Source organism: Falco peregrinus, chromosome 1 (assembly GCF_023634155.1).
Source record: "Falco peregrinus isolate bFalPer1 chromosome 1, bFalPer1.pri, whole genome shotgun sequence".
In the NCBI taxonomy this organism is placed as follows: Eukaryota; Metazoa; Chordata; class Aves; order Falconiformes; family Falconidae; genus Falco; species Falco peregrinus.
Genome location: NC_073721.1, coordinates 65,617,027 through 66,129,364, shown reverse-complemented (window position 1 = coordinate 66,129,364; position 512,338 = coordinate 65,617,027). Strand labels below are relative to the sequence as shown.

Sequence of the window (512,338 nt, the reverse complement as noted above, 5' to 3'; positions counted from 1 at the left end):
TGCTACTGGGAAATAACATTTTTTTTACAGATGTGAAGACTGAGGGGCAATCAACTGCCCCAACTTCTTTGTGATGCAGTTCTGCTCAAAGCCCACTTTGGTTTTTTCCCATAGAAATAGCTTTGCATATTTGTTGGTACAAACCGTCTTTTACGGGTTTTCTTCTGAAGGATTTGTGTTCTTATGGAGAGACATACTGGAGAAGCTGATACTTCTACAGCACACTGCATGCAGAGTGCTCTGTGATTGCTGGTACCTCCGAGAAGCCATGAGCCATTCCTTCACTTGTACTAGAAAAAATATCTCTGCTTTGGGTCTGGCAGTGGCCAGGGCCAGGCCTTCACCTTACAGTGCATGCGAGTAGCTGGTTTTCTCTCACAGGGGCCCTGGCCCACCTATTCCATGGGTGCTATGAGAAGAGCTGTTGTGAAGAGGCAGTAATTGCAGAGCTGGTGGGAAGTGGTAGCCAGGTCCTGTCATTTTTGTACCTGCTCCTACTCCAGATATACCTCTGCAAGAAATGAAAGTCTTCTGCCATCTGTGGAATCATTGAATTACAGAATAATTCAGGTTGGAAGGGATGTCAGGAGGTCTTTGGTACAGTCCCTTGCTTAAAGCAGGATCAAGACTGAATTCAGTCTTGGTTGCTCAGGGTTTTACTCAGTTACATCTTGAAAGTCTCCCAAAAATGAAGGCTGCTCTGTGCAGCTTGTTCCAATGCTTGGCTGTCCTCACGCTGGAAAAGCTTTTCCTTCTATCCGGTCTGAACCTCTCTTTTTTCCCATTTGTATCTGTTGTGTATTGCCAACCCACAATGTCTCTGTCTTCTTGATAAGGTCCTTATTGAAAGTCTGCTATTAGGTCCCTCTAAACCTTCTTCAGGCTAAACAAGCCCAGTTCCCTCAGTGTCTCTTCACAGGGCAAACGGTCCAGCCTGCTGACCACATTGCTCACCCTCCATTTAACTTGCACCAGTTTATCAATTTCTCTTTTATACTGGGGCCCCAAATCTGGACAACATATTCCAGACAGAGTTTGACAAGTGCCAAGTGAAGTACAATAACTACATCCCTTGATCTACTGGCTCTGGTCCCATGAATACAGCTCAGGGCACTGCTGGACATTTTTGTTGCCAGGGCATAGTGCTGGCTCATATTCAGCTTACTCCCTATCAGGCCCTGAGGTCCTCTCCAGCAGAGCTGCTACCCAGGCAGGCAGTCCCTAGTATGTACTGTCACAGGGGATTATTTCTTCCAAGGTGTAGGACTTTGCATTTGTCCTTGCTGACATTCGTAAGGTTCATGTTAGCCCAGTTCCTGCAGCCTGTCTATGCCATTCTGGATGGCAGCTCTGCCTTGAGCATATCAACTGGTCCCCCCAGTTTGGTGTCACATACAAGCTTGGTAAGAGTGTGCTTTGCTGCAGCCTCTAGGTCATTGATACAGATGTTAAACAGGACAGGTCCCAGGATACATTCCTGCATACATCTTGTTACTGACCTCCAGGTAGCGTATAAACATTGCCCTCGGAGCCTGTTGATCCCATCATTTTTTAGCCCATCTGATAGTCCACTCATAATAGTTTTATATCAAACTTGAGACATTCTGGGAAACAGTGCTGAATGCTTTGCTGAAGTCAAGGTAAATGGCTTCCATGCCTCTCCCCTTGTCCACAAGTCCCATTTTATCATAGAAGAGAATCGTATTGGTCAGGTATGATTTATCCTTGGAATATCCACGCTGACTGTTCCTAACCACCTTCTTCTCCTTTGTGTGCCCAAAATATGCTCTAAGGGGGCTCACTACATCATTCTCCCGAGGACACAGGTGATGCTGACTGGTCCTAATTTATTGGATTTTGGACCTCTTTGGAAAATGGATCAGAAGGAAGTTATAGGCCAAAGAGAAACCCGTAGTCTGTAAAGTCAGCTGCTTTAGGCTGCTTTTTCCTTAGTCAGCTCACAGCCAGCAGAGAGTAGCTGGTAACATGCCCGGATGGGGTGCGAGAGCTTTCTGGCTGCCTTAGATGTGCTACCAAGGGACATGAGAAGCCAGGAAGGGCTAAGATGTAGGTTAGAGTGAAGGTGGGATCTCAAAGGTGGGGTTTAATCCACGTGGAGGTGCTAGTGGAGAGGTGGAGTGGAACAAGGGGCAGAGTACTCAGCTGCAATGCCGAAGTGGAGAGAGCCCATCACAGGCAGGCAGGTCATAGGGGAGCATGGTGGGCAGAGCACATGGTGGGTTTTGTCATGAGCTGGCCTTTAAGCAATGACTGGTTTAACTGAGGGTTTGCTACTTGCTCCCCAGTCACAGACTCTGGGTGAGTACATTTATTCCACAGAAAAGAAGATCTCTGAGGGATTTGATTCAGAGGCCTTAAAGCCCTTTTCCTTGCTCCTCCATGCAGTGTCACTCTGCCTCTCACTGAGGGAGATCTGCTTTCATGCTTGGGCATCTGTCCTCATGCTGTCTGCCATGTATCTCTCGGACTTCTACTCCAACCCTGACAAATGTCATGGACGTTGGAAGGACACATTTGCCCTGCCGTCTTCCTTGAGACAAGTTCGGTTAAAAATAAGTGCATCCCTCTATTGCAAGCTTCAGAGTGAGGGAGCTGGAGCATCGGTCTCATTTTTCTCAAGGTGTACCTGTTGGCATTGTAGTTAGTGATCCACAGGCAGCTTAAACACAGCTGTTGTAATCAAAGCTGCAAAGTTCCTCTGTATGTTGAGAGCTTTCTGTGCCCAATTCCTTCTTGCAAGAAGCCTAGAGAAATAATTTTCTTGTTGGCAGGCCAGGAGGAAAGGCGATAAGGCTGAGAGAGGGGAAGAGGTAGCCATTTCAAGCACCTCTTCTGATCTGCTGCTGGCCTCGGGGCAAGAGGGCAGGTTTCAACCCAGTATCAGATGTTAGCATGTTTTTGTCAGGTCACTTGCAGTGGCCTCAGGTGAGAGAAGCAGCTCTGCTGAGAAGCTGTCCTGTTCCTACTGGTTTCCCAGAGGGAAAGGGAGATTTCCATGTGCTCCATCTTCTAAATGGGGATAAATAGAGTGAGAGGTTTTCCAGGGCAGAATGTGACCCTTACATCCACTGGCGTACCTGCATGTGGAAATGCAAGTACCTTCAGCTACTGCAGTTACTTTTGTACAAATTCTTGAGCTCTTCAGCATACACCTTTGTTGTCCCTGCCCCTAGCTTTTGTGTAAGAGAGCATCTGCAGGGGAATTGTGCTCAAGGAAGGCTAGAAGTAAGGGACAGGGATGGCAGAGAGGGATGGCGGAAGCACTGGAGTTCTTGCAGTGCTGGTAACTCCTTGGAAACTGAGATGGAAAAGAGAAAGGAATTATGTGGAGTTCTTGAGAGCAGGCAATGACATCTGTAAAGACAGTATGGAGAACAAACCGGGTTGCGCAAGTGCTCTTGGCTTTCCATTGCTGTTGCTTGTTCCCTTATGTTTTCTTTGTCTGAATTTTGCATGCATCTGAGCGCTGGTGAAGGATTTGATTCTGCTATATGAAATCCCATTAGCAGTGTGTATTTGTTCTCCAGGTAGGAGGGAGACTGGGAACTTAAAACTGGTCAAAGTACAGTGATGATTGTAAAAGGATCATACATACGAGCTTGAGGCAGAAGGATCTGGTCTTTGCCATTTAATAGCCTGAAATGGCCACTGAGGTGGGACAGGGATCAGCATTCAAGCTGATATGATTAATCCTTTTCATTAGATATATGGAAGAGGAGGTAAACAGACTATTAATTAAATCTGTAAAGGATACCAAATTGGGAGCACTGTAACCAGTGACTGCAGTGTGGGATTTGAAATTAGAAACAAGGGTAACAAATAAAGGTCTCTGCTGCCAGGACACATGCAAGTAAAAGAAAACCACATTGAACTTGATGTGTAGAGAGGAGAAACCTAAAAGACCATAGTGCCAGGAGATGCAGCCATGTGAGTGTGTTCGTTTGGTGTCTGATGGTTGGCAACTTGCTGTGCATTGGAGGAATCCTAAGACTGTGCTGCTTGGAGAGAGAAGTAAGTCTGACTCATTGTTTGTGGAAGTCAATGGAAAGCCTCCCAGAGGCTTCAGTGAGGTTTGTCTATGGCCTGTGGACTGTCTGAATGCTGATGGATGAACCAGTGGGAGAGCGGTCAGAAGCACTATGTGCACCCAGCAGAGTCATCAGTAGGCATGCTTTGGATCAGGGAACCCATGTCCTCTGTAAGGAGCTCCAACTTCAGGGTGTCCACAGGACAACATAGCTAATCACAGTGTCAGAAGGGATCTGAATGGGGGTCGGGGTGAGAGCAGAAGGATTTTGCTGCAGTGCAGGAGTGGGAGAATGACAAGGAAAAAAATGAGTGACGTCAATAACCAAATGCATTATAACTAACATACTCTGGCCTTCTCCAATGCTCCCCTGCCAGCATCTCCAGAGAGCTGCTCAAGTATGGCCTCCTGATCAACACCATCCCTAGGGAAACTTCTGGTGGAGAAATGGAGGAGCAGAGAAGTAATGAGATTGACACCAGGGAGGTGTTAATGTGAGTGAACCACATTCTGTCCTGGGAGTCCCAGGCTTTTCTTGTGACTTTGGAGTCTCATTTTCTGTGGTTTGTCCATTTAGCATTTGAGGGACAAAAGGGAGCGGTAGGGCTCCTGGAGGTCAACATTCACCCTTTGTGGTGTTGAGGAATCTGCCTCATTGTCCACCTAGACTGTGTTGGGCCATTGCTGCAGGTTGTTCTTCCTTATGCCTCTGACATTCCTGTTCAGTGGACCATGTGCTAAACATACCCTTTCATCCCCCCACCAGCTGTAGTTGGCAGCTCTGGACAGTGAGGTCATGTGAGAGAATTCTGAAAATCCATCCCTTGAAAGAGCAGTTCTGCATGTCTGTCTCATGGCTGGGTGCCTGGAGTGCCCGGCTGCTTTGTGTGTGGGCTTTCCAGCCAGCAGGGTCATGGATGTCCCAGGGGTGCTCACCGCAGTGACGAAGTCTCTGCACGGCCTTTGCAGTGCTCAGGTGGGGCTGGCAGGGGCTGAAGGGAAGTGGATGAACTTTCCTCAGGGCAAGTTTTACTATGCATCTCACCAAGTCTGGAGAGGTTCTGCTGTGCCTATCCTAGCCTCGGTGGAGCAGGGAGAAGTGAGAAGGTTAAAGGGAATATACATTGAAACTGTTTTGTAGGGTAGCATTGATTCTGACGGGCCCAAGAACCACTTTTTACAGCAGACTCTGAATGCAGTATTGCTGCTCAGTTCAGTCCCTGTTTAGACCCACCAAATACTGGAGCTGGCTGGTCCTGGGCTGTTACAGCATGTGGGAGAAGCTGTGTGCAAGGGGAGAGATTTCAGTAGTAGTGGGTTGCTGGTCTGTAAAGGTCATGGAAGGGTGAGGCAGAGCTGGGAAATATAACAAGGGAAGGAAGCTTATCATTTTTCCCTTTGATGGCTTTTTGTACCCTGCAGTGCTTTCCAGCCTGACCTCTGCAAGCTGGGTTCACGTGGCCAGCACAGTTGTTCTGCCTCTGGGTAACAAAGCAGACTTATCTTGCTGCAGCTTCTGGTGTCCACACCTATCTCCCCATCTAGAGAAGCACAGGAGGGAGGTCTGGAGAGAAGAAGGTGCAGGGGAGTTACACTGAAAGGAACCATTCAGCACTTGAAATAGAGCTATAAGCAGGGTGACATGTAGAAAAGTAGAAGTTACCACACCACTTTGCATGAAATATCCTCCTCTCCTGAGTCCTGTTTCCCAGAGTCATTGATACTCCAGGAGAACTGAGTTTGGGGGGTAAGGGTTTTGGTTTTTTTCTCTTTCTGATGCTTTGAGGTTGGCTTCAGCCTCCAATTTTGGATGTTCTTTGCCTTTTCTCCAGGAAGGTGGGTCTAGCTGGTGGTGCATTGGTGAGCTGAGGGGGCAGCTCTGTACAGTTCTCATCTCTGGATGAGATCTGTAATATATCTATATTTGGATATAGAAGCAGTTATTGTGTCAGTATGCAAAGCCTAAAACCAAGTCAGGCACTTAGGCTGAGGGGTTGCCACCCAGTTTATTCATAAAGCTCGTGGAAGGCTCCTTCAGCTGGCATCCAGTCACTGATGTGGCACTGGGTGCACCATTATTCTCTGATGTTCAGAGTTTTACCAATTTGGGAGTTTTAACCAGATCTCTGACTTTCAGGATGATAATTTTACAAAAGGAGGTAGATTGTCCCAGACTACTATGAGGTTCTTGCAAGTTTTGACCGCTGTCAGTGAGAGTATAGATGACTGGAGAGCCTGCGTAGATCAGATCAAAATTCGTATACCTATCTGATCCTATTTTTAATCCTGCTTAATCTGTATCTTCAGTGCTACCTGGTGGGGTTAAGTCCCATGAGTTAATGTGGCTTCATATATTCTATATTCTCCAGGCACTTTTCTCTCCCGGCTTTGCACTCCCATTTCTGCTCTCTTCCAGAAGATATTCAGTACTAACTGACTATGGTAGCTCTCTCTGAGGGCATGGTTCCCTTGTGCTTTTTATGGTAGTATCTAAGGAAGGAAAAAGGAAGGCAGAGATGTTTCCCCTAAAAGATTCCTCCAGCATACAGAGATAGTGCTACTATAGAGTGCAGAACATAGGGACAAAAATTCCTATCCGTTATCACTTACTATTTCCTTCCTGGTGTATCTGAATGAGTGCTTTTTTTTTTTGTCCCCTGCTTTTTTTTCCCCCCTCACCACCACTGTAGAGTGAAAGGTCATTTCCATTGAACTGTCTGTGTTTCCTGTATTCATTTGGAAATTCCAGCCCCATGGAAGTGCTGTCTGAGGGCAGCCTGCATTGCCTGGCTGACGCTGGACTTCACCCACAATTGTCTGCCTTTCTATCCAGCTTTGTCACTCTCAGGTTCTTCTCAGTCTACTTTTGTGTTGATTAATTTAAACGAGGCTGTCACCTGCAGTTTTCTACCACCTGTTCTTCTCAGTTTCCGGGTCCCTCATAATATACCTCAACAGTCTTAGCATAGACCCTGGTGCAACTGAGCTTCTGATCTGGTCTCGTGCTGAAGACTAACTCTTTGTTCTTCACTAACATTTTCAGTTTCATCCAGTTTCTCATTTGTGACAAACTTTCACTCCACAGATGGTTGTTTTCCGAGAATGTCTCTGAAAAAAAGCACTACATGAAGGTCCGGATTGTCAGCTGGTACTTTGAAAGGAGTTCACTAAGCAAATGACCAACTCTTTCTTCCAGAGTGAAAGCACTGGCTCAATTGGTAGCTGTAAATTAATTATTTATGTATAATTGTGTATAGTTTATATGTTGTAATTAATTAAGGTCATAATTGTAACTACAGCTTGCATGAGTATAGGGATCAGGCTGTTGAGTGTGGGAATCAGGGAGATCTCCTGATTTTATTCTTCCCTCACCTCCGCTATGGATGACCTCAATCTTTTGTAGTGGGTAGCCGTCCAGGTGTTCACTGGGAAAGCCGTGACGTACTGGGAGGAGGCGTACTCTTCTTGAGCATCAAGTCATGTTTACGTACCCTGACTCCAGCCATGGGGAAGGCAAAGGCTAGTACAGTACCCACTCACAGGAAGCAGAAAATGATGTTGGGTGGTTATGGAAGGTAAGTGCTTTTGCACTCTTCCACCTCGAGGAGTCTCCTTTGGGCTAATCTCTTAGAGAAGGAAACAAGCACTGAGGAGTTAGTCAGAGGCTGGTTTTGTGGGACACTTCACCCCTGAGAAGTCATTGTGGAACAGAGGTTTGTCCAGAACTTGTGGGTGGGTGCACTTGGTGTATCCCATTGTCCAGTGCTTGACTCTCCCTTCATTCTGGCATTCGTGGTTCCCTGCAGTACCCAGCCTTACAATACTTCTGCTATTCTCTGCTCGCTGGCATGTGCTTCCCAGGTGCTCATACCCTCCTGCTTCTGAGGCTGACCCTGTGATGACAGCTGCCTGGCTGCCTATCAAAGGCTCCATTTAGAGCTAGCCTGAGTGCAGACAGAAAGCTGCAGTGTTAGACCCCGAAATCTGACACAGTGTGGCTTGCCCGCTTTTCAGTGGGTCCTTGACAGCCTTTCAGCTCATGTCTGTCAGCCCCCCTGCCAGGCACACAAGTTCACTTCCAGCTTGGAAGAAAGGGAGAGAGAAGTGACATTTCACCGAGTGGCGGGCACACCGGGGGATGTAGGGAGATAAGGCAGGATCACAGAAGCAGCTGAAATCCCCAGCGGATATTGCGTTGCTGGCTGGATTGACAGGTTAAAAGTATTGCTGGGACAAGTCTCCCTGCTCCCTCTGTCCCAGAGGACTGTGCAGTGAGATCAGCACTCAATCCTAATGAATCTTGGCCTACACTGGGACCAGTTCTGCCATAGCCTGGCACGAGGACATCCATGGGGAATTTGTTTCCAACTTTCAACAGGAGTTGAAACCCATAGCATGGCTTTTTAAATAAATAAGTTCACTTAGCAAACAGCAGCAGTAAATGAACAGAAACACTGTCATGGCCAAGGATGAAATATTAGCATTTTTCAAATCCGTTTGGTGAAGACAGTCCCTGGGCACTGGTTCAGGTCCTTGTGTTAGTGGGCTGTTTGCAAAGCACTAAGCTAACTTACAGCCAAAACCTGTCAGCTTCTTCCTGGAGCTCAGGAGGGCAAAACTTGTCTTAGTTGACAAACTAAGTCTGGTCTAAAAACATAATATCTTTGCATTTCTTTCATCTCAAAGTATTTATGACACGTCAGTCAGAGCATAAGCTTCAGGCAGTGTTTTGGCTGCTCCAGACTGCAGGCAGGGAAAGGAACAGTTTTCTTCAAGCCCCACAAAAATGCTACAGAGGTGACAGCAAACCAAAGTGACTTATTCAAAGAGCACCACTTCAGTGACTACAGATGATCGTGATGCACTGAAGGGGCTCCCTGTCACATCGCAGCAGCAAGCATCGGGCTCAAACAGTCCTGGCGTGGAGAACCTCCCTGCGCAGTTAGGAACTGCTTCCTGCCCGTGACTGAGTTTGCTGGGGAAGTCATTTGTCCCGATGCTTATCTAGCCTTGACTGGTTCACCAGCTCTTGTAGGTTGCAACACAAAATGGCATGGCTGGGGGCTACTGTCTAGAAGAAGTTTTTCACTCTTGGAAAGATGTGACTATGTCCATGGGTAAGGAGAAATTCACATGGAGAACTTTTTCTTCAAGCTTGCTTGAGCCAACCTGATCTCCACCAGTAAAGCTGTGTGATGTGAGTGGTAGTTTCAGCCCAGCATCCACTGGAGAAAGCCCCACATGCAGAAGCTAAGGCTAGGGCTCCTAACCTGGGGAAACAGGTGTCAACCCTCAGGAAATGGGTTGACATGGGTGGGATGGCGGTCTTCCCAAGGAACTTCTCTGTGCAGTCAGTGGAGAAACACTGGTGACTGACCAGTGTGTGACCCAAGCTATTACCTGTAGGTCCCAAGTCAGGGCACTCTCCCCAGCAAATGAGGGCTCCCAGGAGAGAGAGAGAGAGACAGTGCTAGGGGGTGCAGGAAGGCAGGGATCGGTCCTGCTGGGTCAGCTGAAATGAATTAAGCCAATACACTAATCAGTGACTGGCCAGGGGACCAAAGAGGAGGGTGTCTGGGGCCAGGCAGGTTGCAAGGGCAGGGAAAGGGGGGTGAATAATGCCTGGGGATGCAATGCTAAGGAGACAGGGGATATAGTAGTGGGGCAGAGACATGCTGTCATCCTGCAGCCAGTGGGGAAATTGCACCAAGGACTACTGTGTCCCATGCTTGCCAGCCTCCCCACATCGCTCTCTGTTCCCTGCCCGCTCCTATACATGGCAGATGGAGGCACTGCCTTTGTTTTGTGCTGTGATCCATGTCCTTTTCCCCAGGTACTGTGATTCTGCAGTACCTTCTGCCTGTTGTTGATGCCCAGACTATTCAGTCCCAATATCTAGGGTGTATTGTCCACTACTTTCCCCATGTTGTGCAACCACAGTCCCATTCTGCAGCCCTATTGCTCTGTTCTGCATGCAGCAGTGCCCCTTGCAGTCCCTACTGAGAGGTTAATAAAGACCTACTGCTTGAGTTACCTTTAGGTTTTATAAACCAAAAAATACAAACAGCGTGTAAGCAGCATTCATTACCTTGCACGCCTTCAGCTGCTTATTGGATACACATCCCCCTCCCTCCAGCATCTCTCTCTTTTTTTAATATGTTTTTTTTTAATTTGTTTTGATGAATGAGTGACAACCCTGACACCCGATTCGCTGAGATTAATAGAAACGACACAATATTTACGTCGCGCCGACGAGCAATTATCCTGCCATCTATCTTTGAGATTATCTTTCTGATTGAAAACTACTCATCCATGTAATCGGAATTATTTGGAATTAGAAGGGAATTTATGGCCCCTCTCACTCTCCCTCCTATTTGCCTCTGTCTCCATCCTTCTTCCCACTCCTTGAAGAGGGATCCTTTCTTCCTTCATTCCTTCCATCCTTCCTTACTTCAGCCTTGTGGATGGAAATGTGATGGTTGTTTGCAGAGGTGGGGGAGACTGGGCAAGACTGTGGCCAGGCAGGCACTGGGGACAGTGCAGATGCAGTGAGGCTTGGGCAGCAGCCAGGGCATAAAAAGCTCTTCAGAAGGAGGCTGGCATGGGAAATGGACATGCAGAGTGTGTGACGCAGTGGAGGCTGTGCAGGCGATACTGCAGTGACAGAATAAGTGGAGGCACCTCACTTATCTCCCTTCTTTATTCTATTTTACAGTTCCTTCCTTATTACTCTGTTTTGAAGATGCCTTTCACTGGCCCGCTGCTTAGTAAATGTGCTCCTTGTGCATTTGTTTTACCTAAATGCTTATCTGGAAGTATTTTTCCAGCTCACTCGGTATAGAAGGACGCATGCTTGTGGGCTGCTTTTTGCTGCTGTAAACCTTTCTGTAGCTGCTGCTGGTGTTTTTGCTACTTCAACAGACCCCAGAGACAGCCTGCTGTCCTCCAGTGTGTGGGATGGGATCTGGCAGTCCCGCTTCAACACTGGCGTCCCCAAACACAATGCTGTCCGTATAGGGCTTCTAGGAAATAGTCTTGCTTATTTGTCATAGCTTTAAGGAGCTGATAGGTAGTATAGGACCTGTATTGGTTTTTCTCACTGGGAAGAGCTGTCTTTTGCATTTTTTCAAAACCACCAGGGTTTCCCACACTTTTCTTTATTTGCTTTTCATTCTCTTGCTGGCCTGTGGTGCAGAAGAGCCCACTAGTCATGTTGTCTCAGGTCACCTCTAGAGGCAGGAGACACAACCCTCCCTTTTTTGGTGATTCCAAGATGGGATAGCAAAATTCACGTATGCTCCTTCTCTTCTCTTCTCTGGAAGCCCATGTCTGAACACAGTCCTTATGGAGAAGCATTTCCTACTTTTCCCTTCTCCTGTATGAAGACAAGAATGGGACTATCCTACTACATATAGAAAAAATCTGTGCTGTATGTCAGTCAGCACTGGGAAATACTCCTCTTCTGTAGACATGCTTCAAAAACAGCGCTTGATTTTTTGGCTAGTGGTTGTGGCAGAAACAGACAGTGAAGGGGATGTCAGGGGATGTCAAGCAGCAGAGACATTTTAAATGGATCTAGTAACATCTGTGTCTTTTGAGAACCACAGCGTGGAAAGGTCCTTGGCTCATGTGAATCCTGCTGGAGAACAGAGAAGGAAAGTAATGTAGGTTTACGAGCAAGTGCCATGTGCTGAGAGAGAGACTCAGGCTGAGTGCTGAAGGAATTCAGCCTGAATTCAATTGCAAAGGTACCAGCTAATACACAAGCCAGGCTGACAAAGATGTTCCGTACAGAGAGCAGTGTAAACAGTTAACGACACAAGGATTTGGAAAAGGAAATGTGCTTTAAGGTACAGTTGCTCTGTCAGCTCGAGAGATCTAGGCCCAGATGGGAATCCCAGATCCTTCCGCTCAGAAATACCCGATGTTGTTATTAATTAGTATGGAAATATTTTCCTTTCTTGAGAGAGGGCTGTTGAATTGCCAGTGGGATACTGGGGGGATGGGTATGTGCATGTGTGGGGTAGGCTATCAAGGAACTACTAATTAGGTTACTTCCCACTGCTGTTGACATGCTGGGGAAGGGGGTTGTTTGTGGGCCAAAATAAAAAGGAAAGGGAAAGACTGGGAACAAGAATGGAAAGCATGAGGAAAAAAAGCAGTTGGATAGGACAAAGCACACAGGCTGAAAAAAGTATGTATAAAAGACATTCCCAAGATTCCCAAAGCAGAAGACAGGCAAGGAACCAGGATATGGTTAGAACCCAAGGGGAAGCTCCTTTGAGACAACAGTAGCGTGTGTTGGACACAGACACACCAGGACTAACTGAGCCTCTCCATCCTTGTAACTGGTTTTGTTGTTTGTACTTCCACAAACTTGACACCAACGTCAAAGTAGTGATATTTTGTGCCAGGTGTCACTATGAAACAGGAGAGAATTTGGATGAGAAACTTCAGCTGTAGGCTACTTTCTTTTGCTGGCTGGGTCTCTCACCCCCTTCCTTTGGAATGGGATCTTTAGAAAATATATATATATATAAATATATATATTTATAATTTATAAAAATTATATAAAATATATAAAAAATATATATAATTTATATAAAATATAAAAAAATATATATATATAAAAATACTAATTGGAATTTTTTCTTGGCTTCCTACGTAATACTTCAACTGCTTACTACTTTTATCAAGGTCTCCTTGTGGTCTCTATCTCTGTACTTCTGGTCATAGTGGGTACAGCTCTGGGAGAGCCCAGACACAAACCCCAGCATAAAATGATAGTGTAGCCCTGTATCTAAGCAGTAGGTGCTGCATTTACAGCTCTGAGTGAGTGCCAGAACAAGAAAGAGACAAGGAATGTGTGTGGCAGTATGAGTTAGACTAAGCAAAGGATCTATTCACAAAGGGGAAGAAAACTAAGCAAGTGGGTTACCTAAAAATATCAGTGCAGGCTCCAGGCTCCCTTACAGAGGGAAGAAATCAGTGCAGTTGTCATTATTCAGAGAAAATATTTTGGGTTTTCAAAGAGGGAGGAGTGGAGTGGTAAGACAAAGACATAGCATTGATACCTCATACAGGACCAACACAATCCAGACCTATTTATCCTGAGATCTGACTCTAGAGAACAGCTGTTTGCTGCATTTTCTTCCAAGAAACCTGTCTAGTAGGAAGTTGGATTCTGAACATGCAGAGGACCTACCCAGCCTCCTTGGATTAATACAACACAAGCAAAAAGCTATCCAGGTTGCAGCCTACCATCATCACTTCAAATCCTCAAGTTCCCCAAGAGATCTAGAGTAAACAGGAGTGGTTTGAAACAGAGAAACTGGTGAAAAGAGGGGCTAAACATCGAAGGATATCTTGGCTTTCAGTTCCAGGGGTTTGTGAATTACAGTGACAATTTATCAGCATGTGAAAGATAGCTGTTAGCCCAGGCACATCTGCTGGGGGCCAGGGAAACTGTTGTCCCTAAATCTGGCCCCAGTCATAGAATCCAGAAGCACTCATGCAACCCTTTGCCTGCCCTCTTCCTATGCTGCATGTAAGGCAGAGCAGGGTCGGGTGGGATATGCTCATCAGCAGGGAGGGGTATGGCAGCCCAGGAAGAGTGAAGCGGGATGAAGCTGAGCACTGCACAGGTGAGGGCTCCTGATTCCATATCCAGCTCCTTGCGGTTGAAAAGTGGGGTGTTTTTTGTTTTTTTGGGGTTTTTTGTTTGTTTGTTTGGGTTTTTTTGGTTGATTTTGTTTTGGTTTTAAAGAAAATGAAATACAGATTGTATTGCAACATTGTGTTCCTTAGAAAAATGCCTTGTTGGTTTAACTTGAATTTATTGTTAGGCAGCTTTTCTGAGAGAATACTGCATATGTGATTGCACTGGTTGAGTCTGTGTAACTTTTGAACCTGTTATCTAATTTAAAATGCATTTTGCACCCAGTCAGAAGTCTGAAAGGTATTAAGTTCACGCAAGTTTCGTGAAATAGGTGACAGGTAGAGGAGGAAGACCTTATTATTACCCCTTAGGGAAAGCCTGTAGAATGAGCTCACTCTTATTAGAGTCCAGGAAAACCACATGGGACAGGGACTGTCCAAATGCCCCAATTACAGAAGAGTTCAGTTGAGGCTCACATCTTACTGTGTGTGTAACAGAGGATCCACTGGCTGGTCAGTGTCTCTTGTAGATTCTCTAGCGACTAGTAAGGCACAAGCTTCCTTCTTTCTGGACATTCATAATGCTGCTAATGCGTGTCGATTCCCTGGAATTTAATAAAAGGTGAGTAACATTGCAGCCTCAGTATAATACAGTTTAAAAACCAGTCAAACACAACAGAGAAAGCTATTGGAAACAAGGCATATTTTTTCCAGGTATCTGAGAAGGCAATGCACACACAAAATTTTCAGTAGAAGATTCTTTCAGGAGGTAAGTTGAGGTGCAGATGTGAAATTGCTGATGTCTGTACTGACTGTATCTTCTGCCCTCTAGCTTATGTGTGTCCCAGTTTTCATCATATTAGACTGTTTGAGTGCTGGTTTCACTGTGATTTTTGGATCCCAGTATAGTTAAACTGGTACAGTTCTGGCATGAATATTACTTTGGTGTGACATACTTAGTTCAGCATAACTTCTTCGGAAATGTAAGCTAGGCTAACATGAATGTAGTTATATAATTTTATTTAGTGTAATATTCTTAAAAAATCATCCTGTGAAGTGGGATAGTTACATTATACACAAAAATAATGTGGACTAGGCCTCAAATTACAAAGTATTTGCAGTAGAGACCATATTTGCATATGCGTGGTGTTATAGTGTCAGAGTGCCCAGGTTCCGAATGATGCTTATAATAATAATAATAACAATAACATAAAAGGGTTACAAGTCTGGCTGGGGAGTCACCACAGTGTGTCTGTAATTAGTTGTAGTAAAAATTATCATTTATGAGGCATCTGGAAACACAAACTAACTCTCAGAGATGAACAGTAACTATGTAGTCATCTCTGTCATGGTACAGCCTTAATGACATTTTTGTCAGGGAACTTCCTTGCTTTTGGCTTGCTCTATAGCACAAAATGAAGGTAATGGCTGAATGGATTTTGTTTGCAGTCTTGCCATTATGTGGACCATTGAGGCTGTCCATCTTCATGATTCACTTAACAATGTTTGCAAGGGGAACAGGTAACATTGCGCAAGCATAATGTAGCAATGCAGGAGCAGTTTCTCTGCACAGACACATTCTGAAGAAGGAGGTGAAACAAGAGTTCTCATTTATGGAGAACCTGGCTAAAGAAATCACCTCTGAAGGAGGGAATCAAGGAGCAGTTCTGGACAGGGGGCTGCTTCCTGATATTGTGGCTTTTCGTGTCAAGTCTTGTTTGCTTGTTTACTCTTTAATTAGTTTTCCAGGGTGAGTAACAATTTCTCCAAATTACTGCCAGCTACGCAGAACAACAGTAGTTAAGACAGAAGACTTTTAAATAATTCCTCCAAAACTCAGCTTTTTGTTATATTTCATAAAAGAATGACCATGTTTTAGGAAAGTGTTTTCTTGGGGAATTTGCTGATACAGCTGAGAAATATGAAATGCCCTATGGTTATGACCAGCAGTCCACCTGCCTCCAAATTAGAGCCTTGCTTTCTGCCTGGATATGAACTAGTGACCTGTGAGAAAGTAAAGACTCAAATAACTATTTTTAAATGAGCTGTTTTCTTTGGAAACTTGAGAAGGAGACATGAAAAATTTTCCGCTTCCCATTTCTACCAATTTAAAAACATGAATTGTGTCATCTGATAATGTGGCAAAAAGAAACTCCTCTGGAAGAATGACACAGACATAGCACAACAACTCTGGAGCAACAGGCTCCCAAAAAGCAGAAGTTTCCATGGGGTTTCACCAGGTGAGTGAATCCCAGGATCTCATGGCAAGGCATATGGTGAGTATTCAAGAGAGAGATATTCTGTTCTTGTCTATGCTACATGAAGTGTATTTACAGGGCACAGGAGAGCACCATGCAGTGATAACTCAGCTTAGATACAATCTCATGGTGCTCTCCATTTGAATTAATACAGCCTGGTTCTCATCTGGATATAAAGTCCATATGAACGATGCTATCTTACTGCCAAAACCCAAACCAGCTCATTCAGAGCATGCTGAAGTAGCCCTGTATAGCTCTGTTTTCCTAACATACCCTTATTTGCTGCGTGACATAAAAATGGGGCTGCTTCTCCTGGACTTTCTGTTACCTGATTGCAAAGTGCAATTTTTTTGTGTGTGCAAAGGTGCAAATTGCATCAGTGCCACTGTCCTGCCTTGCAAAGACACACAAGGCTGAATCCACCACTTGCACAGAGCTTAATGCTGCATAGAGGTGCTAAAGAAAGGTTGTGATTTCATGGTGGGGCTGGTTTCTTTTCCAAGCTTGTGAGCACAGGAGAGCTGCACGGTAGTACATGGCATGTCAGGGAAGAAGCTGCTGTGATTGCTTTAGATCTTCCTCTCTGTGCTCAGCAGGGAGTCACAGCCAGGCCATGTGTGAGCAAGTGTATGTGAAGCCATGCCTGTGACACATTCCTCGAGGGAGGGGACTGGTGGGGAGCTGGGCCTCACCTCCTGGAAACAGCAAGGCTCTAGGCAGAAGCGATGGAAGGGACTGGTTATTCCAGGCAAAGACAGGTCCAGGTGCGTCAAGGGCACAGACTAAAGAGGCAGCAAGAGACTGAGCAACCAAATGTCTGCATCTGAAACACGGGCTCAACAGAAACCTTCCTCAAGCAGCTGTTTCCAAGGGGCTTTGGGTAAATCCACTAGAGGTTAAGAATTTGACAAATTTTTCTTTGCCTCCTCACTGTTAAGTCTCAGTGAATGTGACATCTTCTTACAGGGGGTAGGTGGGGGGGTGGGGAGGAGGAGGGGAGGATGGAAAACAATGTAGCTTGCTATAGACTGTGCTATACCTGAGCTCCAGCTCAGGTTCCAGCAGCTTTGAACATCTGTGGTGAACTGCAGGGCACCTTTGTGCCCAGAAGCTGCCCCTAGCTTTTCCAGGAATGCGGGGTGGGTGAGCAGGCACTGCATGGTCCCCACCAGGGCCTCAAAGGTATTGCAGGGGGGGAGATGGTTCTCTGTGGCACATGCCAAGACTGTTGGTAGAGAAACTGTTGAGCTTTTGGCTCCTTCTAAGCTTGGCGGGCTGTTGGTTGGCAGCAACACGTAGCTCTGGCTGGCTGTGGGGCAGTTGTGGTGCACTTCCCTGAGCGCCAGGGACATTGCTCTGGCACTCCCTGGCACTGTCATCTCTGCTGGGGACCATGTGTGTGGCACTTTGTTCACATCCTGTCAGTGCAAAGCATCTTCAGACCAAATCCTGAGTGCCTGAAATAAGCAGTAAAGCTTGGCAGCAGCACAGACAGCCCCTGCAGCTTGTTCCCTCTCTGTGTGTGCTATAGCATTGCTCCTTCATCTGGGATGAACTCAGTGCTGGGGAGCTGTTTCTGACTGCCTGGAGAGCAGAGGAAAGGAACGGTAAATCCCTTTGCAAAACTCTTCTTTCTTGCAAATATGGATAACTATATTTAAAGAAAAGGCTCCTTCCCTCTTTTCCTTCCCGCTCTCCACTCTCTTGGAGAGGAAATACTCTGAGTTTTGAGGAGCTCCAGACTGCAGAGCACGAAGGGGCTGGGTCAGGAGAGCTTTCAGAGGTGGCTGACAGCACTGAGATGAAGGACTTGAGGTGATGGGGTGAGGAGGCCAAGGAGACTGCAGCAGGGTTGCAGTGAAGGGGGAGAAAACACCTCATTGCTAAGATGAAGCTGAGCCAAAGTTCAGGAGAACTTGCTATAGTTAGCCCGAAGAAAAAGAGACAAGGGAGGGGGGGATTTTACCTGGGTCTGTGCCTGTTCAACACATTACAAGGGTTTACAGCTCTCTGCCAAGGGCCTGGCAGCCACAGAGTAGGCTCAGAAGTGATTTTAGATGGCACAGAGCTGAGAGGCATTAGCTCCTTGTTCCCCTCAGGGTGCAAGTGAACCTTGCCATAGCTTTGTGTGCTGGAGAAGCTTCTGTGAGGGTAGTGTTTAGCCTGCCATTTCACGTTTGGTTTACCCACAGTGACGGAGTGATATTATGGTGGCAGAACTTCGCTGCCAACAAGGGGATTGAGGCAGGCATCTGCGTACACATCCCTCTGTCTGTGGAAGTCCTGTGTGCCCTCAAGTGCCCCCCAGATTTGATGGTTTAATTCCCTCGTTGGTTGGGAGTTGTAGGTAGGGTTTTGATGTGATCTGTGTGGGAGAATAGTCTCTCCCACTGTAACAAGACAGTTTCCAGAACGGTTCAGGGTTATTTTTGGTGGCCTGTCTCCTACATATCCCTGTGGTGTGTCCTGCCTGGCACAGGAGGCCTGGCCTTGTCAGCCAGAGATCACCTGTCTGGGGGCGCTGGCTTGGCTGGGTCTTGGGTGCAGAGGGAGAGCTACTGAATGAAGCAGATTTTTCCATCTGTTGTGAGGTACTGCGGTGGGCTGAACTTGGCCAGCCACAAGATGCAGTTCCTTCAAGAAACATCCACCTGCTCCACCATGGTGTCTGCAGGGGACTGTCTGCTCAGGCACCTGGGGCGCCTCCTCCCCTCCTTCCGCTGTGACCAGGTGTCTGTGGGGCTGTTTCTCACTCCCACAGCCTGTGCAGCACTTTCTGTCCTTTCCTAAACACGTTTCTGTCCTTTCTTAAACATGTTTTCCCCTGGGCACCACCACCTTGAACTGCGGGGGCCCAGCTGTGCCCTGTGGTGGGTTGGTTGGAGCCAATTGGAACCAGCTGGAACCGGCTGTGACTGGCACGGGGCGGTCCTGGCCACTCCTCACAGGCACCGCCCTGCAGCCCTCTGCCAGCGCCTCACCACAGCCCCGATGGGGACATGCTGAGTGACACTTGGCTGGTGGCATTTTGACAGGGATGAGAGCTACGCCGCCTTCTTCACACCAGCGAGAGCCCCAGCCTCAGGGCAGCGGTAAGGGCTCCTCAGGCGTGATAAACTGGGCTAGGGGATGAGGCAGGACAGGAGGCCAGTGGTGTTGCTTTGGAGGGGGCTCATGAGGGACCCACTGCAGAATTTCTCTTTATTTCCTTGCTTTAGAGGCTGAGGAACTTGTGTGGCTTCTGGCCTTCCCCTGAGAGCTCTGCTGGGCCATGCCAGCGGGCAGGCATGTCCTCAGCGGGGACGGAGGCAGGTGAGCGGCCCTGAAAGCCCTCAGCTTGCACGGGAATGGCTTCTGGAAAAGCTTATTCCTCGTCTGGGTGTCTGCAGCCAGGAACATTTCCCTCCTTTGAGGAGCTTCACCAGTTATTTGCCTTCATTTTTTTTTTTTTTTAAATGTATTTTAGTTGAGCAAGACATGCAATCAAAGAGTATGCAGCCTCTCCTTGGAGAGAAGAGGGAGCAGCAGTAACCCCCCTGACACATGCATTTGGAAAATGGTGATGATTTTTCTGAGGAGCTGAGCTCAGAGTCTGGCTGTAAGTTTAGATCTTGAGCCAGACATTATGGTTGGGCCCATCTGCGGTTATAACATAGTTATTTGGGTTTTGTAGAAGTTGTCTGAAGGAATCTGAATTAAAAACAAAACAGAAACAAAAACCCAAGGGGGACCTGTTTCTGGCAATCCTGGTCCCTATTTGATCTGGCACCAAAACTGGTTTAAATCTCACTTTGTCCTCCTTCTCCTGCGATCAGAATTGCTACAAGCTTTATTATGACAGTTACCATGCTTCCTCTCCCTCTCCACCATGGCCAAGGTCACTGTGAACATGAAACAGTATCTCTTGCCTGAAGCTGACCTCAGTAGGCTGCAGGGCTGCTTTGAGATTTGTCTGAGTGCACAGCTAATGCCCTGCCAGCACAGGTGTGGACTTGCTGGTGCTAAACAAGGTCCTAAACAAGTGGTACAACAACAACAATGAGTTTCTGCAAGGCATCCACAACAAGTTGAAAGCACGGAAGGTGCCTACCCTAAATGATGGAAATTGATAGCCCAGCACTGGTAAAACACGTTGCAGTGTAAGACTGGAAGAAGATGGTGGTGGTTTCCAGCAAGAGAATACCATAGTTACACAATTTAGGCAGGAGTACATCTAGGAAGTCTTACTTTGTTTCATTGTTTTGTGCTGGGTGTGTTTACAGAAGCCTTTTTTAAGCAAAGGCTCCATAGTACAGTGGAAGTTTAGGAGGGTTCTAAAATGAGGTAAAGGTGGAAAGGACTGTTGTCATAGCGTACATGATAGACTGGTAAAGGCTGTGTGTTTAAATGTAATGCAGCATCTGATTGTCCTAGTGCTCTCAGGCTTTAGTTAAATCCTTACAGATTTTATTTCTGTGTGTATATGTAGAGCTGAATGCTCCCTCTGGATAGTGTCTGAACTCACTCTGGTATGTTTTGTTGCTCAGGCCAAGCTATTTTTCATTAGTGCATTGTTATTAGTGGTGGACTTGAAAAACAAGGGAGAGTAGCATTCTTCTGTGCTTGCTCTCGTTCTTGTTAAAGCCAATGGCATAAGCTCTGCTGAGCAGCCACAGATGGTGCCTCTCCACAGCTTAACTCTGCAAATAGTTATGCCAGGTGAAGACTTTTCTCTGCCTGCAGCTCTGAAAATGGAAGAATAGATTTGAGTGCTGCCTAATCCAGGGAAGTTCCTTAGTCCTAACCTGATGTGCTTTGCTTGAAGCTTTTTAGAAAGTTTTTGCAGGTTCCCTTCTGCCAAAGGGTTTTTGGAGTCCTAATTTTCCAGCTGGCAGGTGCTGGAAGGTGGTAACATCTTTAGCTGGAATGGCTAAATCTGGTAGGGGGCTTTGTTAAAATCGTAGTCATTTCCACATTCCTGAAAAATAGTAAAATGTATAGAAGCAAAAGAAGGAGAAAAATAACAAGTGTATTAACCAAGCAGCATGGCTTTCCCTGGTGATGACAGAGACGTGACGTGACAGCATGGCATGCACCTTCCTGGAGGATACATGAAAGAACTGGATGCACATGCATGGAAGTTGGGCTCAGTGTGTGCCAAAAAATACCCTGCTATGGATATTGGTTGCACAGAAAAATAACTTAAGTAATATTAAGTTTGCAGCATCAAAATCAAATAAGGAAATAAACCAGCTAAACTCCTAGCAATAATATCAGCATTTCCCTCTTGAATATTTGCTGATTTTCAGAGCGCATGTTTTGTATCAAAAGGCATAGTATGTTTAACTATCTGTTAAATCAAATCCAAGTCATACTACGTGTGCCAAGCATCCAGAAGATAGTTGCTACTCAAACTTTTCCTTTTGTTTACATTTTATTCCTTATCTTGTTATTTTCACAGTCTTGGAAGAGGGTTTTTTTGATGTTCATTTCCTTTATGTTAAAAGAGTTATCATTTTATAGTATCTTTTTTGGTGTCCCTGTTTGAAATCTGTGCAATTCACACCTCACTAAATCCAGCAGGGCGCTAATACAGCTGTCCTGGCATTTTGGGTTTGTGAAACTTTTTCGAAGTAGTGTGACTCTGCCGAAGAAACTTTTTGTTGTGTGTTACTATTATTTTTCTTAATTTGTGGCTGGCTTTGGAAGCTGCAGAGCTGACTCTCAGTTTATCTTGTAAAACTTTTATTCATACCTGCATTTCCCAATGTAAAAGCAGCAGTGGTTCTGAGTGCCAAACTTATGGCACATAGATCAGATGTGCACAGAAGCATTTGAGGCTCACAGGAGAAGGGACAAAGATTATCTGTGTGGTTTAATGTGCGGGTGGGGGGAATTGGAAGATTACATTGATTAGACCAGTATTTTCAAGCTCTCTCTGGTTTTGCCATGTCCCTATCTAAAAAGGGTAGCTGTGAATTTTTGTTTGTTTTTGTCAATAGAAGGAAAGTACATTTTGCATTCTTCTGTAATAGCTTGTATGCAGCTGAGCAAATTCTGCCCAGATTTATAAGTGCAAAGCTCAAACTCTGTGTTTGAAGAAAATCAAGCACTGAAATCTTAGTTCTGTATCATAGACTTCAGAATCTGAGACTGAAATACATACTTATGATGCAAGAAGCATTTAAAAAAATACCTTCCCAAACAACAAGTAGAAAAAAATGCAAAGCTGCATTTGCACTTTACACTGTCTTCTACCTGGGTGCTTCCAGGAAAGAGTTTATAGAGTCTACAAGTCACTGACGTTGATCTATTTTGTTTGTTGCCTTTTTTTTTTTTTTTTTAATGTATCTGAGGGTGCTTTTGAAATCTTCTGGCTTTCTTTTTGCAGTGTTTTGAAGTGGGCATTTGGTCTCAAGGCCTCTACTGTTGGATTCTTTCCCTGCCTCATCCTGAGGCTGGAGGCTGGAATTAGGTGGGGTTTGTGCACAGCAGTGCTGGCAGTGGGGGTAGAGGGCTTGTGTTTGAAGTTTTACCTAAAGCAGATCTTCTCTGGATTGCTGGGTGCTTCAGTGGGGAGCAACTAAGGTCATACATCCTTATAAATTTGGCAGTGAAAGGATGGAGTAATGCTGACTCCATTCAAGTTCATCCGTACTTGCTAACTGTGTAATACTGGCAAGTCCTTGTCCCTTCATCCTCCAGGCAGAAAGTGGACGGATGGAGGACTAATGTATGCTCAGGTCTTGCTCTGCTGTGGATATGGGATGCAAATGATAAGCACTGGACCTGGGCCTGAGAACTGAATAGAGCTTCCCAGCTACCTGATGGCGATGTGCCCAAAGTGTCCTTGTGATTTAGACTACATCATGGGGTTTCCTTGGGCTTCAGTTTGGCCCATGGCAATGTCATGGGGTAGGGATGACCCTGTTCTTTACAATGCAAGGCTTGACAGAATAGTATTTGAAGAACTTTAGATGTCAGCAATATAGAATGGCAAAGAACCGTCCTACAGTGGTAACATGTTCAGGATCTATGTGACTATGCCTTTGTCAAAGCTGAATTTTTCAAAAGTGACTGTTGGATTTAGGTGCCCCTGTTTTGGGACCTTGATCTGCCATGCCTCAGTCTGATTATTCTGTGTACTGAGCTTCTAAAATTCCTTCCGATGGCAAGGGGAAGGGTAAAATGTTTTCCAGTTCTCAATATTAAAGCCCAAACCATCTTGTACTAGTCAGCCCAAATGAGAGGGCAGAAATTCAGAGTTTTCTTTGTTTGGTCAAGCAAGTTTTTATCTGAGATCTGACCCAACTAAGTGAAGGTGAAGAACCAGAATCTGGCAGGGAATTGAGGATGTGTTTCCACACTGGACCTCAGCCTCTCAGATACTTTTCTATTTTCCCCCTCTTCATTTGTAGGTCTTCATCTATACATATGAAACTGCTTTAAAGTGCAGTGTTAAGTAATATTATCTCTGGGGTTTTTTAAAGCTGGGGGATATGCAGCAGTGGTAAAGTGACAAGCCAGACTTCACACAGGGCAGTAGCTCAACTCAGGAAAATGTCTAAATGTCATGAGTCTTTGCCCATTGCGTCATCAGGTCCCTGTACTATGAAAAGGGCATTTTAAAAAAAATAAACCTCATTGACTAAATCTTACCAGCTTAGACATGAAGCATACTGACAGGAGGTGAATTATGCATACAGCCAAATTTGGCCCAAAAAGAGAAAATGACTTTATCTTCCCACATAATCAATAGCTGCAGTTGAACTGAGACCTTGGCTATGATGTGGTGGGTCCTTGCCTTGCTTTAGGATAGCTGCTCCTGTTGAACTAACTGTCTTTACTTCAGCAAGAGCAGCAGCTGCAGTGTAGTGTAGACATGCCTAAACTAGCTTAAATAGTTCAGGTACTGTTAGCCACTGAGCCAAAGAACCATGGAGTTCAGCATGGGCTTGGTGCCTGAGAATTTGATCCTGCTCTTTATGCGTTCAGCATTTCTCTACCATCTCAGCTTAAGCAACCCTAGCAATATGAAAAGAAGGCTGGTGGATCTGGTACTCTGTCTGCACTAGTACTTTTGCCTGCAGAGCTGAGCATGGTACTAGGGATGATTGTAGGAGATACTGCTAAAGGTAGCAGTGTAGTGAAGGCTGTTTTGCCTCTCTCTGCCTACTGTTCTCCCTCTTTTCCCCCACCCTTCTCCTGGTGTTTGTTAGGAGTTGCCTTGCCTTTGAGTCTGTTTGCTATGAAACTGCATAACCATTAAGGTTCTACTGGAGATCATGAATATCTAGGAATTGTCAAAGGCTTGGAGAACCAGTTGCCTCTTGGAAAAGCTTTTGGCTTTGCTTGACTGTGGCTCTGACAGGAGTATCTGCAGAGGTTAGATATGGGAACATCCAGGACCATTACCCCTAGATCTCTTAATGGGGACTAGGACAGAAGCATTTCTGATGTGTTCTCTCAAGTCATTGCCCAGATAGTGGGCTCCCAGCTCAGCCTCTGCAAAAGAGCTGTGCCGATACCTATAACATCAGTTTTCTCCTGGAGGTCAAGGACCTGAGCAGGAGTGATGGTTCAGGTCCCTGAGACCTAAGGAACTTGCTGAGTCAATAGGGGAGGTACCATCAATGCCCTCAGTTTTGTTTTCAGGAACAGCCTCATCAAATAGGGTTTGTGGGCAGAGACCCTAAGTTGACTGCCAAGCTGTTAAATTGCTGATCTACCCACTAGCCCTAGTTTATTCTGCAGCAGAAATACAAGCACGCCTGGACCAAGCCCTAGAATTCAGCTCTGAACTCCTCTCTCATTCTGTCAGAATCCCCAACTTGTTTTTAAAATGGCATTTATTTTTGTTAAATTGCAGAAGAGTTGGAAGCAGTCTGCCAGTTATGCTTTCTCTCTCCTTCTTTGTGCATTGAATTTTGTTCATTCGCTTTACGTGCCTCAAGTTGCTGTAATGCTGCTGGGAAAGTAATTGCCTTGCACTTTCTTTTTCTGATGCCCACGGGTGACTGTGGGGGACTCCTCCCTGGGCTCAGTGCAGAGTTAAAAGCCCAGCTTTTGCTGCTTTGCTTAAGACCTGGTTATTTCTTTTCTCTCTCTTTTTTTTTTTTTTTTTCTTTTTTTTTTTTTCTTTTCTCTCTCTCTCTTTTTTTTTTTTTTTTTTTTTTTTTTTGTCAGCTGCCTGTTATATCAATCACAGAGCTGGGATCTATTTATAGGTTGGGACTCGGAGTACTGTGTCCTAGTCACAAAGAGAGGCAGAGACGCAGAGGGGACTGTCGGCTGGTGCAGGCGGAACCAAAAGATATTTAATCAGCAATTAGAAACACCTGAGGGCAAGGGAAATTCTACTCCAGCCTCAAGCTTCATCTCCCAGCCTGCAGCATGTAAGTAGCAAACTTCTACGTTTTATTGCATTTATAGGGTTGGTTTTTGTCATTGGGTTTTTGGTTTTTTTTATCCAAATGTTGTTCTGCACCAATCCTTTTATATGGGCTAAAAATTATGGCAGCATCTCGATATGGTTAAAGGTAATAATTTATTTTTTTTTATTTTCACACTGTCAAAGGAAGGTCAGTGTGACCCACAAGGAGAGGAGTTGGTTCAGAACTTTGTAGAAATCAGGCAGTTTTGCTATTTGAGAGTGGCTTTTTCCTATGGAAATAATCAAATGAAAGTTTGAGTGGAACAGTTTTGTTTTGGGAATAGAAACGGTCAGGTTTGCTGGCATTCCAAAAAGGTCAATGTATAACGTAACTCTGCTTAAGGGCTTACCAAGGACAGGTGCTATTTATCCCATGCTGGTAAAAGCAAACCTGGAAACTTCAGCAGTCCTGTCTTAAAAGAACCAAACGACACCCTTTCCTCTATCAAAAAACCCCAGCACCCCCTTCCTAGCTTCCTATCAAATCTTCTCTTAGCAGGAAGGTGAAATGAAATTTTTCTTTTACTGAATGCATTTACTGTTAAGCAGTTGATGTTTCTTTAATCTTAAATGTCCCAAAGTAACTGAAGACTCTTCAGTGGCAAAAGAGGGGTGCAAGTCTTTGCAAAGTCGGTGCAGTGGCAATCAAAGGAGGAACTTACTCTCTCATCACCAATGAGCTGTTTACTTTAAAGCAGCCAAAATGCAAAATGTTTGAAGAATGTTATATTTTTTGGAGTATTTTTGTTAACAGGAATATGAAGAGAGGGAAGATAATAATTAGTCAGAAATTGGTTTTATTAATAGATTTTAGCATAACATTTTCTGTCAAAATAAAAAGAGGTTTTTCTTGTTCCATATTTTTACCTCAGAGGTTTGAGTTCTCTCTTTTACATAATTTTGTTTTAATATTTATTTTTCAGTATAGAAAAAATTCCTTTATTTCTTGTATGTATAATGTCTATCCCAAAAATGCCAACATTACAGTTTTTTATTTTAGTATGTTAAGTTTCTAAGTTTAATTGTCTCATGAAATATATGTTCGAAAAACTTTTTTCCCCTACAATTTACTACTTTCGAAAGCAACAACAAATAAAATGAAGCTAAACATAAAATAATTTGGGGGAACAAGTGTCTAATAAAAATAGTATAATAAAATTAGAGCAGTCTCACAGTTAAAATATCAAGTCCTAAGAAATACATGATAGCTGAATTGCTTGGACTGACTGTAGAAAAGTGGCAAATAGGCTTGTTATTTATTTATTTTTCATTTCTTTTATGTACATTTTACAATACTCAAAGTTTTTAACTTAAGTTATAGCAACAAAAAATACTGACTACAAATTAATTCTAAGTTTTTAACCATTGATATAAATACTTGATCTTTCACCTAGAATTCTAGATATAAGGAAGGCTTTTAGGGCAATATGGATAAACCTGGTGAATTTACATACAGAAATACTGCCCAAAATGATCATTGCAATACACCTCTTGCCATAAAGCTCCCCTCCCCCCCATATAAAACAAAACTGTCAGCCTGACCATTCTCATCACAGGAGGCTTCGTCTTGATTATTAAGACTTCTTGCTTTACTAAAAAATGAATGTATTTGAATTATTTAAAGTCCCTTTTCTGTTTGTTTTGCCATGATATTACATTTATTGCCTCTCTGTGACAATGCAGCGTTATTGTGTAATAAAGGGAGAGCAGATTTTTCTGAAAGGCATTAAAGAAATAAAATTGCTGACTCTGTAACTAACAAAGAATATAGCTGGTCTGAGGTCCCCCTAAAAATTGAAAACTGAGAGACATCTTATCACCTGAAAAATAAAAATAAAAATCTTTTTCTTCCCTACACAAACAGAAATATCAGCATGACTATGCTCTAGAATTACTACAAAAGCTTTTTACTATACATTTTTTTGCAGAATCCAAGAATTTCGAAAGTCCTTCAAGTATAAAGATAGAAAATATTTACCCTTAAGAATTTTCTTGGACTATGCAATAGTTGTGTCCACATTGCTGGACTTCATCTTCCTCTTTCAACCGCATGTGGGTCTTTTCCCCTGTTAAACCTGCCATATCTTTTTATTACTGCATTTGGAAAAAAATAAGCAAACTACTACTGTCCTGTAGCATACCAATCAATGGTTTATGGGACTACTTTTATTTGGAGGGAGGGAGAGAGGGAGTTATCTGTGGTTAGAGGGAAGACTTTGATGCATTATGTGGAAGGAAGTCTTTGTTATTTAGTTTCTGCTTCACTAATGTGTCATGTTTTGTGGACTAAGCACCTATCAACCTTCAAACTGACTTATTCTACACAGTGTAGTTTTTCACAGGGTTATTGCATGATTTTTTTTCATTCCTTAAAAAACCAAAGAACATATTTTGTTTCATCCTAGTTTATTTGTTTCTTTGCCTGCAAAGTAATGATTGACATGCAGATTCTCTCCTTCATGCCCCTCCTTTCATTGCTGAGTATGACATCTCTTGGGAATTATAAATAAAACCTGTGCCAAATCTGCTGCACAGGTGTCTGGAGTACAGCATGCTCAGGTGTCTTGCTGTAAATCCCTGAGAATATGGAGTAAACACCAGCAGGAAAAAAATACTCTTCTTGAAACAATTCTGTGGTTTTAGGGGCCTTCTGAATAAACCTCCCAAAGCCAGCAGCCAGTTATTAAAGATTGTGTAGCTATCTCTCTCTCGCTCTCTCTTACCTCTTTTATCGCTTCACCTGTACATCTGTCCATCTATTTCTCATCTCTCTATTTTTACATTTCATAATGCTATGCTTGCTCTCCCATTCTCTTCTTTTCCTTTCCTGAAGACACATTTCTATCTGGCACAGAAAATAAACTCAGATTGCGGGTAGTTATGTTAATCTAATTCAATCCTCTGTGGGTTAGGAGTGAAATTCTAATAGTGGAGCTGTTGAGGGCTTTTTTGTTAATGGCTTGGGGATTACATTGAGTTAAAGGCTCATTTCCTAATCAAACAGAGAGGGAGAGAGTGACTCCGAATATTTATGAGTCTCCCAGCGCGAGTTAAACATTGAACTCCAAAAGCAGCATTTCAGTGCTGCAGAAAGAGTTAAAACCCCGCAGGGCTGCTGTGGAGGGGGGTGGGGGGGAAGGAAACCAGTTAAGCCATCAGCATTTTCAACTGCTGTATAACTTCAGTTTGGTGAGAGAAAATAATCATCTCACAGAGCTAAAATGGAAACTGTAGCGAGATATTTAAAACAAAGTCAAGTGATGCTTCAAAAAGCCTCTTCTTTAGTGAAGCAGGATACACGCAGTTGCATGCAGCAGCCTAATAGAAACTTCAAATAAATACTCCTCTGAATGAGGAGGGTGGGCTGCCTTTTTGTTATTAATGCCTGGAAGTCCCGATTTAAATTTTTAAATGCTTTATATTTTTGGCTCTACTTAACTCTTGGGTAACCTTTTCTTTTAAAAAAAGAAAAAAAAAAAAAAGGAAAGATAAAGAAGTGTGGGTAGGTCAATATCTAAATTGTTCTGTTTCTGTTCTGTAGACTGGTATATCTTGAAGCATTTTTTCTGTCCTTCAGTTTAGCTGGAGTCTTGTGTCAAATAGTCTAGCTGGAGAACTGGATTTGCTGTCACAGGAATGATTGACCAAATTAATGTCTGATTGCTTTTGTGATGAGTTCATAATACATGCTTGGGTAGACCCTGCTGCTGCTGAAAAAGAGCAGGCTGGCCTGCCTGCAGCAAGCAGAGGACCTCTGTGCTGCTAAGGCCTGGTGTGTTGTGAACTAGCCAGCAGTAGGCTTTTTTGTCCTGAGCTTGGACTTGGAAAATTTGTGGCAGGTGAACCGCAGAAAATCAAGACTGTGCCATGATCCTGTGTCTTTTCTGTAAAAAGGTCCTGAAAAGGAACTGGGGTAGAAACCTGCTGTCTTATGACACACTGAGGAACGTGGAGATACAACTTGGCCGTTTCCCTGCCTTTAAAATGATACCATCAAAATTACTCCAAGATCTACAAGAGAACAATCTTATTATATAAATCCCCATGGCAAAAACTGCAAATCACTGACACAGGTGCACAGCATGAAAACAAGTGGGTTTTGTGCTGGCAATAAGAGTTACACAACTTTGGTTTTTTGGTTTGGTGGGGATTTTTTGGGGGTTTTTTTGTGGGTTTTTTTGTTTGTTGTTTTTTTAAATACATTTGGTACAAGTCACCAAAAAGGTTTTCTGATTTTGGTAAGACAAGCAGGTAGAAGGCTAGTATAATATTCAATGGCATTGTCCTGTGCACTAGAACTGATTTTGGTCTTGGTGACTCTTGTTGAGATGAAGCTCCAGATTTATTACTCAAAAGTGGTAAACTTTGGCTAAAAAAAGTAAGTTCTTGTTTAGTCTGGAGCCATGTGTATCGATGGTCATCCTGTATACACTGACCTTGGTTTTGCTGACATGTCTATCTGGGTGCAGCACCTTGAAGTAAGAATTGGCACCTTGCCCTAGTTTAAAAATTATTTAAAACTGGGACCTGATGTGAATGCCTGAGGCCCCTTTCTCTTTGTGCTCTGTGCCTGGACCTGCTGAGGAGAACACCATCAGCTAGAGTGTACGTTATTAAATGCATTTGAAATACATAATAATTGTGTTCTTTCCTTCTACTAACTGGCACCCACAGCAGATCACTTTGAGACATGAGCTTTCTGTAGCTGAGCTGAACACTGTATAACACTTTTTTCTTCCTGCCTTCCTCCCCTTCCCATGCCCATTCCCCTTCTGTTTGCCTCCGCCTTTTCCTCTCTTGCACTATTCTGCTGTGACCATGGCCTAGCAGTTTATACTCAAATTTCCCCTGCTGACCTTTCAGGCAGAATACTCTTCCTTCTCCTTTTTGTCCTTTTCGGTGCTATGCTAAATCCTATGAATGACCTGCTGCCGGTTACCCCCAAGGTGGCTGCATTTCAGTGCAGCTTTGCCTGGTGTATATACAGTTTATGAAGAGCTGGGGAACTGAAAACCGATTTTCAACTTCTTTACAAGCTACACAGAAAGCTACTGTGTTCTTGTCCTCCATGCATGCCACAAGTACTTCAAAAATTATTTTATAGTAGTGTAGGAATTTTGGGGAAGGAAATACTGCAACTCTTCAAACTTTTAAAGCACACAGTTTAGCTGACACGATGACTTGAAAGTAATGACAGTTTTAAAGTCTCAGGACTCTTGAAAGTCTTCAGAAAAAGGGCTATGTCTTTAGGGGAAATTACCTTTTCTAATGGGGTAAAAAATGCAACTAAATCTTGTTATTTGGATACTGGAAAGCATATGTCCAGCATGTATGAGAGGGAAGCATAAGTGGCTATTTTTATTCATTAAGGAGCCACTGCTGTTCTTCCTTTCCTTCAACGATGTGAGATGTGAATGATCCTGCTCACAAGAGTTTCATGCTGCTCTCAGAATGGGTTCTCTTTCTCTTCATAATTGTGTTTGCTGGATCAGCAGGAAATGCACTCCAGAAGTTCTTGTTTCCTCAGCCTCCCATGATCAACTCTTTGCAGTAGACCTGAGCAAATGACCGGTAGCCATATATTAAAACATAGGCATTTCATTGACATCCTTCTAAAGCTCACAGGACCTAGAGGATGACTTTCTGGGTGACAAGAGAGGGTACATCCGCCACCAGGCTTGCCAGACAGCTTTCTTTTTGTTTGCTTTGTTCTCCATCCTCAGGCCTTTCATTTCCTACAGGTCTCCTGGGCTTTTTTAAATTGCAGTTACTCTCATTGACAGCTCTTTCTACTGCTTCCCTCTAAATTAGAAGTTCTTCCCTGTTGCATCATGTCCCCATGGCCAAGTACAGGGGATTTCAACCTTTCTCTGTGGTGATGTGAATTCATGTAGATTGGTGAAGAGATCATGTGAACATGATTCTCTTGGTCATACTGTTTAGATCTACAGTCTGTAGCACTGAGAGTATGGGAGCACTCAAGTTATAACTATTGGCTAATGCTGTCTTTGCATGGGGGCAAACAGCAAGGATTCTGTGAGTCAAACATGGGCTAAGAAGGGATTCATTGCCTCGGCATCCTTTCTAACACTTTGGCCAAAAGTCATTCTAGGAGTCTATCCCAAGCCCCACTGCTTTTTAGGTGGAAACTTCTGTGTACAGCTTTAATGTATTCATGGCCAGTCTTTATAGCAAGCTGTTTGGTTTACTGTTCTTTAATTCTAGCTCTGACAGACTCCCTGTTCTGTTTAAGGTGAGTCTCTTCACTGATGTGATGTGTTTTGCCCATCTTAAATGGGGTTCCTCCTTGTCTGTTCTCCAGGATCTGTGGAGAACTGCACAGCAAAATGCTTTGTGTTAATACAAGCTCTGAGTACAGTCCTGTGTTTTGCCTCCACTAGCCCCCATTCCCTTACTTACATTGCAAATAACCATATGAGTCTGCCATTCTTCCTGAGTTTTCTCCCCATCCCTCTTACTCTCATTTTGCTATATAGGATTAAACTTCAGTTTTCTGTGTCCCTAAATAGGCTCTGCTCTTGTGACCTCTGATGACTGTCCATGCCATCTACTGCCTATGCAGCCCCCTTCTGTGAGTATCAGCTGGTGCTCTGGGCTCCCTGCACAGAGTAGTAGTGGGGCATACAGAGCTATGGTTTCTTCGGGACCCTCTATCCTGTGCAAAGAAATCGGATGCAAGGATGCCTTGCTCAGGGCAATGCCATGTGCTCAAAGGGCAGTATCTAGACATGTTATTGCTGTGCTGAAGTAATGGGCCATACCTCTCTGCCGCATCATGTTCACCTGGCTACATTACTTCCAGCTCTGTAGTCTCTTCTGGCATATGGGCTCATGGAATGTGTGTTTAAGGAGGGCAGAATTAATGGGGCTGCTGCTGTGTTTGTGAAGGGTTAAATGATGGGGGATGAGAGCCACAGCTTCTCCTGGGGAATAAGGACTAGCCAGAAGAATTGATTGTCTTGGCTTATTGATCCTTCAGGAAACAGCACTGAAGTGATAATGCTGTTCCTGCCACTTTGAGGCACTTTGTACCAGCAACATCCTCTGTTTACCTTGGATAGTGCAAAGGAAGAGCTGCTCTGTTGCTAACCCATTCCAGAAAAGCCTGTGCTAGACACCTATCTAGTTTACCACTTGTCCGTCTGCTTGTACGGAGAGGTGTGTGTGCAGAGAGGTAGCTCAGCAAGTGTTATTTTATAGTCTTTAATGGAGATTGGCTGCAAATGGTAGTTTGTGAGTTGCTATACTGAGTGTTTGCTGGCAGTGTCTTGGTCTGTAGAATTCCATGAAGTATCAGGCTATCATGTCACAGGGTAACCATCTCTCCCACCCTTTTCCCTCCCTTCCCTTTTCTGGCCAATTGGCAGTCACCTCCCCCCCAACCCCCCCCAGCTGGTCTTCTAAGTTGAAACAGAGTGGTTGAGTGCTTTTGATCATTGTGAGCCTAATGCTAACTTCTAGCCACCTGTGTGGCCTGAGGGGGGGTCGATGATGAAACATCCCACCTGCCCTAAGAGGTCAGGCATTTCTTTCTGGCCTCAGGGCGGCAAAGGGAGAAACACCTACCTGCTGCCAGGGCCACTGGAGGAACAATGCTTTTTATCTGCTCAGGTACACCACCCCTACAGGTGCATGAAACATGTCCAAAGAGCACAGCATGCAGAATGTCAGCCTGGTCAACAGGATCTGTTGGGTGCTTTGGCAGCCATGGGCTGGTGGGGCGTACGTTCCTGCCTGTTTCTGGGCTCTGAGCTGTCCTTGTAGCACAGTGGGCTGGGAAAGCCCTCACACTGTTCCCCCTGAGGCACCAGCTACAGTCAGCTGATTAACTGGGCTTGGCTTGCACTGTTAACTGGACCATTGCTGATAACTACAAGATTTGGACTCTCACACATAGAAGTAAGCGCAGCTTGCTCTTCAGGCTCTCTATCTCTTTTCTCTGTGCTTTGTACTTGTACGTGCTTTGCACTTTCTGGATGTGGTGTTGTGTCCTGAGGAATCTCAGGCAGGTCTCTGCAGCTTCACATAGCCAGGTCAGAAGGCCAGGAAAGTTCAAGACCATTTGGAGGGTATTGCAAAAACTTGTAGAAAGCCAGGAGGGCCAAAAAGCTATTGTGAAATGCTTCTTTATTAAGTCAGGCCAGCTTTATATAGAGAGATACGCAAATAACTTACAGAACTATTTAATTACCCTATATATCATTTCTGTACTTCATCCTCTTTGAAGTTGCCAACAACTTTATCGTTGTACTTGGTGTTTGAATTTACATCTCCACCATGTGAAAGCAAAGGATGAGAAAAAAGGCAGTTTTGTTTTAAAAGAAGAAAAGTGTCTAGACCACAGGTTTCAGGGAACAACTAAAAAGCAATGCCAACTATCTTTTTTTAAAGAGGGTGATAAGAATAACCACTGATGTATCATATAGAATATAATTATGTTTATTTTGGGACTTCACCAGTAATTGAACATTAGAGGCTCACAATACTGAGTTTAATATAGTATGCAATATTGTGTATTATGTAACGTAAAATTATTATCTACTACTTAGTACTACTAAATAAATCTCATGCTATGACTGTTCCACTTCTTTTTAACCAGCTGTCAGACTATGGCTACAAGTTATACTGGCAGCTTTGGCTGTTGCTTCCATTTTACCCTCATTGTTTGTATCTTGACATGTTCCCTACTGCTGGGGCTGCTGCATTTAGCCATGAGACAGCTTCTGTCTGAAAGAGCTTCCAATCTGATTCAAGGCGAGAGACTTGAATCTCAAGGGGGTAGAGTCAGTCATGAAGTCTGGTTAGAAGAAAGATGAGGGTAACAGAGATAGGAATTTGTGGTAATGTATTGCTACAGGTGTGGCATGTTTGAAGTACAGGTGGCTTTACTTGCTTTGCACTCAACTAAAAGATAAGGAAAAAAGAGCATAGGCCTTTATTTTCCTGTTTAATAACTGCCTAATTCTTAAAAAAAATTAGCACCTCCATTTTCTTAGCTAAGAAGAGAGCTCTGCTGCATGTTTGTTTCCCCCCTTTTTTCAATGCTGTAGTCATCCTTTTCTCTTTTAAAAAAAATGCTTTAAATAAACCGAAGGAAGTATTTTTTCACATAACACAAAATTAAACTGTGGGATTTGTTGGCCTCTCCATCATTCAGCGGTGATGTTATGGGTGGATTCAAAAAGATACGAAGGAATATATGGAACGTGAATTCATCAGTGGCCAGTATGTGTTATGGTCTAGAGGGGAAAGCCTAAGCCACAGCCTCACATTTTGAGGTCTACAAAGGTGCAGCGAGGTGAAGAGCAGGGAAAACATTCTTCCTTCTTACAGTCTTTCCCTGAGCAGGTGTTAGTGGTTGGTATCAGAGACAGAATATAGGACTAGGTGACTTCGTACCTTGACCTGGCATAGCTGTCCTCACAGCTTTTCTTGCAACTGGAATCGGTGTTGTCATTCTTTGCAGATAGCTGAATTACTTGTTTACACGATACTCTGTTACAGACATGCAATATCTGTATTTTGAGGTACCTGATTGTGCTTACCCAGAATGTTTTCCTACTGTTAAAGGCAGTGTTTTAAAGCTGTGAAAATCCCTAGGATAGATAAGCTATGTCACTGTGAAAGTAGCAGTGATGACAAGAAAGCAACCAGGGAGCAAGGCTGAGCTAAGCAGAAATGATGCTTCCTGAATTTATCCTTTCTGATTGGTAGTGTGTTCCTTCCCACTGACTGGGTGGCTCTTGCAGTGGAATTTGCAAGGCAGGAGCAGGCCCAAAGAGAAAGAGTCAATAGGTTAGAGGATGCTTTCAGATATTTATGTTTAAGACCACATTATGCAGCAGCTGTGAGTTTGTTTCAATGTGTAACAACCTCTAATCTGCAATGCATAGTCTGCAGAAGGTTTAGTCACTTGATGGGTTTTGGTTTGGCAGTGTGTTCAGTCAGAGGAGCTGCATTGCTGTATCACCAGTTGGTGAAAGTTTCTTGAAATAAATGGGCACTACACTAAACATCCAGCAGGGACTTTGCCATGCTGGTACTTGTTCCTTTAACTTCTGGCTTCATCTTTCCCATCTGTGGGTGAAGGGGAGTGATGTGCCTGCAGGACCTTGCTTCTGCACTGGAGCATCTGGGAACACCTTCCCAGGTCCCACCTGACAGAGGAAGCATTTGGACAAGAACAAGGTATTTTGCTTTTAAGATGAGAGTCCAGTGTGAGAGGAAGGATCACAAACACTTGTGCACTCAGTTCTTATGTGGAGCAGCCTACTTCTTGTACAATACCTACCCTGTGAGCCTAGAAAAAGTGCCCTGTTATCTGTTGAAAAGTATAGCTTGGTGTTTTACCCACCCTTGCCTCACTGCCCCCCCCTCCCCTCCCGATTTAGGGGCCTTCCCCAATACAGCCATCTGTAAACTTGTAGTTGTACACCTGTGTAAACTTGGAAGCTGTCTCATGTAGTTTTGCTGCTTAATGTATGTCTTCAGTAAAACATGAGTGCCTTGGGGCTTCTGAGCAAATTTACTTTCATGGCCCAGAATTCACTTCTGTAGTGAGAAGACAGCTCTGCTTTACCTTCTGGGAGCTAGAAGAGGCTGGGCAAGGGGCAACAGTGCCTCCTATCTTGCTTCAAATGTAGATTGTAATCTTTTGCATGTTTCTTCAGTACTTTGCATTGGTAGATACTGACCCACATGGGAATCAAAACCAAAATCTCTTACACTGAAGCACTGATATGCACTCGGGCCTGAAAAACTCGTGACAGATCTGGAGTGTTGGGGAACCATGCTAGTTTTAGTTCTCCAACCCAGCCTGAAATATTCCCAATTTTCCTTTTTTGTTTTGAGCCCATCAGTAATGTGGGGCAATTATGTGACTATGAAGACTGATTTGATATTGTACAAACATCTTTTTTGTACCATTTTCTATTTAAAATTGGAGCCAAGCTGGAATTTATGCTGCTGGTTTCCCATTCATTTGGGAACTGCTGCAACTTTAGTAAAGGCACATTTCTGCAGAGAGAGGACTTGAGCTGCTAATTTGACTGTAGGAGTTTATTTCTGGAATGCAGCAGTGTTTCACCAACGGAGCAGCTGTCCTGGAAACACTTACCACATGGGGTCATTTTCCTCTCTGTGTGTAATCGACAAAGCCACCCCAGTTAATCTGAATCCTTTTAAATCTCCTAAACTAGACCACAGGGAGTACAGAGAGGTCTACAGGACTCTGACCTCCTTCATTTCCTTCTCCTATCATTAGGGAAGAAAAAATACTCCCATGCTTCAATGTCCCTTAAAGAGGAAGGCTATAATCTTTCCTGAGCATGGAAAACCGTTCCTATCAGTAACATGCTACTGGTTTGAAGGGAAGTGCTGATGTGCCATTTTCTACAGATATTTTGCGATAGTAGCTACACCTCTTCTAAGTTTACCAGCTATTCCAGATTGGGGAATCACAGCAGTCAGAGGTGGGAAAAGCTTCTTGGTTTTTTCAATTATTTTTCTTCTCTTTGATTTGCTTTGCTTGCACAGCTTTCTTCCATCCCTGTTCACTTCTGGGGTGACAGTTCCACAGCTCAATTCCTTCTGCTACAAGATAATTTTCCTGGTTATTCAGTTTAAATTATTTCTTAATTTCTTTTTTCTCCCTAGTTCTCTCTCATGTTGCCGGTTCCTTCCTCACTGTTTCCACTCTTCAATACTTTTTGGACAGTAAGTCCTGTCTCTGAATCCTCCTTGCCTCCAGTAGGGTCTCTGTTTATTTTTTCCCTCTGCTACAACACTGCATCAGTCTCTTGAACTGTGATATAATCTTTATTGTAGTTCTATTGAAAAGGTTTTACACTTTCAGTTTACTGATTCTTTTCTTTGTCTTAAACTTGTCTTCTAGGCTAGGGTACAAGGGCGGTCAGAGGTAGCAGTTCTTTGTGGGTAGGAGGATATTATCTCTCCAGCCTGGACAAGGCCTTTGGAGAACCATATAATTTTTTAGGTTGGAAAAGGCCTTTAACATCACCAAGTCCAACCGTTAACCTAGCACTGCCAAGTGCACCACTAAACTGTCCCCAAGCACCACACCTATAAATCTTTTAAATATCTCCAGGGATGGTGACGCAACCACCTCCCTGGGCAGCCTGTTCCAATGCCTGACCACCCTTTCAGTGAAGAAATTTTTCCTAATATCCAATCTGAACCTCCCCTGGTGCAACTTGAAGCTGTTTCATCTTGTCCTGTCACTTGGGAGAAGAGACCGCCCCCCACCTGCTTGCAACCTCCTTTCAGGTAGTTGTAGAGAGCAACAAGGTCCCCCCTCAGCCTCCTGTTCTCCAGGCTACACAACTCCAGTTCCCTCAGCTGCTCTTCATAAGACTTCTTTTCTAGACCCTTCACCAGCTTCCTTGCTCTTCTCTGGACCCTCTCCAGCACCTCTGTATTTCTTGCAGTGAGGGGCCCAAAACCAAACACAGGATTCGAGGTGCAGCCTCACCACTGCCAAGCACAGGGCGCTGAGCACTGCCCTGGTCCTGCTGGCCACACTATTTCAAGCACAAGCCAGGACGCTGTTGGCTGCCTTGGCCACCTGGGCACACTGCTGGCTCCTGTTCAGTGGCTGTTGACCAGCACCCCCAGGTCCTTTCCCCCAGGCAGCTTTCCAGCCGCTCTGCCCCAGCCTGTAGCACTGTGTGGGGTTGCTGTGATCCCAGCGCAGGACCCGGTACTGAGCCTTGTTACACCTCAAACAGTTGGCATCAGCCCATCGGTCCAGCCCGCCCAGAGCCCCCTGCAGAGCCTTCCTGCCCTCCAGCAGGCAACTCGGTGTCATCTGCAAACTTGCTGAGGGTGCACTGGATCCCCTCACCCAGATCGTTGATAAAGATATTGAACAGAACTGGCCCCAACACTGAGCCCTGGGAAACACCACTTGTGACTGGCTGTCCCACAAGCCTTTGGGCCTGGCCACACAGCCACTTTTTTACCCAGTGAATGGTATGCCTGTCCAAGCCATGAGCAGCCAGTTTCTCCAGAAGAATGCCATGGGAAACTGTGTCAAAGGCCTTACAAAAGTCTGGGTAGACAACATCCACAGCCTTTCCCTCATCCGTTAAGCAGATCACCTTGTCACAGAAAGAGATTGGGTTTGCCAAGCAGGACCTGCCTTTCATAAACCCTGGCTGGTTGTCCTGGACAAGCTGTGTGATGGCATTCAAGATGATCTGCTCCATAACCTTCCCAGCACCAAAGTCAGGCTGACAGGCCTGTAGCTCCCTGGATCCTTCTTCCAGCCCTTCTTGCACGTTTGCTGACTTCCAGTCAACTGGGGCCTCCCCAGTTAGCCAGGACTGGTAATAAATTTGATTGCAAGTGGCTTGGTGAGCTCTTCTGCCAGCTCCCTCAGTGCCCTTGGGTGGATCCCATCCAGCCCCTTGGCCTTGTGTGTGTCTAAGTGGTGCAGCAGGTTGCTAACAGTTTCCCCTTGGATTATGGGAGCTTCATTCTGCTCCCTGTCTTCCAGCTCAGGGGGCTGGGTATCCAGCAAACAACTGGTCTTACTGTTAATGCCTTCTTCGCCTGAGTCTTTATCCTTTGTCCTCATCCTTTGCCACTAGATTCCCCCCCCCACCACCACCATGTCTGATAAAGGATGGAGATCCTCCCTAGCCCCTTCTTTTGTATCAATGAATTTATAGAAACATTTTTTTATTGCTTTTACAGCAGTAGCCAGATTAAGTTCTAGTTGGGCTTTGGCCCTTCAAATTTCATGACATTGTTGTAGTCCTCCTGAGTTGCCTGCCCCTTCTTCCAAAGGTCATAAGTTCTTCTTTTTTCCCTGAGTTCCAGCCAATGCTCTCTGTTCAGCCAGGCTGGCTTTCTTCCCCACCAGCTCCTCTTCCATCCATCATGAGGATGTCCTGCTCCTGCGCCTTTCAGATTTCCTTCTTGAAGCCTTCCTGGACCCCTTGGCCCTTCAGGACTGCCTCCCCAGGGACTCTGTCAGCCAATCTCCTAAACAGGCCAAAGCCTGCACTCTGGAAGTCCAAGGCGACATTTCTGCTGACCCTCTCCTCCAGGAATCAAAAACTCTTATCATTTTGTGATCACCGGGCCCAAGACAGCCTCCAACCACCAAATCACCCACAAGTCCTCCTCTGTTCACAAAAAGCAGGTCCAGCCAGGCACCTTCCCTAGTTGGCTCCCTCACCAGCTGTGCCAAGAATTTATCTTCCACACACTCCAGGAACCTCCTAGACTGTTTCTTCTCTCTGTACGGTATTTCCAGCAGACATCTGTTAAGTTGAAGTCCCCCGTGAGAACAAGGGCTGGTGACTGTGAGACTTCTCCCAGCTGCTTATTGAGTATTTCATCTGTCTCTTCTTCCCAGTTGGGTAGTCTACAGCAGACTGCCACCATGATATCTGCCTGGTTGGCCTTCCTCCTGATTCTCACCCATAAACATTCAACCCTAATGTCACCATCAAGGTCTAGACAATAAAAACACTCCCTAAGATACGGGGCTATCCTACCTAGAGAGGCTACCACCTGGTGAGTCCTGCATCTGTGATCTGGGCCAGCCTTGCTGCAGCCCTCATGGATGCATCGCTGGAGCTCTGCAATGGTAGTCAGCATCTGCCAAGATTCAGGGACTTCTTCTTTGGTTAGGTACTTGAAACTGAGAACACAAATTACTCTGGTCACTTCTGTTTCCTCTCTCCCCAGGCTGTGCTAGTGTAGCATTTCAGATGAGTAAGTATGGCTGGGGCATCATGTCGCCAAGGATTTTTAACCCTACAATCAGTTGTTTCAGGAAGTGATTTTAAAAAAAGACACCTCATTGAATTCAGCTAGAATATTTAAGAGTTGAGAGTTTAATTTCAGAGTGAAGAAAACTAGAAAATATTCAGTGGATACACAGTTTATTTTCTTTTAAGTTCTTTGCCTTTCTAGATGAACGATGGGCTGAACATAATTAATCCTGGGTCACCCTTATGGAAAGGTAGAATCTGGCAGGATGAAAAGGCTGGTATGAACCCTGTAGAGGAAAAGCAATATAGATTTTCCTTAGTGAGAGCCAAGGGGCAGTAAGTTGTAGTAAGAAAGTGTGTCTTCCTAACATTGTTTTAGAAGCTGAGGTTTGAGAGATGTTGCAGAAAGGACAGGTGATCAGTTCTTAAACAACAGCCTTCTATGAAACAATTCAGAGAGGGGGCTGGAGAACAGCAGTGTGTGCCTTTAAGAAGCCTTCAATAAGCAATAAAGTAGTAAATTGACATGTAATGGAGAAGAATAGAAAAATATTTTCCCCAGTATTATGACAGACTCTCTTCTGATAGAACATGGCTATATTCACTTGGAATTAAATGACAGATTTGTTTTATCTGTTAAAACTAGAATAGTGTTTGGTTAGCTGGAGTATGTGAGAAACTGGAAGAACAAGGATTTTCCTCTCCTGTTTATGAGCATGTGTTACAGCAGAGTTCATGGCTTGAGTACAGGCTTCCAGCTCACCCATACCAAAAATGCATACTGAATAGTGAAGGCAAACCTGGATAGCGAGGCAAATGTATTGAGACTGACTGATCAACAAACAGCTCTCTTCACTCATTTTGTAACCATGATGTACTGGATTTGTAGTATTTGTTCTTATTGGCAACTTACTCTATGGAGTTTGAATGAACTTTCAAAAGAATAAAGAAGGTCTTAAAAAAAAAAATCTCCTTTTCCTCACCTCACACCCCCCCCCTCCCTCCCTTCCACCCACAAGATTACTGAATTCAAGACATGGACAGACTTAGCTGACCGCTTTTCCTCTTGTTTATGATTCATGCAATACACAGCCCTTGCTTACACATTCTTTATGTATGCTTTATACATTCTGGTAGATGAAGCGTATGTCCTCTGGTAAAAATGGCTAGTTTTTCATAGAAAGGTTACTGCAATGTATAAGAAATTGCCTTAAAAAAACCCATGTATGACTCCTTTTAATTGAAGCTTACAAGGAACAAACAAGTATTGGATAGTGGATACAGCACAGACACTTCTTAGTGAATGGTTTCAGCAGACCAAAGCAGATACTGTCTTTGCATACATTTGTCTTGCTTTTTACAACTCTTATAGAACCATAAGAAATCTAAACAGATTTTAAGGCAGACCCATACCACACTGATGCTCTAGGCCTAACTGCATAGCACAGGCCATTAAATTCCACCTAGTAACTCCTGCGCTTATCCAGGCAGCTTCTCATCACTGTCTTCTGGAGAGACATACAACCTTGATTTAAAGACATTGTGATAGATTATCCAGCATGCCTCATGGCAAGTTGTCCCAATGGCCAGTTCCTGCTGTTTAAAAATGTCTTTATTGCTAAGTGAAATTTGTCTAGGTTTGGATACCAGGAATAGTCTTGCTTTACATCCTTTTAAGGCTAGATTAAAGAACTTTCCACTTTTAATTTTCCCCCCACTTACAATTAGATCAGGTCACCCCTTAGCCTATTCTTGGAATTAAATTTATTATGCTTCTCAGATCTCTCACTGAATAGACTTTGTTTCAAGCAGGTATTAGTTTGACAGCACCACGCTTTTCAGTTCAGTAATTTATGTCTTTCAATCTTATTCTGTCTCAACCATGTCATTATTTACCTACCTGAATGGGGAAGTTTTCAAAGAAAAATACCCCGGATGTGAGTGTTTTTTAAGAAACCATTTGACATTGCTAATGGTTTCACAACTTTCACAGCTGCTGTAATGTGGGGGTCATATGTCACATACAGATATTTGTGTACACCTGGACTTATAGTAATCCTGTTTGTGGTCATTTTGAATTAAACTAACCTTCTGGCATTTTTAACCCAGATCAGCTCCTCAATCTGAGCTGTACAAACACATGTGTTAACACAAGGGAGAAAACAGGACAAATGTTGCTGGGGTGGGAAGGATGGTGGGATCTCCTCTTTCAGCAACAGAGGTGGATTAAAAAGATTCTGCAGCCTGCGTAGAGGCACTTCATTTTTCTACAACTTGATGTGTAAAAGCTGAACTCCTAAAAGAAATAAATAGGCAAGAACAATGTAGTTTTATGCTCTTTGAATGTAACACGTGTGTGTTATTTGTATCAAATGAAAGGAAAATCTACAATTCTGCAGAGGGGAGGAAGAGATGCAGTTCTTTCATTGGTGATTTTTAAATAAAAATCTTACACTAAAATCTCCCAGGGAAAGAAACTTAATGTGCTCTAAAAGCATTTGGGCTTTACCCATGCTGTATGTAGTAGAATGTAGTTGTGTTGCTCCAGGAAGAATGAGGGGAAGAAATCCTGGCCTGGGTGCTTTTACATTTACACTTTCCCGCCTTGCACAGGAATGGATGTAAAGAACAGAGTTACTTCAAGGAAATTCTAAAAGAAAAAGTGTTTCACACAAGGCCAGAACTAGTAGCCTGTTGTTAGGGTCGAGAGAGGGTCAATCTGAGAATGGGCTTTCTTCTCTCTTGCAGGATTTTAGAACATTTGATTATTTCTTCCAATGTCTCCCCCGACCTGCCTGCTATAATGCCATGAGAAGGCCACCTCCTTTCACCCCCCTTTGCTAGGATATTAAGGCTAGTCAAATCAGACCCTGTGAATGGATGCAGTAATGAAGCCCATTCATCAGCCTCAAATGCAGGTGGCTTGTACATCCATAATTTTAGCATGAGTTTTATTCCTCTTCTATTAAATTAGAATTTGATTATCAAGAGAGCAATTGTAAGTGCTTTACTAAAGAATTCCAGAACCAGTTGGTAGATATATTGAATTGCTTGTACATTCACTGTAGCTGTATCCCTAAAAAGAAAATATTTGGATTATGAAATCACGGTAACGGGGCTTCATGCATCAGAATTGCAGCTACTGGAGTGAAATATACCCTTCCTTGTACTTTCTCTGAATAATGTGATTGTTTGTGATATGGACAGTATAAGATTTATGGAAATAGCTTCTCAGCTAGTGTAAACCGGTACAGCTGCAGTGAAACCAAATGAGTTCTGCCACTGTACACCACATTACAATTTGGCCCTTGGTGTTGTTAGGTAGATGTTTCCTTGCTTTTAAGTGGTCAGGTTTTGTATGTGCAATAGGTAACTACAGGCTTGTCAGCAACCTAAAACAACTCTTGAGTGTGGTTCTAGCAGAGGGTTTTACTTTCAGATTATACCTACATGAGGGGAAATACTCCCACCAGGTAAGTGCAACACAGTGGAGAACTGGAGTGAGGGAGTGTGGGGGAATGATAGTGATGGCCAAGTTCAATCTGAGTTGGCATTGTAGCATGGCAGACCAAGGGGGCAAAATGGGTGGGTTGCAAATGTTGGTCTTCATATGAGACTTGATTGTGCTGCAGGTAGTGTTCTTGCTTGGTACCATTCTGATGAGACTTTCAGCTCTGGGCACTAGCAGCAAAAAACACAGAGGAAACTTGGAAGGTGGTAAGAGAAGAACAACAAAAATGATAACAGAGCTGGAGGGATTGTTTTTATGAGGGAAGATCAAAAGAACTAAATATGTGGAGCTTGGCTAAGTGATGACTAAGAAGGGAACATGAAAACTACCTACAACTGTTTGAAGGATATAAACACTAGAGGTGAGCAAACAGCAGGGAGAAATAGTCTGTGAATTTGAAAGTCATTTTCAGTTCAACTGTGTTTCCACCCTTTAGTGCTCACTTTCTGTTAAGACTTGTGCTTTACTGAAAAGGTTTTCAGGGGAAAGCACACTTGTGTATTCAAATGCTTCAGTATCTGCAAGGGAATTCTGAAATGTAAATTCAAGCTTAAAATTTGAAATTTGCTTTAGCTTACATAAGTCACCTAGTGCACAGTACATTGTGCTAATCAACAATATGCAAGTTTTCTGCATGGCAAGTCAAATATGTGGTTGAAAGCTGTACTTTCAGTTTTAACATGGTACTTGTGTGCTTCCCTGATGGAATTACTTAGTTAACTGAGCAATGCAGGATAGATTCCAACTGCTTTCTATCAGCTTTGCACAGAAAGGTGAGGCATTTGCTTTTGTTGACAGGCTGTATTTTATAAATGGTATGATTTGCATGTTGATCTGTTGGGGAGGTATTTTTTTTTTCTTTGACAAGAGTTAAAAGTGTCTAGAGCCCAAAAGAAGAGCATGCTATGTATATAAGAGCTGTTGGTACAGTTTTATGAAGTTGTCCAGATATACTGGGGCACTGTGAGGGAGATCTTTTCTAATTTTTTGGTGCACAATTCATCAGCTAAGAAAGGTGAATTTAGCTCCTGTGACCCCCCCATGGACAGTTAGAGCAATTGAATTAAGAAGAAATTTCAGAATGACTTTAAGAAAATGTTGTGTTAATAGTGAAATTTTCTCCTCCTGGAGGTCCACTTGTCATTTAAAGCACTTGGGCAAAGCAGTGGAAGCAGTTGCTGGGCAAGCCTCAGGTGAACTGACTAATTTGGTAAGTCATTTTCAACTTTGGTGATTTGTGAATTCAGGCATTAAAATACTGTGTTAATACTCATCAACAGGCTTTTCTAAGCCTCTTTCCCTGTTAGTGTAGGATTGATGTGTGCTGCTCAGCGAATAACAAGAAATATACAGTCAGCTGTGTAGATACACAGTTGTTTCCAGAGGCATTTTCTTAAAGAGTGTATGTATGCATGCATGCGTCAATTCATACTGTACACAGAAACTACAGGCATTGACCTATGCAAACACACACCAAATTATCGCTTCCTATAAACAAATTAGCATGCTTTAAAAGGTGAAAAGCTCTATAAAATTGTCTGCCCTGTTGTTTATGGTGTGAGCGAAGGATGCACTACATTACAGAGGAGCTCACATTTCTCTCTTCTCCCCCCCTCTCTAAATGGACGCGTGCTCCCGTCCGTTTCACCATTGTTCCTGCCAGCCCGATCCCAGCAGGGGTTCCCTAATTAGCAATCTCTTCATTTCCAATCAAAGCACAAAGCGGCCCCAAAAGCCTTTCTTTATGAGGGAGCTGAGCGGTGGCTGGGGACATGGAGTGGGATAATTGCCTTCGCCACTGGCAGCAGTAAGCAGCCTGGCTAATTCATTATTGTAATAACTTTGCTTGTCCTTGGGGAGGGGGGGCTAGGGTGAGGAGGACTGAGCCTGGCGGTGCTAGCTGAGGACAGGGGGAAGGGGGAATCCAGCCAGAATTGAGGTAGAAGATGGGAACAATTGGCAGGAAAGGAGAAACTAGTCAAAATTTTTCTGACTGTCCCCCCCTAAATAATTTGAGGATGATGTTAATTTGTGGCATGGCAGCCATTGCTCCCTGAACAAGACTACTAAGAGCATTCTTCTGCTCTGCCCTTGTCATGTTCACTGAAGGGGCCATCTGAAAAGGCATGCGATTTGGTCCCAGGACTGCTGGGGAGGCTGGGGCTTGGTGGATGAGGAGGATTCAGGCATTGCTTCTCAGTCCAGGTAGGAAAAGTTGACAGTCAAGCATTGTGATAAGGTTGAATGACTGAGCTGCTCACACCCAGCACTTTGTGGCTTTCAGTGATGCACAAGAAGTTACCAGTCCTTGTGTGGAGATGGCATGTTGTATTTCTTTGACAGAGCCATGAGCTGGCAAATCTTGTGGCAGAGCTTTTTTCTTATCTATTGTCTCTTTAAAATACCTTTAATCACTTACTTGTCTTCATGTGGACTGCAGCTTTGACTCTGGAGCTCTGTTGGTTTTCAGTAATAATCAAGGCTCTGGCCTCGTGAACAGATCACTAGGCTGAGATACCAGCAACAGCTGGGGCTGCTAAAGGGAGCAGGCAATGGTGGTGGTTACTTTCTCTTCCTTGAAGTGAAATGTCTGTGGTGTGGTGCAGTAAGTTTATTAGGTTTTTGGTTTTGAAATGGGTACATATTTTAAGTAAGACCAGTCATACATTTCCAGACCCCCTGGTTCTTCTTTGTTGTTTCTTTGTGCTTATCTCAGATTGGTGTGGCAGGGTCTTGGCTACTCTAGCTGACTGATAAGACAGCTCCTTTTCGAAATTCCTTTGCACTGTTAGTGCTGTGTACATTCATTGAGCCTACCACTCTGAGACTGTCACCATTCACGTTTCTGCACTGAGATGGCTGGTAATGTAGCTATGCATTTTACTGTCAAAAGTTTTTTCACTGAAAATTATTATCTCTGACATAAAACTAAAGAAATCGTGATATCAAAGTGCAAGTGCCAAACATACAAATTTGCGTGTGGCAGAAGCCAGTTTAGCATTAAATTATACCACTGTATTAGTGAACACTTCATTCTGGAGCTATTTGTGTTACAGAGAGGCACACAGAGCAAGTCCTCAGCCTGATGGTCATTTCAATAATATGTTACAGACCCTTTGATTCCTAAAGAGTTTATTCACCTAAGATGCAAAATGCTTACCGGGAGCAGAAGTTTTGGGGGTAGTTTAATAGCAATTAATAGGTGTTTGAAGTAGAATTTCTAGTTGGTGTTGTCCTGATTCTTGTGACCAGTGCTGTTTTCCCAGCTGCCTTGTGCTAGTTGCTGTCTAGCAGGTTTCTCCACCTCTGTCTTCTCCAGCTCTCCACCAGACATTCAACCTCTTGGAGGCTGTGCTGCCTGCAGCCAAAGGAATGTCAGCTCAGTGAGCTGACAAGCAAGAACAAACTTCCTCTGCCTGGTGCCAGTGTGCATGAGCAAGCCACAGTGGCGATGCTAAAGTCCAAAGAGAAAATGTCTTCTGATTTTTATTTTTCCACAATCAATGCTGTAGTTCTGGTTTCGTTGTGCTGCTTGATGTCTAATGTAAATGCCATACAGGGTGGAAGGTTCAAACAGGCCAGTGAGTGCTCATAATTACTATTGTGGAGGCTTTGAATGACTTGCTGTGTGTCCTGTGCCATTTCTGTGCTTCCGGATCCTTTTTGTTGAAGGATCACTGTAGCAGCGATGGAAGAATTCCACGTCTCTCACAGCTTGCTTAGTTAATGAGTTGCAGCAGTAACAGTACATAAGGTTGAGATGAGCTCATGTAGGTAACTCTGTCTGCTAGAAATGGAAATATCCCCATTTGTACATTTGTGGGATTCTACATCATGTGGTAAGTCCTACCCTTGATTTGCATTTATCCCTCCAGCCCTCTGAGAGTACTTTAATTGTGTGGAAAGTGTGGTGACCAAGAGTGAAAGCCATGCAGTGGCTAGACTCTTCAAATGAATTTTCTTTCTTGTGTTTCCAGCTGCTCAGGAATGAGGATAATCTTGAATCCCTTTCCTGATTCTCCATAGGAGACTATGGATCTTAAAGACCTTTTGTTAGATAAACTGGGAACAGTTCAAAGGGATGAAAGACATCTGATATACAGCACGCTGTATGTGTGGCATAATGGCATAAGGTTGATGGGATGCCAGGATATGGGCAAGGGTAGGTGAACTGGAGTAACAATGGGAAATTTAGTCTTGACTTCTCTTCACTTTTAGTCTGAGACCCTAAATTGTTGCATTGTTAGCAATTACTTGTGGAGAGGTAAGAAATTGTGGCAATGGGCATGAGAAGGAATATTAATGATCCAATTTCCAGCTGGGTTCCACTCCAAGGCGTCGCTGGGTGATGTGCATTTTTAATCATAACAAACCAGAATGAGAAGGAGTTGTTTGCAGCAGGGCAGGGCCTGCATGTGGAACCACAGAGTGTGACACCATTTCAGACCTCTGCCTGCTGCTCAGGGGCAGCAGTCACACAAGGCTGCTGTGCTTGAGTGCCACCACAAACTAGGTTGGACTGTGACCACAATAAAACCTGGATCACTGCTAGAAATGGATCCAGGTAGGGAATCTAGTAACTATCTTGAATAGCCTAAAGCTCTTGACCAGAAGAAATCACAGAATTTGACTGGACTTTTGGATCAAAACGGGCCCTGATCAGAAAAGGACAGAAATACAATTTCCAGATGCTAGACAGCATTGTGCTGTAGCCATGCTGAATTTCCTGGTAGCTAGTTTTTGCAGCCTTGATAGTTTCCGTGGTAGGGTCTTCTGCTTATTTGTGTTTGTGGAAAGTGATTTCTCTGACTTCCAAGTGATGTGGCCCAACAGCAAGACTTCTTCTATCCTTTCGGTCTTAGAGACACTGAATTTGAGAGTTTGGGAGAACCATGGAGGTTTTCTTTACCCTCTGAGGAGCTTTTCATTCTGAACTTTCAGCCACAGGGAGCTTTGCCATATTTCTTTGGGAATGGTTCAAGCAGTCAGTTGGAGTTGCTGTTGAGGGACATGAAGCCCCCCTTGCCTGGGGCTAAGTATTCTGTGATTGTTTAGCAGTGGGACATGCAGCTCTATGCTTGATACCCATTTGGGAATGTGCCTGCTAAGCTTCAGGCTCTGTGTCTCAGGACAGGTCCCTCTTTACTTATCCTTCATCTTTTATTCTGTCTTGGTAACTGCGGAACTGCTTTGTCTGTAGAGTTAAATGGCTAATAGTCACACCAGCGTTTTAGTCCCACAGCTGTCTACTGTATGTAAGAATATGATGGAGCAGCACAGCTTTTTTGTGGCAGAGATGCCTGGTGCATCTCTGTGGCAGAAGAAACAGCCGTATAACTTTCTCAGTACAGGATTTACAGTGCACGCTAAGCAGGATAGTCATTCCATCTAGCAGAGGGCAAGGGTGCCACAGATACTCTCTCACTATAGTGCAGGAGTTACGGGAGGAAGAAATACTTGTCTTGCATCCCCTCAAGTGTATATTAAGGCCAAGAGTAAGTACTGACTTTCCTCTTGGAGTTCTCAGCAGCCATTCAGTTGCTCCCTACCATGTTAGTGCTAAGCCAGACTAGGGAAAAGGGCTGAAGCACTGCATGCCTGGCCTTTGTGGTATCATGTTTTGTGTATCTGGCAGAGGAAAGGTGGCTGGTGTTTGATATCCGAGTACTCACTATTTTCAAGTAAACAAGGTGGGGAATCTGGAAGAGCTATGAGAAAACTCCTGGCCTGGTTTTTTTCCCATTAAACTGGATACTAGCATTCTCTGGGACAGTCTGTGCTGACGCAGCCACCTGTATTGTGCTGGCTGGGCTTAAAGCATCGCTACAGAAAGATGGGATGCTTTCTGTCAGAGAAGGAGTTTCTGAAAGAACACAGCCACCTGCAATATCGGAGCTAGTCAGGGCACTAGTGTCTGCCCCAGCTCCTGGCTGCCAGCGAGGAGAAATGACAGCAACTTAAAGACTTCTGTTTTGCTTAGGAATAAGAAGTTACGTGATTTGTGCAAGAGCTGTTTCACCTGAGGAAGGGAATTCACTGAAGTGGCTGAGGAGGGAGTGGGGAGGGGATGGGAGGAGTTGCCTTTCAACATCCACAGTAGATGCTGCCTCTGGCACAAGTGCCATGGTTGGAGGACAGAGTGAGGGGTTTATACATGTTGTGTTCATGCAGCAAGTCTGGCCCTGAGAGGCACCTTTCTACTTGGCAAAGCTGCCTTGCTGCTCTTCCACAAAAGGCTTTGGTTTGAAATGTTGAAAACTGCAGTTCTGTGCAAATACGTGTGTGAAGGGGAGGAGATTGCAGGGCAGTGGTCCCTTCCTGGTAGGGGTAGTGGGCTGCCAAATGGATATAGCTTGCTGTGATTTTACAGATGCTTTTTGGGGAAGATGGATACCATTTGCTGAGATAGGTGTTTGTTGCCCAGGCAAAACTCCCAGTGCATTTACAGCAGCTCCACATGGTCTTTGTGTGTGCGGTAGGTATGTGTGTGTGCATGTACATGCTTGTGTATGCCTTTATTTCCATGCTCCGGCTGCCTGCCTCTGATTTAAGGGCAGGTTTTATTCCCCAGCTGCCTCAGGGCTCCTCTTTTCTGATTGCATTAAAGTCTCCGTAATTCTCCCCTCATTAATGATTGGCATATTTTTACCTCTCACTAAAGGAGCTTGGAGGCAACTCCCGTGGGGCCCTGCTCGCCAAATGAAACAATTTCATCCTGCTCCAGAAACGCATTAAAAAGGGTTTGTCAGGATCTTATCGCTAGTTAGGGAAAGCTAATCAAATTACTTCTATTTATTAGCTGCCGCAGCAATGTGTCATTCCATCAAGTACAGGTACTGGGACAGGCAGGGATTGCATGGAGAGCTCTGTGCATCCAGCACTGCTGCCTTGTTCTGCACAACAGCATCTCTTGTCAAAGGAGGCTGCAGGGCCAAGAGAGGCTGTGAACTTCCCAGCAGCAGTGCTTCTGCCACCATTCCCAGCAGGACCTCCCCTCTGCTGCCCTTTTTCACTTGTCTTTTCCAGGGGATTCTCCAAAGTCCCTTCCCAGTAGCGCTCCTGAGCTTTTACCGTTGGGTCCATTACCTCTGCATGTGGTTAACTTCTTGCTGTTACTGATTATATTTTGCTATGGACTATTTCTTTTGAGGTGGTTTGGGTTTTTTGGCAAGTTTAACTCAGTATTAAACCAGCCCAGGAATGATTTGTTACTTAGTTTCTCTTTGGGCCTGGGTTGACAAAGGGACAGTGGGGCAGGATTATGGCAATCTGGGAAATAATATAGGGGTTTTTTACTTTATAAGACTTTTAGGAAACATTTTTTCAAGTATATTTTTTTTTCAGTCTGTGTGGTCTGGGAAAGTAATTAAAATTGAAGGAGTGGGAAAAAAACCCAACAACTGAGTCTTTATTGAGTAAACTAGGTCCCAAGGACCTAGCTGAGGCTCTGAAAAGAGCACCAACTCTTGCTGGACTGATGCTGATTGCAGGAGAAGTAGTGGTTTGTGAAGCAGGAAGTGTGAACTCAGACAGATAAAAGCTTGTGCTTTTATTGATTCCACACGTGGAACATGCATTTCATTCATGCACATACACAGTGCACTTGTACTTGTGATCATGTATGCGCTCCCATTCTTCCACATGATCCAAATTCCCAGGGTGACTGTACCTCCTGTAGACTTGCTCAAAAGGGACGTGGAGGTAGGTGCCTGAGATGCACTTTCAAACTTTAGAAACTATAGATCTACTTCCATCTCTTTCTTAGTTTCAAGATGAAAGAAATAATAACAATGAACTCTCAGGTGTTCTGGATAAACATGAGTTTGCCAGTGAAAATGGGCTTGTTTCCATGTAAAGCTGATCTCGTATTAGAAAGAAAACACAAAAATAAAACCATTTAGTGGATGTATTTGCATCTGAAGTGTGTCTAAACGTAGTTAAGGTGATTCATGATGATGATAATATTGCTGTGCACTTCACGTAAACCTTTTATTTCATTTTATGCATACCAAGAATTTCACCTTAGCATAAAATCCTGGGAGAGCAGTGAAAACACACTGTTCCCATGAACAAGTGTCCATGTAAACACAATAGCGTGCACATTGTGTGTGGTGTTGGTTTCATTTAGGGAACGTGTGCGCTGGTTCTCAGCGTTTTGGAGTGTATGTACACACATGCACCCTCCGTGTTTGCATGGAAATGATGGGAATGGTTAGAGGTTTGACAGTATTCTGGCACTACAAGCAATGATTTCTGGAGCTTGGGTTGGTGGGGGACAGGCAAGTGCCCCAGCTACTGTAACTGCATGAATTCGCTATATGGTGTGAGTGACTGCCAAGCTACAGGGGCCCTGGGTGCTGTTCCTGGGAGCAGCGGTGTTGCAGGGACTAGTGGGGGAGTCTAGCTCCATCAGCCCCATGCAGTGAGCCATGCTCCAGCATCCTCATTATCCACACAGTTCAAAAGGCAGTCCTGAGCAGTCCGTCACGTCCCACAAAAGGCTGTATCGATTGGCCTGTCGGAGCGTTTCCTGGGGTCCTTTATATCTCTCTGCCTCGTAGTCAGTAATGAAGAGGCTGAGCGCAGGGAGAGTCAGCAGACTCCCAGCTGCTGGGATTTCTTCATCTTCTCATCAGGATTTTAATTAGACACGTCCGAGAGGGCAGCACCATGTGAGGGCAGGCGGGAGCTTTATCAAGCAGGCCACTTCTTTAATTACTGTTTACTGACAGATAACAAGGGAGGGGAGGTGGCAGCAGAGATGGTTGTAGGGGGAAGCAGGGAAAGGACGGCCGGTCCCCAGAGTGTGCGCTCAGCAAAGGCGGCCTGTGCTAGGGCTGGAGTGGAAATTGTTCCCCACTCCCCATCCTGCCATCCTGTTTACCTGTTGCCAGCGTGAGAAAGGTTCTCCTTGCCCCTTTCCTAGAGAGCAGAAGATAGTTCTGAAAGGTGTTAAGTGCTAAGGACCAGAGACACAAGAAATGAAAAGTGTAAGTTTGGTTAGAGAAAAATGAGAGAACGGTCTTTCCCAAGCTGCCAGGATCCTCTGCTGAGCTGTCCTGTGCCTTCCCAGCCTTGAACAGCCCTGTGGGGCTTCTAACCACTGCACAGTAAGAAGCAAAATTATTTCCTTCTCCTTCTGTCTGCAATTGGCAGCCCTTCTACCTCCCACCGCCACCATTGCTGTTTTGTCCAAAAGAAACCACCTTCTGCCTTTCCATGTGTCCTCAGCATTAGTTGTATGAGAGCAGTCTGGTCTGCGGCTGCTGCTGTCACAGACTGCCTCCCTGCTCTCTCATGGACCAGCTCTGCACCTGATGTGAATCATACCTTCAGCGATCCCTCTTCTGTCTGGCCCCAGAATCCACATCTCCCTCCAGCTTTTGCATCCTTCCCCTTAAGGTGCTTTTTGGACACCATTTGTAACCCAGCTGCTGTGTCCTGCTGGATCATAGCCCTGCCTTTAGTATCGTGGAGCTGCACCCTGGGGTTGTGTTATCACAGGGGGGAACGGTGTTCACTGTCCCCACCAAACCAAGTGGTTGGGCCAAGCTGCCATTGTGGATCACTGCTCCCTGGCCTTTGGGTCATGGGATGCCTGCAACGGAGTGCAGCAATTGGTGTCCACATAAGTAGTCCTTTGGTGAACTGAGCTCAGCAGCCTGTTGCTCTCCTGAAATTTGCTCTGAAGTTCATGCCATGGTCTTGGCTATGTTCGTACCCACTGAAAATTAGTCTGGTGCTTCCAAAATACTGTTGCCACCCCAGCAATGGAAGATGGCTTGTTCCAGAGTCTGATTTCCCTTGGTGCCAACGGACTCCCGCTGCTCTGAGCAGAACAAGATCTGGAGGATGTGCTTGGGATCAGCAAGGACTCTGTAATTGGACTGTTGTTCTTTCATTTTGCTACGCAGTAGCGAGCAGATTATAGAGCCCACACATTATAGATTTCCTGTCATCCCTCATGAATCAAGCTCCACAGTCTTATTTACTGTCGGCCAAGGCCTGTGAATAACATCACCAAGGGATACACTCTCACGCAGTTGTGCAAACACACAGTACAGAGCACTTGCACGCACCTCTGAGCTGTTAGTTTGCCTTCCCCTGTTACACTACCTATGGTAGAAAAGGGCCCTCTGTTTCCTATCTGCACAGAAGGGCTCCTGCCTTCCCTCGGAGCTCCGTTTGTAACACTGGAGACAAATCTGTGTTAAACAATATTGACCCGCATTTTTAATGTTACGACATTTCTGGTTACAACTCTGGCCATTCAGCACACTCTTACACGCACATGCGCCAAGGATGTGGACTTCCAGTTTCCTGGGAGCTGTTTCATACAAAATCTGGCAGGTCTTTCTTGCTTGTCAGTGAGAAAAGCTTGGTTTGTGCTCAAGGCACAGCACTGGAAGTCAGGACCATGGGCACAGGTCTCGGCTTCATCAAGGACAGCTAAGAAATTTTGCTGCTCTAACTAGTAGCGTAGTGAATGTAATAGATTATAGCCTTGATTTATCAGAAGATATTTTCTCAAGTTTCCCAAATTTTCAGCTCAAGGTTCTGAAAGAGCATGAGAAATTGAATCCAGCTGGGAGATTTGCCTCAGTGAAGGGCTAACACTGTTTCTTCCCCCTCCCCCCCCCAAACTGCAGTGAGGTGTTACTACTGAATCAGTTGGAGTCCCCTAGAAGTGAAGGGAGGCTTGGCTTGTCTACAGCAATCCAGCCTGCTAGTTGCAACCCTTGTTCCTTGTTGAAGGTGTTCGTAAAAATTCTGTGGCCCTCCAGATAATAAGCTTGGAGATGCAGGAATTAAGTTAGAGGGACTGAGGTGCTAATTTATTTCTGGTAGGCAGGTTAATATTTCTGTCATGGAAATTTAGATATTAGGCAAGGTCTGGGGAATGTGTCTTCAAATAGTAAGAGGCTTTGTCCAAAAGGAAGTGATTAAGCCATTTGCTATGTCCGTTGTTGATAGAGTTGGAAATAAATGGGCTTTGAGTGCAGTGTGGGAGATTTCCGTTTGATGTTCCAAACTTGTATTAGCAATGATGCAGGAGCATTAGAACAGACTGTCTGAGAAGGGGTGAAATTTTTTCAGAACAGGCTGGAAAAACATCTGTCAAAAATAATGCTGTTATAGCTGATCTTACATTGGGACAGATAAGCTATATATATATTGGGACACCTGACCTGCTCCTAGCCCTATTTTCTGTGACTTTGTGAAATGTTAAGACATGTATAATCTTGTGTACAGCTGATGCAAGCTTGAGATGGGTACAGGTGTATATATCAAATAAGCACTAGCATCTATAAGCTACCAGGATATTGTATGGAGAAGTACAAATGCTCCCCTTCAGAGGCCTGCTATTCAAATGCTAGTCTACCAAACCATGGTAAGTCTTAAAAAGAGATGGCAGCAGCACTCTTTCTTGCTTAACCTACTTTCTTAATTTATATCTTCATTTTCACTGCCACATACAACAAACAGGCTAGTAGCACCATCTTTTTTTACTAGTGCTTCCTGTAAAATTTAGGTTTTGTTGTTCATACCACTGCCAAGCTTTAATCATTGCTGTAAATACTTTCTGTGCCTCTGACAGACTTGTGGAAATTTTTATCAAAACCAGCAATTTATTTTCTTTTTTAAAGAAAAAGTAGGGAGTATGCCATATTCTTGAATTATGCCTTCCTTCCATTTAAAAATGAGTCAAGATTCCTGTTTGTAAATCTCTAAATCAGCGTCTGTTTTGGAGCTAGGCTGCAGGGACAGCTGGGTCTGTGTCAGAGCAGAGGCAGTGTCAGAAAGTGGGGCCACCAAACAGTGATGGAAAGACAGGCAAGGGGAGCTGGTAAAAAGGTGAGGAAGGGAAACAAATAGTTAAAAGCAACTGTTGAACAAGGAGGCTTGGGCTGTGGAGCTTGGGGGAATAGTGTTTGGTGGGGTGAGATGAGAGCAAAGGAAAGAGCTGGGATGAGAAGACAAAGGCAGTGAAGAGAAAAAAGTGTGCTGGGATGGTCTGGAGAGGAGAGAGCATGACTTGGATTGAATGTTTGGAAAAGCCTCTTCCTCAACTGTCATCAGCATCTGAAATTCACCCACTGTTTGATGCTCCTCATGTTAGTCTTCACAAAGGACGAGTTACCCTTGCAGCCCATTTACTCCATTGCCTTGGTTGTACGGTCCACGTGATGGATATGTCTCTTCTGACAATCCACACAAGTGTCATTGTGATGCTTCAGGAGCGAATTTTTTCACTCTAAAAGAAACAAACTCTGTGAAAAGGGCGCTTTGAAGGGTGCTAATGCAAGAACTGGAAGCTGGGGAAAGACCAGTTATCCTCTGCATGCATTTCTATCTACCTGGCTGTGTGTCTTACACGACTCATGTTTTAGCTACGTCACTGTGTGCCATTTCTTTCACAGGACCCCTGCCTCATTCACTGCATGCGATGGGCCTGCTCTGAGATAAATCAGAGTTGCACAGTGAAAGAGACCATCTGTAGGACCTCTGCCTCATTTGTCAGGTGTGTACTGAGTGAGACAAGGGACTGCAGGAGAGAAAGCGAAGCTTTTATAGCTGAGGCAGTGAAATTCTGACCTGCCAGTTGACTTTTTCTCTGTGACCATCTCTGTACGATAGTTTTCAGACTTTTTGAAGCAGCTGTTGTGCCAGTGGTTGTTTAATTGTGCGTTCCTGATTTTCTGGGGGACCTTTTTGATCCCAAAGGACTTGCTTTACAGAAACAGAGTGCTTACAGTTGCAAATGAAGTGAATGGGAATCCACTGAACCCAAATTGCTATACAAGCACAGATCAGTCAGGCTGTTGGTGTCTCAGACTGGGCACCCAGAATTAGCAAGTATATTTTAATATGGTCTTCAGTCATTCATCCATAAAATGGGAATAAAAATACCCCCTTCTCTCATAGAGGTGTGTGAAAATAAATGATCTTGAACTGGCAAAGCTCTTGGACAGTGTAATGATAAGCCCATAGAAAAACACATAAGGAAATGAATGAATCTCTAGAGTCAGGTTTGAATAATGTGCAGTAAATAAGGCCTGGGGCCACGCACTGAACAATGAGCAGAAACCAGCATCTCAAATAGCTTCTCATTACATGGGAGCAATCCCTTCTGAGCGCAGTCTGAGATGGGGTACTGTGGAAAAAATATGATCATGTAATTAAGGGCTATGAAATAATGCATATGCACATGAGGGCTAAAAGTATTTCTCACAAGTAAGCACAATTCTGGCATTTCCTAATTCTTGATTTTATTTGTAGTCTGCCCTATTTAACATACAGTTTTTTGGTTTGTCTTTATTTCATGGGTCCGGTCATGCTTTGCAGATTTATGTGCTGTAAGGTGGTGTTGTCCTGGCCTCTCCGTTTGGATTAAGTGTTGCCATTTCATGTATTTACAGATCAGCTAATTGCAGGTAGTCAAAACCTGATCATCTTATGTATTATGTATTCCACAAGTTGTAATCTCCACTGAGGTGTGGACTTGCGTGAGTGAGAAAGGCAAATCTGACCCTGTAATTTGCTGTCATGAGCAAAAGTGACACCCAGATGCTGCTGTTCTTAACAGTGAAGGAACTGGGGATATTTGAGATCTTACAACCTGCTAGCAGTAATTAAAACAATAAAACCCCCAGTAATTTTCCCATGCAGCAATATGCAAGGGAGGAGAATGTCACTAGGGCTGTGAAATGGCTTTAAAAGTCTTTGCTGTAATGGGTGCAGGAAGAATGGCAAAGCTTAAGCTCCTAGCGAAAGTATGCAGAAAGGTAATGCTCAAAATACCTAATTTTAAATAACCACACTTTTGATGACTGATTATGTGTGTGTTTAGGAACAAATATATTTTGACTGCAGTGGTAACGGCGTAGTTTTAAAAGCTATCAAGTTGAGAAGTTGGGTGTTAATGGTGCTGGGACATCAGTGTCCAAACCTAATGCTGGTTAACCTCTCCATGGCGTGACTGGTATTTGCTATATTTCCAAGGGAGAATATTATGAACAGTATGAAAATGGAGCTGTGACACATACCCCTGAGTTTTGTTTTGGTTTTTTTGTGGGGTTTTTTTGGTAGGAAGTAGAATTTTCTATGGCAAATGTCTAAGAAATGTACCATAAAATCTTTTCCACTTACATCTTTCCCCTTCTGTTCCCCATTCACAATCTCAAATACTGGAATTCATTAGCCTATTTAGGCTGTAGAATGTGATGCCTCTCTCAAGGATGACTAGTATCACTATTGGCCAGTTGATGACTTGGAAAGCACTGGTTCCCACATATGCTGCAGATAATGGTTCATTCTGGAAATGAAGTAAGCCAAACCTACCAAACGTATTAACCTCTGTAGGAGACTGAATGAACATTCTTTGTGCAGTGGTTTAACTTCTCAGTTTTAACAGTTTCATCAGACAAATGTATCGTATGGTTTGAAGGGGAAAAATCCCCTCAGGCTGGGCCTGCCACTACTGGCCAAAGGAAAGAGGAAAGGGCAATTAAAAAAATACAACAATCTGTTCTTTTAGTGGTCAGACAGCAAGATGCAGCGCATGTGCTGGGTGGGAGCCATCAATGAGAGCTGGTTTCCCTATGGGAGATACAGACCTGGACTATCAAAGTAAGCTGAGGCTGGGACAAACAGATGTTATGCCAGACACATCAGCAGAGCTAGTCTGTTTTGCATAGGCACCTGATCTTACTTGGCATGCTTTAAACTCTTTCCTTTTCTGAATCTCAGGGTGCAATACAACCATTATGATTTAATCCTAACTGTTCTGTTCTCTGCGTATGATGCAACTCTGGGGTACTACTTCTAACCTACACAAACAGGAAGCCGAGGCACAAGGTGGCATGTTGCCAGGTGCACAGCCTCTGAGTGTGCAACCTCAGTCACATGCCTCTGCTTCCCTTCAGTGAGAGAAGGAAGAGAGGCTGTGGGCACTGCATTGCCGAAGTGAACAGTCTTCCCTGCGGGTGTCTTACTGACAGAGTTAGGTAGTGTTAGTGCCCCAAAAATGATATTTTGAAAAAGCCGTCCTGAGGCATCTCTGCGCAATAGGCACTTTGCTCTCTGGAAAACCAGCTTAGGACAGAGTGGGGAAAATGAACCTGAACATACAGGCTGGTGGCCCCCATGCCACTTGTGGCAGTGCAGGGGTAAGGTCAGGCCTTGGCATTGCAAAAAATGTGTGTGACCTGAGGGTGTGATCCTAACTGTGCTCAGGGGCAGGCAAGTCAGAATCTTACTCTTTATGGACCTGCCAAGCGGAAAATGTTTATTTGCTGCTCTGGATCCACGATCTAGGAGAAAAGAATAAAAGTGATTTAACCTCCAATGTGAGGAAAATCACCTGACTGAGCAGGACACAGAGGACAAATGGGACAGAGGGCCTTACCTTGCCCGGCCAGAAGGGATGGGGAAACAGAGGTAAGCCACAGGATCAGATTCATTAATTATTATTTATTATTAATTTGCTACTTTTTCCCTTGCTCGGATTCCACGATTGCTGGAAATAAAGGCTCCTTTAGCTGTCTGGGTGCATCTGTGACATTGATTCTGTCTTTGAGATGGGGAGCACCCTCTGGTGGTTAAGGATGATCTGACATTTCCTGGGATTGGCACCCATCATCCCCGCAAGCCGCCAGTTAAACTGGGTGGGAAGCAATGCTGGCTTTCTGTCTCTGCTGGGATGGGTGTTGGGGGCACAAACTCCTTTTATCTGACTTTTCTAAACCAGGAATGTGAGTTGGCCCCTTGGGAATCCTTTTTGCCCTGTCAAATGGGTGCAAGATGTGTGTGTTTTCCCTGCCCTGCTGTTGGACAAAAGCTCACATTCAGCTCCTTCTTGTTTTCTCATGGTAAGAGGGCAAGTAAAGCTCAGTTTGCTTCATTAGTTCCCAGTGGACACAAAATCCAGCCTTGCCTCTCTCCCTAGGGACTGCTGTTCCCTGCCTCTGCTCTTGCTCCTGTCTCCCAAAACCACTAGTCTTGCACCCAGAGCTCTCCCCAGTCCAGCTCTGGCTGCGTTTGCTCTGCCTAGGTGCTAAAGCCAACACAGCTCCTCGAAGGGAGCACAGGAATTGAGCTCAGGTTTCCCTTCTCCTTCCCTAAGTGGATTAACAGGCTGAGGGGATCATCTCTGCCTGCCTGACTCAATCTTCATTAGCTAACATGTTTCGCCAGCCGCAGTCACATCCTGGTCCGGAGAGCTGTTTGACAGGAGTGGATTCTGGCCCCAGCCTCCCACAAAGGCTGTTGTGTCTTCTGAGAGGCTTTTCTTAATAGCAAGGCTCCAGGGACTGCCCTGGGTGTAGGGCAGGAGTACTGCAAGATGTGCATCCTTGCTTTATGCAGCGTTCACTTTACAATAACTAATCTGCATCCTCTGCTGACTGAGAGACCTGCACTCTTATGTAATGCACATGCTGCACGAGTGTCAGAAAACATTCTGTGTCTCTAAAGGTGCACCCACATGTGTTTGGTGGGTTTTTTCCCCTTGTGTTTTTCAGCCAAGGGAGGATCCTGAGAATATTGGGATGTCCCTGAAACTTTTGCTAGTTGGCTGTCGCTTCTGGATGCCATTTCTTGGGTGCTTATAGGTAGTCAATTTGAATGCAGTATTTCCTAACAGGCTGTGTGCAAGCAACTGACCCCATCTCCTCAGCCCCTTCTACTCTCTGTTCCTTTGTGGTAGTTGTTAACGGGTGTTGCCCCTTGCACAGGCAGTCATTTATTTTAGAAGTGCTGCTGTTTCCTCAGTCCAGGGAAGATCTTTTCTACACAAGGAAGCTGTACACTTTAAATTGCATTGATTTTAAAATAATCCATTTAAACTAGTGAAAATCTAAACTGTGGATGCTCTCCTGCCAGTTTGAGGATGCTTCATTTTTGCTCGTTAGATGCCTAAACAGGTTTAGTTCCAATAGTAATGAGTGCCTTTTGCACCAGCTTAAGTTAATCTATTTAAAATTGTACCTTGAACTATACTGCAGTAACATTCTCATGCAAAGAAAGCCTGCGAGGAGAGGAGGTGAGCACTACTGGGTATCACTGATACCAAATGCCGTTGGGGGACGCCTATGCCCAGGAGTACGGAGGCATTTGGCATCTGTGGAGAGACCTGAGCATACCTTAGCAGGAAGAAGAGGCCTCCTCCTGGCTGTCAAATGTATGTAAATGGGTATTTTTTATTATACAAGGCAATATTAAGCCTTGTATTTCTGCAAAACTGAGACTCGCTGAAAGCACAGAGCATGCTAGAGAAATTATTGTGACTGAAAAATCTCAATGGGAAGTGTTTCACAAGGAAGCAAATGTTCTTCTTTTGTTTTTGTAACCTGACCATTGCAGCAGGGGAAGTTGGTGTGCCAGGCTCTGAAAGCAAGGTCGACTGGCTAGGAACAGAATTGAAATGGACTTTTTCTTCTTTTGGCAAGTTGGAAGGGAAATAAAAAAGGCAAATGAGCATGAAGGGGCAAAGGACACTCCAGACTCTGGAGGATTTTAGAACCTAAAGCTGTATTTAGCAAATCAAGGGATGAATTGAATTTCCCAAACAATGTGTGTTAAAGCACGCAAATGAATAACCCCAGCACTTATGAACTAGCAATGCATTTGGTTTGGCCCCATAAAGATTTTCAAGCCATAAGTCAATGGTCAAAGCAGAACAGCTCCCCAGAGAGGCCTGAGTTGTCTGTGCTGTAGCTCCCTAGGGGATGCAACCCTCTGTGGAGCAGTTCCCTGTCAGGGCTAAGTAGCTATCACTGCTTAATGATGTTCTTCCCAGGGTGGGAAACAAAGGTTACACAAACCTTAAAAATGTAACCTGTCTCTGAATGGGAAGCAAAGGATGTTTCCTTTGAGAGACAAAGACCTGTTTCACTGAATGGAGAATGGATCCTTTCTATACTGCCCTTTTTTTGGAGGAACATAGACTGGGAGAACAAACCTGGTTTTATACATTTATTAGATGCAGAAATCACTTTGTTTTGTGTGGGGAGGAGGCAGTCTGAGTTAGGCTTTGTGCCTATCTTGGGTCACTGATCTTGATGAAGATGATACTCTCTTGTTCTTCAGTCCCTTCCTTTTCAAAGGTTTCCCAAAGCATTTTATGTATTAATGAGTTATTTTGCTGTCACAACTGGTTTTGCTGTATCTTTAATGGCACAAAACAATGTACTTATTTGAAACCAGAATTGAGGAAGAATATCATGGCTGGGGGCTAATGCAAAATGTACTAGCAGAGGCAGAGCAGGAATAAACAAGGAATGTTGAATGAGATGTGTCTAAAGCAGTAGTTCACTGTCTGCTCCTGCCCTTTTCATCTCAATCTCTGGCATCTCATCAGTAATGAATTGCATGGAGACACAAACTGACTCAGTGCAGGCTGTGTCACTTGTATAATCTGTTCAGTCCCCATCAGTGACCCTTTTGCAACACTACTTTTCTGCAGCATCTTCCAGTGAAAAATTCTGGTGGTGTTTGATGGTTTCAAGCCCTGGTTCCTCTTTGTGGCCCTCTGACCAAAGCCAGAACAAGAAGATAGTTGCCAGATGCCTGACTGGGCAGATTTGTCTGTCTCTGTCTCTACAGCTCTTTTTCAGTTGGTGGTGAAGGGTGAACTCCAAATATTGATGGGAACTCTGTGATTTTAGGGAATAACTCCTCTTCATCCTCCAGTTTGGGTAAACAATAAGAAATTGCATCAGGAAAGACAGTACTGTATCTTGAAAAGGAATTCTTGATACAATATCAAGAATATAGTATTTCTATGCTGATTTTTCAGTTCACAAATTTCCTCCTGTTTAATCTGGTAGTCCTTCCCTCCCCCTTAAGTTTAGAATGTTTAGGTGAGCTTTGGATACAGACTAGGCTCGTATGCTTTTTGTGCAGTTAGGATCCGGTTGCATGTAACTTCAGGGTTGCTTTATCTCAGCTGTGGATTGAATTGAGGATGTCTATTGGGAGTTTCAGGTCTTGGTTTTCTCATTGGAGGTCCTTCCATCAGGCAGGTCTGTTAAATGCTTGCTGAGTCCCTAGAGACACTTGATCTGTGTTTAAAGGGAAGCAGCTGAACCACGAGTAGAGAGAAACGGCTGTGTACTCAAGCACTATTGCTCTGAAGGGATCTTACTGTAAGCTGTGCAAAGCTTGCATGGCAATCTGGGTGCCTGGGGCTCTCTATGTGCTCCATCCCAGCAGAGACCTGTGTGATGCTCTTTTCTGGCCTTTCCTGCTCCAGGAAAGACAAGCTGATGGCTCCTGGATGCTTTGGGTATGAACTGTGTTTAACTCTCCTGAGGCTCAGGCCAGGAAAACCTCTGGAGGATTCCAAGCAGCACCTGTCTCCAGTTCCCCGCTCCTCTTAAAGCTTCCCCAGTGGAGACACCCGCTCAGGGAGAGCAGGAAGTCCATAAATAAATAATTCCCTCTGTCTCTCCTGATCAGCCCAAGCAGCTGTGATTGCTCCTGAATGCCTGGATTGCTTTCTTCTTAATGGCTTTTAAACCAATTTCACCCTCATCTGATGACCCAGCCTCTCCTATTTTTGGAGGAACATTTTCTTCTTTTCGAGAGAGGGGTTTAGGGGGTGTTTGTTATGTCAAGAGTTTTGGCTGAGGTGAAATAGTACAGCAGTGCAGGCAAAGCTGGTTCTACCATGCTGCCCCATGCCTTATTCTGACAAACTACTACAGGGCATCTCCCTGGATATTGCACCTAGCATTGACTCTTGCTTGGGAGCACTGGACGTGTGATGCTCATGGGCATCCTACAAACATTTCACAACTCTTACACCACTCTAAGACGCTGTAGGTTTTTGGTTATGTTTTACTGTTGGAAGAGCTAAACCCTGAGACATCTGAGTGCTTATCCTTTGCCCCACAGCATGCAGGTGAAAGTTTGGGAACATAACTTAAGAGCGCAGGCTCTCACTTGTCTGTTCAACTGACCTACAGAATCTCATTAATGGACATTTGCCACCTGGCCAAGTATTTAGTGCTCTTGTACCTCGTGTGTATGAACTGTAGTAGTTAAAAAAAAAAAAAAAGGGGTCCTTACATAGCAAGTATATAGTCAAATTTAAAGGCTCTTCATTTGTATCCTAGTACAACCCCTGGAGATATTTATTGCTCATCTGATGGGTGTCATCTAGGTTTATCTGTGCAGAAGTATTCTACGTTTCTGGAAGTATTAGTACTGCCTCTGCAGGCAGAACATACCTGCTGCGCACTAGGATGTGCAAGGCATGTTCTCAGTATCTTTACAGTGCTGGGCAGGTAGCCTATGTGACGTGTACTAGCACAGCCTTGTGTTGTGTTGCAGGCAAACGATGGTCCCTCATATTGCCTTCAGAAGAGGCACTAGTCTAGCTGGGTGCAATGCAGCTGCCCATACCTGTAGTTGTAATGCCAAATGGGCTGATTCAACCCAAAGGATTGCTGGCTAATCAAGGCTAATGACCTATGTTTTAACCACCCTGCTTGACCAATCAGTTTAATGATTCCTCTCATGAGACAAGCCTCTGGAAACAAAGTGGTCTCTCAAGATACTCTTGCCTGGTACCTTCTCCCTCAGAAGCAAGACAAGGCCCTCCTGGGTGCCCTGTCATCAGCTGTTTGGCAGATAACTGTATCTGAATCAGTGATAGTCTTTCTCTCCTACCATCTTCCTTCTGTCCTGCTTCTAACTTCTTGGTACTCTGAAAAAGCAGTGGGCTTAACAAGGAGAGCTGCTGTCCCCCAGCTGTATGGTTTGCAGGACAACCCGGGTAGCAACTTCTGGAAGTTATGTCATAAAAGCCTGTCCTTTGCTGAGTTGCTGACCACGTAAGTTATGAAATACTGCCAAATATTGAGGAGCAAGGTCTAAAAGATGAGTTGAGTACTACTGAGTTCAGCTGACTATAAATATTTAATGGAAGATTGGTATGTTCGACAGAGGAGCAGAGAGGGGAGGCATTGGTAGTCTTTGATCATCTCTAAAATAAAGGTTTTCAAGAGATCAGCAAAAGACCAAAACTGGATTTTCCTTTGTAAACACTGTGGAGACCAAGGGGACCTGTTGCTAGGAAGCTGCAGCACCAAAGTCACCCTCAGACCACATGGGACTGAGATTTAAGTCTGTCTTAACAATGATACTGAAAAGTAATCTTTTCTAATGCTGCCACAGGAACAGTGAAGCTGGCAATATGCGACTTTGAAGGATGAAGGCATTTTTGCTGAAATCCAGTGACACATGTTTAGGTCCATCAGGAGAAGGCTTTACCACTGCCCACAACTGCCTCTGTGCCTGGATCTCTGAGAAACTTAAAGACTTGGAAGTCATGTCAATAAGGCCTTTACAAAGACTCTCAGGGGCTTGTACTTCCACACGAGATTGCCATCTTTTGGAGTACACAGGGCTACGTAACAGAAGTAGGACCGAGCTAGTGAAGCTTCTCATTTCTTTTGCATAGAAAAGCTTTTTTTCTGCTAACCAGCATCTGTCTCTTTGTGGATGGCTACCCTTTTGATACTGTATATGCATATATTGTGTAGCCAAAGCATTTATATGGTCCTGAGTTGTCCTGTGTCTTTCTTGTTTGAAAAGGTACCACAAAACCACGATCATTCGTGGTCTGTAGGCATAGTGTTTGAATGTTAATGACATGTAGACAGAGCAGTGATTTCCTAACATGTTTTACTGCAGGTGTCTGAATGAGGTAGAGTTGATGAAACTCAGAAGTTAAAAGTATGTTAAGGAGCTTGGAATAGGGTTTGTTGGCAAAGCTGCCTAATCAAATAATCTATCACACCAATTTACTTTTGTCCAGAAACTGAAATAAACGTAGCTCAAGTTATAAACAAAGTCAAGAGGGAGTTGTGGAAAAAAAAAAATAAAATATCTGTAGTGCTGTTCAAACACTAGAGTTAGTACAGCAAAAAAATCTTCAGAATGGTCTTATTACTTAACTGAGTTGTTTGGAGGTCCAGAGCAGAGGAGACTCCCAGCTGTATGTCAGAAGGAAGCCAGCCTCTGTCACGTCTGGCTCTAGCCAAAACCCTTGCTATTAGAAACTGGAATATCCTGAGGCTGGAGAAGGTGACCAGGAGAGCAGTCGTGATCATCTGGTGACCTCTGCTTTTTCCAGACTGTTGTGCATCAGTTTTCCTAATGTCACTTGGGACCTGCAGGTTCATCTCACTGTTAAATACTTTTGCATAGATCCACTGTCAGTGAGCTCCTCTGTGTTTGGCCTGGATGACCTGGTGAAGTCAATAGTCTTCTATTGACTGTGCCCAGATAAGGCCAGATGGAGGTTCCTGCAGGGAAAGGAAGGCCTTTAATCCTTGTTTTCTTCATCCCTTATCCCCTGGATGGGAAATTCCTTTCACTGCTTTGCTTCCTTATAACTGTCTAAAACACTTTCCAAAAGGACTCGGTTACCTGCTCAGAGAACCCAGGTAAGAGGAAATTGCACACTTTACTGGTTTTTTGTCACGTCATAGTATTCAAACTGTAAAGTCTGGGCCACTGCAGCCACCTCATTGCTGTTGCTGGGAAATAAGTTATCTTGTATGTGTTTAAGTTCCTGTTTCCATCGCAGACTTGGAAAAATCACCCTCCGTCTTCACTGCGTAGCCCTCAGTGGGCATGCTCGCTTAACAGTTGTGACTGTAGCATTTTGGTTCTTTAAGTCCCACTCCTTTTCTGGATTGAGACACTTGGCATTATCAATGCACATGCCAAAAAAGTTTTAATTCTTTGCTTCCATCATAACAGTAACTGTTATTTCCTCCTGAAAATACATATACTTCTTTTGATCAGTTCAGTGAGTAAGCTGATACTGTGAATATTAGGCTCCTGAAGTGAGTAAAATGCACAGACTTGGAGAGAGAAGTAGCAAATATGCCCAGATTAGAGGAATGAAGAAGCATCCCCTGTTCTCCTGACTTTTTTCCTTGGCCTTTTGCAATACAAGACTTGAAGCTAATGTACTGAGGTGATGAGAAAGCTAAAGGTGAAAAGATGCTGTTTGACTTTATGTCCCATCTGAGAGGATGAACCACCATACCAGGAAAGTCATGCTTGTGATGCCTCTGTGCTGGAGGATTGACAACAGCTAAACAGAGGTATTTCCAAGATTCCTTGATGCCTTGTGCCTCCCTCCTTCCTCCTGGTAGCTGAACAAATAGCCCAGCTACTGTTTTGTGGACACCTGGGATCATAGAGGGGGAAGGATTCATTTCTGCTTTGCTGCAATTTGGAAAGAGGTGTCAGAGTGAATAAAATCACTTTCCAGTCAACATCTTTGTCATGTTCTGCCTGACCACAGTGGCCCAAGTGAGGGTTACTGTCATGGGAAACAAATCAGCAACAGGTCAAAATTTGAAGCTGGATCATAGCTCTCCCTTGAAGCCTTCGAAGTCTGAGATCCATCTATCTCTGTAATTACCTATCTTTTTTGAGGAAGGTTTTTGTCTGCATAGCTAAACAAAAGTTAGGCAAAGACTGACTAAGAAGTAGATTGACAAATCTGCAGTGTTTCTGGGCAAGGAGGGGAGAAACTCCTATGCATTACTCCAGCTAACTGATGATGCAAGAGAGAGCAAAAGGTATAATCCCAAGTATATAACTTCCTCTCCTGCCTCTCTGTACATTTCTTACTGTAAGTTCTCTCCTCAAAATCTGGAAAACAGTATCTCTCTTCCCATCATCTTTATTCTTTCCTACTTCCCATCATCTTTATTCTTTCCTATTTGGTAAAATACTCTGTGCCTGCCTCTTGCTCTGATGCCTTGTTTTGGACTCTACAGAAGTTAGTATGGCTTTGCCTGGTTTGTCTTTGTGTGTGTTGTGTGTCTGCATGTGCACTTTCATCTAAAATGTCACCAGGCACATGTTCTGCTCTGGAAATAGAGTCCTGCTATTAACACTGCAGAGACAAAAGCAGGTGTAGAAGGACACAAAACAGCATTGGCCCTACAAAAATAGGGGCTATTAAAAGAAATTCTTGACTTTTCATTAGCAATGTAGGGACTATGTCTTAGGGGTCCTAACACTCTTATATCCTAGCACAGAACTTAATGAAAGGTCACATTTTTGGAACAGAGGGTTCTCATTCAAAGCAGGAGAGTAAGGGTTAAGACACTTGTATTCAGACTCTTGCTCTGCTACAGACTTGCTCATATTGATCTGGGGCAAGCCACATAACCTCTTTATGATATGGTTTGGCAGTCTATAGGTTGAGAATTATAACACAGATGTTTTAAAGTCTAGGTAATTCTTGAAGCATGTCTAAGGATGTTCAGATAGGCAGTTACTTAAAAATTATAATGTGAAAACTATTTCCTGCTTACATAGATGTTGAGCTTTAGCAGTGACGATGGTGATACCTTTCAGACAGAAGCATATTGTTCATAACGCCAATTAGGTTTTTTAGGGAAAAAAATCTATTGGAGTTTGGTATAAAACAAGATATTGCCTTTATTGGGGAGAGCAAACTGCTTTGTCTGTGTGTAGTGAGGGAAAATAGAAAATAGGGCGCAAAATAAAGAAGGCTGTTTTGTCCTTACGGATAGAGTCTGTATCTAGGATAGCTCTTTGCCGTGGAAGGGGATATATGTGGGAGTGGTAAAAGCCTACCAGCAATCAGGGACTGTGCTCAGGGGACCTGAGCTTCTCTTCAGGGTTACTAGCCTGGCAAAGCAGAGGGATCAGGACATGCAACACAGTGACTTGTGTGAAGTCCAAGCAGTACTATTGGCCTCAAAAGTGTGAAAGGGTTGTCTTCTAAATTCATCACAATGGCTTCTCTGTAACTGTTGTTTCCTTAAATGAGACAGGGGCTGGGAAAGGTCTCTTGTCGTTGAACTCCTCTTTCTCCAGCAGAGAAGATAAGAATGTATGTACACAAGTCTGTTTTGCCCAGCTTAGGTCTCATTATTATGTATGGGTTTTGCCCCGCGCAGATACCACTTCACTGACTTCCTTGTGAGAATACAATAATAGGGGCCTTCATAAAAGGAAAAAAAATCCCAAAGCCCCAAAAGTAACTAGATCTCTCCTTATGCTGCATTTCCCTTATTCACAAAAAAATAGCCTTATCAACAAGTGAAATCAAGTTTGTTTGGCATGATTTGCAGATTACTCCTATATTAGACCAAATGAAATTTCTGTCAGTCAATCAGTCAGCTTGCTGGAGAGTTGATCATTATTCCATCATAAAAGTTTTAAAAAAGTGGGAAAAAAAATATCAAGAACAGATTAGTCATGAAAGGATAGGGGGAAAGTCTCCAGCTGTCATCTCTTGGAAGACCAGGCAAAAGTAGGGACATGTCTTAGCAATTCTTGCTTTCTTTCTGGGGTTAGGGATTGCATGTTTCAGGGAACTGATACTGCCTATTGCTCCATCAGCCTATAGCGTTCTGGTTGTGCTCTGTCCAAAGCTAACATTGATGGAAAGTCATTGCTCTGCATTTGGTCCAGGTGTGAGGAGAACTGCTGACTACAAAAGCAAGAGGCTGCCTTATGAAAGTCATCCCAATGGGTAGCACTTACTACAGCACTTCTGGGTATGATCTGCTCAGGGGCCACAGACTGAGTGGCCAGGACTGTTCCTGTTCCTCCCACAGTGAGAGAGCACCAGTTCCAGGGCATGATTTGGTAAGGATGGCAAACAAAGGCTGTGCTCACAGGTTAAGCTAGTGCTGTTGTTGCATGTGCAGTTCTGCGTTGTATTTACCCAAACGGAGGGTTTTGGCTTTCAGATCTGCCAGCTTAATCTTACAGTCCTTTCTAGCCTCATCCTGGTACTTTTTTAAAAAACACATGTATCAGAAGGGTGGTCATGTTGAGATCACTGTTTCCTTCCTTATTCTTTGACAGAAAGAGAAATTGGCTAAAGCTGTGAGAAAAGCTTAGCAAGTGCTGTGGGCAGAGGGGTCTGCAAAAGATGAAGCCTCCTTAAGTTCCAAAATCAGCCTGCAGGATGCTTGTCCTCTTTCTTGGGGAATTCAGGCTAGCAGATCAGGCCCAGTCAGCAGAGACTATTCCTTTCCATCCTTCTCAGAAAGGAAAAGCCAGACCTCTCTGCACAGCTTCAAGGAGGGGAAGCTCCATTTGTGCTGGGTCAGAAGAGATTAATGTTACATTTCTGCACCACACTGTAAATACCCACCTTACCCAGGCAGCCCTCTGTCAGCAGCAGCCCATTTCCAGAGTACAAACCCACCATTGTACTGTTTATATCAGTTAATTCAGCCCTGTGGACCTTGTGCCAGGCAATCACATGGCTCCCTGCTTGCCTCACCTCAGCCTGGATAAAAGTTAAAGTGCAAAATTAAAACATCAGCTACTGGGAGAGCCCAACCTGCCTGCCAGGCCATTTCCACCCTGGTCTCCCATTCACTGACAGCTCACACCAGAGCTAATCTCTGCACAGCCAGGATCCAGCCAGGGTGCATCTTTCTGGAGAAAATTGTTTTCCATCAAAATCAACTCACTGCGAACACCCCAACTGCTCTCAATGTGTAGTCTGCCCAGACCGTGACCCTGTGTGGCTCCTCTAGTCTCTCTTGCTACTGCGTATCAGGAACCTTCTGAATGGGGCAACTAGGTCATCAGTGAGTCTCTTCCTGACTTCAGATTTCTATTGGAAACACACTGGTGCTGGTTTCCTCCTCCATGCCTCTGCTTGGGTCAGGTGTTCTCCGATGTGGTTGGTAAGGTTCCTTGCTTACAGCCTTGGGCCTTACTAATGCTAATGCCCTACTATAGTTCTTGTCTCCTGTCTGTTCAACATTTAAAGCATCTTAGAGTTTCTCTGGGCTGATATATCACTTAGGTGGGCAAAGGTCTATGTGTGTATGTTCTACTTGTATTATTTTTGCTTCCTGGAAAGATGTATGACCTGAACGGTGTCACCTGCAACATGCAAGTAATCAGATTCTGCTCTACTCTTAAAACTGTGGATGAGTCTTCTCTCTCTCTCCCATTTTCTAAATCAACCTGCTTTCTGTGCCATCTTCTTGTGACCCTTTCACCATGAAAGACCTCAGTTTTTGCATCCCTGGGCTGTCCTGTCTTGAAGATAGTTGATCAGAATCACACAGCTTGTCCTCACTCAGCCTTGGGGCACGCTAGGGCATACCATTACTTTGTGTGGCATTTAAGATCCGTGGTAGAGAAGGTAGTGAGGAAGTTGCGCTGATAGACTTCAATAAAGCAGGAACGGTTTACACTGCCTGTGAATTTGGACATTCCTCTTTTTTTTTTTTTTTTTGAGTATTCTCAAGTTTCTACAAACTCTGGTGGTATGAGAAGTTTTAGCCTAATTTAGTCAATGTTTATTGGTCATGTTTATAGCTGAACCACACTGCATTTTCTTCTATGCTGTATCACACCACCACCATCCCCCAGCATCTGAAAAGCCCTGGTCTGCCCTTTGTTTCTCCTGGCGTTGCCTCAGGTTCTGGTTTTATACTAAGAAGTATCCTCTTAGCTCCTACTTTTTTCTTTTTGTTTGCCTGGCATAAGAGAATGAAGCTTTTATCCAGGTGTGTTTGTATTTTCCTTTTTAAAAGGCCTCTAGTTCTTGTTTATCTGCTAAGGATATTTCTATTTATTTGAGCAGTAGATATTTAAACATGAAGGAGTAGCACAGGAGAGAGACAAATGAGGTTTGTATGAGTGCAGTTTGGAAGGTGGAGAGTAGGTAGCAAAGGACGAATAGACCCTGTAGGGCACCTCTGTGTGAGCCAGGCACGTGCCTGAGGGGCTCATGTATGTATATGGAGAGGGATCTTCAGCGAGGTATTTGTATGTCGCTCTAAATACGCAGTGGAATTGTATGAGTGTGAAAATGTGTGTGGGAATTGTGAAAGCACACTGACTCTTAACAGCAGCCGATCCATATGCAGAGCTTTGAAAATGTGTCTTTCATGAGGCTAGTTGTGTGTGCCAGTTCTGATGTTTGCGAAAATTTGAGGGTCTGTATCTATGGGTTTTTTGAGCCTGGGAATACGCTCTGTTATCCTGAGCATCTGATTCTGATCTCGCGTGCCAGGATTTCTTCCAGCGGTTTCATAAGCTGCACTGAAGTGACATCTGAATTACACTGCTTTGGAACAGGGGTCAGGCGCTCTTCTGCTTGCACATATTAGTTTGTGTATGGCAAAGCCAATGTCAGAGTACAGTGGCGAGGCCGTGTCAGTGAGACGTGGCTCTGTGATTGTGCACGAAGTGTGTGTATGTGGAGCCATGTGTTTGTGTTAAGGGTGCCTGTGACACGCATGGACAAAGCGGCACGCTGGTGCGTTGTGCTGTGCGTGCGGACCGCTGTCTGGGTGGGCTGACACGCCGGCCTGCCCGTGCGGGACTGCGAATAGTTGTAAATAGTCCATGGAGCACCCCTCACCCCAAGGTTTTGCTTAACCCGGAACTCCACAGCCGGTGCCCACGCCAGCCTGGTTAGCGGGCAAGAGGCAACGGGAGCGCGCGCTGCCGTCGTTCCCGCGGCGGCCCCGGGCGGGAGCTGCGATGCCGTGTCACCCGCGCTGCCGGCGGCCCCGTCGCCCCAGCTGCAGTGCCGGGGTCAGCCCGGCTCGCCCGCCGCACTGCACCCCGCGGGGCCGGGGCCACGCTGCCCCAACTCCTCCGGCCCCGGCCCGGGACGCCCCGCCGCCCGGCCCGGGGAAGCGCGGCGCCTGCCGCGGCCGGGGCTGCGCGGTGCCGCCGGGCGCGCTGCGGTGCCGGTGCCGGGTCCGGCGGCCCCCCCCGGCCGTGCCTCCCCCAGCCGCGCTCCAAGCCCGGCCCCTGCGCGGGAGCCAATAGCCGCCCTGCCGTCTCCATTCGTCTCCCGGCGTTAAAGCTACAGCGGGGCTCGGGGCGGCGAAATCCCCCGTGGCCGTGTCCTGCGCGCCGCCGCCTCCTGCCGCCGTCAGTGTGTCCGCACGCGGGTGCGGGAGCGGAGCGGAGCGGCGCTGCCTCCCCGCCGCCTCTGCCCCGCCGCCGGGCTCGGGCTGGCTCCTCTGCCCGGGGCTCCCCGCGGCTCCCCGCTGCAGTTTAGTTGTTCTCTCGTGTTTTTTCTTTCTTTCCTTTCTTCCTTCCTTTTTTTTTTCCTTTTTTTTTTTTTTTTTTTCCCCTCTTCCAACCGGGAATGCTCAAACTGGACTGATGGACATTTCCGAGCTGTGCATCTCCGACCCGCTCGGCTACCACAACCAGTGAGTGTGCCGTGCCGTGCCGGGACCGGGCGGGCCGGGGGCGGGCTGGGACCGGCGCTGCGTCCCGCTGCGGGCGGGACGGGGCAGCGACCCCGCAGTCCCGCTGCCTCCCTGCCGCAGAGCCGCCCGCCTGCCGCCCCGGAGGGCACCGCAGGGGCCGGCTGGCCCCGGGCGGCCGCGGGCAGGGCGATGCGCACCTCCGCGCCGGCAGGTGCGGCAGAGCCCGCGGAGGAGCGCGCCGGGGGGTCGGTGCGTTGGTGTGTTTCTTTCTTGCCTTGTAACTTCTCCCTCTAACGCTTCATCTCCTAGGAACAGGCAGCTAACAGTGAGCACTGGCAGTCCTTTCTGCGCAGTTTTACTTTCCGTCTGTGCTAGGGTTTTTATTAGATGAATTACTAGATGTCTGTAAAGAGATACTCATCTAAAATTCCACAAAGTAGATCCGTTAAAGCACTGTCTTTTATAAAAAAGGACTGTTTTTCACCTGAAATACCCTGTGGAAATCTAGTTTCCCACAGTTTTCTGTTTGGATAGCCTGCCCGGGGAAAGAGTGGAGTGAGTCGGAGGGCTGGCAAGCAGACATCCCGAGCTGGGACCGGTGGCTGATACCTTAGCACCTGCTACTGCTCTTTGTATTCCGAAGTGGGCTGTGCCTGGTAATGCTGTATTTAAAATCACTTTAGCATGTTAAGTTTGGTTTGATCCTTTTGGGGAAGTTAGGAAACAAGGCAAAATCTTCTCAGCGTTTGCATCCAGCTGACTGGTGCAATTAATTTTAAATGCATTTCTCCTCTCTGATAAATCTCACCCTGCGCAGTCTCTCCCCTTTTGTGTGTTTGCATGTTAATCTCTGTGTCACCTACACAGGTTCTGTCTGTGGTGTCATCAGAGGAGGGAGTGAAGTAATTTTGCTTATTTCATTGCTTTTAAGAACAATTGTATTTAGTAAAATTAAAACAATTAAACCCAAACAAAACCCCCACAATGATACTTACCCCTCTTTCCTCACTACAGTTGTCTTTTATTTGTCTTTCTGTCTCTTGTTTCCTGATATTCCATCTGTCCTTACATTCACTTCTTCTTCCTTCATTCCCCTGCTTCCAGCAGTTTCATTAAAATGAGACTTAGTATTGTTAATAGAAATTAATAACCTAACCCATGTGATTTTCTTTTCCCCACTGGTGCCTCACTTGTGGCTGCTCCATTTTGAATTAAAAATAAACAAACAGTTTCTTAAGGGAAATGTATTATGTATGCTGCTGGGAGTCTTTTAATATTAAGGCAAAAATAGAAAGTGCATTTACCTTCATTAAAAAGAAAGGCACAAAATGCCATAATCAAAAGCTAGATCTTCATCACTTACTATTATTATCTCTTAACTTTTTCCTTTTATTTTTTCTACTTTTGGAATTGAAAAAAGGAACTCAAACAACATGAAAATAGTAAGAAGTAATCAGCATGTTGTATTACTGTTTACCCCTTTCACTTTTCCACTGGTTCTCAGTCAGCTCTCAAGAATGTCAGGTGCACCTTACCCATACTCACAACTCTTTGGCCGCTGAGTAGACAGATGAAGGTGGCCCTGGGGGAAGTGCCACTGAGCGCCTACGGCTTTACAGTAGACACACAGTGCTTCTTTTTGAGATGAGAAACTGTTGGAGAGCTCTTTGTTTAGAAAAGTGCTTGGCTTAGTTCTGCGTGCCAGCTAACCTTCTCTTTAACATTGTTGAGGTTGGGGAAGACAGACAGAGAAATACCATTTAAAATACCTCAACCTCTAGTTTTCAATCTCTTTTTAAAATATTTTTTTAATTGAAGGAGTACAATAATGCAGGGAAGTAGGGTTAAGTCTGGAAAAAGTTACTGAGGGAAGGAAAAGATGTAAGAAGCCTTAAAAATGCAGTGTATTTAAAGGTGTATGTACAGTGTGTCAGGTACTGATTTGGTTTACATTCTGGTTTTGTTAAGGTTAGATTTCAGATTACATTCCTGTAGCTGAGGATAAAAGTTGGCCCTGTATATCCCTTTAGCTATTTTTTTTCTCCCATTGTAACACAATTATATTGTGAACATATAATGTAAATACGGGTATTGCATTTGTGCCTGTATCGCTACCTAGCTATGTGAACATAATATCCTATTGTACTGACCTACTCTTCTGACTGTTAGCCATTGAAAAAAATTTAATAGTTTTTTTTTTTAGTACTGCTTTTAATTATTGAGCAGCAATTTTTGTCAAATTAAACCTTAAATTAGGAGTCAATTTAAAAATATTGCAAACTGCCTCTTGTTTAGTTGCTTGTTAAACTATAGGAAAAAATAGGAGGAAGAGTAGAATGTAGGAAGAGAAGTGGATGTGATCACTCAATAAGTGATCCATACAGTTACCTGGAAACTGTATTTCACCTCTCAGTTACTGAGAGAGAGAGAGAGAGAATGAACAAGGCAAAGGAGAGAAGAGGTGACTCCCTTCACCTTGGAGTTTAAGGAGAACTTAATTTTTGTAACAGTCAGACCCAAGAAGAGGCTGAACAAAAAGTAAGCAAAGGAATTCATTGTCCCTAATCCCACTCTTCAGGTTTTGGATTTGTCTTCCTCAAGCAGTGGAAGTTCCCTTTCCTTTGCGTGCATGTGTTGATCTGAGCGATTACACCAGGAACCTGCGGAAGTTCTGGTCAGCGGGTTGTGTAGTTTCCCTCAGTGCAGAATCTTGCAGGGAAAGTAGGAAAATGTTTCTTCCTAATTTTGATGCTCTGTGCATTTGTCCTAAGGCAGCATATGTATTTCATTTCTTGCATAGGAATCCACTCTTTAGCAACTGCTTACTACCTTTTGGTACTGACCTTTGGGAGAATTGTTCCTGGGGTAGGTGATGCAGCTCCAAGGAAGAAGCTTTTGTATGAGTTCGAACTGGGAAACTAACAAAGACGATGATTTGTACCTGCAGTTTGTCTCTCAGGTGAGGGCATATGGTGAGAATACATTAGTTACACTGTACTGACAATGTCTGTCTGCAGTACAGCGGGAACGGAATGTGTGTGCAGACATCACAAATGTATACTCTGACATATAAAAGATGTGATTATGTTCACACACAAACACATGTGTGAATCTATAAATATTTATGTGTAGGTATATGCACATACATATGTATGGTCATACTGCGTACTGGTGTTGCGTCTCTCACATAAACAAATCTAAGGCTGTTTCAAAGGAGAGTGAAACACGACATTTTTACTTTCCCAAATTAACTTCCACATCCCAGAGATATTTTTTCTGCCTAGTTATAGTTGACACTAGAAATGTTGATAGGACTACAGAATTGCCATCTCTGTTTCTAATTAATATTCTACGTGACAGACAGAAACTGACCAAGGAACCGTCATGAAGGGAAAATAAAAATCATTGGCAAATGAGGGCATCCTGCCAGATGCTATGTCTCTTACACTGTTTCCTCTGATGTACAAGACAGACACGTGAGTCACTGATCTGATAAAAATGAAAATTATTTTATGAACAGAAGAAAAAAGTTGAAAGGAATAAGTGATATATTTGATAGAGGGATGGAAAGGTATAACACTGGAATTTTAAATCAATAAAGGAGCGAATTCCGGACCCTGCGGCAGAGAATTAACAAAGTTGTTGTCACTGACTCTAATGCACAGGCTGAGGAAATGTGACTTGATTTCAGAGGTTACTGGAAATCTCCATATTCTGTGAATGGGAGGAAATCTGAGTCAGAGAGGCTGAATGCAACTGTCAGCTCTGAGTATCTCTGAAAGTCTGGGATAGGGAGGGGTTGTTAAGTGGGGAGAATGGGGAGGGAGTTGTTTATTTTATTGACAGAATAAATTGGAAAAACCTCTGTAAGGGAAATGGCTTAGTTACTGGGTTCCTGACAAGGTTCCCAATCATAGAACGGGGTCTTGGTATACTAAGATTATCAAGCACGAGAACGATGAGGAAATTGGGACCTTTAAAGTATTTGAGTTAGCTTTTCCCTCCTCTTCCAATTCCACTTGTAAAAGTAAAGATGATCTAATCATTATCAGTTATTGAGAAATATTGAAAGATCAATCTATTTTAAAAATAGGCTTTTTTTCATTGTATTGATTTGAAGTAATCAATAAATATTGCATTTAGCCTGAGAGGGGAAAGACTTTGGATCAGAGAAAGTTGCTGTCACAGATGTTTCGTATCCCGTTTTCTTCCTCTCCAAGAGAATGTTGTTCTACTCTCTGTGCCCTTTCCGCTGTTACTCCACAGCCCCGTTTCTCTGCTGTTACTACTGCTCTGAATTTCCTGTGTTCTTCAAATAATTTCAATTCAGTAAGAAACTGTGTGCATTTTATCAGTGGGTCTCTTTACCAGTTTTTCCAGGGCTCAAAGGATACAAACTCTCTTAGGGGATGGTAAAAGGTTTAAACCTGAGACTAGATAGACTTTACAGGTTCTGCCGGGAGTAAAGCAGAATTTCTCCAAAGAGTTTAAAATGCCTAAGAAGGATTTAATTAAGGAAAGAAATAGTATAAGTAAAAAAAGATAGTGACAAAGCTTGGATTTAAAAGCCAAAATCCTTTGCCCAACTTCTGCTAAGTTGCGCCCCTCAGTTTAGGAGTTGGGGCTCATAGCGGCAGCTAGTGTTACATGTCAGCAATTCCACTGTAGATTGCAGAGACTAGGAAATTCTTCCCAGTCAGACCTGTCCTTTATTCCATGGAGCTACTGATGGTAACTTTACAGCCAGGGAGCACAACAGAATTTTTAGTTTATGCAGTGTGGGCAAGTAAATTTAGCATCTGTCTGGTACCCAGCGGCGAGGTTCCTAGGTAATGCTGCTATAGAAACTGGGGGGGAAAAAAAGGGAAAGATCAAAGCTTCCACGGCAAACTATGAATCAGATGATTGTTTAGCAAAGGGACTTAACAAAGAAGATATTAGCAGTACTCAGCTATGGTGACCTTGCCAAAAAAAAAGGAAAATGTTGATTTCTTTCTGTCTTCCTGATATCAGCTGCATTTGAGTTGTGAATGTAGTCATCTCTATGTAGCTTGCATGTGTGATGTGCTTTGTACCTGTCATTTGGAACAGAATGTAATTTAGTAGTATTTATTAGTAATACCTATTGACCTGGTGAGTTTTACTACTTAGGAATTAAATTGTAGTAACTTATTCTTTGTGTTTGTTTCCATCCTTGCTATGCCGCCTCTCTTTAAAGCTTTGCCCTGTCTCTTCAGAGCAATAAAGATGCCCACAAAATGATCCTTGCAGCTGGAGCACAGTGCACTTTGATTCTTCCAGTGCTTGAGAGTCTGGCTGCTGGCAGTGACTGTCCGTGAGGAGAAACATGCCTGCTCAAGGTGGAACACACTGTATAATAATATATTTGTCATGTTTGTAATTGCAAATGTAATTAGCAAACAAGCTCTGGGGGATTGAGGACTTGAAACTTTCACTGCACATCATTTGACCCTATCTTGACTGGGCCGGAGCTTGTACGCCACTTTTAACCCTTGCTGTTCTTGAAAAGAAATGCTGCTTCTAGTCTGACTGCTGCTAAGTTTCCTGTCTTTTTTTTTCCCCTTGTGTCCCATGTGTCCGCATGTCTGTCTCCCCCCACCGCCCCCCCCCCTTTTTTTTTCCTATGAGCAGCATTGTACCTGTATTTGCTTATACCTTCTTTTATTTTGATGGCAAGTGCTTACGTTCCTCCTGCAACACACACACTAATATTTCCTCTCCTAGCACTTCTGACACACTCTGGAAAGCATTCTGCAATGCCCTTTGTGAAGAGCACTGTGTACCAGTAAGTGCTTTTGCATACTGAGCTGTTCAGTGCATTCCTATCACCACAGGCAACGTTACTATTCAGTGCCCCTTGCACTTCGCAAAGACAACTTGCGAAAAGCAGGTGGCAAGCTGTTATCACACAACCTGCGATGGCTCTGTGTCCCTGCTGAGCTGGAATTTTCTTGCACTCCCTTTCTGAATGGGGGAGGAATAAATAATGTAAGAAATCATGTTCATTTTGTGGGATCCTGGCAAATCTCACTCTGGTCACCCTTAGGATGACTTTGTCGTCCTAAGAAAAATATTTCTGATCCGTAAGGGCTTAGTGAACGACACAGAATCCGTTCGTAAAGTCACAAACTTATGTGTGCATGGAAAGCAAAGACGGCTACTTTGCTTTTTCGTGTGAATGTTGTCTCTTACTTATTTTCTTTTTTGCTTTTAAGATAGGACTTAAATTGCAATAAAATTTGTGACAGGACTGTTCTTGTTTTGGACAGAGTTTTGTTTATTCTTGCATTTTTGTGTATATGAAAGAAAGTAGCTTAAATGTAGAGCGAGGTGGCCATATTCATACAATTTTTATCATGACTGTAAGGACTTCTCACAAATATTGCACCCTGTTGAAGGCTTGGAAGGAAAAGTAAGCCTATTCTAGTTTCTCCTTGGTAGGGTAAGAGCCTTTGATGAGAACCCATTCCTGCAGTCCAGATTTTCCTTTTCCATTCCCAGAAATTATGTTGAATTTACCGTGTATTATAAGGGTCACATATTTTTCTTAAATTAGAATAGTTTATAATGTGGGTGATGGAAGTGGAACCTCCAGCTTCGAGTATCCTGCGTAACAGGAGACAATTTCTCATAGTACCTTTTGTTTTGAATTTGTTATCTGTGTTTTACTGCAGCTGTTTTTAGGTGAAGATTTCATGTTGCTCTGTGTCTACTGTTCTGAAAGGCTTTTTGTACATATGGCATATTTAGAAGTGTTATTTTCTAGTTTTTCCCCCTTTTTCTCCTGGCACGTTAAAGTTCCCTTTAGTAATAATGGCCCTCAATCTCCGGTGATGGAGCCGTCACTGTGAACAATGCTGGTGAGTGTATTGTCTCGCTGTCCTTTTACTCAAGAGAAAGGTCAAAGGAACAGCTTTAAAAAAATCTTCAATTCTCCTGTTATGATTTTGCATATGGAGATGATAATTTTAGGAATGTATAAGCACTTGGGTGAAAATCAGACAGAAATATTATTTTCCATCCATTGCCGCAAGTACATTTTTTTTAGATGTGCTGAGATTACAAACTAAATTTCGCACAGAGATTTACACCATTTTATATATTAAATAATTAAACAGCTGAAAATAAGGGCACTAGGACACTAAAGAATTCTTCTTCAACATATTTTATTTTTCTAAAGTCTTTTGTGTTGTTTCTGTATTTATTGTCAGCCTGACAAGTATTTCGTTCTCAAACATATTGTTTGTTTCCTGATTTAAGAAATTCTACTTATTTAGATGTGTTTTTCACTGATGTGTGACACAGCAGTGGAGAACTTAGCATGTTACTGATTTCAGGGATTTGGTTTAGATTTTTTTTTTTGGTGCACGTAGCTAGAATTAGTTGATAAACATTTGCAATGTGTACATTTTCTTCGAACTTTGATTTTTAATTTTTAAAACTATCTTTGATTTATACAGCAATTTTCAGGAGTTGCTGTCATTTTATTTCTCTTTATTTCTGGACTGTGTATGGTATGTGATTGCTATCTAGTTTTAACAGTTCAGAAAGTGCTGTACAGGAAGAAGAACATTTTAATTCTTTAGAACACACAAATTCAGTCCTTCAGCTACTTTTCAGATGTACATGATGTTGCTTCTGCTTTTATCTCTAAGAGTTGAATTCAGTTTCTTCGTAGTTTTCATATTTCTGTTGATGGGGGGGGTTGGTCATTTTGGTAGACTGAGGTACTAAAAATATTCTCCTATGAAACTAAAAATGTTGGTGCCTGTTGTCTGACACCCTTTAGTAAGCAATTTTTGTTATCAGATTCATCGGTAGTGCAAAGGTATCTGGCTGGATCAGGGCTCTCTGAACACATAAACGTATCGAGCAGTGACTTCCAAGCTGTGATGTGCAGCCTGCAACGCAGCCTAACCAGGGACGGGGGCGGGGGGGGCACAGCTGGCTGGTACAACTGAGACTCCCATTCAAAGCCAAGGAAATCCCGACACATGAACTTGCATTTCGGTGCTTAGGCTTCGTGAAGGGTGTTGGTTTTACTTCTTGTGGGTTCTTTTTGACTTAATAGATTGTAGCAAATACGACCTTTTGCAAATGGTGTTGAAGTGTATCGATGTGTCTGGATGTATTATTTTACATAGCTGATGCCAGATGGGTCTCCCTCAGAATGTTTGATACAAGTTGCATAGTGGCATCAAGCATGCTCTAGAGGACTAGAATGAGTCAAAGTACAAGAGAAAGAGTTTTCTTCTGTACAGAGATCAGTAAGCGCATGGATGGATGGATGTCAGGGGGTGTGTGTACACTTAGTTTTACATATATGTGCACATACTACAAATTAACAGAACACACGTGTATATGAAGTACATAATTTTATGTATAAACACATGTTCTTTCAATATTGCACAGTGTCCTGTTTCACTTAAACAGTAACCTATACCATGTCTCTCTGTCTCTGTATGCATATGCAAGCCTTTCTGCATATGGTTGCATATTTCTGTGTGTGCATTCATGTATAAATGTATAAAAAAAATAAGGATAGGTATGTCTTTTTTCACCACAAGGTTGTTCTGAGTCTTTATTAATCTAAATTTTAAAATCTGTTCATAGCCTTGCATAGAAGGTGTTCTGTTAATGTAGAATGTTGTACAAGTATACCATATGTAACACTTGTGCTTAAAAAAAATATTTTGATGTTTCTCTTGGAACATATATAATTATGGCTTATATAGGGTTAGGTGCTACTGAACAATTCAAGTTAGATCTTCTTGTTTGTAAATCAATGCATATTGGAATTTGTGATTTTTAAAGAGGAACAGAGATTTTCTTTAAATAAAGTATCAGAGAGGAATTTGAAAAATGGTGTGCAGAACATAGATCCAGTTATAACATTATCCAGATGAAGCTGGGCTCATGTGCCATAGCAAAAAAAATCAGCGGTTTAGAATTAATTTTTCTTTTTGTTTAATTTTTGGTTATTTTAGAAACCTTTATTTCTTCTTCTTCTTTTTTTTTTTTCTTTTTAATGTGATTTTGGTTTGGGAAGGCACAAAATATGGTGTGCTTCCCCTTAAGGAATCCCTTGCTTAAAAGGTTATTTGATGATGAGATACTTTGGGTTTTTTTTATTTCAGCACCTACATTCTGACCATTCTCTTTTTATTCATTTAAATGTGTTTTGTATTTTAAAATAGAGCATTTGCTTTTCTTCTAGCAATCACAACTAGGGGACTGTCGTTGCAGAAGGAACTATAACCCCTAATCACTGCCCCGATCATTACTTCTCTAATAATATGGACCATCTATGTTGAAATTTCCCTTCTTGAGTTTCTGTTCTAACATGGAATTATTTTTAAAAAATGAACAAATTTAATTCCACAGCGTTTTTAAAATAACTTAATTATGAAACAAAAACCCAAAAGCTCTCATAGTATAGTGATGCGGTATTTCTACACGTTTTAATACGCTAATTTTCCTTAGAATTTTCCCCTCAGGTGTTTAGAGAAAAACAGATGCAGTCCCCCTTCGCCTTTAATTGTTGGTTGAAAGAAGAAAAAAATACCTGCTTTTGGTTGGTCTGCTTTTTCAACATGCTATTACTTTGCTTCAATCTCAGCAAAATGTTATAGATTCAATTCCCCTGTTGGACCAAGAGTTAAAAATTAATTCATGAATAATAAAAACCAATCAGTCTTGTTGAGTTTAAGAAGGATTAGAAGAAAGGTTTTTGTACAGAAGCAGTTATATATCTTGGTGGTGATGCTGTTGGACTAATAGATATTGTACTAGGTCCCGTTGGTTATCTGATAAAGGTAGCTGATTTGCAAATAGGATTGTTATCCTGATGACTAACGAGTCTAATATTGGATGGATTAAAAGAGGTTGGGCAGCTGGTGTCTATTATAAGTTCTCGAGTCCCTCTTAGGAGATAATTTATTTGATTCAGACGTGTAGATTGAAAAGGGACCAGATAAATACATACCATAAAGAAACGATCCTTGCTGCCTCACTGCAGCTGGGATTTTCAAGGAAGGCGATGTGACTTGGGCACCGAATTCCAGTGAGTGTGTCAGCATTCCTGTGCTGGGGAGCTGTCCATAGCGTGGCCAGAGGCCTGTACAGACACCAGGCTATCCTGTGCTCGGAGTTAAATGACAGAAGATGGGGACAGAAAAACTTAAGATCCTCTTGAGACAGAGGAAGGATTTGAACCCAGAATTTTGTGATGCAAAACCTGACCCTGTGTCTACATAGATCTGCTGTGTAACACTTGAGAGGGGCAGAAGAAAGTGAGACACATGGCTTCGGGGGAATGAGGGCATCCAGGGTGATGGAGATTTCAATTTTTCTGAAAGGTCTCAGAGCTAAAGGTAGAGTTTAAGGGAAGCTGGTGTACAAAGGCAGCTTGTTTCAGGGACAGTGCTTGAGCCTGACGTGGGTATGGGAAGAAGGCTGCCCTTCTGTGTGAGCCAGCCCTTCAGCACAGTGAGGTGGAGGTCTGGGGAAGGGAGGAAGAGGATATGGCTGCTGTCGGCGAGAGGAGGAATGGAGAAATCTTTTCAAATATCTGCTCCATAAGAGCTTCCTAGGACTACAGAACCTTGGTGACAAAAGTGTCTTGAGCAACAAATCCTCATCCTGTAAGAGGAGTTCTCTGTCACGCTTAAGAGCCGCAGCATCTGTGTCTTTCAGCTGTCGTCGTGGCAAAACTTGCAAATGCAGGATCTTTGGGAGGTTAAAGACAGCAATATCCAGCTTGCAGGCAACTGGCTGTTAGATTTGGGTAGAAATAAAGGCAGCAGAGACAGCAGTGTCCTTCTTCTGAAAGGTGAATAATTTTGCTTCCTTTAGTGAAGGACTGGCCGGTGGCTTTGCCTCCACCTGCCCCACTGCTCCGGCGCAGGTAGGAGCTGGAAGAGCTCTGCAGCCATCTGCAGGGCTCTGCCGACAGTGCGCCGGGCACCTCGCTGCTGAGAAAGGGGCTGCAGGGCCTGCCTGGAGAGCAGCCATCACACCTTTCCATTCACAGGCCAGCTTTTTGAAAACGTTCAAATTACTTTGTCCTCTAAAAAGTACATGCGGGTTTCTCCTGGGCATCTTGGCAGTGCTCTCGTTACTGCATTAAGAAAGAGTTTCCATGTTTGTGGACCTCGTGGAGCCTCCAGGGAGACACTGTTGTCATCCCTGATGGGTCCTACTCTGCGCACTCCCTTCTGCATCTTACTAGTATGTGTTTCGATGCTGTCATCACATCGATTGAAGGCAGATTCCGCTGTCTGTAGAGATCTCATGGTAAAGAAGCTTGATGAGGAAAGAGGAGAAACCTTAGTGTTTCCCATATGAGTTTCCTGCAGTCTTTGAGAAATATATGACTATAGTAGTACATCTTTTGTGTATTTGCACAGTGTTTCCTACATGAAGCAATCTTTTGCTTTCTCACAGAATCACAGAATGGTTGAGGTTGGAATGGACCTCTGGAGGTCATCTGGTCCAACCCCTCTGCTCAGGCAGGGCCACCTAGAGCTGGTTGTTCAGGACCATGTCCAGATGGCTTTCGAGTATCTCCAAGACAAAAGACTCCACAACCTCTCTGGGCAACCTGTGCCAGTGCTCAGTCACCCTCACAGTGAAAAAGTGTTTCCTTATGTTCAGACCCTACTATGTTTTGCTTCATGCTCTCTTGTTGTGCCTCTTGACATTTTTTCCTCATACTTGAGTTTACCCAATCATTTTATGGTGTCTTAAAACTCTCTCTGGTTCGTCAGTTTCTTCATAATAAAGTGACACACAGAAATTTTGGGTACACTTAGGTTAAACCTACATGGAAGAGAAGTATCCCCTACCTGGTTCCCTGGCAGTGTATCTTGATGTCATCCACATAGGTGATTGACAGCTGGGAATATAACTGTGTCATTGGGATCTGAATCTCTGGGCTCTTGCAGCCTGAGTCAAGACTGACAGGTATGTCTTAGATTTACAATTGGTTCGTCAAGAGCATCTATTGTGTCTCATCAGGAGATACAGGAATTTATCATCTAGTCTAGAGTACAGCTTGTCCACATCACAATATGACAAATACGTAGAGGTATTTGTTTCAAATATCCTCTTTATCTTTTTCTTAGTCAGTAGCTAGTTTATCAGGGTTCTTTTCTTAACAGAGTAAATGAATAGCAGTGAGCGACAATTAAATGCAGGTTTAACAGGGAACAATTCATTCATTTGGGGGTTGCCATTATTTTGATCTCTGTTCTTAGTCGTCATTGGTTTCTTCTGGGAGAATGACATCTGAGTGGTCGCACTGTATCGTTGGTGCATCACTAGTGTGAGAGTTAGGATAAGGATTTGACACTGTTCATGATGTGGACTACTGAACCAGTGAAAAAGCTTTTAACAGCTGTAGAGGACAAATTTTGAGGAGGATGCCATATTAAAATGACTTCTACCATGACAGAATACCTTCTACCTGTAATAATGTAGTCAGTACTTGCTGCCTTCTAGGAGTGAGTACTGTGCTAACAGGTTCTGTTTCACTCGCAGCAATAGGCAATTTATATCAGGTTACTTCATCTTCTGAGAGCAACTAACAACCATGAAATGCTGTCACTGTTGTTGAAGGAAGAGGCTGGTGTTAAGAATTTATATGGGAAACTAGACATGCAGAAGCCACAAGATGAAGAAGCCATCTACAAGCTTTGAGTGTGTTTGGGAACTTGCTTTTTAAAACTGTCTTCTTAAGGTACTTTGGATCCAAATCTGCTGTCATTTTTACTTGTGTAAATGACAAGTAACTGAGAATCAGATGGGATACACCAGTGTACAACTGGCACAAGATTAATATTAGGCCATTCAGCTCAACATCATAGTAGAGGAAGATAGGCCTGGAACCAATATAAGAAATCATATTGAAGTGGGAGGTGGGGGGAGGACTAAAGCTTTAGGAAGGGTAGAAGCTAGTGATTTTCTTTCCATAAAACTGCCAGGTGCTGTTAGTGCATCAGATCACCGGCTGCTTCTTTCAGAGTTCAGGTTTCATGCTTCTAATGCATGAAATGATTTTTTCAGCCCTTTGGGAATAATTTGGAGTATGTTGGAGAAGGCTACATAGTGGTAATTGGGGAGCAGTTTGATGCATTGCTAAAATGCACAGAGGACAAAATGCCGAATGAGGTATGAGAGGAGGTGAAGTATGAACTCGCTGAAGTTGCAAAGAATGTTATCGGGATAAAACCACAGCAGAGGTGAGTAAAGCAGGACTTCAAAGAAGCATTCCAGCATGCAGAGAATTCCAGAGAGTTCCAGATGAGATTGTTCTTCGCCAAATTTAGGAGAATGAAACTCATGGAAGAATGCCCTTGCAAAGGAGAAAGAAGACTAGAACAAGGTAGCTGGGAAGAAGAGACCTGACTCTGGTTGCAGGCTCCTTTTAAGGTGTCTATGTAATGCCATCAAGCTTAGCAGCAATTGCATCTTTATAGCAATAGATAAAATCAAGAAAAAGTGGAAGGCAAATTTAACAAATTGTGCCTCAAGTAAAACCTCCCTGAAATTCTTCTGTAGGTAGGAAATCTTAAGTTAGCACCATCTGATTCTGTAGTATCCTGAGAACTCCGGTACTGCAAGGAAATGTAAAAGCAATGCCAGCAATACTCTACTGCTCTAGACAAGAGATCCAAAGGAGAGTTGATGGTTCAGAATGATGTTGAGCATTTTGGGCTGTAAGCAGTGTACTTCCACTGGACACTGTTGGAGGTGTGTTTGATTGGAGATGGTGAGCTGGAGGAAGGACAAGCAAGGGTCTGTCTCATGGAGCTTGAGATCAGGCTGTGACAATGGTGACTTGAAAAGCTGAGGACAGCAATTCAGTCACTGTAGCTGCATCTTGCTGTGTGACTCAGGTTTCTGTCTGAAACATATTAGGACACATCTGTTTCGCCACTTTCCTCATTTAACTTACTGAACAGACACTGGAAACAGCCATTTCTTTCTGCAGAAAGCTGGAATTTGAATACAGCTTTAGGAGAAAGAGAGATCACAGAGGAGGAAGAAAGGTTTTGCTAGCACATGCACAGGTTTCTGTCACTAAAATTGAATGAGGATTTGCTTAAAAATTGGGGTCAAACCTTGCAAAACTACTGCTTTGTTTCTCTCCCAGCTTTTTAATGCAGTATGCACTGCATGGCCACTGAACTGGAAATGGGCTTTCCTTCAGATTTGCAGACCGTCTTGTTTTGTCTGTCTGCAAAAAAGTGAAAGCTGTCAGCAACATCTTTGCAAGGTGAGGAAGAGGCACATATGTCAAGCCTGCCCACAGAAACACACAGGTTCCTTCCACCTGACAGCCCTGTCATGGCTCCTATCGCTGGCTGAAAGCGGAGCCTGCCTCCTGCACCCGTTGTGGGGAACCTGAAAGCCAGGTGCTGCTGGGAGCAAATTGCACTGGGGAGAGGTGATGAGACATAGGGCAGCAGGGTATTTCAGAGGGCAGAGGAGCTTTGAAATGGAGCTTTTGACATTGGAAAGAGCTGCTGTGTGTAATGTCATGGGGCCTGAAGAAAGAGAGCTGTTCCCTTGGGATGAGGAGATTTATTACAGTGTGTTTAGCATCCCTGCAACTAGAGAAGGAAGATGCACAGGTGGGAGGCTTGTGCCGCACGTCTGCGCCAAGGCAGAATGGCAGGAATGATGCGTTGCTGTGAGATGGGATGGGAACGGAGTCCTGTGCGTTGGTTGGGGCAAGTTACAGCAACACTGGCTTGGCGTGGAAAAAGGAAAAACTCAGCTGACCTTTGTCATTGTGATAGAGATATTAATAACCCCAGGAGGAAAAGCTCACAGTCGGTGAGCTGGAAAAGGGAGGAACTGGGGACCACCAGCCAATTTTAAAATGTTTTCTGGCCTATTCATACGGGCCACTGCTGGTTATTACTATGGTTTCACTATGTTGTATGTCCATCTGTACTAAAGCAAGCAAGGATATCTCCCGTGAAGCCCCATCAAGGCTGTATGAGGTGCTTCTCGCTGAACTGAGTCTCAGAGCCCTCCTTGGCTTGAGGAAGGTGCTGTTAGGACTCCTCCTGTAAAGGTAGCACATAAAACAACCTAACAGGAGTGTAAACTTGTTGAGTGAACATACTGAATCCCTGAGAGAATTCCTGATTTCAGGACGAGATGTAGATTTGGGATGGAGGTTATTGAGCCAACATTTATTTAAAGTGTCATCAGGACTAAAAGGTATTTTGTTGAGGTGGATTGAACAGCTCTGAGGAGCTACAGTTTTAACAGACAGGGATCAACGTAGTGCTGGCCAGGAGAGTAGCACCTTGGAAATTAGTTTTGGAAAAGCAGTCCATGACATTGCTTAAATGAGGTTGTTGCCTATCCCCTGCTTTCTGCAGGGATTTAAAGGTGCAAAGTGAAAGATCTTCACAGGCATAGGAGGTAGAAAGTGAACCATGTTTCCGTGCAGTGATGCTGAGCCTCCATCAGATGTGTCCTTTCCCTGATGTGTATTTTGCTTATCACTTGGGGAGCAAGGGCACATCTTTTGCCTCCAGCAGCCCAGCTGCCAGGATGGAGTAAATATTGTTCTGTGGCCAAAGGGGCCTGTTAGCCTCCAGGAGACACCAAACAGCAGCACTCAGAAAAATTAGCAGCAGTAAAAGTACATTATACAATTCATCAATCTTTTGTTTTCAACACTGAAGCAATGCTACTTGGGGCACATGGATTACACCAGGGTCAGCACTTTCATTAGGAGATCCCTGGTCCCCCACCCTCAGCCCACCACCCATCCCCAGGGATTCAGCAGAATTGCTTCCAGTGGTGGGTGCAGGCAGCTGCCTGGCATGGGTAAATGAGGCTGGGAGCAGCCATTCAGTTCTAGGGAGTGTGAAAAATCAGAGGCAGTTAGGTATGAGTGAAAATACTGTAAGTTTCCCTGGTGTCAGCACAGGCCAGTTCTGATTTTAAAAATGAAATATGGCAGCTAATTAATCTAGATCACAGCTTAATCGCCTGTGGTGGGTTTAAAAAAAAACATTTTTGTGTGAATTTAGCACTCATGAAAGTGAGAGGCTGAGATACTGCATAGACCAAAGCACAGCACGGATAAGCTGTCTCCTGCTGGCTCTGTTCATGCTCCTCTGCGGTGGCTTGCAGTAGCCACTGCTATTACCTCTGGAGCTTGCCTTTCATACCTTCCTCTGCAGCAGCATCCACACACCCGGTGTGACACACACCTCCCAGTGCCTTCACATCTCCTTTTGGGAGAAGCCAGAGAGGTTCGGAGGCGCAAAGCAACAGATTTGCAGGTCCGCCCCAGGACAATATGAGGAATACCTCTTCCTAGGGCCCAGGCTGCAGTGTGCTACCTGCTGTTAGAGGTGCAGTGAAACATGGTACTGCCTGGAAAGTGTGGTGTGAACAGGGAAAGAAAGGGATCAGAGAAGGCACCAAGGCAGCAATCAGAAAGCTCGGAAGATGAAGGATTTACTTGCTGTGTTCTTTCCCCCAGACCAGAAGCAGGCCAGCACTGGGGAAAAGAAAAACTATCTGTCCAGTTTTATAGGCTGTGAGTGCGTGTATGTTTTCTAAAGATTTTGAAAAGATGCGGCATGAGTCCTTCATTGCACATCTCACCCATCGTTAGTGAGTTGCTTTCTGCCAGTGTTTTTAGCTGATGTAGGTCTTGCAGAGGGATGTGTCACAGGTACTGGCTGTGAGACGATGTCAGACAGTTGGTTGACTGAGGAGAGGGATGGTATGGGGGAAAGCAGGTGCGTGTTTGAAAGACGAGCAAAACAGATGGACCAAGCTGAGTGCATGTGATGGATCACAGAAGGGGCCAGGACAATGTGGGAAGAGACTGTCTATTAAATTTTGTGGAATGGCTTTAAAATAATCCATCAGCAAAGCGACAGCTTTCTACTCTGTTCAATCAACTTTTTTAGTAAGAGTCTCTACAGTTAGGAGCAAACCATTTCCTTTCTCCTTCCTCTTTCATTCACGCTTATGCTGAATTGTGGTCCTGACTCCTTGCAGGTTAGCAAAGCTGAACGGAAGTCAGGGGAGAGCTGATGTTGCTGATGAAAAATTCTTTGCTCTGAGGACTGGCACATCAACCTGGCACTAGGGTTGTCTCTGTGCCCCTGGCACCCATTGTGGCATTGCGGTATTGGTTATTTGGTGGATACCAATGCTCTGATTAAGTTTCAGCTCAGACGTTTACATTGTTCCTTATTTTCTATTATAGTTTCAATAGGACAGACAATTCTTTTTTCACTTCTTGAACTCTGGCTGTACACTGCAGAAGAGCTGCTGCATTAAGCTTCAGAGGTGGGATGAGTGAAACAATCCCTTAATGTGCGTACAGTTTTGAGTAGCAGTTTGAATTCCTTATGGGTGAAAGATGCTACACATTGCTTCTTATTCATCGTAAATCATCATTTTTTAATATATTTTTTACAGTGACTCGAGTGGATAAAAAAGGAACTCTTCCATTTTGTGAAGTAGTAACTGTATCCTAGGCGAAATAAAATACAAAGCTAAAAGCTTTAAAAAAAAATGGATTGTTGTTATTACTAAAACACAATAGTACTGTTTTATATCTGTAACCTTCAGCAATTATACTGGCCTGTATAGCAGCAAATACTCGGTGCTTAATTTGAATAAAAACATTATTTCTTATTTTGTCATTTAGATGAATAGAGAAGATGAATGAGTCACGTTTACTGAGGGTGTGGTGATAGTAAGGCCAGAGGGCTATAGAGATCTGAAGAATACAGTTCCCATTCAGTTAGTGTTATGACCAGCAAAGAAAGTCCTGTCTCAGCATAGCAGCTGGGGAACAGACATGGTTTTCAACCTGAAAACACAGTATTAATGGGTTGTATTTTGTTGTGCAATATTTGATCCATGAGGGCCCTGTGGCCAGGAGCCTGAAAAGCAATTTGAAAAATGTAAGGTATGTGTAACAAGGCAAGAACTCAGAGAAGAGACTAGAATTTACAGCAATGTGGAATGGATTGGAGCGAAAAAAGGGGAGAGTTGCACACATCAAAAGGTGCTTTAAAATGATTCAAGATACACACACGTCCGCTAGGTCAGAAGCAAGGAGAATCTGGTTTGTCCTCTTCAATTTACTTTTGTTGTTACGCAGCACGTATCCTCGCAGCATCTCTAATCTCCCTGTTTTGTCTGAGGAAGAATAACATACACATGAGTTTTTGGAATACCTGTGATTTGTTCTTGCAAAACAGGGCTTTGAGAACCCTGTGGGCATACAATTAACTGTTTCATTTTAATTCAGCCCTGTGGGAAGGGGTCAGGGTCTCTCACTCTGTCTCTTTGAAATTGCTTTGTAAAGGAGATGGTTAGTTAGCATCGACTGAGCATCTGCTGTTGAGGCTCAGTGAATAATCACCCAATCCCGCCCTGGATTAGAAGAGGAGAGAGAAATCAGACAGGGCTAAACACCAGTGATCAGTTAGCTTTACTGCAGCCTGGGGATGCATATGGACTAGGCAGGATTTATTTGGCTTTCCCAGTTTTGATTTCTGTGATTCTCCATGAGCTAGTCAAGACAAGGCAACCAGCAATCTTGGGGGGAAAAGATCAGAGCTGATATCTCCTTTTTCTCTTTCTTACTCTGTGGAAATTCTCCCCTTTTTGTTTTCCTTCATTTGCGATTTTGGGTCACAGAAAGATGAGAGCATCCCTGAAGATGGCAGCACAGACTCCCCAAACCCTAGCTGCAGTGCTCACTGGAGTTAATGCTTTCTGGCCTGGCAGAGGAAACCTTTCCCAGTTTCTTTCCTTCTGCAGACACTCAAGCAGATATTTCTCCTGTCCAGGGCTTCCTTATCTTGTCTGGTTCATGTTCCCAGTGAGTAAGGATTATCACTAGGACCTTTTTTTTTTTCCCCTCAAGACTGTGGGAAAACTTTTATCTTGAGAATTATTTTTTTCCTAGCTATGCTGAAATGAAATGGAATTGTCATTGCATAGTTGTCATCTCTAAGAGAAAATTATCTTCCTCTTAAAATAAATGAGATAAAATTAAAGGAAACATGTATCATGAAGGAAGAAAAATCCTGAGAACTTTTCAACTGTACTTATAGCGTGAGTTTTGGAGCAAATCAAAAAGATTTTGCAGATGTTAGTGGTGTTTTTTTGTTCTTGTCTTTTGTTCTTGTTGGTTTCTGTTAAGAAGATTGTTTTTTCTGTGGTTTATGTCCCTACCTGTAAATGAAGTACATCCATAGCTCTTGGAAGCATGCAAAGTAATTCCTGTGATTAAGCCGCTCTTTCACTTTCTGTTTCTTGAAGAGGCTGCATGATCTAAAGCTGGGATCAGGATGAAGCTCACTTCCCAGCTCTTCTGTAACCTCCCTAGGTGAACTGAGCAATCACTTCAAGTCTGATTCTCCTCCCGCCTGTAAATTGTGCATCAAAACATTTTCTTCCTCTTAATCTGTCTCTGGAATGCAAGTTCTTATGGACAAAGACAGATCTTTAATGCATAGTACACTACCTAACACTTAGGTCTGTGAAGTGCTTTTGTAATGACAATAATGCCTTTAATAACACAACCTGCCCTGTCCCAGCCACTATCCCACATAGTTTGTTCTTCATTTTTGCTTTGGTGGGAAGGAAGTTCCTGAAGATGGGTGCCATGTGCTGAGCCCTTCAGCTTGAATTTCTGTAATCGAGATGAAAGCTTACGTGGTGTGCAAATGCACCAGCGCTACCTAGACACAGACTTTTTGACCAAATGGCAAAGACTCCTTTGCCTCTTCTCCACACATGATCCTATATGTGTATATGTAAACTTACATGGCACATGGCAGTCCCGATTTGTGTACTCAGATATTGGAGATGTGCACATTTTGGAGGCCTATGTGTATTGCATTGCATATGTAAGCACAAGTTTCAGAGACCTTTTTACCCTGGCAGTAACTATATCACACTGTGTCCTGCCTCTATTCATACTTTGTGCCAAAGTCATAAACAACAAAGTGTTTTTCCTGCTTACCTGTTGACTGTCTCCTTTTGAGGCACATCTGCTGCAGTCTGATCCAGATTGCCTTTAATTTACAGTTTATCAGAACTTATTTTTCTGGTTTTCTTTTCCTTCTACCCCCTCATCTGCCACTGGTCCCATCTTCTTCTGCATTGGCTCTGTCTCCTTAGTGAAATCCAGGGTTTCCCAGGACTGCATCACTGAATGTTCATTTCTCCTTGCATCTCAGCTAGGCCTTCCCCTGATCTGCACTGTTGCTTTGCCCCACATTGGTCAAGTTAAAGCTTTTGAATTCTACCAATGTGAATGCTATGTGCCTCTGCTATTCTGGGGAGCTTTGTAACTTGAAGAAGGGCAATATTAGTGGTTTAATTACTTCCCAGGTCAGTAAGTAGGGCAAAGCTACTATTCAGGCTTATCTCCTGGGCAGTTCTGCAGTATCATCCTTTACTTCTCAAATTCAGGACCTGAGTGGCCAAAGGCTTTTTAAAATGAAGGGTCCAATAAGGAAATTTTTCTTGGCACCAGTACCACAGAAGGCGGCCTGTGGATGCCTGGCACTGCAAATCTCTGTACTCAAGTAGTATCTGTTCACCATCTATTCGTCTGATGTGCTCTGCAACCGCATGACTCTGTTCAGACCCAAGCAAAACTTGGTAGTATCTTCAATGGAAATTTTACTTCTTTGTTTCTTCCTTCTCCACCTAATGGCTTTGGTTTCAACACTAACATTGTATCTGCACCTGTCTGGAAATTGCCACCACCAGCAGCATCTACCTTTATTGTGACAGGGTGCCGTTCAGCAGCCTTCCCTCAATTTCCCAGCAAAATGGGACCATATATCACTGAAAAATAGGACCACACATCACTGACCCTGAAGTGTAGCACTAAGTGTATGAAGTGTTTTGGCTGGGGTTGTGGGAGATCCTTTTCCCTGTGTTAAATTCAGCTCTAGCTGTCCTGAAACACCCATTAAAGTGTGACAGTCTTCTTCTGTAATGATGGGGAAAATTGCTCTTTGAGAGTAGAGACATCACTGAATGTGCCAGATATGAGAAGATTTTTTGTCCTTTCATGTGCAGAGGTCTGGGTTTCTTCAAATCCTCTTTCCTGTAGCCAAAAGTTCAAAACACAACTCGGTGATTCCCATCTAAAGATTGTCATCTTGTATAATGGTAGGCCCCAGCCTGACCTCCAGATGAAGTAGATATTACTGGATGACATGCAGAATGTGCATAGGCCAGCATTGTTAAAGATGTTAACAAGAATTAAATTTCTTCACAACGCATTTTCAATATGCATGTTCTGTCTCCTGCCCCTCTACCTTTGAATACAAGGTTCTGTGGGAAGTGTATGCTGCTCCATAAGGTGTGCACACAAAGCAAGACAATCTCCCAGTGGAGGATGCATGTGGACAACACATCTCAAAGCTCCTGAAGCCAGCTGGTTGGTAGCTCCTCTTCCCTTTGTTTTTATTTCGGTGACTGAGTATATGAAAAGGAACTAGTATTTCATGTAGGACATGGAGCTGACTCCTGAATGTGTCCTGGCTATATCTTTATCTCACTGGAACATTGAAAACACTTCTGGGGTTATGTGGTTTTTGAAGTCTGAGCCAGATCTGTGTCTGAAAGATATACTGGTTATTGGAAAAATACAGAAACAACTTGTAAAAGAGAATGAGGAAGGTGTGTGAAAATAATGCTGCTAAAGAGTGCAAGCAAAAGCAAGCTTTCTTGAAAGAAGAAAAATAACAAAGGTGGAGAAAAAAGGAGACTGTAGTCTTGCAATATTTGGTAAGAGGCCTCTTTTTTTGAAGTGATGCGCCAGTTATGGTTTTGTTTTTTAATGCAAGTTTCTTGCCCTCAGCATTGCAGAAGGAAGTCTGATATCATGGCTTGAGAGCATGCAAAGCAACCCAGAAAACTGAAACTGACACAGAAAACAAACAGCATTTTTTTTATTTTCAGTATTTCCTGATTTTAAAGCTATTTTAATAAGTTTTCAAGAGTGTAATTCAGATCCTAGAATTTTGAGTGCTTGAGTTTGGTGACACCGGACACCTCTGTGTCAGGTTTGGAGTTACGGAATTGGGGTGGACTGAGCGCTGCAGGGCAAATCTCAACAGAGACTGTTAAAGTCATAGGGAAATGTGGGTCAGGTTTGTACTCCTCCAGAACTCTTTAAGACTGAAATCCCCATGGGCTGCGTTAGCAGGATGGCTTGATGTAGGAGACAAACATACCTGTCCGTTTCTCCCTCCTTCCACACACAGTGCATGGTTGGGGCCTTACTGCGTAATATCAGATTTGCACACACCCCCTTCCCCTCCACCGCCCCTTCCCAAAGCTCAAGAGCTAGAAGGGAGGAAAGTGACTCAAAAGTGCCAGCCCCCAGAGTACAGCAGTTGTCAGCCACCCCTGTGAGGGCTGTTGTGCCTGTCTTATTCCAGCAAAGGAGAATAAAACAACACAAAAGCCTGAGGCTCCATCTCAGGTCTGGTTCTTCCTAAACCACAGGGCAGTATGTTGTCTTTCTATTGCCTCTGGGGTAGCCCTTATGCTTTCCCATCTGAGGAATTTTCCCCTTTCTCCTGGCTGTATGCTTCTGCTGCTTGGGGTACGTTCCTGAAAGAACGCTGCCAATGACACAGCAGATCAATGGGCGCAGACCCAAGTCCCCTCTCCCAGGGATCAATATGATGTTGGAGTATGATGCTGGGGCTGGCATTGCATACTTCTTTCAGGTCTGGCATTGATTAGCTGCAGCCTGCAAATAGAAGTGGAGTGGTAATGCTCTGCAACCTCGATAACCCATCCTCAGGAGTCTGCCAGAGTCAAGGGGCTTCTTGCTGCCACCACAGCCAATAGAGCCATTTCATTAGGCTGGAAAGGTTAATTGCATTGAAAACTGGCATCATCCTCAGCACATGACCATTGTAAAACTCCACAGTGGTGTGAAGCCTGAAGCTGTCTCAGGGAAAGTAGAGCCCATCTGAACTCTGAGAAATTTTACTCAGCAAGCTTTCTCTGTAGGGCAGTCAGACCCCATATCTGGCACGGTTCTCTTGCTGAGGTCCCCTTACTTTGTTTAGAGAAAGCTTGTGAGGGGGGTGCCTGATGGGTGTGGTGGTTGTGGCCAGGAGGGCACTTGCTGGTGTTGTACAGCCTTTGGATCACATCCTGCATGCAGTAAATACGGCAGAGTTGCTCATACAAACTACAGGCTCTCATCTGAGCCACACAGATGAAGAAAGAGAGTCTTTCTCCAGGGTGGGAGTCGTGGTCTCTGCACACTGCAGCTCTGCACTGAAAAGGCACCTACGATCCTCTGTTTTGTGCTAACAGTGAACAGAGCTCAAGTTCCTGGAAAAATGTTGCTGCAGCCCCTTAAACGGTATAGTTGGGGTTTTCTCTGTTGCAGGAGGCCACTTTATTTCCTTCCAAACTCCAGGAACTTTCACCTGTCCAAAAACCAAGGGGAAGGCTCCCTCTGCTGAAGGCAGGCTATGTAAGGGTTCAAGTGGTCTGTTTTAGTGTGTTGTTAGGCTTGTGTGTATCTTAGCTAGTTGTTGGTCAGATAAATTTATTCCGTGATTTGTGTATTTTTGTCAGGGTTTGCAGAGGAGTCTGCTGTGTATGCAGAACGTCACAATTCAATTTGCCAGCCAGAGTTTCAGAAATGAAGAACAATCTGATCATCTGAGAACTTTGGAGGCTGAGGAGTGCATTTCCTCATAGCTAAAGAGGAATTTCAATTTTTGAACTGATTTTTGCTAATATGCAGGTTTTCTGTTACCTTAACAAGTGCCCTCTCATCCATTTACTAGAAACAGCATCTTAGAAAGAAAATAGTTACAGAGACTGATGTTGGGTTCTGAGATTCGGCTTTCTAATGTGTGTGAAATGTTTTGATGTGCTTTTACAGAAAATATTGAAACAGAGCAGGAGATTGGGGAGTCCTGGTCTGACACAGAAAACCTTGCAAAACCAGTCTTCACAGATTGCTTCATTCTCTGTTGTTGGTGACTGAGCAACAGACGGGCTATTAAACCATCAATTGCAGCTTCTTTTATAAACACTTTTCTGTTTTCTGCCTCCCTTTCATAGTCATCTTCTGTGGGCAGTCTTACCTAACATTTTTTTCTTACGTCTTCTTGCTCTTCTTCTCCTGGGTGTCACATTTCCAGAACGTTGGGCTCAGACAGGGAAACATGCTGCCATAGATTAGAACTACCATGGCTAAACAGAGACACCTGACAGAAGGATGTGAAGATAGATGCTGGGTACGCACAGCTTCTGATTTCTAAAGGGAGAATTTTTCTTTATCATATACTCAGTCACATCTTTGTCAGGATGTGGCTGTTTTGGCATCCCAGTTACATGTGCCAGAGCACCAGGGCAGTCCTTAATGTCTTGTGTGTGACTGCAGGGCATCTCTGTTGAAGTAGGAACTCTCCTTGAACCTGGTTGCTGATTGTCCACCTTGCCCATCTCTTACAGATTCATGGGACAGGCCTAAAAGGGTTCACATGTTCTCATTATGTCTAATTCCTAACACACGCCAGGGCTCTGTAGCTCCCCTGTCTCCCCTGTGCTCTGTGCACGGACCTTCTGCTGCAGCTTGACAGGAAGCAAATGGAAGGACTTAAAGGTCTGAAGGACGAAGCCAAGAGAGGAGGACTGGAGGCAACATCTCAGGTTCAGGAGAGCTGTTTTGTGTTCTGAGGTGCTCTTCCAATGCACACGGTTCTTGGTGGGAAGGGCAGAGTGAAGAGCTTTCTCTTTAATACAGTGTGCATTTTATCTCCGCAGACTTCTTGCAGACTTAGTTTAAAGATCTTAGCTCAATACCATTAGTGTATCTCTGCTGAAGGCCCTTTATAAAATTGATTAGAAAGCGGGCTTTTGCATGTGTGTGTGTGGGCTCTAATCTGATTTGAGTCCAAGATGGTATCTTTAATTCAGTGCATCGTGCGACTAACTCACGAACTTCACCGAGAGTCAGAGCCTCTAATTTGGTTTGAGAATACATTAGCAAAACGAGCTCAGAAGGCCCCTTTTTGGGGAGAGGGGGAGGGGGTTTCTTGGAGAAGGCCTTGGGGGAGGATGGGAAGAAATGGCTTGACAGAGAAGAGTCGTGGAGTTAAACAAGATCCTGGACATGATATTCCTGCAGTGGTTCCCAAGAAAAAAGGGAAGAGAGAGGATTGATTGATTGATGGCCTTGCAGAAGCTATGGAGAACAAAGTGAACCTCAAATGAGATTTAACCCTTTCTTCCCACACAAACAGTGCTGTTTATTCAGAACTGTTCCTTTTTTTTCATTCCTTCATCCTGCTCCATGGGCTGATGCCTGAAGCAGACGCTAACATTGCAGAAGTAATAGTACGTTTTTGCCCTGGTAGGTGATCCACACTATCAAAACTTTTCAGGACTGATCCAGCTCGAAGTAAAGTGTTAAACCACATGTCTCTCCTTTCCTCGTTACTTCCTGAAATAGAAAAAAAACTGTTAAAAAGAAAGAAGCAGACCAGCACAGCTGGTGTTTGCAGTGGGACAGTGAAAGCAGTGTTTTGCTGCAGGTGATATGTAAAAGCCTACACTGGGGATCACTAGGCTTAGCAGAGTAGATATGTACATCTACTGCCTGCTTTATAGCTAACCTTCACTCTTCAGATCCCTTATTCCTGTATGATATGTATTTGGGGTTGTGTATTCTGTATGATCTAACAGTTATGGAGGAGAAAAGAAGCTCTCCAGATTTCCCCCAGCCCCTTGTAACTAAAGGATTACTTAATTTAAGAAATTGTTAAAGTAAATGGGGGAGTAAATCATCTTAGATTCTGTTGGGTGCTATAGAAATACTCAAGATAGAAGTAAATATTTAATTTGAAAGTGTAATTAGTAAGCTGTTAAATACAAAATATTTGCTATGTTAATTCAGTTTTATGGCTGAGGTGTTACACACACAGATGTCAGAAAACTCCAAGTTCTGCCTCCTTCAGTTGCAATATTGTATTCCCCTTGCAACTGGGTAGTATTTCCACTTGCCAGGAGTATAGTGTTCGGGACTTGCTGCCTAAATTTTGTAAATCGGTACAATTCCATTTATTGCAGGGAAGCTTTACTGGTTTATACCCAGTTTGGCCATTAATACAATGTCTGACTTAAGATTTTCAAATGGAAGCTCCTAAACTGTGTTTGCAAGGTACTTAGAAGATGCACATGTGATTGCAAAGGCACTTATGGACACAGATGACTAATATAGTTGCACCTACGTGTTTATGAATGAAGTTGACTGAGCCATTGTTTTTGCAGTAAAAGTGCATTTTGTAGTTGCCAGTCAGTATTTGTGTTTGAGTGTATGACTATCTCTGTGCAGTGCTACATTTTAGGTGGAGTTACATCAAATTTCCGGACTTGAGTATATTGCAAAATGTTTGGTATAGTGATCTTTTATGATACATGTTTCCATTCCATTTCTTGAGTAAAAAATCAGCCAAGACCACAGCTGCACAGAGGGCACAATGTATTCAGAGAAGGTTTGAGTCCCTTCCACTCAAACATTGCATTTTGGAAGAGGGAGCTGTCTATGCTTTCAGGAATGAGGCATCACAAAAGCAGATACCTCAGAATTGGAAGGCTTTGGCAGTGGGTCTTACTACTGTCATTGGGTATACAACTGGATATATGACTTGATTCAAATGCCTAAGCTCAGCCGCCTTCCAATAATTATTTTTGTTAGCCTTCATGCTCTGCAGATAGTACACCATATGCTTAGTTGAGGTTCCTTTTTCCACCTTCTCTGTTGAAGTGCTGAGGTCAGCAATTTTATTTCAGTAGCTTGCTCTGATGAACTTTATTTCTACACCAGCCTCCCTATCCAGACAACGCTGCACTGCAGAGAAATAATCCAATTTTACTTGATTATTAATAATTACTCTCAGCTGCTATTTTTTCAGTTGATTGATTAGAATAAACACTGCTCTGACGGGATACACCAGAATCCATAACTCCCTTCTCTACTGCTACTTCAGCTCCTGCTTCTCCAAGCATAATGTGAAGCGAGGGGGTTGTAATGCAGAGTGGCTTTTCTAAATGTGTCTTCATGCTGGCTTTTAACTAGCTGTAACCAAAACTCATTTATCTGGATTGGTGAAAGTCCACAAGCCCTGAATAATGTGTCTAGTTTGCAAGCCAGTGTTCTTGCTAAACAGGTATGTTTTCTGCTGTTCAGGTTGAAGCTGGACAAAGCAACTTCACTTTTTGTTTTGGTCTTTCAAACTGATCAAAGACTATAGGTTTGCAGGAAATTTGCTTCATATTTACAAACTTGTTTGTAAAAAAACCCTTGTTTGACGGTTGTCTATCCCTCCAGCAGGGTTTCAGGCCATGAGTCACTTTGGAGGGATCTCATGTTGTGTTTTTGCTGTACCAAATTTGACAGTTCCCTTTTAATATTTGGAAGGAGCATATCAAAAGGCACTCTGTCAACAACTCATGGCCTGAAACTCTATCCAACAGTTCTGCAGCGACAGAGGAACTTTAAAGCGTTTGCAGATTTTTCAGGAACTTAAACACCTCAGCTAAATTATCCACACAAAAAAATAGGAAAACAAACATTGATGTTCATGTTTGCACCAGCTTTGTGCACAGTCAGGAACAACCTCTCCCAGCACTGCAATCCAGTCTCAGTGGCTCCCTTGCTGATCCAGCCTGTTTTGTACCAGATTTGCTGTGAATGCCAAGTGGTGAGCAGCACCACAGCCAGTACCTCAGGACATCAGAACAGGCAGTTCAGGTGTAGCTGGGATGCACAGTGATTTTCCTACAAAGTAGCTGCTGTTAACCCTGTGGGCTGAAACTCTCTCTGGGGAGGTTGCTGGTGCAACATGGGAGGGGTTTTGGCTCCTTGTAGACGTTTTGGTTTGCAGCTTGGATTTCTTGAATTCATCCTGTTTGAGAACAGTGCTGTCTCCAGGGTGGGAAGATTGAAAATGAGAAAACTGCTTGAACATGGACAGAACTTACCTCCTCTTTGCAAGCGGGACAGTTGTCAGAGGCACCTAGAGCTTGGGCTGTTTATCTGCTTAGAATGAGTCCAAGGAAATAGATGAATTCCTATTAGGGGGATCTTTTTAGCGAGCCTTTGAATGTCACCCAGAGACAGAGATGTGTGAATGGGTTCACTGTACCTCATGATTTGCAGTAATTGGGTACGGCCATCAATCTGTGCAGTGTGGCAGGAGAAGAGCTTATTAGTGTAAGTGGGGATTTCTGAGAAAGCCCTCTGTTGGGAAAGATTTGTTCATCTTGCTTTCCTTCTCAGGAATATTTGAAATTAAAATGTGTTTGAAGAAGGAGTAGTTCAACACTAGAAGGCAAGTCTCCAGAAATCTAGTGAAGGGCATGGGATAGCTGCACTGTTCATTCAGATAACTTGTCAGATCTTGAGGTCCAGTTCCTGCTCAGATCAATAAAAATCATGATTTAATTTCAACAGTAGTTGGATCAAGGCTTAAATGAAAGGGTAGGATACTGTCCCCAATACTTGTGATTGATTTCCACTGTAGCTACAAAATGCTGGGTAGGGTTCAGGTGGCAGAGAAGATATTTGTACTGAATTCCAACAATTTTTCCTCAGTGGATTGTAAAATGAAGTATTGCTTTGTGGCTCACGAGGTGCTAAGAAGTAGCACTCCTTGCCATGAGTGAATGAGAAAGAAGTTTCATTCAGGCTCTCATCAAAGTGCATAAAACGTCCAGGTCAATTTTTGTAAGTTGATAGGGAGCCAGGGTTTCAGAGCTTCTGATCACATGCCAGCAGTGATTTTATTGTGATGTAGAAGGAATGGGATAAAGCTTAAATGGCACCAGATGGAAAAGCAGAGCTGCGTCTCTCCAGCAGCACTCAGCTTTCAAAACAGAAGGGCTGATTTTTGGCTACGGGATGCTCCTTGACACGTGGTTAATACCTGAGTAATACAGGATGACCATTTTGTATGAGTTGCTGGCACAGTTTTCATGGGACTCCTGAATTTCCAGAACTTTTATGTAGAGTTCCACCTTTCCAGATGATTCAGATGTATTTTGTTTGCCAGTGTCTGTCTCGTACGCTGCCTGGCTAAAGAGGATGGCATGAAGTATTGATAGTTTCTGTGTACGTTGGATCATACATGTTTCTGAATGTATATAAACAGAGAAAAGAGTCCTGCTGAGTGAAGCACAAGCAGGGCTATATGGGAGATACAGGGAGTGGAGCTGCCTGAAAATAGAATCTTGTTTCACAGAATATTAATTGTTTCAAAATGTTATTTCATCCCAAATCTGGCTGCAACCTGAAATTTTAAGCAGAGTGGAAATTCCAATAAAGTTTATTTTGAGGTAACTTCCAATATTTTGTTTCATTATGTTCTTGAAACAATGCACAGTTAGTCAGTCAAAGAGTACACGAGGCAGCACGTGACAGGCTTAAAGTGCTAGGAACAAAGTAAAATTAAGCAACTCGTTTTCTGTAGAGTTGTTTTAGAAATCTTACAGTACAAAACATTACCAAAATTGACTTAGTTCTGTAATGAAACAGAGCAACATTTTTTAACAAAATGGATTTTTGACGGAAAACTTGTGCAGTGTAACTGCAAAGGAGAATGGAAAAATGGCTTAGATAGAGGTGTGGTCAGGAGGCAGTTGGTGTGTGAAATAGCACCTAGGGAGATGGAGGTAGGATTAGGCACTATTAGAGATAAGGTTATTGTGTAGACTGGGTCACAGGGGAGTGGGCTTGAAGTACAGTTAGATGTAGGAGGAGGTCAGAATTGCTCTGTATAATTCAGACAGATTTGTGAAGCCAATGTTTTATTCCTCTGGCTAGCTTGCATGCAGAGAAACGCTACTCACACTACTTCGGCAAGTCTCTGAGCTGCAGTGCTGAAGAAAGAGGTTCAAATTCTGCTGATAATCTGGAGTGGAGGCCATCATGTGAGCACAGGGTTCATCTGTCCATCGTTCTGTTCAGCACACTCGTCTGCACACTTTATTCTTTCAATCATAGTCATTCATTCAGGACCATATTCCTGCTTTTCAGTTGGGGAAGCAGTGTTCTGGAGAGCTGCAGTGACTTACTGAAGTCTACAAGAAGATTAGTGTTGAGGCTGAAATTAGGCTTTGAGACATTTTGACTGCATTTTAAGGGCTCAGTCCAGTGTACTCCACTGCCTAATGTCCTAAGTATAGAGCCAGTGACTAGGAGCCATAACATGTATATGGGTCCTTAGGCTGTGTTTGGGGCATGGATGCATAGTGGTTGGGGAGAGAGGTGATGTCGGTGTAGAATGGTTCCCTGAAACTCTGCTCCCAAGAGTGGTCTCAGAGAAAGGATGGGCACAGACACAGATGTGGGAGGGCAACATCTACAGCACAGACCTGGCCAGATGGAGATGGGTGTGGGACACAGGCTTAGTTTGCCAAGGGCAGAGGGAACTGGGAGGCTGGGCACACAGAGCAGATGAAGTGTGAGTGTGTGGAGTTATAGATCCTGTCTTTATGCATCACATTGATCTCATTCAGTGTGTTATACTTAGCATTTTGTTTATATAATGTCAGGGTGTTACATGGGTTTGTTTATTTTTAACTCATGTATGACTGGCAGTTTCAGTCTGATGCTGTCTGGTAGTGAAATGGGAGAAATTTGTCTAGGTCTGGCAAAAGATCTTTTGTCAAAGGATCTCTGGAAATTGGGAGAAATGCATTTTCTTGATTTACATTACCTTGTCACCTGGGGGCTAAGTCCAACACAGATACACTATGCAGGAGATAGTGAAAGCACTGACCACCATTTGCATGCATTGGTAAATGGTTGTGTCATTTTGTGAGATGTTATATTTCATTGAAGATTTTAGGTGGGAAAAGAAAAGGGGCCAAGGTGTATTCTGTATCGTGCAGTAGGAGCCTGGTGCAACGACAGCCACCTGGTGAAGAATATCACATGACCAGAAGAGCTTGGGAATAGAAGCTGTCTCACAACTGTATAGTCATGCCTGGCCTCACTGCTGATGGGCACTCACTGACTTGCTATTTGTGCTGTGTTTCCAATCGTATACATGGTTTGAGTGAAACCAGATTTGGCAGAGGATTCCCTGATGTAAACAGGGTGCTGAATTAACAGAGATCAACACCTGCCAAAGATCCATCTCTTGCCAACACCTCTGGATTGCTGTATCACCACCAGATTCCCTAAAGGCAGCCACATTTCCCATTATACTGAAGAATCCAGCAAGGACTAAAAGTGTTTCCTTCCTGCAGGTTTACACACAGCAAACGGCCTACTGAACCCCAGTGGAGCTAGGTTCCAGAACTTGCTTTAGAAATGACCCTGTTTGCCCTGATGGGTTTGCAGTGCTCACTGCTGGCTTGTCACTAGACATCGATTTCCATTTCCCATCGCTCTGAACTCCTGCATGTCTCACAGTGAGCTCAGTCTGTCTGCTATGAGCTGTTGGGGTGTCCACTGGAGGGAATATCTTTAGTTTTCAGGACGTCCCACCATCAAAATATTTGGCAAAGCTGTGTTATAAATGGATTTGTGCTTCTGCCTATCCCTACCCCTTGTCCAGGTTGCTCACACATTCTGTTCTGCACACGTCTGTATCCAGTAGTGCCTGTCCATCCATCTCCTCTTTCTGTGCATCTAATGGAGGTTGGTAATCCCGTTAGGTGCTTGCAGCAGGCGCTGCCGAATTTGCTTGCAAACGCCTGTGCCAGGTCGAGTGTCATTGCCAGCAGCACTCTTGGCGGGATGAAGGTTGCATTAGTGAACAGTAATTGAAATGCAAAATAACATTTTGATCGAGCGAGCAGGCTGTTTATTTATCAGATCAATAGCCAAAATGCCCCATCTGGAGAAGTCAGCGTGATAATAAGTGATAGCATTCCAAGGGCAAAGGGAACAAGCGCAGCGGGGAGGACATGCCGGCAGGGTGAGCTGGTTTGGGTTGGGTCACACCGGGCCATCGGTTGCTGAAACTTGCTTCTTTTTGGGTCCCTTCTTTGAAGAGGGCAACCAAACCCCGTCCTAGTAGTATCTGCGAAGGGTTCCAGACCTCTGGATGGAAAGCAAACAGTTCTAAAATACAAGGTCAGACAGAGTGCAGACATATGTAAAATCATGTGAGGTCTTCTCCCTCTCATGCTCTGGTAGATGGCGAGCTGTGACTCAAGATGCAGACTGCAGATGATGTAGCACAGTTAGGCAGTGGGTTTTTTTGGTTGTTTGTTTTTGCTTTAGTGCATTATGTTTGCTATAAAGGTCTGAACACTCACAGTGATTATCTGGAAATATGAAGTCATAGTTTGGCTTCGTAGTGAAGCTGCTGGAATGATTTTTAGGTGCATCCACATAATGAGGAAAGGGGAGATGTGGGAGGGTGTGTTCAGGAAAGGGGGTTTGTGTATTTGCACAATAAATATATGTATGCGTACCTGCTATATGCAGATATGCTGTGAAATAAAGCTGTGTAACATATACGTTTATCTCAGAAAGGTTCTATATGAGAGTGTAGAAGCAGCTGTATAGCTTCTTTGTGGGTGCCTGACTGCCCGTCTGCTTTGTTGTGTCTGTTCGCTTCTGCTTGTCCATTAGTAGGGATGCTGAAAATAGGAAACAGGAAGGGAAACTGAGGTTAAAGATCTTGGAAGCTTGCATTTTTTGCTTTCATGTCCCAAAATAATACTGAGGGAAAGTGAAAAGTTTCTGGGGTGAGGAGATGATCTAGTCACCATGACAGAAAGGAATCTTTTTGTGGATTATTTTTGGTAAGCATGTTTAGGTAATTTTTCAAACAGTGATTCCCATTTGGGAGGAAGGTGAAGGTGATTTAGAAGTATTTTGCTTTAGAATTTGTTTGGAGCGGCTTGGTGGTTTTTTTATCTAGAGAAATGCATGTGCAAGTTACACAGAGTGTTGGGAAAAATTACGTGCTTGTTCTGTTATACTGTTTTCAATCTGAAGAGTGGTTTGTTGGCCATGGGCTCCTTCTCATCTCATCGTTCAGGGAAGTAAGAAAGCAGGACACTGGGGCATCAGGTAGGGCAGGGCTTGAGTGGACTGGAAGCTACTTTGTCGGTCAAAGGAAATGGGGACAAACGGTTGGGAAGATGTATGAATGAAGTGGATTTAGAATGAATCATTAGGGTTTGAAGCTGGAATTTGGGTCAGCTCCATCTGGCTACTTAATGTAAACAGGGTGTGTGGTAAGAGATCTTCTAAATACCTACCAAAGATGGGATTTTAAAGATTCAGCAAAACTGAACCTAGAGGTTATCTTAAATAGGTTGCTAAAGATAATCCTGTATGTTACAGAAGTCTAAGGTGCGCAGAAGGAAGCTGTGTGTTTCCATGTATCACCTGTTTTCCTCAAACCTGTGTTCATTAGCTTGAGAGGAGCCTGGTCTTCAGTTACCTCTGTCACGTACTGCCTTTCTCTGCTTGTTCAAGTGCTGTATCTCAGCCTCACTGTGTAGCACAGGTTTCTTGTCTGTCCTTGACCCTATGCTCTTGTGCCTCCATTCTCATTGACAGCCTAACTCACTCCTGCTTCTGCACTTCTTCAGTGATTCTGGGACATCTCCCCTATGCCAGATCCAGTGTTTTCTCTCACACTGTTACCTTGCTTTGCTACCGTATCATCTTAGAAATGCTTTCCAGAGAGTCAGGGAGAAAAAAAGATTTCAAACTGAAAAGCACTAATTGCCCATTGTTATTTTCTGTGCTGTAATTTATGTGGAACTAATTTCAGTCAGTTTTTCAGGATCTGTCTCATTTTGAGTAATGTTTCTAATGATGTGGCACTTAATTATAGATTTCTCAGAGAGCTACAGGTGGAATCTAGGCAAAGCCCATCTATTCTGTCTGGATTGTCTTGGCAAGGGTGGCAGAAAGAAGCAGAGTCCCACTACAACTGTAAATTTTGAAGTGTAAGAAACAGAAACCCTCCAAAAAAAAAACAAAAAAAACCAGATCAAACTCAGAGAATTCCTAAATGCATCCAAATTGGAGAACACACAAGTTCAGATTTTGTCTGGATAAACTTACAGTGTCCTTTCAGTAAACCAGTATTCATAAAGAAATGTTAATGCTTAAGTCTCTCTTCACATTTGTTTCTAAGATTATGTCCTTCATTTGTAAGTATCTCCCATCCCAACTCCTTTCTCAAACACTTAGAGGAATTAAGCAATACCTCTGAGTCTCTCTTTTTTTGCTGCCATTGTTTATCATGAATTGTAGGCAATGTTGAAGGGAGGGGTGCCTTCAATGGGCATCTTGAAATGCAAGGAAGTGCAGGCTGAAGAATTTGTACTGGTGACAGTTTTCTTTCGGAAATGCTAAGAGGGTACTGAGTGAAAGAAAGGTCTATGTGAGATGAGATGAGGTATCAGGCTGGGATGCGAAAATAAATGTGATATGAATGACAGTGCTGGAGGTTTTGCTTTCCTTGCCCAGATGAAATGGTGGAAGCAATGTTCTGGTGTACAAGTGTTTGAAGTGTGCTTTACTGAACATGTTCTTGTATGGGTCTCATTCACAAGTGTCTGAAGGACACTGAAGGAACTAAGAGAGATATAGATTATAAGTGCCCTAGATAGGCAGGGTATAAAGAAAGACATTCAAGAAGGTCTAGCCTGAGCATTTCAACAGGGATTGAGTTGCAGCTTTGCTGTATGCAGGCAAAATTGTTGAACTGCTGTGAGCAGTCTTCCAGACGTAGAAACAGTGGGAGAAGAAGTGAAACACAGAAACATAACATAGTGGGGAAAGGGTGGTGGTAGAATTTGGATAAATAGTGAGCAGCAATTCAATCCTGGTCCTTGTTTTGCTCTGATACCAACCGTAAGTATAAGCAAGAAGCATTAGCTCAAGTGCTAAAGCAATTCACTCTGGAGGGAATGCTAGTAGTACACCAGAGGGCAAGGTACCTTCAAAAGGTGATGCCTTAATAAGAAAGTGAACTGATAATATATATCACACCTCCACATTAATTGTCATTTCATCTGTGTAATACTTCTTATCATTTACTAACAACAGTGTCATCCTAAGGGTGAAGAGAAATTACAAGAATGAGGAGAAGGATGAAGACTAGTAGGAAATCCATAATGTCTTTGCCCATGAGAAGCCTTTTTTATTTATTAAGCAGCCTCCAGAGAGTTTGCTGCAGCAGCTTTCATCAGCCTGAGCTGACTTGGGCTAGAGAAGATCTGCTGATATGTAACTGTGCTCTGGTTATGCAATGGGTCAAAGGGATAAAATGTCTCTTGGGCATTAGACAAGCAAATACTTTGTGTAAGAGCCAGAATATGAGCACTTGCTGTCTTCATCTCCTTAGCTTGCAGAAGAGGCCCGCTTGGGCCTCTGTCTTTCCTGCTGTGCAAGGAATATGTTCTTCCAGTCTACATGGCAGAACTGGTCTCATCCAGTGGCACACTCCAGTAGATCTCATACAATGCAGTTCTCTTCAGGAATACCAGGGGAACTGATCCCTGGAGACAGGCCTCTAGATAGACTTTTGCAGTTGGGGAGCTGTGGGACTTTGCTGACTTCCTTACATATTTTCATTTTAGCTTCTTTAACCTCCTAACTCAGAAGTTCTTCCCCCGACCCACCGTAAAGTTATAAAGCAAATAAAAAACCCCCTACATCTCCCTTCAGAGCAAGGGTTAAAGGCAGGGCAAGTGCGATGCATTTTTGCAAAATAAGCCAGGTCCACATGCCCAGCAAAGCCAAAAGCAACAGAAAATATTTGTAACTGGAATTAGGATGGTGTAACTCTTTTAGAATAAAATGCTGATGGTTAGACCTTGTTACAACCTGGCAGTCCAGGTTTGTGAACTACAGGTTGGTATTCATGCTGTGGAGTAGAAGTCACACAACGCTTTCCACTCCAAATTAAAGAGCAAGCTCATTGGCCTTTTACTAAGCTATGGTTTGTTTGTTCCAAAGACAAGTATGTTGTATTTGTGTGGGTGTATGAGGCCGAATGGCTTGCAAACAGGCCGTCTGGGGTCTGCCATACTCTGCAGAATAGAAGTATAACCCACACAAGCCCAAGGGAGCCGCCACTGGCAAACATGACAGAACTCTTAGAAATCCTATCTGCACACCAGAGAAAAATGTCCTGTTACTCTTGGACTGTTGTGTGGAGAAGAGCTGTCAGTAAAGATGAGGAATCTCTGGATGATGTCTCTAATTTTGAGTCCATATTGAGTAGAAGAGCAGGAGAAACCAATGAGTGTGGTCATCCCTTGTCTCCCTAGCACCATGGCGGTTGTCCTGGAAGCAGAGAGGCAGGGATGGGAGCACGTGTGTGAGCTGTCCATGGTAAGAGGGGGTCACCCAACAGGTGTGGACATCTCAGCTCCGTGACATTAACTCTTTGGATATGTGACCTAAAATTACACTGGCTGTTATAGCAGCTATCACGTGTAGCCTGCCACTTGAGAAACATTATTTATTTCTGTCTCCTGTATCTAAAAAAAAGCCACCTGACAAAATCTGGCTTGTTACTGGAGCTGCAGCCAGCGTTGGAGAAGCTGATCTATGTGCTTTGTCAGCCAGCTGTGGGTTGCAAAGCTCTCTCATGGGGCCCACAAAGGACACAAAGTCTGTGTTGCCCAAATGGCATCATAGCATGTTATACACATCTCATTTACACATGCAGTGCAGGTTTATGTAATCTGGGCTAACAAATACTGATAGCAAAAATAGACCTGTACTGGAGAAGAGGTTGGATGTTTTATCTCTGTTTAAATCATTGTGGTTTTGCAGATCAAAGCTTCTTTGCTTTTTCATGGTTGGCTTAAAAATGTCTGTGCAATCCAAAGTGTGCTTTTGTCACAAGCTGGGGCCTGAAGTGAGCAGGTTTATACTGACAGTCTTCTCAGGTTTTGTGAGTAAAACTTGAACCTACTGTGAGACCTCCCTATTATGAACTTCAGGACTAAGGTGCAGCTCAACAAGCACAGCCATGGGGCACCTGGAAGTTACAAGCTATACAGGCATCTCGCCTGCAGAAGTTTTCAATTTTATGGTAGACCTTAAAAAGGACTTTAAAGAATCAAGATTTTGTTCTGTCTGGAATCCACATCCAGCTGTGAGAAACACCCAAAAAAGCCCATTTCTGATCTTTTACATTTCTCCTTGTGCCCGCAATAGAGAAGGTTTTGCCTGAGGAGGGCCTGAGTGTTCTCTGTCTCTCAGCTGATACTAGTCCTATGCTATATTTCAGCATTCGTTTTAATTACTATTTCAGTCTTACTGTTGGAAATCTCCAACATGTTGGACTGGTTTGTGATTTTATCAAAAAATACTGGTGAAGGGACTGGTCTACATGGCAGATCTTCTGATGCCTATTCCTCACCTTCCTCCAGGAAACTGGAGTATAGCACTGAACTATCCTTGCCTTTCCTATTGAAGATCACGTAATGAGGATCAGCCACTAGTGAAGCTCAGCAGTGTTGCCTCTAAACTTTCCTTGATCCAATTTGGAATAGGGAGTGCTGCATGGAGAAGGTACAGGGTCAACTACTTGGGTTTGCATCAGCACTTAGGTGTTCAGATGGTATTAAGTTACTGAATTGTGGATGTCTTCAAGCTGACACAGAACTGTTCTGGTGGGGAAAAGTTACCTTCTGTTACATAACTGCATATTGTTCTGGCTGTCTTGCTAAGCAGGTGTGAATGGTGGGCCTCGTTTTTTCTGTTGAGTCAGATGAAGATTTGTAGATAAAGAGTAATAAATTCTTGTCATTTTCATATCCAGAAGTGGGGTAAAGAGGTGGATGTAGCTACAAATGACTATTTCTGGCAAAACCAACACCAAAAGATGTGCAATAAAATTGTCTTATCTGCATCAATCTCAAACTTGTAGGCCTTGAAGTTTAAAAGAAAAAAAATGGGGGGCAATATTTTCTGCCTTGATTTTGTAACACTAATCTTTTGTCCCTTTCTGTCCTGTCCATCTAGCAGTCTTTCCCTCTTGTATTATTGCTGTTGTTCTCAAGATAGAATTAAACTCACAAGCAGCCCAGCCATTACAGATAAATAGCAAAAGACAAAAGGCTGGAGAAGGATTGGAGAAATTTGTAACATTAACCCAACAGCACTGCCCGAGGGAGATAACACTAATGGATACAAACCTAATGTGCAATCTCGACTTGGTCTAAACCTGCATATTTACATCCAGAATCACGGAGATCGGAGCATGCTTGTCTGAGGGCTGTTACAGGCACGTAAAGGCTAACAACGTTGTTAGTGATAAACAGCAGCGGGTTTATGAAACAGGAGTACAGCAGACAATAACCTTTCTTGATACAATTAGATAATTAGTGGGTAAAAGGAATGTGGTGGATAGACTGTCTCTGGACCATGCATAGGCTTTTGACACAAAGCTGCGCAAGATCTTATTAGGGAAATTAGATCAAATTGGTTTTGATACAAATCCTGTGAAATGAATCATGGATTAGCCGACAGAGTGTAAACAGAAGGGTTAGAGACATTCTTTATCCTCCTGCAAAGGTGGTGTCCAAAAGGGCAGTGTTTTGGTTTTAAATATTCATTAGTGACCTGGAGGTAAATGTAAAAGGCATAGTTCTCAGATTTACAGTTGACAGAACTGTAAGAAAGATACTAGAAAAAAATCAAAGTAGAAAAAAGAAGAGCTAGACTGAAAAAATGAGCATTATTAACAGGCTTTGGTAAAACAAGTGGCAATTAGCAGTGTGTGGTTTAAAGATGATACTGGATCTACTTTGGAACAAGGAGAATCTCCAAATTTCGTGTTGTGCAGAGCACGGTGGCAAAAGCAGCTTATGTTCAGAGAGGTCCCAGTGAGACAGTGGCTATCAAATGATGTGAGCTGATGTGCAGCCTGATGTCTGGCAAAGCTAGTGCTCAGTTGGTCCATATGGTTGCCCGGCTGCGTGCTTTCCAGGGTGGCTCTCCCCTGTAGTGCTGTGGCGTTGCACACTTCGCAATTCGGGGCACCTTGCTGCAAGAGAGACCCAGGCAAGTTGGAATAAATCCAAGAAAGGGCCACAAAGATGCTAAAGGGATTAGAGGGAATGACCTATGATGAGGAAAGGTGAAAAGAACGAAATGTTTAGAATCTCTAAGCCTGTTACATGGGCACAGAAATAGTAACGGAGTTTCCTGTGCCAGCAAGGATAGTTAGATCAAGTCTCTCTCCTTTTACATTCCTATTAAGGTAACTAGAGCTGAGCAAAATGGCTGTTCATCACTTTGAACTCTTTGCAAAAAACATTTAGTGTTCTTCTTGAAGTTCAAGATGATGTTTTTCAGTGCCAGGGGACGCCCTGAGTCTGTTTAAAAATCACTGTGGAATCTCTATGACACTTGCAGAAAGTCAGAGCTGGTGAGACTTAGCTCAGTGTGGGCTGCCCAGCAATAATCAACTGTGCAAGTTGTACCAGAGGCCAGAAAAGAAAACCACAAGCTCTGGAATGGCTAGTCACCTTAGCTATGGTCTTTGATCTGTCTTGGTGTTAAGGACTTCTGCTTCCAAAGCATGCATTCACATCTAACCAGAACTTGCCATGTATTATTGTCTCCGGGAAAAGAACAGGAGCATCCTCAGCTGTAAGAGTGTAGGCGCTTTGTGGCTCTCCATGATTTACCATCAGTCACTGTTTGCTTGCCTTGGGAAGGAAGGCTCCTTAATGGAGGTTGAGTTGAGAAGTGAATTGGTCCTAGGAGACTGCTCTCCTCTTTTTTTCTTTCTTATTTTGTTTTTGCAGTGGAGGGAAATACCTCATTGGGTCAGTCCTCTTTGTGGTCCTCTGTGAATTTTGGGTTTTTTTAAGAGACAGAAGCTGGTATTTGAACTCTGCTGACTATTATCTGACAGTACAGCTCACCTCCTTGTCATGCCTTTTTCATAGTGTTGTCTTCTGTCTGCCTTTAACATTACAATTCCAACTCCTTTTACTGTGGAGCTCCTCAATGCAGAACAGTGCTTTATGGTGGTTTTGCCTTCCATTTTGACATTAACCTCATGTTACCATGCCCAATGATTTTCAGATTTTTACTACAATTGCACTTCTCAGGTAGGAAAAGGTTCCAGAATCTGGCCAGCACAGCAGCTTGCAGCTTGCAGCGTTGCTGTGAGATGGTAAGATCTGGTCTCAGCTAGCAAAGCTTCATCCTCCTCCACACAGTCAGCTGGCATTATACCAGGAGATCTGCAATCTGTCTAGGTGCCCTGTGGGATTAAAGATGAATGCACCTGCAGCAATTATTCCTGTAACTGCTCCATGGCCTGTAGTCCCTTGTGATCCACTGGGCAAAGCATGGGCATTCATCAACTCATCACGCTGTCTCTGAGAAGGACCAAACTCTGGATTCCTCTCAGGTAACACCAGGCAAAGCATCTGAGGAACGTGAGACGCCTGCCCATACTCTCAAGGTCAACAGTCTTGCCAAATAACAAACTTGGCTGATCGATCCCAGACATAGGAGATGAGGTCAAACATTGAGGATGAAACAGAGAAGGGAAAATTAAGAATTACTTGGGTCAAATGAGATCATAAGGATGCAGAACTGTGAAGTTGCTGCATATCAAACATCTACATTCAGATCAACAGATACACAGATGTGGTATATATATGTGTGCAAGCCAGCCTTGCTGTATCACAGAATGTTTTGTCCTGTCCCCTGATGGGTTTGACCTCTTGGCAGAAGGAGTTGCCACAAATACCAGGTAAATAGGCTGAAACTGAAATAGAAATAGAAATTGCCCACATGACCATGGTATGGTAACTTTAAACCAGCAGAGCTTCCAAGAAGAAAAGCATCCCCAGTCAGAATTCTTTGGATGTGTCATCAGGAAAATGCATGTATTTAGGTTTTCTTAAAAGCCTTTGACAAATTACTGTGCCATAGGGAAAATTTAACCTCTCAGGTTAATACTATTATCAATTAAAAAGTGTCTGAGACACAAACGAAGGGGTAAACATACCCTAACCAGGAAAGAAAGAGAAGTCAATTTTCAGCATGATAAAGGTTAACATGAATCACCCACAAAGATCAGTGTTGTGGTGTTTGATCCATGTGTTAATGATCTGGGAAGCAAGTAAACAATGAGACTCTGCAGATGACATCAAATTATCAAGGAAGACTGAAGAACTCCAGAGGATCCTAATAAAGCTGGGTGCATGGACAGCCCATGGATAGATGAAATACACTGTTGACTATTGCAAAACGTTGCCCACCAGAAGGCATTAATTTGATTTTTCATAAATCTTAATGGATTCTAAATTAACTGTGCAACTCAGGGAAAGATCTGAGGATTGTAATAAGTAACTTGCTGATATTCTCTGCTGAAGAAATGGTAACAATATGTATTTTAATTTAAAGAGAAAAAAGCAAACATTGTAAGCAGTTATATAATAGGCTGAAAATAACATTGAAAATATGGTAACGTCAGTAGGTAATTGATGGCGTGCCTTTGTCTTGACTACTGTCCAGACCTTCAGCTGGAGAAGTGATGGAGCAGTGCCAGTTTCATGCTGCTGAGTAGCTGGCTCATTGAACTCTGTTCTGGACTGAACAGAAATAGCCAGACTAGAGGAAGTTCAGAGATGGGTGATGAAGCAGATAAGAGGTCTGCAGAAACTTCTGCGTGAAGAACAATTATATAGATAATGAAGAGCTGAAAGAGAAGAACACAGCAAAAGTACATTTCCTGAGAAGGAGAGTCAGGAGATGTTCAGGGAGCCTGAAAGGCTGCAAACACAGGCAATAAAAGTGGGATTTTTTGTTTTTTCATACACTGCACAAGTAATCGCTGGAACTCATTGCCATGATATCATAAAAATCAGTAGTGTTATTATATTCAATACTAAATTATATATTAAAACAATCTGTGAGTAGAAGAAGTAAGAAAAGCTTGAAAATATGGTAAAGATGCAGTCCTTTACCATATATTTAAGAGCATAACCTTCTCTCTAAGAAATGGGAACTTGAGAGAAGGATCTCCATGCAAAAGCCCTTTACTGGTAAATAGAAGGAAGATTAAGGTTTAAGATTCAGCTGGATGAAATTATCAGATTATTTTCCTTCAGTTTCTAAGCCCTCCTTTTACTGATGATAGTGAAGTGGGGGGAGAAAAGGAATCCAACATGAAAATTAATCAAAGACTTCTGATTACAAACGATAATCTGTTTTGAGCAGGTCCTTTCTGCAGCGTCTGCTCGTGAACTTTTTCCTTAGAGCCAAGGCAGCACATCCTGAACTAACCAAACATCTTCACCTGGTATGCCACAGACAGGTTCATTTCTTCCTGCTGTCCCAGGAGTAGATTGTGCCTCATCAGCACTGATGCCCCCTCCCAGCACTGCAGCCTGTGAACAACCTGAAATTATGATTTACATGAGTAGCCTTGTCTTTATTCCAGTGTGAGTTTGTGAGAAGTAGGCAGACTGTTCTTAGTGAGTTGTACTGATACTCCTGAAGGAGAAGGACCTGGGTGGGGTTGAACTGCTTGAGCCAACTGGAGTTGGACTGAGGTGGCAAAAGGAGGGCTCTCTTGACCAACCTGAAGCTGGGTTTGGCCAGGAAGCCACTGAGTGCCTTTGCTCTCTCCCCGCAGGCTGCTCGGCAGAATGGCCACGGAGGAGCGGCACCTCTCCTCCAGCTGTGGGTCCTTCATCAAGACCGAGCCCTCCAGCCCATCTTCTGGCATCGACGCCATCAGCCACCACAGCCCAAGTGGCTCCTCCGACGCTAGCGGTGGCTACGGCATCGCCATGGGCGGCCACCCCAATGGCCTAGACTCACCACCCATGTTCAATGGCACGGGGATTGGTGGTGGCTCCTGCCGTAAGCGTTATGATGACTGCGCCAGCGCCATCATGGAGGACTCGCCCACCAAGTGCGAGTACATGCTCAATGCAATCCCCAAGCGGCTGTGCCTGGTGTGCGGGGACATTGCTTCTGGGTACCACTACGGCGTGGCTTCCTGTGAGGCGTGCAAAGCCTTCTTCAAGAGGACTATTCAAGGTATGGTGGGAAGGGAGGGAAACTGAGATGTTCCAGACGTTGCTGAGATTGCAGTGTTTCCATGTCATAGAAAAGTGGGAAAGGAAGGGTGAATGTAATGCACCTAATCCTCCATCCTTTTGTGTGCTTCCTCTCCCCTCCTGCTCCACTCTGGTACTTCCAAATCAACCTAGACATGAAGTTAGGCTTTGTGGTGGTAGGAACCTTTGCCAAGTTCCTAACCTGGCTGGCTACTAGATCTGGGTGTCTGGCCTAGTGGATCTTCCAGCCCCTGCTAGTGGCACTGATACCCTGATAATGTGGCTGCTAGTGGAGTGAGGCCTGGAACAGAAATGCTTTGCGCTCTGCAGGTGTTTTTAAGGCCCATTTGAAGAGTAGATGATACTGCCTAGAGATGGCATCCCTTTAGAGATGTCTGCACCTTGAGGTGAAAGTTCCAGCATTACAGGAGTAGAGAGGTTCTCATTCTGCTTGGCCAGTACTAATTTGTGGCCATGGACTCCATACAGACCTCACCAAAAAGCTGGACAGGGCACTTGGATGAGAGTCAATCCAGTGTTCCTCTTTTTCCCAGTTCCACCAACCCTTTTAATTAAGATGCAACTTCTTTGAAAGAAGGTAAAAAATGTAGGCACTGAAGGAGATAGATAGATAGATAGATACCCAGGTTTTGTCAGTCTTACTAAGGATGAGACATTCCTCAGGTGATTTTGAAAACCTCAGTGCATGTATGTGTAGATGAATTGCAGTGCATTGCTCCTGCATGTACAACTCACATATGAGGTGTATGGCTGCGTCCTGACTACCAGAGGTATGCCGCAGATGTGCACACACGCAGATATAGCAGTATAACCAGAAGTGCGAGTGCATCCAGGCAAGCTCCAGTACCCATGGGAGCTTGTGTGCGCAAACATGCCTGGATGTCCCTTTATTTTCTGCACTAACTAGCAAAAGGGCAGGATCATTCGCCTTCCAGTGGAAAGTGTATTGAGTTTACCCAGCTATGGTGGGTTGTCTGGAGACAGATGTCCAGTGAGCAAGCAGCTGTACGTGTACTTTGTTGTTGGCTGGGGTCAATCCGCAACACCAGCACTTCCTTGTCTCCTGTGAAATGAAAGAAATGCACACATGGGTAGAGCAGTCATTTTATATTTATTCATTGAATGGGCCTGATTATACTTTGTCACTGGGGGTGTTCAACTCTGGAGCGCACAGAGCAGTGTAGGGTGCAGTTCAGCCCAGGTCTCTGCAGTGTTCATTATTTCTAGCTTAATTTCTTAGATTCTGTATCTCTCTCCTTACTGTTATCCAGTTGTGGGAATAATCACTCTGTATTGCCCCACAGACTCTTCCTCTTTTATTATGCCATGTGGAAAGTATGGCCATCTCTAGGGCATTGGCCTCTTCCCTGGCAGGGTTTCTGTGATTTGTAATTGCTGAATCTCCTGTGACTGAATGTGAATTTCTACTTGCTCTTCTGACTGTCGGCACAGACTCTGTCCCTCCTCCAGCACTTGGATCCATTCCCAGTGTTCCTTTTTGGCATACTCAGGTGCTAAAGGAGGGACAGAGTAGTACTCTGAAGCAAAGCCCTAGGGGCTCCTTATATAGGAAAAGACTGAAAAACTAAGCCCTCATGGGAACAATACTGGGGCATCTCTGTGGCAGAGCAGAAGAGAGGTCTAACCCGGAAAGAGAGGAAAAGACCTAGAAGCTTTTGAAGAGTTTTCAGAGAAAATCAAAAGCAAATTATGTAAGGTGGCAGGAACCTAGAGCCTGTATTAGCCTGAGTGACATGTCAGCTGACTTAATCCTGAGAAGGGAGAGTGCTTCTCTCCAACCCCCTCTCCCCAGCACAGCCATATTCTCCCTGTGGTTCCCTAATTGATTGCCTGTTAATGTGTAACAGATAGGGGAAAGGAATAAGTGGAGATTTTTCTTACCCTGTCATCAGCTTGGGCTAGCAACCAAGGTACCAAAATGCTTTTATTCCCAAGACTGGGTGGGTCGAGTGTGCTGTGCCCAAGGGTGAGCAATTTCAGCTGTGGAGCTGAGGGCTGAGCCCAGGGGGGATGCCACAGCAAACAGGGTTTCAGAGTTTGGTTGAGTCAAGAAAATGCACCATTCTTGTGCTCTCTTGAGGTGCTTGTGATATTCAAGCACAGCCCTGGGTAAGCAGGGGAAAAGGATTTAAGGATCATGTAAAAGAGGCAGCAAATGACAAAAGCATTTCCAAAAGGTGTTCATCCTGCCGCTCTATTCGGTAGATGTGTTGAGCATCTAACTGAAGAAGCAGGGAAATCTTCGTCCAGGTTGCCTAACATTGATGTAGGGTATGCAGAAAGCATGCAGGTGTGTATATTATACAGTTGCATTCCGTGCTAGTATCAAAAGACTTGCCATGATTCTGGTATTTGGGAATGACATTGATTCAATGGTCTGAGCACAGAGATGGCGCTATGACCCCAGGATTTCCCAGATGCTTAAGATGCAGTAGGTAAATTCATCATCAGGCTTTTGTGGTCTCAGATCAGTCACTTCACTTCTCTGTGCTTGAATATTGAAAGATGAAAAACTAATGACTATTATGAGAGTACTTAATCTGCCGGCTCTACATTTCGTAACTATATTAAACAATAGGTTTGCATGCTGCTATAAAATGGGTCTAAATCTGTCCTGGATGATTAGACTACCACAGCCCTATCTAGATACCCCTGATAATGAAGCAGAGCTTCACACTAAGTCCCCACTCCAGCTACCCACCTCCCCTGCTACAAATGACTGCAGTCTGCCTGTCTTTTTTTTTTAGCTGCATTAACTCACATGAAACCTGCATGTCTTGAGGCAGGAGGATCTTCCCTTTCTGCTCCCCCTGCTACTGTTACCAGACATCCAAGCTGCAGACCTTTTTTGAGCCTGACAGCTCTGCAACTCACTTTCCCACTTAGCCAGATGAGGCCAGACTGTCCTGGACAGCCTGAGGGCTGTTGCTTTTCAAGTGATGGGGAGAAGACAGGCTGAAGCACTTGGCAGTTCTGTGTTAACAGTTGGAATTGATGATCTTAAAGGTCTTTTCCAACCTAAGTGATTCCATGATTCTATGGACATCGCTGGTTATCTCTGAGGTCACCACTATCACTCCTACTGGGAGTTTTCGATCAGTATGATATTTCCATAGAAAAGCAGAATTTTTGCCAAGTCACATTTCCCCAGGAAAATTTTGATGATAGGAGAAAAATGATGTCAGGAAAATCCAAACTGTTGATTCACCTGAAACTGAATTGGAGTGTTTGCTTTTGCTGAACTGAGCCAGGATCACACAACACATCCTAACGTGTCCCACAGGTCATGGGGGGTGGGGTGGGGTGTCACACCTGTGACCTCTTTCATGTTGTGTTACATGGCCCAAGAAGGAGGATCAAAGCCTGTGTGTCATTTCAGCTTTGCAGCACTGGCAATGCTTGAGATGGAAAGGTGAAAACCTGAGATGAGATGACAGCATATGCCACTGGACTGCAGGTCTTTCTCTCTGAACATGCTATTTTGAACCCCAGGGCTGGACTTCCCATGCTTTGAGGCAGAGTCAGAAATTCTGAACTGACTTGAAGTATTTTTGGTCAGCTAGCCTGTTTGGCAAAATTAAATTGTATTTCTCTATCATTGTATTGCTTTGTGGGAACTGTCCTTGGGGTCCCAATTATCTTCTAGTGGCAGTCTGCATTTACCTCCATGATGCAAGTGTCCTCCATAAAAACATGTGCTGTGGGCACCACCTGACTTTGTGAATATTGTGGAAGGTGCAATCTAGCAAAGATAGGAGAGAATCTGAGTTTCAGGCATGTTGAAGTGTGCTGCTGTTGGTGCTTAAGAGAGGTCTGATTTGAAACTGAGAATTTCATGTTAGCTGAATGTAATGGGATGGGTCTGTTACATGAAAGATAATGTGTTTTGGATGTTTCTGAATTAAAACTTTTTGAATTTCTATTCCATGGAAATCCTAACTAATCTTTTTACCCAAATTTAGGACAAAGGCAAATGCTGGATTTCTTACGGGATATAAATTCTTAATCTAATTCTATCTATTCCTTCTTGTAATAGTTTGCTCCGTAGATGGAGCATTATATATCAATCAAATATATTGTCATTATCTTTTGTTCATCAGTCGTTACAACTGGTAGGTAGCTTTGCCTATTCTGAATATTAACTAATAACAGTGGTATGTAACCATATGAGTCTTTTATTATTCAACGTATTCATGGCTGTGACTATCCTTCATCTATTTTTCATCTTCAAATGGTGAAAATTAAGGCTATTTCTAAAGTGACCCATTAATATAAAATAAAAGCCTAAAGCTCAGCAAAATAAATCTGAATTAAGATTTCTCTCTCTGATCTTTGTGAATCATCTCATTGTATGCTTGGAACTCGTACCCATAAGGTGATACAACAGGACTTGCAAGGAGTGATATTGGGAGAACTGGTTATTGGAGAGTTGGAGAGAAGAGACACATTTACTGTCACCTTTTGAATAGGCAGGTTGTGTATCAGGCAAAGTGCCTACATCTGTGGCTTCCCTACTTGAGTCTTGCAAGCTTCAAACTCACGGAGTGTAGCAACACAACTGCTGTGCTGGGATGTCCTTACAACAATAAGGGGCTTAAAATGTGGATAATGCGTCTCAGAAGACTTGTAGGGATTTATAACAGGCTTGTAACAAAATCCGTGGTCTTCTAGGGCTTCCTGGTTGTTGTTACAGTGGATAGAGTAGCTTTTGGGAAGGGAGGAGCAGTTCAGAGAGTCTGCTCATTTTTGTGAGCAGAAGAACATTGCTATCCACAAGATCAGCAACAGGCCTGTGAGATGAAGAAGGGAGGGTTTGTGTCCTTGCAGTAGTGGCCACAGCAGCCTATCCTTCTGTCCTCAGAAATGTGCATGCTACTTTTCAGGTGGGAGTTCACAGCTAAACCCAGAAGATGTTCTGAGCTTTCCAAAAACTTTTGAAACTTAACCAGGGAAAGTGCAGTATTCCCTGGATCTAGTACCTGAGTGCTGCTTACTGTTCACAGCTCTAGCACTTGGATTCAGAAAACTATCTCCAGTTGAACTCAGCTCTATTAGTTTTGTATTTTGTTTTTGCCTCAGTGCAACTGTACAGAGAACTTTGTGTAGAAGGATCTCTTCTATGGAACTTCAGTAAAGTATTTCTGATTCAGACACCCTACAGACAAACTTGCTGGCAGCAGGGAGCCCCAGGGCCCATCTCCTGCGTCCTCGTGCAAGTAGGAGGCTGATTTGAGTGAGGCTGTACGAAACATCCAAGTCCTCTTTCATGGAGCAGGAGCCAGGTGTGTGTCCCTGAGGAGGCAAACAGGGCTGGTGTTACACCTATAGCTACCCCCTTTTCCTCTTATAGCATCAAGAATCCAAGAGCCTCACATTTCTGTTTTTCTTACTGTATAAGCCACATGAAGTAAAATTTTGGTTAATCCAAGCAATAGGGCTTATCTCACCTTCTTTTCCAAAGTCTCTTTTTCCTGCAAGTGATAAACACATGTACAGTGGGGAGTGTTTTGGTTTTGTTGGGGTTTTTTGTTTGTTTGGTTTTTAGGGGGTTGGTTGGTTGTGGATTTGGTTTTTTTTAAAAAATTATTATTTCCAAAAATAGGAGCCTCTACTGATACTTGTATATAATCAGGCACCTAGATCAGGGACATGTCCCTGGAAGCATAGGACAGCCCTGCTGAAAATCAGGTCGCTTACTGAAGTCCCATATAGGTTCAATAATATCTGAATCCCTTTCTTTGAAAACTGTGGCTTAAAAAAACCCCACTTGCCTCATGGAGATCATTGGAGAAATGTTGCTTTGATTTTCACAAAATACCTCTCCTCACACCAGGACTCAGGCTATGTTTCCTCAATTAGAAGGGCTAATTTAAGTGGAAGGTAATAGAGGATCCACTCCATGCGTATTATCAGTGGTCCCCGTCCCATTGCAGGAGGTCAGACTGGTGCCAGCTGAGGGCAGAGGAGCTGCTGGTCTGGCACTGCATTCACTGAGGGCTTTTCTACAGTTTTCAGATCCCTTTTCAATGAGACACCCAAATCTTTTTACCTTCAGAATCAGAGATAAAAAGGTTTCACGACAAAAGGGTGTGGGTACTGACCTGAAAGTGTCATCAGGGTTAGTGGTTTATTGAAAAGTCGGGTTACTTTCTCCTGCAGGCTGTCCCAGTCATGCAGAACAGCTGTATGGTGGAGGCACTATACTGCCTGCCTGATGGCACCTTCCTAAGGCTACAGTATTTTGCAAGTAGTTCTTGTAAAACAAACAAAGAAAAACAAAACTCCAAAACCCCCAACCAACCAACCAAAAAAAAAACCCCAGCTGTGAGGGCAGTGTAACAACTTTTACAAAAATTGGGATAAAAGGACACAGTTGCAGGAGCTGAGGTGCCTATGAGATGGATTTCCCTGGGAATTCCTGCTCTCGGCCCTCACCCTGCAGGGCTGGCAGGGAGGGAACCACATGGTTGGTCACAGCCGTGGCATGCTGCGACAAATCACAAGGGTGAAAGACATGACTTGAATTTGGAACTTAATAGCAGATATGTCTGAATCTGGGTTTCCCCCTGCAATTCAGGAAGAGCTGTAACCATCTGGCCCTCTGAGTCACCCAAAGGAAGAGACGGGAGGTCTGTGTGCAGCAGTGCAGAGCAGGACAGAGTATGCAAGGAAGGGAGAGGAGAGGTAAAGAATGGTGAAAAGCAATGAAGAAGAAATGAGAAAAAGGAGAGAGGGATGGGGGGGGGTCAGAAAACAGAAGTTGAGAATGCTTTAGCTTTAAAGGCTTTCTTGGCTTCTTCTAGGTAATCTTTCTTGAGTTTCCTTGTAGAAAGGCTTTATAGAAAGGCAGGATCAGTAAGTAGGGAGCCGCTTGTGCTCTCAGTGCTGTACTAATGCTGAGTTCAGCTTCCCTGAGGAGCCCTGTCCATAATTTAAGCAGGAGCTTGATGGGACTTTACTGTGCTCCCCAAGCTCAGGGAGGCATTCTTCTCTTCCCAGGCCCTCCCCTTCCAGAGAGGTGTGGTGGCTATAGGGTGTCTTGAATGACCAAGCTCTGGTGTGCAATTTTCAGATGTTCCTATTATGTGTGCAATGGAAATTATGTTCCAAACTGTTTAACAATCAAAAGTCTAATTTTACAGAAAATAGGGTAATTTTGCAGTTCTCCAGCATAAAAAAACATGATCTATCACTTCAATAGTCCTTGGCTGTTTCTTAGTATCTCTCATCTAAAGGCTTTAAAGTACAGTTAAACCTTAATGAATCAAGACTCATGATCTCCCCAGAAGGTAGGTTTGGTGCTCGTTTCATTTTGCAGACAAGCAAACTAGGACACAGAGAGGAAGTGATTTGCCCTCCAAGGTGACATATGAAGGCTTAGAACAAATCCAAACTCTGATCTGGTCACCCACCACTTGATTTTCTGAAGCTATTTTTTAGGTAAATCTTGTGCTGTGACATTGATGAGGTCCTAGCAGTTTTTTCAGATCTAATGTAAATGCTGTCTAAGGCAAGGAAGTCTTTTCTAATAAGCAACAGTTCAAAGCAAGGTCTTGTGTATTAGATTATCCCATTTTCTGCCCTTTCCTTCTGGGTCACATCATCTACAGTTCACAACACACAGAGACTTGACTCAGATTTTATACTTGCATGCAGACTTGTCCATGTGCAGCCTTGTGCACTGATGCTCTTCTGCAGGGCCTTGCAGCACCCCCAGCTGCTGCAGTGAAGGAGAGGCTCGCTCTGAGCCCCCTGCACCAGCAGCAGGGCTGGTGGTGTGACCGCCAGCCGCTGGGAGGCTGCTGGAATTTCGATGAGTTAATCTCATCACTTTATCACAGGGCACTTACAGAAATTACAGGGAGCTGTGAGCAGCTCACTGTGCTGGCAGCCAGCCCCAGGACCCATAAAAGAAATTGAGACACACACGAAAAAAAAAAAAGTCAGAGAACTTTGTTAAAGTTTTGGAGACGATAGTTTTTCTTGGATGAGTTCTGCTTGGGTAATGCTGATTGTGCCTTTCCTGGTGATGTTCCTGTTTGCTGCAATAATGGTAGGTATTGCCCCCAGCTGTAGCTCTCAGTCCATGCAGCACAGAGCATGCCTTGTGGTCTGATGTAAAAGTCCATTGACTTTGGCAGTGTTGTCTTGTGTGAAGAGGGTACAGTGGGCCTCACCTCTAGCATTTGCACCTGTAGAGAGGGCTGTAAGACACAGCTGTTGGCGCTTTCTTCCTTTAGACTGGGCGCAGTGTGTGGAAGGGGCACATAAGTCTCTGTTCAATATGAAGGTAACAAGCATGCTGAGTGGGATGTCCCACCAGTGCTGAGTGATTTTTTTTCACCTGTGCTTACCAGCAAACCACATGGCTGTAGCACTACATGGTAGCCCCTGCTTTGCTGTCCAGGAACGGGAGCTTGCCCAGTGCCCATCCTGCTCTGGCTCTGCTCCTTTAACAGTCATGATCCCAGTACAGAAGTGCCTTTGAGAACTACTCATTCAAGCTGTACACACAGTGTGTACATGGTAAAGTATCTACACCTGCTCTGACACTATTATATTCAGTTGTGATGTAAGCTTTGCAGACCATTTCCAGTATTTTGCTTATCAAGGACTTTGCTTATCAAGGGCTGGAGGCATGGGGAAGTTTGGGGATCTGCTTGACACAGTGTAGAGGGACCTTGAGCTGCCAGATGAGGGCTGTCACTGTCTCCTACTGCTATAATGGCTCAGTGCCCTTGATGTAGTGTCTGTGTTAGGGGGAAAATTTTTGGCCTTGAGACCACAAAACATGAAACCTTGCATCTCTCCTGAACTCTGGTCCTGCCTTTGCTGAGAAAGGTGGGCATTGAAACTAAGGCAAAACCTTCCAAAGTGAGACTGTGTTTGAGTTTTATCCCAGGTTTGTTCTTGATCTGTTCCTTCCTGCGTGGGGCGCAGCAAGTATCTGATGATGAGGTCAGGGCCTCCATACTCATGGGTCTGTAATGTGCTGGAGCTCTGTGTCTAGAGCAGGAGTTTGTTTATTACCTTGAGATCAAGCCTGAATCTCAATTTCCAGCTCTCTGAGAACACTGATGCATTGCTGGCTATTGAAATTCAGGCGCTGCGCAATGACGAAATACAGTCTGAATAGAAGCAACTTGTGCAGCACACTCTGCTCCTGTAGACAAACTGTATTTTGGGGGCAGATGAGCAAAGGTGGAGGGTGGGTGGCTGGGCTGGAGCTTTAGGGGCTAGTTGCAAGTCTTGTGACAAAACAAGAGGCAAGAGGTAGAAGGTTTATAACTAGCAGGCAAATCACATTTAGGCTTTGGGGGTTCTGTGCTCCCATGGTTTCACCCAGCGTGGGCTAAACATAGTGAGATAAATCAAATGGTGCTTTCTTCCTTTTGAAACTGTGCTGTGTCTTTCCACTCAGATTCCCAATAGGGTTTCCAACTGCTTAGTTAGCCCCAAGGTTCCCCCTGAGATTGGTATGTATCAGACTGTTGGTCTTTATTTAGAGGAAGGAAGGGTTTTGCACAAGAACATGGAAATCCATTACAGAAGTAGGAACATGTTCTGTTCAGTTCAGAATCAAGTACTGTCCCAGTGCTACTAAATTGTAAGCTCTACCTCTTATTTGACGGTATACAAAGTCCATACTGTGTGTTTTCTCAGCTCTCACCTACACTGCTCCCTATAACTCTGATTGAACTCTTGAATCTTAATTTCCTGCTCTAAACCACCAAACCAACTTTTCCGTTCTTCTGAACTGACTGTAGAGCTTAGAAATCCTTTTTGGAGCAGCCTGATTTACCCAGTAGCTCGGCTGCCTTAAATGTATTGTCATTGTCAATGCATCAACTGTCAAGCGTAGGTTTCCAGTCCTGCTCCACAGCAAACATTGAATACATCGAACTCTTCAGAAACGTTGCCTCCAAAGTGAATGGCAGGATGCAGACAGCTGTTTCTGTTTGTTGTCTTCTAGGACTAAATAACTGTTGCATTACACTGTGATCCAGCATAATTCCACTTACATCCTCATATCAGACCCTCACATCCATGGTTCAGTTACATTCGTGACTTACGATAAAACATGATGTGACCAGATATAAATCTGGGATGCTTCTTTCCCTGTTTTGTCTCAGAGGCAGTGTTGTGAGGTGATCATGAATGAAAGGAAGTGAGGAAAGAAATGCTGATGCTCTGTGCAGAGGGATGAGAGGCAGGTGCACAAGGACTAATATATTAAAACCGGAAAGATTTGCATAGAATTCATTTTACAGGACATCTTATCCATCTTTCTCAGTCCAGGCCTACTGCTTCCCTGCTACCTGCACTATACCAGCTGGCAGGAGGAAGCAAAGGAGGAAATGCCATTTCTGAACTCCCTGGTCCCCCAAGCAAGGCAGGATAGGACAGGTGACATCCATCCCACAGACATGGAGCAAGACAGCAAAGGGAATGCTGCTAATGTCTGAACCGCTCCCACTCTCACCCCCAGACTTGAGGGAACGGGCCAGGTTATGAGGGATGCGGCACATGGGATGATAGCATGCCTGGAGGACACTGTGCCTGAAAGCCCAGCATTGCAGTCAGCCCCTTGGATGGGCAGGTTTCTCCCAACACTTAGAGCAGTATTGCTTTTTCTGAAATGTGTTCCAGTAAGTAGTGCTGGGCTCTCTAAGAGCCATCACCTGCTGGCTGTGATCTCAGAGGATGTGTGTGTGCAAATGAGTGACCAAACATACAGCGTATACAGACTGATGGTGGTGGGATATCTGGGCACTACAGCCTGTCCCTGGATTAGTGGGGAGAACATGGTTCCTGGGTGACCATCTCTGTGTTTGATTGCAGGGAATATTGAATACAGCTGCCCGGCCACCAATGAATGTGAGATCACGAAACGGAGGCGCAAGTCCTGTCAGGCCTGTCGCTTCATGAAATGCCTCAAAGTGGGGATGCTAAAAGAAGGTAAGACAGAGTCAGACTGAGAATTGTTCTCTGTCCCAACAACACCTGGGACTCTGGGCTTTACAGGATATTCTAGGGTACCTACATGCTTTCCCTCTCTGGCTTTCCAATGGTATCTTACAGGCTTTGTAAGAGTCAGGATGGGCAGTGACCAAGAGGGCAGTCCAGAGAGGAGTATGGTTCTAGTCAGCACCTCATGGTAGGATATTACTTCTAGCACTTACAAATTTGACAAATAATTGGAAACTGACTGTGCTAGACTGTTTCCTTTCCCAAAGAAACCCCAGACTGGAGGGTGTTGCTTTTCTTGCCCCCCAGGTAATTTTGCAGTGTTGAGGAGAGGCTCTTGTGTGATCGTGACTGGGTTGGCTGGGCTTCGTAAGGGAAGGATGGAGTTAATGCAGAGCTATGGCACAGTGTGCAATGAGGGTCTGCCCCCAGTCCCACTCAGGAGACTTTCTGAAGATGGTGGGTAGCACAGGTTTGTCTGGAAGCTGTGGGTACCCTGCCCTGCATGCTCAGTCTGTGTTGTGCTCAGGCTATTGATCTGTTCAGTGCTCTCTGAGCAGTGTTCAGCTTCTCTCGTGCTGCTTTTCCTCCCCCACCCCCTTCCCCAATCCTTGTCCATTGAAGGTGAACCACAGGGAATTCAGTGGCAATTAAACACATTCTTATGGATTGACTTTAAAGCTTTGTTTCGCTTGGCTCCCTCTGGGAGAGACAGCAAGGGGAGGAGGGGGAAGGAAGGAGAAGCATTGCATATAACCCTCTGCATTGCTGTACCTGGCGGAGCGTGGTCCCCTCAGTTTAACCACAAGGAACAGCAGCTGACTGTGGCCTGTGCAAGTCCTGTGTGCTGGAGCCAACATGCCAGCACTCAGCTTGCTTCCAGGTCATATCGTCATAGCAGCTGGTGATGAATTGTACAATGTCACTTGAGTGTGTATTGCTTTGCGCTAGGGCTCTCTCATTTCTTGAGAGGCAAATTGATGGCAGCCAATGTTGTTAAAAATGTATATTAGATGTTAAACCCTGTTCTGTTCTTTGATGGATGTGTAGGTTCTGTGGTTAAGTATCTTTCTGCTAGAGCACACCAGTTACCAAGGGGAGGAGATGCAAACTTGTATAGTCTGGCCCTCCCTGATCTAGGTGTAGAGGTGGTAGGCTTGGAGGAGGCTTGAGGCTTGGAGGGAAGCACCTACTTTTGGAGTTAGAGAGGGAGCACTGGAAACCTGCTTCTCTGCACGTGGTAGTTCAGAGAGGGGATATATCCCCTTACCCACACACCAGTCCACACTAGTGACACTGGCTTTAGTGGGAGTGCAGATTGGTAATGTGCTCTAGCCTGCTCATATGAATCCCATAAAATAACCTTAAAAGCCTGATGTGACTCCAGTCACTCTGCAGAGCAGCAGCATGGGTCCAGGCTTTATGGCTGCCTGTGGCTGTGCTGCCCTGCATCCAAGCAGTTGAGCCTCTCGGAGCTGGCAGCTGGGCGAGCAGAGTCACAGGAGCCACGCTGGTGTGTCTGACTGTATGGCCAAGGCATCATCTGCTTCCAGTTCTGGGAGTTCGACAAAAGTCCTAAGCAGGGTCCCGGAAGGGTTTTGTGGCATAATCTCCAAGTTGTGTGAAAACAGTTAACTCCTCCCGGATCAGTTAGGCTGGAAAGCAATGTAAGTTCATTCACACCATGCCATGCCTGAACTCCTGAACCCTGTGGGATACTACTCGTGGCAAACTGAAATTTGACTCTAAGGCTGCTTTTGTGCTGAAGTGTATTTAGTTATTCATATAGGGATTGATTTGGCGTCATTAAAGCCACCGGGGAGGAGGTGGTTTGCTATTGATGTTAGTGTATCTGTGATCATGCCCATAATATTTAGAGCTGTGGAATATACAGTATAAAGATTTATTGATAGTAACAAGATGCAAGAACACATGACAATAGCAAGAGCAGAGGAGGCTACACTAGCGATCTGCAAATAGGACTACTGTGTCCTAACACAGACTGGTCAAGTGATTTGGGCAGGCATCTTTTTTTCCCGTTCTTTTGCTCCGTTTCCCAAGCTGAGAAAAAAGGGCCATACTGCTTTGCTTTGCAAAAGGATTGTGATGGACTGATTGGTTAACTTTATGTGAAGCCTGGTGGAAGCACAAAGTATTAGTATACAGAATTCAATCAATACACATCTTTAAAAGCAAAATCCAAAAAGGGAGAAAAATGGGTTTACAGTCTTTGGTCTCCACAGAGCCAGGAGTTTCTGGAAAGAACAAATCCTTAATTGTTTGACTTGCTCAAAAATACAGAATTGACAAGGGATTTTGGATTAGAAAAGGTTCATTGGTCTTTTCCATCTCTGGTCTGTCATCCTATTAGCTCATCCACCCCTTTTCTCTGCCAGGGCATGAGCGTTCCCAGCTGTACATTTCCAGTAGTTTTAACTGTTTTTAAAAATCCCTGATGTCTTGGTTTCCCCAGAGACCCTGCAGTCTCCAAGCACTCGTTAGGATAAGATGTGTCTTGATACTTGAGCTATGATCTTTTGTTTTTTTCTTTCACCAGTTCCCCTTCCTACTTTGCCTTGGTGTACCTTTCTCTTCTTCCTTGGGTTCATCCACGGCAGAAGGTTGCTAAGCCAGGTTCTTTCTCCTGCTTGAATACTGGGAGTTTGGAGAAAAATGGTCTTGTGGTTAAAGGTGAGATCTAGAAACCAGTTCTTCTCTTGACAGGTTCCTCCCTGATGCGCTTGGCACTGGGCTGGTAACTTAGTGGGGACATTTCTTGGTAAAGAAACTGTCCTTCCTCAGAAGAAGAAGAGTATGATATTCCATTAGGATTTTTTTTTTATTAAGGGTTTTATGATACCTTGTCATTAGGGGAGGAAAGATTTTCTTGGTTATTGTTGTCATACATGATGTACATACCACCTCCTGCCTGCTGGGCATGTGGCATGAGCATGTTCTTCAAGCAGAAGGCACCAGTATTCAAAGATGGCAAAAGCAGGGAACCATGACTTCAAGCTTCTGCCTTATGCTTGAAATGCTCAGCTTCGTGCTGCAGGAAGGACTTAAGTTCTCCCCTTGGGGAGTGCAGATGAGGGTCACCAGGCATCTTCTCTCCTCCCGACATGGGCTGCAGCTAGGTGAACAGCTGTGAATGTAGCCCTTTAAGATCTGGGGAGACTGCTCCTAACACAGAAGTGCAGGTTATTCAGGCAGTGCTGAGTGAATGAGGATCAGGGCAGGAAGAGAGCCAGTGAAGCAATCAATAGGTGTCTCAGATATCCAGGCCACTTTCTTTAAGAGAGCTCTGATCAATGCATTGCAACGAGGGAACTGCATGGACACCAGAGCTTTGCTGTCTCAGGTTCTCCTGGCGTGACGCTGCAGGGCAGGCGAGACTCACTGGGGAAAGCAGTAGGCGGAAAGCTCTGCCCAAGGAGCCCAACTGGCTGAGATGTCTGAAGTGTTGGCCTGTCTGGCTGCCTGTCTCTCACTTTCCCCTTTCATCGGGAGTGTGCCCCCAGAGAGCATTAATTAGCCCCTCACTAGCAGGGTCAGATAGGAAGCTGCTGAATCTGGAGTCCGGGATGCCAGCAGACTCCAGTCTGTGCCCCCATAGAAAGGCACCATCCCTAGAAAACCTGCACTCTGCTGCTCTTGGCCTTGCTGCAGCACCAGCCTGCAGGCAGAGGGAGATGGGGCATCTTCACAGCTTCATCCAGTAGAAGTGCATGTCCTCCTGCCCTGCAAAAATCAGGAAAACCTGAGCAACCTCTGATACTACTGACCCCAAATGGAAAAGACGATACCTACATACATGCCTGGCTAGGGATGGCCAGGGCAGGAAGGTGTGCCCTGCAACCTGCGGAGGAGAGGCACTGTTCAGAGCTGGGCATCCCTGTCTTTGGCCACGTCTTTGCTTCCAGCACTCTGTCTTGTGCCCACAATGACTGAAGTGCAGCTTTTTGAATTCTGGACTCTACAAAGTATTTCTAGATCTCTCTGGCTCTCTAGAATGATGGATAGAGAAATTTCAGCAGTTTGGCAGGTCTCTTTTAAAACCTTAATATACCTTGTTGGTTTTGGGGGGAATATACCCTTGCCATTCACGCTCTAGCCACCCATGGCCTTTCTGTTCTACAGCAATTTGTTTGTCTTTTAGAGGTAGATGTAATTTCAGGTGACACATGGCTTGTGTAAGTAGGCTCAGAGGTTTGATTTTGGACATTGGCTGGTTAAACATGACCTCACAGCCTTGCCCTCCACATCTCTGCTGCATCTCTGAAGTCACAATCCTGTGTGTCACCTTGTAGAATGGCACTGTGATGAGGACAGTGATGTCAGTCCTTTTCTGTGTGTCCAGTATGGTAGATTGACCTTTACTGGCCACCAGGTGCCCACCAAGTTGCGCTCTCACTCCCCCTCCTCAGCAGGACAGGGGGAGGAAATATGGTAAATAAGCTCATGGGTTGAGATAACAACAGGGAGATCACTCAGCAACTACTGTCATGGGCAAAACTCGACTTGGGGAAAACTAGTCTCTTGCCAGTTCATAAGAGACTGGGATTTTAAGAAAACAAAAGTAAAACCACCTTCCGCCTACTTCTGCTTCTTCCCAGGCTCAACTCACTCATGACATCGACCTCCTCCCTGCCTGAGCAGCTGCAAGTGGATAGGGACTGGGGTTTAGTGGTCAGTTCGTAAGGCTTCGTCTCTGCTGCAGTTTCCTTCTCATGCTGTTCTCTGCTCTGGCATGGGGTCCCTCTCACAGGATACAGTCCTTCATGAACTTCTCCAACGTGAGGCCTTCCCCATAGACTGCAGTTCTTCAAGAACTGCTCCAGCATGGGTCCTTTCCATGGGGTACAATCCTTCAGGAACAAACTGCTCACGTGTGTGTCCCCCACAGGCCACAGCTGCTGCCAAAAAACCTACTTGTGAATGGGCTGCTCTCCACAGGCAACAGCTCCTTACCAGGAACCTGTTCTAGCACAGGCTGTCCACAAGCTACAATTCCTGTAGTATGTCCACCTGCTCCAGCGTGGGGTCCTCCATGGGCTTGCAGGGTGAATATCTGCACCTCCGTGGGCTGCAGGGGGACAACTTGCTTCACCACAGTCTTCTGCACAGGCTGCAGGGGAGTCTCTGCTATGGCACCTGGAGCACTTCTTCCCCTCCTTCTTCTCTGACCTTGGTATCTGCAGGGCTGTTTCTATTGCATTTTCTCACTCCTGTCTCATGCTGCTGCATGGCGTTTTTTACCCTTCCTTGAATATGTTACCACAGAGGCACCATCAGCGTCACTTTGGCCAGTGGTGGGTCCATTTTGCAGCCATGTAAAGCTGGCTCTGCCTGACCTAGGAGTAGCTTCTGGTGTCTTCTCACAGTCACCCCTGCAGTCCCCTGCTACCAAAACCTTGCCACGTAAAGTCAGTGCAGTCAGTTCATGAAAGGGAAATGCCCTGAGATCATAGGAAGAGGGATGGGGATAACAGGTGAGGTGTGAGATGGGACATCAGGGTCTCTCCTGTCCTCGTCTTTGAGTGAAAATGACAAGACAGGCAAGTGGAGGAGAGGCAACACTGGACATACCAAACCACACGATACAAATGGAGCAGACTGGCTGTTGTCTGGGTATTTGGTCTTTGACTATTGCGGAAGCCCTGCAGAATTTTTCTTCAATGGATTCCTGCTTGTATTGTTTCTAAAGCTGTGGTGTTCACTGTTGTGTGCTGGCACATCTGCAGAGACCCAGATGGAGCATAAACAGGTCTGAAAAGGAAACAAAGCTGGGTCACTAACGCTTTCATGAAACGCATGTGCGTGCAATCATGTGTTGCATCAGACAGTGATAAACCAAACAGCAAAGAAAATAACTGCCTAAAAATAATCTCATCCAGGCATTGAGATGTCATCCATTATTCCACCAGCCTTTGAATCTTGTTTTCCTCCTTAATAGGAATAATATGTATTATGTTGCTGAACATCGGTTGTCTTCTGCTCCCTGCCAGGGCTGAGACTTGTCTCCTCAGGGTCTTACTCATGACTGAGGCCTGGGAGTAACTTTCTGAGGCGTGTGAGTGCCTTCTGCCCAGTTTCTTGCAGACATCACTGGTTGGCTTCCAAGAAAGAGGGCAAAGACTGAAAGGGCCCTGGGGAGGTGTCCTTTGGTAGACCAGGCATACCTTATTTCAGAGAGCAGAAGCTATTTCTGGAGTCCCACAGATCTACATGCATTTCTTGCGATAAAAGCAGCAGGGCAAAGTCCCGGGATAGGAAATCTGCCCTGTACGTGGTGCTTCGCCCCACTCTTGTCTTTGAAGGGAGGTTGTCCTCTGGCCTAGCCTCTTGGCTGTCAGGAGTCACCCAGCGGCTGTTTCTTGTGTGGTGAGGTCTACAAATGCAAGGAAGGCAGGCAGTGGAAGATAGCCTTGATCTGGATGCAGAAAAGTGAGGCTCTTTAACAACAAGTGAGATGTTAGGCAATTATCCAGGAAAGGCATATGATTTATCTGTATCAATACTGATCCAGGTAAGTCCTGATACCAGGACTGTATGTGCTGTGGTGTAGTAATCCCAGGTACAACCATGCCTTTCCCAGGCTTTCCTCCTTTGCTCCTAATGCATTTCCATAAGAAATGCTAAAGAACATGTTAAAATTTGACAGGGCACCCAAATTCTTTGTTACAAATTCCCCAAGCTCTTGGATTCCTATCTGTCTAATCTGATTTCTGATGTAGTAATTGCTGGAATACGTGGATACTGACACTGCAGGGCCAGGTAGTGAAATATGAATGAGAAGTGAACAGAGGAGAGCCGCAAAGTTCATTCAGCTCATCTTCCTCTTAATTATTCCCCTTCCCTCCTGTCCTCGGTGCCTTTGGGAATACCCTGCCTCCCAGGAACTTGCAACAACTTGATAACCCTAGTAGTGCCTTAAGTGCCTGCATCTCTGTGAATGTTGGAGGTCGTCTCCACTTCAGAGATGGCGAGCCTGTAATCTCCAGATTTCAGAAGGGGCTGTCTCTTAAATCCATGCTCCTCCTGTTCAAGACAGTGGCTGATAGGGAAACCCTGTAGGCAGTGGAACTTTCCTAGTGTTTACCCCTAACTGCTGTTTCCCTTACCAGCTGCAGCCAGTGGCTGATGTAAACGCTTCCCAAGGAAGCAAATCTGTCGCTCTGGGCAGGCCTGGCTCTGGGATGTTATAACTTGAGTGCAGTCACCTAGTATCTAAACAAGGGATTCTAAGCACTGGCAATCTCAAACTACTTCCACTCAGTAACTTTGCCTTTGTCCTTCTCTAAAATCCAGATAACCGAATTAACAACAGAGCTTTTTTTCAGCAACATAACCAAATGGAGGGTGTTTAATTTCTGTTTTCAAGTGAAAGAATCTCTCAATGGAGTAAAGTGTTTCCAGCAACCTCTCCCCACTCCCTCCTGCCCCCATCCGTGCTTCCAGACCATGTGTTCTCAAAAAGATATTTGATTTCAGTGAAAGCTCAGCTGACATCCCTGCAATATGCTCGGGTTCTTGCTTTGTGCTTCCTGGGAAGGGTGAGGGCTCCTCCGGGGATCCTGGGTAATTGGGTTAGTGGCCAGCTCATGTCAGGAAATTAAAAGGCAGCCCCGATCAGGTTGCTGCTGCATGCGATTTAATGGCTTTGTATTTATAGAGTATTCCGCCTCCAGCCGGTGCCAGAAATATCACTATTGGAGGCATCCAAATGAAAAAAGAGAATGAAAAATTATTTTTCTTTCTCTAAAATACCCGTGTTTAAAAACAGACAGGCAATCCCCTGTCCTTTAAAACAGGATCTCCAGGTGCAGCGAGTGGCATCTTGATGTCTATATCGTCCATGCCCAACTATTTTCCAAGACATGATTTGAGCGTTTGCAATGTAGCTGGAGCTGGGCTGGATGGTGGCATGACACAGAGCATGTGCTGCCCTTGGCAGAGCAATGGCAATTCTCCCAAGAGGAGATTTCAGTGGATGGGCTGTCCGCAAAGCACGCAGTGGGCTGATGGCACTTGGTATCTGTTTTCTGGCCGCAGAACTGGTGCACCCAGGACCCTCCCCACACCTTTCTGCCATATCCAATGGATCATGAATCTGTTTAGTTTCGTTGCTTCCATTCATTGTGAATTACTAATCTGCCTAGGTTCTTGGTATACCTAACTAAATCTCTGTTCTATCAAACACAAAGTCCAGGCTCCATTGATACACATCTGTGTGGGTTCAGAGAGTCATCAGATCTACACAGGTTTATGATAAGCACTTTGTGCAGTCTGTCAACAGAAATTGTGCTTAGGGCTCTTGTAACACACACAGAAAAGAGGAAGCTGATAAAAGCTACAACCATCCCAGTATGGTTGCAACCGCAACCATTGTGCTACAAGCCTTTAGGAAGTTCCGACAACACAATATGTAAGATCCTCCAAGGTGAGCAAGAGTAGGGACTGAATGTGTGTCCCACTGCTCTACAGTAACTTAAGGCATGTGCATCAACATTTTCACAGCCTTTGGTGACCTACGTTCACCAGTGACTCAGCTGTGCCAAGATTCTCAATCCCTTCCTTTTGAAGACTGTGCCAGCCCTTGAGCTGCAGTGTATCCTGAGAGGGTCTTCACTCAGAATTGCTTGGCACAGCAGTTCTAATTTAAGACTTAAATAATAAATAATAAGCGGACACTACTTCTTAGCATTGGAAAAGCCACTGCTGAGGTGAGGACTTCAGGAGACCCTTGAAGGCTGCAAGGCCCAAGCAGACTTGCTCTAAGAGGCTAGCCAAAGCGGCAGCATGTTGTGTTGGTGGGTCTAACTCGCTCGCCTCTGTGCATCTCCATCACAAATAGGCCTTTCTCCCTGAAGTGGTAGTGGTCTCTCCATTGTGTCACATATCTAATAATTTGATTCTTGATCCATCCTTATGCTCCTCTACCTGTTCCAAAAGGCTCATATGCTCTGCCTAAATAGATTGAGACAGAAAACTGGGCTAGAGAAGGCATTGGTCTGACCTTGCAGGTTTCTCTTGGTAGTCAATGGAGAGAAGTATTTGTCCTAACTCCTCCTCAGGTAAGTGCTTGGCCAGTAAGATGAATGTGGAGGTCCCTGCTTCTTTCTGTTGCCTGTCAAGGGAGCCCAGATGCACAGAAGGGAGCTATCAAATTCTAAAGGAAGGAGGGTTAAATCACACCTAGGGTTGCGTGTTTCTCTAGGCAGCAAAATACCCCTTTGGGGGTTTAGCTCTGAGCACTACCTCTTGGAAAGACAGTGGGGCTGGGGCTTTGTCATCTTATAGGTCCTCTTGTGAAAGGCATCCTTGGTCTTTTCCTGACAGGCCTGTGCCTGCATCTGTTCCTTTCATGCAGTGTCCCTCAGCCTGCTGCTATGCAGGCATTGCCACCATGGGTGACATAGCCAGTAGAGCTGCTGTCCAGCTTCAGACTGTTCTAGAGGGTTCGGTAGGGAAGCAATCAAAGGAGGACATTTGCATGGACCATGAACACAGCGTTGAGTGTTTGAGTGGTGGAGTTATTACAGAGCTGAACATGGTACTTTATTCCCATGTGCCTTTGAAGCTCTGGTTAATTCCTGACTTTCCAGGGTGACTGATGGGAAAGGTGAGAAGGGCTCCGCACAGGAAGGAAGCTGTACATTTGAGAAACAGCAATGGCTAATGCTGCAGAGACACCTTTGCCAGAGCTGGCAGCCATGCAGCTGGCGTTGGCAGAGGGGAAGGGCTGGTCTGCAAGCTGTGTAAGTTACACCAGAGCCTGTATGCTTTGAACCAACCACTTGGGATGTGCTGCTTGTGTTTCTGTGTGTGAGGAGCAAGGAGACCTTGTGCTACTGCTTCAAGGCATGTGATAACCTCATACTAGATATCAGCAGGCATCACAGGGCTAACCTGTCCCTCCGAGTCCAGGGACTCTTTAGCCAGACAGCCAGCAAAGGAGCTTTCCTACCTGACTAACATGTCCCTGAAAACATCAAAGGTGGAACAGGCTGCAACACTGTGCTTGAACAGATCTAATCTCTCTGTAGGCCCTGGTAATGCAGGAGATGGATTTTTCAGCTCCACTGTCCCCCTCCCCAGGTTAGTTTTCCACCCTCCATTGCAAGTGTCTTTCCCAGGCTTGCTGAGCTGCACCCCTCAAGTTGCTTTCCTGTGTTTCAAATGAGTTGGGTAATTGCACCAGTCATCTACCAGCAGATTTTCCAGGGGCTGGCCTCTTTTCGCAGCAGTATAAGATCCTAATGGTGCAAAGGGGTCTTTTCCCCTTCCCATGCTGGAATCTCTGCGTTCTAACAGAAGAGACCCTAGTCAGGTTGCAGCCTCTCCACTCTCATTGAACAGAGATGCCTTTCCCTATGGTCTGTTTCTTTCCCCGTCTTGGCAAGCCTAACTTCCATTTGTCACCGCTGCTGTTTCCTTGATAGGCTTCCTCCTGGCCCACTCATCCCATCGCCACATCCTGTTGCCTCTCCTGAAGTTCAGAGCAAAAATGGAGAGGGAAATTCTGTAGGAGACACCTTGGGCACTACCCTTCTCTCTTTCTTCTCTGCTCTTCACCTACACCTTCCAGCTTCCTTGGGCCATGCCGATTCATGTACTTTAGACCGCAGCTCCTGGGGACAGGGGCATCTCTGTTAGCTACAGAGCACCACCACAGCTCCGACCCAGGGAGGACAAGCAGGCTGCATTGATGCACAAACTGCAGCTCAAGGATTAGGTGGACAGCAGGCACAGGACTTGACCGGTGTATCAGGGAAGCTCAGCAGAAGCAGCCCTGTGGGCATTGCTCCCTGGCCAGCACTTGCCCTGTGTTCCCTTTGGTTGTGTACTTCTTGGTCTAGACACATATTGTACTGTGCAAACCCTGTAGCTTGGCTCCTCCGTTAGCTTTGTTGGCAAGATAGAGATTTCTGTTCCTATCAGTTCATGGGCATGTGATAAGACTCAGTGGCAGGTGAGGTGAGGCTAGTAATTTGACTCGACAGCTGATATTGGGCCTAGACTGCATTTCCCACTGGCCAGGGCTTAGCTTCACAGAGCTTTTAAGAGTATTTTTAGTCCCCAGAAAATAAAAGAGAAACTAAACCTGACTCCGTGTGCTGTCGCCTCTGCATACTCGGCTATTTTTACTTCCGACAGACTCGGCTTGGGTCCAGCTTTTAAAAAAAGCTGGAATTATTTTACTTCCATTAAGAAAAAAAACCCAAAGCCTGATGTTATCAAGTCAGCAAGGGGACATCTGATCCCAAAGTTGTCGGGCAGATGTCTCTCCAAGGGGCATGTCAGAGAAATGCAGGGAGCTTGAACAGATCAGCAGATCAGCTCTCCCACTGCAGAGGCTTGGTGCTGGCACAGACCTCTCTGCAAGAGCGCTTGGAACACGAGTGGCACCCACAGGACGCTTAGAAAACTGACAGCCCTACCCCAAGCAGGATGCTGAGCCGAAAATTCCTGCACAAGGCCTGGCCCTGCGGTCCTCCCTGTCAGGTCAGAGGGGGCTCAGGCTGGGGAGCTGAGAGCATGCTGCCGGGGGGCTGGGACTCAGGCCCTATGGCGGACACCAGGGTCAGCTCTATGCAGGTCAGATGGTGCCAGGAACCTTATGCAGGGTCCCTTGAAAGGTAACGAGATTCAAGATTCAGTGAACAGCAGCACTTCCTTGCAACGCGGGAGTGGGAGGAGAGAGGATGTCCCGGCACAGATAGGCTTCATTTGCGAAGAAGCAGCTGTCAGAAAGGTAAGTTATGAAGGGGTGATACTTCCCAAACTTTGCCCTGTACCGTTGCATCTCACATTATGTATGTAAGCACTCCCTTCTTTACTGCTCTAGCAGCCCTTCCTTGCTGATACTATCGAGGCGGGGGGTCCAAGAGTGCCTACGGTGGTGCCGGTTTTGTAGGACAAGTGCCTTCTCTCCTGGGAACTGGCCAGTTGTGGCCCATGCGAGAAATGGATTTGTGCAGAAGCTGGAAGGCAACCGCTTTCTCTTGCTGCTGTCTTGTTGTCAGGCTGTTGGCACCAAATCCTGTGTAAGAGTTGTCAGTACAGACCAGCTGCATCTCGTAAGTGGCCACTGCACCTTGCAGTTAGAAGTTCAGGTGGCTGCATATTTGGTGTGAAATCCGCCCTTGGGATTACAGTGGGTGTGCCACTCAGGCTTGCTCCAGCCCTCTTTCTTTGATCTCCCTTCTCCTCACACTCTCTCACTTCCATTCATATCTCAGTTTACATTCCCCTTCATTTCTTCTCTGCTCAGTGCTTTCCTTCATGCTGCTTCTCTGAGCTCACCCACTGCACCTCCCCATTCCATTTTAATGTCCTTTAGTGTCCCTTTCAGAGCTGCACTGTAACCAGCCTGCCTATCTTAAAACCAGCCACCGAGGAAACCAAAGCAGAACAGCAGGCATTAACAAGGCACCTGAATATCACAGCTCAGTACCGCGTCCTGATTTTTGGCTATGCCCTTTCCCTCCATCTAGGCGTGACCTATTAGGCTGTCAGATCTTTGGGGAAGGGATTTTGCCATGATGCTGATGTCTGGAGTGTCACGGGCAGGGACTTAGGGGGTTGAAATGCTTTTGTTTGCTGTAGCACCTGCAGCTCGCTGCATTCAGCAACTGGCTCTGGGATGTGCTATGCAAGGGTCAGCCTATTCACTGGCTCTGTGGCTGGAGCGGTGACAACAGGGTACAGTAGTGGCTCTGCAAATGCTGATTGAAAACATTTGCCTCAAGGAGTGTCACACAGGATGGGGAACAAGAGGACAAACACTTGTTCAAAATTAACAAGCCAAAGTCCTTGGGCAAACAGACCTCTATCTACTCAGCGACAGAAGGAGGGATGGAGGGTAAATCTCTCAGTGTGTCTCTCATCTTTTTTTAATGCACTTAAGTCTTTTGTGTCCTTATAATCTGATTGAGGGTCCCTAATACTGCTGCAACCTGTGCAGCCATCCCTCTGCCAAGCACTGGAGCTTCTCCTTGGGAGAAGGGAATGAGCTCCTTCCCCCATTTCTTCCTTACCTCTCCCAGACCACCCTCCCTGATGCTTATCAAACTGCATGGTGAAAGCGTCCTGGAGGGCTGTGTGTTGTCTTCTCCTGGGCTGAGAATGGCATCTCCCTGCAGCACTGCATCCTCCTGCCTGCTGGCGTGAGGGAATGGACCCCTCTGTGACTCTGCTTATGCAAGGGTCCTGTGGAGCTGAGATTCAGGCCTGAAGTCTGCAGCCTGTTCTGGATTCCTTCATGACCTTTAAATAGTGTATTCCCGACCCTTTGAATTTTCACATCTAGTTCCTTTGTTTACTGGCAGTTCCTGAAATTTGTGTCTCTCCCTCCTCTCCTGGCTTATAGGTAGGTGCTGTTCATTCAGCAGAGCATGGAATAGACATCATCTTTCTTCGGAAACCAGGGCACATTGATAAAGGGAAAGAAATAGTAGGTGAAAATCAAAGCTTCCTGCTTCATCCAGGACTTTATTAGTGCTGTTCCTCAGGGATCTCTCCAGATAATCTCAGGTTTGCAATTCCCTGGCTGCCCTTTCTGGAATCACTTTCTGGAACATGTTGGGGCTCCCAGGAAGGAGTCTTGCCCACAGGCTACCTGCTGCTGAGAATGGAGGTAAAAGAAGCAATGGGCAGCATTTTTAGAAACACTACCATGTAATGGAGGAGAAAGGTGGTACTTATGCTTAGGGATGTCAGTGAATTCTCCACATAGAGTCAGAAATAGAAAATGGGGCAGGAAATTACTCAGTGTGATCTGAGTTCACCTATTCAGCTTCATGTCTTTCCATCTTCAGTGTCTGCCGTCCTCCCACAGCAGCCACTTGCAACAGCAATTCCTTTGCTCTGGAGAGCTCCAGACCTGCTCATTCCTGCTTCTGCTCAACAGGAGCAGCAGGACTTTTAAAAGGAAGTAGCTATATAGCATTAGTAATATCATGCCTATGAGACTCTGTCGCCACACACCATGGCTTACAGGTAATGCCCCCTGGACCTCCAGGTGGGTGTTGCTACTGTCACAGAGATTTTGCTGTCAGACGTGTAACTGTAACCGAGTGCTGTGGGCCTGGTTGGTGTTGCTTATTCTTGCTGCTGGGGGGCTGTTGGTATTGTCTGTCTGTCAAGCTGGTTTGGGTGCTCCAGCCACGAGGAGTGTCAGGATCTAGGCGTTGGGGCAAGTAAGGGTTTCACGTGGAGCTGGTGTGGGCATTACACTCTGTTACATGACACAGTAAGCAAACGTGGCATTGAAATGCACAGTGTGACAGACATGTGCTTCTTCCTAGGGTAGAATATTTGTCAGCAGACTGACGGGTTTTTCAGGTGTACAAGTTGTTCAAAAAGCATCACTTCAAAACTGATCTGGAGTGTTTGCTTTTAGTTGTTTATGTTTATGTAGTGGATTGATTGCAAAATATTAATGGCTCAATGTGATTAGTAAGTGTATCACATAATTGGTTCCTGTGATCAGACTAAATAAGCTCATGTGTTTCTAAGGAAGTGCTTGTATAGTGTAAATTCAAATTTGTATTCTGTTTGAATGCTCCTACATTTACATTGATATTTTTTTTATTATTTTTTTTTGCGATAGCTGTTTCTCCCAGAAAGACTGAGTTACTTCAGTTTCACAGGAACTGGTTACTAGAGACAATGTGGCTGGCCAGAAATAACTGACAATTGGACAAAAATCTATGGCTTTTATCCAATTTGGTTTTAACATTGTATTTTGTACTAATACAGCAATTCAGCTGCTGTTCCTGGTCTGTTGATGCTGCTCTGGTTTTTTGCATGGTGACAGTCACTGGTGCTTCCCAGTCACTGGGAGCTGTTTTCAATGCACTATTTGCAGTTTGATTGACTGTGTTTTGACAGAGCTGCAGCAAATTCTTCAGTGTCTCCCTACTTCAGCTTTATCATTGCTTTATTGTAGTAGAGGTTGTTTCCATTTATTTGTGTTCTACTTTTATTACAGTTGCTTTACTTGATCAAGGCTGAAACATCTTTGTTGCATTCACAGTTCATAATCTATTTGCTATAGGTCACTTTTTTCAAATACAAACAGTGAGAGGTCACAGAACATTTAACTTCTCATTTTTAGGAACAATCTAAAAGCTTATTTTTATAACTGCAGGTTTGACTGACATTTAAAGTCTTTCTTTTTAAAAGCAAGATCATCTAGAGGGCATTGAGGTCTGAAGCTTTTCATTTGCCGTCAGATTGATGATGATTCAAGAGTTGGAACGGGTTAATTTCTGTCTTCATTAATGTTTTGAATAAAAGAAAAGCTCACAGCAGCATGGTTAGAGCTGGAGGCAGTCTAGCTGGTATTATTGGGACTGCTGGGTTCAGCTGAGAGCTCAAGTGTTTGGGAGAGGGAAGCTCCCTGGAGTGTGGGGAATGTCTTACTTAGCAAATCTTAGCATCTGCATGTCAAGGTTCCCTGTGGCACTACAGAATCATGAGGATTTATCTTGGTTTACCTGCAGGTGTTCGTCTGGATCGAGTCCGTGGAGGCCGTCAGAAATACAAGAGGAGACTTGATTCTGAGAGTAGCACTTATCTGAGCTTACAGATCCCTCCCCCAGCTAAAAAGCCACGTACGTATTGGTCTTGAATTGTGGCCTGTTGAGCAACCACTAAGTTTCTTTTTATTAGTCTCCCAAAATATACAGTAGAGCAGCTGTCACTTGATTCCCATATCAGTTGCCAGCACTAGGATTTTTTCCTTATGATCATAGTGCAGAGGTAGATCAGGTACAGCAAGGCACAGCCTAGTGCTGTATTCATTGTACCTAGGGTTTAAATACCAGACCTTTTCTAGAAGATTATGGAAATCCATTTAGTGATATTCTGATCTTTTCCTGTATCCAAGCTATGTGAACAAAACTGGTCCCACGCTGATTTCTGTCTTCCATACTCCCCATAGTTCTCTAAACTTTTCCACATTCCACCAACTGATTATTCCTGCCTCCTCCTGCCCTTACTGGACATACCTGAGACAATGGCTGACAACCTTACAGTCGCTTCCTACTTTTGTCATCCCTGTACAGAGCTGGTTCTGCGCAGGCAGATCACTACAGCTTGTGTAGCTGCAGTGTAGTCTCCTGTTGTGACCAAACCCATTCCTGAGGTCCTCTAGGCACTAAAGTCAGTCGTGTCTGATCCCCCAAAGGTCCTTCTAGAAAGGGCTGTTACAACACCTTACGTTATGAGAGATCCCACAACAACTTCTCCTTTGAAATGTGCAGTGACTAAGATCGTCTCCCACTTGCTGGTGGCTGAGCCAGAGAAGATTTATGCCATGCCTGATCCAACCATGCCGGAGAGTGACATCAAAGCCCTGACAACCCTCTGTGACCTGGCAGACAGGGAACTGGTCGTGATCATTGGCTGGGCAAAGCACATCCCAGGTAAACGGGGAGTTACAAGGGCGTACGCATGAACAGCAAAGGGAGCTATTATTTATCACTGTGCTTATCAGTTCTGCCTTCAACCAGGATTTTTACATATAGTGATGGGTAGAAATTGCTGTCACAGAAGACTGCTTGTGATGAGCTCTCATTGGTAACAAACTCCAATATAGCCTGTGGTGTAGGTGCATACATTGATGCCTATATATGCATGTGCCCTGGGATTATGCAGAAGACTTTGAACTGTGATAAAGTTCTCGGTTGTGCCTGGCATCAAGTGGCACAGCAAAAGCACTTGGGAAACAGCCCTTGGGATGGTACAGCGGACTTCAGTGATGTTGCACTACATCAGCATGGCCTAGGTCTGTTGTGTTTATAGATGAGTAAATCTTATGGCAGTGACTGGAGTTTACTGGTAATGAAAGGAAGGCAGGTACCCACCCTGTCTGTAACAGGCATTCTCACCCGGCCTTGGGAGAGCTTTTGTCATACTGGATTCACCACAGAGCACATTCCATTGTGATAGAGGGCTTACTCACTACTGTCAGTGAATCTCGAGGCTTCTGTGCTGACAAATAATGAGGACAACTTATTAGTGATCTGACTGGCCTCAGAAGGCTCACTGACTATATCTGGTGAGTGCCTGTGTGATTGAGGGACATAGCAAGTGTGTCTCACCTGCAGGTAGGATAGAGCCAGGCTGAAGGAGCAGACATGGCCCTCAAGGGGGTTCTGAGGACAAAGATTTGGACTGGGAAGGGAAAATGCACCGACTCTCTAGTTTTCCCTAGCCCCTGCCAAAAAAAGGTAGGTTAGATTTGGGTGTAGAGATGGTTAGAGGGAACTTACGGTATGTCCTTGGGGTTTACACAGATGCTTTCCAAAGACTGTTTCAGATGCTCACTATGAACAGCTCACTACAGCTGTCTCCTTCTGCCTGCCTTGTGTCAGGAGAATATCTGATGCTCAGCCATAAGATATTTGCACATTGTATCATCCACGGCATGGGTCTGTATTCTTTTGCTTTGCTTCTTGGCTTTAAGTTCTTCCTTGATGGTGAGGTATCTAAGCACAAGTGATCAGACAGCTTAGTTCTCCCATGTATTTTGTTTCTCTTTGTAGCTCCTCTTGTGGCTTTGTGGTGGCTGTTCCTCTTTTTTCAGAGGAAGTATTTCTCCTGGAACTCAAGGGTTAGTGGTTTCCTGGGTTATATGGAATATGGACTGTTACGTGGTGGGACTATGGAAGCCTGGAGAAGCTTTTTCAGGACAGTATTTCTGAGTAGAGGTTAATCCCAGTGATGCCCTTCTTACATGAGATCTGCATATCTGGAGGGATTATCCATCTGGGGCTGATTCATCATAAATGGAGTTACAGTGGTGATTAGGGAACTCAGCCTGGATTGCTCTACTAACCCAGTACTTGGGGTGTTAACGGGAATGATTTTAATGCAATGCAATTAGCTGCTACGGCTGTCCAGTGTGGTGCCACTGTATGTTCTAACCTTGGCTATTTCCCTTTGCACGGGGCGCCCTGCCGTAGTTCCCGAGCTCGTGGCTGTGGGATGAGTGTGGGATGCTCAGCTCCAAGTTCCTAGTTTTCCAGCCTGCCATGGCGATATTATCCCAGAACAGGAGTGTAGTAGAGATTATCCCTGCACTGTGGAAGGGGCTCTTCCTCTCCTTTCTGAAAGGGAAGACATACCTGCCATCATCTAAGTTTTCTCTGTGTGTTCTCCTTTCCTGTCAAAGGCCCTGCAACATGGTAACAGCCATCAGCCTGGCACGGTGCAGGCCAGCAGCAGTATTATAACAGGACTGTGTGCACAGGAGAGAGCTCAGGGATCATTACACAAGGGAGCAGTACCAAGAAACCAACATAATAAGAGACAGTTCATAAAAATGGAACAAAATACCTTGTAGTTCCGAAACAAGTATGAAACATACTGAGTTAGGCAGCAAGGGGGCAGAGCAGGGCAGGGCCAGGAGGCTGCCAGGTGTCTAGATTATCCATGCCCCAGGTGTTGGTACAAACTTCTGCCCCACAGTGTTAGGAAATAAAATCAGGTAAGCTTAAAGACACTTTCCTATGATAACAGGAAAGTGTGATTTAATGGTGTTTAGCAAATTTTATTAGCTCAATAGCCTTATTAGCCATTACCTCAAAAGCTAGTCTTAACCAATGTGAAGTTGTCTCCTTCAGTAGGAGTGCCCCCCCGCCCCCTACTCTTCCTCTCCCCTGTGCTAATTGTCTTTGAACAGCATCAACCTTTTCTTCGTGTGTGATGCAGGGAGTCAAGACTTCTCTCGAGGGGTGACGATGAAGGCTCTCCCAGGGTAGCTGTTGTGCTGCTTTCACTAGGAAGACGATAGTACTAGCACAGAATGAAATATGGCAAGTGGAGTGACAGCAGCTGTGTCTGGAGTGGCCTCAGATCCTATAATTACATCTCCCTTTATTACCTCTGTTAATGGCCCTCCAGGATGACAGAAATGATAATAAATTAACAGATTATGAACTCCACTTGCCACAAATTATGTGACTTTTTTAAAAAAAAATTCTGGGAGCTCCCACTGCCAAACCAATGAAATAAATAATTTTTTTTTAAATCACAAAAAAGAAACCTGAATGTCACATCAGCTGTTGAAAATAAAGCAGCTTTTCTCAACCTGCATTTGGGAAGGAGGGAAACAAGCATGCAGCTCTGTGCTGGAGACAGGCTCCTCTTTTGGTAGCCTAGGGATGGCAGCGGAGCATTCAGCACCTTTCAGGATCAGACCTGAGAAAAGCAGCAAGAAACAGATCACTAAGGGCACTTTATGGATGCTGTGCCATCAGACAGCTCAGGAATGCAAAACAGCGGGGCTCTAGCAATTCCCAGGAACTGTAAGATGACAAGGCAGTTGAATTTCACAACTAGAGGTTCTCCGGTGTTACAAACCTATAATAGCAAGCCTGTGATTTTGGCCAGGTGAAATTAGCATTTAACTTTTCTGATCTCATGGGAGCAAATGCTACCTGCATGGGAAACCCTGGGTTATATGATTTTCCCTTTCCTGTTGTCCTGGATTTGGCTGGGATAGAGTTAGTTTTCTTCTCAGTAACTAGTACGGTGCTGTGTTTTGGATTTAGTATGAGAATAATGTTGGTGACACACTGATGTTTTTAGTTGTTGTTAAGTAATGTTTGTACTAAGTCAAGGACTTAAGCTTTCCAGGCCTTGCCACTAGGAGGTTGGAGAGCACAAGAACACAGAGAGGACAGCTGACCCAAAGTAGCCAGAGGGATATTCCATACCATAGAACATCGTGCTCGGTATATTAACTGGGGGGCAGTTGGCTGGGGGCTGCTGGCTGCTCCTCGGGGACTGGCGGGACATTGTCTGCAGTTGTATTGTGCATCACTTGGGTTTTTTTTCCCCTTGGGTTTTATTCCTTTCTCCTCTTCATTACAATTGTTATTATTATTATATATTATTTCAATTATTAAATTGTTCTTAACCCACAGGATTTACCTTTTTCCCCAACTGTCCTCCCCATCCCACTGCAGGGGCCAGGTCGGGGAGTCAGCAAGCAGCTGCGTGGTACTTAGTTGCCAGCTGGGGTTAAACATGACATCTGTGCAGACTGGGGTGACACAGGCACAGTCCTCCAGCCCTCGCATTCTACATGTGTAAACACTGGGGGAAAGGGGTCCTGATTCTGTCAGACGTTCCAAGTCCAGGCTTGGCACTGCAGCACTCCCTCCCTCATGCCCACCTGTCAGAGCTGGAGTTGGCTACCTGGGAGTGCTTCTGGCAAGGGGCTTTCCCAGGTGGGTAGGGCAATTGCAGCCGGCTCTTCTGTTCTTGGCACAAGGTAAAGCGTGGTCTCTCTCGTGCTCCCACCTGCCATAACTGCCTCTGGGAAAGGGTGGTTAACAAGAGATGTGGGACGTACAGGCTGCTGCTAGGGTTAAGTCAATTCTACTTTGTTATCTAGCAGAAAAGGGTGAGCTATGTCTGTCCTGGATCCTCTCACTCTACTACATGACTGTTTCTCAATCTGTAACAGATTTCATTGGCAGACTGCAGTGAGGTGATGGCATAACCCTTTTTGTAATCCAGATGGGGAATGAAGATGCAGAAAGGCCACATGACTGACCCAGAAACTGGACTTAAGGCAGCAGCCTAAATGCTGGGCTGTTCTCTGTGGTCAGTTCTGGGAGAGGGGGGAACCAAAGGAGAGATTCCAGGTGCTAGAGACTGTGACCGTGGCTGTGCACAGCACTGTTACCCCTGTCTCAGGGCTCACCTCTTCAGTTCCCGGGGCAGCAAGCAGACTCAGGGAGACATCGGTCAGAAGGGCTGCATTCGGGAGCAGCACAGTAACAGCTGCAGGAGGTAAGGGGCAGAAGGGTGAGGCAAAGGATGGAACACCCTGAAGTACTCGCGGCCTGAGCAAGGGATGGGATTCACCAGGTGCAGGGCTGTATGGAGCACAGGCTGTGCTGTGCAGGAATCAATCTCACAGTCATGCAGCTGGATGTGCAGCTCTTCTCCCTAGTAGCCAACACTCCTCTTTAGCTGTTCCCTCTGGCACTCCTCCCCAATGGTTTATTGATTCTTCCCTCCCACCTACTGCTCCCCTCAGACTTTGCACACACAACACGTGACAGCTGATTGGTATCTGTTAATTAATGTGGCCTGGGGCCTCTTTTCTATTCAGTGGCCTGATAAGGGAAATTGGATGTCCAAGGGCTGCCAGGCCATTATCACCCTTTGCTTCCCCTGGCAACACAAACACAAAACATGGCGTAGTGATAAATAAATACCACTAACCCACTCTTCTGCCTTCCCTTCCCCAGCTGATATAGTGCAGATAGAAAAAAGAGAACCCACACTCAGTCAATATAGCAATCATCAGCTCTTTTGTTAATTGCCAACTTGATAACAAGAGAAATCAAATGATCATCATGGTGGCTGGTTACCTAGGCCCTGATGTGGGGCCAAGAACTGTGAGCAGGGAGGGCTGTTGGATAAAGGAGTCCTGCTGAGCCTAGTACACAGCCGGCGGGGCTGGGAGAGGCTAATGAGCTCACAAGAGGCTAATGAGCTCACGAGCCTCTTGGTGTGCCCGGATGCTTATTAAGCTTCTGGGGAGAAAACTGCCGGGGAGGCTGGTGGAGCATTGCCCCAGCACAATCGTCACCACTACTGGAGGGCCCATCTCACAGCCCTGGGAACCTTTAGATGGAAGAGGCTGCCAAAAAAGCACAGTTCCTGTTTGTCAGTGGTGGGCAGAAGCTGCCTAGATGGGACCAACACAGTCTGCTTGGCATCCCTGTCTGTAACGGCTGTTGCACAGTACCCATCTCTCAGGGTCTGTCATGGTCTGGCCTTCAGGGTACAGAGGTACCTGGTACAGAGGACATAACAGACACAGCTTTCCTTCCCATGCACTTTTTTTTTTTTTTTTCCTCTCCCCCCTCTTAAAGCTTCTGTGTTTTGTCCTCTCCCTTTTCTCTAGTGGGCTCTGGGGCTGTCAGGGTCTATCTCCAGCTGGTGATTGCCGTTTCTGTGTTTGAGGAGAATGACTTGGTTCACTGCTGCGTGCTGGCTTCATTGCTACTGGGGTTGGCAGCAATTTAGGTATTTGTATGGCACCATAAAGGTATTTTTGACACTGGGTAGGGTTGTTGGCTGTGAGGTACAGAAAGCTGATGGTGTGGCGCTCGGGGAGTGATGAGGAGTAGACGAGGATTCTATTCACAAATGTATTCAGCTTTTGAATGTATTTCGGTGATCTGTTGTGGCAGGACCTTCTCATGTTGGCCAAGATGAGGTCTGTAATTCAGGCCTGTCTCATTCCCTCCTGTCCCATCAGAAGCCCTCTTTTCTGCCATCTGGAGCTCTTCTCTGCTTTTCAGTCAGCTGGGGCACACTAAATAGGCTGCAGTACAAAACTACAGAGGAACAGCGAGCAGGACAATGTGATACAAAACAGTTGCTGCTATAGAAGCAGCAGAGGTCATCGAAAAGAGGTTCTCATTAACCTTGGGTTGACATAAACATGGTCAGAGCATCAGAACTCCTGTGTGAGGCTGTATGTGGGAGCGGAGAGAAGGGTAAGGACCACATGTGCTGATTGCCGCAGAGACAGGGGCACTTTACGAAGTTTGGTGGTGGTTTTGGGTTTTTTTCTGAAAGCAGTGGTCTAATGGGGGAAGAGTGCTTAGGCTGAATCCCAGGGCAGCTAAGGACCCCAGGCTCCTAGAGGCTTTGCTGCACACCCTTTTTACCCTGCTTGTCTTTTGCCCTGTCAGGGTTCTCCAACCTCTCCCTTGGGGACCAGATGAGCCTCCTGCAGAGTGCTTGGATGGAAATCCTCATCCTGGGCATTGTGTACCGCTCCCTGCCGTACGAGGACAAGCTCGTCTATGCTGAGGACTACATCATGGATGAAGAGCACTCTCGTCTGACGGGGCTGCTGGAGCTCTACCTGGCCATCCTACAACTGGTGCGCCGCTACAAGAAGCTTAAGGTGGAAAAGGAGGAGTTTGTGACACTCAAAGCTCTGGCCCTCGCCAATTCAGGTACAGCCCTGGCCCAGCCAGCCTTGCGAGACACAGAGTCAAGGCCCATGCTGTTATCTGCCCTGGGAGGAGCACAAGACTGTGCTCTGCCAGTGTTGACATCCTCATAGCTCTTCTCTGTCCACAGAGCAGGACCTAAGCTGGGGAGCAGGGAGGAAGGAGGTTTGCTGCTGCTGCTAAAGCCCCAGTTGTGCTCTGGCCCTGTGTTAGGGAGTGGAACTAGGCAGGGATGGGCTGGCTGCTGGTTGCTGGCAGTAAAAGAAAGGCTGTGGAGCCCTTCTGCACTAGCAAGCTGACTCCGGTGCCATAGTTCAGAAAAGGGGATGTGGGCCATGCCTGCATCCACCTTTGTAGTGTTGGTCAGTTACAGCAAACAGGGAAACCCTCGTCCCGATTTCAAATCCCACAGTCCCCCACAGCAGGTTGGGGCTGCCTGGCCCTGTCCTGGAGATGTTCAGTGACCACAGACACTGAAGACACTGAATCCCCTTTTAACTGGGAGACTGTGGCTCTGGATGGTGGAGGGTAAGATGTGCCAGCAGCAGCCTGTGTTGTCTGTTCTGTTTCTTCTTGTGAAGAGGATTAGAAAGGCCAGGGCCCTCAGCCCAGTTCTTTCCATCTCAGTCTTGGGAGGGCTGCAGCCCTCAATCCAGCAAGCTGTGGGAGACACGAGAGGTGCTGTGTGCTGCGCTGATCATGCACAAAAGCCAGACACTATTTGCTCAGGAGTCCCTTCCAAAAGGGAAGCTGCTAACGGTACTGTGTGACGAGGGCTCCCTCTACATCCCTTGAGTCTCACTGTCTCACATAAGGTCTCCTTGCCAAACTGCATCGTGCAGGCCACAGAATTCACCCTTGCAGCCCAGCAGCGAGTCCAATATCTGTGTTTAGCTAAAGCTGCCCTCCAGAAAGACACCCCGTGTGAAGTTGAAGGAATTAAAAGAGGCAGAATCTATGTTTTCCGTGGCAGCTGACTCTAATAATTAATCGTTCTTTTAGTTTAAAAAAAAAGGCAGGCACCATAACTTAACAACAGTTTGCCCGAGTTCAGCCTCCAGATACTGGTCTTTGCTGAGCTGTGTCCTACGACCCCAGGTCCTTTTACACCTGACAGCTTGACATGATAAAGTTCCTGTTCCATAGTTGCATTCCTTGGCTATAGATATATTTCTTCAGTATATCTACTTCAACACACAAGCAGGTGGTCCAGAATGCTGTGAGGCTGCCTTGCCCTCACCATTTTACACCACTCTATTCCTCTTTGCCATCCATACTTAGCAGCAGCAACTTAAAAGAAAGAAATTACTTAGAGCTCATTGATAAAAATGTTGAGTAGCATCTGGGTTTTTACTGATCCCTGTGGATTTCCACTAGAAAACTCCTCCTTCAGGAATGATTCACCACTGATAGCTACTGTGAGGTCTGTCATCTAGCCAGTTACTAATCAATTGAAAGTGTGCTTTATTGATATTGCATAGTGCTAATTTTTTAATGAGAATGTCCTGTGGTGCTAAGCCAAGTGCCTTATAAAAGGCGGTCTAATATATCTATGCAGTTAACTTTATCAACCAAACTTGTAATCTCATCAGAGAATGAAATCAGGTTTGTTTGACAAGACCTCTCTCCAAAGTGTCGTGTTGACTGGCAGTAGAATCATAGAATTGTTTAGGTTGGAAAAGACCTTTAAGATCACAGACTCCCCTACTAACCTAACACTGCCAAGTGCACCACTAAACCATGTCCCTAAGTGCCACATCTACATGTCTCTTAAATACCGTCATACAAGTATTTTTTTTTTCTTTATTTTGCCCTGGTTCACATCAGGCTAACATGGAAATTATCAGATAAGACCTAGGAAAATATGTGCATCATTAGAACTTTTCCAGTCATCCTGAATTTCTCAAAAATACCAAAATTTGTTAATCATTAATCTGCCCTAGATGGGCCTCATCCAGCAATTTTAGAACTCTTAAAGCCAGGTTATCCAGCTCTGCAGATTTCTGTGAAGTTTGTCCCTAACAGATGTCTGACATCTTGCATAAACCAGAGACTAAGAAGTCTTCATATAACACAGGTACATAATGCGCTTTAAACAGGCCAAAAATATTCACTGAGGACTTCTGTCTCCTCCGCACTGCTATTAATAGTATAATTACCTGCAGGTTAAAAGAGCCCCCCTTACAAGTGGTCATTTTTCTTCTGTTTCTTAAATATTTATAAAACTTCTTTATTGTCCTTAGCCCTTCCAGCCATGGATTTTCCTCCGATGTCCTTCACTTCCCTTATCGATTTTCTACACTTCATAACTTCTGATTCATATAAATTGCTATCTAGTTCCCTTTTTCAATTTCTCATATATTGCTTTTTTAGCTCTAATTGCTGCCTTCACTTTGCCACTGAACCAGGATGGGCAGATGGCCAAGGCTGGCCTCCCTCGACTGTGGGACTGCAGCTTTTGGCGATGTAATCAACTCTTGTTAAAGAACCAGCCTCCTGTCTACCAGGAAGGTCACAGGATTAAACAGGGAGAAGGGCTCCTCAGAGAGGCCTGAGTGCTAAGGTAGTGGTTGTGACAGGGTGACAGGGTAAGTGTCACACTGGGACATTTATCTGGCCCATGCTGTGAGCGGAGACATGGCAGGACCTGGGCCGTGGCGCTGTCAAGTTCTTCACAGTGCAACAGAAGCACCCTCTGCTGATGCTGCTCTGTGCTTTCAGGACCAAGCCCAGGGTAAGCCTTATGGGACAGCCTGGGTCAGGAGTGGAGAAACACTGAGCAAAGACAGAGCAGAACAGCCAGCACTCATCAGCTGCTTTGGGGTTCTGCTTCCAGCGCTGTGGAGGAAAGAAAGCAAGGTAAGGGTCAGGAGGCGCAGGCCAAAGCATGTTCTCAGCTGGATGGGAAAATCCATTCTGACTCCACTGGTTTCTCCTAGTGCAGCTGGAGGTGCAGCTATGTAGGAGCATAATCCACAAACACCCTGCTTTGTTATTCATAGTGAAACATGCGAAAGCACAAGATCTTATTTTTCATGTAATTAAAACCTCTCACAACACACACATAAGGAAGCTAAAATAGGGCAAGTATTTTCCTAATGTAACCTTCACATTCTTTTAATGTAAGTTATTTTATTTTTTTTTAGTGTATTTTTGACATGGAGTAAACTTGCAAAGCCTGCATGTATGTGCTTGCGTGCAAACAGCTGATTTCCAAAACGGGAGGAGTGCAGACTACCTCTGGGCCAGGCTTCAGCTCCTTTGTGTCAGGGACAAGGTTTTAAAGCTGAGCACTTAGATTAGCACCTGTGCTGCCTAGACCTGCTTTCTGCCTTGCCTCCCACATAGATAAATTCCTGAATTTCCCTTATTCTTGCTGGGTGTAACTGCTTATGCAAGCCAGCTTCTAGGGACTTTCCTCTATTCCATGCAGTCCTGTGTATATTGACCCTTTGTTTCTAGGAATTAAAACAAATGAAAATAGAAGTGGGAGCTCGCTCACTCTTCACTAGAGAAGCTGACAATAGGTTGACCTTGCCAGAGCTGTGGCTGATCTGAGTCCTCAGTGTAACGCACCAAGGACACACCTGCTGGGACTGGTAAAGATAATTCAAGCGAACTCTGTCTTTATTAAGTGCATTTTAGAGACCTGAGTAATTAATCCTTAATGCCCAAAGCAGCAGGCAAGTTCCAACAATATGATCACCCATTTTTCTGACAGGGTAAGGGTGCTGTAGACTGAATTTGTTACCCTTCGGAGCCAGCAGTCCCTCCTTAGGCATGCCTAGGTCCTCTTTCCTCAGGAATACAAATTGATTAACCTGTGTGTTGGAAAGCCCTCCAGGTTAGCATACAGCACATGTTCATTTGAGGACGTCCCAGACTGCTTAAACCTTATTTCCCGCCACACACCCCTGCCCCAGTGCCTTTTAGTGCTGAGATGAAGCGAACAAAAGTCAGGATCTAGCAAGGGGATGTGAAGCAAATTCTGTACTAATGGGTCCTGCTCCTCCTGCTCCTGCCAGAAGCTGCAAGAAAAGAGTTAGGTGAGGAGGTGGTGGGCCTTGTCCATTCTCACACCTGCCCCGTACCCCATGCCTGCAGTACTGGAGAAGGGCTCCTGACACAAAGCCTGACTTCTAGGCCAGCTGACCCTCAGGGACATGGTCAGGCAGCCTCCCTTCACCTCAGTGCTCTGACAGCTGTAAAAATTCATAGCTATTGATTTCGTAATTAACAGTTTATCAATGCCATCGACACCAGCTCACTGATGGATTGCAAGGAAATTAATCCTGCAATGTTATTTTATTTTTTGCAGTCAGCTGCCAATTTTCAGCTTCTTCCAGCACAGAGTTGGGAGGTGGGCTTTGATCTTTATTTCCCCAATTCTTTTCCCTGTATACGTCTAGTTATTTAGTGCTGTTACGTCTCATCACCTTACAGAAGTTAGGTAGCAGGAGGGCACGGTTTGGGGATTCTCTCTATCGTACAGCAGCATCAGTACCCAAAAGCAGAGCACCCACTTTGACCCAAAGCATGGCTGATTGCCTGGTGCTTCTGGCACCCACTGGGATCTGCAAGCTCTGATGGGCTGCACTTTGTTCTCCCCTTGTGTCCCCAGCCAGAAGGACGTTAAACAGAAGGGCTGGAGGACATTTCTCTCCAAGCTCCAGTTCTTCATACTTCCAGTCTCCAAAATGACCTCTGCAGCTTGCCAGGAAACAGGTGCCACTCCTGGATGGGGCACAGGTATTTTCCAGAGGTGATACCTGGCTGGAAGAAGTTGCCGGACTGACGTGGCAATATGCTTCTCCTTACCTACCTTTCAGAATCAGCCTCTGTGGCTAGCTCAGGTCACTGTGATTACCACCTAACCCTTCTCTGAGCTTCTTTGCTTGGTCTTTTGGATACAAAAAAGCAAATGCAGCAAGAACAATCCTTTCTCACTAGGCTTCTTGGAAATACAATCCTTTAATATCCTCTAATTAGTGCAGTCCTTCTAAATAGCTTCTTAAACAGCTTTCTTGCTAGACATAATATTTTCCCAACGGTTGTAATACTTTATAAATCATGCATCATAAATAGCATTTACTGTACCTGTATCTTATGAAATTCACAGTCTTTAATTTGTGTTGTGCTCTTCATAGAGATGACATATTTCTAGAGAGACCTTGGCACTTCAGCCCGCTTTCCTCCCCTTCATGGCTGCCACACCGAGGAACCCATGTCCTCATGTTGGTGTTGCATGTGTGTGGGCTGAGCCAGAGCACTGCCACACTGCAGAGCCCGGCTCCAGGGGCAGGCAGCGTAACGACATTGGTGAATGCGTGCTTGCCGTTGTGTCCCCTTGCTGCTGCTTCCCAATTCACTGCCCTGTGGGAGGAATCTTTATCAATGGGTTCAGTATCGGTTAAAAGCGTCTGAACAATGAAGGCAACGTAACGGTGTCTCCAGCTCTGTCAGGGTTGTAAGAAAGAAGCCAGTGTCAGCAAGATGAAAAGGGGGGAAATCTTCAGTGATGCTGTGCCTGGTGATCTTCTCTAATCTAACATCTCTGCTCTTTGGTGCTGCCCTCTATCACCATGACTTACCCACAAGTTTGGTAGCCTGTGTTCAACTGGGGTTCCCCAGCTCGGCCCCGGGCTGGGTCACTACCAGCTACCTTTGCCTCAGAAACAGAGCAAGGCGGGTTTCCTTTGCTGAAGCAGGAGGCCCCTGAGCAGCTGCTGGCAGTCTCTGAAAACAGGGGCATATGCACAAAGGTGGGGCTGGCAACACCCCTGGGCACAGTGGTTGTGACCTCCTGGGGCTTTTCTGTCTTGCTGACACCCTGAGCAGCTGCACAGCAATTAGGCAGTTTAGACAGATGAAACGCTATAGCAGTGTTAATTATTCTTAATGAGATTGCTCCCAAGTGGCAGCACAGCAGCTGCTGCCCCTTGCAGGGTGACTCTCCCCATAAGGAGCACGGAGGGCAAGTGAATGTGCAAGTCACAAAGGCCCTGCACAGCCTTGGGGTGGCTGGCAAAATGGGCAGCACACAGGGCCCGACGTATCACTTACCTGGGGCAACCTCACCGTCCCTGCACTGCTAGGGCCAGCTCCTCGGCCTGATGCCAGACATCACAGCAGCAGCAGCACCAACACCTGCCAGCAAGGTGCTTTTATCCCCTTAAGAAACAAAACAAAACAACAACAAAAAAAACCCCACACGAGAAAGAGAAGGAAAGAAAGCATTTTTAGTTTCAGGACCATAAAGGATTTCCTTCCTCATGTCTGACTTCTCTGTTTGCTGTCTTTCCTCCCTCCCCTCAGACTCCATGCACATAGAAGACATGGATGCAGTGCAGAAACTCCAGGACCTTCTCCACGAAGCCCTGCAGGACTACGAGCTGAGTCAGCGCAACGAGGAGCCCCGGCGAGCAGGCAAGCTGCTCCTGACCTTGCCCCTCCTGCGGCAGACAGCCGCCAAAGCTGTGCAGCACTTCTACAGCATCAAACTGCAGGGCAAGGTTCCCATGCATAAACTCTTCCTAGAAATGCTAGAGGCAAAGGTCTGACAGCCCCAGCGCCAGCCGACAGTGGCCGGGGAACAAACTAGAAACAAAGATGCAGACAACGGAGCAATCCAAACAGCAGCAGCAGCCACCGCCGGCTTTTATCTCCAATCATTTATTATGGAAGAATTATTTAATGTCTATCTGCCGGCGTGACTGCAGAATTTCGTGTACAGGAGGGGGGAAACTTTTAATCAGTCACCTGTTTCAGTTTTTTTCGTTTGTTTTCTCTGTGGGAAATACCTGAATATGCTCTTGCACTTGTTGAGGCGGTCATCGGGGCTCAGCCTCTCTGAGCAGTGATGCTCTCAGCACTGTCCAGGCCGCCTGCTCCCCAGCTCCCTCCGCCAGTGCTGGAGGGGGAGGGGGACAGAAGCAGGAAAAGAGGAAGAATAGAGTCAATATAAACTTTTATCTGCTGGTGTTGTGAGGGGTCAGATAGAAAGGGAAGCAGCCAGGGTCCTTCTTTTTGTCACCTTTCTGGCTCTAACCATAGAGCAGATGCTCCTTTGGAGAAGAGCGCTGCCGGACCTCTCCTGATCAAAATGGCTGCCTCCGAGGCTCCTCTAGTGACAGCTAACACTTGTACATACAGGCCCCACTTCTTACAGGAAAGATGCTCCTAACTGTGTAAGATATTCTGCGCCCTTGTACAGTGTGTCATTACGCCTGGCTAGTCCCTTCCATGTACAATCCCTGCAGGCCCCTGGAGAGGTAGGATGTATGTCCCGGGAGAATGCAAGTCTCCTTTCCCAGACGGCAAGAAAAAGAGAAAAGAGCCCTATGTTGTGCTTCAGTGCTGGGTTGACTTGATAATCTCTGCATCCTCTCCTATGTGGTGCTAACTACATACAATTCTTCCACACTTTTCACCCCATAGCGTATCAAACCTGCCTCTTCAGCTCAGCTGAGTGCCATTCCCCACTTACTCCTTGTGGCAGAGAACACAGGGCTTTGTCTGCAGGGTTACTGCCCAAGTATAAATACAACCTGAACCAGGGCTTTCATAGACTTCAATAAAGTGATAGCTCTTCGCCCCTACAGCGACTTAGGCTTATTGCCAAATGTTAGTTAGGAATCAAGGGCACTGCTTTTTGGAGGAGGCAGCTCTTGAGCCTGAGAGATTGCTTTTTTGTGGCAGCCTAGGGAAATAAATTAGAGAGTGGCATGAAACCCCTGATGTCCCAGCTACTGTCTTCCCCTGCCTCATCCCATTATCCTCAACAGCAGCAGAAGAGCTAGCACAGATTATACTAGGGCCTGGTAAGATGGGAAAGCAAATACCTGACCCTGAGGTGGTGGGCGAAGAAGTGGGGGAATGTTCATTTACTAGTCTCACGTAACCAGGTTCCTGCTGTCTCTAAACCCTGGTTTAGATCTGCTGCCTAAGCTGCAACTGCTGCATTCCCAGTAGCCAGAGGGGAATGTGGGTGACTGACAAAACTGGCTGGTGGCATTCTCTGAGATTTTTATTTTCTAGGTCACTTAGTTTTGAGCCAGCCTGAGCTGATGAAACCTGAATGTATTTTCTGTTTTGTGGTCAGTGGCATGGCAGTAGATGTGAGAAAAAGCCTCCGATCTATGCTGAGAGACCAGTAGCTCTACTGCCTGGTCCCCTCAAGCTTCCGTCCCTTCCTGCCTAACCCAGGAGAAAGGTGGTGTGGCAGAGGAGTAACGTGCCCCTGGCAGGAAGCCTTCCACAGGGCCGAGGCGTGTGATCAGGGAGACGCTGGGTGCTTGTTTTCTGCTGGAGCAGAGTATGTCGCAGCAGGGCTGTCAGGGCTGCAGAACCGTGCCCAGGCTAGCTCGGAGCCTGGGGCTGCTAACTGGTGCCGACCTCTCGGCTCTTGTAGCCAGCCCGCTCCTGGTACTTGAGTTAGTTCAGTTCCGTCTCCTCTGAGTTTTCCCTCCGGTACACAGGCATCGCTACTCTCACTTACGTTGTACTCACTAGATAAGGGAATTTAGTCTTGCTTCAGGCACATTAGTAAACCAACAGAGACCTGAGGGGCAGAAGGCACGTGGGAGCTGGGACTGCTTCCATGTTCACAGCGGTAGCAATTACACAGTGGCCTTGTGCTTTGAACAGATATTTATGCTTCTCTCCCCAGCTCCCTCCCAGAGGCAGCTGGGGAGAAAATGAGAGGCTTTTGGTTGTGCTCATGATCCCTGTACCCATCTGTGACTGCAAGGGACCAAAGTGAAATGCACACCACCACTACAGAGCTAGCTTGCCATGTGCTGCGCTCTGGCAACTCTTTCTGGCTGTGGCATAAATGCTCTCACAAACGTGCTGAGCTGCACTATCACCTCTAAGTTTGACTCACTTGACCACTGTTGCTTCCCTGCCAAGTCCCACCCAGCTCAGCCACAGCACATCGTGTCCGACCTGCTGTGCGAAGGCAGCTGTCTCAAAGTGGGCTGAAAAGATCCCAAGAAGCAATTCTTACTTTGTTGGGCCCTGGCTGGAAAGGTCACGTGCGGGGGGAGGGCGGGAGGGGGAAGAGAAAAAGAAAGGATCTGTCAGCTTTGTTGTATTTGAACTCAGACCTGCTTTCCAGAACAGGGAGGGAGAACTAGCTACAAAACGTGATTATGGAGAGCTGCCGAGTTAGCTTCTAGCCCACAGACACTGCTGGCTATTTAGAGGGCTATGGTAGGGAGGCAATTCCTGCCTTGGCAGAACAACATAAAGATACCAAATGCATTTTTTTCCGGGACCTTCTTTCTGCATTATAGCTGTATAACCTTGGAGCCCATCTGGATATCCCCCCATTGCTTGAAGATAATATGCCTGGAAATGTTTGCATTGCTTCTGAAATAGGATGGGAACTGAACCAGGCAGTAATTAGCATATATTAATCTCTTTAAGCAAGGAATACAAACTCTTCCCCAGGAACTGGGACAGAAACACCTGTCTAGATTTAACCCCTAAAAGGCTTGTACCGTCTGAAATTGGGAACCAGGTCGGGTCTCTTGGGCCCTTCAGACCAGTGCAGGAAACACATACATCCCTTCCCAGTTACTCTAATCTGCTGTGCGTCACTAGTGCTATCATGCTGCCACAAGCAAGGAGCACGTCCAGCTACGCAGCGAGCTGGGCTTGCAGAGAAAGGTAACGTCTTAGTGTAGTCCTCTCAGTGCGCTTTTAAGTAGGAAGGGGGGCTTCAGCAGCTGCCTAGGTCTTTGAATGTTCACAGTCTCTTACAAAAAAATCTGGGGATGGGGAAGCTGAGACGTGAACTAGGAGAGGGGTGCTGGGTCAGTGCTCTGCATGTCATTCATTTGTAATACAGGAGTCACAGCGTCAGTGCCATACAGCTGTCCTTCTGCATGGGGCAAAAGGTGATGGAGCTTGAGCCTTGGGACACAACTGGGCTCTATGACTTAAAGAAAAGCAGTAGAGGTAAGTGTATCAGTGACAGTGAATAAGCACGAAGCCCATGTCCAGCAACTATGGTAAAAGTAGCTCCAGCCCCTGATTTGCATGTGTGGGTAACAGAAACCACATACCTGTCAGCTACTACAAAAGGCACTTCTTCCCAAATGACCAGCTCTTCTGTTTTGGGCACATTCTTCTCTGGGCACAGCAGTATCAGGCCTGTAACGCAAAACAAATTTCATGGGGATCAATTAAAAGACAAGGTAAAATACCACACAGAATTAGGTTTCTGGGGAAACTTGGGCATTACACCTCGCAGCAAAACTGTGAAGCTACAAGAAACACCCCCACAACAATCAGAACCTTGCAGTATTGCTCATGCTAAGGGGGCATTATTCTTCTCTCTGTAAGCTATGTCATCCTTTTTTTTTTTTTTTAAAGTATTACAAATATATAAAATACAACATGCTGCACCAGAAACATGTAAGCAGCTATTAGAGGGGAAAGTCATTAAGACCCTAGAATGTAACTTGTTGAGCTTTTATTACCAATTGGAGCTGAGAAAAAGAGCTTCCACTTTGTATCCACAAGCTATAATCAATCATATGGCCAAAGGCCACTCTGTTGTTCTTGTGGCTGGGTTATGTGGAGAAGCCAGAGAGACAGAGGCTGTGAGAATGATGCAGGGAGTTATAGGCAGTCAGTGAAATAAACAGTATCTACTTAACTATTATCTGCTCCTTAAAAAAAAAAAAAAAAAAAAAAAAAAAAAAAAAAAAAAGATAAAACCTGTTAAATAAATTGTATTCTTGTGGTACAGGTCATTTCAAACAAAACAAGAAATAAAACACAGAAATGTAAAAACTAACCCAGACAGAGTAATGTTTATTGTGTTTAGGGGCTGCTTGTTTTGTCCCTCGGGATGCATGTAGCCCCACAGACAGGCTGGGCTGGGGGAAGGGATGAGTTGTGCTTGCGCGAAAGGGGAGGAGAGCCCCAGCCTGCTCACTTTAGAAACGCTAATTTGGTGTTTTCGCATATCCAGGAAAAAAAATCTCAGCAGGTTTCTGAGTTTCTGTGAGATTAGCTTTGCTAAGGACTTGTTAGGCACTGTTGTCACAGACTGGTCCGTTTCTGCCACTCACTTGTTTTCTCCCCGCATTCAGCACTTCACTGGTGCAGGGAATAAACATGAGCTAGCAATGAAAAAGCTTTGACATTGTTCCAGTGAAAAAACAAAATTTCTAATCATAAAATAGACCACTGGCTTAAACCCAACAGTGACATCATGAATGTTGCAAGTATTACAGCAGCTGTCCGGCGCTTTATAGTGGGTGCAAGTGCTGAAGTCATGGCATTTGCATTGAGCTGCTGTTCAGGCGGTGCCAGAGGGCAAGCTCAAGTCTGCTTGAGAAAGCAGAAGGAAACACACTGGGGTAATTGGGGCAGAGACGTGAGAAACAAGGACCCCAGGTTTTTATTCTGCCTCCGAATCTATTGAGCATAGACAGCACCACACCCTGCGTAAGCACCACCATCTCCCCATGCCTCGACTCGGCCAACGCTGCTACAGTCCTTCTCCCGGGCAATGGTGCTCACAGGGATGATGCGGCTAAACCAGGCAGCCAAGAGGCCTCCCAGCCTGCCCTCAGGAGGAGGAGGTGGCTGGGTGAGTGGTGGCCAGTAGGAAAGGCCATGGGCTAGAAATGAGCTTGAATGAAAAAACAAGATGAGCGCAGAGCCGGAGAGGGAGGTGAAGCACCACGGGGGGCTTCTACACATACAACAGCTACTCACAACCCCACAGCCACCACCCCTCTGACTGTGACAGGCGCAGCCTCTGACCCGCCACAAGCCCTTCCCAAGTTCACACTCAGTGTCCCCCCCCACCCCGAGCCCATCGGCACGGGGTGCTTGGTCCTCTGAACGTTCTATCCATTCACAGAAGGTTTGGCTTTGGCCACCACAGCAGGACTTCAAATCAGACTTTGCTTTGGATGAAATATAGCGCAGGGGCGGTCTGACTGTGGCTTTGTGGAAGGCAGAGCAGGTTTGGGGGTTCTGAAAATTTTACGTGGCATGGGAGCTGCTGCTGCCAAGGGACTGGCAAGGGTAGCCAGGGGACTCCGGAGCACCCGGGCCCCAAAGGTCTCTTCAGACACCGTTCAAGGGAGGTGACCCTTCCTTGGTCCCTTGCCCCTGCAGTGGCACTGCCTTCCTTACATTTCCTGGGCACCCTTCTCCTTTGCCTAGGTTTTCCAAGGCTTTCCTTACTTCTGATACTATTGCTCGCTCACATTAGAATTAAGAAAAAAAAAGGGAGGGAGGGGGCTGTCTTTATAGTAAGCACACCGAGGATTGGGAGAAACTGAGGACAGCCTGACATTTCCTCCTACGGAAGAGCTTCACAGGAAATAATAGAAAAATACTCTATTTTTCTCTGATTAGCTGGAGAGGGAAGGAGGTTTCTTTACTGTTGTGTTCTCTAAATATGTTTCTCTCCCCCAAGTTAAAGGCATGTTTAACTGCTGGGATATGTTCTTAAGCTGGCACCTGTTAAAACATGATTGCGGTAGTTGTTTGTGGCTACCCGCACACAAAACAAAATGAAAACCAACAAGATTTTTTGCTTTCAGGCTAAGGTATCATACAGGGTATCAAAGCAAACGTTAGCTGATGTACAGAAAACTTCAGCCTTCAACTGTCCAGTCACAGAAAGCTGGAGAGGTGGTGCTGTGTGCCTAGCTGTTTTTACAAAAACATTCTCTCCAGTTGCAACCAGTTTGAGATGACACCACGAGCAAAGCCTGAACACCTGCCTCCGGGGAGCAGGAGGACTAACCTGGCAGTGCGCTGGGGCGGCTGGAAGACAGAGGCTAAGAAGCAACTAATGCAAGTTGGGTTTGGAAAGCACAAGATGGTTCAACAAAACAACAGCCCTGACCCAAACCACTGCTGCCAGCCAGCCAAAACCAGCGTCCTTGCTCCAAAAGAACTGCAGCCAGCAAGTCTCCTTACATTAGTGCTAATCAGCTTTGAGAGGCCCATCATGCGTCTGGTCTTTGTGTGCTTCCTTCCATGGGGCTTGGGTGAGGCTAGAAAAGTCTTCAGCTCTGGGAGTAGCAGCATCCAAATAATTATAAGTAGGAATGAAGTCAGAGGAAAGATCAGAACTGGCCAAAGGCTCAAAGCATGAAAAACTGAGAGGGCGGACAATGGCTACCACTGACACATCACAGACTGGCTACAGACTTCAATGCTTCAACAAGCCCTTCGTAAATCTAACCAGTCACGCTGACTGCAACCATCTCCTGGCAGCACACATAGCACATGTGGAGACAGCTGTATTGGTTCAGACCAGAGACCCGTTTAGGCCAGTTCCCCCCCTCTGCTAAAGTGCCCAGAAGCAGATGACCAGAGAAGAACATAAAAACAGGGCAAGGAGGTATAATGAAGTCTCCAAGCGATTTAAGGATCAAAGACTACCTGAGCTACAGACGAGGCCTTTGCATTGAACACCCCAATGATTTTTTCTTACATGAATTTCTTCAGTCCCGCTTTCAATCACAGCAGCCATCACACAACTCACAGCATCCTGCAGCAGTGAGTTCCATGGCTCACGACTCAAAGAAGTATCTCCTTTGCCTGTTCTGAACATGCCATCAGCTCATCCTATGTCATGCTCCTACAGCTTGTATTAGAAAACAAAACAAACAGTCCCCTGCTCACTTTTCCCTGCCATTCACCATCTTCTAGGTCTCTTGATTTCACCCACAGCCATTTATTTTCAGGAAGCAGAGCTGCCAGCCTTACTCCTTCACTGGCTATGCATTGCACCAGTTAAGTTCGGAAAATGTGATAATGAGAAAGGCAAATGGCTGCCTTCCACCACTTGATCTTGATGCTTTAAAGACAAGTACAAAAACCTGGTCCCTATCTGAGATACAAAGACAGATACAGACCTCTCTTTCTGTAGCTATCTACACACAAACACACACGCTCATTGCATCTCTTTGTTACGCTTTCATTCACAGCACTACTGGAGTTCACATTTACCTTCAAAATAGCTTAGAAACAAGATTAGCCTATTTAATCCATATTTTCCTAACATCAATAACAATAACAGATTGGAATCCTTCCTCCTTTACATGGATACGGCCTTTTCCCCAATAGACCTTTTTTCTCCTTTTCATCCATCTGAAACAAACAGAGGAACCTAAAAAGGCACCTTGGCCATTCTCTGATATAATTCTTTCATTATAACACAAATGAGTGTTTTAAAAACAGAAGAGTTTAATGCATTCCTTGATGTATTGAATAAAAGAATTTTAAAAATGTATTCTTTCCTATTGCACAAGCAGCAGCTGATTTCTGTTCAGAAATCCCAGCTTGCTTAATTCAGAAATACCAAACTCTTGCTTTTCTAAATGCTTAAAATCAGCACATTGACCATTCTATAAAAAGTCTCAGAATCCAATCCATTATTTTGATGAATGCAATTATTATACATTTTGTTCTCTGATTTCAAGAAACTGGCATTACATTTCAATAATCTTTATCACACATCCCCAACATAACTGCAATTGTTGAATAATAAAAGGCAGGGCAGCAATCAGATAAGAAGAAGCCAGGACAGAGCAAAATGAAATCACTTTACCTAAATTGGCAAGAATCAACACAAAACAAGGCTGCATTTAATAGATCGGTTAGAACAAAGCACATAAATCATGTTTTTGAGAGGGGTTAATTTACACCATATGCCAATTAAGTCGAGTGCAATACATAAGTTATGAATAATCTCATTGGAGTGGAGAGTGTTACATTTGGAAGGAAAACGATTTAACTGAAGCCAAAATTATAATCACCTTCAATAATTATGTTTCCAGCATTGTAAATTCTTTTCCATCGCAATACTGAAAGAAGTCAATGCTGCAAGTAATTTTCTATTACCATTTACATTATTAAACTCAAACACATTAACCAAACTCTTGTTTATATTTTTTGTCAGTGGTTAATGCTACTACAAATCAATGATCTTTTGGGTCAGTGTTAGGAAGTACAATTTCATCAGATATTTTTCAGCCTAGTGAACCCTTGTAACCAAGCCTGGGGTAAGCACTTATTTCCCCCTTGTTTTTGTCATCACATCATAAAAATTCAGCAGTGTCCTATGGGAGTGATGCTTATGGGAACAGCATTAGCACAAGCATCAGCTTTTTGGGGTGCTAACCCCACCTCTCCCACTGCCTTGAGCACTTCTAGCTCAGATTCACTTTTTCTAGCTGCAGAAAATCCTATCGCTGCTGCTGCTTCCGCACATTTCTTCTTTCCAGCACAACCTACCATTTCTCATGATGGGGCACCTGCAATGATCCAGCCTGTTTCCCGGGCTAATCCTTGATGCATTTTTGTTTCTACACTGCTGTGGTAGTCTCTCTTTCTGCCCTGTTTCTGGCACACCGCCCACGTGGGTGGGGATGCCACCCGTGAATATGCAGTCCCCTGTGGCAGCTGACCACATCGAGATGCTCCGCATCCCTTTTTTAAAAACAAGGCCCCTGCGGCTAGCAGCCAGCTCACTGTTCCAGATACCTTCCCACTTGGAAGGAGGGTCACCCCAGTTAACAATGTTTATTGTTTCCCATTGCTGAGGCTCTGCAAGATGTCCTGGCTCTCCAGCCCTTTCCTGCCAGGAATGCGATGCCACCGAAGTGACCCTCACCAGAGCGAGGGGAGGGATACAGGAGGGCACGTGCAAAACGGCACTGTTACTTGCCATTTCGGCCACGTTATCCCTCCCCTTCATTCTCAAGCTTATACTTGCAGACAGGAGTGAAATACAAGGCTGGGACACAGTCCACAGTCAGTCAGACTAGATCACGGCAGCTTCTACAGCACCTCTAATTAATTAGACAAGCTATGCCATATCAGTGACATAGGATGCTCACTTCAGGCTCCACCGCACAACTCAAGAGAACCCCAAAATCCTGCCTGGGTGAGCCAGCCCGGCCGTGCAGCAGGGCAGTGCACAGCGATGTGTGGGGTTGCCAGCGCTCAACTAGAAAAGCTGCGATCCCATGATGCTGTGTTCTCTCAGCAAAACAGTTATTAACCCAAACTGAGTTACAGCAATTACAGAAACACCACCACTTTCACACTCAATGATCACAGACAATAAAAACATTTCGCAAATAAATCTTCAGCACCTTCAAAGTGTGCCCAGAAGTACAACCGTGAGTGAAACAAGCAGTCAAAAAGAGCGCGCAAAGCCTGGACATACATTCAACTTCCTTGAATCAATAGACCGCCTTCCCTTTTCAGAAGAAAAAGAAAATGCCTGGACTCCGTGTACGCTGTCAGCTGTAAACGGGCAAAGGATAAACAAAACCTCAGTAAACAGGCAAATGAGATTTGGGGGGTTTAAAAAATAAGGTCATTATTGTAACTATGAGAACCTTACGTAAAATTTTAAATTATAAAAAGCAAACATGACCCCATTTTGCAGATCCCCCCTGAGCCTGCCAGCCCGCGCTGAGGCAGAGTAGAACCGTGTGAGAGGAGCAAAAGCTTCACACCCGGAGCGCGCCCTGAGCTCGGTGAGACCTGCTGCGCTGGGTGGCCCCGCTGCCCAGCACGTGGAGCCGTACGCAAAGCAGGCTCCTGGCTCGCCTCTTCTTCCCCAGGGCATGTTGCTTGCAAATAAATAGGTCCTAAAAAGTGGCTGAAACCTCAGATAAGTGATGCCTGGGCCCTCGCAGATTCTGGGCAGAACAACTCATTACTGCGTTGGCTGAATCAGCTTGGACCAAGACTCGAGATCTGCCTTTGTTTTTTGCTTTTCACATGGAACGTGTCCACAAAATGGGGCATCAATGACTCATTCCAAAGCTTGTGATTGTCCTGTGTCCCAGAGCATGTTGCTAAGTTGCTCCTGTCAGTCCTCTGGACTCTCACAAAGATAGCACTAGGCTGCCTACAGCTGCCTGACTGCTGTGCACGTTACTTATCCCGATACAAGGAATAAATAAATCACCCCCAAGCTGTCAGTGAGATGCCATACTAAGTACGAATGCTGCCACCTCCTTGGTACCAGGTTTCGCACTCTGCTGGTTACATTTATTCTCACACAGGTCACCACAGCACACTGAGTCTGGCCCTGAACCCTCCGCAGCATGAATTGCTCACCCGGCCGACAAGCATTACTCTTTACAAAGATCAACAGAGTCAAAGAGCAGAAACGGCAACAGAAACTGCCTGGGCTACGTCTATGAGCAGTTGTGACTCAGCTGTGATACGCCAAGGGCTAACCTGCACTGGGACAGTGCTTCACAAGGTGAGCGCAGCTGGCTAGATGTCCTTCATGAAAGTGTCCTGGTGACTTCCCAGTCACGATTCAGAAATGACATCATCATCCCCTCCATGAGCACTTTTCAGGTAACTAGCTACCCAGCAAGCTGGGAACTTGTAGTAGCTTTGAAACAAAAAGGAGAGAAAAAAAACCTATATAATGATAACACAAAAAAGAACGTTAAGCAGCATCTTAGCACGTCTGTGCTTCAGACTTGGCTGAGGAGTCAACCACCTTTTGCAGTTCACTTCATGCTTCACAGTTGCTGCTGCTGCTAAGCAGGTTGAAAAAATAATCTCTCTTCTGTTACTCCTCTCCATTCACAGTCCCTAACCTCCACTTCTTCATGGGAGGGAGGAGACACGGGCATAATATTATTTCCCTGCCAGTCCACACCATAGGTACCACCTGTTTCTGCTGGATCATTTCTCATGACTAGGAAGGTTCCTGACTTTGTGCTCAGATGTATTTTGAGCTTTCCAGGAGAAAGAGTGAGAGGAGGATGACAAAGATAAGAAAATGTGATACAGTTTGTTCCCTAACTCGTTGACATAACTAGCTTTACTGCCTGTTTTCCATTCACCAGCCTAGAAGGAAACGATGACACAGGCATGAAGATTTTTGCCCTACCTTCACTATGAGCCCACGCATCAGTGAGAGTGCAGCACGTAGGTGGGAGGCCAACATGCTCCTGACAGAGGAAGAGAGAAGCAACCATTAACAATGGAAAACACCAGTGTCACCTTGTTCCTCACCCTAGCCCTCAATATGACTGCTCTGTTCCTTCTCTTCCTAGAATGAATCTTGGATGATTTCTCCTGGTTTGCAAGTAGAGGCAGGAAAGGAAAGGGAAGGAAAAATACGTAGTGCAAGGGAGAATGTATCAATTCAGAGTTTCGGCGCCAATGAAGCTGAAGATTTCCTGAAGACATCAATGAAGTTGAATCAGACTCCCGCATACAGCAGGAGTGACAGGCAGCTATTATGTCTTTTTACTACATATTCTGTACTTCTAGATGGGACAGTAATATCGGGCAGGATGAGAAAAGTCCACCTGAATGAGGCAGGCAGAGACTAGCACTCTTCAACGCCAACAGAAAAGCTGAAAGATACTTTCCCCACCAGCAAGAGATTTCCCCATACGTTCACCTCATGCTCTGTTCTCTGGGAATCATCATCTCTTTGGCTGAGAAGCAGAATTCAACCTATCCCAAATTTGGGGTTTGGTAGCCAGGAGCAAGGAACCCAAAGCAGAGGGAATGAGGGGCATTAGATTCAGAGTAAGGAAGTTCTGGGACTGCTTCCCAGCAAGATGTACGGCAGCAAAAGCTACGGTTACCTGTGAAAAGCAGCTCAACCTGTACACACTTGTGTGAGCCACAGGGTCCCTCCTGCTCCGCGTCCATGTGTTCCTAGTACTTCTCTTTATGGAGAAGAGGTGGCTATAAGTGTTGCTGCAGCACACAAAGTATCTTTTGGAGAAGCAGGCCTTAAGGGCAAGTACTTACCCAGGCATCAAAAGAGAGTCCTTCTCTGTGCCAGGCTGTACCAGAGAAAGACATGCTGGAGAGACTTTTCTCCCAGAATTACCCTTTCCAAGTAATGAAGGTGAGACACCTTCTGAGACTGAAGTGTCAGGAGAGCAAGTGCTGGAACAAACTGCTAAATAACAAGCTATCAGGACCATGTACCATATACAACCAAGAGATCTGTTGGAGTTTGGGATGGAAGTGGCTGAGCTGCTAAAAACATGAATTGCCTCATTTACTCCAGCAGAAAGCTGATTTTATGAAGGGTAGCAAATGCTGTAAGTTGTTCTAAAAAAGGCATATGGGGTGAGCTGGAAAGTCACAGACCACTGAGCTTTACTTTGAATCAGGTAAATTGGTTGAATTACCAAGTAAAATTAGAATCACAGGGAAGGACTGGCACAAAGAATTCACTTAGTTTTGCTCCAGTGTCCTTGCCCTCTTTCCACTGCTCCTCAGTACCTTAAAAGTCCTGTTGATTCTTCTGAAGTCACCTGCTTAGATGATTCCTCATTACTTTTTGCTCATTTGGCTGTGTCCTACAGAAAAATGGCTTTTCATCTTCCCCCATTCCACCTAATTCTGTGCTGGGAAAAACTGCATAAGCAAAATATTTGTATTTGTTCATGTAATAACTGTATTGAGGTTGTGGGTATGATAGAGGAACTGGCAACAGCAGAAATCATACCTTATGTCCCAGTGATCCAGTATTGGTCCCTCACTTGTCCCAGTCTTAACAGACGAGAACTATATATTCTAGAATGCTCTTTATTTAAACTACTGCAAACTGGGCTTTACCATATGAAGACCATGCAACAGCCTGTAAGAACATTTTAGCAAAGAGTGTTCTGCCTGAACCCTTATATGACGCCTGATCCAGACGGAGCCTTAGGGTGGAATGAAAGGCCAGATGATCTCTTCAGTTTCCTCGGCAAGATACACTGAAAAGCATGATCCAGCATGTGTCTTGGTGCTGTGCCTGGAAACTGTTTCCCCCCTTCCCCACTGATTCCGGATTTTCTTTTATATTGCAGCACAATTCCTGCTTCTGAACAAGTATTAGGGAGCAAGCAGACACCTATGAAAGATGCTGGCTAAGGTATGGCCAGGCTATTGAAGACACAGCCAGGAAGGGACAAGCCAGGAGCAGAACAGGTGATAAATACAGAGTAAGTTCCACTCAAGGAACTGGGAGCAGGGGACCTTGAAGCAGAAGGCAGAAACCATCAGGGGTTCCTTCTGTGACAGCTACGTCCAGATTCCTACCTGTGAGGAAACACCAGAGGCCAAAGGCAGAGGGGTCCCAATCGCAAAACCCAGAAGCTCTGGTATGTGTCCTATGCCTCCAGTGCAGGTTTTTGCAGAAGCACCCAGCCTCCAGGTGACATGCCCTACAGGTGCACAGACACTACTACAGTTTTACTTCCTCGGTTTAGATCATTGCACCATGAGTATTTGCAAACCTACCCTTTCTTGCCTGGCAATTATTGACTTAGATTAGTTTTAAGATTACACACAGCCTAATTAACACTCGTTACTTTGGCAGGTCTGCTTCTGGTACTGTAATTACTACAGAAAATCACATTTATTTAAGTAGAAACTTAACAAGTTATCAGTTTCAACAGTTTTTATTGTTCAAGCAGAACAGACCGGATTTTACCTAATATTTCTTCCTGCAGTCTGGTGGCTGGAAACACCACCCTGAAGAAGGCACCACAGTCATGCTGATCCTGTACAACTTTATCTATTTTGCATATTCATTTTTGAAGTACTTAATGTTTCTAACACCTAATTCTGTAAGCACCCAGTGTCACTAAGTAGTGACATTAAGGAACACATTAGACTATTATTCATACTATTTACCTATATCACTTTAATCAAACTAACTTCGGTGTTTATTCGGACACTACCATAGTTAAATTGTTATTGTAATTTCACTCCACATTTTGTTAAGCATCCTGACTTAACAACCTTCATAACTATCATGACTTTGTTTCCCTTTCTAAGCAAGAAACTAGGGTCCCAGAATTTTTCTGAGTGGACATCAGCTTCCATGCATCCACACGATGGCAATGCAATTCACTTTCAAACTCTTAAGGTCTAAATTTCCCTGTTTGGATTTCTGGAAACTTAGAACAACCTTCGCAAGATCACTGCAATACTTCCTTTTCAGTTTAGTCCCAAGTCCAAGTGGATATAGGATTTATAAAGCTTATGGCCTTTAAGGCCTGGGAAGTGGAGCATCTCTGTTCTTGCCTCTTCGTCACCATGCACCTGATGCCTCACTAATCCCCCAGAGGTTAGGTGTACCACGGCACTGAACAGCTATAATTACTTCTGGAAGCCAGCTGCCAGTCAAGTGACAAAGAAGTCTGCAGAGCCGTTTCCCCCAGCCCACATCGCTGAGCACTTAGACCATTTGAATACAATATTAAATAGAACAAGACATGGGCAATATGTTATTTTTGCAAAGCTGAGCTTGTCACATTTGCAAAATTAATATGGTGTGGCAGGAGATGAAAGGGCCACCTTCTCCATGGAGCTCCCACATCTATGGAGCCAGGCAGCGTGAGCCCAATAATGAAGTGCCTAGCTTTGCAAAACCATGAAGTCTTCAGACATGAAATGGGCAACAAGCAGTACATTGCAAATCCTCTGAGATCAGCACAAAGATGAGAAAGTAATGACAGGAATGGGTGAAAACAGGTATTTCCTACTAAGCCTAAGCAAAACTTTTCTGGGTCTCACTGGAGCCTCTGAATTTTGTTGTAAGTGTTAAGCCCTCCTAGTGCAGCAAGCCACGAGCACCTGGAAGGCAAAGAGCACTGGCAACCTCTAGGAGACCTTCTTTCTGGGACCTGTGGAGAGCGTTGTGTAAATGATTATTATTTGTTTAGCCGCCTCAGTGACCATTGCACTTCACGGACAAAGGGGAGGACTGAGTGCCTGCTCCAAAGAACCCTGCAGCCTGAATTACAGATAAGTCCCTGCTGCTGTTCAAAGAGGTTACTTTCTGGGCAATTTTCTTTTGTTTTGAAAGAAATTAAATACTTAGGATATAATAAAGAAGATAAAACTGCCGCCTTTGCAAAGCAAGCTGCAATACCCGCAGTATCACTCCAGATTTTATTTTATTGCTTTTGCCTCTGCTTCAAACAGAAATTAAACTCGCCCAGTTCCTCCCCTGCACACTCTCCTCTGCAGAGAAAGACACGGCTCAGGCCACCACCTCCAAATCAGAACTTCACTTGGACACGTCCTTGCCAATAAAATCCCCAGCAGAAACTGGAAGAAAGCATGGCGTCTTTTGTGGCTTTGGACAATTTGGCAAAGTGAATATTTTACATACACATATAAATGTGTGTGTATACACACACATAATATATACACGTAATACATACGTATATTACATGCATATAATATGTATTGTACACATTGCATAATATAGGTGGATAACACACCCGTATATCCAGCGCTGCACGGGTGCCAGCCTGCTCATGTTTTCCAAGACAGAGACGCTGGTGAATACGGGGGGAACCTACCCTGAGCATGAAATCTGACCAGGAAAGACTGCTTGAAGGAAACACAGGAGGCTTCAGACTACGGATCCCTTTCCAGCCTGACCCCCTTTGCAGAAAGCCCACTGACTGTGTGACACTGCCCACACAGCCCAGGCTGCCCACCAGCAGTTCACAAGCCAAGACACACAGCAGGCTTTTGTCTCTTCCCCTTCAAACATAAAGCGGAGTCAGTGACCTTCTCTTCATCCCACTTGAGAGTCCTCTTCGGGAAAGAGAGAGGGCATTTTAAGAAAGGCACATCCTATGCTGGCACCGGGAATCCCACTGAGTGACAGGGAGCGGTTCTACAGCAATTGCTTTGTTTAAAATGCAAAACGTGGATGTGTTTGGAGGACGTATCAGCATCAATCACTGTATGCAAATACTGCCTGTGGAGAAGAGCTTCCCCTGTAAGTCACTCCTCACTGCCCTAATCGAGTTAAAGCTAGTGACTGAGGGCATGTTGAACGCTGATGGGCCGTTGATAGCGCTGTCCCAGGAGAAGATTAATAAAAGGCAGCACAAGTGCTTAGCCCCAAGCAGGGCACAAAGTCAGAGGGGAGGGTGAGGCGGGGGGACAAGGGTGTCTCTCTGCCTAGCAGTTGTTGCCTGTTACCACAGGCACACAAAAAAGCAAAACCTCGCAGCCCTCTTCCCCATTCACCCACACGCTCGTGGAGGAAGGTCAGCACGGATGACATGCACTGACTTGGACAGGGGACACTGCTGACTTGCAGTCTGTAACTGCCTTCACTGGAGAACACAGATCCATAAAAGGGAGGTGAAAAAAGAGCAACTCCACTGCTGTTAAGCTTAGATGTACCTAAGACAGGGGTCTGCCTCTGCCCAAGGGACCCACAAGCTGACACTGGAAACTACAGCTGCAGGGAGAAACGATGCAAGGATTTGCTTAGCATGTTATGAAGGAGGAGACACATTACACACAGCTCTCCACCCCTGGTCACCAAGGAAAAACCCTCACAATTCTTGTGCCAGTTCTGCAAGGCAGGTGGTGGCAGCCCTGCCATGTCCGTCGGCAGTGCCCGGTAAGGCGACAGCACGAGTCCCAGCACTGGGCTGCCTGGCACTGCGCAGGAATGGTTTTCAGGTGCTGGTGACCTTTAAGCCATGAAGGCAAAGCCCTGGCTGGAGCAAGCAGTACCAACTACAAGTGAACTTCTCTGGCAAACGCAGCTCTTGTCCCTTCCCGGCAGATGAACCGCAAGTACTGCTAACGATAACCATTAACATTATTCCCTCTCTTTCTCAGCAGCCAGAGCAGCAGAAGGAGGGTGAGGAAGGTGCAGATGTTCTCAGTTTTCTCAGTGCTGGGAGCAGAAAAGGAATGGAATATTGCTAGCTAGGTTGCCTTTCAGCCATCCATTGACAGCAGTTTTACTGCCTACACTTCCCCTTTCTCTGCCTAGTCAACTCCTAAGCCTTCTGCCTTGCCACTTTCAGCTTCTCTCGCCATCACCTTGGCCGTATCACCACACCTGCTTCCTGCACCGAATTGCTGCCAATAGTTTCCCTCTTCTCCCAGCCTCCTGTTGCAAAGAGTTCTGCCCTGAGCTCCTCTTCCCCCATGTCTGCCTCAGAACTTGAGTTATTGTCCCACGACTCCTCTACATCTGAGTTACTGTCAGCTCCTTGCAGAGTGGGAATCTTCTCTTTTATGTACCTCTAAAGTGCTCAGAACAATTATATTGCTCTATAAATAAGGATAGTAAGAGCCTAATGCTGGCAGCTCCGGCAGATGCATAGGAAAAGGATGACGGCCTGCCCATGGAGTGACATCATTCTGCTTACTGGAAGATTTCATACCAAAACAGGCTTCTGCCTGGAGTCCAATACCTATCAAAATCCTTCTGAGCCTAGCAAGAGCAACGCTAGCTCTGTGCTAGGGAGCTGATTTAATGCCACAATTCTCAGCATTGCAATTCCAACTGGCAAGCAGTACATTTGCAAAGAGTTTGTATGAGAAATACTGTCCAGATATGCCAGTCAGTACTGGAAGAGTCAACTTGCACTCTCCTAGAGAACACCTAATAGTGTAGGGCCAGCCCGGACCGTGAGAAGCTTGAAATCAGAGACGGTGCTACCAGCCCAGCTGCAGATTTGTAATGCAGACACTGCTAAACCACTAAGAGGACACCAGGGCCAGTCCTCCCAAAAAAGGAGCTCTCATCATTAAAAGCCTCACAAAGCCGGTCCTTCTGCAAGCAGTCTTACCATTGCAGCCTGGCTCTCCCAGATGGGCTGAAGAGTGCCATACAGGGTGTACACAGCATTTCTAGAAACACAGCACAATGCTTGTAGGCTTCTAGAGATGAGACTCATCTTTGCTGCTGAACCAAGAGTGAGACAGGGAAGTGAGGAGAAACAAACCCTTTGGCACAGTTCATGCTTATACCACAAATGGCAGCAGTGTGCTGCATACCTCCAGCTCCAAACGCATTTTTTCAGGCTTCAGGTTGCTGTTATCTGAAATCATTGCCAGAGTGGAAAGAAAGGGGTGAATGCTAAGTCTCCTTTCTTCATCCTGTCATCTCCAAGTCCCAACAGATATTTCTGCTTGCCTCTGAGTTATTTCAGTTTGTCCACAAAAACTGATGGACCACTGTTCTGCAGTTAGAGGGCTGCTTGTTGATTATTTTGGGACACGAATGCAAGACTGAAGATGGCAGGATGCTCTTTCAGTCATGTTCTAGCCCCACATATTCCACAGCCCTGACACAGGCATAATATAGCCCAAGCAGCTTTGAGGGACTTATATTGAGCTGAAGGGTAGGGATTTTGCAAACTGCATCCCTTTTTCCATCTCTAGTATTTGAACACTTATGTCCTCCCACAGGCATCAGATGTGTAAGAGTTCCCAGATTCAGGACCACCTCTACGGGATAAAGACCAGCTATCAAATAAGCTTACCATGAGCTTTCCACTCCGTGACTGGAGTTGTTCCTCCAAAGCCCAAGAGCTGAAACCCAGTCAAACTATCACCATTGGTCACAGCGGTGGCTTCAGGGACCAGAAAGGATGCTGTGTCATTTCTAGTACTCAGTGGAAAGATAGTTTGTTTCTGGCATACAAGCTGTTTCTATGCCAGGGCAGGAGTGGAGGGGAAGCAGAAAACCTAGCATAGAGGGAAGGCGGGTGAGCAGCCAGTTCTGGCTTTACAAGAGGATGATAAATGATAACAGCATTAGGAACAAAACCAAACATCTTTCATGCTGTCAGAGCAATGAAGCCAGCACATAACAGGATGTGGGCACAGGCCAGCGCAGTTCCTTTCCAGAGAGGCACACATCTATGAAGTTTCTTCTGCTCTGAGTCAACAGACCAATTCATCTTCCCTGGGTTCCTGCAGAAGAGGGCAGGGGACAAAGGGGTAGTCATTTCTCTCCAGTTAACAAAGAGCTTCAGCTGCTTCACAGTGCATTGAATTCAATAGACAGGGTCAGGTCAGTGCTGGATGCCAGTGCAGAAAGGCTGTAAGAGGATGTGGTTTGGAAAGCTCTAGATGATCATGGACTTCTTCCTAAACTGCCCCAGTAGTTACCCAAAGGGTACTGCGGCACACGTGGAAAGGAAAGAGCAGTCAAGAGGTTGGGGACCACAGCCCCCAATACCCTTCACAGTGTTCCCCCAGGTTTAGACTCCAGAGAAGCTTTGCCTTCCTGCAAGTGAGAATAAAAGTCCCTTCCTGGGGCTTACCTCATCTTCACAAGAGGAGGTCACCAGGGCAATGGCAGTAGCTGGTGAAGGCAGGGCTGCAAAAGCAATCACCTCTGTCAGGCTTCGTGAGGAACATGTTCAATGAATTAGTGTTCTGCTCAGTGCAGGTGCCCTCCTGCCTTTGTTGTAGCCCAAGGCTTGGCAGTGAGGAAAAGATTAATGGCCAGCACAGAATTAAGAATGGGGTGAGGTGTCATGCCCGGTTTTGCTTTTACCAGCTCCCTATCATCTCCTTCTATGCCCAGAGCTGGCCCTGTTCCCACGCTGAATCAAACAGAAAACATGACACTCAGTGGACATATGTGCATGTAACCAGGGAGGACTTTCAAGCACTACTGGCCTGACAGACCATTCCTCTCAATGTCAGGTTGTGCTGGAAAGTCTCTTCTGCTAAACTCCAGCTCTTTTTAACAGAACAGTAATGATGGTTGGCGATTCTTCCCCTAACAACCACATCTCCCTCCACTAATAGCAAGAGACACAGATGGCTGCTACTGTTCTTGGCTTGCATCTGGGGAAACTGAGACACTATAAGGGAACTGAGCTCCCAAGTTCAAACACAGCAAGGACTCAAACAGGCTTTCACAGCTCTCTACTTTCCACATTGTAAACAATCTTTTTGTTTTGCAAATGCTTTCTCTCAACATGATTGAAAACCTCTAGCAACCCACACACTTAACCACTGGACTGGCCATGAACTAGGTAGGCATCTTGCCCATCCCATCACAAATAACAACCCTGTGTGGCCCCATCAAGCATGAAGGCTCTGCAATATCAGCTTGGGCTTGTCTTCTTTTGGCTCTGAGGACCACTGGCTACTTTCCCTCCTGCTGTGAGGGGTGGCCGTATACACAGAAACTTAAACAGAATGAACTTTGCTAAAGACACCCTATGCTCAAGAACACAAGCTCAATGGGAAAAGCGTGAACATTCAGTAGCAAAGGCCTTTGGAGTCAGGCAAGAACCAGATGTGTCATATGACAAAATACAACAGAAAATGCAAATACAGCCTGGAAGAAGGCAATAGAAAGGAACATACAAATTCATACACCAGGTAGGACTGAGCATGTGTGGGGAATCCTGAAACCATCTGCTAAACCCACTAAAAGTAGCGTTGTGAGCAGTGGGATGAATGAATCCCAGCTTCCATGGATTTGCTGAATTTGCCATGCTGCATAGAAAAAGAGGTGAACTCCAACTAAGAGTTTTCCACACAACTAGCACTCCTTTTGAAGGACTGTCTTCCATCTGTCTAAGCAGGGGTAAGGTTAGGAAACTTTCATTTAGGGCAGATGCTAAAAAATAGTCTTCTCTGTCCAGGGAAATTGTTGGGACACATCACATTTAACATCTCTTCATCTCTTTCAGGTAAATTAATTTGGTGGTGTGAGGTTTAATTCAAAGGTATTGTGAGGAATAAGTGAAAAAAAATAGAGAGATAAGGACAGCCACAGACAGCATGATCAATTAAGCCTCGTTTAATTTGGAAACGAGGATTGAAGGTGTTAAAATCTTCTCTGTATCTACTGGAAATAGAAAGTTTACCAGAAAAATGGTGGGTCTTTGAATTATGAGTGTATTTGCATTAAAGGAGGAAGATTAAGGAAGACACTGACATCGTAAGAAAATGGCGCTATTTCTTTGGCACCAAAAATTTTGAGCAGAGATTGAACTTGGAATTATTGTTTTCACATAGTAAGGATGAAGCTTGGAGACAGCAAGATTCACAGTAGGAAGAACTGGAAAAAAATAATAAATTAAAATCCTGGGAGATTGTTCCCTTTTGTGTCATGTGTTTGGGGACCCCTGAAGAAAACGAAGAATAGAGCAACCTTGTTGCTGAGACAAAGTGTGCTACAGAAATAGAATTTGCTCCTCTACAGAGTGAATTCCAGCCACCTACCCAGCCTCCACAGCACAGCAAAGCTGGAATTAGTGAGAGCAAATTCAGGCCCACCCAAAGAGAGAAAAGCTTCCTCTGGCAACCTAGCTGGTGATGTTCAGCGTGCTTGTGCACTTCCTCACTGTTGGATACGTGCCCATTTCTCTAACCACTCCTGGCCTTGTAATTTCAAATAAGGATGAAGAACAATGAAGATATCTCCACCGCCAGAGACCTGAATCTTTGAATTGCTTTGCTCATGCTGGGCTTGGCCCTTTTTTCCCCTCACACACCAGCTGTCTTTTCTGCATCCTGCACAGCTTAGTCCAGCTCCTGGTCTGGGACCAGGTCAAAGCAGATGATTCAAGCCCTGTGCCTGATGAGGAAAGCCATGTAAGTGTTCTAGCACTAATGCTGACATTAGCTCCCGATAAGGTCATGCTCTGAAGAGCTTAGCAAGCTCCTGACGTGGAAAAAAGGGAGCAAGAGAAGAGCTGGAGAGCAGAGAATACTTGTCCTGCTAGAGAATAAGGTGACCCGCTGGGATTCTTACTGTGATTGTAAAGAAAACATAATCTGTGATAGCAGTCAAAACCTGGAGTGAAACAGTTGTTTGGGGAAGTAAGAAAAATCATCCAACTGTGTTCAAGCAAAATCTAGGCTGTATAAAAGCCTAAGCCATAAGTCAAAAGCCTAGGCCATAAACAATAAAGATGTCTTATCTCTCACTAATGACCTTATGGAAGCATCTTCTATCCAAGCACCAGTACTACTGCACAGGGAATACAGTCAGGCTTGGTCTACCATCCACACTGCTATTCCCACATCATTCCAGCCTAGATGGCTGTGTAACGCCCCATTCTTCCTATGGCCAAGCGCTCAGATCCTCTAGTACATGCCTACCTCTCAGTCCCATTCTGGACCTTTCTTGTCAGATAAAATGGATTTTTAAAATGCGTATTTAACTTCGTAGAATTTATATGCCACTAAGGAGAAATTCACACCCTCCCCCCAAATGAAAGAAGGAAGAAATAAAAACCTGTCCTTGACTTAACCTTTTACATACACTGTCTCAGCAAGGATGGAATTCATTCAGCAACGGTTCATTGTAGCTTTATTTCCAAATCGCAAGTGACCAGTGCCTGACCTACAGGCCAATTATAGCCTCCAGAACTGTACAGCAGTATGGGACAGCATGCAGACTCTTTTATTGCTCAAATAGTTTCCAGTGGTTCTTTCTAAAGGTCCCAATGTACAATGCTCATCCCAGACCGTTTGTCTGAGTTCTATGGAGCACCACATGGTTTGCTATGTAGTGTTCCTGGGTTGTACCCTCTTTGTCCAGACATGGAAGACCTTTGATTTGTTGCACTGGACCCTATCATCAATGTGTTCAGGAGGAAAGAAGTGGATTACAGTTCCAGCTATCTGCAAGGTCCACAACACGAGGCAGCTTGCTCCACTGAACAAGTCTCCACTAAGTGTTGTTCCCACAGGAGGTGCTGTGTACCCCACAGGAGCACACACAGGGTTAACATTCTTGAATTTCTTCCCAGAGACAAATGGTTTGTGTTGAGGAACTGCTGCTGGGAAGGAAGGAAAAAAAAAAAAAAAAGCCCCTTTTTTATTATTCCAAGGTGCATTTTAATTTGCACAAGCGACATTGTGTCTGTGATGGATTACACGAAGGGAAACATTACAGCCCAGCAAGCTCAGCGAGGAAAAAAATAGGGGAGATATGGGGAGGATTAAAAACAACCTATTGCAATGCAGAATTCTGATAAGGAGTCCATGGTGCCTTCAGAGCGGGAGCAGGTGGAGCTCAGAGTACCAAGAGAGAGAAAGGGCATGGTATAGGGTGAGGGAAGGAGGGAGAAGTGGGAGCACAGACCGGAGGAGACTCCTTGGTCATGTAGTTCACTCTTTTCCTGCTACCAGCACCATCACTGGAACCCTTTCATAAAAGATCAGGCTCCATCTTAAAATTCATTCTTTTTTCCCTTGGAAGGATGTTACAGAATCTCACTTCTCTTTCTGATGGTTAAAAAACTTCGTTTAATTTCCAGACTAATTTATTCTCAGCCAGTTTATACCCATTTGTTCTTGTGCCAACATTGTCCTTAAGCTTAAATAGCTGTTCTCTCTCTCTCTCTCTAGGGTTTTGTGGTTTGATGTATTTATAGACAGAAACCATATCCTCTCTTTCCTCATTTTGCCTGACTGAACTAGCAAAGCTTTTCATATCCTGTAAAACAGATTCCCCGTATCACTGGTCATCCTAGTACCTTTCTGCGCTCTGTTCCATATCATACCCATCCTTCTGAGACAATGGTGACTGGAATTGTATGTGCTATGTCAGGAGTGGTCATAACAGGCTCTTGGACAATTGCACAATAGTTGCATTTCTCTGCTGGAAGCACCTCTATGCTGAAAATGCCTCCCAGCTTTGGGCCTTTCATCAGCACCATGCTGATCATTTGGCCAAAGCTGTTGATGGTCAAGACAAGATCAGTCCTGAGAAAAGCCTCCTTTCAGCATACTTCTTCAACTTCCAGCACTACTTGTTGCTGCCCCCGCTTCAGTCACCCCTAGGATTCCTCTGCTAATCACCATGCAGCACCTTATCTAATGATTTTCTGAACTTGTGATAAACAAGCTCTAGCCAGTTATCTTATCAAAGCCAGCTATCTCGTTGCTTTTTATCCCATCTTCTATTTTGCTCTTGTGCAGGTCCTTTTCCTTTAAGAGTACAAAACTACTGTACAAGCTACAGAAAAATCCCTGTTGCCTACTAATGGCATATGGTTTACAGCGCAAAGGTAGGTAATTCTGTCCCCTTCTTAGTAGGGGCAATAGTGATATGCAGTGATCTCTTTACTACAATCTTCTATTTTCTTACACGTGCTTCAGGGTCTCAGCAGCATAACCAGACTCTCTGCTCCAGTACTCCTCCATTTTTTTTTTTTATCCAGCCTCTTCTTGTTTTGAACTGGTATAAAAAAAGCATTTCTCCAGAGATATTAGTGTCTGGAATTAAAGAAGATAGATTTCTAGCACTTAGGGATGGAGACATTTAATAACAATAAAAACACGGCTTGGTAGGTGGTCTGAGAAATGCCCTAACACAGCAGGAGAGACTCAAGAAAGCAAGCTGAATTAGGCAGACTGTTGGTAAACCAAAGCATTGCATTTTTGTACTGTGAGTCACAGGGAGTATTTGAAGTGACTGCAATAAACATTTATCTGCTAATTTATAGAATGCATTTTATTATAAAAATCTAGGCACATCCATAAAAAGGAATAAAAAAACCCTGCCTGGAACATCCTCATTAATAAGCACATAAATAAAAAAAAGCCGGGCTACTCCAAAATCTAGCTAAGCTCCAATTCAGAATAGTACTGAGCACCTGGAAACACCAGCCACTTCCCTGGAAGCTACACAGGCTCAGAATCTTTCCTAATCAGAAGTTGAAAGCCTATTGCCGTAAACCCTGGAGACTTTTCCTGCAGAAGAAATAGATGAGCCCTGCAGCGCCCCTAAGGTCACTGTAGCTGGGCTGTGACACACCACACGAATGGTTTCTGTCAAAAACTTTCAGCCATCAATGCACGTGTACGTGTGCATACTGCAGTGTAAACACATACCTATGGTCTCTCCTGTACTTCCATAAATGAAATGGTGGCTAAAACCATAGGGGAAGGTGCAAATATTTGAAGCCTAATGACTCAAAACATAATGTGCTAGTTTTTATAAGGCTATCATTACTTGTCAGGAGTGAACTCGCCCAGGTCTCACAAAATAATACCGTATTCTGATTCCTTGTGCCTTGTCAGTAAGAAATGTTCTACTGCTTAAATACTGTCTGGCTCTGGCTAAAGGCATAATGCAACAGTTTTCCTGCCTCCCTCCACACATCTTCTGGGAAGTCACACATTGGACCCATTCAGTTGGTAAGGGAGGAACAGAATCCTGCATCCTTCCCTATGGCACTGCTGCCTCAATCAAACTACAAAGTAAAAGATCACAAATGCTTCTTTTTTATTCCAGAGTCAGTAAGGTTAACTCTACACAACTGCTAACAAGAAGGTAACGTATGCAAAGACAGTTTTCAGAAATGTATTTTCCATTTGTCCCGTTATCTTGGGCATCCCAGTACTCTATTAATGAAAAGTTGACTGTGATCACTTTTCAGAGCGGAGCTAAACTCTGCTACTCTAAGACTCCAGAAAGGTCAGTGCTACACTTGTACTTGTCACATCACAAAAGTAGAGAAATCCCAAAGTCAGCTTCCAGAAAATGTTAAGCGAAATTTTTTAACTTAAAATAGAGTATTGCTCCTGAAATCCACTTGTGGCTCTGTGCCTCACCAAACTTCTGGCTAAACCTTTTGCAAGCAGACGTTGTGCTGTATGCTCGAAGAAACTGTGTATCTCTCCTCAGAACACACATAAAATCCACTTCCTCCTCCGGGGGAGTAAAACGTGCATCTTTCAATAAATTCATCACAGGAAATTAAGGAGTATACGGTATCATTTGGAAAATTCAATGTCAGCTAATTAGTAATCAGCTAGTAAGCGCTGGGGTGGGAAGAGACTGAACGCATCAGATGAGTCATTCACCCTGAATGCTTCAGGCAGCTCAAGTGTTAAGTCCTGTTCCCTTACACTAATGTTACGTTCTGTTGTTTTTCAGTGACCTAAAAAGTGACTTCTAGAGAGGGATTCTGAAATCCAGCCATTTCCCTCTCTCCCAGGGCATCCCCAAGTGAGGTGTAGGCAAGCAGGCAGCACAGCCTAATTGGTTTCTTTGATGTGACGGACGTATGAGGGGATCAGTTAAAGAGCTCTATGATAACCTCCCTCACTGAGATTTGTTTTCAAGACACAGTGGATGTGGCAGGTAGCATGAGTACAGCCTGAAGATCTCTTGATATGGGAAGGGTCCTTTCTCACAGTGATAGTATCATAAACATCCAATCACCTAAGCAAGGCCCACCATCCTTCTATGGAACAAATTGGAAATTCTCCGCCCTGTTCCTGGTGTGCAAACACGTGCCAGCTGGGGTGGGAGGAACCTTCTGTCCAGACTCCCAAGCAAAGCAGTGTCAAACGGTACTGAGAACAGGCAGCAGGGAGAAGTGTTGATGGCCATTGCTCCTGCCATAGTGGCTCTGCAGAGAAAGACACCCTCAGGAACACCCATCCCGTCACATCAAAAGGGGTTTTAAAAAAAAATAAAATTATTCTACATCACATTCAATGTTAATCTACCACTGAAGCTCTCAGATTTGCTCTAGCTCCCAGCTGGCAGTCAGTACTGTTTGAAGCAGGGACTGGATGGCTGGTGTCACATCGAGGGTTGGGAGGTAGTGAAGAGCATGCAGGGTCTTTGCTTGTTGTACATGGGGGCCCTGGGGAAGCTACCTGCAGATTCACAGGAAGGTGGGGTGGGGTGGGAGGCAGTCCAGGCAAGCCCAGAAAGGCTCTGCTCACAGTCTTACACAACTCTGCCAGGTTTCAGACTACCCAACATAATTGTCTGCTTTGCTTGGACACAGAGCCTGCACGTTTACTTACTGCCTTGACACCATATTTTTGTTTTTCCAGAGAAACACAAGCTGCAGGAAGGAAGCAGTGACTTCTAGCAGCCAAATCCTGACAACAAGAAAAAAAACAACTTTCAGAAGTTCTTTCACTACCGAATTTCGTACTGCCATGAAACAGCAGAGCTGTCAGAGCATCTAAAAATCTAAGTTTAAAAAAGCTTGATTTGAGGCAAACTAAGGTCACTGCCTCTTTCTCTAGAAAAAGACTGCCATGAAATAGTAGGGATTTCTAGGGAAAACTGAGCATTAAATCACTTGCAGAGTTTTTCAACAATGAGACAGCAGAGTAAGGTAGTGGATCTGTCATGTCAGCGTTTGGTACATGCCAGGTCCCTGGGAGGAGCCAGCTGGATGATTTATCTACTCTCTAACTACCTTTTTAAAATTATGTTCAAAAAATGTAAGTCAAGCTTCAAGGATCTTTAGCTAAAAGAGACGGTCAGGTCACCAGACGGCCGGTGTGTCAGATGCTAACCCAGCACCCATATGCCTGGGTACCGACCGAATCTCGGTTGCCCTACAGGTCATGAAACAAGTTGTGGGCTAACTCCACCTTAACAGCTGAGTTTTGCCAAGTTCAGTCAAATCCTTTAATAAAAACGACAGTGTCAAGTTACAATTACTAAAGAAGTCTGAAGTCACACAAAGCTTTAGAGATTATACCCAAAACTTTGATGGGAGAAAGTGTACATGTCCACGGGACTACTCTCTTCCTGAAAAAATGAGTTCAAAGATTTGCTCTCACTAACTCTTTGAGGGCTCCCAGCCCCTCCCCCAGCCTCCTAGAGAGCTGCACAAGCTCTACTTTCGCTGCATATTTCAGGAAATACGACATGCTGGGAACACCTTGCACAAGCACCATTTGAGTAGCTTCCCCTTCTGACTCTTTGCTGGCAGCTTTCCTCCACGGGTCTATCAAAAGAGGATCACCATTGTCATCTTCAGGCCTACACAGGCAGTGGGGAGTGGGATACTCCCAAATCATGAATAATTCAGCTTAGTTTAGTACAGTTTCTACCATGTCGTCAGCCCATTGCTGACACCTGAAAATATGGTATCCTTCCTTGTGGCAAAGATTCTTCTTCAGCAAAGACTGATTTTTAAATAATGGTATCAACAGCTCCTTTCTCCATTATGCTTTGCATGATAATAAAGTAGTATTATTATTATTAAAGACAAATAAACAGAACACACCTCATCCTAACAAGTCCTGACCTTGAGCCATCGACTTTTCCTGCATGTCAGAAGCATGGCGCTCTTTTTAGGCTCTGTTTTCATGTACACAGTCAAACAATCAATAGCAGAATTAAGAATTGCCTTGTATTGCTCTTCACGGAAAAAGATGTCAAACGTAGAGTGGAGCGCACCACCGCACACTTTTCCGATGCATTTAACAATGCCCAATACAATATTGTCTTTTGGCCCTCAGGAAGGTGCTGTAGGATGAAGCCAAATTTCTACCATTTCCAAGTAACTCTCTCTTGTGTATGGATTGCCCAGCCCAGGGTACACTGAGCTCAGAGTATCATTGGTCTTTAGGGTGATGTGGAGCAGTATTATTGATTACCGAGATACATAGTGAGTGCCGGCAACCATTCTTTGCCTGACAGGATGGAGGGATTGTATATGAATCATGTAAGATAGGAATGACTTGAGTCATGCTCAGTTAGCTCCTCTGTTTGCTTATTGAAAGATGCCTGCAATACTCCTTGGTCAGAAAATAACACTAAGGGCTTTAAAGAATGACAATAAATACAAAATGAGAACACAGAGGATTTCCTCTATAGTTTTCCTGAAAAGAAAAAAAAAGATAAACTGCCAGATAAACATGAACTGACGTGTTCCCTTTGCCACCCTTGTTTTGCTGTAAAGGCCTTATGTCAAGAAGCTGCACTATAATTAACTCCTGTTTTGTTTTACTCTCGATGCATAAAGACTACCGCTCCTCAGATGGAGATGGCAATACCCACTGCAGGGCATGACAGCTATCTCCTTGCTCATGGGTTCTGGCACCAGCCAATTCCTTTGTGTAATTTATCACCTGGCAATCCATCTCCTCCATCCATTATCCCGCACAAAAACCAGCTCTGGACAGCCACTTTCTCTGCAGCGTAGCAGGCGGAGCTGTCACTTTGCCTACCCTGTTCTCAGCAGGGCAAGGGAATATTGTCTTTTTGGATTCAGTAAGCCTCGTGGTAATTTGGTTGAATGTCTTACAGGTGGAAATAACAGCTCTGTGCACATTAGGCTAGACTGATGACCTGCATCGACATTTCTCTTCAGTTGGGATGTCTCTTTGAACTTAGGGCTTGCCAGCATCTATAAGATTCATGCAAGTTAGCCGTCCTGAACCTTTTTTATTTTCCACAGGCTATTTAAGCATCAATTAGTGAAGCCTCCAAAAAATATTTTACTGAAATCAAATAGAAATGTTGCCTCTGTGCTGAACTGATAAATGTACAGTGATTTCAAATGCTCCGACTGTAGCATGTCCAAACATTCAGTAACAATTTATGTTGTGAAACAATATATAGAAGCAAAACAATGCACTATTGCATGCCAATTCTTTGCTATTTGAAATCTGTTTCTAGGATTTTTACGTATGCAATCCACATGCATATCCACCCAGCATCTAAATAGTGCACCAGACTTATGGTACACTAGAATACCATTCATAAGCAGTATCAAAGGGGTTTATATTAGAAAGGTATAGCTATATCAATAAATTCAACACGTTCTCCTAAAGCAGACATTTGGCTTATTAGTACAAGCTTGGTTTAAGGTGATTTCATGTATGGAATCAATGAAGCCAACAAAAGTTTGTGTGGATCTAGTCTAAATTATCAGGGTTTGGGCCCTGATCAGTGCCTCTGTATTTGTGCCCTAGCTAGCTAGAGCTACTCTAGTGCAAATATTAGCAGTGGTGAAGCACAGGCAGAAAAATAACACGCTGCAATAGATATTAAAATTCTCCTGCCTGTAGCAGTGCAGCTCAGAAAATCTCTCTATTCTGCAAGAAGCTCCATGTACAATAAAGAAAAAGGGAAAAAAGGAAAAAATTATGTTTTCCTTCAAAGACTCAACAAAAAGCAACACATCCTTTCAAGAACAAGACTTTCACCTTTGATACAGCTGTACTGGATCTAGAATTTGTCATGTGCTTAGGGAGAGGACTCACAAAGCCAAAGAGAGTTCAGGTTGGGGAAAATAATTAATTTCTATTCCTCTCCTTCAGCTCAGTCAACCTCATGGGGGGAGGTGCCAGAAAACATTACTGCCCTCCCTTTCTTCAAATTAAAAAAAAAAAAAAAAAAAAAAAAAAAAAGTAGATGAGGAGGGAAAGGGGAAACAAAGATACAGAAAGAAACTGGGGAGGGGAGGAGTAGGGATGGGGAGCTGAGAGGCAAGAAGAAAAAAGCATTTGTAAAATTAAAAGGCAGGGCCCCATCAGATTGTGTCGGGCAGGGGAAAGCGTGTTGTAGGCAGGAGTAATTGGTAATCGGAGCAGAAGTGAAGAAGGGGATGATTTATGAGAGCATGGAGACAGGGGTGGAATAATTTTTGGAGCAGAACGGGGAACTTACTGAACGCCTGAAACTCAGCTACTTATCCACTCGTTCTCGTGATAAATTAGCTCTTGTTTAAAGTAACCGGAGCTCCATTTTTCATTCTGATTACTACACTTGATATCTCTCTCTCTCCTTCTGTTTCTCTCTGACCACTGCCCCTTAGCAGGTTCTCTGAGCTGAGGCAATGGGTTTACGGAAACTCTTCACCCCTCCATTACACTGTTTCCCACCACCACGCACCTTCCAATTACTGTAGGGTTAACTCTGTAAGTTGCTGTGTGTTTCTCTGAACCACTTAAGCAGTTTCTCAGGATTGACCTGGGAGCATATGAAACACAATCCTCCATTTATGCGATGGTGGGGGGAAGGCATGTGTGGATGGGGGCGGGAGGTGGGGTGGCGATGTTAGCCTGCATACAAAGCAAGCACAGCGGTATGCCATGGCTTCCAGCATTTGTGTGTGCTCGCCACGTTTGGAAAGCTGCAACATGTCTGTCCTAGAGCACATCAGGTTATTACCAGGAATGATTTATTTTATGGCACCATCCAAAGCCACCTTACCTCCCTGAGGCTCAAGGTCTCACTTTCAGTTTACCGCCTAAATCCACATGAAGACACAACAGGCATGACTGAAACGTGGCAGAAAGAAGGAGGTGACATACAGTGACAGACTGGCCACAAGCAAGAAAGATGGTTTTAAGAAACTCATTTTAAAATATGCTTTTAATAAAAAATTGTAAGATAAAAAGTACTAATAACTATCAAGTTTGTTACTGACATCAGAACTAGTTATTTTCCTGAAAGCACCAAAATACTCCAGTGGATCACAAGGAAAGACTTGAAGGACAAAGTGGGTTTGCCCGTCGGTTCAGGGAATACAAACGACAAAGTATAGAGGATCCCACGGGAGACAGACCAGCTAGGTTTCTGCTACCTTCCCTTATGAGTGAGAAAGACATGAAGAGCAAATTTCTGAGAATACTGAGGAATAAAATACAAGAACAGACAAGCCAGGAGTTGACTCGTTACTTCCATTAGTCTAGAACAAGGCTAAAGAAAGAAGAAAGGGTTATTCACTGAACTTAAAAGATGACAACGTAATTTTTCCACACACAAGTAAGTAGCTGGTGCAATCTTCACCTCAGCTGCTATTGATGCCAGGAGCTTGGCACAATTGAAAAGGGTAAGGCAGGTGTAAGGACATACCCAGACTTACTCTGGTTGGTGTGGACATCAGCAGCTGAGCCCCTACATTAGAAGCTAATTTCTACATATACAGTCTCAGCAGATGTGAACCCACAGTCCAGCTGTTCCTCAACTGCCCCCTGCCTGGAGTCCTTGCACCTTCTCAACTCATCGTGTGTCAGCCACAACAAAAGACAAGGTATCAGGTTAGCAAATTACACCAGCTCTGACACATCACAGCAGTGCATGACTTCCCATGCAGGGCAGCACAGCCATAAAGCCTTACTGAACAAACAGGCTGCCTGCCTGACACTGCTTACACTCAGTGAAAACTCTTATCACATACCACAGGACGCCACGGTGGTTAGACTGCGCATTCAGTTCCAGCTGTTGTGAAGAAGCCGTATTCTGATGAGTGTCATCTGTCTGATTTGCTGCTGCTGCCTGCCCTGTGACACCTCCTGCACTGCCAGCCTGAATATACTCTCCTAGATACAGTTCAGTTAAATCACACCAAGCCACATTCAAAACCGAGCCAATTCTAGTAAAGCTAGCATAAACCTTACTCAGGTTTCTCTTATATTTCTATAGCCAGGAGGTAATATAACCACACATCATCTTACGCCAGAAAAGATTAATATTATGGATAGGTACCTTTCCAAGTGAGAAGACGCATCTCAACAAAACATATTCACACCACTGCCTTTCAATACAGGCCTTTTTCTCATGGGCTTTCAATGCTTATCCTATAAGCATAATGATCTCCAAGTTCAAGCAGAGCAATCCCATCTCCATCGCGTCCTTATCTGTACTACTATAGAACTATGTGTTACATGAACAACATGGTAGCACCGAACTCCTGCTGTTACCTGTGTTAGTGTGAGAGACATTCTTTGAATAAGTAATTACAGCTGGAGTTATCAGGTGTTCAGGAGGAAAGTCTAGGTAAAGTACAAAAATCAGACAGAAAGCTATAAGTGTTGTCATTACCAAAACCAGCAGGTTGGGCAGGTTGTTTGGAAATGATGGAGCCTCTGCCCCGAAGGAGCCACAGACAGCTTAAGAGCCCAGACGTCCTGAACACTTACAAGCTCGCAGCCTGACATGGTTCTCACAAAATCCACCAGAAAGGTATCTTTGCAAGATAAATGGGACCACCAGGTATTACACCATTAGTATCTCACCAGGGTTGTCAACACAGCTACATTGTGCAGGCAGGGACTGCAGAACAAGGCCCAGAGTAAAACGCAGCTGTGAGAGGCAACAGGCAAGGACAAGGTGTGCAATAAAAGGGTGAAGATAATGAACGTGCATTTTCTTTGAGGTGAGTATACTGCACATCCTCTAACCTTGGAGGATCCCAGGGGGTTTTGGAAAGGGGATGAGGGTGGTTCGCAGTTGTTAATACATTTTTATTATATATTTTATTATATTAAGTAGAGGGCAAACTGATCACTATGACCAGACAAGGACAGGGAGATTAGCCTTACTGCAGTGATGGGCAGTTTCTTACTTGGAGTCCAGACAGCTAATCTACCCACCATGTTTCACACAGCGCTCGCTTTATCTGCACTTGGGAGCCCAATCCCATCTCTCCTTCTCATACCTTTGATAGCAAGCACCTAGATTCTCAGAGATTTCAGAAAGCCAAAGTGTATGAAGCAAATGAAGACTCTGAAAGTTTTTCTTTTATATGCAGCAATTTCAATGCAGGAGCATCTAGCACAGTCTCAGAGAGGAAACGTTACACCTGAGAATCCAGATCCATACGTACTTAAACTTCCCCAGTTTGAGGCACAGAAATGGAAATCTGTATTTTCAAAGAAAGATTCCTCAAAGCTGTGGAATAGGAAATACATCTGATTTAAATAAATAAATAATATCAGTTTTTTAAAAATTATCTTTTCAAGTTAGCCCAGAACTTGAACTGTCAGGTTTCATAGGAAAAGACAAAAAATCAGTGAAACAAAACATCTGCTCCTGAAGCTGCAACATCAGGCACTATTCCAAGGGAAAATAACTGGTGGGTTTCAAAGAACAGTACTCTGTTTTCACTTACCACGATCAGTGCTGCTGCACAGGAGCATGTTTTACACCAAAAGAATAGAGAGCACACAGCAGCTTTCACAAGTTTTTGAATACTTTAAGTCAAAAAGCATGAAGAACATACGCCAATTTTTTCTCTGGGGAGACCACATTGTTGCAGAAACACCAGGTAGTAACCTTGCATCGCTTACCACAGCCCATAAGTGACAACTAGGATTTTTTTATTGGTTTTTTTTTTTAATTCTAGAGGAGATTATGTTATTACTCTTGGATCCCAGCTGAAAGACTTTGTATTTGAGATATGGCACTTGAAAACATAAGCAGGACAAAAGCAGAAGCTTCATTTTAGGGAAAATTTCAAAGGTAACAGGCCACAATCTTATGCTTTCTCCAAGGAAGTGAAGTAGATGGGGGCTAAATAAGCTACGCAGTTCAAATCCAACCTGCGTGAAATTTGGCATACCTGTAGTTTTAAACTGGCATCTAGAGCAGCTTGGGTTTTGAAAACCAAACACACACTTCTTTTTTCCGGAATGAATCTCAAGTGGTGAAAACTTACTAGGCAGGTTTTGCAATAGACTGCATGGAGGGAACGGTTCCTTTATCTGCCCGTGATGTTTTCCCTTGTGATTGTTTTCTAAGAGACCACTGCCATGGTGGCTTACAGCTGCAGCTCCTTTCTTCTAGGACTACCTGACTAGCGCAATGCTAAGACAGCTGATGGACAAGCCAGGAGCAGTTAGCACGAAAGGGTGTGCTAGTTCCCTCTGCCTTGTCATTGCCTTGGCTCAAAGCTAGACAACAAACTGCGGAATTAGTCAAAGGGTCATCTGCATCTCAGCCTTCCTGATGAGACTGCCAACAGGAAAACTTCCCAGCACAACTCCCGGCCATTTTCTCTGCAAAATGAGTAAGATACTAGTTCAGCTGGGACTCTAACTCATACTACACAGCTGTGAGGTAGTACTGACTGGCTGTGTTGCTGCAAGGTGAATGCTGCAGACTGAAGCACTACTCAATCTGCAGCCAATCAACTGGGCAACTCTTATTTATCATTCCCCAGTGTCTCTGATACTGTAACCCAAAGGTTCACATGTAATAGCTGCCTCCCTCAGTGGCCAAGACAACCAGAATGCAAATACGGCACAGTCCTTCATGTGCTAGCAAACTCATCCTGTTCAGCCTAAGAGCTCAGATGAGCGAGCAAGCAAGCGTTGTCCTTGCAGCCATCACCTGCCTGCCTCTGTCCTGCAAAGCCAGCTAGCCCTCAGGGAAACATCCAGCACTCGGTGTAAAGGAGTAGCTGAAATACTGAGAGGATGTCGGGACATCCTTTTCTTACAAAGAAAGCAAGCGTTCATTTATGGGACAGAATCAAAACTCTGTGGCTCTGCTTTCCGGCCCTCTCAGGAGTTAGAAGTCATTGTTACTTAGCGGACAGTGAAAATTTCTCCCCACTAGTTTCCAATCCAACCAATGGAGAAAAACTTTTGTGGAAACTTTTTTTGAACAAGACCTAAAGTTCTTAGAGGTTCTTCCATTTGTGTTGGCCTTCTAGACCATACTGGAATCCAAATAACCTATCTGATTTACTGGGAGGGTTGTAAGATACCACAGGTACAGGGAGAGGAAGGTGGAGAGAAGAATCCTAAGATACAATGGATATATTTATTTTTTTAAGAACTATCGTTGCTCTTTTCTATGCCCCCTCCTCTGGCAAAGGTGAACTGCATATCTTTAGTTAATAATTAACTTGTCATGAGCTCCATCAATATCCCATCATCTAAGTGACAGAGGGAAGGGAGGCGATGGGGGAGGTGATCAGCACGACGTGCCAGCTCTGCCCGCAGCCTGCGATCTCGTCTCAGCCATAATAAATAGGATGAAATGCGCTCCTGATAAATGCCCGTGTCATGGAGAGATTTTACCTTCACTCAGAAACAATGTAATATCTCAGCTATTACCCAAAATAATTTATCAATGTGTAATAGCTTTGTGCAGAGCTCAGATAGGAGGGGAGCAGCGCTGCCCGAGATGGATGGATCCTACCTTCTGCTTTTAATTTTTAATGCTCGTAGGCAGCTTCACATTAAAGGCCAGGTGTCATATATAGACTTAATGTAAGAATGGAGTTCATGAATTCTAATCAGGAGAGAATCTCCCTCTCTCTTCTCTTGCTTTAGTCACTTTTTTTTTTTTTATTTATCAATTTTCTTCTCTTTCTGTACTCCCATCCTCTTTGCCTCCCTCTTTTGGTCCATTTCTTCCCCCCTATTCTTCATATACATTTTACTCCTTGTCTCTGTAACAAAACTATTTGGGTAGCTTTTGCTACTCCCAAAAACTGTACCATCACTTAAGGACAAAAGAGAAGGCTGGATCTACTTTTGCCTTGATCCTGGTATCATTATTTTCATCTAGAAGAACAAACTCAGTGCAGATACCAGGCCAGAATATTAGCATTTTATATCCAGTCAAAAAAACCCCAGCACAGTAGGGCTCAAGAGTGAAAAAATCTGGACTGTGGCCGTCAAAAATCATAGTGGAATTGCATTACTGGAAAGATCCTGGTTGTTAAGGGCCAGTGGAGAAGGCTCATCCCATATCCCAGCCAAATCATATAACCCTGCAAAGAAATATGTTCCTTTAATTGGGAAGAATACAGCACCGTTATGTGTGGATGCAAAAAAATGCTGTATCCCAAGATCTCTTTTTCCTAAGATTTCTAGTGTCCTTATAGCCATGTCAGCCACATAAAAGTTCTCCTCTTCACTTTCAACATCATGCATGAAAACCCAGCTGGGACCCATCTCATCCAGTGGCCTGCATCAGCGGAACCTATTCAAGGATCTTTGTAGCAATACGTGAAATCTCCAGTATGGACAACAGGACAGAGCCAGGAAGTTCAGTCATTAAAAACACACCATTAGGGCTCACATTAGAAATACCATTATTGTATTGATACAGTACATCAGAGAATGACGTACCGTCTGGGTGAGACATACCTGAAAGCAACAGCAAAGTATGACAGCACTTCTCAGCTCTGCGGAGAGAACGGAGCTGTAGGAAGGAAGAGGGGAGCACCACTTGCTGGCCAGAACGTGCAACGAGGGACAAGACGACAGTTGATACAAGCAGCAGACACAAAGATCAAGGAAGAGCCACAGGCTGCAGAAAGGAAAAGACTGATCGGACAAAGCTTTTGTTTGCACTCTGATGTGAAGGAAAATAAAAGCACACCAAGGCATGCTGCCCAGAGGAGGAGCACTGCCAGAACTGCAAACTCTCTTACAACCACTTTGCTGACTTGAAAATTAGGAGGACACCAGTGCTGAGAGGAGCTTGGACTTGATTTCTTGCTTTCTGTCAACAAAGGTAACATTAACTACTCCATTTGTTGGTTGACAGTGCAGGGACCACAGACTGAATGACTCTTAGGAATTCCCCCAAATGAAAAGACTCCTCTTGTGCTCAAAGACCAGGATGGCATAAAACCACTCTGCTGGTACTGCTCTGATAACCCTTTTAGCAGAGAGAGGACAATCACCTTTAGTGGTTGCATTGTCAATGAACTACTACTCGTCCTCACCACTCAGACCTCTTTCTCTCCAGAACACAGAGAACTTAAGACACAGGCCATTTATTCCCACGTGGTACGAGCATATCCCTCAGCCTACTAGAACAACCCAGCAGAGTTCTGTTCTCAAGCACCGAATTCATTACAGTCTGTAGGCAAGTTTCCTTTCTTGTTTTTTACCTTCTGCAAGGATTGCTCCGAGAACATTCCTCTATTTTCACCTTACTGCATGTCACATAGCTCTGGAGGTCTCAGCTAAAACAAGTAGCATGCCCAAAATTTCACTGGGTTTATATTGCTTCTCACTTGGTGGTTGATCAAGAGAAGAGAAAGGCTGGTGCAAGGCATACATGGCTGTTCGTGGGCAGCAGCTCTGGAAACCTCAGGCTGTCTATGAAGATCCCCAGTTTTTCTAGGAGCACTTCACAAAGACTGGCTGCATGCTCATGTTTTACGGAGTACAGTTTGCTCCTCTGTGTTTAAGTGTAGCACTGCAAAGGCAAGACACTAGCATCCCCTGGTGCAGCAGCCTTAGGATACCCTCTATGATATACAGTTATCTGAACTAATAAGGAAGAGAGATGTTGTTTGAAGAGGACAGGAAGATAGCCTTACCTCCCCTGAATACCACTCACTTAGTGGCTTCCGCCTGGCTGCGAGCCAGGAGGAGAGCAGCATGCCCTTGTCTGTGTTGAATGAAAGCCCACTGCCTGCTGCCAAATAGCCTCAGGCAGACAGCCACTCAGTAGACCGAACTAAGAGCTCTAAACTCATTCACTCATGGGCCAAGATCCTTCCTAACCCTAGGGGGGGAGGGGTGATAGAGAAAAAAAAAAAAAAAAAAAAAAGAGAGGTCCCCCAGGTAACAGTCTTTTGCATCACACAGCCTGAGCCTAATAAGGGTCTATTGCTGTCTCATTCCATTGCTAACACTGTGACTCTAACTGCCGTGTACTACAAATTAATTCATTCCTTCAGGCCTTGCTGTTCAGTAACTGGCTGTCACAGCAATCTCCCGAGGAGCTAATTGAGAGTTGTGATCCGTGCAGTATTTCCATTAGTGCTGTAATGACAGGCAGCCAGACACACACACATGCATGCTCACACACACACAGCACAGGTTCCTCTGTCCCCACAAAGGGAAGCAGATAACAAGCCAGAGCCATCTCAAGTGTCAAGCATCAGCTGGGAGAAAGGAAAAACAGGAGGAACAATTTCCACGATTCAGACTGAGGTCACCCAAACTTAGCCTGAATGAGAGCAACTTGCTGGGAGTTCAAGACAAGCTCCTAATTCACATTAGCAGAGTAAAATCCTTCACCCCTCTTCTGTACAGTGGCACTGTTTCCAGAGGCTACCAACCCCACCCAACAAGTCACCTCTATTTGAATGGCCTTCCCCATTGCATGGTGGGACCTGTAGCCTCTCTCCATAGAGATGCTTCTTGAACAAGGATGATTACAATTATAGTTGTGTGTAGCTCTGTAGAACCTATTAATATTAGAGTCTTACAAGTTCTTCTTCGCAAACTAAAAGAGGTGTTAATTTGGGAAGAATGTATTTGATCAGTTATGATGCGATTCATTCAGGAACCTGCATAGCTCAGGCATAAAGTCTGTTTACAAACTTAGTCTCTTTATTTGTTTTTCCTTTCATGCCTAGTTTCCAGAGGATTAACAGGAAAACATTAAATACAGCACCTCCTGTAGCTGTGCCACCTGCTGGTAAACACTTAGCCATCTTAAAGGACATGTTTTATGTCTTAACAACTACATCCTCCCGATTCTCACCCAGAAAGCAGAGGACACACAATTCTGTGCTGTCACTGATGATTATTCAGCAGAGTCAGTTAGAAGGTGAGAAACCTGGGTGTTTGTTCACTTTTTTGAACTATCTATAGAATTAACCCTATGATATCCGAGGTCTTGTCTACGTACAGACAAACGGGTACCCATTTAACTTAATCATCTTAGAAGCTGGTCAAACTGATGCAGACTAGTTCAAGTAGGCACTTCTGACTGATTTATTAATGCCAAAGCTGTGACCAGTTTCTTTATAAATTAAAGACAGTTTCAAAGTCTGTTATCAATAGGAAACCAAATCACAACCATTATTTTGAACAACAACGAACAAATCCTTTAAAAATGTAGTGCTGGTCTTGGTATTTTTAACCTTAAAGGAAAAAAAAAGAAAGACTATTTTAAGTTTCCCTAGTAATGAAAATTCTGTGATATTTTAAGTATCCAAGCAAACCAGGATGCATTTGCAAGTGAGTTATTTCAAAGTGATCTGTGCGATTATTGTAGCAGCCAGCCAGATTTAAGTCAAAGCTCCAGTCACCCTTAACTTGAGACTGCTGCAACGGCAAAAGCAACTCAGCTATGTGTAAGGATGGAGTTCCCAGAGGATGAAGATATCCTCACTTGGGCCTGGACTGCTCTCACTTAGTCCCAAGTTTCCAAAGGCAGCTTTTTAGCAAGGGAATGAGCTGCAGGTTCCTCAGAGCATTCCAGAGAGCCCAACATGCCACCAGTGCCATCTGATTTTATAAAAATACCTAGGGAAGATACCTATTCAAGGTACACAAACAGCCTTTAGGGCTCAGATAGACAATTAAGTTACTGAGCCTTAAGAAGTCATGGCATGTAATCTTAGCTTGATAATTGAGCACATGCATGTTCCTGGCATGTGTCAAATGCCAGGTCCTTTGACTTAACCTAGAAGAAGACAGCGTTAAGTGGAATTACCCCATGGTCGCTGCAGGCTAGTTGTGCACACAGCTGTTACCACAGCTCAGCTGATACACAGCTCTTTGTTCAGTTGTGCTAAATGTTACTGCACGTACAAACCCCGATTCTGCCCTCTTGTGACAATATCACAGGACAATGAGGTTCTTTTAAAAGTCAGATGAATTTGATAAAAGAAACAGTAAAATTTCGAAAACTTTCACAACACTGAAGTGCCCCAGAAAGTGAGTTCATGTAGGATGTTCTAAGATATCTATGTAGACCCGTACTGTAATATGTTTGGCTTTCCTGTATATAACTGCAATTACAATTTTCAATTGGACATAGCTGCAATAGATATAAAATAATCTCAGAGGGACACAGCAGAAGGCAACAGATCGGGTACATCTGCCTCTTCCACAGATAATCAAACTGAAAGCCCACACCGCACCAAGAACAGACCCTACCATCACTCATAGCAAGCTCCTGAAAAAAAGATGAAAGGCTGTCGGTGAAGAAAGTTCCAAAAGCCCAGGGGCAGAGGAGATGCTGGAACAGGCCACAGAGCTCATTAGGGTATGGCATGTCCTGGGACTTCATTTCAAGAATCATTCAGGGCATGCCCAAGGAATATGCAAATAGGGCATAAAGCTTATCTGTTTTCAACATTGGGAAAGCTGTGGTATAAATGGAAGAAGTCCCAAGTTCTCACCAATAACTTCATTGTTACAGAAACACTATATGCCTCAGAACAGCTTTGGCTTCTGTGCAAAGTCTAAGTCACATCTTTTTCCTTCAAATGTGAGAGAAGATGGTTTCCAGCTGAGGGGTGGGGGCGGAGTGTGGACATACAAGCAGTGATTTAGTCCAGACTATTTTGAACTGATTACTTGGAGGGAGCTTTCAAAACGTGGTTACTGATTTAGTGAGCACGGCATGTATTGCTACACAAACTGACCTCTTCATAACCCTGCCATGCCAGCACACACATAGTTAACATGACAGGACCACCCCAAACTGCACCAACTCCTGTGGACATAATATGTGAAAGAAGCCCTTGTCCATGTCAGCATTTGACATCCTCATGGTTTCCATGCACAGCACAGTTTTGGGGTCTGACTGTTTTGTTGCCAGCAAGTCTCAGTGTCTGCATTTCCCACAACATAATCCTGTCAATACTTGCAAAAATTTTTTTCCCCATGGCTCACCGATGCTCGAATTATTTATTTATATTTTTTTTTTGGTAGAGGAAGACCTCAAGCCTGTCAAACTTACAGTGCTCACGGCACTGTTCAGTTCAATCATTCAATCACATTTCCATGGCCTTTATTTGAATGTTCTTGCAATAAACAATGCAGCCACAAGCAGAAGAGCTGTTGCACATGTGCTGTTCCACAGCTCGGTGCAGAGGGAAAGCACACTCGGACTCACTTGGTCCACAGGCAAAGAAAGAGTACTTATGCACATAGGCTCAAGGAAGTCAGGTAAGTTCTTGCAAGATCAGCAAAAACAATTCCTAACAAGATTTTTTCAGGTTAGTGCAACATGGACAACTGGGCTGTACCTCCAGAGATCCTAGCGTGAGACTTGGGCAAGCACTTGGCCAGTGCGTGCACAGCTACTGTATGTGAGTAATGGGGTGTGTGGCTCTGCAGAACCACATGCTTCTCCTGGAAAGGTTTGGCACATCCTATACTGACAGAATACCCAAGGGTCAGCTGCATAAGGTAAAAATGCAGAAAAGTCCAAAAGCAAAACAATGAAGCAGGTCTGTGATACAGTAAGTGTTCTCATATTCACTGGGCTGTACTGGTCTGGGTACAGCAGCATGAAGTCAGCCAGTCTCCTTGCTTTTATCTAGCAAACCCAAGAAGAGAAGCAGAACACAAGTCTATTTGCAGCTTTGACAACACACCACTGCAGTGAAGTTTATCCTACCAATTAATTTTTTATAAGCCAGGCAGTGGCTGGTGAAACTTTTTGATCCATACAAACCTAGCAGTAAAGCCCTGAAAGTAATATACAATCACCTGTATACATGATAAAGCTTTACCAGTTCAACTGAAATCTCATTTTAAACCTGTTCTCTACCTTCACCAGACAAAATATAAGGAGCTGCTCTCCCACTGAAACAAGGATGTTGTAGTGGAATCCACACCAATTTGACTAAGCAGGTTTAGAGATCACCTATCAACTTCAGTTCAGTTGTCCCCAGCAGACAGGCCCTAGGGGTATTCCCATCAGATATTGTATCTTCAGTGCAGCAGGGCTAGACCTACAGTTCTGCAAGTGTCATTAATTCTCTGTTAGGTTGGATGAACCATAGTTTCTTCATATTATTCTTGTTTGCCAGCAGGGAATAGATTGTTGCTCCCCACTACAGTTTGATCTTCAGAAGATGGTTCTAAGCTGGAGGCAAAACTCTCCAGTGTGAGGTGGAAGAAAGGGCTGAGCTGTGCAAGTTCACAAGATATACACACCGACTTATCTAGCCATGCCCAAGCCTGCTGCTGGCTCCATACAGCTGACACAGCTGAGAAGCTGGAGGCAAAGCTAACGTGGAGATGCACAAGTCAGCAGCTGCACAGCAGAACGCATATTCAGCATCTAAAGCCCCTTCATATCACACCTTCTCCAGGAAACCCAGGCCAGCCCCAAGATGTAGTACAATGCACCTGTCTCAGCTCAAGAGGTCCTTGCAGCTTGTGTTTGATGGAAGAACCCGTCTACCCTGTGAGTAGATCTGCTGTTCCTGTGAGAACAGGGGTCTTTAGAAAGGAGGAGCTGTCCTGATGCAGCAAGCTCATCAAATCATTTGGAGGGAACCTTTGGGGGATATCTAGTGCAGTCATGAAATGGGACTACTACCACCATGAGAACATGTCAGCTCTACCTTAGTCTAGCTAAGTCTTGGAAACTTTAGTCTAGCTGAGTCTTGGAAACTTCTAAGGATGGAAGTCTCACCGTATCTATGGGTGACGTGTTTCATTGCAGCGCAGGCCCCCAAGGGAAGTTTTACCTATTCCCAGTTTGAATATCCCAAGACACAGTATGCACTGCCAGCCGTAGCTGGCAGAAGACCAAGTCCTAGCTAGATTACTCTAAGAATGGTAAACATAAAATGAGCAGAAACAAGCAAACATTTGGAAACGGGCTCACAAAAACAGCACACAAATGCATTTCTCATGCTACCTGAAACTCGGCACTAACTACAGGAACTCCTTCAGGATTTCTGTTTTCAAAAGCTCTCTCAGTCAGCAGAACTCAAGACAGATTATGGCACTCTGATACTCCCTCCAACAGAATAAAGCTGCATGAAAACAACCAAGACAGCATCAAACAACGTCTGACTGCCAGCCCAGCTCCCACAGCATTCCCTGTTCAGCAGGGCAGGTCACACAGCAGGGGCTTCAGTCTCTGTTTATGCTGCTCGGTTCTCCCAGGCAGTTATCAAGTGCAAATAAACTCAGAGGGACAAATTCCTCCTCTAGTTCTAATGAACGCCACTGAGACTCATCATTAGCTAGGTGTATGAGGGCAGCTCATACACATGTAACCATCTATCTGGAGACACCTATGGTATAATACCAAAGGGTCTGTTGTGCGAAGGAGCCGTTTCTTCAGGAGGTGCTTCTGATTCAGTTCGATAGAAAGCTGAAGCACCAAAACTCATGTACTTCATGTGGCTCTCTGCCCACTTCTCTTGCTAAAGCAAGGAACTAGTTTTATTCTGGTCTGCCATAGTCCAAGTTAACTCACTGCATAATTTAGTGTAGCTGTCTTACAAATCACACCTAGAAGCACAGAATTAGGGTGATTAGGATGGAAAAGGACCCTTGGAGGTCATCTGGTCCAAACCCCTGTTCAAAGCAGGTCCAGCTTTGAACTTAGATCAGGCTGCTCAGGACAAATTGTGACTCCCTGAAGCCAACAGCCCCTCTGCAACCACTTCCATTATGGAGAACTTTTTCCTTATAGCTGTTTTAACTCTCCTGTTTCAGGTTGTATTCATTGCCCCTCATCCTTTTACTGTGCTCCTCCAAACAGAAACGGTCTCTGTCATCTCCAACTACTCATTAGGCAGTTGAAAGATAGAATTAGATCTTCCTTAGGATTTTCTTCCCCAGCTGAATAAACTTTGGTCTTTCAGCCTCTCCTTTTATCTCACATGCTCCAGTCCTCTAACCATCTTTGTCAGCATTGGCTGGACTTGCCAACATCTTGTTTGTCACCATCTTCCCTACATGGGGCAGCCCAAAAATGGACACAGGACTCCAGGTACAGCCCTGCTAATCGCTGAATAGAGGGGAATAATCACTCCATGACTTGCTGTATGCAATCCTATTAATGCAAGGTAGTATGTGTTCAACCTCCACTAACTCAAAGTCATGCTGCTGATTGATCTTCAGCTTGTGTATCAGGACCTCCAGGTCCTTTTCTGCAGAGCTGCGCTCTAGCCATGCGGATTCTAGCCCACACTTCTTTCAAAAACAACATTCACTTCCCAACATGCCTTAGCAACATCACAAAATCAGTATACAATTTGTAATTCAAAGGCCGTAAATACACCTCATGAGCAGAACAGAAAATAGATGGTTTGTGGGAGTGGCTGGATTTGCTTGCAACTGAAAATTTAGGGGGTATTTAGGCATGATTTGCAAATTGTATTCCCTCGCCTCCTACTTTACCTTTTGTCCCAGTGCAGTATCCGTGCCTTACATGTTTGTGTAAGATGCCACAACTTTTGCCTTCTCTGAGATCTCATGCACCAGAGGTAGCAGGACAGCCTGATCATCTGTGGTCCACTGAGGACAGCAAACAAGGAGCAAATACGTGCTACCAAAATCAAAGGAAGCAGATGGGACACATCCTTGCACCACAATCTCTTCAGCTGTAGGCAAAAGAAAGTTCTCTGGCTCAGGCTATCCTGGTTCAGAGCAGAGGCCAGGGAGTGAGGAGTGGAGAAAAGGCCAGGAGCTGAGCACTCCCCCTTCATCTTCTCACTCTGAGTTTGAATGAACAGAGTGAGGAGGAGGAGAAAGAGGACATGCCTGGTCAATAGAGTAGCAGAAAATAGTGCAGGTCTCTGGAGAGGAGACTACAGAAGGGAGCAGTGCAGAGAAAGGTGGCTCAGGAGCCCATTACGCTTTCACCATACTGCACTTTTCCACCAGAATGCCCTAAACATGTTACCACTTCCCTAGGAACAGATCTACAACATTGCTCCTGAACCTAGTTCCATACCCATTTATACCTACCTCCTCAATGTATACATCATCAGATTTTATACTCTGACTCATTCGATTTCTGGCACTATTTATGTTTTAACTCACAGTTATTTCTCTTTCCTGTGGGTGGTTTAGAGCAGATTTCACAGCTGTTAGGCTTTAAATAAAGTATCTGTTCTACTGAGTTGTATTTTAAATGATTAACACCCTGCAGGTATGCTGCTTTCTCCCCTTTATCTGCTCTATTTTCCACAGTGCCCAAGCTCTATAATCTCCTAAGACAAGATCCGTTTTGTCCAGCACTGTAGGTATGTCGGTCAAGGGTGCAATCAATGTTGGGGCATTACCTGTGGCAATGGCCTAGACCAGCTACTTAAATTAAAGACAATTAAAGACAGGGTAGGAACAGAATGACTGTGTCCTTGGGGCACTGAGCTGATGCTCTGGAGAGCTAGCCACAGTGAGCCAAAACCCGTTCCAGATGGCAATATAAAAACCACAGCATAGTTTGGGTCATTTCCTCTCATGCCCTGCCTTTGCCCTGGGCAGGATTTCACATTTTTTCAATACTGTGAAATCCTGTCACGGCGATTCTTCCATTTTTATTTACTCAGATAACACCACGATTGTCCATTGTGGCTTCTAGTGATCTGATTGGCCTAGAAAACTTCTCTTCCTTGTTTTTGGAGTTAGGTAGTACCTTTCCACCTTCCTTCCCCACAATTTAAGTAAGATAGGAATTTGTGATGAATGCAGACACATTTACAAAACGTAGCTATGCAAACAGTAATATCTTTGGAACTGTGCTGAGTGGGAAAAGATCAGGCTGGTACAAGCCCTGCCAACAAAGGTCCACAGCTGCTGCCGTATTAGTTGCATTCATGCTAAGCACTGGCGCAGCATATAGTAAAGCTTTCCAGGTATAATCTTAACCAAAGAAAGAAAGTGCCACCAAATACAGAAATTCACTAGGTGACTTATTTAAATATATCAATCTTATACACCAGAATCTATCTTGTAAGGGGACCAGCATTCTGGAAGGATATATCCTTGCCCAGGCGAATTCACAGTCTAAACAACAGGTGAATACAATAACTATAGAAGCATATGCTTCCAGCAGGTTCCTATAACATGGCAGAGTTTTAATGGAGAGTTGATCATTTTAACAGTTTCTTTTTTTAGGTTACTCTGTCTTGTACATATTATTTCCGAGTAATAACAAAATAAATTCATGGTATTTGTTTTCATTATTCTGACCTTATATAACTAACATCCACTCACACAAACTGAAAGAACTCCATGGCAGACCTAGTATTAAAATATTCAGTCTGAGTAAACTATTTGGTAGGATTTGGCCAATTAGAACAGTATTACAACAAAAACAGTGATTAATAATATCCTATTGGTTATTACTTATACCAACTTTACATTTAGAAGTACTGCAAAAAACACTACTTGATTAATCAAGAAGCTATAAAATTAGCTAGATTAACTAATTAATTAATCAAGAAGCTATTAAAAGCCTGAGTGAAAGGATATTGATTGCTGCTAGAAATAACAATGCAATTGCAATGTAGTGTTGCAAAGATAAGGATTTCAGAGTTGGGAAACAACAACTACAAGGATTCATGTGCATGGATCCGAGATGTACCTGAAAGGTGTGTGGCATGGGAAACCAGGAAAGAGCTGGAATATGTATTGCTGATGTAAGTGTGAGGGTTTGTTTGAAATGGCACCACTTTCAAACACAAAAGAACAAGCTATGGCCAAGATCCTGCCTCACAAGTAATCTCATTCCTGAAGAAAAGCTAGGAAAAGTTAAGAGAAAACATACTTCTACTTTATTTATCAGCCTTGGTATCAACTGCTGTCTTTATGGGTTCTCAGAGACCTACTGAGATAAGAATTAAAATGGGCATTTACCAATTAATCTCTGATGAGAAGAGGATAATGGATTGCTCAATACACGCTGCTCCCTCTATGATCATGACTCAATCCAGTCTCAGAAATCTTTGCAAGAACTTTCCTGTTAGCTTGTAACACAACCTTTGGAGGCAGGGGAGACCAAGAGCTGCACCCAGATACAGATAAAACAGAAGATGCACAGACACCCTGCCCATCTCCACCGAGGAGCATGGTGTGGAAGGGCTGAGCCCAGGGGTTTTACCGACTGAGGGCAGGTCGGGTAGAGATTCACTTACTCTTGACCTCTTGCTTATAACCAGACTATCTATTTTACTGCCTGAGCATCTTACCAAGCTATAAACCTTACTGAAATTGGCTGCAGTCCTGCTCTGTAACTTCCCCAACCTGATCCTTCCATTTACTGATTTTTTTTGCCCCAGTTTGACAAGGTCAAGCAGTAGCTGAGTTTCATCTGCTATTAGCACACACATGATTCTAAAGCTACAGGAAAGCACGAGTGAAAGCAGCCACACTAATGACTGTCAGAAGGTCTTGTGCACAAGGTTTACCAGAACTACTGGTTGATAGTTCAGGATCCTCCATCTCCCAATCCTACAGTGATACTCCTGATGGGATATTGAATCACAACAGCAGCACCTCTGGCACAGAAGGGGTGTCTATGACACCAGATCTGCTCCACCTAATGATTCCAGAACATGTCAGGCTACACCTCTGTACTGGAGATGAAGATAGCTGCAGGGACAATATAGGGCACTACAGACTATATATAATCTACAGGCTACTGCTTGGTGATCATGACAGTAGAAGAGCTGAGGGGAGTTTCTCATTCCTCCTAAACAGGTTTTATGTAATGGGACAGCTGATCCCTTCCCGCCACTTTCTTATTCTAACTTTCACCCCCCCTCCCTTATATTTTATTAAATTTCAATCTCTTTTAGGTAATAGTGAACAAACAGAAAATGAGAGCAGGATATTATATCCCATAGCATCACAGCAGCTTAAGACGACAGGTATCAGCACAACTGAAGTGGGGAGGAGGGGAAACTCGTACCAGACTAGGTACTGCCTTCCCTCATAAGGCAAATACATAGACAGAAAGAGCTCTCGCACAAGTGAAGAAAGCCCTCAGTTTGCTTGGCTCTTGAAGCAGCAGAGTACCGCAGCAGCCTACGTTTCAACTTAATTGGCATAAAATGGAGCATGCTTATACCAGTTAGTGTCTCCAAGGATGAGCAGCAGAAACAGGTCATAGACCTTAGCCTGCAAGGCACAATCTGGTCCCAGTCCCTGCATCCTATGAAGACCACGTTTTTGTGCATATTGCATTGCAAGAGCCATATATGCTACAGACGACAACCAAGGTTAGATGACAGGGTTAGGTGCCTGGGCTACAACTTGGTGCAAAAAACTAACAGCATCTCTGTAACTCAGTGTAGAACAAAGGCTAACATTTTTCTGTTCCATTTCCCAAACAGGGAAAGAAAAGCCAATTCTGAAAAGCATAGATGCAATGGCTTTTTAGTCTGGCTGTAGTGGATGTCTATATGGCGTACTGCTGGTGAGGAATCTTTCCTTTCCCCACTAACAGTAGATTAGTAATTCTCTCTTTCACACTGTATAGCTCTGGCATCAACTCTTCTGTTCAGGAAAAGCCCAGTCTCCCTGACTGAGATCACTATTTATACTGGATGTCCATTAATTGCATTGCTTGGAATGATTTGCTGTGGGTTTTCTTTTTTTATTCTAGCTGCATTATGTCGTGATCTGATGATTGATTGGGTCCTGTGAGCAATCATGAGCCCAAGCCTATTGCTGCTAGCTTGATAGAGTGTATATCTCTATTTCATATTCAATAATGATGAATGGTCATGGCTTACATTTATATAGCGCCTTTCATCCAGAAAGATCCCAAAGCGCTTTACAAATTGATTTACTGTGCAAACTATGGGGTTTATTCTCCGCTTCATAAGCTTGTATAAATCCCATCGAGTTACTTGCACTTCATCACAGTACTTGGTATTGCCCAAACAAAGCACAAGCACTCCTTATAATACACCTAGGAGAGAGTCAAGGAACACTTATAAAAATATGCAAGTGTTCTGAACCTCAGTTTTATGTCTTATCCAAAAGGCAGAATCTTTAGCAGCAAAGCATCCACCTAACTCTAGGAAAGTGCTACTTTCAGCACTACTGACAGGCCTTCCTGCAGCAAAGCATTCCTTGGAGACGACACCACCAGGAGCAGAGCCTGCCTGCTCACATGACCATACCCTGAGGCAGTAGCTGCTAGAACCAATCAGGTCCTTCTGGTTTTTTTAAACATTATTAAACAGAAAGCTACTAGCAGTTGAACATCAAGAGCCATCAATATAGGTTGCACGGGTTTCTTCTGGGTTGCAGAAGAATGAAACAGAAGGAAAGCTCTGGCAACCTTCCTGGCAATTTTGAGCAAATATTTAGTCACAGCATGATGCTCTGCACTAACGTTTTGAAGCAAACTACTCCGTTGCCTTCTCCTCTGTTTACCTTCAGTGGGGAAGGAAATACACCAAGTGCGTGCCTGGCTTCAGCAACTGCTGTTGTTCTCCACCTCAGTGACTAGCAAAAGGGAGTCCCAAATCTGGAATCTAGCCTTCACATCTTCCAGGCATGAGGGTTACAGGGTAAAGTGGGGAACTCGTGACTGAGACAAACGGTAATCAACTCAAGTATTTTTTCACATTCTCCACTCAGTCTAAAAGCTTTAAGGGAGCAAAAGTATCTCTACCTCCATGACTTCAGCAAAGAGTTAAGTGAGGTGCATAAAAACAAATGCAGAAATTCTCAAATAAAGACGTTGCCTCTGAAAATGAGATGCCAACAGCGGCTCCTATCACGCCATGGGTGTAAGCTGAACAAGCTCCCAAGTACCTTTTCTCCACTGTATCACTTCTGAAATGGCTGTAGTACCAGTGCTGGTTCTAATCTGATCAAAGACAAAATCATGTCAAGTAATCCAATGCTTGTGTGAAAGACCAAGTTCCTAAGTGATTTTAATCCAAATGCGTTCTCTGGGAACCCAAAAAGAAATAGCTCATAGATATTTGAAGGTAAAAGTATCAATGTAGTGCTAGAACTACATATAACTTTCAGGTTTGATCCCTGTCTTTTCTTTCTTGGCCTATCAGAATTACTATACTGACATATTACAGCAGTAAGTACAGTAAAAAAAATAAAAAGGGAAGAGAACCTTTCCTCTTTTAGTACATTACGGACTGTTTGCCATAATCTTTATTAACATCAGATCAAAAAAGGAAGATGACAAATGTTAAGACAGGAAAAAAAAAATCTCTTCTTCAAGACATGAATATCTTGAAAAATAAATATAGCAGCAGGATTGACAGCATCAGCCTGAAAGGCGCCATGTACCATGCGTTCCTGGGCCAAGGGGAGGGGGAATCACACAGAAAACATGGGAGAATTTATCCAGCACTTTCATAATATGTTCAGGCCAATATAGCCGCAGTCATCCCTCAGTCATGCATGTCCCACCTCTGTTTTGGTCAGCTCTAGCAGCTTGTCCAATACAAGTAAAATCTTTTGGACAAGTGAGTGAGGTTTTAAGGAGTCTGTAGGTAGGACTGTCCCACTCTCTCTCCCTGCTGTGAACGTCCTGCCCATTTGGTCTCAGTGGAAGGTGGTTATGGTGAATGTGATGACAGATGGGATGCTGAAGCACAAGGAAGCCTTAGACATTTTCTGTGGTATCAGCAGGAAGAACGCAACAAAAGCATTGCCCAACAGCAAACGCTGAGGCCAGTCAGATGCAGGACACCTGCCCCTGCTGCTCACCCAGGGCATGAGACCACACTAACCAGACACTGCTTCCTCTGAAGACTGCTCTCCCACTTCAGTGAACACGATAGCATTTCTGTATTTCCATGTCATCTATATTTTAAGTGAGGACTTCAGTCATATCTAATGCATAGCTGCATTTAGCATGGGTTTTAAATGGAGCATCAGTTTTTCTTAGACATCTTCCCTCTAATACCTAGATATGTCAGAAGTTTCTCTTCAAAATATCTTCATTGGAGGTCATGGTGTTGAAGAACTGCAAGATGAAGGATATAGCCTAAAGCTTACATCACATATTCTTTAATTTTAGGGGATCACCACAGTGTGATGAAGTTGTGGGGTTTTTTGTCAGCCTAGCTTTCACAACTTTTGTATGGCTAAATTTCAACTCATTTTTACTTCAATTCAAATTCTTCAATTTAATCTTCAACTTTACATTAAGTGCTTTGTATTTATGAGAAAATTAAGAACATTTTGACACAAATGGCCTGCTTAGCAAGAGAGGAACCCTAAGCAACCTTCCAACACCCAAAGGAGGTTATTAAGATACAGCCGGGATCTTCATGAAGGCACATGGCAGGAGAATGAGACACTCTGGAATTGATTGCAAGAAGGGAGGTTCTGGCTGAATGTAAGGAAAAATGTTTCACCATAAATAAGCAGAGGAAATGTGACCCAGAGAGACTGTGGAATCTCTGTCCTTAGAGATTTTCAAGGTCCAGCCTGATCTTTCCTGCACACACACTCCTCTGCCCATCTAGCACTTTTCCCAAGCCCCTCCCTCATTTTTTTCATTCCTTTTGTGTCTTACGGTCTGCATGCCAGCATGGCTCCTTTCTCTCCTTCTGGCTTTTACATCAACAGGAGGGGAGTGAGAATAAGAGCAAGACGCCCAGTCCTGGTCTGTAAGATGACAGCGGCCTTCAGATGTTTGGAGAAACAATGATACAGGAGACCAGATCAAGGCCCACAGACCTAAGATAAAGCATGTAAGTGCATCAAGAGCAGAGCAAATGAGTAGCTCCATAATGAGGGCAGGTACTTGCTTGTTGCTGATAGTGTTATCAGAATTTAGCTGCCAAACACTAGTAAGCAGTTACTGAACTCATATGAGCTACTAAAAAGAAAAAAAAATCCCAATAACTCAGCAATTTTTCATAACGCAGGGATACTGGAAGAAGTATAATAATGATCCTTTGCCTTATTTTAAATCCTTACCTCATTCCCTTCATGCTAGCTATAGATATATCAGAGGTCTCTAGCCAATAATGTAAATGCTGTTAAGCAGACAAAATACACATCCCTGGCAGTCTAGTGGCAGGATTTTTTTTATAAATTAGGATGTTACAGCTTCCACTTTTGTTACCAAACAAGTGTTTACAAAGTATGCACTTCCATAACTGTCCTATTCGGTGGATTTTATAACTGACTAAGAATGACTAACTCATGAGATCAAAGCCGACATGAATACTTGTAAGGAGGAACAGGCATGCTGGTAGAATAGCAAGACATTAAGACATTCTTACAATCTGTCAATTGGACTCTAGAGGAACAACAGAATCATCCCATAGTTACTGTCTGACATTGGGATGCAGTTTCTCCTAGCAATGCGTTCCACAGCCTGACCAGGTTCTTCTAACTGGATGGCCCCAGGCTGGCACCACCAGCGCAGAGCACCACGTAGCAACACACCACCAGCCCCAGAGGCTCCCTGCCACAACTGCGCCAGAAGAGCTAGGAAACTGAAGGCCACCAAAAAAAAAAAAACCAACTACAATTTACCTCAGAACCACGGCTGTCAGACTAGAAAGGAAACAAACTCTGTACTTTCAGAAACCCTGAAAGATTACCAAGCACACGAAAAAGAGTTCATCCCATGTGAGGAGACACTGCTCGATCTAACTGTTCAGCAAATACTTGGAAAGACTTTATGATTTTTTTATCCTTAGCAAACTTGCTAACAATACAGGACTTGTCATCCAAATTGAAGAACAGGTGACAAGAAAGCCAGAAAGTAATTGTAAATTAAGGAAATCATACCAAGTTAATTAAAGTAACAGAGTCAGAGTCCACTTCCTGGCAAAATAGCTTTCCTCAGAAAAAATGCCAGCAGAAATGACACTGATTGGACTTTTACTGGCACTCAGCCGCAAAGCCAAGGACCAAACAAATGCTGAAGACAGATTCTCCTGATCTAGGAGAATCCTGTCCCTCCATAGAAGCAGACACATTCACAGGAGCAGGGATGACAGGGAAACTTGCATCACTTTCCATAGCTTTATCTGTCCCAAGGATAAAGAGAAGATTCTGACAGCCCTCCACATGCATCAGTCTACTCTTGCTCGCCAGCACTGAGCTTACACTGTGTCAGCACTGTGGAAAAAAAGATGTCACAAGCAGCAGTTTTGGAAATGAAAACAGACTTTTAAAAGCTTTGCAAGAAGAGAACATGACTGGTAGTGCTCAAATACCGTAGTTTTTACACACAAATAAGAATAAAGCAACACGGCACAAAATTTTCAAGTTTCTTGCCCTTTGCAGGCAAATCAATTTAGACAGAATATAAGAGTGCACAGCATAGTGCGCACCAAAAATCTCAGTGTCAAGCTTCCTGAGCCTAAAACAGGACTGTATCTGCCTGTAGACAGGGCCTTCCATCTAGCCAACAAACTTTACATCCTGCGGCTCCCCAGGGAAGGTGTGACAGGAGCCCACAGCAGTCAGAGCTACGCATCTGGTAAAGCCCTCCTAGCTGAATAGGACATGACACTACCCTAGATCATCACTAAACTGGGAAGGGAGACCAAAAATATATGCAAACAGCATTTTACAGAAGCTTGTTACAAACACAAGTGCAAAACTACAGCACTCCTGGGGGTTTTTCTTTCCCAAAGCAAGCGCCAGAAAGCACCGAGTCCTATTTGTATAGGAAAACACACGATCCTCTTCAGCCTCCCAGTGTGGAGGAGCATGTTGAGCCACACCATCCCCCTTCAGCCCTCCCTCCCTCTCATCCGCTGTAGATATACAAGGCTAAGTTGATGAGCTGTTCAGCTTAGTGTGAAATGTGTTACATTTTCCCCCCAGCTGCTTCCTGATTGCAGTATTTACTTTTAATCTCCTCTGCCTCAATGCCCGATAAAAACTTTGTCACATTAGATGGTGACAGATGGGAAAGAGAAGGGGGGGATCACTGCAAGGGAACGTCCTGGCTTCCCAATAATTTTTCACAACGCCAATTATGTCCTTCAGTGCTTCCCGGCATGTGCACCCATGTCAGCAGAGAAGGAAATAGAAAAGCATAAATAAAGACAAAACCAGGCACTGCGTGGCTTTAATCTGCAGAATAACATTTCTCATTTGGGTGAAATATTGTTGAATTCTCTCCTGTGCTGGAAATGGAGACACACACACATATATACACAGAGACACGGATGCGCAGAGTTCACAACTGCTTTCCTTATGCATGGGTACTATCATCCTCACAAGCAGTTCTGGTATTGTGAACAGAAAAGTGCAGAGGTCTCCTTTCTGAAAGGTATCCATGTCCAACAAGCCAGATCTTGTGCTCTTTAATCCAACCACCATTGACTAAATAGGGGTAACGTGAAGATTCTCATCTTTAGGGTATCAACACAGTTCTTGGGAAGGTTTAAGATCATGATACACCATGTTGTACTTGAGGCTGCTGGCAACCATCAGTTTCCAAGCCTAACCCTGGACGATGCTACATTTGTCACCTTTACATGTTCCATCCAAGATGGTGGGCTACAAGGGAAAAGTCTTTTGAATCTGAGTTACTTCTTGCTTAGGTCTCCAAGAGAAATGAAATGTAGTAGTTACAACCTGTATTGGTGGAGATGTATCTAGCAGCAGCTGAAGATAATCATGGAAGCAAAGGAAAAGGGCCCGAGGAGAAAGGTGACAGCTTTGACCTGGGCTGGGATTTAGCCAGTCCTATCAGGACAAAAAACCCCACTGCTTTCTGTTTGCCCTTACTACATTCAAGAAACAAGACTTTATGTACCTTCTTTGTATGCAAGGAAGAAAAAATAAAATAAAAATATAGTACTTCCCCAGACATTTTCTTTTTGACCTAAGAGAACCACACATGCTTTGGACCACAGCTAGTACTCTCTTTTTGACAGGCGTGGCTCAGTTCCAAACAGAATAGTTTGGTGACTTCCATTCCAAGCAGGATGGATAGGCAACGTCCCAGAGGAGTGCATAATCAAACAAGAAGGCATGATGGAAATGTAGCAACAGAGATGATGAGGAGGGAGGACCCTCAACTGGAACAGAAGGAAAGGGCAACCTTCCTAATAAGTGAAGCATATTACGATGGTGTACATGAATGTTCACAGGCAGGGCACATCCAAGGATCTTCCACCAGGCCAGAACCTGGCCTGCAGGAGTCTTAGTAAAAGCCAAGGCAATGCCCCTGTCCACATTATATATGAAATAAAGACACGTAATAAAGCAGGTGCTCTCAAACCAGGAGGCTTCCAGGTGCCTACAAATTAGGCATCAGCCAAGGAGTTACTCATTCAGTCCCTGGAAAATAACAATTAAGAGCGTGAATAAGAAGTCTCTGGGCTGAGGGCTAGAAGATTTAGCCGATACCAGGCAGAGGGCTGTGAGCCACAGAAGCAATGAAGAAGCCGCTGATGAAATGAACTATGCTTTATAAGAACCCAGGAAACAAATGGATGGAGCTGGAACAGAAAAGATAAGGCAAAGGACTGTTAGCATTATGTTCTTTAACTGTAGATTTACGCTACTGAAACATTACGATCTTAGACAGTGTCCTTCTGGCTGTGCATGTCCAGATTTTAGCCATCATGTCTATGTTTACGTGCCTGTCAGTATGGATGCACTATAGGCAGGTTTACAAAACCGATTATGGCAATGAAACTTGTCCAGAAGCTCAGCTACAATGGGCTCAGCATATCATAGATATGATATAGATAAAGAAAAATGGCCCTTTCCCTACAGGCAGAACCAGTGAGGTAACACAGGTCTCCTAAGAACTTGTTGACTGAAAAGGGCACAAATTAGCAGCCCCAGGCCAGCTAGAACTTAATGGATGTAGAAGCAAGAACATCCACTTAAAAGAGACAATTAGTATGAAGAGAAAAGAAATGTCACAGCAAATAGATTCAAGGAGAAGGGTAAAACTCAGATCTGAATCATTTTTAAAACCCTGTTGTCTTTCCAAAGGATGAGTGCTGAAGGCTAGGAACTGTACGTGGGCCTTTTCCAGTAGGACCCTCTGAGAAGAATCTTCGATAGAGCTGCTAAAAAATAGCATCATTTTTGCACAGATATAGCAGGTAATTGCTTCAGTGTGGTACCATGTCCTTAGAGTGACATTCTCTGCTCCTTCCCATTTTTATAACTATATCCACCCTTATCACTTGTGATTGACTAACTGATAAACGTTCTAAAAAATAAAATGTAGATTTGTCCAGACTATTTGTTTTAATCCAGCCTCCAAATCAGTCAGAGTAATATTCTCAGCTCTTCACTGCAATATTTTTGCAAACTAAATGAAGGCATTTCTACAAAGAAAAAAAAAAAAAAAAAGCAGACATCTACTGTCCTAACGTCATTTGATCTAGAAGTGTCTTTCTTAGGCAGGAGAAGAGCTGAATCATATTTTATTTCTCCAACTCTCCCTAGAGATTGTCAATGAGTTTTATTTGAATTTGCAAATTACATTATAGGAGCGGGACTGTCCTAGGAATCAGAGGCAAGAAACACGTTACTACTTAAATTTTTGTTTCCTTCTAAATGAGAAGGATAAGAAGCCCATATGCAAAGGACTCTTTCTCTTCTTTCATGCCAAGTTTATCAAGCAATACTCACGTCATGGTTTCTCCTCTCTGTTTACCTGCCCTACCGGCTACAACTCAGCACAATGTGATCAAAAGCTTTTTTGCCCACCAGTCTTAGAGCTTACACTTAGTGACTACTTAAGGACAGTGACCAACACTTAGAGAATTCTCTTTTTTTTCCCCGTTAAGAAAAACGTACACTTTCATGTTCCTCCCCCCAAAAATCAGACTTTTCTTCATTTAGGCACAATAAACTTCCTAATGATGGGAGAAAAACAACTGCCAGATATTCAGTGACTGTGTCGCTGTGCACCAGGAGGATTCCACATGCCACCCCATTAACTTCAGTCTCTAGAGGAAAGACAGGAGCTCAGCTTCAATGTGCACTCAACTTTGCTCTCCCTGACTTTTCTTAGCAAGCATCGCCAGTTCCTCAAAACTCCAGCTCCTAAAAATAACAGAAAATTCACTTGGGTTCCTCTAACCACGTGGTCCAGCATAGTAATGTAAGGAAGCAAGGTAAGCTAACCTCCCAAGTCAGAGATCTGGCTCTCTGTTCAAGACAAAGCATTGCAGATTGTATGAACAAGGGAGTCACTATATTACAGAATATAAACATGTAGGAAGGTCTCCTTGTTTTGCCAACAAACTGTTCTGGAAGGAAAAGAATACAGAGGGCTCAACTTGTCAGCTAGCAACCTAGTCAGCTGTCCAAGAAATACCTTATCACATTTAAGCGTGTGCTGGTTTTTGCTGGTATAGACTTAATTTTCTTCACAGTAGCTAGTATGGGGCCGTTTTGGATTTGTGCTGAAAACACTGCTGATAATTTAGGGATGTTGTAGTGACTGCTGAGCAGTGCTTACACAGCATCAAAGCCTTTTCTGCTTGTCACCCCACCCCACCAGCAGGTAGGCTGGGGGTGCACAAGGAGTTGGGAGGGGACACAGCCAGGACAGCTGACCCCAACAGACCAAACACCACATGACATGCTCAGCATATAAAGCTGGGGGAAAAAGGAGGAAGGGGGGCACATTCCACGTGAAGGCGTTTGTCTTCCCAAGTACCTGTTACACATTATGGAGCCCTGCTTTCCTGGAGATGGCTGAACACCTGCGTGCTCATGGGAAGTGGTGAAGGAATTCCTTGTTTTGCTTTGCTTGCATGTATGGCTTTTTGTTTTACCTATTAAGCTGTCTTTACATCAACCCACAAGTTTTCTCACTTTTACTCTTCCGATTCTCTCCCCCACCCCACTGGGAGGGAGGGAGGGAGCAGCTGTGTGGGGCTTAGTTGCTGGCTGGGGTTAAACCACAACAAAGGAATATACAGGAATTAACAAGCATGCTATTCCTTTGCCTGCTGTACGATTGCGTGCAGCACCTAAACCAGCACCTTGCATTTGTATCTGGCAATACACTTGTCAAGGTACATGTCAACAATGGTACAAGAATATAGCCTATATTTTTTTTTAAAATAGTCCAGCAAGTCCCATCAGCTTTCCACAAACATTAGGCCGAAATGTGCAGAGGCCTATGGAACTTAGACAACAATTCCCAAACCAGCTTCTCTTCAGTCATTCTGAACAGTCCATCTTCTATTTGCATAACTCAGAGGAATGACAAGGCAGGGGGGGAAGTAGGCAACATTTACTTGCAGACTGACTCATGCAACTTCAAAATCACAGGATGCTTACTGTGGTCCTGTGGGACATCCCGTATTTCCAGCACTTACCCAGCCCCAAGGCGCTCACCGTGTTGTGCTGTTGAAGTGCCAGCCACAGCAGTGACATGCAGCGTGTCACCAGCAGGGCAGAAGAGTGGACAGCCCACTGCCTCTTGGTGAGTGGGCCTCATTAAAATTCCCAGACCCACAGCGAAAATTGCATGGTGGTGGCTCAGAGTACACAAGTACTCCTATCAGCACTTTCAGTCAGTCATTCATTTTCACGGTCATCCCCACTTGATAACCACCCTCCCAAAGGCAGCACATGCAGGTTAAAAGGATTAGCGATACTTTACTCAAAGGGTACTTTTGCAGTAGTTAATACAGTATATAATAACTCCTGACAAGGAATAAAAAGCAACATTCTCCCTGCCCTATACAACACTGAAGTCAAATACTGCATGCCTGCACCATCCACACTACCGGTTTTGAGTTTACAGTCTGCAGACCACTGGAATCCCTCAAAATACTTGCAGAACAACTGCAAAAGGCACCTACAAGAGGCAATCCCATTGTCAGGAGGCTCGGTGTCACTATACGGGAGCCCACACATCCATGGAAAAGTGTTTTACAGATCCACAAACTTTAAAAAAAAAAAAGCTGAAAGACATTGTAAGCGTGGTAAATACTACAAAACCAAACATTTTAGATGTATTAATGAACAGGCATCAGTATGCAGACACCATTACTAGATTTGCCATGAAAGTCTTCAATGATAAGTGAAACTCCTTCTCAGTAAATTCTATTGATTTAAAGGATAATAAATGTTTATAAATCATCTGTATTATTTTGTTTCAAAGCATTTCTTATTTTCTTAAAAGATGACTAAACTTATTTAGGCTGAAATCACAGTGATATTTCATGTGTTTCTTATTTAAAGTCTTTGCAACAGTAGTGTATTTGTAAGATTAGCATATTTTTTTCCCTTGTGTTCTGCAGAAACTTAGTATGAATAGCAACATATTTATCTGCAGGGGAAAATAATGCAGTATGGCATCAGAAACCAAGAGATTTGGTTAGAGAGCAGTGATTCAGTGGAAAAGCCTTTGGTCTGAGCAGATACCAAATTGTTCAGAAGCAGGCAGGGTGATTTTACTACAAATACAGTTTTAATATTTATCTACAGGCACAAATTCTGTGAAGCAGATGGGTGACTAACTCCTTTTTATTGAACTTTAGTGAGAAGGTTTAGGGCTGTATTCAGCACTTCCCCCTTGTATGTCAGAACATCGGAAAAATCAGAAAGAGTCCAAACAATGTCTCTGAATCTGTTGAAGGGATTAGCTAGCATATTCCAAGCCCTTCAGCCTGGAATAGAGGCATTGTGGAGCATTTTGAAACATACCATAACTGTGACTAGGGCAGCAGGGGAAAAAAAGATGTGGGGTGCGGGGAACTCCCCACAAAAAGTTTTTGTTAATAATTCTGGTGGAATGACCCAAACTGATCTGAAACAACAACTCCCAACTGTGATGTCACTGTCTCCAGTGGTCCTCAGATCACATCAACAGACAGGAGCATCACAGCTGGACTTACGTACAATTCCTCACCTCCTACTGAGCAGGAGGAAACATCACAGCAAACTACTGGATACGGTCTGTGGATCTTAGGCAACCAGCGAAGTACAGCTGAATAGGAGGGGGCTGCTGGGCAGAGGCTTAGCTTCAAGACTACACCCTGCTCCCACAGAACCAACGAGCAGCAATCCCACAGGCCTCAGCAGGATCCAGCAGTGAGCTAACTCAGACCAGCAGGTCTGAAACATTAACATTAGGATCTAGGATCTCCACCTCTCACCTTCAGGTGAGAAAAAAACCCCACCTCTTCAAAGAAGTCTCAGAAGTACATTTTGACCAGACGTTTTTTGTCCACAGCTAGCTTGGATGTGAATTTGTGCCCTGTGGAAGTAGAACAGGAGCCCTTTTTGCTTCTCAGGCTTTGCAAAGGCAAGGGTAGTGGGTTTCAGAAAGATTATCTCACAGTTCAAACTCGTTAATGAAAGAAATAAATTAACCAAGCTCATTTTTCAGGGAATTCTTGTGTAAACTGGAAATTTTCCAGTCTGTGAGCCCCGCGCTGTGCTAACCCATAAATCACAGCAAGCAGGTTGTCTGTATAGTGAGAGCAGCCATGTTTGGAGATGTGGGGGGGGGGGTGTGAGGGGGGGTGAGAAACCAGCATATGTTCATGGACAAAAACCCATAAATGCAAAACAGGAAAAAAAAGAATACCTCCTTTGCCCACCACTGGAACAAAATAAAAAGCTTGGCCTCAGGCACTGGAACATACGCTGTCTGCAAAGAGCCCCCCAAACCAGGGGAAGGCACCTGAAACAGGTCAGCTTTTAATTGAATACAATATTAATTACTGCGTGCACCATTAACGGTTTGTGGGATTTGACTAATTAATGTAATAGTTTCTGAGTCACGCTCATTAAATATGAAAATTACGCCGGTGAAAGGTATCGGTTTCATTATCAATCTTGTATGGACAGGAGTGGGGGTGGGGAGAGGGTGCAGTGGAAAGATTCCCACCCTGAGTTATTGTGTTACTAGCGCTCTCCTCTTGGCATTGGCTCAGGTGGGCAGAAGGAAGAGGGAAAGGACAGAGGCAAGGAGAACAGGAGACATTGTCTAGTGTCATGAGCTAATGGCTGCAAGTCGGGACCCAAAAGCTCTCCAGCTCAGAGCGAATGCACACTTTTGCTTAATGGACAGAGCTGGCTGGTCTGCACGTAGCTCCAACAAGTTGTCAATTCCCACCATAATGCTTAAGTTTCCTTTATCCCCCTGGAACAAGCATAATGAGAGACTGATGTCACATGGGGTACTTAATTCATTAACCCATGTAAAACACATGGTGGTTCCTTAGTGAAAAACTCCAGGGAGGGTAATTGTCACTGTTAAAAGTCAGCTCCAGAGCATAATTAAGCACTACGAGTATGCTGAGATCTACTGCCATGGGACACAGCCCTCACATGGGGCAAAACTGTTACAGAAGAAGAACCAGAGATGTTATACCTCTCACTCCTATCCAGCAGGGTATGGGCAGCACTGGCGTGCTTTAGAAGGGACTGTCATCAGTCCTGTATGGGAAGAGTCACATGCATCCAAGATCTTTGGGGAAAGAAAGGAAAGAGAACATCAGCCCTTCAGGGTCCCCTTGCACCCTACCCACCACAACAGAGCAAAACGCAGAGGTCACCTTCTAGACTGAAACTTGAGAATAAGTACACTGCTGAGACGGGGTGTGGGGGGTGGGTGTACGTGTGTGTGTGTGAACCTCAAGAATGAGATAAAAGTCTAACATCACTTAGTGGGACCATTTCTGCAAGCAGCGTAGGGGGAGATAGGATCACCATCCTGTTAACAACGATGCTTAAACGCTGCACAGGGAGCCCTAGGGGAGTAGGAGGAGCAGAGAATTCCAGCGCTATTATTTTTGTAGCAGTCCTCTTGATTGATTCTGATCTGGCACATGCTATGGAGGTAAAGAGGGGAAAGGGGATGGCCTTGTGCCAGAGCCACACACCTTCACATTCATGCTGCAGGCACACATCAGCCTTGAAGGCCTAGATACGGGGAAGAGAAACCAGCAGGTGGGAAAAAAGCAAGAAGAGGACAACAGCACCCATGCAAACCCCAACCAACTCAAATCCCTGATTCTCCTTAAAAGGTAGGGGGGAAGAGAGCAAGCAGTAAACCTGTAAGAAAGAGGAAATCCCATGCGCTATGTTAGGGCTTTTATCACTTTGTCTAACAAGTACTGGCTTTCTGATTTATTTTTTTCTTCAAACTAATGCCAGTCTTCTTCATAAACAGCATCAGCTTGCCAGGAATCTGTGGCTGAGCCTGTTGAGAGTTGGTTAGATTGTGCACAGCCTGTTCCTCTTTGGGTTTATAACATGCACAACCAAGAACAGTCTGCAGGCTCCTGTACTGCACCCAAGGCATCGCCCCTTTGCTGTACATCTTCAGCTCAGTCACTCACACCTAAGTGTCCCTTTGCACTCCAAGCCTCACAGCCCTGAGCTGAGCAAGGAAGGCAGGTAGCTACAATCAGGTCTGTTTCATACAGGCACTAGGAGTGCCACGGGCTCTGAGAAAGCTGTAGAATTTGGAAGATCCATGGTATAATTAAATCTAAAGTTTAGATTAATATTATGGCAGGGCTCTCGGCAACAATGTTAACAAGGCTACGTTTGCTCTCTATAACAAGACAAGTAACCACTCACGTATGCAGCGAGAACAAGTTCCTCCTGTGATTCAAATCCTATACCAAACAAACAACTCTTCTTGTCTGAAACAATGCCCCATATAGTATTTTCCGTTCCTCCCTTCTTCCAGGTCTCTGCATTTCACTAAACTCTGTCCCACCTATTGTAAAGATGAGCTTTGCATTTTTAATCTGAGTTGATCAAAACAGCTGGGGTACTGCTGTCCTAGAAGCTACTCTGGAGCTGGCTGAAGATATTTTGGTTACACTTCTGTGCACATCTCAGGGATCACGAGAAGATCTCATTCACACTGCTCTCCCTCTTGCTTTGCTAAATGTAGCTCAGCCTAGGCTTACAAAGGTCTTTGTAAGGACCCGTCATCACAGTAGTTAATATGAAACTTTTGCCCCTAAACTGCTGGATTACCAAACACTGCTGTTCTTCCCAGAAGTATGCAACGGTGCCATTATCAAACAGGGCACCAGGCTACATAAATTCTTGTTCAAACTTTTACAGCCACTTCATACTGCCATAGTTCCTCCAGATTTTCATCCATGAGGATAGAGAGGACAGAGATAGAAAGGTTCCCTACCAAAAGCAAAGTTAAGGTGCTCTCCTCTAGGAAGCATGCTGAGGAACTGTGCTCAGCCCCTTGCTTCTTACTAGCACAGCAACAGCTTTCATCAGTTCACACTTTTATCTTCACTGACTGCATCCTCTGCTCACTAATCTGATCCTTTTCAATTCTGATTCTCCACAGCTTTTTTCATACATCTGCTGATGAAATAGGGGAGGATTTTCAGACCTGAGTAAAGGACAGGATTCTATACACAGAAGTCCTGGTTGGAAAAGGAAAACCCACACCCAACACAGAGCAGTTTGTGCTAGGGGGAAAGCCTTTGCAGCGATGAAAATATCCAGGTTGCAGCTACATAATCAATATATACCATGGTCGCCTTTATCTCCCATAACTTTGCTAACATGAGTTCATGGTGTCTAACGAATTTAGCACTATATACTGTTGAGATACACTCCCACTGTCCGCTACTTCTTTCTATTTCCTTTTAAACATTTCCATAGCTCACATGTATCTCTGAATGAAAGTCAGTGCTCCCAAATGAACATGGCATTAGACACTTTCAACTTCAGTTACAAGGAGAGTACAAAGTAAGAACATGCAAGATAATGCAGTTAAACTTCAAAGCAGGTAAGCATGCCTATACTGAAGCTGCAGCAAATTAAGTTACTGCTTAAATACCAGTCAGATGAACGCAACAGCACTGCCCTGCAGATCAATAATGTTCCATCAGACATCAGAAAGTGAATCACTGAGGAGCAGGAGGGGTCGGTTGTTTTGTTACATGTTTTTGGTGGGGGGTGGGGGGTGGGGGGGTGGTGTTTAAGATATCTCTTCCACCCCATCACACATCGCAGTTATATAGGCATGTGTCAGCACCTGCTAACAAATACATTTAGGAGATAATACCTAATTGCTGTCAGTACCTAATTTAATTGTTACAACTGCACAGACTTTATTTATGATACCATGACAAAGTGGCATTTATCTAAGCAAATTCATAAGTACTTTATTCATCCCCTCCTCAGTACCAGACTCGAGTGGATAAATTCAGACTGCCTTAGATTCCCCCTCAAAACATCCTTCTGTGCTTCTCTGGATTAAAAGAGGAGAAGAACTGGTCAATGTAACACACAAAGAAATTGCAGTAAAGCTAAGGCAATAAACATTTTTTTTTCTTACTGTAAAGACTTTCAGGTTTAAAACAAGTGTCAAAGTTCTGCTGTTGTAAGCTTTACAAGAAAGACAGTTTAATTTTTCCAAACAAAAAGATATTAAGAAACCAGCAAAGGGATTTTTGAGTTTCTCCGTTATCATTCAGCCTAGCAGTTTTACCCTTACTCACAAAGCATTGCTTAGGTGGTTCTTCTTGCCTGAAGACTTTGGAATGGTTTCAGAAGAAAGTATTGCTGTCCCATCAAAAAGTACAGCACAGAGACCAATAGCGAGTTCTCCAAGGCACTGGAGTCAGTGACAGAACTAGGAATACAAGACCACAGCTGTGACGTTAAGGCTAAAACAAGCACATAATTCTGAGCACAGGAATAAAAATAATGTCCTACTGTTGAATGATGCTTCACAAGTAGAAACACATCACAATTACTGCTCCAGAGAATTTACAGTGCCAGCATATGTGACATAAATCCCTAACAGCAACACGCTGATAGACATAACAAAATTTGAGGTGTATATTTACCAGGTTTAGTCTCAAACTTGCTTGGGCAAGCTGATTATTGGAATTTCAATATGGACGGGAGGTATTGATCACACCATGCATTATGTGCTTTATGAACTTAGGCAAGGAACTGTCTGTCCTAGCAAGATGGGGCAGCAGTGAGTAGTACACTCTATCTAAGCTAGATCTCTGGAGAGAAGCCTTCGCACTGCACAAACATGAGGTGTGAAATGAAATGTAAGACAGGGAAGTGAGCCAAAGCCCGTGGGTCTGCAGTCAGACCAGTTTGCTGTCCCATGCAAGCCAGACAAAGCACCATTTGTCTTTTAGTTCTTAGCAGGGTAGGAAAAATTAGAGATCGTTTGTATCCAATAGCTTCCTCTGCCGGTGGGGAAACCTAGAAGTAACAGCCCTGAGTAGAGCTAACATATTAGGAAGAAACTGATGTTTCACTTTTTTGTAACGTTGTTTTGAATTACCCATCTCATGCATAACTCTTTCCCTAGTAGCATTCAGTATCTGGACAGAAAATTAAGAGAGCGCGTGCATTCCTTTCCAAGTTGAAAGACCTTGTACAGGGCTGACTGGCAGCACTCCCTGAACTTATCATCCAGCAGGAGTAATGAGTTCTCAGACATTTGGGACATATGTTTTCTACCAAACTGAAAAGACAGATTTAGGGCAAGACTCCAAGAATTAGAGGGTAGCCTCCCTTACCAAGCACAAGGCAGCACTTCAGTAAACAGAAAACAGAGCACAAAAGGCAGCTTATAAGCAAGTCCATTCCCACTCCAGCCGGTAGCTATGTGACGGGGGCCTCTCTCATATGGGAGCTTTCACTCAAGTCAGCTCCATATCCCACAGACTCACAGATAGACACCCTCGGTGGCTGGGCCTTTATGGAACATATTCAGAAGGGAACAGATGGGTCAGAGGACATTAAATTCTATACCAGAGCTTGTTACACATTCTGTAATTTTTTTTCTTTTACAACATATCTATAGATAATGATGCTATCTTCATTCCTTCATACTAAAACGGGAGGCAAGCACAATGGATGGAACTGACCTGCACTGCAGCACTCTTCCTTAACCACTCCTACTTCATTTCTTTCAACATCCCCACCTCCAAAGAGTAGCTTCGGCCAGCAAACAAGAGCATGGCAGATAGCTACAGACATCTGCAGGAACAGGCCTTCACATGTAGAATCCAAAAAGCTCTCGTGACAAACAGTTCATAGAGGACACATAGTTCACCGCTTCCACCAGCTGCGTATTTTCTAGAGATTTGTCCAGTCTAGTTTTAAACTTATGCCAAGCAGCAGAGATGGTATCACTTGTCTTGAGAAACTGTTTTTCTATCTTTGGTCCAAGATTTTTCTTTCGTTCCAGTATCCCTCCCAAGGCTTGCCAAAAAGGATCAAATGCTAGTGGGAGCTTAAAACATTCAGCTTGTTTGCAGATTGAATGCACTTTGCTTTCTCTCCAGCCCCCTGATCAGCTCCTAGGCTTCTAACGTGGACACACTCAGCTTTATGATCCTGAAGGGCTGTGTCTACACAGAGACAAGAGGGAGAAATGGCAGCAGCCATTCAGGAAAGCAGTCATACCTGAAAGAGATCCAAGGAATACCCCTTTTCCTTGTTCACACGACAGTATTATCATTGCAGTAACACATAATAGCACTTCTGCATCCAGCCAGGTGTGCTCTGCTTTGGTTCAGCAATCCTGGTCTTACACACCATGTAAACTGTGGAGGGCATCACTATGCGTCAGTACTATTCTGCTGGAGAAATACCCCAAGAATACACCTCTGCTTTGGCCCCCATCTACTTAATTACACACTCCACCCCCAAAATGGCAGCCTCTACCCATCAGGAGCCTTTCTGAGAGGCAACAAGAGGCTTTACGGTAGACTGCATGCTGCTCTACAAAGATATGTGGATCATTAACACAAGCAAGCCTGCAGCTTCACCATTAATCACTGGCTGGCTCAACACCTGCATTCTGCAGACAGCCTTCACTGAAGAAAGTTTGCAGCTGGCCCAGCTCTGGCTGAGCTTCCTCATACCCACCAACCATCTCCACTCTCCATTTGTCAATTGTAAGTGATAATTTCTATTCAATCTGATACATATTATAAGAATATAAACAAATGCCTCTGGCTGTATCGTGGCTGCGATCACTTCCCTTTATAGCCATCATTTATTACAGGCAGACAGGTGGCCGTTCAGTGGAATGCCGAAGAGGCTATCACCTGGACAATCACCGGGAAACACACTCACATTTACATTCTTCCCAAGCAGACAGGCAAGGAGGTGTGCAATTTCTGGAAAAACTTCACTCTGCTCCAAAATTTCTTCCTTTCCTAGCCATGTAAGTCACAGGAGCAAGTCTGAATACTACCAGCCTAGCCCACCAAGGAACGCTAATTTCAAATTTAAAGTTATTTAGGATTTTTGAAAATAGGGAGGGGGTCTGGGGAAGATCTGCCCCCATTTACTTCATTTTCCATCTTACAGTTTTGACACAGGATATGTGTGTTTTCTAAATACCAGCTGGTTTACTTCACAAATATATACAAAATGTGGAGATGGCAGCAGCTTTGTTGCTCAAATGGAGTTTGAAAGAAGACTTATTATCCACTACTGCTAGGCACATGTAGTGTTTCATTTCAAAAAGACCTTGGAATTCATATATAGGAATTATTTCACCTCCCTTTAAAACACTGTCACCTCGAAAACAGATAGATGTCAGGTTACTTCACAACTCCAGCAGCAGCAGTCAGGACAGAAAGTGAACAGTATTGCAGTAACAGCACTTACAGAACACAGAATATAATTAACACATTTGTCAAATTCTAGAACAACGATGTTAACATCAGCTCTTGCATCAACATGAAAGGACCTCAGCCTTAAACTGCCTCTGAAACACCACAATCTCACAAGGACAGCATAGTCAGACATCAGTGCAGGGTATTAGTTCAGAACAGACGCATAATCACAGGATGAGCAAGCCCTTACCAGCAGCCCTGAGAGCAGGACCTGGGCTCCTCATGTAGGCCCTGGTACTTGGGAACTTGTCAGAACGCAGTTTTGCCTGGAGTGCTGCAAGGACAGAGCAAGGAAGGCTGGAGCAGAAAAGTTACTGTAGGATCATGTCATAGCTTTTAACATTACTATTCATTGTTCCCAAGATTATAGCTTACATTGTGGCAAGACAATCAATGTTCACTATCAAGTTCACAAAAAACAGACAGACCAGAGGTCCATTACGTCAAGTATACTGTCCCACCAACAGCTAGCACCAGATGCTTGGGGAAGATTCTACTTTCTCCAAGTATACTCTTCTAGCACCCAGTCCTTTAGGGAGTTCATAAAGCCAAAGGCTGTATTCAAGCCATTCCATTTTTAGCCATCGATGGACTTGAATGCCTAATCTCATTTAGATTCTTGGTCACCCACAACATCCCTTGAGAATAAATTCTACTGCTAAATTCAGCTTGATACCCAAGAGTATTGCCACCTTCTGCTCTTCATGTAGCACCCACCCAATGAAACCTAGAGACTTATTCACTAGTTTGTACAACTCTGTAGGTCTCAATCACAGCTGACCATCCATTTCCCATCACACACACACCTCTCTCCAACGCTGTCCTCCCAAGAGGTACAGACGAGAGTTCTTCTATTACTGCCCAGCATAGCAAAGTTATTATTCAGTGATTTCCCAATCTATCAGCAACGTAGTCACATTTTAGGGCACAAAGGCAGGCACGAGAGTTGAGGTGTCAGTGCCCAGAGACTCTCTATCTGCAGACACGGGCAAATCCCTTAACCTCCTTTTACCTTTACTCCTCTACCTTCAAGCTAGATACAGCATTTTCTTACTTTTGGAACATGAGCCAAAGTTACACTATAAATGCCTGCAAAGTATTTTATGAACATGAATAAAAGTAGCCATAAATACATTAAACATAACTCCCGAAATTTCCACACTGTGTCCTACCAAAGGTCATTCGGAGAAGAGATGGGTACAACTGAAAGACATTAGCTTAGACAGAGAGAAGAAATACAGCAAACACCTTTACCACTTCAGCATATGACCTGGAGATGGAATCAAGTAGGCTCAGAGCACAGCTTCACACAAGCAGACAGCATGTGACTTTCAGCATCAGACATCTATGAAGGCACTGTAATAATATTCCTGCACGTAACAACATAGTTGTTCTCAGCATCTTGGGATGATCCTGTGAAACAAACTTCCAGGATAAGCATGAGTAAGTGCCATCTGTGATCACGTCACTCAGCTGGGAATCATTGCTGCCAGCACGCTCAGCCGAGCCTATTGCACACCAGTGTTCATTGCTAAAGGGACTTTTTAAAAAGCAGGAGAGGCACAGTCTGCCCCACATCTCCTGAGAGAACAAGCTCCAGGCTTGGTGCACACATAGTGTCACTGAAGATACTTTTCCACAAACATATGCTATTGGTGCCTGTCCATCTTCCTCCACCAGCCAACCTGGGATATGCTAAGGAGAATTTCAGCACATAAATAATAGTAAGTCAGACAGTATCACCCTTGAGAAACAACTCACTGGGTGCTACCTACCCCTCACAGCCAGTAGAAGTATTTGCTTTCACTTAAAACCTGTGCAGGCCACTGGGATCGCAAGCACTTCTGATAATTCCTCAGGTCACCTCACATTTAGTCCTACCACCACCAGTTTTCTGTCACACACAACACTCCAAAACAAAGCAAGGTAAGCAAAGTAACATACCATCTCTCCAAAATCCTCCTCCAGCAGCACCTCTCTTCCTTCCAAACCGTGCCATGCAGCAGTACCTCCTCACATTCTTGTTAGCACCAATTGAATAAACCTGTTCTCCACAAATTTGCTTAGTCCCTCTTTGAACATGTTAGTGCTCTCAGGTCCCACAGCCTCCAGCAGCCAGGCACAGAAGGTCTTTACTTGCTTTAGCCCAACCTCTTGTCAGCTCTGCGGAGCACTGCCTTGTTCTAGTATAGCACAATTCAGCAAGTAACACTTTTCCATTTGCCTTATCTATTATTTTCTTCTGCAAAGGCAATTTTTGAAAGCACTTCCACAGAGCTTTTTCCCAGAGCCTACCAAAAATTTGCTACCTTTGCTGTGAGGGATCCCTTCCCCCAACAGCACTTCTTACCACAGGGGCCCTAAATAGAATCAGGTGCAGTCAGGAGGAAGAAACAAGCTGCCTCCACTTCTGCACTCCGCCAGTCTCCCAGCTGCACTCATCAGCCCTTGCCTGCAAAAGGGCTGAACTCCTTTCCCCAGAGGAAGAAGCTAGAACAGCGAAGTTAGGTTGACTGCACTAAAAGGAGTATCTGCAGACACGGGTCCTGGGCTTTCAGTTTAATGCATAGCCCAATAGATAAGGCTGTTCCCTGTGCACGTGGCTGTGTTCATGACCAAAGGACACACTAGCTCCTTTCCAGAGGAATCAGCTTAGAAAAACGTAGGGATTAGGGCTGAGGATATAGATGGTTGCATACCAGAAATACAGGCTCTGCTGATGCTGTTTTTATAGCAGTAGCTTGCTGAGGCTGCCGCGCTACAAAGAACTGGAATCCAAAGGCCAGTTTGCAGCAATGGGGGAAATTACAGTGGTTTTGGCCCCAGCAGTCAGCTAATAGATGTGTGGCTACTGCACCAACAGCTTCACTACTATGTTAAAGGGTGGGACTCTTCTTTTCCTGCAGAGACCTTCCAAATGAGGAGGCTCCAGCTCCTGAGGCAGCCAGCCAGCCGTGGCACTGTAGGTGAGAGCTGCATGTGGAGCCCAGAGAGGAGTAGCTAAGCCTGTACTGCCTGTTGTGTCAAGCGCATAGGAGTGTCTCTGAGCAGGGACAGACCGAATTGATGTTGCTTTGAAAGTGCTGGGGAAGCCTTCTGCAATGAAGGCACGTGCAATATGGTTGCTGCTCTGTTGGCTTTTTAATAAAGTGGTAGTCCAGACTGCCTTAGTCCCAGTTCAAATTTGAATTTTGCAGGCAGGAAACAGGGCCAGGATCAGATCCCTCTTTTGGAGGCAGTGAGAACAGGGAATACCCAACTGTAATTAACCTAGCTACTGAAAGGAACCTAACTGTAATTAACCCAAACCTAACACTGAATAAAAATTAGTCCTGGTAATTGATAAACAGTGATGGAGTTACCAGGCAGTGATGTGTGGACTCCACCGATGTCTCTGTGTCTCTCTGGGATCCCCAGCACAAGCAGCAATGAAGCATTTTCTCACCTCCTCCCTCGCTCCACAAGACAGTTTCCGAAGCGCTGGACTGCGTGCATGACTATATGCTGTCTGCCTGCACAGCTTTCCCCAGCCCACAGAAAGAGGAAGAGATGGATCCAGAAACGGCAGGACTATACGCCAGAAGAGAAAGCCTCTACCAAAACCATCCAGCCCAAATGCTCACAGACCAGGCAGGCTCACAAAAGCATCTCGGACAGGTCACTGGTTTGGTTGACTGGTTCACTGTCAGATTTCCTCTTCACCCACCCAAGCTATCTTTCCTGTGCACCACCTGTGAAACGTGCATTTCTAACACACTATTTAATCAGCACAAGACAAAGCGATGTAGCTCTGGCTGAGAACTGCTTTGCCAATAGACAGCAAATGGTAGAAGCCACCCATTAGAGCCGAGAACCCCATTTGATATAGCTGTTTGATTTCCTTTCCAAGGGTTTTGTATCTGCCCCTTTCCAAATCTATTGTTTCCTCACTCCGATATTTCAAAGCACAATAAGAATTAACGGACTATGAAAATTATTATCTTACAACTGAAAGTTCTTGCAAGCCTTCCCCCAAATTAATTACCTTTGACATAATTACAATTTTGGGGAATGTTTCTGCTTCCTGTGGAAACTTCGTATTTTTCATTCAAATAAAAAAGATGATCTGCCACAGTGCTCTGTAGTGGTGGTCAATGTCCTCACTAAGGCTTCTTAGCAGGGCAGCCGAGGTGCATTAAAGGAGACACAATACACCAAAACAGCCCAGTCTAGTGAGAAAGACAGAAGAAGCCCATGAGCTGTAAATCCCAGAAAGAAACATTTAGCAGTTCAAATCTACATAGTCAGTTATTTCGGATTTCATTTTACATGGAAAATTAAACCACCTCCTCACATTTCCATGCTCTTCCCCAAAGTTTTTCCTTTAGATGAAAGTCTGTTTTTCTAAACAACTCAGCCTCCTAAATAACTTTGAAATTCTATTTTTGCAGTAATCTGTGACAGAGGCAACCAGAGCTGAACACAATACTATGAGGCTATTGTTCTACCAATTTGGTATTATCTATAGTTTACACATTTTTTATTCTGTTCTTAAACATTGGCTGGTGAAAGGTTAGGCTCTCTGCATTTCTAGTTGAAAAATTGATACTGGCGATAAAGAATGAGCTAAAAAGACAAGCAAAATTCTAATACTGTTGGGTTTGTTTGGATTTTATTTTTTGTCTGAGGTGATGTTTATAGCACAGAAAATGTATAGAGGTGCAATGCTCAGATCTGTAAAACTTAGGGTCTGTAAAATTGCAGAGCAAAATCGGGAAAAGGTTCAGCTTTCCCCATAGCAAATATATCTCGCTTAGGATAGTCCTAGATCTGAAGGTCAAAAAAGGCAAGCTCCAACAGCAATTTGGTGCAGTTTCACTTCACATTGCAGGTTCATCCACAAGTCCACAAACTCTTTTTTTTTCCAAGCGTTTTCCCCACTAGGGAAAATACGTTGGATGACAATAAACATATACATGGAGATCTTAATCTGTTTTTCACGTATCTCAGTGCAATGTGTTTCACTTTGAACAGGCCACCTAGATTAAGTAGAAGTTAATTAGAACAGTCCCTCTTTTTTTGCTAATTAAAACTCAAGACTTGGTAAAGGAGGGGTAAGACAAGACTTTATTACTCTTAGATGGTCCTAAGAAGACCCATAAATACATCTCTTCTTCCTGTGATACCATTCATCTTCTGCTTTTCCTACTTCTCTTTGCCAACAATGAGATCCCAGTAAACAACCTCAAGTGAAATTTGCAACTGTCAGATAAACATTAAAAATGCTTCTCTTGTCCTTTCCCATTGATAGTCCCATTAATATTGTAATAGAACAAAAAGTTATGAAAATGAACGCATGCTGGGTTTGGAAATGAATGATGCAGACAGCAGCTGTGAAATATATACACTTGAATATGCATAGACAAAGAGATACAGTGCACCCACAAAAAATGTTTATACACTTACATGTAATATTTTAAGATACAGGACTCAGTTCTAACCTCATGCTACTGTACACTGTGAAGCAACTCCATTGACTTTTGCCTGGTGTAATTTCAGCAGAAGCAAAATCAGAATTCAACTGCTGTGGCTTTTTCTGAGAAAAATATGGTGTCTACTCCATTTTTCTGTGCTGTTATTTTTTTTAATATTTACTTTTAGTTGGAGACTAGTATTACAAACTGCTTTTGCCTGTTTAGTCCTTCCTCACAGTATGCAAAACTCTGGTCGTATGTCTACTCTTAATTTAAAAAATCTGTACCTCAAACTTAAGTGAAGTAGTATGAAAAAAAAATCATAAACATTGAAGTCAAGCTCTTTTATTCAAACTTGCCCTTTAGACACTTATTAATTCAAACAGTATCCACTAAAAATCTTCAAAAAAGAGCAATGCAGTCCTCCCGGTCCCACAATGAAAATGCTGTATCTGGTGCCCTCTGTCCTCCTGAATCCTCACTGAAATCATTGACAGTTCTGCAAAATGAGTCAGGTTCCAAAATAATCCCAAAACTGTCTTAAAAGATCATGAGATAGTGTTGTCTTTTATATATATACATTTGTATGTATATATAAAAACATATATATATATGCATATACATGTACTGGATTTTCCTATCAGGCTTTTACATTTTGTGGGCTTTTAACATTCTGTTTCAAGCTTTTCTGTAGAGATAAAAGCTTTGCATGCTTTTAATAAAACGAGAGTTCTTCAAGGGAAAGCAGGATTTCAGAGGCTGGAGTTTCAGGAATACTCCCAGGTAGACAGGCAGCTGTGATGGGTCGGTAACCGTACAGGGACACTCCACAGAGACAAAGTCTGCCTGAGAGGCTTTCCCTGCTTGAACAAGACCTTAGCTCTCTGAACAAAAACACGCTACCAGTCATATTGTTCTAATTCCCAAATTAATGAAATTTTGTTGGGTCATTTCATAATGTCAGGAAGCATTTAGACGCTTCCAGTCATCTATTTCTGAAGTCCCTTAATGTTGCATGCCTAGAATTCTCTCTCTTCTGAGCCTTGTACTTTTCAAATGCAAGTCCTACATGCTTATACTACCCTATGTAAGCCAAAAGATAGTAGGCTGGGAACACCAACTGGATCTTCCAAACTCATGGTTCTCCATCGTTCAGCTCTACTGCCGTTTTGCACAGAAATCATTCCCTAGTTGACTTATGCTTGTATTAAGCAAAGACAGAACAAAACAACAAAAAAAGATGTTAATTTTATAGTGTTTTCTAGCATCATAGAAACAGCCTGTCAACATTCTCAAGTTGCAACAGTCTTGAAATTGGTGTATTTTTACCTGTTATGAAGCATCATTGCAAAAGCAAAATTGTTTTTTGATGTTCTCATCAAAGTCACAAAAAGGTCAGTCAGTCTTATCAGATTTCAACCGCTCTAGTGCCTTTTGAACTGAAAGTTGTTTCATTCATCCACTCTGAAATACTGATTATTGAAAAATTCCACTTTAGACTTCTGCTATTTTAATCACAGATCACTGGAAAAGTAATCAACTTCTTGAATTTATATTAAATTTTCTTCTGAGTGGCAGTCAAGTTAGGTATAAGGACTCCAGTTGAATGAAATTAGAAACTCACATGAGATTGTCAGTGTTGCAGACTTTAGTAGCTGAGAGCAAGGGACTGTACTGCAGTCACGAAATCTGGATAGTCAAGAGGTGCTGTGTGTCTTCCCACAGACAACATACTCTGGTGAGTTAACATAAATAACAATAAACGCAGTTGAACACACTAGAAGAACATTTCCCCAGATACCTCACAGGAAAGGTTCACCACATTCTTGGTGCTTTTCTTTGTAATTTATTGCCAAATAATCTTTGCACCAATAGTGCACTGCACTTCATACTAGAACATGGTCTTACAAACCTGACTGGGTACCTCTCAGGAGTCCCCTGGGAGTACTACTTTTCAACAGCAACATTTACTAGAAGAGCGTATACAAAGACATCAAGTTTCCTCACAATTAAAAGTTATTTTTATAACTTTTGTTTATAGTTTGTTTTGCAAAACAACTTTCTTTTTCTAATCCATTTTTATTTGATTTGTGATGATTTACACGAAGCATTTGTTCATATTTGTTAATTTAGGGGTTGAATGACAGTTCTTCCTGTACAGTTTCTTCCCTTTAATTTGTATACCATGTTACCATTGTCACAAAAATGTCACTATTGGAATGTCACCATTGTCACAAAAATCTTTTCTGGTAAGGGGAAAAGTTAACTGCTTACCCTGGGGTGTTGCACAGTTACCCCCCAATTCACTACCAACAAGCTTCAGCTCCAAAATGGCTCTCTTCAAATGTTTGTTGAAGCAGGTCAGTTGAAGTGTCACGGAGCAGAGGACGAAAGAGCTTTCCACTGATTCGCCCCCGTGCTGTCATTTGCATGAGGGCAGTAGGGCTATAAAGATTTCCCCTCGTCAAATGGGATTTTATGCCTATGCAGCATTGGTATGAATAAGGAAAAAGAAAGAGACAAACTGAGAAAAAGAGAAAAAAAAGGATCAGTCTGCTGCTGGACATGCCCAGGAGTAACAACCATGAGACCCTGTCACGGAGGGACTTCGATAAGCAAAGGATTCACCACGCCTTTGCTGCGATGGAAATGCAGCCCACAGCACCAACACAAAGTTCAGCCTGAATCTGGCACTCCGCTTGCGGTTCGTTTTTTCTTGAGCCTCAGGGAAACAAGTGCGATAGAGAAAGAGTGTAGGGCAGAGTTGGAACCCTTCTTCCACTTAACAAAGCATCATCAGAGAGCAAGCATCAAGGAAAATAAGCACTATGATGATCCATGCATTCACTGCCTGCCCTCAAAGGTCAGCATTTCTTAAACCATCCAGGACATTACATTCTTTGCACAGTCTCCAGCCATTTAGCAATGGATGGCAAAGGAAGCTAAAGCTCTAATGGAATGAAGTGTCAAAGAGAGCTTTTTGTATAAAGAACTAGAGAAAAGAAAAGAAAATGGATATTTTAACTTTTATCTTGGAATTAGTTAATATTCACACTTAACTGCTGAACTGGCTAAATTCTTTTCTTTTCTTAAGGACCTTTATAAATTTCATCATTAATAAAATCAGACATTCAATTAGCAGGGAATTTCTGATTGCTAGCTGAGATTTCCCCCCCAACAGTTTCTCTTTTTCACTCTTTCTAGTCTCTCTTTTTATTTTCCCCTCCTACCCCTGTGTCCCCCCTTCCCTGAAAAACCTGGGGAAAGTGAAAACTGACTCCATTAACCTCTGTCATTACCTAAATCCATCTCTTAATTAATATGAGTTAATATGATTAATCAAAATAATGAGACAAACCTATTAAATTAGGGTGTTTAAATTACAAATGGAAGTGGTAAAGGCAAAGGGGCTGATAACGAATAGCTGCAGTCAGAGACGGGGTTAGCTCTTTAAATGATATGTGACAATCAGCAGAGAGAATCAAGAATGAGGGGAAATCAGCAAGATCCATGTGAGGAAAATATTTTACATGCACGAAGAACGATGCTGTTCAAATGCCTGGTAGCATTTCAGAGGATCAGGCGTGTTAAGATAATATTTTAATCCCTTTCATGATGGAATATAATACAGATAATAATACAATCATCAAATCTTTCAGCTTGCAGTTAGCTTCCATAGGGTTGGATGGTACAGATGTTGCCCAGTTAGAGGTCCCCACTAGCAGTTTTCTGGGAACTCTGAAGCATTTGCTAGTCATATTAACACTGCCCCGTGGAGTCAAGATTGGACAGGTTATACATTTCTACACTGGAAGCACACAGCCTGAACAAAAGTCTGCAGCGGCAATACTCCATCTCCAATACTGACTTCCCTTGTGACCCCAGGCAAGCTCCATGAACTCCTCTGTCTTGCTTGGCTGATTTAGATACACCATTCCTAAATGTAATTCCATATTTTCTCTAAACTAGAATCTTGAAATCTGGCGAGCATTGTCACTGCAGTCTTTTGAGAGCTGAAGGGAAGTTATGCCAACAGCAATCTTTCCCCAAGAATTCACCAGCAGTCAGGGTTTCTCATTGGATTTCCACCGCTCAAATACCTCCTTGAACTACAGTCCTGAAATCTGTTATAGACCACCAATTAAAGTAAAAATAATGTCCCTATCATAGGTCACTGTAACAACAAAAGTGATATTCATTTTGGGAGGTGATTATGTGGAGTGTGAAGTATTCCCTTTGGAGAAATCCATTAGCAGTTTCTATTTCAGTCAAAACTATCAGCAAAAGAAATAAATGTAGCACAGGACTGATGCAGACAGAAAACTGCACTGCAAACTGCTGCCAAAACAGTTAGACTTCAAACAGGAGGAGGTGACGGTGTTAAATATTTTTCAGCCACAAGGAACCCCTAAAACCAAAAAGAAATGGGGAGAAAACAACCACGTAGACAGAACATTTCAAGACCAACCATATCCTTTGTATCTTCAATTTATCATTTGTGACTAAATAAAGTTGAGAGAATGCTAGAGGCTCTGGGGCAAAACATAATTGATGAAGGCGGCTCGCAATATGTGATCTATAGGCCACTTTAACTGCCCTAAAAGGGCTGCAACTGGCCCAAAGTGCTCCAAATAGCAAAAGAAACCTCTCTCTTCATGGCGCTGCACTGAAGTGGAAGCACGATGACAGCGGGATGAGAACAGGAGAAAAAGGAAGATCCAGCAGGAGCTCAGCAATGGAGGAATAAGCTCAGAGATAGTTGTTTAAAGCTGGTTAGCCAGGGGAGATGAGAGTAGCAGAAGGTGGCACAAGAACTTTGTATTTGTAGCCCCCAAACACCCTTTCTTAGCTGGCTTTAGACTGAATTTTAAAAGGAGTTGGTTATTACAGCTGGCAGCATTGTTTTGTGAGCACTGGTGCCTAATCTTCAGCATGTCAAGAAGATGCTGTGGAAACCCAAGGAAAAGAGTGCTGAAGCAGCTAAGAAGGAACTTCATTATTAATTATAATGTCATATTAGGCATTATTCTTTATTTGCTTTGCCTAGCTTTCTGCTTTTGTCACTGAAACAGGCAGAGGTTCAACCTTTCTCCAGGAGGAAGCACAATTTTTCAAGTCAGCCATATGCAAATAATAAGGTCATGAACACTTACAAAATGATGCGATGGAAAAAAAAGGGGAAAGAGAGAAGATTCAGAGAGTACTAATAAACTGCAGTTGAGTCATTATTGCCATTTTCTTCTAGAACTTCAACATCCTGCATTAATGGCTTCATAAGAAGACATGAGTCTTGAGAGTGATCACAAACATTCAAAGGAGCTTAGTAAAGAAATTTGGAAAGAGCAGTTCTAGCACACCATGTGGAAAAGCACAAGTATTTGGAGGATGAGGGGCTAAAAAGCAATACGATGAAATAAAAATATTATCACAGATATTCATGGAGGAATGATCAGGAGCTACCAGAGTGTATAGTACAACTGGTGTCAGCCAAACACAAAGTGTTTTTCAATAGTTGAAGTGAACAAATAAGTAGTTTTGAAACACCCATTTCCGCAGAACTGATCTGATGCTCTTATATGACCAGATAATTATCACCTTCTTCTCAATCCCCTTGAAAGGTAGCACAACCATAGTGACAAAGTGCTATTCCATTTCTATAGCCAATGCCTAGCTTAACAGACACATAGCTAAAGACTGCAGACACATTAATTCATAGCAGAAGAATAAGGTTTTCGTTGCCACATCCTGCTTTTCTGAACAGTGTCCTAGAGCCATACTTGGGCATTACTACTTCTCACATTTTTAAGTAAATTTCTCTTTCGTCAAAAACAAGCAGGTTACAATATAGTCTTCTGGCAAGGACAACCTTCTAGGCAGAAGGATCTAAACAATGTAGATGCCATCTGATGGCCAGGCTTATTTATTGATGCCTACTTTTGGGTGACAGATACAGCATGAGGGAAAGAATGAAAATTCTCTTTAAAACAAAAGCATAAAATGAATTTTATTGTCTCTGGGCTGAAAATGTACTAGTGAGCTATTGTGCCTCTTTGGTGTAGGGTTCAACCAAGTTCTTAAAGTACCATTTTAAAATGCAGATGCAAGAGGGATTTAATTCTACCTCTGTGTACACAAGCCAGCAAGGAATCGAATCCTACAGCCAGTCCTTCCTCCTCACTCAAAGGAAGCACTTGGGACAAGCAACTCGTTCTCAGGCAGCCTGTGTACTATCAGGCTGAGGGAACAGCCGTGTTCCCCCCAGTCCCCCGTCCTTTCCTGCACTGTCAGAGCCTGCTGCTTGAAGAAGAATCTCCTCAGATAGCAGTCACCAGGCAGCCTCATCTGAACCACCCCTAGCAAGTGCCTGTTGCTCACCCTGAAGCAGGAAGACTCTTGTTCTTAACATTCATCATTCATTTATCAGTTCATAATTCACACAAGTGTCCTGATCTTTGATTTCAAATAAATGTTGGGACTGTTAGTCAAGTCTCCCTCTGGATTAGGATTTCTGCATGTTACCGAACAGTAATAAGCTGCCTAGTTTTTTCAAACTGATTCTGGACTGTGAAATGGTGCTAACACAGCACAGGCAGCAGTGTTCTGATTCTGAAGAGTAAGGCTTAAAACTTTCCACCCCAAAGCCTCATTCAGGGGCATTCAGACAAAGGCTGTTGCTGACTAATGACTATTTTTCATCCCGAGTTATCAGATGAGCAGCAAGCAAAGGACACAAACACCTCTGGCTTAGGAATGTCTTCACTAAAGAAAATCCAGCTTCACTTTACAGTGTTAGTTTCAAAATGCTGGAAGTGTATAGGCACAGCTGTGAATCTTCTTCACTTTCACAGGAGAGCAATATAGAAGAGGGGAAATGGAAAAGGTTGCTGTTGCTCACTAAAAAAAATTGGCAAAATTGAAAAGGTTGATCACAGATGCTGTTATCAATTCCCACTCCCTTTGTTTCCTTAGAAAAACAATTTCAGTGTCAGATTTTCAGACTTACAAAACCCTCCACTCTTTTTGTGCTCAACCTGGAGAACAGAGGTATCTTAAATTTCACCTTAAACTTTAGAGTTATAGGATCTAAAGCTGAAGTCAGGAGGTAGGATTACACTTCCCTTCCTGATATGCTCAAAAATTTTCAAAAAAATCTGCCATTTCTTTGCAAAAACTGCACCATGCAGCTGGCATTGACTGACCTGTTATCCAAAAGCAATGAAGAGCAATCTGGAGAAAAATAAGCTTTGCCTAGCTGCCAGTCCTGCCATAGTGTCTAGACTCTGAGAGTCCAGCTACATTCCCTCTGTTTCCTCAACTAGCAATAGAAGACTGTGCAGTCGAAAGATTTAACCATTATATGGATGGCAAACAAGCCACAGAAAGATCCAGACCTGACTCCTGTAGGCCTCCTGGCTTTGCAAGCCACACCAGCAGTACAAAGCAGTTGGTCAGAAAACTCAGCAAAATCTTGTAGTACACCCAGGGGTGTCTCTCAGAGAAAAGGAAACATTTTCAGAGCCAGTTTTACTCCTCTGGAGTTATTACTTCTAGGAGTGCAAGAGGACCCTCTGTATCCATTTCAGCAGGCTCTTTGATTGCAAGTCACTGCAGTAGCTTATAATTATCTAATGGTTGGTTCAAGCCCTGGCTTCTTTGCCAAGACTACTGTCAAGGGGGCCAGCCAATGCCAGCTGTGATTCTGATCCCGATGTCCACTGGCAATAGACTGGGACAAACTCATTCTAAAGGCCAAACAGCTATCCGTGAATGCTTTCCAAGCAGCAGTGGAGCTGGATGAAAACCAGTGCTGTAGGAGTGACCTTGCTCTTACATGAAGCAATACCAAGCATCTGGAAGGAACAAAGCCTTCCAGTTACAAGCAAGCACAACAATAATTCTAGGAAGTAGAAGGCGGTGAATCAAGGATCTACTCAGATCTCTTTCGATAGCACCAATTAACAGCCCTGGTCCAAGCGAGCAGAGAGGGGAAGTGGCCATGTACCCGAAACAAACAGCCCTAGGAGCTGCTTCAAAACAGTGACACTGAAAACAGGAAAAGTACAGCAAATGTGATGGCACAAATTGCTTCCATACAGGCCAAAATCCCAAAGTTTGCACCTGTACATGGAAGCACCGCATATTAAACAACAGCTCCATTCCTCCTCCACACAAAAAGGAAATGGGCAAAAGAAAGAGTGTGTGGCATTTTGCAGGTATGTGCTGCATTCAGTAGAGAATGATGCAAACCTGCCAATCCTCCCTGTGATTCCAAGTAAAATTCCTTCACCTGCCATATGCTGCAGCCCATGCAGGGAAGACACTTGCAAGAACTCAAGAGAGGCATGGCTTACGCAGCTGCCACAAGTCTGCACATGCTTGGGCAACTATCTAATTACCTCTCTAACATCTCCCTCTCTACCTACTTGTCAGCACCTAATCCATAGAACTGCTCATGGGGGAGGTCCGTCTGCCTTTGGCATGGCCAGCTTTGTTGGGAAATACTCAATTTGTTGAAATCTATGTGTTTTGCAGGAACTCACTGTCCTGAGGAAACCTTGCTAGAGAAGGCTCCCTCACTTGCATTAGGCAACACAGAAGACTGCGTGTAGGAGGAGACCTACGTGAGGTAGGAGAGATTTCGGCTCAAGTTCCTGGTCTACTTTTTTGGACCTGAGACTTGAACTTGGCCCTTCCCCAGCATAGCTAAATGCCTTGATTGGTATAATTTCTTCTTCTGGGAACAGTCTCTCTTGTTGGAACTTTTTCACTCTGTGTGAATTAATAAGTGCTTCTTTGGCAGGGGCCCAGTCCTACAGCTGCTACAGCACTAGTCTGTGGAGGAAACGCTCAGATTCACTCCAGTAAATATTTGCAGTATCCCGTATAAGAATCCTGGCCACCTAGATACTGTGTGTCCTACAAGCCAGAGATTTTTCTTTTCCTCTGACAAAGTTTCACAGAGTGCTGACTTAATCACACATGGAACAGGAAAAAAAAAAAGAATCGCAAAATAATTCATTGGATTTGAGAAAATGAAACATAACTGAGAAAAAGTCTTGGTCCACAGAGAGCCTGGTAGGCTTTGCTTTCTGCCACAGCCACATCACTTTCTTTGCCAACTGTAAAGTTGCTCTAGGCAGGTTCATTAGCAAACAGCAAGAAAGCTGCCATTTCTTCTAGCCAAATTAAGATGAAAGAGGAGGGCCAGTGGAAGTAGAATGATCTGAGAAAGGCTTAAACACTAATGCTATTAAATCAGTAGCAGTGCCATTACAGAGAAAGAAGGCAAGGGTAAAGGGCGCAAAGCGGTTGCAAGGGTTGCTGTTGCTGGCCACAGCCGCTGTGGGAATGCAGGGGTAACGCCAGGAAAGCAGCACTAGTATTTACAATAGGATCGGCTGTTGCCTCAGCTCAGCAAATCCAACTCCATTGGAAGCACAGAAAAGGAGAGGACATAAGCCCATGTCCATTATGAGAAAGAAACAAGATGGTGCTGCAGTCCTTTCCTGAGGGAGAAAATACATAAGCCTCTGGGTTTTCAAAACAGCAGCTTTGGCTGCAAACGGTTTTGCTTAGTCTCCTGGATTCTTCTACTAGCAAACCTTACTATAAAGACCTCCCCTCAACCTCCTCATACTACTCTTTCTGCTCCCTTTATCTCATAAAACACCTCTGAGTATTTCCAATATTTCCCCTCCCTTGGATCTGCAAACCCATGGGTGCAAAGAAAAGGCACACAGCAGAGTGTTTTCCTGCTTGGACCTACTGACACTTCCTGAGCACCTTTTTGATTTCCCACAGCTTCCCATACTGACTCCTACCAGTACAGAAGGCCAGAAATAGCCTACCTGCATTCTAGATTGAGGAAGAGGGATCTAGAGCAGTATAGACCAAAGTAAGTCTTCAAGACGGTCAAGAGCTCTAGGTGTAGGTTGAGGGGCCAGAAAATGAGAGTGAAATACCGCAGGCTGGCCTGATCGATAAGCTGACGGAAGGTGGCAGGTTGGAAACACAGCCTAAGCTGTTAACTGAAGGCTTCTTCTCATGGCCAGAAACACTCATGGCTTGGGAGCACAAGATGGAAGAACGATGGGTCCTTGCAAGTTATATACATATATAAAGAGAGAGTATACTATACACAATACATCATCTGGTCATCCTGTTCTTTTTGAATACTGGCATGGAGACACACAGCAGGGTTGCATATGACCTCAATATGATGCGAGGACAAAGATCATGCTTACTCAACAGGAATCTCTTCAGCATGTTATTCGCTTCACAGAGCCATATTTAAGGGCAGAAAGACCATGTGGATGCCCTCCTTTACATTTCAGGCCACACAATTACACTTCAAGCACAATGGTAGTAAGCAAAATGACTCTTGCATTAAGGCACTGAATAGATGTGAAGGATATGCAAAACAAAAAAACCATCCTTACTAGTCTCTCCAATATTCAATCATTCTTCTATTGAAAGAAATATACCTTATTTTTAATATAAACTTAACTAGCAGTTTTAATATAAACTTCTCTAGCTTCCAGATGCTTGTTCTTGTTGTGAAAGGGTCCTCTGATCATGAAAGGGAAAAAAGTGCACCTGGCATTTTTTCCTCCATGAAGGTACTTCTACAGTAGGTCACTTCTCAGTGTTTTTGAAACTAAACTGAGCTCATTCCAAGTCATCTTGGTTCCTCTGCTAAGCTCTTAGTTTTTTCTACCTTCCTTTATGTCCTGGTTTCAGCTGGGATAGAGTTAATTTTCTTCCTAGTAGCTGGTGCAGTGCTGTGTTTTGGATTTAGTAGGAGAATAATGTTGGTAACACACTGATGGTTTAGTTATTGCTAAGTAGTGTTTACTTTAAATCTCTTTTAAAAAGCTTTTAAAAAAAAAAAAAAAATGGGGACTTTTCAGTTGCCCATGCTCTGCCAGTGAGCAGGTGCAGAAGAAGCAGGGAGGGAGCATGGCCAGGACAGGTGACCCCAACTGGACAAAGGGATGTTCCATACCATAGAGCATCATGCTCAGTATATGACCTGGGGGAAGACAGCCAGGAGCCACCGAATGCTGCTCAGGGACTGGCTGAGCATTGGGAAATGGGTGGTGAGCAACTGTATTGAGCATCACTTGTTTCTCTTGGGTTTTATTCTTTTCTGTTACCTCCTTTTTCATCATCATCATCATTATTGTTATTATTAATTAATATATTTTAATTTATTTCAATAGTAAACTGTTCTTTTCTCAACCCACAGGTTTTACTTTTTTCCAGTTCTCCTCCTCATCCCACTGCGAGGAGCAGGCAGGGGGGAGTGAGTGAGTGCCTTCATGGTACTTAGTTGCCAGCTGGAGTTAAACCACGACACTTCAAAAACTCTAAACTAGAGCTATATACCATATTCTACTAGCAGCCTGTCAATGCCATACATGTAGGTTAAAAATCACTCCCTGCCCCTGTGGTCAACTCTAAGGAATGCAATAGAAACCCTTTTTCCAATATATAGCTACAGAATAGAGGACTACAAGATACAGTACTTGCTCTCAAGTATATTACTTTGTATATGACTGCTAATACATGTTTTGTTAGAATTAGCTTCCCTCATGATGCTAATCACTTTATATGAAGTTTCCTCATTATTTATTACCCTATCTTGTGACATTGCAAAACTTAAAACTCAGCTACGGTTCATACTTACTTCAAATCATAGACAAACCTGTTGAATAGAATTGAACTTGATAACAGTTCTTGCAAAATTCCCTGGACACTCTCTCATTCAGCGATACTTCCCACAAATGATGCCTTTGAGCCCTCTTAGCTAACCAGTTCTTAATCCATTTAACAGGCACTTTACTGATATCATGTAATACTAAAATTTTAGCCAGACTATCATGTAGTACTAAGTCAAATGCTTTATGAAAGTACATCACATCTACACAATTGCCTTTAACAATCCATTTTTTGAGATTACATTCTTGAGATCAAGTTCATTCGACAAGACCTGGTTTCTATAAAGCTATGTCAACTGGCATTAATTATATCTCTATTCTTTAGCAACTGACTTCCATATCAGATTTTCCATTACTCCCTTGTTCTTTTTTGACTTCTGGCATACAAAGGCAGGGCAGGGTGCCGTCACAGCATGCGGAATGCAAGAACCACAGGAGAGGAGGTGTGCAGTGATGCAGTCACTCCCAAAGGTACCACCAAACAGTACTAATAGGAAATTACAGCCCTCCTAGCTGGTTTCCATTCCAAATCGAGGGTGAATCTTCTCCAGGTGATCTCACAGTCCTTGAAATAGCAAAGAAACCTCCCAATGGAACAAAAGCTAGTATCACTAATTCAGAGATTTCCTAAGACCCTTGACTTGCCCATTTAAAAGGGTTTTCTCATTTGGATGTTGCTTAACACTTCCTTGTGGTAACTAATGGGCTGCAAAGGCCTCTGGATCCTCATGTGATACACAAGCACATTGTCCTTTTCAGATATAGGGCAAAAATAATTTTTGCATGTGTCAGGTTCTGCAGAGGTTAAATAAACTACACAAGACTCAGCAGGATTTTTGTCTAGCATGTACAGCTTTGGAAGTCTCTTCCCACCATAGGTTACATTATATGATCTTCTACAAACAGAGAAGTCTGCCCATAAGAGATTTAATTGGTTTACATCAAAAAAAGTAAAGGCAAAAATCACAGAGCCAGAGAACTGAAAAGGGATTTCAGTTCTGAAGCTTTGTAAAACCTTTAAAGTTTTAAGCCAGCAAGTGGGAGCTGATAAACTAGTATGACCTTGCAACAATCATGTAACCCAATTTTGTGCCTTGGGGCCCCCATCAGTCAATTCAGGACTTAAGACTCCAAACCAGCTTATAGGACAATGGGACTTTTAAAAACAGCCAAGTACTTTGGGGTGCTCTGAGAAAGGTACCACAGGACTTCACGATGTCAGAGTTCAGCTACCAGAGAGCCGATGAGTTTGCTGTCAGATTCATTCTCTGAACACAGAGCTATACTCTGGACTCCAACCTCTCACCATGTTTCTCAACTTCCTCGTTTCCAGGGGTCCTCAAAACTACGAAAACTGGTGTCATCAGGTGGCTGCTGTAGGAAGTCTGAAGCCACAGCCTTCCCTTCCCACTTCTCAGTTCTGTAGTCTCTGCAGCTTTTGACAGTTTCCTCAAGAAATGAAGGAATTCAGGATGTCTATCAAAAAAGGACTACTCTGCTGCAGCCAAATACTCGGCACTTTCATGTCCATGTTACTCTATGGCTATACAGCAAGGGTGCAGCAACAAAACCTTCCGCTGAGGCAGAAGGCAAGACATATAGCCAGCAGGGCTACTTTAACAAGTTACGGGAAGTCATTCACAACCTTGCTTGAGTCAGCAACTTCTCTGTAAGCACCTATGAGTACATGCTCTTCAATGCACAAAGTAACAACTGCCAAGCCTCTTTATCACTAACATGCCAGCTATTTTTTACACTCTCCACTAGTATCCAGGGATGTGGTTTTTTCCCAGATGCCTCCAGACTCCCTCATGAACCACAAAGCAACTCAGATCTGAGAAGCCAAAGAGTACACAGGGCTAAAGTCAGCTCTGAGGTTAGTCCTTTGCCCAGCACAAGTGGGAACGTCCATGTTCTGAGCTGCACCCCATGGTCAACATCACTGAAGACAGAGCTTCAGTTGTGGTCATTTTTTCATGCAATAGAAAGACCTTTTCTCGATACGTTTTATGTTAACTTGTGTTCTATATAACTTCCCTCTGGTGTAAAGCAAATGCCTAACCAGTTCCTTACCTCAGCTACACAAAGGATCAAACTGTATTCGAGGATTCCCTTCCCACCTTGCCTGATATAACCATCCAGCAGTAGCTCATCCTGCCTTGCCGTGGAGCTAGCTGCTGTAGGCAGACTAGGGTTTCCCTCCATTAGTCAAATGGTGGCCTTTAAAGGAGGCAAACCACAAGACTGATTATCAAAGGTCTCCACAGCACCTTTCAGTGTACAGTGGTCCCCAGAGGAGCCGACATTCATATGTTCTGTTAAAATCAGAAATGGTGCAGAATCAGGCTGTCCCAGCTGTCTTCCTGTAGAGCTACAGGTGCAGCATGAGCCAGACTCATACCAGCAACTGGCACATACATGTCTGTAAGTCCATGCCGTGATTGACATGAAGTAGCTGTGTCGTCATTTCACCCCTTTGAGAGCCTGGACTGCTCTCACTAAATGTCTTCCATTCTCAAATGAAAAGGCAGATTGTTTGAAGATGTGGCTTCGAAAGGCTCCTCCAGATTTCTGAGGAGTTTGTAAATGCAGCATCAAAACAGGTGTGCGCCAAAGGAATTGGCAGAAGGCTGTGGCACCCTGAGGGATGCTGGCGACAGAGGGCAGCACCCAGGCACTGCGTGGGGTGGCATGAGAAAGTTCCCAAGGAAGACACGCTACCTCGTTCAGGTTCTCTCCGCCCGGCCACCAGGTCACCCAATACAGCTGTAAGGCAGCCTGCATCACTCCCGCGCCCCGGGCTGGACGGCCGCGCCGCGGTGCCGCAAGGGCAGGGTCCCATGAGCGGGCGCCGGCCCCGGGCCTGGGCCATCAAGCGCTCCGGCTGCTCCCTCCCACCAGCCCTGCCTCTGACCCGCCCCTCAGCCCGCTGCCGGCAGCTCCACCCGGGCACAGGCACTGAGGGGAACCCCCCAGTCCCGCGGCTCCCCCGGGAAGGCGCAGCAGCCGGGCCGCCGGGGACCGCGCCCACGGGGGACCGCGCCGGCCGGCCGTGCGGGGCGAGCGGCGCAGCCGGGCCCCACCGGGCCGCTCCGGGCCCCGCCGCCGCCCCAACCGTGAGGTTTTGGTGCCGCCCCGTGGCCGCCGGCCCGAACAGCAGGACGCGGCCTCCCCGGCCGGGGCTCGGCCCAGCGCTTTGCACCCTCTCGGAGGAGCTTTCCCGAAAGGGAGACCTCCCGTTTCTCCTGAGCAGCGCAGAGCTCTGAGCTTGCTCCAAGCACAGGCGAGCATACAAACGGCAATGATGAGTGTTTGTTATACAGGAGAAACCGCTTCAGCGGCTCCCGCTTTTACGAAGGGTGGCGAAGGCTCCCTGTCGCTCAGTGCCTCCGAAGCGCCCTGCCGTAGGAGACACAGCAAAGGCAGCGCGCTTGTTCCCTGGCAGCGGGCAGGGAGGGGAGAAGGTATTTTTGTGGATGGGGGGGCATTTATTCATCATAAATCGAGCAAAAGCCACCAGCCTGATTTCCTTCAAACCCCTCTTTAAACACACATAGGGGAAAAACTTTAAGGGAAAGCAGTATGGACTCGTCAATTTTGCTGACTGAATAGCTGACTGAAAGGAGCTCCAGGCATTAAATGAGACAATTCAGAGGGAGCTGGGGGCGGGGGGGGGGGAAAGACACCAGTGATAGGTACTCACTGGGGGTACACAGCCTGGAAGCAGAAAGAGTAGGGCACCCCCTGCACAGGGGTACAGATATTTTAGTGGGAAGCAGAGGAACAACCATCCATCTGCTGGGATTACGCCATGCATATTCACTGCTGGGACCTGCTATCAACCGTTTAGCAGCACAGATTTAAGAAGAGAGAGAAAAAAAAGCTAAATTCAGCTGGTTGTATTATGACAGTGCAAGAGGATGACCCGGCAGGTGACACCGAGCACAGGAGAATTAAGGTTGCATATTAAGAAAACCTGAGCAAGCTCTCTTCCTTGGTATGAATCAGTTTAATCCTCTTTATGAACAGCTGAAGATGAAGAGACATTGCAGAAAACAGTCCTGGGCTGGTTTTATAAGCCAGGGGTTTGCAGCATTTGTACTATTTATTACCTGAATCCCCGTGTCCTAATTCTAATCTAATTTTTGGGCAAACCAAGACTTTTAATGTACAATGGGCTTCCTAAATCTATTATCATGCTCTGCAGGGGAGAAAAAAAAAAAAAAAAGAGCAGAATTAGCTTAGAATAAACCACACTCGGCTCCAGGCAGAAAGAATATAATGAAATTACAAACACCTACCTTCCTAGCAATAGTAGGATGCAGATTACATTTTTACTGTTTTCAGAGTAATATGTATACATGTAACCTACTTGGTACCCTCGGTACCTGCTCCTTTCATCAGCCAACAGTCACTACTGCTGTCACAGGACGTACAGAATAAGCTACCAGTGTCAGCACTTTGAACTTGTTGGACTGTAAACTAGAGCAGCTGAAGTGCAGAAGCATATTCCCTTTTGAGTTTTTTTAAATAACTTGTTTAAAATTCAGCTTGAAAAGAGTGCAGGTTCTTGGTTGGCACCTTAAGTCGAACCGTGAAATCCATATAACCCACCGTCCAAACTTCTAGATTCGTGGCTTATTAAAATAAGAACATTATTCTGGCAACAGGAGCCTTTTTTCTTAGTATGGGAATATGTTCTAGTTTATTCAACTAGTTCAGTTCAAAGACTTGTTCACTGAAAGCTGAGAAACCAACTGGGAGCTGAAAAACCAGGAAAGATCATTTTTCTTTTATGAAACATTAAAAAAAATAAAGTGTGAGGGTATAAATTAAACTAGTTTAAAATACTGAAAGACATGAACAAACAGAAACAATCTGTTCAATTCCCTAAGCACAGATGGATTTTTAAGACTCAGATTTCAGTAAAAAATATTTTCATAAGCTTTAAGTAAAACTACCTTCAACAGTCTGTATAGATAACTAATAAAAAAATTTAAAGCTATTTGTGCATTATAATTGAATTCCAATTTCAATCCAATTAGATCTTGACACAAATTAATCTTCTGATAAAAATGAACCCATGATTTTCTAGTATAATAAAATGTAAAAATTAGGATCCTAAATGTGTGCACATTAAACTACACCATTGCTTGATTCAAACTGGTGCCAGTAGAGTTTAACTTCCCAGTCAGGAATAACACATTTAGCGTACCAGTCCATATGTATTTGCCAAAAAAGAGGGCAATGGTGAACACCAAAATACAATTAGTATTTCCTTAACAATCTAAAATGTAAAATTGTATGACAAAATAAAATTAGATTAATTAGATTAAAGATCACATTTCCTGTTTCTTAGTATAAGCCTTTGATCTGAATCCATACAGCCTTGCGAACACCTGAAGTGGAAATAAAATTGGATTTTAGCTAAATTTGTTAATCCAAAGAACAAGAGAATGAACCCGATGGATTACATTAATCTTCCTGGAACTAAATGGTGCTCAACAGTGAGAAAATTCTTGATTTGCCATGGATTTTCAAACTTCTGCTCAGGAAAACAGAAGTTTAGTCAGAAAAGCAAATACAGAGGCATTTCCTTTCTTTACTCCAGACAACTGAGAAATCTTACCATGTACCAACATTCTTCCTGACCCCTGGCACATAGGAAAGACAGGGAAATACTTTTTGGCCTTAGCTCTATGCACATAAACACATTGGAAATTAAGCTTCTGCTACCTGACAGGCTGATCCTCCCAGACTGCTACAGCTAAAAAGGATTCCTTGAAATCAGTTAAATGTATTTTTAAGATAGCTGGCATTTAAAACGAAATCAAGTTATTGCTAACATTAAGAATACCATCATACAACTCAAAAAGACATGATTTTGATTAAACAAACAAAGAATCCATGAGGTACTGCATTTTTCAAATCATACTGAAAATGTATAAATTATGCACTTCTAAAACTAGAACAGGATTGAGAGAACTTCAGCTTCCAAAAGCTTCTTGATTCTGAACCCTAAACTGTCGAGGCTGTACTAGTCAACAGGCTGAGTGCTGCTGTTTGTGTGCAGCTCAGGATTTAGTTTTTTGGATCCATAGATAGTGTTCTAATGAAAGGTTCAATACCTCATTTACAACCAGATGGAAATAATACTTTCAAAGAATTGTTGTTTTTGTCTCTAAACTGTTATCTGTTAGCAGAAATCATTTTCATTTCTCCATAGACTCCAACAACAGTGAAAACATTTCCCAGTAAACATCTGCCCTAATGAAGGCAGGGGACTTGGAGAATCAATTCAAGTAGTGGGCATCTAAGTACAGAAAGTTCGATTTTGTCTGAAGGCATCCACCTTACTAGTTTACTCGTCTCGTGCCCTAGCGTGCTGTATCTGCTCTAGAGAAAAAGCAGTGTTTTGAACCTGTTGAAATCAGCAAGCAGAAGTCCCGTTACCTTCTTCAGGACCTGCAGCCTATGCACTTGAAGACAGAGCACACAACACTGCCTTGTGCAGTGTCCAGCAGCCTGTCAGCATGAGGCCATAACCGCAGAAAACAACAGAAAGCTCTCCTTGAGGTAGTGCTAAGACAAGAGCATCAATGTACTAGAGAATCAATTCCATACAGTAGCTACTCTTCAGGCCTATTGGATTTTATGTCGTTCTTTGTCTTCGTGACAATGATGTGTCTAGTTGCATTGGTTCATGCCAGGGCTTAAGGTGTCTCCAGCGGAGACTGGCCCACCCTGGATTTCATCCCAGCTGAAACAAGAGGTGAACATCAGCTCAGAAAATCAAGCAACTTCTTCAGAGCCTAGCAGATTCAAGAACTGACTTCAAGGGCCCTGGTTTGGAGGAGCTTGCTCCAAAATTTTTTACTGCTAGGGATGCCCAATCAAAACAGTTTGGAGATGACGGCTCTATAAAACCAGACACTCAGTATCTCTCATTGGAGCCATTTACCTTTACTGCAGACCCCAGATTCTTCACCTAGGGACCCCTTTGTCCATATTATCTATGTGCAAACACAAGCTGATGCTTAAAAAAAGCCTAAATGTAATTGTTTGTGCTATTTTATTAGCAATTGCATTGAGAACGTGATTGCTGGAAGTCTTCCCTGTCTTTTCTGAAGACTGCTCTCATGTTGTTAAGTCTTTACGACATTTTTCTTTGATATGTTGTCCAAGTGAGTTGCAAAACTGACTAGATGTAGTGATATCCTCAGCTAATATCATCCTTCTAATCTATTGAATAATCTACTGTTTCTTTCCTTTATACCCTCTTACAGTATAAGAACGTTTATTTTCCTCCCGCTCTTTACCCCAATTCCATATGTTTACAAGCCTCATCTTTTCACTAAGTTTCAACAACTCTTTCTTAATTTTAGGCTTAAAGCCTGTGAGCAAATTTCTGTTGGCCATTTCATGCTCCTTTGCACTCTCTTCTCTCAGGGGGTGACTGATCCATCCAGTCTTAATTTGACAGGTCTGTGGGATTCTTTTGACTCATGCACAGATAACTTAGTGCTTCCTCCCACTGTGTCATCATGAAATTTTTTTCAGTCCACATATCTTGATTTCTGTAAAGAAAGAACTGATTTTGCATGATATAGTTAGATTTTTTGAAAGGCCAGAAAGCTTCAGCTATGGTCAGGTCTACTAACATTTTATGGGCTGCCTTTTGTGTGCGCTCTTCTGATTGATGCACATTCACTGTTTCCCAGAAAGAAAAGACACTCTCTTGGGGTGGTGGTTTTGGCTATAATCCATTTTGGACACCTGCCAGCTGCTATATTGGAGGAATTTTCTCTCTGAGGGTTCAAGCAAGTGAACAGAATGTGTATGACAACAAGAAATCATTTTTGTCCCTTATTACAATGCAGGAATCATCAAAGACAGGGAAGTCATTGCAAAAAGCCTTCCTGGGACAGATTCAGGCAATGATCTTGCGCTAGCAAGGCCTTTCCTTAGGTCCTGGGAGGAGAACAGAAAGTATAGCCAGCCTGTCATTTCATTGACCATACTCTCCTCTCTGAAACCAAATCAATAATTACAGATTGATTAAATGCACTTGCAAACTCCCTATTTCAGAATTCAACTTGGGACATGACAGTATTCTCAGATGGCAATATCCCATGGAGAAAAATACAAATCAATGGTTATGACCTTTCTGGCCTCTAATAAGGGCACTGCTTGGTTGCATTCTGCATTTTAAATTTAATTTTGCAACAAAGTTAATTTTTTAATGGCATTCCTTCTAAGACTATGGGGAATTATGGGACTGCTTGGCTTATTCTCCCTTGGGAATCTCAGACTGAGCTACGATGTTCTAAATCATTTCTCACAATCAGTCCCTATTAATCACCCAGGGTTTTGCACAGCTGGGCATCATATTGATAATTCCATATATTTTTACAGAACTGGAATGATCTTCAAGTGCTTTGAACACTATGTGACAAATCATCCTTTTCTCATAGAAATCAACTCAGATACATATAGATATAACAGCTTTCAGAGTAAGGGTCAGCTTCTTCTGTGGTTCTGCAGTGACTGGACCCATGTGGTCATGGCTTATCCCCGTGGTTTCACCTGCTCTGCATGAGGAAGTATATCAAATGAATAACTAACACACACGTATGTTTCCACCTTACTAGATGTGTATAACCCAACTGGAGGAAGGATGAGGAATTAGCTTCCTTTTCGAAAAACAAGCAGGAAACACAGCTGTAAAAACTGTTTAAAATACAGGTTGATAGGAATGGCAGCAAAGCAAAGGCTCCACAGATCTGTTCAGGAGTCCAAGACAAACCAGCATCCTTCACATGCTGCCATGAAAGACCCACCACCAAGCTCCCTGCCTGCCTTCTGCCTGCTCAATGCCAGCTCTCCTTGGAACATATAGCACCACAACATAGAGATTTCCATACATTCTCCGCTTCTGGCCTTATTATACAGTAATACAGATATTACTAAGCCTGAGGAATCAGCTCACCCCATGACAGCAGCTGGTGAGATGTGGTGTGTACTAAACAGCTGTAAAACAGCCATATACAGCCATGTTAAGGCAAAGCTGAAGATACAGCAGCACTGCTAGGGAAGTAGAATGACTTCACATGACCCATATCTGCCCTTAGGTTTCTCATCAGTGAGGAGAACTTTGCCTGAAACACCCATCACATTCTTGAGAGTTAGAAATACTTCCTGATTATATGTCTGTAATTTCATGCCCAGATTTCTATTTTCATTTTTGATGAGTGAGAAGTATGAAAAATAGATCTCTGTTACGTTCTCTTACAGACAAAATAGCGTGGACTGCTAGATAAATGGCAGTATTTCCTGCTGGCTGGAAAGCTATGGACTACCTTCCTTACTGAGGCAATGTCAGCTGGTGCCTGCTTTACAAGGTTGCTAGTTTACAAGGATCGGCAAGGATGCAACCTGCACATCAGACACAGCAGGTACTAATCCCTCTGGCCTCTCTCACTTAGGAAGGGGGATGTCCAGTTCAGTTTCTGTGAAAGCTTAGTGCCTCCCCGCTGTCAGTAGGATGAGGATGCAACAAGAAACTGTACAGACTTACATGCCACACACAGAACGAAGGGAGCCCCCAGTCCAGGGAAGACTAACACCTCTGGGGAACAGCACAGCAGACCATTTAATATAGGCTTATCACAGTGAATGCACACTTGGAAAGAAGACAAACACTCAAGAGATACCAAAATTAAAACAAGACCATGCAAATTCTGTAGACGTCTTCTGACTATCTGAAAATCAGAAGGGCCAAGCAACAGGAGAATGAGTCTTCCATTTCTATCAGACAAGTTATTTCCAAGCAGATTCAGAAAGTAAGACAGTCTAGAGCATTATGGATGAGACAGATTTTTAGTTCTAGGTAATCAGCATCAACCTCATTAAAGGCATAAGCTTAAATGCCAGTGAAGTGGCTTCTCAACAGCTACTGATAGTCATCTCCACATGAAATGGATAGGCAGATTTTAGCACAGAATCAGGAAGGCAGAGGAAGTCCAAACATCCAGTGCATTTAGCAGATCGCCAAGAGCCTGATGGATCATGCCAACTCCATCCCTCCATTACTACAGATAGTATTTCTCCTGCTCAGGCAGAAATAAAGTGGCTGTGTAGAGTGGGTATGCAGGGGTTATCATTCTCTATTCCTGTAGCAAGTGCATTAATAATACATTAGGTGAGTTTCAAGGCTGCACACTCTAGTGTCCTCCACCTGTGTTTAATTTATTTTAAGATGGGTTATGCCACATTCTGAACAATGTTACAGTATAGAAAAAATGTTAAATAATAGTATTCAACTTTAAAATAGTGTAAGAGTCTCCTCTCTGTTTGGGATTCAATATAATTTCCATTGCCCTGTCTACAGAGGTCACCTCCTTGTTATCTGTTCCTGCTAATTAAAAGATTAGGAGATCAGGAAAGTCACCCTGAGGAATCAGTTATTACTAGCACTAACAACAGCTGGAAAAGTAGTAGAGACATGTGACTAAATGTCCTAGCCCCCTTCCCTTTACACAGCTTTCAAGTTTATCAGAAACTACCCAATAATTTAGCATGATCGTTTTTAGTTCTATGGCCTATGAAATTCGTTTCCACTCTTCCAGTGAATTAGCTGCTAACAATGTTTCATCAAGAACTGCTTTCCAAATGACTGGTGTATGCAAGCCCATGTTTCCAGTAACAACCTTCATGCCACTAAAGAATTTACAATCTGAGTTCAATCTTCAGACATACATACACACACAGAGTAAAGACCACTTCTGTCTAAGTGTTGGGTCGCTGCTTGGCAGTAACGATACCCCATGACACATTTTTTCTTTGCTTTTTCAAGGTAGCATTAGCTACTATATGTTTAGATTCGATGGCTTCAGTATCAGGATGGCAATGTTGTCAGTTCTTGGTGCCATAAAAGAGATTTCATGGGCCTCTGATTGTTATAACACAGGGGTCCTGGTTTGCTGATGCTATTGCTCCCTCATACTGAACACTGCCTCCTCTACCTAGCCTTGCAATCGTTTCGCTGATGGCATCACAGCAGGGAGCAATAGCCAGGGTTTAGACATGAATTAAGAGTTAGCAATCCTGAGGCAAAGTTCAGACAGCCTACTTGGAGGAGTAAGTATGCCATGCATTTATAGGCTGTTTAATCATTTGAGGATCTGAGACTCATCCTTTTCCTAATCAACTTTCCTCTTATGATTTCCCAGTCACCTTGCCCAAACCAACATCCTACTTGGTGATTTTGTGAGCTTATTCCATGCAAAACAATAGCCCCTGTATTAAAGACTTCTCACAACATTAACCTTTCTTGAAAGTGCTTTGAAAGCCATTGGATAATAAGTACTATGAATTGCAAAATACATTAAGTGTTTTGGAATCATTTCCACATGACTTGGTTCACAGTAGGCTTTCTCTCAGACACCTACTGTAAAACACGCTTAGTCACAAGCTATCTCAAAACAATTTCCAACATGAAACATCCTGTAATGTTGTGTGTTTCCACCACCCTCACCCACAATTACAGAAACATTCTAGCAGTGACACATACAGCAGAATAAACCAGTTTTTGTTGCTAGAGCATGAGTAGCTCCTAAAGCTCTCAGTAGCTATGAAGAGATTTCTGAAAACCACTTTCCACATTGCAGGCTGTGACTACCTTACACCAGGAGTCCTGCTTGAGGCTGAAGTTTGCCAACCTGACATGAGAGGAGTTCCACAAGCTCCAAATGGAACCACTTAGAATAAACCAGAGCTGAGCCTGCCCAGCCATCTTCTGGGACACCTGAAATAGGGCAGCATCCTAAAACCTCCTGGCAGCCTCTCGAAATCTGCACTTGTCTGGGAGATGTGAAATACAGTTTGAAGATCTACATAAAGCAACTTTGACAGCTTACATATAGTGTGCACTCTGAACACTAAACTCAGGTTTTCTAAAAGAAGATTAAGGAAATGCCTGAAGAGTCTTACCTTATAATCCAGTGATGTCCAAGATCAGATTTGACATTGCATGGTTATTTAATTTAAAGAATGGACATTATAGGAGGTGGAATTTTACTGGTCAGCCAGGAAGATCTGCTGTAGGCTAAGCTCATCTGATAGCTAAGCTCACAGGAGTGGGAAGAAAATTTAAAGGATGAAAAAAGAATAATGGAAATATGCAGGCACAGAAGAAATAGATGGTGCCTTAGTCAGGGAGCCTACCTTGAAACAACAGCAATATCAGCAGAGCAACGAAATGGTGAAAGGCCAAAAATGTTTCCTTCTGAGCAGTTTACCAAAGAGACAAGAAGGTGCTCTCATGGCAATATAAAAATAATGAACAGTCTAGAACAGTTAAGTGTGTTCCTGTCTATATTCTCATAAAGTGAAAACAGGAAGGCTTCCACAGGAATTTAGGGTTCGTAAATCCAAAGACAACTAATCCCTGCCCCTCCATTATGGTACAAAATATCAGAAACATAAACAGCTTTGCACAATTATTTCTATCACTATCCAGAGTTGATTTTATTGTTCTTAATCTAAACTTCTTTGAAACAACCAGACCTAAAGGTGGACAGATCGTTCATTTTCCCCAAACTAAGAGGACTGGCTGACAGCCTTCTTGGTAGGAAGACTGGCAGTCTTCCATAATAAAGACTTTATGTCTGGATCCCTAAATTAATAGCTGCAGCCACTGAACCAAAAGAATTTTGTTCTAGTAGAAACTGTCAAGCTGATAACTCTGGAGACTGAGGTGTCTCATTTATTCACAGAACAATTAAATTATAGAAGGCACTGGGCAGATTCCTCCCAACTATGCTTTTCAGATGTTACTCCAATAAAATCTCTGTTTTGAGTCATCTCTGCTGCAGTGAAGGTGGATTTTTTCATGACTGTGGATGAACCTGTCAATGGAAAGGGGCAATTAGTACAAATCCCTGATTGCAGATGTGCAATGGGAACATCTGTCTCAGCAGGAAAGACTGACATCCAAGGCACTTTGCAAAAGCCAGAGAACAGGCAACAGATGGCAGCAATTTTCAGTCACCAGTGACTGGACTGGCTTGGACTGCTTTCTGGCTAACAACTGTGAATGGTTCAATTATCTGGCCAGTCCCCTCAGACTTCTGTGTCTATCTAAAGTTGAGAGAACTGCACATTTGGTGACAGTTGCTTTTAAAATTATCCAGTAAAAACAGAGCTAGTAACAGCACTCAATTCCTATCAAGTTCAGTGGGAGAGCAAGTATGCCTAGCTGCTCACAGGCTCTGCTCTTGCACCTTGTCCAGTGGCCAGAAATTGATGTACACACTCAGTTAAAAGGCCCAGGTTTTTTCAGCGGGGTTCTGACTTTCTACCCCAGGTCTGACAGAGATACAAACTGACCAACAATCAGATGATTCAGCTTCCAGCAAAAATGCAGAAAATTTTTTTTCTCATTTTGTGCACCTATAATTAGTACCTCCTGTGCATGGAAACATACAAAAGCACATACATGTACGACATAGGAGCACACCATCCACCCAGTGATAAAACTGACCTACTGCATGAGGACCTTCCCCCTCCCAAATCTACAGAGCAAGACAAAGAAACATTTAGGATTCCTGGCAACCTACTTTCCCAGCACATGCTAAACAAAACCCTGCTATCTAACAGGGGGAGAGGATGAATTAACATAACCACCTCTCCACACAGCAATTAGCAAATGAAATCAAAACAAAGGAAAAGTCCTCCATTAATCTTTCCCTGCCAAAGAGCACCTGACTGCCATATAATCCACAGCAATTAGCCAAATAATGGGAGCGCAAGAGATTTATCTTGAAGCAGGAATTAGGGAGGGCACGATTAATGCACTGTACATCAAGAATGCAGGCAAAAGCTGGTGATCTTTCAGTGCAGGGTTGTTTGAGGAAACTGCAAAGCTTACTAGCCTGGAACCAGCCTGCAACACGTACACCCCAGTATTCCCCTTTAATGTATCCTGAATAAGTCTGATTGGCAGTCACCACATATGGGAGGATCAGAGCTCATACCCAAACTTACACAAATAAACTTCAGTGGTGCACCAAATAGCTTACCAACATCTTCTGTTAAGAGGGGCAGTTGGCAGCAGTATTTAAAAAAAAATCTGGGGGCATGCAAAAAAGGAGGCAGTAAAACAGTAGAGACATTGAAGGTATGCCCCAGCTCACAAGCAGGACCCACCCACTCCATCAGGCATGGTACTGTTCACCTGGGAAGATATGAGCCAAAATCTGGGACATGTGTCCCTTTTTAAAAGACAACAGACAGAGTAACACCAAACACCTCTTGCTTTTATGTGCATACCTACACTCTCTCTTAAAAACCATCCTGCTGCTTTGCAGGACACCATGAAATAATTTGCAGATCTTATTTTCTAAATGTTGCATGGTCTTGCTTTGGGCTACAGAACAGCTGCCACTTTCTAGCCAGAGGTGACTGCAGGTTTTATATGGCTGTTCCTGAATAGTAAGGTTTTTCATAAGTTCATTGCATGAGGGGATTCCAGGATGCCAAGGAGTTTAGGTGATACGGCCCATCAGGATGGAAAGATCCAGAGAAGTAGAGAGAGAACTGACACTGTTAATCACTATGTCCCCCCAGCTCTGCACGCTGTAAGAGCTGAAGCCAAGAAAGCTCCAGAATAGCCTCTCCAAATGATACTGTTTTATGAATGAAACTTGATGAGAAAGTGAAATGTCTCACATTCTGAGTATTTTCTTTCCTGCTATTTAGACCTTTTGAAACCACAATACTACGCTGCTTTTCAATTTTGGTTCTCATCTGTTGTTTTTCCTGCCAATTCTACCTGGTTATTTTAGTGGGGAATGTAGCTCAAACAAACCTGCAAAGCAACTGGGAATTTAAGGAGACTGAGTAGTACAAAGGTAGAAAAAAATCCAAAGCCACAGGTAAGCAGATGTTTTGCCACAGTACAGTTAAGAGGATCAGGTAAGAGAGGTCTAACATTCAAAATGCATATACCTTGCCATTAGCTGAATATTTCGTAAATTAGAAGACGCATTTTCCTTTCTTCAGTTTCCTTTCTCTAGAATCACATGAACACTGAATACCAAACATGGAACACCCTACAAGGACACCACAAAGCTCTTACTTGCATTTGCATCAGAAATACAGAGAGGAGAGAAAACGAAGAAGAAAAATTAAGTATCTGAAGATAAACAATCTTTGTTCTAAGCACCATTATTAGGCAACACAAGCCTAAATGTCTGTGATTATTTTAACAAGACTAACAAGTGCACAAAAGAGCAATACCCTTAAACAGTGCAAAGCCATTCACATTATGATAAACATAAATGCTTTCTATCACCTAACAGGCTGGAGAAGACATTTATGGAGATTTACAAAGCTTAAGACCCCTGCCATAAATCTCTGTGCCAAAATTTTACTATGGGGCAGTAAACAATTTATAGTCCTGTGACATTAAGTGTAATAGGGTAGCAACTGGATTCAACAAAAGACTTATTTCAAGGATATTTGCAACACTACGGAAAACAAGACTTTAACCAAATAGAATAGGAAGAGTACAGACTCTGCACACTACTAAAATCAATGCTGAAGTGGTATACAAATACCTTCTTGTCATCAACTTAAATATCAACCCACTAGTCAAGCCAACAGAAAATTTGCTTTGGACAGCTGCTCTGGTAGGCATTGCTGTTACTGAGGTTTTTAGGCATTCAGACAGCTCAAGAGGAATTCTGAGGGCTCTGTAAAGAGATGTATTTTGAAATGATCAGATGTCGCCATAGCTGAGAGCTTTACTCTACAGAAAGCCTGGTAACAGATTTAGCCTTCCTCCTCTCAGAATACCTGGCATCACAGACTGTATTTTGCCTGTGCTCCAGATCCACGTCTGATGTCTTTTCACACAGCAAACAGAATAGAAATAAATATGGAAATTCAGACAAGGTGAACCCACAAGTCATTCCTGATAGGAATACCCTGGATAGAATCACATTTCTAAACCTGTAGTCTTGCAGTTGATTTGTTTCAATAGTGGAGAACTTGCTTCCAAAATCCAGAGTCTGCCCCTTAGTCCCAATGTATCACACTTGTAATTGGAAAAAATAATGTACCATTTTGCCAAAGAATACTGCTTGTAAGCGAGGAAAAAAAAATAATCAATGCTCATCTAGAAGAATTAGTAAAATTTTGCATAAGTGTTAACAGCAATTTGAAAGACTCAATAACAATGTTCCAGTTTCATTCTCTCTCCAATTCCTCCTTAGATTTTATTCCTTCTCTTTCTCCTTCCTTTCTTTCCTACTCCCTCCCTCTTCCTCTCCAGAAAGTCTGAAAATCTTTTCTCTGTTATCCTGTCCTTTAAGGTTCATAAGGAGGATACATTCACTCCTGGAATATGCTTTATAGATCTCCTCTGTGTGCTTAGCATACTCAAAAGGGGGGTGGGGGTGGGGGGATGAGGTAGCAAAAGTAAAGAAAGAACTAGCTCCAGTGAAGTAGTTACAGCTATACAGCATGAAGCTTCAGTGCTCTTGAAATTCTCACAGGTTTAATCTTTCTCATTTCCCTGGAGTTTCATCAGCTGGCCCAGCAGGGTCACTTTGCCCTGGTTGTGGCAATCTGAGGTGGTTTCCCACCAAAACAGTTGAGCCGTTTCTCTAGCTCATGTAACATTGCCTTTACCATTGTTCCCATGGGTCTCTTGCCTTTTTTGAACCGTTAGTTTACTGTGCTTCTTCAGTATTTTTACAAAAAAGTGATAGAACAGAACACAGGATACCATTTCTGGTCTCCTCTTTGCAGCATACAGCAGTCATTTACCAGGCACTGTAATGAATCCAGAACTGTTTGCTAATGTCCCAAAGTGTTAGCACATTCCTGCCTTCTCACATTGGCAATCCAGCTGTAAATGCACGAGAAGACAACAGCAGGTGTCCCTTGCTGCCTACCTTCTGTGGAATCCTTAACAGCAGCAACACCAAAAGTTCACACCAAATTGTTCAGTTCTTAAGCAGACATTTCCACCTTCTTCTACAGCCTGTCTCCTGCCCACCAGTCAACACATGGCCGTGACACAGAGGTCAGCACAGACCTGCCCACACAACCGAGCACAAGCTGCAGCTGTATCTCCATCTAGCCACTTACAGCAGCCTTTCTGACAGCTCTGTTTCCAGAAAAGTAAGGGAGAAAAGAATGGCATTCAGCCAGTTTACCTGCCTTATAAAATGGAAACGGAGGGCAGAACCTCGGAGGTGAGCTGGTCAGGCCAGTGGCTGCATGGCTAGTCTACCTAGCTATTTTCCTGTTTGTGGACTGGTTGCAAAGAAGTTCCTGTTTGTCATCAATTTTTAGGCACTGGGGTATTAGCAGACTTTTCCCTTGATGCATTCCTAATTCATATTTTTAATGCCTAATCACCTGCACAAGCTACTGTTTTAATTTCCCACGTAGCTGGGTGAAACTCTTTCAATATTAGAGCTCTCATTGTTGTCCAAGTATGAAGATGAATTCCTAAACTTCCTTGTTCACATAACATGAGCAACAAACATGGTGGGACACCAGTAACCGTAAGAGCATGGCCTGGCAGAATTCAGTCTCTTCTGGGCTGAGCAAAGCTACAGCCACACAGGGCGGTCTTCGCTGTCCATACCCTGCCCCTAAGCAGGGACACTGTTGTACCTTAATTTGACAGCAAGAGAATAAGGAGCCGTTTAAAAAGAAAGCTGTATGTCAAGATTTTCTTCCTAACAGATTTGGAAAGAATGAAGTTCTCACTATATTGACTGTCAATATTCTCCTTTGTGAAACTGTGACAAATCTGATAGTGAGGGGGGGTGGGGGGGGTGGGGGGTGGGGGGGGGGTGGGGGGGGTGGGAGATTTTTTCAGAGTCAAGGGATAGACAGATGAGGCTTTAGAGAGATGGAGACAGAAGTGTGTAAACTTCAGCCAAACACGAAGAAAGAGAAACTGCCTGGGAAAACACAACTGAGAGTAACTCAGCATGGCTTGGTATTGGGAGCTGAACTTGCAGCTTTGACAAGGCTGACTTTAAGGCGACCTTCAGTGGAGCTCCTTAACAGTGTATGCTGGGCAATCGCTGGTAAATCTTTATTAATTTTAATTGGCGGCACCCATTTATAAGAACCATTAAAAAGGATAAATTGAGCCCATCCGGCGTAATGTCTTTTGTTAATTAGTTTGTCAGCACTGTTTTAATATCCCCTAATGACTTCATATTTCAGGCCTGACATTAAAGGAGACGCTGTGAGAAAGGAAATGGTCTTATCATCGTGTACATTTTTTTCTTTTTTTGAACAAAAAGTGTCCTTCCAGGCCTGACCAAGGTTAGGTGTCATTTAACTCAGACAGACAGGTACCACAAGACTTGGAAGGGCCCTATCACCCTATCCAAACTTCACCTTGCTACTGACCAGCATGCTCTGCTGAGATTTTCTCGTTTTACAGACCCCACAACACCAGAAGAAATTCAAAGTCATCAGTCATGAAATTCCCACCCTCCATAGTTTGTCATGGACTTGTCTCCAGTCTCAAAACACAATCATGTGGGGAAAATACGGGAGAAACCTGAGATACAGTTGCAGCAATGCCTCCCTTAAGTAAAATCAGGTTAAACCCCACAAAGCTGAAGGTCTTTTGATTCACAAGGACATGCACAGCACAGATATTTTAATCAGTCTCGGGGACCACAAACTTACTGATGAAAAGCTGATAGGATGGGAGCATTAGCAAAGAATGCTTTGTGTATGAATTTGATTTCTAAAGGAAGTTGAAGGAGAAATTATTTCTCTAAGCATGATGCCTGGCCCGGAACAAAGGGGAGTGAGCAAATCGTGATTTTGATGTCAACGGTTCGCTCCTTCCTCTCTTGTGCTCATTTTTTATTCCTTGGAAGAGCACACTCAAACTGCAAGTGTAGAAGATGAGGAACTTGGATTCAGCTACAAATGTTGGAAAAACATGGCTTCTCTGCTTCTAATGAGTACAATATTTTAGTCCTTTATGTCTCAAAGAGGTTATGAAGATTTTGTATTAGGTAATAAAAGCAACTTAGCACAAACATTTATGTATGAATATATGCACTTGATGATTTTTATTCAAGGAGCAGGTGTATAAGGTAAGGGCCAGGAAAAGGATCAGCTGTAGCTGTCACCGAAGGTAATGCAACACATCATTGTCTCCTTGTAGAGGGTTAAACTGATTTTCTTAGACATAACTGTCTCTTTCCTCACAGTTCTGCCACACATTAAATGTCTTGGAGCTGATAAACCCTGGAATACTTCACCCAGGGACATGTTTTCTCACTGTAAGCTCTGCAGCAAGTTTTATCCCTGCTCAGTTTCCTGCAGTGGCTTGGGTCAGTCACAGGGAAGATGCTGAAAAAATGTTGACTTTTTGTCAGTGAAGGGATTTATCTCGAGAGTTAAATTCTATTAGGTTTTTTTCATTGAAGTTTACAATAGGTGAACAATATAAGGAAAATAAAATCCTCCACCAGTTAATATGACATTTGATGCTTTCGTGTCTAGTGTTAGATTAATTCGCACAAGGGTGAAGTGAATAAGCAAGAAACAGCTAATAAGAAAATTAGCTTTTCCTCTCTTACACAGGTTTACAAATCATTAATAATTCAATTAATTGTAAGGTTTTGCATTTACACTCATAATAGTAAAAAGAAAATCAAATCTTCAGCTAACAAAGTAGCTTTTTTTTTTTTCTGAAATTTGAGGGTAACTCATAAATGGCTTTTTATAAGCATCATACTGAGAACTGTAGAGGGACATGTTCCATGTTGCTAGATCACCTTTCAGCAAAACACAAACAAGTGATAACTGTAAAGACTGATTCAGTTACTAGTTTTATTACTGAGCAAAATCCTTGCCTCAAAGTCAATGGAAATCTTGCTGTAAAGGTCTGGAGAACTAACAGGTTTTACTTTTTCCATTAAAATTTAGGGCTAATGATTTCACCACAGATATTTTTTTTGACAGATACACAGTCACAGCACTTGAATATTAAAAGCTGCTCTATGATCTCCTGAAAGCCATCCTACTGTCATTGCAAGCTTGTGCCATGTTTCATGCAGATTTAAAATTTTCAGGGGACTGCTAAAACTATGCCCTATGTGAAGCACACAGTAAAAGCATGCCTAGGGTAAAATAGATATTCCCAGCAGGCTGAACACATCTTTGAATGAACTGCCTTACTGCCTTTGCAGCTAATAAAAGTCTTGAGTTTTTTCTCCAACCAGCCTGTCTCTTGTGCACTGGCGTGCTCTACAAAACTCAGCCTTTTATAATCAAAGGTCTGCATAATACTGCCAGCATAGTTGGTAGTCTCCATTTTGCAGCTCTGACAAATACAAATTTACATAATAGTCTTTCATTTCTATAAAACTTCATTATTCATGACAAGCATATTTCCGGTTTTCACAACAGAACAAAAACTTGTATTTTCATTGTGCCAGGATTTTCAGCTTTTGTAGCGCAAAAAAATAATGCCTTAATTAGTTTTGCTATTGCTAGCTAGAAGGTGAACAGAGATTATTTTCTTCATATGCATCAACTCAATGACAGTTGAAACTCATCTGGGAACTAAGAAAGGAGGAAACTACTATTCCTCTTTCCAGTCACATGTAAGAGCTGGAGAGAAGAGAATGCTATCTACGACTGCCAAAACGTAGCAAACTTAGGCCTAGGTCTTCCAGCCTATTCCCATATATATTTCAACACTATTTTCACCTGTTGATATCTTTCCTCCTTTCATAGAAAACTTCCTGTCCCCCACTTCATCATTCTTCCTTCTGCTCTTCACAATTTAGGTATCCAATAATCACATTTCCAAATACTAATAAAATGCCTGTATTTGAATAAAATTCTTTAAAGTTGGAAAATGTAAATCCTATGCCCAACATATTTCAGGTACTCTAATAAAATTCAAATAACTTACTGTAGATTTTAAACAAATTATAATTTTTATCCGAAATCCAACTTGCCAAATCCAAAAAAACCCCACATCTTAGCACCTAAGAAATATGGCACCCATTAAAATAACCTGACTAGTCTAAATAAGCCTATATAATTAATTTTATCAATGTGTATGAACAGAACTAGAGGCAGGCCCCATCTATGACATATAGACGCTGTATGTGGCAGCAGAAGTTCGCTGACTGGTTCTCCAGGCTGGTTCTGGCCTCATTACCTGCCAGGAACCATTGAGGAACTCTGTGTGCCTGGACTACTCAGTACATATGGTGAATATTTTCCTTTCCCTGACAGAGTATCAAGTTGGAAGAAGATGAGACCAGAACCCATATTTACAAGAACACTTTTTTCTTAGCAAAGCTGTTATTAATAATAAAATCAAGCTGTTAATTTTAACAGCAGATGACTACACACAATACATCCACTTCACACAGCTCGCTCATATGCACACCAAGACACTAACTTGTAGTTACCAGATTGGAGCTACAGCTGGGAGACCAACCCCAGCCATTTCATCAGAAGCAGAAGATTGTACCGATACAACAAGGGCTTCCAGGCAGGTGTTCAGAAAGTGCTTCAAGCGGTCCTTTCAGCTGGTGTATAGATACACCTGTAGTTCCTGTCTGCAGATAGCAGCTGCCACTGTCTCAGATGTGGTGTGAGTCACGCATCCCATTGTTGACCCTGGTGTTTGCTGGTGGCCTTCAACAGATTTGGCTGACTCTCATGCTAATATATCCATGTCTGTGGATTCAACAGCTTTACTAACCCCTGGACTTTATCAGATTTGGGGAGCCTTTCAGACATGACCTCTCAGTGCTGTCTCAGCGCTTTCCCCTCTGACTTTCTATCTGCTGGTGTCTGTTTCTAGCTCCACATCCATAAACACCTACAGAATCCATTCACGCTCACACAGAAGGGGCATTTCCAACACACACAGTGGAGATCTGATGGTTCTGGGAAAAAGCAGAGCTATTAGGCAGTACCGTGTGAACTGTACTGTTATGTGCAGTAGCTCAAGGGGACCAGGCGTGCCAACAGACCTGTGAAAATCAGAGTAAAAGCTACAAACTGAATTGCTTATAGTGAATATGAAACTTTTGTTAGGAAAACAATTAAGAACTATAAGGTAAAGTCAATCAAGTGGGGGATTTAAAATATTAAGTAATTGTTCAAAAACAAGCTCAAAGTCAGGCATTTAATAATCATTACACAGAAACAGCTTTGAAAATAACCTGAATTTTGGTATCTGTTTTGATCATTCATCAAGAGAACATCGGCTAAATTTCATCAGAACAGTATCAGCTTTGTAGCTGATATCTCAACACTGGAAAAAGCAATTGCTTAATTTTCCCCCATGGGAAAAAAACATGGAAGGAAACAGAATAAATCACATGAATCTGTGTGAAATCAGAAATGTCATTATTTATGAATGTCATATGCTTTTAAATCCCACCATCAGCTAGCCAGCAACTTCTTAGTCCTGCATCACGCTGAGCATTCAGCATCAAATGAGAGTACTGCTATACTAGCTTGCATTTAGTTATAGCTCTCAAACTACCTTAAAAAACTGCCCAATATCCTTATCCTCATTTTGCAGAGAAGAAATTGAAACACAAAGTTTTATGATCTTGGTGGCAGAATCAGGATACATCTGCTTATATTCTTCCTGGAAAAATACTAACTATTTTAAAATTTTTATTTATTTTTTTTTTTAATATGGAGGACTAGAAAGTTGGGGCCACATATTGCTTCAGCTCTCCTTTGACGAGAAAACCACTAATCCTTCTCAAATTCCCTTATTCACTTCATTATCCCACCACCACCATCACTTTTTCCCATACCAATTCTTGGTCACAAGTGATAAAAACCTTCAGTACTAATCTTTCCAATGAAAAGTTTCCTTTCTGGCTTCAGACCTGTCACTTATAATCTCACAATTTTCACTTAGTCCCCTGCTTTCTATAATGAAAACTGTCACAACTGTAATAAAAATAATTTTGAAAATAAAGTGGTTTTATAATGAAGTTCATAAAGGAATAAAAACTTACAAAAGTCAATTAATAAGAGTCCCATGGCCCCTATTCACAGTACTATACTAAAATTTTCTCACAGAGGAGAAACTAAGCAAAGTCAAGCAAACATGAAGATAAATTTCATCTTAGTGAAATGTCTCCAAATGTCTGATAGCTCACTCCCCCACCCCATCCATTGTTATCAACTTTATTAAGTAAAATAATCCACTGAATAATTCATGTGAATAGTCTTCATCTGGAGCCTATGTACAATGAGTTCCTTACATGTGTTTTGCAACACATATGGTAGGAGACCAGCTGGAACCTGAGGCCTGGTAACCCCCTAGGACAAAGGACTGTTTGCCCAGAGAGGGCTGGACAAGGCAGGAGATGAAACCCGAAGAGAGAACAGGGAGTGGAGACCCCCTGAGCCTGTCTGAGAGATGTCTCAAGCACTCAAAAGACTCATCAGAGGGACCATCCAGCCAAAGGCTGGCTGGTGGCCCAAGAAGCAGCGGAGTCAGCAGACAGCAACTCAATTCAAGACCAAAAAGACTTGCCCCCGCGCCTATAAGGAGCATGCATGCTAAGTTACGTAGCAAGCACAGCTCATTTAAATACAAGCTGGTCCACACTAAGGGATAAAAAAGGCATGTGCCATTGAGGGGAATAATAAAAGAAGAAAAAACTTCCGGATGAGCACTCCTATTGGCTGGACCAATGCTGGAACTCAGACCTGTGACCTCTCTTCTTTTTTTCTTTTACCTTTTTCTAATAAGTAACACAAGACATAAAACTTTATACACGTGCCAAGTGATAAGCATTTCTGCTACCTACTTATTTACCAATAAGCCTAGCTATGGAATAGAAGTCCTTGTTTACCTACAGATCTCAGTTGTTGTGCATACCCTACTCCAACCAAGGGAATCAGTGAATCTGAGTCACTCCTCCCTCCTTCTTGGCAGGACGTGTCAGCATATAATCTTACTTCCATTCTCCAGCCAAAAATAATGTAATTTTGGAATAGATTTCTTGCCAAAAAGCTCCAGGTTCACTTTTGGGGACCGTTTCACATTAAACTCACTATCTGCAACAAGATCTTTCAATACACTTGTTCGCAACATAGTTTCAAAAGCAACAAAAGGACACTGAAGAGATAAGTGCATTTCAGATTTTATCTGAATAATCCTGAACTACTCTCAGCGTTTGCCTACCTTTGTGGAACACCATCAGCTGGATCTAATCTGAAAAATACTCTGTGATGCCAAAATAGGACTGTAGCAAAGTGAGTGCAGTCATCTGCTTCACTAGCCATACAGTGAGACCAGTGCCAACAGAAAGGTGCTTCATGCTTTCTTTGCCAGGAGCCTAGCCTCCCAGGAAGGAGAAAACACACTTTCTGCTATATTTCACAGGTTGGGGCGGCTCCCATGGCCTGTCATTGAATCAGTTCTTTGGTCAGGGGTACAACCTCCTGTGCTAAAGCTCCGTTCTTTCCTTCTGTCCACCTATGCTGGCCTGGACACACTAATTCAACATCTGATGCAGGCTGAGGAAGAAATTTTGTGTTTAAAATTATTTCCATGAAACATTCAGCATATAGACACAAAGTGTCTACAAATACCCAAAGATCTCATAACTCCTGCACCCCAGACTCTATCCTACGCTTTTTAACATTCTGTGCACTTAAATGCATGAGCTTGATATTCTGCCAGCTGGCCACCATTTATTTCACTCTAATGGAATCAGAAAGACATGAAGCAACTTTACAACCTTTAAGTAAGCAAAGACTAGCCACCCAGATCTTTTTATATTATAATGTTCTGTTAATCACTGCTCTCCCTAGCTTTTTGTACAGTATGTTCTGCCCTCACAACTGAACTGCACTTGTGGCCAGGAAGAACACCTTACCCTTAAATTCAAAATGTTTTCTGTCCTGCTCAGTTCTGGGATGGGGAAGTAGATTAACCGATTCAGCAGCAAAAGCCTGTCAAGCGAAATTTTCATCCTTGTTTTTCTACCTGAACCACCTCTGCAAAGCTTCCAACAGCTCCTTGCCTGTATCCCCACTCAACAGGTCTATTCCCACTGCTCCATCTCACTGCTCTCCAATAAGCAGAGAATTTCTTGCTTCCTGAACTGCAGCAGAAAAGTTGACGATGGTGTTAACGAAGAGAAATGGAAATGGCTGTGTGCCCTAAAAACTGTGTACTAATATCACATCAGAACTGTTGTTTGGGACTGGCTTCCCCATCGCACAGAAGGTAAGCTCCTGGCTTGTCAACAGCCATTATTCATAGTTAAGTTACGACAAGCTCCATCTGATATGTTGAGAATGCTAAAAAAAAAAGTTCTAATCTTACAAATAACCTATAAACTTCAATGTGTGGCCAATATACTCTCCTTTAGGCTTCTGCTATAGGGTGAGACAGTCACAGGAATAGGTCAGCATCCATTCAAGCACTTCAAATAACTTTTTCATTGTCTTCACCATTAGCACCAAGGGTTGTGTATATGGGCAGCCCCTGCTTATCTACAGAGAAAGCTGAGATACATAGTAGAAGGAAAGCTGGTTAGAGGTGCTTAAACCAGTGGGTACTAGAGGTGCTCAGGTCAGTGCTTACAGGAGGGTGATCAGAGCTGTTCAAGTCAGCAGTAAATAGCTGTTTGGTACGAGGGTTACAGCTAGAGAGATGTAATTGCATTCATACACATTGTGCTTGGTGCGTTGATAAAGGGAAAGCACATGGGGTTACAAAGCTGTCTGAGTTCTGCTTGGTGGGCAATACGTGATATGTCCCTGAGAACAGTTCTTCTGCTGACTCAGAAGACACATGGAGCCTGGAATAAGCCTAAGCCTAGCCTTGAATACTGCAAGCACTAGCCATTAATTGCTGGTCCCTCTACCCCAGCCTGGGTGACAGGAAGAGGAGAGCAAGAGAGGCTACCTGCAGAGCAGCACCTTCTGGCAGCTGGAATGGCAGCACTGCTTCTGCATGCCTCCTGCCTTGAGTACTGCCTCAGCCTGGCTGCAGAAGCTCATGATACAGCTGCTCACTGCTGGATTTCACAAATCAGATCCATTATGTTCTCTTACTGTATCTAACACGGGCTAATGCCTGAAGCCACGTTGGTCTTGAAAACAAAGATGGGACAGAGTTGCAATACTCAAGCACACAGTCTTTTTCCAGAAGCAGGATGTCTTAGCAGGAGGCTTGTTTCAGAGTCAGCTGCATTGTATTGGCTTCCTGGAAGAATTATTCTGAAAGATTTTTTACCTTTCTTTTCCATTTGGGGACAAAAATGTTTCAATTGTATAATTCAACACCTAAACATGAACAGCTTCCCACTCCCCAAGTTTGAGAGCCAGAAGTATCATTTTAAAATAGCAAGCAGCAGTCTTTGTGACAAGGCAAAATGACATGGGTTGGCAACAACTAGCCACATCACCAACAGACAATACTCACTTGTCCATAAAGCTTTAAATTGTAAATTACAAGATAAGTCCTTGCCTTGCTGTTGCTCTGAGAGACCTTCTATATGCTTCTAACTCCCACTGCTGTCCTACGGCTGGAAATGTAAAAGCCTGGACTTAACAGCTAACCTGAGCTCAAGTGCTCTAGTTTGTCGTATTCGTGCTGAAAGTCTCTGCTGTTGACCTGTTGTAGGTTGGTTACAAGTACCCTCACAATGATTATTAATGTTATGATGGATCAAATTTATTTGTACAAAGCTCTGCCAAGGTTAAAAACACTTTATATAAGTTTGAATGGGTATGTTTAAAATGGGCACACAAAGGAATTTGCAGATGCCAGCCCCATAAAAACAGCATCTGCAAGAAAGTGGTTGTCACTGTTTAACCCCAGCCAGCAACTAAGTACCACACAGCTGGTCACTGACTCCCCTGCCCCACCCCAGTGGGATGGGGAGGAGAATTGAAAAAAGGTAAAATCTGTGGGCTTAGATAAGAACAACTTAATAACGGAAATAAATTAAAATATTATAATAATAATAATAATAGTAGTAGTAATAATTATAATAATAACAACAGCAACAACAATTGTAATGAAAAGGGGAGAGACAGAAAGGAATAAAACCCAAGGGGTGGGAGGGGAAGTGGTGCACAATACAGCTGCTCACCACCCATTTGCCAGTGCCCAGCCAGTCCCTGAGCAGCCAGCTCCTCCCAGTTTCTATACTGAGCGTGATGCTCTATGGTATGGAACATCCCTTTGGCCAGTTGGGGTCACCTGCCCTGGCCGTGCTCCCTCCCTGCTTCTTGTGCCCCTGCTCACGGGCAGAGCACAACGGGGAACTGAAAAGCCCTTGATTCAAAGTAAGCACTGTTTAGCAACAACTAAAACATCAGTGTGTTATCTATTCTCCTACTAAATCCAAAACACAGCACTGCACCAGCTACTAGGAAGAAAATTAACTCTATCCCAGCTGAAACCAGGACAGTGGTCCTAGATTATGTAAGAGATCTCCTCTGAGAAATTACTTTTCTACCTCTGCTTTTGATATTGAGACAATTTCCCTCATGTATTTTATCTTATCTTCCAACAAAAACATAAATTCTGGATGAAGGAGAAGAATCACAGTTTCCCTCTGATGAACCTCCCTGCTGTCCTAGGGCTACAAAAACCAAAGAGAAATGAATGACAGAAAGCCTACTTGAGGAGATCCTTCAGAAGGATAAAGATGGGTTAATTAAAACAAAGAGAAATGTGCTGAAGTTTTCTAGTGCTGAGAGGAATTTGGCATCTCAGGAACTCTTGGAGAGCTGTCAGATGCTCAGAATTAAGATAGTTACATAAAAAGGAGCCAGGAGGGCCTGGAGGCAAAGAAATGCACATTAAGACAGGCAGAAAGATACTCTTCCTGGTTCTGGTATTTGTTTTGTTGGGCACCACTCACAGAAGGAAGGCCAATACTTTGCTGAGCGCATAGAAGGATTTAGTGGGTCTGAGGTGCTGATCCCTCAAGTGCAGACACTTCGCCTGCCTAGTCCTGGGAAAGTGATGGAAAGCCCCAGTTCAGTGTATCTAACCCTCAGAATCTCTTAGCAGCAGTGATGTGCTTCTGGCAACAACCTGCACAATCCCATCAGCTGGGCCAGGGGAGACAGTGAAAAATTCACTTGGAAAGCATCAGTATGTGGACAGTCCCCACATATTTTGGAGCAGCTGGCTCTTTGAGATCTAGCTGTTGCTTAATTAGAGGGGTCATAGAAACAGCTCTTCATTCCCCCCAGACAGAAGATTAGGACACCAAGCAAGCACTTTCAGAAAGATTGAGGCTCTTGCACTAATTCAGTTTCTGCTGTTCATTCTGCACAGAGATCTCATGCAAAACTCTCTGCCCTCAGGATGATACAGTAATATGAGTTCACTCACATGAACCATCTGACCTGGCAAAAAGGACAATTAAATTGTTCAAAACCAAAGTATTTTAAAAGTGGGGAAAAAATCCTCACGTAATTGATGTTATTAATATTTTTACACAGCTTTCTAGAGATGGCCTAGCTACATGAAATACAAAAAACCCAAATAAATTATGACACTAGAACTCACACTTTCACTGAATCAGCTATGCAGGGAATATTGACCAATTATTTCTTCATAACAAAATAAACCTGACACTATCCTCATCCACGCAGAAATTGCAAAGCAGGAGTTGTGAACTTCTTTGTAAGCTAAGAATAAAACTAATTCAGCAGAAACACTTTGTTACAGTCTATCCAATAAACATATTATAGATCTTACAACAATGAGGATTCACTTTCCTATTCACACTTGCATTTGTTTACTAAGTCTTTGAAATTCCTCAGAATCTGACAAAGCATGGGCTGGATAAATGAATTGTGAGGTGGACTGAAAATGTGCTGAACTGTCAGGCTTATAAGAGTTGTGACCGATGGCACAAAGTTCAGCTGGCACAAAGTCCAGCTGGAGGCCTGTCACTAGTGGTGTATGCCAGGGGCTGATACTGGGGCCAACACTATTTAACATCTTCATGAATGGGCTGGACAATGGGACAGAGTGCACCCTCAATAATTTTGCAGATGATACAAAATTGGGAGGAGTCATTGACACACCAGATGGTTGTGTTGCTGTCAGAGGGACCCTGACAGTCTGAAGAACTGGACCAGTAAGTACTTCATTAAATTCTTCAAAGTGAAATTCCAAACCCTGCACCTAGGGTGGAATAACCCCATACACCAGTACAGGCTGGGAGCTGACTAACAGGAAAGCCACTCTGAAGTAAGGGATCTAGGGATCTTGGCTGAATGTGAGCTAGAGATGTGCCCTTATGGCAAAGAAAGGAAATAGTCTCCAGGACTGGATGAGGGAGAGCATTGCCAGCAGGTTGAGGAAGGTGATGCTTCCATTCTGCTCAGCACTGGTGAGATCCTACCTGCAGTGCTGCATTCAGCACTGGACTCCCCAGCACAAGAGACATGAACATCGTGGAGCAAGCTCAGTAAAGGGCCACAACGATGATAAAGGGATTGAAGCACCTACCATATGAGGAGAGGCTGAGGGAGGTAGAATTGTTTGCCCTAGAGAAAAGGAAGGCTCAGGGGGGATCTTGCTAATGTGTATAAATACCTGATGGGAGGAAGTAAAGACAGACCAGATTCTTCTCAGTGGTATCCAGTGACAGGACAGGAGGCAATGGGTACACACCAAAATACAGGAAACTCCATTTAAACATAAGGAAAAAAAATTCAGTGTGACAGTGGCCAAACACTGGAACATGTTGTTTAGAGTGGTTATTGAGTGTCCACCCTTGGATATAATTCACAAACATGACTGGACATGGTCCTGAACAACCTGCTCAGGTTGACCCTGGTCCAAGTAAGGAGGTTGGACTACATGATCTCCAGAGGTCACTTCCAACTGGCTTTAGACTCCTACCTCAAGATCTATTGCTTTTTGTAAGTAGTAAGCTCCGTGTGAGCTAAGAAGAGGAGACGCAAGAGGTACTACTTAGAACACACTATTTCATCATAAGTATAATCAATGGCTATATATTTTTGCATGTTTGTGTCTTCTGGCTGATGTCTCCCTATGTATTTTTATATGCATTTAAGTATTCAGCAGTGTCCCAGATTCAACATTTTTAGCCATCACAACCTTGTACTCCCTGAGTAGCAGAACATAAAATATCCATATAATGTGGACATCTAGCTGTTTATGTCAGTTCTGAACTCACTGCACTCTCAGAGGTTATTCAGAAACAGAAAGAGGCAGACACAACAATAAAGGAACCTTTAAATCAGACTGCAGTTTGTAAATTGGGTAGCAATAACCCTTTAGCTACTTTGACATGTTATTTTACCCCTGTAAATCTAAAAGAAAACAACATTCTCCAGGGACATGGCTTAGTATTTTCACTAACTGATCTCTTCCTTTTTCTTCATTTTCACTTTTCCCATTTCCAGCAAACACAGCACTATTCTAAGCCAAAATGCAGAAAACTCAAACCATTTACAAGTTAAGTGTCTCCTTGGGCTGCTATCACTGGTCTTTTTGCTAACCACACATTCAAGTACACATTTCCTCAGTGCCTGCCTTTGTGAGATCATTTTTTATTATCAGTGGACTCAATTCAGTGTTTGTTCCTCTTCCAGTCCATAGAATCTAAAAGCTCCAGCAATGCAATGGGGGAGGTGAATAAAAACAGACAGTGGGTCTTTACTCGTTGTCACAGATATGATCTACCCTGTGGGTAGACCTTTCATGCTTGAAAAGCCAGATGGAAAGGCTACCTCCATGTTAGTGGAAGCAAAAAAGCCAAATGTCTGGTGACTACAAAGAAAAAGGTTCTTTGAGAGGGGTCTTCAACTGAAACATTTCCCTCCTTTGGCTAAACCAGAAGAAATATGCTGACCTACAAGGTATTCTGCAAAATTCACCCAACAAAGAGAGCAGAGATGGAAGATACAAGAACGTACTGGGTCAGACCAAAGGTCAATCTAACCTGACAACCGCCTAATAGTCACCAAATGTGCAGTCCCAGAAGAGACTAAAGTCTGAACAGTTAGCCTGAACAGAGACATGCAAACAATTCATCTTGAAGCCTGCGCTGCTACAGAGACCAATGCGAGATACCTAGGGAAAAGCATTAGAATAAGGTAGTGCTACATCCCATGCATGTGAGAGGAGCCTGGTCCAACTTTCAAAGTAACCAGCTGTGGTTTGTGGAAGAAGATATTTCAGCAAGGCTGTTACACATACTAATAGTGTCCCATAAGCGGGTCCGTTAGCCAGTGCACAGCACCAATTCACACACCAAGGCTAGGTATTTCTTTTTATTCTAGTTTGTGCAAAGTAGGGAACTAGCTGGTAATCCATGAAAACCAGCTCATCTCTTAACATATAGTAAAACATTTTATACACTTTGAACAATTGTTTACAATAATGTTTAGTCACATTTAATTCTCATCAGTTGTCTCCATTCGAAGGTACAGCATTCTTTTTTTTCACTGCACATGTTCTGTGGGGAAGGGGCTTTGTTAGGAGGGAGCTTTCTTTGCTTGACATGGATCTTTTAGTATGCTATTTAGGGTAGTTCACACATAGTTCAAGTAATTTTCTGTTTAGTCTCATTAACCACTTTTTTCTCCTTGAGCTTATCTTGTTACTTCTTAGCTTGACATATTTATGGTGTCTATCCCTTCTCCCAAGGCCATGTTTGTTAACTGTTTGTAACATCCTCTGCTTTTCCAATGCTCTCTTGTCTAAATCTCAAGTTAAATAACAGACTGGCCTCCTGTTAATCACTTACCTGTGATCTGGCTGACCACACCATGACTTTAAAGGCATTAAGTGCAAAGAAAGACAGGAATTTATGTATTTCACGTAGATCAAACAACAGCTGCAATATCCTCTTCCATTCTAGATGCCTCCATGATTACAAGGCAAGTAGAGCACAATGATAAGTGTGCTGTGCTCATACACCTTGAGGAGTTCACAGCCTGCAGTGGACACTATAAAGCTGTCAACATGAACACAGTGAGCCCAAATATATCCCAGAGCCTCAGTAAGAAGCATGAACCTGGGAAATTTGTGCAGCTATAGTTGGTATGGGATAAAGTTGTCAGAGACTTGTTGCACGGTCTTCTCCCCTGATGGATGGCACCTTGACTTTGGGAGGGCCACATCATCCCTGCAGAATGGCTATGCAGAACACTCACTGCCCCCTGCCTGCAGCAGCTCAGGCAGTGCTTTTGAGCAGTGACTGGGGAGCCAGATGAGGAGAAGAAAGAATGTTGAACCACACCTGAAGTGGGATCTCCTTCCCACTAAAAGGTGGTCCACAGAGCCCCTCTATTCGACAGGGAGAGGTCGATGGCCATAACACTCCTCCTCTCTCCAACACAGGACTCTGCAGGGAAGGGAATTGTAAGCTGGCCAGCCTCATATGTCTGTGGATACAATTCTCCGAGCTCCCTCTAGGGTAACTGGAGAACTGACAGATACCCATCTATCCTACTTTTTGTGAAAAACAAGCTCTGAACTACGCAGCCCACCAGGCCATGGTGGGCAGCAAGCCCAAGAGGTAAAGCTGAACTTGCCATCAGAGAGACCTTGGAAACCTCCTGGGGCAAACACTCAAGAGCCCACTGGAGAACATGCTCTTCTCCACACTTTTCTCCAGGTGACCCCATGACCCAAAGTCAGTGGTAGGGTCAGTGGTGTGTTCTGACATAGAGATCTCTTCATATCCCTGAAACTCCCCATGAAAAAATATTCTCACACTTTTTCAAGAATTGAGCCTTCATCTTCTTGAATATAATGTAACACTACTTGTTGGTCTGCTTCCATGAAGCATGGAAATCCTGATTTTGCTGTGGTGTTATCTTTTCACCAGAGAAACCTTCAGACTTCTCGCTACACAGGTCAATGGCAAGCACTGTTTCTTCAGAGTCTCAGGTTATGTCTGACTGGATCTTCAGGGAGCCTGAAGGAGTTTATCACAACTGCAAAAGACTGCAGCAGAAAGGACAAATGCTTAAGTAAGAGAGGCTGCTAGAAGACAGGAAGGGTTCAGCAAGGGTAGATTGCAACAGAAATAGGACAGCTAAAGAAATTAACACGTTTCAAGCCAGAAGAAGGATGGACAAAGGAGCAGCAAAGACACAGAGATGAGGGATAGCAGCTAAGAGCAAATACGAAAGTGCGTATGAAGAATCACTTCACCTCTGTGCCTTGGGAAGATCTTCCTAGAAGCTGTGCTAAGGCACATAAGACAGGGGAGGTGATTTCAGACAGCCAGCATGGCTTCACCAAGGGCAAGTCTTGTCTGACCAACCTAGTGGCCTTCTGTGGTGGAGTGACTACACCAGTGGACAAGGGAAGAGCTATGGATGCCATCCCTCTGGGCTTCTGTAAAGCCTTTAACGTGGTGTCCCCCCCCCAAATCCTTCTCTCTAAATTGGAGAAATATGGATTTGATGGATGTGCTGTTTGGTAGATGAGGAATTGATGATCGTATCCAGAGGGTAGCGGTCAACAGCTGAATATCCAGATGGAGATCAGTGACAAGCAGTGGCCCTCACAGGTCTGTACTGGGACCAGTACTGTTCGATGTCTTATCAATGACATAAACACTGGAATCAAATGCGCCTTCAGCAACTTTGCAGGTGACACCAAGCTAAGGGGTGCCGTTGACATGCCTGATGGACAGCATGCCATCCAGAGGGACCTGGACAGGCTCAAGAAGTGGGACCATGTGAACCTGGTGAGGTTCAACTGGGCCAAGTGCAAGGTCCTGCATCTGGGTCTGGGCAACCCCCAGTACCAATACAGGCTGGGGAGTGAAGGGATTGAGAGCAGCCCTGTGGAGAAGGACTTGGGGGTACTGGTGGGTGAAAAGCTGGACACGAGCTGACAATGTGTGCTCACAGCCCAGAAAACCAACTGTATCCTGGGCTGCATCAAAAAAGCATGGGCAGCACATCACGGGAAGTGACTCTGCCCCTCTGCTCTGCTCTGGTGAGACCCCACCTGTGGTACTGCACCCAGCTCTGGAGTCCTCAGTACAGAAAAGACATAGACCTGTTGGAGCAGGTCCAGAGGAGAGCCACAAAAATTATGAGAGAGATGGAACACCTGTCTTATGAGGAAAGGCTGAGAGAGCTGGGGTTGTTCAGCCTGGAGAAGAGAAGGCTCCAGGGAGACCTTATTGCAGCCTTCCAATACTTAAAGGGGACTTGTAGGAAAGATGAGGACAGACTTTTTAGTAGGGACTGTTACAAAGGACAATGGGTAATGGTTTTAAACTAAAAGAGGTTAGACTCAGACTAGAAATTTTTTACAATGAGGGTGCTGAAACACTGGAACAGGTTGCCCAGAGAGGTGGTAGATGCCCCACCCCTGGAAACAGTCAATGTCAGGCTCAATGGGGCTCTGAGAAACCTATCTCATTGACGACACAGGGGCTCACTGCAGGGAGGGTTGGACTAGATGACCTTTAAAGGTCCCTTCCAAACCAAATGTTTCTATGTAGCAAATGTTCTCCACAGTTTGAGAGTCTTCTAATGGTACAGGATTGTTCAGGACACACTGGAGGGTCTTTGCAGTAGTGAGAAGCAATCTTTGCTTTAGACTTTTGTGGTTCCTTGTGGGTTGGATGCATCTGGTGCGTACCTGGAACCACAGCTTTTGGTTCTGTTTCTTCCAAAGGATTTCAAATGTGGATCACACACACCAGAATTACCCTTTAAGATGAACCAGCATGCAGTAAATAAGGGCAACCAGATCTGCTTTAAAAGCACACTACTGCTCAGAAACAAAGCGATACAGTAGATGCGCTCAATGTTTGTTTAAGGCCATTGTATCTCTACAATGGTTTGTGGATCAATTCTCAACTACAGTGAAGACTGAATCTTGACAGAAGATGAAGACAAATCTTTGTGATCAAAGTGAAGGCAAATCTTTGATGCATTCTGAAGCTGTACTCCCCTAGGACAATCTGGTTTACAGATAGCAGGACAAGGAACTTGTAATAGGAGTTCACAGTGCTCTTCCTAGGGCATCTGCCTGGAAAACAGGCTTCAAGAGATCAGGAGACTGCTGCATGACTTTCCAGGAAATGTTGCTTCCCTTTTGAAATGCCTTGTCTACCACAGGAATCACATTAACAATACCGACACTCTTATCTATCCTTTAAAAAACGAGTTTTCCCAGAAGGAAGATAATAAAATAAAACCAGTAAAAGCTTAAAAAACAAAACAAAACCAACACCACCAAGGAATTATTAGTCTATTAGCTCTGTCTATGCTACATAGATACATACCAGTGAGAAATTTTATTAACGCTATTTATGCTACATGTAAAGTGCTCAAGTAGCAGTGTATTTACTGTCATGAAAAACTGCTGAAAGCAATGGATGTTTCCATTTTCATTTAAATCAAAAGTCTCCATGTGTAGTGTCACTTCATAAAACCAAAGTTCTAGAGAGACCATATTTAAAAGATGCATAAATGTGGCACCTCATGGAAATGGAAATATTTTATAGTTGTTTTATTGTTACAAAATTTTGATCTTTATGTTAACATTTATAAATATAAAAATGTGATTCTTTTTTACCAGTATGACTAAGAAATTAGTGTTTCATTGTCAAAAGCCCAGGGACTGAAGGTTTCTCAGAATTTCTACTACACACAAGGAATCAACACCCAAGAATATAACTGTGTCACAGGAAAACCAAAGCTGAATGAATATTGCAAGTGCAGAGCTTCTGGCAGGAGGATTACACAGCAGAGGGAGCAGTTGCCCTGAGTCACTTTTTTTCCTTCCAGCATTAGCACTGCTGTAGCTGCAAATTATTCTAAGATGAGTTTGTAGATCAGCACAGTAGTTTCTATTAGACCAAACACGACAGCTGAAAAAAAAGCCTTCAAGAACAGCAATCCTTTCTGAGTATAGCTGAGTACATACTGCGAACAAGAACTCTGTGTTTACTTAAGATAGGCATGGGTAAAGCATCCAAGAGAAAAAGCAGCCTGGTACCTGTGAAGGAGGAACCTTGTGTGTTTCTGGGAAAGAAAAACAGATAATTGCTGGCGTGAAACAGTGGGAGTTTGTGGGAGGGAAGATTATCATTCCCTATAAAAACAGTATCTCCACTGAGCCTATGGTTTACGGTAACAATTCTAGTTCCTAAGATTGTCCATAGAAAGTATTTTAAGAACAAGGGATAAGAAATCAGGGGTGAACCAACTGTGTATGTGTGTGTTCTTCACTAGTTGTCTGTGAGAGTTTATTCTGGTACGTGGTCATTGCTTAGTTTGACATATGAATTTTCCAGAACACCATTTGGTGCAAAGGATGAACAAGGTTACATTCTTGGCAGTGAGAATGCAGCAGCTAGAGACATGGAAGATCAACTCAGGGGAATATTACTCTTACTAAGAGACAGGAAGACACTCCAATACAGAACATACCCAGAAAAAGTGCAGCACGTTTCACAGCACTGTGATTACAGAACCTGCAAGAGAAAAATGTGCCCCATGCCTTACACAATGAGGTCACTGCAATGCAAATCTCTTGTAGCTCACACTATTCCCACATGAGTATGGTGAAATCAGCAATAAGATGAGAGTAGGTGGACACACTCCGTTATTTTTATTAATATCTGAAAGCAACACTTACTCTCATTACATTTTTAAAATCTTTACCTTTCTAAAAGAGATAAAATACAGCAAGTTTTCTGTTTGCAGTCTTCTGCTTATCAGACTATATAGTCATATACATTTAGTTAGACCAAGTGTTACTCTTGGTTATCTTTTCTCCTACACCCTTTAATTCTTTCAACATAATAAAATTAAACATTTCAGCCTTTCCTTCACTATCTAGTCAGATCAGTTACAGCACTTAAACCTGAGAAAAGGATCTTTGCTCAGCACGGGTCCCAAGAAGAGCTACTCAGTCGTCTGTGAAATAACTCATCAGTTTATGATTAAAAAACATATCCAAATTATTTTCAAAAAACCAAGAAAATTTAATCTATAAAAAGCTTCCAGAAGTCAATAATAGTAACATATAAGAACCAGTTTTATCATAACTACACCACCTGAAGGTAACCTCCACCCATTTTAGAGACCAGTGAGCTGACAGACGCTGCCTGCAGCATCAACTTCCTCTAAAGATCCACTTCTCAAGGTGGATGGCATCAGTGTCCTGGCCAAAAGCAGTGCATGTGCCTCCAAGTATGGCTACTACTTATACCTACCATGCAGGTGGCCACATTCTCACTTGGCTATCCTGTCACACACAGCAAGGGTTCTAACTAGCAACAAGTAAAAAACAACGATACAGATTCAGCACTGAGACAGGCAAGAATCACCACAAAAAGTACAAATGGGTGACTGGCCAGCACCGTAGCCCAGATGACCAGTAACTCCACACAAACTAGTAAGGATCTGGCCCTTTGTAACAGCTGGTTTCAGGCCAAGGAAAAAAAAAAAACCAGACATCCATAGGGATGGCTGTGAATTGGCCACTCTCCATCCACAAACACAGAAAGCTGCTGCAGTTCAGCCCACAAGTGTTCTTGGAATCTGCTTGCTACAGCTTTAAAAAAGGTCAAATAGAAGGTGCTCAAAAAAATAGTTATGCTGTGATAGCTCTGGCTGCTTTAACAGGGCAGCCAGCTCTGCCTTGTGACAGACAGCTGGGAAATGCAGCTAGCAAGGGACTGATCTGTATCCACGGTTAAGCACTTGTGTTTCACACAAGCACATAAATTGTGCAACAGGAATTTAGGGGATGGAGCAGCTGCATTATGAGGAGAGATTTCTCTCCTTAATTTGGAGATATGCAGGCTGAAGGGGATACAACTGAGAATTGCAAAATCATGAAGGTGAGAGAAAAGTAAGCGCAGGAGTGTTACTTACCAAACCTTGCAATACTAGAAGTATTGGGCACTCACTCAAACTATGTGCAAAATTGGTTTAAAACAGACAAAAGCAATAACTTTCTTCTACAAACACAGCAAGTAGTGAATTTCTGTTCACGTGGGACTGACGAGGCTAATAATATCAGCAGGCTAGACAAAAAGAGCAGGCTATGCAAAAAGCATTGATTTATGGCCAGCACTTCCAAAACAGGTAAGGGAATGGGTACAAGTATACCTCCTAACGGTCCTAATCCAATGACTGTGGATGCTGGGAAAGAACGAGTGGAATGCACAACATGAAATGGTCAGGATCGCATTCTAGCCCTATGTAGTATTGTCTACTGTTACTATCCAAGGCAGAAATACTAGTCCAGGTGAGCCACAGGTCTGACACAATAAGGCATTTCTTACACTTTTGTGTATGAAGCCATGGCTGGAGAAAGGCTGTTGGCAACAGAGGCCTAAGAGCCCTGACTCACTGCAGGAAAAGGAACTGGTGTGGCTTCCCCTGTAATGGCTGTCATACCACATACCATACTTGAGAAATGTGTGCAGAAGTTATAATGCCACAGACATACATTTTGAAGTTGCATTTCCCAGCTGTCTGTCACAAGGCAGAGTTGGCTGCCCAATTAAAGTCAGAGCGATTACAGCATAACTCTATTTTCGAGCACCTTCTATTTGATCTTCTGCATCCAAACAACTCACCTCACAGCTTCATAAAGGAGGTATTCAACAATGACAAGCCTGTCCCTTTCTCACAGTGTGAAAGCACAGAGTTTTAAAGGAAAGATCTGTCATTTGCTAGCATTCAAACACATGCTGGCTTCCTCTGAGCACAACAGATTTCACCTGTTTCCTTCCTTCTTTTAGACCCTGCAGCTGTGACGGATATGTTACTAACATGCATACCACATGTGCCACACATCCCTTTATCTTCCTCTCTCCATTTCTGCACCCCTGAAGAACCGAGAGGAAACAAAGCTGGCCAGAGTCATCTGGATGGATCCAAGGCACAAGCAAAGACTCATGAGACCTCACAAATGGACACAGCTACTGCTACTCCTAGGTATTAAATGCCACCTCTTTTCCCAGAATTTTCCATAGCTACATATGTATTTATATACTACACATCCCAAAAGCCTTCTGGAATAAAAAATACATCCCAGAAACCTTTCCTCAAGCCTGAGGAGATGTCTATTCCCATTCTCTCTGCAGCCTGCCAGGCTAGTGGGAAGGCACAACATTTTTTATTACTGAGATCTAAAAAAATATGACCATACAGCAGGTCATTTCTTAGCATTCCAAATTTAACCTAAAATCACAGTGTTGTATAACACCAGAAGCCAAGCACTACCCTGAAGCAATAAAGATTTTATCTAGCTCCTGCTTCGATGGGAACTAGACAGCTGAAATTTGTCCATAAGTGTTTGATAGCAAGACTGTTACACTGGCCCAGTAGCCTAGAAAATGAGTCCTTGGAAATTACAACAGGAAAGAACCTAGTAAAACCACCCATTTTCTTCTACCAGGCATCACACAGGTGTAAGCCATTCTGTACCCTTAGAGTGAATCCATTCAACAAGATTGCCTGAGCTAGCAGAGACCTGAGCTGGATGATGGAAGTCCAGCCCAGGACTAGGATCCTTGCCAGTGGAAGTCAACAGTGAACACTGTCAACTCTTCTAACATTGAGAGCAACAAATGAGAAAGTTAGGTTCTCAACATAAGAAAGCAGTTGATGTTTGCCAAGATCAGTTTTTTCCAAATACTTTTTCCTCACAAATGAGCTATTCATGAGATGACCTCCCTCCAACCCCTAAAAAAAAAAAAATAATAATAAAAATAATAAACCCATATGATCCTAAAGTCATTCTGGTTGTGGGAAAGGAATAGCTATATAAAAATATTCCTAAAAACAAACAAACAATGAGACGGAAAGCAGAAACAGGATGACATTAGAACATGTTGAAAGTAACCAGGCCTCAGCATCAGACATCGAACTCACTCCTTGGTATCAGTCATCAAGCAACAAAGTTACTGCTTACCAGAGGCTGTCAGAACACATAAGGAGTTTCACTGATCAGAAATGATCTCTAAATTTCAAGTTTTATAAATTCTGAGTGAATCTCAGGCCATTTATTAGGAATTGCTTTACTTTTCATTGTCCCGAAGGAAAAAAAAAATGTAACTATGTACATTTTCATTACTAACCACTAGATTACATTTTCATTACTAACCACTAGATGTCACTCCTCCCATTTTGTTCTCACGTTTACGACATCGGCAACGTTTTTACCCGGGAAAAATGTTTTGAAGATGAGGCTTAGGTTCAGCAGCATTTCCAGTTGAAGAGGGTGCAAAATACAATCCTCATAGTTATAGGTACAGACTTATTAACTCTCCAATTAATTTCCAATTCAAACACTAACAATGTGAACACAGATGGAAAGCAACACCTCTCGAGCCTCTGCAGAGTCCATTATACTGATGGAGTGTGAGCCTTGAGCCCTGCAGTATATATTCCTTGTATGATACTCCCTTGGAAAAGTTATATTTTTAGTCCACAGCCAACTAAAAAAAAAAAAAAAATCAGCTCTTTGTACTACACCCTAACTTCTATGTAAACCCAACCTTACCTCCAAAATCTGCAGTAACAGGTTCTCTCCTCTGCGCGAATAGATCGCACTGTGCGGCATCAAGCACATTCAATACGATACCTACAAAAAATGTAATGCATTAGTGAATGCAAAAGTATCATTACTAGGAGATGAGCAGGTTTCAGCAAACCAGGGTAATAGTGAAGAACTGACTGTAAAATTCTTTAAGGATAAAGCTGGATTTGTTGTAATTTGGCTGGGATTCTCTTCAGAATACTTCCTGTGCATTGTTTTCTGGTCCTTACTTGGCATCCTAATGTGCCAACTTTCCTCTAAGCAAGGAGACATATATGGGAAGGGAGCAAAGACGAAAGACTGAGACATTGGTAAAATAAAAGCAGAGCTGTATTCAAGACCACTTTCATATTGGAGAGTGCATTTTCTTTTCTTAAGGGCCTATACACTTTAATTTCTGGGAAACAGACTGGAGAACGCAGCAGCCTCTCTGGTCTTTTTCTTATGCAACATGTAACTCGAGCTTGCAGAGGGTCAGTTTGGAGAAGGAAATGCTGCCGACTCCTACAACACTTTTCAAAAGGTTTTGTTCCATAAGCTTTTCCATTTTTCAGTCAGAGAATTGCTCCCCTCTCATGAGAAATTTTAATGGAACTCAATTTAAAAAGATCGCATTTAGAGGTTTTCAGCCATTCTCTACATTTAGTGTTGATGTTAACTCCTAAGGCAAAAGGTGGGACTTTGGCATCAGGAATACACTGCAGCAGCACCCACGAACACTCACATTTCCTCACACTTCCCGTGCTTTCAGAGATGGGATAGAACACTACTGACTAATGCATTGTGCAAACAAGACAATGCTTCCACATTGAAGAGAGCACCAAAAAAATAACACCACCTTCTAAATAACACCATCTTCACGTTGTTAGTTATTAAGTTGGGCACAACAGGACTATGAATTACTAATGAGGTGGGGGGTGGACAGGGCAGGACAGAATCAAGAACCAGGAGATTAACACTGACAAAAAGGATGTACCATTTCTTAATAGAGATAAACCCATTTTTTAAATGAAACATTTCATTCATATTCTTCTAATACATTCCTCAATGCATAACAACTCCTTTCAGTCTATGACATAATAGGGCAGATCAGTGCATTCCTCCTCTAACCTCAATGAAGAAAAGCAAGATGGAAGTCCAATCCATCAACATTTTATTTGCATTTCCAATGGTGAAAAACAAATTAAGTGTTTCCTTAGCATAACTAATCCCATTCCAGCCAATGCTCTCCAGTCCCCAAAACCCATCTTGTTATAGGAATTAACCCACTTTCCAAAAAATATTTAAGAAGTCTTTCCAGATGCACGGAAATTTTATTCACTTACAATTTATGTAGCCTAGAAACAAAATTAAAGAAGGTTGGGTTGTTGCTTAGGAGAAAACTCACACTGAGTCCCTGCTCTGCCAGTGTCTTCCTGTGTGATCGTGGACAAGTCACTCAGGACAAGTTTACACCTCAGAGCAGAGCATGATGCAGAGCACTAAGCTGTGGTTTCCCAAGCCAGGAACCACAGATGGCACAGCACTGCTGTAGCAGCATGAACCAGAGTCAGCGCTGGTACATTCAGGTAGCATTGTATGGACGTGGTTCTAAACCAGTTACCTGGCTCACTCCCCTGAGCGTATTGCTCAAGGTCAGTGATCACACAGCCTGCTCAAGTGTCTTTTCACCCACAGTAAGAGCACGTACTTAGGTTTTCTATCTCATTTCTTCATTTGCAGAATGGGAAGAGTAGCACTTTCGTGTTTTGCAAGGATGCTGCAGGCATACAAACAAGAAAACTGGGGAAGCATGGACAGAACAGAGTACCAAAGAGGAGGGAATGCAACACAGATCTCCAAAACCCATTCAGCACTTGAAAGTTTCTTTGCTGAATAGCTTGATCCCAGGCTTCAGGTGGGGAGGGGATAAAAAAATCTATTACCGCTGAATGACAAAGTTAAAACTGGAAACACAAAAGACCAAACCATGAACAGAAAACTGCTCAGGACCAATGTGACTGAGAAAATAATCAAAAATTTCTTGAGGAAATACCTTTGCTTTTGGGAAATGCCAGTGTATTGAAATTTCTTGAAAAATATAAATTTCTGCTAAGAAAGGTTACTCAGGTTCAAGGAGAATTTTCTGATCAAAGCAAAAGGGAGAGATGCCAATTCCAGAATGTACTGATGATCTGCAGAGTCAATGATAAGACTTAAGTTCAAATCACATGCATGAGGCTTGGCACAGGGAATTGAACCTAAGGCTCCACATAAGTTCCTGACCTGGCTAGTGTGAGAGTAGTGTTTTTTGCATGTATAATTGAATGCTCATTCTGACCCATGTAAGAGAGACTCACATTATAGCCCAAGGTCAGCACACCTGTTTGGATGCAAGAAATGTATGTTTAAATTTCTATTTCACACAAAGCATTGCTGAGATTGGAAAGCAGTTCTTCCAAAAACCTAAATAAATACCCGGTGAGTGGTATATTCGTTATTCTGGTTCCAGTTAAATGTTTCAGAAGTGTCTGTTCTGTACCAGTGTAAAACAGGAAAAAGGTTTTATGGGATAGGAGCCTGTTTCCTCTCCACCTCTAGAAAAAATATCAGATAGACAGAAAGGAAATTAAGAATTTTATGATAGAAGAACTGTCTAGCTTTATGCTAAAGCTCACTGAAGAAGATAATGAACTTTAAAATCATGTACACGTTTTCAATTTATGTTCTACAATTTTTTTTCTAGTGTAACTTCAGGTTACTTCATGTCTCTTTAGCTCTCATATAGAAGAAAGCTCTGTTAACTCTTCTGTGACTTCTAAAACTGGAGTTTTCCACTCTTCAGAAAACGAAGCCCCCTTTTTTTCCCCAGCTAAGCAGAATACTTTATACGCAGAATACTTTATACCTGTTAGCTGTTCAACTTCATTTCACTAAAGTTTGATGTGAAACCGTATCAGTCTATGGTCTTTCTCTGAAGGAGACAGCTGAACTTTAGAAAGCATTTCTACTTACAGCTCTTTCACTTGTCGCCCAGGTGTCATGATGCTTTTTCTGTTCCCTATTTGGATGAATAAATCTTCAGATGCCAGTTCTGCACACAACCCAAAACTCTAGCTTTTGGTCTCACACCCTGCCTCTAAGCTGGGGTGGCACAGAGCATGCAAGATGTTTACTTCCTTTCACAGCCCTGAAACTCCACACCCAAGCCCTTTCCAAGTCTCTTTCATCAAGCAAAGTTATTTTTTAAGAACAGATTAGAAACTTCAAATAAAACAGTCCAATTGCAAAGTTCTGATCACCATCTATAGTTGTTCTTCTCATTCCAGCAAGTCTGAAACTTTCAGCCTTCTTGAGTCCCCTTGTGTGCATCTCCACGTGTTGGATGATGCATGGCTGGTCTAGCGACCATGTGACAATACAGAGAATGCCATGCCAAAGTGCGCTGGATTATGTGACAACTCAACAGGTCAACGATAAAGGAAGGTAAATGCAGAAGTTACATAAATATTTGCTGACATTTGATAACTTGACTGGATCTAAGTCTCCTCTCTCTTAGATCTGACCTATGCAGGAAAAGTAATCAGTATGACTGCACCCAAATGGGAAAATGTGCGGAGTCACTCTATCAGTCTCTGAGGACGTCATTCTTTGCTGCCCACAGAACAGGGCTATTCTGGCACTGCTAAGCCAATCAATCTCGCAGACAGACTAAAGGTTACATCAGCTTATCAATCAAATAACAGAAGCTTTGCTGTTATCTTCAGAGATAGTCCTGATTAGAAGCAAAACAAGAACAGAATTAGGGGCAAAGGTAGAATTCCTGCTCTGGGCAAAGATCTCCTGCAGCATATGCATGCTGCTCAGCAGTATATTGATCTCATCAGGGTTTTCTGCACAGCAGAGAATTTCATCACACATAAAGACATTTGTATGAACAGGCTAAAGGCAGTTGCAAGCTGAAGAAAACTAAACACAAATAAAGGAAACTGCCAAGCCCACAGCAAGGGGGTTGGAACTAGTGGAAACTGTGCCTGCCCATGGCAGGGAGGTTGGAGCTAGATGACCTATGAGGTCCCCTCCAACCCAAACAATTCTGTGATCCTATGAAACAGCATACAAACAAAAACCACCACTTAACACGAGTTTTAACCCTCCATCTCTAACTGAAAGGTAGTTCACATAATGCGTAATAAAGATATTACAAAGAAACCTTTCTTTGTAATAAGAAAGCCACTTTCTAAAGCTCACTTTGTAAACCACACTGCTCTGATTCCATACAAATACACAATATTTCTCTCATTTAAGAACAGTAACTGGAATCCAAGAGGCTGTTTGTATGAGCAACAGTCATTCACGGAAACGAGTTGAGCTTACTTCACCACCAAGAGAGCCCTTCAAACCAGCAGAAACTCTCCCCACCTTCAGTGCTCATTTAGGCTATTGATTTTCATGCACAGAAGAAAGGACCTTAAGGTCATATAGGTTCTTCCCCTCCCTCCCAAGATCAGGATCAACTCTAATTAAATCATAGAATCATTTACATTGGAATAGACCCTTAAGATTATCAAGACCAACTATAATAATTCCTGACTGATGGCAGATGAACAATGCTTGAAACTTTTCAATGATGTGCACTCCATATTTTGCTGAGACCATTTCTTCCAGTGTTTCACTATCCTTATGGGAAGTTTTTTCTAACATATAACCTGAATCTTTCTCATTACATTTTAAACACTTAATACTTCCTGTCCTATGTGCCCTAGAAGTGCAAGACCTACCTTTTTTCAGGGACCTTTTATATATCTAAAGACTGTACCCTCTCAGGCTTCTCTTCCCCTAGATTCAGCTCCCCCACTTATTCCACAGATAAAGCAAGATTCATGTAAATATGTTCACAGAGCATAAGTACTGTGAATCCAAACTAACACTATATCTCATGTAATGGGTTTGTATAGAGAATTTGTGACTAAAAAGCTATACAGGTTTCCTCCCCATCCCTTCACTGATGTATTGGGCTTGCGTGTCAAGGGTTTGGTAGCCGGGTGGCTACAGGAGTGGCTTCTGCAAGAAGCTGCTAGAAGCTTCCCCTGTGTCCAATGGAGCCAAAGCCAGCCAGCTCCAAGACAGATCTGCTGCTGGCCATGACCAAGCCCATCAGCAACAGTGGCAGCACCTCTGTGATAACATATTCTAAAAGGGGGAAAAAAACCCTGCACAATAATTTGCAGATGGAAAGAGGAGTGAGAATACGTGAGGGGAAACAACTCCGCAAACACCCAGGTCAGTGCAGAAGGAGAGGCAGGAGGTGCTCCAGGTGCTGGAGCAGAGATTCCCCTGCAGCCTGGAGTAAAGCCCATGGTGTGGCATGCTGGAGCAGGGGGATGCCCGAAGGAGGCTGTGACCCTGTGGGCACCCTGCACTGGAGCCTGCTCCTGGCAGGACCTGTGGCCCCATGGGGACAGAAGCCCCAGCTGCAGCAGGGTTGCTGGCAGGGCTTGTGGCCCCACAGGGGACCCATGCTGGAGCAGGCTGTTCCTGAAGAGCTCCCAATGGGAGGGACTTACACTGGAGCAGTTTGTGAAGAACTGCACCTCATGTGAAGGATTCATGTTGGAGAAGTTCACGGAGGACTGTCTCCCATGAGAGGGATGCCCTGCTGGAGCAGGGGAACAGTGTGAGGAGCCCTCCCCGAGGAGGAAGGAGCAGCAGAGGCAACGTGATGAACTGACTGCAACCCCTATTCCCCATCCCTCTGTGCTACTAGGGCGGAGAAGGCCAAGAAAATTGGACGTGAAGTTAAGCCCAGGAAGAAGGGAAGGGTGGGGGGAAAGTGTTTTTAAGTTTTGATTTTATTTCTCATTATCCTACTCTGATTTGAATGGCAATATATTAAGGTAATTTCCCCAAGCTGAGTCAATTTTGCCTGTGACGGTAATTGCTGAGTGATCTCACTGTCCTTATCTCGGTCCATGAGCTTTTCATTATATTTTCTCTCCCCTGTCCAGTTGAGGAGGGGAACGATAAAGCAGCTTTGATGGGCACCTGGCATCCAAACCAGGGTCAAACCACCACAACTGAGCACAGCAGCTCTGCTAACTTGACAGCCAAAGCCATCCTGGACTCCACCATGACATCCCTCCCAGCCCGTTCCTTTCTGCAACGGGGCTCAACTGAACACTGCAGGGCCCAAACACAGTCAGGCAGCTGCAAACTTCAATTCCTGCTTCAGCTCCTCACCTCCGCTCGTTACTGCCACCAGCAGAGCCAAGCCTGGATGGAAATAGGTGAATCTGCTGGAAGTTTCCTACAGATTGCCTGCAGGTGCAGAAATCTGTGATCCATAAGAACACAGCTCTCAGGAGAAGAACCCTTACAAACTATGTTGCAAGCTATCAAGTGTGAAAGAGGCACAATTGCACAGTTCTGAAAATCAGTTTAGACAAACTACAGGTGCTTTTGAAAGAAGCATTCCAAACACACACAGAATTAAACAGGAATAATATGTAAAAAACACTGAAGGAAATTCAGTGGGTTTCGATAATAGCTTTGGAACTAAATAAACTGAGAAACAGGTTCACAAAGACACTGATTTGTCACATGAGGCTTTTCACTGAGCTCTTTGAGGAATACAGAAAGGGGAACGCACTCTGAAACAGTTACAGAAAAGGAAGTTAGCAGCACAGAGAAGCTTAGATCACAAAGAGTTAGGCCAAGATGGATAAAAAGATAGCACAACCCCTGCTCATGATCTAAGGAGCATTAAGGTTTGAAAAGACCTTTAAGATCATCAAGATCTTAAATGATGGGTTCCAGTTCACACCAAGAAAATGTATGTTAACCGAACTATGGAAATAGTGGCCTGAAATTGCCATCAGGAATGAGAAATTACTGGTGTTTTAATTGCTCCTATGCAAGTTCACAAAGACACTGCTTAAAGAATAGTCTGGTGCTTTTGAAGTTGGTTTTTTTTTAAAAAAAAAAAAAAGACAGCATACTAACAAATGATGGGCAGAAATAAAAAAAAATGAACTATTAATCAAAATGTAAAAGAAATTATGACACAAAGTCAACACTACCACTCACTATCTACATTTACAGAAAGAAATTTTGGATCTTCTCCAGCAGAGGGGAAACTCCCAATTCACCCATAAGAGCTGGGGAGAGAATTTATTTTTCAAATGCTTTCTACACCACTTGAATACTTTTACCAAATATTTTATATCTTATGAAATAACTTCTTTGTTCACAGAATCTCTGACTTCATTTCAAACCTTTATCAATATTATTTGTTATTTCACTAACAGCAAATCTTAACTGTCTTAACAAAACATTCTCAGTTGTGATTCACAGAGTGTCTGCACAGTCGTCCTCTACAGAGCACAAGTCAATGGAAGATTTATATTGTTATTAAACAAAAATTGAGTGGTATTCTGGTCCCTCATCATCCTAGCCACAATAATCTGCTGCTAGAAATCAGAGGCAGTGTTTAATGTCTATTACACAGCCTGCACCACAGGTAACAACATTCACAGACAAGGCAACACCAGCTGTGCAGAAGAGGTAGCAAAGTCCTTGTCCCCCACTGTCACCTCAGTTACGTTCAATCCCCACTGCAGGGACTGGCTCACTCTGCATGGCTGTGCTCTATTCTTTCCCAGCTAAACAAAGTGTATTGCCATGTTATTACCTAAAAATACTGATCCTCCACTGCTGCCAAATTATTTGAAGTGATAGCCAGAAGGGAGGGACACCGCCTAATAATTAACTAATACAAACTCATGCAAAAATCCCCTGACAAGCCTTATTTTGAGGCCTGATGATGATTAACAGCTACATTTCCTCCAACAGAGATTTGAGACTGTATTGTAAGGCACTAAAGAGAAAAGGACTGCATTTCACTTCTACTATAAAACAGTATTTTTCATTTTTAGGAAAGAATAATTCTTAACATGTCAAAAAGGTCAACTAATCTTTACAAAAATCTGTGGCCACAAGCCAGCGTTATTAGCATTTCCCTCTTACAGATAGAAAAGCTGAGGTATAGAAGGCAATGCGAACTACCAGCCATGAATTAGTGCTGGTGCTCAAACTCCGAACTAGCATCCTTGCTTTTACAGACGGCTGTGCTTGGTTTCAGCCAGGGAAGGAAATACAACTCTAAAAGAAGCATTTAAAGCCTTTGCACCCTGTCCTTTTCCCAGCACTGTTACTGGAAATATACCTGGCACTCAACCAAAATGCAGATGATGTCCCCCCAGTATGCCTGTGCACTGGCATTGCATGACTGGCACGCTCCCAGTCCTGTGTCTGTAGAGGAATTGGGGACCACTGGAGAAGAAGGGACCAAGGACGTGGAAGAGTATGAACTATTCTTACAAAAATGCATCCACTCAGGGGCTGCAGAGCGATTCCTGCCACAGGCTTTACTGCCTCTTTAGATATAAGGAGTCAACTTCTACCAACCACCACTTGCTCACAGGTCAAAGGCAAAGACAACCATAAAACCACTAAAAACCTTACTGAAGTGATAAATCAACACTGTTCAAGGTCCCCATTCAAGAGAAAATCCTTGTTCAGTGAAGAAACATATGCTTAAGTATTCCAGAAATCAATGCAGGTTGCATGAGGCAATGCCAGTGATTTGTTTGGAAGGCAGAAGGAAGAAGCAGGGATATGTGTTTAGCTTAATTTTCTTGAAAGAAAAAAAAAAATGAACCTTCGGTTGAGTTTAACAGAGATGCGGCATTTAATTCTGCCCTCAGAAACAACCTCATGTGAACACCTGCCCACAGAGCATTACCAAAGTGGCATTTCTCTCTGAAACCCTCTGCCAGACTCCATAAAGGTTACACCCAGTCCTCTGGACTCATCAAATCCCATGGTAACCTGACGCAGGATCCATTTCCTCCATTCCCCACACTGATGCTGAACAACAGCCATTTGTTTGCAGCGCTTCTCTTCTACTAGAGCTTTTGAAATGGATTAATATCAGAGTGGTGAAAAGACACAGACAGCAGCCCTGTCCACGGCAAGACATAGCCTCATCTTCATGGATGAGGACACAACCCTTAGGTCAGGAACACACTGGAGAACCTCCAACCACAGCGGCACACTCAGTGCTATGGGGGGGGGGGGGGGGGGGGCTGAGACAGAGAACCAGGCCGAGCAGCCAGAGCAAAACGCTGTCTTTCACTTGTGGTTGACAAAAGTGTACTTTTTGTCTCTTTCCAGGCAGAAGAGCCCTGCTGGACACTCCCATGAGAGGCACACCCCGAGATCAGGCACACATCGGCCACCTGGGGACAGCCCACCCTTCGCGGTCACTTTGTGCCTCTGGCTCAGGCGGCACAGGAGGACCGCAGCTACCTTCCCTGCCGCCCCCCTCCTTCTACCTGGTAGCTCTGGCCCAGCTCCTCACAGCCACCGTGGCACGGAGTGGGGCGGGAAGGCTGGGGCGGGAAGGCTGGGGCGGGAAGGCTGGGGCGGGAAGGCTGGGGCGGGAAGGCTGGGGCGGGAAGGCTGGGGGACCCGCCAGCCCTCCTCCCTCAGCCGCCCTACAGCCCCAGCGAAGACCGCCACCTGCCCCTCGCGCCGACCGTTAAACGGCCGCTCCGTGGCCCCGCCCCCCGCCGCTCGCGCCCTCCCTCCCCGCCCGCCGCCCCTCCCCCCCTTATCGCCCGCCCGCAGCCGGCTCCCGGCCTTATCGCCCGCGGACAGCGCCTCTGCGTACGGCGGTGGGCGCCCGCCGCTGATCCGGGGCCTGCGGCACCCCGCACCGCCCGGCCCGGGGCGGAGCAGAGCGGAGCGGTGCCCGGCCCAGCCCCAGCCCGGCCCGGCCCGGCCCGGCGCCGCCCCGCGCGGGGCTTTGTTACCCCGCATGCAGCACCCGCCGGGGCGGCGGCTGTCCCCGCCCGGCCCCCCGCCCCGCGCAGCGCTCGGGAGGCGGCGCGGCAGGGGCGCCCCGGCCGCAGGCCCGCCCCGCGCGGTGCCCGCCGTCACTGCCGCGGGCGGTTGGGCCGCCGGCGCCTCCCCCGCCGCGGCGGCCTGATGCGGCGGCCGGCGCCGCCCCGCCCGGCGTTTTCTCCCCCTTTTCCCCGAAAACCCTCCGCCTCGACGCCGCCGGGGGCGAGGCGGGGGCGGTGACGCCCCGTGCCCGGCGCGCCGGCCATGCGGGACGCGGCCCCCGGCGGCCCGGCGGCGGCCGACGGGCGCTGAGCGCGGGCGGCGGCGATGCCGATGCCGGGGGGCGGCGGGGGCCGCGGCCGCCGCCAGGCACCCCCCGGCCGGCGAGGCGGCGGCACCGCGGGACGAGGAGCAGCAGGAGGAAGAGGGCGAGGAGGATCTCCGCGACGGCGGCGTCCCCTTCTTCGTCAACCGCGGCGGGCTGCCGGTGGACGAGCCCACCTGGGAGCGGATGTGGCGGCATGTGGGCAGGATCCACCCCGAGGGGGACCGGGTGGCGCAGAGGATCCGGGGCGCCGCCGACCTGCCCAAGGTGAGACCCGCGGCCGGTGCGGAGCCGAGCCAGGTGCCGGCGGCAGCGCCCGGGCCGGGCCGTCCCCTACGGGGCGCACGGGGGGATGAGGGGACACGGCGACATCCGCTGGGATGCCCCCCCCCCTTGAAGGCCGGGCTCCCCGGCTCGGGAGTGATCCCTCGGGAAGGGTCCCCCGGGGGTGCTCTGCAGGAAGCAAAGCCACGCTCGGAGTGCGGGGGGCGGCTGCGGGGCGCTCCTGCCTGGGTGAAGAAGAGGGGTCTTCTTCCCAGGCCTTGCTGGAAAAGAGACTTCAGATGGCTGATGTGCAAGCCTCTGGGAGGGGGGTCAGATTGCCCCGAAGGGGAACACTGGATAAATGATGAAAAGACAAGGAGGGTTAAGTTCAGAGGAGTCTGAATGCTTGAGGCGGGAGGGTGAGTGAGGCAGGCAGAGGGGAATCTCTGAACCTGAAGAAATTGGGTTTGGGCACAGTGTCCCACACCGAGAAGCACTCCTGCACGGAGCGGTGTCTGTCGGAACAGAGACTCTTGATGCCAGAGTTTTAAGAGGAGTTGGTGAGCGCTTGCAGAGCTTGTTGCTGGTGTAGGAGCAGATGTTGTATTTCCAGGCATGTTCTTGCCCTCGCTACAGAAAACTCTACCCAAAGAGCAGCCAGAGGAACTGGCGATGGTTTCACTTAACCTTGTGCCATGCTGAAACATTTGCATGCGCGTTCTTGTGATTGTTGCTATCGGTGTTGCACCTCAACCGCAGAAAAATCTCCCCCTTTCATTGGCATCCTGTGAACAAAAGACACTGCAAACATTTGGTGTGTCACCCAGCTGGTGGGTGTTGGGAGTATTCCCATCACACTAACAGCGGAAATTCAAATCCAAAGAGATAAAGTTTTTTTTAGCAAGGACTTACCTCCTTGGGAAGGTAAATTTAGGTATGCAAGAACACACTATTACATAGAGCCCAGCCTATCCATACTGCTTTCCACGAGGAACTCTAGAGAAGCATGTGATGTAACCTCCTTTGTGCTGTGAAGTTATAGGCATCTGTGGCAGCAACCAGAACAAATCTTGAATCCTGATTACAGCCCCCATTCTAACCCCACTAGACTTTTCCTTCCTTCTCAGATTTCTTCCCTCAGACTCCATCCTGAGCTTGGGTGCAGGCTGGAAGTATTTCAGATCAGTCAGAACACCCACTACTTACTGACCAAAAGGGCCGATTTGGCTGGGAGAGCTGAGGGAAATGGAAGAAGGAAGTTCACAAACGAGTCCAGCGCATGAGCAGAGGGCAATGCAGTGTTCAGTCTCTGGCTTTGGTCTTAATGGGAAGTACTTCCACTGTTCTCACTTGATAGTCTTGGTGTCAAAGGGGTACAGTTAGGGGATGCAAGTGGTATGAGCTCTTGCAAAAACAGGTGAAATTGGGCTATCCATTTTTTTTTTTGGCATCTGCTAGCACCCCTGGGAACCAGGCCTATAAACTCTACTCTGTTCTGCAATCTGAGATCCCATTCCCAAGCTCACCGGGCATACAGCTGAGAGGATGCTGGGATCCAGGAAGTAGCAAGGATGGATGGGCTCTGTTTTCCTAGCTCCTTTTGCCCTCTAGGGATGTGTTTTATCTTTGAGGGCTGCTTGTATCCCCACCTGTCTCTGTGCCATCAAGTTTCTTTGAGTGGCTGATGCAACAGATGAGGATTAGGGCAAATGAGTGTACTCTGCAGGGCTAGCTCCTTTGAAAAGCCAAGTACTCTCCATGTGCTGGAGGGCGAATAAGCCTTTTTAGGTGTTGGGAATTGGACAGTGGTTTGCCTGCTCTGAAATTGTTGGCTTTGAATTGTAGCCAGCATTGGGTGCCCATAAAATAGAGTTGTCAATAAAATAAACTTAATACTGTAAAATGATGACTGCAGGAGGCTGTGATCAGGCTTTATATGTCCACAGGTCAGCTGCAGGGGCTGTGTCTTTCACTGGGGCGTGAGAGCTCAGAGATCTCTGCTGGCCTCCATTTCCTTCAGGGAGATTTGGAGTGAGTGGGTATTGAGTGAGCCATGCCACACTGGCAGGACTGAAGTTTATCGGCCATGCATGCTGGGCTTGAGAGCGCCAGCCTCCTGCAGGTCATTTCCTTTGTAGCGACAGGGTGGAGTACTGCTTTGCTTGGAGCTGCTGGGACCATTAAATGGGCACACGCTAGAAATACAAAGCGATGCATGCTTGCCTCATTAAGAAATGATGGCTTTCAGATGCGGTGGTTATGAGGGCAAAGACGGGAAGAGTTGCATCTAATGGGTTCACAGAGAGAGAGGGGAAAAAATCCAGTTTCTTCAGTTAGGCTAACAGCTGGGATTGATACTGCTCCCAAGTCGCTTGCAAAATTATTAGGGAGGCACTTGGATATGTATAAGCACCGTAAAAGAAACTGTTGCTGAACTAGGCTGGCCAAAAAAGCACCTCTGTGGTATGGCTGAGAGTGGAGCTTTGTCCCTGCCTCACTGCCATCTGCCTTGTCTCATGTGCGGCGTGGCCCTCCCAGTACACAAAAATCTGTTGTTGTTGGGATCTCCCTTCTAAAAGCAGAGTCCTAGTCCCATGCCAGCCTGCTGGGGTGCATGGATCTAGGAGTGGGGTGATGCCACCCCTCCACACAAGTGATGAAGGACCAAGGATGTGTTCAGTCAGTCTGCTAAGCCTGGCAGAGATACATACTCTGGGAAATCTGGGCTCTCATCCTAGCTCTCTCTCCAGCTTTCAGAATAACTAAAAGGAAAGCCAAATAGATCTGATTTCCTGTCTTTTCTTTTATAAATAAATTCTTCTGTGCTTTCTGGAGGACTGTGAAGACTGCCTGATATTTATAACCCTTCTGAGATGTGCAGTGGATGATGCTGGGCCAGAACAAAGCATTAGGATGTCCCATCCTGTCAGTGTGGGATTGAGGGATGGAGACCTTATTCCTCTCCTCCTGCTTCTGCTGCCCCATTAAAATGCTACAGACCTGAAGCAAAAGAAACTGCAGCCCAGTCTGGGCTGCAGGCCCAGATCTGAGAGAGAAAGAGCGAGCATGCTGTACTTTCATCAGTTTAATTACTTGAGGTGCAGGAGGCTTTTCTGCATTAACTAGTCCCCTGCTGAACTGGTTGCCATTACGCTGCCTGTTGCACAGTCCTTTGAGGAAAAGGGATCTGGGGGTCTGTACTAGTAAAGGGAAGAGTAACTACCCAGAATCATTAGTCTGTGCTGTCAACATGCACTTAACGTGTCTGTCTCCACTCAAAAAGCATGAAAGTCTCCATGCTGAAGAAATGAAACAAAGTTAAATAGTCAGCCTGTCCTGGTTGGTACCTCTTTCATTGTTTCTGCCTGGAAATGATTTCCTGTGAGTCAGTGTGTCAGCTCACAGCATCCAAACTGACTCAGCTCGTGTAGTTCCAGAGGTGGCTCCATCCCTGTGCTGCTCTCTGGAGCCTTCCCTGCTCCTGCTGTGGCTGAACAAACCCAGTTTCACATCTGCTCCTGCTGTTCCTGTGCTGTCTCCTGCAAGTGAGCCGGCTGGTGCCTCTGCTTGCTCCACACAGGGTACAGAAATGAGGCACCGGCTCCAAAAGATGCTAGAAAAATGGGTACGAGTGTCCAAATGATGCTACTTAAGTTTTAAAAAAAAAAAAAAAAAAAAAGATCAAAACATGGGAGAGAAAATAGATAAGAGACTGGGTTTGGCTCAGTGTTTACTTGCTGATGGTGTTTGGAGCTAGACTGAAAAACAGTTACAGATTAGTTTCCAGAGGCAGCAACCGCCCATCTCTTAACCTTAAGCAGTCTCTGCCCCTCTGCCGTGCAGGCATAAGCAAAGTGCGGCCATGTGGCAAACCAGGACAGGGAACTGGTCTGACTGAAAACTACCCATGCTTGCTGGCTTGGCTTTCAGCTGGTTTAGGTGCCTGGCCCAGCTCACCAGTTGCTTATGCCAGCCCAGGGCAGCAGCTGGAGGTATGGAAATGAGCGGCCGCAGAAATACACAAGGAGGGTGAGGAGTGGCTAAGCAGCACTGCTGGCTACAAAACTATGGCCTGCAGAGGCAGTTGTGCACAGCAGAGCGGAAGGCCCAAGCGAAGATCTAGTTCTGACTCACTCTTTCTTAGCTGGGGATAGCCCAGCTCTGGGGGAAGTCTGAGGAGGAACTGAAATGCTAAAAACCTAAGTGCTGTGAAAAGCTGCAGCCTGGTATGAGAGGGCTGTCTGCAAGGCACGAGCTATCCTTCAGAGGGAAAATGCTGGGCTGTTTCTCCAAGCCTGTCAGTCACACCAAACTTGTGTCTTCTCCATTTTATTTGTCCTGTGGACACATTTTCTCAGCTGTTAACAAGGCTGCAATTATCCCCTGTGGGGCAAATGGTGAGGAAAATCTGACCGGACTCATGAGGCATCAGAATGGGACAGCAGTCCAAGTGGTGAACTTTCAGAAATCATTCTCTGACCACGTAATTCAAAACAACAGACACTTCAGGGCAGAAGTCGTGATGCTGTCAAGCCTGTGTCCTAGTCAGTGCCAACTCACCTGAGATGCCAGGAGGCACTGAAGGACCTTTATACCCTTGCTTACAGGACCGTTCCATGCTCTGGTTGCTTTGGGGAAACTCGTTTTCCATTTTTGCCTCTCTCTCCTTCTCTGGGAGAGTGTGGCTACCAGGGTTGAGGGAGGTGATCCTGCCCCTCTGCTCTGCCCTGGGGAGGTGCATCTGGAGTGCTGTGTCCAGTGCTGGGCTCCCCAGTTCGAGAGACACAGGGAACTGCTGGGAGGGGGTCCAGTGGAGGGCTACAAAGACGATGAGGGGACTGAAATATCTCCCTTTTGAGGAAAGACTGAGAGAGCTGGGTCTGTTTACCCTGGAGAAGATGACCGAGAGGGGATCTTATCAATGAATACAAGTATCTTTAAGGGTGAGCGCCAAGAGGATGGGGCCAGGCTCTTTTCAGCAGTGCCCAGCGACAAGGGGCAACGGGCACAAAGTGCAGCACAGGAGGTTCCGTCTGAATATAGGGAAAAACTTCTTTGCTTTTGAGGGTGACAGGGCACTGGGACAGGCTGCCCGGAGAGCTTGTGGAGTCTCCTTCTCTGGAAACACTCAAAACCCACCCAGCCTGCCTGGACATGATGCTGTGCAACCTACTCTAGGTGAACCTGCTTTACCAGGGGGTTGGACTAGATGATCTCCAGAGGTCCCTTCCAACCCTGACCATTCTGTGATTCTTCCAGTTTGCATATTCAAATGAGTCCAACCAAGCTCCTTCAGGTGATAGCCTTCTTGTCTAGCATCTTGCCTTGTCAGTTAATTTTATCTAATTGTTCCAATGTAATGTTGCCTAAATGCAGGAGCTTTTCTCACAGTTTCTCTTGCAGCTCTGTGGTGGTGCTTCATACTGAATTCCTTCCCAGTTATCAGTGTGGGAGCAGAGGAATGTTCCTGGTGTAGTCACTTCAGACAGCAAAAAGGGGCTGGTTTCAGAGAAACACACTCCCTGTAGCTATGTGCCACTGAGTTCAGCAAGAAGTTGGAGAGGTTTGGAAGCAATGATGTATGTTCTGCTCCCCATTTCAGATTGCCATACCAAGTGTGCCTGCGTTCCAGCCGTCCACCCCCATCCCTGAGCGCCTGGAAGCTGTACAGCGCTACATCAGGGAGCTTCAGTATCCTTTACTGTTACCTTAGTCACTGGTGTGGTAACCCAGAAAGAGGGAGTGAGGGGACTTTCTTTCCCTGCAAACAGAAAAGCTCGGTCATAGCTGGAGAGGAACTGAAATTTGCTCCCTGGAAACAGGAAGCTGGACTTGGGATGATGGTTTGTTTTCTTGCTCCGTTTCTTTTCTTTTCTGCCCAAGTTACCTTCTGATCCTGTTCACTCCGTGTAACAAATAGGCATGTTGTCAAGGGCCTTTCCCCACTACCCACCCTTCTAGGTCAGTGGCTTTACAGTGCCATTTCGTTAAAAACACGCGTATCTGAGACCCTGACAGCCAGGCCTCAGATGGACTACAAACTGTGTCACCTCACTGTTGAGGCACAGGTGAGCTATGGTTTTGAGAAAACTGCCTCTCAGGTCATCCCATTCGAATACTCTTCTCTGTAGCTGTCTGAAGGACGGTCAGCTGCCCTGCTTTTGAACATCTGTAGTATCCTGGCCCTTTACATGCAGAGCTGTCCCTGTGACTCTGTCCTGGGAATGAGATCTCTCCATCCCTGTTGTGCTGGACAGCAGGTATGTGCCATGCAAGCACAGTCTAATCTCACTGGTGAGATATACAGCCAGCTCTGGCTTCAGCCTTAAAACAAGGTAAGGAAGCAGACCTTTTGGCATCTCTCACCATTCAAGGTGCTCTAGACTGGGTCCCAGTCAGTCTTAGAATAAGATACCGTGAACATTTCAATGCTCCGTGCATTCTGTAGAGACAGGAGCAGGCAGAGATCTAGCAAACTTTGTTCTGCCCTTGTAACTGCAAAGCTGAGCACAGCATGTACTGTCAGCACGGACCTTTGGGAAATCGAGTGGAAACCTGTGTGTGGGGAAGAGAAAGAGAAGAATTGACAGGAAGGAAATACAGTGGAAGTAAAAAGTAACTATAAATGGGAGAAATGCAGGAGGGAGGTGGGGACTTTCTTGCATTGCTGTTATATTTGTGGGATCATGACTTTGCTGTAAGAATAAGTAACATGAAAGTTCTTCAGACAGGTTTATCTTCATACTCTGCTTTCCAAGCTGTCCAGCCCTTAACTTCTTGCCTCCAGGTACAATCACACTGGGACACAATTCTTTGAGATTAAGAAGAGCAGACCTCTGACTGGGTAAGTGCTGGCAGCCCCTACTGCATTTAATCTTTGCTTTAAGATGTTGGGGCCTTGCTTATACTCACTGCTTTTTCTTCCATCCCCTGACCAAGGTCTAGGTGGCACCTGGGGCTTTCAGTAACTGCAGCTCCGTCCTACTTTAGGTGACTTCATATTGTCTGTTGCCTGGGGCATGGCTGGGCAGAGCTGCGTCTGGCCTTTCTCAAGGACAAAAGCAGGTTTTGTTGTCGTGAATTGGTAAATCCAGTAAAATAATGTAAATGCTTTTCAAAGATGTGCAGATTCTGCCTGCTTCTAATTGGAATGTAACTGTATGAACTTCTGATGGATTCTGAAATCAGGTCCTGCCCTGAACAAGCTTCATAAAAGCCAGGTATCTTTACAGGTCTAACTTCATAGCTCCTGTGAGTGCCTTTGCAGAATCTAGGCTCACTAAGCTTTTGGTGCCTCGTACTTTGAAGGACAAGGGGGATTCTCCTGACTGCAAATTTTGGGAGGCGCTGTGCCCCGTAAGTTCCTGGCAACAAGCACCTGATGTTCATTGCCTCTCTTGGCCAGCATACTGGGAGTCTTCCAAGACTGGCTTCTTACTATTGATCTAGTCCATAGACTTATGTGACCCCAAATGTCTTGTGCTGTAATCAGTGCAATGTCTTCTCCACAGTATTTGTTGAATAGAGAGTAGGATTGATGCCAGAGAAGAGGGCTTCACTGTCCTTGAACCTTATGAGGCAAACATTGCTGGCTTTTGGTCCTTTGAAGCTTCTGCTTGTGGTCACATTGGTGTCCATCCAGAACTCAATGAGCCAAGTGCTGTGGTCTCCCCGAGAACAGAGGTTGCCCTAGTAGGCAGCTTTGCTGTAACTCACTGAAGGGAGTTCCTTGTAAGCAGCGACAGCATGTGGTAGAGACCTGGTTTGGATTTAATATCTTCGTAAAGAAGATATTTTCTTCTGTTCCCTGTCCTCAGTGGGCCACCTTCTCTCCTGGAAACCTACTTACATACACAGTGCAAAAGGGCTGAACTGGCCATACTTGCATAGCATAAAGCCTCTTAAGTCTCATCGTCTTTCCCTTGTCCCACTCTGCAGGCTGATGGATCTGGCCAAAGAAATGACCAAAGAGGCCCTGCCAATTAAATGCCTGGAAGCTGTGATCCTGGGAATGTATCCTTTCCTCTTGGAATTGTGCATGTCTACCCATCCTTGTGTTTTCTCCTTTGCTCTCTTAGAATGCTTTTAGGCTGCTAATATTGTCACCAAGCCACACCCCTCTGGTTTCCCTCCCCAGATCTCCCAAAAAATCCCACGAATAAAATCCAAATCCAAGCAATTCTCTGAAATGTCAGAACTTGTTCTTCAGAGTTGCTCCTCCTTCCCCAAGGAGGGTGGTGCTGCTCTGGACAGCTCCACATATGAGTAAAAGATAAAGGATCGATCTAAGGAACATCTAAAGAGGGGCAAAAACATTATCTAGTTAGTCCAGGAAGACCTTTGTGGACACTTACTTTGTTCCCTTACTGCAATGTTGCCTGTATGTGTTCTACATTAAAATAAGTTAGGGATCCTCCCTGACTTCTAATTATGGTGTATGTCACTTTACTATTATGTCTAACACTGCCTGCCAGCTTAGGCAATACCTTTATTGTGTGTGATCTTTTAAGTACACATCTTTCCTAGCTATCTTCCAGGTTTAGTCTATGTCGCTCAGGCTCTAGGTTCTTGATGCATACTGGCAAAGCTACCTGGAGGAGCAGAGATGGCAAGTGAATGGTTCGAAAGGGTAGTCTGAGGAGTATTTTGTCCTGAAGGTTCCTCAGTTTGTGTGTGGAACAGTAGCTAGTAAAAGAGATTAAAACAAACTGAGGAATAATGCTGCAGCGTTAGCAGTTTGGGGACTGTGGAATGCAGCATGTTTCAGGTATTAGCATTGCAACGTCTGCATCACAAAACTGCCTTGAAATTAACTTCCCTTTGAGTGACTTGATGAAGAGGCCAAGTCTGGTTTCCCCATGACCCAGCTGAAAGTAGGGCAGCTTGCAATTAGCTGGACTCTTGATCTGGAGAACAAATTCTGCCGATGTGATGCCTGAATCGGTGGCGAGTCTGCTGAGCAGGCTAGGAGGGTTTGGAGCAGGAAGGATCTTGTCAAGAAAGTGGTATCACTGGTTGTTTCCTGAACAGTGGCTGCTGTCAGTTACCTCACCAACAACATGACCACGCTGGACCGTTTCCCCATCAGCTTCAAAACCCACTTCTCAGGGAACTACTTCCGACACATTGTGCTGGGGGTGAACTTTGGAGGCCGCTATGGGGCACTGGGCATCAGCCGACGTGAGGAGCTCATGTACAAAGCACCCGTCTTCCGCACACTGAGTGAACTCATCTTTGACTTTGAGGAGGCATATCGCCGCTGCTGGCACACTCTCAAAAAGGTGAAGCTGGGCCACTGTGTGTCCCATGACCCACACAGTGTGGAGCAGATCGAGTGGAAGCACTCCATCCTGGATCTAGACAAGCTAACCCGGGAGGACTTCCGCAAAGAGCTTGAGAGACATGCCCGTGATATGCGGCTGAAGGTAAGCAGCAGGGATGGAGAAGTAGTTCACTGCTGCAGCCAGTCTTGCCTGGCTGATGGTATGCTGGGGTAATGAAGTGGCAGGAGGCTCTCCTAGATGGTGGTAGAGTAGGAGGTGAATTGGAGGCTGGGGGCTCTTTTCCTTTGTGTACAGGCCGGTCCCCTAATGGATGCTTGTGCAGTACTGCAGTTGCGATTAGCTTGGACTGTATACAGTCCTTGGAGCCATTGTGGCTGTCTCTGTAGCTTGTTTTTTCTGGCTTTTGCATTTTTGATGCACTTGCCTTACCTTTTTGTCTTGTATTCCCATATAATTAATTGTTGTTAGGCTTTCTGTTTTCAGGTTACTACTCGTATTGGTTTTCTGCTCATTGCTCTTAATTTTTCTGGCAGATTGGCAAAGGAACTGGGCCACCATCTCCCACCAAGGACAGAAAGAAAGATGTCTCCTCCCCACAGAGAGGTCAGGCCAGCCCCCATCGGCGCAACAGCCGCGGAGACCGACGGTGAGTGGGGCTGAGGGCAGGAGACCTATCTAAAGCATCTCTGTTTTACTCACAGACTCCACCCTGTTGTCTGGTTTCAGCTCCTTCTGATGTCTTTACTGGGGTTCTTTATAACAGGGGATACTTTTCTGACATGCAGTAGCACTCTTCCCTAGTCTGTGCCTTTATGAATTTATCATTGCTTGGGGAGTGGGGGGCGGCTGTTTGGTTTTTTTGTTTTGGCAGGGAGGAGGAAGGCAGCTCAAATAGACAGTGCCCTTGCTAGGTGATATTTAACCTTATGCAGGGGTTTGAGCTCTGATGTCTCACAGACATTGTGTCCCAAAGAGATTCCAAAAATTACACTGCTGTCAGTGAGATTGTTTTCCTGAAACTGATCTGGGGCACCAGAGTGGACTTTCTACTCTTCCTAACCTGCATTCTCTTCTGTGGAGATTGTTAGGAGAGTCACTGGAGGTTGCAGAATAATCCTGCTCTCAATAGCGTAGGATAAGTCTGAAGCTTTCCTGTACCTTTTCCTGTGCTGTCAGCACCTCCTGACTGAAATAACAGTTTTTATATAGTTCTTTACCATCTTTGCTCACAGGCCATCTGGTGAGAAGAAGCCTGCCGATTCCAAAGCCATGCCAGACCTCAATGGGTACCAGATCCGGGTGTGAAGAGAGCTGTGCCTTGGGTGCCTGGCTCCGCAGACTTCTTGCTGGCCACAACTGGGACCTGGATCCACCTGCAGTGATTCTGACAAAGGGGACAGGGGAGCTGGAATGGAACAGTGCTGATCTTCCCAGGTACTTCCTAGTGGGCCAGTCCCAGAGCTGGATCCCATGGGTCCCAGAGGATTCACCTGCCTGTTTCTGGGAGAGGTGTCTATCTTAATTCACTGAAACAAGTATTTAAAAAAAAAATATCTGTATATTAGTGGGAGTTTGCTGCAGGAAGATATGAAGTGAGTGGGGTCAGCAGACTTGCTATTGATTTTTTTGTGTTGACAGCAAGTAGGTGAAGCATCTTGTCAACAGTATTTCTTCCCTGTCTGCACAGAAGTCTTCAATCCATGCAAGGCCTGCAGGGCTGAGGAAGAAGTGATGCTGGAATGGGATGGCCCCTGCATCTTGTGCAAAAACTCCTGGGTCTGTCATTATGAACACTTTTGTTTATCACTGCTTTTATGAGAGACAGGGCTGAATTTGCTCAGCCTGATTTATTGATCGTACAAGGGCCTCTCATCTGGAGAAACCACATCTTCTGTGTTTAGTCCTGCCTATTTCAAAGCATTTCATTGTCTCTGAGGAGGTAAACAGTGGGATGATGATTCTCTTTACCCACTGTGATGCTGGTGAACTGCTGTAAGTCCTTTTGTGGCTGAGTGGGCCAGGATATGCCTATGCCATTGCCATATGAAAACATGCACAGAGACCTCAATTGTCCCAGCAGTGGAGGCAGGGGCAGGCAGGGGCTAGTGGGAAGCCTGAACTCTGTGTAATCTCTTCATCAGCCTTCTCTCTATTAACTTCTAGTGACTGCTACTGTGAAAGCTTGTGGAGGGCACTTCAGTCACTGAGGTATGAGTTTTAAGAGTGAACAGTTAAAGAAGGATTTAACGATGTGAATGGGTTTTACAAGCATTTTTCTTTTCCTTTGTCCCTTCCTCACTGTAGCGTTAGTGCTAGAGTTACAGACACCTGCTGGTAGGAAGTCCTGCTCGAGGAGGTTGCAGCTGCTTTCCTGACAGCTCAGCCTGGAGCCTCCTGAAAGTAGTTCCTCACCCCAGTCCCACAGCTGTGCTTGTCTTCTAGCTCTTTGGATAGCTACAGGATTTAACAGCACCACTGAGGCTAGCCATCACCACAGGGCTGGGCCGGGCCTTTTTGCCCGCTTACAGCCTTTACTCTTCCTACGCTTCTTTTCAGGGGAGTGTTGTACTACTGATTAAACAGCGTAATGCTTGTCAGAAATCTGGAGTATTGTCAGACATCTCTTTGAGGCCTAGGGCCTAGAAACAGTGGGGTTGCCAGAAGTCAGAACAGCATGGCCTTGAGGTGATCACCGGGATGCAAACACTGAGCTTAGGAGTGGCAGTATCTTGAGAGAAACTGAGTCTTGTTTTATCACGGCACTGACAAGCAGCTAGACTTTAATTTTGTTAGAACTGGGCTTATTCTTTCCTGCCAACCTTTTAGAAACATGATGGAGCTTAGCTCTAGCAGGTGTTTTGTTGCAGTATTGCTGTGCCACACCCTCGTATAAGCAGCGCTATTCTGGTGGCAGAGAATGGGTTCTTATCCCCAAACAAATCAGCTCTTCTGTAGGGTTAAAGCAGCGTTAATCCTAGAAGCACCACCCACAAGCGATTTAACTGAGGCCTTACAGGTTCCTAATTGTACATCCTTAACTGTGATGTAACTTGCAAGGCACTATATCCACACCACTGCAGCCTGTCTTTCCAAGCTCTCTGTAGTCTGTATTTTTCTGCTGTGCTGTACAACCAGGAGGACTCCAGCTATATGCAACAATTTGAAATTAGACACAGTAGCAAGCCAAGCACCCCTTTCGATGTGTTTTCTGGTCAATTTTGTGTGACTGTAAATTAACGTATTTAGTGTCTAAATATGTTAAATAGGCTAACAATGATGTTAGCTGTAAAGGTACCACAGTTACCTGTAAATAATATGGGTCACTTGGAAGCCACGAACTGCCTTTGTATAACGTTTGCTATGCAGCGGGCTGAACGTTCAGGTGCCACTGTGAATCATATGATAAACACAAGCAGCAGTCAGCAAGGGAAACTGAGTGCCAGGTTTTATCAAAGTGGATGAAATCCGGGGGGAAAAAAATTATAAAAGCTACTTAGATAAAACTAGGATGCATCTGCACTGTGACTTTGGGTGGTTAATTAGTTAATTCAGAGTAACTGGAAAGCTCTTGAGTATAATTAGTGGCTTCATACAGAGCACATTCAATAGCTGGACAGACTTGAGCCTTTTTAGATGGAAAGGAGGGGAAGTGTGTTGGGGGGAGGAAGACTTCAAAACAGATGGGACAAGTGAGGGGTCACCTGCAAACTAATGATGCTTTCTTGAGAGCAGGGCAAAAAGGATGCTCAGCAGTGTTAGATCACCAGGGCAGAATGGCTTAAAACAAAATGCTTTGTTTGACCTGGTAATTAAGCGTTTTCCTGCAGGATGTAACCGAGGCCAATAGCTCAGAAAACCAAAGGAAGCGGATGTTTTGGGAATGAATGACAGGTAGAGTTCGAGGTCTCTTAATTCTCAGCTGTAGCCAGACAAGAATATCCTCTTTCAAGATTTAGTTGCACAATTATGTACATTAGGAGGCATTTAATTCTTCTTATGTATCTAATGTTAGTCACTCCTCAAGATGGACACAGGAGCAGACATGAGCCTTCTACTAAGGTTACTATTTCAAGCTGCCTACTATGTTTCTCCATGTGGTAGAATTCCCACCCTTTATGCTGTTTCTGCATCTCCATGGTGCAGGTGGTGCAACAAACTGGAAAATAACCAAACATTCTCCCCTTCTTGCTTTTGCTCCCCCCATCTTTGTAACAAGATGAATCACTTCAATACAAAGCTTAGCTTCCTTGCTAACAAGACCACATCCCCCTGTGACAGAGGATTCCCGCAATCCAGTTTTATGCCATAGGAAACCTGAAGGTACAATGAAAGATGAACTTTTGCACTTCTGCTTCTTTCCTCCCTCATCCACCTGTTCTGGCTTCTGGTCTGTCTGCCTTTAACCATAAGGAAAAAGTTTGGAGGTGAGTCTTTTTTTACTTGTGCAGTCATTAAAGCTAAAGAGAAGGAATTAAAAGAAGGAACTAGACTGTAACTCATACTTCTTAGTGCCTGCAGAACAAAAAAGATCTTAAGGAGTCCTATTAATCGCTTAATGTTAAATATTAATATGATTGCTCATGTAGCTCTGGAGTGTAAATTCCAGGGTTCAGTAGGTCTCATCTGATGTCTGTTCTGCAGTACAAGTCCTTCTGAACTCAGTGAAAGTGAACTGTGTCCACACACAGTGCATATCGAACATCCAGTGGAATGGATAGACACTGCCTATGTTGTATGTCAATTCTAGGTGAGCTTTGAAAGACTTGAACAAACGTTGGCCTACTACTAGCAAAACTATTTTAAATGCAATGCAAACCGTGAAATAAGAGGTCTTCTTTATACTTTTGTGTAGCCAAGTCCCTTGATACCTGGCCAACTGCAATTTTTTTAATGGATGAATGGATTAGTAAGCAAAACTTTCTGCTAGTGTCACTCTTGATATAAACTTCATATACTAAAGAGCGGGGCTGGGTGTCCATCAGTCTGTGACACACTAGCCTTTTTTTAACTCTGATGTGATAAGCAAAATGAGTCTCTAGGAACTTAAGGTATGTTAAGCAAGTGTTTTAGCTGGGAGTGGAGTGCTTTTTTTCAGTTGACTATTTTACCTGTGTGCCACTGTATGGGTCAGTAGTATGCTTAGATCTACCCAAACAAATTACTCCAGAACTGTGGTTGAAACTTAGTTTCTGTTCACGCAGTAGCTGTATTGCTGTTATCAGATCTGCTTAACATGAAGAATATTTTTTTTAAAAAAAACTATTTCAGGTGAAAGCCTTAATCAGGTGCCTGCCCCTTAAGGTAGGCTCACATGGTGGTGTATAGACTGAAACATGACTGTCCTTAAAACTGCAGAGTTTAAGAAACCATAATGAACAGAAAAATGCTCCTGTTGCCAAAGGGCAAGAGTCCGGATTAGATGGGTTTGATCTTGCTTCAGTGGCTCTGGCTGGTCACTTCAGGTGGTTGCTTTAGCCACTTGCTCCTGCTAAGTGAAGCATTTCAAGTGGTCCTGATGATCAGGCACTTCATCTAGGCAGGAGGTGCCCTGTGTCCCATGCGTACTGTGTGTGCAAGTCTGGCTGAAATAACCCCCCGTATTCCAGTGGTCTTGCACTCTTGTCCTGTCAACATTAAGACCTGCATTATGGATTTATAACTTAATCTAAGAAAGCAAGTGCTATTCTGGCTTGGTGTTTGCTCTGCCAGAGCAAGGTGGAGATCATCCCTCTACAGCCAAGCTGAACTCCTTAGGGAATATTTTTGTTTGTTTCCTGAGCAGGTGTTTACTTGTATCACAACCACTTCAGTGGTGCCCTGGCCCCATCTGCTCAAAAGCAACTCAACTTAGACCCAGAAGGCTACTGAATCCCCCATAATCTCTGCAGAGCAGAGTTTCCCTCCAGGTCAGGGTTGAGATGGTGCTAGTGGGACCAGAGTGGTCCCCTTCCATGCACATCAGTATTCTACTCTAGCACTGATAGGGTGCTCCAAAGCCATTTACATCTTTATCACCCGTACAGCTCAGAACTAAGAAATGGAAGGTTTCTTTCTTTAAGAACAATATCATGTCTGTCTTTTTGTAATTAATCAGTGTGGTTCTGTGTTCTTATGTAGCCAACACAGAACTTGTATTTAGATTTAGTTCTTACTGCACTTCCCATAGCTTTCATTGTGATACTTCTTCCTGCTTCCTTTGACACTTAGACAATAAAATTCCCTCTGTACTGCTCTCAGCTTGTGCAGAGAAAACAAGGTGTCTGTACTGTCTTTCTTTCCAATTTAAACTTTCACGTTGTCAGTTAGCTGAGAAGTCAAAGGCACAGCCCTGAGTGATGGTATCAGACAGATTACGTACAGGTGCCCTGTACCTGCCACACTATGGACATGGAAGAACCCTCATCCTCTTTCAATCATCTGAACAGGTGAGTATGTCTGCACACACAGAGGCAGCTGCCAGAGAGTAAGAAGTATGTACACGGCTGTGTAGCAAAGGCTAAAACTCATATTTTCCTCTTGAACTGCCATCAGTCAGGCTGGATGGAAAAAAAAAAAATCAGCAGATGCAGCAACAGAAATTTCAGTCTTAATACTGTAAGGGTTAACACAAGCCTCTGCTTGCACTGTTCTACTCTTCAACATTTAATCCAGTATCCCTTCCTGGCCTGAAAAGCAATTCTGCTTAAGGTCTGTAGTTCAGTGGCCTTCCAGACGAATGACCTCACCAGGACTTCTCAAGACAAAGGCTGGGTTAATAAAGGACAGTCAGCTGCAAGATTCAGTGCATTTCCCCAGCAAGGGGGATCCAACTTTATTCAGGCTATCATCTTTCAGGCATAACATACCCCTTCTCTCTAGGGAAATGAGTAATAGCTGGGACCAGGGCCAGGATCTAGGCAAGCGTACAGTGTGTAGAGGAATGGAATAAACATCCCCTAACCTGTTACTCCAAAGCAAATGGCATATGCAATCGTCCCTCTTAGCTAAGTTAATTATATGAACAACTTATGCCTGAGGGGAAGTAATTGCACAGCATCTAGTAGATGGTATGAAGACACAAAAGAAGAAAGTAGCCACTTCATAAACCTGCATGGCCTGTGCTTAAGCCCAAGAGTTGAAAATAGAACTTCAGCAGTAGTTGAAGGCTTCTTGCTCCCCTATTAAATACTTAAAAATTAATAATATTAGCCAAAAAAAAAAAGACTAAAATGTTGTAATTTCTGTAAACCTCTACTTCAGGTGCTTGTTTGAAAATACCTTCTGCCCCATGTCTTACAGATTTTGCTAATAATCAGATAACTCCTAAATCCCCTATAAATGCGTAAGTCAGGGTGTTTGCTAGACAACAGAGAACAGCAAAACAGTCACTTGGCCACAGCTGAGATTAAAAATAACTTTCTGCTCCCTCTTGGATCAGGCTTTCCCCCTGCTCCTGATAGTTCCTGCCGTTCTAGGCTTTGAAGTCAGAGATTACACTACTTGTACCTTAGTGAAAAACCTTTATTGTAGAAAGGATACACAATTCAGTGAAGCAGTAATTAAAAAAAAAAAAAGAAACCGAGTCAGCTGCTATGCTGGGAAGTCCAAGACTGCAGAAGTGCCTAAAAGCACATAGAAATCCATTCATTTCAGAGTGAGACTGAGCCTTAAGAGCACCATTCATGCAGAGACTGCAGGATTATGGAAGGCAAAGGCGTATGACACACTGTGGATAGCAGGCCATTACAGACATCAATTAACTCAGCTGAGTTGGCTTTCCCAGTCTGTATTTTTATTTTGGCAAAGAGTGACTACCATCCCATCTCCCACCTCATTCTGCGAGAGGAAGGGAGGAGAAGAATATCTTTAGAATAACTACTGTGTGCATCTACCCCCCCTGTTCAGGACCAGCTCCCAGAAGCAGCCAATAACTGAATAAACTTAAGACTGGTGTAGAAGGCTTCCCATCCAGAAAGAAAAGGCTAAAAAACTAAGTAACATTGCTAAGGCTTGAAGTCAAGTCTTTTTTTGTACTTAAAAGGAAAGACTGGATGGAACAAATGCATCTTTTGTTGTAGCACATGCCAGCATCTAGTCTAGTCCTCCCATTTGTCACCTCAGCACCTTGAAAAATGCTGTGTTTGTCTAACCAAAGTTAGGAAAAATTTTCCAGCTCTGCTATACAGCATTCCTATTCCCTTAGAGCACAAGTATGTGCAATCTAGATCTGAAATAAAATAAATAAATATAAAAATAAATTTAAAAGAGCTTCAAGACTAGAATGGCATTTTCAGTGGAAGCTGATGGACAACTTGCCTCATCAGAAGCCAAATTTGTATGGCTGCCAAGAGGAAGGAGCTTGAGGCATGCCAGCTGTTAAATCAGTCATCTTGGTTATCATTATAGCAGGTGAGTTTTCTGTAGAAACTCAGCATCATACTTTGAAACACGCAGTACGTTCAACGGCAGTGATCATGCAGCTTGCCTATTTCAGTGTGATGGTACTAGGGGAAGCACTACAGGCCAAGCAGCTACAGGCTGGTAAGGAGCAGGTCACAGCCAGCAATTCAATTAACTTGCACAACAGGAAGCCTACTGAAAGCAGATGGTATCCTACTAAGGCTTGTGTTCTCCTCCTTTAAATGGCCCACAAAAGGCTGCATCTGCATTTGGATGAACCACGGATATGCCTGCAAATTCTTAACAGTACATCCAATAAGCTTTTATTACTGAGGTGGTGGCAATGGGAAAAGAAATTGCTCTGTAGCAACACCCTGCTTTGCAGACCGTTTGCCAACACCTCTCAGATACTATTAGAAGCAGGACACGTACCTTTATCTACTCTTAAAAAAAGATTCTCTCCGAGATGCTGAACTGTTCTTAGAGCCTCTAAGAGATGCCTCAGAGAAAAGGAACCAAGGCCCAGTATATTTCAGGGTTATCCTGTGCTTCACAGAGCAGGTGGCATACAAAGCGCTAATGATAAATCTTAAAACTTTCTTTTTGTTATATAAAACAAGAGTTGTTCCTGTGTAAGTGTTGGTTTCAGACCTCTCACCCCTCCCACGTAATTCCTCAGGTGTGAGGGAACCCACTATTTTATGGCTTGATGCTATTTCAATGCTGAGTTTAGAAGACTTAGCCCTAAAGAAACCCAGCTTTTAACTAAAGAAATACAGCTGCAGAAAGAAATAAACATCAGTTAACTCAGAAAGATAACTGGAGATGGCAGTCATGGGAAAACAGCTGCTGGAGAGAGACCTCATAAGGAAAAGGCATGGAGAAAGATGACCTCAAGCAGCAGCCAAGTTTCGTTTATTAAGAAAAAGAAAAAAAGTGGAGCAATTATATTGTTTACCACTCCTCCCATCTCCCATGTAATTGGGAAAACTGATTATAAAGGGCACCCTCCTGAAGTGATGAACTTAAAACTCTGAGAAAGCGAAGGAAGTCCAACTTCTATCTAAATAGCATAACTAAAAACATCCTAGCAGCTGTGGTGCAGTCTAAGCTGTTGTCCAGCAAAGATACTTTGTCAAATACGTGTTTGCCTCTACAGCTGCACACTCCTGCAGTTTATAAGACTGGTAACAGGGTATGTGTACACACCACCAGCAGTCTCTGGCATCCCTTCCCCTAAGTACCAGTCTCCTTGAGCTCTACAGCGCTATCAAGATGGTGTAGATGATCCTACCTCTATGATACCTTTCCTTTCTGAGTATAGCAGATATTCCTGCTGTTCCACTTTCGTAACTGTTTACAGACCTCTGTAATTCATCAGAAAGCTGTGCTAATGACAGCTAGTCATGCATTTAGCTCAGGAAACAGTGTTAAGAGCGACATCTGGAATCTCAGTTCTGTGTCTTTCCACGAGTTACTCATTACCACAGCCTCTTTATTATATCACTCTGTGCTATTCTTAAAGCATCACAGAACACATTATTTTCTCCCTATAAATATATAATAGTTGCTATTTTAGAGGTAGGGACTCTTTTCCACCCAGCCCGCCTCCAAACTTCTATAGTACCCCACAGCCAGAAGCACTCGCAGGTCTCCAGATCCATTTGACGTTCAACTCCAAACTGCTCTAGAACACGGTTGTTTTTTCTTTCCTGAAACAGGCCAACTCTGTAAGGGTCTATACCGCAGCTTCAGGGCACTGATCAAAACCACCACAGCAATCAACTCTACAGCTCTGGCTTTGTGTGTCGCTAGCAGTGGTCCTGCATTTCTGCAATAGTTTCATCTATGAATGCCCAAGGAAGCATACGAGCCACAGCTTTGGGAGCTACAGGTCCCTCTGGGCATTTTCTAACCTTCAAAAAGAAGAATCAAGAGGACTTGCAGGCACTGTCTTGAGGTTTCTCAGCACGTGACTCTATATCCAGTGTTCAGCTACTGAACCATTTCAAGTTCATACCATACCATTTCATGTATTGAAAGAGAAAGCATTAACTTGACCTGTGGAACAGTAGCTTTTTCAACAAAATATAGCTGGAACCTTAAAACCTCCCTGAGAGATGCCTTAACACAAGTTAGCCAAAAGAAAAGTCAAGTCTTTGGTTTAAACAAAATGGAAGAAGCACTTGTGATGTTGAAGCACAGCTCCTCTGCCTCAGTTACATCCCAAGATTGGCAGGGTGCTTCGGCCAGCGCAGGGTCTCAACAGGTGGGTAGGAGGGCTGCTTTCACACACACCCCTCATCAACTGACCGTCAGACACAGCCAGCAATTACAACTGAAGCAGATAGCCCTAAGTGCCAACGCTATGGGTCACAGTGGTTTTTGTTTTGCTTTTGGTTGGTTGTTTTTAAACCTGTAGTGTCTTCCAAGTCTCCTATTACAATGTTAGCAGCTGGTGGCAGTTATCTGCAATCAGGCTGCTTTCTGTCAACCTCTTTTAAAGAGGCAGAAATAAACATGGGAGTTATGCTGGCAGAAAATAAAACTCTCAGTTCACTGATTTCCCTTTCCTTCACTCCCTTTACAAATACAACCACTTACAAAATCGGAATAAGGGTACTTGCAGAAATTAATGCAACTGTCAGATAAACACAGCCATAGAAATACACAGCTCTGCATTCCTCCCCATGTACACACACCAGTGCCACGCCAGAACCGTTACCTGTGAAACTAAGGGCAAACAACGCTGCAAACTTACTCACCCCCAGACTGCTGTTCACTTATACAGACTCCTGCATTTTATCCCAACTGGGGTAGCAAAAGCCATCCACACACCAACAGGAAAATACCACAGCACCTGGCAGGGGCAAGAACGGAATCTGCAGTCCTTGCATAATCACATGGGCACAGAACACAATCCCCCTGCCCATCACCCCTTGTTTCTGTACAGTTTACAGAAGTGAAATGTCAAAGATCAGCAGTACTTGCTTTCTTTGGGAGAAGGGGAAGGGTTCCTGAATGCAAACCACTTTGCAAACTCCTCTGGGATTCTGGGATGTGCTGGGAGACAACAGCTAGGCCCACTTCTTCCCTCTCTTCAACCCTCATTTACTACTACCTTGTGTAGCTGATTTGTCCTGTCCTCTTTCACATACCAACCAGCAAAGCCATGTTGGGCAAGTCCTCAGAGGGTTCAGCTGCCAGAAGCACAAGGTGCTGCGATTACTTTGTGGTTTTCTCTTAGATCAGAAAAAAAAAAATTCAATAAAGAAAGTAACGCTTAAAACATAAAAGTCCCCCAGTATAACCCAGGAAGAGAGAACAGTACTTCAAGTCTCCTCATACCTTCCTACAAAAACCAGAGGTGGGACCAGACTTCCCTACCTCATTTTTGAACAGAAGATTGATAATGTTTCTGTCAATATTGCTCCCATCTCTCACAGAAAAAACTGAGCACCAAATGTCAGGCTGAACTGGGGAACCTGCCCTAGGAACAGGTACAGTTCTATTGGTTTTGTACTGGCCAAGCCTCTGCTGACAAAAGTACACTGACAGAATGCAAAAGGTACACTGGGATCCAAGCGACTGACAATCTCACTCCAAGTTAGTTCTCCCCTCCCTCCCAACACCTGTCAAAAGACAAAAGTCAGTTGTACAGGTTCTACCTACCTAAACATGGCTGGCTCCAGAAGAAGGCAGTAGCATGAACTTCAGTCTGGTGCAGGAGGATGCCACAGGTTGGCTATCTGACCCCTGGCAGGCTGAATGGGAATAGGAAGGGCACAGAGAAAGAGCAGGGCAAGGGACAAGTATCAGCTCTTCCATCTGACTGCTCTGCTGCCTTTCACATGCCTTCCACTTTCATCTCTCTCTTGGAACCTCCCAGAGCTATAGCCTCCTGGGTTGTCATGCCTTACAGGATCATTTTTTCTACCCAATATTCACTGGAAGGATTGTAAATATTTTTCCTGTAAGTGCCAGACTAGGCACCGTTCTAAGACTGCTCGAAAGGAAGGGAGCCTTCCTCAAGGCTTTTGCTGCAGTTCTAGAGCTCCTGCGGGTAGCTCTGTAGAACCCCTGGCTTCATTCCTGGCAATCCCATTCCCTGGTCCATCAGTCACAGCAGGCAGCTTCTTGTAGAAACCGTTCAACTACACAAACCTTCTTCCAGGAAGACAGCCCTTACACATTATTAAGTAAAAGCCGTTTCCAAGCAGATAGCAGAGCCAACACTTTCAAAGGCAACATAACAACTAGTCCTGGAAGGAACATACTTCATAAACCATCACTGAGAAATTAAAAGAACCATTTTTTTGGTGTGAAAGACTGAAGGTGTATATACATCCCCTACTCCCTGGTAGCAATTACCTAACCAGAAGTAGGCAGCACTGCCCCTCTCTTTCTCAGCTGCTTGAAGATCTCACACAGGGACAAATAAACATGGGAGTTATGTGGGTTCCCGCAGCACTAAAACATCTGCTAAACAAAGCAGTGGAACAAGGATCCCTTTAAGGGATGGTAATGCCTGAATACACTGGAAGCCCACAGGGAACACAGCTCAGGTTTGCAGAGACCCACAAAACACCAACACAAAAAGCACTCCAACTTCCCCATGCCTGATTTTTGTGAAGGTGTGAGGGGAGAAAGGGAATTTTAGGGCATGACAGGGAAAAAAGTTTTCTTGCAAGCAGGTTGTGCAATCCAGAGCTTCAACTGCTGTACTCAGAACAGCTTTTCTTTAGGGAAAGGGAACCAAAACTAACCCTCTCTGAGGCTGGAGATCTCCAAGCCAAAGCTAGCCAACAGGCAGAGATGATCAGATGAGCAAAAAGGATTTGGTAAGCCATTTGCCAGCAACAGGACATCTTCAGAGAGAAGGGAAAGGCGGCCAAGCAGCTTCAGGGCTCCATCCTTGTACAGCCTTCGACCTGACAAAGAAAACAGAAAACAACAGAAAGAAGCATCAGCCAGAGATGGTGCTGTAGGTTAACTCCTATTTGTTCCCTGATGAACGAAGACAGCCTGCACAAACACTGCATGCACCTTTGAGTCTAGATGTGAAAACAGTGAGCATCCTGTAACACTGCTGTTCCATGGCTTCATATTCTTGCAGGCACAGGAATCAAGTATGTACTAAATTCACCAGGCAGTTGCTTACATGGGAAGTTCTTTTCATGGTACTAAGTCCCAGTGATAGCTTCACATTCTCCCCTCAGGAGGAATCCATCTCTTCATTCCTAACCTCCTCCCCAAAACTGATTCCAACACGATCCAAATCAGCCGAGAGACAGTTCCTGGATGCAATTACATGCAGTCTTTCACCAACGTAACTCCTGTTTCAGGTAGCAGAGGGGTGGTGCCATGGTAAGGTAACCCAGAGACACCACCTTCTAAAGCCAGTGTGTGGTCTCAGTCAGACAGAAGTCCAAGCCTTGAACTTAAGAAGCCAGCAACGCCTGTTACCAGGAGCACAAGATACTTATATAAAAGAACAGAATTCACCCTGTTCTAGCTTCCTCAAAAGTCTACGTGAACCTAAGCTAAGCAGCTTCAGTTTTTCCACAGCAAAAATAAACAGCGTCTTCTCATGATACTTGAGCAAATGCTGCTGCCACTTAGTGCATCACTTCAGCCAATGTCACACCGTGTAGATCCACCCCACCAAGCTGCATTCTGGCATGGCTCACAGCCCTCTCCCAACATCACAGGGATAAGCCCCGCACCGCCACACTCACCTCCCCTGTTCCCATTCTCCACAGGCTCTGCTGAGTAGAAGATATAATCAACAGTGGCTCCAAGCCCCATGGGCATCGTGGTGACCTCTGGGCGTCCCTTCTGTGGCAGGAAGTGGCTGTAGACAGAAGTCAGCTTGAGGCCGTGCTGGATAACACCTGAAGACCTGCACATGAAGAGCCACTGTTTACCAAGGAAGGAAAGAGAACGATGCAGTGTTCAGTACTGCAGTCACAGCTGAATTTGGATGTTCCCTTGCTGATGCAACTGACCAAACTGTTTCTACTTTATGAACAGTCCTTCAGAATCATTCACTCCACTTACACCAAAACCAAAGCAGACTATGAACTTTCTTTGTCTCCAATACCCAGTTCTGTCTATGGCCTTCATTCTTGACTTCACCAGCACGATGCTGACAGAACAGTGCCCAGCTGCTGAGACAACCCTAGGTGGACCTGACCCTTCCAGACAGCTCTCCTTACTCTCTTCCACCCCCACATTCCTTTCAGCCTTTACTTCAGCCAGACTTTCAGTGCTCAGGAAAGCAAGAATGGGTTTGAAGAGTGGGGCCGTTGAAGGTGCACCAAATTACCTTGGGACAAATGGCTGGGGATCAGGGTCTTTCACCATGGCAGCAGGCTTGGGCCAGTTTGCAGGGCGGTCTGCAAAGGAGCAAAGAGATTCCAGCCAGACCTACACAGATCCTGGAACAGGCTGCTCATCCCAAGTCTGAGAAGCTTCTCCTGAGACCAACGAATCTTTTTGCCCAAGAAGAGCAGATAGCTTCCAGTCACAGGCACCTTAAAGAAAAATATTCACAGGAAACCCCAACTCTAAGACTAACAGGAACATCCTGTGAGCAGATCAGTGCAAACAACTGAGAAGTCATATTCTATCCTGCTAAGGACATGTCCTTAAAGCATTTAATATTATCAGCGCTCAGGGTACTTCAACCTTTGCTCTCAAAGGAAGTTCATTTGCCTTAGCCTACAGCTTACTCTAAGGGTGTCTAGAAAGGCAGAACAGGCACGGAAAGAGCAGAACCCGCCATGCCACAAGGCCCAGAGGTAAGGCAGTGTCTACTGAGTACCAGCCTCCAGAGACATCTATGTTGGGGCCACTGTGACATTACAGTCTTCAGGTTTATTCTACCCCACCAAAAATCTTGAGGCAGAAAAAAAGCAAAATATTTACATATATATATATACACACACACACATATTTCACTTTATAAGAAACAGCCTCCAAAAGAGGCTGAATCTCAGTGCATCTCAAGGAACACAGTCAGCATGTAAGAGGGTGGTAACATTGTACTCCTCTGAGCTCTCATGGAATCCATTAGTAACCACACACCCACAGAAGGCACCCTTCTGCCTTCCCCTTTTCTCACAAGGCATTGCCTCCACCTCACATTTTCATCAAAACCAAGCTAGGAGAGTCACAAGCTGAAAAATATTCCATTAATACCTGGTTTAGCATCTGTCACACCTTCCAAGAGGTCCAGCTGTGGTGGTCGTTCACAAGCAACATCACAAAAACGAAACTGGAGCAAGAAGTCCCGGCTGTACTTACATCTGCCTGCAGAGAAAAATACATGTTAAAAGAAGAAAATAACTGCAGCAAAGTCACATCTACAGGGAACATCTGCACACTCTTTAGTCCTTTAGACCTCTTAAGTTTAAGAGAGGTTTTTGTGCCCAAGCACCCTGACCCCATGAGAATGGGAATCACTTAATAACCTACATGTAGAACAGAAGAGATGAGTAAATGTAGAACAAAGCACAGTTATTGTTACCCCCTTAGCTAACGCAACAGTCATGGTCAGCACCTTGATGAAACAAATCATGTCCCCTCTGAGACAAGGGACTTCGAAGCAGTAGGCAACTCAAGGAAATGTCTGCCAAAAAAGAAAAAACACCTCTAGAGATCATGTTGAATACAACTTCTACAATCAAGATTCCAACAAAAGCTATTTAGTGTGGGCTTCTTTTTTTTTTTTAATCCTAAGGACAGCAGAGAACAGTCATGATAGTAACTAGGCCCCTAAGAATGATTTGCTAATAGCGGTGTGCAAATACTGCCCAAAACTGCTCCCACAAATACGTGCAGCTGAAAGCTGTGGCTGCTGAACATGGTTTACAACTGCACAAAAGCCTAAGTATGGGAATATGAAAGACAGAGGGAAACATTCAGCTCCTGACTAGAGAAAGAAAATGGCAGAAACTGGGCTACAGCAATAGACTCCAAAAAAATTATAACCAAGGAAATGGATAAAAGAGAATATTTGCTGTCTCATGCAACACATGCCCAAGCCAGAGAGACAGCAAGGGCCACAAACTGTCCATCTTCATCAAATTCATGTTCTCAGCGCACACTGGAGCTCACCTGGTTTCTTTGGCTGGCACAGGGTGACATATTGGCAGTTGTCTGTTACACCCAGTGAGCTTGGCCACAGTGGAGTCAGCAGTTTCCGTGAATGCCACTGTTGGGAAAAGTCTTCCTGACCAGACACCTGCAAGGAGGCCAGAAACAGGGAGAGGAAATATCAGCACACCGAGCAGAACTTTTGCAAGATAGAGACAATGTACATACATACACTTGCCAAGAGCAAGACGGGAGAATGCCCTCATAGAAAGGCATGACTAAACTATTCAGAATATGGTGCAGATATAACCCTTCAGCTGTGGGGGATAGATACAATTAGCTAAAAGTCACTTGACCAGATACTTTGCAGGCATCTATTATTGAACTGATGATTTAGCTTGAAAGCTAATGTTGTATTTGATCATGGATACACAGTAACAGGTAACAAGAAACTCTAACACAGGTGCTCATTTCAAACCATTTTCAGATCAGACATCCACATAAAATTTCACTAAGTCTTGGTGGAGTTGTGCTTCCCTACACTTCCAGTCACGCAAGAGCAAAAATCCCACAGAAAGGGAAAACAAGGACCTGAAATTAAGTGGTCTCTTTTTAACTGGTCTGCCTCAAGAGAAACCAAAAAAGCAGTGGCGGAAACAACACACACACATTTGTCGGTTTCTTTCCCAGCAGCACTGGAGGCATCGGGGAAGGCTGCTGAGTAACTGAATTCAGTATCTGGACTACCTCCTTACAAGAGAAAGAATGCAGCCATGCATTTCTCTAGCAGCACGCAATAAAGAACTACCCAATCTCAGTTCTGGCTGGTACCTACCTTCCAGGCTGGCATCCCATGGTAGGAAAGTTCACCGTTCCGGATGAATTTGTAGAGTGGAGAATCAGGTACAGAGTTCAGGTCTCCACATAAGATGACAGGATAGTGGCTGCCTTCAGCAGTTCTTGCAACCTTGTCAATCTCTGCTAGAAGCAAGGCCATCTGGGCCAGTTTGATATCTCCCCGCCGGGGATTGAACAAAACATGAGTGTTGGCCACACACAAAGGACTGACTGCCTTCAGATCTAGGCCCTCTGGAAGCAGAGGCTGTAGCAGCAGCACCAAGCCCACGTTATCCCGATTGAGGACATCTAGGCCAGGGCGGAAGTATTCTATGGGGCTCAGGCTGATCAGCTGGAACCTGCTGTGCTTATAGCACACTGCACAGCCATCTGTCTTCGTCCCAGTTCTCCGTTTATAGACGCACGCAAAGCCTGAAAAGAAACCATCACCTATTAAAAGGATTATCCAGTCACTACTTCAGGTTCCCCCCATCTGCTGGGGAGTTCAGCAAGTCTGTGTAGCAGAAGAGGTTCTCACTACATTTGGGCACAGCATTATACCCAATTCTCAGTTATATTATACCCAAATCACAGTTTACCATTTATCGTTGAGGACATTTTCCCTCTTCTTGTCCTTACAGGACTCTGATCTGTCAATTCTGAGAAAGATCAGTTACAAAACAAAGGGTAATGGTCTAGGCAGACAGTTCAAAAGTAGGGCCAGCAGTCACCCAACAAAGACGATGAGCTCTCTCAAGACCAAGTGCTTTGAAGACGTTAAGTAGGAAGCACTGCTTGGCCAGTTCCATGAACTGGAGGTACAGACACACAAAAGCAGGACATACCCATCTCCTTGAACGCCGGTTCCAGCTGCTCACAGTAATGGTTCTCTTGCACCTCCTGGAGACACAGAACCTAGAAGGAAGGCAGAGACCTCACTCGCTCCACCATTATTTGCTAGTAACCACGTCCACTCACATGTCAACCCTGCAACCAAGAAGGTCATCACTGCAACTCTGTCCTGTATTCCCAGACTGAGAGCAGTAACTTTCTGGGTCACATTAATTTACCACTCAGTTTTCCAGTGATGAGGCAGGAAATCCTTCATCAAAGAGGACTCAAAGAATAAAGTCATGAAGTCCTCTTCCATGCAGGCTTCCCCTCCTGTGCTGCCTCATAAACCTGGTTCTTTTCTCCCCAAACACACATTATCTCTTCTTCCTCTACTTCTGCTGCTTAAAGAAGTTAAGCCCTGCCATCAAAGTATGACCATTTTCTACAGTAACACAGTAAAAGCAAGAGACACACCAAAAAAACATACACACAAGGCCTCAAGTACTCTCAGAGGAATCGGTGTTCAGTTACCAAGCAGGCAGTATCTTCCCAGGACTTCCCCCCCATCTTTCCCTCCCCCTAAATACTGTTAGATCAAACAAGGAATTCAAATTCTGGTGACACTGATGTGGGAAGGGCTCTGTCATACTCACATCAGGATCCCAGTGCTGGATCTCCTGCAAAAGATTTGGAAGGCGGTAGTTCCAGTTCAGGATGTCTGGATGACAGTGTAAGTAGAGTTCAAAGCCCTGCTCCACCAGGTCCTGAGCAAGGATGTTGTAAGACATGACTCGAAATTCGAAGAGAGGAGTGTTTTTCGAGACCTGCTCTAGCATACAGGGCTGGACAGAAAGATCTTCCCAGTCTCTCCATAAAACCTCTATACGCAAGAGACAAAAAGCCAAGTTACAGCTCTGCTGGGTACCCTGCTGATAATTTTGTTCTCCTTGGGATGCAGGAAATAGCCATTTTCATTCTCTAAGCCAGGGCGTTCTACCCTCTGAGCAAACCCTCACCTGCTCTGGTTTTCAGGTGCTCTTTTTGCCTTTGGATAGTTGTCAATGGGGACGGCATAATAGTCCAGAGTCAAGCATACTGAAACACTTGACCAGTTTTGGGGTGCTTTTAACATTATAAAGCCAGCACTTGAGAACACTTCCTGGGAAATGAACATATATTGATGTTCACACCAGACAATCTAATAGCACAGAGACTACTAGCTGTGACCAGCCCTCCCTCAGCAAAAACTCACTTTATAGTTTTCACTAGCAGATCCTGTCAATTCTGCATGGACAGATACAATCAATGTCTTACTGAAAGCAAGCACGGACACAATAAACTGACCACATTCACTACAAATACAAATCCCAAACTGAACGTTAGATTCAGGGCTGTTAACTACTGACCATGGTAGGGTACCTCTGTCAGGAGAGGACAAAATTGTACTGTATCCTGAATGGGCCAGGCTGGGGGCTTCACTGGCACTGGCTTTGCATCACATGCTAAACTCCAGGCCAGCACAGCTGGGTCTTCATTCTGCACTTCTACACCGATAGCAGCACAGCCAGCTATCTGGTGATCCGTCTGTGGCACCACAGTCGCCCAAGAGGCGCTGCCTGTTACAGCCACTGCTTCCTCTGCTGGTGATTTTGCCAGTTCAGTCACTGCATCATCTTGCGGTTCTGAAGAAGCCAAGCCGTGTAGCTCTGTGAGCTGCTGACCAGGGCACTGCGTGACTTCTGGAGCTGAACTCAGGTCACTGAGGCTAGTCATCAATAGCTCTGAACCTTCTAACCAGTCACTAGTGAGCGTAACTGATACTTTCCCCACTGCCGGAACTCTCTCACTGTCTGGTAAGTTCCCTGCTCCTTCCTCCAGCCACTGCTGGAGAAGAGCTTCTTGTTCTTCTGGGACTGAACTTCCTCTGGTCGCAGCAAAGACACCTTCTATCTGGGTGGACGTGCTCTTCGCCAGAAGCACATTCTTTCGACAGGTAAAGAAAGCATCTGCCATTAAAACAAACAAAACCAACATAAGACAGATGGAAATCCTTTCTAAATCACTCATTTTCCTATAGATTTGCTGTAACACTGTGCAATACAACCATTCAGTACGGCAACCCAAATAAATGACTTCTCTGAAGAAAACCAGTTACAGTCTGAATAACTTACCCTGCCTCCTCCTGAATGTGTGGCCACAGTCCAATTCTAGTAATACTATTCAAAGTCACTGAAACTATACAGGATGGCAATGGCTTTACCAGCTCTAGGGAATGCAGCTCTAACTTACGCAGCGCCACGGCCCATCAGCCAAGCTAAAAGGCCTTGTGGAAACTATCAGCACTCAGCAACAGAGGTAAAGGCACAGTCTGTAGAAGTTAGCTGATGGAGTGTATGGGCTAAGAAGCCAAGCTCTTGTAGATCACCACTTGGAGCAAGTTTCTTCCCAGGGACTGAGTAAGAAAGTAGTGCTCAGCTAAAAGGATAAAACATATCACAAAATGTGTCAGAGAAGAAAATCTGTTCTGTTATTAAGACGTAAAAAATAGACACAGAGGGACCAATGTGTGCAGTCAAGAGCCTTATTTGAGAGAATATACGCACAGAAGAACTATGGATCACCTGATGACTGACATCTGTAAACTTACTAAGTTAATGACTTACTAAGACAAAGTAAGACATTAAAAAATCCCTGTTGTTAATGTCACGCTTCAATATATGAATACTGGTGGGGTAAAGCAGAAAAAGACTGGGACTCTTTATTTGCATCTATACAAGAGTTGATGGCATTTACATTTTGCTATGAATTCTGTGCAGACACTACTCCCTACCATTGACTAGCAATTTCTGTTTCTACAAATCACTTTTTCTCTGCTGTCACTGTGCCAGTCAGCCACAGCAGTAACATACAGGAGTCAGCAACATCCCTGTGCGCTTTTACTGTACACTGCGCGCCAAAGCTTTCTGTAGGTGTCAGAAACGGAGCTTTACAAACCACAGTCCCCTCTGTAGTTTTGTAACTAAGCTGACGAACATCAAAAACACCAATGCACCAAGGTAATTATTTTCACACAACGCCAGCCAGGCTGTGACAAGAGCCTGTTACTGCAGAACAAGAGCTGAATGTGAGAGGACTCAAGCTGCTCGCAGCAGCTGCCACAGGCCCGGGGGCAGGTTCGGGCAGAAGGGCGGCTTTGCCCCACCGCAGTCACCAGGGGCTGTGAAGAAGCAGCAGGGTCTCGGAGCTCTGAGCAATGCTGATGCGCACAAAGCCCACCCATGAGCCACCCGCAGGTCCTTGTGGAGGCACAGGCCTCCGCGCAGCGCAGCTCCACAGATCCCCCCTGGCCTGCAGCGCAAGTGCGGGCGGGAGGCTGCAGCCCCACGCACCCCGCCACCTGCACTGCGCCGCAGCAGCCGGCAGCTGTCCCCTGCCCGGCCCCAGCAGCCGCCCGGCCCCAGCAGCCCCGGCCCGGCACCGCCGCCCGCGGGCAGCGGCCCCGGGCCCGCCCGCCGCGCCTCTGCCCAGGCCGGGCGACCCGGCGGGCCGCGGCGCTACGCGAGGGCGCTGGCTGCCGGCCGCCCAGGCCCCCCGGGCCGTAACGCCTCAGGCCGGGCCGCGGGGAGCCGAGGGGCACCCGCCCCCCGCTCCTGCCGGCCCCCGCCGCCGCCGCCGCCACCCGCCCGGGGCCGGGTTACCTCGGAGGGCCCGGAGGAGCCGCGCCGCCGGCAGCAGCACGTAGCAGAGCACGGTGCCGATCATACCGCCCGGCGCTGCACGGCCTCCGCCGCCCCCGGCCCGGCCCCAGCGAGGCGACGCGACGCGCCGGCCCCGCCTCAGCAACGACCTGACGGCGCGGCCGCGGTGCGGGCCCCGCCATTGCGCACGCACTCACCGCGGTGGGCCGGCTGCGCGCTGGGGCCGCGCTAGGGACGGCCGGGGCCTAGCGGGCGGCTGCGGCCTGGAGGGCGGCTACGGCCCGGCCTGACGCTGCTGTGGGGCCGCCCCCTCGCTGCGGGCCCGGCCGGGGTGGGGCGGCCTGGGCCGCTGTGGGGCAGTGGCGCGGCCGGGGTTCGGGAGCTGTGACCCCGGGCGGGATGACGTGACCCCGGGCGGGATGCCGGCAGCTGTCTGGCCCTGCCACCCTGAAAAATGCGTTTTCAGACGCGCACCTGCCATCCTGCAGAAATCTAAACAGAAAGGAAAATTTCCAGGAGTTTTTTCCCACCTGGAAAGCCACGGAGCAAATAAAGGCCCATTTGCTCCGGATGAGTTAATAATTACACAGGTTTTGCAAACGCGGGTGACAACAGCCAAGGTGCTGCAGCCGGGTGCTGGTGTGACAGTGAGATGCGGGCCAGGCTCCCTCAGTCGTAGCAGCCCTGCAAAACCAGCCCCTCACACCCCGCTGTCAGCATGCCGTGGCCTGTGCAAGCCGAGACCTGTTGCGTGCTGAAAGCGGACGGTTTCATGTGAAAAGAGAAGTCCTGGTTGAAGTCCATGTTGTTAATGTTTTGCTTCATCCCATGTTCAAATGTGTACAACACCCAAAGGCAAACAGATCACACTGAACGCGGCTACAGCTTTTTACACCGAACAGGCTCTTCTAATGTGGGATCTCGGTGGCCACCTTCCAAACTCTAAGATGGGCACTTGCAACGAAGTCAACACCCATGCCAACCCTGCCTTTTGTGCTGACGAGTGCAGCCAAACTGCTCCCTTGTTGACCAGCTGCTGTCTCACAGGTTATACTGAGACCGAATAGTTTTTGGGGGACAACCTGCCTCTTTCTTACCCTATTTGTGTACGGTGATTAGCAAAATGGCCATCCACAGGTAGGATGTGAGCTGATATTATAATGTATATAAATAGCCCCACCAGTCTCATTTTCAAATCCCCAGTTATAAAACACGGCAGAGCATAGACACAGTGACTTGTCTCAAGTCTCATGGATGTCCCACAGATGCCTCTGGCAACGCACAGAACTGGGCTGTGGTCTCCCATCTCCTGCTGCAGTAAGCAAATCTCTAGAAACCATCGTTGGTTACTAGTCAGAAAATGGAGGGTGTTCTCCAGAGGAAGGATCTGCAACGTTAAGGGCCGATGACTCGGGCAATTAAAACAAGGGTATTCTTTAAAAGGAAAGGTCTAAGAAAGTGTCTTCATACCCAACCCACATTAAGATAACCAGACTGAAATCAGAGAAGAATGTTAGCCGGTGCCACAAACAAGCAAGTATGCAGATAGCCACAGTTGTTTGGCCTACACTAGAAAAAATATTTACAAACTTTGGCAATAAAATCAAAGCTGACAACGATCCTCTGCTTCAGGGTCAAACCTTCCACTGGCTTTTGTGGCATTTTGTTCTGTATCTGAATATAACCCTACCATGGTCTCTAGTGACTGGACTACTTGAGAACTATGAGAACTATGTAGAAACTTGGGGAATCAAACCACCAAAAATACCCTATCCTTGGGGAAATGGATTTTGTCTTCCTCTCCGTACAGCCCATATTACACCATGTAGGCTACATAAACTTCAAAGTGTGTACAAAGGATTAGGTTCACTGAGCATCACCCATAACGGAGAGATTTCTAATTGTATGTGTTAGTCAACCTTTATCAGAAAGCCTCTTGTGTTACAGTTTTGGTTTTAGCCCCTTAGGAAAGGTCACAAAGTCCTCAGTATAAATGATGTAAAATAATAAGCACTGAACCAGTTTTGGCACCAACAGTAGCTGGTGGGATGAATGAGTACTTGATTCGAGGCCCCATTAAGTGCTGACATGTTTACAAGCCACAGTTTATTACCGAACGTGCCGGGAATTTGGCAGTAGGGAAGTCTGAAGCTGTTCAAGGCTAATAAGGCAAATACATTCCTTCTAGCCTCATCTCCTTTAAGACCATAACAGCCACAGCGTGGCTTTCTCATGAAATTGTACAAACTGGAATACAAACTCAAAGGAGAGGAGAACTCTTCACAGCAGCCTGGCACAACTCTGGTATATCTGGGGGGGTTCATGGCCAAACCCGCAGCTGTTCTTTTCTCAGTTACGAGCAAGTTGATGGGATCCCAGAGTGACAGGGTTTCCAGCACTGAATGTGCCCCCCTTGGAGTTGGAAGGTGCAGGTGAGGGCACAGGAGAAGGGGGGTGGCCAGATGGGGTAGCTGCAGGCTCCACAGGGCTTTCTCGTGACACCTGGCCAGTCCCTGCAAGCAGGAAATGGGATTCTCCTGTTTGTAGGCAGCGTAAACCAAGAACACAGATCTTACAAGTGGCACCATTCCTACTGGAAATGTTTTAATCGTAGCCAAGCGGCTGGGCTTTTTGTGTGTAGGTGTGAGGAACTTACAGGGCTTAGGAGGTGGCTGTGAACTCCTCATTTACGGAAGAGAAAAAGTAAATGAACCCACCGCTCACTGGTGGTGACACAAAGAATGAGTCTGAGAAGGACACAGGTGTGGTGTTTAGTTCCTAGCGAACTCACTTCAAAACTAGTCAGAAACGGCCAATGGAAAATCACCAGCACCCAAGAGGAACAGCTGCTGCAGCAGGCTGATCGCCAGGTGGGAAGGCTTCCCTTCCCCAGGCCAGGCGGCAGCAAGGAGAAAGGTGGCAAGCGGGGACCCAGGGTGCCAGTGCCCAGAGGTGGGAGCTGCCATCCGGGAGCGGCTTGGAAAAAACAAAATGCATCAGAAGAGGGCTTGCTAGTACCAGCCTCCAACAACTGGTTGTTTTGCTTTTTTCTCCATCTAAATTATTCATATTAGGATGGAAGGGAAAAAAATCAGTATTTTATTTATTTTTTCCACAAATATCTAACATTTTTTTTTACAATTTCTCTAGAAGTCTTTTGATATCCACAGTGGCATGTCTCAAAAGAGGAGATAAAGATCTGATACCCTTGACTAGATGAGCAAGCTAAGGCACACACAGTTTTTTCCAAACCACAATAAACCTGATTTCTCAGTTTTTCAGTAGGTGAAAGCATTTAGGATATTAGTTCCTAAATACTTTGCTTAGACACAAAGTCACGTCTCACAGCCATTTCCTTAGATTCCTTCAACTCTTAATACATAAAACTTAGTGTAATCATATAGTTTGACACATCACTAGATTAACTGATTCCTTACGGAACGTAAAAAAATGCTTATATTTGAGCGTTTAGTATCATTTTGTCTGCATACTGCAAAATGCTATGTTCCATTTTATGAGTTGCCCCAGTTGAGCTGTTATTCTGATGTATTTCTTATGCCAGACATTCAGAATGAAAGAAGAGAGGACGACCTTGGTCGCTTCCTTTCACAGCTGAAGTTCCTGAGTATATATCAATTAGATTTTATCCTGGCAGAGGAGGAGAACAATTTATTAAAATCTTCATCTGACCTTTATGTCCATCACTAGTGATTCTAAGAGGCACCAGTTCATTAGTTTAGCAGCGTGACCTAGGACCTTGTTGCAATGCTAGGCAAAAGATAAGCATTTTCTCTACCCCACAGAGCTATTAATGTATAAATTGCTGGTCTGATTTATTGAATACCAGTATAACACAAATGAGGGGACCACATAAAGCAACGTAACCAGGAAACAGGCATTGTTAACCTGGCATGAGAGAAGGGATTTGCAGTTATCTGGATGTGTCCCTTACAGGTTGAACGTCAAACCATGGAGTGAACCTCCCTCTTAGCTCCTGGTTCGTGACTGGTACAAGCTGTGTGTAAGGCAGGCTGCCCAGAAAACTGGGTCTGCAACCCCAGCACCTGGGGGAAGGAGAGGGTGATAAGGAGTCTCCAGATCCATTTCTTTCCACTGCATCGGTTTTAACACCAACAATCATGATTCAATGCTTTTCAGATTTCTGCTTGAATCTGTATTATCATCTGTATCAGTGCCAACCTCTACAGCTCTGCAGGGATGCAGGGGCCACTTCTGGATCTACCTCAGAAGGCTGGGTGCACACCCTGGAGGACTGGCTGACATACTGGGCACATGACAGCCATGTTATCAGGGCATGATACAGTCTGGATGGGTTTTGTATAGCACAGCCTGTTCCACAGCGTGGGAGGTTTATTTTTATCAGGATGTCCAGCACTGTAGGGCCATTAAGCAAAGAGCATCAGTGGGTACTGTCATAATGTCCCAAATCTTTGGTTCTACTTGTCTCGTGAGTTCTTTACACAGGATTTAGACCTATTTTTACCCTTTGTTTTGTCTTTCTCGCACTAAATTAAAGCACGTAAACCCATCATTTGAACAGAAGTCTGGCAGAAGGAAAAGGTTTAATGAAGGCACTGCAGCTGCAGGGCTGGTTGAAATGTGGTGACGAGGCTGCCAGCTGGCCAGTCTTTACCTCACAGAGATCTGATTGAACAGCCAAACTGCAAGCTCCACGACACGCATCAATGGAGTGACACCCAAGAAGAGTACAAAATTACAGGTCGATAGCCTGGAGCTCTAAAAGGAAATAAGGAGTAAGGGAAGAAGGTAGTAAAAGCAGTGACAGGGAATGAAAAGGAAGATTCAGACTGGGAAAAAATTATATATTATGTTATTAGCCAGGAATTATTTTGGCAAAATTACTCTTCATTATTTTTTATGCATTTATTCCTCTTAAAAAGGAATTTTCCAAATTCTCCCTCTAACTATAAAATAAATTATGAATTGTAGGCAAGAGAAGTTGTATCACTTCCAGTGGGTCTAGTTACACTCAGTCTGAATATACAATAGCATTCAAATGCTTTCTCTTCTGCCACGCATAAAGAGTATTACAAAGCATTCCCAGTTTGATGGCAGAGTCACCCAACGGTGTCCTGCCTGTGCCTGGGGAAGTGTGACTCACTTCAGGAGAGCTAGGAGGAACTGGCATGGGTGGGTTTGGCTTGTAGGTATGTGAGGAAATGGGGTGAAGAGGGGAAATTTGCTTTGCCTGGTGGGCTCAGAAATTGCAAAAGGGGAGAAAGGCAGCTCATGAGGGAACAAAGACCTAATGCAGGAGAACTGTGAGTCCCCGCACATGGGCTGCAGGATTTGGGGAGGGCTGCTCTTTCCAAAAGCTGCCGGGCTACAGCCAGCCTGCAGACCTGCAGCCTCAGGATGAGCCCACCCCCACACCAGGCCCAGCACCGCATGGGTGCAGTGCACAGGGAGCAGTGGGCACAGAGCGAGGCTGGGCAAGGAGCGCAGCCACAGCATGGTGAAGAGGGGCACAGGCTTCAGTGAGAACAGTGGGAAGTCTGTCACATCTCTGCTGGGCTGGCATTGACAAAATTAATTTGTTTGGCTTCGTGGCAGACCGGAATGAAGAGATGTGTGAAATCAGTGAGTCCCAGGAATCTGTCGGTGCCTCGCACCTCCGCAGAGAAGGCCACGCAAGGCTCTGACGCTGACCTAGAGGTTGAAAGTGGATGTTTTCTGACCATCTGCCCTCACCAGCCTTTCCCTTACAGTCAAAGCTGTACCTACTGACTGGTATGTATCCAGAATGGAGACCAAAGACACAACCCTGCCATGGTCCTGACAACCACATGTACTCTGGCAATTGATAAAGGTGGGAAAAGATGAATTTCCCTCAAAGAACTCTTGCTTTGATGTCAAGCACCTTCCTTCAACTGCTTTCTATACCCCATGGCTATTCCTTTGTTCCTTCTTCTCTCCCTTAGTCCTTAATAGCGAACACCACCAGCCCAGAACACTGCCCCGGCAGCAGCAGCAGCGAGCTGAAACCAGGGATGGGACTGAAGCCTCTTTGTGTGCTCCTGATGAAACGCCGCACAGCAGTTGCGGTCTGTGTACCATAGGCTTGCCACAGCTGTCCTAGACTTTTCTAGTGGCTCTCCTCTTATCTTCTGCCTCATGAACATTCCTCTGGCTAAACAAGCCTTGCACTCATTTTTGTAACAGTAGGACTTGTCCATAATTTAGGATGAGAACTTTTTGACTAGTTATAAATGGAAGGAAAATCAAAAACCATAAAAATGCAAGAACAAAAGACTGTTTTGTTAGAGGCCTCAGATTGAACTGGAAAATGGCTTTGATGAGAGGGGAATTTCTCTTGAGGTCAGACCATTGAATGCATATAACAACATGGAGAAATATGAGCTCTAAATATGGGGTTTGATGAAGGAATTCCAAATGACAGGTTTTTGTGGACATACAGCCACCAGCTGCACTGATTTGTATCACTGCAGCTGTGTCAACACACCCAATGGCCAAGATGGGAATGCTGGGATTCTTTCTGCTGGTTATAAGCCAAAATGTTCTGAGCTGCCCTAGCTCTGCTGGCAGTATCACCTGCATGCTTCAATTAAGATTAAAAAAAAAAAATTAAAATGTTTTCGCCTGATGTCAAGAATTCTCAATTACACCAAGAAAGGTTTAGTCACATTGCAGACTGGTGAGAAGCTGCAGCAAGTCACTGGATGCCAAATGGAAAAGCAAGGAGATATATTAGCTCTTGGAGGTCTAGGATAAAGGGTAGGGGAGAACAAGGGGATGATAATCCTTCAAGAGGAAAACCCTGCTGTTGTTGCATAGTGTTATTTAGCTTTATTAAGTTACTGAATTTATTTGGAAGAAGAGGAAGGAATGCAGCACTCCTTGATATACTTTTTCTCTGTAGATGCTGAGGTGGCCTTTGCAGGCATGATGGGCACAGAGCTGTACTTGGAAGCATGCAGGCCAGTGGAGGTGGTGCCTGTCACACACTTTATTCAGAACTTGGCCAACCCTTATCTAAACCTGAACCACCACGGTCTAGGACCATGTCAAAGCCATTGCTATTGCTCTGGTGGTGAGTAGCCAGTAAGAGTGGGGCACTCTTCTCAAGAACAATAGGCATTTTAGGTCTCTCTCAGGCCTGGATGCTGTCACTGAGCACAAAGTATGGGAGAAAAAGCCATGCATCTTCCCCACGGGAGCTCTGAGCATCCCTCATGTTTCTAATGCCCTGCACAGGAAAGTCTTGTGTGGCAACTGGTGGCCTTTGCTGGAGTTACTCTCAAGAGCAAACTGATGCTCTTCAATGGGACAAAAGTGCTCCTGACCCCTACAGGGCCAGAGGTAGGGCTGGAGGGATTGGTATCCCCCTCTCTGGGTTCTGCATGGAGATGTGCTACACTCATAAATGGACAGGCCCAAGATGCCTGAATTGGAGCTTGAATCCAAGCCTGGGTCTCCAGGCTAGCAGAAAGCAACGGAAGGTCCTACCCACTCAAAACCTCCCCCAAAAAAATCTCTTTTGCGTGCCAATTCCCACTGCCATGGCTCTGTCACATCCCCTGATCACTGCCCTGCTCAAAAGCTGCAATGTGTTCTAAGGTTTGGAAGAACTATCCAGTGTCTGGTGAACTGAGGAAACTATCCCTTTCATTAACTTTTCAGCAATATTTTGTGTGCCTTTGTTTACCTTTGTGTCTTCCCAGTCCAATGCAGCTGTCATCCATCTAGAATTGGAAGACAACTGCATTCTGGCAGAAGGAGCCATAATGCATAGCAGAGATGCTATGACAGAATTCCTCCCTTCAAGAACTGGTACCCAACCTGACGTAGTTTGTAGCCAAAATTATTGCTCACTGAGTTCAACCATCTGAAGGAAAACCAATTCATTCCATTACATTTTTAACCAAATAACCTTTGTTCCCATGTAAAAACATTCACATTCTGAAAGTCATGATACTTTATGCTGCTCTTCTTTTTAAAAGTACAAGCTTCTGAAGAGCAGAAATGTGCATGTGATGGAAGTCTGGTGAGTCTGGAACTGTTCCTTTCATTAGCAGATGTGACAATAATTACCATAACTAAGTCTTTCTAGTTCGTGCTTAGCCAACAGAAAAATGTTTTGTTCATGAACTTTCATTCTCCAATATGTCATGGGGAAACTTTTCTAAATAGTTTAAGGGAATAATGCAAAACCTTCAGATATGAACTGGTAGGAATGTTCCTTCAATCTGAAACTGGGGTATAGAAAATGCATTTTGATAGTCCATGGGATTTGTGTTATATTGAAAGAGAAGACTCTTGGCCAAATGCCTCTTGGTTCACTGAAGACAAAGACCCATGTGAAACTGATGGCTCTAGGGCTTTGTTCCTGTTAGGAAGGATACAGGATTAAACACACCTATAACTCATATGTTAATTGCTGTCTGGCTGACATTTCTCATGTTGCTTGTCTTGCATTATTCCCTTGATATCTTGGGCATTAAGAAGAAAATAAAGCCGATTCATTCTTTGGACACGTCCTTCTTATCTTCCCTTCTTTCCTTCCAGAACATTTCCAGTAACCAGCTAGGCACAGCAGGAGCCAAAGCCATTGCCAGGTTGCTTTTGGATAACGTGTCCTATCTCACACTCTTCAGCTCTCAGGGGGGCTGTGTGCACCCGAACAGTGATGGCAATGGAAGCGAAATAACATGTGCTTCATTCCAGTCTCTCATCCTGAGAATATTAGTCAGACTATGGGCAAAATCAGTCTCCCAGCTATGTCTCTGTCAGGAACCCAGAGTAACAGTGGAAATCTAGATTTATAGTGATGTGATTAAATATTTGGCCGGCTCAACCTTCAGCACCTCTGAAAACAAGTCCCTCATGAGAAATGTAGATAATTGCTGGAGTGTGTCCCACATCCTGGGGTAAAGTGGAGTAGTGACTTATTTCTGTATTGGGTCTGAGGGGGAGTTAATTTTCCCCACAGCAGCCCTCATAGCGCTGTGCTTTGTATCACTAGCTAGAAAGTGCTTTAGCTACTGCTGAGCAGCGCTGGCACAGCACCGCGGCCGCCCCTCTGACATTGCCCATCACCAGCAGGCTGGGGGTGGGCAAGCTCTTGGGAGGGGACACAGCCAGGACAGCTGGCCCAAAGTGACCCAAGGGATATTCCATACCATGTGACGTCTGCTCAGCAATAAAAGCTAAAAGAAAGGAGGAGGTGGGGTGCATTTGTTATTATGACATTTGCCTTCCAGAGCAAGCACTACAGGTCCTGAAAACCCACTTCCCGAAAGTGGCTGGACATCACCTGCTGATGGGAAGCAGAGAATAAATCTTTGCTTTCCCTTGCTTCTGTGGGTGGCCTTTGCTTTTGCTTTATTAAACTGCTTTTTTCTTGACCCACAAGTGTTTTTTCTATCTTATGTTCTCCCCCTGCGTTCTGCTGAGGAGGGGAGTGATAGACTGGCTTGGTGGGCACCTGACATCCAGCCGAGTTCAACCCACCACAACTTACTGCCAGATATGGGCCGTGATTAACTGGAGGGTTTGCCTGAAAGCACAGCTTCCTGCAGACTGCAGCACAGCACCAAGGGAGACATCAGAGCACTGTTAATGTACTTTTCTTCCCCAGGAAACAAATTTGGAGAAGAGATCATACCATATTTTGCTGAGGCATTAATGGTGACTTTTACCTGAAATCCAAGGTCATTTGCAGCCCTGGCTGTGTAACAGACTCTCCTCATCTTGAAGCTGCTACTCACTTGGTATGATCTCACTTGGCAATGCCCATAGATTTCCTGGCATAATTCTGCTAAGTGCCTCTCGCTTACTTCAGAAATGAGAAAGGCTGGGAGGACACACAGCAGGATGGACTACATTAACATTTTCTCAGGTCAGCTCTGTGAGTTTGGCTGAGAAGCAACTTTCAGAACTGTGTAACAGAACAACATCTGGGTGACAAACAATTTTTAAGAAGTGTAAGTAATCCAACTTCATATTATTTTGCCACTGTCCAGTAAAAATAAAGACACTTGACTTCTCTGGTTAGTTCCTGTCTCAAAGCCTCTGCATCAGTTGGCACCACCAGAAGCTGCCCTGAAGCAAGGCCTTGACCTGATATCAGAAAGTGCTCTTGGCCAGGATACAATGGTGGGAGTGAAACAGGGGCAGGAACAGAATTGCAGGGTGTGTTGTAGGCCAGACGTGAGCTGCGTGAGGGAAGTTTGCACAACACAAAGTCTCATTGCTTTTGCTGTTTTGGGAAGATTATCACTGTGATGTTACATGCCTGACAAAGCTTTGTTTTGGAACATGCAGTGCTGCGATTTCCATGCTGATGACCTCCCACATACTGAAGATTTCGGTCTGATACCCCTCTGTTTCATCCTCATGTGGAGGCGTTGGCGTGGCATCTGGTTGCAGCTGGCTGGAAGATCTCATTGTCTCTGCACATTTGTCTTCTGCAGGGCAATTACCAAGTGAAGGAGCTGGACCTCAGCCACAATGAGTTCTCTGAGAAGGGAGGGCAGCTCCTGGGACAGAGGCTCGGTAACATTACTTCCTGCAAAGCCAGACATACAGGCAGCGGGGGACTTGATGGTGTCAGCACAGTGAACACGTATTTCCTTCTCCAGCAAAAAAACCCCATGACCAGGTGTGTAGTACAAAAGACATGGTGCCCAGATTTAGACCTTTCTCCCTGGTCCACAAGCTCAGCATCATCCTCACAGGTGACTCTAGCAACTGCGACCAATGTACCGAAACAAACGCAGGACGAGAAACCACACTAACAGAGCAGTCTATGTCAGAGAGAAGGGAGCTGACAGAGGCCCCCCAGGGAGTATAAAGCAGAAAACTGCACTTTACTAAAATCTATGGTGTTTGTTTTAAGCTTTTGATTACAAAGTTCAGGAGTGACATCAATTTTTCTTAAGTAGCCCAAACCCTAATGGTTTGAGTCATTGCACGGCAAGCAGCAAGACAAACAGATTAGGAAGAAATAGAATTAGGCTGCCCAGTTCATCTCTTCAGGCAAAGTGAGATCCACAGTGTGCTAGTAGCCCTGGAGAGGTAAAGCAAACAAAACAGTTAGTCTTTCAGTAATCTCAGGTACTATTAGTGCACTGGGAAAGATGTGCATGAATATCTGATGGCTCTTCTTCCCTCAGTATGTCCAACACACCTGCTACCAAAATGGCCACAAGTGTGTGCTGTGAGCATCCAGGGCTCCTTGAGCACTTCGTTAACACAATGCTTTAAGTTTAATTACCACTTTCCTTCTCCTGGTTCAGTATTGCTACTGATATGTATCCCTAATCACAGTCTGTGTCTTTAAAAGATGGATCAATTAAAAGTGTACTGAGGACAAGACACTGTGCCCCCTCCTTGGACAAGCCTGCAGGCAATGCAGAGATCAGTACTAAAACTTGTGACCCTCCTAGCCCAGAAAAATGCCTCTCCAAAATTAAAGGTCTTACAGCTCTTCTCTCCTTCCAGCTCACTTGAGGCAGGAGCAGTAGAGATTTCTGCAGAATCTGTTACTTTCCTGTTTTGTTTCTGAAAGGAATATTTTTAAGTCAGCTAAACTCGCCATCTGCCTCCACCCAACCTTCCATCCATGGAAAATCTGGATGAGAAATTCTCTCTGAGAATGAGAAGCAAGTGTTGGCAGCAAGTCCCACCCCTTCCAGTGTTGCAGTAGACACAAATGAATTCACACATACCCTGATCCAAGTAGAACTTACACTGTGAGGTGTGCTATGCATGTGAATTGGCACTGGCACATATACAGCTGGGCACAGCTACTGTATGAGGCTGAATCTTCTGCTCTCCTCTGTTGATCAAACATACGCAGAGTGAGTCGATATTTTAGATGTGGCAAGGAGAATCCAGCCATTTTTCACAGTGAGCAAAACAGTGTCTATTAATGTAAGAAATCCTCTCTCTCTCTACTTTCCTCCTTCACAACGTATTCTTTGATTAAGCCAGAAAAAAACCCTGTGTTCCCTTTCTGCTTGCAATCAACAGCTCATTCTCTGTTCTTTGGGTGCTGTGGACCGCAAAGACTGTAGGTACACGTTCCTCGTACTGCAATCAATGAAGGCTGTAGCTAAAACCCCACCAAACTTTCTCTTAGTCCCTAAGTGGGTCAGCAGCTGTGTCCAGACCACTCTTCAGGAGCTAAATCCCAGTTTCTCTGTCCTAGCCAGCAACACTGGAGATTCTGGACCTGAGCTGGAACCACCTGAGGAGGAAGGGCACTGGGCACAGGCCCCAGGGTAGGAACATCCCTGTTTCGTGATACTCTTCACAGTGATTATTACCACGAGTTGGTTGAAACACTGGTTGGGAACTCACATCCCTGAGGTCTGAGCAGGATTCTGTATCTCTAGCAAGGCTCATCCCACTGACAGTGGCAGTCAGTGCCAGGAGAAAGACTAAATCAGTGAGCAGGTCTGGTGACTTACATGGATGGAGAGACCCTGGTGACATTGCAGAGATGTTGGATCCATTGGGGCTGCCTGGGTGTGACTTGGGGGATGCTCCAGGCTCAGCCAGGCAAGAAAGGGTAGAGTGGTACAGAAGATGGGCATGCGGTAGCTAAGATCCCTCTTTTCTCTCTGACAGGCAATGGTGCACTGAAAATACTCAACCTTTCTTGGAATGGAATTGGCAACAAGAGAGCACTGGCTGTAGGAGAAGCTCTCAAACTCAATAACGTGCTGGTTCACCTGGACATCAGCAACAACCAGATCAACAACAAGGGAGCCAAGAAGCTCTGCAGGGGCCTTGAAGTCAATGGAAAACTCAGAATCCTGAAGGTAAAACAAAACAGGCAGGGCTGGAGGAATAAAACAGAGCAAGCAGAAAGATCTGTGTCAGGAGGAACAGAAGGCAAGAGGTGAGCTGCCTCAGCTAGAACTGAAGGGAATGAGTATCGCTCTGGGTTGATGGTGAGCTGAGCAGAAGGAAATTCTATCCTGTGGGTTTCTTCAGGGCAACTAAATTGCACTGTGTTCCCTCAGAAAATCACCCAGGAACTGGCTTGACGTAACCCCACACCCATTATCACCCCAGAGGGATTGATTCCTGTCATGTCTAGTCACAGTCAAGTGAGAACCTAGGCATTGAACACGTCCAGCAGAGAACCTAGGCATTCAACAGGTCTGCATATACACATACAATGTAGTTGTGAAGGTACATATGTACACATAACATACATTTCAACTTAAGGCAAAGGTTCACACTGAAGTTTGCAGGTAGGCAAGTGTGCCTTTCTCAGCATGTTAATGATTTGCTAAAAAATTTATTCAAACTCAGAATACACTCATTGCCATGTCAGGGCAATGCCACAGCACTACCTACAGAAGAGGAGTATTATCAAGTCCTGGAAAAAGAAAGCCAAAACTGCCTTCTAGTAAGCTAGGGATCCTGGAAAGGGCAAAACTGAACAAGCAGCCAAGCTGGCTTCAGAGGTTAGGGTTGAGAGCTAGCATGGCTTCTCAATCCAGGATCGTTGTCTAGGAATTCAGCTCAGGAAAGTCAGCTTGCTTATGAGCTGCATTCTCAGTTAGATCTGACATCACCACCCTGAAAACCTGCATATGGCAGTATAGTGGATGAGGGGCATTTTTATGTCCATGTAGGCCTGTCCTTGGAAATCACCGCAACCACACCAGTCTTTGGGACTGCTGTTTCAGGTGGTGTAAATAAATGCGTCTGTTTGCCTTGCTCTTAACCTGGCACTAGCTCACACCAAAGCTTTCCTCTTTCTGTGTAGCTGCACAGATTGTCTCAGGAGCTGATAACACAAAGGACTTAAAGGATGACATGTCTTCTGCTGACCAATGTTAACCAAGGAAGTTTTCTTTCAGATAATGGGAGTGGGAACTGCACATGAAGTCCAAGGTGGGGGAGAGGCATTGTTCACACACTAAAAGATGCACATGGCAACGCCAACCCCGCAGGTAGCTAGACCTTGTATGCCAGAGGCAGCCAGTCAGCCTAAGCTCTGATCTGATGTGCTGCCAAGAGGAGCCAAGAGTATGGGAAAAGTCTGGAGGGGCGTACCACCATCCAGAGGGACCCTACTAGCAAGCACACGTTCAACACATTCAAATACAGCCCATTGCCTCAGCCTCTCCCCATCACATGGCTGAACATTATCCACATCACATACTCCTGCGTGACCTGATACATGGAATTTCACACAAGGACACAGAGAGAAGCTGAGAAGGCAACTCCACTGGGAAGTTGCATTGCAGAGATTTGTGGGACAGAGACAAGAGGTGGTGAGATAACAGACAAACTGATCGAAAGGAACCACAGTTATTTTACAGCCCTGCTGAAGAAGGAAGAAAGGGTCATCCCTGAGGTTACAGCATACCTTCTGTCACGCATGAAATCCTCATTCTCACCATCTCTGGATCTATGTCTCTTCTTCCACAGATGGCCAGTAATCCCCGACCATGGAAGGTGCCACTGCGCTAGTCACACCTGTCAGAAAGAACCCCAAATCCATGCTGGAGATCAACATCTCAGTAAGAGCTCATGTGCTGGAAAGCCTCCAGGACCATACACTACACACTTTTAGGAGCCGGCTGTATCACAGAGCTGCCCCCTTCCAAAGCGGTTTTGAGACTTGCTGTTTGTTTCATTTATGCACAGCTATTAATAAATAGAGGCTACTATTTGACAGCCCTTCTAGGAGCCATGTGGAAATTACAGGGCTTTGGTCTGGCTCTGGAAGAGGTGCCTGTAGTATCACCATGTTCCACTCCTTTCCATTTGACAATAGCAGAACAAGAATAAGGAGTGAATTCCCACTGGAGGATGAATTCTTTTCATCCCTTGAGCTGTGTCCCTCCAGGGTAGCCTAAGATGCTAGATACTGTGAAGTGCTTTGATACCCTGTCAGTATGTATGAGGAACAGAAGAAGATGGATGCTTCAAGGCATTGAAAGCAAAGCAATTTTATTTAAAAAACAGAAATGAAAACCAAAACCAACAACAACCAAACATTAAAGGGCTGGTTGTGAAAGGAAAAAAAAAATAACATCAAAGAGGCCAAATCTCAGTGTGCTATTCCGCAGCAAGTCAGAAGCATGACATGTATTGTTGTAACCTCATATGCTGCTTCTAAAATGGGAGACCCAGAAATACCTCTGAACTCCTGAGTGAGGGCAGGGGTGGCATTGCAGACCAATACCAGGGAGAGACCTGGGCACACATCAGTCCTCTCCTGGCCCTCCCATCCATGCACTGGTCCTTCATGGGAGCAGTTCCAGAACGTGTCAAGGGCCTCAGGGCCTTCCATCCACCTTTGGGAGTACCACAATTAAAGGAAAGAGCATTTGTACAAGGATTAGGTTTGGGACTTGGAACATAAATGATATGTTCACATTTGAAACAAGCTAAAAAACAGGTTTGTGGGCAGTTTTGGAGACTTGTGTAGTGTGTTGTGTCTAAGTTATGTCTGCATGTGTTTCTTTTCCTCTGGTTATCATATTAAAGAAACTAAAACAAAGCAGAATAAATAATATGAATCTATGGTCTTTCCTGAGAGAACCTAAGGCTTTCAACAGAGATCATCTGAAGAACAGGCGTTCCTCTAGGGCAGACAATTTTTTCCTGCATAAATTAAGATCAAAGAGAATTATTTGCCAAGTCTGCCAGGAGTCAGGCCTCATTCTGTAAAGGAAAACTAAAATGTGCTGTGTGGGGGTAAAGGACCTCATTACATGGTTCTGCTAGTTTTATTAGTAATAACCTAAACAAATCATAAACTTGGAAAGAGTAATGTATTTTAGCTAAATTTGGAGCAATTAAAGAAATTATTGAAACACATTCATTTAAAAGGAGGCACTCAAGAAATTTTGAGGCAAGGAGTTAATTAATATTAAGAATCTTCAATCCAACCCAAATCTTGCTACGAATTTCTGCTTTTTAGCATTAACAGATGCTTTCTTCACCTCAGCCTTCAAAAAGTCTAAATTACCTGGCATTTCACAAGATAAATGGTCAATGGCATAAATTCACAATGACATTTCAGTATCCCAATCAAATGCTTGTAGGCAAACATCTAATCTGTCTGACAGACGTCATTCCACCTGTGATGTAGGGAGTCTTGCATTTCAAATCAAGAGTATTTGCAAATACACAGCTCCAAAGATCTTATGCTGTTCGTAAACCTTTAAGAAATTAGAGAACGTTTTAATCTTTTATAGGAAACTTAAGGGAAGACAAAACCAAAAGCCTCTTCTTCCCCTTTTCCCAATGACAAATGCTTATCTTGACTTTGAAAGAATGAGTAATTAGTGTGTCTGTAAGAGGAATTTGGAATAAGGATCATATCTAGAAACCTTTGCATGGATTTGACAGAACTAGCAAAGGCAAAACAATAGAAAGGCACATTTTTAACAACAATTTATTGCCTCTGACAACTATTTCTAAGCATGACTTTCCCTACATTCTTTTCATAATCTACTCTTTATAGGGTTTCAACTTGCAGGTACTATAAAACACTTTATAGAAGGCATAAACCAAAATAGCCGGCACATGCCCATCTTCATGATCACAGCACAAAAGAAAACGCTGTTGCTTTTCAGCTGTCCGTGTGTTGTTTTTCCGGACTGTGGACTGCCTGTGTCAAACATGCAGAAAGGCACAAAGTGGCTCCCCCCAGGTGCCGCCTGACCCCAGCATGGTTTCTTAGGCCAGACACAGGGCTTTGGCCACGCTGCTTCTGAGGCCACACTGGTGGTCCACTGACTTTCTCATGGGGTCAAACCCAGGCTGGAAAGCCTTGGGGAGAGCTCTCCTGTGCTGTGTTCCCAGGGCTAGGACACTCTGCTAGTGTGCATAGTGCGAGGACGTCTGAATAACTTCTTCAGAGACTTACTCTGCAGCCATAAAACTTGGTGCTGAATGAAAGCTGGTAAACTCAGCCAGATCCAGACTCATTCAAGACTGTCTTCAAGTAGTAACAGTCAAGAGCTCACTTCACAGTAGGCTATAAGCTTCTAGATGGATCTTAAGAGCAGTGGATCTTTAGCTTCTAAAAAAAAGCTCTAAGAATGCATTGGGAGACTTTGTAAACAAACTTTGGGGAAAAATATGGTGCTTGATGCCGCAGGACCCTCCCACAATGACAGAAAACAGCAGCTTTCATTAATTTCTGGAACTGTCTTGAAACTTCCAACAATTAAGTACATAACTGACATAAAACATGAACAATACCCCTGTCATGGTTATGAACGAAATCATAATCATATTTTCAAGAGATCAGTCAAGGCACAGGCATAATTTGTCATAACTTATTTAGAAGTTTTTTAGAATACTTTTATTAGAACTTATATTTGGAATATAATTTAGAAGAACAAATTACAATGACATCAATACTACTTGCCTTGATAGCTTGCTGTCTAATGTCCCCAAACCCTAAATCAGGACACTGCTGGTGCCCGTTCTGTAAATGCTAACACAGAAAATTCAGAGTGTGAGCTCTGAAATGCTGCTCTGTCACTACCTGGTTTGAAATTCTTAAAAAACAAATGCCAAGTCCTGTACCGCTGACTGGAGCTTCCTATTAGGGTTACACAATGGAACAGAACTTTTCCAAAAGTTCTTTTTATCTGGAGACACCCAGACCCATCCCAGATTGGTGCATCTTTCTTTGCTGGGCTATAAAGCTACACTACTGGAGATACTAATCCTTTTAGGCCTTGGATGATTTTTGTATATTTTTTTTTTCATTTTTTTCAGAACTCTGTGGCACATTTTGGCCATTAACTGTTCAACTTGCAGTGTGCATCTTAACCAAATGGAGAGGAGACCCATCTAGAACTGTCTCAGCGATGAGCATGGATCGCTTGAATCACCTAATATAAGAGGTCTTTGGTGCAGACATTTACCTGATGAACACCTACTTTGAATTAAGCTAATTTCTATATAAATTCACAGAGCCTTTTCTGTCTCAGACATGGGAAAAGAGAAAGAAGCTTATTTAGGGTCAGGCCTCCATAGGATTCCTGAAAGTGAAGAGCCGAGATAGGAGAAGGCACCACCCTTCGGAGGGAATGATTGATGACTTTAGGTGGATTTGTGAATACAGACAAGTCTTTGTTGTTATTTGGGTGTCCACGCTGACTGCACTTTCCTTCCTCCTATGTACCAGAATGTGTTGGTGAATGAAACTTTCATCAAGTTGCTGGATTTGGTGTGTTAAATGAGTCCTGAACTAGGTGTCATCCATAGTGAGGTTGAAAGCTATATCACCAAGATCCCCAAGAAGCATCCAAATCCCGTGAAAGTAATTCAGGTGAGCTACTGAATTTGGGTCCATAGCTACCCTGTACACAGTACATCTGCTCCAAGCACTTGGAAGGATGGAGGTTGGAAAGGGGTAAGCTTTCTTCCAAGAGGGAAATTCAGCCAAGTTCCTTCAGGAAATTATATTCACAAAGACTGTCACAATGTTTGCATACCTCAGTCCGTGCAGACTGACTAAGCAAATCCTTTGATTTTCAGAAGAAGCTAATGCCTTGGGATCTGAGAGCACGGGGTGGGAGGGAATAGAATCTGAATAGATGTTTGCTCACTGTGTAAAACAAACATTGATTTCAGGTGTGATCCAAACAAGTGTCCATCCTCATCCCAAGCCCACAACTATATCTAGCTTTCATAGACCCCTTCACTGCCGGTTATGCTTTAGCATCGAAATTAATGTGCTTCGTAAAAGCAGGATATGGTAGTACAAGCAACTACTGTCCCACAAAGAAACTATTTAGCTTTTCAAGGTCTGCAATGTTTCTGGAGAGCAGCAGATGGTGCTGTCCTCCTTGCTGGAAGGCAAAGCGAGCACTTGAGCATTGCTGAGTTAAATAACCCTTTTGCACTAACAGCTTCACTGTGTTTCTTAGCTGCTGTGCACATTTTCAGCTAATTGAGTGAGACTTTACTGTAGATAGGGATTCAGGTGAACTTAAGCAAAAGCTTGGCCTGTTAGTTCACATCAAATAGTGCTGCTGTGCTTCACAGCTAGCAATGCTCACGCTGGCATGCTCTGCAGTTTGTACCAGCCATTATGATACTCAGATGTGTCCTCATTTAAACAGACAGGAATTCAGAGAAGAGCAACTAAGGTGATGAGAGATCTGGGGGAGAGGACTGCCTCTGGATTAGACAGCCTAGCCAAGCAGTGGCTGCTGGGATGGGGGCCAAATAACTATATGCAATTATCAGAAGAAACAGTTTTAGTACTGAGTCTCATTTCAAGGTAGGGGGAGAAAGAGGTATAACTGAGAAGAATGGGAATGACCTGAACAAAAGGATTTTGTTCTGACAATAGGGTGGCTGCACAAGGAGTAAAAGACTCACATATATCAGTGATGGGTTGAGTAAAGGCAAGGTGACAGATGGAAGAATAAAGGGAGATCTGGACACAGGTTTCAGTGGCTGTTTCGTGGTTATGCCCATGTTTTATTTCTGCTTCTCTGAGAACTATTTGAAAGAGCACAACCTATGACTCTGGGACTTTTTTAGAAATATTGACAAGGATGGGAACATGAAGATCCCTGTGGCAGCCTTCTGAAAAGCCGTGATGCAGGTGGTCCTCTGAAAGCATGGCCAGGATACTCTTCTGGCAGGGTGCTGCTCTAGGGAAATTTCTCTGGGGCAGCACAGCCATCAGTGAGCCTTGCAGGTGACATTGTTCAGGCTAAAAGGCTAAATTCACCCATTGCAAAAGTTGAGCCCTGAATAAGGCCAACAGAAATGCTATGGCATCCAATAAATACTGCAGATGCTGTCAGTGACAATGGATCAAATTTAGAATATCAGAGGTCTGCTGTTTGTATAGGTTATTCAGGATCTTTATCAATACTTATATCTTATTGCTACAGGAAAGTGGAAAAAAAAGGCATTTAAACCCTTGCCTTTACACACTGAGTTGCCAGTTCTTTTCCTGCCAAAACCACCATGGTGCTTGGGACCAGTAGCAATGGTCAGCCAGCCACGATGCTCTCTTACCAAAAATGCAAAAAAAAATACCTTTAATCCTGAAAGAGTGGAATTACCTCACCACCATCACTCTGGATATTTTCCATCCCTTCCTCAATGCACCAGGCCAGCTGCTCACCTATTAAAAGGTGGCCAGGCCTCGGTTTGATATGGAGGATTTTTCTGCTTAAAGGTACCCGGGTTTACTAGCATTTCTCTTCTCCTTTTAGCAACCAAGCACCCCACCGAACTGCGTCCAAATTGGGGAGCTAGTGCACAAGCTAGACTGGAATCAGAGAGAGATTGTGGACTATAGGCAAGCAACTCCACACTGGGCTTACTCCTGGCTTGTCTTTCTCTTTTTGATTTGGCTCAACACCAAATAAACATAACCTTTTTCACCTTAGGAGGTGAAGGGACATATGTTTTCGGCCAGTCAACTACCCGAGTAAAAGGTAGATGAAAAAAACACCTTTATGCTTACAAGCTCTGTTGGGTCAAACTAGAAATCAGACTTATCTTTCTATTTGATAAACTTGCTGTGAGAGTGCAGGGATCTCAAAGCTGAATGGCATTTTCATTCATTCTCATAAGCCTGTCTGAAAAGCATCAGCTCAACACTGTCCTCCCTCTGAAGCCAGGGTAAGATTTGCAAAGACAGCGTATCTGTGCCTTCAGACCTTTTCCTCCATCCTCAGGGACTCTTGTTTTTTTTCCTTCTCTCTGATCCTTCTTCTTAGGAGACCTAGTTTTCCCTGGAAACCCGCCTTCAAACTACAGAACTTTTCATTCTCTTGAAAGTGCCTCTTCCGTAGTGCCTGTAGCAATCATGTCCAAGTTCTGAGAGCCTGAGCAGTCAGCAGCAAACTCCTTGGAGGTTGTCAGTCGCTGCAGGCTAAACCGCTTGTCATTGGACCCAAAATTCCCTCTAGATTTTCAGTCAGTTCTGACATGTGACTCATCAGCTGAAAGACCTATTAATCATGCCCAAATATTCCCATCCCTCAGCACATACTGATGGGTTTAAATATATGCTGTAGTCTAGTTTTAAGGCTAGAAGCAATGGGTCAGTTTTGCAAATCTCTTCCCCTCTTAGTCTCCTAATGTTTTCAAAGAGAAGCGAGTCACTTTGTTAGGTCAGGTCTTTATTCCTTCACATACATCAGTGCCACACTAAAAGCATCCACGCTCAGACACTAGGTGGGCCTTAGCCTGGTTAATCTTGAATCAGAGGTTACATGGGGTCCCCAAGTACTTTAAGTGCAAATTACGGAGCTGTGGGTAAGTAGTAAGCAGATTAGGAACTGTTGAAACCCAATGGCTGGCAAAGACTCCATTTGGTGACATTCATGTGGCTGAGTTGATAATGTGGGGAAAAATAAAGATGTCTACTCCTTATCTAGCTTCTTAATGCATTTTAGCACTGTAGCATATGTGGTGGTGGTAATATTCACCTTGTAGACAAGGGTCAGAAGGGTCATGACTCTTGCTGTCTTTACTGTTCCTATCTCGGGCTGTTTCCTCAAGGCCCACTCAGCAGCTTTAAGATACCTGACAGGGAAGTTTCACTTTACTAGATTAATATTGGTTCACCTCCTTCTTTTCAATAAGTCACTTAAAAAATCAGAAGCCAGTACAGAAGCCTGTGGAAGTGGAAATTGAGGAGGAAGAGAAGGAAGAACTGTAAGAATGAAGCAAGGAGGCAGGTCAGACAGCTCAGAGTGGCCCTGGGCTTGGGAAGGCCCAACACTGGGAAGCTCTGATAGTCTAAGTTATTGAATGTAGAAATAAAGTTGGTTTGCCACTACACAGCATGTCCTACACAGTCTGGCCCTTTTGGTTAAGGAAAGATTGCTCCTTTAGACCCGGTTACCAAATCTGTCTTGCTCTGTATGCCGACAATACTGAACTTCTTTGCAAAGATGGAGACAAAAAGTGGGAACTGGTAAACTAAGACACTCATATATTGTTATTATTCCCTTTTGAGGGAGAGCACATGGACAAAGACTGAAGCAAGTGCCCTGCAGACACCCCCTATCAGACTTAGTATTTCTGACGCAAAGATCTTTGCAGGAGGAGAAGAATTAAATTCATGAGAAACTACAGCTCATGTTGCTTAAAAAGTTATGGGTAAAAGGAATTTTATTTAATATCTCCATGGGAAAAAATATGCTAGAAGGATAGAAGCCATAACAGAATTCAAACAGCTTAGATACTGAACTTCTTTTTTAAAACCAACATTAAAAGAAAATAATATTTCAACAACTCTTAAGAAGGAATGAAAGCCTTGCATATATTAATATTTACAAATAAACAGAATTTAGAAAATGTAAACTTGTACAGATGAGCAGATCCACAGGAAGTATATTTTGCCACGTGAGCAGCTGTCAATATAGACTATACACCAAGAACCTTGGAGAACTGGGAAATGTTGGCCACTTTGGGAAGACCAGCCTTCAGTGGAAAGGAAAAGAAGCAGCTAGTTACCATCTAGTAAGTCTCTCCCAGCAGAATTCCCACATGGGGAAAAAAACTTTGAATTCGAGTTCAGGTGCCTCCAGTGCCTCACCAGAAGTCAACATGATGACTGTTGACGCGATGGCATTGGTATGACTGTTCAGTAGTCATCTTCAGTAGGCTTTAACTCATTACCCCAGCAGGTCCATGTCCTGTGATGCCTGTGACTCTTCCAGAATTTACTTGTGATTGCAGTCAGTGCCCCCTTCACCTATGGAATATGTGGGTTTTGAGATGAAGAATCAGAGCAGCAGAAAGTATTTGAGATGTTTGGTAGTTTGCACATGTGAGAGTATAACACTGTGGGATTTTCTGTTCTTTTCCTAATCATTCCTAAAATGTAATTTACCTTTTCCTGACTGTTCCTAAGCACTGAGGTATGTCTTCCTAGAAGTGTACACCAAACCTGCAAGATCTTACTCCTGAACACTAAGCCTCAGGGAAGGTGAGGGAGCAGTCCGTGCCTGTCATTTTACAATTCGAGCCCACTTACACCTCGGAAAGACCTACCAACACAGCACTCCTGTGAGAGGGAAGAGCACTGCTGTACCAGGCTGGGCAAGCACCCATGGGCGCTGCTGAGTGGCAGTGAGAGGCAGGGGGACACACCAGCACCCACCCCACAGGGCCTAAACCCCCTGGGACTCACTGGCTTTGCCCGGAGCCTGCTTTAAGCTCTTCTTCTGACAAACTGCTTTGTTCCTTCTTTCTGAAAAGTGCTACCAGCAGAAGCATCATTTTAACTGCTTAAGACATTCCTCCACCATCCTGCTCCAGGACCAGTGGGTTGGTGAGCAGCGGATGTGGCACGTTTTGTGCTGAACTCACTGCATCAGGGGTTCAGGGACTGGAGATACCAGACAGTGGTCCCTATCCATGTGGCAGCTCTTGACATCGCTTGTTTGCCCCACATTTGTGATGTGTACAGAGAGGTATCACTGCTGCAGGACAGTTCTAGTACCTCTTGGATCCACTGAAATTACACATGATCCACTGGCCCAAGTGTAGTTACTCATCATTTCTGGAAGGCACTGTTATTTAAAACAGGTCATCTTCTAGGATGTTCTTCAGTGGCCACCAACCAGTCTGTCAACCAAGTGTTCATCATTCACTGACTATGCCAGTGTAAAGCATCTATGTCTCTCTCTCCCCCACAGCCCCAAGAAATCATTTTTTGAGGGTTTTTTTTTCATCTTAAGAGGCATACAATGTAAATACCAACACGAGCAGGCTAAGAATTAAGGCCAGGGGGCTGGGAACACCTAATCTTTTTATATTTGCACACAAAAAAAAGAGTGGGGTTTTTTTGGCATGACTAGCAACTATTGTTAACTAACAGACAACGAGATTTATAGCATTCCAGATTTTCCTCAAAAATGAGCCTCTTGGCTTATCAGCAGGCAGATGCTCTGTGGTCAGTTAAGCTGGATCAGAGGTGAGAAGTTTCCTACTTGTTTCCAGACTGGAAAACATGGAAGAGAGAACAATGGGATCTTGGGGTACCTCATGGCAGAGAGCAAAGGTCATGCTTCCCTGTCCCTGAAGCACTGTGTTCTGCAGAAAAGGGCGCACTTTGGAATGGAGGAGTAGCACGTGTACACTGTTAGATATCCTCGTCTTCCCACAATGTCTTGGGTTTGTGTTGCGTATGTTACACACGCATCTTTATCTCACGCAGAGTGCTGTTGTGTATTAGTCACGCATTCCTATTCCGCTTAGATTTGCACAGAATCAGCTGCCCAACTAAACTGATTTGTCCAATTATCACCCTTAAGATTCTAGATTAGCTACAGCCATCAAAAATCTTCTGTAAGAAAACAACATAATCAAATAGAGATGGGTACTGGTCCGTGGCAGGTGTGGCTTTTATTTATTTGAGTGTTCCCTTAAACTCGAGACTCAACAATGATGTGGCAACTAGATTGTACCTTTACACCAGAAAAAGCCTGCAGGGAGATTGGATGGTTTCTTTCAGCTGAAAATTTTGAGCCCAAATTTTCATTCCAGAAGGGCTTGATAAATACAAATTACCTATTTTGCCAAACAAAAAATCAAAAGAGATTGGATCTGTGGGAATGAACTAGATGCAACCTTCAGTCCTACTATGTGGCCTGATGTAATTAAAATACTAGCAAAAAAATGGGTGTGCTAGTGAAAATTCACATGCAAGGAGCGTGGAGGGATGTAGTTGCTGTGCGTATTGTTGCAGAGTCTCTGAGCACTCTCAGATCATTAAAGCTTTTTTAAGCTTGGTGGCAGCATTTGTCCCCTTGATGGGAATTCAGGGATAAACTGTGGTAGATACTGAGCCCGGGCAGTCAGGGAGTGGAACATGAATTGCTCTGCTGATCCTGCACCTGTGAAATGGTGCAGAAGGAAATGGTTTGGCCAGCATAAATTAAGGCAGCTCTGAGACTCATCTAACATACCTCAGGAATTCAGTCTGCCAGCACAAAATTAGACAGCGCAGAAAGCTCGCTAAACATAATCTCTGTATCTTCCATGACTTGTGAGAGTGACACAGCCAAGTGACATTGTCAGATCTCTTCAATATTAGAAAGAAAATAACACTAAGTAACATGTTTTGAAAACACAGCATGCATAGCAGAGTATTTAATGTGTTAGCTAGTTTAGATGAATCTTTGGATCTCTTGCAAGCAAAATCATCTTTTTGTTGTGGATCTCATCCAGCAGAATGAGACCCGATTCAGACCGATTTCCTAGGCACCACTGCAACACTCAGGACAATATATCATTGCATTAAAAAAGACATCACTAGTCAGAATCTCAAAGTATAAAGACTAACATTATATGCCAAACTATCTCAGCTTGTTCACGTTGAAGATCTTTGATCTGTCTAGCTAAACTGGCCTAAAGGTTTTTGGCTTTACTTTCAAAGGAGAAATCTCATGGGCTGCTGAAGTGGGTACACTGATACTAGTCTTCATCTTTTAAACTTGCATCAATAGTTCTTTGTTCCAGTGGCCTCCCATCCATACAATGAGTATATCAAAAGGTGTTCAGTGTATATCAGTGGGCATACACCTTATGCAAAGGGGATCCTGCAGCCATGCAGAAAATCAAGCTTCATGAGACTGGGAGCATGCCATGCATGATATACTGGTCAGTGCAACTGAGAAGCTTAAGTTCCCTGTCCATTCATTCACTGAGTAAAACCTTGCTTGGATCTGTCACAGCAACGCTATAGAATCTGAAGAGATGACGGGGTGAAAGTTTGCAAAGATAAAAATTTTTTTTCAGCATGAGGCAGCAGATTTGGGTCAATGAACTGATGCTAATGGTTTTTACAAGACACTGCTCAAGATCATAATGGACATCTCAGTTCTTGAAAATTTATGTTATAGCTCTTTTCTTCTTACATGGCTGACTCCTTATCTCTTAACAATACTGAAACTATTTCATAGTTTCTTAATCCAGAGAGCCCAGCCAAAGGATTGTGTTCTGAATTTGGCCCACCAGAAGAATGCAATCAACCCATACTTCATTCCTTGCTACCCTCTTTCTTGCAGGCTGCTGAGATGGCAGCCAGACACAAGCCACAGGCTGGAGATTGCTCTGGTGTCTTCTCTGTTCCAGACACTTCATGAGGACCTTAGTTCCTCCATTGACATGCTATTTGTTGTACCTCTCTCAAGGGACAAGTAAGCCGGCTGTGTCAAGGGACAAATACACCAGCTTTCACAGCCTCAAGGGGAGGGGGCATCTGATCATGTCACAGGAGGACAAGGAAATAGTGTCCTGGCATATAATGTTGTTCACTGGATCTGCCTTCCAGGAAACTGAGTATGTGCATTCCCTGATGGTCTCTGTTTGCATCTGGGGTCATAAGATAAAGTGGTCATATGATGGAGGTGGTCTCCAGGATAAGGGGCTGAGACCAGACCCAATCACGGTCTTCCCTGGTCAGGGAAGATCAAGCCGTTTCAACAGTCCTCTTTGCCAGTGGTTTCTCCCCACCCAGTCTCTGTGGAGCTGGTACAGGAGCCAGTTACACCGGGGACGTGTGCTGGGAAGTCCAAGCAGGACACTTAGAACCAGACTGGGTTTAGGGCGTGCTGTACAACTCACAGCACAGCCACCAGCCCTCCCCTCGAGCCGCCGTGCGGGCACTGGGGTGGCCATGCACCACGCACGGGCTTCTCCCAGTGTGCAAGGCTCTGAACTGGCTTCCCCAGCGCAGCAGCACCTGCGCCTGCTTCTCCTCCCTCTCCACCGAGCAGAGGGCGCTCCGCTCCAAGAAGTGGGTCCTCAGCACATTCCCGGGATGGAGCTTAACCACTGGAAGGCAAAAGTCTTGCACACACACACTTACAGGCACACATACACACCCTATAAGACACAAAAAAAAAGGGGAAAAAAAAAAGAAAAAAAAAGAAAAAAAAAGAAAGAAACCCCCCAAGCTCAAAGCAAACTGCGCGCTGAGGTTTGTGGAAAGCCCCGCAAGCCCAGGCGGGCAAGGGGGCGGCTGGGGGGCGGCGGGGGCGCCCGGCCGGGCGAAGGGCACCCACCGCCCCCCGGACCCCGCTGCCACGTTATTGTGCAGCGCCGTGGAAAAGCCACAATGCGAGCTGCTCTCTGGGGGGGTGGAGACAGACACAGGCGGAGTCAGGGCTCAAATTCTTGAACCTTTCACATCCTTTCTGTAATTTGAAACATACTTGTTCCCATTCCAGAACCCTTTTTTTTCTTCCCCCCCCCCCCCCCTTTTTTTTTTTTAATTCCTTCCTTGAGGCTGTGGAAATACGGTCAGAAAAAAAGAGAGACAGAGAGAAAGAAAGGAAAGGAAGGAAAAAAGCAAGCCCACTACTTATCAGAGACTTCAAAACAAAACAGAGAAACGTGAGAGCCAGCCCTCCCCGGCACAACTGCTTGCGGGCTCAGATTTCCCTGCAGAGGGGTCATGGCGGCTGCAGTCACCGGTTTGGAACGCAGCTGGTCCTGCCTGCAACAAGGCGAAAAAATCCTGTCTCTTCTGCAAATGGCATTTACCTCCTTTCACTTCTCAGGCGCTTGGTGTTCGGAGTGGAGGAAGCCATTTGCAAAAAGCTGGTTTGCACCCTTACAGATCCTGATTATCTTCAGTGGGTAATTCCCCCTCCCCACTCGCAGCCCCTTCCACCCACCCTCCCTGTTGGCCTGGGAGGGAAGGGATGTCTCCATGTCCCACTCCAGTCACACACGCCTATAAGCACTCCAATTTACCTCCTTCCACAAGACTGTCAGCTAGACAGTTCCCGTGTTTAGTGTGGGGTGGCCACATACAGGAGAGAATGTGCACTCTGAAACATTTTGGATGCCCCTAATCTCCCCAAAAGGCACCAGCAGCACGGAGCAGCCTCTCTTGCATCAGCCAGGCCATGACTGCCCACTGCTTTCCCCCCAGGCAAACCACAGCAGGTGACTGCGCTGGTGCAGCAGGAATTTTTGTTTGCTTTGTGCAAGGAAGTAACAATTAGCAGCGACACTAAGTGCCACCTCGGGTCAGAAGTGACCTGAAGCTCTTGAGTTGCATACAAGCAGTTGCAGTGCAGCTGCCTTGCCAGGCAGCGCTGGAGCAGGGCTGCTAAGTTGTCAGGAGCACCTTCCCCTCTCCCATCCACTCGGGGGCTCACACCCTGCTCTTTCAAACCAGAAAAACAAGGATGAGGCGAGAAGCTTTCAAGTTTCATTGCCATTATCATAGGTCTCAACGGTGTTAATGTGGTACCATGCTGTTTACATGTGTATGTATAGGGGTGGGTGTGAGCAATCCTTAACGAAGGCATGAGGTTTTCCAGGAGAGAGTCAAGTGGGCACATGTGCATCACCTGAAGCAGGGGGATGACTGCCTCACCAGGAGTCACCTCTGCATATGGGGGAGAAGTCATCCAGAGGGAAGGGCAGTCTGTGGGCACAGGATATAGGCCTTACATGCTGTACTCCCCTGTCACAGCCACTGCTCTGCACAGCTGGGGAAAGCTGGGGAATTTGGAGAGTATTTGTTTCCTCAGGTGTATAGCTGCTAGACAAGCAGGAGACGCAGGACTCTCTGAAATACAGAGGTGAGGCAGATACATTTATTTATATTTTTGGAAGGGACAGTGTGTAGGGTTTCCCTACAGCCGAGTCATGCCTTTCAGCCACAGGCCCTGTGTAGGATGGCACCTAGGTTATGCTCACCGGGGAACTCCTCTCTTTAACCCAGCTCCTGGCACTACAAGTCACCACACTGATACTTGCATATTGGCAGAAAAAGGCACAGAGCCCATGTGTGCTTAAATATTTCATGTCACACAGCACATGCAATTCTGGCTGCCTGCAACGCTGCAGCATTTGGGTTCCCTCCCTCTGAGGAAATAAAGCATCGTGATGATAACTTTGCTGTGTTTATCCAGGCACCCTCAAGAGAGCCTTTGTCTCTGAAGCTGGACCTTTGGAGCTCACAGCATCTTCTGAATGTTTCCCTCAGATGGCTGCCATCCTGTTCAGGGCATCCCCACCATCTCTCAGTGTCCATCCTTTGCCTTCAGCCTGGATTCCTGCATTATAGCCGATACAAATGTAGCATGGTGTTTTATTTACCACGTTTCTATCACTTTTTGCAAATAAGCCTTGGCTGCAAATACAAATGCTCTGCTGACTTTTTCTTAGGCATCTTGGATACTAAAGGGTTATTAGTAAGAGCACTAATTCAGGTCATGTTGGTATTCCTCACCCTTCTCTAGATTGTCATGCAAGCTCAGTTGGAGTTGCTATTAAATATGAGGCAAGACCTCAGTTAAACATGTATTAAGTTAGTGACTTCTGGGGAGTTGCCAACTCTCTAGAGATACCACATGTGACTCACAGAACTAGATGACAGAGTAATAAGTTATTTCACCTGGTCATATTTATCAGAGCAGGTTTGTCCTGCCTTTTTTACAGGAATCCATTTCACAGGTAGCAAGCAGGCCAAATGCAATCTATTCCTACAGGCTTTGCTTTCTGCAGTTTTTTTTTTTTACTCTGTTCCAGTCTCACATACTTAATTTATGCTCTGGTTAGCTGAAATGAAACAGTTCAGTCCCCTCCGACTCAAAGATGTTTGGAGGAAGACACCTAGATTTCTTGAGGTCATTGTTCAATGAACAAACCCTGTAGATGAGACTTCCATCCTAATCCAAATGGTGTGTTAAGAAATGAGGGAGAAAAACCAACACTTGTCAATTTTCCAGAAAAGAAAATGTCCTGGACCCCGGTCTTCCTCCCTGGCTGCTTCTCTGTACCCATCGCAACTCCCGGGCACCATCTGTAGACATCTACAGAGCTCATGATCTCAAAAAAGCAGCATGGCAAAGGTAAGTGGGCTAGAACCTTAGTCTGCAGCCTGTCACTGTTGTAATGTTAGGCACCTCTAAAGGGATATTAAGCCCTTATAAAAGGTAGCTGAAAATTCTCCTTACATAGGGAAATCTGTGTGAGATGCTAGCTGAGAGGCATCCTACCCATCTGGCCTATACTGCAGACGCAGGTGGCATTTGGGCCAGAAGCCAAGAGCTCCTTAGCTGTTCAAACTGGAGACCTTCATATCTTCTAGACTGAAAGAAAGTAAGAGAAGTCCTTACCTGACTTTGTCCCTATATCAGATCCTAGTCCTAGGGGATGTGGCTGGGATAAGCATGCCAATAGCTGCAGGCAGATAGAAACCTTCTGCTTCATAAATGTCAGCTTGTACCCCACTGCCCTTTACATACTGGGCTGGTTATTCATTGCTGAAGTGAGTCTGAGGAAGGGAATAGGACAGCAAGAGAAAACGGCCCACAGAGAGAGGCAGCAAAGAAGAAAGGACTGACATGGAAGAAGAGAGCTGAGGCTCTCTCTGCTGACAGAACTTTTGCAGGGGCTGAACGGAGATGTGTTTTAACAGGCTGGCTGGAGTCACAGTGGTGCTGGGAGATGGAGGGGTGCAAGTGTGCAGACATATGCTCTCCAATGGCTTCACTCTCAATGCAAAGGATTATGCGCTGCTTCACGGCAGTTGAATGTGGGGGGCTGCTTTGGTAGCCTCATCTTCTCCGCTAACCCCTAGAAACTGGTTCCATTTGGAGAGATGAGAGCATGTAGGCAGACTTGAAATGAGAACAAGAATCCTGAACTCAGCATGACTTCTAACTGCTTGTCCCAGACACAGGCTGGGACTCCGTTCCAGGCTCTGGGAAGCCCGAAGGAAGATTTAGCTACACAGGAGGGATCCTCCCGCATACCTGTACAAAACAGAAGCAAGGTGGTCTCTGGGTGACAGCAGGGTGCAGGGAGGCAGGCATTCCTGAACATCAATCTCCTTTTTGACACTGATTTGCAATGAAACATTTTGCCTCATAAGTCTGTTTTTCCCTCTGGTTTTGTATTGCCTTTTAGAAAATGGTGCAAATAAAGCTCAGCTGCCTCATAGCCCGTGGATGTCTGTTCTATACTAAACAGCCCTCCAAGGAGAGGAGTAAAAAAGGGTAAAGGACTAATATAAGTCTTTGCAAGGACCTGTGTCCATGCCAGGAAAGGGTGTGATCCACAGTCCTGTTCCAGTTCCATTCCCCAGCCTGTTCCAGTCGGCTGTGACTTTTGTTAATCCCTGTCCTGGGGCTAGAAGAAAGCAAGACCAACAGTTCAGTTTGCTCTGACAGGACCGAGCCCTGCTTGAAAATACTAGGAAACCTCCTGAGTCAGCAGCTCACTTGCTCCTACTCTTGGAATAGCTGAGATTCCCGGACACAGTAACTTGACTCTACTCCTGGCTCAGGGCAGCCACTAGCTGAAAGGCAAAATAAAATCCCCTCCTGGCCCATTAACGAGGCCTATTCTGGGTTCAGGAGAAACCAGTCTGACTGATGAACTCCCCTGGCTCAGGGGCTCTGGCTGGGGCTGGGAGAGTTATTCTTTCCTTATTCAGCAGACAGGAGGATGTTAATGGAGAGCATATGGGAGGGGAGGGAGTACTGTGGATATTGCTGGAGGACAGCCAGACTGAAGCAAAGCCCCAAGAAGCCTATTCTCCATCCGGGCAATGCTAAAACAGGCCGTGGAGAGATGAGAAGTCCAGCTGTGATACGGGGGAGTTGGGAAAAAAGCCCTCTGCCTTCCCCAGCTTCTTTACTCCCACTCGAAAGGGGACAATGGGGCAGTATTGTCACATAGTCCTGTAGGCATGGTACTCACAGTGGAAGCCTTTCTGGGAAAGAGTGTGCCTCAGCCAGGCACCCCATCCTGAGAGTCTTGCTATAGACTTTCAGGAAAGCATGAACTGCCTCTGTGCTTGCGAAGTGCCGTCTAATTTATGGTGCTATAGAAATGATGAATTACAACAGTCCTGCTGTCCAGAGATGGAAAAGCCCTGTTAACTCCTCCAGCCCATCTCCCAGAGCTGATGCAGGACTGGTGCCTCTCACATGTTTCCTGTTTCTGTCTGGACATGTTTTGAACAAGCAAGCAACTGAGGTTCATGTATTTTTCACTCCTTAAGTCGACTTTAAAAATAAACCCCAATGTGACTAATGTAGTATGGATTACCCAGCTGCCTGGGTATGTCAAGCGGGATGGAACAGGGTGCCTCAAAGGCAGCCCACATCTGCCTTACCTTAAAGACAAAACAGAGGACTAGCTACTGAAGACCTGATCGAAAACTAAGAAGCTTCCCATTAAGTAGGAGGGCAGTTAGAATCAGCTCCGGTAAAAATTAGGTGTGTCCTTTTTGGCTCCTGATGATCTGTTAATGTAGCCCTGACTGAGGCAGATTTTGGGAATCCACGATGCTTGGCCTTGCATCATTCACCAGAGCTTAATTAACTAAGGAGCCTGGCTTGTTTAGCCTAGCAAAGGGGGATATAATTGCAGTCTATAAATAAATACTTCAGGGGGTGAACACATGGGGAGGAGGAAAGAGCTATTTAAAGATAAAGGACAATGCTGGCACAAGAACAAATGGGTATAAACTAGCCATGTATACATTTAGGCTAGGGATTGTCAGGTTTCTAATGCTGAAGGCATCTACGCCCTGTGAAGGCCTCCCAATGGGTTTAGTAAGGCCAAAAACCAAGCTGGTTTTAAGAGGCAGTTAGACACATTTACTCAACTAGTTGATTGTATGAAATGGCTGGCTGTGAAAGGAAGGAGCTGGACTTGAGAAGCCAGAAGGAATGTCCTGAGGTTCTCTGGGCTGCAGTAAGTACAGGATGAGTTTTGGCTACAGTAGGAGCAAGGTGGGAAAGATCTGGAAGACTAATAAAACCTGAGAAGTTTCAACTGCACCTTAATTGCATAGCAGGCAGATTACCAATGCAGGTAAAACTGGAACCTGAAACTAACCCTCTTCCAATGACTAGGCTGGCTGACTTGGTTTAGAGGTGTTTGGAGGGGCAGGAGGAGATTGTCAACAACAGCTAGTAAAAAGAGTCTGTGAATAATTTGTGTGAAAACATAGGCAAGAGAAAAGGAGGAAGGAAATAATGATTGGTTTTCCTGTGAGCAGGTTGAGATTGGGAAGCCCACAGGGTTTTTTTGCCATCCTCAGAGGCACAAAGATCTCGAGCCAGAAAACCTTCAGCTATGAGAACATCTTGTCATGTTCTCCAGTGGAGTAACAGCTCAGCCTGACCTCAGGCTGAGACCAATACATGGTGCTCCTGCATGCAGTAATCCTTCTCTATGAAGTCATCTGCCAACCAGACAGTCAGTGTCTTTCCCTGTGGCTATCCTGCAAAACAGAATAAGAGAGACCTTGACCCCTCTTGACTAAGGCATGCTGGAGAGGCAGATGTCCAAATCTTAGCTGCCTTATCCAACTGGAAGCTATAACAATAAATCACACACTCCAGTTTACGCCACCATCACAAACAAGATAATGGACCTTATACCAGAGAAAGATCTGTTATAATATAGCACTTTGTTTCATCCTTTTCCTGCTGAGAGTAGAGGGACAGCCAGCAGAGAAGAGACAGCTATACAACTGGCACAATACTCCCTTATATTAAGGGAATTTTCCTGTGGGAATCTCCTGCCTGTTTGAGTTCTCTCTATGCTCCATAACCAGTGCAAAGCAAATTTAGCAGAGACCAGAGAATCCATCTTAAAGTGCCTTAGGGGGGACAGAGAATATGGTATAAATGGAACTGCAGTGATGTCTCTTCTAATTTTTGTAATCTGTCACCTAGCTGCGGCAGTGATAGGTGCTTTAGAAATCCACAGACAGTCTGAGTATAATTTGATCACATTAGTGGTGGCCCATGCATCAAGAGATTCAGATGTTTTATTCAGAAAGGCATTAAAATAAGGATGGTTGTGTTTCCAAACCTCTTTTGTCTGGGAAGGGGATATCTCCTAAGGCTGGCTTTACTCCTGACATTTCCCATCCTTTGCTTTTCCTTACAGATCAGAAATATAACACAAAATGCCTTGTCTTGCTATTTTCATCATTCTGCAGTCAGTCTTAGCAGGAATCTGTGGCAATAAGGGTGGGAGGTGATGAGCTGAGTCAAGTCTGAAATATGGTTCCTTGCACTAGAAGCATGTATGTAGATGTGGCTTCTGTTTAAGTCACCAGTTCAGGTCTTCTTGATGCTGAAAGGTGACGGCTGTTGTACGCTCTCTTGAAATGAGTTACAGGGTTCCCATCCAATAACTAGCTAACCTCATGAAGGCAGTAGTCTAGGAAGCCGAGAACAGCATGAATGAAAGCACCAACACGCTGGCTGGAGAACAGCACACAGAGGAAGCTTGTCCTGTCGCTACTCGTATTTTCCTGGCTGTGTGAAGCTTAGACATTTTTCATCCTCCATGTCTAAAGTTCTTGGCCTGGTAACCTTCATCAAGTTGAATCAGCTTCAAAAAATAAGAGAGAAGATGAGGGGGGGAAATTTATTTTCCTTTCAGGTGGGCTTTTATTTGAGATACAAACCAACAGATTTTTTCCTTCGACCTCCCAAAACCGAAGAGAATTTATTGGTCATTTTCACATTTTTAACTGACATTCTAATTTTCTTCACAAAAACACTTCAAACATAGAGAACCTCAATAAATCTCTAAAGCACACAGTTAAAAGTGTTCACACAGGCCATAAAATTGTAACTCTGGGTTTGTACAATTCATGCTTATGGTCAGTCATGTCAAGCTTTAAAGAATCTACCACTTCAACCATCTCGAAAAGGCAGTAAATCTAGATTATGCATTGAAAGTGCTTAGGGAGTCTGGGTATTTATACCAATGAAAGGCCAAAATATTTTCCTGACACGCTCCATTTTTTACATTCTTTTAGTAGCAGTTAATTTTTTTATGTGTGCATATATATTTTTTTTAATGCTGACAGTTGTATTTTAGCTATTCTTAGTTTGCAACTGGCTAGGACTCCTCTAGTCAAAACAGGAGCCTGAACAATTTCACACACATGGCACCCTAGGCAGAAGACAGTGGAAACCTCATGGATATGTGCGTGGCCTGGGCTGAATGTAGTTAGAGCTACATCTTTGGAAATTCTGCAAATGTCACACGCAGAATTTCTGACTGTTTCCATGGGAGTGATTCATTGGGGTGCTGCTGCTAAAGAGTCTGTGTCAGTCCCTGCTGATCCCACATAGGCCCAGAGCTGTGGCACTGTGGAAGTGAAAAGGGTGACTCAGTAGGGAATATTTCTTCTGCATCAGAAGCGGTTTAAAGCACCCGAGGGTTGTACACAGCTAGAAATGTAAAACTGAAGCCTCTAAGGGGTGTCCACCATACAGCGCAGTTAAGAGGTGTCCGAGTCAACGCTACTACCCAAAGCAATGTAGTCACATTAACACTCTTCTCTCACTGGGCCCCTTACCCTCTTTTTTGAATGCATGCACCTAACACAGCTACATTTGTCTCTGGACCCAAATTAGCTCTCCTATCTAATTTTGAGCACTTCTGTATGCTACTGTTTGGTGCTACACAGGTTCTCTCTACCAGAAGTGTGCCAGGACCACATTTTATTTACAGATGGAATTTACTTAGAAGAAGCCTTCTGGATTGACAATGAAGTCAAACGAAACTGGTGCATAAAAGACTTAGACACAGTTAACTAACTCAGACCAAACTCACTCAGACTACAGAAAGAGCAGGAGCATGCTCAGGGAGCCCATATCCAGCCCCAGCCACTGGGCAACCCCAAACCAGGAAAATGGCATGAAGTTTCTGATGCTGTTTTTAAGCAGCTCACAGTGGTTTAATTCTGAGTACCAAGGCCCTGATACCCTCACCTGGGGCTCCCCCTATCCTGCCCATGGCTCAGGACCCTGTTTCAGTCCACTCTGGGCCATCAGTCCCTGCATAAGCGACACCATAGGATGCTCGTCTACAGCCCAGCCTCAGCCTGTCCCCATCCCCAGGGAGGTGCCCGATGCCCAGGGCTGGGCCTGCCCTGGTGTCCCTGGCTGTGGTGGTGGGACAAGCCTGGGCTGGCAAGCCCTGCCCTGCCACCCCACCGGGTCCCCTGCAGCTCCCTGCACCCCATCCCCAGGGAGCCACCAGCCCTTGCTGTCCCCTGGTGCCAGCTCCTCTATGCTCAGTAGCTGCTGCCCTTCCTACAGGCTCTTCCCTACAGGTCAAGATGTTAAGAAGAAAGGACAAACTCTGAAAATGACCAGCTAATGCCACCCCTACTACACTATAAAGCAAAACCAATCATAACTATGGTCATCGTCCTCCTCCTCTAAGCCCAGACTATGTTCTCAAAGGCATAACTGAATATAAGACATACCCTTAATTCCTGGCAGAAACAGAAACTGCTTTTGGATTTAAAAGACCAGCTACCCTCTCACCCCATGAGGAAGGTCTGGTTTTATTGTGTTGTCTATTCACTCTTCTGAATACCTCTCGCTTCCCACTTTGTGTCCTTCTGGCAAGTATCAATATGGTTCTTTCTTGCTATGAAGAGGATACTGTGATCCTGTCTTCCTTCAAACTGTTTCTCAGCTCACCTTCTGCTGTGGTGTCTCTGTGAGTAAGGTACCAACTCTAATAATTTAAAGATAGTGAACCCACTAAGTTTTGTTTTACTTCCTATGTATTTATAAATAGTTGGCATAGTAAGTGAGACAACCTCAAATAAATGACATTCCTAGGTTTGTGTCTCTCTCCAAGTGTGATGTGGTAGTTACGGATGACTTTACTCCACACCCTAGGGAACACTTTAGGAATCAAGCATTCTGGAGAAAAACCTTCCAAGTTCAGAGATTAGAAACCTTTAGAAAAGCCCACCTCTGCCAGATTTTGGTGCTAGAGGTCATGCAGTCAACCCTGCTGTCTTCCTCCTTACCTGCTCACTTAAATCCAAGATACTGAAATGAATCAGCAGATCAAATGGCAGATCATGACTGAGGCACTTTCTCCAGGCAAACGAGGCCCAGGCCAAGCCAGAAGATATACTGGTGAGGTCTAAGGGGAGGCTTCAGTTTGCCCTGAAGGTCTTTCCATACAGTGCTGGGCTGTAGAATCTTGTTTTATCTTTGCCAGTCTAAAGCCAGAGGCACACTATGCTCACCTATCGTTATATATCAAAGCAGTGACACAGATGGAAGACACCCAACCATGTTCAAGACCTACAGTATTACAGAAATATTTGAATAACAGTGTCATGTGCTCCTGACCCTGAGAAGAAGACATCTACTCTGGCAGCAGGAGAACCACCAACTCTTAGGTGCTGCAGTAACATCAACAGCAACAGACTCGTCCTGTGGGGAGGCAGCCTTGCGAGCTTTCTCATGGCACTCTGGGTGCCCTTAAAAATAAATCCATAGCAATGGTATGGAATGCAAGGGTGCTTGTAAGGGATCTGTCTTTATTTTCAGGCTATAGCCATAGAATCTGGGCCAATATGGATGGCACATATAGCCATGCGGAAGGTTTCATTCTTTCCAGCTGCTCCTCATTAGCATTTGCTTTCAGTAATTTCAAGGAATACTGTAGCTGCCTTTTCCAAGTCTCTGTCAGACTTTCTTCCAGACAGAGGGATTCAGGTGGCTTTAGTTGTTCCATTTTTTTTCCAAAGAAATTATATTTCTTCTAATACAGTGTAATAAGGGCACTGTGTCCCCAGGAGGGACTAATTCTCATTTCCTGGCCCAACACTGGAGGCAGGTAAGTTACAAAAATAATTCTGCAGTCTTTGTCTACTGTTGCACACTGGAGCTGGCACTCTTAGGAGGAGGTTTAGAAATTAATTGCTTATTTACAAAGGAAACCTAGTGTAGTCAGGACTGGCTTGTTCCATACGCAATACAGTGGGACTCTCGCAGCACTACTGAAATACTAGGAAGAGTAACAGGGACTGCTACAGGGAAGAGGCATCTAGAAAACCCAAAGGAGGCGCTGGTTTTGTCGGCTGCACAAAGGCAGCCGCCACCTCCTCCCACCGGCCATTCGGGGAGCGGATGGCGAGTGATGCATAGCCAGCCATCTTGTTTCCAGTCAGACTCAAAAATCCATGTTTGCCCAGTAAGAAGGAACAAAAGTGTGTTGAGCAAAAGATTTTATTTCCCAGTGTCTACAGGGAAATCAACAGACAATGGGAAGCAACATAAAAAACATATACATGAAAGACTGTTATTTAAAACCAGTTGACATAGTCATTTGCAGTGGAATCTGGCTGGTTGTAGCCAGTATTTAATTCAAAAATTCCTCAGGAATGAAGGTCTTTTGCAGGCCAGCTTTATTTGGCTGGGGTTGGGCTTTGCTTTTTCCCACATCCCGCCTGCTGAAGTTAGAGGTTGATGGCAGGGAGCCTGACTCCTCTGCCTTTTCCTGTGCCGGACGCAGCCAGCCAACATCACCTCTTTTTTTGAATTGTCTGCTAAAACCGCTGTATGCAACAAACTGGAGTGGGGCTGGGAAGGAACAGGATCATCTGCTCTCCCTTCTAAGAACGGAGCAGAAAAAGACCTGAAGGATGATCTGTAAGGAGTCAAAGAAGTTAAAGAAACCACGTACAGTCCAGAATGGGCTGTGTACGGTCCCATGGCAGTAACAGCTTTCCTGTCTCATACCCCATAAGACGTTAAGTGCTGCAAAAAGAGGCTTTCCCACACAGCAGTCAACAGCAGCAATGTACTTGCTGCTAGCACTAGACATAGAAAACGAAAATAATGACATAGCTAAAGAATCTTTTTCAGGCCATGACTGAAAAACATTAGATGATCATTTTCTGCCCTCTAAAACATGTGCAGTTGAACTAGGGGCACTTAGAAACTCTGGCTCTACAAATGAGGGATACAAAAATTAGTGCTACTCAAATGTTCAGCAACACATGTAGCAGGTAGAGAATACACAGCCGGCTGGTGTGGTTGAGCTATACCCACGTAAAGCCCCTCATATGAAAGTAGTAAGGTAATTAACCCAAACCCACCCTTAAATCAATAATATACCCTACTACACCTCCCCTCTCTCTTGTACACCTCACTCTCATTCTGTCTTCTGGGATGTTCAGCCCCTCAGCCTGCTAAGACCAAGGTATTGTCTCTTGTTGACTCTGGCAGGCTGGGGAAGGGGAGACGACAGCTGATATGGCAGCTCCAGATGTGCTTTTTCTATTCTTTGAAACTGTTCGTCAGAAAAACAAAAAGCCCTGCGTTGCTATGGAGACAGTATCTCTGGCACTGATGTACCTAGTGGGCGGCAGCAGCTTCCTGGCTGCCGAGACGCCCAAGGCCTGGTGCTTTTGCAAGCTACTCACTGCTGGGCATGCTCCAAAGCAGAGGGTTCAGCTTGGATGACAGGCAGGGCTTTCTCGAGGTGGCCAAGAAAATTAGAAAGTGGTGGATCCAAAGATCTGGAGATTTTACGCCAGAAAAGAAATGTCAAGATGAGACTAAAGTGAATTTGGAGGCAGGCAAAAGCTGTGCAGACCCCTGAGAGGCAGTGCACAAAGAAAGCCAGTAGCCTCTTTTGAGATGAAAACATTTTCAGAGGTTTGAATTATTGTATTTATAGGGATGGCACTAGGAACAGTAGAGAAACTAAGCAAGATCTTTTTGCAGAAGGAGGGTGTTTTTTCCAGGAAAGCAGTGGAAACTCCATCTTCTGAATCATTTAGAACTTATATCTGCACTTGGTAAAGGAAATGATCTTCTGTCGGTCCCCAGGAGACACATGAAATGAGACCAATTAGGGCTTCTCCAGCTCTAAATACGAGGACTGTGCAAAGACATACTTTATCCTTATTATCTTTGAAAGTGAAAATGAATAGGGTGCGCCCCAGCTGAATTAAAATCAGGGCTTGCATTATGTAAAAAGGCAGAGTAGATCATCTGTTCTGTCCTTAAAGTATCTGAAAACATGAGCACAGAGTTACCAGATCGACTGGGAATATCTGTTTATGAAGGCCAGTCTTAACGGTGTCCACTTGATGAAGCCTCAGAGGACGGTGAGAATAGCAGGTAATCCATCTGGCCGTGAGTATATTGCTGTATACAGCAAAAGACATTTCCTTGAACCAGGGCAGTGATCCCTAAAACCTGAAACTTCTATTCGTTTTAAGTGTATACTGTATTTACTGTATTTGAATATCACCCCTTTCCCAGGCAGCTACTACTAGTGATTGAAATTATCCAGACCATTTTACAGCCCAGATCTAATAAGTGGGCCACTCTCATTCCCAGTGTAAAATGATGCATCCTAATCAAACCCACAGAAATCAGCTGAACTGTCACATTACTCTGACTCTTAGGCTCTGCAGTAGGCAGTAGGACAGGGATCCACAAAGTGTACAGGGTAACCCCGCTAATGAAGATCCAGCCATAGGATTGCTAGAGGAACTGTGTGATGAGATGTGACCTTCTGGATGTGCTCACAAGAACTCTGGGAAAGGTTTGGAGTGTTGCCCACTCTTGTCTACATTTTTCTCCCCAAAGCAGTTTTGCTTCATTACTGTTCAAGAAACTGAGAATGGCTGTTGACAGGACGAAGCCCTATTAGCAGAGACACCCTCCTGGAGGTGGTAAGGAACAGACATTAGGCTGCTGTCTAAATCATGCAGCAGTCCAGCTGGCCGGAGCTTATTCCTCCTGACATCTGCTTTCTGAGGTACTGCCATCTATATTAGATTCCGTCAAAAGCCATTTTGCCACCAAGCTGAGTAGCTTCCTGGGATATGGGTGGCTGCAGGGGGCCCACCATGCCCCATCCATTGTCCTGGAGAGATGACATCCACCCCAACAGCAAAGACTGGGGGGGTTTACAACACCTCTATTCAGAAACATTGTAGATCTTGCCCCCCCATGGAGATACTCTGCATTTGGCTGGCTAAAACGGAACAAAGTCGTAATTTGCTAATGCAGAATTAGAAACGCAGACACTCGTGACATTTCCTCTGAAGCTACCTAATGCTGGAGAGTGTTCCCATCAGGGCTCAGACGCAGAGGTGTCTAACTGGATGACACTTTCTCAGAGGAGTCCAAGGTAAATAGGTGCTACAGGATGGGGCACTGAGAATGCAGCAGGTGGTGAGGAGTGATGCCACAAACCAATGCTGTGTTGGGCACATGGTATAGCTAGGGCTCATCTTGTTTTCAAAACAGTAATTTCTTTCCTGTCCCTGAAATAACGCATGGCTCTGCTGGAGAACTGTGGTGTTAATTGGTATTCCAATTTGACCGATTTCATTATGCTTCCTAAATTTTCCATATCATAGATGGCTGGATGCAGCATCCTGCTACTTCAAATGTTGCATAGTGTTGCTATGCTCTGTTAAATAACTTCCTTCTTCCTTGCCAGAAATAGCTACATTTTAATAGTGAGCAAAAAGATCCTAGTATTTATAGTTTCTAGAGCTTCTAGCTGGGATCACCGAGATGCATAAACATCTATGTTTTGGTTTTGCTGTCTGGAGAAAAAGCAGTTAATAGGGAGGATCATCTAGTATGGTCAGCTTAGCCACTCCACTGGAACTTGCCAGGTAGAGGATATTTCTGCCCAGCCACTCTCTCCTCAACCCTTTCCACTGATCTTTCTGTTCAGGTGGCCTGACAGACACTATTCTGTAGCCTGAAGAAGACAGGATACTTCACTAGCGCTGTCGTAAGCTGTGTTTTAGACTCTGTGACAGAACATTGAGTTGGTTTACACCTTCAGCAGGCTGATGATGTTCTCCTTCCTCAGGAGTCAGCCCAGCGGGCAATAACAGAGCAAAGGAACCAGTCAGACACCAGCCACTGGCAGGGCTACTGGGAGGCCATCGCTGCTGGCAGGACTGTCTGGGGAGGTGGGTGTACACAGCAAGCCACCCGAGGGCTGATTTAGTTGAGAGGGAGTATGTGAGACCTTGGCCCCTCTCCACCTTTAGCCTTCCCCCTTCTCTCCAGAACAGCGGCATGGGTTAAAAGCAGGAGGACTGAAGAAAGCACAGCCTTTACTTAACCACACATGGAAATACAGAAACGTCTACAGCAGTATGGGGAATTCAAGGCAGAAGAGGTGAAAGGAAGGAGGGAGATAGGAAAAGAGGGAGGGGAGGAGAGGATGGCAGCAGATCCTTTCCAGCCCTGCTTACAAGGTGCTGGATAATTCATGGCTCTTGTTTACACTGCTCCAGACCACATCACAGACATTCCCGGTTAATGGTTTCCATCTGGAGCAGCCATGTGCTGCCCAGCCTCCCCCTCACCATGCTGCCAGCAGAGGAGTGTCTCCCTCCAGACCTTCCCACCCTCCTGCCTCTCACACGCTGCTGCTGTCACCGAGAGGACTGGTGCATGCGCCGTCTCTCCCCAAGACATTACTGTCAAGTTTCCATGACCCAAGATAAGGGGGCTGGGATATACCTCAGACAGTGGAAAGCCCCATTAATGTGGGGCCCACAGGATGTGCTGGAAATGTGATGCAGGGACACCCAGTCATTCTGCACAAGCTCAGTCTGAGTCCAGCGGGGATTATTAGCTCTGGCTCAGCATCAGCCCTGCTGGACCTGGGCTGCTTACCAACAGGACCACTCAAGTGTCTCCACATTGTGCTTCCCAGCACTCTGGGTTTGGGAGGGTTTATTAGCTTGGGCATGATGCCAGACATGAGCTGCCTTTCTGCATCTATATCGTGCTTGAACTAAGGGAGCTTCACCATGCTCAGAGCACAGTGGAAAGACACTTGCTTGGCTCCAAGGGAGCCCGGGGTCTGGCCAGGCTGGTGCTAAGCCAGACTTAACAGGCCCTGCTGGATCCAGCAGGATTTGTGTGATAACTCTCAGGTGTCTCTGCACCGTAGTTCCCAGCCCTCACAGTTCCAGCAGCATGCTCCTGAAACAACCCTGCTGGTTCTGCCTGGGGTGGGTTTATCAGGTGGGGCTCTGCATTTTGCAGAAGCGGCAAAGCCACTCAGAGATGTGAATCAGTTCTGGAAGCAGCACAGCCATAGCCTCACAGTGCAGCACAAAGCCTGGGTTTTCAAGTCCTGCTGGACCTGGCCTGCCTCAACTTTCTCTGCATCTGCAGCGGGGACTGAAGTGCAGAGGCAGAGCTGTGTGTGGGCTCTGGGACCAGAACAGCAAGGATGCTGGAGGACAAAGGAGCGCAGTGGAAGCGGAATGGCCAAAGCAGACAAGAGCAAGGAGGGACTGCTGCAGATCTGGGTAAACTGCATCCAGAAGATCCAGCCCTGAGCTGGCCCAGAGGACAGCAAACGGGGCCTGAAAACTGAGTTTAGACTGTCATGACATACAGAACATTCAGTGAAGTTGGATTTAAACCTGGGCTACCAGGGCAGTTAAAGCTAATTTATTTATTGAGTGTCCTACAAGGTCTTGGAGGTGTGGTCATGGGTTAAAGGGAGAGACATTGGGAGATCAGCTCCTCACTCTGCTTTCTTTGTTTCTGTCATGGTCTCTGCTAAGCAATACATTCCCAGCATCTGTCGGGTCTGATCTGCTCCGAGCTCCAATGAGAGGCAGGCGAGGAGCTGAGATGGGAATGAAACAGATTCCCGGTCCGTGACGAGGCGCTGAGACTCCTCACCGCGCCCCATGCGGGTTGCCCTGTCATAAATCATCGTTTGTCAAATTCAATAAGCATCTTTAACACAAAAATGACGCTATCTCCTGGGAGCCCCAAGTGCCTGAAATTCTGCACAGATGTGGAGATACCAAAATATGAAGGAAGGGGGGAGGACAGGGAGAGAGGAGGAAGTAGGACAGATTTCACTTGGCAAAAGAGGAATCTTCTCTAGCCTCTGCTCCCTCCCCATCAACTCACCCCCCACCCCACCACCACACATGCAGCCATGTATGCCGTCTTCCTGGGAACACTGCAGACCCAGCCCCTGGCACATGTTTTGCATCCTTTAAAAGGAGGAAGCAGGCTGTGTACATAACACAGAGAATTCATCCGCTTTGGGGGTCCCAAGCCTACCACAAAGAGCCCCCCTGCTAGCCCAGGGACACAGGGACGGGAGGGGGGCCCTGGGGAACGGCTTCCTGCTTTAGACAGAACAGGTCATGGGGTACATTTCATTAGAAATCACACTGCTGCTGTTTCCACTCCCCTGCCAGCAACATGAGAACTGAAGTCTCGGTTAGACACCCCATCCCTTATTGTGCAACAGGAGGCAGGAGAATAGGGCCACCTCGGGGGGTTCAGCTGTGAAATCTCACTCCTCGCTGGAATGCGCTGCACGCAGGCCAGAGCTGGGGACCAGCACCACCGTAAAGAAAAGGCTGAGTGCATGCTGCTGTGCGCGCTGAAGCTGAAAGCAGGCTCCATTTATGCACGTACAGGTTGCATTGCACTGTACATTGTCTGTGCCTAAAACGCCACATATAAATAGGGATATATGCAAATACCCACGACAGCCGTTTTGTCTCCCCCTTGGGACTACAGTGCCTGTCTCCAAAATGTAAAGTGCCAGTCTCTAAAGCTGCCTGAGCTGAAGTCGCAGACGGAGGAGCCAGGCCAGCATCCTCTGCAGATCAGGCACCCCGGGGACACAGACCGCGACATGCAGTCACAGCCAGCTGAAGCTCAGCCCAGCTGCACAAGATGCATCCCAGGGAAGGTCCTGCCTATGTGACACCCACCAGGCTGGCTGACACCTGGGCCAGGGAGGATAAAGCAGGCTTGAACAGCCAGGCTTTGGGGTTTTGGCGACGGGGTTTGAGTACAGGGGGACAGCGCAGAACTCCCTGGTCAACGGCAGGCTCACAGGCAGGCTGAGCTGCATGGCTTTCTCTGCACCGCTCACACACTCCCCTGTTGTCAATGAATCATGCAGGTCACTGCAGACAAATCTCTAACCACCTATCACCATTTATTCCTTCTAAGATATGTGTGCTACAGAGCAGCCATTTTAGAATGAGTGTGAAGCTTTCTGAAACCTTTTACCGAGGGTACTTTGAATGCCTCTACTTGCCAAGCCACAAAGATACCCCGGTACCAACAAACTGAATTGATGAAGTTGCAGAGGGGCAGTATAAAAACACATTAAAATTCCAAATAACTATTAAAAAGGTCTTCAGTAGATAAATATGCCTTGACTTTGAAGGTCAGAGTATTGATCTTTCTGAAGGCTAGAAGCAAGTACTTTGTGCTGCACTTGTGATCCTCCCTTGCTGTTATTATCATTATTGGCATTATTGTCGCAGTAGCGACACCTCAAGGACCTATTCAGGATCCAGATGCCATTACACTGGGGACACTGAATTCAAATGAAGAGACATGTGATGAACAGTCTGATTCAAAACAAAACCAAACCTGTACATGACAAAGCAAGCACAGCGAATCTGTGTGAGTCGAGCTGGGTGCTGCTGCAGCCGGACTGCTCAAGCACCCGAGCCAGGCTGTTTGAGGGGCTGTAGGATCTCTGCTGAAGGTTCCCTCCTGGGACCGGGCTGTCGATATACTCAGGGACTAAATCCATCCTGTAAACAGCACGTATAAACACATCGCAGTGTGCACTTGAACTATCTTTGGTTCCTCAACATATTTTCACCCAGAAATTTTGCACAAGTAAGAAGAGAGGAACAAGGCTATTCGTCTGGGGGCAGCCCCCTGTTCCCACCACAGCTCTGACAATGTGCCTGATGCCGGGCAGTCCTGAGCAAGCGGCCACTTTACCCATAGGCAGGTGGAAGGCGCTCCAGGCACACACAGATGGAGAGCGTGTGCCCTGAGCATCGCCACTGCCTCGCGCCATCCCTGTGCATGTGGAAGATGGTGTGTGCCTGGCTGGACCACAGGCCCCAGTGTGCCCCGCACGCCCGCCATGCTCGCCCTGCTGCAGTGCTCTGCCTTCTGCCCTGGCAGCTGCAGAACTGGAACTGCACTTGCAGGCAAACACATTTCTGCCAGAGAGAAATGAAAGGGGCATAATTTAAACCTCGTGCACATGGGGAGGAAGAGAAGGGAAGCGCAGCAGGATGGATGGCTACAGAGGCAGCGGGAATTCCTGGGAGTGGGGTAATTATTGAGGCAGCTACCTATGGATCACATTTCTTCAGCAGCAGTGGGTTAATCAGAATTAACCCAAGGAAAGCTAGCTTAGGTGTGCCTCTGTGTTCTGCAAATACACTCCACAAATCCAGTTAGAAGAGTATGCCCAGAGAAAACCGGTGAAAGACAGGTTACGATATTAGATAGGTCAGTTATTTCAGACATGGAAATTACTATCTGAAAGTGAGGTGGGGGGAGATAATCTCAAAAAAATAAATCAACTCTTTCCTGCACCATAATTCCTTGGCGATAACTTTCCAATAGGATAAAGCTGTCTTTATTTTTTTTATTTTTTTTTACCCTGCAGGGAGATTTCAGACTTGAAGACTGCTGGTGTTACAGATCTGAATCTTGCCTAACTTCAGTCTTAGGCCAGGTAAATTCTGCTTGGTGATAGAGGTAAATCTTCTTTAGACTACATTCCCAAGGAAAGCAAGCTTACGTGAGTGTGCTGCCTACACACCTCTCTCCTTTGTTACCTTTTTAACACTGTGATCAGTTGCAGTCCAATTTGCAGAATTCTCAGGCAACTAAATCCCAGGAAAAATCTCATACAATAAGTTTCATGAAAATAAATGGTTGGATAAAATACAGCAACCCAGACTAGTGTTTCCACAGAGCAGAAGCGGCGCAGAATCTAACTGTGGTGCAGTCTGGTAGCAGCCAGCTGACCAGTCAGCCCGCCTGTACTGATGCCCAGTCAGCACATAAGGAACTTGTGTATGTGCAGTTTCCTACCCAAATGGGGTGCCATAAAGATGTAGAGATGGCATGGGCTACTGTACAATTTAGGGAGAAGGATGTAAGACTACAGGAGACAGAGCATCACTTGCTTACAGAAGATTCTGTCAGTGGCACCTCTTCAAAGCTGCTTGAGGGTCTGCACTACCAGAGGCAATCTCAATAAAGACTGATCTCTAAGTTCCTGAGTGTCCATAACTCTGAAATTAATGCAGGAGGTGAAAGGAAAAAAATGTATGCAAATATTTTTAGCACATGATTCCACAATTAATGAACAAGATAGTCATATCATACCCATACCCATATGTCTGCTCATATCCTTCATTTCTCCTAAACCCCTAGGGTACCAGTAGTGGAAGTTCACAAACACAAAGTAAAGGTCATGATGCTGACAAGATATCTTTATTGCTAGACAGCTCCCCAACCCACCCATGATAAATTAAGGCCCTTATTCCTGCTTAACCCATAACCTTTGTAGTAGACCCTGAAGGTCAGCCAGACCAAGTCTTCTGACCTGGGGATGGGGGCAGGTATGACATCCACGTTCAAAGGTCCCTTCTCTTCCTATCTGATGCACAAATCAGTTCATAAAGCCTCAGCAGTACATCCATGGCCCCACACAGAGCACAGGCACACAGAATACTTCCACAAACGCACTGCAGTGGAGATAAAGCTAATAGTTTACATGCAAACACACGCCCAGACATGTGTTCCTTCCTGGAGATGCCCCCTCCCCCTTATGCTTTACACATTATATAAGAATTTTATTCTGTAGTATGCTCTGAGGAAGGAGGCATTTTGCCAGATTTCAAAATGGCCTCATTTATCACCTAAATCCCCTATGAAAGCTAGGGAATAAGGTTTGTAAAACAGCCCAGATTAATGAGGCTGCATCTACATCTTAATAGCTTTTGTGTATGCACAGTACTTCAATCTGCGCTTGTGAGCGGTGTGTATTTCTGTGGTTTATGGACTCTCTTTCTTCATCTTACCTGGTATATATGCATGTGCTTGCATTTCTATCTAATTCTGAGTGTGTGTGCTGCCTGTGCCCAGCACACAAAACTTCCTTCTGTGACTGCAGCTGGTTATGCTGCACACAGGTGAAATTCACCCTGTGAGTACCTCCCGCTTTGCAAACGTGATCTGTATATGGAACCTATTTATGCTGGGGTTTTGATACCAGCCGGTATACTTTTGTACGTGTTAAAGTCACCACTTCAGTGCCGGCTCCTTAGGCAATGGAGGCCTATATTTCTTCCCAGTGTTGAGGGAATTTCATTTTGCTGCTATATATAAGAATTCTGGTGAAGTAATTAACAGAAGCCTCCAGAGGCCTGGTTACAAAAACAAGGCTCCACGTGCCAGCTTCAGAGGAACCTTGTACGCCTTGCAAACTCCTCCAGGCAAGGAAGATATTGCAGCTGCAAAGGGAACATAACCCAGGGCTGAGAATGGTGAGCAACGAGGAGGTTCGTTTCTCAGTCCTTGGAAACAGCTTTAACAGAAAGCTGGAAAACACAGTAAATTAGAAAAGGAGGTTCCAGATGGGATCACAAAAAAAAAAGGGCATCGGTTCCTTTGACAGTGAAGATTAATTTTTAAATTACATACCAAAAAAACTCCCTCCAAAAGCATTTGGCTGTGCCAATCTCATGGTTCTGTTCATCTCTTATGTGGGACAGAGGGAATACTTGGAAATTCCCCTTACAGAGTTTCCCCTGTGGCTCTTTCTTAGCTGCTTCTCCCTGGATTTCTTTCATCCTTTCCTTATGCATTTCCCCTTCCATCTCTCTGATGAGGAACTGCTGCTGCTGCCCCTTTCCTCCCCTCTCCCTCCCCCTGTCTGCTGTCAGCCATTTCACTTGGCTTTTTCTGCTCTTGCATTCACCAGAGCTGAATTCAGTGACAGCCCCTTGGCAATTTCCCTTTGCTGGTGACTCAGGTAATTGGATCTGGTGCCTTGGGGAGCTGCCAGGCATGATGTCACAGCTCTGCAGAAAAAAATACCCCAAGTAATTGCTTGATACACTAGCTAATGTCTCATCCTGGTGGAGGGAGGAACTCTGAGTTTGGGGGTTGCCAAGATTTCAGAGGCTCAGGACTCTGTGGTTGAGGTGAATAAAGAATTATCTTTATTTTTTTGTTTACACAGGCTCCTACTTGTTTACTACTTGCTCATTAACTGTCCCCTGAGCAGGGAGTCTAAATGCTCATAATAAATACCGCAGTCCCTTTATGAAAAGGGAAGGACTGTGAACCTTTCATTAAACAAAAAAAAAAAGGGAATGAAACATCGGTACAGCAGAAGAATGAATAGCCCTATGCACAATGGTGTAACCCTGCATCAGGGTTTATTCTGCCCTTTAACAATATCTGCCTACCAGCATTTAAATGCACTTGGATCTTTCAATTCTTCCAAGACTGCAGGAAGATGTCTCTCTTTTCCTAGCTGCAAGGAATGGATCTGGAAGACAGGCTAGGGATCAGAAGGGGTCAGCGTTAGTCTCAGGGTAGACATCAGAGTGTATCTGAAATCCATTAAGTGAAGCAGCAATATGAGAATGAGCTAATGGGTGATTCTTGCTAACGCACTAATAAAATGGAATTGAAGGTTTCTGGCTCTTCCCTGCACTGCCCCATCTTGTTCGGAAAAGAAACTCTTGGGAGTTTAGTATTCAGAAAAAGCTGACTGTTCCAGGTTCTGCTTTTCAGCTGTTTTATGTTGATCTTCCTTCTTTTGTAGACTTAAGGAGTCCAGCCAGCAAGGATCTGGCAGGGTGAGATGTTTGGGCCTCAGCTCTCTTCCCACAGTTCATCTGCAAGGCTGAATCCATTGCTAGAGGTATAGATTGCTTTGCCAAGAGGAGGTGATGGGAGTATGAGAATTCAGAAAGGAAATCTTCGATTGTGTTCACTGCAGAAAACATTTTCCCCAAGCAAAATGGGACCTGGATGTAACAAGGTGCTTGCAAATGCCTCAGAAGACCTCACAAGAAAACTGAAGCTTTGTGTCAGATATGACCTGCTCTAGAACTCCAAAGTCAACAAATGGGTTCACTACAAGATTCTTTTTGTCCTCTTGACTACTGCCGCTGAAGTGATGTTAAATAACTTGGAAAACTTTGCAAGTCCTGAGGAACAATCAATCATTTTTTGATAGGTCACATTCTCCAGCTAGAAGAGATTCATCCTAACTTTCCACCATGCTCTGTCCAATTCAGCAGACGATAATAACCATTCCACCGGGCTGGTTCTCACACAAGCATAAGTATTGTATTTCTCAGCTCTCTGTCATAGCTGTTTGTTCAGGCAGGTCACCAAAAGTTGGATTAGGTCTTTTGCCATGTTCTCTAACACCCTTGTATTTCTAATCCTGCTAGTCAAGGCCATACCCTGGTCTCCTGTGGCTTTGATGAAGGGATGAAGTTTCCAGCTTTGCTGCCTTAATCCAACACTCCTGGAGTGACTCACTAGTTTAGTTTCCTCTTTAGATGTTAGACCTGTGCAGTACTCAGGCTGTTCTGCGTGGCTTGGAAATTATTTTGACAGAGGCTGGAATAAGGGCAAGAGGGTTTCAGCTCCCATTTTTCCAGACTCTTACCTCCTCACACTCTGCCTCCCGGTGGCATGCTGTACACAGGGATTTAAATGGTATCACAGCTGCAGAAGCCTTCCAAGCTGATGGCACCACTCCACTTCTGGAGAAAGTGTTGAGAGGTCTTGCTGGAGAGAAGAGGCCACACCTATCTCTAGCCTCTCTTTAGGACCTCAGATATCCACATTATTTTTAGCTGGCTTGTCCCAGTGACTCCGCTTGGACCCTGGCAGCACGGCTGGCATCAGCAGGATACAGTTCAGCTACCTAGCGGGATAGTTAGGTGGGAGCCTTTTCCATTGCTAAGGGGCCAGTAATGGCCTTAGAATGATTTTTAAAAAAGTGAAAAAAGGGGGAGGGAAAGGCAAATGAACCGCCCATTCCCACTGTGGTTAGTATTTTCATCATTTCTGTTATGAGGGGAATTTAAGCACTAAGTGAAAAAGCAATTTGCTTTGAAGAAGCCATTCGTTCAGGGTCTAAGGAGTCTCCCTCTGTCCCTCAAGGCTGCACAGGGGACTCATGCAATCTCCACTGAGATTTCCAGGACTGCACATACAACTTTTGCTGGTAGTGCATCCCCCCCGAAAAAAATGCACAAGCATGTATGATTTGTGACATGAAACAGAAATCCATACCATTTTATTCTCTCAGATTTCCTCCTCAGATCACCTGAGATGTTCAGAGTAGTAATTCAGAGATATTTATTGCTCATGATTTCTAACATTGAAATCCCCAGTCAACCAACAGAAGTTGTGTATGGATATAAGGACTTGGAAGTAATATGTATGAATAATCCATATATTTACCAGTGTAAAAACCACTGCTGTATCATGACAAGGCAGCAGCACAGCAGAGAAATTTGAACACCTTATTTAGGAGCTGGTGTGAGCACTGAGAAAGGTATCACTAGCAGCAGAACATACAAGGGAATACAAGCTATTCCCAATGGAAGAGGCAGATCCTGGCTCACTGCCCTCAAAACCATTTTAGGCGACTCCAGTCTGCCGGTCTGAAGGTAGGGTCAGCACACAGGAGAGGGCACCAAGATCAAACCACCAGATAGCCAAAAAAGCAACCTGACTGCACACTGAGCCCTAGGGCAGAGAACAATTGCAGCAGCTGACTGCCTCGGCAAGCCCAGAGATCAAAGAACAAAGCATTATTAATAACTGCCATTATAATCATTAGCATAGTACCCAGTAGTCCTGGTCATGGACCAGTAGCCCACTGTGTTAGCCAGTGTGCAAACACAGAAGAAAAGAATGGGCCCTGCCCAAGAAACGAAGAGTTTCCCAGCTACAATGGGAATAGAGGGGGAAAAGAAGCGCTGGTGTCAGAGACAGAGGAAAGTTGCTAGGAATGCAGACCAACAACTGCTGGCTACCACCAGGGCAGCCTCTGAGCTATCTGCCAACAAGCAGGTTTGCTTAAAGGTCTTTACGATGCACTCTGGTTCTTCTAATTCAGTCAGATGGTTCATACAGGCACCAGATATCCATGATTTGACTCATGAAACACATCAGCTGAAGGCATATTTAAGTTAATCAAAGTAAGGAGGCGAGAACGCATCTCCACCTGGAAAAAGTCTGGTGTAACTCTGGACAGTACAGGTGCTCTGCAATCTCCTCGCGGTGCTTTCCAGCATGAATTGCCTGTCCTAACACTGCCCAGGAGGGCAGAGACCACAGGCAATGTCTCTCTGCTGACCAGCAGAAATGCACTATCTGTTCTCAGCGTAGTTCCCACATTTCCCACCTTCTGAAAGCCACATCACACCTGGCACTTCTTCCTCTCAAAGGAGCAGTCTGAGGCTGAATAAACTGTTCCTCCTCAGGTGGCTCCAGGGCTGGGCTGAGGCACAACTGGAGATGACAATTGTTTCTGTCCCTGCTTTATGGAGAAGGACACGGGGTACCTCTCACTGATACCGAACACTGAAAGGATCAGGTGGGTGATACACCCCTGCACCAGAACTATTGTCCCTGTGTCATTTCTCTGTCTTCCATCAATCACAACAACCATTCTACTTTTAAAATAACAACAGAGTCCATGCTTTTCCAAATTTTTTCTAGTCAGCGTTATGACTAACAAATGGTAGTATTTTTGATCTTCCTCTAATATATCCCCACAAAGAGCCTGCAGTGTTTCAGACGACAATTAATGTAATCTCCCTGTGTCTCTAATCTCACATCGCCCTGTCAGGGCCCCTGTTACCCCTGTGTCACTAACCCAGAGGATGGTGCCTAATGTATGCATGGTATGACTTACACAGAGCCACACAGCCAGTCAATGGTGACATTGGAATTTGAAAGCAGAAAAGACTTGACTGGGTCTTCCAGCTCTGGGCAGAATTCTCCCACTCCCATGTGAGTTCCCTCATAACCACATCTGTGAAAACGTCCTGTTTAAAGCCTCCTTTTAATCTTCCTTCTGATGTCTCTACATTCTTATTTTGTAATGGTCACGCTCACATTTTGCTCATTTTCCCAGTGCTCTAACAGACTCCTCAGATGGTGATTTGTTTTCCTTCCCTTTAAGAAGAGATTCCAGCCCTTGGAAATCTCTTTATCTTGCATATCTCCAGGTCAGATTGTTGGATAGAGCCTATTTCTCAGTATCTGAGCATCTCATAATCTTTCAAATATTTATAATGACAATACCCCATGAAGGAGGCAGATTTTACTCTCTGCATTTTAAAGTTAGGAAATGGAGGCATGGGGGGACTAACCATAGCCACTAGCCTGTGCTAAGCATTCATACACCAAAAGTCAAGGACTAAAATAACAAGACATTTTCAAATACTAACAGTGCTGTTCATTTTCTGATTTCTGAAATTTTTAAGGGTTCAATTCCTCCATTTTTTATCTGCTGTCATGAGGATGTGTCCATATAAAAAATCCCGAAAGCACAGTCTCATGACTCCAGGAACAGCAGCTTGAAGAACCACTGCACAAAAAGAGGTTGTCCTGTGCTTTCCAAAATGTCCATAAGGAGATACCAAACCAGCAAATAGGAGGGCAACTGCCTCAGCAGTTTCCTCCCCAAGGTGGCCCACAAGGAACGAGATTTGGTTAATAAGGGCAATGCTGATTTGCATAACACCTCTTTTTATCAAATACTCAAGTGCTTTCCCTAAATGCAGTCTCCAGTTGGCAATGCTGGAAGCAGGAAACTAAGCTAGGTGGACCGTTAGTCTGACGCAGTAGGACATTTCTTATACTGTTATATAGGTTTGGAAAACTGTAAAAGCCCTTTATATTTATTAAATCCATTGCTATTGGATTTGGTTAACACAGAGAGATTTAAATTCAGATAAAAGGACATGTCTTTTTTTGTAACAGCAATCCATGAAACCTCAACTTTTTTGTAACCATTCTTTATTCCTTTGCCTTTTGCTTTATACCATACCACAGTCATTTTTACTGTCTTTTTAACTTCCTGATGCCACCACTGGTAATGACGTAGGCACTGCATGTTGGTCTATGCCATGCGATGCGTAGACTGTGCAGCCTGCAGCCATTCTTTGTATGAATACACCCAAACAAAGGGCCATATGATCTCTTTCCTTCAGCCAAAGGCCACAGGCTCTGTCCCTAAGTCATCTGTTGCTTTGCCTGGACACCTAAATGCCTCTACAAAAGCATGTAACAGAGATATGCCAGTGTATCTGTGTTAGTTTGTGGGATGAAAATGAGAAGCTATATGCCCAGCTAAGGAAGTATTTAGAGCCCACATGGTCTGGTCATATGAGCAAAAATGATCATGCATGTCTGGGAACAAGGCTATTAAAAGAAGGAATGAGGAACTTTCTGAAGCTGGCAAGCATCTCAACTGACCAGCTACCCAAGAGATGAAATAAACTCCTCACCTCATGCATTTCATAGTTCAAGAAACAGAACAGCACTCCAAGGGATATTTCATCCTCTGGCATTTCATCTCACCTACTCAGAAATACGCTTTACAAGCAGGCAAACTGCCCTCTTAGCACAGACCACAGAAGACACCTAGGTGACTAATTTACACAAGGTCCTAGGGTTTAGAAAGCTTATGTTAGGCAAGGTGTATGCCTGCATCTTTAATTTTTATTTCTGTTTAATAAATTTCAGAATACCAAGACATTTCTAGCATACTGGAGAAAATAACTGATGTGTGCAAATATTTGCAGCCATCCTGTGTGGCTTCTGCACTGCTTAACCTGGCATTAGTTCTATGAAACTGGGAAGCAGTCAGTGATGTATAAGAACATGGCCTGACTGATACCAAACTGTAGAGGAATGAAGCTGGGTTAATTAACATTGATGATATACAGCTGTGGGCTGGCTTCAGGGGCCGGGTGTTGGTTGATGTAGATAAAGTGCAGGTGTGGCTGCTTCTGTGAAGAGGCTGGGCAGCCAGTGAAGAGGGAGCAGCCAAGGAAGAGAGGAAGATGGAGAGAGAGAGAGAGAGAGAGAGAGAGAGAGAGAGAGAGAGTGAGCTGGCCCTGGATGAGGCGAGATTAGGAGAAGGCAGCAGAGGGACTGGCATGAAGAGTGTGTTGGTATGAGATGGTAAAAGACCTTATTGTAGCCAGCTAGTTTGGAGAGTGCTGTGACACCAAACAACATGACAGTATGGAATATCTTGTCCCATCAAAAAACCTTAATGTTGTTTTTAATGCATTTACAAATTTGGTTGATGAAGTAACTAGTATTGATATAATATATTTAGGTTTCTGTAAAGCAGCTAACTTTGTCTTTTCTGGCATTTAATAAAAAATAGCACTATGCAAATCAATGCTGCCCTTATCAAACAAATTCAATTCCCACTAGATATATCATAAATAAGTAATTGTAAATGGGAAATCATCGTTATATGTGAGTTACTCTACTGAGCACCTAAGAAATCTGTTCTGGGTGCAAAACTACTTGATATGTCTATCAATTAACTAAAAGAAAAATGGATAATTCATTTGTGTGACAGAGAAATAAATAATGGGACATGGTAGTTACAAAGATCCATCTGGAGAGCTTTGTATGGTGGGCTTATTCAAACAACATGTGTGTGACTAGTCAACTGCGAAGTCATGTATCGAGCACAAGAGTTTCCAAATGGGAGTGCCTCCAGGACTGCAAGGACCTGGAAAAATACTTAGATATGATGAAACCAAATACACACATCTGAAGAAAGGATGCTGATCACCTGGGAATGATTCTGAAGCAAGATACAAGGATAATATAAGAACTGTAAAACAGATCCCTCTGTGACAGATTGGGATGCTTAATCTATTTATTTAAGGTAGTTTGTTTACAGTGTCTAAGTGGATATATAGGGAAGAGTTCTGACAGTACTTGACTGTACCAGTTTTAAGAAAAAGGCATATCAATACTTGGTGGTTTGAATCAGGCACAAGGCAGATTCAGATAAACACAAAAAAACTTTAACAGTGAGGTCAATTACCTTGTCTCGCAGTCAAATTTCTGCTGTTTAAATTCTTTAACTCAAGAGAGAGATTAAGAATACGCTCCCACTCAGCCCTGGATCATCCCTTACACGACTGATCCAGAAACATCTGGTAAGGTTCTATGGTTTGTGCTACCCCCAGCACAAAATGACCTCTGTGATCTTTACATTCTTCAGCTGGTCACTTGTGGGACAGTTAGTGTTAAAAGACACGGGGAGAGGGGTGGCAGCTGGGTATCCTCACACCACCAGTTCACTAAGTTGAACAAGGATCCCAAATAGAGGAGTATTGAATTCAGGAGAACACAACATGGTCAGAAAAGAGGCTGATCCCCTCTCCCTCCCTGGGCTTCACTGCACAGTCTCTCTCCAGCCTGGTTAAGCCCTGCTTATCCTGAACCACCATCACAAGCCAGCTGCCATGGATGTGATGGAGACGCAAAACACCCAGCTCACTCCCTTACCTACACTGGCTTATCAGAGTAGGCAATTATGTCCATCACTGAAGTCATTCAGAACTCTCTGTTCAGTAGTGAGAGACAATTTTGACAAAGTAATTTTTTTCTGAATCTTTTAATAGGAGCCTCTGGAGTAAGTGAGTAATGACCCTTATCTTGGGGCAGTACTTTAACCTCTTGTAGCCCTGTCCCAGGCCAAGGACAACTTAACATCTTTGTCAAGAGGTGTAAACATGAATTTAGGAACCTGATGTAAGATCACAGATACTGACCATAATTATCTAAGATACAGATTTTTCATACTTTAATAAATCAACAGTTATTTCCTTCTGCTACAGCCCCTGTGTACTCAAAGCATCTGTGCCACAACCAAGCCCTGCGTGCCCATGACTGTGCACAATCTGGTTGGGGAAGAAGGTGGCAGAACTGCAAAGCCTCTGACTTGTGGTTTTTCCACAGCTAGGACTTGTGCCCTTATTGACTGGGAGGGTGACACAGTGAGAGCTGCAGCCATGGAGCCATAGGAGGTTATCGAGGAGGGAAAATACTAAAATTGCTCTATGGAAATGCATCTGACATTTGAAAGTCACACTGTGTGTGTGTGTTTGTCAGGGTGCGTGTGCATGTTGAGTGTTAGCAAATATTAGAATTGCTATATGGAAATCCATCAGACATTTGAAAGTAACACTGTAGGGGGTGTGGGGTGGGTGGGTAGGGGTGTGAGCAGCTCTTTACTTGTGTCCAGGGGAGAGTATTTGCATACATTTGTGTAACTCTCTCTCCTCTCTGAATACCTGATGAACGTGTGACATGAAGTGTGTGTGCATGTGTGTACATGCAGGGATTTCTTCTGCTCCTTTTATGTTTTATAGAACCTGACTATGACAGCTGTGACTGCTGATTTGAAATGACCTCGAGTCAGACACCATGCAGCCCATTGAAATGAGTTAATCTTTGCATCATTCTGATTCTGGGATTTGATGTGGGCTGGGGTTTTTTTAGTTGTTATTGCTGTTGCTGTCACAAGCTCCAGCGCACACACTTCAGTCTAGTCTCCACTCTCAGCATGACAGGACACTCAAAATGATAAGTGTGTGGCTACAGGTTTTGCCAACAAGAATCTGGGACACACATCAAGGCAAGAATCACTCTTTCATCCCTAAGACTGGCTGTGGCAGAAAACCTGATAGCTGCTGGCTTGCATGTACTTAATCCCTTTATTCCTGAAAACTTTCTTGATCCATCTTTCCCTTCAGCTGCCCAAACTCCTGTTTTACGGTTGTGACACACAAAGATAAGGTTAAAAATCTAGTGCCATAAGCAAAAATATATTCCCTCTTCCAGAGATACTATATTTGCATAACAAAATCAGTTCACATATACAATTTATTAAACATTTTCCTGGGCTAGAGACATGGAGTTAGAAAGGCAAAGCTTGATGCATAGACCTTGCCACAGTAGCTGCACAGAAGCAGGCAGCTCCGGAGCTTGGAAGCCTGCGCAGGCTCTGTCCTGGCCCACATGCATGAGTAACCCTCTGGTCAAACCAGGAGAGGGACTACATCATTTTAAGAGACAAATCAACAACCTCATTTTAACCTGTTCATGTGCCCCTATTCTGAGGTGATAAGAAAAATTCTATAGGGCTATTGAAAAGAAAATAGCCTTTTTAAATTGCTCTTTAATAAAAACATCAAGCAGAAACGTCTAATTCCAGTCAAATAGTTAAATAAATAGAAAGTAAAGACATGTAGGACTGGAAGGGCTCTCAGAGATTGCTCGCGTTCTGAGGCAGTATATCTCAACAAGTGCTCACAGAGCTCTGTCTATTTTATGCCGACACAAAGAAAGGGATGCCACTTGCTTTTACTGAATCAAGTTTTGGCCATTTCTCCATTAACCAGAACCTTACAAATTCTCATCTTCGACTGGGACAAGCACAGACCTCTATGGAGGCTCCTCTTTAAATGCTAGCCACTCATTTGACAGCAAATTACTTACCTAGAACTCTTCCTTAAAAATGTATCTCCACAAACTGTGCTCCTACTTCATGACGATTTAATTTACATCATATTTCTGCCATATGCTTAGAGGAAGGTCAGATGGCACATTGTTCAAATCCTTACTGAAATCCAGACATAAATACCTATTATTTTGCCATTCACTGTTAGGCGGTTACACTGTCAAAAAGGGATTTAGATTGCTTTGACATTATTTGTTCTTAACAAATGAACGCAGGTTGTCCTAGATTACCTTGATATCCTCTAGGTGCTTATGAATTGATTATTTGGTAATTTATTCTGGTGTTCTTTCAGATATTGAAGCTAGCTGACTTGCTTACAATGTCAAAGTCTGCTTTTGCCCCTTTTTAAGCTGGATGCTTCCCTGCCCTCTATTAATTCTCTTTAACCTCTCTATACATGTATTAATGCTGAGCAAGTGATTAAGTACTCTGCTCAGCAGTGATGCTGCAATCAACCAGTATCACACACTCCACTGTGAGGCATCACTTGTTAATACATTCCTCACTTAGAGCCCTGTTGTGTATTACTGAACCCTGTGAGTTGCCAAGCCTTCAGAAACATCTTTCGCTTATTTGTTTCAGAACAACAGTTAAGGTTTAGTTTCAAATGTCTTTCTAAATGTAGTGCAATATGGTCTGTAAAACTAGATCTTGCCAACATTAAAATTCACCAAAGTGTTTCGCAAGTGAACCCTTGCTGAGGAATGGGGATGCACCATGATTTTGCAAGTGGACTACTGTATATATGGAAGAGGGAAAGAAGTTAAGTGAATTATAATATAGTACAGACAAAATAAAGGAGATGGTCCTACCATAGGTGAAATTAAAACTGCTAATGCAAAGAAATCTGGAAAAGTATTTTGTCCGTTGGTAAGGCTGAAGTGCTACAAACAGCACTGTCAGGCTTGCACTGTCAGAAGGCGGTTGAACAAGAGAATGTAGCAGCCACCGAGCTACTGTTAATTTAACGATCAGCACTGTAAAATGCTGGTGGATATGTGTGTTTTATTTAGATTTTTATGTTTTAATTTTAATTGATAGTGTGTTTGAGTATCACGAACCAATTAATGATTAACTACCTTTTTTAAAACCTTTATGACACTGACACTAAAGCAGTGCCACGACACTTCCAAGAATTACAGTCCTATTACAATCCTATTAAGCCTCTTGGACTAAAGGTTTGTGGGCCTTCAAAAGGATGCGCATGGGAGCGGAGATATCTCTCCTCATGGCAGACCCCTTACACTGTCATTAATATAATCTCACCGTGGCCTTGAGAGCTGCCCAGTATTTGTAGATATTGGAGTTGTTTAGTATTGGTATATTGAGAGCCGTGGCATGACCTTGGAAAGAGTATATCACTACAGTGCACTGGAGGCAATGTCATTTTAAAGCTGCAGGATGGAAACGTGAGCAAGGCTAAAAATTACATGACATAGAAGTCTTGTGATTTGGGGTGCGATGCCACATGGATCTGTGCTGCCATCAAGTCAAATGCTCTGTGAATGACATTAGAAAACAGCTGGGAACCCTGTGGCACAGGACTTTATTTTGTTTAGATATTAGACTGAACATCTGCACAGAGCTAGACTGGTCTAAGCTCCATAAGCAGGGACATCACCTATATAAGCATCTGTTTGTACTGCATGGAATTCCTTTCTCCTTGTGCTCATAAACTCTCCCTCTAGAGTCTCTGGGAGCAGAGCAATGCATGGCATCCCACTGGGCCATTTTCTTTCCCACGTCTCAAAAAAGGTAAAATATTTTTCTTCATTATAACGGATTTAATTGTAATTTTCAAGCTGTTTCTTTCCTTACTCCCTCTCCCTCACTGCTTTAGCTCTTTTCACTCATGCTTTCTTTTTATCTCTTTTTTTCTTTCACCTTTTTGTTCTTTCTTTGCTGTTTTCAGATCTGTCTTCAGTAAAGCCAGAGAAGGGAGATTTATATCTTCAAGCAGAGTGATCTGTAAAGCCATGACCCTGCTGCAGAGAATGCCTTGTCTCTCATTATCCCAGGGTCCACAGGAACAGTGCTATCAACATGCAAAGAAAGAGGCTTTTCTAAGATATTCTTGGATAGTTTCACAGAAGGCCTTGAAAATAAATATCAAGACCTAAAACTGATGTAGAAAGTATTGGGAGGGAGGCCGAAGCCTTCTGGGGCTCTTCACATGACTTCCTTGAAGGCAGAAGAAGCAGCTATCCATGACCATCTCGTGCAAACAAACATTCTTACGAACAGAAAGGGTCCATTGCACAGGCGCTCTAAATATCACTAGTATCTGGGGTAAGAGGCTGCAGACCTGGTCGGATGAATACAGAAGTTCTCTCCCAATCTGTGCGTTTGAAGGAGGTCATTTGCCTGTGCTGCCAGCACCCTCCATCCCACCACCAAGCCTGAACCTCTGCTAAGGACTGTCCAAGATTTCAGTGATGGATAGGTGCACAGGCAGCAACTCTTCATGGGCCACTCTACCACCTTGCTTGAATATGGGAGGTTTGACACCAATTAGTAGCTTGGAAGATCTGATCGCCCCAGAGATGGTATCAGTAGGACTGGCTGCACAACAGCATGGCTCCGAGCAGAGCAGAGCTTGACCTCTTCTTCAAAGGCAGTGTTAACATTTCCTGTCAGCTGCAGCCTAAGCTGCCCCAGGCATCCTTTACTGGCTGTCCCAGCCATAGCAGACATAGGTCTGAAATCCAAGTGGTAACTGATGCTTTACAAGACATCTAAGGGGTCTTGTGATACTAAAACGCCCTGAATTGGAGAATGGGGGATGTTGTGTAGCATCTTTAATTCAGGGTGTAGTTTCTTCATAGTTTTGTCAATGGTGAGCTTCTGCAAGCAATACTCGACAAAGTTCCCTGTACTATGAAAAGCAAGTCACTCTAGGGGCATATAAACACTCATGGTTAACAGAAAAGCATGATTCAGATGTTGTAACTGTTTTAAGGACAGCATGCCTGTAGCTGCATGGAGTGGAGGGGATGAGCCTCACCATACATGGCTTTCCCCATCCATGCAGGCACAGTCAGAGCACTGCAATGCCTTACTGCCAGCCAAACGCAGCTTCCAGATCTGCGTATGCAAGTAATTAGAAACTTATTGTGCGTAGTGCTTTTTCCCCCTCTGTTTTCTAAAGTACCTAAAATTCACTGTATAAATTGAAGTTAGAAAAATTGTATCTGATCCCATTTAATCTGTCCCTTTACAATGAGTCCAGGGTGGCTTCTCCCAGTGAAGTCCCCAAGCACTTTTTTCACTAGCACTTCCACTGTGTCCCTCAGGCTTTTCTTACATTTGGTGTGATGAAAATATCCCACATCCGCTCTAAGTAATTTAGAATTTACTTTTTTCTATACTGGTATGTACAGGATTTCTTATCAGCTCTCTCAAAATGCTTAACAGGTAAATTTACCCATGTCTGCATTTGGCTATACCTACATTTGTCTACATAAAACAGATTTCATATGCTGAGAGACTATTTCTGTGCTGGTTTGGCCAGAAGTGGGTTTAAATGTGCTACTGACCTCATGCAATACTTAAAGCTCCTTTTGGGAAATGGCCACAGGTGCCTATCCTCTCTTGCAAAAAGGAGCTATGGAGCTGAAAACTGTCTTTTTGAGGATCTCAGAGACTCCCTCCTTTCTGATCTGAATCTGCTCTAAAATTCAGTTGGTTTGCTTGTTTGTGAAGACTATCTCCTGCCACACTGGCCAAAATGAATTCACTGCCTGCTGGGCCTCCCCTCTCTATCTCTGCCCATTGCTTGTCTGTTAGACTGTGAACACTTTGGAGCAGAGGCCCTTTTTCAGTATTATGGTATACAGGGGTCTCGGTCCATGGTTAGGACTCTGAGGTGCTACCGGAAAAAAGTGACCATGAAACCCAAGAGCTCTGAAACCTTATTTGACAATTTGTAATTCTGAGCTTGGCACCTCAACAGACACTCGATAAAGAGCAGCAGGGAGACAGGGCTCTGGAATTATTAGTTTTATTATTAAATGTTAGTATGATTAGTTGTTGCTTTGGAATCAGTGATGTGTCTAACGTTCAGAGAGAGAAGACAGGTCCTGTACCCTAAGGCTCTAACAACTGAGATGTGAGTCGCGAGATCTAAAAGCCAGAGTACATCTAGTTTGCTGAGTGTCAGATGTGGAGCAGGAAACAAGGGTAACTGCAGCATCTGAGGGAGGTAAGTACCTGAGGCAGATAAAAGGCAGGAGAATAAAAAGATTAGAAAGATTAAAAAGATTAAATTGGGTGAAGGAAAATGCATGATGCACACAAAGAAGCGTTCCCTGCCTGTGCAATATGTGAGGCTGCAAAATACTCTCAAACTTGACAGGGCTTAATGAGAAATGTCATTAATTTCAGTTCTGGGCCTCAGAACTGGAAAGTGCTCGCTTTACTTGCCTGCTGATTGAACATATTTATTTACTGTAGGAAGAGAATGACCCAACAGTGGCCCTGCAAGGAATGCAATGCATGGGTTTTAAGCATGTTCCTACTTCTTAACGTCTTTGGCTCTCTGATCTAAAGCAAACGTGATGAAACGTGCAAGTACAAACAGAAAGAAAACTTCGTACATAACCACTGCCTGGACTGTTTGCCTTTCGAAACACCTCCCCGAGCAGGCGATGGGAGAGGCTCCCTGGGAAGGAGGTAGCTTGAGCCCTGCAAGAGGAGCCCAGAGCTATGTCCAGCAGCTCCTGTGAGGCACGGCTGCCCACCCGCACAGGCACCGAGCCCGGCTGCGGGCGGCCGGCTGGCTGCTCTTGCTGCGAGCTGGCCCCAGCTGCTGCTCCACACTCCTTTGACGTGTATGTGTGCCTCTGTGTGTGTGTGTGTGTTACATGACTATAGAAGGAGCAATCACTCAGCTCCCAGGAATCTTAGCAACAGCCGCGTCCCCAGAAAAGGCTTGTAGCAGCTGGAGCGGTGATGACTCAGCAGCATGGTCTCTCTGGCCTCTTGCTGATCCCTGGCAAGGACTGCAGTCCAAGTTCTGGCTCCCTTGTTTGGGTCAGTGCTTTCTTGCTGGCACCAGTAGATGAATTCCTGGATCCTGCTGGCCTTGGCATTAGAAAGCAACCAAAAATGAGCTGATATCTGCAGCCAAAAAAGTTTTTGTTCTCTTTTTTTCGTTAACGACAAATTTAAAAAAAAAAAACAAAACAAAAAAAAACCCAAAAAACCACCACCCAAAACCAAAACTGAACAAAACCTGAAGAATCCTGTTACTACATTGTAACAGAGGAGACAAATGGCAGAGTTCATCCGTGGGGGATGTGTAGGGGAAAGTGGTTGCAAACTGGGAGACCCAGGTCCTTGCTGCCCCTTGGGAAATGCAGCAGATTCATGGGGTTGGGGCGGGGCTGGAGACTCTACAAAACATCACTAGAAGGTTTGTTTATTTTATGTACCAAGAGTTTGTGAATGTCATGTTGAGTAACTCTGTCGACATTTCACCTAGTTAAGTCACTAGTGCAACGAATCTGTTCGGCCTCGAGTTGTTTTTACCTCGGAGGATGATGTTTGTATCCCAGGCTCCCCACCCTCCTGCAGTAATTCCACAGACCAGCGAGAGATTGGGATTAAGGAGTCATGGGTCAGGACTGAGATGAGGGGGCTTGGATGGGAGAGGGTCTGCGGGGTAGGAGGGCAGCGCTGCAGCCGGGAGAGGGGCCCCCGAAGGGGCGGAGGGGGGGAATGGGTAAGGGGGGGCTGCAGGAGCCGGGGGGGGGGGGGGGGGGGGGGCGGAGCCGTTTGTCTGGATTTTTTTTGGCAAAGAGCTGCCGGGAAGCTTGCTGGTCCTGTGCCAGGCTCCGGCCAGCGCGGCTTGGCCCCTCCTTTTCACGAGCACTAAAAATTCACCCTGAAACAAAAACATCCGTGTGCGTGTGTGCGTGTAACAATCTGCCTTCTCAGCAGCACCGCCACCACCCCGGCAGCGCCGGCCTCATTACCGAGAGCAGGAAATGAGTAAAACATAAATGACTGGGGAGGAGGCAGGAGGGGCCGCCCCAAGCCGCGGGGATGGCCGCCCCTCCGGGCCGGGCAGCGGCGGGGGCTGCGGAGCGGCTGCCGCGCCTTATGCAGATGTCGGGGACCTCAAATGTCTGCCGGAAATTACAGCTCATGTCGGCCGGGGGGGCCGTGCGTTCCCCGGGCCGGGGAGCCCAGCGGGAGCCCCTACCCCCCCACCCCCCCGCCCCCGGGCTGGGGCCGGCAGCCCCGGCCCTCGCCAAACCCAGCTCGTAAATCAGCTCTGCAGGAGAAAAATACACGTAGGAAAATGTCTCGGGGCAGGAGGAACAAAAAAAAAAAGGAGGGGGAAAAAAAAGAAACCCAACCAAGGAACCACCCCAAGCGTGGGCCGGCGCGGTTTGCGGGAGGGCCGGAGCCGGCCGGTGCGGGCCGGCGCGGCGGGGAGCGCGGCGGCGCTGGGGCTGGGGCGGGGGGGAGCGGGGCGGCCCGGGCCGGCCTGGCCTCCCCCTTCCCGTAACAGCCCGGAGCCGTTCCAAAGTAAACGCCGTGCGGGCCGCGGAGGCAGGCGGCCGCGGTGCCCGGCACAGGCGGCGGGCGGGCACGGCCCCGCTGCCAGCCCAGCGCCCAGCCGCGGCCCTGGCCCCAGGCCAGAGGGAAGCGAACGTGCCTCGCTCCCGGCCGCGGGCTGCGGAGCGGCCAGCCCCGGGAAAAGGCTGGGAATGTGGGAAAGTGATCTGGCTGCACAGCCGAACAGGTTACGGGAGGGTGTTTTCAGTGTAGGAGGGCGTAAGAGCAATTCAGGTGCCCTGGGGAATGTCTGCCTGAATAGCAAGAGCAACACCTCGCATGCCTTGAGCAGCAAAGAGCCGGGTGCCACATGGTGCGATTCCAGCATTACTCACCCCCGGGATCAGGCGCTTCCCCACCCAGTTACATATGACCAGGAAATTATAGCCTGCACCGCTCCCGCCTGGCTGAGCGGCTGCCATATCATATGATACACACCAGAGCAGCGTGTCTGATGAAACAACAGAGCAATGTGTGTTTATTGAAACTCTCACGCTTTGCAGAAGAGACGGGCCTGGCTGGGTCAGACTGTCATTAGGTATCCTGGATGCATACTCCCTCTTGCACATCTTGCCATTAATTACAATTCTGGATTAAAAATCCTTCCTTTACACTCACTCTTTACGGCTGTCCTTGTAGACCCCGCAGTCAGCCCCTGTGGCTTAGACATTACAATTCCTCACTCATTCCATCCATCCCATCTGTAGACATACTTTAATTTTTCTTCACACTCAGTATTCAAAAGATCTTTCTCCTATAGCCATCATAACAAGAGCTCTGCAGCTCTCATCTTTATTGCTATGACATTCACATCCCAGGTCTGAAGTGCACCTTTCCTCCCTGCAGTACGCAGCAAATGGAGCTACAGAGGTCATCTCTGCAGCACACCATATCGTCCCGTTCCTGTCTTCAATTTATCCGCTACTTCCTACTTAACATGGAGTTTAAGGAACTTGTTATAATGAAAGTCACCTGTGCCAGACTGCTCATCCATCTTTTCCAGTATGTTTCTCCCTGTCGCCTCCACTAATAACGTGAGCTCTCACCAGCCCTGGCAGTCTTCTCATAACTTTTCTGCCATCTCTCCAATACACACCTCTTTTTGCCCCACCTTTTGCAGCAGCATCTCTACCTAGGTCAGCTCTCTGCAGCTAAGGTAGTCTAATTTTCTACAGGTTTGTTTCGTTGACCCTAGGCACCAGTTAAAGCCTCTCCTTCTAACTGCGTATTTTTAAGAGCTGCAGCCCATGCAGTTTTTCTGAAGTCTGAGAAAATACGAACTCCTATTGGAGCCTTCTGAATTGAATAAAAGTGTCTTCTCTTCCCCTCTTCTGGCTTTTAATGCAATTAAGTATACCTGAGCCAGCTTCTCATCCATCCAATTTGCTTTTAGTTGACCAATGTGTCAAAAATTATACAGGCATCTGACATACAATGTCATAGAGATGTCATAGATGCTCCCCCACCAAAGATCTTGTGATCACATAAAACTTTCTTTGCAAAGCCAGACATAAATTGTAACTGCAAAACCAAGTGCTGCTTCTCATTACACCCTTTTATGCTATTTTTTTTCCTTTCACCATTCCTCTGTGCATGCCTTTTTAGATCTTCTACTCCTGAGGGCAGGGACTGGGCTGTCTTCTGGGCCTGGAAAGTGTTAAAGGCCTTATGGGCATAACAACAATTTAATTAGTTAATAAGTACTAACAATTTGTATTAGTATCATGCTTCCTGCCATGTCACATCAGACCACTGCTCCAGCCAGTCAAACATACCCCTCTTTCTCATGGTGCTCGGAATTACTTGTCCCCCAGCGAGGCCAGGGCCTCACGTGTGGTGGTGGTTGGACCCTCAAACCCGGTCTCATTTTGCAGAGTCTGTCCAAGGCTTGCTTGTTCCAAGCGAATCCATCACCCAGCCAACCTCAGATCTGAGTTTTTGCTGTACAAAGAGACGCTCCTGGCTAATCGAGCCCGGTAATGTATCTGACAGTGAGACTTGCTGAACTGTTCAGAGGAAGGGATGACAGGTCTGTCATATTCCCAGCATGGCACTACTCAAGGATAGGCAAAATAGAAGGATGAAGCGGGACTCCTTAGTGGCCCCCGTCCTCCCGTGCCTCCCAGCATTGGGGCTTGAAACTTCCCTGCACTCAATTGCCAGTGCCTTTCATTTTTTTATAGATGTCTGTTTCCTCTTCAAAATATAGTATTTGCTTCCCTAATATTGTGCAGTAGCAAATTCCACAGTTTATCCTGTAGCTTTCTGCTTCAAGGAGGGATAATCTTGTGCTTGATAACATAAAGCAATTTTTTACATCCTGTATCAATCATACTGAACTATAAGGAAAACTAGGAGTCTTCTCGAAGGGGTTTGACAGCTTTACTGTGGAAAGAATCAGGAATGTGAGACTTGGTGAAGAATTTCAATTAAAAGGAAGCCAGGAAGACCTTTGAGACAAGGTAGACACCTGTATTATATTTTAAGAGATATCTTTTATTTGTATATCTTATATTCCATACCCCTGCACAAAGCCTCTTTGTCTTACATTTCAGCAGAGAATCCTACACTGAGAAGCTGCAGATGGATGATTCGGCACAACAAATAAAACATTTAAGAGGGGGGAAATGGGCTACTCCTTAAACATTGCTCCTTTATGTACCATTTTGTCTGTGTAGCATGACTGCCATCCTGCCGAGGAACAGGAAGGCAATTTCAGGCAGTGGCAGCAGTATGAGGAAAGGCATGGGACAAGACTGCGCTGGCACTTGGGAGGATTGCAGGGATGATGGAAAGCACTGTAAAACTGGGCAAAGCCAGGAACTGGAACACTCAGCGTATGCAGCTGGAAGCTGTGCTGAGCAAACTGCAAAGGCCTTCTACTGGGAGGTGACACTGAGCCTGTTCCACAGCAGCTGGCCCCGTTGGACACAGTGCCCTCAACAGAAGGTATCAGGGTGGCTGAAGTCCTGAAAGAAATTCTAATGCACCGGATAGTTATGTTGTACAGTCCCAGGGCTTGTGTGAGATTAACGGCTGGTAAAAGATGGCATATCTGGAATAAGTTATCTTGTTGCCCCTCTAGGGCAATATATAAGAAGAAAGCGTAGTGGCACATTTAAACCATATGACGAAGACCTGTATTTTGGAATGACAGGTCCTCCTCCATGACTGGAGCACGACCTAGCTGGTGACTGAGATATCTGGTGTTTATAGGCAATGATTCCTCACAAACAAATCAACTAAATGAACAAACTGGGTGATAAAGTAGAGCCAAGAACTGCATTGTCCTCCTCAGAGTCATAAAAACGCATCCTTTTTACAACTGCTGAGTGCTTTGCCAATATCATGCCAAGGTGAGAGCAGTGGGGGGAAGGGAAAGATATTGAAAAGGAAAATAAATGGGCCAGGTAAACAGTGCTGCTGCTGCTGCAGCAGCCGTGGTTGTCATGGCGACAGGGGGTGAAGAAGAGGAGGAGGAGGAGGGAGGCAGATTGATCGATAGTCCTGTGCTGGTTCATCTGGCTTCCATCCACGTGCTGCTACAGAGGGAGAGAAAATCAAAGAGCCACACGCAGGGCGGCCGGGGCTCTGATTCGATACATGGCAGCAGCTTGATCAATAGCTTGTTGGAAGGTGGGTAATTGACTCCCCTTCTACCCAGGAGAAAGCGGTGCTGCGATAGAGATGTGTTCGTTAGCTACTGATTCTCAGCTCTACTTTATCACCCAGTTTGTTCATTTAGTTGATTTGTTTGTTTGCTTGCTTGAGATCCCCACTTCAGACCGATTTCTCCCTGTACCTGTCAAAGATGAGCACCAGCTGCTGGAGCAGAGCCAGGACTGCCCTCAAGTTTCTGAGCCACTTTCCCTCTCCTCTCCTTTCTTTGGTCATAACTGGGATTTTCATCTCACACTGGCAGAGGTTTTGATGGGGGAAGCTGGAAACAAGGACAACGTTTTCTTACGGGATTTTTAGAGCTTCTGTTTCTGGCTGGGTCTGGGGGAGCATAAGTACGGCTCATCTGAACACAAAAAGCACAGTAGCCCTCCCCGCCCCCCCCCCCCCCCCCCCCAATTAAATAGTTAAGTCTGGTTTTGCACCTCACAAGCCATGTGAGTTACAGGGAGAGATTTACAACTGTTATTTTTGTAAGTCTGCTGTTCTCCAGAGGAGTTATCCACAGAGGGTGACCAGGTGATGCTATCAGAGAAGAAAAGAGAGAGAGAGAGGTAGCAGAGGAAAGAGCAGGAAATCAGGGCATGCTGAGAAAAAAAAAAGAGGAAAATGCAGAAAAAGGGATCTTTCCAAGGAATGCACATATTCATGAAGCACTGAGATAGTGTAGGCTAATCCTCCATTTCTACCTAGAGCTGGGCAGGGAGCCCTGGCACAAGCTACTGGCTTGACCTTCAGGCAGGCAGCGCTGCATTTTGTAAACAAGCCTGTACGATAAAACCAAGTTCACCCTCATGCTGAATAAGCTTCTGCAGGCATTTTCGAACAAAACATAGTGGAATTTGGCTGGCAAACCCAGGACTTATGTTTTATATCTTCTATCAAAGCAAGCAGCACAAACCTCCCTATCACCTCCCCGGGGCACTAAGAACCTAATTGACTTCAACAGGGAAAAAACAATGCCACTCTGTGTGGTGCAACACCCATCAGCAAACTCTAAGCATGAAATGGTAAATCTAGAATTCGAGATGTTCTGGGAGGCAAGGACCATCTGTTTGCTCTATACTTGTCTATTGTCCAGCTTGCTGGAGTCCTGGTCTACAATGAGCATTTAGGCATATAGTAATAATAAGAGCAGTAGCATCCATTGCTGGGTAATTGATACTGCTTTGTGGAGCAACTAGCCCCTTAGGGTATTGCTAAGAAGAGGCAAACACACCAGAAGTATCACTTCCTTCAGTTCCTTGGATTTTTCTCGGAGCTATCCCATCCAAATGCACTGCAGTTCAATTTTATTTAGCTTCTGAATTAAAAATGAAAACTCATTTGCTTGGAATTCTGCTTCTCTTAAGTTAGCTGGCTGCAGTCCAGCACTCGGGGCATGTGCTTTTAGGGTCTGACCCACATCCCAAAGAAGTCACTGAAAATTGCTCCACCAATTTTAATGAGTCAAACCACTGTGCGAGGAGTAAGCTATCATCTCTCAAGGCCTTTTTTTATTATTTCCTTTTCATGCTTTGAAGCACTAGCAGGTGTATCTCACAGACGCTGGATGTAAATCACAGTAGGAAGAGGGGGCTGTGTGAGCACAACTGCTCCCTGTTGCATAACCTAGAAGATGCAGGCTATATCAGGTGATACCAACAGGGTAGGGACTACAGTTCTTTTTGCTCCCCAGTATATCTGCCTCTGGAAATATTTACGAACCATCCACAGATGCCTCTGTGCCCTGCAGAATATTTTCCTTTGGTTCCTTTGTGAGTGGGAAGATAAGAGCTTCCTAACCTCTGGGCATAATTTATAGCAGAAATAAATAGCAGGATGATAGAACATCTCTAAAGTAAATTATTGAAAATATTCACCTGCCAGTTCTCCAGAGAAAGCAGGCAGGTGGGCGAGCCAGAATCAAGTCAGACTAAAAGCCTTAGAGGAACAGTTTCTTCTAGTCATAAAGGAACAAAAAGTGTTTGCAGCACCTGCAGACTGCATCCTCTCTAGAAAGAAGCCAGAAGGTTGGACAAAATATCATATAGACAACGGAACAGCCTGTAGTCAGATTTGCACTCGGGCAAAATAAATAAAAGGACATACAATATTCAGCGTCGCTATCAAGCTAAATGCCTGGACTACCTGCCAACAAGAAGCATTATCTATTTGCTGAATCATTATGCCTGACACAGGTGGGGAAAGTAACAGGGTACGTGGAAGACATGGGAAAGGCAGGATGGATCTCTTACACATCAGCAGGGCTCCAGAGAATCAGCTCAGTGAGTTTTGCTGTTGTTTAATGTACAAATTCAAGGGCCTCACCACTGAAACGTAGTCTAAATTCTGGGAAGAATGAGGTAATCCAAACGCTCTGTGAGCATATGTGCAAGGGGAATGATGTAATGCACAAACAGCCTATGTCTTCCTCGAAAGGGACCTTCCTTGAAGGTCTCTCTGAAGCTACATGGGAGCTTTAAAAGGGCATTATATCACCTGCTTCTGCACTAGTGCACTTTCACAGCTGTATTGGGGACCTTGCAGGCAGCGTCCAGTCAAAATTCAGGTCACTTACTAAAATGCCACTTTATAGGTGTTTGCACAGGAGCCTTCCTAGCAGGGAATGGACTCCTCCCTGAAGCAAAAGCGGTAGAGGTAAGTCAAGCTTTGTCAACGGTAAAGCACAGGGCTATGGTAACACAAAAGATCCTGTATCCTAAAAAGTGAGAAAAACAGCTGCAGTCCCACACTAGATGAAAGGTATCAATGCTGCCATTCTATGGTGCCTACCATAATGCTTACCCGAGGCCTTAAAACAAGGATCATAAAGCAAATCTGCGAGTGTCTAGCACTGAGTTGTCTGACTGGTGGGCTGTGGGCTGGGATCAGGCCTTGGCATTTTCCTTTGAATACCATCTTGACAACAGAAGAGCTAGGGAAGGGTGATTAAGGAAGACCTTGAAGGCCATTTATTAGTGCATTCCTGCAAACTCTAGCCACAGGCTCTGCAATTGCTCTTGTGTCCAGCTAGGAGGGAGAGGATAGACTGGGATGTTGCTTCTGACTGTGCCTACAGGTCATCACAGCGTCCCTAAGGCATGTGAGAGAAAACAGTACTGACTTTGGGCTCTTTAGCACTGGAAAAACTGGATACCTTGGTAACAACCTGACAAACTGTTCTAGGGAAAACACATAGAACAAAGAGTGCATAGGGAGATCGTCTGCTTTTAGAAGAGCAGCCAATGGGCCTGAGAGAGATACTGGGCTTTGTAAGAACCTGCCATAACTGATAAAGATCAGGACAATTTTTGGGAGGGTCATTGCAGCTCTCATATCTCTTCCAAATCCAGGGAGTGTGACAGTGGCTTAATTCCCTTTGCCTCAAGAGTGACTTGTGACCTGGAGCACTCAGCATGCTCAGCTGAAAGGCTGTTCCTGTGCCTGAACAAGCAGCTGCCTGGCTGTCCTACATTGTACCCAAAATGCACACAGAGCCTGAAGTATCTGACTTGACCTTAGAGCACCCTCAACCTGAGAAGCCAGGCCAACACCCATCAGTAATGTAACTTGAATTCTAAGCTCTGGTGCTGCAAAGATGCATTGTTGTATGATTAATGAATGCCATTAAACCAGAGAGCCTCTTCAGCCAGCAGTGGAAACTCAAGAGAAACATTGGACAGTCTGCCACAGCCAAGGGCCTAAACCAAAAAAAAGGAAATAAATGCTTGTGGTTAAAGAAAACTGACTTTCAGTCTCCTTTCGAGATTGCTCCATTCTAAATTGCTAATCCACATTGATCCATGTTAAGAAAGTTGGTAGGGCAGCCTCGTGCCTGTGCAGCTCCCCAGGCAGGAGGAACAGTGTGAGTCCCAGCAAGGACAGAGCATGACAGAGGAGCCAGTCAACACTGGTGCTACCCTGACTCCAGTTCCTGGTGGGAAAGCAAAGCCTGGATATTTTGCCAGTGCTACCTCAGGTTCTTTTAGATATAACTGATCAAACTGAGAGGTTGATATGAAGAAGAGGAAGGTAGCACACAGCCAGTAGTAACTTCAGCTATGTTAGTACACCTGCTCCACTGCTGATGGAATCCTACACATGCAGAGATTTACAGTAAGCGAACCAAGTTAATTTAGCTTCTACTTGTAATCAAAATGCACTTCATTTAGCTCGCCTGAAGCAAACGCTGGTGATTTTTTGGGGTTTTACGGTGCAGATAACCTGATCAATCGTCACAGATCCTTGAGGTAAGACTATACTTGAATATAGATGAGAACTACTATATATGCCTTCTGGGCACAGCATAGAACGGTGAAAATTGTGCTTATTATGCAATTAAACTTCCAGTTAGTTGTGAATTTGGACCCTTTTTTCTGGATTAGCGTTTGATGATTTCTCATGCTTTGCAAGAGGCCAGCTGTTCACACCAGCAAGAATCCAGAGCCAGGGAGGATGCAGCAGACAGAAGAGCCTGGGGAGAGGGCAAAAATGCAGCTCAAAGTGCCAGGAACCTGAAGAAAAGCAGGCGGCAGGTAGCAGAAGTGTGTGAGGAGGGTGCACCCCTAAGCAGTCAGGATTGCAGATGCCTCCATGCCTGCACTGCCACATGGATGGTTTTAAAGTAGAGCCAGTTCCCATAGCAACAGCACCTGCCAGAGCTGCCAGCCGCAGGGATGCGGATCCTGAGGAAGGTAAAGAACAAGGCTGACCTCCCACACCAACCCAGCCAGCAGCACAAAGCCCCATCCCAGGCTAGCTGTGCGGCTCCCAGGGCAGTGCTTTCCCCATAAGCAGGAAGGCCAAGAGCTCTTCACCTGAGCCCCTAGTGAAAGCTGGATCAGCTGAACAGCAGCTCCTGGTTTGAAGCCACAATTCAAATCCAAACAATTTTTGGATTCCTAGGAAATGAAGAGATGCTGAGCTAAACTTCATGGTGTTGCAGGACAGCTCAGAGGACAGGAGAACATACAAAAGCATAAGGGAACAGGGGGATCCCCACTTTCTGACACATTACCAGACAAGTGTTTTTCCTTCCCCTTGCACCTGCCTTCTGGCAGGTTTTTACCTGCTACTGCCTCTCTGCTGTTGATTTTTGTTCTTACCCTCCTTCCAGTCCTCCAGCAAAATTTTCTGCTTTGTAGGCATGATGACAATGAAAACTGATGTTTACCAGCTCTAGCAGGGTTCATTTTCATGCTTCCACAGTTCACACTTTCTCCAGGAGACAAAGAATTTGTGGAAGCAGGAGGCTGCCATTAGCAGGATTGAATATCAGACACCTGAGAAAGCTGACACTAAAGAAGTGATGCAGGCAGTTCTCATGAGCAGGTGGCTACATCATAAAACCTCTTAAACTCGGTGCTACCTAGCCCCAGGCTGGCAGCCTTGGTAGAAAGGCCAGGGGCCAAATGGGTCAGAGACTGGCATCTCTAGGTCATGAGGGCTTCTTCAAGGGCTGGGCTGAAGTGTGCTGCAATGGCTGAGTGCATGCTCTCACCTATGCCTTCTTCTGCTCCTTCTCTGTTGCCCTCTTACCTGGGCAGTGAATCTCACATCTTTCAGCAGAATAGAATTCATCTTACATTGAGTACAAGGAATAAAAAATACAGGGAAATTGTTAGGCCCTGATAAATAAACATTTTCAGGAACAATTTCATCTTGCAGACTGTGGAAATTTGTGACAGATCTGAAGTCAGGCAAATCAAGAGGACTGCTCATTCTGATATTGTGAGAGAAAGCAGCAGCAGCCAGAGAAATGGAAAGATCGACAGTTAATTGGAAATGTTACATCTGCTGTTTATGCAAAAGGCATAAATATTTATATCCTGAAGGCTGACTTTTGGGTTCGCTCCTCAGCAGGAAGAGATTTACATTTTGAATAAAGACTTTTTTCTTTCTCCTTCTCAGTAAACGTGAACAGTTTATTATTCCTTTAAACAGGAATCCTTAGCCAAGTCCTCCAGTCCTGTTAGTTACATGCATGCAGATTCCCTTGGCTTCAACAGAAATTACAGGTGTGTGCAGACTGCTGCATCCTTCTCTTTTTATAGACAGAAAGAGAGGAGTGAGACTGAAACAAAAGGGCAGGAACTGTGATCATAAAATGAGAAGGCAGAAAATGCAGTCGCAATCCAAAGGCACCTGAGATGCTGAACTGCTTTTCTAAATCTGCTTTCGGTAAGAAAATAATGAAAGTCTGCACCTTGAAAGCATGGAAAGATTTGATAACATTAGCTGTTGATAAAGAGCAAGGAAAAAAATACTTGGAAAACCTAAGTTCAACACTACGTTGGATTAAGCAGCCCTCACCACAGTGCAATGAGTGAACCAGCTAACAAAAGTATTTACATATGCAGGGATTCTAGAAAAGCCAGGGAAATCTGCTGAAGTACAGCAATATTACAAATAACAGCACAAAGTGTGTTACCCTACAAACCATCTTGTGCCCTATCTGGCCTCCACACCTCCTGCTTTTCTTTGCCTTTCCTTGCCCCTCTACTTACTGAGAAACACTTCATCTCCCTCCCTGTCCTGTCCCATACTGCTGTGCCAAATGTGTTGCTCTCAGCTTGTCCACCCTCATATCCTGTGGTCTGCCATCTTGCTCCCTTCTGTCCTCTGATCTCTGCCTGCTTCCATCCTTACCCTCTGCCACAGGCTTCACCTGCTCTCCTGCTCACCTTCTCACTGCTTTTCATTTTACTGCACGTGCTCAGCTCCAACATCCTCCCTTATCCCTATCATTTCCCAGTTTGAGGGTCTCCTGCATCACCTTCCCCTATTACTCCATTTATTCCCATCAGTTTCTCCCTCCACCTGCTCTCTTCTCTTCCTCCACTCCCAGTCTCAGACCTTGTATTTACCCTATTATATTCTCAGGAGATGTCAAATCCACACATCTCTGTGTGGATGCTGAAGCTGTTTGCCTTCCTGTCTTCTACAGCATCATTCATTTCTCATTTTAATCATTCTCTCTGACTAACTATGACATTAAAGCTAAAAAAAAAAAAAAAAAAAGGAGTTACAGATAAACAGTAACAACACACCCCAACAAGATACAGGATTTTGTCAATTCCTCTCTTTGGTACTTATCAAACAGATAAGTGGCCCAACCCTGAAGGCCAGAGAGCAGGTTGCAGTGCTGTCAGGCATCCAGCCATTGCTTGAGATTCCCAGACTTAAGCCTTGGACATCTCAAACAGTGCATCTTGCCCTCTATTTAATGATAAAAACTATGCCTCTTGCAGGGACTAAAGAGTCTCCAAAAATATAACATCCTTATTTGAAAGCACTTGTGAGGAGAACGGTTAGCTTTATGGGAGGAGAGCCTGCTGCAGACGAGAGGGATACCTGACTGGAGTACTGATTTGTGCCTCCGTGGTGCAGAGTTATCAATGCACAGCATTCGCATTCCCACAGGGTCAGCAGACCGGGCCAAAGGTGTGGTCGAGTTTACTTTAACCTCCTTTCTAGCAGTCACTGGATGACTTCCAATGACTTCTCCCTTGTCTCTCAAAAATGTGAAAAAGGAAAGCACCGAGATCATGAGAGGGTGTTTGCATTCTCCTCTGGTTTGCCCCTTGTTTCCGAGGCCCTAGAATTTCAAAGTAAGATTTTTAGTTTAAGGGAATTTTTGTGTGTTTTTTAAAATGGTTTGTCCTCTGGGACTATTTTTCCTGGCTCCTATGGTTTCTGTTTCCATGGCAACTACAGCTGGCTCAGATGTGCTGTTGCCATGGCAACTGTCTGGTCCTCCTTTCAAACGATGCAGTGAAACAGTAAAGATATTTGCATCCCAAATGCTGTATGGAACAAATCTTTTCCACCACTCATGGGGAAGACATAAGACAACTGTATAAAATCAGCACAACATCCGATCTAAATCCTCTTGGAGAGGGTTTTAGACAGCCGGTGATATGACAGAATTGCAAAGAAAATTGGGCTTTTCCATTCATGGGCTTGCAGGGGGCTGGCACTTGATTGGCATTTTTAAATTCTTTTCTGGGCAAAGCATTATGCTTGGAAATACCCACATGGGAAGAACACAAGGTTTACCAGGAACAGCTAATTCACATAAAAGCTATCACATCTTGTTTTCTGTAAGATCTTAAGAGAAATTGTTATGTGTTAAGAAACACATGGTAAAATATACCTTGGTATTTCATCCTAAAGAAAAGATCAAAGCTTGCATTACTCATGATTGTATCCTAGGATATGGCCAAGGTAAGATGCCTAGGTCCCTCTTAGACGTATAATGCCACAGATTCACGGATAAATCATACTTTCCTTTAATTGTCCATCTCATATCCCTATCTCTGCATGCATACCACCCCATATGTGGAGACACATGGCAACAAACCACGGGACGCCATCACTCTGCCTGCTTATCATCAGACATGGTACCAGAGGTGTGTTTCTTTTCTGTGACACTGGGAAAAAAAGTGACAATGGTGTGATTTATTGTGTGGGATGTTTAAGGGATGCTTTGTTCTTGACTTTAAATTCCTTGTGTCGTCTATATGTGCATGACTTTGCTTTGTTCTTTGTCTTTTTGTTTGTTTTTCTTTTTTCTATCTTGTTGCTACTTCTGGGACGAATCAGGAAGAATGACAGACAGGCCTCTCTGCAAGGCTCCACTGGTTCTGTCCTCTTGTCTTCCATAGCTTCCCCAAGGATTACAGTGTTCATAACAGGTAACAAAAGACAACAACTGTGCAGTGGAGTATTGTGGGGGAAATTAGTATATTTCCTTGGGGAAGCAAGGAGTTGGCACCTCTCTTTTTTGCCACCAGTAGCTGTCCCAGCACTGTTCTGGGTTTTGTCATGCTGCTGGGCTGAACATGATCTCCTGGAAGGCTATAGTTGAATCTAAATGTTTTGCTTTGCAGATGTGCACTGCCCTGGCTGCCTTGCAGAAGTCACAGTCTGAAGGTCTGAATTCCTGAGCTAGTGCGTGGTTTTGAGATGAGGTACCTTTAGTATCTTTCCCATCAGCAAAGACCATTTAAAACCAGTGCTGTTGGTAGAAAAGAGTAGGAAGGAGTAGGAATAATTAAAGAGAAAAAATCACCACAGGCTCCAGGCAGCTGTTAATTATTTAATTATTTCTCTGCAGTGTACAGACCTAGCCTCTCTTAAGGCACAGGGCATATACAGTATACCTTGTTTTTTAACCCTTTTGCCCTATAATGATCCATCCACTTTCACTGTTATCTCCAGAACTTACTTGGTTGCACTAACCAACAAAATGTTGTAGGACAATGAACATCATGAAGAAATCTATTGTACTACCTAATGTCAGAGGAAGATCATTATCTTTACTAGGTAGACAAGGCACGTAAAAGCCAGGAAACTTGCCCAGATGCAGGTCATCTACATGAACACAAGGAATGGAACTCAGCAGGCCTTCTGCTTAGCCATCACGTCCCTTTGCTGAAACCCTGGTGCCTTAACACTTCATTTTGTGCCCAGAAAAGCCCCTCAATGTGCAAATAGAAGATCAAAATAAATTTCTAGATAAGTTGCCAAGTTCTGTGTGGCTTTCCTTCCTTATTTTGGGGATATTCAACAAAACTCACCTTTCACTTCAAGAATGATGGAATCAATATGCTTTGCCATCATTTATATTGGAAGGAGGACCATAATACAGTGCTCCTTCAATTACAGAAGATGGAATCAATGCATTTCACCTCCATTTATGTGGTTAAGGTCTAAGTCAGCATGGCCCACCCTTTATTTATGAGGGTGGCCTCAATACAGATCGCTTTCATTTAATGGGGAGGAACTAATATGTCTTGCTTTCACTTATGGGAGGTGGGAAGTAAAGAATCAATACAGCCGCCATCATTTATTGGGAGGGATCTATAGATCTCACCTTGATTTACTGGGGAGATCAATATCTCAACCTTCATTAAAGTGGGTGGTGCATTGGACTGAATAAGGTTCACCTGCTTTTAGAGCAAATTGACAGAATATTGCTCTCCATGTATGTAGAGATGATTCAGCATAGTCTTCATATATATAAGGCTTGGACACCATATAGTTCCCCAGCTAACACAGGGATGCAAGCAGTTCAGCTTAACATGAGGTCTGGAAAGACAAGGGCAGGTTCACTATGCAGGATTATGGACTCTGCATGATAGACCTTCCTGACTCAGAAGTCTGTCTGTGCTTTCCCATTTATGAGACGTGCAGATTCAATTTGACCCGAAGTGTGTGGAAGCCCCTGGATTCAGCGTAATACATCTTCCTTTACAGGAGATGGTCTCAAGGCAGTTCTTCATTTATGCAGATGTAGATTTGGTGGTGTTCTCCCTCATTTACAAAAGCTGGATTCACTGTTCCTTTTTGTGCTTTATAGAGAGATAATATGAACTGTAAATTAATTTTAGGAGTAGAGAAAAGGGTATGATATATTCCAGGACCACAACATTTTGGCAGCCTATATGAATGTCTGAAAAGGAAGCATTTCTTTACAGTGCTCCTCAGAGCACAGTGAAGCAGGGGTAGTGGGTATGTTGCTATGAAGAAAGCAGGAGATGGCATGAGATCCCAAGCAACTTCTACACCAGGTCTGCTACTGGCACGATTTTTCTTTGCAGCATCACAACGATCTGCGGAAATAGCTGATCTCACTGCATTTTACTGCTGCTAATCCAGGCCTAAAGCTTGTTGTCTTTGTCTCCAAAAGACACTAATCACCATCCTTCATATCATCTTCCCTCAAAAGAACTCAAAGCCCAGCTGAAAAGAGTGCAACCTGTCCTCTAATCATCTATTAAACATTTACCTCCCCAGGACTGTTTGCAGTGCTGTGGACACCCCAGCAGGGAGCCTTTCATATTTAGGTTACTGATTTGATAGGAGCTCAGATTATCAGTGACCAGAAGTAAATGCTAGTTGATGCAGCCAGAGGGGTTGCATGATATGAGTTAGGGGGCATCAGTACAATTCCTGGAGGAGATATGTCACAACAACTTAGGAAAAAATACCAAGCCAAGTGCCCACCTTGCTGGATTTCTCAGCAGGGAGCCTATGGACTGAAAGGACCCCAGAGACTGAACTGCCTTGTCACTTTTCATTATGTGCAATGCTACACACTATACAAGCACCTGCAGCTCCCATTTCAAGGTGAAAAGAAAAAAAGCAAATAGAGGACACTTTAATATCGCCATAGAAATACAGTGTATTGAAAACATGACAGCCCCTGCTGGCCTCTTCTTTTTCCTGGGCACCAAGGGGAAATGGGCAAGCGTGGGGTGAGGAAACAAAAGCAGACTGGTTTTGACTCAGGCCCGCTGTTTCTTTTGGCTGATGAAAGGCTGCAGCAGATTTCTAGGAGGCAGAAGGTGGAATGTGCCTTTTCCATCCCTGAAGTATCAAGCATGTTTATTTTCATCACTGCATTGCATCAGCATCACTGCTTCTCCATGTTGGCTGCTTGTAGTGCTGGACTTAAAACTGTGCATGTGCCTGTGTGCAATAGGGCTTTTCAGAGTCTGACCTTTTACGTGGTACTGGGTTAGCTAGGTGGACAGGCTGAATGTGAGAATACCTATTTGCATGCAAAGAGTATTTCTATTACAAATAGGATAATTCCACAAATAGTTTCCTTCTCTTCCAAGGCTCTCATGTCTCCTACACTCTTGCCCTCAAAGACACTGCCTCTTCCTTCTTTCTGTTTCTTTGCGATCCAAAGTTTAACACCAGTGGTTCTGAATATCCCTTGCTTTATGTCCTAGTCTCCTGGCTTTGTCCCTTACCTTCTATTTCTCCCTGGAATCCTGCCCTTCTTTAGACCTCCAGGTGAGCTTCTCTATATTGTCAAAAAATATCCTCCAGTCATCTCCATAAACCTATGTAATGTACTATATTTCTTGCTAGTCTAATACAGCAATGCATTAGAGAAAGAGTCATTCAGTATGTCAGCCTTTTTTCTTAAAGCTTTCTGAGAAATCTTCAGTAGCTATGGATGACTGTGTGAGTTCTGCTGCTGCTGAATTCTTGAGGCACACAATAAGGCCAGAGTCTCCCATCACTACTCAGATGAACTCATGGACTGTGATTTGGAAAAGGACCAGACATGTGGAGGGGATCCAACAGACTACCTCAGAAATTATTGCAAATTCCATCCAGAAGTGGTATAAAGCAAGAAAAGGAATAAGAATACCCTCCTTAGGGCAGAAGTGTGCCTTAATTACAGAATGCAAGAGACCACACGGTATGATGATGGGCTTCTTAGAATAATCAGAATCAATATCCAGCTTTTACATGCTGCTTTTTGTTAGAAGAATTCAAAGTGCTTCACCAGTGGCACAAAAATGATGATGCTTGGCCAAAACCAGCCAGTGGCAGGACCACAAATGGAAACCAGCTGTCCCAAGCATCCTGGGAGAGTGTGCTAGTTCCTAGCCATACTTTCTCCCATAAAAGGAATAAGAAATGAGTTCAGCTTCTTGCACACACCAACTATAAATAAGCAGAAGGGCAGGTATGAATTCTTTCAGGGGTCATCTTCATAAAAAAATCTCTTTTCTGTAGTTCTACAAACTCTTCTCCCAGGCATGCATGGTAAAGGCTGCATGGGAGAGCTGCTCAGGGTATTTCTCCCCCCGTGTTTCTGCCTTAGTCTACTGTAGCAGCCACTGCAGCTTGGGCGCAGTTCAGAGCAAGCCTAACCTGCACATGAGTAATTCCACTCACTTCTAACTTAAAAGCAACACCATCTCCTCTTCTTTGTCTTGGTGTGAGCAGATAATTCAGTGCAGTGATTGAGAGGTGTTATTTGGCAATCCACAATGTATTTTAACACCTTTTCAACATGAGATGACCATGCAGGCTTTTTGCACTCCTTCTGTATCTATTTGATTGTGCTTTCAGAAGCTGTAAACAGGGACACAATAACAGTCTTCCATCTGCACAGAGCCTTGCTCTGCATTATTCATACATTTCCTTCCTGTTTTACACACTTATGTCAGTCCTCATTCAAGCAAAATTCATAGAATCGTAGAATATCTTAAGTTGGAAGGGACCCATAAGGATCATCGAGTCCAACTCCCTGCTCCTCAATGTTAAATGATTCACGCTCTCTTCCTCTAGATGGGTCTTTTTCCTTTTCTCTGTCTTTGAAATGGGGATGAGAGAAAAAACAAAAAGAACCTGTGCTTAGATATCTTGCTCCCTTTTTCCTTCTTCCCTCCTCAGTCAGACCCCAATTCTCAATGACATCTACATGTGGTCTCTTGATTTCAGTGTGTCTGATGCCGAAGAAAATGGAGCACAGGAGCCATTATTGTTATGAAGTCCCATCAGTGTTGTGCTGTTACGTACTGATTATTCCTAATTTCTGAGATTAAAGAAAGAACACACACACACCCCATCTGTGCATCCTCTTTGCCCTTGCCAGAGATCTGTACTATCTTCTCTTTCTCCTTTCCCTGCTCTGCCCTGCCCTTAGAACATTTGCCCTGAGAAGCTTCCACACCTATCTTAGGAGCATCCAGAGGATATTAGTGGCAATTGCTCCAGAGCTTTTCCCTTGCTGGGTGCTCTGTAGTTCTGTCTTGCTACTTTCATTACTTGATATTCATATGGGCTTAATAGAAGAGCCAGCAAGAAGGCATGACTTGTGGCACTCTGTATACAGGCACGAATCCCAGCTTTGTGGTTAGCCTTTTTCGACTTGCTGCATATGATGCAGCTGAATGCCTTAACCCACGGTTGCCTGACTGTAACTCTCCGGTATCACATCAAGAGATGACAGAGGTGCTGATGATAGATTGAAGAAAGCAAACAAGGAGAATGACAGGGCTGGCATGAGCCTTTGATTGCTGGGACCTGTCTTACTGGCACATTGGTTTGCCCCACAGGGAAGCTCTCAAAGCCCAGGATTATTTTAGATTACCATACCTGCCAATGTCCAAGACTGCATTTTTTTATCTCATTGTGGCTAAAAGGTTGCAGCCAATCCTCTCGGAGCAGAAATCCCTACTGTCATCTATGAATTATGTCATGCTCAATGCACTTGAAAGCACTGCATCAGGGGATGTACTCTAAATGCACTGAGAAACTGAAACTACTGCAGAATGCAGATGACTGCCAGCTAAAGAGACTTTCTCACTAGGAACTACCGCTGCTCGCCAAACTGCAGTGGGAGGCCATTGCTTTTCTTGGGGAATGTGAAATGTTTGTTTGGTTCAATAGAGCCTGAGTGAGACCTGTGTAACCGAGAGATACCTACCTCCCACCGAGATCCTGCAGCGCCATAGTCAGCAGAGGCACTTTCACTGATGCCCTGCCTGTACGGACAAGGGGGTGAGTGCTCCTGGAAGGGCAACCCCCCTAAAAGAGGCTTAGTTTAGGGATTTTTTTCTCCTTCTGGTCCTGAAACATATTTGTATTTTACATTTAATCTGTTGTATTTTAGGCTCTGCTACAAGAGCCACCTCCTTTACTGGACTTCTGGAGCAGGAACTCTCCTGCTGGAACCAGCTAGTTTAATCTGATTATTCTGTCACCTTTTCTCTGAAATTGGCCCACGTCAGAGGCTTACGGGGAAGGTGGAGACACACCACTGAAAACAGATGGCTTGAGTACAAGAATGCTTTCAGTAATACAGACGGTAGTTTTCAATTACATAATTTTATTTTGTGGAGACTGTAATGTTGCTGAGAAATTATCCTTTGTAGGGATTTTCGGTATATGTACTTGCTATCTAGAAATGGAGCAAGTATGGCTTTTTGCATTGAGAAAATTAGGGAATAAAGCAAAATAGACTGATTTCAATTTTTTTTCCTGATATTGATAGTAAATGCTCTTTCATCTTTCTCATATGCTTCCTGGTTAAAGTCTTTTGAAACAACGTGAACATTTTCTTGTGGTCTTTAGAGTTTAGACACCTGTAAGCATATCACTGTGCTTTTCCACATTAGCCTATTTTCTAGCAGCATCAGCCAAAGGCTGTCTGGTGCCAAGGAAGCTGTGTAATTGCGAAACTGTGAAGCAAGACACACCAAGAGGAATGGGAATTGTTTTATCCCTTCACACACCAAGACAAATGGGAATTATTTTATCCCCTCTCAACCCTGCCCCATTCTGTGCAACTTCATTTTCAGAGCGATGATTATCCTGACAGCTGGGTAAGCTCACTTGGGCTTGCCCTTGCTGGAGTATATCAATTAGTCCTAATCTCCATTGCTCGTGATGCACATTTCTGAGTGGCTTCTTGGCTCAGTTCAGGTGTGGGATCCTCTTTTATCAGGTTAGGACCAGCTTCATGCTGGCCTCCAGCGATGGGTGGAATAGTTTCATGGTCCTGCTTGTCTCTCTGATCCTTACACCTGGCTGTTTCTTTGGGGTGAGGGGGGAATGCTGACTTTTGTGATGCTTTGCCTTTTCCCCCATCCCTTTTTTGCACTCAGAAGCCCTCCAGGGACCTAAACCCATCTTTCACACTGAGCAGCGATGCTGGGCAAGGGGAGGGGAGGGACCGCAGCCTGATTTCCAGGGGGACTGCGCTGCTCATCAAAGGGACTGTATCCAGGCAACCCACTTCCCCTGCCTGAGACAAGTACACACAGCTGGGACTTTGGAAAACTAAGAAGAAGCTACTGTAAAGAGTGGGCTACTGGGAGGAGGCAGGGGGTGGGGGATATGGTGCGGGGGGGGGGGGGGGAGCCATCTTATTTTAAGCAGGTCATTTCTGCCTTGGCATCAGCGTGACACTGGGCCCAGCTACAGTAGCCAATGGAGCCACCCAGCTGCTACTTTCCGGGTCTCCACTGAGAGAAGGGAAAGGGAGCGGCTTCTTCACCCTCCCACATGACTCTGATGGAGAAAGGCTTGCCCTGCCTCTTGCAGGAGCCATTCCCCAGCTTCTGCGGAAGGAGGGGGAGAGTAAGTACACTGTAACCCAGCCTCCCAGGGCATGGTGAGGAGAAGTCCTGTTTTCATTGGAAACCACAAGTCCTGCACATGTTAAGGGCCAAAGCCACAAATGGATGGACAGACCCACTGGCATACCCAGGCAGAGATGCCAGGAGCCCTTGGAGCACCCCATACTCAGGTCCTCCACAGCCAAGCACCTCGGGAGTTAGTATTTTATTTATTACAAGGGTAACAGCTCCGTTGCTTTCTACTGGCACAAAATGCAGGTGAGTTTCAGATCCTGCACTCCTGCTTTGACCAGGGTCCTAGAATTTGGGCCCAGCTTCAGATGCCACCTGATGCTTTACTATGTGGCAGCTGGGCTGGGCTGTCAGCAGCTCTGCAAAGCACAGGAAAAGCCTCTCCACGGTGGCTGTCTTGGTTCTCTCCCTAAAGACTAACACCTGTCTTTCTCCAAGGGGCAGCGTCCTCCTGTTTGCCAGCTCCTTCACTGGCAACTCCCATCGGATGGGAAGGTCAGAGGTGTGTCCTCCAAGTGGGGCTGCCTACGTGTCGTGTCTTCTGACGCCTGTAGGATGTGGGCCTGGCTTTGACATGTAGTGTAGGAACTCCCCAGGGGAAAAGGAAGCCCATGGCCTTTTGGCCAAAGATCCTCCAGGCTTGTAATCTGAGAGAAGTAAAATTGCTCTCCGTTTCTGTTTCCTCTTTTTCTCAGTCATGCTTCAACAGCGCACATCCTCCTTCACCTCAGTGCCCTTTGTATACCACGACCCCTGCTTATCCTATCTCCCCATCTCTTTTCCTGCTCTTCCTTTCTCTTTCTTCAGCCTCTTCTCTTTCTTCCTCTGCCTCCTTCACATACTCTTTCAGATCTGAGCCCCGGCATGTTGTCTGCATAGGCTGGCAAGCCTGCTTAATAAGCAGAGCTAGGCTAGGAGGGGCTCCTACCCACGGCCCAGGCACTTCCTGACCTTTCAAGTGCCTCTCTCGGAGAAGTACCTCAGTCGCCTGCCCTTTGACTTTTGCAGTGCTTCCTAACCTGTGACTGAGTAGCTCACAAAGAGCCATTTGCCAAGAGGAGAGAAATAAGCTGGGAAGGGGGGGGTGGTGGTGGAGAGGGTGCTTGGAAAGAGCATTAAGGAGCTAAAAATAACCATGGGTCAACTCTGAATGAGCCTGAGGCACTTCTCCTCCCCCAGCCCCCAGCTGATGCCGCAGTCAAAGAGAGGACAAGTAACCATGAAGTACTCTCTCTGTCTTCAGCAGCAGCTCCTCTCCCTTCCCTCAGGGCATCCCTGCTGCCAGGACCGGGATTGCCACACTGCTATAGAAAGAGGAAAACAAAACAAATGAAAAGGAATCTGCCCCAAAATAACCCCTCTGCCTCTTGGCACCACATCAGCCACAGAAAGTTTTGTGAATCAGACATGTTAGGCAGGAAAAGACCTATTAGTTTTCACCAACTCTCCAACCAGGGGAGTGGGAGAAGGAGGAGTTAGTGCCAGATTACCCCCTCCAGCCTATTTCAGTCAAGCATATTCAGATAGGAAATTCTCCTTAGACCCAACAGACAGAGACACAGCTCTCAACAGCCTCTGCTTTGAACACAGGGCTGTCACCCCTTCAGGGATCCATCCAGGTCTGATTCAGAATGGCATATAGGGGTGAAGCCATGAAGATTACAAAACATGGCACAACATCTGGTATTTGGTAACATCTAACTATGGAAACAAAAAGAAAGATAAAGACTCGATATATTTTGACTGTCCTAACCTGCAACTTGCGTAACAATTTCACCATCTTGAATGAGCATTAAGGAGTAAAAAACACAAAGCAGAGGCAGGTGTTTCTAAGGTGGCTGGGGAAATGACAGTAGTACTACTAATTTAAACACATTACAAATAGTATTTTAAAACCCCACATTTAAGTGTAAAGACTGCAGAGGCCAGCACTCAAAAATAAAGAGGTGAGAAATGCCTGTGCAGCAATCCAGTCTTTTATTCTCATTTCCCTTCCCTCAGATCCCTGCCTATTCAGTATACCAGGTATCCTGAAGTGTTCTGTGAACAAGGACACCATCAACCTTCCTTCCAGCCCAGCGAACTGAACCAAACTCAGATTTCAATGTCCAGTTTCCCTCTCCAGTCTTCCTATAGCCTGATTTTATGGACGAGGGATTCAGTACCGTTAGATGGCTTGACGTTTTTTCAGTTCCATGTACTACTAAAGACAGTGATGCACACCTTGCCAGCGGATTTCACAGCTGCAAGCTGACAGATGAGAAATGTCAGCATGCAGGTATAATGAATTCTGATTCAGATTCCATAGGAGAGTGCTTCTGTGATTGCATATGCTTTTCCCAGCTTCACCAGTGTTCCTGTGACCCTTCTGCTGTCACTCACCTATTTCCCTATCTTCTACACCGTTTTCTTGCCTGTCCCTGCCATCCAACTGCTGCTCTTTGCACGTTCAGAAGCCTTAGAGAGAGAGCTTAAGACAGGAAGCAAAGGATACCAGGCCAGGTGCAGGGGATGGAGGCAACAGTGATGAGAAGCATGAGCACATCCATTTGCCATGTATGGTACTACATGCTGGGATTCACTTCAAGGTTTGGGGAGCTTTTTTTCTGTGACTATTTATATTATGAAACAAAAATAGATCAGCAGCTCTGCAGTGGGGAGGGGAATTGGGTGAGATCCTTACAATTTTTGTGAATTCCCCTCCCCCTGACAGCAAAATGAGAAAGAATAAAATTGGCTCCAGAATTGGCTACTTCCCATGTGTTATCAGCCTGCTGAGCACTGTAAATCATAAAGAAAACCAGTCTCGAAGTTCAGACAAGCTGAGACTTCCCAGCTCTCAGAGCGAGGACGTTCCCACTGTGTTCCCTGAACTCTTCCCTAATGGCCCTGCTGATACCTGCGCACATCCATGGATACGATGTAAAGGTGAGGGAAACTAGACCAAACACACACAGGGACTCGTGGACAGATAACTCACCTAGCCCGGCTCTTCAGGCAGGGCTAGCTCGCACGGAGCACAGAGAAGGGACAAAATGGCCCAGTAATCATGGCAAGGGAGATGATAAGCTGTTATGGTGAGCAAGCCTAGAGAAGACCCAAGAGAAGTATGTGGAGTCTTTCATCAGAGAGCCTCAGGAACAGTTCAGGTAACATTTGCCAGGAGTACTATCCTGTTGGGAATAAGGGGATGAATGGAATGATTTTCTAATCCTACCTTCCAATCCTGTGACCAACACAACTAAATTCAGGCAGCAGTTTAAAAGGTAGTCTGAAGGATGCTCTTACAAGATGCTTCATGAATTTATTTTCTCTTGCATTTTAAAGAGGGTCTTATAGCCTTAAGAAAGTCCTGTTTGACATGGCTGGGGAAGTGCAGAGCTGAAGCCAAGTCTGTGAGAAAAAGCCTACTCAGCAGCAGCTTTATTTTCAGTTCCCAGCACCTGAACCTGGAAGGCTGCCATTCTCCTCTAATCCCAGAGCACAAACCAGACCAACCTTTTCCCACTGCAAACTCCATTAAGATACCACCCTTGCCTTTTTTCAGAAAGGCAACCTGAACTGTATCAATGAGCAGTCTGGTGTCCAGCAGAGAAGTGTGACTCATTCTTTCTTTGTCACAGTCACAAAAGCCAGATAGGACATGTTGCCCTTGATGGCAGGAGACAGGAGGGGATGACCCAGAAGGTCATCTGAGAAAAGCCTTTCTTCCAGTCCTGTGTTCCTTGCCCAGTGAAACGGAGAGAGGAACAATGTTTTCAATGTTGAGAGAGAGGATCAAGAGAATTGAATTTGTCCCTGCCTTGCCACTGACTGTAGGGTTTAATGTATCCCTTCTATTTACCTGTAAAATGCAGGCAGTAAAATGCACTAAACACAAGGGAACTGTAGAATTCAATGAATGGATAATTGTGTATCTCAGGAACAAAGTACACATTTCTAATTAACTGAAAGGCTTATTCTTTATTACCACCAGCCTTTCTAAAGCACTTTGCTTGGAAAGAAACAGTTAGCAGCACACATTATTAAATTATTAATTCATCCTACTATTCTGTATGCCAGCATATTTATAATGTGCCAGTTGCTTTGGTTTCTAGGTGAGGAATGCACAGTACTGAACTCAAATTAATGAAATCAAATACTTTACACTACATACTTCTAATTAGAAATGCTACAGATGATTTCCAAAATGATATTGTTAACAAAACAACATATGGCTTGCCTTGTTCACAAGCTTTTCAGTGCTGCAGTTGGTGATACAGTTTGGGATCCCCAAGACAAAAGATGTTACATAAATATCAGTGCAAAAGCATTTCAACAGTTTCTCTTGCCAACAAAAGCCCCTAGGCTTGCTGTATACTTAGCATAGCTGTTTATTTGTTACTTTTACTATTTTTATTATCACTGTTTTTAAAAAGTCAAGTAATACAACATATTAATTATGATTACAGATTCTCTAATATATTTCCTTTAAGATGGGAACTGAATCCCAATGACTAATTCCATGTTTAAGTAGTTAATTTCTACCTTCTCCAGCTTCTGCTCCAGCTTCAGCTGGATATAATCTGATTCCTCCTTTCCTTAAAAGACAATGCAAGTGCTGCTCTGTACTGTTAAATAATTGTCACATTCAGCCCTAAGAATAACTGGATTTCAGCAATGGGATAAGCACTTTCTATATTTCATTTGTAAACATTTGGCATATTTCAAATTAAAATGCTTCCTAAAAAGTTACTTTCCAAATATTTGCACTTAGTGATCCTTATTCCTCCTCTTTTCATTTCTTTCTAGTCCAGATCCCCTGGTCTAACTGTGGCTTTAAGCTACTTAAAATCTTCAGTAATTCTGGGGCTAGTGGAGGGTCAGTTTAGTTCCTGGGCATTGTGCCAGTGGCATCACCCATCTGGGACAGGGCAGAGCTAGGAGATGGGACCTGCAGATCTGAGCACTCATGGGCCAGAGGAAGAGAAATCATCCACCAAACTAAGACTGGGAAGCACAGTTGCCGGATGAAAGGGCAGCAGTTGTAAGAACTGAAGATTTCCGGAGGCAGTTTTTAACTGCTGGTTTGAGAATCAACTGTGATTTCCACAGCCACATCTACCAAACTGGACTGAACCACCTCCAGCACAGAAAAAGCCTCAGGGAGGAGATGAAAAGTTTAATTAATTAATGCTTGTAAAATGCTTTGAGACCCTCAGATGGAACACACTAGAGAAGTAGAAAGACTTAATTATTTTTACCATTGATATTGGGGGGGAGTGGGGGCGGTGGGGGGTGTGTGTTTAACTGCTTCTTATTGATATACTATAGTCCTTTCATTCTTTTTGAGTTGGATCTGCTCTGCATATGGTATCTGAGAGCAAAGAACAGCTGGAGAGAAATGGCGAAATTATAATCTCAAGGATTTGGTTTGTAAAAACATCTTTTCAGGGATATTTGCTCAATGCAGTTGGATAACATTATGTCAGACCTGCCGTTAAACAGGAATTGGGCTATGGCATGAGCATACCTTAAACCAGCCACTGAATTGTGCCTTTGTCTCCTGCCACAGCAGTTCTTTTTCCCTTACTTCCCTTTACATGATTTTGCAATGGGAAATGTAGCTGCTAGCTAAATGGCAGCAAAATATTCATACTGACATTATCAGAGCTAACCTCCTGAATAACCACAAGGAGATATTGGCTAGGCCAGGAGAACAGACTCCAGATCCTTTCACCTCCATGTCACCAGGTCCAGCCCCGTCTAGATTGATAATTGCAAAAACGCCATTTGACAGCTTTTTGGCACTCTGAACAAAATGAACTGGGCAAGGGAAGGATGGAAAAATCTCAACCCAAGTCCCACTGGGACAAGTATCAACACTACAAATGGCAGTGCTTGCCAGCTCAGAAAAGAGGCCACTGCATTCCTCAGACACGTTACTTCCAGGAGGGCAAGAAGAATAATGTCAGGGGCATGTTAAAGAAACTTGCTCTGTCCTGTCCCTTTTAGACTCCAAAGTTAACGGCGTGCCTTCCATCAGAAAAATACCCACTTTAAAGGGTAGAGGAGAGACAGTGGGTATCGGCCAGACAGGGAGAGTACGATATGCAGGCAGGTTCCTGAAGGGAGCTGCTCTTAGAAGTGTGTCTCAGGAAAGAAATGGGAATTACTGCTAGTAACAATCTGTCATAGCTCAGCGTTACTAAAATACTTCTGCACCCCAGCACTGTATCCATCCCTAGCTCGTTTGCTGAACGAACCATAGCTCATTTGGAATAAAACATGGCTAGACAGATGAAGCTGACTCTTATCTTAGACACCTTTGTGCCCTCCCTGTGACACCTTGGCACTACCTGGTCCTTGGCATATTTTTCCTTATGATGCCCTGATGAGGTGTCCCTTCAGGTGTTCTTTCAAATACTTCAGTCAGCATGGATCTTGCTGCAGTTGCACATGTACCTCATGTGAACAAGTCTGGATTTTGTAAAAAACTGTTTGGCATGGCTGTGCATAAACCATGTGGTTCTGGTACTCCGAAGTAGGGGAGAAAAAGCAGAGCAGGTGAAACTTTCTGTTCCCTCCATAGTCTGATGGCTGTGCTAGCTTGCAGTTGTGTCAATGCAGTCACAAGGCCCTTGTGAAGTATAATATCTCAAAGAACAGTTATTATAGGGTATATCACTGCTAGTTCTGTTTTTGATGGGAATGCAGGACCAGCTCAGAACAATGCAAAGAAGCAGTATTGCTGGTATCACTCAGAGATTGGGATACTTCCCTCCCAAAGGTGGAAAAGCTAGATCCAAAGCATAACGCTAAGGAAAGGTGAGCAGATTTCCCATGAACCAAGAATTCGAATAGTGGCATGTCCTACGAGCACAAGGTCTGGCTGCTTTCTTTTCCTGTTCCATCCTGCCGTCAGACAAGGGGATCACTGAGATCTGACACTGAAAGAGAATAGAGGTAAGTGACGCAAAATGATGGAACTGAAACTGAGGGCCTGAATTTGCTGTGAAGCTGCCCTGAACTTTATCACTTGTAATAAGTGATAATCCACTTTCTGGCATTCACTGGGAAGGTTAAATGAGTGAACAGAGAGAGAACTCAGCTGATCTTTGTCCATGGTTCCTTAAGGGATCCATATCTGATAAATTATGTGTGTTACATGGATGAGACAGCCCTGTTTTTTTCTACAAGATGTAAGACCATGGCAACAAGGCTTCTCTGAAGATTCTTGGTACCGCAGAAGTCCAAACCCAAGCAATTCAGGACTCACTACTTCCTTGCATCTGTAATGATTTGAGTCCTGGATGAAATGGATTTATTCCTTGTAGGCTGACAGGATTGCAAAATTCATAGGTTAAAGTTTTGAAGCCGAGGCCCAGCAGCAGTAGTCGGGCATAACCACAGTGCTGTTTAATGACCACCATGTCAGAAGGAGCAGAAGGAAGGCCCCAGCCACGTTCCTTGACAGGAGCAATTCAATGGCCACAGCTCCTCCATAGCCGCATTCATGCGCAGACCTACAGCCCTGACCCAAGCCCAAACTACAGTTAGACCCTGTTATTAGGTAAAGAATTGAAGCATTGAGGAACAGAGACCCAGATTCAAAAGCTGTTTAGACACTTAATGATGCAGATAGATGCCAGCTGGTATTTTCAGAAAACACTGTTCAGCAGCTAAGAGATCAGTAAAAATCTGCCCTAAATCAGCCTACAACCAAGCAGAAAATCCCAGGGGCTGATGATGAGGAGAGGTCACCGCAGGAACAGCAAGCTGCTGGGTGTCAGTGGCTCCACAGTAAGCACCTCAGTGCACACTCTTCTCCTTTGGTAAAGGTGAAGTGGTGTGAGGCAGCCTGTCCATCAACAGAAGGGGAGTGAATTGTCTCAAGTTTAGTGTGGCATAAAGGAGTGTAAATGGATATGGTGCTGCTAGGCTCTGGATACAAAGAAGACTTACAAGCAGAGCTTTACTGTTCCTAGAAAGAAACCCAACAAACCCTGAAAATAAAACATTCTGACCTACTTTCACCTCCATTAACCTACTCCTTCCTTAAAAGCTTAAGTAGCTACATTCACTTGTTGCTAGGCTCTCAGCAGCAGGATTTGAAGTCCAGGGATTCCAGTTATGCTCAGCAAAGGAGCATGTTGTGGTGCCCTGGTTACAAAGATGGTGTCTCTCACCCTCACCCTCGCAAACAGGAGGACTGATAGCTTGAATGCTTCTGCTGCTCTCAGTTGAGCTCAACTTTTGTGAAAGCCTGTAAGCAGAGAGACAGGTCTCCGAGCACCCAGAACAAAGCCCAGTAAACCTTCACGGGTCACAGCTAGGTCTTTCAGAGCTGGGGGCACCACTGAACTTTGGCTAAATCATCGTGAATGAGGATGATAATATGGTAGTGCCTGGCTTACCAGGGAGATGGATACACGGTAGATGAAGGTGAGGCTAAAAAAGCAGATGTACTTGACCTCTCTTCCAGGGTCCTCTGAGGGCTTTCAACTCACACCCTGTCCAAAAGCACCGGTGACCCGGCCTCAAAGATGGGAAGGCAAGAGGAGAGGCATGGGATTTTAACAACAAAGTGTGTTTGTAGTTCCACTAAAGCTGAATCCAGGAAATGTCATTGTTCACAGCATGGGCCATGACCCCTGCTGCTTGCTTTGGAGGCAATGACCTCTGCCAAACGGTGACAGAACTCAGCTCTTAGGTTAGCTTAATCCTGACCTGCAGCTCCACCTTTTAGCCCCCGGCTTCCCAAATCGCTTTGACAAGACACTGAACTCCTGACCTACAGAATCCTCTTTTATTCCAGTCCTTATCCCCCTCTGTCTTCATCTATCATTTCATTGCTCTGAGCTCTGCCAAAGCCTCTCACTCTGGGTCTGTGACAGCCTTCTCGTTCCAATACTGAATATTAGTATTAGCAATACCATTCTCACCAGTAAACTCTTCTGTCTGACCATTGCCAGCACTCCTCAGCCCCCACAATACCTGGCCTTGTTAACCACATCGATGGGTTAAACTACACCGCTCCCAATATAAATGGCCTCTGCTACTGCAATCCAGGGCTCGCCCTTCCTCCAGCTGTGTTGATGCACCTCCCTCCTAAGAGGCTCTCAGCATACTTTATTCATAACGGCTGCAGCCTTCGGAAGATGCTGAAACAGGAAGCCAAATGACTGCTGTGCAACCTTGGGAATGCAAATTCCATGTGTTTGCGAAGTCAAAGCAAGCAATTTCCTTCCCCAGTCCCTCCTCCCTCCTCAGGCGTGCAAGCCACAGCTAATGGGAAAACACACAGACACACACAAAGCTTTGTCGATGCTAATTGCCAGGAGCTGAGGCCCAGTCATCCTGTTGACTAATTTGTCAGCCACTGCTGACTCAGCAATCTGGGGGGACAGTTTCTCTCAAGCACTCAAGTGCATTGGGAAGTAAAAGGCTCTTATTGTTCTTTCCTTCCTTTCGTTCCCCTGTCTGTATTTGTGGACAATTCCTGCCCTGGGCTTGACCTTGGCTGCAGCAGTGACTGGAAGGCTGGGATTGCCATGGCTGGTGGGCCTCTCATTAAACCCTAATGGAAAGAACAGGCTCAATGGTGGCAGGAGAGAGGGGGTGGGGAATGTGTGACCTGATCTGGAAATAGCATGTGCACAAGCAGACCAGGGCAGAGGGAAGAAGGCTGACCTGAATTATGTGTGTTGCATGGGATAAAGAGAAGTGAGATCAACAAACTAGGCGCTGACTGGAACAAACATCCCTAAACCTGCCTGAAATATGCAGGACTTCCTTACTGAGCATTGCCTCTACCCGTTGCTTAAACAGCAGATCTGGGCCTGAGCCCAGGCAAAAGTCCTCTGGCCAAAGGGAGAAACTCCTGCTGGTAAACTGCGCTTGGCATGTGAAGAGTCATAGGCATCCCTGGGCTGAGGCTGCAGGCAGGAGGACAAGCACCTGCAGCTGCTCCACAAAGACATCTGCAGTTCTATACAGGCATCCCAACACCCTGGCAATGAAAGTACCTGTTCCTGGAAAAGGTCACATGAAAGTGAGAGGCAGAGAAAGTAGAGGATGAGAACAAAGACAGGGCCCTGTGGAACTGCCTTCCCCCAGCAGGTTCGTGGAGAACAGTGCCTCAAAGGGCACAGGGGGGACAGTCGATATAGCACATGCACATCTTAACACGCAGCTGCTTAAAACGTACAGATCCCCTCACTGCACCACAGCTGCACGAGCCCATGGACACTTCTACAGAGCACGCAACTACATGGAGGGAGAAACGCTGCCACGCACTAACAGATATCACATATGCACCCATTTACTTGTACATGGCGCTTCTGTATGGGCACACTGGTATGTATGGTGTATCTTTGTCTCGAGCATACCCATCAGCATGCCCAGCTCTGCCCACGGGCCTGACTCAGGCCATCCCTCACTGTGTAGTTCTATCAGGACTGTGAAACTTTGACTCAGCTGACAGCAGCAAAGTTCATTCCTTTCTTGGAGCCAGGAAAGCAGAGTGCATTTCTGCAGTTGCTGCAGAGGGAGTGTTATGCATGCATAATACTTGTTGGCATAATGGTACAGCCAGGGATTCTGTTGGAGTTTCATCTGGAGCCGATTAAATAATTCATTATCAATAATATTGTGAATTTTGGCAATATTTTTGCTGAATAAATATTCACAAATACGTTTCCATTATTTAGCAAGCTTTGGCTATGTTCCATTCCATTTAATATATAGCTCTGTCGGACTTCGTTCCCAGGTAGGAAAATAAGCTGGATCCTTTAAGACACATGGATCCCACCAAGTTTTAGCCAGTTTCGCAATCATTTATCTAATTGTCTCTTTGTAAGAAAGAGCTTTGCTATGCAATGTTTTCCAAACCACCCTGGGAATCCCAAAGGTGCTTATTAAGAGGCCTAGGCATTTACAGTATGTACAGCTTCTGTCTGTGTATTTTCCTTAAATTCTCTGGTTTGTAGGTCCTCATAAACAGTGATTTTGCTCTTTTTTGCTTTGACCTGTATGCCCTGCTGACTGTCAACAGACTATTTGGAATAAATTTTTTTGGAGAGTATCCTGCATGTCAATAATACAAGTAGGTCCTCTAAAGATAGCAGGCATGTTCCTTTCAGGGTCACTGTTTTGAGAAAACCCTAGAAAACAAACCTTCTTCTATCTTTCACCTGCTGCCAAATGAGATATGAAATAAAACTTTGCAGGATAGTCCTGTGCTTTTTTCTAAACATTCTCAGTATAGCCTGCTCTGTTGCTGACTTGCAGGAGTCTGGATGGTTATTAGGCTTTTAAAGAACTTTCTTTTATTCCAGGCTTTCTGAAGTTTACCTTCTCCATTTCTTTCTGTCCATCTCAGTTCAGTTACAAATCTCTCTCCTCCTGGGAATTTCTCTCTCTGATAGTGAGTCTGCATCCTTTAATATAGCTCATAAAGAGCGCATGAACTCCTGAGAGGTTCAGAAGTCTATAATGAATCACTCAAAAAACAAATAATCATTCAGCTGCATAAAAATACCGAGAGGCTCTAATTTCTATTGAGGACAAATCACACAAATGTGGCCCTTCTAAGCCAAACCCATTTTGAACACTGGAAGACTTTTTCAGAGATAAAAACCTTCTCACTGTCCAGACATCTCCTTTATTAAATGCCTCATCCAGTTCATTGCAATCTCTCCATATTAGGCATAATACCAAACACTAAAATATATCAGAGAGAGAAAAAGATGGGAGTGATGAAGTTGGGATCTGAATTGTCACAGAAAACTATTTTATAATGTTAAATTGGACTCATGGCCACAATCCCATAAAAGTGGATATTTATCACAGAGACAGACAGACCCTTCCTTAGTCTTGGCTATGCTTTATGTATGTATTAAGTCCAAGGACAGAGGTGGCCTTAAACCACCTCTGGTATCACCAGTCATGGGGTGCTGGGTTCTCTGATGTAAACTAGAGCAGCCTCTAAAGGGTCTCTAGTCTCACTAAAGGGGCTTGATTTTTTTCTGGAGATGTTGTGAATCAGTCACACACAGGCATAGAGCCAGGTCCCTTTACCTTGGATGGGTTCACATAGCCTGGCAGTAAGACATGTGCCACAGCACTCCTCTCTGTTTGGAGGGGTGAGCTCCTCCAAAGCCAGTCTAGGGCCTGGGCTGGGGATCCATCTATTCACCACCACAGCATTGCAACCTGCACCTGCTCAACCAGTCTCAGAGAGTGAAAGCAATAAGCTCCTTGGACTGCTCTGTAAATCAAAGTTAGAGCTGACCAGACCTGTAGTCTCTTTTATTACTACTGCAAAATGGGTTCCAATTTTCTAAATAAATGCTAGCTTTTGTTCCCTTTCATGAGAATGGAGGATGTTTCTCTAATGGATGAAGAACTCATGGAAAAGGAAAACCCTGACTTTTTTATTTTAATGTACTTTCATTTTATCTATGAAGGAAAATAGCTTCTTCAACCATCAGCTTCTCACGTGGAAGTTACGATGCTATCAAAAATTTGCAGCCCAATAGAAAGAGATGAGGACGTGACCCTGAAATGCTACAGTCTCTTTCTCCTTCTCCCTCTCTTTTTTCTTCCTTTTTTTCTTCCCTTTTCCTCTGCCTCTGAGTGCAACATTCTCTTGCTTTCTCTTTAGCAGGAATCAAGGATTTCAGTAACACTGATTTTAGCACCAAAGACATCTTCTGTAAAAGCTGGGTAGTTTGGATCCAGGACTCTATACCTCCCACATAGCTTCTGTTTTAATTACTGCTGACATATCCTGCGCTCTCGGCATGGGATTAAGCTCACAGGTTACCAGATGATTCTGTCCACTCAGTATAAAACTGCATCACTGGGTTCCCACCCCTTTTCTTCCACTTGAGTGAGTTGCAGCCTTTCCCTCCTCCTTTTTCCACTTGTGATAGCTTATCCCAAAAGAGTTTAGTGCACTGTCCTCTTCCCCTGGCTGAGGAACGACATTGCTAAATTATATTTATATGTCCCATTCTGCTCTGTGACTGTGTAAAAATTAAAGGCCTTTCCTGTCTGAACAGGTTTACAAAATCTGGAAGTTCTGCTGCTGCTGTTGAAGCGTCCAGGAAAGCCTTGGGAACCACAGCCAATAGCAAACCAAACCCAGCTCTGCATAAGAGACTTTTCTGAAGGAGGGAAGAGGAGCCAGTGCAACTCCTGTGGATTTAGGAGACAAGTAAACAGCTTCTCATGAAAGAAAACAAGCAATATCACTGGAAACCGAAAGGGCATCAAGCTTCACGGTCCCCTTTTCAGTACATTGGCTTAAACAGAGGTTCCTTCAGTCTCTCCTGCCACTTCCCAAAGGGGCCCCAATGAGTCACTAAAGCAACAACAAAATGCTTCTCCTTTGGGCGACCACACTCCAGTAGTGCGGTGCTGGGCAAGGCTGAAGGGTCAGTGGGAGGCTCCCACATGGCCCCACTTCTGGGCAGTTGTGCTGAAGCAGGGACAGCTGAACTACACTGCAGAACTGACTCATTTGCTCTGCACACCAACCAGCAGCATTTTGGAGGAACTCATCTAGGAACAGTATCTAGGCACTAAAACATTAAAACATGGGCTACATTCATCTTTAAAGCCCATTTCCCCCTCAGTTTTTTCCAAGGGATGGCTTTTTCCTGATTTTTTCATCCCCTCTTGCTGCCCTCCCTGTGTTCCCATCTGGCCTGCTCTCTGTGGGACCTTGGACACCCTCTCACTGCCTCTGGTTTGCCATCTGGGGTTAGTAAAACCAACCTCCATCCCGCAGGGATGGGCTTGTGGGGGCGATATTTGGTGAATTCATGTCTACAAGCAATTTGAGGTCCTCTTATGGTCTCGATAGAGAACAGAAGACGACTACTTTGATTGCTGCTCTCTCTCCCACAGGCCATTTCTCAGGCTCGGGTCAGTGTGATGCCCTGCCTAAGGCTCTTGTGCCCTTTATACGGGGATGTGATGTTTCCTGAGCAGAGCCCTCCTCACCCAGGTTATTTCTGTATTGGAGCTGCTGCACACTAGGCTCCTTAAATCCAGTGCAATCCAGGAAGAGGTGATTCCTCCTCTGGTGCCCTGCTCACAGCAGGTTGTCACCTACTCCCTGAACTGTGCCAGACACTGCTGCAGCTTTGCTTTTACTTGGGGAATTACATACTAAAATGGTTCCTCCTACCCATCCCCCATATCTCCAGCTACAAAAACAAGCAAATGCTTGTGAACTAATCCTGTGCGGAGACTTTATTAAATAAACACAACTGGTCCTGGTGGCTTGTTTGTTTGGGGTTGCTTTTTTTTGCATTTGCTATCTTTGGAAAGCTAATCCTCTGGAGTTCACCCAGCGATTTCAGTCACCTCCAAATAACACTTACGAATAATCTTAATAAATCCATCTCCTAAGCAGCAGCCACTACTGACTGGCACTGAAGTACACAGAACACCTCAGCAGCTCTGCTTCAGCTGACAGCCTTGTTTATCTTGACCGTAAATGAAAAGGAGCATTTGCTCCATACATTCTCCAATCTCCCCAAATGGCCCCTTTGGGCAGTGTGACTGAACACACCAGTGAAGGGGAAGGCGGTTCAGGAGGATGTGACTTGCAGGCTTCCTCCCTTCCTCTGCCCAGCTCCAAACCAGCTGCTGAGCACTTCTCACAAGGCTGCTCATTTCTGGGGTAAGAGAGCCGTATCAGATGCATATGTAGCCATAAACACAGAGAAACTACTTGATTCTTATGGAAAAATTAAAGCTCCCCATCAAAATAATCATCTTAATCAAAGCAGAGGAACCTGGGGACATACTCTCCACATTTTTGGTGCCTGGTCTGGTACTCATGGCAAGAGATGGGGTGTCAGGACATAAAGATTCTGTTCTCATCTATTTTATTGACTGTGTGAAGCTGGGACAAGCAACAAAAGCAGAGATCCATCAGGCACCAAGAATGGATTGTAAGCATTGCATATGTCTCAGTCCAAAACTGCAAACCTAACTCTTCCTAGGTTCCACAGCCTAATTTAGGGTCCCTGAACACTATGCAGGGCTCTAGTTTTTCACATTGTATTTATCCGGGTGCTTGCAGACCTTTATGCCTTACGGTGCTGAGGAGCTCAGTGCTGATCTCATGCTGAACATGTTTCTTCCACTTTGCTCCTGAAGAACTTCAAACTGGCACGCAAGCTCCTATCAAGTGAGCCTTCACACAGAGACTCCTTCAATAAGAGGCTCCTTTTCCTTCCAAACAGATCTGTAAGAGGCACTGCTTTTCTTAAGTATTATTAACCCCTGGTGTTACTGATGGGAAAATTAAACATCAGTGTGAAATGACTAGTTTAAAGCAGATAGACCAGTGGCAAACCAGGTACCAAGGTGGAAAAAAGACCAGAGATTTCTTGCATGTACATCGTAGATGTAGATCGTCAGTCTGCACAGACAGACCCCTTTGAAGTTCTTCAGTTTAATGATATAATCACAGCTTATTATATGCTCTGAAATATCTGGGTGACAGACATTATGCTTGTTACCACTTTAACTTGTCTGTATGTCTCATTTAGAGAGGCTGACGCTAGAGGCAGCTTCCTTATTGTACCACTGGTGAAATCCAATGCTTGCTACAGTCTGGCTCCACTTTTTCTAACTGGTTTTCAGTATTCTCTGTTTCACAGGGGTGAGGAAGCTCTTGGGAAAGATGCCAGGGTCTTGGCTTTGATTACATTGAGAAGTGAGGTGGTTCCAAACCTCCACCAACAGAAACTGATAGAGAAGTTTGTACCACTGATGCCCTGTAATACTGGAACTGCCACGGCAGAGGCTGGGCAGAAAGAGAGAATCCTGTTTCTAATACAAGCTCATCCTTACTTACTGCCATCTCTTCAGAGTCAAGGCAAGGTTAAGCCAAACACTAAGAGAATTAAGAGGTGTGCAATTTTTATCCTACATTAACCATTTGGCCTCACCCCTCCGAGCACCCAATAAGGATTTTACCAGCTAAACCTTCTCCCAAGACCTTGTGAGCCATTGGGGAACTACAGATTTTGGGGAGCTTATTTTTGTTCTGCTTCCCTGTGTTGTGCTCTCTGTGATTCTGAGTGCTATAGGCAGGGGCCAAATGAAGGGGAGAGAGGCTAAAACAAACTTCCCACAGGAATTTGCTGTGCTGAGGCCCACTGTGAGTTAAAAAAAAAAAAAAGAAAGAAAAAAGAAAGAGAAGACTGTACAAGAAACACACTATGAAAAGGGGCCTGACTGTGCAGGTAGGATAGATTACATTTAAAACATTTGTTATAGCAGCAAGAGTTTGCAGTCTGATGGGGGAAAAGGTAGAGAAAATAAAGGACTGGGAAGAGAAGACAGAAGACTGTAGACAAGAGAGAGAGAAAGGAAAAGAAATAGTCTTCTTTTCTTCTTTATTCGTATTTCTGAATTGTGAAGTCCTTTGGCGAGCAAGACATCAACAAAATGTGAGCTATCCTGACATTTCCTTTCCCCTTAGTGTATAGTAAAGGAAAATTTGTCTATGCACAGAAAGAAATGCAACTCCTACACTTAAAAGGAAAAAGACTGAGCAATGCAAACACAGAATGACAGATAAATATGGAGGCACACAGATACATATGGGCATACAGCCACAGATACACAGAACACACAGAGGTGAAAAAGAAACAACGTGATACCCATGTGCATGCAACAGACACCCCCCTGGCATCATGAATAAAAGCAGCAATAAAATCCTTCCATTACTAGCATACATACTACCAGACCAGCTTCACTGTAAAGCAAACAAAAAGCTTCTCCTTGTTAGCTCCATGCTCCCTGTGCCTGCCAGCCCAGCAAGGCAGCATGCAAAGGCTGCTGCATGCTCTCCCTCTTCCACCAGCCTGGAGTGCAGACACCTAGCTTGACCAAGGTCTGCCTTTGCTGTCAGAACTTTTTATGCGGTACTAAAAATCTCAGCGAGTTTCACATGGTTAAAAGGCTGAAATCATTGCCTCTGACTAATCTTCATTTTCTATTTAAGCTCCCCTTCCCCCCCCCCCCCCCTTTCTGATTGCACGCTGATTACATGCAGCGTTGCAAGGCACAAAAGCCAACTGTATTTCAGCTATGTGTACACGACTACAATCTCCCAACCAGATCAACGTGTGCTTTTCTCGATGACAGCATTGACACAGATCCTGAGTGTCGGGTGGCAAAAGCTGCAGCCAGTTTCCCATAAGTCTATTTCTGGTGCAATGCAAGTACAAGAGCATGGGGCTGGATGTATATTTAACTCCACATGTTTTAATCCAAAGAGGTCAGGAAATAGGAGCATGAATGCTCTTGTTGTGGCAGATGGGAATGTGTTGGATTGCCCACATTGTCAGGCAAGGGGCCCTGGGCCTAGAGGTAGTGCTGACATCATTGTCTCTCTCTGGGTTTTGCCTGGAGCTGCAGACACAGAAAGCTGTGCAGGCAGTAACCCTTTCCTGCCTGAGCTCCCATCTAGCGCGCTCTTCCACAATCTCCTCTTTGTCACTGGTTCTGCAGTCCCAGCCAGCACAGCCTTCAAAGCAAATTGCTTTGGGCCTGCTTACGCTCTGATATTTTCTTTCGAAAAGAAATAAATTGTATCAGCTCTTGGGGGAGAAGGTTAAACATAAGGGGAGTGCGTCACCTGGACTGTGGAAAAACACAAGCCCCGAAAGCAAGCCTTGGCATTTATTATTCAAATACAGAGATAGGAGTGCACAAGGATACCAACATTCTGCTATAAACACCCAAACCTAAATAAATTTAGGAACTACATAAAATCTTGACATTTAAATACCCTTGACTCAAGGCAACCGTATAAACCCAGGGAAAGGACCAGGCTCCAGCCTCTGCATCTTCAGTGCTTCCAGTGGTTTTCTGTTTTCTGACCTTTGGGTAATGGCTGAGGTGCAACTGGCCCAGGTACCACTCCACTCTGCCCCGCAGGCACCCCTGTTTCTGAGCTCCTCATGCTTCCCTCTCCCCACCCACAAAACCTGTCCCCCACACCTCAGCAGGTACCCACAATGTCACTGGAGTTAGACATTGTTGCAGCAGCTCCCAGGGGACTCTCAGCACAACAGAGGATCAAGTGTTAGGTCTGCAGAGAAGCTCTGGCAATGTCAAGGGAGTATGCAAAATAACCCTATAAATCCAAGGAGTCAGAGCACACATGCTTTGCTCCATGGCTTTTAAGCTCTCTGACAGTTTATCTCCACCATCCAGACTGATGTAATAGCAATTTGGAGAATTTGAACCAGCAACACTCATTCAGTAGCTCTTAGGAATCTTTAAAAGCCCCTTTTCCTTGTACATCAGCCCTTTTCTTCACCATTCTTCTCTGTGGTGGCATGGAAACAAGCCATGAAAAAAAGGATTTTGCAGGAAAACAATTTCATTCTCTGTTTGCACTGTTGCACAGACAGCAATCCCCTAATGATTTGGGGTCATTTTCTCTTGCTTGTTCCTTTTTATTCTAGCAACATAAAAAAGATCCTTAGAAAAATACTTGCTCACTGTTCAAATAACAGAGAGGGACTAACTCCCCTTGCCCCAGTAATGCCAGAGAATCCCACAAAGCACACTGACCTCTCCTTCACTCCCCCCTGTTCTGCCCAGGGATTACAGCGGTCTCAGTACAGGTTTGTCCATGCATGGGCTGGGATTCCCAACCACTGCAAGATCTTCTATGAATGTAATTTCAGCCTTATCCACATCTCCTTACTCCTCTGTATTCCCGTCATTCTTTTGATATAAAAGTAACTGACATGGTTAACTCTTCGAAGGAGGAATTTTGCATGTTTACCTATCTGTAGATGATCCTAGAGCAATACTGTTATAAAATAAATAATAATTTGGTGGTGTGTATCTGTGTGCATTGAACTGCAGAGGGAAGTATGAGGAAGAAGACAACAATGGTTTGAAATACAACATATTTAGGGGTTTTGTAACAGGATTTGTGAAACTGAAAATGAGACATATCCTCAGTTTCACCTGCAGCTCCTCTGCTGTATAAATTAGGCACTGTATGAACTCAGGGCTATGCATTTACTCTTCACACACACATCCTCCTCAGCTCCATGTGGGGAGAAGGGCAAAGGCCGAGCACATGCCTGTTCTCCAGGCAGCATTGCTGTTGGGACTGCAGCAACAAACACTGCTCGGATGTAGTACATCGCTTCAGCTCCTTCTCCTCTGCCAGGGTCCACCTTAGCCCACAGGCAGGTCAGAATTAGAGGAGCAAAAAAATAAACTGGGGGACACTTTCTGCCCCTGTTCTAAGCTGCAGCAAATGCAAATTCAGCTCATCCTGAACTCTGTCCCCATCTGTTTAATTTGTTGTCAAGTGACATTTGTATGACTGTATCCAATGAATGAATCCGACATGTTCTGTGCAACACACAGTTTGGTGACATAAATGTACGTCAGATGCTTCTGTGGATAGGCACACAGACAATATGTGGACATTAAGCATGGTTTCAGTTCCAGTGTGTAAGAGAGGTATGTTCAGACCCCCCCAGGGTGTCTCCTCCAGTGCATGAAACAGCTCTAAGACCTTTGATGGTGACTGCGTCCATAAGGTAGGAGGGAGTTCAGCACGATACTAGGATACTTAGGAAGTCCCCTTTGAGCACAAGGGGTCTTGTTGCCTGCACATCCTCTGGCTGAAGCACAGCATCATGGCCTCTCTCCACACCCTGCCCCAGGCACAGCCCATGAACACAACTATTGATTGTCCACATTCAGTGCCTCAGCTGATGGAGTAAAAGACAGGCCATTAGGAGATGTTAAGAGTGCCTTGGCTGCAAACTAGTGTGAGGCAGGAAAGAATGGTGTTAGCCTTGCACTCAGTGTCAGACTTAGGTCTCCATTAGGTGGCATTGGCAAAACCTTGTACATCTTAGGGATCCCGTCAGCTACAAAAAAAAAAAAAATAAAAAAAGAAAGAAAAGAAAAGGAAAAAGAAAAAAGCCATGTGGTGACTGTGAACTCAAAAGTCTTCCTCTCTAAGGTTGTCTTAAGTAATTCGACAAATACCATGTCAGGAACCTTGGAATTGGAATGCAGACCAGGGAGGAATTTAACCTGTCCCCTGGGTCTCAGGGCAGAGGGCAGTGAGCCACAGTCCCCATGAGTCAGCAGTCACGGAAACACAGCACCCCGACATGTTCAATGTCTGCCCTGCTCTACGGATGTGAGAAGAAACCCACCATCCCCTGGAGTGGATGTGCATATCGCTGGGGCTTGTGCAAGCGTTTCGGTACTTTGCCTTAGTTTATATGGTGCAGGTTTGTTTGTGCGTGAATCTACAGGAGTAAGAGCTTGGAGCAGTTTCTGCTGGGATCACCAGAGGGATTTTTTTTTTTGCTAGGAAAGGGTTAACCGGAGTGCCCTTGCTGAGCTCCGTGTCTCCTTGCATTCCAGGGTAAATGGTGTTTTGCAGAGCCCGGTTACCTATGGCAACAGCAGAGAGGAATATTGCAGGCGAATCTTCTGAATCACAGGATTTACAGCCCATATGTTTATTCTGCAGTGAAACACTTCCAGCCCTGCTTCTGATATGAGCTGGGAACCGCGAGAGGGCTTTGCAGAGCCATTTAAAAGGCAATGTGAGCTGGAAGAGAGGCATTTTTAATCAAAGGCCAGGTTCAAAAAAGAAAAACATAGCAGAATCAGAGGAGCCTCCAGAATGAGCTGTACTGTCACGAAGCATACCTGCAATCACATGCCTCTACCATTACAATCTCCACACCGGTTTGTGGCTACATAATAACTCCCCGAATTTCTAGACTCAGGCTCAGCCCTGGCACAGCCACCCTGGGCAAATCCACAACACGAAGTGGCGACAAAGCTGGCACAGCCATTGCACCGTCCCTTCGGCCATGGCTGGCTCTCCTTGCTCCCTCTTGAGCAATACCCGGACTCGGTACTGCCCCGTGGGCAGCAAGCGTGAATTAAAGCATCTGCCTGCTGATGTGCACATGTACTACTGACTTACATATTGTTGTATGGGTGCTTTTCGTTATGGCTTATATAAAAATGTGACTAGGTTGTTTTTTTTTTTTAATGATCGTAACTGGACAGAGTGCTTCAAGCCTGTTAAGTATTAGGCATATTTACGGCATCATTTGAAAATCAAAAGTACAAATACATACTTTTACATACAACTTTGAAATGCCAATGGCTTTGCTGAACTAACTGCATCTCACCTCATCCCTTCTGAGAAAATAAGCAGTTCCAGGCCTGGCTAAGCTGTAGCCGGGAGATCATCTGGGAATTCAGGAAGCTAACGGCACAAGCCAAGGAGCTGTGGTTGAATGCTTGAGCAAAGATTCATTTCACCTAAGCCTAACCCTCCGAAAGTCAGGAATCTGGTCTCGGCTCCCTCTGTAGTCAGCAGAGATAAATTCAATTGTTCAAAGACAACTCATCACACGTAAAACAAATACCTGCATGGCTTAGCACGTGCATGCAGGTGCATCTTGCAGTACTGGAGACAGTAACGTGATCCTGGTACAGGCTGAGGGAAGGTCACTGTAAGCACAGCTAGACAGACACAGCAGACCAAATTCATGTGGAAATGTCCAATTTATACTCTTCTCTCCGGAACTTGAATGCTCCCATATGTTGCTACTTCTTCACTAAAATTTGCAGTCTGTGCTACATATTCATTGAGCTATCTCAAAGCTTGAGAGGAAAACACTATTCTAGCTGGGTGAGGAGCTGGATATTTTGCAGGGGTCTGCTACTCATTTTTGAAAGTGCAGGGGCAGGTCATTGCAAACTGTACTTGCTGTAACCTAGGAGGAATTTGCCTTGCTGATAAATATTTAACAGTCACAAAGGACTGATCTTCTATTCCTTGTATAGACATTCTTTCAACGGGTTCAAAGCAGTACATGCCATTTTTCAGGGCTGCAGTTCCAAATACACTTCTTTTTTTTTTCAGAAAGGGAAGGCAAAAATAAGGTACAAAACAGTTGAATCACAGGGCTTCTGTGTGAGCCCTCAGAATTCAGAAATGGGCACATCTGTTTAACTCAGATTTTTGTTCCATTTGGCTAAAAAGAAAACATTTACTTCTTGCTATTTTTCTTTCCCTCAATTTAGAAAAGAAAACAGAATCTGAGTTTATTGATCCAGTGAAATTTATTTGGGAAATTGCTCTGAAGCCATGGACTAAGATAAACGGTAATTCATAATATATGTAGCAAATGATCATGCAAATCACAGAAAAGGAGAGCGAGGAGGAGAGTGGGAGGAAGAATTCATCCCTTAGACAGAAAATGAATGGGTCTTTAAAACAGAAGAACTGGCAGGGTATCTGCCTGCCTATCTGCGCATTGCTTTTTTAACACACCCATCTATTGTACACAACCATCAAATACAAATTTGAATTCAGTTTGCATATTCATCATTCCCAGGTTCAGCTTTTTTGTTTGTTTGTTTCTTTGGGGGTTGTATTCAAGCCCTTGTTACAGTAGAGAGATCTGGGAGGCAGTGGGGTTTGTATTATGAAGTGAAATCACCCAGACTTCAGATGACTTTGGTCAGATGGAGGGAGAGGGTTCTTCTTTTTCCCTACAAATCAATCCTGGAATTTGTCTCACTTCTGGCTGAGGTTGTAAGGTTTTAGAAAAAGAATCAGCAATTCTGCTAGCAGGAGGAATTTTGCGTGGTTGAAGAACAGAGAGAGAAAGTGATCTTTCCCGCAAACCCATGTGTGTGTGCATGTTTTAGTTTCTCATTCTCCACCATTTCCTGAAAACAGGGCTTGGGGAAAAAGCACACAGACACATAACATTTTTCCATTAGCAGAGCAAGCGGGGGAAGGTAATGGGTTTGGGGGAGGGGGTGGTAATCAGAGATCTGCTTAGTCTTCATAGAAAGAAAAATGCCTGGGCGCCTGCTTTGCCATAAATTGCATCTGGTGGTTGGAGCTACAGCAAGTTATTAAAGCAACTGCATTAAAGTCATAATTCAGCAGGTCAGCAGCATGCTCTGCAACCCCTCCTCCATCATCCCTCCAAGCCCCATTTTCTGAAGGGACCGAACACTGGTTGCCTGAATCAGCTCCTGCTGCCTCACTCGGTGGCTTTTTTCCCTGGGAGGGGAGGGAGAGGAGAGGAAGAGCAGGCAAGCAAGGTAATTTGCTTTGCAGAGTCACGGGGAGATGGTGCTGCCCACCCAGGCCTGGTGATACAGGAGAAATCCCGCTTCCCAAACGTAGCTTTCCCCACAGAGCAGCAGGGTGGCTCCCAGGCGCCAGGCCCTCTCATGCTCTGTAAATCGTTCTCCCAGCTTCCTCGCTGGGCTGGGAAAGGTGGTGGGGCGGGGGGGTGGGAAGCAAGATGTCAGCATACCTTGGAAATGGGGTTGAAGGCAGAGGAATTTATGTGGCTCGTGCCCAATCGGACAGAGGGACGGGAATGGAAACTGCATCCCCCAAACCTCAAGATGGATGCCGGAGCAGGGGCTATAAACAGCCAGCTTAGTGGAAAGCTCTCACCGCTGAGGTCAGGAGCTGGCTTGGAGGAGGCAACATTTGTCTCGCATTTTGTGTTAATACATTTGAGCAGCTACCCGCCTTGCTGCTACGATGAAAGCTCCCTTCAGATGATAGCTTCCATTTCGTTTTCCTTTACAAAAAAACAGGCGCATACAACATTAGTGCTAAAAGGTTCAGGAGTCCTCAGCAGCTTTTCTGATAACCAGCTTGTGCACGTGTGATTAAAAAGAGGCTTGTAGGGAAAAAACCTACAAACCCCAAAACTAAAGGGAAGCAGATTTTCACCTCAGCCTCCCAGAATCCTTTAAAACTGGCGATGTATTAGAAATTAAGATTTATTTTTTTTTAAGTTAATCACCTTGCAAAGATTCCTCTAAACATCCTCAGATGTGGAAGGTCACTGTGATTGGGGTTTGGTCACTTTTTGTAGCTTTGACCTGCTTCTCCCATTTCCAAGGGGACAGAAGTGCCCTGGAATCACCCCTGCACCCTTAGAAAGCACTCTGGGGCTCTGTTTTTACTGGCTGTGGAAAGCACAGCAGGCCACAGGGTGCCCTCCTTTCTTTGGATGCTAAATATTTTCTTAATGAATCTAAGGAGAAACACTGAAGCTGAAACTGCTGAGATGACAAGCAGGTGCATGAGGTCACCCAGTGATGCCAGCTCAAGAAAAATTCCAGGTTTTCAATGCATATTTGTGGAAATGGGCCTAGAAAACAGCATGCAAGACAGAACAAGCATGCACACCGCTATTCCCTTAGCAGCAAAGATTACTTGCTTAAAACAGACATGCAAATGTGTATTTTTTCTGCAGATTACATGTGTTAGAGACACTCTGGTTTTTCCTTCTGTTTTTCACTAGCAGTATAAATATGTACCTCTCAGAGACTCCAGCAGAACACTGGAGGATGGATTTCTTCTGCTACCCTGGCTCCACAAAATTGTCACACAGCTCCCTTGATGCACAGCCACACTCATGACTATAGAGGACAACTAGAACATGCCACCGCCTTCTGGGTCAGGGTTTTTTATTCCCATTGAGATTTTATTATAGGCTTGAGATCCTCTGAGAATTAAATCCGCTGCTTGTCTGCAGAATAGATAATGGCAGGGCAAGCTTCCCACATCACTGCCTCCTGCCAATGCGGCTCAGCCCTGACCTGACTACCATTCATGACTGGACAGAGTAGAGTTCATTCTCCGTATCCCATTCATAGCCACTGGCCTTTGCAAACAAGGAGCAATTTAGAATCCAATTTGATTATTTTTTTTCAGAAGAGAAACCAAGCAGGAACTGAGCTATGAGCCACTAAAATAATTTCAAATAGATTTCCTGTATACAATGTGGATGGCAACAACTTTTGAGCACTAGTGACCCAAGGAAAGTAAAGAATGAATTACACAAAATTAAAATGTGAGCTATCCCATACCCACACAGAGCTGCTCCAGGCTTTGTGTGTGGGGTGTTTGGTGGGGCCACTTTGGAAAGGAAACACTCTCGTCACTGCAGCCTCGCTCTCTAGCATTTACTAGAGCAGTAGATTTTTGTATCTGTGGTGACCTAAGCACACAAGAAAAGTGTGTGATGGGAGACCTTTCAGGGCTGAAAGCTCATCTGTATTTCACAAGACTAAGAAGCTGAAAAAAGATATTGCTTCTGCCTACAAACCTCGCCTCTCTGTAGCTTGCCCCTCATTCATGTTTGTGCTTCCGAGAACACAGCAGTTCAGACAAGCACTAGGCATTACAGCTGCGATTGCTGTATTTATTATTCCGGATACCACAGCAATGAGACAGACATTCCTATGTGAGGTCTACGATTTTCCCCCAAATGTGAGGATATTAGTCAGGCTCACATCACAATGTGAGAAAAGTAGTCCGCCTATTTCCAGTGTTATTTCCAGCAACAAGGGGGCAGCAGGGAGCCTCGAGCAGAGCTTAGAATCGGGCAAGAGCAGATGGGCTTCAGCTCCTTATTTCCAGGCTCCTTGGGGCAGTGATGGAGGAAAGCCCACTCCTTGAGCAGCATGATACAGCCAAGCCCTAGGGGAATACATGGGGTCTTACCGTGTTTCAGAAGCAGACGGACTGGGAGTGTCCTGTTAGGTCTCTTCAGCATATCTCTCATTTCTCGCTTCTAAAAAATCTGACCGTACAAATCATCTTTCTTCATCTAGCATTTATGCTGTTTCACCAGACTCATAAGGGACCAGCTAGACTCCTCAGGATTTAGATTGTCAAGTAGTCAGATGCTGATCTTTCATATATATATAAATTTAATTTGCAAATGTACTGGGTCTCACAATTCAAGTGGGTTTAGGGGTAGAAACCTTGATTTCAAATCTGCAGGTGCACCCGCACCACTGGAACAGAAGAACCAGGAATTTAATTGAATTTTCTACTGGATTCACCACAACAAATTTCCCTAGCAAATCTTTACCCCTCTGGCTGCAGGGGGTAGGTCCACCTTCCCTGCAGCCGGGTGTACAGACATCCATCCACCCATGGTTGTCTCTCCATGTCCTCCCCTGAAATGCCACACAGACAAACTACCTGTGAAATGTCCCTGGTGTGTTGGAAGCATTTAGTGTGTACAGCTGCAAAAAACTACTTACAGGGGCATTATAGACATGCTTAGGAAATGCAAAAAGAAAGGCAGCATGTGTTTATTCCTACTGTTCAGACAAAAATGTAGAGTAGTATTTGAGAAGAAATCTGGGGCAGCTTCATTGAGCAAACTACAGTTTAGCCAGACCTAGAGCTGTTGTCCTTCCCTGCAACGGAGCTTCTCACTAAATCACAGCAGCTGTCCCTCCAGTGCCAGCAGCAGCCGGGAACACAAGGAACCATTTTTTCTCTCTTGCCAGCGCAGAAGCAACACAGGAAAGTCACAGAGCAGCACTGAGTCAGGGCTCTGCGGCACAGTAAATTTCTGAGGCTGCCTGGTATTCTAGGCACATCCTTACGGCAATAAACTCCTCAGCATCATAGCCCAGCCAGGAGAGAATCTGGAGCAGCTAAAAATACAGCCCCTGCATCTCAAAAGCTTGCACACAGCAAACTGCTGCCTGTGACCTCCACACCCTCTTCTCCCAGCACATACAGCCAAGGCAGGTGGTGATGAGCCCCAGCCTTCAAGGCAAGAACGAGAGAGAGTGGTGATGGCCATTATACACAAATTTAGGAATAAACCTGGACATCTAGTAGGAAGGAGAATTTCTCCTTGCCTGGCACATGAGAAAAGACAGGTGGGGTCTGCATTGCCTTGGTGTTTGAGGAGTGATTATTTCTCATTTTGCTTTGCGTAGTGAAACACCCCGAAGATTCTTGCATTAGCAGGCACTATAAATCTTGAGGACACCACAGGTGTGACCGGATTATTTATAGCTCTGCTTTTACATTACCAGCTCAAAACATCATACAAAGAGGAAGGTAATGAAATCTCCACCTCTCTAGCCGTTGCTCTCTAATCTGAAACGGCATTTCCAGGAGCCATTTTCACTCAACCAGGGAGTCTAGGAACAAATACGTTCTCACCCTCCCACTCACTGTCAGACAGCCCCACAACTGGCATGCACGTACACAATCACACACACATTCATTCTCTACATTTCTCACTGAGAGATACAAAAAGTCTCATGCATTTGCAGTTTATCACATGCAAACATACACATCTCTTCCCTTTCAGTCACGCAAATACATAATCACAAATGTATTCTGGGTTAAATTCTATTTTCACTTATGCTATGCAAATATAAAAGCTGAATACTTCCATTAAGATAACAGATTTACAACTGTGTAACCGAGATCAGAATATGGTGCTGACTCTCTCATACATAAATTTCCATAGTTGCTCCTGAATTTGTCTTTTTCCTCAGCCGCCTCTCTGTGCATTAATCATTCAACATTTAAATCGGCTATCCACTTGCTTCTTTTTGCTTTGTCAATGAAAATTGTTCAGCATTAATTATAAACCTCATTCTCTACTGAGGTTTTCTTGGCTTTTTTTCATTAGTGGGTGGAAATGTCAATTTACAGTCATCTTGTTCTGTCTTCAAAAATACCCTGTGTACCAGCTATACTGCAGAACACATTCTCTGTGTGAGCGCCTGTGAATGTATGCAAGCTTGTGAATGTGTGAGCTTGTAAATGTATATGCAAGATTGGGAATGCATGTGCATACATGTGCATATGTAGAAAAGATATGGAGATTGTGTTTGAATTAAAAAGGCTAAATGTTTCTCAGGCTTTATTTTACAGTTTAAATTTTAAGCACTTCCTGAATCTAAAGATTTTCATACTAGCGATACAGATGATTTCAGGTTATAAAGCAAAGAGATTATGGCAACTGCAAATGTGTTCTAAATCGAGTACCTTTGGCGACAACAATACAATACAGATCTAATTTTACATAGCGGTAAAACCTCTCCAGATTTGCTTTCATATTTTACAGTCAAAAGGATTGGACATTCCTGGTCCAGCACCCCATGCGATCCTGCAGTACAAAATCAAGTACCGCAGTGCACATGGTAAGATAATAAACCAGTATGCTGTAGCCAACAGCATATCACAATGCAATAAAACACAAAGGCTAGAGGATTTGGTTTAAATGGGAAATATTTCAGTGTATGGACTGAATACAGTAAGGCGGAGGCTGACTAAACTTGTCTTTGCAGGTATGACTTTCACAATTGTGAATGTTTTACTCCGTTACTACCAAGCAGAAACTACACCAGCACCTAAACGCTTTCCAATCTTTTCATTATACTGGGATGCTGCAACCTATATTTAACCCAAGGGGAGGGATGTACTCAAGAAACAATTCTCTCCTTGGCAATCATTTCTCTTATCAGTTATATAGAAATGTTAGACTGCTTTAGCTGCCAACCAGGCATTACAAGGCGGGGGGGGGGGGGGGGGGGGGGGGGGGGGGGCGGGCAATCAGGAGAAAGCTGTATCTCTCTGCAAAAATGTATTATGAACCAATGTAAGATCTGAGTCAAGAAACTATAATCTCCAAAACAACAACAAAAAGATTAACAATGGAAATGCTCTTCCCCTTCTGGGATTCTGGTACGACTTTGTCCTGTCCTAGTACAGTTACGGTGTCATCCCCTTCGTGGTGGCCTTGCTTTGTGGAAAGCAATGGTTCAGGTAACCAGGTATGTGATGTGCTGACTCTCTTGCCTGCCTCCAGATCTTAATTCTGTCTGATGGCCACTGAAATACAATGCCTGTTCTGTATGCTCTGCACTGCTGAGATGGACTTGCAGTTTCAATTCAGTTTCACAGAACTGCTGCCCACCACAAACCCCTGCATTGCAACAAGCAGTAATTCCCTCAAATTGCAGAAAACATCCAAAGTAAAAGGTACAGAAAAGAGATCAAGAATGGAATCAATCCTGAACATTAAACTGGGGAGGAACAGGAAGCTGTCGAGAAGAGGAAGTTAATATTACCCCAGTGATACACATTCTGTGAAAAACAAGAAACCTTCAATCTCCAAGATTATCAGGCAGTGCTTTTCACTCCTACTGAAAAATTGGAAAATAGAAAGTGTCTTTTTACCCTATGAGGGAAAGAAAATAACTAGAAATAACAGTATTTAGTCAAATAACAGAGCATCTCTCCAATCTAACAGAAGTTGTGCTTTAGCTAAAGTCTCAGAGAGTGAGCTGGGAATACAGCCCAGGGTTTATTTATTTATTTTGTACAGAGCTCTGCATGTGCTGCTCTGATGAGGTTAGCACACAAAAAGGCAAGACACTGTTAGTCAAGCAGTGCTCTCTCTCCCACTGATAGAACAGGAGGAAAAAAGATGAGTTTGATTCTCATTTACATTAAAACACTTTTGTACACCTGGGAGCAAAAAAAAGGAGTGCAAAGTCAAGTCTGTATTAGGGAGCTCTTCTCTGGGGTAGGTAATCTGGGAAAGCACTACAAATGTAGTTGGAGTTTACACAGGTGAGCCATCCTTCTGTTGTATCAGGAGCAGGCTTACTAGGTGAGGATGCTGAAGGAGCTGTAGCCCTGGCTCTCCTATGGCTCCCCACACAGAGCACAGTCTTCCAGTCACACTGTGTAAAAGTGCTTTGGAACCCTCCTTACCTTCCCCTCCCCACCTGCCGCTGTATCTTCCTACGGAAAGTAAAATTTACTCCAGCTTGTCTCCCTTTCTCAAGTGAAATAACTTATTCCAAGAAAAGCACAAGTTTGCCATTATAAACACAACACTAGAAATTCTTACTAGCAAAGCTATGCTGGTCAGAAATCATCTGATATCATACTCCTGTCAGCAGGGCTATGACAAACCTACTTTTAGAGGGACAGAACGGAATTTTGTGCCAAATTCTAATTCACACCCTCAATTCTTTACAGTTCTTGCCAGCATGAAGGAACCTTGGAAGGAGCATATATCATACCTGTTTTGACCCTGCTTGCGCTTCATACTAGTGTGGATAAGAATTTGGAACTGTGAGTCCATATGTGCCTCCAAATTGCTTCTAATTTTTCTACATGCTTATTTTAGTAGTATTTGTCACCCATGTGTATGCAAATAAAGCTTGCAGAGGAGTTCTGAGTAATAGGGAGAAAACAGCCTACCACTGTTTATTAGACTACAGCTGATGCCACAGTAAAAAATGCTGTTGGTAATTTTAGTTCCCTTCCTCAGGGACACTTCCTGCCCTTCTACATCATTATGAAAACTGCTGGTGACAATGCATCTGATCCCAGTACGGGAAGCTCCTCACAGAGACCCATAACAGGCTCTCGAGCTCGATTTTTTCTTTTTCTGCTAATATTCCAGGTCCAGATTTTTCTTCTTTTCTAGATCAGAGGTGAAACGCATGACATGGCAGAACAAATGAAGCTTTTTTATCCCTTGCCCGTGGTCTCCTTCTCCCAAGGTCACATAACTTCATTCACAAGAACTGTCAGTCCAATTCCTTTCACAGCCATGAAATTACCTGAAAGAATTTTTAATGCACCTAGATTTTAGCATTGTATTTTTACACTTCTCATCTTAGGTTTCATTGTCTGTTAAACCATCTCAGACTTCGAAAGCCACATTTCCTTGTGAGTGAGTCTCTCTTTTTCCACTTGGCAAGCGTCACATTTTTATGTGATTTTCTTATGGCATTTAAAGCAACAGGATCCCTTTTATTTACTTATCTCTCTGAACATTCACATCATTGCTCATTTCTCAAGAAGAATGCACAGCTCCAGGGTTACTGCCCCTGTAAAATCATCCAAAGAAGCCCACTACTTCAGCTGACCTCCAAAACTAGTGACAAATTTTGCTTTTTCCTTAAGTGAAAATCCTGAGTGATTCAGATACACAGATTCAAGTTTTCAGCCGTTCCACATATTAGGCATATACTAAATTTGAATGAAATCATTTGCACATGTGCAACCTACATTTATGCATGCAAATCAGGCAATTAGGTACAAAATTACCTGATTTGCATACATAATGTTAGAACCAAGCAAGTAATAGGCAACAAAAACATATTCTATTAATATTATTTTATTCTGTTCTGAAATTAGCTGCAACTGCATTAGGAAATCTCAAGATTTTCATCACCCAAAATGATTAGTCTATTTGATGAACATTTCTAGGTCTGCTGATGTGCTGGCTAATTACATATATCAAATGATACCGATTTTGTACCACGTTTGGTAACCTACATGAATTTTACAACAAAACATACAATTCCACTTTTTTCACATTTAGAATCTGACTTAAAATTCATTTGCACAAACAAATCTTGAGTGCATGAATATTAAAGCCCAGTTGCCCCCCAAATTTGCTTTTGAATTCAAATATTAATTGAAATTTTTTTGCTGTTTGTGCAATCCAGCTGCTTTCCCGTGCATACAAATATAGAGCTGCTGTAAAAGCAACTGCATATGTAGAAAAAGAAGCCAGTGAAAACTAGAGTCTGTGGAGTCTGGAGGGTATTTCCTACAGGACTGCAGTTGTAAGCAGACGGGGCACACCTCATGGATAATGAAACAAGCAGCTTTCCCTTGGCACAGCAACACCAGAGGGGCCTGCCTTACTGGAACATAAGTGCACACCCTGGGAGGGCTCTGGTGACACCCTTGACCCTGACCTCTCCTCTCTGGTGGCTCTCCCTGCCTCCCACTGCCTTGCTGTTCTGCACATGTACCAACACACTTCTTTTGGTTTGCTTCCCTTTGCTGTGCTCTGTCTTGCTCAGAAGGCAAACTCCTCAGGCACAGACCTGTCCTATTTGTCTACAAAGTCTGATGCATACTAAGGGACTTTAGCTGTAGAATAAATAAACACTAACTGCACTTCTGCTGTGGTGCGGAGACATTTTTGCATGTCTCTAACTGTTCTCATGGGCTTACCTCCAAACCCCTTTAAGCGGTTCATTATAATTTTTAAGATGGGGTCACCAATACTCTTTCAGATAGGGAGAGATACTCAGTTCCTGTAATGGTGGTACAAAGCTCCATGCAGCATTCAGCGTTTCATTCCTCGTGTATCCTGGCATTTGGTTTCTGATCAAAGATGCCCATTTTACAGAGGTGAGCTTCCAGTATGCTATCCAGTGGCAATCAGGTCTTCCCCCAAATATTCTCGTACCTTTAATTTAAAACTAGGCAAAATGCTGAGGCAAACGCTTTCTTCACAGTGTGTGCACCTGCATATGTCATAAATTTCACCTGCTACTATCTGGCTCATTCACCTATCACCTGTGTGCCAAGTCCTACTGGTTTGAATTTTTTATGTTCAAACAGCACTTTTAAACTTTTCAACATCCCCTCTTGTTCTTTCTCCTTCAGTATTTACATCGTAAGCATTTCTGAAAAGACCGTGTGTCTTCTAAAACCTATGTTGCACATCTTTGGCTGATACAAGAACATAACAATAAAGACCATCTAGATATTTGAAAAGATCCAGATTTAAGAGTCATCATCTCATGACAATCTTGCCGTTAATAACCTGTTGCCTCTCATTTAATGAACTTCTTGCTATTTCTTATTCATGGACGAATTGGTAATGAGGGACTTTTCACCTCACAACCTATTGGTCAACTTATCTTTTTATTTCCAGTGCCTTTGCTGCTCTACAAAGTTTTGCTGCTCATAACTATGCAACTACTTGGCTCTTATTTATCTGTCCATCACAACAGTTTTAGATCACAACACATCTCCCAAACATTTAAAACCAAAAAAAACCTCCACATCTCCCTCTCTTTTTCATCCCTGCCTGCTGAAGGATAGAGCTTGTCTAGTTTTCCTTTCTTGCCTTTGCCTCTGGCACTTGTTTTTACTTCATCCTCTATTTCAGGCTAAGGGTCTCCAGATCTCCTTGACACATATCCCAAAAGAGGTACCTTTCCATTTCTTGATCTTTCCTGACAGCAACCATCCCTTCCCATACTCAGCAGTTTCATTACTATAAGGAAATAAATACAGTAGCAAGTCAGCACCACCTTTGTAAGCTCAAGAATTTTTAAGAGGCACTGGAAAGCCATGCAGGTCAAGAACATTAAGTGTATCTGTAAGTGATATGTATTTCAAGCTATGGAGGTAAAAAACAACAGTAGCTCTTCTGTCTCAAGTAAGGTGTACCTCATTCTAGCCCTAATATTACCATGCTTCCAAATAAACAATGATACTTAGAAAGGACTCAGAACCTTCCATCGTTCATGTCTGTCACATATATCTAGTCTAACCTCACAAATTTCCAAAGAGGAAAAGAGCATTTTGTAGGAGATGCTATACTCACACCACATGCAAAGCTTCCTTGATGTAATTGCAAACAAACTGCTAAGTGTAACCTGCCTCTTTAAGGACCCATGGACCTGGAACAAACCAACTGTGTGAGGTTATCAGAGCCAGCAGGGAAGGAGCCAGAGGAATTACAGAAAGGACTTAGAAGTGGGAACAAATTAAATGGGAGAGTTTGTGTGGTTTGCCTTGCTGGGGCAACCAGGCCCCTCTAGCTATGTGCTTAAAGGGGGACAAACTACTGACTGAATGGACATGGGGCCCTGAGAAAGAATAATCCTTGGGGAAAGTAAACAAGAAGCTTGTGCACCATGAAGCACACTGACAGGCAAATGGACTGTGTCACTAAGAGAAAACTAGAGCAGCTACATAAAAGATAATGACAAAACCAATAGGTAGGTATATCTCAATGGATTTGTCTGTTGTGGAGGGGAAGGGCAGAAATATTGTGTATCTGCTGCTGAAAAACCAGCAGTAGACTAGGCACCCCTCCTGTAGTCAACAAAAGCAACGGGATTTGCAGCTTGCATCTCAGCAGGAGAAATTGCTGCAGTGTATGCTGACATGGGGTCTGGGGAGTACTGCTGGACTGGCAGAAGGTAGCTGGGGCTGGCTTAGCTCTGTGCTGATGGAGCTAAACCGTTACCCTCAAAAGCCCATCTGCATCTCTGAATGCCTAGTGCTGCTGGTGCGGAGGGTTAAAATGGAGTAGCTACAGAGAACTCCCTAATGAGAGGGGGCCATGCAACACAGAGTGCTGAGCTATTTGGCTCTCTTCTGGCCAGGCTGAGACTGGCTCCAGAGGCATACTGTCATTGCATCTGGGCTGCACTACTTTCATGGGGAATGTGCTCATTTATAGCGATCAGCCAGCCAGGGAGCATCACTACCTGTATGTTCAGAGATGAGAATGGTAGCTTTGGAATGGTAGTCTGCTGCTACATCTTAAACTCATTGTCACTCCAGACACTCCTCTACAAGTAACACGGAGAACATAGAGGTGGAAGGAATGAATTCATGTGACAGACTACAGCATTCTGCTACAAAAGGCAAGGAAGACTTGTAGCCTGCCAAAAAGCTTTGGAAGAATTACTAGTCCTGCATCAGCTTACAGAAGGTCCTCCTGAGAGCAGGGAAATTCCAGTAATATGTAGCTGGTATGCAAACTTGCACACATGAAGGGATTGTTCACTGGCGCATATATAGATACGTGCCCAGCATACATAGATACGTGTCATGAGCCATTTGAGCCATAGGTGGTGGTCTCTGTTCAACAGAGCAGTCTGCATGAGGCAGCCAGAGAAAGTGTTGAGTAGTAAGTGAGGGGTAAAAGGTTGAATTGAGATCAAATGGTCTCAGATTGTGTGGGAACTCCACTGTTGCCCAAATGAAAAATCAAAAGAAGTCTGGTGAGTACATTGCCAGGCTTCCTTAGGGAACAACAACCAAAAAGTTTTAAGAAGCTCTGTGAAAAGAGCTACCCAGGCCCAGACATCTTTAAGCATCAAGGAAAGCTGGTGTATCAGTATGCAGACTTGACAACCCTGAAATGGAACATCATTGAGAAGTCTGTATGGTAATGAGACAGGTCCCCATCAAACCATAGAACTAGTTTGGACAAGACCCTGAGGGTAATCATGTGTGTGCTGCTGAGGATTGATTCCCTAAATGCTTGCAGCAAGTAATATGGTGACTCTCACAGTGCTGGGAAGTAATCAGGTGACTCTACAAAATGCTCATCTGAGGACAAAACTGTGTGGAGCAGGTGACAGCCTACAGTTCCCACAGACTTGGCCCAAGATAGGAGGACAAAGGGCCTGCTTTGAGCGGAGAAATAATCTTGCTCTGTCCTGGTCCCTCGGTTCTAAGGTTTGAAGAATTTGTACTCACTTTCAGCATTTGCCATCTTTTCTGGGCTGAGGACAGACCTGATTGCTACACAAGTTCTGGGCAAATGAGGAAGAATACAACTGTATTTACAGGCTCTATGCTGGAAGGATTTTTTTCCTTAAAATATTAGAAAAGAAATCTTTAATTTTATGTAAACCCTTATCTGCAACAGTGGGAAGGAAATGTGGGAGGTTTTAACATGGCTTTAACCTGATGTTGGTGTTTTCAACAAAGGTGCTATTAACAACTGTTACTGTTATATAGTTCTATCAAGTTATGTTGTAATTGATTTCCACAGCAGTGTGATCATGTTATATATTCTGGATTACAACTCAGAGAAAGAGGGGATAGAAAAAGCACAGAATGAAGACTACAGCGCAAAACCTGTTCTGATTATTACATGAATCTTGGATGTTCTTATTAGTCCAATTTGTTTAAACAGTGTTTATTTGTAGGTAATGTTGAGGATCCAGCCAGGCTGCACCTGCCTCCCCAGGCATGCTCAAACACAGCCTGGGATTGCACATCTTCAAGGGAGAGCAGGGTGGGGTTCCTTCAAATGACAGAACCTTCTATGAGGAGGAAGTTTCAAGCTGTAACTTGCAAAATATGTACAACACACTACTGTGAAAATCCAGCCACCAGAACAAGGAAGATCTAGGCAGACAGCTGCAACTAATCATGCAAAAAGCTGAAAGGAGCTGCTCTTTGTATTAAGCATGTGCAGTGCAGTTTTCAAGAAACACTGTCGTCTCTTCTAGCATGAGAAAAGACAGGTACACAAGAGCATGAGAATTCCCACATCATTTCCTAGTATGTAACTGTCACACAAGCCAGTAGACATCCTATCAAGGATGCTGACTAATGAATCTATCTTAGGCTGCAGGTCCTTGTTAGCACAAGGTGACTAGATGTCCACAGATCACACAATTGATATGATCCCTGATGGCTGCACCTCTTGCCACCTCCCCTGCAGCTGAAATGATGCAATGAGCACAGCTGAATGAGTACATTGGATGAAGAGAGGAGCTGACTGGGGGAGGGCGGGGTGTGTGTGTGTGCAGGCTGAGGAAGAGAACCACTAAAACACACAGCAAATGTTTGCCAAAAATGAGTATGTATACTTACTAAGGCACATTTCTTGAAAGGCTGCATCCTTTTGATAAGATACATGGCATAATCTTTCACTGAAGGCGGTGGGATAAAATAGATGCACCAACTGGCCTTTTTTATCAATGCAGTCTGAGTTGTTCACGGAGGAATTATCTTTGCATGTAACAGGGAGTCAAGCACATCAACAACACTGAGCAAGTAATAAAAAATACTCCAAAATTCACTGCTGCAGGAAGACAAGAGCTTTCAGTTGTTTTAATCCCAGATGTTTTGTACCTTCTCTTTTTATTTTACAGAAATATGTCACAGGCACCGAGGAAGAAAGTTCTAAGAGAAAATGTCTAGTGTATCAAGATAGATGAAATAAACCTGCAACATCTCCAAGTCAGTGGCCTATGTTTTCCAGTAGCAGACCAGATATTCAGGCTTCCTACTCCCTCCTTAGTTCTGCCCCTAGCTCTGACACAAATCAAACCTACAAAAGCATATTGTCCTTACCCCAACTGTGTGCCAGCCTGGACTCGTTCAAATGAAAACCTGGGCTATGCTAGATCCTGTCTCTTGTTACCATGATGCATGCAGTGAAGAGTAAGATTGCCTCAGATAGGTCTGGAATAGAGCAATTCAAAGCAACCCCATCCTGTCTTTGATTTGGATGTGCTGTGCTTTCCATCATAGCCAAAGGGGAGCTCCTACCTCTGACACACAGGTATGCACTCTCCTTCACCCCAGCTCTTGGTATGTTGCATCAGCAAGAACAGCAACAGCCTCCAGCCTTGGAGCTATCTGAGTGAAGGACAGGCAAATGGCCTGGCACTGAATGTTGTTGTTCCCAAACACCTGCGTCCCACAAGTGCTTTTGAGTTCAGCTGTACACAGTTGTTGTAACAACATGCTTTTATCCCAGAGGAAAGGAGACTAGCTGTTGGGGCAGTAACCAAAGCCCACAGTCTCCCCCATTTTGATAGCTGTTTGCTGTGTGACCTTGGCTAAAACACTTGAGATTACCCATCTGGAGAACGGATAAACTAATGTAGCAACTTGAGGAGTAACTTCACCCTTTCCTGGGCACAGTCCTTAATTATGGTTAGCAAAGTCCCAGCCAGCTTGGCATAAAAAAAGCACTTACTCATGGAAGGGTAAAATGCAGTTTTGGCTTCAAAACCGACTTAGGGCTACCCCCCGCCCCCCCCCCCCCCGGGAAAAGCCCCCCCCCCCCTCGCCAGTCTTTGGCGGTCCAGAGGCAGAAGCAGACTGCTAAATCAGTGGTTTGCCTGAGGAGCGAGCGGAGGCTTGCAGCAGCATGGCTGCTTTCTCTGCACATTCCTCTGGTGACGCTTATTACCCAGCATGCAGATAACCCTGAGTCAAGGCTTTGGTATGAGCGGCGCTGCCAGGAGCTGCGTGCTCAGAATAGAGGGTTACAGTTTAAACCGAGGTGAAGCTCCATCCCCAGCCAGCTGCACCCTGCCTGCCTCCCCTACTCGGCTGGAGCCAGCCACCCCTTCACCTATTTGCAGAAAAGGAGCTTTCCAGTCCCTCCCCTCCACCCCACCGTTCACCCAGGGATCATTCCCATTGAGAAGCTCTCAGCCTAATAGTAATCCCGACGAATTTAGCTGCTGCTAATAAATCCCACCCCTCTGCCCCTCCCAACCTGCCTCCATGCAAATCCATTTGTAGGTTACTTGAACAATAGCGGAGCTGTAATCAGCCCTCCCCTCTGGCAGCCTGCAGGGAGGGAGGGGAGGAGGATGATGACAGTGGGGAATTCTGCTCGGCTCCTTGAAGCTGCACAGACATGTTTCATGTCCCCATTCCCATCCCCTGCGCAGAGGCGGGCCGGCCGACCGACAGGCAGGCAGGCGGGGGATCACATGGCCGTCTAGGCCAGGCCCAGACCAGCGGCAATAGCATGCCGGGGCTGCCCGCTGCCCCCTCCCCCCCCGGCCCCGCCCGGCCCGGCCCGGTTCGGTTCGCCGGCTCGGTGTCCCAGCCCGAGCCGCCGCGCCGCAGCCGTGCCAAGCTGCGGGGTTGCCAGGCTCAGCCTCCTCCATTCGCAGGGCGCTGAACAAAAGCAAAGGGCCTTCGCGCTGGCCAAAAATCGGGGGGAAAGAGCCCAGTGATGCAGACTGGGGGGGCCCGTCACGCTGGCACAGCCGGTGCTGCTGGGAGAGCAGTGCCAGCCGGAGAGAAAGCAGTGGCTCCCCATTATAGCTTTCTTTGGGGACAAGGAAAAAAAAAACCAGTCTTCCTGCTGTTAAGGCTGATCAGTGGGGGAAAGGGGTGTTTTCCCGAAAATCAGTTGCTATTCGCCAGCAGCTCACATCTTTGAGGTTCCTTTGCAAAGGGTCATAAAAGCAGCAGCGAGCGCATATGGCCGCGCAGGGCTGCGGGGGGAGGGCTGTGAGCGGATGCCAAATCAGCTGAAACCTAAGAAGCTTGACCTTCCTCACCTCCACCCCTGCTCCCACCGCCTCCAAATACCCTTACAAGGGCGCATCGGGCAGCAGCAGCGAGGGGAATGCAATCTCAGCCCAGCGGCAGGCAGGGCTGTGTGCCTTGCGTGTCGCCGACGGGGCAGAGGGAAGGACACCTCGGGGTAGCTGCAGCTGCCGGCAGCAGCGCACGCTGATACCGGCAAGGTTCGTGTTGCCGACACCAGCACGGTAGGCAGGCTGTGCAATCTTGAACCTACCAAGTAGCTCAGCCAGTCCAACCAGTCAGAGACCGTACTGGCCGGACAGACTGGTGACGAGCATCCTCCCCCTCCCATTCACATGTCTAACTGCTCCCGTCTGCTATTCACTCTACAGTTCTCTGAATGGCTGAAAGAGAGTGGGTTTGCTGTCAGAAACTTGAAGTGACATGTAATCTTCCGTGTTTCTTCTCACAGAGGTAGAGGCAAGCCCGTTCCCAGGGAGAAGAGCTGGGTTCCCGCAGAGCCTCCCAGTCAGGGCTGGCAGCATGGGGCTGGGCTGCCCTGTGGGGAGCACGTGGAGAGAGAGACGTTCGGCTGGCTCATTAGAGGATCCTAGTAGTAGCCCCGCTCAGCGCACACCCCCCTAATCCTTCTTTTAAGACATACACCCGGGAAAAGACCTTGTCTGCAGTTCTTTTCATGTCACCCCATCAGCAGAGGCATTCCCCTTCCCAGGCTGCATGACAGGGTTTAAGGCAGGGGCTGAAACAACAAAAGCTCAGTACTTGGTTTTCAGACACTTTGAAAATAAACCCAGCAGTGCCTGGTTCTATGAAGGAGGGTATAACCATGCCCTCCACATCTTCCAGGCGATGTATGTAGGTACAAAGCTATGTTTTGGGTAGAAAATGCATGCTGTAATGGATTCTGATGGCTGAATGCCAAGGGGGAAGCTGTTCTGCTTCAAGAATAGCCTTACAAGAGTCAGCATTACAGTGACAGTTCAGTACTCTGCTGCAAATCTACAGGATGTGTCACTTTGGCAGAGAAAGAGGCTGCTAATGCACAACACAAACCATCCTACTATGAATGGAGAATGGCTGCATACCACAAAAAAAAAAAAAAAAAAAAAAAAGAAAATGGAAAGACCTAGGAAGAGGGAAGCTGCAAAGCGACTACTGACTACTGCATAGTAAGCTGGGAACCTGAGAGCTCTGAGGACACAAAAGCCCTTTCCTTTGAGGGGAAGAAAAACTCAGCTCACAAGACTTGTAAAGAAGCAGACAACCCTTTTTTTCCAGTGACTGCTGCAGCTCTGCAAAACTATGCTGGCATCCAGCCTATTTGAAGAGATTGCAGTTTCAAAACAATGTTAGTCCCAACTAGTTTGGAGTTCAAATGTTAAGGGAGGGGAGGGGCAGCGGGGGGGACCATGCTTATATGCACAACATTGCTAAGCAAATAAAAAAGATAACAAGGCTTGTACTAAATGACACCAGTTAGCATTGGTGAACTCGAGCTCCTGATGAAACTGTGTAGTATTTCCCCCAAATGGACATAGCATTTCTTCACTGAACAAACACTTCCATCTCCAACTCACATAGAGCTGCCAATACTTAAAAAAAAAAAACAAAACAAAAACCAGTGACACACATGTTCTAACCCATTTCTTAGAAAATAGGCTACAAGGCTATTAAAAGAAATGTCGAGAATAATCTAACTGGAAAAAAACCAACCCCAACACAACAACTCTCCTTGGGAAAATAAACCATTAAAATACTTCCCCATTACACGAAGGAATGAGAGCACAACAAATGACCACCTGGACAAATAAACTCCCTTACACAATTTATTCAAGCAAACATTGGGTTTTACCTTAAATAACTGGCAAATATGAGGGAGGGGAGCATTACTGTAAAATACAGAAATCAGCTGAATCTCTGCATATAAGACTTGCTCAGCAGCTCCCTTTTCCTCCTCCTCAGAAAAAAAAAAAAGGCTACAGCTTGTTTGTCAGCTATGGACATCTTCAGAAAGAGAAAAATCTACGGAGTGGGTTCAAAGAAATGCTGGCTAATATGCCCAGACTGGCTGCTTAATGAGCCAGAGTAAAAGAGAAGGTCACATGGTTACAAAAAACCTCCATACAACAAATGCCCTGTAGCTACAGTTAACTGTAATTAACTGCAGTATTACAATTCACTTCAAGCATATTTTCCACCTATGTCTACTGCCCCTTACCTTTCCTTTGGTTACTAAAAACCAACCTGATGAATCTCTTAACTGGGTTATGTTTCCAAAATTCTGACTGGCAAGAGCTTTTCAAGAATGCTCTGCAATTAAAGAAATCCACCAAATGGGGCTCTTTCTAACTCCAACTACTGATGACTGATTTCAAGATTACAGGAGTGGTTCTGTTTATATAAATCAGGGTATTCACGCTTCCATGACATAATTAAATGTTGAAGAGCCAGTAGTCTTTCTCTTTTAAGGGCAGTTGCAATTCACACATGAATATTACTTCTCATTAGGTTTAAACTCAAATTTCACCCATCTGTACAATTTTTTTCTCTGCCAGTCATGAGCTCACAATATTAGTTCCTCTATCTCATGATTTAGAAATAAACTGCTGTGTGGGATCTGCATGCTCAGAAATAATTGAAAATAGGATCAGTACATATCTATACTCTAAAAAAATGTATAGGTTGTACCCAGATTAACTCAAAACATATAGGTTGGATCTAATAATTAACTCAAAATGTGCATTTTCTGCATTATTCCCTCCAATTCATTACATAAGGACAGTATGCTCTGAGTTTTAAACACCAGTATATCACTTGGCAGAAAAAAATAAAATACGTATACACACACGAAGTCATTGTCTGAAATCACAGATACAGTGATGTCAAAGACTGAATCTCAAAACATAACCTCCCCACCCAAAACAGCCAGAGTATGTACTTATACAAGAGAGCAAAGATCTGTAGGCACACTATGCAGGTAAGTCTCAAGGCTTCTACCATGCTTTCCACCAGGAACACAAATGAAAAATGCCTTATTAAGAGCAAGCAGGTACCAAATGCCACCCAGACTTTTAAAAAAGCACTTCTTTACACAATTATGGGGGTTGGGGGTGGGGATCCTTAATATTCAATAAAACTCCAGAGTTCATAACCTAAGACACTGTTGCATTTGGAACAGCTCTGTGTTCTGCCGGTCAAACTGCAAAGGATTTCTGCAGTGCTGCTGGTTTTGTTTCAGGTTTTCTCTCTTTCCTCCATTTGCCTCACTGGAAAGGACAAAGTTCACATTAGGTTTGTTTGCATTTTCTAGCTAGTGTGAGGCCTGTGTATTTACTTTGCCTGTTGATCACCTAACAGGTATTGCACTGCTCCCTTATCTCCAGAAAATGCCAGTGTCACATAAAATAGTTAATTATACAAAGAATCACATCTGATCATTGCCAAAAGGAAAGCATTTAACTTCAGCGCTTTAAGCAAGCTTCCTCACCTGAGAGCACAACACAGCCCCTGAACTGCTCACCAACTCAGTTATGAAAAGTCATTGCCTAAATGGGGTAGCTACCCACCAGCTGCAACACCAACTGTAGAAGCTGTTATTTCCCACTACCCTTTTTTGAGCTGCGCTCAACTACCATCCTGCCTTACCAAGAGTCTATGGCTGATGTCGAGCTTAGACAACCACTCCGCTCTTAAAATCAACTAAAATGAATAACCACGTGATGCTAGGTTTTTTTGGTGAAAGAGGGCTTCGTTTCAAATCTCAAACCATATTAAACTGCGCAGGCAATGGATGCATCCTGTATTGCAAACACTGTTTGCAGCTGGAGAGCTGGGGGGGGGGGGGGGGGGGGGGGGAGAAGGGAGGAGGAAATGAGATGCAGAAACAGTAAATAGAAAATGCTTAGTCAGCAACTGTTACTGCAACATTAAAGGTGAAATGTAAATAGGCACAGTGCCAAGGTTTAGGTAAGTTTGATAACACCATCAACATCATCATCTTACTACATATATGTGAAAATGTGCATACAAGTGCAACAATTATCACAACGAACTGCAGGCTCTTGGTATAATGGAGACTAAAACAGGCAACATGGCTCGTGCATGCTGCCTAAGCTCTGAGAAAATAAAACTTGCTACTCGAAAGTATTAATATCAATTGAATTTATTACAATTTACTAAGCTCCAAGGCACATTACAGTGTTCTGTTAACTACAGAAATGTATAAAGGACAAACAGAGCATGTTTTTCATGTACAGCATTTTGCTCTACTGTTCAAAAGCATCCGTGCATCAATAAAAGCAAAAACAAAAAACACATGAAGATTAAAAACGTTCAGATCAATAGAAACAAACTGAAACATTTTCCTTACAAACTTGCAACAAAAAGCACCCTCCCCCCAAGAGCCACCCCACCGTTTTGCAAACAAAAAACAAAACCGAAAAAAATAAAGTGAAAGACTAACACTCAGGGCTTGTAAAACATAAGCTGTCACCATTTTTGTAGCAATTTTTTAGGCATCAACACTGGCCTTGGCAAAAAAAAAAAATTTTTTTTTTTTTGTGTTTTTCTTCTTCTTTCAGAGAAGTGCATACATTTACAAAAATACACACCAGCAGCAGGTAATCGCTAAGGGCTATTAACTTTGTACCTAGCCAACACACTGCCAAAGAAATGAGAACAGGTATTATGTAGTAACCAAACAATATTATATTCTGTTTAACAAAAACCAGCTCTATCCTTCAAATGAAGAAGAGTACATACCTTTGTTTCAAAATATAGAAACATACGACGAAAATAATGTCTATACATAAGACTAACTTTTGCAGTTTTTTATATTCACAATTCTACATCTTCAGGAGTCTGAAGGGATTGGATTTCCTACTCAAGGGTCTCTCTCCTTTTTCACTTTAACGTCCCCAGCTAAAATGGTCGCGATCTCGCCCTGCATAAACGCCCAAGGCACATTGGAACCGACTAGGGGGCATTTCTCTCCGCTGGGGCAGTAGACTTCGCCAGTCGCCCCTTGGGCCTTGATGCTCTCTCTGGAACAAGGGAAGCAGAACTTGTGGCTGGGCACAGAGGGGCACTGAACAAAGTGGGTGTCCTCCAAGCGTTCGTGGCAAATGGTGCAGCACAGGGGCCCGCTGTTGGCCATGGGGGAGTCCGGAATGTTTTGGGGGTGCACTTGGTCCATGGCGGGGTGGGCGCTGGGGGGAGGAGGGGCCACTTGCAGGTTCATGTCCCCATTGCGAGAGGCCAGGCGGCGCTGGCCCGGCACCGAGGCCGGCGACACGGGGCTGCTGCTGTTCCTGCGGGTGGACGTGGTGGAGTGCACCGAGCTGCCATCCTTGGGCGAGTGGGCATTGCCCAGCGTGTCGGCCACCGACATGAGCGCGGCCATGGGGGACTGTCCGTTCTGGGGGGCGGACTCGGGCGGCGTGGTCCGGTTGGAGTGAGGCCCGAGGGGCGGCGGCGGCGGCGGCGGGGGGCCCCCGCCGTGCACCGCCCCGAAGCCCCCGGCCGACATGGTGAGCTTGAGCGCTTCGCTCTGGCTGGCCATCCACTGCTGCCGCTGCTGCTCGTCGCTGAGCTTCAGAGCCCCCTCGGCCGAGTCCGAGGGCTCGGGAGAAGCTTTCCTCTTGCGCATTGCCCCGCCGCCGCCGCCGCCGCCGCCGCCGGGTCCCCTAGAGGCGGCGGCCGTGCCCTGCGCCCCGCCGGCCCCGGCCCCCGGCCGCGGGAGACTCACCAGCGCTGTGGGCAGCATGGGGCAGCTGGCGTCCAGGTAGGGCTGCGGCAGCATGTCGGCGCCCACCAGCTCCTTGAAGAAGCGCACGGACTCGGGCAGCAGGTCCCCCAGGAGCCGCCAGTCACCGGAGCCGTGCTTCTTCTCGTACTCCAGGTACTTGAAGCCCGAGGAGAGGCCGCGGCCGAAGTCCTTCATGCAGTCCTGGTACATCTGCTTGGCCACGCCAGAGGCGCTGGAGAAGACGGTGCCGGAGCCGCTGGGGTACTCGATGAAGAGCTTCAGCTCATAGTCCATGCCCGGCTTGGAGACAGCGTCGAAGGCAAAGACGCGGCCCAGCAGGGCGTGATCCTTCTTGAAGCGCACCTCGTAGGGGGTGCAGCCGGCCAGAGTGAGCAGTGTGTCCCGCACGATCTTGGGCTTGCTGGCCCACTCCTCGGCCCGGTTCCGCAAGCTCTCGCTGAGCTCGGCCAGCGCCTCCGCGTTGCGCTGCTTCTCCTTCAGCTCCCGCTCCTGGTCGCTGCTGGATACCGAGCCCGGCCGTTTGCCACAGGCCTCGGAGGACGAGCCGCCGCCTCCCCCGGCGCCGCCGCCGCAGGTGCCCCCCTGGGAGGAGGCGGAGGGAGCCGGGGGACCCCCGCCGCCGCGGCCGCTCAGGCCCCCGTGCGGCGGGGGCAGGGCCACGCCAGAGGCGGCGGGCCCGTTGAGCAAGGTCTGCGGCAGCAGGTTGGGGGGCACGTTCATCTGGGCACCGGCGGCCCCTGGGGGCAGGCCGGACACCAGCCCCCCGTGCGCCCCGCGGCGGGAGGAGGAAGAGGAGGAGTTGGGGCTCTGTCGGTTCAGCTCCGGCGGCCCGTCCTCAGGCGGCTTGGGGAAACCGTTGGGTCCCCCCAGCCCGTTGGGCAAGCGGGCGCCGTGGCTGCTGCCCAGGCTGCCCGGCGGCGGCGGGTACTCGAAGCGGCTGCGCTGCTCTGCCGCGGCGGCGCTGAGCCCGTAGCGGTCCAGGCTGGACTGGGTCAGCCCCGCCGAGGCTGCCTTGGAGGAGGCGTCCACATGGTTGAGCTGCTGCTGGGCCGCCGCCGCCGCCGCCGCTTCTTTGGCGGAGAGCGGCACTGCCTTGACGCCGACCGGCGGCGGGGGGCCCGGGGAGCGGCCGTCCTGGAAGCAGCCGTGCGCCCGCTTCAGCTGCCGGGCCGTCTCGATCACGAACTCGATGCGGTCGGCGCCCTCGTAGTTGACGCAGCCCCGGCAGACGGGCTCCGTGAAGTCCCAGATCATGGCCCAGGGCATGCGGGGCAGGTCACACAGGTAACATGACTGTCTCCGGGACGACGACACCTGCGCGGCGGACATGGTGCTGCTGGCCGGGGAAGCTGCTGCCGCCGGGGTCGGGGCTGGCTCAGTGTTCCCCCCCCGAGCTGCAGGGGGCGGGGGGGGCGGCTCTCCGTACCTGTTCCTGTCGCCCCTTTCAGCAGGGGGATCGCCTGCTTTTCGTTCGCTCCTGTCGCCGGAGAGGGCTTCCTCTACCTGATCCTGCCGCTGCTGTCCCAGCGGGGTGGGAACCGCTCCTACTGCTCCTCCGGGGGGCTGGGTGGGGGTCGCCTTCTAGCCGCTTCTGTTTCCCTGCGCTCTCTAGCTCTCCGCTGCCGCTGCTCCTCCTCCGGGAGGAGGCGGAGGTGCACGGAGGAAGATGGGGGGGTCACCTTCCACCCGCCGCGGCTGCCTCGCGAGCTCGCACTTGGGTACGTGCCGATCCACCGCCGCGAGCGAAACAGGGGCACCCGCACGGAGCTGTCCGATCCCAGCTGCGGCGGCTTCCCCGAGCGCCGGCGGGGCGGTAGCGGCCCGGGGCGGGGGCAGCGGGGGGCAGCGGCGGCAGCAGCGTGGCGAGCGGCGCCGCCTGCTCCTCACTCACATCCTCGCCGCTGCTCGCAGTCCGAGCGCGGGGTGCTGCGCGCCGCCGCCTGTGCCTGCGCGCCCCCTCCGCCGCGCCGCGCTCCCCCCGCGCCGCGCCGCGCCGCCCCTCCCCTCCTCCGCGCCGCGCTCCCGGCTCGCCTCGGCTCGGCTGCACCCGGGCGGGGCCCCGCGTCACCGCCGAGCGCCCGCTCCTCGCTCCCCTCCCCCCAGCCGGCGGCGCGGAGCCCACTTGTTGCGCGGGGCGCGCATGCCCGGCGCGCTGCCCGGCCCCCCCTGCGCGGCCGGCCGCCGGGGCGCGGCGGGGCTATGTTTGGAAACCGGAGCGCGGATCGCGCCCTCGCCCTGCGCCCCAGCGCGCGCCGCGGGCCCTGAGCCGCGGGCAGGAGGCGCGCATGCACGGCGGAGGGGGCGCGGCGCGGGGCGGGGGGGGTTGTTGTCCCGGCCCGGCCCCCCCCTTGGCTGGGCTTTCTAAGTTCAAGTGTCTCGTTTTCAGGATTTTGTAAACCCGCGGATCGCACCGCTTTGCCTCCGTGACGACTGCGCGGCGTCCTGCCACCGAGGCTTGGCGGTGGGATTCCCGTGCGCTCCGGCTGCTGAGGCAAATGGGGGGGATCCCGCCTTAATATCCGATTTCGTGTTTCTCTTTCAGTGATGCCGGTGACAGAATGACACAGTTTCTGTAAGCCCGTGACTGCATCAGAACCTCTTCCACTTTTGATTTGTTAAATCGGCCATGTTTGCCGAGTGTTTAAGGTTGGGCTGGGAAAGATAGAGCTGTGCGTTGCTCAAGGGTGTAGGAGAGGCCAGGCAGGTGAGTAATCGCTGCGATCTCATCTCGCTAATGCAAAGGGACGCAGGATTTCCCCGCCGCTGTGAGAACACACGGCTGCTTTTTTTTTTTTTTCACACCCCCCCCCCCCCCCTTTCCCCCTTTAAATAGCTGGCTAACATTTGCATAACACTGCTAACAGGCAAATGACTCAAAACAACTTCGGCTCATGCAAATAAGCCGAGAATTCATTCCACTGGGAGGAAAACAAAATCCAAAAAGCGCGAAGCCTGCCTTCTCCCGGCCGCCATCCCCACCGGCGCCCGCTCCTCGCCCGCCCCCGCGGCCACGCCGGTGCCCCTGCTCGCCAGGAGGGGCTGGGCGCCGCCTGCTTTTCCTCTCGCTGCAGTCGATGGCCGTTTCTGCGAGCACCGACATCGCCGTCCGCGGCCAGAGAGTACCGAACGCTGCCTGCGGAGACACGGTCCGGCAGGCACCGGCGAGCTGCGAGCGGGGGCGGCCGGCATCGCGCCCCTGGCGCCCGGCCGGGCCGGCGGGTGCCCGCGGAGGCAAGCGCGCAGCGGGGGGAGCGTTCGCACGTTCCGCGAATGCGGAGCCTCTCCCGGCTGGGCTCTGTTGGATGGATTTCTTTCTTTCAGTACCTCTTCCTGATTCCTTTGTTGCTAGAAACGCCGAAAACCCCGTCCATTACAGGCTTCCCTCTGTGCTTTCAAGGGACTTGGGGTTTCTGTGGCGTGGTCACATACACACGCCCAGCAGCGATGCAGCACTGAGCAGGAAAGATACCTTGGATTCGGTCAATAACGTTTCAAAATGCACGCGACAAAAAGTTGTTGCCTTAAATAATTCGTTTCATACCACCAGTGTGTCTCATTTCCATTTTTAGTTGTCTAAAACGTCTTATACGTGTCTGGTTATAATCTATAAAGCTGGCAAACAAATTCGGTATGTATGTGAGCAGAATTACTTCACAGGGAAGACTTAATGAAATGCATACGCTGAAGTTACAGAAATGGTAGGACCAGATAAAATACAGTAAGAAAATCAATCCTGACAAAGTGACTCTTTCGGGGAAAGCTTGCAGAAGCAGTGAGCAGAAATGGAAAAGTCTTTGAATGATGTGACTCTCCTACATGCAAATTGGCTGAAGAAGATGCGCTAAAGGAGAGTGGAATTCACACTTAGAAATTTCACACCTAAACTGTGGACATCATAGAGGCTTCACAGAAGCAAGCTTCCAGAAAGGCAGATGAAAGCTGGTTCAAAGTAGAAGTCTTTGCTTTCAGCCACAGTGATTTAGTGATGGCTGCAGGATTTCTACATTAATATGACTTTACTTGACTAAACAAGCATGTGTTCACTCTGATTCATACTGGAAGATCAACTCCTTTCCTATCCTTTTACTGCCCCGTCTTGATCTTCACCCGAGTAGAACTGGGCGGTGGGAAAAGGTCAGCCCTTGCTGAAAACACTCAGGTTGAGCAAGCTGAGGCTTTCCCCTTCATCCCGAGTGTCTGGGAATGCAGAACTGCAGCATATCCCGACTGTATCTCAGCCCCTGGGTTATACAAACCCAACACATGACAAGGCACTCCATGTGCTTGAACCGCCCCTCACCCTGGCTCCTCGCTCCACTGAATCCTCCTGCAAGAAAGCCCTTTTTTGGTAACACTCACCTCACAGGAACAGACTTCTTGGCTCACAAGAGCAGTCTTTATAGTGGGTGTAAATAATAATCACCTTAGATATAATCTAGCCTCAGAAAACCATTTACAGGTGCTGTCAACTCCCTTTATAGTTTGTGAATAGAAAAAAAGAGATTAGCATCTGTGACCCGACCAAACTGCCTTTACTTTTACTTGCAGGATACACGGTCGCGGAAATATGTTTGTTTTTCCGTAATGATTAAACTTTGATTTAAACTTTGGTCATGGGCACGTACTGTACCATTACGCAAGCGGCACTTAAGGATGAAGTGTCAGCATAGCAACAATATGGCCAGCAGCAGTGGTGATCTCTGCAAAGCTGACTGATGAAGAGAACTGCAATGTAAATGCAAATAAATGCCACGCTGTGGCACCTTCACAGGGAATGAGTTGTCAGTATCAATCTAATCTGGTAGGGGAAAATAGATTGAACGGTAGCAATGTAACAAAGCGCCAATCTATGGCAGCGCTGTCCCTGCGAGGGTAGCAGCGTGCTTTCCTGCTCACCTTCCGTCTTTCCTCTCCTTTGCTATGCGAATGGCAGGGCAGGAGCGATCCAGATCAGTCTTGCTGGATTTATACTAAACACGTCTGGTGTTTATTTAGCTCTGAAATAATCCAGGAATTAAAATTACGTTTAGAGGAGGAAAAGAGGAAGCCCAAACAATGAAGCCATTCAGGTGCCTGATCTGGCTAACTGAAAGAAGTGAGCAAACAAAAAATAGCATAAGAACCCCCCAGACAGTGGCTTGTTTAATAAGATGGAGGGGAGCGCAAGGAGGGATGGAGCTGCGGTTGTGAACAATTGCTAGCCAGCTACTGCTTCTTGCGCAGGAACACGAGTCAGCACTTTGGATACAGCATTAGGGATTCTGTGGAGATTGCCCAAAGTTTACGACCTGCCAGTAGTCCCAAGGGACAAGGAATATAATTTTCACTGTCAGAAGTGAAATCTACTAACTCCTTCCTTTCAGTGCTAGGATAAATACTGCCATCCGATAATCCCTTTCCCTTTATTTTTATTCCCTCTTTATTTAGAAGTACACACTCATGTACGCATCTGTGTAACATTAAAACAGCAGGTGAAGCTTTGATTTAAATGAAGGAATTAAAACAATCCTACAAAACACGGGGTGCAGAAGCCAACCAGCACCTTTCTGAGTGCCACCAGCAGGTATGGGAAGCCAGAGGTGCAACGCACCACAAAGAAAGAAGCAACAAAACCCAGGTGCCTGGCTACGCCCCAGGTCTGCCAGGCTCTGCTCCATGCCATTGCCGTGTGTGAGCTCCCAAAATATGGGGATTATTGTTGATATGGATGCAAGAGGAGTACTGTTGATTATCAATCAGCAGCCCAGTGTTAATTATGTAGAATATAGGACAGCCTCAAAGTTTGCAAGCAGTAATAGTTAGGAGCCCATGATCTTGGTAGCTTGGGAATGAACGGTCTGGTCTGGCTATAAATGCTCACAACCTGGGAATACATTTAACTCTTTCCTGCAAAGTTCTGGCACTGATCGGTGCAGCAGTCAGAGCAGCTGCTTCCTTCTGTAGATGCTCACCTACAGAAATGGCTCTTCCCTCAGTGGTCAAAACAGCAGCTACAGCTGGAAAAAAATACAAGAACTGGAAAAGAAGTGCGCTCTCCAGAGTGTGATTTACGTGGATTTACCTCACTACAGCAGATCAAATAAAATCCGTCACAATCAAATTACTGGCTTCAAAACAATGCAGAGATTAGCAGTGAACAGAACACTCAGGAGTGTGTGCAGCAAATCAAAACACAAACACTTCAGGAAGGAGTTGCATAATTTTGTCAAATTAAAAGTTAAACAACATTGTCTTCTACTAGGAGCTGCCAGGAAGTGTCAAAACACCTAGTTACAAAGAATAGAATGTAATTACGTGTTTCTGTTTATCATTTCAGTTCTCATCTCATTGTAATTCTGTTTTTTCCTACCATTCTTCAGGCAGTGAGCCTTGCTGTCATACCGAGCCTCTTCCCCACCTAGGAACTCTTCCCTCTTTCCTTCCTTCCTTCCTTTTTTTCTTTCCTTGGTCTGCTGTGCAGATACATTTCTTAACGAACATTGCCTGTCATGTCTGCCAGCTTTACCGGTCCCATTTCCACATTGCTGCTGGAGCAGGGAGCCCAGAGTACAGCTGGGTGGGAGGCTGCCCTGCCTGCAGGCCGCCAGCTGCTGAAGCTGGATTGCCGCATGTCCAGCTGAGGCAGGTCTGCAGCCCCCTGACCCCACCAACCACTCGCTTCTGCCCTAGAAAGCAGTTAGGGCTCCTCTTTGAGACCTGCCCCAAATCGATTTTCCTGCAGCTGTCTTTATGGTTTTAAAACCTGCCGGCAAGCCCAGATTTCCACATGTTAACCTTTGTGAAATCTTACAGTGCAAAATAAGACACTTGTAATTAATTCTGCTCACTCCGCAAGGGACTAGTGACTGGGTAGCATGTTTTAGGCTGGGACATGCAGAGGCTGGGTCCGCTGTTGTTATTTTTACTTTATCCCTGCACTGTTTTCATCTTACATCCTGTGGACGTAGTAAACAATCAACAATAATGAATCAACTGAATCGGTACATTTTTTGAGGCTATTCCCACTGAGAGCCACTTGCACTTTCATGACAGTTAAGAATCTGCCAAACATTAGCTTAGTTACCAGCAAGCCAGGCTCCCCCCAGCCTTCACCCCATACACAGATTGTTTATCAAAATGTGCTGCCAAGAAAAATATCCCTGCTTTTGGCCTCCACCGGTGATTAATAACACTTGAGAACTGAACAAAACTTTACTGTGTTTTCCAAAAAATGGGGGAGGTGGGAAGGAGGGAGTGGGGGTTAAGCAAGAAAGAAAGAGAAGGAAAGGAAGGAAGGGAAAGGAAAAGAAACTGCACTATCTTAAGTTACTTCACATGGCATAACCTCCTTTTCCTCTGTAACTAGGCCATCTGAAAAGACCTAAACCCCTTTTTCTCCAAGACCATGTTATAAATGCTGACGAACATTGTTATTGAAAGAAGGATGATATGGACACAGGATAAGGGTGAGAAGGGGGGTGGTGTTTCTTTTATTAGCACATATCAAGATGAGCTATTGGGGGGAAACAAGAGAAAAAAAAAGATCATTTACTTTCTTTTCAAGGACTGTTGGTAAAATTCCTAAGGGAGACTAAGTGCCAAAATTAACTGTCTTGGTGTATTACTTTTAGACACTACTGCCTGGGTGAATTAAGTCAAGTCTTCAAGCAGCAGCCAAAGATAGCTGCAAGCTGAAAAAGAGGCACTACATTTCCTTGTTTTGTGGTGAAACTCACAAATTTGTGGAGATTGTCTTTGCTCCAGGGTTTTTTTCATATCTCTCTCTCTCTCTTTTGCCTTCTGGGCTATTTTACTATTTTATATTTGGCATTATAAATGTGTTTTGTAATGGGACAGCAAGGTAAGAAGCAAGCAATTGTTAAGAAAAAACAGAAAAGCAAAAAAAGTGAGTGCAACCATGTAAACTCTATCTATTTATATGTATACATACATGTGATAGTAGTATACATGCATAAGTCATATAAGGTATTTTTCATTACTCTGTACTCCAAAAGACATTATTTAGTAAAAGATAATAAACAGCTCTTGAACAGTGGGATATAGACTAGTGAAAACAGTTTACTGAAATTAATGATGCTGGATTGAACCAAACCTTCCCTTTGGAATTAGTGCCAGACATAGTTTTCCTGAACCCTGTCCAACTGCCTGAGCGACAGACAATTTTCATTCTATTTGTGCTAAAGGCTTATGACTAGTGCTGGAAAATGAAGCCCTTGCCCTTGATCTCAGTGCAGATTTAAAAAAAAAAAAAAAAAAAGCAGAACTGTGCCAATTTGTTTCCTCTGCCAATAGAAGCCCTTGTGCTTAGGGTAATGCAAAACAATAAAAAGTTCACATGAAAACTCTCCATTGAAAGGAAACCCACCAAGAGCCATGTATCTCTGCTACATGCATCAGCCAGTTTCCGAGATTCTCACAATGTCAGCAAAATACAGAGGGTAAGGGCTGAAAATATTTACCAGCCAGCAATACTGTCTTCTTTTTCTATTCCACTTCTCACTGCTATACATTTGATGATGATTGCTAAAAAAGCACTCCACTGTAAATAACCACACTCTCCCTTCTGCTAACACCAGTCTCCCCACGCTCAGGTACTGCATATAGATTTGGGGCCGGGCAGCCCCTGTGGCCGGAGCTGATTCTGTTTCTGAGGGATGAAAAATACACATTTGACTTACATGCCCCGAGTAATAAACAGTGGCTATACTGTAGTGCTGTCAGCCAGCTAATCTCCGATTGCTTTTTCCTAGATTATTAATAAAATTAGAATCCCGAGCAGAAGGCGTTTGCTTTCATTGTACAGTCTGCACTTGTGACATGGTACATGTGGAAAATTTTGAGTGCACTGCAGTGAATGGTCTGGGGGTTAGTTTTTAGCTTCCGCTAAGTACCTGGCAGGCTGCCACAGCTGAAGGATTCTGGGAACTGAAAGGCTCCCAAGTACAAACTGCCAGCATTAAGCAGTCCTGACAGCTCTGCTCCTTCCACACTTGGCAGCAGTTCAAAGTGCTCTTTCATTTGAAAGGCTGGAAGGCTGCCATGTGCAATGCAGATTTGCTGTGCCTGCTCTCATAAGGAACTGATAAATGCCGTTGCTGTTGCCATGGGGACAGGAGGCTATCAGAATGGCCTTGTGATCTGCAGCCTCTCAGCTCTGCAGGGTTTTTTTTTTTTTTTTTTCCCTGAGATGGTGAAATAAATGTTCTAGAGAAGGTTAACTCTTGAAGGACAGGAAGCGGTGGTTTGAATGGACAGGGTGAGCCTCTCTGTGCATGGCTCCTCCAAAGTGCTGGGAACAAGATTAACACATACCTGCCAACTGTCCCTGTTTGGGAAGGACTGGCTCCAGGGATTTTTTTAAGGCCAGGAGGGAGGGAGGAGAAGGAGAGACCTCCTTCTCCCCACTCAGTCCCTTCAGATTTCTCTTCCCATTCAGGATGTCCCAGCATAATTAAAAGGCCGTCCCCTCTCTTCCCCTCACTATCCCCACATACAGTTTGCAGATGCTGGTGGAAATTAATCAGTTTACCACTGGATCTTGTAACACACCCGATGTCTTTAGCTGTCATTAACATCATTGGACAGCTAGCAGGATTAGACCCATTATGTGCACTCTGTGTGTGTGGTTAATGTGAGTAAAAAGAATGAAGTGTGGTGCAAAACTGCATGTTTAACAGAGATCTTAGTGAAGATGCAAGTCCTTCGAGAGAGAGAATTTCGGCTCATCCTGGCTCTCAAGATTAAAATAAACACACCCTTCAGCTACGCGCAGTTTCAGTGTGTATATAAATGAGTGTGCATATCTACTTCTGAAAAAGTGTAGAGAAAAATACAGGCGGCAAATACTGCAGCCAGAATTTATGCCCTTTTTCCTATGTCTTCCTTTTTTACATGTTATTTCTTTCCATCTCTGCTACAGCAATAAATTTGGGTTCCCTAAAGACATTTTGCTGCAGTTCAGTAAACTGAATTCTGTTTAACCAAGGCGAAGTCTGAGCATGACATCATAGCGGGGAACAATGGAGTGCATCACTCCTCTCCCTGACCATGCAGCAAACTTCAGGACAGCGTTTAAAAAGATCAATATGGGCATGGATCTGTGTTTACAGAGTGCATATAAAACTCAATAAGCATTCAGATAGTGGCATAAAACAGGAAAGATAAAGCAGGGGGAGAATTTTGTTTATATACTGGAGTGTTAGCAGTTGGAGGGCTTTGTTCAAAACTGGGAAAAAAATGAGCCACCCCCCACGTGAACAAATCCCCCCTTCATGGCTGGCCGCCTTTCAGAATTGTATACTTGGATCTTTCCAATATATGTGAATGGTATTATATGAAATGGCATGTTAAAACTGAATAAAGAGAATTCCAACCCAAACTGGACAGATAATCTGGTTAACCACTTGATGGTTAACCTGTAGCTTTTAAAAATAAATACCACCACTCTTATTTTAGTTTCACTTCACTTTAGTTTCACTTATTTTTTACTGTATTCCTTGTTCAAAAGCTTTTTGGTTGTGAATGTGTTATGCAAAGGTTTGAATGAAGAAAGTGGTCATTTAAAAAACATAGAAGGGAGAATGTTTTAGAAATGACACAGAAATACACACTATACATGTGTACACACACATACACACACGCATGCACCCTTTACCTTTTCTGAATTCTCTTTTAGCTTCTGTTTTCAAACAAATTAAGGCATCTGTGATTCTAAGTTTTGTATCTGACATCAAATCCTGCTGGTTAAAACAATCTGCATATGCAAATTTAGATAAAAGCTAGTTGTATACATGTGCAAAGCAATTTCAAAATTGCAAACAAGGCTGCATTTCACAAGCCTTTGCACCATATCAAGCTAGGCCAAAGGAAATATTTCTTCCTGACTGCTTTGGATTTTTTTTTTTTTAATAAATAAATTTGAAGTTAACTGTAATTCTACTGTAATTTCTTTACCTGATTCTCTCTGGGTTCTTGCCTACGGTTGTCATGGTAATTTGATAATTCTGGCTTGCTCTCTACACATTCTGTTTGTCTCACTGGATTTCCTGATTATTCAGAAAACTCTTTTAAAAAACCCTCCCGTCTCTCGCCCTCTGCCCCCGTTCTGAGCTCAATCCTGCTTTTTTCATTCCTCTAGCATAGAGGAATGTATATTATTTTGCTACAAATCTACTAGGGTGAAACTGTTTGCTCTACTTACCTGAAAATGGAGATAATGAGATAAGCATACGTAGTACAGCACTTCTTATATTATCTTTCATAGTCTATGACAGGGGATAGAGAGGAAATGTGGAAAGATAACTGCTTATAGATTTCTTGTAAAGTACTTGGATCTTAATCCTATAGATATTATTTAGGGTTTAACTGCTGCATTTCTGACAGCAGAAACATGTATTTAACTGTTGCCTTTTCAAACATGACAGACACATTTGTACCTAGAGAGAGAGAGAGAGAGAGAATATATTCTCTCTATATGACAGAGTAGAAGCAATATTTTTATTCAGGGACTTGGGTGACAATTTATGCCAGAAGAAACAAACTGATCATGCTTTGAATGCACCAGTGAAACCAAAGAAAAATACATATTGCTATGTAATATTTAGCTTCTTGTGTAGTTACAAAGGGGTTTGTGTCATTGATGTGTACATTTTTTAAAAGCACTCAGTTTAGATTATGCATAGAGAATATATATAAACATATTATAGATGTGTATATAATATACATGTATGAAGGTACATAAACTTGCTTTTTTTGGGGGCAGTGGTTCACCCACAGATACTACATGATTTTTATGGTAAATGCACAGAGCTACCATATGTATCTACCGTTACTTTAAATAATTAGCTTGAATATCACACCCCACATTACTTCCTTTGTCTAGTCTTTGTACATTTAGCCTCTACACTTTTCAAGAAAGGGTATGTATTTTACTGTGTTAGTCAATGCCTCATATAACTATACTCTGACATCATTAGGATCTCAAAGAATTATTTCAAGGCAAAAATTCACCACCATTAAGTGTCCTAAGTGAAACTATAGTCCAATTTATTACAATTTAGACCAAATAATTTCCTCTATATGCTGTCTTTCCAAGGTATCAATCGAATCTGCAAATTCTGCTCTCTGACCTCTATTGCTTTTTTCTTCTTTCTCTTTCTTGTACTGGAAAGCACATTTGGGATTTCTTACTAAGTCCTTTTGATGGCGTCACGCTGTGGAATCTGCTAAACTCAGTGAGCATTCCAGCTGTGACAGCCCCTCTGCCACAACCTATTGCCATAATCTGGAAAATCTGTGACATCATCTGACAGTCTGTGACATCACCCTGTGAATCACAAGACCAGAAAAAGTTGCTGTTCCTTAGTCACCATGAATTTTAAAGGTGTCACAGGTAGCATTTGGCATGCAACTGCAATGTTCACACTTGATTTTAACTGTGAAAATGCTGCTAAAATAACCCCTTGTATATAGAATCTGTCTGGAAACTTTTCAACTGTACAAATCATACTTTCTCCTCTACTTTGATTTTCAGATTTCTATTTTCAGTAAAATGAAAATGACAAATTTTATACAATCCCAGCACAGTGCAATAAATTAGCAATGAACCTATTTTCTCTTATGTGCTAAAACCCATGTATCTCCTACTGCTACTCAACAGAAGAAACAGTTTCAGTGAATCACGTGTAGGACGACTACTGTTAAAATGTTCTTAAATTCACTTTAAACTCCTATTAATTCATGTACTGCTACAAGGTGGATACTGCAGAAACTCAATAGACTGTATGCTTCATACCTAGCAGAAAAAATATGGCCCCTCTCTTCTGAAAAGAAGACTGAGCAGGGGAGTGCTCTATTTTACATTCTGCTAACACCTAAGTATTTTGAAAAATACATCCAATAGCATTTATTATTTGAGCAATCATAAATATTTACAAAGAAATTATAGTTGTGAAAGTGACCTACATGCTGATGCTTTTTTCTTTTCCTGGAATGTTGTTTACATACCTGCTAATTGCTAAAATTCAGTAATCTGTAGTGATCTTACTTTTATTAGTGTAAATTAGCAAAGTCTTGCTGCACAAATTACTAAGGCTTTGCCACGCAAATATAATAGGCTCAGCTATTTCTTTTAAAAGTCAGTGTGCTCTAGTCCATTTTTTTATTACTGTTATCTTTAGTTCTGTGAAGCTTTGGAACATTTCCCAGTCTGGATCTATAGAAAATTTCCTGGGAAAATGTATAAAGAGCCTGTGTTCTGCTTTACTCTGTGCTGGCAGTGCCTGTGTGCTTTTGGTGAGCTAGGTCTTTGAAGACCTAGCCCATGCATGGAGTCCAGTCAGGCTGAAAAATTCAGCAGTTGAGACATTTTACAATCCAAAATCTCTTTTAAACAAAGGTGTGGTTTAGCAGGACTGGCTGCTTCTGACCTCTTTCAGCCTCTTATTATTGCAGCTGCTATGATGTAAGGCTGAGTATGGTAGAGCTAAAGTAGCTGAGGCTCAGGGAGAAATGCTGAGAACAGCTGTTTTACTGTAAACATTAACATTAACAGGGGTTTGACTTCATTTGCAAGCTGGGAGCATTCACAGTTTCTGCACAAATAATACTTTGGGAATTTGATCTAGATGTTCACAGCACAAAGAAAAAAATTATCCCTTCTATATGTTACTGCAGCTTAGAATGAAGCAAATTCTCTGCAGAGAGATGCATCCCATTAAAATCAACAGGGAATTTTTCACATTAATATACAGCTTCACACAGACGTTACAGACATACACACATGAAAAGATGAAGCAATATTTATCTGCTTCAGCTATTTCTAAAGCTCCTATCACGTTGGTATCTAAGTGGCAATTAGATACCAAAAATATTCAGTTGTAGCAGACACTGATGTCTGCTGATTATTGCAGAGCTACAAACAGAATCCTATCCAAGAGGGCAGAGAAGGATTTGAATGCTTTCCCCTTAGCTCGGTGCTGCAATTCATGGATGTTAGGAAACAAATTTCAGACCTCATTTCCTTCATTACATTCTCGAGGTTGCTTTATTCTGAAGCAAATGAAAAATCTCAGACAAAGTGACCTTTGCAGTGAGCGGGGACATTCACTGACATCACATGCATCTGCATATGCACACATAGACATGTGGGCCAGATCCTCCAGACACTGAAAGCTGGTTTATTGTCACATAATCAATGCAATGGAGTCTGTGAGGCAGCTCAGCCAGCTACTTGCGCATCCGCCAGTGCAGATATGACAAAGCCTCAGCTGGTTGCAGCCACTGCAGGGACTGCAATGGCTCTTCATTTCTCGAGTCCTTGTGAAAGACATACAGTTCAGAAGTGGCTAAACCAAGCCTATTTCTCACGGATCCCCATTCACCAGACAAGTTTCTTGGGTCCAGTGGTAGCCGGTGCAAAATACAGTAGCTCTGCTGGTGTTACAGTTTACACTAGAGACCACACTGGCAGGGAGACAACCCCAGGATGATGCAAGGATGGCTTAAAGCTGCATTTTCACCACCCTCTTTGAGGCCTGCCAAGAGTTGCTTGGCCAAAGCTTGGAGTCTGGGCAACAGTCCCTACTTACAGACTCCTTCTAGAAACTCCCCGTATTAAATATAAATGTATATAAATCCTGACTATCTTCCCCATTTGTTATTATTATGGTTCACAGGCTAAGTAGCATCAACAGCCCTTTGATAAAAGACCAAGGGAAACTTGGGGTCCTGAAAGGCTTGTTAAAATTCATCACTTCCAATAAAAATCTTAAAGTTGTGCCTGTGCTGTTGGACGTGGACCCCTTTGAATGAGAAATAAAATTAACCAATTGGACATTTGACCTTTATAATGTTCCCAGGACATTTCCGACAAATCTGCAAGTATCAAATTTAGTATCTCTCTAAAATTCAAAGCTGGTTAACTATATTCTGTTCTTAAACTGTGTTTACGCAGGACAAGGGGAGGTTTTGGGTCTCTGTCCTGTTTTATGGTGTTAATCTATAGTGCAGTTGAACAGCTACTGTCTCCTCCTCCAGACTGGCTGTGTTTCTTCAGATTATGGTTTGTTTCTATGTTTTGGGATGAAATAACATAAAACTGTCTACCTGGTACAGCTGTAAATATTGGTTCTCTTGCATTCCTGTATATAGTGGAAAATAGAAATATTCTGAGTGCCATTTATTCCTGACCCCAGGCATGTTCAAATCTCCAATTAAAGTTTCATCATCCATGTGCGATAATTGAGGCTTTGAAATGCACCTGGAAACATATCTCTCTTTCCTCTGACAGGATTTCAGAGCTCTGGAATCATATCTGTTGTGAGTTGCCTTTCCTCTAGTCATACTTTTTATTGAACAAATGTTCAAAAAACTACCCAGTTGTTTGCCTAGATCTTGTAACCAAAACAAGGCCCCATCCTGTCCTCTTCCCACTGCCCATGCCTATAATTTCTTCTCAAGCTGAATGCTGGATGGGGCTAAAGCCAGCATACTATTACGTTTGGAACAGGTTCTATCCAGGAAAATGATACAAATGAACCTGGGAAATAAGCTGCAGCTTGAGAAAGTAATAAAGCATGTTACAGTGCTCATATGTAACTGGAGATGGAGGAGCTGCTTCCAGAACAGGGACTGGAAAGGACATACTGGCACCTGTGTAATTTCTGAACCACTGAAGTAAAATTCTTTCCTCTCTGTCTTGGCAAGTCCAGAGACCAGATGAGATGCCGTGGCCTGGCCAAAAGAGAGACTGCTCTGGCACTACAGAAACCTATTCTATAGCCAATTCCTCCTGTGATAGTAGCTCTTCTCACCACCTCAAAAATGCTCTCTGAAACACCAGCCCCAGCTGCAGTTTCTACAACTGGATGAAACATCTGTTACCACCATTAGAACCATTCACACAAAGAGTAGAATAAGACCTCACAGCACCAGGCCAGCAAAGAGTAACCCTGCTCTAGGCTGGCAGTGCACATTCAAGCAGCTGTATCAGGACACGGTAATTCTGAAAGGCACCTAATGCTCTTTCCTAAGGCTCCCCGAGAAAACCAGGTCCAAAAGTTTGGATTTTGTATTGAAATTCTCCATTAAACATGCTTGTAAGTCGAAACATTTGGTCTTGTTCTCTGTTTCCATTTCCTCATCCCACCTAGAAGCCTTCTTGTCTATAAACCTGTCAGACATACACAGTTGTCCACCTGAAAGCAGGTGAAACCAACAAACTCATCACCCTGGTAATTCACAACACCAGCCCACACTGTTTTTGCTGTGTTAAAAACAGAACTGTCAGGGTATTCAGAGATAGGAGAGAGGCTGACAATCCATACCTAAGCATACAATCCAACCCTACTGACACACAATCCAAATTAGAAATACCTTTTTTTATTTCATCCGTTCCTCGATTTGTCAGAAATAAACCCTCATTTCTTAAATACGATACTGTATCTGAAAATCGGTCTGCTACTGCTGGCCCTCACTGCTGTTCTGCTACTCCTGTTGCCACCATAGCCCACTTCCAAATGTCCTTCATACCAGTGAGTCACCTCTGGTGATGAAAAACTGCATGTATATCCCTTCCTACCTCTCCCCATCAGAATGCTGAACCAGTCAGGTTTAAGGATTTCCTCAAATTTCCTTAAATAAAGTTCCTGCAGAACTGTAGAAGTTTAGGCCAGAAACTGAACTCCCAAAAAGCCAATCATATTGAAAATGTTCTGGTTTAAAAAAAAAAAAAAAAAGGGGGGTGGTGGTGTTCCCGTGGTTTTCTTCAAACATTTTCCACAGTCAGTTTTTCTCCCCAAAACTTCATCTGGAAGGTGTGCATTTCTTCCAATCTAGGCACTCTTTTGGGGAAATGCATAAAACACCAAACTGTATCTCAAATGTTTTTGATAGAAAAACAACTTGTTATCTGAAAAAAGGCATAGTCAAGCTTCTTAACGGGAAAATGGCTGCATTCTCTAGCAGGTCAACTATAAACCAAAAAATGTACCCTTAGTCAAAGTTAAAGTCTGACCTGATTTTTGAAGCCTTTAATTTTAAAGCTATCTTGAAGAGCCAAAAGAATAATGGAGCACTTGTAAGAAGGAATACAAAAGAATGCCAGTGCCAAACACACTGGGAAGTGAAATGTGATGGAGAAAGTGCATCTCTGAAATACATTTTTGAGGTGACAGCCTGAGGAGAAGGTCCAATAAGGGGATTAGTTACCTCACAGTGCCAAAGTGAAAGGTACTGGGTTTCTAGAGGGGAGTTCAAAACCTATATAGAGCATGGGAAAAATTAGGCACCTCTGAGCATGGTATCCAAAACATCTGTTTCTATATTTTATCCAGACTATTTATATGAAATATTTAAGAAACAGTCGTGAAAGCTGGGAAGGGAATCTAAGGCGCTGTCTGCCAGATAGGTGCCTTAACCAGTACAGTCATGCTTTCTCTTACGCTTTCTCTGCTCTCTGTGACTCCCATTCTCTCTCTCTGTCCCAATGAACTTAAATTATTTTCTGCAGCATGGCACAGTTTCAATAGGAAGGGTGGAGAGTGCCTGCCTTCAAAACAGGCTGCAGTCTGGTGGTCAGGCTGCTCTCCTGGGACGTGTGAGTCGGAGTCTCCTCACGCATGGAACATTCTTGTGCTCACAGACAGGAAACAGTGAGGGTGCACTTGAGAACTCACCTTGTTTTTTCTAATCTCTAACTGCTGTTATACAGATAATAAAAGGAAATATTTAACAATAACCATGAGAATTACTGACACTTATAGACACCTTTAATCTTTGAGATTCCAAAGCAAACAATGGGCTATGCTGAAGCAAGTTTGCCCTTTGGACCTAGCAGAAGCACCCAAGAATGCTGAAATGGGCTTTGCTGTACTTCTAAAAATGTTGTAATGCATGTTTTTTTGTGAGCTAGATCAACTCCGTAGGCTGAGTCAGAAGAAAATTCTGCTTGCACGGTATCCTTTTTTGTCCACTCTGTGGAGACTTGCTAACACCATTTCAGCTTTAACCTCCCTCAGCTCCTTCTGCTTTCCTTGAGCAAAAGTACAGCAGTTGTATTTAAGCCTGTGCTGGAGCTCAGAGGGGTAAGTCTTACCCACAGGTATGTACCTTTGAATCACATTACTTACTATCATTTTATCATCTCCTGGGGCATCATGCAAGCAACAGTGCACAAGCTTAGGCTAGGAGATGAAGAAAACTTCAACATGTTATTGAAAGTGCAGAGAAGAGCTTGAAGGAAGCAGAAGATAATAAAGCACGTTGGAATTTGGCCAAGACAGTAAGAATTAACCCAACTTCCAACAGCATACCATGGGATCTACTGTAACTACAACTATGGCCAGGCATCTGCCAGGTTGTTGGTTTCATGGGGATTTGACACTTTTGCAGGTTGGTCCCCTTTGAATCTACTTTAATTCTTACTATATTTAAACAAAAGAAAAAGAAGAGGATTTTCCGAGCCTGCACAGCTCCTGCTGGCAAAGCTATACAGAGCTCACAGAACAGTAGGAAGGGAACTTTCCAGAATATGGATGTCTCTTTTTTTTAGCCAAACCAACACTTGCTGCTCAGATAATGACAGCCCGTCAGTCTCAGGCTGCCTCTGTGTTGCAGCTGGCCAGGAGTCCTAGCAGTGCAGGTCCTACTTCCAGGGTTACTCCATCACCCCTCCAGCTCCTGCACTTACATAAGAAGCAGTTATAATGGCCCCATACTGTGCCTCCATTTGAGTCAGTCTTTCTGTGCCAACTGCTGTGCATCACAGACCTTGTATACTGAAGGAACAAGAGCCAAACCTGTCTCAGTTTCTGGTTTTTTGACTCAGGAAGTTTATGCAATGCAGGAAGTTATGGTTTCCCCAGGCCCTTCCATAAACAGTGTCTTTGGTGAGCACTTTGCTCCTCTATGACCCAATCAAATCAAGGACAGTTAGCATATAAATAATTTCATGTCTGTATTCAAATGTTTTGCTGAATCTGGGTCTAAATAAAGAAGTAGAGAGAAAAAGTCTCCTAAAATTATGGATTCAGAATCTTTGTGTATACCTTAGAAAATTAAGGATGAACAATACTTTTCTAATAGCTTCATTAACATTAATTCCTTCCTTTCCTATGTAAATGTAGAGTATTTAAGACTTGTAAAATGTGTGCTTTTACTATTAGGATTTTGATTGGCTGTGATTTTTGCTTTCGTATTTTTTGCTATACAAACGTATGTAGTTTTCAATTTTATGCATTAAGGGTGACCAGTTTTGGCTATGGTAAAGAGGATCTCCTTCAAAAGCCTTCCCTTTACCAGCAGAAAATCTCTAGCACAAGACAGGTGAGAAAGAAAAAGGAATGTTACCTACTCTGTGTCAGCCAAAATGACATCCTAAAACCTTAGCACGTCTTCTTCTTTTTGCCTGATTCACACAAATTCCTACTGCTATGTTTTACTATAGCATTAAAGAATTTGAGTAATTAGGTGTTGAATACAACTCAGTTTGTCTCTCACAAGCAAACACACAGAGACACATTCAGTAATACATTCTCACCATTTGTAATTATGAGTCTTTACTGTAAAATTTTCCACCTTGAAAAAAGTCGTAGAAATATACAGCATGTGGATGCTATTTTAACTTAACAATTTCTTTTTCTCTGCTTCCATTGACAATGACTACATTGGAAAACACATATCCTAATTACATCTTCAGTAGGCATGTCAGAGTGCATTTTATATGCCTGGGTCATGCAACACGGGCTGCACACGCTATTCCAATCTGAGGACCTTTCGAGGAGACAGGCTGTGCCCATGCTCCCTGAGCATACACTGAATGAACAGGTAAGAACAACAGCCCAAGAGCTACCCTCTGGCTCTGCATCCCAGCAACACAGATCCCTGCAGCACTTTGACTCATTGGCCTCATACACAGCCTGTGGCCATATAAACAGGGCTTCAGCCAGCACTGTCCATCTGCCTCAGCGTTGCAACTTTGACACGTACGCAATGCCTCTTGCTGCAACTTCTGCTGCTGCTGCTGCTATTGGTTTGGATGGGATCAGATTCTGAAGAGCTAACTTGGACGCAATGGGATGGAACACAATGGTTTCCAATGACCAGGAGAGCACTTGGGACTGCAGGCCTCTCCCTCACCCTAAACAAAGGGAGATTATTCTATTTAGAACAGAGCATCTCTGCCACTTATCGCCTAGCTTACTCCTGTAGCAAAGCCTATCATATACAGATCTCTTGCCCAGCAAAAAAAGGGAGAGGGAGATGAGCATGCACTGGAAGGACTGCTTCATGTTCTACAGAGGGAGAATGGACAGTGACTACACCACTTCAGGATAAGGAGTCACTCTGTGCAAAAAACGGGACCCTGCCCACCAGCATGGTAGGCTTTATCCTTGTATCTGTCAGCACTGCAATTTCCTCACAAAGCCTGGACATTCCTGACTCCTGCAGCCAGTGCTGCAGTGACAGAAAAGTTCATCATCAGGTGGCCAGCTCAAATGTGCTCAAGTCCACCACCCCCAAAAGGTGTGGACCACAGTTGCCCTGAGATCATATTGCAGTTTCCCAGAAAGTATGCTCAAATAGAGGGAAAGGGGCCAAGAGATCAGCTAATTGTGCCTGGCACAGAGGCACTTTGACAAAGTTATTCAGAAAAGATTTCACTTTCTGGCCTACAGAGCCTTGCTGAGTGCAAGGCAGAATACAAGGACATCACGACAGAGTGTACCCAATGAACATATGATTCCTGTATTTTCTGGATTAGGGTATTGATTGCATTTTGATCAGTGCTATCTGTCTTGTGCTCTCCTGGTCATGTTGTCCTACCAGCCAGGGAGGCAAACATTTGTATTTCATCAAGCACTAAACTCCTGATGGGCAGGGAATAAATGAGCTTTCGATCAACATTTTAAGGCTACCATGTCCTCCAAAGCTTTTCCTGGGGCCCATGGGAAACTTTCCATCCATGCAAATAGAGCTCTTCATAGCAACTTCTCAAAAGCTGGCACCAGTATAGGCAGTGAGTCTGGCTTCTTGATGGGGAGACAAGTCTGAGAAGCCATCAGTTTATTTTGCACCAGAAATCGCAGATGAAGTGTAAACATCCTCTTCCCCATCAAAGGGTGATTTTGGTGGTTGTGGGGGTTTTATTGGATGGGTAGTTGGTAGAGGCAAATGATAGAAGTTTGGGTTGATTAATTAATGAGAAAGTTAATCATGGTGTTAGTATGGCAAAGAATCATGGGCTTGGGTCGAGTTGTGGCATGTCATTAAGGAGGCGTGGATGGTCCTCTTTCTTCAGCTTAAAAGGCTAGTGCTGATACATAGCTTCTAAATGATTAAGATTTCTGAGCATTGGCCATAAAGATTCTTGGCCAAGTGGTGATAAATGATGTCTGATTTAGTCATACTGGGATTGTGTCAGTTTTCACTCCAAAGGTGGGGACTGCTCAGGATTGGAGGGCATCACCAGCAGTGACAATAACGCAGATGGGAGATTCTATGGGAATGCATGCGGTGGTTGACTTCTGGTAGTCGGAAGTGTCACAGTGGAAGTTCTGTTGTGGGGATTATATATGAATCAAATGTTAGGTCCTTGAAGTCTGTATATTCGTAGGCTCAATATCATTGAAGTCCAATGGCTTTTAAGGTCAGATCAAGTTCATCAGTTTCATCTATCATGTATAGGATTTGTAGGAGTGGTAAGCTCCCTATTTCTCTTAGCCACTGTTTTCCCCCTCCTCTTCCCTCATGACCCAACCCTTCAGCTCCTCATGACTGACGTCTTATTCCCCAGGAGTGTCCATGGGCTTCAGCGCCTAAAAGGAAGCCAGAGGCTAGTTAGTGTGATTTTCCAGTCACTGGGTTATGTGCATTTGGTAGGAGCTCCCTCCTACTCTGCTAGAAAAGCTTCTCTCCTGTGAATACCTTGCCCCTCTGGGGGCACTCCATTCCCTCCGTTCCATCCCCAGTGCTCACCACACATGCTATCTTCACACTGTGCATTCTGGACCACGGTTTTTCCCTCTGTACAGGATGCCTGTTTTGGTACACACATGAAGGGCCAGGAAGGAGAGTGGAATAAAACATAAAGAAAGTGTCAGCATCTAAAAATTCAGAAAAAATGTAAGAGGGCACATTTTTGTACTGCACTATTCATTTTACAACTAGCTCATTATTTTTCAAAAAAGCCCAAACAGAGCAATAAATTATTTATTCTCAGCAAACAAAGTAACTGGGGATTTGGGCACTAATAAGAATATAGCAGAAGGTTCAGAGGTCATGTAGAAAGATCTTAACCTGACAAAAAGGGACATAAATACTTTTACATTTACCTAATAAACTGTCTTTATCTTAACTCATAAATTTTCTCACTTTCACTCTTCCAATTCTCTCCCCTATCCCACTGTGGGGGGAGTGAACATGTGGCTATGTGGTACTTAGTTGCCAGCTGGGTTTAAACCATGACACATCTCTTCTCCCATCAATTCCTGCTTCACACTGTCCACCAGCAAGATGCCAAGTTTGCTGCAAAGCATTGGAAGTAGCAAGGCCAGAACACTTCTCAGGATATCTCCGGAGACCTGGAGCATGATTAGGTCTAGCACAGGCTGAATCTGTACTGTTTGCCTATAAACCAAAGCAAGCTTCCCCTGCCCCAAGACCTATTTAGTTTCCCTTTTAGTAGAAAACCTTTTCATAAATTAAGCTTGTGTTCTGTAGAGATGGATGAGGGATGAGGACACCAGTGTGAAACAGGGATGCAAGTTATACAGGTACACACAAAACAGAACAGGGCATCTCTAGTTTCAGCATAGTCAGGTAAACTATGCTGTTACCTGGGTCAGGTAAACTATAAGGAAAAGTCTCAGGTTAAGCCCAGTACTTCTCAAAAATATCAATAAATGTCCAGATGTTTCTCTTCAAACTACTACCACATTAACTGGCAGAGCACCAATTTCAGATTAAAATAGTCCAGTGTTGATACAGTCAAAAAATCAATTGTATTTCTAATTATGTTAGTGGGAATAGAGGCTAACTGTACTAAATTAGGACTTTCGTTCAAAGACAGAACACAAGTTAGTTTTTTGTGTTCAAAAGTTACAACTTTTGAAATCCCACCTAATATGGGTAATAATACTGTGCACTGTAACAGAGATTCCAATTAGCTTTTTACAGAAAAAAGGGGCTGTGACTATACCTATTTTTAAAATTCAGTTATTAAAGTGTCTTTGAATAAAATAAAAATAAAACACTTAATGATCAACAGCATTACAGAAATGCTAGTGAATTAGAGAAGACACAAACTGATGGAAATTGCAAGATAAAATTATTCAATTTTATATTTGGCATATGTGGGTTTGTTTCCAGCCAACTACCAAAAAAAGTAAATTGTTTTGTTATGGGCCTATGTTTCATATCAAGGTCTTCACAACTCTCACAGTTTATAGTGACTAAAAATGCTGAAAAGAGAAGACGAAGATATTTTTTTGTGTTTTGAATGCTCTTGCTAACAAAATCTATGATGCTAAAACCAAAAGCCTTTTAAAATGTTATTTTTCAACGATTAGGCTGTTTAGTTTGTTACTGATTTCCCTAAATATTGACAGTGAAACAAATCTGATCTTTGTCAGGGTTGCTTCTAATCAGTTGAGCCTTCTGAGTCCCATGTATCTATCTATACTCTTTCCCCTGTTACATGTGTCTATCTACATGTATTTTCCCCGTTACAGTTTCAGATCTTCCTGGGAAAGTTTTGCATTTGTCAAGAGCTGTATAACAGAGTAATAGTCACCCGGTACTTGACATTGTAAGGCCTTGGTTTGGTTGCTTGCAACTGCCAAACTTTAATCATTTGAATTTAAATTTTCTGTGCTGTTTGCCTCAGGCTGATACTTTGTACAGTGTTGGTATAGATCTCTCTGTCTTTCCAGATGCACAACTTAAAGAAAACTATATTGATTTGTCAATGATTAAAATTCTTACACTTGTTTTCAGAAGGTTTGGTACCTCAGCACTTCAGAACTGCAGACTAAATGCTAGGATAGCCCTGGTAGGGAGAAACTTTGTTCCCTGGGTAATTCATGCTCATAAGGTGGAAAACAGCCTGACATATGAGAGCCTACAATGGGCACTCACTACATATAAGAGGCTAGTAAGTATATTTGTTGGTTATTTCATCCACACTGAGCACATCCTAATACAGGCTGAACTGAGCTGACAGCGAGTGTCTTTCCAAATACAGGAGACAGACTGAAGAGAATTACAGCAGAGCATCGGTAGCCATTAGCACATGTACAGCACCAGGACAAGGCTTCCTGAGTCCCATCATTCCTGTATTGTCAGCAAATAGCCATGAAATCCCTTCGCAAAGTGCTTGTCTCATTTTGCCTTTAGAGGCTGGTTCTCATAAAGGATAGCTGCCTGTTGTTAAGGTCAGTTAGCTCAAATGGTAGAGGTCTGTACAAGCATATCTAAGTTCCAGCTCTACTAACAATCCATGTGAGACTTAATGTGGTTCCACATGATGGAATTAACACAGGAAATTACACATAAAGAGATTATATTAAAAGAATATTATGGCTGCAGAGTAAAACACTCCAAAATTTTAAACGTTAAAATTCACATTGCCATGAAATCTTAATTCATTCTTTTCTTGTTGTTCACATAGAACAAAAGATGAGCAACAAGGTTAGAACAGTGGGTACAAACAGGTCCCAGGAATCAGCTGCATTACCGTGTACTTAGCAGAGGACACATACTTAATTGTTGTGCTGAAGAAGCCTCTGCAGCCTAAACATGAGGACAAGGGCACTGATGTTTTATCAGCCATTCATGTACCATGTAAATATTTTCAAAAATAATTGATCTTTTTCATCAGTGATGCAGATCTTTTCATCATCAAAGGTACCTAATGATGGGTGAATTTAGGCCTCTCTCTTGTCTGTGTTTATCTCAAAAAGACAGAAAATGACTTCATGTTTCTAGGAGTGTGAGACTGGTATAATACGACCCCTGATAATACGGTTAGCATAACTAACACCATTTTACGAGGCAAAGCCATTCTCTGTGACTGAGTCACATATGAGTTCCATTTCCCCTCATTATCAGGCCTTGAAGGCCCTGTGAACCAAACAGACAAACAAACAGATTTCTTCTTCCCCTCCCTGCTGGCCTCAAGGTTCCTGGGCACCAGGCCCATTACTCCCTTCCTTACTGGCCTTGAAGGTCCCAGGCGCTCAGCCAGCCAGGTGGTGGTGATGACTCCCATCACAGAACAGGGAAGCATAACAGCACACAGAGCACTGTCTACAAAATCAAGCAGCTACAAGTCCTAAGTGGGGAACCTGGACCAGAGCTGCTGCTGGACAGTAAGACCCATGACCTCCCGATGGTCAGGGACACCTCCACCGTCATTTGCTTCCTCCAAGGACTGAATGAGTGACTTGGATTCTTTATAGATTTTTTACTAGACTATGATTGTTATATTGGCACAGCAAACCATGTCTTAAGACCTGGTCTGATCTGCAGTGGGTTTAGGTGAACAGAAATCATGTGTTGTATTACAAATTCTGTATTACGTTGCTTATAAATTGTACTACATTGAATCTGCTTGTAGAAATCCTGTGCAACTCCAGTGATAAATTCCGTGCTATATGAATTATAATATCCTGTTAAGAAAATAAAGTTTTAATTGTAACTATGACTTAGTGCCATCATCATTCTGCCAAGGATCCCTAAAAGAACCTGTCCCCTTAGTGTCAGATGACAGAGTGGTTTAGTCCCATCAAAATTAGTAATAAATTGTAATTATTGTGCTATGTAAATAATCAGCTTCATCCCCAAACAGAAGGTGGACTGTGAAATAAACCATACATTCAAAACAGAAAATAATGCAGATGCAAGGTTATACATACTCAGCAGCTTGAACTCAGAAAATCTTATCTCTGACACATAGTGACTTGGGCTTCATTTCCACCATTCTTGGTGTCACTTCTCCTTAATGGAATTATAGCGATTATTGATTTTATATAAGTCTGCATGCAAATAATTAAACTGATAATATTGGGTATATATCATAGAATCATAGAATCATTTAGGTTGGAAAAGACCTTTAAGATCATAAAGTCCAACCATTAACCCAGGACTGCCAAGTCCATCACTAAACCATGTCCCTAAGCACTGCATCTATGTGTTTTTTAATGCCTCCAGGAATGGTGATTCCACCACCTCCCTGGCCAGCCTGTTCCAATGCTTGAGCATCCTTTCCATGAAGAAATTTGTCCCAATATCCAATCCAAACCTCTCCCTGGCACAACTTGAGGCCATTTCCTCTTGTCCTGTCACTTGTTACTTGGGAGAAGAGTCGTGTGCCTGCCTGTCTACAGCCTCCTTTCAGGTAGCCGTAGAGAGCAGTAAGTTCTCCTCTCAGTCTCCTCCTCTTCAAGCTAAACACCCCCAGTTCCCTCAGCTGCTCCTTATCAGACTTGTGCTCCAGACCCATCAGAAGCTTCGTTGCCCTTCTCTGGACACACTCCAGCACTGCAATGTCCCTCTTGAAGTGAGGAGCCTAAAACTGAACACAGGACTCCAGGTGCAGTCTCACCAGTGCAAGGGGACAATCACTTCCCCTGTCCTGCTGGCCACATATTTTCGGCTAAAAGTCAGAATGCTATTGGCCTTCTTGGCCACTTGGCAACCAGCACCCCCAGGTCCTTTTCTGCCAGGCAGCTTTCCAGCCACTCTTCCCCAAGCCTGTAGCTTGTGACTCCAGCGCAGGGACCCGGCACTGAGCCTTGCTGAACCTCATACAACTGGCCTCAGCCCATCAGTCCAGCCTGCCCAGATCCCCCTGCACAGCCTTCCAGCCCTCCAGCAGATCAACACTCCCACCCAACTTGGTGTCACCTGCAAACTTGCTGAGGGTGCACTCCATCCCCTCATCCAGATCATTGATAAAGATATTAAACAGAATGGCCCTGACACTGAGTCCTGGGGAACAGCACTTGTGACTGGCTGCCAGCTGGATATAACTCCATTTACTACCACTCTTTGGACTTGGCATCCAGCCAGTTTTTTATCCAGTGTAAAGTACACCTGTCCAGTCATGAGCAGCTAGTTCCTCCAGGAGATGCTGTGGGAAACTGTGTCAAAGGCTTTACTAAGGTCCAGGTAGACAATACCCACAGCCTTTCCCTCATCCACTAGCCGGGTCATCTTGCTGTAGAAGGAGATCAGGTTTGTCAAGCAGGACCTGCCTTTTATAAGCCCATGCTGGTTGGGCCTGATCCTCTGGTTGTCCTGCATGTGCTGTGTGATGGCACTGAAGATGATCTGCTCCATAACCTTTCCCAGCACTGAGGCCAGGCGGACAGGCTTGTAGTTCCCTGGATCCTCCTTCCTGTCCTTTTTGTATATGGGCATCACACTGGCTAACCTCCAGTCTTCTGGGACTTCCCCAGTTAGCCAGGACTGTTGATAAATGACGGAGAATTCCTTGGCAAGCTCTTCCACCAGCAACCTCAGTACCCTCAGGTGGATCCCATCTGGCTCCATAGACTTGTGCATGTCTAAGTGGAGCAGCAGGTCACTAACTGTTTCCTCCTGGACTGTGGGGACTTCATTCGGCTCCTCATCCCTGTCTTCCAGCTCAGGGGGCTGAGTACCCTGAGGGTAACTAGTCTCACTATTAAAGACTAAGGCATTAAAGACTCATGATCACTAAGTCCAAGGTGTCCTCCAACCACCACACCACCCACCAGTTTGTAAACAGCAGGTCCAGCAGGGCATCTCCCCTAGTTGGCTCACTCACCAGCTGTGTCACGAATTGATTATGATACGTGTGATACATATTATGATATACAATATATGATGTATGTATATATATGATATATTTTATGATATATGATAAATATATGATTGATGCAGCACCTCCTGAAGCTTGGAAAAGTTCCTCTGTTAGTGATGTTACAATTGATCTTGAATTGGTCATCTGCAGTTTGACTCCATCATTTTTTCCACACTGTTTTCATCTTGCTTACTATTGAACAGAACTAGCTATTCATTGAAAGTCCCAGTAAAGTTTCCAAGATCAAAATCCTGGGTTCTGCTTCTGATAAAATGGGCACTCTTTGAAATAACCCACAGGCTGCTAATAAAAAATTTACATACTGTAACAGCTCATTTTAGTTACCTGACCCTCGAAGAAGACTAGGTACGTTGGCTTTCTATACTGTGTGAGGAGAAAATTAAATGGCCCAATCAGACAACCAAAAAGTATGAGTGGTGAGCTGCTCAAAGATGCATAAAGGGAGAGAAATGTGAAATGCTGTTGAACCCAGGAATCCCATCTTCAAGGTGAGAACTCTGAGTACCAGGCTAGCGAGTCATGCCCCTTCTTGTCTGCTGTTCTTCTGGAACCATAAATCTTGTGCTCCTTTCAGCACAAAGGCACAGAGCCAACAGGAAGAAAAATACTGCCCCTACCTCAAACAGTTTGCTAAGTGTTACGGCAGGCTCCTAGGGAGGAAGAAGATGGCATAATTGAACCTGCTTAAGCAATCTAAACTCAGGACCCCAAAGATTTGGTTGGTTAGTGCTCTCACCACTGGCTTAGAGGGTAAGGCAAGAGCTCTAGTGCAAGGTAAGGTAACCACCATACACAAAAGGTGGCCACTATAATCTGATTTTAAGAATAAATTAGTTATGATACCATCTGTAATTTTCAGTTCTAAAACTATGTATATAATCCATTGTTAAACAGCTGCAATATTCCTACCCAGAAGTGGCAGTATTTTAGCCATGAACAAGCAGCCACCTGGGATATATGTAACTGGAAAAAGAAAAAGGGAGAGGATCTGATTATCTATAAAACATTTTTCTATTCTTTAGGATGAATGACAACAGACAAAGATAATATTTTTTTCCCCATAGTTTCATATCTGGCAAAAACAAAACAGATAAATCATAATAATATCTTATGTTTCCCTGTCTTCCTTGTTCTTCCCCCTTCAAGCAAGTGCACTCATTTACAATGGGCTTAGCTTTACAGTCTTGATAGGGAGACATCTGCCCAAGCAGAAAACAAGAAAATTAGCAGTAGAGTGGATCGTTACTTGATGCTATGATGCTTTTCATATTAAAGGCATAAGTTCTTCCTTAAAACAGTCCAGAAATAATAAATTCAACAGGTAATTAGTATTTGAGGTTTGGCTTCTTCCCTTGTGACCACCTTTAACAGATATTTGCTTTTAAATTTACTGAGGGAATGACTGGCTACTAATACAGAGGCAGATACATCATCTTGGTTTATAATTGCAGATTCTTTATACCAATACATATATATACATATATGTATTAATTTGAAAAGGCAGTAATTTTTTTTCTTTCACCTTTTTCCATTTCCCTTGCACTCTCCCTTCCCTGAGACACAATAATCAGAGGAGTGGATTGAGAGCTGTCGCATAGAGACAGCCTCCCTCAGTACCTGCCCTGCATACTAATTAAGTGCTTCCAGTCTGCAGGCTGGGACATGGATTCAGTCTTTCAAGTCAGCCCAAGGCTGAAAATGAAAATGAAAAGCTATAAACCTCACTCATCAGAATGGAAAGCGTAAGGTTGCTGCGATATTGTATCGTGTAAGTTACATTCATTAACACAGTGAAAAGGACTAGAAGAATCTGCTGTGATAAAAAATGCAATGGATCAGGGGGATTTCTTAGAAGAGCTGGGTATGGATCTGAATTCTAGCTACTGATTTGCTTTCACATCATTTGCAATATTTGCCATCTCATTGTTCACCTCCCTTTTATAGATAACTGCTCAATATATTGCACACAATAGTAGTAGTACTGTACCTTGTGGCACCCCACTATTAACATTTTGTTATGTGGCAAATCTAACAGTTCTGCCTTTTAGTCAGTATCTAATTCATAAAAGTATTACCTCACATCTGTGGCTGTAATAACTTTAATAGCTTTGTCTGAAGGTTTGCCTGTGAGATTAATGATAAGTGAATGTATAACTCCTTTACCCTATAGTACCTCTGCATACTCTGAACCAACAGATAGCTGCAAAATGGGAAGATTGGTAACGTTGGGCAGCTAGGAGCTTCCTGTGAGGTTTCTGTGCAAAGAAGCTTGGACTAGGGGAAGTTAAGGCTGACGGCTGGGATGAGCAGAGAATGTAGCCATGGAGAGGTAAGGCACTGCCCTCAAAAGCCCTATTACTTCATTATCTAAGAATGAGTGCGCTTCATTGTTTGGAAACTGAGAAGAAGGAGTGAGATATTTTGGTTATTTACATTTTATTTCAGTTGTGTCTGTCTCTTGCTCCTGGGAAATAAGCTCTAGCTACTCTGATTTGCAAGCAGAAGCAGCTTGGTATTCAAGTATTCTCTTGAAGAAAAGGATGACATTTTTTTCCTTCCAGCAAGGAATGTGGAAGAGCTCTGTTAATGTGCATGTTTACCACAGATCCAGAAGAAATAAATCTATTTTAATGAGCTGTTGACAAACCAGAGCTAGTGTATGAACCCTCCTTCCACCTCTGCTGGAAAGATGCTGTGGACCTCACAATTTCTAGGGACTCTTCTGGGCATGAACCTGGCAAGTGGACTGCTCTGGAACCAGAGCTGCCATCTGGATAAGCTTGTTCTGATGATGCTTGACTCTTAAAGCCCAGGACCGGATGTTTCTTCTTTAAAGGGAAAATCTCTTCGTGAGAATGAGCACATTTCACCATTAAACTGATGCTATAAGAAGCCTTGACTAGTGCTAAAAGGAGCATTATAGCCTGGCTGCCCAAAAAGGGAGTGGTAAAAGTAAATGGTAGACCACAGTGTACTGATTGCAAAGTTTTCTCTGTGTTAGCATTTTTCTCCAGGGAAATATTTAAGAGTTGCTCTGTTTTTTGGATTGGATACTCCTTACCAATCATGATTTTTGGAGCGGGCTAAGAGAAGGGCATCTCCATCAAAGTGTATTTCGTCAGTACTGGATCAAGTCTTTCATGTGTTGATGGAAAACACACAGAGTCCGAACTTTGAATGTTTATTTTGTACTTTAAACTCTCTTGTTCTGGTATAGATCATGTCCAAACTGCATATCATTCTTCAGTATAAAATTAACAAAATAGTATAACCTGAGTATTCTGTTGTGGATATAGCTTGATCACCTGTCTACATTAAATTTTAGAAGCTGTCTAAGCACATGTAAACTAGAGCCCTTTTAAGACCCCAGGTGGCCTCTGTCAAGGGAAGAACCTGAAATGGGGCAAAAGAAAGTCTTATTTTGATAGGGATACTGCAAGACAGAAGTTTTCCAGAAGGCATGAACCACCCTGCTGTAAAAATGATCTCTAATGAGTAAGTTAGCTAGATAACTAATGCACCTGCAGACATTAACAACAAAGATAAGATAAAGCCATTGCCAAGCATTTAATGATAGCCTAAGGACTAATGAAGATCTGAAGGATAGTAACTTGAAAGGCAATGGTCACAGCCCACCAAGAACATGATGTACTTTCTCTTCTTACTGAGATATAGACAGAAATTATTCAAAGGGCTAGAGACCCAAATCCATCCTGAACATTGAAAGGATGGATTACTCTCCTCTAGTACAGCATGCAGAATTTCCTTCTACTGAGGTATTTGTCCAAATTGCAGAGATTTGGAAAAATACAGAAATTGAAACTCTTCTTCCTGGCAGTGTCTTTAATGATTATTTTCACCATGACCAAGCAATACTCTTCAAGGGTTTTCCATAAGCAAGATACCAGGAGCAGAAGGGGACAAGTCCTATAAGTTTTGGTTCTGTTTCTAATCAGAATCACCACCCTTTTGAGCCTTTCAAACCAAATAATCCAAAGAAAAGGCAAGACAAAGAATCAGCACAAGGAGAGAAATAAAAACATCTCCTCTCTGGCTTTATATCTGTGATGTCATATTCATAAATGATATATCTAGATTCAACTTCGGCTTTAACTTCGGATTTCAGGGACAATATTGATTTCTTTTGGAAGGGGGCAAAAGAGGGAGAATGGCAAGAGGGCTTTTGATTTTTCATTCACCTTTAATCAGGACTGGCAGATTCTTGTGGCCTTTGCAGGTAGCCAGTTCCTAAAAGTGGACTGCTAACTGCTGTCACTTAAAGAACTAAAAAGATTTCCTGCAAAAGCAGAGTTTGATTCAAGCCCTGAAAACTGGCTGTGAACTCTGTGGCTTTCAGCTCTTCCAAAACCTTATTTGCCTTGAGCTGAAGTGATCTGAGTGTGTCCAGTTTGTCAGATGAACAGAAAAAGAATTCTCATCTCTCTATTTCAGTTTCTATACTAGCCCTATCTCTGAGATATGAGTCAGTAACGTCTCCTGAGAGAAACCATCATGCTTAAAGACCACCAGCAGCAAAAGATATCAAAGGAACCTTGAGGAAATGTTTGGATACCTCCTTAGCCGCCTTTGAACAATTCCAGATATTTCTGAACGCAAGAGCCAGCCATGAACCACAGTGAGTCCATGTCTGGCCATAACTACTCAATAATTGGCAGCTACAAGTATTGAGAGAGCCAAAGAAAAAACCTTTCCTCCAAACATGTTCAATTGTTTGGACAGTGTCTCTAGGGGCCGATGACACTTCTCTCAGTTTTAGACTTGCAATCTTGCAGCCAAAACCACAACAAGACAGGGTAGGATGCAGGAAATAAATCAGATGCCACCCTTTTCTGGAAATTATTTTTGTGCAGCTATTTGGCAACATGTTTAGGTTTGTGGACCGGAAGGTTGTCAGACTGAACAACCCAAGAGACAGGGAAAGGAACAAGTTTCATCATTGGAATCGCTATGCATTCCTGCCCCTCTTCTCCCACCCAGTTTAATATCTATTATCTCTCCTTTAGGGCTTTGTAAAAATTGTCTCTGAGAAAGCTACATGAATGATTGGGTGAGGAGATATACTGGATGATATCTGTACCACCACATTTGGATGAATCTTCAATGTTTGGAATATGAACTTAAGATTCCTATTAACATTTTCTTCCCTAAAGTAGCGGTGTGTCCAGCTCCCCCACAATTCTTTTTTGGTTTTTTGTATCTTCCTTATGTTTGCTTTCTGTCTAATGAAAGTTTGATGCAGGCAGCCACAACAATCCTGAATTTGCACAATGCTCTGTGAGCCAGTGACCAGAAAGCAGTGCCTTAAACAAATCAAAACTAGGAAAAGTCTTTAAGTGCCTAAGAAGAATGCTGGACCTGCCACTTCCCAGAAGTTACTCTGTATGCTACGACACAAATGAAAGTTACAACCTCCACACTATTTTTTCCTTCCCACATATCTTTTTTTGATTCATAAAGCAAGCCAATGAACCAACCAACCCAGGACTGTCATCCAGCACCAGCAGTTTAATACCACCTAACTAGTTCTCTTTACTCCTCCACTTTTTTAAAAGTACCTTTTACGGCTTTGTATAGAATGATCAAATTTAAGTCTACATAGCTGGCAGACAACTCTTTCCTCCCTCTTTTTCTGTCTAAGGAAAAATAAGAAGGTTTTAAGTGATCACTTGCAAGGGGAGTATACCTGGCTATAAGTGCACTTGCAAGGCATGCCACAAGCTACTCTGAAACCATCTGAAGAAGTATTCCCCTGACAGAGAGTGATGCCTGAACTTCTATATACTGACAGGTATAGAAATGACGTTTCTTGCCAGAGGAATGGGTGACAGATGAATAGAACCTTAGCATCAACGGCCCATGCTACAGAACGCCTGGAAGAAAATCAAAGTCAGAAGATCAACTCTAGAGCTTCCTAAACTATCAGCAATAGCATTAAAGGTGTTCTCTTGCTTAAACGCGATTTTTATTAAATGGAGTTTCAAAAGAATAATTTGAAACCTCTTTGACTCTGAGAGGCTTATGACAGCAAGATGGGATCTGTAGATTTCAGAAATTCAGTGATAAAATGTTGTCTTGGAACTTTTGACTTCCCTTACTCAAAGGACTCATTTTCCTGGACTCTCATTTAGCCCAGAGAAAATTTTTCCTGAACATGTTGAGGCATCAGTCACTGTTTGATTATTTGACATTTCCTTCATCAGCTGGCATCAAAAGGTGCCAAATGATGGTGTCTTGGCCAGGCAAACCTAAGCGGTACATGCTTAGTTATAGCTAATGCTATAGATGAATGATCCAGCCAGTCTATTTGCAAGAAGCTTTTATCCTTAAGATAGGATCCAAGGTTGTTGACTAAACAGATCCATTTACTGTTGAAGCATCTTCTCTTCCCTTCTTCACTCATATTGCAGGAGTTGCTCTCCTTCAATTCATCTAACAAACTCTACACTTTTATCCCCTGGAACTCACTTAACAGTTCTGTGTCAGGGATAACACACATAAACCCCTCCCTGGTTCACTCTGCATTTAAACTCTCCCACTGTGTGAAAACAGGAAAGTAGCTCCTACATGCTGCTTGAACTAACAGCTGTGACTTGTTAGGTTCCTAGAAGGAAGAGATAAAAACTCTTTTAGTAGGAGAGACTATAAAATTAAAAGGCAGTGGTAGAGGGGAGAAGGAGGTACTTTCCTCCCATGGAAGGGAGGAAGAAACTAAAAAAACCTTATAAGCCAATGAGGCAACCATGGTTTCCCTATAGCTTTTTCTAGTCTTGCTTTATAGGAAAATTCCTCCTTTAAAAGGCTAAATGAAAAGAAGCTTGACTGGCCACACCTGGTGATCTTTTAGGAGATGGTCTAGTCTTTTTAGATCTTAGTGGAAAGGCTTGAAAAACTAAGTTCTCAAGCTAAGAACCATGTCCCTTCTGGACCCCTTAGGGAAAGGTTTTCACAACATACCCCATAACAACATGTTTCTCAATGGCATAGAGGCAATTTCAGTGCCCTGGAACAACAAACACTGCCATGTTGGGAAGGTCCAAGGAGACTAAAAATGTACCAGATTTGATAATCTGCCAAAAATAATGTCTTTTAAATAAATTTTGAGAACCTACCTTTACAAATTTTTTAAATAACTTACAATTTTACAAAATTATTTCTTAGATAAGAAAGAGGTTTGTTCTGTATACCAGTCTCTAGTGCAGCTATGTGAAAGTCTCTGATAAATCCATTGGTTTCATTGTGTTTTGTTTGTAAATCCAGTATCCTTCCCAACAGCATTTATAAATAGGCACAACATTTACCTCTACACAGATATTTGAAATATCATGGTAACTTATTACAGATTTAAAAAAGTAGACTGAATATTTTATTAGCAGCTCAGCTACTTCAGGAACTCTGTAAAAGATTAAAAATGGACAGAATGTAGTAATTTTTTTCCCCATTAGAATCTCTCATGTGTCTTTTAAATTTTTCCTTACACCTTACATTTGGGCTGCATTTTTCTTTTCTGCAGGTAAAAATACTCATTTGCTTTGAATTACCATGTGAACGACTTCCCTTAATGCTTTCCTTTACTATTTGCCTGGTTTGGGGATTTATCATTACAATCCCTTTTAAGGTAGGGAATCCATTTATACTTTATCTCATATTTAATAGTAAAGAAGTATAAACACCAGTCATAATAATTTAATAACAACGTAAGATGATAAATGTTAATGTCTCAGCACAATGTGTCTTAGAAACTGCTCTCTGCAGGACAGCATGATGATGATTATAAATTTAACTGTCCCATTATTTAAATGCATCCAAACTCTCAAATGCAGAAAAGCACATAATAGTACTGTGCAGCAGTTCAGGAAGTGATGAAATATATCATGCCTAGTTCAAACTTTAGAGAGAACGTAGTCAGTCAGCTGGTAATTAATCACAAAGCTGTAGTTAACACTTCAATTCTTAAGAAAGATGCTACTAATCTTTAATAAAATCAAAGAACAAAGAACTTGGATTTATACTTCATCAATGAAACAGTACTTTCTGAATCATAACTCTAGCATCAATATCATGCATCAGTTCAATCCTGGAACACAGAACTGAGAAGGACACTACAGGCACAAGAATGCACAAGAAACTTTCCATCTTCCAGAAGTCACTCCCAAGGCCCCTATAATGACAGGGGATTTGTTTAGGTGAAATGAACTCAAATGATCCTACGGTGAACCACTTTACAAATTACAGGGACAGGCACCCTCCATCCCAACGCCGCAACCCCAAGAAGACCCTTGCCAACTTGTCCAGTAAAAAAATGTTCTTTCTGACCTGAAATCAGTGCACCAAATCTGAAATCCCATCAAAGCTTGGTCAATCTCATCAGAGAGATGGGAGAGTGGAAAACATTTCAAAAGTGAAATGACACTTCCAAAAAGAAGAGAAGAAAACAATTTTTTTCTTCTCTTCAGGCAATGAATGGGAACTCTGAAGTATGTGATAGATTAATTAAATGCAACAATTAAATACAGCAATTACTACTGAAAGCTCATGATACAGCAAGAGATGAAGAATCTTATCTAATGAGTGTGTGTGGGTGCGCCCAGTCTTCTGTCCTTACACATATCAGCCACAGAAGCCCTTAGGTCCCATACTGAAAAATGTCCTTGAACAGTCCATTTGCTTTCATGGACATGCTTAGCACCTGCAGGACAGAATCCACACCACTACTTAGCCTTTCCTTTCATCTGTGCCATTGTACCTCACTACCAACTTTGCTGGCTTCACTCTCCTCCACTTACTAGTTTTACAGCAAACAAATCACGTGGCACCAAACACTTCCTGACACATCCACACATGGAAAGCAAATCTTCCTTTGATGATCTTCTACGAATGACAGCAAATCTGATGCACAAAGCCTCATTTCACAAGCTTTACTTTCCAACTTCATGGCCATCCCTAGCCTGCCCTTAATTTATGAGGGTTCACCTTGTAAGCCATTCAGATTCCTTGCACCCATTACTTGGGAAGACAGTTCCAGAAGTTTATTTCTCTGATGGCTAGAGAACTTCCTTTAACCTCCTGTCTAAATGTATTATCAATTAATTCATATCCATTTGATCTTATCTTTTAACTTCAATTGTTCTTCTCCCTACTTGCTATTTACTCCCAAACGTATTTCTAGAAAGTAATCATATCCTCTTTGAGTCTTCATCTTGGTCAGTCAAACCAAGCCACATTCTTTTAATGTCCCCTCAAAAGACTTTTTTACCATACTATTAATGGTCCTTGGAGACCTTTCCTGGGTTTGTTCCAGTTTACATTCACCTTTTTTCCAGTACAGATAGTCAGACTGATACCAGTAATCCAGATGAGATCTTAACATCATTTTATCCTAATTGTATCAATATTTTCCAGTATCCACAGAAAATGTGGTTTTGACATTTTACAGCAGCCTTCTTCATAGCTGAAAAATACTATTAGTGAGTTTATCTTAATAAACACAGAGGTCTAACTTCCTGCAGCCCTGCTGACCAGTGAGTCCCCAGCACACAGCAAAAGGTCCCTAAATGCATGTCTTTGCAGTATTAACTTTTTGGTCATTGTGATGATTCCTATTGACAGTCATTTCATTCTTCCCATCTTATAGGCAGATTCTCCTTAAGATTAGTAATATCTCCCAGCTCTCTGTTATCTGCAAATTTCATGAGCACAAACTGGGTTTTGCACTAAGATCACTAATGTGAAATATTAAACAGAACCAGTCCCAAGATGAATCTTTGAAAAATACCATAAATAAACTCCCCACATTTTTACAACTTCTCTTTCAAAATACCCCACTCTAAGTCTTTAGCCAGTTTTTAATTCTAATTCCACTCCTCTCCTGCTTATAATGATTTCCATGAACACTGTTTCAAAAGTTTTACCTAAATCCAGAAGGATCAGGCCCACTGCATTGCCCCTTTTAAAGAAATATCAAAGAAAGTTGAGGTTTGTGTAACTCTTGATAAACCATCTCACATTTTATCCCATTTACCCACATTTACATGATCTTGATTACTCCTTCCTTTCAAACTTTTTCTAAGACCTTGAACAACATCAGGGTCAAAACAACAATCCTGTAGCTTTTCCCTTTCTTTTTAAAAACAAACAGGTTTTGATACTTGCCAATCACATGCTACCATCCCAGAATGGAAAGATTAATTGAAAATCCTTGCTAGTGGAGTTGCAATTGCATGTGCCAGTTCTCTCTGGCACATAATAAAGGTTTCCTGTTTTCGCAGGGTAAGAAGTCTACATTTTCTATATTCTTCCACACTGGTGATAGTAATTTCTGTTACCCTGTCATTATTACAATTGGGTATATTATCCTTGTCCTTTGAATATACCCAATTCTCAAATCATGAAGACCACACTTCCTCCTTATAAAACCTCTTTTCATATTTAAATATAGTAGGTCACCAAACTAATGGAAGTACATGTCTTATATTAGGGCTATGGTCGATGTCATATAAGAAATGGACTGCATAGTATAAAACAGGATGAAGGAAACTCCATAAACATTGTTTGGCTCAGTGATACTTGAAGAATATCATTGAAATCAAGAAAACATTCACAAAGAGGTATAGTTCCCACTGGTACTTCTTACTAGAGGCACCAAGGTTGTTGCAATTTTTCTCTTTAGTGTGAACAAAAAGTTATTACATTGATTTCATTCCTTATTTCATGAAAGGAAGATGAGAAAGGTGTTGCAAAGGGAAATGAAGAACAGCTAAGTTTTATGCAATGAAATTTTCTCAAACAAAAAGGTATATATTTTGTAAGATGCAAGTTTATAGTCTGTAAACAGATGAACATACAGATTCACTGGCTTGCTATATTTGCTTCTTATTATTCTGTATTGCTTTCTTTTTACTATTACTATTCCATGAGAGAAGCCCATTTAAGTTCTTCCTGAGGTAGCATATGCCAGAAAAAGCTACCCCTATGTCATTGTATGCAGCTGACAACAAGGAGCAATCACTAAAATTAAGTTCTCTCTGAATAAAAAGAATTATGACATTTCCTCTATCTGCCTTTTCAGCCCACAGAAATGTGAAATAAAATACAGAGTTTTCACAGTTCTTCAATCATAGTTTTCAATCATCCCTGAGACTGGAAAACCGTGTACAAAATCTACAGAAATGACATCTCTTTCCTTTCATTCCAGCATCTCCAGACTCCCATCTAGCTCTGCTCAGCCAACCTAGTATGCCTGGACAAACAAGGTAACTGATCAATCTAGCAATTAGTTAAATATAATAGCCTTTAAGATTTAAGATCTATGACAGGACAAAGTAAATTAAGAATTGGGTCTAAATAATTCTTTTGAAAACAGAAACAACCGCTAAAAGAGGTATTTTTCTTCCACTACATTTTTAAAGCACTCTATAGCCTTCTCAGAGAGATCTGCCTTTAGGATACTCTTTTTCTATTTGACTGCCTTGGCCTCTTTCTCATTTCTCTTCGATCTCACTGCTCCCATTAAAGGATCACAAATGTTGCAGAGACAAGCATTCACAAGCTGGTAAATGCCAGCAGTAGTTTTGTTCATGCATATTCATCAGAATAAATTTATAACTGCATGATCACATAATACTTCCACGGTACTATTCCACTGCTCTATCCAGACAGCGCCTTTTACCCTATTTTGTACCTTATCCATTTTCTACATGACTTCCAACATCTAAAGTTGGACTATTTCATAGTGCACAGATAAAACAGTTTGGAGTCAAGTTTGCCCAGGAAGCCTACATTGTTTTTCCCTTTTCTGAATGCATGACTTAGAACTTTAAAATTATTTTGAGATATTTTTGTAAGTAGAATGTATTTTTTTTCTATAAATTCATGGTCAGAAAAGACTTTAAAATCCTTTAGTTGGATCTCTGGCATATCACAGTCTATTAATTTTTACTTTATACTAAGGCTACTAACTTATTTTTCACAAGTGCATGCAAAAAACCCCAATCCTGGTTTGATTTGGAGGTTATCAATATTTCTTTAGAGAAACTTTCAAATCCTCATCTTAGGAGATAAAGAATCTCCACCTTCCTCTGTAGCTTATTTCATCACTGTTAAAAAAATTTGAGGTCTGTTTCTAATGTGAATTTATCTGTATACAGGTTCTAGCACAAAAGGATGCTACTGTACTATGCCTACCTCCCTTAAAATGAAAAGCCCTTGAGAATGTGGGATTTTCTCCACAAGAAAGTATTTATACATTGTAAACAAATAACTTCTGAATAATTTATCTCTCTCTTTTTTTTATAAATGCACTAAGCAGACTGGACTCTTCAGTTTTCAAACTACAAAGCAGTTCTCCAGAATTATTTCCATGGCGCTCTATCCACTCAGAGAGCTCACCATTCTTTTTAAAATGCAAGCCCCAGAAACTTATTCAGGATTCCAGTGCCAATGACATATCCAAAATTTAAATGACCTCTTAAGTTGTCCATTTCCTATTCAAATGACCTATTTTTGCCAAATCATTAGAGTGAGGACCCATGTTGAGTCATTTGTCCACTGTTACCTTGAAGTCTTTTCAGAATCAGTTTTGCAGGAAACAACTCCTCTTCATATAGACCAACAGATAATATGTTTTCTGTTCCTAAATATATGATCTTGCTTTTGGCAGTGTTAAAATTTAACTTTCTTTGAAAGGGCATAATTTAATCAAATAGTCCAAGTGGTCCTGCAAGGCTCCCCTGGCTTCATTCAGTATTTATTATTTCTCCCATTTTTATATTATCCACAAATTTCACTCAATACATTTAGTACCATTTATTTATTAAAATAATGGGGAAAATACTGAACAGCATTAGACTTCCACTAGCCTAGAGATAGCATTATTATCAATCCCTGTGCAAGGTAAACTCCATGATGACTCCCTATGAACAACTACTTTTTTGTGTTGCAAGTTCTTCAACCAGAGCAGCATGTGCCTTGTCACTGTACAGGGTTCATTCTTGAATTAGAATGGTTTTTTTCAGCACCAATTCAACTGATTTATAACAATCTCTATATACTGCTTCTACAAATCAGTAAACATAAAAATGTCAATCAGACTTCTTTGACTAGTTTGATTTTGTGTAAATCTACTTTAACTGGCATTCATTATATTTCCATTTTTAATTCCTTTTTTTTTTAATAAATCCTTAATAACTTTCCATCATATTGGCACAGATAGATGCCAGGCTAACAGATCTATAATTGCTTGGGTCAGTCTGCTTACCTTCTAGAATGTTCACACAACTTTATTATTCTTCCAGTTTCATGGAATAAATAATTAATTAGGGGTGAATGCAAATTCCATCATATGGACCTATGTTGATCTTTATAATAATAGGGTTCTAATCTTTACATTCGTAGTACGCACTGCTGTCAAAGTCAGACTGCACTGGTATAAATGGTAAATGCAATACAGGTCAGAGGGTAGAGGGGAGTAAGATGCACTTCGCTAGTGGATTTGGGGTATATTTTATGATAGGAAAAGAACACTGGGACTCAGGTTTAATTTCATGTTCTTTGAATTAAATAATTTATTTTCCTCCCTTCTTGTTTACTGATCCTAGCTTGTGCTGCTCTTCTCTAATCTTGACAAATATTGTACCCCTATCTGACCCTTGACTATCCTTTCCTATCCATTCCTTTGTATGTCAGGTAGATTGCATTCTCTCTCCTCCATTCTCCCTCTTAGCAAGAATTAGCAGCTTTAAAATACAAGGAAAAAGGTCTTATCAGTTTCTCCTCTGGTGTTGTGGCATTCCAGAAGCATGATGTCTGGAAAAGTCACGGTCCATGCTAGTCTGTTCAGAGAAATTTTTGAAATGGACCATTTTTACTCCCTTCAAAAGGAGACCTATTAGGCAGAAGGAAGATCAGTAGCGTCAGAGAATGCTCAGTGAATTTGCCTGCCAGAATCTGACAAGCTATTCCAGAATATTTTAAAACAGCTATTTTCAGAGATTAACAATTCAACCAAATTAATCTGAATCACCATAGAGGCATACTGAGCTTGCTGAACAGAACTGTATATATTTTGTAAAACTGACATCTTTCAGAATTTAAATATCTATCTGCTGTGATTCGACTCCCAAATTTTACTATTCTGACATAAATTGTGATGTAACTTCTCCCCATATATGTCACCTACAAAGCCTGTAAGTGTTAAAAGAAAGAAGTATGCTTAGAGCCAGCCTACCACATTTCTCCTACTTTTTCCTAATTTAGACCAAAATCCAGCAATTGTATTAATAATTGGTGATGGCTAAATAACATTTCTAATTCTAAAAAACCCAGTAACAATCAAAGCACATCTTTTCTCCCTGTGTGGTTCTAGCTGTTCATTAGATATGCCATTTTTTCACTGTGACCATGACAATAGACTTGTATGTTCATAAACTTTCTATCCCTCAGAACCACAACATGCTTTTGTAAATGCAGCATCTCTGTAAAACAACATTAGTAAAGTCTGTTGTGTTTTGACCACAGCTCACTTTGGGCTCAACACAAATTTGAATGCCTGTGTTATTTCTGATGAAAGTACAGAGACCTTTTACATTTTATTTCCTTTGACAGAAAGGTGGCGTAACACTGCTTGGGTGGTGCAAAATGGACTTACGGGTGGGTTTAGGTCACTTTATGCAATGCAAGCCATCATCTTACTGCAAATGAAAATCAGGTCAACAGTTTTCCACAGAGTTCCTCCAAATGCTGTTGGTAAGGTGCAGCATCAATCCTTGTCTTCTCATCAAGCAAACATGAAACTGATGCTTGCAGGAGACTATCTGAACTCTCAAAACATGCCATAAGATGGTGTTAGATGCTATAATGTTTCACAATTATATTTTCAATGTATATCAAACACTTACCATGCAAAAGTTTAAAGTGTTTTTTAATGTAAATGGCTTTATTCTCTTTATTTCCATCATTAGAACAAATTTAAAGATCCCTTTTATGCTTTTCTTTTGAACTAGTAAGCAACATCTATACCAACCTGGACACAATATTCTTTGCTTTTCTTTTCAGACACAAAATCGATAGCATTAAGTGGGAACTCATTTTTCTCTACGGATACTTGTATCCATTATTGGATCATTTCTCATGTGCAACGAACCATGTGCTTTAATGTCAAAGTTGATTCTTTTAGTTGTTCCTTTAATTTTTTTCTTCTGTCTCTTCACTTGCAGTATCTAATATGAAACCACAAATTTAAATCTGTCTGAATGAGAGTATTCAGGGCAAAGTGCTTCAATCACCTTTAAATTGCTCATTTTGCACTACACTGAAGGTGATGTTTTTAGAAGAAAAGATGGTTGCAACTTTCTATCAAGTTCAAGCCTTTGCCTTCCTTTCTTTCTTTTCTGCCTTTTTTTTTTTTTTTAAGGTGCAGTCACCAATTGATCTGTCATATTGTGGTTTTCAAAGATGAACTGAGAATGCTCTGAAAGGAGGTTGCTGTTGAAGAGCTGCTAGAAGACCTAGCGTAGGGAATTACATTTTCATTGTGGCTAACTTTCAATGACACTGAAGATGTCTCACTTAGAAGATCATCAAACTCATGTTTTCTCTTCCACTTCAACAGACAAAGCTTCATTCATTTGATGTGGAGACTCTGAGGAAACTAATTTTCTTTTTGAGATAAGTGTGAATTCTTTTTATCTTGTGATTTAACAACTCTTGACAATGCTTACATTTCAGTTCAGAAAAATTAGCTGTTTTCATAACTTCAGTCTTTCCAATCATTTTTTCCTACTAAGTCTTTTAGTATTCCCTTTCTCAGCCCAGGTTAATATACATGGAAGTTTAGTAATAGCTACTTCTGAATTACCTATTTGTTGTATTAATTAAAAGCTTTCCCATTTACTAAGATTATCATAATAATAACCACTTCTTGAATTTAACGCTGCAAAGAATGAAAACAAGATGTGCTAGCCATGTTCTCCAATGATTTGTCTTCCATTAATTTCTAGCAGATCAAATCCATCCTTGATTGCATGATACTCTCACCTATTTTCTTCTTCACAATATCTAACATTTAGCTCCACTCCTGTTCTCCTGTGACTTAAGAATATTATGTATTCCTATTAAGGCTTCCAGTTCTGTAACTATGTTAATGCTTAGTACAAATAAGAAGTATGTTATAGTTTTATAATATGATTTGACAAAGATTTCACGTACAAAAAGGGAGACGGGAATATAAGTGAAACAATACCTAACTTGTAGAAAAGTACATTATTCGGGAGTTTCTTTTCTAGAAAAGAATCCTGATTTTTTCAAGTTGCTGAAGGTCTGGAACTAATTTTTCATTTAACAGTTCAACATACGCTGTTTAGTGACTTACCACCATGTTACTGAGCTGTAAGAATAATGCTCCAAGTTCTCATTTTGTAAGTAGAGTGGTCCTAAGGCCTTGTGATCTTCTTTGGTGAGAAGATGCTTCAGACAGAAATTGCTGTTTCTACCTGAACTACAGATATGACCTTCAGAAGTCTGTAAGGTGGAGCCAAAAATTTATTACTAAATTGGAAGTCAATTCGAAGCTCCCAAAGCAGCTTTTTAAAAAGCTTGTGGAGGAAAAACTTGGGAAAAGGGAAAATGAAGATAGATTACAGCTGACTGTAACTTTTACAGTGAAAACATAGAAGCTATTTTTGGTTTAAATATCTAGCGTGTGTAAGTCTAATGGTTTCTGCCCCCAACTCTACACAGTACTTAATAGAGCAAATTGTCCCAACATTTGTATTATACAAATCAGAACACTTGTTTCCTTTTTACAAGATTTTACTGAAGAGAATACTGTTGAAAAGTGCTTGATTGCCATCACTGTTGTCTAAAGTGTTTGACATATACAGAAGACTAGGGAAGCCAAGGTTGGAGAAGGGCAAACTTCTGATATAAGAGGCCACTGGAAAGGACCTTGAAAGCACATCTCATCTAGCTACTGCCATAATGCAGGACAGAAATATCAGTGACATTTCTGGGCACAGGTAGTCTGAACATAAAGAACACTAGTAACAGAGATCTGACATCATCTCTTCATAACATATGCCAGTGCTTCATTATTCCTTCTTATTCTTCCTAGTATCTAATCTGAATTTCTCTAGCTGGATTTCAAACCTCTTATTTCTTGTCCTATTCATGATGAACATGGAGAAAAATTATTCCCTTTCTTTCTGGGGTAGCCCAGAAGACATATATATCGAAATACATGTTTCATCTTGGACTACTTTTCCTATAGACTAAACAACACCAGTTCTTCAAACTTTCCTCATAAATCATGATCACTTTCATTGTTCTCCTTTGGACTCACTCCAGTTAACCCACTTCTTTTGTGAAGTGTAATGTTAAATGCTAACTATAATAATCTAGGTGAGATGCTGAGTATCATAATTTCCTATATCCTACAGGCTACATTTCTGTTTTTGCATCCAAGGGAGACTACTCTATCCCCCAGATCTTCTTCTAAAGGAATAGCCAGTTACTTCCCATTCCAAGCTGTTAAAGCTGCTTAATCCCACCTAAATATGAAACTTCTCTATATTGAACTAAATCCAATTTTCCAGATTGCTTCTCCAACTGGCCAAGACCATTTTGAATTTGAATTCTGTCCTCCAACTTGCTGTGGCCAGCCCACTGCCATCTGTAAATGGAATAAACATACTCTGTATTCCGTCCCCAAGCCACTACTGAAAATACCAAATAGTATGAGACACAGGAGACATGCTTGTTCAACCCAGTTGATACATTCTTCCAGTTTGACAGTGCTGATTACTTTGCTATTTTACTACCACTACAATTGCTAACTATTGTCTGAGTATGCTTTACGAATAATTCTGCACCAATCTTACCATCATGGTGTTCATATCAAGTTTTCCTGCTCTGCTTAGAAAAATATGGTATGTATGTATAACATGTAAAGACGGTCAGAAACTCTGCTGAAATGAAGACACATAATATCTATTATTGCTCTTCTGTTCACAGCCCTGTTAGCCCAAAGCAGAAAGAAAACAGATTGGTTTGACATGGGCTGCTCTCAACAGATCCATTCTGTTAGCCATTTCTTTGCTGTCTTCCAGATGTTTACATATAACATAACTAATTTGATTATTTGTTCATTGTTTGTTCTAGTAATTTTTTAGGAAGTTAAACTGACTGATGTAAAAATCCCTGGCTTCTTCCTTTTTACCCATTAAGTGCTACATTTGTTCTTTTTCAATCTCTTAGAGCCTTAGCAAGCATCTCCAGGTTATCAGAGGTGCCTGCTGACAGCTTTAAATAGTTTTGGCCAGCACTCTAAATAAGCGAGAGTCCATTTTATTAGGCTGTAAGATCATGCTCCTTTGTTTTTCATAATAATTGTATCAGTCACATGACTACAGTAGACTTCTTCAGTGAATACTGAAAAAAAAAAGGGCTTTAAATGTTTTGGCCTAAGACATGTTACATTACTAGTTCTCTCTCAACTGAGTATTGAATAGTTTCTCAGTCTTTCTTTTATTCCTTACAGAATTCAAGTAGAAACTCAACAGTCATAAACTGTAATGTTCTTTATAAAAACATATTTTTTAAGCTGGTCACTTATAAAAGGTTTCTTGTTCCTCTTAATTATAACTTCTTCTGTGCCTTGTTCTTTTTGATTTCTGTCCCCACATACTTATGCATTCCTTTATACTAATCCTAGTAATCTCACATAATTTTCATTTCCTGTACGACTCTTTCACATGTTTGAGGTCAATGTATATGATTCAACCAGATGATTTCTTGCTACATACCTACTTGCTATTCTTTATTTGCATTGGGATCATTAAATTCTGAATAGCATGTTTTTCATCAGAGAGTGCTTAATTTCTCTATTCCTTTAACGTTCTCTTCCACGACATGAGATCTTCCAGTAGTCTGAGTTTGTTGAAGTATGCTTTCTTGAAATCCTGTTTTTCTATTTTGCTGTTCTCCCTCCTTTCCTTCAAAAGGATCATTGATACTTTCATGTTCACACAAGTTCTCTTCCACTCTCATGTTCTCATCCACATCCTATTTAGCACAAGGCTGCTGTAGATTGTATTCTACCCTCTCTAGTTGCTTCCTCTACTTTCTGTACCAAAGCTGTCACAAAACCCTCATATATTTTGCTCTCCCTCTGTAAGCAGTTATATTCCCTTCTATGTAAGATTTTTTGCCTGTTTTTGTGAAGTTCTATGCCTTAGAGGAATTGGCTATTTTCTCAAAGAAAACAAACCCACCTCAAAACAGCGCCACCCCCACAAAAGTGCCAAAACTGAACTCAAGCCTTATGCAACAGATATTTCTGGCTTGGGATTTCAACAGAAATCTCCCTGATCTCGCAACAGGTGTATGTATCTTCTTTCTGGACAAGCCACTGTGTGTTGTGTGCCCTTATACACCTATTTTAGTCATACAAGCCATTCCAACAAGCCATTACTATGCCAGTTGAGTTGGAGTTTTGTATTAACAATTCCAGCTTTTCTGTTCCTATTTTCTGTTCCTGATTTCTATGTTTGAAGACACATTCCTAGATTTGAAAGGACAGCAGACATTTGGGCTTCAGATTGCCTGCCTAGCCTGCCATCAAGGGAGAAAATTAACACCCATTCTCATAGAACTGTTCATATTCAGTAAAAAAACAAACCCAAACTTTTCCTGATGTCCATTCACCACTAGGGTTTTTTCTGGTGACCCTCAGTATGAGAGGTCGGTTTATAAGAGGAAGAAACGGCACCTATAGTCCAGACATAGTAGCATTTTCTATATACAGAAGATAAATGGGTGGAATATTTAGCCTTAAAATGGGAAAATCAATTAGAAATCTCAGGTCCTTTTCTCACTTTACTACTTATGCAGGTATTCTGTTTGTTAAGAAGAACATGTACATTTCATGTGCTTTAAATGAAGTACAGGTATAATCCTAGTGAAGATAAGAGAGTTAAAGCATGAATGCACATTAACTGCTTGAAGTAATCTCTAAGATTAAAACCTTTTTCTCTGGTGATGACACTACCCTGGTGCATGAAGTTTGGCAACTCGTTTATCTGTCCTTTAATTCTTGGCTCCCCAGCTGTAAAATGACTTTGACAACAGTTATCAAATTTATAAGTGGGGTAAAGAATACTTACAAACCGATAAAGGTCCCCAGATGACAAGTGCTACAGAAAACAAAGGTCTATTATTAATAATTCCCATTTGGAATGATGCTTATATCCTAGTGAATACTTTAAAATCACTAGAAGAAGATCTAAAAGCTTACAGAAAATGCTGAAATGGGGTAAATTTTCTCTCATCTTCGCAAAGCATCTTGCTGCACTGAGAGCTCCAGCACACATCTGTCATCTGGAGGCCAAGTAGGCCTTCCACGATTCCAGGAAATCAATTCCAAAGACTGTAGATTGTCAGTTGCTTGTACACTGGAGGCTGTCCAGGCAGCAGATTAAATTGTATGAGAAAATTGTAGCAGGCTCTAGACTGCACATAATGGAGACCCCCAATAACCTTTCTGAGGACTTGGGAAATATGCATTGAAATTACAGGCAGGCCCTTCTGTAGCACCAAAACTGCATACTGAACTTCTCTTACTCATCACACAGGGTCATTCACAACTGAGCTATTTCTGAAGAGGAAAAACAAACCAGAAAATGTAATCACCATCCTTTCTTCCTGCAGAAAATCTACAGGGATACCAGAGCAGCATTATCTGTAAGACAGGAAAAAAAAAAAAAAAAAAAAGTAAAAAAAAAAAGTTGGTAGCTGTGAAAGGCAGTCTTTAGCAGCGTTTAATGGGGCTACTGTTCCTGAATATTTCACCCCTGAGAGAATTTCAGCTGAATACCCAAAACACTGGCCAAAATGACTGCTGATGCAGAAGGCTGATTTAGACAAGTAACAGTTTCAGTTTTGTTGTTTTATTCAGATTCTGTTGACTACCCCCTGGTTTTTGGTTTCATTGTTTCTAGAGTACCCTTGACATTGCGGGAGTTCAAACTGCTAATTTGACCCTTTCGGTGCGTAACTCTCCTTGTCATAAACAGGAATGCTACATGTACACAAATAATTGAACCCCTTTTGAAAATAAAGTTTTGCTATATCAGTGAATGATGAGCTACATGCAATTATGTTTATTACTTCTGATCAACCTATGGTTTCAAAAAGTGGACAGTTAGGCCCCTGATTTCTACTTTCCCATTTATCAGTGGCAAAGTTAGGCTGGCCATTTTATCTCTCTCCTTAATAGTATTCCTACTCTTTAGGAAAGCTGCATGCCCTAACACATATTTGTAATTTTAAAAAAATTATTATCTAAATTATTAGAAAAGTTTTACAGGGAATTTTAAGCAGATGGAAGAGGTACGTTCGTTGGTTTGGAGAGTGTGTGGGTTTTTTTGAATAGTCCTTTTACATTTGCCATGACAGATAAATATTTTTTTTCCCTTTTGCTAAAAGATTATATGGAATCATATCTCAAGCTGCCCATGACTTAAGAGTTTTTTATTTATCTCCAAAGCAGCTTTTAGGGAATCAGACTAAGCGAGTTCTTAGTCTGACAGCAAAGCTCTACAACCTCTATAAGGCACATGATCAGAGCAGGAAATGGCGAACAGGAGCTGCCCTTACCATTCTCATGGTGTTCTGACTGCCACAGGCTTCCTATATGACCTTGGTCAAGTTTTAAAATCTATTTCCTAATTCCCCATGTGCTATTCTGGGGTAATAATTTCCCATGTCAGAAGTGTCTTGAGTATAAATTTATTGCTAAATGTCTTTTGTGCTAAGACTTCTAAGTAATATACTCTCTCAAATAAAATTATCTTTCTGCTAAAGGAGCAATTGCTCTATTGATTATAAACTAACTCTTTTCGTATTTTTAACTTTTCTTTATCCGAGATCTTGGTCTGATTCATCTGTAGTTGTACTTTAGACATTCATTTACACACCAGTATTTTTCTGCTACTTATATCTGATAATTTTACACCCATTTCGATTAGCTATAGAGAACTACTTTTGATGCTAGGCACTGTATAATTAGACCTCCTATGTTCTGGGGAGGAACGATGGGGAGAAAGGTATAGAGCAGCAATCCTTGCACACACACAAAAAGAAAATCTATGGGTTGACTGAATGAAGAATGGAATGAAAGACATATGAACATGAAGAGGAGACTTTCAAAGACGGTTTTAGCCACAGGCCTTTTCATGTCAAATATCTGTGCATCCAAGCTGTAAAAAGCAAATCAGGAATTTCTAGGATCAATTTCACCCCTTTGACTCATCCCCTTCCTTTGCCCATTTGCTTTCGTAAGACAGGTCGAGAGTGTGCAACAGGAAACCAAGCAAAAACAATACAAGAGAAACGCATTTTAATTTTAGCCACACAGCTGCCTCTGGGTTCTTTAAATACACTCCCCTCTAAGTGCTTCCATACACCAAGTTATCCAAGCGCTCTAGGCAGGCTGAGTCTCAACTACAAGCTCATTCCACAACTAATCTCTGTCTGGCACTGTTACAGCAATGAAACCAACTTGGTCAAATGCCCAGTTGGGGCAAACTGGGTCCTTATCCAAGTGCCCTCTGTTACGTGGCTTGAAGCGATGAGCTACAGTCTCCGAGTTCTTTGGGCAGGGACAAGTTTTCGAATAGGGATTAAAAACAACCTCTTTTTTCCTTATCCTCTCCCTCTGCACATTAATGCACAGCATAAGAAACCAAAAATATCTTTTGAAGTCGTGCCTGTGAGTGACACTGTGCCATAGTATAATGTGACAGGTGACCTATTCTCCTTGTGCCAGGTTGCATGTAGCCTAGCTGTCTGGAAAACTATCTGGGGAATTTAAGGACTACCAGGAGAAAAATGGGAAATCTAAAAGCTCAGTCACATACTCAGTTCTTCATCTTGGGTTGTTTTTTCCCTTTGGCTTTTGAAGGTGAAACATAAACCACCTCTGAATTCCAGAGGTTTTTTACTGCCATCATGTGGAGAACTTCCTACAAAAATGGAAAACAGTCTTCCCTGACTGGATATGATTTTTCCTGCCCTTGGCAAAACTGAAAAAATCTAATTCAGTCTTACATCTACAAAAGGCTACTCCTGGAGCCACAAATGCCATAAACATCTGCTAAATACTCTACCATCCTTAGTATACTTTGCTTTTGCCCTACTGAAGCTGTGTATTTGTCAGCATAGCAGAGCTGGTCAAGAGTGTGACAGCCTGGGTATGCCTGTCATTTCTGATATTCCACGACAGGTTTCTTTCCCTGGTCTGCAGGAACATACAAACATCTAATATTAATGCTATTTTTTTCTATGTAGCAATGATACAAAGGAAAACAATATTACAGCAGGCTATCACAAATCCAATTACATAAACTATCTTAGGATCAGAAAGATACGTTTTTCAGGCATTACAGTTCCCACTATGCAATCCTCCATTTTATCTGACCACTATTACAATCACACTTGAGGAATTCGATAAAAATATTAAAACCGTTCTGGAAGGTTGGAAATTTAGAGGAGTTTATTAATTTTAATAAAAGGAGAGTATTTCTACCTTCCAGGAAATTCCAAGATTTCAAAAGTTTTGACCAAAACCAATAACTACATTTCAACTTAAAAAAAAAAAAAAAAAAAAGCAAAAGCAAAATGGACCATCACCAGATTTTATTTCTATTATACTTCTTTTTAGTTTTGTATTGTACTGATTAACATTGTATTTACTGCTATAGAAGTCAAAACAAAATAGGTAATTTTCCAGTGGACTTTTCAGCAATAGACACATTTTCTTTAAAGATTTTACTTTGTTAAATCAATATGATCTGGCAGACAATTACTGTCAGAACACTTCCAAGAAACTTTATTTTCCCAAAGACGTGCAAACGAGTGGCCCTATTTTCAAAAGTGGTGAGCCTCCAGTAGCTAATCCTGAATTCAGCAGAACAGAAATCAGCTTTTTGTGTGGATTAGGAATCCAATTGGTATCTTCTGTCCATTCTGCTATCTCACTTGAAATCATAACTGGTTTTTAGTTTCTCCCTGGCCAGAGGCTTGCAAACATAATATACAGACTTCAGGCAAGGTCCATAATGACTCCAGAACGAAAGATTTTCTAATTAATACTAACATCCTCCTGTAAAACACCTCTTCAGAAGAGCTGCTACCCTTCCTAAGTTTAGAAAGTTGGTCTGAAGATCTGTGAAGAACTGTCAGCAAAGCACACTGCCTTATTCCAGTCTCATAAAAATCCATTCAGATTTGGCTACAAGATACACAGGCCATTCGAACAATCAGCAGTCAGCAGCTTTTTCTTGATCTGCTCCTATAAGCCCTCACAATTCCTGTAGCCTTGGACACAAACTGTTCAGTGTTTCACTGTGATAGTCTGTGCAGCATAGATTTCTAAGTTAAAGGTAAAATGGATTGCTCTACTGCTCCCTAGCACAGGGGGAAAATACTTTGCTCTGCGAACCAAGAGCCAGTTCCATATTTGTCTTTTAAATGGCTCTAGTAATTCTGAATGTTTCACAATCGTATTATTAAGCAAAGCCTCAACCACTACTAAGAGAACCCACACACAACAGATGAATTCAGCCATCTAACATAACAAGTCTACAGGGAAAGCAACAGAGTCACAGCGGCATCTGAGCTTCTTGGAAAGCCTGCGTCCAGTCTATACCCTTGGCTCATCTATCTGTACTATAAAGCACAGCACATGGCTATATCAATGTTACTGCATCATGTGATCTCTCTAATGACTAGTCTGTAGAAAATTTAATCCTTCTATATGCAACTAATATGGCTAGTCTTTAATCCTCCGTAGCAGAAGTCTGTACTGAAGGTTCAAGGTTCAAATTCTCTTCTGCATGAGGTACATTTGTTATCCTTGCACACAAAGTAATGAATTCTTGCCTTTTCATTTGCTTGTAGAAATGACAGGAAACAACTGGACAAAATCCTTATCAAAATAATATTCTCAAATATAGTCATGTCAAGTACAGTTCCCATCAGTTCAGAAAATACAGATTTGAGATCACCAGTGCAGCCTTAATTCTGCTACATTATGCATTTATGTCATCTGTCTGTCTTTAATTACCTGCTGACATCTTATTTTTTTTGCACCAAACAATGTGTAATTCAGTCAACTGGGTAAACGGTATTGGGAATAAATCATGTAGAGAATTAGGCTGTTGTTTGTGGTATCCATATCTCATATTTGTTGCCCTTGGCATATAAATAAAATTGTTTTAAAGTAAGATTCGGGAGTACTTATTGTAATTGTATGTAAATTAGATAAAGTTCTTTTCATCCTGAAAAGGAGTCGACAGGCAGTCCTTGATGGAACCAAGGACTTCACCTTCACCTTCCCTGATACTGTAATTCAAAGAGACACACGACACCCAGTGGTTATTAGAAATAACGCAGGAATGCAGAAGCCATGTAGAATATAAAGATACTTCTTATTCTCAATTCACAAAATTAAGATGCAACTAGAAAAATGAAGACACTGGACAAGTTACAACCCATAGTAAAGAGTCAGCAGAGAAGGCCTTAAGACACTACCACTTACAACACAAAAAGCTCCCAAAGCAACCACCAACATCCAAAATACAAACTCAAATAATTTTTCATCTCTGGGAAAACATGATATCTAGCCTACTTTGGAGTGAACAGTAGCTTTTTCATGAAAACAGCATAAATCCTGTAGATTTCTCTATCAGAAAATAACAGTATCATGAGAGGATTTCCCTGATGGCATTGCACTGACTAAAGCCATCATTCTACACCCTGTAGCTTTCCACACACTGGAGGCTGTATCAAAGACAGACAGAGAAGATGACTGTGCTGGGAAGTGAGGGAGTCCGAAAGGGCATGCTGCTCTCCAAAGTATTCTGGACTGCTGAAATGGTTTGACACTGCACAGATTAAAAGCAGTCTCTAGGGCTAGTTTCCCCAGATCCTCAGTTGGCCCAAGAGTCTAGGAGTTGCAAAGGGGGTATTAAACCCACCTTTGCTCTCCTCCAACATGATAATGGTACAGAAGAGTGTAAAGAGCATCACAGGTGCTTTATTCTTCATATGCCATCTCTGCTAATCATTTGTTATTGTTAAATTACCATCCTTCTGCCTTCCCTTAATTTGGAGACATTTATGGTAAATATGAAGCTGCAGATAGATACAAGAAGCTGAAAGATGTGTACTTTGAAAAGGAAATATAGCTAGATAAAGTTGAAATCTAGAAGAAAAATGAGCCATTGCTGAAATACCATCATTAGACAAAAATCTTGTTAACTCAAACGCTGGGTGAAATTCTATGACCTGTGATAAACTTCAGGTCAGAGGTGATCACACAGTATCTCTTTCATGCTTTGATATTTATTAAATAAGATATTAATTATTAACGAAACCCACATGTGGAACGTCTTCTCAAACAGATTTGGAGGTTTCATATTGTTTTAATGTCCTAAAACACAGCTAACACAAACATAAAATGAAACATATTTGAGATTTAGTGCCCCTCTGCTGAAAGGTGAAGCAAATACTTTATCCACATGAATTCATTCTTCGGTTGAGACCAATGAAAACTTAGAGGCATCATTTGAACTATATTCTTCTATTAATGTATTAAAATTACAGAAATGAATAATAGAAGGAACAAAGATATCTGTATCAGAATACCAAAAAGTTAGACTTTGGTTCAATAAAGTGAGATGAATAAAGCTATTTATTTGCAGACTAACTTAATGTAATACAGTACCTACTAAATTGTATTTTGTCTGTGATACAGCAAAATAAATCGGTGAGTATATGAAGAAAAAAGATTGAGTTCATGGTGTTTTCAGACAAACTATTAACCTCTCCAGTTCAGACAATGCATTATGAAACCACGTTCTTCTTCTGGCCTGGCCATGCTTTACTTCCAAAGTTTGCCAAAAATTTCTTTCTACTGATGTGTTAGGACAAAAGATTCTTTGTTCCATAAGCATTTATGAAGTCCATGCACCAACACCTTTATTAACTGTTCAGTAACCACACAAGACCTATTATTTAACTGCCTCATTGGATAAATACTTGCTTTTGTACCTCTTAAGCCATGGAAGATGATTTCTGCATCTTCTCCTGGAAGAAGAGATTCAACACTCCTTTTTTTAAATAAAGTGTTGAAACACCTAAACTGAGTAAACATGCAGTCATACTTCACCCATATTCTTTTCACTCTTTCCCTGTTGTATGACCAGAATAAACAGGGAAATGAACAAAAAGCTAATACTTACTTGCCAAAATGCTCACCTTTAGGATAAACAAACAAACCACAGTACAACATAGGAAAAAAGAAAAACATCCTGTTGCCACTGACAGGAATCACTGAAAGCACACAGTAAATGAGACCTTGTATCAATGGAGAATCAGATGAAAGGAAAAGGGAGAGAAGTAATGACAGTAAGATTACTAAAACCACAAAAAGGAGCATTTTGGAGCAGGGAGAATTCAGGTGATAATGCTCACTATAAACCTAAGGTTCAATTCAACTGCATTCAGTGAGAATTCAGGCGATGAGATTTAGTTTAAAACACAAGTTTACCTTGACTATCCAAGAAAACTTCTCTATTAAACAGCACAGTATTTCAGTTCTCCTACCTGCTGCCCCTTGGGTGAAGGCCTGGTATCACACATCCAGAATCTGTTCTGAATTACCTGAATGTAACGGCAGGTTGTCAGTCACCAGGACAGATCACTCGCTCTCTGATGAGCTGTTTTCAGTGAGCACCCACACATACTCCATATCCTGAGAGTTCTGGTCACTGTGGAGATTAGTAAGGGTTGTTTCTGGGGATAAGGCAACCAGGACCATGCCTGAGCAAATATCATGATGCAACAGCATTCTTAGCATGCTTTTCCTCAGAACCCAAACTTCCTGAACAGTAAGGGAACCAAATCCACATCCAGGCATCACACTTTTCACGGTACCGTTCAGATGTAACTCAGAGCCAACTCTGGTATTTAAATACTCAAAAATACATCCTAGGAGTATGTGTCACTGGCATTCTCTCACAGCACTTTGCGTTAGTAGGACTGGAATTCACTCTGCATCGCGTTTTCAAAATGACAGTGTCATTTCACATAATCCCAGACATTTTTATTTTGCATTTGACAGGTTATTTATGAGACTACGCTAAGAATAAAGGTTTTTCTCTTTTTCACTCAGGAGGTTATTAGATCATGTTGATCTTTTTAATCAGCGTCTTTCAGGTCCTTTAACAAGACCATGATAACAATGGAAGTATTTCTTTCATCCATTTATATTCATGGAATTCATTGGGTCTTTGCTCAGCCCTTCCAGTTTTCTCTTACAAAATGGCTTTGATGTTCAAATGCAAAATATTCTGACAGACTTCTGGGTGCTGGTAGTGTTTATGCAGTTCTCAGAACAACAATAGCTATTCTAGTTGTATTCATTGAACCAGAGGATTCACTTCCTCCTACTTATTTGCCCTTGGTTTATAGGCAGTTCATGGAAAGCAAATCCACATCTGTCTTTCACTATCTTGTATTTACCAACCACATAGAAGAATTTAATAAATTCCTCTAAATCTTCTAAGTGATACATTACTCATGACAGCTTCTCCTTCTGCCATGTTTTCCCTCTTTGACACAAGTTTGAAGCTTTTGGACCTCTTTGGTGCTGCTTCCCTCACTTGGTAAGTGGCTGTCAGCGTTCGTATTTTTGCCATCATCTCTCATTCTTGGAGCATGTGAGGCTCTACGAAGTCTGAACTCACATGTAGAGATGGGACCTTTTGCACAATATTTGGGAAGTCCAGCAGCAGCCCAGACTCCTGGCTCTGATCACCCCGCTTCCCTTGGAAGTTCAGGCCAGGCAATAAAATGCTCCAAGCCCTCGCACGCTTGCCCAGCCATGTGGCACAAGGCCAACAGGAGGTACCCACACCGTTTTTCAGTGAAGATGCTCCTTTCTGCCACATCCCCGACTTCAAACCAATGCGCTGGCAGGGCCCCTTCCCCCTGACAGACCCTGTGTGCAACCTTGCGCACCTACGGCTGCCCGCTCCCACCTCACACCAACCCCCACCGCGCTCCAGGGGCTGCGGTAAGGACCCCCGCACTGCGCCTGTCCCTGCTGTGCCGCAGAGGCCCTGCCCCGCCGCCTCGCCCCCCCTGAGGGGCGCTGCCCCGCCGCGCCACCGCGTCGCGCCTCAGCGCAGCGCGCGCGGCGGCGGCGGGGAGCGACGGCCGCGCGCGCGCACTGCAGCCCCTCCCGCCAGCTCGCCCGCCTCTCAGGCAACGCGCAGCGCCAGAGGGAGCAACTGTCCCCTGCCGGCCTGGGCTTGTCTAGGCGCTGGGGGAGGTTCGTGCTCCATGGTAGGGTGTCGCGCATGCGCGGCCCGGCGGGGTTAGACCTGTGGCGGCCTGCACCCAGGTGAGGGGCGGCGCGGCCCGGCCCGGCGCGGGGGGAGGTGGCTTTGAGGCAGCGATAACAGCTCGGGGGACTTGGGACTCCCGGCCATCGCTGGGGCCCGCTCCGCCTCGCTGTGCGGCGGGGCGGCAGCCGGGGCCCGCAAGCCGGGCGGCTCGGCCCGCCTGCGCGGGGGCCCCTCCTATACGGGGCCCGCTCCCCGGCGGCGGGGAGCCCCGGCGCGGCCCGCCCGGGCTCGGCCTGGGGCCTAGTGCCGGGGATGCGGCCAGGCGGGACCAGCGGTGGCCGCTGCGGCGGGAGGGCCCCAGGGCCGGCGTCCGGTGCTTCCTGCGGGGCGGGGGCAGCCGCTGGGCCGCGGCGGGGCCGGGGGCTCCCACGCCGGCGCCTCGGGAGAGTGGCGCTTTTGGGTTGTTTGTTTTCAGTTGTGGTTTGGTTGTTGTTTTGTTTTTTTTCCATGAGGGAAGTTGTGCCAGTCCTTCCCAAAGCTTCCCTTGATGCAAGGCTAGCAGATGGTGTGTTCTTGTTTTGCTTATTTCTAGCCCTCCTTCTGTTTCTAGTTCTGCTTTTTTGGAGGTGTAGCATCAGTCTGTCTCACTTCCTTTAAAAATACCCTTGTTTGGGAAAGGACTACGGAACAAAAGTGTGGGTTGGGGCTTAAACCCCATCTCCCACCTCATCCTTCATTCCAGGGATAGCATCTAGGTTGCTTTTATGTGGTTATGTTTGCTCTGTACCTGTTAGCAGGGCAGCAGGTGTGGTGGAAGATGGAGAGTGAAAAATGATGCATAGCTACTGAGGAATTTCTCTTCTTTCTCTCTTGTATTTAGGTAAACACTCTCCCTACCATCTCAGCAGTGTTATCTAATGTACAGAATTCCTTACTGGAGGTGCCAAGGCTTGACGGAATCTTGGAGCAGAATTCTAACAACCAGTTCTCAGGACTTTAAGAAGGAACTTGCCTTTTGAGGTAGACTTTTCCAGAATGTCTGCTGCAATGTCATTCGAAGTAGCTTGCACTGGATACTGCCATTAATGTACTGCTGGCTTGAGTGTGATGCACACTCCTGAGTTCTTGTATTTGTAATTTAAATACAGAGCTCTAACATGAAACACACGAGGGTTGCTTTATAAGGAAATAATTTCTACAAATAATATTAGAAATAATTTCTGTACTTCATTCTGTAATTTTTCTCTTAGCCAAACTCTCAGCTACTGTTTTTAAGAGGAGCAGATACTTTGTTCTGTTTTACTAGAGTCTGCCTACCCTCAGGAAGCAACTGAAGGTTGTGACCAGTGTGTAGTATGGGAGGCCATAGTGTAATTATACATTTTTTTCTGATTTTTCATAGCTTTTAGTGTCAGCCTCCCAGTGTTCTCATTCTGGGTGTGGGAAGAAGAGGGTATTTCTAAGGCCAGGTCTCCCCTAGGAGTGCATTGGACGTATAGTATGTGTTGTGTTTTTAGCAGTATGGAGTTCTTTAGCCCCAGCATATCCTCTGATCACTTTCTTTTCTCTGATGACTGACTTAACTTTTGAGAGTGAAACAGACTGTATTAACAAACCTACAGCTTTGCAGGTTCAGCTGTATTTGTTGTATGGGCTTCACCCAGCACAGCTGACTTGTTTTGGGATTCAGGCCCTGGGGTAGCTAGGTTTTTGTAACATAAATATGGCCTAAGTAACTTAATTCGGGGGGGGGGGAGTTATTTAAGAACAAAAGCTTTTAGCTTTTTGGTTTGGGGTTGTTTTTTTTTTTTGGGTGGAGAAACTTGTCTAATACATTAGTTTTCTATCTGTGTTTCATTCTTGGAATAATCTTGAGATATTTCTGTGCTGAAACTCTTCAGTTAGCTCATTGGCAGTGTAAAAAGCAATAGGCAACCATCCCACTTGACTTGGAGGGATGTTGATTTAATTACAGATAACAACCATACACTTCATATCTGCTATTTTATCTTGGTTACCCATGTTGCTGAGCTTCATAGAATTGGACATTACATTTTTAGCAGATCAGGAAATCATGTTCATATTTCCCAAGTATTGTGTGTACAGTAAGGAATTATTACCTTGTATGACCGACTTTGTAACATAGTTAGAAATTACTTATGCGTTGTGTTCTCCAGATGAATCTATTGTGTACTTGTTAATTTTAAGTATTAAATGA

At 44.3% G+C, this 512,338-nt stretch overlaps 6 protein-coding genes and 2 long non-coding RNA genes across 27 annotated transcripts in view; 4 read left to right on the top strand and 4 right to left on the bottom strand.

The window, feature by feature from the left end:
• Window positions 1–25,184: 25,184 nt before the first annotated feature.
• Window positions 25,185–160,714, top strand: ESRRB (estrogen related receptor beta). 3 transcript variants are annotated; one of them, XM_055812312.1, is made up of 7 exons: window positions 25,185–25,337; window positions 115,572–115,981; window positions 126,886–127,002; window positions 142,524–142,634; window positions 143,286–143,447; window positions 149,751–150,020; window positions 156,333–160,714. In XM_055812312.1, coding segments are annotated over exons 1-7 (1,317 nt in total). In that variant the 5' UTR covers window positions 25,185–25,335; the 3' UTR covers window positions 156,578–160,714. The 3 variants fall into 3 exon arrangements, with proteins under 3 accessions (XP_055668287.1, XP_055668234.1, XP_055668178.1); XM_055812259.1 differs by lacking the exon at window positions 25,185–25,337 and adding an exon at window positions 58,682–59,092; XM_055812203.1 differs by lacking the exon at window positions 25,185–25,337 and adding an exon at window positions 72,516–72,870.
• LOC129785031 (uncharacterized) lies at window positions 128,928–287,677 on the bottom strand. 5 transcript variants are annotated; one of them, XR_008748457.1, is made up of 6 exons: window positions 285,352–287,677; window positions 282,322–282,402; window positions 160,088–160,175; window positions 156,818–156,927; window positions 155,115–156,188; window positions 128,928–132,780 (listed from the first exon to the last, which is right to left on the bottom strand). It is a non-coding gene; the product is annotated as an uncharacterized LOC129785031 (long non-coding RNA). The 5 variants fall into 5 exon arrangements; XR_008748474.1 differs by lacking the exon at window positions 128,928–132,780 and adding an exon at window positions 153,627–153,838; XR_008748473.1 differs by lacking the exon at window positions 128,928–132,780 and having other exon boundaries at window positions 153,627–155,390; window positions 156,081–156,188.
• A 4,753-nt stretch (window positions 287,678–292,430) lies between these two features.
• Window positions 292,431–308,370, top strand: VASH1 (vasohibin 1). The gene is given in 8 exon segments (XM_055812401.1): window positions 292,431–292,590; window positions 292,592–292,834; window positions 298,434–298,522; window positions 299,619–299,675; window positions 300,770–300,844; window positions 301,875–302,256; window positions 302,649–302,761; window positions 303,348–308,370. Coding segments are annotated over 8 exon segments (1,053 nt in total). The 5' UTR covers window positions 292,431–292,569; the 3' UTR covers window positions 303,421–308,370.
• ANGEL1 (angel homolog 1) lies at window positions 292,991–324,513 on the bottom strand. 8 transcript variants are annotated; one of them, XM_055811135.1, is made up of 12 exons: window positions 323,964–324,103; window positions 321,672–322,271; window positions 320,919–321,145; window positions 320,277–320,346; window positions 319,430–319,863; window positions 318,616–318,742; window positions 317,698–317,808; window positions 316,823–316,892; window positions 316,233–316,396; window positions 315,261–315,425; window positions 314,167–314,258; window positions 309,595–313,736 (listed from the first exon to the last, which is right to left on the bottom strand). In XM_055811135.1, the coding sequence occupies exons 1-11, from the start codon at window positions 324,025–324,027 to the stop codon at window positions 314,167–314,169; spliced, it is 2,124 nt and encodes a 707-aa protein (XP_055667110.1). In that variant the 5' UTR covers window positions 324,028–324,103; the 3' UTR covers window positions 309,595–313,736. The 8 variants fall into 8 exon arrangements, 6 of the variants coding, with proteins under 6 accessions (XP_055667162.1, XP_055667110.1, XP_055667405.1 ...); XM_055811187.1 differs by lacking the exons at window positions 309,595–313,736; window positions 314,167–314,258 and adding an exon at window positions 292,991–293,616; XM_055811430.1 differs by lacking the exon at window positions 323,964–324,103 and adding an exon at window positions 324,438–324,513 and having other exon boundaries at window positions 309,595–314,258.
• Window positions 324,514–329,564: 5,051 nt separating this feature from the next.
• LRRC74A (leucine rich repeat containing 74A) lies at window positions 329,565–345,657 on the top strand. Its single transcript, XM_055793763.1, is given in 15 exon segments — window positions 329,565–329,667; window positions 330,886–331,027; window positions 331,029–331,056; window positions 331,688–331,750; window positions 331,752–331,796; window positions 332,532–332,634; window positions 333,604–333,653; window positions 334,439–334,520; window positions 336,182–336,250; window positions 336,600–336,806; window positions 338,433–338,512; window positions 342,148–342,291; window positions 343,471–343,578; window positions 344,201–344,286; window positions 345,582–345,657. Coding segments are annotated over 15 exon segments (1,386 nt in total).
• A 105,552-nt stretch (window positions 345,658–451,209) lies between these two features.
• On the bottom strand, window positions 451,210–455,624 carry IRF2BPL (interferon regulatory factor 2 binding protein like). 2 transcript variants are annotated; one of them, XM_055811007.1, is made up of 2 exons: window positions 454,259–455,624; window positions 451,210–454,146 (listed from the first exon to the last, which is right to left on the bottom strand). In XM_055811007.1, the coding sequence occupies exon 2, from the start codon at window positions 454,096–454,098 to the stop codon at window positions 451,948–451,950; it is 2,151 nt and encodes a 716-aa protein (XP_055666982.1). In that variant the 5' UTR covers window positions 454,099–454,146; window positions 454,259–455,624; the 3' UTR covers window positions 451,210–451,947. The 2 variants fall into 2 exon arrangements, with proteins under 2 accessions (XP_055666982.1, XP_013159855.2); XM_013304401.3 differs by having other exon boundaries at window positions 451,210–455,624.
• A 1,474-nt stretch (window positions 455,625–457,098) lies between these two features.
• LOC114013978 (uncharacterized) lies at window positions 457,099–458,212 on the bottom strand. The gene is made up of 2 exons (XR_003557294.2): window positions 457,256–458,212; window positions 457,099–457,159 (listed from the first exon to the last, which is right to left on the bottom strand). It is a non-coding gene; the product is annotated as an uncharacterized LOC114013978 (long non-coding RNA).
• A 51,854-nt stretch (window positions 458,213–510,066) lies between these two features.
• Window positions 510,067–512,338, top strand: part of CIPC (CLOCK interacting pacemaker) — a 12,222-nt gene continuing 9,950 nt past the window's right edge. For 3 of the 6 annotated variants that reach the window (XM_013304442.3, XM_027795943.2, XM_055794018.1), the window contains exons 1-2: window positions 510,067–510,176; window positions 511,001–511,140. The gene's annotated coding sequence lies outside the window, so the exon portion shown is untranslated. Of the gene's footprint in view, window positions 510,177–511,000 lie in introns of all 6 variants that reach the window. The other 3 variants (XM_055794020.1, XM_055794019.1, XM_027795945.2) reach the window with 2 other exon arrangements.

Excerpts from the sequence above, each read along its gene's own strand:
- ESRRB (XM_055812203.1), top strand. The coding sequence starts at position 72,821 with ATGGACATTTCCGAGCTGTGCATCTCCGACCCGCTCGGCTACCACAAC. Across the intron at positions 142,635-143,285 it reads TCCCCCAGCTAAAAAGCCAC|TGACTAAGATCGTCTCCCAC; the intron begins GTACGTATTGGT and ends TGAAATGTGCAG. Across the intron at positions 143,448-149,750 it reads CTGGGCAAAGCACATCCCAG|GGTTCTCCAACCTCTCCCTT; the intron begins GTAAACGGGGAG and ends TTGCCCTGTCAG.
- ANGEL1 (XM_055811135.1), bottom strand. The coding sequence starts at position 324,027 with ATGATCGGCACCGTGCTCTGCTACGTGCTGCTGCCGGCGGCGCGGCTC. Across the intron at positions 319,864-320,276 it reads ACCGGCGTTCAAGGAGATGG|GCTTTGCGTGCGTCTATAAA; the intron begins GTATGTCCTGCT and ends GTTTCTTTTCAG. Across the intron at positions 318,743-319,429 it reads ATGGGATGCCAGCCTGGAAG|GTGTCTGGTCAGGAAGACTT; the intron begins GTAGGTACCAGC and ends GCCTCCTTGCAG.
- IRF2BPL (XM_013304401.3), bottom strand. The coding sequence starts at position 454,161 with ATGTCCGCCGCGCAGGTGTCGTCGTCCCGGAGACAGTCATGTTACCTG.